Genomic DNA, 482,372 nt, shown 5'->3' on the forward strand with positions numbered 1-482,372 from the left:
GACTGCGCAGTTCCGACTCCTTTTTCTCCACAACACATTCAATTCAATTATATTTATATAGCACCAAATTACAACAAATGTCATCTCAAGGCATCAATAATGCAGTCCAATTCAAGCCAATTGGAGTTAAATTCATTGTAATCAGAATTGAATCAAATCCAAAAAATTTGATTTAAAATTAGTCCAATTCATACATAAAGAGCCAATTCAAAAACAATTTATGAGCTAAGAAAACCAACAGATTGCACTGAAACTTGTCTTCACACCAATCTCCCGTCCTGAGCGTGCATGAAGCGACTGTGGGAACGACTCCCTTTTAACAGGCAGAAACCTCTGACACAACCAGACTCAGGAAGGGCGGCCATCAGCCTCGACCAGCTGGGGTTTGAGAAGACAGAAAAGAGGGGACAACAAACACTGTAACACCATTCAAAGGATATCTTTTGGCACAGGGAAACACAAGTTAATAACAACAATAATGCCAAATGTACATCATGTCATATGAGAAACTAAACGGGGGGAAAAAAAGAGCAAAGTAAGGAAAGGTGTAACATAAGAATACATCACCCCAATAAAAATTTTCCATTTTGATTGTCTTACTATGTGAGTAGAGGTGAGTAGCACATTCATGATTCGTCATCTCTTATATGTGACACCCTTTAACTGATTATATAATCAATAATAATAATATCACATCAGTCTGGAGCTGAAACCTAAACAATAATTATTTCAGACCTCCAAACTTAAATCCTGATGAACAGAGCAGAGGTTCCTATGAGTTGAGTTAGCAACATTCTTAATAACTTTTAAAAAATAAGGCAACTATCAAAACAATAAATGAAACTCAAATCCATTATGGTTAAGTGGAGAGTGTGGAGAACAGGAAACTCACAAGGAATGAACTCAAGAGCACGGAATCAGATTGACTACCTCTTCATCAAATGATGTCCTGTGTGTTTAGAGAATTTGGTTGGCAAAGAGGTATCTTCAGGCTGGGTTGAGCTGCTTTGTTTATAAGGCTGTCACGTGTTTTTTTCCGAGTAAACAGGGAGAAAATTCATTGCTGCTGGAAGAACAGATTTGAATTTGTTATTCAAACACAATGGGAAAATAAGAACAATGGGCCTCATGCAAGAACCGTCTGTACGCACAGATTTGTTCTTAAGTCGTGCGTATGAGTGATTTAACAGAATTTGCGCATTCACCAATCTTTTCGTATTTTACGTTTTCTTTCAGGTACGAACAGAATTTACAGTGATCCAGACCTGTCGTAGGAGTTTCCTAAAATAGGCCGCTGTTATTCCAACCAAGTTTGCTGACTAATGGATTGTATATTTAATTACTTTGAAGCAAACATAAATAAATAAATACATTATACCCCATAATGATGCTGACATTATTCTGTTTGACTTAAATTATGCACTAATTGAAGGTTAATTTGACTCTGTATATAACAAGGTCAATGGGAAGTGTAACCAGCGTTTGACTTGCTACTTTTGGATGCCTTAGCACGTCAGGCTCTTGGAAGAGAGCTTGTAGACAGAAAAATGGCTGACATCGCTATTTAGATCACCAAGGACTGTGCTGCTGCAAATATGCAGCTTGCTAGAGCCACAACTCCAGAGAAAAACACACCGATCAAACCCAATTCCACCACACGCCCAGGTCCTCACCACCCTTGGATTTTTGGCCACTGGAACCTTTCAGAAGGAGACTGGAGACAGATCGGGGGTGTCACAGTCCTCTGTGAGTCGTGCGCTCCCCTTGGTCATCAAAGCTCTCATCAGTTTATCACCCATGGTACATCAGATTCCCATACACCGCTGTCCAACAAGTACAAATTAAGAGGGACTTTCATGCCTTGGCTGGACTGCCAATCATAATCGGAGCAATAGACTGCACACAGATACGCATCAAAGCACCCGTGCTGTTGTGGAGCGCACTGAGCTGAAGGCCAGGTGGGTGTGTCTCCATACAGCGGGGGGCAAACTGCTCTATAGCCCAGAGAAGCCATGCAAGATTTGCACAATATTGCCATGAACGAGGGTCTCCCACTACCTGAACCAGCCCAGGCAGACCAGAAGGTGTGGTGCCAGAAGACCCCCCTCATGGACCACCCCATCAAAGAGCCATCATGATGAGGCAACTGATTGCACGGCTTTAGTTGCAGTCATCGAGCGCCTGGCCATGGGGAGACGTTTTTTTTTTAAAAGCTATTTTCATATCAAACCATTTCTTCTTTATTTCGGTGACATTATAAACTACAGGTGACACGGAATTAACAGCACTCGTAATAACTTCCCATTTCTTGGCTTTAGCAGGTCCCGTAATTCCACTGCTGACACTGCTAAAAATGACAGATTTTCCTTTCTGGATCTCTGAAAACAAGAACTTCAATCTCAGAGCCCGTAAAGTTGTTCTTTTTGCGCCTTGATGCCATTCTCATGACTCAACACTCAACACTTCCTGGCAGAGGAGAGAGGAAGCACAGCCTTATATGGTATTATTTAGGGCGTGGAGTATGCAAATTTACTATCCTCGTGCACGTGCACTTAAATACGCACGGGTGGCTTTCATCATTTACGCAGGTCGTTTACACACTTTTTCCGAAGATAAGAGCGTTTGTTGAATCTGACGTGGCGTGTTCGTACGAGAAAAGTAAGAGAAATTTACAATAAAAATACGAAAATGTTCTTGCATGAGGCCCAATGCTTTTTTGGCATTGATTGATTGAAATTACCCAGCAATATTATTATTATTATTAGCATATTTGTTGTTGTTGTTGTCACATAAATAGCAGTAAGTGTTGAAATACAGTTGCTGTTACCTACGTGTATGTGTGTTTATCATGGTTGCCTCACGTATTCTGCATTTCTTTGCTGCGTCCTCAGAAATTAATGTTACACATTCGCGAGCTGCAATATATAGGTGACCGGTAAGGGGTGTAAAGCTTACTTTTGATGTTTCAATGTTTTATATTGTCAATTTCTCGTGTCTTGCTTGGTTTAGGGGCGCCACTATCGCTTTTTCTGTCGTGATATTAAGATCAACAAACTGCTAACCTTTTATCTCACCCTTATTTACCAGTAATCTGAGTGATTCTGCTTACAAGCAGCAGCAGCTTCCGGTCTGTGTGATCAGGTGTGCCCACTTATGGGAATCCTCTGATCAAGAGGAACAAGAGGTGAAACAGCAATGGTATTCTCAGCCTAAAACGAGAGCAAGTTGAGTAAAAGTGCATCATGGGAAGACTCTGAGCAGTCTAAACCTATAGCAGCATGACTTAAGGGGGGATTCAGGGTTATTTGAGTAAAACCTGCAGTCTGAGAGCAAAGTTCTCTGATTTGGAAAATATGGAAAAAGGATTTAATAACATACTGGAGCTTGTTCTCTCAGAGCTTTGAATGCAAAAAGAATTATCAATTCTCTCCTAGATTTTACAAGGAGCCAATTTGGAGAAATTGAAACTGAAAATAAATGTAACCTCACCTACTGATTTCCATCAGAACCTTCACTGAGACATAGAGGGAGGGTTGGTGGCTTTCAGCTTAATTATTTGACATGGGTGGCAGCGTTACTTTGAATACCCATCCAGGTTTTCCACCGTGTTTTGATTGTCCATCAGTGGTACATCTGAGCTAACCTGACTCACGTCATCTGGCTGGGTTCACCAACTACACGCGGGGGCGTTTCCTTTCCTCACACAGCCATTTGAGGAGCCTGGGAGTCATTGGTGTTTCGTCCGATTAGAAAATAATCAGAGCCAATCATTAATCGCTGGGTGGGACTTTGGATGAATGCCTTTAATCCTGAGATTTTCTTTGCACATACGACAATAATCGTTCACTGATCGCTCCTCGATCCGTTTCATACTATCTGCCGCCATGGTGTTTGTTATGAAAGGCTAGCTGGTTGCATAGTGGTCCTGGTGTCGCTCTGAGCTACGTCACGGGTTGAGTCATTGGGAGTGGCTGAAGTGGCGTGTCAGTCAAGATGACGGACAGATTCTTCATCCAATCACATGCACGAGTTTTAGAAAAAATAGCCCCATTTGAAATCATGTCTGTTGTGGGCTCGTCCCAGATGGTATGCGAATACCAGAGGGCGGGAGTCGGGTAACATCTGAGCAGTGCTTGACTCATTTTACCGAAAGCATTGACAGAGAAGCAAGATTACTCGAAGAAGAGTTCCAAAGCTGGTGTCCCGGTTTGTCCAGCTGAGTGCTGCTGCAAGGTGAGGAGCCGACTCTGCTGGGGCTGTGGGTTTTTACAAACAGGAATGATTACAGTAAACGGCTCATTTCAGATCAATTTTGTTCTCATTATGTGTTGAGGAATTATTGACATTTTTAGTGCACAGGTGTGACAGCAGGATTTTTTTATCACAGAATGTTCAGTTCAAGCAGGGTGTACAATTTTTTTTTTTTATTGAATAAATTAAACCTCTTTATTGTTGAATACAGTCTTTCATTAAGTTTGCCCTTGCTGTGTGTGCTGCAGACTCTTAATCTGTCTTTATCGGTTCTGTCTTTGGAACTAACTTTTGAATATCAGTGATACTATTTTTCAGTTTAACTTTTTTCAAGCTTCACTCTCTGTCAGATATTTTCTGCTATTTCAGTCATGCAACCATGAGAGGCTGGCTTTTTAATTTTTTATTAAATCTGAAAACATTAAACTAAATAACATAATTATTAGGCAGAAACTCAGTGGAAAAGTTTAACACAGATTCAAAGAGAAAAGAGATTTGTGATGCTGTGCTACCTTTTAAAGGAGCAGTATGTATAAACATTTCTGTTTCTGTTCAGTCCTGACTGATCCTGTTGCAGTGTGGAGAAAGGTAAATAATTATAATGTACTTGTTGCTGTGTCATCACTTTAAAAAACTAGATTGTAGCAAATCATTAGTGGAGCTGAGGGAAGACTAAATGTGTTAAACCCCTAGCAAGGAACATTTCAGCATTTCTCTTTTCCATGTAAATATCTTGCATATTTCTCTAAAATAAACGTTAAACATAAAATTGAATGTGACTGCAGGTATCTGGAAGTCCTTCAGTAGAAACATGAGGAACATCTGCATCTTTGTCTCCCTGCTGCTCGTCCTTCCTCCGGTCTGTGGGCAGCAATCAGGCCTCACACTTGTAGACTTCATACAATATAAAGAAGAGAAGACCTGGGAAGATGCAAAGTCTTTCTGCAGGGAGAAACACATTGACCTGGTCACTATCAGAAATGAAGAAGAGAATCGGGTCTTTGCCGATTCCTGGGGCTGGATAGGATTGTACCAAGAGGTTGGGACAACTACCTGGAAATGGTCCAGAGGAGATGAGGCAGCAAACTACTTCAGCTGGTCTGCTGGTGGTAAGCAGCACTGACTACTTTAATCATGTGAAAGTTCTCTGATTTTGACAGTTTCCACCAGTTTATTTTTATCATGGCATGCTACTCAATCATTTTTCTGTTCGTGTATATGATGATCAAACAGAAATCACTTGTTTTTAACTAACCAATCTAAGCTCAGAAAATTGGGAAATCTTCTATATACAGCCTTCTTTTATCTGCTATAAGTTATGTTCACACAATAATTTCTGTCATCAACACAAATCTGTCAAACTGATCATGTGCTGTCAAATGTCAACATATTTTGTACAATCAAAAATCTGATCACGGTGACAGTTTGGATGGTAATATTAGGGAAATGGGAGCCCTTTGATGGTTCCAGTTTAATTCAGCCTGGTATTTTCCCATTAATCTTTATTGTGGCTCTAAAGCTTATGGTAACAGCTCTGTTGTACAACAAATATATACCTGTATGTAATATATTTGGGAAAAAAAAGAGTTTTAGCAAAGTCTTAGCAACTTTCCCAAAAAATATTTTGAACTGAATCATTTTAAACATTTGGTCTAGTTTGGTTTAGTTTAGTCAAATACTGATCTGTGTGGATGTCAGATGGATCATGTCTCCATCTCAGAATGTTCAGTGTTTTAATTTGATGCTCTGTACCATCCTGAAATCCCCCGGATCAGAAGACCAAGTTCATATGGACTGAGTATTTAACTCTCTGTAACATGTGTTACATCAAGTACAGAGTTATTGTATGTGGTGAATACTTCATTCATCTATCCAGAAACAAAACATGCTGTGTAGATGCTCAGAAATCTCTCTCTCTCTCTCTCTCTCTCTCTCTCTCTCTCTCTATATCTATCTATATCTATCTATCTATCTATCTATCTGGCAAAATGTAGAATTAAGGGGAAACTGCTATCATGGCTTCATGCACAACTTTCGATGTTTCTTCATTTAAGTAGTGAGGTGAAGAGGATAGATTTCAGACAGAATATCAGTAATATTACAACCTTTTGCAGAACAAAGTACAATAACATAATTACATGGTGGATATATTAGAGGTTAAAATGAACTGGGGTTATCGCTTTTGAGTTTAAGTTTTTGAACCTTTAAAATATGTGCTTGTGACTATTCTTGTGCATGTTCCTGGGCCTGAAACTGTCCTGGAGTCCAGAATCTGAGGTACCACAGTTCACGACTTTGTTTACCAGCCCTGAAACACACACATTTGTGTGTTTTTGATGACTTCTTCAGCATGACAACAAATTCTTGTATGTGGCTAAACATTTGCTGGGCTCATATGGAAATTAGTTCATGACAGTGGTGCTACATCCCATAACCGTAAGGAGAGCCAGAGAGTCAAAATAATAATAAAATAAATAAATTCATATCTGTATTCTACTCCTTTTCATCTCTTACAGAACCAAGTGGCCTTCATCTTACACATTGTGCTGTCACGTATAAACCTGCAGCATGGAGAGATATTTCCTGCCAGAAAACACTTAATTTCATTTGTTATGATGAAACATTGGTTCTGGTGAAGGAGAATAAGACATGGGAGGAGGCGTTAGAACACTGCAGGTCTCTGGGGGGAGAGGACTCAGAGAATGCAGTCTCTGTGCTCGGGAAGCACAGCTACGACCTGGCCACCCTGATCACTGCAGATGACCATGATTACGCACGAGAGAGAGCACAACAGACTACCACTGATGAGGTGGGACAGTTTTCTACACTGTGTTGGTGTTGTTGAGCAACTCATTCTCTGTGTTTATACGGAGGTCTCTGCTAAATGTTTTTAGGTGTGGACAGGCCTTCGTTTCCTGGGTGATGAGTGGTTCTGGGTGGGTGGAGAACAGGTGCAGTACCAGGATATTCCAAGCTGCCCAGCTTTTAGGTGTGGCGTCCTGGAGAAGAACAGCAACACCTCCTTTGGGATCAGAGACTGCAGTGAGAGAAGGAACTTCTTCTGTTACAAGAGGCCTGGAAACTTTTGAAAGCCACAGGGCTCATATTTCACCTCCTTCTCCTTGCTGTTAATAACAACACTGGGTGTTTAGAAACACTGTTGGAATCTCTGCAGATATTTAATATGTAAAGGCTGTTCATTTGTCCTTGTTGCTTTGTGTTATTGTTTTTTTTAACAGAATAACTGATAAATGACCCTCTGCTGCCAACCTCAGGAGTCTTACAGTAACAGCAGGCATGCTTGTTTATCCCAGTGAAACCAGCAACAACTTTATTTCTTATAGCTGCCCTATTTCACATATTTGGAAATACACTTAAAAACACATTAACAGATAATTGATAATAACAAATATATTTCTCTGTAATACAAATTGGATTACGGGACTACAGTTTCAATTTTAGAAAATCTCTTTGAATGTGTGAATGTCTGCAGGGCTTATTAAAACGTGGAATAGCAGGTAAAACAAGGTGAAGTACAAATTTGAAGTTTGTGTACTTGACTATCTAGTTACGAATGTTGTTCAAACATCAATACATTGTAATGATCCAACATTCTACTGTACTATTACCAAATACTATAATAATTAGGGATGACCGATACCACTTTATTTCAAAACGATACGATACCGATACTTGGATATGAGTACTTGCCGATACCGAGTACTGATGCCGATACTTCTACCACAAAAAAATGTAATGAATTGGAAGACAGGTTTCAGTCTTACTAGCCCAGTGGTTCCCAAACTTTTTGTGCCCAAGGCACACCAAAGGACAAGTAAAAATCTCAAGGCACACCTATTGTGCAAAATAGCCCTTATAACACGTGTTATCACTCATATCATGTAAAATATCTGTAAATGTGCATAATTATTTACTTATGTCAAATAAAATGTGACAAAGACAATATTATTCATGAAATATTTATAAACAAAATATTTAAAAAATTAATTTGAAACTTTATCAAATTAGGCTTCATCAAAGCAGCAACAGTCATTTAAACCAGACGGGTCACAAAATTAAAAATGAGGCAAAGGAAACTCAGCACGCAGAAATTTAGCACAGTTAACAGTCAATGCAAGGAAGCTGCATTGTCCATGGTCCTAAACTACAATTTATCAATGCAACATTTCAGCAATCAGTGAAACATGTGCTATTGTAAATATTTTGCCTACTTACAAATTAGTGAGATACATGTGCCTGTCGGGGCGCGCAGATTTCTTTAATCCTCTGTGGCACTGAGCAGAGGGCCACTCGCACCTCCTGTTCAACAGAGGGCCGTGACCTCCTGTTGTTCTTCGTGTGAACCAGAGCAGAGAACGCCAACTCACTAGAGTATGGCAACCCGACCGAAGCCCGACGGGCCCGGTCGGAACCCGCCGGGCCGGACTCGGACAAAAAATTTGAATGTCTTGTCGGACTCGGGTCGGGCTCGAAAGCAAGCAGACATCGTGAAAATTATAAACAGCCAGAGGACAGGTTTCAGTTCATTGCAAACGTCAGTTTTTGTGATAAACATAAATAATTGAATATGCATAAATGAAAATGTTGGTAGGCTATTCGTGCCTCATGCCGTGCAGCATGCATCTGTGTGCATCTGTGGTCTGTGCATGCTCGGTGCGCACGCACGCATATCGAACATTCGAACAACTTTACATTAAACACGTGCGATCAGTGCAGCCGAGCTCAGTTGGCTGGAAGCGCTATGAAGGACATTAAAAGAAAAATAGCTTCTGGAGAACTGAAAGTCGTGGAAAATGAGAGGGAGAAATCAAGCTATAATGGATTATGGTGGATAATGGTGCGCTGTCACCAATGTGTATTTACTGATTAGGGTGCGCCGTCTTGCGTTGGTCACTGGTCTCGGGCTTCCGGTGGGCTCGGACACAAATATTTTAATTAATCTCGGGCTCGGGTCGGATTTGAGAACTTTTCTGTCGGTTGAGGGCCGGGCTCGGACAGAAAAATCCGGCCCGAGCCAGGCTCTACAACTCACACAGGCAGGTAGTGGGGAAAAGAAGAAGGTGCTCAATCGCGTGGTGGGAGATGCTTAGGTAGTCCGATGCAGAAGGATTAGCTAACTAGCAGTTAAGTTACCATTAGCTAACTAGCAGTTAAGTTAGCATTAGCTAACCTCTCCCGACAGGACGCACTCGGGCTGAGGATTGCTGACACCCCCGGTCCAACTGAAGCCATAAGACGGTAACTTTCATGATACTGTCAGCTGACAGTTTTTTCCTCTTTTCTTTCGGTGGTGGGTTGTCAGCAGTCTCTGCTCTGGTGGTTGGTGGTGTGCTTCGCACCAGAAAGCGCTCCATTTTCCCTCTTTCTCTGTTTTCATGTTGTCCTTCAGCCGTTGATGTGTCACGTCTCATAATTCCCACCTGCGCAACTGCGTTAACAGAAATATGGGTTCTCTGAAGATTTTTTTTTTTTAAATTCTTTTTAGGAATAGAGAGTTCCTCTGTATTATGAAACGAGTACATACAAAGTACTGATATAGTAAATAAAAAAGATATATTTTTGTGTAGTTGTATATTACACATCAGGACTTGGACACCCTCTGATCGCGGTCTTCATGGTATCGGTTAACTTTAACGAGTAAGAGTATGTTAGAATAGTATCGGCCCGATACCAGTATTGGTATCGGTGCATCCCTAATAATAATAGTGATATAATTAAAAAAATAAATTTTTAAAAAATCAAATTTATTTCTAAAGCACATTTCATGTACAAAACAATTCAAAGTGCTTTACATAAAATAAAAGCATTTTACATAAAATAAAAGCATTGCAGCAGGGAAAAGAATATAAAGAGAAACAAATAAAATAATTTAAATTAATTTAAAAACAGGCAACAGTCTAGATAAGTTAAAAGATATTTCATGCATAGACACATGAGAAAAGAAATGTCTTTAACCTGGATTTAAAAATGTCTCCATTTGGTGAAAGTTTAATCTCCACTGGCAGTTTGTTCCACTTATTTGCAGCATCAAATCAAATCAAATCAAATTTATTTGTATAGCACATTTCATGTACAAACAGTTCAAAGTGCTTTACATAAAATAAAAGCATTGCAGCAGGGAGTGCAAGAAGCATTAAAAATACATAAAATAATATAAAGAGAAACAAATAAAATCATTTAAATGAATTTAAAATCAGGCAACAGTCTAGATAAGTTAAAAGATATTTCATGCATAGACACATGAGAAAAGAAATGTTTTTAACCTGGATTTAAAAATGTCTACATTTGTTGAAAGTTTAATCTCCACTGGCAGTTTGTTCCACTTATTTGCAGCTTAACAGCTAAATGCTGCTTCTCCATGTTTAGTCTGGACTGGACCAGCTGATCTGAGTCCTTGGATCTAAGAGCTCTGCTGGGTTTATATTCTCTGAACATATCACAGATGTATTTTGGGCCTAAACCATTCTGGGATTTGTAAACCATCAGCAGGCTTTTAAAATCTATTCTGTGACTGACTGGAAGCCAGTGTAAAGATTTTAAAACTGCTGTGATGTGTTCAGATCTCTTAGTCCGGGTTAAAACTCTTGCAGCAGCGTTCTGGATGAGCTGCAGATGTTTAATGCTCTTTTTGGGAAGTCCAGTTAAAAGAGCGTTACAGTAATCAAGTCTCCTGGAGATGAATGCATGGATGAGTTTCTCCTGGTCTTTTTGGGAGAGGAAACCTTTAATTCTGTTGATGTTTCTGAGGTGGTAAAAAGCTGCCTTGGTGACAGCTTTGATGTGGCTGCTGAAAGTCAGATCTGAGTCTATCAACACTCCGAGGTTACCAACTTGGTCAGTGATTGTAAGGGCCCGAGTCTCAAGATATTTACCAATGCTGACCCTCTTCTCTTTGCTACTAAACAGAATGATCTCAGTTTTGTCTTCATTTAATTGTAGAAAATTCTCTCTCATCCAGGTGTTTACTTCCTCCAGACACTGACACAGTACGTCTGCTGGGCTGCAGTCGTCCGGTGACAGAGACACATAAAGTTGTGTATCGTCTGCATAACTGTGATAATTGATGTTAAAATTCTGCAATATCTGACCCAAAGGGAGCATATACAAGTTAAACAGAAGAGGTCCAAGAATTGACCCCTGGGGGACTCCACAAGTCATGGCCACTCGCTCAGATTCATAGCTGCCAATTGTACCAAAATAACTCCGGCCTTCTAAGTAGGACCTGAACCAGTTAAGGACCGCTCCAGAAAGTCCAACCCAGTTTTCCAGCCTGTGCAACAGGATTCTGTGATCTACAGTATCAAACGCAGCGCTGAGGTCCAACAGAACCAGGACTGAAACATTACCAGAATCAGTATTCAACCTAATGTGGTTTAACACTTTGACCAGAGCTGTTTCAGTGCTGTGATGACGTCTGAAGCCTGATTGAAAGTTATCAAGACTTCCACTTTCATTCAGAAAGTCGTTGAGCTGGTTAAATACAACTTTCTCAATAATTCTGTGATCTACAGTATCAAACGCAGCGCTGAGGTCCAACAGAACCAGGACTGAAACATTACCAGAATCAGTATTCAACCTAATGAAGGCTAGCCGCAAATTCAACATGGCAGACTCACCAGGTGCTGGCAATCGCTCATCAACCATCCAGATCCACATATAAGGTGCTCCTTCCTGGGCTCTCCCTGTTCGCCAGCAAGCTGCATCCCACCACCTCCCCATCTCCACCCGACATCTCCTTCCTTCGTATGACTCCGCCACCAGGTTCGGGTCCCAAGGGGGGGAAGATATTCAGCATCTATCTCCCTATGCCGGACTTGCAAGCTCACAGCGGTTCAGCTTGCATGTCCTCCACCGGGGCCCGAGCGCCAAAGAAATATTGACAATACACCTTGCAATTGTCTCCTATCTCTCCGTGTGAGTCTCTCCAGGTTGAAATGTCGTTTAACACTTTGACCAGAGCTGTTTCAGTGCTGTGATGACGTCTGAAGCCTGATTGAAAGTTATCAAGACTTCCACTTTCATTCAGAAAGTCGTTGAGCTGGTTAAATACAACTTTTTCAATAATCTTAGATATAAAAGAGAGATTAGAGACAGGTCTGTAGTTGTTCATCATAGAGGCATCTAGAGTTCTCTTCTTTAGGAGTGGCTTAATGTCTTTAGTGACTTGGGAAAAATGCCTGATGCCAGTGAGCTGTTAACTATTCGTAGGAGATCACCTTCTACTGAGGTAAAAACAGTTTTTAAAAAGTCGGATGGTATTATGTCCAGAGAACAAGTTGTTGATTTCAGCTGCCGAACTGTTTCCTCTAGGATTTTTAAATCAACAATATTAAATTGTGACATAACGGCAGAGTTATTTCTAGGTTTTAGACACAGATTAGTTTTCTTGTTTGTCTGTGTTGCGTTAATGTTTTGTCTAATTGTTTTGATAAGTTGGCAAATTCGTTGCATTTCTAAGTGGAGAGGAGGTCTGGGTTTGACTGTTTAGGAGGATTTGTGAGTTTTTCAACCATAGCAAACAGAGTTCGAGAATTGTTTACATTCTTATTAATCATTTCAGATAAATGCAGCTGTCTGGCCTTGCACAGCTCATTGTTATAACTACGCAGGCTTTCTTTGTACAGCTCGTAGTGAATCTGAAGCTTTGTTTTCCTCCATTTACGTTCAGCTTTCCTGCATTCTCTTTTCAGGTTTTTGACCGTAGTGGTGTTTCTCCATGGGGTTTTCTGTTTGATCAAGGTGCTCTTGATTCTTATCGGTGCAATAGCTTCCATTACATTAAAAATTTTCAAGTTAAAATGATCCAGCATTCCTTCAACGGACTCTGCGCTCATTGTTGGTAACATAACTATGGCCTCCCTAAACTGAGCACTTGTTTTCTCATTGATGTACCTCTTCTTAACTGAGAAGCTGGTTGTTCTGAGTAATATGTAAATCAAATAAAATACAAAAATGGTCAGACAAGGCCAAATCAATAACAACAACAGAAGAAATATCAACACCTTTAGAAATGACCAGGGGGGTATTCCTAGAAAGTAGCTAAAGAAAGCCAGGCTATAGCCGGTAAGCGTCGCTTGAACTAGCGCCATCTCCCATTTAAGCCTTAAGTTGTTCCTCGAAGACATTTTAGATGCATCTCGGTGAGGCTAATCCAAGCGAGGCTTACATAGCCTAGCTAAGTGCGAGTGCACGAGGAACGTAAGAAGCCCTGACGAGTGGATGGTGGAAAAACGGAGATCTGTGTGAAAAGGAGAGCGAGACAAGCGCTGTTATTTTTTCAGCAGCTGAACAAATAATGCTGATGGAGCTGTATGAGGATTTTAAAAGTGTCATCACCAGAAATGGTAATACAGCTGTGATCAATAAAGCGAAGAAACGGCATGGCTAACAACTGCAGACAGACTAAATGCGTATGTTATGAAAGTTTCATACCATTGACATTCATTTTACTGTCCTCATGTATTTATGCTCTCCTCTTTGTGTTATAATGTGTTTACATAAAGCATGCTGAATTGTCTCTGTATGAGATGTACAGCGCACATATACTGGCCCTGCTCACTTTATTAATAACCCAATAATCGACACACATCATCATACTTTGTGACTATATTATCCTGTGTGTGTGACCCAGATATTATTTTTTCACTGTTACATCTCAACAGGAGCAATCTTAACAGCCAAAAGCGTACCTGGCAGCAGGTGAAGGTAAAGTACAGGACTATATTTCAGAGTGATAAGTAGCCTTTGAAGAAATGTTTTGTCCAATAAAGAGAGCACCAAACTACATACAAGAAACTGAAAATAAAAAAGATCAAGCTAGAGATTATGAAACTAGAGATGGATGTTAGTATAAATTCAGATAAAGGAGAATTTCGTGGTGTGAACTGTATTTAATTCTGTTTTCTCTCCACAGCTTGAGAAACATGTAATAATAATTAAACAATTCAACACAACTTGAACTCAAACTTGTCATTATTGTACGGTTCATGCAACGTGTTAGAAATGTGTTTTTTACATTTATATTCACAGTGGGGTGCCATGACCTAAACGTGTGGAAAGTTATAAATCATCTCTGTCCTTTTAGCCTTCTTACACTTGCTCTGACTTAAACTGCTACTGTGTCAATGCTAAATTATGAAAAGAAGTTCTAACTCAAAGGTCACAACAATAAGGATCAAAGGAAATATGTGTCCCTGTCTATAGGTCCTCACTGTGTCAGGAGAAACTGAGTCCTTTCAGGCACTGGAACTCAACGAAGAAAAGACGTCAGCCTGAAAAGTTGTCCACAAGACAAAATGTATAAAATATGAAGTATACTATTAATTTAAGATGGCTCTGTCAGCAGTCAGCCATGGTGCCTGAGAACTTTAAGCAATGAACCTGTATTTAATTTGGCCAAAGGTCATTTCTATCCGTGCCCTTGTTGTAGCATGTGCATGTGCATGCCCTTGTTCGTGGATCAGGATATGGCGTGAGGAGGTACGGCCAGCATGCATAGCCTCTGTCCCCAAGCAGGACACCACTGAACTCTCCTGCAGAATAAGAGAAATGTTGGATGGATATACATGTGTTAAGACTTGGCAATTTGATGCAATATGTGCCTTATATGGCTATCTATAATAAAGTATGACGAGCACTTTAAATTCCTTAAGATGACCTCTACACCTGACCTCTCATTACATTACCAAAATTCTGCCTATGCTATATACACCTTACTTCAAAAGTACACTCCTTCGGGTAAGTAAAATTCTTGTGCAAACCTCTGTGCCAGTGAGGATGCTCGTAAGATCCTAGAATCATGAACTGATCCTAGGCCATTTACCCTCAGTGTTGGAAATGAAATGACCTCCATCACAGATCATCGGTATGCTCGGAGGATAGGAGTCAATGATGAGGTTTCACAGGGCATAAATGTAACATTGCTCAGCATTACTCAAAGGGGTTTATGTGGTATTTTTCAAAATGAGAAATCCAGTTCAGAGTCTATGGACAATTATCCCCAAGTGTACCTGTACATTTAGGATATGGAAAAATTTTCGGTTTACATAGTCAGCCTCCACGGGTCCAGCAGGGGCCTGGACAATGTGACAATGTTTAAATCCAGACTGAAAACAGTTCTATTTAGATGTGCATATGACACCTGAAAGTATTTTATCTGCACTCTTCACTTTTAAATTAATGAATTAATGTTTTTTTTGTTTTTAGGAATGATTTTGTTGCCTTCTTGTGATTTTATGTAGCTGTAAAGCACTTTGAATTGCCTTGTGTACGAATTGTGCTCTACACATTGCCTTGTCTTGGATGCGTACATGGGTACAGTGTAGTGCACCGATAACATTAGGGAAGCCTGAGGGAGATGATGAACTTAATGCAAATACTTCAGCCAGTAGGTTGTTTTACATTATCGGCTACTGTAAATGTGGAGCAACAGCCTGAAAGGACAGAGGTCATATTTTTAATATGGTAAGATGTTTTAATTCCTGCGTTTTATCTAATATCTTGTTTGTACAGTCCTTGACTGTTTTGAAAGGAGCTTTCAATAATTTGTATCATTAACATTATTACCTGTCCCCCATTTTTCTCAGTCTGGTCCTACGTGGGTGTAGATCGGATGTTTGTTAGGTATTGATTAGTTTTAATGAATACCATGTTCTCTCTCATTTAATTTCATGTTCAATACGTGTGTATAGTTGCGTTTCTTTAGTTGCACTGGCACCGACTGATTGATTTTTCGAGACAGTGAAAGTGGTGATATGATAACCACAGTTTTTGCTTCGTTTTTTTAGACAAGACATGAGTTGCGGGAGCGCAGAATTCTTGGTGAACATTTCTTTCGGGAGTCTGTTTCAGCCGGTCGGACATTTTTTGAGTTGCAGCTAAGCTAAGCTTCAACTTTAGCCTGCCCGAGACCAGGCAAGTTCAGCGGCATTAGTTACCATGGTTACTCAGCGGGCGTTCAAATAAGCCACCTTTATGGAACGGAACTCTCGCTAAATTTAGCCAGAAGTAGCAAAATAAGCCAGGCTTTCCGCTAAGCCAGCTTCTAGGAATACCCCCCAGGTCCAGAATGTGACCTCGAAGGTGGGTAGGTTCTGTTACATGTTGCCACAAACCAAACATGTCCAGCACAGAAGAAAATTCTTTGCCATTACCATCCGTCATATTATCCATGTGAATGTTAAAATCCCCGGTCAAGATAAAATGGTTAAAATCAGTCGAAATAACAGACAATAATTCAGAAAAATCATCAATAAAACTTGCACAGTATCCTGGAGATCTGTAAATGATTAAGAACAGGATTTTAGGAACACCCTTTAAAATAAAACTCAGATATTCAAAAGAAGTGAAATCACCAAATGAGATCTCTTTACACTGGAATGTATCTTTAAATAAGGCAGCCTCCCCCCCACCTTTCCTCCCATTTCGGCATTTATCCATAAAACTAAAGTTTGGGGGAGCTGCTTCATTAAGAACAGTAGCACTTGTGCTCTCTGTTAACCATGTTTCTGTCAGAAAAAGAAAATCTAAATTGTGTGAAATGATGAAGTCATTAACTAACAGTGACTTATTGGACAGAGATCTAATGTTAAGTATGGCTAGCTTTGTGGAGTTTACACTGGTCTCTGTTGTATTCTGAGTTGTACGTGGTACCGTTAACAGATTAGATAGATTCACCCAGCAGGCTGACTATTTTCCATTCCTTCTTTTACTAACTAAGACAGGAATCCTATTGGGCCCCAGCTTGTTCTCAGAACAGCTTGTCAGTAGTCGGACTACTATAGCAGGGACCCTGAACGCATCATGGCATGGTATCTTTGTTTTGAACAGTACTATCTTTGTTTTGAACTCTGGATGTTGTGCTGCTCCTTGAACATCCTGCACATCCCCTTGTGTCCTGCTCTGCCAGGACAGATGATGTAAGAGGAGGAGGAGGGGGTGTCCTGCGTTTCTCGGTTGATGGTGGTCGCTGGAGTCCTGGCTGGGATAGAGACATCCTTTGGAGACCTTGGGTGATGTGGAGTAAAGGGTCTGGTGAGGGGGGAGGGCTGGGGGTTGTTTGCCTCGCTGCTGTGTCCTTCAGTCTAATCTGTACAGTCATGTTTGGGTTTACCGTCCCAACAGCATGACGTAAATGTGCACCAAGTAATCTGCATCCAGCTCGATTGGGATGCACGCCATCAGGTCTGAAACGCTCTTTACAGTTCCAAAAGATATTAAAGTTATCAATGAACTTAATCCCATGGGCGATGCATGCATTTGACAACCATGTGTTTAGGCCAAGACGTCTGCTGAAAAGTTCAATTCCTTTACCCACAGTCGGAATGGGACCAGAAATGGAGACACGGTGTGCTCCATAGTGACACAGTCTCTCCAACAGCAGAGAAAAGTCTTTCTTCAGGATCTCAGAGCCAGTCTTCCTTCTCAGAATATCAAAAGACCCTGTGTGGACAATGATCCTCGTGCCATCTGGATGAGTAGACAGAATGGTCAGCAAAATATCTCTCAGTTCCCTGACTGATGTATCAGAAAAAGTTATATTTTCCATCTTTGCCATTCTGACATGCTGTGTTATAGAGTCCCCGATCAGAATGGTGTCTATTCCTTTTTGTGTGGAGGTGTTGATCGCTTCTGTAGTCCTCACCTTGGTTGTGGGATTTGGGCTTCTCCTGATGATCTGGTTAGCCCTTGGCTGAGGTTTGGGGCCATTTCTCTTGTTTGTCTTCATGTTTGGGTTACATTCATCATCACACACTCTATTTTGAGTCAACGGATCGTATCTATTATGCAATGGAACTTCAGGTGGCGGAGTGAGTGCTGGAGGTTTAGGGTTGGTGCTGGGTTTACCTCTGCGACGGACAACATGAGACCAGATCCTGGCTGGGGTTGATGACTTTGGTTTGGCACCAACACTGTTCCAGTGGGAGATGTCAGTCGGACCGTCCGGTTTGGGAGCTTCAGATATTCCAGAGTCATTTGGACACATCCAGGGAAGTGTGTCAGCCAGGTCTGCAGTGTGAGATTCCACATCAGCTGTGATCCCGTGTAGAAATATCTGAGTTAGTCCTTTGGCACATGAAGGCTCCACAGCCTGCGCAGGAGCTATAATAGAGTCAATAAATTCCTCGTCGTTACGAATGTCTTGCAGCGTTTCAATCCTCTTCTCGAGCTGTGCTACCTTCGCAAAGAGTAGCTCACACTGTGTGCAGATCACTGATACTGCAGGGTTAGGAGACATTGTTCTGTCCGATTCTCTTTGTAAACAGGAGGGCTAATACCGTTTACAAATATACAATTAAAAGAAAAAGAATAAAAGAATAAAATTATATCCAAGACTTGTGGAAAGAAGTAGAATGATTTAAAAGCGAATAAAGCAGTAAGCAGCAGGAGGAAGCAGAGACACGTCTGCACTCTTCAGAAGCAGTCATGTTCCAAGTCAATAATACTATACTATTGACATTTCTGAGTACTTTTATTCTGAGTAGATCGTCCCAACAAAGCTTCAACATACTTTTACTCAACTTACATGACTTTTACAGTCTTTTATTATTATCGTCTAGAGGTGTGTAGATGTGAGATCACCCTTCGTGGATTGGATAATTGTTTTCATAACAACTTCATTTGAATTTGGGAACTTTTTTTCATGTAAAAGTTATAATCAGAGGCTTAATGGGGCCAATATCTGCCCATTGGGTCAGAGGTGTGGTACACTCTGTACAGGTCTCCAGACCATCACTGCAAACTAAACTAACTAATAAATGATAAACTTATTATAAACGTAACTTGAAAAGATTTTGTTATTGAAACTTTGTGTAAAAATGTCAGACCTACATTTATAGTCCTGTGACTGTAGTTTGACTTGGTGAAAGTGATTTTTCAGCTGGTCCAGTCCAGAGTCCAGACTAAACATGGAGAAGCAGCATTTAGCTGTTATGCTGCAAACAAGTGGAACAAACTGCCAGTGGAGATTAAACTTTCACCAAATGGAGACATTTTTAAATCCAGGTTAAAAACATTTCTGTTCTCATGTGTATATGCATGAAATCTGCACGATATTTTTTAACTTAAAGGCCTACAGAAAGGTGATTTTTGCACAAAACTGAAATAGCAGATCGATTCCTTATATACCATGGAATTTTTTTATGATTTGAAAATAATTTTAGGCCCCTGGACAGTCCTGATTAGGCCCAATAAACTATCACCACATTTGACTCTAATTTGGCAAACTGGAACGACAGGTGCGTGACGTCGCGAGTGCCAGCTGCTGGAACAACCCCCAGTAGTTCTAGTAGCGAAGCCAGCAGTTTGCCAGACCTGGACAGCTTCTTCACGGCAAATTTCGATGTGTGCCGCGGGACGTCGCTTGGAAATATAAAACGTTGGGTTCAGTGCAATTTTTATTGCGAGTAGATGTACGAAGTGCTGTGGGTGCGTGTGTTGCACCAGCAGCTCACACCACCGGGGACAGAGGAAGCAGAGAGACCCGCGGTCTTGTGTCTGTGTCTCCCTGTCCGCCTGCCTCCTCTATGGTGAAATCAGCCGGAGCCATCCCGCCGTGTTCAGCTCCATGCGATGCGGACACTCAGGGGGAATCCACCTGGCGGAGAGCGGACACACCGCGGGATGGTTGCCCTGAAATCAGCTGGCAGAGCGATCATCAAGAGCCCCGACGTGTGTCCACGTCGCTCTTGATGATTTCCACTCTCCACCTGGCGGAGAGTGTGTCCGCTCTCCGCCAGGTGGATTCCCCCTGAGTGTCCGCACCGCAGGGAGCTGAACACGGCCCCCTACAGGCAAAAGAAGCTTATAAATTGGGAGGCTACCTGGAGGAGGCGTGGCTGACTGGGAGCACAGAGTCTTTGACCTTGGCTTGCTGTGACTCACCTGCGCTGTTGAACATTGTATTTATTTAATCTCCACGCTGTCTTTATTTTCTTTTATTTTCAATGGCTAAAGGAGCCTCATTTCATTTGTAATTTTGAACAACTTTAAGAAACTAAAAGCAAAACATCAACTTCAAATCTTGTCTGTCTTTCCTGGATTTTTGGTCACTCAAACACAAGCGTCAAAAGGTTGTCAGTCACCACCAAAAAAGGGACAAAACAAATGGACTTTTAAAATAGGATAATTTGTCAATTCATTAGTGAAAGACTCTTCTCTGGAAATTGGAACTTGTGGATTATGCGGAGTATTGGACTCTGGAGCGTCGAGAAGAACAAAGGATTGGAACGCCAACAACACGCGCACCTGAAAATGCCGGTAGGCCGCATCTAATTTCATTTGTTTGAACTGGAACTCGTGCACAGAAAAGGAAAGGACTGAAAGAATTCGTTTGATAAAACCCTCTTTTGATTTATGGACTATTTTTGAGACAAACTGAATGAACTTTTAAGTTAGATAAATCAAGTTTGAAGAAACAAAGTAAGAAAAGCGCATGTTTTACGCGCACCTTTATTTTCATGACTTCTCAGTTTTACAGTGAATTTCTGAAAAGAAACAACAGCCTTTTTTGAAACTTTTAAGACAAGAACTGCACAAAGAGATGTTTAAGTTTAAATTCAAGCGAGACACTTAAGTTGTAAAAACATGGCTGAATCAGACGCCGATGCAGCTTCGCAAACTGATGTGGATGAACTTGCGGAGATAGAGAATGCTTCTCAAACAGAGGGCACTTTACGCATCACAAGAAGGATTAAATTGGGACAGCTTACATGTCGAATGAACATTATCAAGAAAGCAATACATGATGAATCAAGTGTTGATGAAGTTAAAACTACAATGCAAAAGTACAGAGAGATGCTGGAAGAATTTGATATTATTCAAGGCGAATATCAAAATGCGCATCAGAATGCCTTCACAGCCACAAACTGTACATGCACCTCCATCTTCGCAGCCTGATGCACATAGGGGTCAACCCAGCCATACGCTCCTGGCACCGGCAAGGCTAACGCTTTTACAGCCACAGCCCCATACTTCATCACGCCATGCGCCACCCTTGCAACCAAGGCTGGGCCTTCAACCTGCTGCCCCACTAGATGGTGCGCCTATAGGGCCTCCTCAAAGTGATGCTCAGCTGTACAATATTTTACAAAGACAAAATGACATCACCACTTCTCTGATAAAACAACAGGACCAGTCAAATCTACCCCGAAAGGAGATAAAAGTATTCAATAATGATCCAATTGAGTACAGGTCATTCATCAGTTCATTTGAACATGTGATCGAAAGCAAGATTGAACATGCCAAGGATAAACTGTACTATCTTGAACAGTACACCTCAGGGCAGTCCAAGGAGCTAGTTAGAACATGTCTCTTTTTAGAGCCAGACACAGGGTTTGCAAAGGCAAAAGAACTGCTCAAGGAAAATCTCATGTGCATACATTACCAAAGCATTGTCATGGAACCCCATCAAGGTGGAAGATTCCCAAAATCTCAAATCATATGCCCTGTATCTCAGAGGATGTTTGAATGCCATGAATGATATTGCTTACATGGATGAATTGGATCTGTCCTCCAATCTCAAGATGTTAGTCAGCAAATTACCTTACAGATTAAGAGAAAGGTGGAGAGTCGAAGCATGCAATCTGCAAGAATCAACGAGGCGGAGAGCCACATTCAAGAATTTAGTTGAATTTATTGAAAAACAGGTGAAAATCATTACAGACCCTGTATTTGGTGATATACAAACCTCTCCTCTCAGCAGCACTCCCCGTAGGAGTACAAGGCCTACAGACACAAGATCTGTGTCAAAATCAAAGTTCACCAATGCTGCAACTGTTGATGTTAAGCCTTCCTCCCCAATGAACCAAATCAGCCCCTCAGCAGTCCACACTAAGCCATCCTGTGTGTTCTGCTCAGGTGACCATCTACTTGGCACCTGTTCTCGATTCAAAAGGAAATTGCATACTGAGAAAATCTCATTTTTGAAAGACAGAGGAATTTGCTTTGCATGTCTCTTTTCAGGCCACATGACCAAAGACTGCACCCAACGCCAGTCATGCACTGTCTGTGGGAAGCCGCACCATACAGCGCTGCACATAGGAAAAATTGAACAAAACAAAGGAAAACAAGATGCAGTGGAGGTGCCAAGCGTGCAGAACACCAAGCCAGCTCCCCTCTCCGCATGTGGTCGTATTGGGGCCGGTGACGAGCAGTGTGTCATGTCCATCGTACCTGTAAAGGTAAAATCAAACAAAAGCAAAACCATAGTCAAAACGTATGCATTTCTTGACCCCGGCAGCACTGCCACCTTTTGTACAGATGCATTAATGCAACAGCTTAATGTACAAGGAAAGAAAACAAACATTCTGTTACGTACACTAGGACAAGAAAGGAGTGTGTCAATACATATGATTACTGGATTGGAAGTGAGTGGTCTTAATGACAATACATTTCTAGCTCTACCAGAAATGTATACACAACAAAGAATTCCGGTGACAAAAAGAAACATTCCAAACCAAAAGGATGTGAAAAAATGGCCTTACCTTAAGGAAGTGAAGATATCCACCATCGATGCAGGCATAGGGCTACTCATAGGCACAAATGTCCCCAAGGCAATGGAGCCCTGACAAGTTGTAAATAGCCAGGGAGATGGCCCATATGCCGTCAAAACATTGTTAGGGTGGATAGTGAATGGTCTCTTGAGAGAGGAAACTCAAACTCCCTTTCACACAGTCAACAGGATTTCAGTGCAAAAATGTTAATTGCACAATACAACACAGATTTCAGTGAAAATGCCTGTGATGAAGTGAAAGAGCTGTCAATAGAGGATAAGCGCTTTCCGCAAATTGCTGATGACTCTGTCAAAATTGTGGACGGACATTACAGTCTGAAGTTACCCTTCAAAAATGATGAATCTCTGCTACCCAATAACCGCTGTGTTGCAGAGCAACGACTGGAGAACCTGAAAAGGAAATTCAATAAAAACAAAGCATTCAAAGAGGAATATGTGACATTCATGTCCAATGTGATAGACAAAGGATACGCAGAAATGGTGCCAGAAGAACAGCAAACAAAAACAGAAGGCTCAGTGTGGTACTTGCCCCATCACGGGGTCTATCACCCAAGAAAAGGAAACTTAAGAGTTGTTTTTGATTGTGGTGCATCTTTCTGTGGCAAAGCATTGAATGCAGAATTGCTTAAAGGGCTTGACTTAACAAACAGTCTTGTGAGTGTGCTCAACAGATTCCGACAGGAGCCAGTAGGCCTGATGGCAGACATCACCGCCATGTTCCACCAGGTGAAAGTTGCAGAGAGCGATGTTGACTTCCTCAGGTTCCTGTGGTGGCCAGAGGGGGACGTGACCCAACAACCTGTGGAGCATAGAATGACTGTCCATCTCTTTGGGGCTACATCATCCCCTAGCTGTGCAAGTTACGCACTTAGAAAAACAGCCACAGACAACCAAGAGCACTTCAGACCCGAGGTAATAGACACAATACTGAACAATTTTTATGTTGATGACCTGTTAAAGGCAGAGTCAACAGCAGATGCCGCAATTCAGCTCATCAAAGAAGTCACAGCACTCTGTCAAAGAGGAGGTTTCCACCTGTCCAAATGGGCCACAAACAGCAGAGAGGTAACTGGCTTCTATTCCTGTAGAGCACAGAGTCAAGGAAATGATGGAGCTCAATCTTGACAAGGATAAACTCCCAACTGAAAGGGCCCTTGGCCTACAATGGTGCATAGACAGTGACAACTTTACCTTCAATGTACAGCCAAAATCACAGCCACTTACAAGAAGGGGAATGTTATCAATGGTCTATTCAATCTACGACCCCCTCGGCTTCTTAACACCCTTTACATTAACAGCAAAGTTGTTGTTGCAGGAGCTGTGTAAGATGAACCTGGGCTGGGACGAAGAGGTGCCACCACACATCCGTGAGCAGTCAAAGTGGTCAGCTGGCTTCACCCTGATGTCCAACTTCAAAGTGCAACGGTGCTTCAAAAGTGCTGAATTCGGGTCAGTGACACAAGCACAGCTACACCATTTTGCGGATGCAAGCGACCGAGCCTACGGAACAGCATCTTACCTGAGGCTTCAGAATGACCAGAACAACATCCACGTCGCTCTGGTGATGGGAAAAGGACGCGTGGCACCACTGAAGAGGATGACTATACCAAGGATGGAACTCGCTGCTGCTATGCTGGCTACAAAAGTGGACAAAATGCTCACATCTAGCTTACAGCTACATCTGGATAGTTCTGTGTTCTGGACAGACAGCCAGTCTGTGATCAAGTACATAGCCAATGAACACTCCAGATTCAAAACCTTTGTCGCCAACAGAGTCGCAGCAATTAGAGATGCAAGTGAGTTATCTCAATGGAACTACATCGACTCCAAATCCAACCCCACCGATGATGTGACCAGGGGCCAAAGTGCAGAAAAGTTCCTAAGCAACAAAAGATGGCTTCATGGTCCAGACATTCTGTGGGAGGCGGAGCAGAAATGGCCAGTTGACATCAAGCCAACAGCATCACTTGCACCAGACGACCCTGAAGTAAAAAGAACACACATAGTGAGTACAACATTACAGCACACTACAGGAGACAACGCAACACATACTCTCATCACACATTTCTCTGACTGGACAAAACTGAGAGTTGCTGTTTCTTGGTTCCTAAAACTAAAGGAAAATTTGAGAAAATTGTGTCAAATAAGAAAACAAGGCAAAATGATGACAAGGAACATGATGAACAAACCAGACTACAAACTTGGTGGCCAACAAGTGAATGTGCAAGATTTAAAGGCAGCTGAAATTGCCATTGCTCGCTTTGTCCAATCACAACATTACCCAGATGAGCTCAAAAGCCTTGCCACAAAAAGTCCTGAAGTGAAGAGAGAAAGCACACTGTACAGACTTGATCCAACTCTAATGCGTGGCATAATCAGAGTAGGTGGCTGGCTGAAAAGGATGGCTATAGGAGAAGACAGAAAATTTCCCATCATAATCCCTAAGAATTCACGTTTCCACACTGATCTTAGAGCATGTGCACAGGATAACAGGGCATGGTGGAAGAAGCCATATGCTGTCTGAGCTTCGCAGAAAATATTGGATCAGTAATGCAAACTCAGCAGCCAGAAAAATTCTGTCCAAGTGTGTTGTGTGCAGACGATACAGGGCACCAGCTGGAGAACAGAAGATGTCCGACTTACCTCAAGAGAGACTCCAACCCAATCTGGCGCCATTCACCAACACTGGCGTGGACTATTTTGGTCCATTTGAGGTAAAGAGAGGAAGATCACTGGTGAAAAGGTATGGCGTACTATTCACCTGCATGACGAGCAGAGCCATTCACATAGAGGTAGCCAACTCATTAGACACCAGTTCATGCATCAACGCTTTAAGGCGCTTTGTTTGTAGGAGAGGGCAAGTAAAGTACCTTCGTTCAGATAACGGAACCAATTTCGTTGGTGCAAAGGCAGAACTGCAAAAGGCCTTCTCCACAATCGACACTGACAAGGTGCACAGCACACTGAGAACAATGGGCATAGAATGGACATTCAACCCTCCAGGCGCATCCCATCATGGAGGCATATGGGAAAGGCTCATAAGGTCCATACGACAAGTCCTCTGCTCTGTCCTGAAACAACAAATGTTGGACGATGAGGGGTTGCAAACTGTCTTTTGTGAAGTCGAAGCGATCCTGAATAGTCGTCCTCTCACCACAGTCACTCATGACCCACAGGATTTAACCCCACTAACACCCAATGACCTTCTGCTCCTTAATGCCAGGCCAGTTCTCCCTCCTGGGACATTTGAGAAGAGCGACCAGTACACCAGACGCCGCTGGAGACAAGCACAATACCTGGCAAACATCTTTTGGAGACGCTGGACATCAGAGTATGTACCCTTACTCCAAGAACGCCAAAAATGGAACACAGAGAAAAGAAACTTTCAATGTGATGACGTAGTGTTAGTTGTAAATCCAACTGCTCCAAGAAGTTCCTGGAGTCTAGGAAGAATTACAGAGGTCTATCCAGACAGACGAGGAATGGTGAGAACAGCAAAAATCAAGACTCAAACCACCACAATACAAAGGCCAATCACCAAACTATGTCTGATGATGGAGGGTGAAGAAACCTGAACCAGAAACCTAAGCCTGAAAACCTGAAAATGAACCAGAAAACCAAGGTTGTGTGAATTTAAATTATTTTAGTTTAAAACATATTTGAGAAATTTTATTGAACGATTATGATGAACTATTGGGCTCCTATTTTGTATATATATTTGTAATTGTTTAATCTGTGCCAAACAATTAGGGGCCGGTTATGTAGGAGCCATTCCCTCAGTTTATTTATTTTGCAATTTCTTAATGCAATTGTTGTATTTTTGTGAGACTATGCCCCCTACAGGCAAAAGAAGCTTATAAATTGGGAGGCTACCTGGAGGAGGCGTGGCTGACTGGGAGCGCAGAGTCTTTGACCTTGGCTTGCTGTGACTCACCTGCGCTGTTGAACATTGTATTTATTTAATCTCCACGCTGTCTTTATTTTCTTTTATTTGCAATGGCTAAAGGAGCCTCATTTCATTTGTAATTTTGAACAACTTTAAGAAACTAAAAGCAAAACATCAACTTCAAATCTTGTCTGTCTTTCCTGGATTTTTGGTCACTCAAACACAAGCGTCAAAAGGTTGTCAGTCACCACCAAAAAAGGGACAAAACAAATGGACTTTTAAAATAGGATAATTTGTCAATTCAACTGGGATCAGCAAAAAGATGTAATTGGCTGTGCATGAGGTCCCCAAAGTCCTTAGGCATCACACCTCTTTCCACCTTGAATGATGCCAGCAACTTGATTTCTTTCAACCATCTTTCCCAATGTTCCAAGATATCCGTTGGTATGACATCATCCAATCTTCTTCTTCTGCAGAGCTCTTGCTGCATCATTTTGACGGGCAGAATAGCTGGTGACAGAAATCCCAAAGGATCATACACTGAGCTGTTTGTGGACAACATGCCACGTCTGGTTAGAGACTGCTGTTTCACCTCTATCTTGTATTTGAAGGAATCCGACTCGACACACCAAAGCAGAGCTCTCTCAACCGGAAGATCGTCTCGATCCAGATTCAGCTCTTTTGTATGCTTTGCCCATTGATCTTCTGCAATTGACTAAAACACTGCTCGACTGTTACTTATCCATTTTTCCATAAATAATCAACCTCTTTTACAGAGAGCACTGAGTTTTTCTACCATTTTCATGGCCTCCTCTTCTGAACCCAAGCTCATCAAACGGTCGTCAACATAAAAGTTTTGCTTGACAGTTTGAATAGCCTCATCTGAAAAGTCGCCTCAGTTGTCATCACCAGTTTTCCTTAGCGCATAGCTATGGCAAATGGGGGATGAAACTGCTCCAAACAAGTGCACGGTTATTCTGTAGTCTTTGAGCTCTTTGTTGAAGTCTCCTTCTGGCCATCAGAGAAAGCGTAGAAAGTCTCTGTCTTGTATGTCACCCATAGATGCCACAGGCTCCTGCCTAAGTTGAGTGAGAACTACAAGCGGGGAACTGGTGAGGTTAGGCCCTTGCAATAGTTAATTATTTAATGATGTCCCTTGATATGTGTTCCCACAATCAAAAACCACTTGCAGAGAAGCTTTTCTGGGAGGATAGACGCCATGGTGAGGAATGTACCATACTTTTCCACTTCTACCTTTCAACTGCTGATCAGACACTTGCTCGGCATAACCTTTATCAATAACATCCTTGAGACGACTTGAATATTCCTTGTGAAACTGTGAGTTACTTGCAAACCTCCTCCTTAATCCAAATATCCTCTACTTGGCCACTGTAAAGCTGTTTGGGGGGATGGAGAGATGTCATGAGAACCAATAATTCGGTACCAAGTCGATGCCACAATTCTAAAAACGGGACGGTACTATTTTTTTCTACAGTACCATAGGTACCGTTGGTACTAGGGATGAAATTCCTCCTTAGGTAACGTGGGCACCACATAAACCTTCCAGTGTTCTAGTATGCCGTTAAATGCCAAAGGAACTCGAAAGATGACAACTGCAGCGACAGCTCCGCCTCGAAAAGAAAAATAGTAAGAGTCGTGTCTGGAAATACTTTGCGTTTCAGGCGGATTCAATTCAATTCAATTCATTTTTATTTATATAGCGCCAAATACAACAAATGTCATCTCAAGGCACTTAGATAGTAAGTCCAATTCAAGCCAATTGGAATTCAATTAATTAATAATAATCCATCCATTATCTTCCGCTGGTCCGGGGATCGGGTCGCGGGGGCAGCAGCTTGAGCAAAGAGACCCAGACGTCCCTGTCCCCGGCCACTTCCTCCAGCTCTTCTGGGGGGACCCCGAGGCGTTCCCAGGCCAGCCGAGAGACATAGTCTCTCCAACGTGTCCTGGGTCTTCCCCGGGGCCTCCTCCCAGTGGGACGGGCCCGGAACACCTCACCGGGGAGGTGTCCAGGAGGCATTCTCACCAGATGCCCGAGCCACCTCATCTGACTCCTCTCGATGCGGAGGAGCAGCGGTTCTACTCCGAGCCCCTCCCGGATGACCGAGCTTCTCACCCTATCTCTAAGGGAGAGCCCAGACACCCTGCGGAGGAAACTCATTTCGGCCGCTTGTATTCGCGATCTCGTTCTTTCGGTCACTACCCACAGCTCGTGACCATAGGTGAGGGTAGGAACATAGATTGACCAGTAAATTGAGAGCTTCGCCTTCTGGCTCAGCTCCTTCTTCACCACGACGGGCCGGTGCAGAGCCCGCATCACTGCAGACGCCGCACCGATCCGCCTGTCAATCTCCTGTTCCATTCGTCCCTCACTCGTGAACATAACCCCGAGATACTTGAACTCCTCCACTTGGGGAAGGATCTCATTCCCGACCCGAAGAGAGCATTCCACCCTTTTCCGGCCGAAGACCATGGTCTCAGATTTGGAGGTGCTGATGGTCATCCCAGCCGCTTCACACTCGGCTGCGAACCGCTCCAGTGAGAGCTGAAGGTCACGGCCTGACGACGCCAACAGAACCAAATCATCCGCAAAAAGCAGAGACCCGATTCTGAGGTCGCCAAACCGGACCCCCTCAACGCCCTGGCTGCGCCTAGAAATTCTGTCCATAAAAATTATGAACAGAATCGGTGACAAAGGGCAGCCCTGACGGAGTCCAACCCTCACAGGAAACATGTCCGACTTACTGCCGGCAATGCGGACCAAACTCTGACACCGGTCATACAGGGACCGAACAGCCCATATCAAGGAGTCCGGCACTCCATACTCCCGGAGCACCCCCCACAAGAGTCCCCGAGGGACACGGTCGAACGCCTTCTCCAAGTCCACAAAACACATGTAGACCGGTTGGGCGAACTCCCATGCACCCTCCAGGATCCTGCGGAGGGTATAGAGCTGGTCCACTGTTCCACGGCCAGGACGAAAACCACACTGCACCTCCTGAATCCGAGATTCGACTATCCGGCGGATCCTCCTCTCCAGTACCCACCAAAAAGACCTTACCAGGGAGGCTGAGGAGTGTGATCCCCCTATAGTTGGAACACACCCTCCGGTCCCCCTTTTTAAAGAGGGGGACCACCACCCCGATCTGCCAGTCCAGAGGCACTGCCCCCGATGTCCACGCGATGCTGCAGAGGCGTGTCAACCAAGACAGCCCCACAACATCCAGAGCCTTGAGGAACTCAGGACGGACCTCATCCACCCCCGGGGCCTTGCCACCGAGGAGTTTTTTGACCACCTCGGCAACCTCAGCCCCAGAAATGGGAGGTCCCACGTCCGAGCTCCCCAACTCTGCTTCCTCATCGGAAGGCGTGTCGGTAGGATTGAGGAGGCCCTCGAAGTATTCCCCCCACCGACTCACGACGTCCCTAGTTGAAATCAGCAGAGCCCCGCCCTCACCATACACGGTGTTGACGGTGCACCGCTTCCCCCCCCTGAGCCGCCGGATGGTGGACCAGAATCTCCTCGAGGCCGTCCGGAAATCGTTCTGCATGACCTCCCCGAACTCCTCCCAAGCCCGAGTTTTTGCCTCAGCAACCGCCGAGGCTGCGTTCCGCTTGGCCTGTCGGTACCCATCAGCTGCTTCCAGAGTCCCACTGGCCAAAAAGGCCCGATAGGACTCCTTCTTCAGCTTGACGGCCTCCCTCACCACTGGGGTCCACCAGCGGGTTCGGGGATTGCCGCCACGACAGGCACCGACCACCTTGCGGCCACAGCTCCGGTCGGCTGCCTCAACAATGGAGGCACGGAACATGGCCCATTTGGGCTCAATGTCCCCCACCTCCCCCGGGACATGGTTGAAGCTCTGCCGGAGGTGGGAGTTGAAACTCCTCCTTACAGGGGATTCCGCCAGCCGTTCCCAGCAGACCCTCACAATACGTTTGGGCCTGCCAGGTCTGACCGGCTTCCTCCCCCACCAGCGGAGCCAACTCACCACCAGGTGGTGATCAGTTGACAGCTCCGCCCCTCTCTTCACCCGAGTGTCCAGGACATACGGCCGCAAGTCCGATGATACGACTACAAAGTCGATCATCGAGCTGCGGCCTAGGGTGTCCTGGTGCCAAGTGCACATATGGACACCCTTATGCCTGAACATGGTGTTCGTTATGGACAATCCGTGACGAGCACAGAAGTCCAACAACAAAACACCACTCTGATTCAGATCGGGGGGGCCGTTCCTCCCAATCACGCCCCTCCAGGTCTCACTGTCATTGCCCACGTGAGCATTGAAGTCCCCCAGCAGGACGAGGGAGTCTCCCGGAGGAGCACTCTCTAGTGCCTCCTCCAGGGACTCCAAAAAGGGTGGGTACTCTGAACTGCCGTTCGGTGCATAAGCACAAACAACAGTCAGGACCCGTCCCCCCACCCTAAGGCGGAGGGAGGCTACCCTCTCGTCTACCGGGGTGAACCCCAATGTACAGGCGCACAGCCGGGGGGCGATAAGTATGCCCACACCTGCTCTACGCCTCTCACCGCGGGCAACTCCAGAGTGGAAGAGAGTCCAACCCCTCTCGAGGAGGCTGGTTCTGGAGCCCAAGCCATGCGTCGAGGTGAGTCCGACTATATCTAGCCGGAACCGCTCAGCCTCGCGCACCAGCTCAGGCTCCTTCCCCAGCAGAGAGGTGACGTTCCACGTCCCAAGAGCCAGCTTCAGTAGCCAAGGATCAGACCGCCAAGGTCCCTGCCTTCGGCTGCCGCCCAGCTCACATTGCACCCGACCCCCACGGCCCCTCCCACGGGTGGTGCCCATAGGAAGTAATAATAATCATAATTCATAAAATAATCCAATTCGTTCATATAGAGCCAATTCAAAAACAATTTCCTAGCTAAGAAAACCAACAGATTGCACTGAAAACTTTTTGTTTTTCGGTCCAATCTCCCGGCCTGAGCGTGCCTGAGGCGACTGTGGAGAGAAACGACTCCCTTTTAACAGGAAGAAACCTCTGGCAGAACCAGACTCAGGAAGGGTGGCCATCCGCCTCGACCAGCTGGGGTTTGAGAAGACAGAAAGGGGGGGAGGGGGGGAGGGCCGCAGCGGCGGCGGCACTGTAACACCATTCAAAGGATATCTGTTGGAACAGGGAAACACGAGTTAATGACCACAATAATATCACATATACATAAAGAGAGTAAAGTGAGGAAAGGTGTGACAGATGAGGCCCCCCAGCAGTCTAGGCCTATAGCAGCTTAACTATGGGATGTTTCAGGAAGGAGCTGATTGCAGTCATGATGCTCCTCACAAAACTGATAGTGATAAAGTGTCAGATAATCGTAAAGGTAATGAAATGGTCGGTAAAGGTAATAACGCGGCTGATGAAGCAGCGAAAGTAGCATCAAAGTGCCAGCTTGCTGTCTTGGCACCAATGGTGTCACTGGAGCCAGAGGTCACGCCACCACAAGGACATTGGTCATACAGATTGGATAATTAGTCGTAAAATTTTTGGTAAGAGAAGTGATTCCTCTGTCATTCCATCAGAGATTAGCTCAAATAATGGGTCAGTGTTTGTTTAGAGAGTTGCAAAAGGCATTCTGCAGCAGCTGCGAATCAAGCAGCGCTGTGGAGCCGTTTATCATCCACAGAGTCAAGGGATGGGTGAGAGGATCAATGGAACCTGGAAAGTGAAATTGAATTGAGATCATATTTCTCCAGTTTTAGCTTCTCTTCATTGGCTCCCTGTTAAATCCAGAATAGAATTTAAGATTCTTCTCCTCACATATAAAGCTCTTAATGACCGAGCTCCATCACAATGAGATCTTAAAGATCTCATTGTAAGATATTTTCCTAACAGAGCACTTCGTTCCCAAACTGCAGGTTTACTTGAGGTTCCTAGAGTTTCTAAAAGTAGAATGGGAGGCAGAGCCTTCAGTTATCAGGCCCCTCTATTATGGAATAAGCTGCCAGTCCGGGAAGCAGACACCCTTTCCACTTTTAAGACCAGGCTTAAAACATTCCTTTTTTATAAAGCTTATAGTTAGGTCTGTTGAATCTGATAGTGTGTCTGCTAGTGTGTCTTGTTCTGCCTCCACCTCTGGCACCCTCTATACTTTCATTACCCCCTACCCGAACCAGGGTTTGAATCCCATTCCCGCTTATCTTACCCCTTTTATTTCTCCCCCTACCCGAACCAGGGTTTGCATCCCCACCCCGCTGTGACTGGTGTGCAGTTGGTGAGAGGCTGAGGTAGCTTGTGGCTGTAAAAAGATGGTTGTTGTGGTGTGAGGAGCAGATCTATATAGGGAGTATAGGGAATTACTTACTGAGTCTGGTCCTTTATTTATTTATTTATTTATTCGTTAGCACAAGTTTCTTGTGTTTACCTTGAATAGGGATGGCTCAGGTAATCCTGAAACATCCCATAGTTAAGCTGCTATAGGCCTAGACTGCTGGGGGGCCTCATCTGTCACACCTTTCCTCACTTTACTCTCTTTATGTATATGTGATATTATTGTGGTCATTAACTCGTGTTTCCCTGTTCCAACAGATATCCTTTGAATGGTGTTACAGTGTCGCCGCACCCCCCTTTCTGTCTTCTCAAACCCCAGCTGGTGGAGGCGGATGGCCACCCTTCCTGAGTCTGGTTCTGCCAGAGGTTTCTTCCTGTTCAAAGGGAGTCGTTTCTCTCCACAGTCGCCTCAGGGACGCTCAGGCCGGGAGATTGGACCGAAAAACAAAAAGTTTTCAGTGCAATCTGTTGGTTTTCTTAGCTAGGAAATTGTTTTTGAATTGGCTCTATATGAACGAATTGGATTATTTTATGAATTATGATTATTATTAATTAATTGAATTCCAATTGGCTTGAATTGGACTTACTATCTAAGTGCCTTGAGATGACATTTGTTGTATTTGGCGCTATATAAATAAAAATGAATTGAATTGAATTGAACAGGATTACCAACCATGTCTTTAAGTGTTGTACATGTGTAATCTAGGCAATGTAATCAAGGGCGGAGAAGAAGCCGAAAAACACGAAAGAACCTTAATAAACAAATTCAAGAACTGCAGGTTCTACTGAAGAAACAAACCCAAAAAACAGTATAAGAAACGAGTCCAACGGATGAAAAATAATCATGCTTCTCCACGCACAAAAGTAAAAAGACAGATGAGACAGCTTCCACGTGCAGCCATTCTGAAGACTCTTTTGTTTCATGAGGCTCTGGTGGACGGCATCCGAAACAGATACCAAAAGGCACAGGGGGAAAAGGAAAGGCAAATAATTGCAAAAGTAATAACAGGAAAAATTCTTGAAAAGTACAGACTACAACGTTTGGCTCAAAATTCATTGGGATTTTCAAAGAAAAGATGGAAAAAAGAGAGGAATGTGAAGGTTAATTACACCTACCAACGGAAGCGGAACAACAGGGGTTCCTTTTGGATATCATGAAAAATTTGCACATGAAGTTTTTAGCTAAAGAACAAAGGTCTTACTCACTCTTCTGTTTGCTCCGTCCTTTTTGGGTCGTTCATCCAACTCTGAGTGATCGCGACACATGCATGTGCAAAATGCATGAGAATCTCAGGCGCCATTTATACTAATCTGTTTCTATATCGTTTCTATCGCGGATGCACTGTCCATTTACATTAAAATACTGGAAAACGACTTCATAGGTGGAAGGATTCAAAGACGCCGGAGCCCACGTAAGCATTCGCATACGATGCTGATTTTAGCAGTTGTAAACGGTGAGAAACGAGGATCCGCAGTGCTGAGCTCTAGCTACTGCGGACGTACTCCTCCCTGATTCGCTAGGCTGGTATCGTTGGTCATGTGACTTGAGTGCTGGGAAACTAAAAACAAACAGGCGTGCTTCACTTCAGTTACACACTTCCTTTCTATTCGTGTCATCGAGAAGAATATGGAAATCATGGACAACCACGATCAGCATGGGAGCCTGCTCCATGTCCTACTGCTGGTAGTACGCTGTGCACAACAATACGTGGCAAGGAGGCGCCAGATTCAACAAGCTTTTATGATGAGAACCCAGCCACTGCAGCAACGCAAGCCGTACATGGGGCACCGCTTTTGGGTTAGACCGGGAAGAAGCAGCGCATGGTGGGACAATTTCGTGGACCAAGTTGTTGTCGCCGAAGAATGAATAATAAAGCATAATAAATAATAAAGCAAGGGCGATCATGTGATGTGATGGCTGATTAGTCATGTGACTAGCGAATCAGCCGATCCCCGTTTGTGTGTAAATGTAAATAGTTTGCAAGACGCCGACACGAAGAAATGGTGAAATGAATTAATGTAAACAGAGCCTGAGTTTTATTGTGGAGAAGCTTCACCAATTGAAAGTAATTAGCACTGTCAATCTGGAAGACCTTGTGAAAGCAATCACATGTGACATAAACATGTGAAAAAACATAAACTGCATGTATGGAGAATGCTCAAAGTGCAAGGACCTCTCTTGCCCAGTCTCTATCCAGTACAACACAGAGAGTCAAGTGACTTATCTCCAATGGGCAATAGTGGATAAGGAGCACAAGAATGACCCCAGTGGCAAAACATCCAAAATCATAGTCAAAAAAGAATTCCAGGCCACACAAGAACTGCTGGAACACCTGAACCTGCTGCTGTACAGGTTTAAGAGACACACCTACAACATCAAAAATCAGTTTACCCACTGCAGGGCACTGAGACAAGGCTTGAAAGCACATGAATGCTTAATTCATGTTGACTTTTCTGAAAATTACCTCTGCAAGTACAGCACAGAAATACAGGCAGTCCACTTTGGAGCATCACACCAGCAGGCAACACTGCACACAGGTGTACTTTATGTACATACATCCTCCCACCCAATGTCCTTCTGCACATCTCCCATCAAGACTAAAGGGCCCACCAGCAATCTGGCAGCACTTGTCCCCAGTGCTCGATTACGTGAAGAGGGCACATCCAGAGGTCTCCACAATCCATTTTTGCAGTGATGGCCCATGCTCTCAGTATAGAGGGCGAGGGAATTTTTTCAAGTTTTCTACTCAGCTGTTAAAACGAGGATTCACTTCTGGGAGATGGAACTTCTGGGAGATTCAACTTCTTTGAGGCAAGCCATGGAAAGGGTGCACCGGATGGTGTGGGAGGAGCTCTCAAGAGGAAGGCTGACAGTCTGGTTAGCAAAGAGACAGACATTCCTGATGCTGCAGAACTGTTTGCTGTGTTGCAAAAGACAGAAACAGCAATCAAGTTGTTTTTCATCAATGAGGAAGCAGTTCAGGAGATGCCCAAAGATGTGCCATCAATTCCATCCACTATGAGGATACATCAGGCAGTGACCCTTGCCCAAGGAGAACTGACATACAGGGATGTCAGCTGCTTGTGCACAACAAAACAAATTCTGACCTGTGAGTGTTTTAATACAAAACATTTCACATTCAATCATCAACAGACATCACCCACAGCCACAGAAATTCTGTGGCAGTGGATTCTGAAATTCTGAAGTTGTTGGCAAATGCTGTGTGGTGAAGTATGGTGGTGACCTCTACCCAGGTGTGATCACAGATACAAGTGAAACACATGTTGATGTCCATTGCATGCACAAAATTGGGGTCAACAGGTTTTTCTGGCCAGTGCCCAAAGACATACTGTTAGACCCTCCAGAAAAACGTGGGCTAAAATCCTTGATCTTGCGGGCTAAAATCCTGGATTTTGCGATTGAATATGCGGGTTTTTTAATGATTTTATGCCGTGAAATTGCGAAAAGTTGCGGAAACTTGCGAATTATGCAAAAAGTTGTGAATTATGCAAAGTTGCAAAATATGCTGCTACTGAATGAAAAAGAGTAATTTTAAAGACCTCCTATGATAAACAAGCATACTGGAACCAAGTTACTTCACAGAAGGTTTTTTTATTTTAACAACTAGCAGTTTCACAATACATACACACACGCGCGCACACACACACACACACACTTCTCGGTCTCATTCTGTTTCATTTATTCTTTATTTGGCCAATTTCAAGCTTGTACGCCCTTGCAAGGCTTTTGGAGGTTGATGCCTCGGTGAACGTCAGCTGTCTGGCTTTGGCTTTCCTTTCCGCAGCTGCAGAAAGCATTTTCAAATGTTTCGCGCTGGTAAGGTGGCACGTCACCGACGATTTTCTTTTATGCTCCAACACACAGTTGCACGGGGTGCAGAATAGTTTCCCCCCGCTTTCGTGCAAGACATCGGGGTACTGGTTTGCCCGGTCTTTGGCAGTAATGTGCGTCGGTAGGTGAGATCGATTAGCTTTTTTCATTTTGTCTCTCGTTAATTTTCTCTTCACGCTACGGTGCTGTTTTCCTTGTGTGTGTCGGTGGCAATGACGTCGCAAGCCGCAAGTCGCAAGTTGCCAGTTAATTTTTGATTGTGAAATCAAGCGAGTCCTGCATATTTCGCATATTTTGCGCGGAAAATGTGATTATTGCGGTGAATATGCGGCTTTTTTGAAAAATATTGACCCCCGCATAATCAGCGGTATTTTGCTGATTTTGCAATAAAATCAGCGATCGCAAAATCGCGTTTTTCTGGAGGGCCTATACTGTGGTATCTCTTTGAGGACATTTTGTGGATCATCCCACCCCTGAAGCCAGTCACAGCTCGCTACATGGAAATTGAAAAAGAGGTCTGGGCCAAATTAGAGAAGGCCTCTTAGAAAAGGCCTCACAAGTTTGTTTTCACACAAAGCTCACACACACACACACACACACACTCACATCCACACATGGCACCTGTTCCAGTTACCCATTTTTCATTCATGTTACCCAGTGTTCCTTCCTGTTACTGAATTTTTTTTTCGAAAAAAATAAAAAGGTAAACTACTTTCTTCAATTATGTTTGGTCCATCATTTATCCAATTGTTTAATAAATTACATGATAATAAATTTGATGAACTTAAGCGTTGGGTCTCATTGAAATGATAAATGTTCCTTTGGATCTTTAAGAAAAACACAATTTCTGTGTATATAAAGGGACTTTTTGGTCACAAATATTAATTATTTGAACATAAAACTAACCATTCCCTTAAAACAAACACTTTCTTGAGGGGAAAATAAAAAAAATATTTTATATGCTTTTAAACATGCTTTTTAAAAGTCACGTGAGTTTTGGTAACAGGACTGAAAAAAATGCAACCATTTTTGTCTTAAAAACCTTGTAAAAAAATAAAATCACTTGAGATTGACCGATGCACATTTTGAATAGTTACAAATGTAAGTTACGAGATTCAGTTTTGAAAAATGTATAAAAAATACTTTAATTTGGGAGACTTACAACAAGCAAATGGCACCCATTCGGCGGAATGACCCTCTTCTTGTCTACACGAGGCTCTTTGTAAGCCCTTCTCACTTGAACAACCTTTTTCAAACTCTCAAATACAAAGGACTCCTGGGTTAAAGGTGATAGAGAAAGGTTGAATGGGGCATTAATCCTTGTTCTGTGATGTGATATGTAGCCCAAAAAAAATTGGTTGGGTCTGTAATGGCTCAGAGCCTCCCTAAAAGGCTCTCTGAAACAGCTATGTTACTATGCTGGGTTTAGAATGCGTTGTTTGCCCTTATTGGCGTCGTTTCAGAGCTTATCTGGCAACCTCATTATGAAATGCAGGTAGGTGTTGGCGCTATTCGGTTGCCGTTGCTTGATTGGCTGCCCTTGCTCTCACTGAAAACAGAGCTATAGAGTAATACACTCACTGAAAAGAAAGCTAATTCCCTTTAGATGAACAAGCCAGAGCTAACGTGCAATTCTTACAACAGGAATATGGCACAACACATTTAAAACAAAATAAAATGTGATACTTACAGGCTGTACTGATTGCTGGGGTTGATTTTGTTCAGAATCAGAATTCGTTTTATTGCCATTGTTAGTGAACAGTGTTCACTAACTAGGAATTTGCTGCGGCGTAAGGTGCAAACATGTAACATAGGATATAATAATAAAAAATAAAGAATAAAAATATATGAATATAAAATGTACAAGGTGTGTACAACAATACACAGTATCCAATATACAGAGCAACAACAGTGCAGCTTCATTAGTGCAATTTTAATGATGGTAAAGTAAAGTAAGGTGACTGGGGCAGGTTATGAGGTGATTATGAAGTGTTCATAAGTCCAACTGCAAGGGGGAAAAAGCTGTTTTTGTGGCGGGAGGTTCTGGTCCGAATGGACCGAAGCCTCCTGCCCGAGGGGAGCGGTGCAAATAGAGAAGGGTCAGCTGTGATCCGACCTGCTTGCCCCTAGAGTTTAGATTCTCTGCCCGCACCCGAGCCCGAACTTGAACCGGGTCGGGTCGATATTTCCCGCCACTATTCTCAGGTTGAGTTGTCAACTCAAAATTGTAGTTGACAACATCAGCTATAACGGCCCACATATTAAGAAATGGTCGGGTTTAAAGCGGTCTCGGGCTCATAATTACAGTTGATGTGCCGGGCCGGGTCAGTCTCGGACACAATGTGCACAGACTCGGAAAGGATCGGGTTTGATTTTTTTAGGCCCGATCTAAGCTCTACTCGCCCCATAGTCCTGGAGACGTGCAGGTCATGGATAGATGGGAGACGTGCAGCCGATCACCTTCTCAGCGGAGCGCACAGCTCGCTGCAGTCTGTGTCTGTCCCTGTCGGAACTGACCATCTACTCTGCTGCTCGGAATCGTGCAAGGTTTGTGAAACTGTCCTCCGTGAAATGCGCAGAGCAAAGGAAAAGTCGGCGGTTGTATGTACTGGGGATGCTGTTAAAAATAAATAAAAGCCATTGATCGCGAACATTGCTTTCCGGGGGAAGAATTTGTAACGATCGTAGTCCGCTTTCACAGCCTTGGAAGGCTCACCTGTTTCTGTTTCTCGCCGAAGGGGCGTGTCTGAAACCGGGTGGCTGTGGATTTGGGTGTGGGGGGGGTGATTGCTGAAAAAGTGACGTCACTTTTTCACAAAAACGGATTGGCACTCTTTCTGGGGGATATTCAAAAAAGGGGAGTACTTGAAACAGAGGTTCTGACACTTGCTGGCACTTCGTGTGTACTCCCCACAGCGGGGAGACTCAGAACTAACACCAAAAACGTGAAAAAGATGATTTTGATTCTCTATCCCCTTTAACTTTTCTTGCTTGATTCCATCTTTCTTGAATCAACTTTCTTGCTACCCCAATCTTCTGGCAACAGACACGTGGCTGGAAACAACAAAACTCTATAGCCCACATCCAGAAGAATCCAGGTTGCCTCCTAAATGATTCCACACAGTGTTGTGATGAATTCAGCTTAATCCCGGTTTCCCCCTAACTCTTTCAACCCGGACAAACAAACAAGCCTGTTCATTCCACGAAACTGGTAAGTACACATCAACACACACTACAATATTTACATTTGATAAAGGGTTTTGACGAAGAGAACAGGAGCCGAACTTTACAAGGTATTCGAAAATAATTTACTTCTGATACAAGGGTCATACAACTGGTTTGAAAAGTAGCAGGCCTTTGATTCACAAAAACAGAGCCACCATGTGAGGAGCCCTTTGTTTAAAACAACTAGTGTTGTGACGTTCGCGAACGAGCCGGTTCTTTTGAACGGCTCTTTGATATGAACGAAGGGAGCCGAGTCGCGGCGGCGCGGGAGCCGTTCTATTTCTCGTTCTTTTTTTTTTTGTCATGCGTGTTTCACGCAGCTCCCAGGGGACATCTAGTTGCGGATTCCCCCCACATAGGACAACTACGACTAGGGGGGGTAGGGCGCAGGCAGCTTGCACGTGCACTTCACATGAGCAGTGAGTGTCTGAGTGAGCAGTGGTTATTTACAATGCGTGCATCGCCATTTACTGGCTACTGGCGCCTCCCAGTGGAAGTCAAGGGAAACTTGGCTTTCTCAGAATTCTATAAAATGGCAATAACAAACGAACCATATTCATTGATCAAATACTGCAACTTAACATCCAAGATTCTACATACTGTGTTTTCAAGCATGCTACATTTGATTTCAAATGGAGATGGCGTGTTAAAATTACAGTTCTTCTAATATGTATGATTTCTGCCGCATTCCCAAATGTGTGCAGGACTTTGCGTTTGTGGAGTAACCAGAGACGGTCAAATAGGACTAAGAAAATCTTTGGAGTAACCATGGGTACGAGCGGACATGGCGGAAATTGATTATAAGCCTAAAATACTTTTAAAAAAAAAAGAGCCAAACGAGCCAGTTTTTTGAACGGCTCTTTGAAAGGAACAAGCCATAAAGAGCCGTATCCCCCAAAAGAGCCATAAATCCCATCTCTAAAAACAACAGGTCCGCCATTTTGTGCCACTATTTTGAACAAAGACACACCAGTGTCACCTGTTGGCTCTCCTGCAGCGGGTCTCCCATTATTCACTCTGGGAGCTACTGACTCAGTGCAGTGGCCTGATCAGGAGCCATTCATTTGAATCAGGTGTGCTGGAGGAGGGAAACATCGAAAACATGCAGGGCAGTGGTACTTGAGGACCGGGATTGAGAAACACTGCACTAGACATTACACTATGGTGACACACTGTTCCATTTTTCACAGGAGATGAGTATTCATACACTAATGTCCCATTGTTGACAGGGTCTCATAACTTTTGGGAAATTAATTTCAATTTCTTAATAATGTTTGATAATTTCAACAATAATTGTGTCATATATATATATATATATATACAACATTTTTATTTCTTCTTAATATTATTAATGAAAAGTGCATACGAGAGACAACATCTGCTGGCCAAGAACTCCTTGTATGTGTCTACGTAGTTGGCGAAATAAAGCTGATTCTGAATCTGATTCCAGCCTCAAGTCTTTTTGAGTATGACGCTACAAGCTTGGCACCTATTTTTGGGCAGAATCCGACTCTTCTTTGCAGAACCTCTTAACCTCCATCAGGTTGGATGGGGAGTGCTGGCCACTCAAAGACATTCAAGGAGTTGTCCTGAACCAACTGCTTACCAGAGAATGACAGTCTTGTTTAATAATTTGAGCTTCTTTTTAAGCTTCTTCATGTATTGTATTTTTGTTTTAAATTCTGTAATCCGATTTGAAAATAACATTACAGTCAACACATTATGGGGAGAAAAAACTTTTGTTTGGGTTTGCCGAGCTTAGAAAATGTTCAGCAGTGTGCCCTTCAGATTTTCAGGGGGCTTTTATGTCATACTCCAAGCTTACAAAAGTGCTATTAAACCTCCCCATCCCCACATGAAGTATAAATTCTTCTGTCTTGCTTTGGTATTAACAGCAATTTCTCATCAGGACTTAAATAGTTCCTTAAACTAAAGAAAAAAAGAGCTAATAATGCTATAACAGCAGTTTGTGTAAGGCTTTTTATCCTGCCTATGAAATCTAACTTCTTATTGATGTTACTTAATTTTTACCCTTTGTGTGATGGAAGAATTATCATTGTGATGTTTGACTTGTGCGTTAACCTGCCGGCTGCGGATTTTCCGGGATACAAGTCGCTCCGGAGTCGTCACAGTCAAAAAATGTGTCATGAAGAGGAAAAAAAAAACATATATAATTCGCACCAGACCATAAATGGCATTTATTAGAAATTTATTTCACAAAATCCAAGAGCAATGAACAGACCTCGTCCATATTGATGCTATGATCCGGTGACACGTTGTGTTCAGGTACCTGCTTTTCAATGAACTCATGGTAACTGTCCATCTTGGCTTGAAAGTCTGCGGCAGCTTCTGACGCACTGCTGTCCGTGCTCTGATAGAGAGGCGGTTGCGTTGCATGTAACACCAAGAAGCCCCGCCTGCTAAACCATTTGTATTCATCTTTTTGGCAAGTACCAGGGCTTGGAGACGTAACTGCACCGTTGACGAGCCTCTCTCGGCAGTACGTTGTTCCAGCACCCACCTGTGGCGTCGTCCCTCCAGCTCTGGCCATCTTGCTTACAGCCCTCAATTAGCTTCCTTTGTTTTCTTCACTGCAGTCAGATTAACCTCTGCTTTTCTTCAGTCCCTCACAAGTTTCTCACTCACTCCAAACTTTCTTTCTGCAGCTCGATGACCGGCTGCACATATTACTACCTGCAGTTTGTAATCTGTTGTCAGTTATCAGTTGTCTTTAAGTTATATTAGTATGAATTAACATTTAAAAACTTGTTAAATTATAAATATTTTCATATATAAGTCGCACCTGACTATTAGTCACAGGACCAGTCAAACTAGGAAAAAAGTGGGACTTATACTCGGGAAAATACGGTATGTGTGTTGTGTTTTAACAACCAGTGCCAGCTGATGAGACAAGTTGTTCTTTAAAAAGAAGGATTACTACCACATGCCTGTAGAGAAACTGCAGATGAGGGAAATGTATGTCTTGCCAGTCTAAAATGATCAGTCAAGTGTCAGCTTCGTGTGTAGTAGTCTGAGCTTGGTTTGCTACTTTTGATAGCGTGAGCACTCAGGCTATTTGCTATACATAAAAGCATTCAAAAGTAGTACGATCATGAAAGTTGTTTATCCTATCAGTGAGTTTTTTTTAACTTGAACAAGGCTGTTTTTAACTAAAGAACATGAAGTGACCACTGCTTACTCTAACAACACTGAACAACGTTCTTTTCAAGAATAAATTATGTTATGGTGAGATGTTGCTATGCAGACCACGGGGTTTGCATCCAACAAAAACCAATGCACCAGACACAGGCATAGAGACTGTTTTTACCATCAAATTATTTTATTAACTGAGTAATTTATGATTTGAACTTTTAAAAAAATAGGCTGCTTCGAAAGCTGGGTGATAATTACAGACATTTAGAATTGTGAAGCAATATTCATACAACAGACAGCCTGACAGAAATGGTCTACTAATTGTAATAAGTTGTGTACAAAGTGGTGTACTATAACAAGCAGATTTCAGAAGAGACATAAAATAGATTAAAAAGAGTGGGCAGAGTGAGGGCCTGCCAGATGAAACTGAAGGATTGAATAGATATAGACTTTGCATTATGGAAAGCCTGGGGAGACCACCTGTAATGTAAATTGAACTTTTTTTTTATAGCCAATGAAAGATAACCGATGTGAAGGAGTTGTGGGGTTATCGTTGATTGTGGCTAAAAACAACAGTCTTAAACCACACAGTAAAAGGTTCAAAGCTTGCGGCTGCTGTGGTCTTTTAACTTTTAACATTGTCATATATTCAGGACGGTCATCCTACAGTGTGTCTACTCCTACAACTTATGTCAACCTGTATCAACCAAGCACTGAGAGATGTATTGATCAAAAAGACAACGCCACCGCTGTGTGAAAACTACAACAAACCTTAACAGCGTAGGTGAAAGCCAAGCAAGCTAAATATAGCTCATGGAATTCAAAGTAAGGAGCAAATGTGGTTGACTTTTGGGAGCCGAAGTCTTGTCTGTATGATGTGAGCGTCAGCTCATAGCATGACTGGGTAAAGAAAGACAGCAAGGCATAGATGGAAAAAGAGGAAGAATTACAACTTGTTACTAAGAAGCCAACCAGTGAACATAAATATACAATATAGTTGTAAATTTGGGCAGTGGATATTCAGTCTGTTAAACTTACTCTAAATTTGTGCACCGCTAAGAATGTGTGTTACTTTCAACAGTTGCAGCCTACTATGTTACAGCAGGTATCATCATTGTACAGTCTGCACACATTAGACGTGATCATCTGATACATATTGCACAGATCGACCTGCAGCAAACATATACAATGGTTAAAATTCCACAGTGTTTAGATGCCTCCTGTTTGATTTGATCTTTTCTTGTGTTCCCACACCAGATTTTGTCACACAAAGGTGGTGGTCTGTTGCATGCTTTCTTACATAATGTCTATTAGGCATCTGATGTGTAGATCATTTTGCTGTTACTGGTTGTTTTGAGATTACATTCTTTCAGCAACAGCTGAATTCCCCCTAAGTAATTGTGATGTTAATTATAGGAATGGTGTATTTGTCCCTGGGCTTCCGCTGGGTAATGTTTTGAATTGATGCATCAGAATGTTGAGTTGCAGCTATTTTTAAATATCCTGATAGTTACTAATAAAACAGACCAAATCAGAGTTGTTCTTGCATCTGCCCAGATACTGTGTTGACCATGTTCCAATACCCTAGAGCACTATGTACTATAAAAAGAAAGATAATTCAAAGGTGCAAAGTGTTAACTGAATATGACAATCTAACATAACCAAGCCTATTTTGAGACAATGATATTAACTCAGAATTTCAATGGTTCAGTATAAGCATAAATTAGTTCATTTTAATCTGTGTGAACTAAACTTCGAAGAACTTCTAGTGAAATGTGAACTTGCACAACACTGTTACAGAGGTAGACCCTGCAGAACAGAGTAGAGTCAAGTGGTCAAGTAGAGTGGTTTATTCCACACCATAAAACAGGCTGATCTGAATTCATGTTTAAAGAAGCTGATGGACACACAGTATGTCATATACATTTCATTTACATCTCAGGAAATGCTGTCAACTTAAAAACAAAAAACAGTCTCCTTTAAAATCTTAACTAAAATACCATCAGTATGGACCATAAAGGTTTCTGTAAGCAGAGTACCCAAGTTTATTCATTAAAGTAGCAGATGACAAAAGGAGTAATTAGTTTTTTTTTCCCTTGAGCAAATAACCTCTCCTTCAAAAAAATTATATTGTAGACATGACTGATGGGGAGTGTGTATATCTGTGGGTATGTGTATTTGCAAGAGCTGTGCTCAACTGTCCACCACCTGGTGTGGCAGAGTGATAGAGGAACTGTTGATAAATGAACCTTGTTTGTCTCTTCCTTTAAGGAAAAAAGTGAGCAGCTCCCCTTTTCCTTTCACAAAGATGGGCCCTCTCCTTACAAATCGGAAGCCATACTCCTTTAGAATGTTGTAGCAGTCCTCCACCACCTGGATGAAACACACATGCACGCACACACGCACGTACGAACACACACAAGACAAGAGGAATTAATGAGCAAAGAATTCATAATGATTTAGAATAATATAGATGCAAATCATTAATAAACTTAAATAAAATTTGTTATATATTTACTTATAAATGTAATTTGAAATAAGACCCCAAAAACAGATGATTTGAACAGAAGATGTCTAGGATGCAGAGCAAGAACAAAATAGATAAATAGAAGGAGGAAGTTTAAACCATTTCTGAGTGGGAGCTCACTAGCTGATAAAATTGATGATTTTAGAGTACTGAGAGTGACACAGTTGGAATATCAGGAAGCCAGTATTTGTTTATTCAATACCTGGCAACAACAACTAACCTAAAACCTTTCTACTCAGCCCTGACTATATGGGCAACCAAAGACTGGAGAAAGAGAGGTAAAGTGAAGGAAGAGGGAAAGTAGTGCTTGTTAAAAACAGATGGTGTAATCTAGCACAGTGGTTTTCAAAGTGGGGGCCCGCCAGGGGGCGCTAGGGGGGCCTCAGAAAATTGGAGTGAAGATAAGAAAAAAATGCAAAAATAGAATTAATTTTTTTTTGAACATCAATATAAAAATTGTTCACATTTTTTAATCAGTATTGTAAAATACAATTTATAATAATATATCATACCGAAATGTTATTTGCCATGCTTGTCTTTCTGATTGGCTGCCAGTCAAAACATCGTAGACCTGGCGGTTTGCGCCTGTTCTGAAGCTGCTCTGCTCCTCAAGCTAGCGTGTAGGTAGCTTAGCCAAAATGGACAGATTTTTGACTTGGAAGAGACCGAAAGAACTGGCCGACTAAAATCAGAAAGTACGAGGCAGCATAAATTAAGTTTGGCTTTACAGCCATACAGAAAAATGGCCACAATTGCCCGAAATGCGTCCTCTGTCTGGAGACCCTCTCAAATGAGTGTTCAAAACCTTCGAAACTTCAGAGTCACTTGATACGTGAGCTGGGTTTAGACCGTCGTGAGACAGGCGGGGTGGGCTGGTGGCTTGGCAGGAGCCGCAGTCGCGCCGACCAAATCCTCAGCCTTGCTTTTATCTGCACTCTACAAACCAGCAAAGAGAAGCCATGGTCTCATCCGTGTCACCAAGAACTTTACAGAGAGATCTGTACTTTTAATCTACTCTGTATTGCTATTGTTCTTTTCGGTCCGCTGCTGCAGGATCAATCAGCTGATTAGCTCACGAGAAACCGCCTTACCGATACAACTTGCTACACTAAATGAACGGAGCCAATTCACCGCCTACTCTACTATCTTACGAGATGGTCGAGCAACTGCACCATCGGAACGAACAAACACAGCACGAGATAAAGCTTCACGAACATACAGAAAGCTACTCGCCTACCTGTTGACAACCCTTCTCCTTGCCGGCGATGTGCAGCTGAACCCGGGGCCCGTCATCACGCATGATTTCCAGCCTCTAGCCGGGATACTCTCGGACCAAGGTAACTCCAATCAACCGGGACATTCATCCCGAAACCCGGCAGTCCAAAAACACGTTAACATTGGCCTCTTCCAAACTGTCCAACATTCCAAAATCATCTGGGATCCACACGCAAAACCGAAAGGTCTTCTTGGGGGACATTTGAACATTCGTAGCGTTAAACGAAAAACTGAACAACTTGAAACACTTCTCACCGGCTCAAATCTGGACTACCTGTGTTTATCTGAAACATGGCTGACCACATCGTCGCCTGTAGCGTCTTTCAAAATGCCTGGCTACAATGTTTTTAGAAAAGACAGAAATAAAGGAAGGGGCGGTGGACTGCTCATGTACGTGAAAGATGACATTAAATGTAAACAGATTGACCTGGCATCAGCAAATGACATGGAATGTATTGCTGTAACTATCACCTTGTCTCAGCAAATGTCATTTAATGTTATTGGTGTATATAGACCTCCCTCATCTGACATTACCTTTTATGAACATTTCAAAAACCTGCTTAAAGAATTAGATACTAAAAAAGAATGTATAGTTCTAGGTGATTTCAATCTAAACTGGGCAGAAAAAACCATAAGAAAGAAACTTAAAGCACTTACAAATCAATTCGAAATGACTCAATTAATAGATGGACCAACTAGAATCACAAATTCCTCAAAAACACAAATTGATCTAATTTTTAGTAATAAGCCTGAGAGAATCATCAAATCTTTTAATCTCCTCACTGGTTTGTCAGATCACAATATGACTCTTATTTCAAGGAAATTAACAAACAAACGATTTACTTATCGCCAAGACATCAAAAAACACTCCCATGGAATAAGGAAACAGGACATGAATACATTTAAGGAAGAACTAGGTCAAATTGAGTGGACTGATGTTCTACAAACAGATGATCTAGAGGCTTCTTGTGAATCCTTCATAGGCACAGTAAATAAAATTAAGGAAAAATACAACAGATCATTTAAAAACAGACGTGCTAAGAGTAACCTACCTTGGTTTAATGAGAAACTGTGGGATTTAATGAAAAAACGTGATTTTGCTTTAAAAATAGCACTTAAGTCCAAATCAATTAGTGAGGGACGAGTTTTTAAAAATCTCCGCAACAAAGTGGTTAATGAATTAAGAAAAGCAAAAGCCAATTTCTTCATGACTATTATTAAAGAAGGGAAAGGAAATAGCAAATTAATATGGAAGAATATTAATAAGTTAACAAAGACTGACAGTAAGCAAAATCAAGGACATGGACGAGAACTGAAAATGCAGGGAATTATTACAAATGATTTGAATGAAATTGCCCCCACATTTAATAAATATTTTATTGACTCAGTACAGAATTTGTCACACGCCTTTGGTGCAAGATCTAAACAAATCTCAGCACCGAAACACACCAAACCGGTTTTTAACATAACTGAAGTTCCTCAAGGAAAGGTTTTAAAAATCCTAAGCACTTTAAAGTCTTCTAAGGCAAAAGATGTGTTTGAGTGGGACTCAACTTTTATTAAAAGCAATAATCACTCCGTCAGCACTCCAATTGCACGTTTGGTTAATATGTCATTTAAACAGTCAACCTTCCCAAATGCATGGAAGTCTGCAGTTGTAGTTCCAATTTTTAAAACAGGTGAACCAACTGAGGTGAAAAATTATAGACCCATCAGTATCTTGCCCGTTGTATCTAAGATCGCTGAAAAAGTGGTAGCTGAACAACTAACCGCCTTTTTAAACTCAGGACAAGACTCACTTCATCCAATGCAATTTGGGTTCAGGAAAAATCATTCAAATGAAATGGCAACCTGCTATCTCATTGAAAAAATCAAAACAAATATTGACAGTGGGAGAGCTGTAGGTGCTGTATTTTTGGACCTGAGCAAAGCATTTGATACTGTTAATCATAGTGTTCTGCTCTCAAAAATGTCCAATTTTAATTTGTCTGTGGAAACAATGAAATGGATGGAGTCCTACCTCACTGGAAGAAAACAATGCACCAGAGTTGGGGATAGTACCTCATCTTTTATTGGCTGCTCTGTTGGGGTCCCGCAGGGCTCAATTTTAGGACCTCTTTTATTTAGCTTATATGTAAATGATCTGCCACTTGTATGTCCAGAAGTTGACACCCAAATGTACGCAGATGACACGGTCATCCTCGCACATGGAAAGAACAGATGTGAGGTGGCAGCCAAATTAACAGAAGCATTGGCTGAAATTTCTGATTGGCTCTCAGAGTCCTGCCTGACACTCAACATCAGCAAAACAGCATGTATGTACTTTTATAATATAAAACGGAAATCAGCCTGATATCATTGTTAATGGAGAAAGGATCCAGACTGTTTCAAATTTTAAATATTTAGGAATAACTGTTGACTCACAGCTCTCCTTTAAGAAACATGTGAAGCAGGTGTGTAATACAGTCAAATTCAATTTAAGGAATTTTAGGTACATTAGGAACCAGCTCCCTCTGGATGCAGCAAAACTTTACATGCACTCCATGATCTTTTCACACATCTCTTACTGTTTTACAAGCTGGTCACAAACTGGGAAAACAGCAATTGCTCCACTGCAAACACTTTACAAACAAACACTCAAAGTACTGGATAAAAAGCCATTCAAATATCACCACTGTAAAATCATTCAAAGGCATAATCTCATGACCTTTGACAGCTTTTTGTTTCTTGCTGATGTATGTTTAGTTTACAAAATAATTAACAATTTGGCCGCTCCTCCGTTGAATGAGTTTGTGTCACTGCACTCAGACAATGGAAGGAGAACTAGAACGTCAAACAGAGGGGACTGTGTAGTACAGCACAGATCCACTGAGTTTGGCACATCCGTATTTTCAGTTAGAGCCACAAAGTCTTGGAACTCAGTACCGAGCCAGATAAGACAGTGGAACACCTTTGCTGTTTTCAAATGTAAGATGAAGTCATGGCTGAAATCAACCCAAGCATGTACCCATCATGCATAGACTGTTGTCTTAATGTTGTGATGTCCTGTTGTTATGGTGTCCTAATGTTGTGCTGTTGTTGTTGTTGTTGTTGTTGTTGTGTCCTAATGTTGTGATTTTACTGTTTGTATTATGCTGCTGTGTTTTATTGTTGTAGAATTGTGTGTTACTGTTTTTGTTAGGTTTTCCTTTTGACAGAGATCCTCTGTTTCCTGCCCAGGGACTACAGATGAAAATTAGCTTATAGCTAACTCTGGTACTGCTAATGAGCTGTGCATTGTCCCTGCTAAATAAACAAATAAATAAATAAATAAATACAAAAACATCCGTCAGAGTCCGAAAAAATGGTTGACTTCTTCAGACGTAAAGAAGTTAGTCAGGCTACATTCACACAGCGAGCTGCTGTCCGTGAATAAAAGAAAGAAAATACGTTCTAAAAGTTGATGTTTCTTTACATATTTTGTAGCATTGTCTGTGGTTTGCAAAGGGGGTCCCCGGCCAGAAGCTAATACTGTTTGGGGGGCCTTGCCATGGAAAAGTTTGGGAACCCCTGATCTAGCAGATGTCACTGAGAAGGAGCATCCTTGCTGTCGAATTGTTGGTTTTAAGTTCCTGTCCATATTGTCCACATGTTCACCTTTGTTAACAGCCAATACTGAGAGTCATCAGACAAGTTGTTACCATGCTACAGAAACAATGTTTGTGATTTTCATAGACAGGATTGAACAGCGTAGTCGGGGAGAGAAAGGTATCTAGTTTGGGAACCTTAGGCCTGCTTCATTGCTTTTTGCAGATGATGTGGTTCTGTTGGCTTCTTCGAGCCTTCAGCGCGCACTGGAGTCGTTTGCAGCTGAGTGTGAAGCAGCTGGGATAAAAGTCAGCTCTTCCAAATTCAAGGCTGTTGTTGTTTAAATATACCACCTATTTATACCATAGTTTAAATATCTCGGGATCTTGTTCACAAGTGAATGCCCAAATCCATTCAGGGCAATCTCTGAATAATTCAACCATACACTCTCTCTGCTCAGAGTCTGGAGACAATTAACACAAAACATTTATTCTTGCAGCAAGGAGACAAGTCCGCACAACCTATAAGGCAGCTGGCCCAGAGTTGTCTGAGTTAAAAAAAATTATACTATTGCTATATATGATATATATTTATGTTTTCTAGCCAGTAAAAAACAATCTCACTAGCAACACAATGAGCCTCATGTAAGAACATTTTCGTATTTTTATTCTAAATTTCTCTTACTTTTTTCGTACGAAGGTCTCGTACGAACACGCCACGTCAGATTCAACAAACGCTCTTAACTTCGGAAAAAGTGTGTAAACGGCCTGCGTAAATGATGAATGCCACTTAAGTGCACGAGGATAGTAGATTTGCATACTCCACGCCCAAAATAATACCATATAAGGCTGTGCTTCCTCTCTCCTGTGCAAGGAAGTGTTGAGTGTTGAGTCATGAGAATGGCATCAAGGCGCAAAAAGAACAACTTTAGGGGCTCTGAGACTGAAGTTCTGCTTTCAGAGATCCAAAAAGGAAAATCTGTCATTTTTAGCAGAGTCAGCAGTGGAATTACAGGACCTGCTAAAGCCAAGAAATGGGAAGTTATTACGAGTGCTGTTAATTCCGTGTCACCTGTAGTTCGTAATGTCACCGAAATAAAGAAGAAATGGTTTGATATGAAAATGGCTTTAAAAAAAAAAAGTCTCGCCATGGCCAGGTGCTCGATGACTGCAACTAAAGCCATGCAATCAGCTGTTGCCTCATCATGATGGCTCTTTGATGGGGGGGTCTTCTGGCACCACACCTTCTGGTCTGGCTGGGCTGGTTCAGGTGGAGACCCTCGTACATGGCAATATTGTGCAAATCTTGCATGGCTTCTCTGGGCTATAGAGCAGTTTGGCCCCCGCTGTATGGAGACACACCCACCTGGCCTTCAGCTCAGTGCGCTCCACAACAGCACGGGTGCTTTGATGCGTATATGTGTGCAGTCTAATGCTCCGATTATGTTTGGCAGTCCAGCCACAGCATGAAAGTCCCTCTTAATTTGTACTTGTTGGACAGCAGTGTATGGGAATGTGATGTACCATGGGTGATAAACTGATGAGAGCTTTGATGACCAAGGGGAGCGCACGACTCACAGAGGACTGGGACACCCCCGATCTGTCTCCAATCTCCTTCTGAAAGGTTCCAGTGGCCAAAAATCCAAGGGTGGTGAGGACCTGGGCGTGTGGTGGAATTGGGTTTAATCGGCGTGTTTCTCTCTGGAGTCGTGGCTCTAGCAAGCTGCATATTTGCAGCAGCACAGTCCTTGGCAATCTAAATCGCGATGTCAGCCATTTGTCTGTCTCGCAGCACACACGTGCTAAGGCATCCAAAAGTAGCAAGTCAGCTGCTGGTTACGCTTCCCATTGCCCTTGTTATATACAGAGTCAAATTAACCTTCAATTAGTGCATAATTTAAGTCAAACAGAATAATGTCAGCATAATTATGGGGTATAATGTATATATTTATTTATGTTTGCTTCAAAGTATCAACTCCCAGCTGGGGCCTTTCTGTGTGGAGTTTGCATGTTCTCCCTGTGTATGTGTGGGTTCTCTCCGGGTATTCTTGATTCCTCCCTCTGCCCATAAACATGCATGTTGGGTTCATTGGTGTCTCTAAATTGACCCGAGGAGTGATCGTGGGTATGCATGGTTGTTTGTCTGGTTTGTCTCTGTGTGGCCCTGTGATGGACTGGCGACCTGTTCAGGGTGTACCCTGCCTCTCGCTTGATGACAGCTGAGATAGGCTCCAGCCCCCCCACGACCCTGAGTTGGATTAAGCGCGTATAGAAAAAGGATGGATGGATGGAATGCAATACTTTAAGAGCTGCTTTTTTTTTTCTTTAAAGAAAACTACATTTTAACAACAAGATTTTAAAAGGCTGCAGTGCAAAAGTTGTTTGAGATAAAGGGATATTGTACATGAAATAACTGAGCATTAGTAAAGGTAGTAAATGAATCACCTAATTTGCATGTTAGGACAACACTGATTACGTTGCTGTGTGGTGGTTTGTTTATTACAGGGGCGCAGATGCGATTTTTGAAATGGGGGGGCCTGTCAATTCAATTAAATTTAGTTGTATTTATATAGCACCAAATTACAAGAAATGGCACTTAAATACTATAGTCCAATTCAAACAAATTGGAGCTTAATTCATTGTAATCATAATTAATTTAAAAATAATCCAATTCATTCATATAGAGCCAATTCAAAAACTATTTCCTAGCTAAGGAAACCAACAGAGTACACTGAAACTTGTTTTCAGTCCAATCTCCTGAGCGTGCCTGAGGCAACTGTGGAGAGGAACGACTCCCTTTGTTGTTTTGTGTATATGATGCTTTTTCTGTGCTGAGGTATTTTTGAGATCTCAGACCGTATCCTAATAAGGGTACAGTGTGAAGTATGATTTTTTTCCCTCCCCTCACCCAATGTTGTTCCCCTTCCTTCTTATCTGGCGGCGCCTGCGTGGCCGTGAGCCCGCGGGCTGCGATGCCTTGGTCACACTCTCTCTCCCTGTCTGTTTCTGTGTTGTCTGTCTGTCTTGACCGAAACTGGAATTTCCCCTCGGGGATTAATAAAGTATAATTGATTGATTGATTGATTGATTGATTGATTTGAACAGGAAGAAACCTCTGGCAGAACCAGACTCAGGAAGGGTGGCCATCCGCCTCCACCAGCTGGGGTTTGAGAAGACAGAAAAGAGGGGACAACAAACGCTGTAACACCATTCAAAGGATATCTGTTGGAGCAGGGAAGCAAAGTGAGGAAAGGTCCCCCAGCAGTGTAGGCCTATAGCAGCTTAACTATGGGATGTTTCAGGATCACCTGAGCCATCCCTAACTATAAGCTTTATCAGAAAGGAAAGTTGTAAGCCTGGTCTTAAAGGTAGAGAGGGTGTCAGCTTCCTGAAGCCAAACTGGCAGCTGGTTCCACAGAGAGGGGCCTGATAACTGAAGGCTCTGCCTCCCAAACTGGCAGCTGGTTCCACAGAGAGGGGCCTGATAACTGAAGGCTCTGCCTCCCAAACTGGCAGCTGGTTCCACAGAGAGGGCCCTTATAACCCCTCCACCAACCTTCCAAATCTGCTCTTCCACCTGAGCTACCGCCGACCCCGTTGGCAGCTGGCGAAGCACCATTTCCACCTCCTGAGGCATCTGATCCCAGAGTTTCTTTGAGGCCAATCAAAAGTAAAGTTCCATTGGCTCACAAAAACCCTCACACAAGTTTTTTGCTTCCCCAACTGGCTGAGCCGTTTTCCCACCATGACAGTGCTTGTCAACATTACAACCGTGGCTGTTGAGTTGCATCAGCAATGGACACCTAGAATGTGACATGTAAAAACTCAATGTCCCCAGTCTTCCTTGAAATCTTGGTCAATCACTGCTGGAGATGCAAGTTGAAGACCTCCTGGACCCCCAGTAGACATCTGACAAATGTTTTCTACACACTGTCATTTGGATACTCAAGTGAATCAAGCTTGTTCATTATTTTACTTGCCAGTCCTTACATTTCTCATGATTGAAAATTATTTAGTCTTTCTCCATTTTGCTCCTGTTGTACATAAGCAGCATTTTCTCATAGACCCATTGAAACTCGGGGTCTTTTTTCAGTCATTAATTTGGCTTTGAAGCTCAATCAGCTGCTTCCACTTGTAAATATGGTAAACTGGTTATGGTTACTCTTCGTAACATATAATTAAAGTTGGTCAAAAGATCCAGTAGAAATCTCTCCAGCAGTACAGCATGTGAAAAATGTGTTAAAAAAAAAAAATCATCTGCTTTTAAGAGAAAAAAAGTTGAGTGGAAAATCCAAAGATAAATATTTATGACCAAAGATTTTGTAACAAATCACCATTAACATTTTGAATATATATCTACATTACAATCTACATTACAATGGGTTTACTAATCCAAAAGTCTGCAATAAAGCAGAAAACTGTACCTGGATGTTTCCCATTACCCCTGTGGACTCCATGCGACTAGCCACGTTCACAGTGTTGCCCCAGATGTCGTAGTGGGGTTTGCGTGCACCAATTACTCCTGCTAACACCGCGCCCTTATTCAGACCTGCAGGAGAATGTTGACACATTACACAAGAAATCAAGATTGTTATGTTATGTAACAGTGGCAGAAATAACTATAGCTGTGAGAACATTGGTAAGTATTTACTGTAAAAGAGAATCCTGTTTGATTTATAGTGCTGTCCTTAATTCATTAAAGTGTATTGTGTCAGCAGAGACTTGAAGAGGCTGGTACGCTACTTTTATTACAAAATGCTTTAGGACAGACTGAATTTAAAATGTTTCAGTGCAGATACTGTGTATCAAACTCTAGGCATCTGACAAGCCATGTTGATTACCATTTGGTCACAGAGCAACCCTGACAATTAATGTTCACAGTACATGTGGATTAATCACGAATCCATATGAACTGTGGTTTCATGAATAAAACTACATGGCAGAAATGTGCATACACGTTCTTTTTGTCAGATAAAGCCTTGTGTAGATATGATTCTCCCATAAATCTCAATCTTTGTGAAACTATAAATAAGTACATGAAACTAACATTTCTGTTAAAAAAAAATATTATTCATCTTCTTTATCTCTGTGTTGGTAGTCAAAATTCCCTAGGTTTCAGCACTTAAGTTGGTGAGTAAAATGTGATATAATGATGGACACAACTATGGGTGTAGGAACCAGTTTGTTTTACTTTAAGGCTGCACTGGCTTTTAAGCTTGCCTCAAGGACATTCAATAAAGACAAGAAATTAACAATCCCTCTTTGAAATTGTTGTTGGTTTGATTTGATTTGAATGATGGAGGTTGGCAGGCAACAAAGGTGACGGATAAAACAGATGATGCTGTCAAACATTTGAGGTGGTTGGTTAACCTCAACTGCAACAAGAACGTCATCTTTACATACAAAGCCTTACTATTCTATCTGCCTTTTCGTCACCAGAGATGCAGTCTGCGTGCAACCCTGGTGTAGAGGCTCATACTTCTGCCATTAGATCTCAAGAGTTGAGTAAAATGTAAAATGAACTAATTAAATGCTGCCCATTTATTATTTTCACACTCTGTCATTCTTCTCTGCTCTTGTGTCATCCTATTAAAATGGATTTGGCCAGGTAATAGAACAGTATTAGTAGTATGTGTATATATATATATATATATATATATATATATATATATATATATATATATATATATATATATATATATATATATATATATATATATACTGACAATATACCCAAAATGAAAAACAATATTTAGCTCTTATTCAAAAATAGTTAAAATGTATTTCTTGTCAGTCACACGTCAAAAGCATTTGTCAGATGAATATAGTACATAAATTTAGCCTAACTTCCTTTGTAGAGTCAGATCTTCATCTTAGTAACTTAACTGCTGGGATTTTGCTTTTTTAATGAAGGAACAAGATAAATGATTATCAGAGGATAATTCGTAATCATCTGTAAAAAAAAAATTTTAACTTCAAAAATTAGAAAAAGAAGCAGCTAAAATATGATTTTGACAAACAGAGCAGATTTACTTTTGTTTTCCAATTAAAAATGAATAAAAAACAATTACTTAATGAATTAAACCAAAAGAACACATAACATCCCACCAACTCAGAACCCCAAGGTAACGGATTAGCACATACCAATGCGTAGCATGAAGTTATTGAATGACTGGTAATTAATGTTCATGAGTGTGACCTTCATGGCCAGAGCAAAATCTGCAAGGTCTGCCAGGTGCTGCCAACGTTCTGTGTCAGACTGCTCTTCTTTCTACAGGACAAAAAAAACAAAGATGACTGATAATCAGCATTTCACTGCAATCTTTTTCCAAGTGCAGAGTATAGTGTATTATGATGTCCATAATATTTGGCTTCCTGCTTCTAATGATGGTAAAAAAGAAACCCCTCATCTCCAGTCCTGAGGGCTTGTATGTTTAGTTCTATCATTAACTCAATATGGTCTGGATGTCTTAGGGTGTAGAGAAACATTAGTGAACATGTTCATTGCCTCGTGTCATTGGTGAGTTTGATGGGTGAGTGGTTCGACAATCTCAAGACTTTGTTCCAGCCGACTTTATCCTTAACATATTTTATCAAAAACCTGGTCATGTTCTGTCTTTAAGTGCAGCCACAGCTTTTTTCTACTTATGGTATTGGCAACACTGCATCTTATGATTGATTCCTAAGAGTCCTAAGCATCACATTTTTTTTTTCACAGTAGAAACAAATCAAAGCATGGTTTAATTTTGATTGCCACCTTTCATGTAGGTGACCCGAGTTCAAATCCCCTGCATGAAAGGTCCTACCTTAAAGGTCCTTAGGCAAGATCCCCTTACCCTACCTGCCTACCTGTAAGTCGCTTTGGATAAAAGTGACTGCCAAATGCATAAACACTCAGTGCGACAGGTTGACGTCATCTCAAGTCACCGAAGTCTGTGACATACGTACCTTTCTGCATGTGTAGCCGTTGCTGATGTCTGGGGTGACACCTGATGCTGCCATATAGGTGCTTCCAATGGTCTTGATCTTTGTGATGCAGCGGAACTGCGGCTCATCCAGCAGCTGGCATAGTTAAAGGTGAACAGAAATATTTTCAGATACTGATGATATAAGAACTGTCTCAAGTCCAGTCTCTTCAAGGTCAGTCATCACGAACAAGAATGTCAGCAGATGAAAGACAGTGTATTTACCTTTTATGATTGCAACATATTACATTGAATATATTGTGCTTTCTTTTCTCTTCATTTCTCATAAGACTTCTCATAAGAAGTCTGTACAGTCAAATCAACAAGTATTTGGATGGTGCAACAATTTTTGTGATTTTCCATCTGACTCTAACTTTGACATAGCCACCAATAGCAGTCATTAAAGATAATGTTTATTTTATTACCTGTCATAATTATTCTTTTCTAATAATAAAGTCAGCCTAATAAATGAAAGTATGTCCTGAAGCCTTGAAAACACAGTTTTCAGATCAGATTTTTTTTTCTTCTGTGGCAGTGATAAAGCTTAACAGCTAGCTCACTCATTGATTAAGAATACATAACCCAGAGCCATCTTGTCATCACCCATTGTTTTTTAAAGCCTCAAGATCTCCATTCTGCCATTGCCATCTTGGTCTTTTTGGAGCCATGTGTCCATTTTTGAAAAAAAGCTTGAGAGTAATACTTGAAAAAAGATTGGACAAAATAAATTCTTGAGACCTATAAGCTATTCCGTTATTTTAAAATGACTCACTGATCAGAAAGAGTGAATTAAAATACTTAAAGTATAATGACCTATACAACAAATTTATTGACACAGTGTTTCAGGAAAGCAGCTAATGCTTTTTAAATTAGAATCTACTGGAGCCAGAGATGTTTTGGACACAGCACCTATGAGCCATCAATGGCATTGAACTTTTATGAACTTCCTCATTGTTTTCATATTTCTGAATCAGTGGCTATGTTCAGTCACTGACAAAAACAGATCTACATGTGTAGAGAATATGAAAGTACTTCATGCCAGTTGGCATGTTGGGGTGGTTTAAGCTTAACTTGACTAAAAAGTTGATCAAAATGGTCAAATTTGGAAAAGAAAGGGAGTGATGGATATTTGAAAAAAGAGAGAACATTTATTTTAGTTTATTTATATAGAACTAATTCAAGCACTTAGCACTCTCGAGAAAAGTTTAGAGAAAAACTAAAAAAGTTACACCCACACATCAATACAAATCTAACCAAACCAAATCAATTCCAAATTAACCTTACCAAGAGAAGCTTAACTGAGCTGCCAAGAAACAAAATAAACAACATATGGTGGCCTGGATTACTGACTTTGACCACCACTTATCACCCCTCAGATTTATGTTGCTGGACTGAATGGATTTAGTTTCATGAGTTTAAAGTTACAAATCCAAACAAACTCACAAAAACATTTGCTTTGCATCTGATAACTGATAATTGCCACTGAAACAGTGGGGTCACATGACACTGAAAGGATCAGATTATTGGCTAAATTACAATAAAACTGTGTTATTAAGTTCATGTATACACCTTAATCGCACAAGAAATTGGATCGGATCGAGTTACTCGCGATCGGATTCAGACCCTGAGATAACTGGGTTGAAAGTCACTCTAAACCTGCTTGTAGACGCTGAAGCACGTGTTGAATTAGACTTTGCGTTCTGTGCATGCTCCAGATTTCCTTGAATATATGGCGGTGAATGAATTGAATCATTGGCACAAAGCGTGTGATAGGTGGCGCTGTACCCATTCCAACTGTTGCTAATAGAGCCACTTCCTGTTGACCTCTTCACCACCAACAACAACAACAAACTCAGGCATTGGAGAAAGATGGAGAACGCAGAGCCAGATGAAGCTATGTCCCTCTACATTTGGTCTGTGATGAGCTGCTTGTTGCACAAACTCGATGCCCAACGGAGCTTTCTCCATCGCGTTGTTTGTTTCTGTCACGCCCACGGGACTATGTTTTAAGTTTTAGGTTACATTTTGGTTTTTAGTCCATGTCTTAGTTTTAGTTTTGCCATGTTTTAGTTTCCCCTCACTCAGTTTATTAGTTCATTTCCCTCACCTGTCTGTCATTTTCACCAGCTGCATCCAATCACTCTCAGTCCCTATTTAGTTTCCTGTCTCCCCTGTCTGTTTGCCGGATCTTTGTTTGCCATACTTACCAACCTGACCTGCCTGCCTTGTTACCGGAGTTTCCCCTGTTATTCGTCACCACTGTCAAGCTAAGTATTCATTTATTTATTTATGCCATGCCAAGTTCTTTGTTTATTTTGTCACCGTTAGTTTTTTTAATTCCGGCTAAGCCACGCCTTTTGTTTCAACTTTGTTTTTTCTTGTAAATAAATCCAGTTTCCTTTTTTGAAAAGTCCACATCCGTGTCCTAACTTCACCCCCCCACACCCTGACAGTTTCTTTCTGACGGCGACAACAACAGGAATATCGTCTCCTTTGACTTCCGGGTCACGACCCCGGGAAAACATCTGGAGCATGCGCAGAACGCAAAGTCTGATTCACCACGTGCTTCAGCGTCTACAAGCAGGTTTAGAGTGACTTTCAACCCAGTTATCTCGGGGTCTGAATCCGATCCAGTTCTTAGTCAGATTAAGGTGTCTACATGCACTTAATAACTCAGTCTGATTGTAATTTAGCCAATAATCTGATCCTTTCAGTGCCATGTGACCCCACTGACTGTGTGTTAGACCTGATAATTATATTTCACACCTAGGGGTGAACTGCAACCGTCTCTGTTCTCAGCGTAACTGCTCTCATACTTGCCAGTGTAGAACATTTGTTACCAGAGGATTCCACAACGGGGCACAGCTTATTACTCAGACCGGAAGTTGCTGCCAGATTTATAGTATATAAACAGAAGGACTCTTATAAAGGGTAAATATATGTTTAATAGAGGAGGTTAGCATTTTTTAAAAATCACAAGATAATGACACAAAAATTGGCAATATTTGTTGACCCTGAAATGGCACCATGAAGAAGCAGTATATTAAATGGTGTTTTGTACATAGCAAAGCCTGAAAACACGTACAAGTCTGACTACTCATTCTTCAAAAACTGTCCATAAAATTGGTTAAGTCGTACATGGACAGGTTTGTCCTTTTTTTTAAATTCAAATTGTAGTCATGAAAACTCGAGAAGTAGATAAATATATTGTATAGAAACAACTGTGGAGCTCATGTTCTATTTTGTGAATCCAGTTTTGACGCAGTGAACAAGTTATTTTACTAATACTTTGTACATATATTTTATTATCATTATATTTTTTGTTTTATTGCACCAAACAGACCAGGCCAAATTCTTTCAAATTCAAATTCTTTGTGATGTGAAAATTACTTGGCAATAAAATCTTTGCTGATTCTAATAAAAAGAGCACTTTTGCCTATTCAGAATTATTACGAATAATTTTGTAAAATGAAAACCCTGCCTTCTCTGAATATCTTGGCACAGATGATAGCACAACAGCTCCTCCTCAGTTTAGACCTGTTTTCTGTGGTTCCCAGGTGGTGAAATAGTCCCTGCTTGAGCTTGTTGTCCTTTTGCCACTCAGTGGATAACTTTTCTGTAGTTCTAGCTTCTCTTCATTGTCTCCCAGTTATTTTCAGAATAGAATTTAAGATTCTTCTGCTCATATATAAAACTCTTAATGACCAATTAAGCAGTTATCAGGCACATTTCTTATGGAAGAAGCTACCAGAATGCGTTCAGGAAGCAGACAGCCACTTTACCTTTGAAATTATGCTTAAAACTTTACTTTTTGATAAAGCTTATAGTTAGGGATGGCTCAGATGATCGGGAAACATCCCATAGTTAAGCTGCTATAGGCCCAGACTGGCCTAGTGTCACACCGCGGTGAGGTGGTTTTATTTATTTTATTTTTTTTGTCTTGTGATTTCCTGTTTTATTTTGAAGAGTATTTCTCCTCTCGTTTCAGGTCACTTGCCCTTCCTCATGTGTCACCCGTTGGAGTGTCTTCCCTGTTTCCCGTTGCCCTCATGCATACATCCCAAGTCTCCCGGAAGTTCCGGGAGTCTCCCTGATGCTGATAGTTAATCACGGATGCCCGCGAGTCGGATAAAATATCCCGGATTTTAGAATATGCGAGGGAGTGTTGTGTTTTTGTTTTTTTTTGTTTTTTCCAATGCGAATGAGAGCGTCCAGGCAACACAATAACTCGTGCACCATGCGCGTTTTGACTGCGCGGGCACGAGAGAGAGAGGGGTGTGGGGAGAGGTGAGAAACCTGTGCGTATCTGTCCAAAGCGATGCTCTGTTCAACCAGCGCTCAAGGCGACTGCTTTTCAGAGGGCGCGCTGATTGGTTTAGTCAGCAAAATAAGCCAATAACGTTCGGTGTGGGAGGGCTTCGATTTACTCTCTGACAGTCACCTAAGTTACTGTGCATCCTGCCAAATGGCAGAGGGTGAATCCTCGAGTAAAAAACGAAAATATAAGACTCATTTTACAGCAGAATATACTAAAGTATATCCATGTCTAGTGAAGGTGAAGAATTATGACACCGTGGCGAGGTGCACAGTATGCAACAGTGACTTCAGTGTTGCCCACGGCGGACTTAATGACTGTAAAAGACATGTGGAGGTAGGATGAACGCGCCATCATCTGCATTTTATTTCTGTTGGTTAAATGCTGTTATAAAATAAAGCAAAACGTATCAAAGACTTGTTTAAAGTATCAATACACATTTAGTTACTAAATTGTGTAGGCCTATATCTAACTAGCCAGCTACAGTATCTAACTATCTATATCCAGCCTGTCTAAGCCTTTTGAAAAATCCCCAATTTAATATGTTGATAAATAGGCAAAATAAATTAAGCGTAAATTAATTAAAGAAAATATGTAGAAATGATAGGCCTAATTATTATATTATATTAATTACCGTTAGTGAATAAAGAGCCAGTGGACAGATTTTGTTTTTTCTGGGAAAGTGACGACAGAACCGAAGAGATTTGTGTGTGCGCCAAACATTTCACAGACGAATGTTTCCAGAACTTGGGCTAATACCGAGCCCAAGGGAGAGCCCAGACACCCTGCGGAGGAATCTCATTTCAGCCGCTTGTATTCGCGATCTCGTTCTCTCGGTCACTACCCACAGCTCGTGACCATAGGTGAGGGTAGGAACATAGATTGACCGGTAAATGAGAGCTTCGCCTTCTGGCTCAGCTAATTTTTCACTACGACGGGCCGGTGCAGAGACCACTGCAGACACCGCACCGATCCGCCTGTCAATCTCCTGCTCCATTCGTCTCTCACTTGGGGAAGGATCTCATTCCCGAGAGTAAGTAATTTAACGCTCTATAATTGTGTTGCTTTCCTGTATGTACAGTATAGTTACATAGCTTGTTACCACAGGAAAGGGTTTGTATCGTTAGCAGCTAACCTTAGCTAACGGTTAGCTATGCAGCTAATAGCATATGCAAGCTCTTATCTCCGCCAACTGGGCTGTTGGAGGTGTTTGCATGCCCATGAGATGGTTAGCTCGCTCATTTGAGACCAAAACCCCCTACTTCAAGCTTCCTGAAGAAGAATGAATCCGCAAATTCAGTGCATTTCATCAGGATAATGATTAAGTCATGGTTCCAGCGCTAGCGCTACGTGCATCTTTGCAAACCAGAGCAATCAGCTGACAATGTCAAAATCCTCACTCCTGCTTTCCCCTTCACGCACGCCTTTTTTGCTGTGTCTTGTGTAGCACTTGCTTGATGTTTGACTGTGTTAGGAGAGTTGTTCAGTAACTAGTTCGTCATATTGTCAAAGTAAGCTCATTTCAACAGGTTTCGCTAGTTTTACGGCATAGGGCTGCCGTGCCATCTACGTGCCATAGCGATTCACAAAACATTTGCGCAAGGTACCACGGGCGTAAGTAAGGCCACACCCCCACTAAACAGCTCATTCTGAGGATCCTAAGGAAAGCTCATTTTTGGGACTGGCTGTAATTCTGCACCAAGGCAGAGTTTTGGGGAAAAAAACTCAGATACAGTATTAGGGGACCACTAAAGCCTATAAAAATACATAAAAGCCTCCATTTATTTTAATGCCATGGAACCTTTAAAGTTAAAGTGCACATTCCAGACTTTAATTGAAAAAAATTTACATAAAGCTCTATTCCACCATGTAGAAATTGCTACACTTTAGTTTTCATACATAATTGCCCTCAGTTCAGGATACCATAATGTTTCTGAGAATTGGTTTCCCTAGTGTTTGTGATTTCTCTGATGTTTTTAATTGCTTTATTAGTGCAGGGATAAGATACCTCGGCTTGCTTCTACAATTTGGAGTTGCCATTGTTCAACATGAGGAGAGAAGCTGAACCAGTGAAAATCAAGGAAGCTATTATGAGGCGGAAAGATAAGAACAAAGCCATTAGAAAAATCAAATCTTAGGAATATCCTTAAAAAGCAAGAATGGGGGCGGTCGGTGGCGTAGTGGGTTAAGCAGTCGCCCCATGTACAGAGGCTACGGTCCTCGCTGCAGCTGGCCCCGGTTCGACTCCCGCACCGAGCGGCCCTGTGCTGCGTGTCTTTCCCCTCTCTCTGCCCCCTGCTTCCTGTCTCTCTCCGACTGTCCTCTCAATAAAGGCATAAAAAGCCCAAAAAAATACTTTAAAAAAAGAATACACAGGTAAGCTCTGTAATTGCAAAGTGGCTTGGGCATGTATGTCTTTCACCAGTATTAGCATTCTTATCTGCTCAAGTTCCAGTAAATGCCTCCAAACTTAACAAGATAAATATCCCAAACATGCTAAGGCAACAACAGAGTTTCTCAAAGCAGAGAAATGGACAAATCTCAAATGTCTCCGGTTGAGCATGCCTTCTAAAAGCTGAAAAAGAAACTTAAAGTGACAAGCCCTTGGAACAAGCCGGAGTTGCAGGTGGCTGCAGTAGAGGCTTGGCAGAGCATCACCAGAGAAGATTCTCAGCACCTGCTGCTATCTATCAATTGTCAAATTCAAGGGATATGCTTTAATGTACCTACCATTACTTTGTTAGCAAACATTATGGTACCCTGAAATGAGGGGGACTGTGAATAAAAACTGTTCAAACATTGTCTGATTTAAAATGTTATATTATATATATATATATATACATAGACATATCAAAATAAATCAAATCAAATTTATTTGTAGCACATTTCATGTACAAAACAATTCAAAGTGCTTCACATAAAATAAAAGCATTGCAAATACATAAAAGAATATAAAGAGAAACAAATAAAATCATTTAAATGAATTTAAAAACAAGCAACAGTCTAGATAAGTTAAAAGATATTTCATGCATAGACACATGAGAAAAGAAATGTTTTTAACCTGGATTTAAAAATGTCTCCATTTGGTGAAAGTTTAATCTCCACTGGCAGTTTGTTCCACTTGTTTGCAGCATAACAGCTAAATGCTGCTTCTCCATGTTTAGTCTGGACTCTGGACTGGACCAGCTGACCTGAGTCCTTGGATCTCAGAGCTCTGCTGGGTTTATATTCTCTGAACAGATCACAGATGTATTTTGGGCCTAAACCGTTCTGGGATTTGTAAACCATCAGCAGGCTTTTAAAATCTATTCTGTGACTGACTGGAAGCCAGAGTAAAGATTTTAAAACTGGTGTGATGTGTTCAGATCTCTTAGTCCGGGTTAAAACTCCAGCAGCAGCGTTCTGGATGAGCTGCAGATGTTTAATGCTCTTTTTGGGAAGTCCAGTTAAAAGAGCATTACAGTGATGGAGTCTACTGGAGATGAATGCATGGATGAGTTTCTCCTGGTCTGTTTGGGAGAGGAAACCTTTAATTCTGTTGATGTTTCTGAGGTGGTAAAAAGCTGCCTTGGTGACAGCTTTGATGTGGCTGCTGAAAGTCATGTTACCATGGAGACCGTGCCGCGGATGGCTGCCTCGGTACTTCGCTCTCTCGTGTTTTTTACGTTTTTGTGCATTTGTCGTGTTTTCTGTGCTCCTTCTCTGGTCACTTACTCCAGAGAAGAACTCCTAAACATTGGTATAACCACCAGCAAAGTTTTTTCTTCGGTTCTCATCGATCCGGAAAACTTAACAGAACTACTCATTGGAGGAGCGGCAGCTCTCTGTGGTCTCCGCTGGAGACGCCGGACACATCGGGGGAAGCGAGCCGGCGCACTCGTCAGATTGCGGCAGCGGGGGTTTCGCACTGCGCTCCCGTCTATTCACCTGGCCAACGTCCGCTCTCTGGCGAACAAGGTGGACGAACTGCAGCTCCTCAATACAACTAACACGGACTTCAACAGATCTGCTGCCTTGTGCTTCACCGAAACCTGGCTCGATGAGCACATCCCGGACACTGCTCTCTACCTGCCTGGATTTCACCTGCACCGAGCGGACCGCATAACGGAGCTTACGGGGAAAAAGAGGGTGGGCGGAATCTGCTTTTACATTAACGAAGGTTGGTGTACTGATGTCACGGTCCTAAACAAATCATGCAGTCCTCAACTAGAAACACTCTTCATCAACTGTAAACCGTTCTATTCGCCGCGGGAGTTTTCCTCGTTTGTTCTGGTCGGAGTCTACATCCCTCCTCAGGCCTGTGTTACTGAGGCGTTACAACACCTGGCCGACCAGATTAATAACGTGGAGAAAAAACACCCGGACTCTCTGCTCATTGTTTTGGGGGACTTTAACAGAGCAAACCTCAGCCACAAACTGCCAAAATATAAACAGCATATTAAGTGTCCCACCAGGGACACAAACACTCTGGACCACTGTTACACTGTTTTTAAGAACTCATATAACTCTGTCCCCCGTGCAGCCCTGGGACTCTCTGATCACTGCATGGTTCATCTTATCCCGACCTACAGGCAGAAGCTAAAATCAGCTAAGCCTGTGGTCAAGACGGTGAGGAGATGGACCAACAACGCCAAAGTGGAATTACAAGCCTGCTTTGACTGCACTGATTGGAGTGTTTTTGAGACTGCAGCCTCAGACCTGCATGAACTGACTGATACTGTGACTTCTTACATCAGCTTTTGTGAGGACATGTGTGTGCCCACCAAAACCTTCCGCACATACAGCAACAACAAACCCTGGTTCACTGCAAAACTCAGGCAACTTCGTCAGGCCAAGGAGGAGGCCTACAGAAGTGGGGACAGAGTCCTGTACAACCAGGCCAGAAACACGCTGACAATGGAGGTGAAAGCAGCCAAGAGGAGCTACGCTGAAAAGATTAAAAACAGCCTTTCAGCCAACGATCCAGCGTCAGTGTGGAGAGGCCTGCAGTCCATCACCAACTACAGGAGACCATCCCCAAACACTGCAGCAAACCATCAACTGGCTGGCGAGCTGAATGTGTTCTACTGCAGGTTTGACACATTCACACCTCTCCCCCCCCTCAGACACTAAAGACCCATTGACATCACCTGCCACTCTGCCACCTCTCCCCTCTGACCCCCCACCAGCACTCACGATCTGTGAAGAGGATGTTCTGTCAGTCTTTCACAGACAGAAGATCAGGAAGGCACCCGGCCCAGACGGTGTTTCACCTTCCTGCCTGAAGGTCTGCGCTGACCAACTGACCTCCATCTTCACCCGGATCTTCAACAGATTCCTGGAGCTGTGCGAAGTCCCCTCATGCTTCAAACTCTCCACAATAATCCCGGTCCCCAAGAAACCCACCATCACAGGACTGAACGACTACAGGCCTGTTGCCCTCACATCTGTAGTCATGAAGTCCTTCGAGAGACTGGTGTTGGGGTACCTGAAGGACATTACAGACCCCCTGCCGGACCCTCTGCAGTTTGCCTACCGGGCAAACAGGTCAGCGGATGATGCTGTCAACATGGGACTGCACTACATCCTGCAACACCTCGACTCTGCAGGGACGTACGCCAGGATCCTGTTTGTGGACTTCAGTTCGGCGTTCAACACCATCGTCCCAGCCATCCTCCGCACCAAACTCACCCAGCTCACTGTGCCCTCCTCCACCTGTCAGTGGATTACAAACTTCCTGACTGACAGGAAGCAGCAGGTGAGGCTGAGGAGCATCACATCCAGCACCCGGACCATCAGCACCAGCGCCCCCCAGGGGTGTGTGCTCTCCCCACTGCTCTTCTCCCTTTACACCAACGACTGTAACTCAAGAGACCCATCTGTTAAACTCCTGAAGTTTGCAGATGACACAACGGTCATCGGCCTCATCCGGGACGGTGACGAGTCTGCATACAGACGGGAGGTTGAACGGCTGGTCTGCTGGTGTGGTCAGAACAATCTGGAGCTGAACACGCTAAAAACAGTGGAGATGAAAGTGGACTTTAGGAGAAGCCCCCCCACTCTGCCACCCATCACCATCACCAACAACGCAGTGTCTGCTGTGAAATCCTTCAGGTTTCTGGGCTCCACAATCTCTCAGGACCTGAAGTGGGAGACCAACACAGTCACTACCATCAAAAAGGCCCAGCAGAGGCTGTACTTCCTGCGGCAGCTCAGGAAGCTCAACCTACCTAAGGAGCTGCTGATCCAGTTTTACACCGCCATTGTTCAGTCTGTTCTGTGTTCATCCATCACCGTTTGGTTCGGATAAACCACCAAACAGGAAAAAAACAGACTGCAATGGACAATAAGGTCTGCAGAGAATTATTGGTGTCAGCCTGCCCTCCATCCAGGATCTGTACCTGTCCAGAGTCAGGAAACGGGCAGGTTACATCTCTGCAGACCCATCACACCCTGGACACAAACTGTTTAAACTCCTCCCTTCTGCAAGGCGCTACAGAACTCTGTACGCCAAAACAACAAGACACAGGAACAGTTTCTTCCCTCAGGCTGTCTCTGTGTTAAACAGCTAAAACCGGACTTCAGTGTTTCATCCTTGCACCATGCACCAATTTGCACTTCTGATTTAATCTTTTTCTATGTCTATTTTTTGTCTATTTTTGTACTTGTTGCACTAAAGAGAGTGAGGTGTAACCAGTCATATTCCTCGTGTGTGTCCACATACCTGGCAATAAAAAGCAATTCTGATTCTGATCAACACTCCGAGGTTACCAACTTGGTCAGTGATTGTAAGGTCCCGAGTCTCAAGATATTTACCAACGCTGACCCTCTTCTCTTTGCTAACAAACAGAATGATCTCAGTTTTGTCTTCATTTAATTGTAGAAAATTCTCTCTCATCCAGATGTTTACTTCCTCCAGACACTGACACAGTATGTCTGCTGGGCTGCAGTCGTCCGGTGACAGAGACACATAAAGTTGTGTATCGTCTGCATAATTGTGATAATTAGGGACCGAGCAGTGACACTGCAAGGACCCAATTGTATCTGTAAGGATTCTTCTTTCTTTCCATATTCTTCTTATTCTTTGCAAAAGGTACTCGAAAACTCAGGAAATTTTGCAAGCGCCACCTGCCAGTCGACGACATGAAAGAATCTAAACTTTATATTTTTTGGGAGTCGCTCATTGACTCTGTAGCGATTTTTACGATACTTAAAAATGGTCCCAGCATTGGGCTTAGTTTTGAGTGGGACGACAAAATTCGATACACTCATTCATCATTCCCAGACGCACAAAAAAGTCTCTTGCCGCCATGGTCCCATGTCCATAGGAAGGCGGCCATTTTGGATGGAAAGTGAGTTTTCGTGCCATTTTTGCCCGATTCCACGCCTTGCATAAGATCAAACTCGTTCTACAGATTTAAGGCTACAGACTTCAAACTTGGCCAGGTTACTCTTAAGACATGGGGGGAAAAGATCATTGGGCAACTTTTTCAAAATTTAAAGGGCGTGGGCGTGGCGACGCCTCAAAGTTCGATGACTCGCCATCACTCGCCACAAAAAATGAAGTCGCTTATAACTCCCACTTACATTATCCAATCTGTCCCAAACGTCATACGGTGAATGCTGGACCCAGCCTGAATGCGGACATATTATCATAGTGACATCCACCTTTAGCGCCACCTGCTGGGGTTTGGAAACGTCTTTTTTTTTCCACACCTCGCATTTGATCGAACTCCTCCTACATATTTAATGCAAAAACCTTCAAACTTGGCCAGGTTGCTCTTAAGATATGGGGGGGGGAAAAATCACGGAGAAACTTTTTCAAACCTCAAAGGGTGTGTCCGTGGCCAGGCAGTGAAAATCGTGTGATGGCGTTTGTGATTTGAAAGCCTTATCATCATCGCAAGGTCATGAAACTTGGCACACACGTCCACCCTGACGACCTCGTACGTATGTAAAGGGTATCGTGTGTGGACGAAACAAAATGGCTCAGTGGCACCCCTAGACATTTTCAAAAACCCCTCTGCATTGGGGTTATTATGTGCTCATACGTACGCAGAGGGTATCGTGCATATGGCCAGAGCTGCACGACTACGACGTCCAGCGCATGCCCCAACATGCGCACATCTCGGTCCCGCATACAGCTGCTTGAGACTTTCTAGTTGATGTTAAAGTTCTGCAATATCTGACCCAAAGGGAGCATATACAAGTTAAACAGAAGAGGTCCAAGAATTGACCCCTGGGGGACTCCACAAGTCATGGCCACTCGCTCAGATTCATAGCTGCCAATTGTACCAAAATAACTCCGGCCTTCTAAGTAGGACCTGAACCAGTTAAGGACCGCTCCAGAAAGTCCAACCCAGTTTTCCAGCCTGTGCAACAGGATTCTGTGATCTACAGTATCAAACGCAGCGCTGAAGTCCAACAGAACCAGGACTGAAACATTACCAGAATCAGTATTCAACCTAATGTGGTTTAACACTTTGACCAGAGCTGTTTCAGTGCTGTGATGACGTCTGAAGCCTGATTGAAAGTTATCAAGACTTCCACTTTCATTCAGAAAGTCGTTGAGCTGGTTAAATACAACTTTTTCAATAATCTTAGATATAAAAGAGAGATTAGAGACAGGTCTGTAGTTGTTCATCATAGAGGCATCTAGAGTTCTCTTCTTTAGGAGTGGCTTAATGGCAGCTGTCTTTAGTGACTTGGGAAAAATGCCTGATGCCAGTGAGCTGTTAACTATTTGTAGGAGATCACTTTCTACTGAGGTAAAAACAGTTTTTAAAAAGTCAGATGGTATTATGTCCAGAGTGCAAGTGGTTGATTTCAGATGCCGAACTGTTTCCTCTAGGATTTTTAAATTAACAATTTTAAATTGTGACATAACGTCACAGTTATTTCTAGGTTTTACACACAGATTAGTTTTCTTGTTTGTCTGTGTGGCGTGAATATTTTGTCTAATTGTTTTGATTTTTTGGCAAAAAAAGTTGGCAAATTCGTTGCATTTCTCAGTGGAGAGAAGGTCTGGGTTTGACTGTTTAGGAGGATTTGTGAGTTTTTCAACCATAGCAAACAGAGTTCGAGAATTGTTGACATTCTTATTAATCATTTCAGATAAATGCAGCTGTCTGGCCTTGTTATAACTACGCAGGCTTTCTTTGTACAGCTCATAGTGAATCTGAAGCTTTGTTTTCCTCCATTTACGTTCAGCTTTCATGCATTCTCTTTTCAGGTTTTTGACCGTAGTGGTGTTTCTCCATGGGGTTTTCTGTTTGATCAAGGTGCTCTTGATTCTTATCGGTGCAACAGCTTCCATAACATTCAAAATTTTTAACTTGAAATGATCCAGCATTCCTTCAACCGACTCTGCGCTCATTGTTGGTAACATAGCTATGGCCTCCCTAAACTGAGCACTTGTTTTCTCATTGATGCACCTCTTCTTAACTGAGAAGCTGGTTGTTTGAACATTCTGAGTGATCAATAAATAAAATAAAATACAAAAATGGTCAGACAAGGCCAAATCAATAACCACAACAGAAGAAATATCAACACCTTTAGAAATGAGCAGGTCCAGAATGTGACCTCGAAGGTGGGTAGGTTCTGTTACATGTTGCCACAAACCAAACATGTCCAGCACAGAAGAAAATTCTTTGGCATTACCATCCGTATATTATTCATGTGAATGTTAAAATCCCCGGTCAAGATAAAATGGTTAAAATCAGTTGAAATAACAGACAATAATTCAGAAAATTCATCAACAAAACTTGCACAGTATCCTGGAGATCTGTAAATGATTAAGAACAGGATTTTAGGAACACCCTTTAAAATAAAACTCAGATATTCAAAAGAAGTGAATTCACCAAATGAGATCTCTTTACACTGGAATGTATCTTTAAATAAGGCAGCTTCTCCACCACCTTTCCTCCCATTTCGGCATTTATCCATAAAACTAAAGTTTGGGGGGGCTGCTTCATTAAGAACAGTAGCACTTGTGCTCTCTGTTAACCATGGTGCCCTGCGTTTCTCGATTGATGGTGGTCGCTGGAGTCCTGGCTGTGCTCCATAATGACACAGTCTCTCCAACAGCAGAGAAAAGTCTTTCTTCAGGATCTCAGAGCCAGTCTTCCTTCTCAGAATATCAGAAGACCCTGTGTGGACAATGATCCTCGTGCCATCTGGATGAGTAGACAGAATGGTCAGCAAAATATCTCTCAGTTCCCTGACTGATGTATCAGAAAAAGTTATATTTTCCATCTTTGCCATTCTGACATGCTGTGTTATAGAGTCCCCGATCAGAATAGTGTCTATTCCTTTTTGTGTGGAGGTGTCGATCGCTTCTGTAGTCCTCACCTTGGTTGTGGGATTTGGGCTTCTCCTGATGATCTGGTTAGCCCTTGGCTGAGGTTTGGGGCCATTTCTCTTGTTTGTCTTCATGTTTGGGTTACATTCATCATCACACACTCTATTTTGAGTCAACAGATCGTATCTATTATGCAATAGAACTTCAGGTGGCGAAGTGAGTGCTGGAGGTTTAGGGTTGGTGCTGGGTTTACCTCTGCGACGGACAACATGAGACCAGATCCTGGCTGGGGTTGATGACTTTGGTTTGGCACCAACACTGTTCCAGTGGGAGATGTCAGTCGGACCGTCCGGTTTGGGAGCTTCAGATATTCCAGAGTCATTTGGACACATCCAGGGAAGTGTGTCAGCCAGGGCTGCAGTGTGAGATTCCACATCAGCTGTGATCCCGTGTAGAAAGATCTGAGTTAGTCCTTTGGCACATGAAGGCTCCACAGCCTGCGCAGGAGCTATAATAGAGTCAATAAATTCCTCGTTAAGAATGTCTTGCAGCATTTCAATCCTCTTCTCGAGCTGTGTTATCCTCACAGAGAGTCGCTCACACTGTGTGCAGCTCACTGATACTGCAGGGTTAGGAGACATTGGGCCTCATGCAAGAACATTTTTGTATTTTTATTCGAAATTTCTCTCACTTTTTTCGTAAGGTCTCGTACGAACACGCCACGTCAGATTCAACAAGCGCTCTTAACTTCAGAAAAAGTGTGTAAACGAGCTGCGTAAATGATGAATCCCACCCGTGCGTATCTAAGTTCACGTGCACGAGGATAGTAGATTTGCATACTCCACGCCCTAAATGATACCATATAAGGCTGTGCTTCCTCTCTCCTGTGCCAGGAAGTGTTGAGTCATGAGAATGTCATCAAGGCGCAAAAAGAACAACTTTAGGGGCTCTGAGACTGAAGTTCTGCTTTCAGAGATCCAGAAACGAAAATCTGTCATTTTTAGCAGAGTCAGCAGTGGAATTACGGGACCTGCTAAAGCCAAGAAATGGAAAGCAATTAGGAGTGCTGTTAATACCATGTCACCGTAATAAAAAAATAAATGGTTTGATATGAAAATGGCTTAAAAAAACGTCTCGCCATGGGCAGGCGATCGATGACTGCAACTAAAGCCGTGCAATCAGCTGTTGCCTCATCATGATGGCACTTTGATGGGGTGGTCCATGAGGGGGGTCTTCTGGCACCACACCTTCTGGTCTGCCTGGGCTGGTTCAGGTAGTGGGAGACCCTCGTTCATGGCAATATTGCGCCATGAACGAGGTATGGAGACACACCCACCTGGTCTTCAGCTCAGTGCGCTCCACGACAGCACGGGTGCTTTGATGCGTATATGTGTCTCGTGCTTCAATTATGATTGGCAGTCGAGCCACGGCATGAAAGTCCCTCTTAATTTGTACTTGTTGGACAGCGGTGTATGGGAATGTGATGTACCATGGGTGATAAACTGATGAGAGTTTTGATGACCAAGGGGAGCGCACAACTCACAGAGGACTGGGACACCCCCGATCTGTCTCCAGTCTCCTTCTGAAAGGTTCCAGTGGCCAAAAATCCAAGGGTGGTGAATACCTGGACGTGTGGTGGAATTGGGTTTGATCGGCGTGTTTCTCTCTGGAGTCGTGGCTCCAGCAAGCTGTATATTTGCAGCAGCACAGTCCTTGGGAATCTTAATCGCGATGTCAGCCATTCGTCTGTCTCCACACGGTCTCTTCCAAGAGCCTGACACGCTAAGGCATCCAAAAGTAGCAAGTCAGCCGCTGGTTACGCTTCCCATTGACCTTGTTATATACAGATTCAAATGAACCTTCAATTAGTGCACAATTTAAGTCAAACAGAATAATGTCAGCATAATTATGGGGTATAATGTATGTATTTATTTGTTTTCTTCAAAGTAATGAAATATACAATCCATTAGTCAAACAAACTTGATTTGAATAACAGCGGACTATTTTAGGAAACTCCTACGACAGGTCTGGGTCACTCGTAAATTCTGTTCGTACCTGAAAGAAAACGTAAAATACGAAAAGATTGGTGAATGCGCAAATTCTCGTACGGACGATTTAAGAACAAATCTGTGCGTACGAACGGTTCTTGCATGAGGTCCATTGTTCTGTCCGATTCTCTTTGCAAACAGGAGGGCTAATACCGTTTACAAATATACAATTAAAAGAAAAAGAATAAAAGAATAAAATTATATCCAAGACTTGTGGAAAGAAGTAGAATGATTTAAAAGTGAATAAAGCAGTAAGCAGCAGGAGGAGGCAGAGACACGTCTGCACTCTTCAGAAGCAGGAAGCAGTATATACATACATATACAGTATGTTTATTCTTCCTTTCTTCTCACTGTTTTTACTTTGGGAAAGTGGCACCTACTTGGTCTGTGTCCATTTATTTTTCTAAAAATGACAAATGCTGCCACATAAAAAAGGAATTGGAATTAAGAAATTAATTAAATAAAAAAAACTTTATTGATGCCAAAGGGACATTGGAATAATCCTTTTTTTACCTATAGGGGGCAGCTATAGCCTAGGAGGATCATCTGCCAATCGGATGATTGGTGGGTCGATTCCACGCTTCCTCGATCAGCATGTTGAAGTGCCCTTGGGCAAGACACCGAACCTCACTTTGCCAAACCCCAACCTCAAGACAATAATGCCCCTTTTCCACCGAACATTTTTGTACCGGTACAGCTCTACATGGTACCACTCTACCCTGATTGGGAGCTTTTCCACCGCGGGTTGAAGGTGGGACCCGTTACGATTTTTAGCACCGGCTAGTACCTGCTTCAGAGGTGGGTCTAGTCGGTACTAGTCGGTACTAAAACGTCACGTGATCAGTGCTGTCCACTGATTGGTCAGGTGAAATTATGTCATACACGCGACGAAGCTCGGGTAGCTTTAAATAATCACCCGCCGTATGAAAACACACCTGCGAGAGCAACAGAGAGTAAACAGAACTACGAATATGGAAGACCAGAGAAGGAAAGCCAACCCATGGACGATGAGCGAGGTGCAGACCTTTCTGTGTGTGGTGGCCGAGGACCGCATACAGAAGGAACTGGATGGAACGACAAGAAATGAGAAGGTGTTCCAGGATATAGCCAAGCTGATGGCTAGCCATGGCTATCACCGGAATTCTCAGCAGTGCCGAGACAAGCTGAAGAAGCTGAAGAGTGATTACCGGCAGGTAAAGGACCACAACAGCCGGAGTGGGTCAAACCGAAAGACATGGAAGTGGTTCGACCAAATGGACGACATTTACGGGCACCGCCCGTAAAGAGTGGCGTGGATACGGCGACGATGGAAAATGGTAAGTGTTGTTCTTATCCCCTTGGTGCAACGCTTATATCTTAACAAATACATGTTCAGTCTTTAACTTGTGTAAAACGTTACACAGGTGTCTCATGTAAGTTGTTCTGAGTGAGCTAGCAAACAACGCTGTTTTGGAAGGCTAGCACAGTGTCTCACCTATGCGGTTACGTGTATGCTTTCGTATGTTCACACTTTTTATTTTTTTTCCCTCAAGACTCGGTTTGTTCTACCGATGAGTGTTTGGTTGCTGAGGTCAGCGAAGATCCTCCAATCCCGCAGGCTTCAGAACCGACACTGGCATCGCAATCTGCAGCTGAGGCAACAGCTGCTGCTATCTGCATTCCACCGGCACCAACACTGGCGTTGACGCCTGTATCTGAGACAACTCCTGCTGTTTACTTTTGTACGGTCTTTTTTAATAAAGAGCTTGGTTTAACTAAACAATATGAATTGTCAACTGCATTACACATTACACTCCATCGTTGTGTTAACTTTTGACTAACCACGGCATGACACTTTGTAGTTGCCTGAAACCGACGTCACGTTAGTGGTGAACGGGCCGACTCCGCCCACTTCCAGGTCACAGTTTGGGTGGAAGAGGAAATGGTAATGGTGCCGTGTAGTGTAGTGTCGTGCTATATCGAACCGAGTAGAGTAGGGCTAGCTCGGCGGTGAAAAAGGGGCATAAGTACACTGTAGTGGGTCCTGAAAGGTGTTCACTTGCCATCTGCGTCTCTCTGGGACTTTCACAATGTGGAAAGGCAACTGGTCTGTAGTCATAGAGCAGAGAGATGAGAATTTGAGGTAACATATCGGATGTCTTCCACAACATTGGAAGTTTCTTTTGACCTCAGGCTAACGTTGAAGAGGTGCTGTAGATTCCTACATAGCTGTGTCATACAGGCACTTCAGGTCCCGGGGACTGACACTATCTGAACCTGCAGCCTTGTTCCTGTTCATTTATGCCATCTCCTTAAACCTGACTGCTGGAGACAGACTAGAGGAGAGGCAGATAAGATCACAGTGTGTCCCTTTGTGAGGGGATATGTGGTGAGGATGTATTAAGATCCATAACTGAGGTGCAGGGTGACCACATGAAACAGGGGACAGGGAGGATGTGAGGAGCATGCTGAGCGTTAACCTATTGAAAAACACTGTCAGGGTTAGGGTTACTGTCAGCTTACTGGTTCTGTTCAGACTTCTATCAGCCTGATCCCACTTCAGCTAAAAACTTCTCTCATTGTTCTGCAATGGATATTGCCTTTTAGCCTTTTTCTGTACAACTCTTTGCTCTTTCATCTTCTTTTTCAGGGGTCAAAAACTTGCCATCTCTCTCCCCAAAAGCTTTCTTCTTCATGTTCAGCAGCATTTTCTGGTCACTGGTGATCCAGGGCTTGTTATTGGGAAGGCAGCTCACAGTCCCTGTGGGGATGATACTTTCCACACGGAAGTTGATATACTGTGTCACGCACAGAGTTATGGAATTGATGTCATGTGAAGCATGTGTTGTGCAGATTGTGGTCTTCTCAATTTTTCTCAATGGAAGATAGGCAGAGGAGCTGTAGGGATCTTTTATATTTGCATAAAATAAATCCAACTTTTTATTTTCTTTGGTGGAGCAGTTGACAAACTGTTAAAAAGTTGGAACTGTAGCAGAGGAAAATGTGCTTCAAATCACCAGAAATTAGCGTGAATGCATTGGGGTGTTGCATTTGTAGCCTGGCAACTACTGAGTCGATGGCCTTTCAGAAAGTGTCAGCAGCAGCGTTAGTTAAATACAGTATGTAATGCCACCAGAATAATACAGATTAACTCTCTTGGTAGATAATGTTTCACAATGCATTCACAATATTCCTGATGTGTCCTCATTGGCATAATAACTCATCATAAGAGAATAAGTCTCAGAAGTACGAGGGGAAACCACATGGAGAACACAGCTTCTACTCCAGTAGAAAAATTGTTTGTCAAAAATTAATATTGAGCCACTGTGTAAATAGGTTTTTATTTTTAAAATACTTTTATTTTATTAGCATAAAATATTATCTTCCTTATCACTGTCTGCTACATTAATGCTACATTAAATCTGCATGGCAGTTAACCCTTTAAAGATCTGGGGTCCGTTTCACGTAGCAGGTTCAACCAACTCTGAGTCTATTCCTGATCTCTGAGTTGATCTACTCTGAGATAGAAAACTCTGAGTTTTCGGTTCCAGAAACGCTGATTTGAGTGAGGTTAATCAACTCTGAGTAAGTTCACCTTGAGTTTAGCGCGTGCACAACTTTAAAAAGCCAGCATCAACGGAGCCCCGATTCGACGAGTCACCTTGGCAACGGGGAAGAGGAGGGGCTACGTTTTTCAACAACCTCGAATTGGAAACCTTAATGCGCTCATACGGCGAGTTTCAATACGTTTTTAGAAATAAGTGCAACACCGCTGCAGCAACAAAAGTGTAAGTTTAAATGTAGTCCTTTGCAATCACAATAATATTACAGGGAAACTGCTTGAATGGTAGCCCATTCATTTATTTCATTTAGGTGCAATCCCGCAGGGGAGAAGCGCTCTTGGCAGCAGTTTAAGATGAAATATAAAAACATTGTTCAAACAGGTGAGACCTCGGCATGGAGGTACCTCATTTTGATCATGTTTTACACTGTAAAGCAAATATTAAGTGGCTATTTGACTGTGCAGTTATTTTATTCCCAACATAATGCTGTTTTCACACACATAAACTATGTCTTCTCATCTATATCATCCATCCATCCATTATCTATACACCGCTGAATCCGTCAGTCGGGTCGCGGGGGGGCTGGAGCCTATCTCAGCGGTCAATGGGCAAGAGGCGGGGTACACCCTGGACAGGCCGCCAGTCCATCACAGGGCCACATAGAGACAAACGAGACAAACAACCATACACACTCACAGTCACTCAGAAGGACAATTTAGAGTCATCATCTATATCATGTTCTGTTAAATAATTAAGCCTATTTAAACTAACACAGATTTCTACTGAGCCAACAGAAAGAAGGCAGATGCCCGTAAAACGGGTGGTGGCCACCACCTCTAACGGGAGGGCAGTGGCTGAGGGAATCCCCGAGGGAGTCCACCCCCAAGACACGAGTGCCTTTATAAAATATAATAGGCCTATATATGTCTTTTTTAAGCCTATTCATACAAATATTTATTTGTCTTTTATGTCTTTTTTTTCTTTTGTCCCAACACATTCTGATGGTGCCGCTCAAAAAGATAATTGTCTGTCAATGCAAAAATCTATGCGCGGTCTGATAACCATCTCCGACGAATATTTATTTCTCTGCGCAATAATGCTGCACCTTCATCCACGGGATCGTTGTCAAAAGGACATGTTCGTGAAAAAAGTTGCCTCCTACTGTATCTAATGGACTTATAGAAGTAGAAGAACTCGCTCTGCTAAATGAATGAATGAGGAAATCAAATGGCGTGTGTGGCTGAAAGAGGGCGGAGACAGAAAGAAACTCAAGGTTTCTTGAATAAAACCTGGTCCCGACCAGGTTAGGTTCAGAGAGTCTGTTACTCCGGTAACTGACCGTGAGGTTAAGTTACCTCTCTTTGTGAAACAGGCTAGAGTTACCCCTCTTTCTCGGGGTTGAGTTACCTCCCTTTGTGAAACGGAAAACTCAGGGTTTCCCTCATTTCAGGGTTAACCTACTCAGAGTTTTCACTAAACCTGCTACGTGAAACGGACCTCTGCTCTACATTTTGGTAGGGCACATTTTTCAGTGATTATAAAACATCTTATGAAAAAACTTGTGGAACTAAACCTGCGTGAGCATTCTCTACTACTCGGTTTAGGTATTTAATGTGAAAAGACAACATATATTTTCTTTAAAGTTTGATACTCTTACTATCAAGTGACATCTGAACCATTTGTTAAAAAACACGGATTATTTTTAATATTTCCTATAGGAGATAAGAAAAATGCAAAAAAAAAAGCATTTTCTTTCGGTTTGGACATTAAAGGTTAAAAATGAAAAGCCTATTTCAGCCTGCATAATGGTCAGTGCATGGTTAGAAAACACAGTAACAGATAGAGAAACAAAACTTACACTGTCAAAATCTGAGATGATCTCGTTGAGAAATCGTAAGCATTCAATACCACCATTATTGATGCTTTCCTCTGTGTAAAAGTCAGAGAAGTTAGGGATCGATGCAAACATAACTCCAATCTCATCATAGGACTGGCTGTATAACTCCTAGAACAGAACAGATTATGGAGACAAGACAAATTAAGATTAAGATTAGATTTGTTGTCATGCATACACACAAAATTTGTCCTCTGCTTTTAACCCATCCAGGTTGGCACCTGTTGACACACACATGCACATGCACATGCACAGGATCACACACTCATAGAGACATATGCCATACACTGGAACGGTGGGCAGCCAATCACAGCGCCCGGGGAGCATCGGGGTACTATGTCTTGCTCAAGGGCACCTCGGCCGTGGCAAGGAGGTGGACTGACACCCCTCCAGCTGTCAGTTTCACCAATATTTTTGAGTGGTGAGAGTGGGAATTGAACCGCCAACCTTCCGATTCTTGGACGACACACTCCAACCACTGAGCCACGGCCGCCCAAATGTGAATGTTGATTTAACAGTGATACAACAGATGCAACAGTAAAATGTGTTAGGATATTCAGTTAATTTCAAACTTAGTAGCCCTCATTTTCTTTTTTCAACCAACCTGTTACTATCTGGCTTGAAAGGCTCAATTACTCAGCAGTGAACTCACTGCTCCAGTGGACTGGCCTGGTGGCACTGGAGGGTTGGACTGAGAGCCACCACTCATATACCATACCACATTAGTTGTACTCCTTAGCTATTTTTTTTTTTTTAATTCTTTGTCATTTAAAACATTACATTTAATTCAGACTTCTTAAGGGAGTCTAGGGACTTTTCCTGATGCTACAGATAGCTAACAGACAGTTACTTGTCATGAAAACACCAACATTTTGGAGGGATGTGATGGTTTTTCCCATTTTAAGAGATATATGTACACTACCGGTCAAAAGTTTTACAACACCCCAATTTTCCCAGTTATTTATTGCAATGCAAGTTGTTCAAGTCCAATGAATAGCTTGAAATTGTACAAAGGTAAGTGGTGAACTACCAGAGGTTAAAACAAAAGGTTAGGTAACCCAAAACTGAATAATAATGTACATTTCAGAATGAATTATTTTCAGGGAACATGAAATGGGTTAACAATTTAAAGCTGTTCTGCAGCTGTGGAGGTTGATCAAGCCTTTAAAGCTGGTGCTACTAATTCCTACAGGTGTTCCAACTTCCCTTCATTACCCCCTCTCTACATAAAAGCAGTGTTGGAACACACTGTGGTACCATACCCTTGTGAGCATCAGTTGAACAGTATTGTACTGCAGAAAGTAGTGTTTTGCTACAAAAATGGCGAGAAGAAGGCAATTAACAATGGAACAGAGACAGACCATCATAACCCTTAAAAATGTAGGTCTTTCCTACAGAGAAATTGCAAAGAAAGTCAAGGTGTAAGTGAGTACAGTTTCCTTCACTTCCAAAGGCACTCAGAAACTGGGGACAGGAAGAGGTCTGGCAGACCCAAAGCCACAACTGAATCAGAGAACAAGTTTCTGAGAGTTAACAGCTTGCGTGATAGGCGGCTCACAGGACAACAGCTTCAAGCACAGCTTAATAGTGGTCGTTGTAAGCAAGTTTCAGCTTCAACTGTGAGGAGAAGACTTCAAGCTGCAGGTTTGACAGGATGAGTTGCAAGAAAGAAAGCCATTGCTCAGATGTCAGAATAAGACAAAGAGGCTTGCCTGGGCCATGAACCACCGCCATTGGACAACTGAAGACGGGAAGAAGGTATCATGTACTGATGAATCAAAATTTGAAATCTTCGGTTTTTCACACAGGATCTTTGTACGCCATCGAGTAGGTGAAAGAATGGTTGCACAGTGTGTGTCATCAACTGTTAAACATGGAGGAGGAAGTGTGATGGTCTGGGGCTGTTTTGCTTGATCCAGGGTCGGTGACTTGTACAGAATGAGAGGCACCCTGAACCAAAACGTCTACGCACCATGCAATACCCTCTGGTATGCACCTAGTGGGTCAGGGGTTCATCCTAAAGCAAGATAATGACCCAAAACATAAGTCCAAGCTATGCCAGAACTACCTCAGGAAAAAAGAACAACATGAAAACATGGGGTGGCCAGTACAGTCTCCAGACTTAAACCCCATTGAGCTGATTTGGGATGAACTGGACAGAAGAGTGAAAGCAAAGCAACCTACAAGTGCCAAACATTTATGGGAACTTCTGCAACAGAGTTGGGAAGAACTTTCTGAAGAAAATTTCAAGTTGCTGTGTGCCTTTAGTTGGACTTTGCATTTAGCCAATTTGAATGTGAACATTCTTTTACTTTGTGTGATGTGTTTATCTGTATTGCCTTTGGAATAATTTAAGACTTAGGGTAACCCTAACCCCTAACCCTTCAAGTTGCACTTTGAAACCCATATGGGCAAAAACAGGTGGGGCCAACGTGGAATCTGCGGACAAACCCACGTGGGACCCTTATCTGCAGCCCAAATTTAAACCCTCACATGGACATGCTGGCTGGGTAGCTTATTGTTAGCTTTGATATTAGCTGTAATGTTAGATATTTTTTCAATTGTAAGTCGCTTTGGATAAAAGCGTCTGCTAAATGCATAAACAACATTAACAACAAAGCACCCGTGCCGTTGTGGAGCGCACTATTGGTGTGCTGAAGGCCAGGTGTCTCGATACAGCGGGTGGCAAACTGCTCTATAGCCCAGAGATGCGTTTTGCACAATATTGCCATGAACGAGCGTCTCCAGGTGACACGGAATTAACAGCATTCGTAATAACTTCCCATTTCTTGGCTTTAGCAGGTCCCGTAATTCCACTGCTGAACTCTGCTAAAAATGACAGATTTTCGTTTCTGGATCTCTGAAAGCAGAACTTCAGTCTCAGAGCCCGTAAAGTTGTTCTTTTTGTGCCTTGATGCCGTTCTCATGACTCAACACTCAACACTTCCTAGCACAGGAGAGAGGAAGCACAGCCTTATATGGTATAAATGTGGATGTGGAGTATGCAAATCTACTATCCTCGTGCACGTGCACTTAAATACGCACGAGTGGCATTCATCATTTACGCAGGTCGTTTACACACTTTTTCCCAAGTTAAGAGCGTTTGTTGAATCTGACGTGGCATGTTCGTACGAGACCTTCGTACGAAAAAAGTGAGAGAAATTTAGAATAAAAATACGAAAATGTTCTTGCCTGAGGCCCAGTGGGTTTTAGAAGCTATGGCACAAAAATGCCATGCACACGATCTGTATACCAAAGCTAAATTAATTTCATGTTAAGGATTAGTTTGTTGTTTCAATCTTAATGGTAAACGCAATTATTCAAAATGAATACATATTCAAATTAGTATAACATCAACATCAGAGAGACTACATAGAATAACAATTTGGATTATTCTGTTAGAGGATAGTCCTCTAAAAACTGTAAAATTGGAATGGCAGAGAGAAACATTTAAAGACTGTTTTTGCCTTGTTGTTTGTTTCAGATAGGGTAAACAATTAAATCTGAAAAAAGAGCCCCTGATCTCGTTGGACATGACTGTTGTTGAATGACTGGACTGTTTATTGTGATGGACTTTGTCCCCTAATACTCATCAAGCAGTACATTAAACTGAAAATGGGAAGAAGTGTGTAAGTTTGAGGAGACCAATTCAATTAGCTTTTCTCAACAAGTTTTCTGCTTTTATGTCTCCACCATAGTTGGTATGAAGTTTCAAACTCCCAGTTTTTCTTCTCATGTGTTAATCTTCTTCTCCCTTTAATTTGATACCAATTCTTGCTGCAGTCATTTCTTTCCACAAAGTCTTTAGTCAAATGGGAAGCATATGAATGGATTAACTGGTTATCTTCTGGTCAATCCTCAGCCTCTCCGTGTGTCAAAGTTGCCCCCCTGATATATAATATTGTAACAGTTTAATCTTACCTCTTTTGTAAATACGTTTCTTTCTTCTCTCGTTAATCTCTTTAATTTTTGTTGAAGAGCACCAAATACCAAGCCTCTTGTGCGCCAACAGTAATGTGGATATCATAAATTGTCAGGACTTTTAGGTAAATAGTGCCTGTAAACAGGGACGTCTGGGTTTCTCTGCTTAAGCTGCTGCCCCCGCGACCTGACCCCTGGAGAAGCGGAAGATGATGGATGGATGGATGGATGGATGGATGGATGGATGGAGCCTGTAAACCTTATCTAGGCTCCATAAAGGTCTTTACAAAAGAGCTCCCACTTATCCATTTAAATAAACACAGGCATGTTGCACTCAGTTGTGGATGTGCACACAACAATACGTGTTCCTGATAGGATATAGACCATGTCCCACTAGGCTGGCATTTACTTAAAGGCAGGGTAGGGGATCTTTTTCTGGAACATTTTTTTACATATTGCTTGAAATACTCTTCACACCCCCATTGCAACCAATTAATTAAAAGTTTTGACACAAATATGAAACGTTTTAGTGGCCTCTAGAACGTACAATCTAGGAAAAACAGTATCCAATCATTGTGAACGGACCGTTCACAATGATTGGATTCTGATGCCGTCTATCAAACTGCAATCTGCTCCTCCCTCCCCCTCCCCCTCCTTCCCCCTCCTTCCCCCTGTGCGCGTACCCTGCTCCGTGAACGAAGCTTGGCAGGAAGCTAAACTAGAGCCAGCTTGGCTAGCACCTAGCATTATTAAACGTATAGTTAGCATAAACTAAATACTAAATACTAAATACGGCAACGATCGATGCTTGCTGTCAGAACAGCGCTCGTGCACCTTCGTGCTCGTGCGCGTTCATGTACTCTAGAGGCGTGCCTTCGGGGGGAAAGTGAAGAAAAGGGTTGGGACTTTTTACCTGTGTATTTTCAAAATGCAGCTTCGCTGGACTCAAAATCCAGGATCTCCTACCCTACCTTTAAGGAGGCACACTGCACATGCACAAATACACACACCCTGAGGGCAACATTTACATCACATGCATTCCTCCAGAGTCCTGTATAACTGCATAATAGCCCTGTTATTCTTTACATACGCATTTCATATATGGAGAACTATTTATCTCTGATCATTCCACCAACTGAACCATGAGATTGATGATAAGCGATAGATTTCTTACACACAAAGCAATGCTTGACTTGGACAATAGCAATTTAAAAAAAATCTTAAGTGATTTGGAAATCAGTTCCTGAACACGTTAGAAGAAACTTGTGACACCACCAAAAGAACTTTCTCTAATATCGAATGATGGCACATCACCTAGAACAGGACATTCTATTGTTTCCTGATCAGCAGGAGCATTTGGTGGGCAATCTGCTACATCATGTTGTTTCACACTCTCATGTGATCTCATGGAAAAGCAGATGAGGAGTGGCCAAATGAGTTTGGAATTGTCTGGACCATGACATTGGTAATGAAATACAATCAGACTGAGTTAGTCCTCTGAGCTTTGAGAGGTGATGAATTAAGAGTTAAATCGACACACAACTATGGTCTGTGCTGGTTTTAAGTGAGGAACAGACATATTTTGTGTTTGTGCATATGGATCTCTTACCTCATCTCTTTTCTTGGAGCCCAGGAAGTGTCGAGCTACATGTTCAGGCAGCATATTAGTAACCAGTGCTTCATTCCAACGCCTCATCTCATACACTTTCTCCTTTTGCTCATGGACCTCAATCTTCCACAGGAAAAGGGTGCGGGCGAGCTTCTCCACCTTCAGGCAGTGAGAGGCACGGATGTTAGCATTTGGGATGTATATAGGGATTTAAAACCAGAAGTGGCATGTACAAACAGATCAACAAGGGAAATACATATTTGACTTGAACACAAAGTTTAAATCTGATGTTTTTAATACTGAAATTCTTAATACAAATAAAGTTCTAAATAAAATAATGTTCTTTACCAATACGGCTGGATGTAAATATTTTGGCAGGTCTGGGAAAACAGCTTATGTTGTTTAAATATGAACATCTTTTTATTTGTAGCTTCTTTGCTAAGGACCTGAAAAATGATATGCTAAACCCATATAAGGTACAATTTAAATGGAATAAAATGTCTTATAATTATTATTCGACCATTGTAATAAGGCCCTTATTAGATGCTTATTACAGTATATTTTGTGAGACTACAGAAGCTTCTATAGAGCATGGTAAATTTGTTGTTGCACAGCTGTACAATGATACTGTTATGACACTCATAAGCATACATTCACTGCTCTATCTTACTAAAACTGACTGATTACTGACCAACAGCATTGCAAGGAATGAAAATGTTTTAATAGAAAAAAACAGAATGGAATGTTACTTTATCAACCCACAAACAGAAATGATATTGTTGCAGATAATAATAATGAATGATAAATATAAATAAATAAACATAACAGTCAAAATAATCAATACAGACTATCACTGTGCAAGGCTGTTGCTGTGTGCAGCAGTGACCTTCTGTACCAGTCATCATTGGAGCAGAGCTGAAAAAAACCATTGATGTTAATCAAACAGAAGCCTGATTAATTGTTCTTGATAGTTAAGTTGAATACATAATTACGCACTTATAAGCAGTTCAAAAACTACTACTACAAAAATTACTTTGTTAATATTTATATAAACACTGGGACATGAGATTATTAAGAAAGACTCAACAAATTTCTAGATATCAGTCTCATGACGCTATGTAATCGTTCTTGTTTGTATACTAGTAGAACCTAAATATTCACTATAACCACGAGATGGTGATGAGGTTTCATGGAAAAATTGAAAAAAATAAAAATAAAAATCCCTGACTATTTATCAGACATTTTGTAAGTTAGAGCCTATTTACTATGTATGTATGTATGTATGTATACACACACACACACACACACACACACACACACACACGCAGGAACAAGTGCTGGACACAGGAGGCTGAAGCTGGAGGAAAACCAAACAACTTTATTGAAATAACTAAGGGGTGCTGGTAAGCCATGACAAGTCTATAAAGTCCAAACAAGAGTTTGGGAAGCAACAAGACTGGGAACAGGAGAGGTATACAATAGAGCCCTGCACTCCCGCGGGACTCGCGGGACCCAACGCAAAGCAGTGCGGCGCGGGACACATTTTGAAAGCTCATTGCTGTAGTGTTAGGTATACTAAGGGGGAACCTTTGTACTGTAACCTGGGGACCGGAAGGGGGGGTTCATAATAAAAGGTACACCTGTACCAACTGGATACACGCTTGTGGACTCGGTCCTTAAATATAATAATATTGGCACGGCCAACTGAACATGGTGTCAGAAGTTAAGTCGGACGTTTAAGTGTACCAGTGTTTAGAAAGGTAGAGCGTGCTGTTTTGGAGTGCACTTTCGACACGAGTGAGTTGATCACACCAACAAAGTCAAGTGAACCCTCTATGCTAAACGAGCTAGCATACCCGACACGGCGGCAGCATGGCTAACTACCGAATTTCTCCTACGGAGAAGTTTTCGTTCACGCCCGAAGATTGGACGAAATGGATTAAAAGATTCGAAAGATTCCGCATCGCTTCTGGATTAGAGGAAGAAGATGAGGTGAATTAGGTGAATTCATTGAGTTACTCGATGGGGGAAGAAGCGGAGGACGTTTTACTTTCCCTGCACTTAACGCCTGCAGAATCGGTCACATATGACACGGTTATAGACAAATTGGACGGACATTTCGTAACTCGCAGGAACGTAATTATTGAGAGAGCCAGATTCAATATGAGAATACAAGAAGTTGGTGAGTCTGTAGACAGCTTTTACACCGCACTGCATTGCCTAGCACAGAGGTCTTCAACAGGGGGTCCGCGACCCCCAGGGGGTCCGTGGAGGTACTGCAGGGGGGTCGCGAAATCTTTGGTTGATTAGACGATTGTTAAAATGAAAAATAAACATTTAAAAAATTTTTTTTTTATTTTTTTTTATTTTTTTTTTCCAAACAGTTTTTTCTCACAAATTGTGTGCAAACATGTGCCATCCACAAATGGTTTGAGGATTCATTGTCCCATCTACATGCAAACACTCTGGAGTCTAAATCCCGCCGGCGGGATTTTTTTACACATTTCCAAAAACACATCTGTAACTCTGTGAGTTTTTGTCATTGAAACATATAAGTGACACCATTAAAAACCTTGAAACTTCTAGTTTTCAAATATATATATATTAAAATAAATTATATAGGTGGCCCTTTTTAAAGAGAGTGAACAGAAATCTTTGGATTTTCTGTAGTCTCAGACTGCAGCAGCCTCCTAGGCCACACCTATCGCTATTCACATGTAAAGTACCAGGTGATTGAGTGGCTATTCACAGGTGAGAACACACCCCATTCAGCCAGCATGTGGGGGAAGGCAGCAATGTCCTGCCAGTGACAGACATTTATCACATGGAGAGTGACAGGGGGGTGGGGTGGGGGGAAATCAGGGGTGTTACACACCCATCTAATTTGTATTCAACTCTCAGAGACAATGCCTGGAGTCAGAATTACTTTTTTACAGTTTGTGTGAAAACAAAAAAACATTTCTAACTGCACTTTTTACTTTTATGCAGCCAACACTTTTGTTTACAAGGTTCAACCTTCAAAAGTCTTGGCTAGATACATTTATAGTGTGTTTTCTTGCACTGTTTGAAGACCTCTAAAACTTGTTTTTTTGTACAGTTGTGTTTCCCCTCAATTTAAATAAAACTTGTTTGTATTACATTCACTTCACTCTCATATTGTTTTTTGTTAGGCTTTTCCGAATACAACCATATGTGTCACTTTTGCATTGATGTTTACAGTTAGTTGAAATACTTGAAAATGTCAAGGTGGTGACAACTGCCTCAAAGTCTCTGAAAAGGCCTTAGACTCCAGGGGGTTAAAGTTAAAATCTGTGGATTATTTGAATAGCTCAGTGTTGTATGCAAGATGTTTGTTTATAAAAGGCAGTGGCACGGCCACCCTGTACCTTGCACATGTTTAAAATAAAAACATGAATATATTAACCTGTGTATTATTTGAATAGCTTAGTATTGAATGTACAATAACAGAGGACCTATGTTTATACACGGCACTAGGCCCCGTTAAATATAAAACACAATTGTATGCCATATAAATAATAGGGGGTCCCTGCTCCAACTCTCCATCAGTTTGGGGGTCCCTGGCCTGTAAAACGTTGAAGACCCCTGGCCTAGCAGAACACTGCGGATACGGCGCTCTGCACAACGAAATGGTGAGAGATCGTCTTGTCGTGGGCCTGAGGGACAAAAAATTGTCAGAACATTTGCAATTGGACTCTAGATTAACAATGGACACTGCAATTGAAAAGGCACGGCAAAGTGAAAGCGTTAAAAAGCAGCTTGCAATGCTGAACACGAACTTTGAAGCAGACGCATGCAACACGCAGGTGGACAGTGTGCAATCGCGCAACGCCAGCACCATGGGCTTCAGGAAGAAGCAGCAAAAGACAAAGCCGACGTTTCAAAAGACTGGTTACGGTCAGGATAAAAATGCACAATGCATGAGATGCGGAGACCCTCGAGGGCATCATCCACAGCAATGTCCAGCGAGAGACGCTGTGTGCAACCAATGTAAAAAGAAAGGACATTACGCTCGAGTGTGCAAAACAAAAAAGAGACAAGCAGTGAATGTAGCAGCAGTGGCTGAGTACTGCGATGAGTACAGCGACGAGGATGTCGCGTTTCTTGGCTCTGTGTCTGTGAATGCAGGGGCCAACCCATGGATGACTGAAGTGAAAGTGGACAGCCACAAAGCAGTGTTTAAAATAGACACTGGAGCCGACGTTACAGCAGTCCCAGAACAATGGTACGTCCAAGGTCAGTTCAGCAAGCTGCCCAGAGCAACAAAGATTCTGTATGGACCAGGACGGATACCATTAAAGCTGAAGGGGAAATTCACAGCCACCCTCAGCAACAGCAAACACAGCACACGTGAGGAGGTGTATGTCGTGGAAGGACTTCGCACACCACTCCTCAGCGGAGCAGCTGCCATGACACTTCAGCTGGTCGCCAGAGTGAACAACATCAGCCTAGACAGCACAGAGACTGTGAAAAGTGAGTTCCCAAAGCTTTTCTCTGGGCTAGGGAAAATGGAGGGGGAGTACACCATCGTACTGAAGCCAGGGGCAAAGCCTTTTTCCCTCTGCACGCCACGTTGCATATCGCTCCCTCTCATGCCAAAGGTCAAAGAGGAGCTGAGTCGTATGGAGCAGCAAGGAGTGATTTCGAAGGTGGAGGAGCCTACAGCATGGTGTGCACCCATGGTCGTGGTGCCCAAGAGCACAGGAAAGGTCAGAATCTGCACAGACCTCACAGAGCTGAACAAGTCAGTGATGAGGGAGAAACATCCTTTGCCGTCCGTCGAACACACATTAGGACAGTTGGCCGGCGCCAGGGTTTTCTCAAAACTCGACGCCAAATCAGGATTCTGGCAGATTCCTCTCTCCTCACCACGTTCATCACGCCGTATGGGCGGTATTGCTACAATCGCCTGTGTTTTTGGATCTCGTCTGCCCCAGAACACTTCCAAAAGCGCATGTCTCGCATCCTGGAAGGACTGGAAGGTGTTCTGTGTCAGATGGATGATGTGCTCATCTGGGGAGCGACGCAGACAGAGCACGACGAGAGGCTGAGGAAGACATTGACACGACTACAGGAGGCTGGAGTGACACTTAATGGCAGAGCCCAGCAACGTCAGTGAAGTCAGGCGCTTCCTGGGGATGACTAACCACCTGGGTAAATTCCTGCCTCATCTAGCGGAGAAGACGCGTCCTCTCAGAGACCTGTTGAGGAAATCCAACATGTGGGCCTGGGGGCCCCAACAGCAGCAAGCCTTCGACAAAATCAAAGAAGAGCTGACAACACCACCGGGTCTCGCCCTATATGACCCGAATGCAGAGATGCTCGTCTCAGCAGATTCTTCGTCTTATGGCATGGGGGCCGTACTTCTACAGCGGAAAAATGGAACAGACTGGAAGCCGGTAGCGTACGCTTCAAGAGCACTGAGCAACACCGAACAGCGGTACGCTCAAATTGAGAAGGAAGCCTTGGCTACAACGTGGGCCTGCGAGAGGTTTGCTGAGTTCCTGATCGGGAAAGAGTTCCATGTAGAGACTGATCACAAGCCTTTGGTTCCCTTGCTAGGCTCAAAGAGTCTCGACGAACTGCCACCTCGCATACAGAGCCTACGTATGCGGCTCATGAGATTCTCTTACACCATCTCACATGTGCCAGGCAAGAGCATCGCCACCGCTGATGTGCTCTCCAGAGCACCTGTCCGTAGCACAGCTGATGGACTGCAGGAGAAAGAGGTGAACTTGTATGTGAACTCTGTCGTTGCAAACCTGCCTGCAACAGAAAAGAGACTGAAAGAAATACAGACACATCAGGACAAAGACACTCTTCTCCACACACTGAAAACATACTGCAAGGAGGGCTGGCCGGATAAATTCTCCATCCAACCAGCATTCCAGCCCTATCTGCCCTACTCAGGTGAGCTGACAGTTCACGGTGGTCTGCTACTCTACGGCTGTAGAATAGTAATCCCAGCATCGCTTAGAGCAGACATGCTACAAAAACTGCACGAGGGCCACCTGGGACTCACAAAATGTAGGGAGAGGGCCAAGCAGTCTGTTTGGTGGCCAGGCCTCAACAAAGACCTGACACAACTGATCGAGAGCTGTGACACATGCAGCCGTGAGAGAGTCAACTTCAGAGAAACGCTGCAACCCACAGACTTTCCGGTAAGACCATGGTCCACTGTCGGTGCAGACCTGTTTCAGACTGATAGCAACAAACATTACCTAGTCGTGGTGGATTATTTTTCAAGATTTTTTGAAGTAGCCAACACCACATCTGAGGCCGTGATCGAGCACTTCAAATCCATCTTCGCACGTCATGGCATACCAGACGTGGTGCGCTCAGACAATGGGCCACAATTTGCATCTGAGCACTTCAGGAGATTCGCACAAGAGTGGGGCTTCGACCATGTGACGTCCAGTCCCCACTTCCCTCAGAGCAACGGGGAGGCGGAGCAGGCCGTAAGGACAATCAAAGCACTTCTAAAGAAAGCGAGGGATCCTTACCTTGCTCTCATGGCCTACCGCGCTGCTCCTCTTGCAAATGGACACAGTCCAGCCGAGCTCCTAATGGGCAGAAAAATCAGAACGCCTGTCCCTGTCATCCCATCCCAGCTAAAACCAGGCTGGACTAACATGGACAATCTGAGGAGAACTGAACTCAGGTACAAAAAGAAGCAGAAAGAGAACTACGATCGTCGCCACAGAGCACACAACATGCCACTCCTGCAGGAAGGTGACCATGTCTGGGTAAAAGACATCCTGGAGAGGGGCACTCTGGTGTCTCATGCAGGCACGCCACGGTCCTACATGATCGAGACACCAAGGGGCACTCTGCGACGGAACAGGTACCATCTCTCACTCACCCCTACAGCACCACCATCTCCCACCATCCTACAGCCAGAGACACAGGGAGAAGACGCACCAGCAGGCGGGCACACACCTGCCGCACCAGCATCCGGGGGTGTTTCCGGTCAGCAGACACTTCCTACTGGAAGAAGTGTCGCCACCAGAGTGAGGGTACCTCCAGTGTACCTGAAGGACTACGTTTGCAAATAGACTGGAGGTTTGAAAAAGAAAAAAAGAAAAAAAGAAATGAAAAGATCTGTTGGAAAAGAGAAAAGTGTTTATGTAACCACTTGTTAATGTTGAATGTGTTTACTTTTAACCTGAAGATTTATTTCAGATTTATATGTTTACAAAAAGAGTTAAAGAATGTTTACTGTTTATGGTGAGGACCATTTTTGACATTTGAAAAAGATGTTACAATACTGTTAATAACAGTAGGTTAAGGGCATTATTAGTAAAAGGTTACTTACATTAGATAAATGTAAGTTTAATGCAATTTAAAGGGGTTATGTTTGAGTAATGATTTAAGGTAGAACAGTCAGAGGAAGGGAATAACTTTTGGTTGAGATTCTGAACATCAGTAAGAGTTTTATGTTTATTCTGTCTTTTCATGAACAGCATCTCCTAGCCAGAAAGGGGGATGTAGTGTTAGGTATACTAAGGGGGAACCTTTGTACTGTAACCTGGGGACCGGAAGGGGGGGTTCATAATAAAAAGTACACCTGTACCAACTGGATACACGCTTGTGGACTCGGTCCTTAAATATAATAATATTGGCACGGCCAACTGAACAATTGCGGGCGCAGGCGGGAGCGGTGATAAGCTGCAGTCCCATTAACTAAAAACGTGAGAGGAAACTGAGAAACTGAGAAGAAATAAAGCCTAACTAAAAGAAGTTCAAAAGCGCGATCCAGCTCTCCTTTTATTCAGAAGATGCACATTGCACAACGACGAGGGACAGGGCATGGTTAACCTACTTAAATAATAATTGGATTACATGTTACATTTTCCACATTCTGGGTTTAGAAAAGGTAGGGTAATTAATAACACATATTGTTTTCATTCCACTTGTTTGCATTTAAATCAATGTAACGTGAGCTGTAGGCTTAGATATTTTTGCTCAAATCCACTCAAAGTAGGGGGCGGGGCTCCATCACGCTGTGTTTAAAATCATATTAACTAAATATATACTTTTACTTCCAAGAATGGAAATGTGAGGAGTGGCATATAACATATGTACAATGTATTATTCTTAATATTCGCGGTAGATTTTGGTAGGTATGTTGGGTAGGCTTATTGCTGTAAAGCCTCAGCTGCTTGTGCCATCTGATGCGCTCCTGCACTATGTGCCCCACGTGAAGGATCGGACAGTGGTGTGCGCAGCTAAGATCATGTTTCCTTCCTCAAGCCAATGACAAGAACTTCCGTGAGAAGTAACGCGAACGTCTGAATCATGCGGGAATTGCGGGCGGGAGCGGGACAAAATATGACAGCTGCGGGCGGGAGCCGCACTAAAAATCCTATCTTTTTGCGGGAGTGCACAATGCGGGAGCGGGCGGGCGCGGGACTGTAAATTTTGTCCCGCGCAGGCCTCTAGTATACAACAGGCATGACGAGCACATGGACTAGCAAAGTAACACACACACACAAGACCTGATGAGACACAGGTGGCAACAATTAAGACAGAGACAGGCAAGTAGGAAAAAGACATGAGAAAATTATGTCATGAAAACCAAGATGAAAAGAAAGAATAACAAAATCCTAAGAAACATAACCTGAAAAAAGCACATGCTCTAATACAGCGGTCCCCAACCTTTTTTGCGCCGTGTTTAATGTCAGACAATATTTTCTCGGACCGGCCTTTAAGGTGTGCCGGATAAATACAACAAAGTAAAATGATACAACCAACACAAAAACTGGTATTTTGTAAATATAATAATAAACGTGAATCCACTGTGTACTTCTATGTAACTTTTAGTTTTGAAGGCTTCATTGCCTCATTGGAGAGCCGGTCGCTGCATACTATGCAGAGCGGCCTTGGTGCGTGGGAATCACCGGTCACAATAAATCCATATTTTAAGTAGGTCTCCTGGTATCGTCTGTTAAATGCAGCTTTCTTTTTCTTAGTGGTCAGAGGCTCTTCTTCTGTCTCCTCACTGGGCCTTTTCCCCTTTGCAAAGAAACTTTTCAAAGACTTTTTTTTACTCATTTTGCTAGCTTGTGGGTTTAATATTATCGTATCACGTGACCGAGACAAGCATCTCGACACATGTCAAGAGTGAGTCATAGACGGGTGTAACGGAGAGAATTCGGTTATTTTTCAAAATAAAACATTGTTCAGACTCGGACAATAAATACGGAAATAATGTAAGTTTTTTCAGGAAGTCATTCTTTCCCACAGCAATAACTCTATATAATGACTTTTTTAATTACGAATGACTACAATTGATTCTTTAAGCTGAAAAAAATATTTACCATAGTAGGATTAATAAAGCATTATTCAAAGTGTTCATTCAATTTAGCATGGTGTGCCGTTTGTTCTTGGAACATCTGAGGAAACGTAACAAGTTGAGGACAAAATCAGGTGGCAGGCCATAAAAAGCACATCTGAAAAATATGTTCTATTAAAAACATCCAGCAAAGACCTGCCACAACACCTAAGAGTTGCATCTAGCCCTTCACTTGATTCATCTTCTGTTCACTGAAGTGTCATAAGAAATGGGCTCCATGGACAGGATGTTGTCATGAAGCCATTCTAATTATTCTGTCTCTCAGTTTTGTTTTATTTGTTTATTATGCATTTGAGGTTTATTTTGTGACAGATTCAAGCTATTCCAGTCTACAGCTAATCTGGTTATTGTGCCTTTAAGAGAATCTAGTGATTTTGAGTTTATTGTTAATCCTACACTGCCCTCTGGTGGCGTATGTTGGAAGCAAGAAGTGCGCTAAGTGGGAGCCAGAAAGGGCAGCAGAGTCCCCAAAACACGTCGCTCCTCAGTCGAGTCTGCCGTTTTCCTCACCTTTTGCGCTTGTCAAAGGCATAATCTGTAAGTTAAGTCATATATGCTTAATTAGGAATGTTTACTAGCTCTTTCATGTTGCGTTTGTGTTACTGAAGGCGGTACGCTCTTCACTCAGTAAAGCTAATGTTAGCATTTACCATTGTGGTTGCTATTCAAAGTGCGATGTATTGCTAATGTTAAGACCTCAGGTTGGTTATTGTACACACAGAAATAAGTGTGAATGTATGTTTTTGCACTGAAACTGAACGTTGTTTATTGTGTTTCTTTTGTCACAGTTTTACAAGTAAAATGGATCAGTAAACTAAGAAATGCTCCACGAGTGGTTACTGAAGCCATATGTTTAGCTCGCTGCATAGGCTAAAGCTCTTAGCTGAGGGCAGAAGACTAATAAAATAGAAAAATACTTTATTAATCCCCCAGTGGGGGGAGTTCAAATAAGTCAAGTATCTCAAAAAAAATTGTAAATATTTACAACAATTATATATTTGAACAACAACGATAATAATATAAATAATAATAATAATAATAAAACTGACTAAATAAATAAACAAATAGATTTGAGAAAAACATGTCAGCAGTCAGTAGCCCCTTTCACACTGAGGAATAACCCGCGTTTAATCCGCGAATTTAGCGTGTCCGCTGTTGCGTTCACACTGACGACCCGGGCTGCCATGTCAACTCGACTCGCCTTTCGACCCGCGTCGGACCCTAGTCTTTTTGCCGAGCCGAGTTTGGTGTGAACGTAATTGACGCGGGTCGGACGTGGGCGTGGCGTGACGTGAGGAGTTTAAAAGACAGAATGGACAGCTGATTCAGAACAACAGCGACAGGTGAGGACAAGTTTTACTCTGTTTTACATCAAGTTCGAGACATTTTTGAAGATGGCCAACTGGGGAGACAAGGAGGTCCGCGAGCTCCTCAGCCTCCGAGCAGAGGACGTTATTTACCGCCACATTTCGGGGACTATAGTGCTCTTGTATTCTCCGCATCTGTTCTTCGGTGGCATCCCACGTTGTAACTATCCACACCCCGTAAAATAACATCTCCATGAACTGCATATACAATTGCAAAAACGAGTCCTCAAGGTGTATTTAACCCTACCTCCGACGCATGGCTTGTGCCTACGTCATTGTACACGCCCAGCATTTTATGTGTTTCGTGTGATGCTCTGCCACTAGGCCACGCCCCCTGAACTCGGCTTCAGGCGACACGGGTAACCGACACGCCAAGCTTTCACATTGCTCGACGCGGGACGAAGTGGCAATATGGACCCGCTAAGGTTGCGGGTCTCAGTGTGAAAGGGGCTAGTGTTAAAAAGCCTTCTGGCTGTGGGGACAAAGGACCTCCTGAAGCTCTCAGTCCTGCAGCCTCTCCCTGCAGCTGCTCCTCTGTCTGTCAGGATGCTGTGGAGAGGATGTTTATTATTCTCCAAAACAGAATCTGACTTCCTCCTCATCCGTTTCTCCACCACAGCACTGAGAGGGTCCAGCCTTCTGCCTACAACAGAACCAGCCTTTTTCACCAGTTTGTCCAGGCGCCTACAGTTTGTGTCTGTAGTGCAACTCCCCCAGCAGACAGCATCATAGAACAGTGCACTCTCAATGATAGTGTGATAAAACATGTACATCATATCACTGCAGACATTGAAGGACCTGAGCGTCTCAGGAAGAAGAGACGGCTCTGGCCCCTCCTGTACACTGCTTCTATGTTGGCAGACCACTCCAGTTTATTATCCAGCACCACCCCCAGGTATCTGCAGGTCTGAACAGTCTCTACTAGTTACGCGGCCCCGTGCTGTATGTATGCACCTATGGCCTATGACTGTTCTTATCTGTATATGTACTGTAATTTAATTTTGTTTTACCTGCCCAGGGACTGCAGATGGAAATTAGCTGTTAGCTATAATCTGGCACAAGCCATCTTTTTTGCTTTTGTAAACAATGACTATTGTGCATGGTCCCTGTTGAACTAAACAGGGACCATCAATGCAGACTGACTGGTATGGAGTTTTAGATCTCACGAAGTCCACCACCAGCTCTTTGGTCTTGGTGGTGTTCAGGAGCAAACATTTCTTTTTGCTCCAGTCAGTAAAGGCCTCCACAAGGTCCCTGTACTCCTTCTCCTGTCCACCATGCACACATGCCACAACAGCCGTATCATCAGAATACTTCTGTATGTGGCAGGACTATGAGTTGTACCTGAAGTCTGATGTGTACAGGGTGAAAAGAAAAGGAGCCAAAACAGTACCCTGCGGAGCCCCAGTACTGCATTCCAGTGTTCCAGAAACCCATTTCCCCATCCTGACATACTGTGGTCTGGCAGACAAATAGTCTATAATCCATGATGTCAGGGAGGGGGCCACACCCATACCGAGCAGCTTGTCTTTCAGTATGGGAGGCCGTATGGTGTTGAAGGCACTGGAGAAGTCAAAGAACATGACTCTCACATATGAACCAGGCACATCCAGATAAGCATGTGCCCGATGCAACATGTACAGAATCGCGTCTTCCACTCCTATGTGTTTCTGGTAGGCAAACTGGAGGGGATCAAGAGCCTCAGCAACCTGCAATCTCATGCGACGAACAAGAAGTCTCTCCAAGGTCTTCATGATATGAGATGTCAGAGCCACCGGTCTGTAGTCATTCAGCTCCACCGGTTGCCCTAATTTGGGCACCGGTATGAGACAAGAAGTTTTCCACAGCACCGGGACTTTTTCCATCTGAATGCTCATATTAAAGAGCCTCTGAAGAGGGACTGCTAGTTGACCAGCACAGTCCCTCAGAAGCCTTGGACAGACTCCATCTGGGCCTGAAGCCCTCCCTGACTTAAGTCTCCTGAGCTCAGCTCCAACCTCCTCTATAGTTAGACACAGAGGTTGTAGCGGAGGGATGGCGACAGGAGTGATGTTGCTATCAACCATAGAGATGGGAGTGGGGGTGCAGCTGGACAGAGGAGGGCAGGTGGTGGGAGCAGCCACAGATGTGGAGATGCAGCTGTGCTCAGGATGCCTGGTGGTGGAAGCTGCCACACAGGTGGAGGTGTAGCTTGGCTCAAGAGACCAGGCGGTGGAAGCTGCTGCAGAGGTGGAGGTGCAGTCAGGCGGAGGAGGAGGCTTGGCGATGCAGGTTGCCGTTGAGGTGGAAGTACAGCAGGGCAGTGGAAGCTGTATAGAGGAAGCAGCTGTAGTGGTGCGGGTGGAGGGAGCAGCAGCAGAGGAGGGAAAAGCCACACTGTCAAACCTGTTGTAATAATGGTTGAAAGTATTGGCTCTGTCCACAACACCTTCTACAGACTGAGAGTTCTTCAGTCTGTATCCAGTGATGGTCCTCATGCCCCTCCACACCTCCTGTATGTGGGTTGTAGATAGACCATGCTGTGATCAGATCTACCCAGTGGTGGAAGAGACACTGTCCTGTAAGCCTCCTTCCCGTTAGGATAGAACAGATCTAATGTCTTTTCTCCACGTGTTGGACAGTCCACATACTGTACAAAGCCAGTCAGGCAGGAGGATAGAGAGACGTGGTTGAAATCCCCTGTGATTGCAATGAATGCCTCAGGATGCTGGGTTTGTATCCTAGCACCTACCTTTTCCGGTTTGGTTAAAGGGATAATCCGGCGTGAAATGCACTTTAGATCAATTTACTGGATGTTGGGAGTACATACGTTGAGTTGTGTGGGAGAAGGATGTCATGACATGTTCATGACTTCTGGCCTAGTTACATCCTGGGCCTTGTTGACTGGTTCAGAATATTGTTGATAGTTAGAAGGAGCGTGTTTATGATAAACTGCGAAAGCTAGGCGCCTCCGGAGAGGGCCACGTACACTTGTTATGATAAAACGGTATAAAAGGGTGTCACTAGATGAGCTCGTCGGACATTTTGTACATTCTGTATGCACATTTGCTGTGACGGTTTGTTCAATAAACTCCCCAATGGACGGCTGACCAACGCGGGATTCGACTCTAATTTCTCCACAACATAATGGTGACCCCGAATTCGTGAGAGTTTGCATCTGGATCCCGGCGGAGCGTGTCCTCTGTGCCCCGACAACCGACATCAGCTGTTACAAGCCGGCAGGTGGGATTTTGTTCCTACCATTACGCAGTTGATCTCGGTTAGTGGAGCACAGCTGACGGCTTCTTCCGGCTTCCCCAAATTTAAAAGGACACAGGAGAGAGACGGATCCTGCACACGGTAAGCCCTTCCATTGTTTACTTCTGCGCAGAGGGGCTGCTGAAATTGTTTGGGAAACTGTGGGCCAAGAGGTGCCGTATGTGTGAATTTGGATAAAATTGGGTGAACAGCAGCTTATGTGAGTTGTAAAGCAGACAGCTGTGAGCAGTTGGTCGGGCTATGGTGTCGTTGTATTTTTGTGGTAATTAAGAAGGGCTAGTCGCTGCGCTCCGGCCAATTGTGAATCGGATGAATTCAAACTGGATTAATTAATAGCTGTAAAGTGGCGGGCAGGTTGTTGAGCAATCGCCAATAGTAGCTCTTGCATTCTATCAGCCATCCTTCTATGCATGGGGGGGAGGAACACTGACGGGAGTACGGGGTACACTAGACTCATTAAATATACGTGAAAATTATTTTCACTAGTCAAGGAGTAAAACGAATACTGATAATTGATTGACGGGCGAACATTAAAGTTCAACGGTTGAATCAATCAGGCTTTCAAAAAAAACTCTGAAATGAAAAAATCCAGTTCTATGAGGAGCACATTTTAAGTATATATGTTTATATCATTTTATATATCTGCCTAGAACTCTTTGGAGTTATCCGAGACCTCAGTATAAAGACATTTTGAGAAGAAAATTCAAATTCGTTTATGAAATTGGCCACAGGAGATTATTATTGAGAGGTCACAGCGAAGCTGGTAAAGTACACGTCAGCATCTGTTGCTTTGGTCAGAAACCATATCACAAGGCTTGTAGGGAAAACACATTTTGTATTCCATATATTGCCGACACCAACATCTCCTGAAAAATTAAAAGTCTAAATGAAAGAAATTGATAATTTAAAAATGTGAAGATTTGAACGGTGACTGACACAAAACTTTTGACCGACTGACTTGAGTGTGTGGGACCGGTCTCTGTTGTCTGTCAATGTGTGTGTGAAATCTGATGTTTGTGTGAATCAAGAAAGAGAAGAAAAGAGAAAAGGTTCTGACTCATATCATCCCTTGACTTTTGAGTATTCGTAGTATTTTAATTCACACTCAGATTTGCTTCATTATTATAACTGGCTTTATGGTCATAATTTGCTTCATTGGTATAATCTGCTTAATTGTGATAGTTGCCGCATTAATAACTTGGGGAAATAAGGTGTTGTGCCGAAATGTGCTGTTATTTGTAAACGCTGTGGGTTTCTTTCTTTAAGACTCTATATTTTCGTTGAGTGCATCTTGTTATTATTGAATACTGCTGTGATTGGTGTTAAGTTTCTAAAGTTCTATTCTTAACAGGCGAGTGAATTGTGTTCTGGCTCTCAGGGGGACAGAGGGTGCTGCGCGCTCCCGCGGCTAGTGTGTGGGTGCGTGCTCTGGCCTTGACAGTTCTCTGCTGCTGCAAATGTTCGTGTGTGATCACATTTTCTTTCCTTGTGTCTTCCAGGGGCACTTTATGGTTGAACTGTAATAATTATTAGTTTTCTTTAGGTAATGTGCTAGTTGCGGAGTTGTTATCAGTCGAGTAATGAGGGTTTCGCAATTCCTAAGGGAGAGGTTGCTGTCTCTAGTCAGGTTGAATGTGACATTCCTGATAAAGTAAGTTTTTCGCTTATGCATTGTTTCTGTATCTTTTGATTTGTAGTTTCCCTGTCCACAGCGTGTTAAATTGTATTTCTTTCTCTTTCTTAACAAATGCCATTTCGAGGTGAAGAATAGTGCAACTGTTATTTCTGTGTTAAATTGTATTTCTTCTCTGTCCAGCTGAAAGTTTGTATTTCCTCCTTTTTCTTAACTTGTTACAAAGTGTGACAAACGCCATTTTGAGTTGGGGTGTGGTTCAATTGTTATGTCTGGTTCAATTGTTATGCTTGGGAGGAGCTAATAACAGTCTAGGAAGTAGAGGTAATCGTGTGTTCATATTTGATTTGTTAGAAATTCACGTGGTGCATTGGAGGCAGGCTTAGAGGTGTGTTCATATTTTATTGGTTAGAAGTTACTGTCGTAGACGTGTTTCACTGGAGTTAGATTTAGAGGTGTGTTCAGATTTCATTGGTCAAAAAATATTTTTATTTCATTGGTCAGAATTGACGTAGCTGTGACGTACATTGGATCATCTGGATTGGTGGAGGACATTGTGTGTGGATTGGATCGGAAGCATCCGGAGGTGAGCAAAAGTTGGGGCAACGCCTTTAGCCTGAGTCACTTCATACAGAGTAAGCATTAACTGAGCTTTTGATTAGTAATAAATTAACATTGGGTAGTATTAGCAATACAGCAAGTATTGATTAGCAATAGTTAGCATTGGTTAGCATTAGTAGCATTTGTTAGCATTTCATTAGCCATAATTAGCATTGATCAGAAATACAATTAGCATTGATTAGCAATAGTTAGCATTGGTTAGCATTAGTAGCATTTGTTAGCATTTCATTAGCCATAATTAGCATTGATCAGAAAGACAATTAGCATTGATTAGCAATAGCAATAAGGCAAATATTGGTTTAAATCTTAATTAGCAATAGGTTAGCATTTATTAGCAACAGCTAGGAAGCTAACATCAATTGGCATTGGTTGGCAAACATTAACATTAGCAATAATAGTAACCGAACTCCAAACCAGAAGCTAAATTAGCCTAACATTGAATTAACATTGGTTTAATTTAATTTAAAAAAAAAAACAACCTAGAGCATAAGCTTTTAAAGCTAACGTAGGCTAACCTTAACATTAGCATTGACAACATCCAATCCAGTAATTAGCTGCATCTAAGCTAAATTTAGCCGAGCATTAAATTAGCATTGATTAGAGTTAAATAATTAGTGCATTTAAATTGACTTTCAAAAAAAAAAAAAAAAAAAAGGGGGAATACGAATAATAAATAAATTTAGAAAATAGATAAGTAAATAAAAAGAAAAAGTCAAAAGACAATAGAAGGGAACTAACTAGGTGAAACAATGGATATAACACCAACAATAATCATCAGCGCCAAACATCCTGAACATTCCAAAGATATTAAAAAGATATCTCTAAAATGGGAAAAACGAACAAAAATTAACGTCTCACCCTGGCCAAAAGGTGGCACTTTCAATGTAACTACCTGTAAGATTATGGAACAAAGGATTAAAGCTTACAAACCAAAGGACAAAAGCAAAAAGAGACAGGAAAAAAGAGAGCTTGAATTAAAAGTTTTACATTTCTTTGAAAATGCAGAGCTATTTCCAACACTGCCGGGAGCAGCAAACATACAAGGAGATTCCGAAATAAAAGATCATAAAATATCTCATGAACGTCCAGAACCACAAATAGCTACATCAAGCAGTGATGGAGCTCCTGAGCCAGACGCCGTCTGTAATTCAGATCAGGCAGGGGGACAGCTCCCACAATACCAAAAATCACCAGAACTGGCATCTCCAGTTCAAAAGGCATCTTCTGAAGAACATAAGAGTCCAACAGCGTCAGCACCGAGTTTGATAGAAATGACGCAGGGACAGTATGTGCCGTGGCAGACGCTCGACCTAGGGGGGCTGGTTGCTCGATTGCCGGACATTCACAGAGGTGCAAGTAGATGGATAAGAGCTTTTGAACAAGAGACTGTGCATAAACTGTTGTCTGTTGGACACATTAAGGCAGTGTGGGCACTGTGTTTTGGAACTTCTACCATGGAGGGCATTTTGAGACACAGTGAGAATGACTGGATGTTGAGCCACCGAGCTGATGGAACTGACTTTAATGCATATCGAGCTGCACTCTGGAGAGCGTTACGAGCTGAGTTTCCTGCGGGAGTGGACCTCGAAGCATTAAAGGGGGAACCACTGTCAGGAACAGAGAGTCCGGCTGTGTACATTGCACAACAATTGAAGAAATGGAGACAAGAGTCTGAGGGAGAAATGGAGAAGAGCCCAGCTTGGGTGACATTGTTCAGAGTTTCCATCAAAGAGGCTCTGCCTGCCCCAGTTCAGGGGCGGCTGGAGGATGTGGTGGGGCTGAATTCAATGTCACATGGACAATTCCGAGAACACGTGGTGCATGCAGTAAACAAATACAGAAAAGAACTGAAACGGAAGGATCAGGAGAAGGATATGCAAAGGGAACTTGCACGGTTGCAGTTAGAAGAACTGCAAGCGAAGCAAGAGGTACGAAATGAGGCCATGACAGCGGGGGCCGCTGAACAGCCGTCACAGGGGCAAGTCCATCGTCGACCCTGTCAAAGGTCAAGAAGAGGTGCACCTGGAGGACGAAGGTCCTCGGGGGCATGTTGGGCCTGTGGCGAGAGGGGACACTTTGTTTACAGCTGTCCGAGAGCACCGAGAAACCCGAGTGTTCGGCAGGACCGTGGCCAGTCCCTGGGGGGCGGAGCAAGTGGCCCGGCAGGTCCAAGGCGTTCCTCTGGCAGAGGAATCCCAGTATTGGTTTACATTGACATATAGAGGTAAGAAGTACACTTACATCAGACATACTCAAAAGGGTTTAAAAACCGCCCTCAGGTGTGTCAGTATTACAAAACAAAACAAAGTTTTTAAGTTAAATGTATCACGACTACTAAGTTTCTAAAACTTAAATGTAAATAGGTCACTGTTACTAGGACAAAACAAAGTTTCTAATTTAAATTTAAATAGCATTGATAGCCTGAATTAGAGTATCTATTTAGCCCATAGGGAATTACTGATATCTCTCCATCCCACTTGGAGGGAGTAAGAAAAGCGCCATGTCCAAAATAAATGAATAAATAACTAATGAATAAATAAGTGAAATTAAAATAAAACAAGTATGATCTTCTTTTGGGAAGGTTGTGCAATAAAATTAGCTTCCTCTGAAAGGAATCATGAAAAATCCAAAGATCAAAGGTTGAAAGCACAACGGGAGAGGACAAACGAGGCTAAGTTAGCCTTTGGAAATTTGAAACAGAATTAGCAGGAGTCATCCAAAACGGCCAACACGAGTCTACGAGTAGCCATTTTTCTTATATGTCTCCAATTAAAACATAAGATTTCAGAACTAATAGATCAGAGTAGGTATGTTGTGACTCGGACAGGATGTTTGCAGGTTGTGCATCTTTTGACACATCCAGATGTGAATACAGAAGTGTACTACATCGGATCCTGCAGATGTCATTCCACGTGAGTAGGAAGGAGAACCACATGAGCGGGCGGCAGAGCTGTGAGATACATTAAACTGAGACCTGACATAGGAGCAACTTCACTTGTGCAGGCTGACGTCACTTATGTTGTGCATGGTTCATGTTGTGAGATCATTTGGGTGATCATGCAGGTTTTGCAGTTGTGAAACAGGAAGGTGGAAACTTTGTGACGGTGAAAGCTGAGAAGTGTGAACGGCCATGTGCGGCACAGTTGGCTGAACTGAAGGCACTAACGGAAGCATGTTGACTGGTGAAAGGTAAGGTTACGAATGTGTACACAGTTTCTGCATATGCTCATGATATTTTCTCTTCATTTGGAGCAGTTGTGAAGCAGAGAGGGTTCAGGAGGTCAGACGGAAGTCCAGCGCGACAGGAGGTCCAAATGAAGGAGCGGATTGCGGTCATGAAAATTGTAAATTGGCAGTGATACAATGTCAAATAATCATAGAGGTAACAAAATGGTTGGTAAAGGTAATATCGCGGCTGATGAAGCAGCGAAAGTAGCATCAAAGTGCCAGCTTGCTGTTTTGGCACCAATGGTGTTACTGGAGCCAGATGTCACGCCATCACAAGGATATTGGTCATACATATTGGATAAATAGTCGTAAATTTTTTTTTGGTAAGAGAATTGATTCATCTGTTTGTCTTTCCATCAGAGGTTAGCTCAAATAATGGTTAAGTGTTTGTTTATAAAGGTGCAAGAGGCATTCTGCAGCAGCTGCGAATCAAGCAGCGCTGTGGGGCCGTTTATCATCCACAAAGTCAAGGGATGCATGAGAGGATCAATGGAACCTGGAAAGTGAAATTGAATTGAATCTGTGCTTCAACTAAACTAACTAGATGCTTTGCCGCTTGCACTAATGAGCTTTCGTATGCAGACTCATAGAGTCACGCACTAACACCGCATAAAATGCTAACGGGTCGACCCATGCCAGCACCTCAGTTCCCACTTGAGCAGGTGCAAACAGAGTGGACAGCTTACATGAAGCAATTAACTGCAATCCACAGAACAATCTATCTACAGGAGGAGTTCAGAGACTTGAGTCTCAAACAGCTGGTTGAGAGGCCAGTGGTGCCGGGCGACCAGGTGCACATCGAAGTGTTCCGGAGGAAGTGGCTTGAGCCAAGACGGAAAGGACCGTACACAATGGTGCGAGCAACATCAACAGCAGTTCAAGTGGAAGGTAGCAACACATGGTACCATTTGAATCACTGCACTAAGGTTCGGACTAAAGACACAGACGGAGTTGAGTCCGAGGGAAAGGATTAACAAAAGGAAGAGGTTAAGATTTCTGACACTGTGAGCATCCAGGTGTGGGTGTTGGCCGACAGCATGGGCTCAGGAGAACGAAGCCTGGAGATGTTGGACGGGATCCCGCGGACAGGAGAGGCTGGAAGGGTCCCGTGATGAAGCCACCCCGCAGGGAAGTAGCCAGCCTGGGTCAGATGAGTATGATGCAACAATACACACCCACTCAGACCATGCCACGCCACAAACTTTGCCAGCAATACACACTAGAGCTAGTCGTGAAGAGGTATCTGCTAAGCTTGAATTTAAGTTCATGGAAGAAACGATTTGAGGAAGTGTGGATCATGGGTCCGTTGGAGGAGACGACCAAATCAACGCCTCTGGACGCCACGAAAAAGGGGCAATCTGGTAAGATCATGTCAGATCGGGTCAGAAGGAGTTGTTCACAATGGTTGTGAGAATAGAAAGATTTTTCGGGAAAGGCTAGGGGGACTTGATACCATTAGCACAACAGGACAGAATAATCATGTTAATCCAAGAACAGACGGAGTGTACATGCACAGGTGGAGTCAGGAAAACAGTGTAACTGTGGAAAATGGGTTAAGGCAGCACAGAATATGGGGTATAGATGGGCATGGTACACTACGAGGGAACTGACAGCGACGGAGTGTCTCATATGCGCAGACGCTCCAGGAGCATTGCCTGTTGTGTTCCAGAGCCACACACCTTCAGGGACTGTGCGGTGGTCCAGCAACGGGAATGCAGAGAAGGTAGGTTCACATCGGAGGAGGATAAACGGTTATTGTTTCCTATGTGTGGTATTAAGTGCAGATTGATGTTCGGGCCAAATAAATTACATAGTTATTTTCAAAATAAGGGAGGGCCACAAATTTGAGTCTTCTTGTGCGGAATTTAATCTGAGTACATCACAGGAGGGGCCTCCCACTGATTATAGAGTAGATTACGATGGTGAGTTTGGATGCTTTTGGAACTCGCGTAGGTAGTACTAATGTTAAATGAAAACAAGATTTATTGGGATTTATTTATTTGGATCAAAATGTGAAAATATAGAAATGATCATTTTAACTCTATATCTTTTTGGGGATCAGACACACCCAGTGGCTGAGAGTTACTGGATGTGTGGAGATCATGTTTTGTTAAATGTGTTACCCAACAGGTGGATAGGTTTTTGGGCACTGGTGAGGAGGAACACATCAGTTGTGGTAGTGTATGACAAGGTAAACGAGATGCTAGGATTGGATGTGGAAGAAGGGAGAGTTAAAAGATCTAGTGATGGCTACATCAGGGATAAGCACGTTTACTTGGATGCAATAGGGCAGCCGAGAGGGATTCCTTTGAGCTCAAAGCACGCAGGGAGATTGCAGCTGGATTTGAGGGTGGTTTGCAGGGAATCATATTTAACAAAATGGGGAGTGGACTAATTACATATAATACAACCAACAGGGAATTCTTAACTACACGAGTGAAGGGCTTGCAGGCTTTGGAGAACAACTACATGAGACGAGTATGATGGCTTGGTAGAACAGACAAGTTTTAGAACGGTTTGGAACGGTTACAACAGCCGTGAAGAAGTTCAGAGAACGGAGAGAGGAGCTGACGTGTGATGCTGGTGGAGGTGAACGGTGGTGGACTGGTCTGTTTGGGATTTTGGGAGAAGGGGGAGCGATGACAGTTAAGGCGGGAATAGCAATATTGTTGATAGTGAGGATGGTTTCCCTATTGGTGTGTTGCATTATACCCATTCTGAGAAGGTGTTTGCTGCAAGTGATGTTCAAACAAACAGTGGAAGGAATCTGGAGGCAGATGACCATGCGAGACCAGGCCTGAGGACCAACGCATGGGAGAGCGGGTCAACGAATGAAGGTTATCAACGGACGGTTCACAAGTTTCTTTCCTCGAGGGTGGAACCAAGTTTAGTCTGACAGGGAGAAGAGATGCTGAAGATCTCTTTGATTGGGAGTGACGTACTGGCGACCTCTCCTCCCAGAGTTAGCTTAGCAGTTCCAGACCCAGCCGGACGGATGTTCGGCCAGAAGCAGACGACACCAGAGCACAGGAGATGGGACGGGACTGGAGGGGCTGCATTACATTCCATTTTATTACTGTTGTTGTGTGATAATCCATAATTTTATGTATTGTACTTGATACAAAACGGTGATTAACTGATTTGAAGGTGGTGTATTCAGTCTATGTGTATTATCAATCAAAACTGATCACTGATATGTCCATTGCCAATTGTGTCAGTCAACTGTTCGGAGTGCGACCTTGGTAAAGTGGTCGGTCGCCAGTGTGGGGGGCCGTAGGTGAATTTTCCCAAGAGAAGAACATGAGTTACGAAAGTAGCAGCCGGTGGGTTTTTCGCACCTATGCACTGCGAACAGTGGACAAGTGTGATGGCAATGTAAAACTTGTAGTGTTGTTGAAATCAATATCGTGTAATTTAAGTTAATCATTGAATATGATTCGAGTAGACACATATATATATTCCTTTTCATGTATTCAAAATGGTCCCGTTGATTGATATTGTAGAATTATTAGAATAATTTAGTGTTTATTATGGTAATTAATTCTTAATTAACTATCAAAATCATGTCATTCGGATGTGTTTTGAGAATTTCGATTTGACCGTTTTTAGCCAAAAGTCGTTAGCCTGGAAGTGATGAGGGCATATCGTATCGCCGCTACAAAACGCTATTTTTATACCTCTTCTACAGCGCCAAACAACATAACACTTACGTGGTAGTGAGTAGAGGGTCCCTAAAGCCAAACCGAAGTGTCCCGAGGTCTTCATGTGGTCGGATATAGAGTCCAGAATGAATTTAATCAAGCCAGTACCTTTCCGGAAATGTGTCTGCTGCAGCTGCCGCTACAGACCGTGGTGAAGTTGGTTTGATATTGGATATTCGACAGAAATTAATATAAAATAGAATGTGCATTCAATTGTTGTACAAAAAGGTGTGTGTGGTTGGTACTACACTCACTAGGTCACAAGGCTTGGGAGGTATTGGAAAAAAAGACACCTTATTTCCTTATTGTGAATATCTGTCGAATATCCAATATCAAACCAACTTCACCACGGTCTGTAGCGGCAGCTGCAGCAGCAACATTTCCGGAAAGGTACTGGCTTGATTAAATTCATTCTGGACTCTATATCCGACCACATGAAGACCTCGGGACACTTCGGTTTGGCTTTAGGGACCCTCTACTCACTACCACGTAAGTGTTATGTTGTTTGGAGCTGTAGAAGAGGTATAAAAATAGCATTTTGTAGCGGCGATACAATATGCCCTCATCACTTCCAGGCTAATAACTTTTGGCTAAAAACGGTCAAATCGAAATTCTCAAAACACATCCGAATGACATGATTTTGATGTCAACTCAACGTATGTACTCCCAACATCCCGTAAATTGATCTAAAGTGCATTTTACTCCGGATTATCCCTTTAATGTCGTTGTAGTTTCCGTTTTCTGATTTGCCGTTGTGTTTTCTCATTTGCACTTCAGGGCCACCATATAATACTCCCGCCTTTCCGTTTACTGCTCGTACTCAGGTCACAATCCACTCGTACGGCTGTGAAGCCGGGGATGTCCACACATGAGTCTGGTGTGTTGTGGTTCAGCCAGGACTCAGACAGACAGATCAAAACTGCTCTCCTTATACAGCCGTTTGTTCCTCACAAGCGCCTCTAACTCATCACACTTGTTTGGTAGCGAGTTAGCGTTTCCCATGATCACAGAGGCAGAAAGTGCTTATACCTCCACTTTTTCACAGTACTGTATCTCTGTTTATGTATATTTATATTAAATGTAGAGCTTCCAAACAGTCTTTAGTTGATAAACCAAAAAAGCTATGACAAGATCTGTTCTATTCATCCCCTTCCCTTTTTAAAACTAGTAATGACATCCATTAGGATGTTCCAACTTAGTAATATAATTCACTTACTTTTTGAGATGTTAAAACAGAGAGAGGGCGAATAAAGTAAAAATGACAAGGTGCTTTACAGTAAAATTTTTATTAATTAATCTTTTACACTGAGCTATGTCACACACAGCTGAGGAAATTATCTTTATTTTAAATTTGTAGCACAGGGCAGCAAGAAATTGTCTTGAAAAAAACCCCCAACAGACTATTATATTAATAAAAAATATCCCAGGACGAGGACTGGACAGTGTCAAATCCCAATTATGTAAAACAGCCAATTGGAATTTAGTAGGGTTTATACAGCCTGTGGTATATCTGGAAAGTTATACAATGTCAGTTGGATTTTAAGGTGTCTGTTAGTATGGGGTGGTGAGGTAGGACACGTATGCAGACTCAGAGGATGAAAGCAAACTGGGATTTATTCACAAAAACAAAATGTTAAACAAAAGGCGCGGCTGAGCCGGATAACAAAGAAACCTAAACTGTGGAATAAAAAAAAACATTAACAGGACTCTGAGCTAAACAAACAACTAAGCATGGCATGGATAAATACTTAACTCACAAAGACAAGACAAGACGTGGCGTGAAGGTGCATGTGCATGGCGCAAGGATCTCACAATGACTGAAAGCAAACAGGGAACCTAAGTACTGTGGGGACTGATGTGTGCAGCTGATGAAAATGAGTGCAGGTGACGTGAATGAAACTAATGACCTGGCATGGGAAGTGAGGGAAAAGCAAATGGCAAAACTTAACTAAACATGAACTAGAAAACTGAAGACTAACCACCAAAGCATGAGAAACTAAAACTCAAAACTAAAAACATGGCACCAAACCCCATGTTCATGACAGTGTCCTGAGGAAAAGGAAAAAAAACCAAAGCATCATTATCTTAGTTTTTGTTTTCTGGTTTTAAAAAAGTATTACGGATAGGTACCATGTAGCCTACAGAACATAAATGAAGTTTGAACAGATTGAAAAAACAAGACATGTTTTTCTGTGTTTTACCTTTGAAGCTCATCTGCAGTGTTAAGATAATGTATTATCACCTTAAACATCATCCAAATCTATGTTCATGCCAGGTCTACTTTTAATAGTAATTTTGTTTTTTGAAAATGAAAAGAACTGATGTGCGGGTTTTTTTCTGCCATAAACACATGCACAAACACACTGTAATACATGAATATAGTAGTCATATTTATTTGTCCCAATATTCGATGACAGCACTGTCATCGAGTGGGGACTTAAGGAAACTCATGCCCTATCCAGTGACTTCTGATGACAATCACTGTTGAGCTACCAGTGTTTCCCACACATAGACTAATTCGTGGCAGTGCGCCACAGATTCAAGACCGGCCGCCACACATTGCGTTTCGTTATTATTATTTTTTTTAACGCTATTTAAAAAATACTCGTATTCGTTAAGCTGCATTTTATTTCCCTGCTCTCCCTCCGTCTCTCTGTCAGTCACGCGCAGAGAGTCTCTATTATGAGGAGAGGGAAAACTGGCGGCTATTTCCGGGTGGTACTGCACTCTAGGGGCGCCAACGAAGCAGTGCAGAGTACGCCGAACTCTATGGTGGTACTATGAAATCCACCTTAGATGCAGCCATTGCTTTTGATAGAATTTTTTATATTTTTTCATTTTAATTTTCCTAAAGTCAGGATAAATTATCCTTTCAAACGGCACTTGGTTTGATTTTTTAGACTCACTAGATTTGTTTAAAATACACATTTATTGTCAGTATTGCATCCCGAGTGACGTCACGCATGTGGCATCACTTTACGGCATGGTCAGTCCTAGCGCTGAGCTAGCAGAGAGATGTTAGCTCAAATAGTTACAGATTTCAGCACAGCCCTTTTACATACTCTCTGACTAGCCTCTGGTTTAGCTTTGGTTGTTGTTAGCGGCACCAGGTTAGCACTCTGGCACAGTGGACGAGTGCCGTAAAGCAGCCGGTCGTAATCAGCCGTGCGTTATTCAGATTCCGTTAGCTAGATGCTAGCGGATACTGACTCGCAAATGCCAGACCTGTAAGAAAACAGAAAGCTATAACTCCCAGGTTATTGTACTTTCGATATAAATCCACATCCCTCTGTCAGAAATCACAGTATTATTTTCAGGTTTCAGCCGCTAGCGGGGACATTTTTTGAGTTATTAGCACCAGCCCTATGGAAAATGGTCATTCTGCACTCGCTCACCAGCGCCCCCAGAGAAAATCAACTGAACTGCAGCCAAATTTTTTATAATGGGGCGAATAGGAAGTGGAACGGCTGTCTGTAAAAGGGCTGTGGTCACGCGTCTCTCTCGCATAGCCTACTCACACACACACACACAGCCCCTCCCCTCCGTGCACACCGCGTGTCTCCATCAGCGAGATCATCCCTGGAAGTGTGGAAGCTTGCTAGCTTCAGCGTCGCGTTAGATTAGCTCTATAGATCTGGCTCAACCGAAAGAAGACGGCTGGCGAAATTCACGAAAGGTTGGTATCACGTGCAACTTTATAAAATCACACATTAAAAAGTCCTATAAAAATATTTTATATTTTGAATACAATGTTGTCCCGTCCCGATCCGACCCATAGCAAACAAGCGATTACGCCTTCTTTATAAAGTTAACTAGTCGCAAGTTTGCCGTAAAAAAAAAAAAAAAAATGTAGTTGGGTTGTCGAGGTCAAAACACTAGCAGCTGTGAATCAAATAAAGTAGGTTTTTTAAACTCTTACACTGAATGTATTGAAAAATATTTTCCGCGACTGAAAAAGAGACGTGCGTGTTGAGGATGAGGAGCAGCCTGAACCGGAGGTATCAGTCTGAAACAGAGCTGAACAGTCCGACCAGTGTAATTAGTTATGTTATTAATTTGTTTACAATGAAGATGTGAATATTAATACAATAAAGTTCTGTGTGACCAATTATTAACGAAGGAATCATTTTGAAGAATTTTTATTTTTAACCCCCCCCTCCCCCCCTTGGCCCACCACCACACATTGCCTTCACATCTGTGGGAAACACTGAGCTACCATCAACTGTGCTTCCTGAAGGGACTGGCTTTGAAAAGTTATGTGCAAATTTAGGAGGCAGCCGACTTCCATTCCTGAAATTTCCTGTCTAGAGGAAAATACTTGACTTTTACTCTACAAACGCGGCAAAAATAAAATAAATTCATCAAAACACCACAGGAACAGCAGGAAGTCAGAACAACTTATCATGCTTTCGTCTCCATATCTAAATAAGTATGCATCTTAGAAATCAGGAAATGACAAATTTTATTAATTGAAGTTATGTCAACCATTGATGTCTTAGCATAGTCACCTAAAAACATTTTTAATCCTGACTTTACATTGTTCAGTCTAGTGACTGATCAGGGTAAGTTTTATAATGCAGTGTGTTTTTGAGGACTTACAGTTAAATCAATAAGTTGTTCCCTTCCAACTCCATGAACATCAGTGTTGTTTTCGTCAACGATGACGATGACGAAATCATTTCGTTGACGCCACTTTTTTTCATGACGATAACGAGACGGTGACGAGATAAACATAGCTCTCTGATGACGAAAACATGACGAGACGTGTGTGAGTTTTCGTTGACGAGACGAGAATGGACGAAAATGTTAGTGGGTGATCTGTCAGACGTTTAAAATGCATGACATTTCTGCTTATTGTGTGTGTCAATTAAAACCTAAAAAGTATTTGCTGCGGCACCTTAAGGCTCGCCACAGGGATATTTTTTCGAAGGTAAGTTACAAATGCTGTTAACATAATCGATAAATTTCATAGTAAGCTAATACATAGTACGTTTTCCACATACTCCTGGCGCAAATGGGCTGCTAACTTCAGGCTAAAGTTAGCTTTTGTTACGCTAACGTCAGTTCATTATGTGTGTTACTTTAGCAGCATGTTTACATTCAGTGACGGTGTGGTTATCTCTTTGTGTGTACGTTCTGTCAGCACGTAACTTGATATGTTAAACAGGTCGGGTTACTGTTATACGTAGAGTCTGCTAGCTTTAGCCTAAAAGCCACAAGTGACGTTGTGCAGCCCTAACCAGGACCTGTGCGTTTAGTGCGCTTACAGTAAAGTTGGGACACACGCACAGTACAGAATGAAAAATCAGAAAGCTTTAGTACAGGGTCAGTTAATAAGCTATGTATTTTTGTTCTGCTTGTTTGATAGTTAAGACCATACTATTTTCTTAACACGGTAGACTATACTTATTTTTTCTTTTTTTTTTTTTGACTAAAACTAGACTAAAACCTTTTTGAGTTTTCGTCGACTAAAACTGGACTAAAACTATCACATATAGAAGTGACTAAAATGTGACTAAAACTAATAAGCATTTTAGTCCAAAAGACTAAGACTAAATCTAAGATGGTTGTCAAAAACAACACTGATGAACATCAATTCATTCATCCATCCACATCATAAGAAATATATAATCCCTCCAGCATGTTTTGAGTCCAGTTAGGTGTGTCCCAGAAACCTCCACTAGAGGCATAAGATGCCCGAACCACCTCAGCTCACTGGTTTAGATGCAGAGGAGCAGAGAGCTCCTCCTCCTATCTCAAAGACTGGGAACGGCCCTCTGAAGGAAACTCATTTCAGCCACTTGTGTTTCATACTTTCAGTCACTACCCAAATTGTGTGACCATAGGTGAGGGTTGGAATGAAGATGCAACAGCACGGCTCTCAAGTTTTGAGTGCAAGCTTTGTAGGCAAGAGTGACATACCCCCCCTGCTCTGCTCAAACTCATGGGACACGTGCTTGTTTCCTGCCGTCTCCATAGCGATGCGCCAGAGAATTTTATATTTTATAATTTTTTTTCAGCATGAGAAATACAATGTGTGGCGGGAGTGCGTGACAAAAGACCAAAAAGCGTGACTGTTACGCTCAATGCGTGAGACTTGAGAGCCTGTGCAACCCTAACCCTAACCCCCCTAACTCTGTGCAACAGTAAAGTGAAAGCTTTGCCTTTCTGCTCAGCTCTCTCTTCACAACAATGGATCAGCACTGTGCCCTAATTACTGTTGACAAATCTGTCTGTCCATCTCTTGCTCCAACTTGTCATCACTTGTGAACAAGATCCTGAGATACTTAAATGAGATGTTTATAGACTCATCCCTGACATGGATGACTCTATAAACATATTCAGAAGTAATATAAATGGGTATCACCAGTCTTTGGGATAGCTCAGGTCGAACAGGTCTTCTCACCCATTTGTCACGTATCTGAGATCTTGAAGCATTGTGCATATTTAAATATATTATGTCAATATCCTAAAATGGATCCATAGGTCCTTTGTATCAGACTTTGTATTCATCCCCTCTTCTGGTTCTCTAAATGCATCAAGATAAACATCCTCTGAATGAAAAAAAAAACAGAAATAGTTTTAATTATTTATGACAAACAAAAATAAATACCTCCTGTTTTCTCCAACTAACTGTAACCAGAATCGTTTTGAACTAAAGGCCCCAGGATAGCAAATCATGATTTTTAAGATGTCTGTCCTTTGTGTATCATCTTTCATTATAATTTATGTGTTTTCTTTAAGACTAGGGCTGGTGAGTGTCAACATGTCAGAGAAAATAACCAAACCAACAATAAAATTCATCTTATTTAGAATGATTGTGTATGTACTATAATCCTGAATTCAATTTAGATAGATACTTTATTGATATGGAATTAAATTAGTTCAATTCAAGATTCAGAACAGTGCTGTCATAGAGTTCCTTCTAACTCTAAGAGATAAGAAATTAATTATTTTAAAAAATGACATTCTAGCATGATTGTAAAGGGCTCAATACAATAATTCCCGATGTGCATAACAGGATAATGTCATAATTAATTAATGTTAAGTAAACACCACTATTCTTGTGCATTTCAGGGGAAAAGTGCATTTGAGAGGTCTGTAAACATTACAGCTTCCATTAAAGTAGAACCACAACAGCCATGCAGAGCTAATTAAGATGATATAATTCATATATTAAGAAAATACCTAACTGGGTATTTCAGTCTTGGCTCTTGGTTTTAGGAACATTTCACTTCCCCACTAAATACAACTACATTAATTATACAAGATACCAACTAAATCTTATAATGCCTATAGAAAATTACATATTTTGCTACTTTTACAAAATCTTCTGCCACTTCTTACATGGAAATGAGCATAAAAATTGATGAAGTCACAGTCAAAGTAAAAAGTAAGTCCATCTTTATTACTTTTTGTTTTGTTCCAGCATAATGTTCTTCTCAACTGAAACCAAAAATATGGCAACGAACAGCCAGAAGTCGAATGATTCGAAGCGCATAACAAATCCTGCCTCACCACTCAACGTATCAGTTAACTAAAGCTCTGTCCCAGCATTAGAAGCTGCTTCCAGTTAAGAATTTATAGACGTCCTTGTACGTTCATGTAACATTGAGAAGTTTTGGACCAATCGTGTTTCTCAAAACTTCCTCCGTTTCCCATGGTCTCCAACTTTTGCTAGCTTACTCTGCAGATTTAAAAAAATTAACTGTTTTGTCATACATTATTAATTGAAGCTTAATACTCACCAAATAATTGATGGATGGCAGTGGATTCAAGTGATCAGTGAATCTCACAGGGGCACAATGAGTATGGGAAATTTGTTGGAGTCAGTCTAAAATGACGGAGCTGGCCTCTTCAATATGCGCAAGTGAAAGTACGCAAAACGTTTCTGGACAACCTTCATTCCATAAAAGGTACATCTTAAGTGAGCTGGTTAAGATGGTTTAAGTCAACTCAATGCAACAAAACATGCATATTTTCACAGTCAAAAATCAAATAAGAGTACAAAATTCACATTCCAATAATTATGTAATGCAAACAAAACCAGTGTTTAATATTTCCATTTATATAAATGTGATGACTTATAATATCTGTGTAATATTTGAATAACAGCTGCATAAAGTAATCGTATGCGGTCTGACTAGTTTGAAATAGGACCTACTCCCCTTTCTAATGATACAATTATTGTCGACTTAGACTATAAGTGATTGTCATTTTGCTTAGTCTTTAGATAATAAGTGGTTTCAATAATTCTGAGCTCTTTCAAATCAACCAAATTTGTCTCTACATTATTCCTACCTAAACAAAGCAAAGGATAGAATTCAATAAGAGTACAGTATATAATCTGAAAACAAAGGCACAATTTTCAAAAACATTCTAATCAAAAACGTTCTCCAGAATTTCCAGAAAAGGCTTTCCAGAATATCTAAATTGAATCAGTTTTTGGCCCATTTTGACACAGCAACAGTGGGTGTTATTTATTTTTGATAACTGCCTCAGGGTCTTGAATTATTATTATTTAGCTTTATTTTGTCAAATTTTGGCAAGCTAAAAATGTTTTTAGCAATTTGACCCATGAAACAAAGAAATAGAGCACATTTCACACATTTCAGAGGTTTAAACAGTATGGAGCAAAGACTGTTCAAGGTTTCCAACAATAAGAAGGACACATTTTTTTTGCTTTTTTACCATTATTCTATATATTTTACCTTAAAAGCCTTCTGACATAAGCTCACATGGTACATTAATTTATGTATGTGCACTATTAATTGTTGTAGGTCATTTAACACCACTAGTAGAATGCTTAAAATACTATCTTTCTATGATGTTTTGTCACATAAACTTACATGTCTGGAGAAATAATAGAAGCTGGCCATCATGATGAAAATCATAACCGTCATTGTGAACTTGGAGGGAACCAGGTATGAACTGCAAAGGAGGATATTTACATATTGTCATTTTATGACATCATTTCACTTTGGGATTTAAAAAAACAATTTTTTCATTTAATTTCAATTAGTGTAATTTCAGTGTCAATTTCTGCTGCTATAGTACCCTGTGAAAGGTGCCCACGTTGTTTAACAGTGTAATTCTGTTTATTTCCAAATTGTATATTTCCAATGATAGGGCTGTTGTATTTGTTGTATAAATGAGCATTCAGGTGATGAGGTCAGCCAGTAAGTTGCCTGAGGCTGCCATTTCTGTTTGGGCTTTATTTAATAGGATTGGTCACAGTGAGACAGTAAAGTGAGGAAAACAATGGGGAAGGGTGCAGTTAAAGCCAGCCTTGTACATTGAAAATTTAGAACAAGGTGAGTGTATTCTCCAAGATGAGCTAATAGGGTGTCTGTAAACTGTCAATTATGCTCAGGAACTAACTTAAAGGGATAATTCGCCTCTTTTGACATGAAGCTGTATGACATCCCATATCAGCAACATCATTTATGAACATCTTCTTACCCCCTGCTGCGTCCTGTGAGCAGAGTTCCAGCCTCGTTTTGGTGTTGACGAAGGTAGTCCGGCTAGTTGGCTTAAAAAATAAAGCGTTTTGCTTCTCAAAACAATATGCGTTCAATAGAGTAATACATTTGCATCACAAAATCGTTGCGCAGGAAAAAGTCAGACCTCACAATCACTTGGTGCTATTTTCTCTCCCTTCTCATCACTGCCTGCTGTGCAGAGCGAGCAGTCCCCTGCTTCCGAGCAGCAAACACCGTAACAGGCGCGGCTGTCGGCAGGCGGCAGCAGGCAGTGATACGAAGGGAGAGAAAATAGGGCCAAGTGATTGTGAGGTCTGACTTTTTCCTGGAGAACGATTTTGTGACGCAAATGTATTACTCTTTTGAATGCATATTGTTTTGAGAAGCAAAACGCTTTATTTTTGTGTCCCCAGCCAAATAGCCGGACTACCTTCATCAACACCAAAACTCAGCTGGAACTCTGCTCACAGGACGCAGCAGGGGGTAAGTCAATGTTCATAAATGATATTGCTAATATGGGATGTCATACAGCTTCATGTCAAAAGAGGCGAACTTTAATTTAATTCCCTTTAATTTTATAAATATCATTTTAGAAAGCTGCTGGAGCTGATGATATTCACCAAAATATGGACTATTTTCTGTGTCTCCTCATCTCTTTGAAATTGTATAAAGTAAGTGGAGAGTACAAAGTTAGCATGACCTACAATGACATACTATTAATGAGATACATCAGTTTGGAATAAAACAGTTTTTTTCCCTATCAACATCAGACTAATTATGAGATTAAACGAAAGCTTGAGTTAATTTTGCTGCCAAACTCATCATGATCAATGCTTTACTTTACAGTTATGACACGTAATTTACCTGTAGTCTTCGAAGCGGACCATGTCATAGTGGTCAAAGATGTCCGTCCAGCTGTAGAGGTTTATAACACCATTTGTCACTGTTATGAACAGCATCAGCGTGAGCTTGACCATATGACTGACTTGAACCAGCATGGTGGTGGCCATCAGTGCAAGCACAGCAGTATAGCTGTAATATTTGGGGTTGTTCAGGCAACCATCAAGGCTTAAGCGGGTAGAGTAAGAAGAAGAGGGAGCCACTGTGGTGCTGCCTGAAACTGGGACTCCAGGCAGACAGCTCAGCTAGATATTTAAGAAACACAAAGTCATGTGCTCAGTTATTCCGATTATTTCTAAAAGTACACTCAATCATCTGTTATCGTTAGTCTGTCGACAAAAACATTCGAAATTTCCAAGCTCCAGTATAACATATAGGTGATAAAGGTGCTTCACACTGCTTTTTGATTATGTGTGCACTTACTGTAAATTTTAGACTCCACATAAATTTACAGAATAAACACAAATCATAACACTGGTCTTTTTTTTTGGTTGGTTGGTTGGAAGAAGGAGCAAAGAGCAGCTCACCATGTCAATGACATCTGCCATAGTGAGGATGAAGATTGCTGTCATGGCCCAGGTGTTTCGAGCCCAACGGGTGTGGTCAATCCAGGTGGAGAAAGTCACCAGCTTCTTGGGAAAGACCTGACACAAATACCATTTCATTTAAGATTTAAAATTTGAAATCTTATTTTTAGCAACAGCTTAATTCTCACAATCAAAAATGACTGCAACCAGGGGCGGTGTGTAGGTGTTGGTACAGTAGACGCCCCATGTACAGAGGCTGTAGTCCTCGTTCGAATCCCGCATCGGACGGCCCTTTGCTGCGTGTTATTCCCCTCTCTCTGCCCCCTGCTTCCTGTCTCTCTTCACTGTCCTATATAATAAAGGCATAAAAAGCCCAAAAAATAATACTAATAATAAAAAATAAAAAAGACTGCAACCAATACCATCATCTGCATGTCTTCTGTTGGAAGGATGCACATAATAATTCAGGTCAAAACTACAGGCCATGTTTAAAGTAAACATTTTTACTTAAAACGGGAGGAAAAGTGAAGTTGAATCTGTTGATGAAGATTCTCATTCATCCAGGTCATGGTCATCATAAGAGCTTGAATAAGGGAAACTGGACTTCTTCTTGGGTCCTGAATTCTGAATCCCAATTCTTTTGTGGCAATATCTGGTGATTTTAATCATGCCTCACTCTCTGCTACACTGCCAACTTTTCAACAGTTTGTCAGCTGCTCTAGAAAAAACAAGACATTGGATTTGTTTTACACAAATGTCAAGGATTCATACATTTCCAAATCAAGACCTCCCCTGGATAAATCAGATCACAACCTTGTTTTTTTCTGTTCAGCATATAAACCCCTTGTCCAGAGACTACCTGTCACAAAAAGGACTGTTAGAAAGTGGTCACAGGAAGCTGAAGAAGCCTTACAGGGTTGTTTTGATGCAACCGATTGGATTTCTCTTTGTAAGCCACATGGAGAGGACATTAATGCCATGACTGAGTGTGTGACTGACTATATAAACTTCTGTGTGGACAACACCATCCCCACCAGAACAGTGAGATGCTTCCCTAATAACAAACCCTGGATCACCAGTGAGCTAAAGGAACTATTGAACAAGAAAAAAAGAGCCTTTAGGGAGCGAGACAGGGAGTTACTGAGGAGTATACAGAAGCAGCTCAAAGTCAAGATCAGAGAGAGCAAGGAGGTGTATAGAAAGAAGCTTGAGAGTAAACTGCAGAGGAACAATATCAGAGATGTGTGGTCAGGAATGAAGAAGATCACAGGCCTCAAGCAGAGGGAGAATCGGATGGATGGAAGTCTGGACAGAGCAAATGAGCTGAACACATTCTTCAACAGGTTCAGTTCAGCAACAAGCTCACCATCCTCCCCTCCTGTTCCCAGCCAAAGAGACATCCCACCCTCCTCTGACCCACAGCTTTCCTGTAACATCTCCACCTCCACCTCAGTCATGGATTCTTCTGCTTCCACTAGCTTGTCTTCAACCAAATCAGGAGATGCTGCTGTCCCCTTTGCCTCCCCCTCCCACTTTTCTGTTTCTAGAAGTCAGGTGAAGAGGCAGTTGGAGAGACTGAACCGGAACAAGGCTGCAGGTCCAGATGGTGTCAGCCCCCGAGTCCTGAAGGCCTGTGCAGAGCAGCTCTGTGGGATTCTGCAACACCTTTTCAACCTTAGCTTGACCCAAGAGAAGGTACCACTGTTGTGGAAGACATCCTGTCTGGTTCCGGTACCAAAGAAAACTCATCCTTCAGTCATCAATGACTACAGACCTGTTGCCCTGACATCCCACATCATGAAGGTCCTGGAGAGACTCCTGTTGACCCACCTGTGTAAGCAAACCAGCACATATCAGGACCCCCTGCAGTTTGCTTATCGCCATGGAGTTGGAGACGCTATCATACACCTGCTTCAACAAACCCACTGTCATCTGGACAAAGCAGGCAGCACTGTGAGGATCATGTTCTTTGATTTCTCCAGTGCATTTAACACAATCCAGCCTGATCTGCTTCGTCTGAAACTCCAGAAGACTCAGGTGGAGGCCTCAACAATCACCTGGATTAATGACTACCTGACAAACAGACCACAGTTTGTCAGACTGAAGAATTGTGTGTCTAACCAGGTGATCAGCAGCACAGGAGCACCACAGGGGACTGTACTCTCACCATTCCTTTTCACTCTGTACACTTCAGACTTCCAGTACAAGTCAGACTCATGTCATCTACAGAAATATTCAGATGACTCTGCAGTGGTCGGGTGTATCAGAGATGGACAAGAAGCTGAGTACAGAGAGCTGGTGGACCGCTTTGTGGCATGGTGTGGGAACAATCATCACATCTTGAATGTTAACAAAACAAAGGAGGTGATTGTAGATTTCAGGAGAAACAGGGTCAGATCAAACCCTGTTTCCATCATGGGAGAAGAAGTGGAGGTGGTTGAGGAATATAAATACCTTGGTGTTCATGTGGACAACAGACTGGACTGGAGACACAACAGTGAAGCAATCTACAAGAAAGGACAGAGCAGACTGTACTTCTTGAGGAAGCTAAGGTTCTTCAAGGTTTGCAACAAGATGTTGCAGATATTCTACAAGTCTGTTGTTGAGAGCGTCATTTCCTCTTGCGTCATCTGTTGGGGCAGCAGCATCAGAACCAGGGACCTAAAAAGACTCAACAACCTGATAAGGAAGGCTGGTTCTGTTCTGGGGACGACTGTGGAACCTCTGGAGACAATAATGCAAAGAAGGATTTTGCATAAAATCAAGAGAATTATGGACAACCCTGAACATCCTCTCCATGAGACTGTTATCGGAAAACAGAGTCTCTTCAGTCAAAGGCTTCTTCAGTTTGGATGCAAAGCGGACCGCTACAGGAAATCTTTCCTGCCCACAGCCATCAGCATCTATAATAACTCTTTGATTTAATTGTCCATGATTAATATCACCATCATGCAGACCATGAACACGGTGGCCTCCCCGCTCTCCATGTTAGCTTCTTGGTGGTGTTTTTCTTCTCTCCTTACTTTTACCGGGTTTTGTTTTGTTCTGTTTTGTTGTTGAATGTGGCGCTAAAGTAACACGTCGCTGTCGCAGACGGTTGCGTCGCATCAGTCCCGACCTGGTCCTGACTCATGTGGGAATGCAGACTGAAACAGTTCCGCTGGGGAAGGACAGTTATTAGAACGGAATTCCAGGTGGACCGTTCTTAGAACGGCGTTCTTAGAACGGCTCTGTCCGAATGCGGCTAATGATGGCTTCCTTGACTCCTCTCTCAAACCATCTGTCTTCTCTGTCCAGAACGTGGACATCACTGTCCTCAGAGTGTCCTTTGGGTGAACCAGTCTCTGTCTGAGGGTGTTCTTGGGTTTGAAGTGCACTGGAATGTCATGTTTGGAGAAAATCCTTCTAAGTTTCTCTGAGACTCCTGCCACACGTGGATGTCTGTTCTTCTTCTCTTCTCTAACAGTGTGGTTTGGTCCATTTGTCTTTGCTGATTTGACAAAGGCCCAGTTTGGGTATCCACAGGTTTAAAGAGCTTTCTTGGAGTGCTGATGTTCCCTCAGCCTTCATAGGTCCACTCTCAGCCTGGTGATGTGGAGTTTTGATGACAGCCAGGTTGTGTTCTAGTGGATGATGTGAGTCGATAAGCAGGTGCTGGTCAGTATGTGTGGGTTTCCTGTAAACCTCAGTATTAACACTCCATCCTCTTCAATGTGCACGGCACAGTCCAAAAAAGGCAGCTGCATACCAGTTTCAGCAGCAGTGGAGACTGTCAGGAAACGGCTGCAGAAGGTTACTCAGTGAAGGACAGAACCAACTTCACTCCTGATCAGATCTGTGTCCTGTTGAACCTTTGCCTCTCCACTACTTACTTCAAGTACAATGACTGTTTCTGCAGATAGAAGCACGGCTGTGCCAGGGGATCTCCTGTGTCCCCCATTGTGGCTAATCTTTATATGGAAGAAGTGGAACGCAAAGCACTGAGCTCATACAAAGGAACAGCATTAAGCCACTGGTGCAGATATGTGGACGACATTGGGTTAAGATCAAAACTCAAAAAGTGGAGGCTTTAATGGCACACATCAACTTGGTGGATGAACATCACCTTCATGGGGGAGCATGTAAAAGAGCACAAGCTGTGCTGTGCTGTGTGCACTGAAGGGGACAGAAGTCTTACATCGTTCAGTGGGCTCAGTGACACATGTGACTGTAATGACCCTCTCTGCTTATAAGCTGATGCTCCCCACCATCTAGTTTAGAACTGAAGAAGCCTTTAGGATGAGAGGTGAAACATCTTCAAGATCCAAGGAGATCCGAGATCAAAAAAGAAGTCCAGTTGCCCTTATTCAAGCTCTTATGATCAGAAGTTTAATCAATTACCTGAAGTACTATGTACTACTCAGTCTTACCAAAACATATGACCTTGGACTCAAGTGAATTATTATCTAAGTATGCTACATCTGTACTTGCTGGTTAGACAAATAGTTTGCTATGAAAATCCCTGCAGGATCCCAAGGAAACACTGTGGACTCTGTTTTTCTCATGGTAATGGCGCCGTAGGCTCATGACATTGTGATATGTAATATTGATAGCACTGAATAGCGCCAAGCACTATTTACAGTAGCCTGTATTTTCAAAGACCATAAAATCAACTGCTTTGTAGTTTGTTGCTGGCTGATCACAGCTGAGCCTGCGTCAGGGACAGTCAATACTGGCCCGCCTGCTGGATATCAATACATCTGAATTTCCATGACAGGACAGAATCTGAAAGTAGTGTGTCATGTCAGTCCCACACAAACAGACATTTGAGTTGCTTTGTTTATTACAGGGAACCAAAGGCTGGTAGACAGCAAGGATGCTGTACTCGATTTTTTCCATCTGAATATGGGGTGACTCGGATAGAATGTAAACAGTAAAACAGTTTTGGAATGTCTTTGGAACTCACTCGAGGAAAGATGGCAGCCAGAGAACAGATTGTCAGGACGAGCAGCAGTACTTCTCCCACTGCAAATGTGATGTAGTTGGCAACCAACCTGTTCCAAAATAAGAGGGAAACTTTAAGTCATGGGGCACTGAAAGCAGTCCAATACAGTACTGCAGAAAGCAACATTACTGACTGCAGCAAAAATATTTTCTTTTAATCTTTCTTTCAATAATTAATATAAAGTATGAGAATAATGTTATTGGCCTTTTGAACTGACCAGGGGTCTATTAACATCTCCATCACCGCAGTAAAGAGCAGAACGACACAGGAGCAACAAAAGGCCGCTCCACTCTGCTTCTCCTTCTCCACAGAGTAACGAGTCTCCAGGTCTTGATCCACAAACCTCAGGGAGAGCCTGTTGGTGTGTTTTCCCTTCAGACTGTTGAGACACAAGATCCCCAGCAGGTTATATAAATAAATTTTAAAACAAACAAGTAACTAATTCTATAGTGGAGGGAAAATGGATGCCGCTTTTTGTAATTCAACATATTTAATCTTTCATCCTAAAGACTTTCTTAATTATAAACAAGTTCTAGCAGGGTTGTCACTGATTCTTATTAGAGATGGATACCAAAACAAGGCTACATTTTCAATTTATTATGACCCGATGCAACACATGTGCTTTTACCTTTAAAGCCTAGAGCAGCGCACACGTCCAGGAAAAGCTTCAGTTTTTAATGCTTGTGACTAAGCCTGTTCTTAAAGAGACCTTTTTTAAAACAAAGCTTTCCGTTGAAATAGGCTAAAGATCAGAATTCATAAGCTCCAACATTATTGGTTCGGCTTTTAGATTGGTTAAAAAAAATAACAAAAAGCCTGGGGAAGCTCTATTTCATGAGCCGCAGCACCATGAATTTCTGCTGTGAGAAAACACCAAATTTGACAAAAATAGGAATCAACATTTATTAACCAACTACTGCAGATGAAAGTGTGTGTGTGTGTGTGTGTGTGTGTGTGTGTGTGTGTGTGTGTGTGTGTGTGTGTGTGTGTGTGAGAGTGTGTGAGTGAGTGAGTGTGTGTGTGTGTGTGAGTGAGTGAGTGAGTGAGTGAGTGAGTGAGTGAGTGAGTGAGTGTGTGTGAGTGAGTGAGTGAGTGTGTGTGTGTGTGAGTGAGTGAGTGAGTGAGTGAGTGAGTGAGTGAGTGAGTGAGTGAGTGAGTGAGTGAGTGAGTGATAAACATGGAAATATTTGAAAGACAAGACTGACTGTTCAGGAAAAGCAAATGGAAGTAATCTGAAGACTAACTGTGAGGTTGGAGCATGGCTGGATTAAAAAATAGGTTGAAACATATTCAGCATTAGAAATAAAAGAAGAACTGGAACATGTCTGAAGAAATTTTGATGGGGGCCAATGCAGCTACGGAGTGACCTGCTTGCCATGGGTTAGCAACATCCACAAGGTACCTGTTAGTAAGATATAGGGAAACAGACAGATGAGGTCTGATGTCATCTGTGTGGAAGACATTGCTTAACAGAGAAAAATGAAGTTACAGTTGAATCACAGGCTGTTTTACTGATGTAGAGTTGTTGTTTTACCAAGACAGAGGGAGATGGAGTCCAACCAAAAATTACCCATCGAGGTAAACATGCGAAAGCTTTTATTTGGATATTAAGACGTGTATAATATAGCTATGAAAAGTCCTTGTATGGTCTTACTGATCGCTGTATTTGAACGTCAGGCTCAAAAGGCCTTACATCAGGTATTTTACTGTAAGTAACAAAGTATTTATTTTAAAATCTGACTTGGGGTGTTCCATGGTGTCTTTGATGTCTTTCTCCACTAATCTGTCCATCAAAGGCCTAAAAATGCCAAAATTATTATACTTTTTTTTTCTTAAATCTAATTTGAAAGACATTTGCCTTAGTATTTTCCTTTAAGTAACGTAGGCTTTTGGACTTCCGGTGGGACAGGCGAGCAGCATGGACGCGTAAATCAGGAGCTCCCGCATGCTAACACCCTAAACTCCACTAAAACTAGAGACGTAGACACAGACAAACTCAAACTGAGAATATGAGTGGAGCATCAACAAAAAATAAGAATAAAAAGAACCCGGATACCCAAAGCAAAGAAATACATCGAGAGGTTAGCTAACACCACAAGTTAGCATGGACTCATTTCAAAGCAGCTGGGACGGCATTAGCAAACAAATTCAAACCCTGCAAAACGAAATGAAGACGGACCTAAAAACATACAAAGACGAAATTACAGCGCAAATGAGAGATGAACTGACAGAACTCAAGGGAGACATCGATCAGAAGTTTGCCAAAATAACCACGGACAATGGAGAACAGGATGAGAAGATAACTGCTGCTCTGACACGCACAGAGGAGATCGAGTTGTGGAGTCATGAAGCAAACTGTGCACTGCAGGAAATAATGCAAGAGCAGAAAATCCTCGGGGACAAACTAGACAATTTAGAATCGAGGTCCAGACGAAGTAACTTACGGGTGTATGGTATTCAAGAGGAGGCAGAGTCAAAGAGCGACTCGGTCGCAGAGTTCATGGATAAATGGCTCCGTGAAGAATTTTCTGTAAACTCGGACCTACAGATTCAGCGCGCTCACCGAGCCCTGGCTCCAAAGCCAAAATCTGGCCAGCCTCCCAGATCGATTGTCATCAAGTTCCAACAGTTCACCGTAAAGGAGATGATATTAAAAAAAGCATGGGAGAAAAAAACAATCACCCTCGGAGAAAATCGGATATATTTTGACCACGACTATTCAGAGAGGACGCTACAACAACGTAAAGCATACGGTAACATTAAAAAGATCTTAAAGAGAGAAGGCATCCGCTTTCAGACACCTCTCAACAAGATGCGTATCCACTGGGAAAACGAGGTGAAAACTTATGGCAGTGTAGAAGAGGCAGCCAGCGACCTGCGGGGAAGAGGATACGACGCGGATAACACGGGGACCAACAGCGGGGGAGCCACGCGCATTGGAAGGCTCCGCTCGACCGGGACCTCGACATGGAAACAAACCGGGAGCGGACGCACCGGAGAGGCCAGCAGACGCGCTCGAGGACGACTGCAAGAATTTCAACTGAGTGGAAACAACACAGAATGAGTATATACACCAGTATAACCCTGAGCTAAGATGGACATGAGAATGGTATCACTTGCTCGGGAAAGGTAAAGTTCAGCTGAGTGTATATAGTGTATTAGTTGCTATGGCGGGTTATAGATAAATAGGCTGTTGGCTGAAGGGGGACTGAAACGCAGCAGCAAGGACTGGTATGGGTATATTAATCCTATATGGGTTAAATTACCTTACTGGATGGGGGCCCTTTCTTTATGTAAGGTTTTCCCCCTCAAATCAAAAAGAGAGTCAGCAGAAGAGGAGGGTTGTTGACATCTCTTTATGGAGGTCACTTTTTTTGTAAATAGTTCAAACAAGTTTTAACAGTTACTGAAAATGTTGATGGTTCTTGAATGTTTAACTGAAAGCCTGTTGATGAATCTTCACAAAGTTAACACAACAAATGTGATTTATGGATACCAAACAAGAAGTAATTAAGTTTCTTCCTTTGAATGTTAATGGCCTGGGAAACCCAGTCAAAAGAGCTAAAATAATGTCCAAGCTTAAAAAAGAAAAGACACAAATCAACTTTCTACAAGAAACTCATCTTACTAAAGCAGAACATGAGAAATTAAAGAAATTTGGTTTTAAGAACACCTTTTACAGCTCACATACTAATGCTCGGAAAAGATGTCTAACGTAATTAAATTTGAGTGCATAAAGGAAATAAAAGACAAAGAAGGAACTTATGTCATTGTGAAAGGAAAAATAGACCAAATAATGATAACGTTGGTAAATATATATGCCCCACCTGAGAGTAATAAGGATTTCTTTAAGTCTCTATTTGACACCATTGCATTGGAGGCTGAGGGCATATGTATATGTGGGGGAGACCTTAATGTGTTAATGGACTATGAGGTGGACACAACTAGTCTCAAGAGAAATAAGAAATCTATCACAAAACTGGTAAGGAATACATGGGGGGAGATGGGCTTTTTTGATGTGTGGAGAGATCTAAATCCACTGCGGAGGGATTTAAGTCATTACTCAATGTCACATTCTGTTTATTCCCGGATAGATTATTTTTTTATGCAGACAGAAAATAGAGATATAATACAAGACTGTTGGATTGGAGTGGCAGATGTGTCTGACCATAGTGCCATATATTTGAAGATACACCTGAACTGTAGACAGAAAGATACATTATGGAGGTTGAATGTGGGAATATTAAACATTAATCAGTTGTCGAGCAAATTAGGGCAGACATACGGTCTTATTTGGAGGAAAATGATCATGGGGAAACAAATCCAGCTATATTGTGGGATGCCTTAAAAGCGTTAACAAACGAATGAGTGAGGTGAGAAAGGAAATCAACAATCTACTTCAACATGAAATAGAAACAAAAGCAAAATATTTAAAACAGAACTATTACGAATCAGGTCCCAAAGCAATGAAATTATTGGCGAGACGTCTACGGAAACAACAAGCAGACACCACGGTCAATAAGATTTATGACCCAAAAACAAACCAGCCCAAATATAAACCAAAAGAAATTGAAAATATATTTAGAGACTATTACAAAGAGCTCTACACTGAACCATCGACTTTGAATCAGAAAGGTATTAAAACCTTCCTCGACTCCCTAGACCTACCATCAATAGGCACAAAAGAAAATGATCAGGTAACAGCAAGGATAACAATCGATAAAATTTGGAAAGCAATTGGCAAATTAAAATCAAATAAGGCACCTGGTAGCGATGGATTCCCCTCTGAGTGGTACAAAAAGTTTAGTGAAGAACTAGCACCACTACTCCACAGTACTTTCAACTGGGTTATGAGTGATGACAGAATCCCCCCCTCCTGGACTGAAGCAACTATCACAGTTCTCCCCAAACCCCTAAAAGACAAAGATTACTGCCAAAATTATAGACCAATATCAGTATTAAATGTTGACTACAAAATGTACACTTCAATTATATCAAATCGACTCCAAACATTTGTACCAGACTTGATAGATGAGGATCAATGTAGGTTTGTTAGGGATAGACAAACGCAAGATAATATTAGAAGAACATTACACATTATACATAAAATACATAAAGACAATATACCAGCAGCTTTGATTAGTTTAGATGCAGAAAAAGCATTTGATAGAGTCAATTGGGAATTTTTATATTTAACTTTGGAAAAATTCGGATTCAATACTAAGTCAATCCAGTGTGTCAGGTCTATCTATAACAAACCCACAGCTAGGGTAAAAGTCAATGGCTCTCTGTCAGGAAGATTTATTTTGGAGAGAGGAACCAGACAGGGCTGCTGCCTTAGTCCAACACTGTTTGCCCTATACATTGAACCACTGGCTCAGATGGTGAGACAGGATCCCTTAATAAAAGGCATAGACATAAATTAAACAAAAACATATAATAGGTTTGTTTGCTGACGATATTATGATTTATTTAAAAGACCCAGTTAATTCATTTAAGCAGCTTACACAAAATTTGGAAAGATTTGGTATATATTCAGGTTATAAAGTAAATATACTTAAAACTCAAATTCTTAAGTTTAATTGTTCACCAAATCAAGAACTTAGGGAATGGCAGATAAACTGGTGTTAAAATTGGCTTTGTTCTTAGACATTATGAATGAAATAAGTCTCAGTACTTTTCCATATGACCTAAAGTGATCCAGGAGTAGAAAGACAAAACAATTAGGAAAGCCTGGGAAAGCAAGAGCAGATTCACACACACACATTGTTTTGGGCTGATCCAGAGAATATGACGAAGCATGTTGAACCTACTCATGTCCAATCATACTCGGTCGAGTGTGAGTCCAACCTATGAGACTATAAATGCAAATGATACCCGGAAATCGTGGCTCGATCTGACGGATTCCTGCGGGAGTTCTGTCATACCGAGACCAGCGCTGAAATACTTCACTTGTTGCCATCAATTAAAGACTTCATTTTCACTTGAATTACTCCGGTCCGTTCTTGAGCTCCCAACTAAAAGAACCGAATCTAACAAATGGTGCCGTGAACCCGTAGTTGCCGAGCTCAGAGACCACCGTGCCGTGCGACCCCCGTGCGAGGGAGGACGGCTCGAGGTGATTAGAGGGACGATTTTTTTCAGACAATCTGAGGCGCCAGAAAAAAGGTGAGCAGAACACCAGTTAATGACTAAATGTGAAATTTCTGCATATTGAATAACCTAAATGAAGTTGTCTGAATTAAGTTGTCCTCTGGTCATGGTAAATCCAAGTGTTAATGTACTGTCTGATGTTTGCATTGAATGGTAACACCTCCAGTATAAACACATAGCCTCACACAGGGAAAGTGAAAAAGTGTCCTGACAAGTGAATTCGAACAAATAAAAGACAAGATAAATTCATTTTATAAATGAATATCCCATTCGGGGAACTTGTCTTCAAAAATTTTTTTCCGTGCACTAATGGATGAGTGATGCGAAGTAGTTTATAAAAGCCCACCCTGAGTGGGTCAACTAATTAGAATTCCGACATGGAAGGTTTCTCCTCTGACGAAAGTTAGGACGAAGGATTGAGACTTCCGGGGTACCGAGACCAGCGCTGAAATACTTCACTTGTTGCCATCAATTAAAGACTTCATTTTCACTTGAATTACTCCGGTCCGTTCTTGAGCTCCCAACTAAAAGAACCGAATCTAACACTGGGAAGCTAAATCAATTAAATATTTGGGCATAAACATAACTAAAGACCTTTCCAAATTATATAGAAGCAACTATGAACACATTGACAAAAACATAAGGGAAGATATTGACAGATGGATTACTTATCCAATGGGATTAATCGACAGGATAAATGTGGTTAAAATGAACATCTTGCCACGCTTACTGTATGTGTTCTTATCTCTACCAGTAAACATATCAAAAGACCAATTTCATAAAATGGATAAATGCATATCAAGATTTGTGTGGGGAGGTAAACGACCAAAGGGGGAATGGCACTCCCAAATCTAAAAGAGTATTTTTTAATGCTGCGCAACTACGGCAATTAATCTGCTGGTGTGATGAGGGATATGTAGCTCGATGGAAAGATATTGAAATTTCCATACACAAAAACCCAATTCAAACAAATATAGGGGAAATAGAGACCTCTACTTACATAAGAGGGGGACATTGTTTTAACCCAGTAATATCCTTTACTTTAGATATATGGTATTCCATAGTGAAACAACTAAAAATAGGTAAGGAAATTGGACTATTAAAATGGGTTGCATTTGATGATAAATTTGCACCAAGAAAAGTTGACCAGAGATTTAAACAGTGGGCAGAAAAGGGAATTACAGCCATATGCACAACTATAAAAAAGGGAGAAATGAAAAGCTTTCAAGAACTAAAAAATGCACATGATCTAATGAATCAGGACTTGTTTAGATACCTGCAACTGAGGGACTATTATAATAAAAATATTAAAACAAATGAGGATGAAATACATCCTATCATAAAATTACTGGTTCAGGCATATAACCATCCCATCCCAAAAGTAGTATCTGTTTTATATGGCTGCTTAATGGAATCTAGAAGAGAGTCAACAATATATGTTAAAGCTAAGTGGGAAAAGGAGCTGGGTGAGGAGATTCCAGAAGGGATATGGCATGATTTGTGGAAAGCAAACCAAACTACTACCCAGTCACTCAGGTGGAAAGAATTTAATTGAAAGAATGTAATTCGATATTTTGTCACACCTAGAATCAAAAGTAAAAAGAAAAGTACCCACCAGCCATGCTGGAGATTGTGTAACCACATGGATTCAGATCACACACACATCTTTTGGAAATGCACAAATATACAGCCCTTCTGGGGGAATGTTCACTCAGTTCTCTGCAATGTGTTGGGATATGGGATTCCTAAATCCTGTCTTGTTTTGTACCTCGGACATTTGGATGGATCGGTGCATGTAGGAGACCAATATCTGGCTAAGATTCTACTGGTGGCTGGAAAGAAGGCCACTACAAAAAACTGGCTCAAGACTGACACCCCTAGCAACAAACAATGGATGTCAATTATAGAATAGAATAGAATAGAATAGAATAGAAAAATACTTTATTTATCCCCCAATGGGGGAAATTCAAATTCGTCAAGTAGCTCAACATTTTTTTCTAAATATTTACAATGATTGAATTAACAATAATAAAACAACAATAATAATACTACTACTAACTAAATAATAATAAATGACAAAGTAAACAAATAAATAAAAATCAATCAATCAATTAATTTGAGAAGAACTCAGCAGTCCCTGTTAAAAAGCCATCTGGCTGTGGGGACAAAGGACCTCCTGAAGCTCTCAGTCCTGCAGCCTCTCACTGCAGCTGCTCCTCTGTCCTGTCAGGATGCTGTGGAGAGGATGTTTATTATTCTCCATCACAGAATCTAACTTCCTCCTCATCCGTTTCTCCACCACAGCACAGAGAGGGTCCAGCCTTCTGCCTACAACAGAACCAGCCTTTTTCACCAGTTTGTCCAGGCACCTACAGTTTGTGTCTGTAGTGCAACTCCCCCAGCAGACAGCAGCACAGAACAGTGCACTCTCAATGATAGTGTGATAAAACATCCTCATCATATCACCGCAGACATTGAAGGACCTGAGCCGTCTCAGGAAGAAGAGACGGCTCTGGCCCCTCCTGTACACTGATTCTATGTTGGCAGACCACTCCAGTTTATTATCCAGCACCACCCCCAGGTATTTGCAGGTCTGAACAGTCTCTATCTCCCCTCCATCAATGCAGACTGACTGGTATGGAGTTTTAGATCTCCTGAAGTCCACCACCAGCTCTTTGGTTTTGGTGGTGTTCAGGAGCAAACAGTTCTTTTTGCTCCAGTCAGTAAAGGCCTCCACAAGGTCCCTGTACTCCTTCTCTTGTCCACCATGCACACATGCCACAACAGCCGTATCATCAGAATACTTCTGTATGTGGCAGGACTATGAGTTGTACCTGAAGTCTGATGTGTACAGGGTGAAAAGAAAAGGAGCCAAAACAGTACCCTGCGGAGCCCCAGTACTGCATTCCAGTGTTCCAGAAACACATTTCCCCATCCTGACATACTGTGGTCTGGCAGACAAATAGTCTATAATCCATGATGTCAGGGAGGGGGCCACACCCATACCGAGCAGCTTGTCTTTCAGTATGGGAGGCCGTATGGTGTTGAAGGCACTGGAGAAGTCAAAGAACATGACTCTCACATATGAACCAGGCACATCCAGATAAGCATGTGCCCGATGCAACATGTACAGAATCGCGTCTTCCACTCCTATGTGTTTCCGGTAGGCAAACTGGAGGGGGTCAAGATCCTCAGCAACCTGCAATCTCATGCGACGAACAAGAAGTCTCTCCAAGGTCTTCATGATATGATATGTCAGAGCCACCGGTCTGTAGTCATTCAGCTCCACCGGTTGCCCTAATTTGGGCACCGGTATGAGACAAGAAGTTTTCCACAGCACCGGGACTTTTTCCATCTGAATGCTCATATTGAAGAGCCTCTGAAGAGGGACTGCTAGTTGACCAGCACAGTCCCTCAGAAGCCTTGGACAGACTCCATCTGGGCCTGAAGCCCTCCCTGGCTTAAGTCTCCTGAGCTCAGCTCCAACCTCCTCTATAGTTAGACACAGAGGTTGTAGCAGAGGGATGGCAACAGGAGTGATGTTGCTATCAACCATAGAGATGGGGGTGGGGGTGCAGTTGGACAGAGGAGGGCAGGTGGTGGGAGTTGCTGCAGAGGTGGAGGAGCAGCTGGACCGAGGAGGCCAGGTGGTGGAAGCTGCCGCAGAGGTGGAGGTGCAGCTGGGCTGATGAGGCCAGGCGGTGGGAGCTGCCGCACAGATGGAGGTGTGCAGAAGAAGCTTGTTGGTGACAGCAGAGGTGGAGGTGCAGTCAGGCGGAGGAGGAGGCTTGGCGATGCAGGTTGCCATTGAGGTGGAAGTACAGCAGGGCAGTGGAAGCTGTATAGAGGAAGCAGCTGTAGTGGTGCGGGTGGAGGGAGCAGCAGCAGAGGAGGGAAAAGCCACACTGTCAAACCTGTTGTAATAATGGTTGAAAGTATTGGCTCTGTCCACAACACCTTCTACAGACTGAGAGTTCTTCAGTCTGTATCCAGTGATGGTCCTCATGCCCCTCCACACCTCCTTGGTGTTATTGTTCTCCAGATGTCTCTCCACCTTTTTCTTGTAGTCCACCTTAGCTCGACGTAATGTCCTTTTAAGCTCCTGTTGTACACTCCTCCGCCTTTCTCCATCCCCATTCTGGAACGCCCTCTTTTTCTGGTTCAGGAGGTCTTTGATGTCACTGGTGATCCATGGTTTGTTATTTGGATAGCACCTTACAGTCCTCACTGGAATCACAGTGTCCCTACAGAAGTTAATGTAGTCAGTGATGGTGCTGACCCTCCTGTCCATGTCAATGTCCATTTCATCTTCCTCCAGCAGTACAGCCCAGTCTGTGACATCAAAGCAGTCTCTCAATGCATCACTCGCCTCTGGTGACCACTTCCTGAAAGATCTGGTAGTAACAGGAAGTCTTTGTACACACGGTCTGTAGGTGGGTTGTAGATAGACCATGCTGTGATCAGATCTACCCAGTGGTGGAATAGACACTGTCCTGTAAGCCTCCTTCACGTTAGCATAGAACAGATCTAATGTCTTTTCTCCACGTGTTGGACAGTCCACATACTGTACAAAGCCAGTCAGACAGGAGGATAGAGAGACGTGGTTGAAATCTCCTGTGATTGCAATGAATGCCTCTGGATGCTGGATCTGTATCCTAGCAACGGCGTCATGGATGACGTCACACGCCGTTGTAGGTGGAATGTAAACAACGATGACGACTGTGTATGGGAACTCTGGGCGCATAGAATGCACGGAAACCAACTGACAGCAGTTCAATGTCTGGACAACAAACCCTCTCCTTAACGGTCACATTCCAGGGGTTAACCAACCTCTGATTAAAGAACAGTATAACACCCCCGCCTTTCCGCTTACCGCCGCTCGTACTCAGGTCTCTATCCGCTCGTACGGCTGTGAAGCCGGGTGTGTCCACACATGAGTCTGGTGTGTTGTGGTTCAGCCAGGACTCAGACAGACAGATCAAACTGATTTCTTTATACAGCCGTTGGTTCCGCACAAGCATCTGTAGCTCATCACACTTGTTAGGCAGTGAGTTAGCGTTTCCCATGATCACCGAGGGCAGAAAAGGTTTGTACCTCCACCTCCTGTTGTGCCTCTTTGCCTTTAGTTTCGCTCCAGCTCTGCATCCACGGTACAGCTTTTTAAGCTCGGTCGGAATTGGATGTTTAATTCCGCGTCCAATCCTTGACAGTGCCACCAGTTCTTTTGTGTACACTGCTTTAGTAGTAGTGCACATTGTCAAAAAAATTTATTAAAACAATAAAGCAGATCAATAAAAACTAACTAAAAATGTTTAGATAGAAACAAATAATCATATAAACGATGAGAAAAATTGAGAGCTACACAGACTTGCTGCTGATAAGGTCGGCGCATAGCAACCAAATTATATACGATATAGATGATATACTAGCAATGGAACATCTCACATACAAGTTGAAAGTGAAAGAAGACCTATTTGCTAAAAGATGGGGAAAATGGTTGTCATATAAGGAAAAACTTGATTTTATATAGTTATACACAAGCTCTGTTGAGGCTATTACTGCCTTTTTGTTTGTTTGTTTGTTAGTTAGATTCTCTTTTTTTTTTGTTAATTCCTACTCTGCAATTCAGAGTTGATTGTCTTGCATTGTATTGTCAATATTGTTAACTAAAACAAATAAATAAAAATTGTTAAAAAAAAAAGTAACGTAGGCTTTTATCTAGAAAATCTTACTAAAGATCCCTTCCTGTTGGTCGAAATTCCTTTATCATCACAAAGCAGAAGCTTTTATTTTCACAGTCAGATTCAAGAGTCCACCCTGTTGGTATATTCCGTAAGTATCCCAGGCTTTTACTTTGAAAGTGTGCCTTGTGAGTCTCTGTTGATGGTCTTCTCCTGTCAATGAAATAGGCTTTTTTGTCTTTCTTTATTTTCAATATCAGACATAAGAGTCATGCCTGTTCATATTTCTGTGAAGTAATGAGGGCTTTTATTTAGAAAAACAAAGGGAAAAAACGTGTCCTGTTAATATATTCCCTTAAATAGAAGATGCTTTTATTCTGAATATCTGCCTTAAGAGGCCTTCCTGTTGGTATGTTGCTGTCGGCTTGCAACATTGTGGCTGGTGGGGTGCTGTCGGACGTGCTTCCCTGATTACAAGCCAACCAGAATGAGAGTCAGGTTATTGTTGCGAAACGTTTCCGGTGTGTTCAACTCCACTATGGGTTCTGATCATAACCTTTTATTAATTCTTCTATTGAACGTGTATGTTGTAGATACTAAAAGGCATATTGGCAATAAAACTTATTATGCCAAACAGTGCCGGCCTTACAGTAATCGGGTGTTATCGCCCACCGTCTGCAACAGCTGAGGCTGCAACTGCGCTATCTGAAGTGCTGCACAAATACACGGGCAACGAGCTCCTACTGTTGGGAGATCTAAACTGGGACTGGTTGTCCGCATCGTCAAACGCGCTTAAGGACATTTGTGATGCGCTGCATCTTGAGCAATTAGTGCATGTGCCCACGCGGATTAATTTAAAAGATATGAATAAGTCAACTTTATTGGATGTCATCCTCACAAATACCCCACATAAATATACTGCTGTTGGTATATTCTGCAATGATATCAGTGACCACTGCACAATTGCTTGTGTTAGAGATTGTAAGCCACCAAAATCTAGTCCAAGATATGTCTTCAAACGGGACTATAAGCATTTCAATGAGCAGGCCTTCCTGCATGATGTTTTTCATAGTGATTTGCACTATGTGTGTAATATGACTACTGTAGAAGAGGCTTGGGACTTTTTTAAAGCAACTTTTCTTTTTTTAATTAACAAACATGCTCCATTGAGATCTTTTAGAATAAGTGGTAAAAACAATCCTTGGTTCAAAGATGATATTGCTGTGGCCATTAGAGAAAGGGACAGAGCCTGGGCAAATGCTAAGAAACATAATGACCCCAATCTGTGGTTGAACTACAGGACTCTCAGAAACAGGTGCACAAGATTAGTGAAGAACGCAAAAAGTGGTTATTACCTTGAAATGATAAATGAAAATCTAAATGACCCTAAAAAGTTTTGGAAACTGATCAAATCTACTGAAGGTACAATGGCGCCACCTACCCTTCCAAACTCTCTTTCATGCAGTAAAGGGGAAATTTTAGGGAAACAAAACATTGTAAATGCCTTCAATGAGCACTTCATAAATGCAGGGGTTATGACTCAGACTAAAACTGATATAACAAATACTGACCACATATGTACTGCATCTAATACTAGTTATTTTAATTTTACTCATATATCCACCTCGCAGGTACGAAAGGCGTTGGCAAACTTGGATTGTAAAAAATCAGCAGGTCCTGATCAAATTGAACCATTCTTTTATAAAACTGCTGCACTTTTAATTTCTGATGCCATTGCTGCTATTTTTAACCTTAGTTTAACAAGTGGATGTATCCCAGAATCTTGGAAATCAGCTCAAGTATTGCCACTTCTAAAAGGGGGTGACCCGTCTATCTTAGATAATTATCGACCCATTTCTAGGTTGTCAACCCTAGCTAAAGTGTTTGAATCTCTTGTCAGTGAGCAAATGAAACACTACTTAGCTGAAAACAATATTTTAAGTACAACTCAATCAGGCTTCAGGCAAGGTCATAGCACTGGAACTGCCGTGACATCTGTTTTAAATGATTTATTTCTGCCTTGGACACAAAAAAATCATGTTGTGCACTTTTTGTTGACCTCTCCAAGGCGTTTGATACTGTTGATTTTAAAATACTATTGCATAGACTTAAGGCTATAGGTTTTAGTAGCCCAGTGTTACAATGGTTTTCAAATTATTTAGTTGGCAGAACACAGTGTGTTGCCCTAGAGAACCTTCAATCACCCTTACCATAAAAGCAGGTGTCCCGCAAGGATCAGTTCTTGGCCCAATCTTGTTTTCTCTGTATATTAATGATATAGGTAAGGGCCTAAATCCAGCTAAGGTACATCTATATGCAGATGATACCATTCTATACACTGTTAGTACCTCAGTGCAAGATGCCTTGGATTCTTTACAAACGTCCTTCATATCCATTCAAAATGCATTATTGCAGTTAAAATTAGCACTAAACACAAATAAAACGAAGTATATGATTTTCACACGATCAAGAGCATGTCCTGATGGTAACTTAACAACACTTGATGGTACCTTCCTGGAGCGGGTTATTTCTTACAAATATCTTGGTATCTGGTTAGACCAAAAGCTCACATTTGAAGTGCATATCAATAATCTTTTAAGAAAGCTAAGGCCTAAGGTTGGTTTTTATTTTCGTATGAAAAAATGTTTTTCATTTTTAGCAAGAAAAAGGCTGGTCCAGAGTACTTTTCTCTCAGTGTTGGATTATGGTGATACAATTTATATGCATGCGCCCTTATGCTTCCTCAAGAAGCTGGACGCAGTTTATCATTCTGCATTGCGATTTGTAACAGGTGCCCCCTCAAGAACTCACCATTGTGATCTATACTCTAAAGTCCAATGGCCATCTTTGTATTTAAGGCGTAAATTGCATATGATACTTTTTATTGCTAAGGCATTGTTGGGTAAACTTCCCCATTATATCTGTAATTTATTGACTCTTCGCACTTCATCTTATGGTACACGTTCCTCACAAAAGTTGTTACTTCAGTCTTGCACTCCTCGTACTGAATTAGGAAAGACAGGCTTTTCTTTTTATGCTCCTCACCTATGGAATGAGCTGCAGAATATATTGTGTATGGATTCTCTGCCCTCTTTGGAGACTTTTAAGAGGGAAATTAATGCTGTTTACACAGAGGAATGTCATTGTTTTTAAACATACACCACATAACCTTGATCTGATGCTATGTTTTATGTAGGCCTAAGTTTATCATTATTATTTTCTCTCTTAATGTAGTTTTTGTAAGTTTATTTTCCTTATTATATGTTTTGTGTCTGTCTGCGTCTGGAACTCTATGTAAGCTGCCATTTTGACCAGGACTCCCTGGCAGAAGAGACTCTTAGTCTCAATGGGACAATCCTGGCTAAATAAAGGAAAAATAAAATAAAAAAAATGCATATAAATAAAGGTGCATTTCCTAAAATACTGCAACCATTTTTTAGATTGCAATGTGCAGTGACATAGTTCCCCGTCTCCGTAACCTGCAGGTAACCCAGCACACACTCAGGCAGCACCGAGTCATCTGGAAGTGGTCTGTGTGAAATACTAAAGTGGAACAAGAATGTGCTCTTTCTTTTTTATCCATTGCGCAGCCACTGTGTGAAAAGGACTTGGGTTACTTCAGACCAGAAGATAGAAGATCTTCAAGTGTAGCCAGCAATCTCCTCATGTCAATAAATCCTTAAACCCATCACCCCCCCCCCCCCCCCCCCCAGAGGCTGATTATTAAAAACCCCTGCAGACAGACACTCGCACTGCACTTTGACTTACTTATGCTGCAATATGTGCAATTCAGTCATAAAACTATTGGATTGCACTGTAACTTTTTACTTGAACTTTACCATTTTTATTATTTTTTGTATTATTTAGATGTCTTTATACTGTGTGCCTTGTATCTTTTTGTGAATCCAAAGCCAAGAGCTCCTGAACTAAATTCCATTATGCCTGCATAGTGACAATAAAGATTCTTGATTATTGATGTCTGTCCTTGCAAGGAAAGCATACATGTATAGAAAGATAATATTTAACAGTGTACAAAACAGTACATATTTGGACTTTCTGCTGCACTTTTTATGAAAAACTACTTTGATTATTTTACCTGATGTGGCTAAAGTATTTCCAGAGTGTCATTGTTTCTCAAGGATTTCCATATTAATAAAATAAAAGTAGCAGTGTTTCCCACAGATGTGAAGGCAATGTGTGGTGGTGGGCCAGGGGGGGGAGGGGGGGGGGGGTAAAAAATAAAAATTCTTCGAAATAATTCCTTCGTTAATAATTGGTCACACAGAACTTTATTGTTTTAACCCATAAGAACCCAGACCCATTTCTACTAAAATTAAAATTAAGGGGGTTATAACACAGACTAAATAGACCACATAGAACCCATTTCAGAATTTTTTTCCAGAATACCACCCCCCCACTGTCAGAGATCTGTAATGTGACATAGGCTATATGTCACATTGGGAGTTAAGAACCTGGATAATTTCTCCATCAAGGAAAATTATGGGGGACGTAAGGATGTGTGACACCTGTGTCACGGTGGGTAACACAGGTGCGGCTTATCTGCAGATATTCACATCTTCATTGTAAACAAATTAATAACATAGCTAATTACACTGGTGGGACTGTTCAGCTCTGTTTCAGACTGATACCTCCGGTTCAGGCTGGTCCTCATCCTCAACACGCACGTCTCTTTTTCAGTCGCGGAAAATATTTTTCAATACTCATCTGGATTGAAGCAGCAAACATTCAGTGTAAGAGTTTAAAAAACCTACTTTATTTGATTCACAGCTGCTAGTGTTTAGACCTCGACAAACCAACTACATTTTTTTTTTTTTTTACGGCAAACTTGCGACTAGTTAACTTTATAAAGAAGGCGTAATCGCTTGTTTGCTATGGGTCGGGACGGGACGGGACAACATTGTATTCAAAATATAAAATATTTTTATAGGACTTTTTAATGTGTGATTTTATAAAGGTGCACGTAATACCAACCTTTCGTGAATTTCGCCAGCCGTCTTCTTTCGGTTGAGCCAGAGCTATAGAGCTAATCTAACTCGACGCTGAAGCTAGCAAGCTTCCAGGGAAGCACGGAGGGGAGGGGCTGTGTGTGTGTGTGTGAAGGCTATGCGAGAGAGGCGAGAGAGACGCGAGGGACAGAGAGACTGAATGAGAGCAGGGAAAGGAAATGCAGCTTAACGAATACGAGTATTTTTTAAAATAGCGTTAAAAAAAATAATAATAACAAAACACAATGTGTGGCGGCCGGTGTTGAATCTGTGGCGCACCGCCACGAATTAGTCTATGTGTGGGAAACACTGAGTAGGGTGTTCACTTACGCTTGAACTGTTTCTCTCTCCAGCAAAGCCTCGTTGAGCAGTTTGTTGAGCTCCTGTTCGTTCTCCTGAGCATCGATCACCCTTTCAGCCAGGTCCCGCAGCCGCAACCTCCTCCGAGGATTTGGGAAAGATGGATTTACCACCTGCACTCCAACAGAGACAAACATGGAGAATGCATGTCTGAAAAACTCCTGCATATCAGCAAATGTGTTTTGTTAGCTGATGTGTCCATGTGACACTTAGATCCATGATCAAATTTTCATCTGTACATTTCCAGTTGATAGAAAAAACCTTCCTCATTATATGCTTGTGTAAGAAAGCATCATGAGTGGCTGCAGTTTTACTCTACTCTACAAAACTCTTAAGGTAAATGAAGAGGAAATTATTCTGCCCAAAGGTGGGTCAGTGTCATGTACCTGCTTAAAGACAACTGTGCTTCATAGTTAAATGTAATATTTTAATACTGCATTACAGTGGTACCCAGAGGTGATTCTAATCTGATCACATGATAGCCATGGCATTTCCTCAGCATATTCAGCTCCTTCTCTCCAGCTCCAGCACTCCTTTCACGACAATCGATTTGAAACTCAACAACTGTGCAAATTCTAAGTCTACTCATAGTGTTCACTCTTGGGTTACCCTCGTGTCCAGTTCTTCTGGTTCCTCTGGTGTGGTGCAGGCTGTATCAACACTGCCGTTACACTCTGTCGTGTTGATTAATTGTGGAGAGTTTCCATTCGAAGATGTTACAGACAGCTTCTAATGTGAAAAAAGTAAACAGGACGCACTGAGTGATTACTCGGGAAAGAAGACAAGCTTTGACAAATCTGTACTTTGAATGTAGAACATAAAGTATCCCACATTTTCAGATGACTTTAAAATATAGTTTCTAGTAACACAAAGTATTCAAACAAATCCATCCATAACATCCATAATAAAATCTAAAAAAAATAAAATCTAAGCTTGCCTCTACATATATATGTTGCATGTGTATTCTTCCTACATGGTCTAACAATCTAAGGACGTGTAGTACACTGGGTAGATAACAAAGCCTTAACATGGAAATGTTAGATATTGAGACATATAAACACATTGATGTCCCCTGAAATGTAATTCAAATTTGACTTTACAAATGATATTAAACCATCTCAAAGTGCATCAGCTTCCCCTGTTGGTGGTAAACATTCAAATATTGAAAATGTTTGCAATGAGGATGTTTGGAGGTTCAACTAACCACACCACTGATGCCATTCTTTCCCAGAGGTCCTTTAGGAACAATCACAAGGTAGGTCTCAATACCTCTCTCCCTCAAGTAGTCACAGCGGTCACCTCCACTCCCTGGCTCTACATCAAACTCGTCATGAAGACACTCCATAGTGCTCTGCGAGATGTGAACACGACTGATCCACACATAGCAAAGAGAGGAAAGATTAAACAAGCTATTGCTTCGTGCAGTTTCCAATACAAAAGGCAGCCTGCCGGGCAAACAACAACCTTCCCCTTTTCTAAATAACACTACAGAATTTGGCTAATTTTTGCTCTTTGGCTCCCCCTGTATTTATGGTATGTAACACAATTGTCATACAAACAAATCTTTGAGTGAACCCTGCGAATGCACAGCCATACAAATACAACAGGATGTCGGTGAAGGGTTAGTTTCTGTATGTTTGGACTTGGGGTAAGGACACCCTGTCATGCTGCTGTGTGTTTACATACGGCACCTGTCATCATAACCTGTGCATTCACTGTGGAACTGAATGCAGTAAATGCAAGAGAAGTTAGCGATTCATCCAGTCAGACCAAAAACACTAACAATTGATCCCTGAGGGAAATAGTTTAGCAGTGTAGCTGTAAGCTAGCAGCAGATGCTAGTGTGGGAGAGAAATGTCATGACATGGCCTAATTACATCGTGTGCTTTGTTGTTCAGTTCATATGAATATTGTTTAAGGTTAGAATGAGCTTGTTTATAATAATGGCAAAAGCCAGGCGCCTGAGAGAGATTGGGGCTTGAGCCACGTACGCATTGTAGGAAGCAGGGCAGTATAAAAGATTGTCACAAATTGAGGTCAGAGGGAACTTACGGACATTCTGTATGCACATGTTTCTGTGACGGTTCGTTCAAATAAACTTCCCCAATGAAAGGCTGACCGAGGCGGATTCGACTCCTTTTCTCTACAACATAATGGTGACCCCGAATTCGTGAGATTTTACATCTGGAGCCCGGCAAAGCGCGTCCTCTGGGCCCCGACAACCGACATCAGCTGTGAAAGCCGGCCAGCAGGTGTGATTTTTTTTCTAACCATTAAACAGCGGATTTCTGTTGGTGGTGTACAGGTGACGGCAAACTTAGGGGAGAGGTTCTGCCGCTAAGCCATTGTTTGTCACGCCATTCGACGTGATTTTTGATATTCCTGATAAAGAAAGTTTTTCACTTATGCATCGTTTCTGTATTTTTTGGTTTGTATTTCTCCCTGTCCACAGCGTGTTAAATTGTATCTCTTTCTCTTTCTTAAGTTGTTACAAAAGTGTGACAAACGCCATTTTGAGTTGAAGAATAGGGTGTGTTTCAATTGTTATGTCTTGTTCATAAGATTACAGATTGGGAGGAGTTAATAAGAGCCTGGGAGGCAGGCTTAGAGGTGTGTTCATATTTCATTGGTCAAAATTTGCGCGTTGTATCATCTGGATTGGTGGAGAGACATTGTGTATGGATCCGATCGGAAGCATCTGGGTAGAGCAAAAGTTGGGAAAACGCCTTTAGCCTGAGTCACTTTAAACAGAGTAAACATTGAACTGAGCTTTCAATTAGCAATAAATTAACATTGTTTAGCATTAGTAAGAAAGCTAGCATTGATTAGCAATAACTAGCATTGATTAGCATAATTAGCATTGGTCAGCATTGGTTAACAAGAAAACTAATATTGATTAGCAATAAGTAGCATTGATTAGCAATAGTTAGCATTGGCTAGCATTAGTTAGCATTTTGTTAGCAATAATTAGCATTGATCAGAAATACAATTAGCATTGATTAGCAATAGCAATAAGGCTAATATTGGTTTAATTCTAAATTAGCAATAAGTTAGCATTTATTTGCAACAGCTAGGAAGCTAACATCAATTGGCATTGGTTAGCAAGCATTAGCATTAGCAATAAGCTAATAGTAAACTAACTCCAAACTAGAAATCAAAATAGCAACAAGCTAAATTAGCCTAACATTGAATTAACATTGGTTTAATTTTGAAACCAACCTAGAGCATAAGCTTTCAAAACTAACATAGGCTAACATTAACGTTAGCATTGACAATATCCAAGCCAACAATTAGCATAATTAGCAGCATCTAAGCTAAATTTAACCGAGCATTAAATTAGCATTGTTTAGAGTTAGTTTAATTTAAATTGACTTTCAAGAGTTGTTAAAAAATAATAATAATAATAAAAAAAGTCAAAAGAAGGGAACTAACTAGGTGAAACAATGGATGTAACACCAACAATAAGCATCCCGAACATTCCAAAGATATTAAAAAGATATCTCAAAAATGGGAAAAACAAACAAAAAATAAGTTCTCACCCTGGCCAAAAGGTGGCACTTTCAATGTAACTGCCTGTAAGATTATGGAACAAAGGATTAAAGCTTACAAACCAAAGGACAAAAGCAAAGAGAGACAGGAAAAGAGAGAGCTTGAATTAAAAGTTTTACATTTCTTTGAAAATGCAGAGCTATATCCAACAGTGCCAGGAGCAGTAAACATGCAAGGAGATTCTGAAATAAAAGATCACAAAATATCTCATGAACGTCCAGAACCACAAATAGCTACATCAAGCAGTCATGGAGCTCCTGAGCCAGACGCCGTCTGTAATTCAGATCAGGCAAGGGGACAGCTCCCACAATACCAAAAATCACCAGAACTGGCACCTCCAGTTCAAAAGGCATCTTCTGAAGAACATAAGAGTCCAACAGCGTCAGCACCGAGTTTGATAGAAATGACGCAGGGACAGTATGTGCCGTGGCAGACGCTCGACCTAGGGGGGCTGGTTGCTCGATTGCCGGACATTCACACAGGTGCAAGCAAAGGGATAAGAGCTTTTGAACAAGAAACTGTGCATAGACTGTTGACTGTGGGACACATTAAGGCAGTGTGGGCACTGTGTTTTGGAACTTCTACCATGGAGGGCATTTTGAGACACAGTGAGAATGACTGGATGTTAAGCCAGTGGTTTTCAAAGTGGGGGCCGCCAGGGGGCACTAGGGAGGCCTCAGAAAATTGGAGTGAAGATAAGAAAAAAATAGAATTACATTTTTTTTTAAACATCATTATAAAAATTGTTCACATTTTTTTAATCAGTATTGTAAAATACAATTTATAATAATATATCATATCGAAATGTTATTTGCCATGCTTGTCTTTCTGATTGGCTGCCAGTCAAAACATCGTAGACCTGGCGGTTTGCGCCTGTTCTGAAGCTGCTCTGCTCCTCAAGCTAGCGTGTAGGTAGCTTAGCCAAAATGGACAGATTTTTGACTTGGAAGAGACTGAAAGAACTGGCCGACTAAAATCAGAAAGTACAAGGCAGCATAAATTAAGTTTGGCTTTACAGCCATACAGAAAAATGGCCACGATTGCCCAAAATGCGTCCTCTGTCTGGAGACCCTCTCAAATGAGTGTTCAAAACCTTCGAAACTTCAGAGTCACTTGATACAAAAACATCCGGCAGAGTCCGAAAAAATGGTTGACTTCGTCAGACGTAAAGAAGTTAGTCAGGCTACATTCACACAGCGTGCTGCTGTCCGTGAATAAAAGAAAGAAAATACCTTCTAAAAGTTTGTTTCTTTACATATTTTGTAGCATTATCTGTGGTTTGCAAAGGGGGTCCCCGGCCAGAAGCTAATACTGTTTGGGGGGCCTTGCCATGGAAAAGTTTGGGAACCCCTGGTCTAGGGGGACTTGATGCCATTAGCACTACAGGACAGAATAATCATGTTAATCCAAGAACAGACGGAGTGTACATGCACAGGTAGAGTCAGGAAAACAGTGTAACTGTGGAAGATGGTTTGTGGGGGAAGGCAGCACAGAACATGTGGTATAGATGGGCATGGTACACTACGAGAGAACTGACAGCGACGGAGAGTCTCATATGCGCAGACGCTCCAGGAGCATTGCCTGTTGTTGTTCCAGAGCCACACACCTTCAGGGACTGTGCAGTGGTCCGGCAGCGGGAATGCAGAGAAGGTAGGTTTACACCTCAGAAGGATAAATGGTTATTGTTTAAGCTTCCTATGTGTGGGATTAAGTGCAGATTGATGTTTGGGCCAAATAAATTACAGGACTTTTTCAAAAAAGGGAGGGGCCACAAATTGGAGTCGTCCTGTGCTGAATTTAATCTTAGTACAACACAGGATGGGCCTCCGACTGATTATAGAGTAGATTACAATGGTGAGTTTGAATGCTTTACGAGTGGTGGATTTACTAATGACAGTGGAACTCACGTAGGTAACACTACCGTTAAATGCAATGTCACATGGGTTTTATCTTGGTTTCCACACGCAAATATGAAACCAATATTTATTAGGACACCTGTGTGGTATGAAAATCCGGTTCCTTTGGATAAAAAATGTGAAGATATAGAAATGACAATTCTGACTCTCTACCTGTTTGGGGATCAGACACACCCAATAGCTGATAGTTACTGGATGTGTGGAGATGATGTTTTGTTAAATGTGTTACCCAACAGGTGGATAGGTCTTTGGGCACGAGTTACTGGGGTTGGATGTGGAAAAGGGGAGAGTTAAAAGATCTAGTGGTGACTACATCAGGGATAAGCACGTTTACTTGGATGCAATAGGGCAGCCGAGAGGGATTCCTTTTGAGTTCAAAGCACGCAGTGAGGTTGCAGCTGGATTTGAGTCTATTTTGCCGTGGATCACGATTAACAAAAATGTGGAGTGGATTAATTACATATACTACAACCAACAGGGAATTCTTAACTACACGAGTGAAGGGCTTGCAGCCTTTGGAGAACAACTACATGAGACGAGTAGGATGGCTTGGCAGAACAGACAAGCTACTTTTACAACGGCCATGAAGAAAATCAGAGAGCTGAAAGAGGAGCTGAAGAGTGATGCTGGTGGGGGTGAGTGGTGGTGGTCTGGTCTGGATGGGATTTTGGGAGATTGGGGAGCGATGACAGTTAAGACGGGAATAGCTATATTGTTGATAGTGATAATGGTCTCCCTGTTGGTGTGTTGCATTACACCCATTCTGAGGAGGTGGTTGCTGCAAGTGATGTTCAAACGAAGTGTGGAACAAACCAGGAGGCAGATGACCATGCGAGACCAGGTCTGAGGACCAACGCATGGGAGAGCTGATCAACGAATGAACGTTATCAACGGACGGTTCACAAGATTCTTTCCTCGGGTGTGGAACCAAGTATAGCCTGACAGGGAGAAGAGATGCTGAAGATCTCTTTTATTGGGAGCGAAGTGCTGGCGACCTCTCCTCCCAGAGTTAGCTTAGCAGTTCCAGACCCAGCCGGACGGATGTTCGGCCAGAAGCAGACGACACCAGAGTACGGGAGATGGGACGGGACTGGAAGAGCTGCATTACATTGCATTTTATTACTATTGTTGTGTGATAATCCATAATTTTATGTATTGTACTTGGTACAAAACTTTGATTTATTCATTTGATGATGCTTGTGTATTCATTCTATGTGTATTATCAATCAGAACGGATCACTAATATGTCCATTGCCAGTTGTGTTAGTCAACTGTTCGGAGTGTGACCTTTGGTAAAGTGGTCGGTCGCCAAGTGGGGTGGGGCCGTAGGTGAGTTTTCCCAAGAATAAGAACATGAGGTACGAAAGTAGCAGCCGGTGGGTTTTTCGCTCCTATGCACTGCGAACAGTGGACATGTGTGATGGCAATGTAAAATTTGTGTTGTTGTTGAATTCAGTATCATTTAATGTGATTCGGGTACATATATTCCTTTTCATTTATTCAAAATGTTCCCTTTGACTTAGAATGTAGAATTATTAGAATAATTTAGTGTTGATTATGTTAATTAATTCTTAATTAACTATGTGGGATGATTTTCTTTCATTTTAGATTATTTCTTTATTAAATCACTGATAAGTGATTTCAGGGGGGACTATGTGGGAGAGAAATGTCATGACATGGCCTAATTACATTGTGTGCTTTGTTGTTCGGTTCATATGAATATTGTTTAAGGTTAGAATGAGCTTGTTTATAATAATGGCAAAAGCCAGGCGCCTGAGAGAGATTGGGGCTTGAGCCACGTACGCATTGTAGGAAGCAGGGCAGTATAAAAGAGTGTCACAAACTGAGGTCAAAGGGAACTTACGGACATTCTGTATGCACATGTTTCTGTGACGGTTCGTTCAAATAAACTTCCCCATGAAAGGCTGACCGACGCGTGTTCGACTCCTTTTCTCCACGACACTAGCAAACAATGCTTTCTCATCTACAGTGATGGACCAAGCCGGAGATGTGCACAGCGTAACTCGAAGTAATGCATGTGCACCGTTAATTACTGCATTTAAACATTTTGGATATCCATCCATCCATCCATTATCTTCCGCTTCTCCGGGGGTCGGGTCGCGGGGGCAGCAGCTTGAGCAAAGAGACCCAGACGTCCCTGTCCCCGGCCACTTCCTCCAGCTCTTCTGGGGGGACCCCGAGGCGTTCCCAGGCCAGCCGAGAGACATAGTCTCTCCAACGTGTCCTGGGTCTTCCCCGGGGCCTCCTCCCAGTGGGACGGGCCCGGAACACCTCACCGGGGAGGCGTCCAGGAGGCATTCTCACCAGATGCCCGAGCCACCTCATCTGACATTTTGGATATATTAACCTCATTAAACAATTGTACTGGGAGACCTACATCTTTTTCAGAAACATGCTGATAATGTGACGTTAGCACAGCGAGAGTGAGGAGAGGAGCGGTGTTGTGTTGGGAACACACCTTATCCACACAGCTGCAGGTTGATGAGTTACAGAACGGGACCGTTCAGCTAGAAAGCTTCAGCTAACATATGTGGGAACAATAATGTTCATCTTTCAGAAAGAAACAGCAATAACTCCTTAGAAGCTGGTGTACATCACCTTCATTAGCTAAGCTGTTAGCGTTAGCTGCTGCTAAAGGAGAAAATAACTCAATAAATAAACCAGGAGGAGTTATTGCTCAGATGCTTCCATTTCCCTGCTCTGAAGTTCAGGCTCTGAGAGCTGGAACTGATCCTCTTTGTGGCTCAGTTTCTTCAGTCCAGCGTTGAACTGGACCAAGTTGTTCAAACAGTGGGATGAAAAGTGGCTGCTGCACATCCCCAGTCTGTAGCTAACTCTGCTGGAACATTAGCCTCAGATAGAGTTTATCCACTGGGCTCTTAAATATAAGCTTCAAGGTCAGGTCGAGGTCAGCTTGGGGTAGATGTAAATGTATGCTCCTCAGTGTGAATGTGAGCAGGCTGGGCTCAGAGGTCAGGCTGAGTAGAGGAGGTGGCGTGAATGTCAAAAGAGGCGAACTGTCCCTTTAAATGAGGAACTTTTAAACAAAGGGAAACTAATAAAATGCCAGGGTTGTGTTTTGGGATGATTTACACCTACTAAGCTCTCAAGAACAGAAAAAAATATTTTTCAACAATATGTCACATTTAAAGGCCAAAATCATCCATCCATCCATCCATCCTTTTTCTATAGCCGCTGAATCCGTCGGTCGGTCGCGGGGGGCTGGATCCTATCCCAGCTTTCATTGGGCGAGAGGCGGGGTACACCCTGAACAGGTCACCGGTCCATCACAGGGCCACACAGAGACAAACCAGACAAACAACCACACACACTCACACTCACTCCTAAGGACAATTTTAGAGACACCAATTAACCTAACATGCATGTTTTTGGACAGTGGGAGGAAGCCAGAGTACCCAGAGAGAACCCACGCATACACAGGGAGAACATGCAGACTCCACACAGAAAGAACCAGCCGGGAGTTGAACCTGGAACCCTGTTAGCTGTTATAACCACCAAACCACCGTGCAGCCCCGGCCAAAATCATGTTAACTAGAAATAAGTAAATGGCTTGAGGGAGCAGATTCTGTCTGAAAACAAACATGCTTCATCTTAGCTCAGAGTAGGAGTCTCTAGTGTGTAATGCAGGGCCACATTCATTTCCCCCCTCTTCTTTGATGCACTGAGTTTGTGTGTGTCTGAGATGGAGCAGGGTGCAGCAGAGACATAAGTGAAAATAATCTCACGAAAAGTTGACGAAAACTTTTTAAAAAGTTTTTAGGTGTTGCTCTCACCTAAATTCTAAGCAAATATCAAAAAAAGTATAAGTAGATGTCAATCTGAAACATCTGAAAGTCCATCCATCCATCCATCCATTATCTTCCGCTGGTCCGGGGATCGGGTCGCGGGGGCAGCAGCTTGAGCAGAGAAACCCAGGCGTCCCTGTCCCCGGCCACTTCCTCCAGCTCCTCTGGATGCGGAGGAGCAGCGGTTCTACTCCGAGCCCCTCCCGGATGACCGAGCTTCTCACCCTATCTCTAAGGGAGAGCCCAGACACCCTGCGGAGGAAACTCATTTCAGCCGCTTCTATTAGCGATCTCGTTCTCTCGGTCACTACCCACAGCTCGTGACCATAGGTGAGGGTAGGAACATAGACTGACCGGTAAATCGAGAGCTTCGCCTTCTGGCTCAGCTCCTTCTTCACCACGACAGGCCGGTGCAGAGCAATTACAGAAATTACAGAACTTGTGATCAGAGTAAGTGCAAAAAAACTGCATGCAGTTATAAGCATGTTACAAACTCCCCCCTTGTTTAAAATATGAAGTACCGCCACCTTTGGCTGACGTGGATTTTTTCCTGTATGAGGTACACGCAAGTTCCTGAGCCAGCCGTGTAAATATTTTTCTCAGAAGTCTTTCGGTTTAGGCTACCTATCTAGATTTACAAACGGTAGGAAATGAGTACTGTTATGTCAATAGGTCCTCGGTCCTCACAATGTACTAGTGATGAGAGAGTTTGTGTGTGTTTTGGTCTCCGTGTCTGACATGGGCCTTAAAATTTGAAAAATCACAATAATTATACCATTGTATGAAAAGTTCTTATATGATTGTGACTATCTCTGGCTTAGTGTGAGAAAGTTTGTTGAGCTTCGGTGGAATCTTTCACAAAATAGAAAATATTTTGCATCTATATGGATTATATCAATCAAATAAGTTACATAAGTTATATGGTCTAAAAAACTGCAAAAAATATTTACAGATGATGGGGATTGTTGATGGGTCCCAAATGAATATTTCATAAAATAAAAGATTTTATGCTTGAAATGTGTATTATTCAGAATAAAAATATCAAATATTGCTGTGGGTTGAACCATTGTCCAATGTTATTTACAAGGACTGTTTAGAGAAGACATCTGATCACTTTCATACGAAATAAGTGATGATGTATTTGTAAATTAGGATTAAGGACTCAAAATTGGAGAAACAAAGCTGGAGCTCAAATGTGTGTCATGTCTGAAGGAATGTGCTCTGAAAATATCAGGGCCCTAGGACAAACAGGTGGTTTTTAATGATATTTTAAAGCACGACAGGAACAACTTTTGTTTTTTGTTCATAAACGACGACCATTTTGTCCAGTCTTTGCCAACATTTATGAATTGTGTCATGACTTTCTAATGACATGTAAACCAAATTTGATACGGATCCGTTCAGCTGTTTTGGCGATATAAGCTTCTCAATTTTACAGCACCTCCTGGTTGTTGAATTTTTCCAAATTTGGAAAGGCTAATCAGGATGGTGTTCAAAACTAAGGTTAGAAATTTCATGTTAATAGGTATTACTAAAATTAAGATATGCTCCATTTTCTACATTGATCGCAAGCGAGATATGATTGGTACGCGCATAATTTGGTCATACAGCAATACATTAAAATTCAGCTCGACTAACTTTTTTTTGTTTTCTTCATTAGTTTTTATGTGCAACATTTTACCCCAATCAGGCTTAGACTGTGGGAAAAGTTAACAAAAATAAATGTAGCATGTCTAGTAGTTGTAGCAGAAAATATAATGAGGTCAAAATGGGTGTGGCCTACCTATATGATTCATCTCCAGTCAACGAACATATGGATATAAGGTTTTTATATATATAGACAAAACATTCACGCAACACAGACAAACAAGAAAACTAATCTGTGTCTAAAACCTAGAAATAACTCTGACGTTATGTCACAATTTAATATTGTTGGCATCTGAAATCAACCACTTGCACTCTGGACATAATACCATCTGACTTTTTAAAAACTGTTTTTACCTCAGTAGAAAGTGATCTCCTACAAATAGTTAACAGCTCACTGGCATCAGGCATTTTTCCCAAGTCACTAAAGACAGCTGCCATTAAGCCACTCCTAAAGAAGAGAACTCTAGACGCCTCTATGATGAACAACTACAGACCTGTCTCTAACCTCTCTTTTATATCTAAGATTATTGAGAAAGTTGTATTTAACCAGCTCAACGACTTTCTGAATGAAAGTGGAAGTCTTGATAACTTTCAATCAGGCTTCAGACATCATCACAGCACTGAAACAGCTCTGGTCAAAGTGTTAAACGACATCAGGTTGAATACTGATTCTGGTAATGTTTCAGTCCTGGTTCTGTTGGACCTCAGCGCTGCGTTTGATACTGTAGATCACAGAATCCTGTTGCACAGGCTGGAAAACTGGGTTGGACTTTCTGGAGCGGTCCTTAACTGGTTCAGGTCCTACTTAGAAGGCCGGAGTTATTTTGGTACAATTGGCAGCTATGAATCTGAGCGAGTGGCCATGACTTGTGGAGTCCCCCAGGGGTCAATTCTTGGACCTCTTCTGTTTAACTTGTATATGCTCCCTTTGGGTCAGATATTGCAGAACTTTAACATCAATTATCACAGTTGTGCAGACGATACACAACTTTATGTGTCTCTGTCACCGGACGACTGCAGCCCAGCAGACGTACTGTGTCAGTGTCTGGAGGAAGTAAACACCTGGATGAGAGAGAATTTTCTACAATTAAATGAAGACCAAACTGAGATCATTCTGTTTGGGAGCAAAGAGAAGAGGGTCAGCGTTGGTAAATATCTTGAGACTCGGGCCCTTACAATCACTGACCAAGTTGGTAACCTCGGAGTGTTGATAGACTCAGATCTGACTTTCAGCAGCCACATCAAAGCTGTCACCAAGGCAGCTTTTTACCACCTCAGAAACATCAACAGAATTAAAGGTTTCCTCTCCCAAAAAGACCAGGAGAAACTCATCCATGCATTCATCTCCAGTAGACTCCATCACTGTAATGCTCTTTTAACTGGACTTCCCAAAAAGAGCATTAAACATCTGCAGCTCATCCAGAACGCTGCTGCTGGAGTTTTAACCCGGACTAAGAGATCTGAACACATCACAGCAGTTTTAAAATCTTTACACTGGCTTCCAGTCAGTCACAGAATAGATTTTAAAAGCCTGCTGATGGTTTACAAATCCCAGAACGGTTTAGGCCCAAAATACATCTGTGATATGTTCAGAGAATATAAACCCAGCAGAGCTCTTAGATCCAAGGACTCAGGCCAGCTGGTCCAGTCCAGAGTCCAGACTAAACATGGAGAAGCAGCATTTAGCTGTTATGCTGCAAACAAGTGGAACAAACTGCCAGTGGAGATTAAACTTTCACCAAATGTAGACATTTTTAAATCCAGGTTAAAGACATTTCTGTTCTCATGTGTCTATGCATGAAATCTGCACGATATCTTTGAACTTATCTGGACTGTAGCTTGTTTTTAAATTAATTTAAATTATTTTATTTGTTTCTCTTTATATTCTTTTATGTATTTTAATGCTTCTTCCACTCCCTGCTGCAATGCTTTTATTTTATGTAAAGCACTTTGAATTGTTTTGTACATGAAATGTGCTATATAAATAAATTTGACTTTGACTTTGTGACTAGATCAAATCTATCTGCACTGTTTCAATGGAAGAGCACAACTGAGGTAATTTATTTTCTGCATAATGCTATGGAATGCCGCTATGGTCAATATCAAATAAATACATAGAAAATATATGCCATACTAAAGGATATGACTATTTAATAAATCCTGACAAAAATAGATCAAGTAAATACAAATATATGGATGAGTTTATATAGCCTGATGTTCTTTGTTGTGTCATGTATGAAAGCACAGGTGGAATGTGGAACTAAGCTAGCAAGAGGCCCAATGGTTTGTAAATGTACAGGAGAGCTGGCACTGCAGAATACACCAGTCAAACTGAGAGCTGCATGTGTCTTGTGTGTTTTGGTTAACAAAGGGGGGCAGTGGCAGCTTAAGAAGGCTATCTTTTTTTGGGTCAATAAGTAACAGTTAATGTGTGAAAAGAGCTTAAAGTGACATGAGTAACTGCTAATGACAAAATTATCTTTGTACTGCAGATCCCACAAACTCATCTATATAAGATGTAAGCTGCACATGCATAATTTAATTGGAGAAGCAATATTTATTTGTGCTTGACCAAAGAGGATGTCCTCCATGAACTTGTTCTTACCCTGGAATGCCTCCAGCCTCCATTTTGTTGGCGACAGTGACATCAGTGGACCAAACATCATACTGCCAGCGTTTCTGTCCCAGCACTCCTCCCAGTACTGTACCACTATGCACTCCAACTCTCATGTCTACATCAGTCTCGGTTTTCTCTCGGACATACCTGTGATTGGTTCACAAAGCAAGCACAATGAATAAAATGCTACAGGAAGTAACTCTATGAAAGAGAGCCCACGAATCCATCACTCAGTCCCATTTTAAAACTATACCATGACACCACAAAAACATTTAGAACCTAAGGAAGTTACCAACTATAAGACAGCTCATTTAAAGCATTAAGAAATATCAGAACTAAAAAAAGAATATTTGTATGGATTTTGATCAAAATGTTGAATCACAACTGCATCAATTGAAGCTTAATTATCTATCATTCTTAAACAGTCTTCAACTCACTTAATATCACAGCTGCGGTCCACAGAAAATTAGCAGGAATCTATGAGAGTAATCAATTCCACTCTGTCACTTCCTCCCACATCGTTTGATCCTGTTTTACACCTTTGTGCATAAGCTCACTTTAACCTGGGGTTTATGTGACTAGCTCTTCCTCACTTTATGTAGAAAAACAGGAGATTGTTATTGTTAAGGTAAATAACAGCATGATACCTGGGTCCAGCAATATTTAATGATACATTATCTAACTTTAGTTCAATTTTCATTTTGAAGGATTTTTTTTTTAGTATACACTTAACAATCTGTACAAGGCAAGCATAATAAAAACAGAAAATAGTCTACCCCTGATAATCTCATGTGTAAACTCACGAAATAGCCTCCACCATGGCCAGGCCCATCATGATGGAACAGGCAGCATGGTCCTCCCTGTAGTCTGGAAGCCCACAGATGCAGTAGTAGCAGTCTCCCAGGATCTTGATCCTCAACTGGTGATATTTCTGAAAATATAAATGGGGTTGAAACAAAAATGTACTCACGAATACATTAAGATCAGGCTAAAATAGTTTTTTTCTGTATTTCTAGCAACTATATAATACGAAAGTTATAGGGGACCATTAAATATCATAAAGCAGTTCTGAGGTAGGCTGACAGTGCAGTGGACATAGATGTTGACTGATCTTGTTTTTTGCTCTGCTCCATTAATCTACAGAGGTTAGTTCATGTCTTAGCATTATACCAGTGCTATTTCTAAGTTTTTCTGATAAGGGCCGCACAAAAATGTCAGTTTAATGTGATAATTTAGTGTGAGACAGTGTAAAGGTGTGCGAACACCTTTAAAATGAAGCACTATGTCACATGATGCTGTATTGCAAACCCTACATGGTTTAAGCACACACCACAACATAAAAATAAACTTACAAAATGCTCAAGATACAATTCATTGGCTTTAACTGCATTTTTCAACTGTTTCGGTTTAAAGCAGTTTTCAGTTTACACCAAATAAATGGTTAAATCATTTTGTAAAAAAAAAGATCAATACAAGTTTCTTTCATGACAATGAATGTAAAAATAAATAAAACTCCACCTTAACTAACAAGAAAGATAGAGGAAACAATGACTGCTGATTCATCCACATCAAATGAAGAAAAAGCAAAAACGGAGTAAGTTATAAGTGTCTCAGGTTTTTTTTGTTTTTGTTTTATGAAGGTTATATTTAAAAGATTATTCTATTTTCTGTGTAGAATATTAGTAATCCAGGGGACTGTACTAAGAAGCAGGTTTAGTGGCTTAACAAAGTAACTTCAGGTTCAGTTTTGGATTTTCAGTATGACAAAACTGGTTCAATTCTTACCATGTTCTTCCACCATGACAACTTGTTCTGGAAACCTAATCTGCTCTCCAGAACAGGTTAAGTTTTGAGATAAGCAATAAACACATGTAAAAGCACTGCCTCTGTCACAAACATGGGGTGTTGCGCCATGTTTTTAGTTCTTAGTTTTGTGTTTTATCATGTTTTAGTTTCTCATGCCTTGGTGTTTAGTCTTCAGTTTTCTAGCTCATGTTTAGTTTTAGTTTTGTCATTGTTTTTCTCTCACTCCCCATGTTCAGGTCAGTTTCACTCACGTCACTACATTCGTTCTCATCAGCTGCACTCATTCACTCATCAGTCCCCACAGTATTTAGGTTCCCTGTTTTCTCACAGTCAAGAGTGAGATCCTTGCACATTCAACCTTCATGCCACGCCACATCAAGCCAAATCGAGTTAAGTCAAGTCTTTTGTTTTTTCATGATCATGTTTTGTTTTCATAGTTTCTTTCTTTTCATAAAGCTCAGCCGCGCCTTATGTTAACCTTGTCCTGTTTTTGATTAATAAACCAAGTCTTGTTTTTGAAGTCCGCATCCGTGTCCTTACGCCTTGCAACCAACGCATCATAACCAGAACCAGATCTCACCAGAAACGGACGCGGCAGACATTGAGGCATTCTGGGAGCTAACTATGAAACTCTGGGGCTGCTCGGTAGGGGACTGCAGCTCGTGGAAAAATATTGTAGGTGTCATAGGAACTCCTGGATTTTTTGATCAAAAAGCAAGTTCGCGAGACATGGGATGTGAACACATCACACATCTGGGATGAGGCGAGGAGTGTACGGCACGCTGCTGTGCTGGACATTTTCGGCATGGAGCCAGAAAAGGTAAGCGTGCTGTACACTTCCTCCCTCATCTCTCCAGCATTCCAGCTTAGAGAGCCCACAGACCTAGAGCCCACTGAGCCCAGAGAGCCAGAGCTAGCGCCAAAGCCCAGAGAGCCAGAACTAGCGCCAAAGCCCAGAGAACTAGAGCTAGAGCCAAAGCCCAGAGAGCTAGAGCTAGCACCAGAGCCTAGAGAGCCCACAGGGCCAGGTTTTTGTGCAATAGCGTCAGAGTCCAGAGAGCTAAAGCTAGCGCCAGAGGGTGAGATCCTTGCACATTCACCCTTCATGCCATGCCACGTCAAGCCAAGCCAAATCGAGTTAAGTCAAGTCTTTTGTTTTTTCATAACAGCCTCCTCACAGATAACATAGAAAATTACAACTTAGAAAACACATATATATATATATATATAAAATATATATATATATATATATATATATATAAAATATATATATATATATATATATATATATATATATATTAAATATATATATATATATATATTAAATATAATATTTCATATAATTGCTACCTGAAAGTGGTGAAGGGGTTTGAGAACTCCCCATGATCCTGAGAGCTGTGCCATCTCAGACATTAGCCTCTTGTAGGGTCTCCAATGGCAGGCAACGGTGGGGGTCTGGATGTGCAGTGTGTGCAGGATGTGGAGTTCCACAGCTGCCCTCAGAACAGCAAGAGCGAGGCTGAATAAAGCAGTTAGACTGGCTAAAAGAGCTGGCTTCGAAAGGCTGGTCAAAGGTCACCTCCATCCTACCCCCTTCACTCGACCCACTTCAATTTACATACCGCCCTAATCGCTCCACCGAGGATGCCACTGCACTCCACCTGTCCATGGAACACCTGGTTCCAAGTACAATACAAATCACATCATTAAGTATGCGGATGACACGACAGTGGTGGGTCTCATCCAGGACGGCGAGGAGAAGCACTACAGAGAGGAGGTGAAACTTTTTGTAGACTGGTGCAGCAGTAACATCATGCTGATGGACTTCAGGAGGAAACGGCCCATGCACACCCCGCTCTACATCGAGGACACTGCTGTGGAGATCGTCCCACACATCAAGTTCCTGGGGGTCCACGTAGCCAACAACCTCACCTGGTGGCTGCACACCTCCTCCACTGTCAAAAAGGCTCACCAGTGCCTGCCTTTCCTGCGGAGGCTAAAGAGAGCCCACCTCAGCCCATCATTCCCCACCACCTTCTACAGAGGCACCAGAGTGCGCTAACCAGCAGCATCTCTCTGTGGCACGAGGGCAGCAGCGCCTCACACGGGAAGGCACTGGGGAGAGTGGTGAGGTCAGCTGAAAAAAGGATTGGGGTCACACTGCCACCCGTTGGGGACAACGCTGCCTGTCGAGGGAAACAAGAATCACCGGGGGCCCCGCTCACCCCTGTGATGGACTGTTTTCCCTCTTATCCTCAGGCCTGCCATGCAGAACGGTGAGGCTCCGGAACAGCTTCTACCCATCTGCCATCAGACTTTTGAACACTTGCAAATAACCTCAGACTAACATCATTTCGTCTACCTCTGTTATCTATTTATCAAGATTATTTGTACATTACTCTTTGCAGACATTTTTGCACAAATATATTTATATTTATAATACCTCCTTTTTTTGACCCGGTTTTTATTTTTTATTAATTTATATTTTTATTCTACATCTTATTTTTTATTCTTTATATTCCCTTAGGATATTTATCTAACTGTTTTGTTGTGGCCAAAATGCAACGTACTTTTGTTCTGCAGTGCATCTCCGATGTTATGTTGAATGCCAACAAAAGAATCTGAATCTGAAATGGTTTTTTTGAGTGATTTCAGACTGCGGACCTTGTTGACAAAATCTATCGAATTTTATGGGATGGAAAGTGCTTCCAACTTCACATCGCATATAAAATGTGGTGGTGAGATGATTATGGATTTTAGGAGGAACAGGAAGACTACAGAAAACTTAAATTGCTACTCTGAGTCTGTTTCCAAAAAAGGACAGAGCAGACTCAACTTCTTGAGGAAACTTCGGTCCTTCAGTGTTTATGATCAGATGAGTCTGGTGTAGAGTGCAATTTTAAGCACCATAAGAACCCGTGACTCCAAGAAACAGAAAAAAATGGATAAATAAGGCTGGCTTTGCTCTGGGGGCTGCTCTGGAGCCCCAGGCACGTATTATGCAAAGAATAATGTAAAAGCTACTCAACATAATGTACAATGCTGGACAACAATCAAACAAAGTGTGTTCAGTGATAGCATTCTTAAGCTGTAACAAAGGACATTACAGGTCATTCATAACACAAACTTTAACTCTACTCAGTTATGATGTTTTTTAAAAATCCCAAATGACTGATAGTTGTTAATCTATAACGGACGAGAGCAGGTTCACACTGAGCACCTGTGACAGAGAGGAGAAGGTTCTGCTGCCTGCAGCATGAGCGGTGTGGCGCGGGGTCAGTAATGGTGTGGGGAGGCATTTCTTTGGAGGGCCGCACAGCCCTTCATGTGCTAGCCAGAGGTACCCTGACTGCCATTAGGTTCCGGGATGAGACCTCAGACCCAGTGTGAGACCACATGCTGGTGCAGTGGGCCCTGGGCTCCTTCTGATGCATGACAACGCTCGGCCTCATGTGGCTGAAGTGTGTCAGCAGCTCCTGCATGATGAAGGCATGGATGCTGTGGACCAGCCCGTTCCCCAGACCTGAATCCTGCCCATTCCCCAGTCCTGAATCCTGCCCGTTCCCCAGTCCTGAATCCTGCCCGTTCCCCAGACCTGAATCCAGTCCAGCACATCTGGGACATCGTGTCTGGTTCCATCCACCAACGCCACGTTGCACCAGGAGCTGTCTGATGCTTTCATCCAGCTCTGGGAGGAGATCCCCCAGGAGAAGATCCGCCGCCTCATCAGGAGCCCAGGCAGGTGGAGGTCATACAGGCAGGTGGAGGTCATACAGGCAGGTGGAGGTAGGGTTGCCACCTTTCAGAAATGAAAATAAGGGACGCCCACCATGGCTCGTCTGGGCTATGACCACCACCGCCGACTCCTTTGGCCACTGCTCACAGCAGTAATATGTTATTTTGTGCCAGTGTCTTTCGTACAGTGGTGATTAAAAAAAAGCAACTTGATTGATACTTAAAGCTTGAAATGCTTTATTACCAATAAACACATTCTCTTATAAAGTGCAGTTAATTAAATCTTAAATTAAATCTGCGTGGAGTGTGGAACAATGAACTTTTAAATGATAAAAAAAATAAATTGATAACTTAATGTAACTTTTTAAGTGCAAAACCATATGAACCTCTAGGACATTTTTACTTACAGAACAAAAAAACTTTTCTGCTCATTCAGTAAAAAAAAAGGAAGTGCAAAATGTTACTTATTCCCTCAACCATCTTAATCAGAATCTGTTACTTCTTTTTCCAAGTGTACTTTTTGTTACTCCTTGCAGCACTGAGTAACTCTTTGTCTTTCAAAGCACTGTTGTAAAACTCTGAACAGGACTCAAAGTTGAGAGTGATCAGAAGCTCACTTCTCATGAGCTCCATGGAGCACCTGTTCCTGCTGTCACTCCATTTGTTGGCCATTCTGGAAAATGTCCTTTCTACATATCCAGTGGATGCCGGGATGTTCAGGATGTGGCTGATGATAGACAGCATGTTGGGCAGGTCATCTACTTGAAAAAGAGCCACCCACCTGGCAGCCACACCTTTGGACTTCCATTCGTCTCCAGCATCTTCTTTGAGTCTCTTCAGAAGGGCTTTTGCTGTGGAGCATTCATCATAAAGTTCACTAAAGGTCAAGGTGCCATGGTGCAGAGAAAGAGGTTGCAGTGAGAACAGCCAGCTGAACCATTTCTCAACATATGAGAGTGCTGTGTTGAGAAATGCAGTAAAATCTGCCCTTGCCATGTCTGCATCACATGGACAGAGACGCTGCAGCTTCAATTTCGTTAAGTAGCCATAGAACTGGTCATCTCGTCTCTGTGTGAGCTTTTGCTTGAAGTTATTCATAATGGAATATAACTCAACACAGGTGGTATCATCACTCTCCAGCTTCCTTAAAACATCCTCAAATAGAGTGAGGATATTATTGCAGAAGAGAAGGTAAACCTCCACAATGTCTCCATCTTCCTCAGTTGAGTCCGACTCCTCACTGAGCTTTAACAAAGCTCGAAGTTGTTTGGGACACTCCTCCCCCATGCTGATGAAGTATGATTTCAGTGCAGTCCAGGTTTCCATTAGCCAGGTGATGGCTGGATTAAGGGAGAGCCACCTGGTTGTGACATGTCGTAAAATTTCCTGGAACTCAACATCACAAAACCTACAAAACTCTTTTAGCAATTCTCTTCGTTTGGCTGATATGGAAAAGAGGCCATAGACCTTCAGCACAACATTTTCCACATCTACAGTGAGCTGGTTAAGAGCATGTTTCACTGTGTTGTGTACAATGTGGGCATGGCAGTTTCCTTGCAACAGATCTTTTTGTTTCTTTTTCAAGTTGGTGAAGACAGAGTTGTGAATTCTGGAATTCACATTTGTATTGTCTGTACTAAATGCTGTCACTTGATTAAATGATAAGCCAAATTTGTCAAGTGACTGTTCTATAAGAGATGCAATCCCAGCAGCGGTCTCATCTGCATTTTCTTGGAAGTCCAGCATTTTGTTGGTGATTCCACATTCTGGACTGAAGTATTGAACAGCAAGGGGAAACATCTTCCTGTTGCCTTTATTTGATGCATCTGTCTGAATTGAGAATGGGAGGGGTTTATCTGATGTTAGGGCCTTGAGAACATCACCCACTGCCTTTGGAGCAAGGACATCTTTAACCAATGCCTCTGCCTTTGTTCTCCCTATTGTCATTTTTTTTACAATTTGTGAATCAGATAGAATCTTTTGATTCAGTTTATGTGCACAGTCAGCACTGTTGTAGCTTAGGTTGTGTCTGACTGTGTGGTACACCTGTGTCACCTCAGCTGCGGTAACCTAGAGGGGAGAAGTAGGATTGTTAATTAAATTAAACAGTATTTGTCCTCTACCTGTCTTATGACTATAAAGGAGAGTACCTGGCCTGATTAAGGTTGCAGGACTGTATTCCTCACACAAAATATTTTAAAGCTAATAAAAATTGTCTGAAAACCTCCTCACGACCCCATTGCATCCACTAAAATAGAATGTTTGGGGGAAAAAAATAATATTTTAGTCCATTGTAGAGGCTGTAGAAAGAGGAAATGTCTGACCAATAGAAGTAATGATGAGAGTTACTTCTATTGGATTCTGACACGCCAATCAACTGTCAGCCCCCCTCACCCCTTCCCCTGCGCGTTCACAGACTCGAGACTCGTTCATGTGTTTTGAAGGCGTGGTTTAGAGGGGTGGGCTGAAGGGAGAGGCAAGGTTGTGTATTTTCAAAAATATAGCTTGCAGGAACCGTTTTCCAAGATCTAAGACCCCACCTTTAATCGCTAATCGTCTGTCTCTGTCTCTAACTCCACTGACTCTGTCCAGCCATAGATGTGCCTCTTCCCATTCACACCTGTACTTTTGTAAGCGTTTTCGCTTTTGAGGCTGTTGTCGAGCATCGGGTGTGGTGGACATTATTAAAAATGCGCGGGTTTTGTGCCGCGCTGGTGTGTGTGTGTCTAAGCAACTGTGAGTGACAGCACCGCGCGCAGGGAGCCACTCACAGAGGAGCGCAGCCGGGGAGGCGGGGCTTTGTGTGGATGCGTGTGGGACAGACAAGTGTATTGGACATTTGTGAAAATACGGAACAAATCGCCAATACGGGACGCAACATTTTGTTGCCAAATAAGAGACGATTCCGTATTTCGAGGGACGGGTGGCAACCCTAGGTGGAGGTCACACAGGCAGGTGGAGGTCACACAGGCAGGTGGAGGTCACACAGGCAGGTGGAGGGAGGCCATACAGGCAGGTGGAGGTCACACAGGCAGGTGGAGGCCACACAGGCAGGTGGAGGTCACACAGGCAGGTGGAAGGAGGTCACACAGGCAGGTGGAGGTCATACAGGCAGGTGGAGGTCACACAGGCAGGTGGAGGGAGGTCGCACAGGCAGGTGGAGGTCACACAGGCAGGTGGAGGTCACACAGGCAGGTGGAGGCCACACAGGCAGGTGGAGGTCACACAGGCAGGTGGAGGGAGGCCATACAGGCAGGTGGAGGTCACACAGGCAGGTGGAGGCCACACAGGCAGGTGGAGGGAGGTCACACAAGCAGGTGGAGGTCATACAGGCAGGTGGAGGTCACACAGGCAGGTGGAGGGAGGTCACACAGGCAGGTGGAGGTCATACAGGCAGGTGGAGGTCACACAGGCAGGTGGAGGGAGGTCATACAGGCAGGTGGGTGGAGGTCACACAGGCAGGTGGAGGGAGGTCACACAGGCAGGTGGAGGCCACACAGGCAGGTGGAGGGAGGTCATACAGGCAGGTGGAGGCCACACAGGCAGGTGGAGGTCACACAGGCAGGTGGAGGTCACACAGGCAGGTGGAGGGAGGCCATACAGGCAGGTGGAGGTCATACAGGCAGGTGGAGGTCACACAGGCAGGTGGAGGTCATACAGGCAGGTGGAGGGAGGTCACACAGGCAGGTGGAGGTCATACAGGCAGGTGGAGGTCACACAGGCAGGTGGAGGGAGGTCATACAGGCAGGTGGAGGGAGGTCACACAGGCAGGTGGAGGGAGGTCACACAGGCAGGTGGAGGGAGGTCACACAGGCAGGTGGAGGCCACACAGGCAGGTGGAGGGAGGCCATACAGGCAGGTGGAGGGAGGTCATACAGGCAGGTGGAGGCCATACAGGCAGGTGGAGGGAGGTCATACAGGCAGGTGGAGGTCAGACAGGCAGGTGGAGGCCACACAGGCAGGTGGAGGGAGGCCACACAGGCAGGTGGAGGTCACACAGGCAGGTGGAGGGAGGCCACACAGGCAGGTGGAGGTCACACAGGCAGGTGGAGGGAGGTCACACAGGCAGGTGGAGGCCACACAGGCAGGTGGAGGGAGGCCATACAGGCAGGTGGAGGGAGGTCATACAGGCAGGTGGAGGTCACACAGGCAGGTGGCCACACAGGCGGGTGGAGGGAGGTCACACAGGCAGGTGGAGGGAGGTCACACAGGCAGGTGGAGACCATACAGGCAGGTGGAGGTCATACAGGCAGGTGGAGGTCATACAGGCAGGTGGAGGGAGGCCATACAGGCAGGTGGAGGTCATGGAGAAAGGTGGAGGGAGGCCATACAGGCAGGTGGAGGTCATACACACTACTGAATAGTGATGGGATACTCGATTCCTTTTACTGACTTGAATCAGTCACCCAGAGTGTGCGCCACAGAATGTACAGTCTCCAAGGCGAAACATTTATTTTTCTTTCTTTCTCTCTAAATAAATCCAAATAACCCAAACAGCCAATAAATTAACATTCAGTGCAAAACAGTGCAAAATTATAATAAAAAGTATGAAACTGCGCACAAATAGAACATTTAAATAACCTAAACAATAGTGCAAAAATAACAATATTTTAACATCAACAGTGCAGAATAAAAATAATTATGTACAGATTGAATGAACTCCCGCTTTCTTCAAAATAAAGCCGGGAGGGAGAGGGAGCGAGTGAGCTGTGAGTCGGGTATGAATCCTGAGTCCTGAATCCTGAGTCCTGAATCCTGAGTCCTGAATCCTGAGTCCTGAATCCTGAGTACTGAATCCTGAATCCTGAATCCTGAATCCTGAGTACTGAATCCTGAATCCTGAGTCCTGAATCCTGAATCCTGAGTCCTGAATCATGAGTCCTGAATCATGAGTCCTGAATCCTGAATCCTGAGTCCTGAATTCTGAATAATGAGTCCTGAATCCTGAGTTCTGAATCCTGAGTCCTGAATCATGAATCCTGAGTCCTGAATCATGCATCCTGAGTCCTGAATCATGAATCCTGAGTCCTGAATCCTGAGTCCTGAATCATGAATCCTGAGTCCTGAATCATGAATCCTGAATCCTGAGTCCTGAATCCTGAGTCCTGAATCCTGAGTCCTGAATCATGAATCCTGAGTCCTGAATCATGAATCCTGAGTCCTGAATCATGAGTTCTGAATCGTGCGGAGCAGAGAGTTGGTGAGTTTCTCGGGTATGGGAGGGGCTCTACGAGCTGTAGCAGAGCGGTTGCTTCAGCCACGGAGCTAATACAGCAAATAGCTTTATACAGTAACGCAGCTGCAGTTAGAGTAACAGTTGTGTGGCATGTCTCCTCTTTGCAGTTAGCTGGCAGTAGCAGCGGTGAGTCAGTGAACGAGTTAATGGAGACAATGACTCGTAACTCCCGAGTCAGTAAAAAGAATCTTGAGTTTTGAACGATTGACTCGTGAATTGCACGTCACTACTCCTGAGCCTCATTTTGACTTGTCTTGAGGAATTTCCACTGAAGTTGGATCAGCCTGTAATGTGATTTTCCACTTTTATTTTGAGTAGGATTCCAAATCCAGAACTTCATGAGATAATCATTTTTATTTACATTGATCATTTTTCTGTTATTTTGTTCATGTAATGAATAATTTTCAACTGGAATATCTAATTCATTGAGATCTAGGAAGTGTTATTTTAGTGTTCCCTTTATTTTTTTGAGCAGTGTAGTACTGTTCAATTAAATTTTAGCATTCCTTTTTATGATTGTGTATTTCATGTAAAAATGTGCCTTTACAGTTAACTTAATGGTAAATTGTCCCCACTTATACAGCAGCATTTTGCAATGCCCTTTGTAATGAGTTTTTTTTAATGAACCCATTCACATAACACTCATATTAGATACATGCATTATATGTACAGTATGCAGCACTTTTTCTCTACAAGAAAACACAGATAAGCATATTGAGGGCATTGGTGGGCTCTGTGTTTTGCCAAAGAACACTTTAAATGTGGAGGAGATGGGGATGGAACCATTGACCTTCCATTTAGATTATAATCATTATACTCTCTGAGTCATGATTTGGAAAGTATTTATTCAGCATTGATTTTATCTGTCTGCAAAACAACTTGTTGATGACTCTCTGTCCCAGTGTGTGGGGCTTACATCTAGGTCAGAAATAAGGTCAGAAATAATCAACTACTCTAGGTATCAGTTTGATATTAACATAAACTGTGCTCCAACACAGCCTGTAGAACACAATTTAATACCATCCCTCTATGCTGAGTTAATCACTAGATTGTCCCCTTGGAGGTAGCAGTAGTTTGGTATTTAAGATTCAAAGAGTTTTTATTGTTCAAAAGTTCTTATTGGCAGAAGACCACTGTACTTCATAAGCCCAAGTTCATTTAATATTATCTCAAATTACTGAAATGAAAGATGAACACAGATTCTAAATGTCAATATAACAGTCAGAATACCTAAATATTACAGTCTGAAATTTGAAACATGTCATGAGATCACTGTGATAATATAACAATATGAAACTCACTGCAGCCAACTTGTCAAAGCGAGCAAAGAGCTCATTGAGCAGCTTGACCAGCTCCTGGGCACTGCAAGATGATGACAGCTGGGTGAAGCCCACAATGTCTGCAAACAAAATGCTACATTACAAAAAGAGACAAACAAGACAACACATTAGTACATCAGGCTGCAGTAGTCGTAGTGTTTAAACAGCATCTTTCTAAAACATTTTTACTCATCAGGAACTACAAAGAGATTCTCACCCCAACATTCACCCTCACTTGTAGTTGTAAACTTAAATATAGCTGCAAGCAGCGATGTGGGGGTCCTACCAGGACGCCACAATAGGCAAGGCTTGTGCTGCTCAGGAAGGCGTAGTGAGTTCATGCACCAAGTTTGGCATCGATACATCAATAAATGGCAAAGATATGGCCTAACGTCTTGTTTGCGCGTGGGCGTGGAGTTTGATTGGCTGCCACATGCAAATGAAAGTGAAATGAAAAAATCCACATGAAAACTTTTGTGCGGCTTGGTCTGAAGATTCTATGTATCAAGTCCCGTCGAGATTGGACAATCTGCGTGGCCTGAAATGCTTTTTGTAGGTTTTCAATTAAATTAAAAATGGCGGAATATCCAATATGGTGCAGATAACGTCATGAGGTGCGTTGACCTCGACTGCATCCAGGGATTCAACTGGTTCCTCATTTGTGAAATTTGGATGAAGTAGTTCAAAGTTGTGCATTTGGATGCACTTTGAACTTTGACGTGTTGGTGGCGCTAGTGAGTAAGCACTTGGGCCATGAAATTTCTTGACTTTGGCTTTGGCACTTGGCTGATTACGTGTGCCAAATTTCACATCTTTCTCGCATTGCGTTAATGGGCTGCCATAGATAGCGCCACCCATAGGCCAAACGTCACCAAACCTCTTGTGCCTCGTACAGTAGGGGTCTTGAGTCTGTGTTAGAAGTTTGATGTCATAACACCAAATGGTTGCCAAGATAAGGCCTCACTTATGCCAAGTTGCCAAGTTTCGTGGAGATCGGACAATCTGCGTGGCCTGAAATGCTTTTTTATGCTTTTTGATTAAATTCAAAATGGCGGAAATTGTAGGAATAGGCCAATGACGTCGTAGGGTGCGTTAGACTAGTCATGATCGAAGGATTCCAATGATGTCTCATTTGTGAAATTTGGACCAAGTAGTCCAATGATATGAGCAAAAATGCATTTCTGCTGCATATAGCGCCACCTATAGGCTAGGCGTCACCAAACTTCTTGGGCCACTTACCGTAGTAGTCTTGAGTGTGTGTTCGAAGTTTGACGTCATAACATCAAATGGTTTCCAAGATATGGCCTCACTTCCGCTTTGGCGGCGTCAACCTCAAGTTTGATTGGCTTTTATGGAAAATCGGAAGCCTAATTAAAAATTCCACATGATAACTTTTTTGAGGCTTGGTCTGAAGATTCTATGTGCCAAGTTTCGTGGAGATCGGACAATCTGCGTGGCCTGAAATGCTTTTTTAAGCTTTTTGATTAAATTCAAAATGGCGGACATTGTAGGCATAGGCCAATGACGTCATTGGGTGCGTTGGACTCGTCATGATCCAAGGCTTCCAGCAATACCTCATTTGTGAAATTTGGACCAAGTAGTCCAAAGTTGTGCATTTGGATGCACTTTGAACTTTGACGTGTTGGTGGCACTAGTGAGTAAGCACTTGGGCCATGAAATTTCTTGACTTTGCTTTTGGCACTTGGCTGATTACGTGTGCCAAATTTCACAACTTTCCCGCAATGCGTTAATGGGGCTGCCATAGACTTCAATTGCAGTGGAAAGTAGAAGAATAGGAAATATAGCTGCAAGCAGCGATGTGGGGGTCCTAGCAGAATGGCACAATAGGTAAGGCTTGGGCTGCTCAGGAAGGCGTCGTGAGTCCATGCACCAAGTTTGGCATCAATACATCAATGCATCGCAGAGATACGGCCAAATGTCACATTTGCGAGTCGGCATGGAGTTTGATTGGCTGCCGCGGTTACACGGAAGTTAAATAAAAAAATCCACATAATAACTTTTGTGCGGCTTGGTCTGAAGATTCTATGTGCCAAGTCTCGTGGAGATTGGACAATCTTAGTGGCCTGAAATGCGTTTTGAAGGTTTTTAATTAAATTCAAAATGGCGGACAATCCAAGATGGCGCACATGACGTCATTAAGTGTGTTGACCTCGTCCCTATCCAGGAATTCTACTGGTACCTCATTTGTGAAATGTGGACCAAGGGGTCCAAAGTTATGAGCAAAAATGCATTTTTGCTACATATAGCGCCACCTATAGGCCGAACGTCACCAAACTTCTTGGGCCTCTTACCTTAGCAGTGTTGAGTCTGTGTCATAAGTTTGACGTCATGATATCAAATGGTTGCCAAGATATGACCTCACTTCCGGTTTGGGGGCGTCAACCTCGAGTTTGATTGGCTTTTATGGAAAAATGGAAGCCTAATTAAAAATTCCACAGGATAACTTTTGTGCGGCTTCGTCTTAAGAGTCTATGTGCCAAGTTTCGTGAAAATTGGACAATCTCTGTGACCTGAAATGCTTTTTTAAGCTTTTTGATAAAATTCAAAATGGCGGAAAATCTAAGTATACGCAAATTGACGTCATAGGGTGCGTTGGACTCGTCATGATCCAAGGATTCCAATGATGTCTTGTTTGTGAAATTTGGACCAAGTAATCCAAAGTTATGAAGCTGAATGCACTTTGAACTTTGGCGTGTTGGTGGCGCTAGAGAGTAAGGTCTTGGGTTATGAAATTTCTTGACTTTGGCTTTGGCACTTGGCTGATTACGTGTGCCAAATTTCACAACTTTTTACCATAGCGTTCATGGGGCTGCCATAGACTTCAATTGCAGCGGAAAGTAGAAGAATAAATATAGCTGCAAGCAGCAATGTGGGGGTCCTAGCAGAATGGCCCAATAGTGAAGGCTTGGGCCTCTCAGGAAGGCGTCGTGAGTTCATGCACCAAGTTTGGCATCGATACATCAATGCATCGCAGAGATACGGCCAAATGTCCCATTTGCGCGTCGGCATGGAGTTTGATTGGCTGCCGTGGTTACACGGAAGTGAAATAAAAACATCCACATGATAACTTATGTGCGGCTTGGTCTGAAGATTCTATGTGCCAAGTTTCGTGGAGATTGGACAATCTTAGTTGCCTGAAATGCGTTTTGAAGGTTTTTGATTAAATTCAAAATGGCGGACAATCCAAGATGGCGCAAATAACTTCATTGAGTGTGTTGAACTCAACCTTATCCAGGGATTCTATTGATACCTCATTTATGAAATTTGGACCAAGGGGTCCAAAGATATGAGCAAAAATGCATTTTTGCTACTTATAGCGCCACCTATAGGCCGAACGTCACCAAACTTCTTGGGCCCCTTACCTTAGCAGTCTTGAGATTGTGTTATAAGTTTGACGTCAAGATATTAAATGGTTGCCAAGATATGACCTCACTTCCGGTTTGGGGGCGTCAACCTTGAGTTTGATTGGCTTTTATGGAAAAATGGAAGCCTAATTAAAAATTCCACATGATAACTTTTGTGCGGCTTGGTCTTAAGAGTCTATGTGCCAAGTTTCGTGAAAATTGGACAATCTCTGTGACCTGAAATGCTTTTTTAAGCTTTTTAATTAAATTCAAAATGGCGGAAAATCTAGGCATACGCAAATTGACGTCATAGGGTGCATTGGACTCGTCATGATCCAAGGATTCCAAAGATGCCTCATTTGTGAAATTTGGACCATGGAGTCCAAAGTTATTAGGCTTAATAGACTTTGAACTTTGACGTGTTGGTGGCGCTAGAGAGTAAGCTCTTGGGGCATGAAAATTCTTGACTTTGGATTTGGCACTTGGCTGATTACGTGTGCCAAATTTCACAACTTTTTACCATAGCGTTCATGGGGCTGCCATAGACTTACATTGCAGCAGAAATTGAAGAATAAATATAGCTGCAAGCAGCGATGTGGGGGTCCTAGCAGAATGGCACAATAGGCAAGGCTTGGGCTGCTCAGGAAGGCGTCATGAGTCCATGCACCAAGTTTGGCATTGATACATCAATGCATCACAGAGATACGGCCAAATGTCTCATTTGCTTGTCGGCGTAGACTTTGATTGGCTGCCAAGGTTAAACGGAAGTGAAATAAAAAAATCCAAATGATAACTTATATGCGGCTTGGTCTGAATATTCTATGTGCCAAGTTCCGTGGAGATTGGACAATCTCAGTGGCTTGAAATGCTTTTTGAAGGTTTTCGATTAAATTCAAAATGGCGGACAATCCAAGATGGCGCATATGACATTATTTGTTGCGTTGACCTCGTCTGCATTCAGGGACTCAAACGTTACCTCATTTGTGAAATTTGGCCCAAGGGGTCCAAAGATATGAGCAAATATGCATTTTTGCTACATATAGCGCCACCTATAGGCCAAACGTCACCAACCTCATTGTGCCTCTTACCTTTGTAGTCGTGAGTCTGTGTTAGACGTTTGACGTCATAACATCAAATGGTTGTCAAGATATGACCTAACTTCCGGTTTGGGGGCGTCAACCTCGAGTTTGATTGGCTTTTATGGAAAATTGGAAGCCTAATTAAAAATTCCACACGATAACTTTTGTGCGGCTTGGTCTTAAGAGTCTATGTGCTAAGTTTCGTGATAATTGGAAAATCTGTGTGACCTGAAATGCTTTTTTAAGCTTTTTGATAAAATTCAAAATGGCGGAAAATCTAAGTATACGCAAATTGGCGTCATAGGGTGCGTTGGACTCGTCATGATCCAAGGATTCCAACGATGCCTTGTTTGTGAAATTTGGACCAAGTAGTCCAAAGTTATTAGGCTTAATGCACTTTGAACTTTGACGTGTTGGTGGCGCTAGAGAGTAAGCTCTTGGGGTATGAAAATTCTTGACTTTGGCTTTGGCACTTGGCTGATTACGTGTGCCAAATTTCACAACTTTCTCGCATAGCGTTCATGGGGCTGCCATAGACTTCAATTGCAGCAGAAACGGATCAATAATAATAAGAAAAGCTACTAACACAATGGGTTCCTGCAGCTTCGCTGCTAGGACCCCCAAATATAGCTGCAAGCAGCGATGTGGGGGTCCTAGCAGTATGGCACAATAGGCAAGGCTTGGGCTACTCAGGAATGCGTCGTGAGTCCATGCAACAAGTTTGGCATCGATACATCAATGCATTGCAGAGATACGGCCAAATGTCCCGTTTGCGCATCGGCTTAGAGTTTGATTGGCTGTCGCTGTTAAACGGAAGTGAATAAAAAAAATCCACATGATAACTTATGTGCGGCTTGGTCTGAAGATTCTATTTGCCAAGTTCCGTCGAGATTGGACAATCTCAGTGGCCTGAAATGCTTTTTGAAGGTTTTCGATTAAATTCAAAATGGCGGACAATTCAAGATGGCGCTCATGACGTCATGATGTGCATTGACCTCGGCTGCATCCAGGGATTCCATTGGTACCTCATTTGTGACATTTGGACCAAGTGGTCCAAAGATATGGGCAAAAATGCATTTTTGCTACATATAGCGCCACCTATAGGCCAAATATCACCAAACTTCGTTGGCCTCTTACCATCTTGGTCTTGAGTCTGTGTTATAAGTTTGACGTCATAACATCAAATGGTTGCCAAGATATGGCGTCACTTCCGGTTTGGGGTCGTCGACCTCGAGTTTGATTGGGTTTTATGGAAAATCGAAAGCCTAATTAAAAATTCCCTTGGATAACTTTTATGCGGCTTGGTCTGAAGAGTCTATATGCCAAGTTTCGTGAAGATTTGACAATCTGTGTGACCTGAAATGCTTTTTTAAGCTTTTTGATAAAATTCAAAATGGCGGAAAATCTAGGCACACGCAAAATGACGTCATAGGGTGCGTTGGACTTGTCATGATCCAAGGATTCCAACGATACCTCATATGTGAAATTTGGACCAAGTAGTCAAAAGTTATTAGGCTGAATGCACTTTGAACTTTGGCGTGTTGGTGGCGCTAGAGAGTAACCTCTTGGGCCATGAAAATTCTTGAGTTTGTGATTGGCACTTGGCTAATTACGTGTGCCAAATTTCACAACTTTTTACCATAGCGTTCATGGGGCTGCCATAGACTTACATTGCAGCAGAAAGTAGAAGAAATATAGCTGCAAGCAGCGATGTGGGGGTCCTAGCAGGACGCCACAATAGGCAAGGCTTGGGCCGTTCAGGAAGGCGTCGTGAGTTCATGCACCAAGTTTGGCATCGATACATCAATAAATGGCAAAGTTATGGCCTAACGTCTTGTTTGCGCGTGGGCGTGGAGTTTGCTTGGCTGCCACATGCAAATGAAAGTAAAATGAAAAAATGTGGGGCTTTGTCTGAAGATTCTATGTATCAAGTCCCGTCGAGATTGGACAATCTGCGTGGCCTGAAATGCTTTTTGTAGGTTTTCAATTAAATTAAAAATGGCGGATTATCCAATATGGTGCAGATAAAGTCATGAGGTGCGTTGGCCTCGACTGCATCCAGGGATTCAACTGGTTCCTCATTTGTAAAATTTGGATCAAGTAGTCCAAAGTTATGCATTTGGATGCACTTTGAACTTTGACGTGTTGGTGGCGCTAGTGAGTAAGCACTTGGGCCATGAAATTTCTTGACTTTGGCTTTGGCACTTGGCTGATTACGTTTGCCAAATTTCACAACTTTCTCGCATTGCGTTAATTGGCTGCCATAGATAGCACCAGCTATAAGCCAAATGTCACCAAACGTCTTGTGTCTCTTACAGTCGGGGTCTTGAGTCTGTGTTAGAAGTTTGATGTCATAACACCAAATGGTTGCCAAGATAAGGCCTCACTTCCGCTTTGGCGGCATCAAAATCGACTTTGATTGGCTGTTATGGAAAATCGGAATACTAATTAAGAAATTCCACACAATAACTTTTGTGCAGCTTGATCTGAAGATTCTACGTGCCAAGTTTCGTGGAGATCGGACAATCTGGGTGGCCTGAAATGCTTTTTTAAGCTTTATTATTATATTCAAAATGGCGGAAATTGTAGACATAGGCAAATGACGTCATAGTGTGCGTTAGACTAGTCATGATTCAAGGATTCCAGTGATGTCTCATTTGTGAAATTTGGACCAAGTAGTCCAAAGATATGAGCAAAAATGCATTTCTGCTGCATATAGCGCCACCTATAGGCCGGGCGTCATCAAACTTCTTGGGCCATGTACAGTAGTGGTCTTGAGTGTGTGTTCGAAGTTTGATGTCATAACATCAAATGGTTGCCAAGATATGGCCTCACTTCCGCTTTGGCGGCGTCAACCTCGGGTTTGATTGGATTTTATTGAGAATCGGAAGCCTAATTAAAAAATCCACATGATAGTTTTTGTGCGGCTTCCTCTGAAGATTCTATGTGCCAAGTTTCGTGGAGATCAGACAATCTTCGTGTCCTGAAATGCTTTTTTAAGCTTTTTGATGAAATTTATAATGGCGGACATTGTAGGCATAAGCCAATGACGTCATAGGATGCGTTGAACTCATCATGATCCAAGGATTCCAGCAATACTTCATTTGTGAAATTTGGACCAAGTAGTCCAAAGTTATGCATTTGGATGCACTATGAACTTTGACGTGTTGGTGGCGCTAGTGAGTAAGCACTTGGGCCATGAAATTTCTTGACTTTGCTTGTGGCACTTGGCTGATTACGTGTGCCAAATTTCAATACTTTCTCGCATTGCGTTAATGGGGTTGCCATAGATAGCGCCACCTATAGGCCAAACGTCACCAAACTTCTTGTGCCTCTTACAGTTGGGGTCTTGAGTCTGTGTTAGAAGTTTGACGTCATAACACCAAATGGTTCCCAAGATACGGCCTCACTTCCGCTTTGGAGGTATCAAACTCGAATTTGATTGGCTTTTATGGAAAATTGGAATACTAATTAAGAAATTCCACACAATAACTTTTGTGAGGCTTGATCTGAAGATTCTATGTGCCAAGTTTCGTAGATATCAGACAATCTGCGTGGCCTGAAATGCTTTTTTATGCTTTTTGATTAAATTCAATATGGCGGAAATTGTAGTAATAGGCCAATGACGTCATAGGACGCGTTAGACTAGTCATGATCCAAGGATTCCAATGATGTCTCATTTGTGCAATTTGGACCAATAAGTTTAAAGATATGAGCAAAAATGCATTTCTGCTGCATATAGCGCCACCTATAGGCCAGACGTCACCAAACTTCTTGGGCCTCTTACAATAGGGCTCTTGAGTCTTTGTTCGAAGTTTGACGTCATAACATCAAATGGTTGCCAAGATATGGCCTCACTTCCGGTTTGGCGGCGTCTACCTTGAGTTTGATTGTCTTTTATGCAAATTCAAAAGCCTAATTAAAAATTCCACATGATAACTTTTGTGCGGCTTGGTCTGAAGATTCTATGTGCCAAGTTTCGTGGAGATCGGACAATCTGCGTGGCCTGAAATGCTTTTTTAAGCTTTTTGATTTAATTCAAAATGGCTGACATTGTAGGCCTAGGCCAATGACGTCATAGGGTGCGTTGGACTCGTCATGATCCAAGGATTCCAGCCATACCTCATTCGTGAAATTTGGACAGAGTAATCCAAAGTTATGCATTTAGATGCACTTTGAACTTTGACGTGTTGGTGGCGCTAGTGAGTAAGCACTTGGGCCATGAAATTTCTTGACTTTGCTTGTGGCACTTGGCTGATTACGTGTGCCAAATTTCACAACTTTCCCGCAATGCGTTAATGGGGCTGCCATAGACTTCAATTGCAGAAGAAAGTAGAATAATAATAATAATAATAATAATAATAATAGGAATAACTACTAACACAATGGGGTTCCTGCAGCTTTGCTGCTAGGACCCCCAATAATAAATATAGCTGCAAGCAGCAATGTGGGGGTCCTAGCAGAATGGCACAATAGGGAAGGCTTGGGCTGCTCAGGAAGGCGTCTTGAGTCCATGCACCAAGTTTGGCATCGATATATCAATGCATCGCAGAGATACGGCCAAATGTCCCATTTGCGCGTCGGCATGGAGTTTGATTGGCTGCCGCGGTTAAACAGAAGTGAAATAAAAAAATCCACATAATAACTTATGTGCGGCTTGGTCTGAAGATTCTATGTGCCAAGTCTCGTGGAGATTGGACAATCTTAGTGGCCTGAAATGCGTTTTGAAGATTTTTGATTAAATTCAAAATGGCGGACAATCCAAGATGGCGCAAATGACGTCATTAAGTGTGTTGACCTCGTCCTTATCCAGGGATTCTACTGGTACCTCATTTGTGAAATGTGGACAAAGGGGTCCAAAGATATGAGCAAAAATGCATTTTTGCTACATATAGCGCCACCTATAGGCCGAACGTCACCAAACTTCTTGGGCCTCTTACCTTAGCAGTCTTGAGTCTGTGTTATAAGTTTGACGTCATGATATCAAATGGTTGCCAAGATATGACCTCACTTCCGGTTTGGGGGCGTCAACCTCGAGTTTGATTGGCTTTTATGGAAAATTGGAAGCCTAATTAAAAATTCCACATGATAACTTTTGTGCGGCTTGGTCTTAAGAGTCTATGTGCCAAGTTTCGTGTTAATTGGACAATCTCTGTGACCTGAAATGCTTTTTTAAGCTTTTTGATAAAATTCAAAATGGCGGAAAATCTAAGTATACGCAAATTGACGTCATAGGGTGCGTTGGACTCGTCATGATCCAAGGATTCCAATGATGTCTTGTTTGTGAAATTTGGGCCAAGTATTCAAAAGTTATTAGGCTGAATGCACTTTGAACTTTGGCGTGTTGGTGGCGCTAGAGAGTAAGCTCTTGGGCCATGAAATTTCTTGAGTTTTAATTTGGCACTTGGCTGATTACGTGTGCCAAATTTCACAACTTTTTACCATAGCGTTCATGGGGCTGCCATAGACTTCAATTGCAGCGGAAAGTAGAGGAATAAATATAGCTGCAAGCAGCAATGTGGGGGTCCTAGCAGAATGGCCCAATAGGCAAGGCTTGGGCTGCTCAGGAAGGCGTCGTGAGTCCATGCACCAAGTTTGGCATCGATACATCAATGCATCGCAGAGATACGGCCAAATGTCCCATTTGCGCGTCGGCATGGAGTTTGATTGGCTGCCGCGGTTACACGGAAGTTAAATAAAAAAATCCACATAATAACTTATGTGCGGCTTGGTCTGAAGATTCTATGTGCCAAGTCTCGTGGAGATTGGACAATCTTAGTGGCCTGAAATGCGTTTTGAAGGTTTTTGATTAAATTCAAAATGGCGGACAATCCAAGATGGCGCAAATGACGTCATTAAGTGTGTTGACCTCGACCTTATCCAGGGATTCTATTGATACCTCATTTGTGAAATTTGGACCAAGGGGTCCAAAGATATGAGCAAAAATGCATGTCTGCTACATATAGCGCCACCTATAGGCCGAACGTCACCAAACTTCTTGGGCCTCTTACCTTAGCAGTCTTGAGTCTGTTTGATAAGTTTGACGTCATGATATCAAATGGTTGCCAAGATATGACCTCACTTCCGGTTTGGGGGCGTCAACCTCAAGTTTGATTGGCTTTTAAGGAAAAATGGAAGCCTAATTAAAAATTCCACACGATAACTTTTGTGCGGCTTGGTCTTAAGAGTCTATGTGCCAAGTTTCGTGATACTTGGACAATCTCTGTGACCTGAAATGCTTTTTTAAGCTTTTTGATAAAATTCAAAATGGCGGAAAATCTAAGCATACGCAAATTGACGTCATAGGGTGCGTTGGACTCGTTATGATCCAAGGATTCCAACGATGCCTCATTTGTGAAATTTGGACCAAGTAGTCCAAAGTTATTAGGCTGAATGCACTTTGAACTTTGGCGTGTTGGTGGCGCTAGAGAGTAAGCTCTTGGGGCATGAAAATTCTTGATATTGGCTTTGGCACTTAGCTGATTACGTGTGCCAAATTTCACAACTTTTTACCATTGCGTTCATGGGGCTGCCATAGACTTCAATTGCAGCAGAAACGGATTAATAATAATAGGAAAAGCTACTAACTCAATGGGTTCCTGCAGCTTCGCTGCTAGGACCCCCAAATATAGCTGCAAGCAGCGATGTGGGGGTCCTAGCAGAATGGCACAATAGGGAAGGCTTGGGCTGCTCAGGAAGGCGTCGTGAGTCCATGCACCAAGTTTGGCATCGATACATCAATGCAGCGCAGAGATACGGCCAAATGTCCCATTTGCTCGTCGGCATGGAGTTTGATTGGCTGCCGCGGTTACACGGAAGTGAAATAAAAAAATCCACATGATAACTTATGTGCGGCTTGGTCTGAAGATTCTATTTGCCAAGTTCCGTTGAGATTGGACAATCTCAGTGGCCTGAAATGCTTTTTGGAGGTTTTTGATTAAATTCAAAATGGCGGACAATCCAAGATGGCGCAAATGATGTCATTAAGTGTGTTGACCTCGTCCTTATCCAGGGATTGTACTGGTACCTCATTTGTGAAATGTGGACCGAGGAGTCCAAAGTTAAGAGCAAAAATGCATTTTTGCTACATATAGCGCCACCTATAGGCCGAACGTCACCAAACTTCTTGGGCCTCTTACCTTTGCAGTCTTGAGTCTGTGTCATAAGTTTGACGTCATGATATCAAATAGTTGCCAAGATATGACCTCACTTCCGGTTCGGGGGCGTCAACCTTGAGTTTGATTGGCTTTTATGGAAAAATGAACGCCTAATTAAAAATTCCACACGATAACTTTTGTGCGGCTTGGTCTTAAGAGTCTATGTGCCAAGTTTCGTGAAAATTGGACAATCTCTGTGACCTGAAATGCTTTTTTAAGCTTTTTGATAAAATTCAAAATGGCGGAAAATCTAGGCATACGCAAATTGACGTCATAGGGTGCGTTGGACTCGTCATGATCCAAGGATTCCAACGATGCCTCATTTGTGAAATTTGGACCAAGTAGTCCAGAGTTATTAGGCTTAATGCACTTTGAACTTTGACGTGTTGGTGGCGCTAGAGAGTAAGCTTTTGGGGCATGAAATTTCTTGACTTTGGTTTTGGCACTTGGCTGATTAGGTGTGCCAAATTTCACAACTTTTTACCATAGCGTTCATGGGGCTGCCATAGACTTCAATTGCAGCGGAAAGTAGATCAATAAATATAGCTGCAAGCAGCGATGTGGGGGTCCTAGCAGAATGGCACAATAGGCAAGGCTTGGGCTGCTCAGGAAGGCGTCGTGAGTCCATGCACCAAGTTTGGCATCGATACATCAATGCATCGCAGAGATACGGCCAAATGTCCCATTTGCGCGTCGGCATGGAGTTTGATTGGCTGCTGCGGTTAGACGGAAGTTAAATAAAAAAATCCATATAATAACTTATGTGCGGCTTGGTCTGAAGATTCTATGTGCCAAGTCTCGTGGAGATTGGACAATCTTAGTGGCCTGAAATGCGTTTTGAAGGTTTTTGATTAAATTCAAAATGGCGGACAATCCAAGATGGCGCAAATGACGTCATTAAGTGTGTTGACCTCGTCCTTATCCAGGGATTCTACTGGTACCTCATTTGTGAAATGTGGACCAAGGGGTCCAAAGTTATCAGCAAAAATGCATTTTGGCTACTTATAGCGCCACCTACAGGCCGAACGTCACCAAACTTCTTGGGCCTCTTACCTTTGCAGTCTTGAGTCTGTGTTATAAGTTTGACGTCATGATATCATATGGTTGCCAAGATATGACCTCACTTCCGGTTTGGGGGCGTCAACCTCGAGTTTGATTGGCTTTTATGGAAAAATGGAAGCCTAATTAAAAGTTCCCTTGGATAACTTTTGTGCGGCTTGGTCTTAAGAGTCTATGTGCCAAGTTTCGTGAAAATTGGACAATCTCTGTGACCTGAAATGCTTTTTTAAGCTTTCTGATAAAATTCAAAATGGCGGAAAATCTAAGCATACGCAAATTGACGTCATAGGGTGCGTTGGACTCGTCATGATCCAAGGATTCCAACGATACCTCATTTGTGAAATTTGAACCAAGTAGTCCAAAGTTATTAGGCTTAATGTACTTTGAACTTTGACGTGTTGGTGGCGCTAGAGAGTAAGCTCTTGGGGCATGAAATTTCTTGACTTTGGTTTTGGCACTTGGCTGATTACGTGTGCCAAATTTCACAACTTTTTACCATAGCGTTCATGGGGCTGCCATAGACTTCAATTGCAGCAGAAAGTAGAGGAATAATAATAATAATAATAATAATAATAATAATAGGAAAAGCTACTAACACAATGGGTTCCTGCAGCTTCGCTGCTAGGACCCCCAATAATAGGAAAAGCTACTAACACAATGGGTTCCTGCAGCTTCGCTGCTAGGACCCCCAAATATAGCTGCAAGCAGCAATGTGGGGGTCCTAGCAGAATGGCACAATAGGCAAGGCTTGGGCTACTCAGGAATGCGTTGTGAGTCCATGCAACAAGTTTGGCATCGATACATCAATGCATCGCAGAGATACGGCCAAATGTCTCGTTTGCGCATTGGCGTAGAGTTTGATTGGCTGTCGCGGTTAAACGGAAGTGAAATAAAAAAATCCACATGATAACTTATGTGCGGCTTGGTCTGAAGATTCTATGTGCCAAGTTCCGTTGAGATTGGACAATCTCAGTGGCCTGAAATGCTTTTTAAAGGTTTTCAATTAAATTCAAAATGGCGGACAATCCAAGATGGCGCAGATGACGTCATGATGTGGGTTGATCTTGTCTATATCCAGGGATTCCAACGGTACCTCAGTTGTGAAATTTGGACCAATGGGTCCAAAGATATGAGCAAAAATGCATTTTTGCTACATATAGCGCCATCTATAGGCTAAACGTCACCAAATTTCGTTGGCCTCTTACCAGCCTGGATATGAGTCTGTGTTAGAAGTTTGACGTCATAACATCTAATGGTTGCCAAGATATAGCCTCACTTCCGGTTTGGCGGCGTCATCCTCGAGTTTGATTGGCTTTTATGGAAAAACGGAAGCCTAATTCAAAATTCCACAAGATAACTTTTGTGCGGCTTGGGCTTAAGAGTCTATGTGCCAAGTTTCGTGAAGATTTGACAATCTGTGTGACCTGAAATGCTTTTTTAAGCTTTTTGATCAAATTCAAAATGGCGGAAAATCTAAGTATACGCAAATTGACGTCATAGGGTGCGTTGGACTCGTCATGATCCAAGGATTCCAACGATGCCTCATTTTTGAAATTTGGACCAAGTATTCAAAAGTTATTAGGCTGAATGCACTTTGAACTTTGACGTGTTGGTGGCGCTAGAGAGTAAGCTTTTGGGGCATGAAATTTCTTGACTTTGGTTTTGGCACTTGGCTGATTAGGTGTGCCAAATTTCACAACTTTTTACCATAGCGTTCATGGGGCTGCCATAGACTTCAATTGCAGCGGAAAGTAGATCAATAAATATAGCTGCAAGCAGCGATGTGGGGGTCCTAGCAGAATGGCACAATAGGCAAGGCTTGGGCTGCTCAGGAAGGCGTCGTGAGTCCATGCACCAAGTTTGGCATCGATACATCAATGCATCGCAGAGATACGGCCAAATGTCCCATTTGCGCGTCGGCATGGAGTTTGATTGGCTGCTGCGGTTAGACGGAAGTTAAATAAAAAAATCCATATAATAACTTATGTGCGGCTTGGTCTGAAGATTCTATGTGCCAAGTCTCGTGGAGATTGGACAATCTTAGTGGCCTGAAATGCGTTTTGAAGGTTTTTGATTAAATTCAAAATGGCGGACAATCCAAGATGGCGCAAATGACGTCATTAAGTGTGTTGACCTCGTCCTTATCCAGGGATTCTACTGGTACCTCATTTGTGAAATGTGGACCAAGGGGTCCAAAGTTATCAGCAAAAATGCATTTTGGCTACTTATAGCGCCACCTACAGGCCGAACGTCACCAAACTTCTTGGGCCTCTTACCTTTGCAGTCTTGAGTCTGTGTTATAAGTTTGACGTCATGATATCATATGGTTGCCAAGATATGACCTCACTTCCGGTTTGGGGGCGTCAACCTCGAGTTTGATTGGCTTTTATGGAAAAATGGAAGCCTAATTAAAAGTTCCCTTGGATAACTTTTGTGCGGCTTGGTCTTAAGAGTCTATGTGCCAAGTTTCGTGAAAATTGGACAATCTCTGTGACCTGAAATGCTTTTTTAAGCTTTCTGATAAAATTCAAAATGGCGGAAAATCTAAGCATACGCAAATTGACGTCATAGGGTGCGTTGGACTCGTCATGATCCAAGGATTCCAACGATACCTCATTTGTGAAATTTGAACCAAGTAGTCCAAAGTTATTAGGCTTAATGTACTTTGAACTTTGACGTGTTGGTGGCGCTAGAGAGTAAGCTCTTGGGGCATGAAATTTCTTGACTTTGGTTTTGGCACTTGGCTGATTACGTGTGCCAAATTTCACAACTTTTTACCATAGCGTTCATGGGGCTGCCATAGACTTCAATTGCAGCAGAAAGTAGAGGAATAATAATAATAATAATAATAATAATAATAATAGGAAAAGCTACTAACACAATGGGTTCCTGCAGCTTCGCTGCTAGGACCCCCAATAATAGGAAAAGCTACTAACACAATGGGTTCCTGCAGCTTCGCTGCTAGGACCCCCAAATATAGCTGCAAGCAGCAATGTGGGGGTCCTAGCAGAATGGCACAATAGGCAAGGCTTGGGCTACTCAGGAATGCGTTGTGAGTCCATGCAACAAGTTTGGCATCGATACATCAATGCATCGCAGAGATACGGCCAAATGTCTCGTTTGCGCATTGGCGTAGAGTTTGATTGGCTGTCGCGGTTAAACGGAAGTGAAATAAAAAAATCCACATGATAACTTATGTGCGGCTTGGTCTGAAGATTCTATGTGCCAAGTTCCGTTGAGATTGGACAATCTCAGTGGCCTGAAATGCTTTTTAAAGGTTTTCAATTAAATTCAAAATGGCGGACAATCCAAGATGGCGCAGATGACGTCATGATGTGGGTTGATCTTGTCTATATCCAGGGATTCCAACGGTACCTCAGTTGTGAAATTTGGACCAATGGGTCCAAAGATATGAGCAAAAATGCATTTTTGCTACATATAGCGCCATCTATAGGCTAAACGTCACCAAATTCCGTTGGCCTCTTACCAGCCTGGATATGAGTCTGTGTTAGAAGTTTGACGTCATAACATCTAATGGTTGCCAAGATATAGCCTCACTTCCGGTTTGGCGGCGTCATCCTCGAGTTTGATTGGCTTTTATGGAAAAACGGAAGCCTAATTCAAAATTCCACACGATAACTTTTGTGCGGCTTGGGCTTAAGAGTCTATGTGCCAAGTTTCGTGAAGATTTGACAATCTGTGTGACCTGAAATGCTTTTTTAAGCTTTTTGATCAAATTCAAAATGGCGGAAAATCTAAGTATACGCAAATTGACGTCATAGGGTGCGTTGGACTCGTCATGATCCAAGGATTCCAACGATGCCTCATTTTTGAAATTTGGACCAAGTATTCAAAAGTTATTAGGCTGAATGCACTTTGAACTTTGACGTGTTGGTGGCGCTAGAGAGTAGACTCTTGAGCCATGAAAATTCTTGAGTTTGTTATTGGCACTTGGCTAATTACGTGTGCCAAATATCACAACTTTCTCGCATTGCGTTCATGGGGCTGCCATAGACTTCAATTGCAGCAGAAACTGAACAATAATAATAGGAAAAGCTACTATTCCAATGGGTTCCTGCAGCTTCGCTGCTAGGACCCCCAAATATAGCTGCAAGCAGCGATGTGGGGGTCCTAGCAGAATGGCCCAATAGGGAAGGCTTGGGCCACTCAGGAAGGCGTCGTGAGTCCATGCACCAAGTTTGGCATCGATACATCAATGCATCGCAGAGATACGGCCAAATGTCCCATTTGCGCATCGGCATGGAGTTTGATTGGCTGCCGCGGTTACACGGAAGTGAAATAAAAAAATCCATGTAATAACTTATGTGCGGCTTGGTCTGAAGATTCTATGTGCCAAGTTTCGTGGAGATTGGACAATCTTAGTTGCCTGAAATGCGTTTTGAAGGTTTTTGATTAAATTCAAAATGGCGGACAATCCAAGATGGCGTAAATGACGTCATTAAGTGTGTTGACCTCGTCTTTATCCAGGGATTCTATTGATACCTCATTTATGAAATTTGGACCAAGGGGTCCCAAAGATATGAGCAAAAATGCATTTTTGCTACTTATAGCGCCACCTATAGGCTGAACGTCACCAAACTTCTTGGGCCTCTTACCTTAGCAGTCTTGAGTTTGTGTTATAAGTTTGACGTCATGATATCAAATGGTTACCAAGATATGACCTCACTTCCGGTTTGGGGGCGTTAACCTCGAGTTTGATTGGCTTTTATGGAAAAATGGAAGCCTAGTTAAAAATTCCACACGATAACTTTTGTGGGGCTTGGTCTTAAGAGTCTATGTGCCAAGTTTCGTGATAATTGGACAATCTCTGTGACCTGAAATGCTTTTTTAAGCTTTTTGATAAAATTCAAAATGGCGGAAAATCTAGGCATACGCAAATTGACGTCATAGGGTGCGTTGGACTCGTCATGATCCAAGGATTCCAACGATGCCTCATTTGTGAAATTTGGACCGAGTATTCAAAAGTTATTAGACTGAATGCACTTTGAACTTTGGCGTGTTGGTGGCGCTAGAGAGTAAGCTCTTGGGGCATGAAATTTCTTGATATTGGCTTCGGCACTTGGCTGATTACGTGTGCCAAATTTCACAACTTTTTACCATAGCGTTCATGGGGCTGCCATAGACTTCAATTGCAGCGGAAAGTAGAAGAAATATAGCTGCAAGCAGCGATGTGGGGGTCCTAGCAGAATGGCACAATAGGGAAGGCTTGGGCCGCTCAGGAAGGCTTCATGAGTCCATGCACCAAGTTTGGCATCGATACATCAATGCATCACAGAGATACGGCCAAATGTCCCATTTGCGCGTCGGCATGGAGTTTGATTGGCTGCCGCGGTTACACGGAAGTGAAATAAAAAAATCCACATGATAACTTATGTGCGGCTTGGTCTGAAGATTCTATTTGCCAAGTTCCGTCGAGATTGGACAATCTCAGAGGCCTGAAATGCTTTTTGAAGGTTTTTGATTAAATTCAAAATGGCGGACATTCCAAGATGGCGCTGATGACGTCATGATGTGCATTGACCTCGGCTTCATCCAGGGATTCCATTGGTACCTCATTTGTGACATTTGGACCAAGTGGTCCAAAGATATGGGCAAAAATGCATTTTGGCTACTTATAGCGCCACCTATATGGCAAACGTCACCAAACTTCTTGGGCCTCTTACCTTTGCAGTCTTGAGTCTGTGTTATAAGTTTGACGTCATAACATCAAATGGTTGCCAAGATATGACCTCACTTCCGGTTTGGGGGCGTCGACCTCGAGTTTGATTGGCTTTTATGGAAAAATTGAAGCCTAATTAAAAATTCCCTTGGATAACTTTTGTGCGGCTTGGTCTTAAGAGTCTATGTGCCAAGTTTCGTGATAATTTGACAATCTCTGTGACCTGAAATGCTTTTTTAAGCTTTTTGATAAAATTCAAAATGGCGGAAAATCTAAGTATACGCAAATTGACTTCATAGGGTGCGTTGGACTCGTCATGATCCAAGGATTCCAAGGATGCCTCATTTGTGAAATTTGGACCATGGAGTCCAAAGTTATTAGGCTTAATAGACTTTGAACTTTGACGTGTTGGTGGCGCTAGAGAGTAAGGTCTTGGGGCATGAAACTTCTTGACTTTGGCTTTGGCACTTGGCTGATTACGTGTGCCAAATTTCACAACTTTTTACCATAGCGTTCATGGGGCTGCCATAGACTTCAATTGCAGCGGAAACGGATCAATAATAAATATAGCTGCAAGCAGCGATGTGGGGGTCCTAGCAGAATGGCACAATAGGCAAGGCTTGGGCTGCTCAGGAAGGCGTCGTGAGTCCATGCACCAAGTTTGGCATCGATACATCAATGCATCGCAGAGATACGGCCAAATGTCCCATTTGCGCGTCGGTGTGGTGTCTGATTGGCTGCCGCGGTTACACGGAAGTTAAATAAAAAAATCCACATGATAACTTATGTGCGGCTTGGTCTGAAGATTCTATTTGCCAAGTTCCGTCGAGATTGGACACTCTCAGAGGCCTGAAATGCTTTTTGAAGGTTTTCGATTAAATTCAAAATGGCGGACATTCCAAGATGGCGCTGATGACGTCATGATATGCATTGACCTCGGCTGCATCCAGGGATTCCATTGGTACCTCATTTGTGACATTTAGACCAAGTGGTCCAAAGATATGGGCAAAAATGCATTTTGGCTACATATAGCGCCACCTATAGGCCGAACGTCACCAAACTTCTTGGGCCTCTTACCTTTGCAGTCTTGAGTCTGTGTTATAAGTTTGACGTCATAACATCAAATGGTTGCCAAGATATGACCTCACTTCTGGTTTGGGGGCGTCAACCTCGAGTTTGATTGGCTTTTATGGAAAAATGGAAGCCTAATTAAAAATTCCCTTGGATAACTTTTGTGCGGCTTGGTCTTAAGAGTCTATGTGCCAAGTTTCGTGAAAATTGGACAATCTCTGTGACCTGAAATGCTTTTTTAAGCTTTTTGATAAAATTCAAAATGGCGGAAAATCTAAGTATACGCAAATTGACGTCATAGGGTGCGTTGGACTCGTCATGATCCAAGGATTCCAATGATGTCTTGTTTGTGAAATTTGGGCCAAGTATTCAAAAGTTATTAGGCTGAATGCACTTTGAACTTTGACGTGTTGGTGTCGCTAGAGAGTAAGGTCTTGGGCCATGAAATTTCTTGAGTTTGCTTTTGGCACTTGGCTGATTAAGTGTGCCAAATTTCACAACTTTTTACCATAGCGTTCATGGGGCTGCCATAGACTTCAATTGCAGCAGAAAGTAGAGGAATAATAATAATAATAATAATAATAATAATAATAATAGGAAAAGCTACTAACTCAATGGGTTCCTGCAGCTTCGCTGCTAGGACCCCCAATAAATATAGCTGCAAGCAGCGATGTGGGGGTCCTAGCAGAATGGCACAATAGGGAAGGCTTGGGCTGCTCAGGAAGGCGTCGTGAGTCCATGCACCAAGTTTGGCATCGATACATCAATGCATCGCAGAGATAAGGCCAAATGTCCCATTTGTGCGTCGGCATGGAGTTTGATTGGCTGCCGCGGTTACACGGAAGTTAAATAAAACAATCCACATAATAACTTATGTGCGACTTGGTCTGAAGATTCTATGTGCCAAGTCTCGTGGAGATTGGACAATCTGAGTGGCCTGAAATGCGTTTTGAAGGTTTTTGATTATATTCAAAATGGCGGACAATCCAAGATGGCGCAAATGACGTCATTAAGTGTGTTGACCTCGACCCTATCCAGGGATTCTATTGATACCTCATTTATGAAATTGGGACCAAGGGGTCCAAAGATATGAGCAAAAATGCATTTTTGCTACTTATAGCACCACCTATAGGCCGAACGTCACCAAACTTCTTGGGCCTCTTACCATAGCAGTCTTGAGTTTGTGTTATAAGTTTGACATCAATATATCAAATGGTTGCCAAGATATAACCTCATTTCCGGTTTGGGGGCGTCAATCTCGAGTTTGATTGGCTTTTATGGAAAAATGGAAGCCTAATTAAAAATTCCCTTGGATAACTTTTGTGGGGCTTGGTCTTAAGAGTCTATGTGCCAAGTTTCGTGAAGATTTGACAATCTGTGTGACCTGAAATGCTTTTTTAAGCTTTTTGATAAAATTCAAAATGGTGGAAAATCTAAGTATACGCAAATTGACGTCATAGGGTGCGTTGGACTCGTCATGATCCAAGGATTCCAACGATGCCTTGTTTTTGAAATTTGGACCATGTAGTCAAAAGTTATTAGGCTGAATGCACTTTGAACTTTGGCGTGTTGGTGGCGCTAGAGAGTAAGCTCTTGGGCCATGAAAATTCTTGAGTTTGTGATTGGCACTTGGCTAATTACGTGTGCCAAATTTCACAACTTTTTACCATTGCGTTCATGGGGCTGCCATAGACTTACATTGCAGCAGAAACTGAACAATAATAATTGGGGGTCCTAGCAGCGAAGCTGCAGGAACCCATTGTGTTAGTAGCTTTTCCTATTATTGGGGGTCCTAGCAGCAAAGCTGCAGGAACCCCATTGTGTTAGTAGTTATTCCTATTATTATTATTCTTCTACTTTCTTCTGCAATTGAAGTCTATGGCAGCCCCATTAACGCATTGCGGGAAAGTTGTGAAATTTGGCACACGTAATCAGCCAAGTGCCAAAAGCAAAGTCAAGAAATTTCATGGCCCAAGTGCTTACTCACTAGCGCCACCAACACGCCAAAGTTCAAAGTGCATCCAAATGCATAACTTTGGACTACTTAGTCCAAATTTTATAAATGAGGTATTGCTGGAATCCTTGGATCATGCCGAGTCCAACTCATCCTATGACGTCATTGGCCTACGCTTACAATGTCCGCCATTTTGAATTTAATCAAAAAGCTTAAAAAAGCATTTCAGGCCACGCAGATTGTCCGATCTCCACGAAACTTGGCACATAGAATCTTCAGACCAAGCCGCACAAAAGTTATCATGTGGAATTTTTAATTAGGCTTTCAATTTTGTATAAAATCCAATCAAACTCGAGGTTGACGCCACCAAAGCGGAAGTGAGGCCATATCTTGGAAACCATTTGATGTTATGACGTCAAACTTTTAAGAAACACTCAAGACCACTACGGAAAGTAGCTGAAGAAGTTTGGTGACGTCTGGCCCATAGGTGGCGCTATATGCAGCAGAAATGCATTTTTGCTCATATCTTTGGACTACTTGGTCCAAATTTCACAAATGAGACATCATTGGAATACTTTGATCATGACTAGTCTAACGCACCCTATGACGTCATTGGCCTATGTCGACAATTTCTGCCATTTTGAATTTAATCAAAAAACTTAAAAAAGCATTTCAGGCCACGCAGATTGTCCGATCTCCACGAAACTTGGCACATAGAATCTTCAGATCAAGCCTCACAAAAGTTATTCTGTGGAATTTCTTAATTAGTATTCCGATTTTCCATAAAAGCCAATCAAATTTGAGGTTGATGCCGCCAAAGCGGAAGTGAGGCCATATCTTGGTAACCATTTGGTGTTATGACGTCAAACTTCTAACACAGACTCAAGACCCCTACTGTAAGAGGCACAAGAAGTTTGGTGACATTTGGCCTATAGGTGGCGCTATCTATGGCAGCCCATTATCGCAATGCGAGAAAGATGTGAAATTTGGCACACGTAATCAGCGAAGTGCCAAAAGCAAAGTCAAGAAATTTCATGGCCCAAGTGCTTACTCACTAGCGCCACCAACACATCAAAGTTCAAAGTGCATCCAAATGCCTAACTTTGGACTACTTGGTCTAAATATAGCAAATGAAGTATTGCTGGAATCCTTGGATCATGTCGAGACCAACGCACCCTATGATGCCATTGGCTTATGCCTACAATGTCCACCATTTTGAATTTAATCAAAAAGCTTAAAAAAGCATTTCAGGTCACACAGATTGTCAAATCTTCACGAAACTTGGCACATAGACTCTTAAGACCAAGCCGCACAAAAGTTATCATGTGGAATTTTTAATTAGGCTTCCATTTTTCCATAAAAGCCAATCAAACTCGAGGTTGACGCCCCCAAACCGGAAGTGAGGTCATATCTTGGCAACCATTTGATGTTATGACGTCAAACTTATAACACAGACTCAAGACTGCAAAGGTAAGAGGCCCAAGAAGTTTGGTGACGTTCGGCCTATAGGTGGCGCTATATGTAGCCAAAATGCATTTTTGCCAATATCTTTAGACCACTTGGTCTAAATGTCACAAATGAGGTACCAGTAGAATCCCTGGATGAAGCCGAGGTCAATGCATATCATGACGTCATCAGCGCCATCTTGGAATGTCCGCCATTTTGAATTTAATTGAAAACCTTCAAAAAGCATTTCAGGCCTCTGAGAGTGTCCAATCTCGACGGAACTTGGCACATAGAATCTTCAGACCAAGCCGCACATAAGTTATTATGTGGATTTTTTTATTTAACTTCCGTGTAACCGCGGCAGCCAATCAAACTCCACGCCGACGCGCAAATGGGACATTTGGCCGTATCTCTGCGATGCATTGATGTATCGATGCCAAACTTGGTGCATGAACTCACGACGCCATCCTGAGCAGCCCAAGCCTTGCCTGTTGTGCCATTCTGCTAGGACCCCCACATCGCTGCTTGCAGCTATATTTAGGCCCGAGCAGCTAAGCGCTGCGAAGGCCTATTGTATCTGTAGGATTTCACTATTATTAGGCCCGAGCAGCTAAGCGCTGCGAAGGCCTATTGTATCTGTAGGATTTCACTATTTTTATTCTCGTTCTTCTCCACGCGGAATCGCGAATGGGGAGGCCTGAACGTATTCGAAAACTCACCAAACTTTGCCCAAAATTGTCCCCCGTGTGAAATCACATGTTTTTAATGGAGTCGAAAGTGGGCGTCGCCAAACTGCTCTATAGCGCCACCTAACGTGAGATAGCCCGAACCGTACGTCGTAGAGATCTGAAACTCGGTATGTACGTAGATCTTCTCAAATCAAGAACAAAAGTCTCTTGGAGGTATGCTCTAAAACATACAAGGAGGCGGCCATCTTGGGTCAAAGGGCAAATTTTGGCCATTTTTCATATTTACACACCTCGCAGGAAAATTTTCACGCCCCAGGGATTTTGAGCTACGGACTTCATCTTTGGTCGGTATGCAGTTAAGGGGTGGGGGAACAAAAGTTATCAGAAATTTAGAGTTTTTGAGCATATTTAGGGGGCTTGGCCAAGCGACGAACTTGGCGTACTCGCCAGTGTAAACGAAACGCTATAACTTTGACGTAAAGAGTTAAATCTGCACCAAACTTGGTATGAGTCATCCATGTTGGATGGCCGACAATCCTATGTGGTCATATGCTGACGTCATCTAAGCCCCGCCCCCTCAGAACAGGAAGTCACTTTTTTTACTTGGAAAGCTCATTCTCTGGCCCCCTTCACCTAATCAACATGATCTTGTGTCAGAATACAGATAACAAGTTGGTCTCACTTGCTTTAAAGCACCAACAGTTTTCAGTTGAAGGCGTGGCTATGGCGGCTTGGTGAAGTCAGACATCACGCCGTTACCATACGTTTGGCTCTAAATTCTACAGTTTTGAGTCGAGATGCACCAAACTCACTGGGATCGATCCTAATCCGCCCCCCAACAGGTATGCAGTCCAATATTTGATGGGCGTGGCCTAATGCCTCTACAGCGCCCCCTAGAAACTCTAAAAACATCAGCTCCAAGCCATGCTTTCACCGACAATCATGAAACTCAGCACACCTGTGCGTCTTGTCAGGACCTACAAAATAGTGTGGGCGTGGCAGAATGGCACATTCCAATCCCTCGCCGTTTGCATACGTTCGGCTCTAAATCTCACATGCATCATCCGATTTGCACCAAACTAGATATGAATGACCTTTGTTAACCTCTAAAGAGCCCAATAGGATTATATTGGAGTGTGACTCCAGTGCGCCCCCTATATCATGTAAACTGCTATATCTCCTTGAGACATCATCCGATTTGCACCATATTTTTTGTGCATCATTACGGAGCGGCGCTTCACACGTTGGCATGGTACATTTCTCACGTCACTAAGCCCCGCCCCCACAAAACAGGAAGTGACGGTAACTCCTGTCTGGAAGGTGAGATATCGCTCCAACTTTGAACACGTGTCACTGGTGTCGTACTGTCGTGGACTGAAGGCCATTTGGGAGATTCGTCGCACGCTCCGCCCGGTGGACGGGCGCGGGAGACGCGTGACGGCGTCGATGACCACGTCGGGGCGGCGGTGCCGGCGGTCAGGCGGTCGCAAGGCCGGAGCTGCGCTTGGCTGCGAGGGCCGTTATCACTGCTTGCAGTTCTTGTTATTATTAGGCCCGAGCAGCTAAGCGCTGCGAAGGCCTATTGAAACTGAAGGATTTCACTATTATTATTATTATTCCAGTTTCTTTTCCGCGCGAAATCGCAAATGGGGATGCCTGAACGTATTCGAAAACTCACCAAACTTTGCCCAAAATTGTCCCCCGCGTGAAACTGCATGATTTTAATATACCCGAAAGTGGGCGTTACCAAACTGCTCTATAGCGCCACCTAACGTGAGATAGCCCGAACCGTACGTCGTAGAGATCTGAAACTCGGTATGTATGTAGATCGCCTCAAATCAAGAACAAAAGTCTCTTGGAGGTATGCTCTAAAACGTACAAGGAGGCGGCCATCTTGGGTCAAAGGGCAAATTTTGGCCATTTTTCATATTTACACACCTCGCAGGAAAATTTTCACGCCCCAGGGATTTTGAGCTACAGACTTCATTTTTGGTCGGTATACAGTTAAGGGATGGGGGAACAAAAGTTATCAGAAGACTTGAGTTTTTGAGCATGTTTAGGGGGCTTGGCCAAGCGGCGAACTTGGCGTACTCGCCAGTGTAAACGAAACGCTATATCTTTCACCTAAAAAGTTCAATCTGCACCAAACTTGGTATGAGTCATCCATGTTGGATGCATGTCAATCCTATGTGGTCATATGCTGACGTCATCTAAGCCCCGCCCCCTCAGAACAGGAAGTCACTTTTTTTACTTGGAAAGCTCCATTTCTGGCCCCCTTCACCTAATCAACATGATCTTGTGTGAGAATACTGATAACAAGTTGGTCTCACTTGCTTTAAAGCACCAAGAGTTTTCAGTTGAAGGCGTGGCTATGGCGGCTTGGCGAAGTCAGACATCACGCCGTTACCATACGTTTGGCTCTAAATTCTACAGTTTTGAGCCAAAACGCACCAAACTCACTGGGATCGATCCTAATCCGCCCCCCAACAGGTGTGCGGTCCAATATTTGATGGGCGTGGCCTAATGCCTCCACAGCGCCCCCTAGAACAACTAAAAACATCAGCCCCAAGCCATGCTTTCACCGACAATCATGAAACTCAGCACACCTGTGCGTCTTGTCAGGACCTACAAAATAGTGTGGGCTTGGCGAGAATGGCACATTCCAATCCCTCGCCGTTTGCATACGTTCGGCTCTAAATCTCACATGCATCATCCGATTTGCACCAAACTAGATATGAATGACCATTGTTAACATCTAAAGAGCCCAATAGGATTATATTGGAGTTTGACTCCACTGCGCCCCCTAGATCATTTAAACAGCTATATCTCCTTGAGACATAATCCGATCTGCACCGTGTTTTTTGTGCATCATTACGGAGGAGTGCTTCACACGTTGGCGTGCTAAATTTGTGAAGTCGCTAAACCCCGCCCCCACAAAACAGGAAGTGACGGTAACTCCTGTCTGGAAGTTGAGATATCGCTCCAACTTTGAACACGTGCCACTGGTGTGGTACTGTCGTGGACTAAAGGCGATTTGGGAGATTCGTCGCACGCTCCGCCCGGTGGACGGGCGCGGGAGACGCTTGACGGCGTCGATGACCACGTCGGGGCGGCGGTGCCGGCGGTCAGGCGGTCGCAAGGCCGGAGCTGCGCTTGGCTGCGAGGGCCGTTATCACTGCTTGCAGTTCTTGTTAGGCCCGAGCAGCTAAGCGCTGCGAAGGCCTATTGTATCTGTAGGATTTCACTATTATTATTAGGCCCGAGCAGCTAAGCGCTGCGAAGGCCTATTGTATCTGTAGGATTTCACTATTTTTTTTTTTTTTTTTATTCTTTTTCTTTTCCGCGCGGAATCGCAAATGGGGACGCCTTAACGTATTCGAAAACTCACCAAACTTTGCCCAAAATTGTCCCCCGCGTGAAACTGCATGATTTTAATGGAGTCGAAAGTGGGCGTCGCCAAACTGCTCTACAGCGCCACCTAACGTGAGATAGCCCGAACCGTACGTCGTAGAGATCTGAAATTCGGTATGTACGTAGATGTTCTCAAATCAAGAACAAAAGTCTCTTGGAGGTATGCTCTAAAACGTACAAGGAGGCGGCCATTTTGGGTCAAAGGGCAAATTTTGGCCATTTTTCATATTTACACACCTCGCAGGAAAATTTTCACGCCCCAGGGATTTTGAGCTACAGACTTCATTTTTGGTCAGTATGCAGTTAAGGGATGGGGGAACAAAAGTTATCAGAAGACTTGAGTTTTTGAGCATGTTTAGGGGGCTTGGCCAAGCGGCGAACTTGGCGTACTCGCCAGTGTAAACGAAACGCTATATCTTTCACCTAAAAAGTTTAATCTGCACCAAACTTGGTATGAGTCATCCATGTTGGATGCATGTCAATCCTATGTGGTCATATGCTGACGTCATCTAAGCCCCGCCCCCTCAGAACAGGAAGTCACTTTTTTTACTTGGAAAGCTCCATTTCTGGCCCCCTTCACCTAATCAACATGATCTTGTGTCAGAATACAGAAAACAAGTTGGTCTAACTAGATTTAAAGCACCAACAGTTTTCAGTTGAAGGCGTGGCTATGGCGGCTTGTTGAAGTCAGACATCACGCCGTTACCATACGTTTGGCTCTAAATTCTACAGTTTTGAGCCCAGATGTACCAAACTCACTGGGATCGATCCTAATCTGCCCCCCAACAGGTGTGCAGTTCAATATTTGATGGGCGTGGCCTAATGCCTCCACAGCGCCCCCTAGAACATCTAAAAACATCACATCCAAGCCATGCTTTCACCGACAATCATGAAACTCAGCACACCTGTGCGTCTTGTCAGGACCTACAAAATAGTGTGGGCGTGGCGAGAATGGCACATTCCAATCCCTCGCCGTTTGCATACGTTCGGCTCTAAATCTCACATGCATCATCCGATTTGCACCAAACTAGATATGAATGACCTTTGTTAACATCTAAAGAGCCCGATAGGATTATATTGGAGTGTGACTCCAGTGCGCCCCCTAGATCATTTAAACAGCTATATCTCCTTGAGACATCATCCGATCTGCACCGTATTTTTTGTGCATCATTACGGAGCGGCGCTTGACACGTTGGCGTGGTATGTTTCTGACGTCACTAAACCCCGCCCCCACAAAACAGGAAGTGACGGTAACTCCTGTCTGGAAGGTGAGATATCGGTCCAACTTTGAACACGCGCCACTGGTGTCGTACTGCCGTGGACTGAAGGCGATTTGGGAGATTCGTCGCACGCTCCGCCCGGTGGACGGGCGCGGGAGACGCGGGACGGCGTCGATGACCACGTCGGGGCGGCGGTGCCGGCGGTCAGGCGGTCGCAAGGCCGGAGCTGCGCTTGGCTGCGAGGGCCGTTATCACTGCTTGCAGTTCTTGTTAGGCCCGAGCAGCTAAGCGCTGCGAAGGCCTATTGTATCTGTAGGATTTCACTATTATTATTATTCCGGCTTCTTTTTCTTTTCCGCGCGGAATCGCAAATGGGGACGCCTGAACGTATTCGAAAACTCACCAAACTTTGCCCAAAATTGTCCCCCGCGTGAAATCACATGTTTTTAATGGAGTCGAAAGTGGGCGTCGCCAAACTGCTCTACAGCGCCACCTAACGTGAGATAGACCGAACCGTACGTCGTAGAGATCCGAAACTCGGTATGTATGTAGATCGCCTCAAATCAAGAACAAAAGTCTCTTGGAGGTATGCTCTAAAACGTACAAGGAGGCGGCCATTTTGGGTCAAAGGGCAAATTTTGGCCATTTTTCATATTTACACACCTCGCAGGAAAATTTTCACGCCCCAGGGATTTTGAGCTACGGACTTCATCTTTGGTCGGTATGAAGTTAAGGGATGGGGGCACAAAAGTTATCAGATATTTTGAGTTTTTGAGCATGTTTAGGGGGCTTGGCCAAGCCACGAACTTGGCGTACTCGCCAGTGTAAACGAAACGCTATAACTTTCACCTAAAAAGTTAAATCTGCACCAAACTTGGTATGAGTCATCCATGTTGGATGCATGTCAATCCTACGTGGTCATATGCTGACGTCATCTAAGCCCCGCCCCCTCAGAACAGGAAGTCACTTTTGTTACTTGGAAAGCTCCATCTCTGGCCCCCTTCACCTAATCAACATGATCTTGTGTGAGAATACAGAAAACAAGTTGGTCTCACTTGCTTTAAAGCACCAACAGTTTTCAGATGAAGGCGTGGCTATGGCGGCTTGGCGAAGTCAGACATCACGCCGTTACCATACGTTTGGCTCTAAATTCTACAGTTTTGAGCCGAGATGCACCAAACTCACTGGGATCGATCCTAATCCGCCCCTCAACAGGTTTGCAGTGCAATATTTGATGGGCGTGGCTTAATACCTCAACAGCGCCCCCTAGAAAATCTAAAAACATCAGCCCCAAGCCATGCTTTCACCGACGATCATGAAACTCAGCACATCTGTGCGTCTTGTAAGGTCCTACAAAATAGTGTGGGCGTGGCAGAATGGCACATTCCAATCCCTCGCCGTTTGCATACGTTCGGCTCTAAATCTCACATGCATCATCCGATTTGCACCAAACTAGATAAGATTGACCTTTGTTAACCTCTAAAGAGCCCAATAGGATTATATTGAAGTGTGACTCCAGTGCGCCCCCTAGATAATATAAACAGCTATATCTCCTTGAGACATCATCCGATCTGCACCATATTTTTTGTGCATCATTACGGAGCAGCGCTTGAAACGTTGGCGTGGTATATTTCTGACGTCGCTAAACCCCGCCCCCACAAAACAGGAAGTGACGGTAACTCCTGTCTGGAAGGTGAGATATCGCTCCAACTTTGAACACGTGCCACTGGTGTCTTACTGACGTGGACTGAAGGCGATTTGGGAGATTCGTCGCACGCTCCGCCCGGTGGACGGGCGCGGGAGACGCGTGACGGCGTCGATGATCACGTCGGGGCGGCGGTGCCGGCGGTCAGGCGGTCGCATGGCCGGAGCTGCGCTTGGCTGCGAGGGCCGTTATCACTGCTTGCAGTTCTTGTTCTTCTTATTCTCGTTTCTTTTCCGCGCGGAATCGCGAATGGGGATGCCTTAACGTATTCGAAAACTCCCGAAACTTTGCCCAAAATTGTCCCCCGCGTGAAATCACATGTTTTTCATGGAGTCGAAAGTGGGCGTGACCAAACTGCTCTACAGCGCCACCTAACGTGAGATAGACCGAACCGTACGTCGTAGAGATCTGAAACTCGGTATGTATGTAGATCGCCTCAAATCAAGAACAAAAGTCTCTTGGAGGTATGCTCTAAAACGTACAAGGAGGCGGCCATTTTGGGTCAAAGGGCAAATTTTGGCCATTTTTCATATTTACACACCTCGCAGGAAAATTTTCACGCCCCAGGGATTTTGAGCTACGGACTTCATCTTTGGTCAATATGCAGTTAAGGGATGGGGGCACAAAAGTTATCAGAAGACTTGAGTTTTTGAGCATGTTTAGGGGGCTTGGCCAAGCGGCGAACTTGGCGTACTCGCCAGTGTAAACGAAACGCTATAACTTTCACGTAAAAAGTTTATTCTGCACCAAACTTGGTATGAGTCATCCATGTTGGATGCATGTCAATCCTATGTGGTCATATGCTGACGTTATCTAAGCCCCGCCCCCTCAGAACAGGAAGTCACTTTTTTTACTTGGAAAGGTCCATCTCTGGCCCCCTTCACCTAATCACCATGATCTTGTGTCAGAATACAGATAACAAGTTGATCTAACTAGCTTTAAAGCACCAACAGTTTTCAGTTGAAGGCGTGGCTATGGCGGCTTGGTGAAGTCAGACATCACGCCGTTACCATACGTTTGGCTCTAAATTCTACAGTTTTGAGCCGAGATGCACCAAACTCACTGGGATCGATCCTAATCCACCCCCCAACAGGTGTGCGGTCCAATATTTGATGGGCGTGGCCTAATGCCTCCACAGCGCCCCCTAGAACATCTAAAAACATCAGATCCAAGCCATGCTTTCACCGACAATGATGAAACTCAGCACACCTGTGCGTCTTGTTAGGACCTACAAAATAGTGTGGGCGTGGCGAGAATGGCACATTCCAATCCCTCGCCGTTTGCCTACGTTCGCCTCTAAATCTCACACGCATCATCCGATTTGCACCAAACTAGATATGAATGACCTTTGTTAACCTCTAAAGAGCCCAATAGGATTATATTGGAGTTTGACTCCAGTGCGCCCCCTAGATAATATAAACAGCTATATCTCCTTGAGACATCATCCGATCTGCACCATATTTTTTGTGCATCATTACGGAGCAGCGCTTGACACGTTGGCGTGGTATGTTTCTGACGTCGCTAAACCCCGCCCCCACAAAACAGGAAGTGACAGTAACTCCTGTCTGGAAGGTGAGATATCGCTCCAACTTTGAACACGTGCCACTGGTGTGGTACTGACGTGGACTGAAGGCGATTTGGGAGATTCGCCACACGCTCCGCCCGGTGGACGGGCGCGGGAGACGCGGGACGGCGTCGAAGACCACGTCGGGGCGGCGGTGCCGGCGGTCAGGCGGTCGCAAGGCCGGAGCTGCGCTTGGCTGCGAGGGCCGTTATCACTGCTTGCAGTTCTTGTTCTTATGATTCTTTTTCTTTTCCGCGCGGAATCGCAAATGGGGATGCCTTAACGTGCACGAAAACTCCCGAAACTTTGCCCAAAATTGTCCCCCGCGTGAAATCACATGTTTTTAATGGAGTCGAAAGTGGGCGTGGCCAAACTGCTCTACAGCGCCACCTAACGTGAGATAGACCGAACCGTACGTCGTAGAGATCTGAAACTCGGAATGTATGTAGATCGCCTCAAATCAAGAACAAAAGTCTCTTGGAGGCATGCTCTAAAACGTACAAGCAGGCGGCCATTTTGGGTCAAAGGGCAAATTTTGGCCATTTTTCATATTTACACACCTCGCAGGAAAATTTTCACGCCCCAGGGATTTTGAGCTACGGACTTCATTTTTGGTCAGTATGCAGTTAAGGGATGGGGGCACAAAAGTTATCAGAAGACTTGAGTTTTTGAGCATGTTTAGGGGGCTTGGCCAAGCGGCGAACTTGGCGTACTCGCCAGTGTAAACGAAATGCTATATCTTTCACCTAAAAAGTTTAATCTGCACCAAACTTGGTATGAGTCATCCATGTTGGATGCTTGTCAATCCTATGTGGTCATATGCTGACGTCATCTAAGCCCCGCCCCCTCAGAACAGGAAGTCACTTTTTTTACTTGGAAAGCTCCATTTCTGCCCCCCTTCACCTAATCAACATGATCTTGTGTCAGAATACAGATAACAAGTTGGTCTAACTTGCTTTAAAGCACCAACAGTGTTCAGTTGAAGGCGTGGCTATGGCGACTTGGTGAAGTCAGACATCACGCCGTTACCATACGTTTGGCTCTAAATTCTACAGTTTTGAGCCGAGATGCACCAAACTCACTGGGATCGATCCTAATCCACCCCCCAACAGGTGTGCGGTCCAATATTTGATGGGCGTGGCCTAATGCCTCCACAGCGCCCCCTAGAACATCTAAAAACATCAGCCCCAAGCCATGCTTTGAACGACAATCATGAAACTCAGCACACCTGTGGGTCTTGTCAGGACCTACAAAATAGTGTGGGCGTGGCTTAATGGCACATTCCAATCCCTCGCCGTTTGCATACGTTCGGCTCTAAATCTCACACTTATCATCCGATTTGCACCAAACTAGATATGAATGACCTTTGTTAACATCTAAAGAGCCCAATAGGATTATATTGGAATTTGACTCTAGTGCGCCCCCTAGATCATTTAAAAAGCTAAAGCTCCTTGAGACATCCTCCGATCTTCACCATATTTTTTGTGCATCATTACGGAGCAGCGCTTCACACGTTGGCATTGTACATTTCTGACGTCGCTAAACCCCGCCCCCACAAAACAGGAAGTGACGGTAACTCCTGTCTGGTAGGTGGTATATCGCTCCAACTTTGAACACGTGCCACTGGTGTCGTACTGACGTGGACTGAAAATGATTTGGGAGATTCGTCGCACGCTCCGCCTGGTGGACGGGCGCGGGAGACGTGTGACGGCGTTGGTGACCACGTCGGGGTGGCGGTGCCGGCGGTCAGGCGGTCGCAAGGCCGGAGCTGCGCTTGGCTGCGAGGGCCGTTATCACTGCTTGCAGTTCTTGTTAGGCCCGAGCAGCTAAGCGCTGCGAAGGCCTATTGTATCTGTAGGATTTCACTATTATTATTATTCATCTTCTTCATCTTTTCCGCGCGGAATCGCGAATGGGGATGCCTGAACGTATTCGAAAACTCCCCAAACTTTACCCAAAATTGTCCCCCGCGTGAAATCAAAGGTTTTTAATGGACTCGAAAGTGGGCGTCGCCAAACTGCTCTATAGCGCCACCTAACGTGAGATAGCCCGAACCGTACGTCGTAGAGATCTGAAACTCGGTATGTACGTAGATCGCCTCAAATCAAGAACAAAAGTCTCTTGGAGGTATGCTCTAAAACGTACAAGGAGGCGGCCATTTTGGGTCAAAGGGCAAATTTTGGCCATTTTTCATATTTACACACCTCGCAGGAAAATTTTCACGCCCCAGGGATTTTGAGCTACGGACTTCATCTTTGGTCAGTATGCAGTTAAGGGATGGGGGCACAAAAGTTATCAGAAATTTTGAGTTTTTGAGCATGTTTAGGGGGCTTGGCCAAGCGGCGAACTTGGCGTACTCGCCAGTGTAAACGAAACGCTATAACTTTCTCCTAAAAAGTTCAATCTGCACCAAACTTGGTATGAGTCATCCATGTTGGATGCATGTCAATCCTATGTGGTCATATGCTGACGTCATCTAAGCCCCGCCCCCTCAGAACAGGAAGTCACTTTTTTTACTTGGAAAGCTCCATTTCTGGCCCCCTTCACCTAATCAACATGATCTTGTGTGAGAACACAGATAACAAGTTGGTCTCACTTGCTTTAAAGCACCAAAAGTTTTCAGTTGAAGGCGTGGCTATGGCGGCTTGGTGAAGTCAGACATCACGCCGTTACCATACGTTTGGCTCTAAATTCTACAGTTTTTAGCCGAGATGTACAAAACTCACTGGGATCGATCCTAATCCACCCCCCAACAGGTGTGCAGTCCAATATTTGATGGGCGTGGCCTAATGCCTCCACAGCGCCCCCTAGAACAACTAAAAACATCAGCCCCAAGCCATGCTTTCACTGACAATCATGAAACTCAGCAAACCTGTGCGTTTTGTCAAGACCTACAAAATAGTGTGGGCGTGGCGAGAATGGCACATTCCAATCCCTCGCCGTTTGCATACGTTCGGCTCTAAATCTCACATGCATCATCCAATTTGCACCAAACTAGATATGAATGACCTTTGTTAACATCTAAAGAGCCCGATAGGATTATATTGGAGTGTGACTCAAGTGCGCCCCCTAGATCATTTAAACAGCTATATCTCCTTGAGACATCGTCTGATCTGCACCGTATTTTTTGTGCATCATTACGTAGCGGCGCTTGACACATTGGCATGTTACATTTCTGATGTCACTAAACTTCGCCCCAACAAAACAGGAAGTGACGGTAACTCCTGTCTGGAAGGTGAGATATCGCTCCAACTTTGAACAGGTGCCACTGGTGTCGTACTGTCGTGGCCTGAAGGCGATTTGGGAGATTCGTCGCACGCTCCGTCCGGTGGACCGGCGCACCGGCGCGTGAGACGCGTGACGGCGTCGATGACCACGTCGGGTCGGCGGTGCCGGCGGTCAGGCGGTCGCATGGCCGGAGCTGCGCTTGGCTGCGAGGGCCGTTATCACTGCTTGCAGTTCTTGTTATTCTTATTCTTTTTCTTCTCCACGCGGTTTCGCGAATGGGCATGCCTGAACGTATTCGAAAACTCCCGAAACTTTACCCAAAATTGTCCCCCGCGTGAAACTGCATGTTTTTAATGGAGTCGAAAGTGGGCGTGGCCAAACTGCTCTACAGCGCCACCTAACGTGAGATAGACCGAACCGTACGTCGTAGAGATCTGAAACTCGGAATGTATGTAGATCGCCTCAAATCAAGAACAAAAGTCTCTTGGAGGTATGCTCTAAAACGTACAAGCAGGCGGCCATTTTGGGTCCAAGGGCAAATTTTGGCCATTTTTCATATTTACACACCTCGCAGGAAAATTTTCACGCCCCAGGGATTTTGAGCTACGGACTTCATTTTTGGTCAGTATGCAGTTAAGGGATGGGGGCACAAAAGTTATCAGAAGACTTGAGTTTTTGAGCATGTTTAGGGGGCTTGGCCAAGCGGCGAACTTGGCGTACTCGCCAGTGTAAACGAAATGCTATATCTTTCACCTAAAAAGTTTAATCTGCACCAAACTTGGTATGAGTCATCCATGTTGGATGCTTGTCAATCCTATGTGGTCATATGCTGACGTCATCTAAGCCCCGCCCCCTCAGAACAGGAAGTCACTTTTTTTACTTGGAAAGCTCCATTTCTGCCCCCCTTCACCTAATCAACATGATCTTGTGTCAGAATACAGATAACAAGTTGGTCTAACTTGCTTTAAAGCACCAACAGTGTTCAGTTGAAGGCGTGGCTATGGCGACTTGGTGAAGTCAGACATCACGCCGTTACCATACGTTTGGCTCTAAATTCTACAGTTTTGAGCCGAGATGCACCAAACTCACTGGGATCGATCCTAATCCACCCCCCAACAGGTGTGCGGTCCAATATTTGATGGGCGTGGCCTAATGCCTCCACAGCGCCCCCTAGAACATCTAAAAACATCAGCCCCAAGCCATGCTTTGAACGACAATCATGAAACTCAGCACACCTGTGGGTCTTGTCAGGACCTACAAAATAGTGTGGGCGTGGCTTAATGGCACATTCCAATCCCTCGCCGTTTGCATACGTTCGGCTCTAAATCTCACACTTATCATCCGATTTGCACCAAACTAGATATGAATGACCTTTGTTAACATCTAAAGAGCCCAATAGGATTATATTGGAATTTGACTCTAGTTAGGCCCGAGCAGCTAAGCGCTGCGAAGGCCTATTGTATCTGTAGGATTTCACTATTATTATTATTATTATTATTATTATTATTCTTATTCTTTTTCTTCTCCACGCGGAATCGCGAATGGGGAGGCCTGAACGTATTCGAAAACTCCCGAAACTTTACCCAAAATTGTCCCCCGCGTGAAATCACATGTTTTTAATGGAGTCGAAAGTGGGCGTGGCCAAACTGCTCTACAGCGCCACCTAACGTGAGATAGACCGAACCGTACGTCGTAGAGATCTGAAACTCGGAATGTATGTAGATCGCCTCAAATCAAGAACAAAAGTCTCTTGGAGGTATGCTCTAAAACGTACAAGGAGGCGGCCATCTTGGGTCAAAGGGCAAATTTTGGCCATTTTTCATATTTACACACCTCGCAGGAAAATTTTCACGCCCCAGGGATTTTGAGCTACGGCCTTCATCTTTGGTCAGTATGCAGTTAAGGGATGGGGGCACAAAAGTTATCAGAAGACTTGAGTTTTTGAGCATGTTTAGGGGGCTTGGCCAAGCGGCGAACTTGGCGTACTCGCCAGTGTAAACGAAACGCTATATCTTTCACCTAAAAAGTTTAACCTGCACCAAACTTGGTATGAGTCATCCATGTTGGATGCATGTCAATCCTATGTGGTCATATGCTGACGTCATCTAAGCCCCGCCCCCTCAGAACAGGAAGTCACTTTTTTTACTTGGAAAGCTCCATTTCTGGCCACCTTCACCTAATCAACATGATCTTGTGTCAGAATACAGATAACAAGTTGGTCTCACTTGCTTTAAAGCACCAACAGTGTTCAGTTGAAGGCGTGGCTATGGCGACTTGGTGAAGTCAGACATCACGCCGTTACCATACGTTTGGCTCTAAATTCTACAGTTTTGAGCCGAGATGCACCAAACTCACTGGGATCGATCCTAATCCGCCCCCCAACAGGTGTGAGGTCCAATATTTGATGGGCGTGGCCTAATGCCTCCACAGCGCCCCCTAGAACATCTAAAAACATCAGCCCCAAGCCATGCTTTGAACGACAATCATGAAACTCAGCACACCTGTGCGTCTTGTCAGGACCTACAAAATAGTGTGGGCGTGGCTTAATGGCACATTCCAAACCCTCGCCGTTTGCATACGTTCGGCTCTAAATCTCACATGCATCATCCGATTTGCACCAAACTAGATATGAATGACACTTGTTAACATCTAAAGAGCCCAATAGGATTATATTGGAGTTTGACTCCACTGCGCCCCCTATATCATGTAAACAGCTATATCTCCTTGAGACATCATCCGATCTGCACCATATTTTTTGTGCATCAATACGGAGCGGCGCTTGAAACGTTGGCGTGGTATATTTCTGACGTCGCTAAACCCCGCCGCCACAAAACAGGAAGTGACGGTAACTCCTGTCTGGAAGGTGAGATATTGTTCCAACTTTGAACACGTGCCACTGGTGTCGTACTGACGTGGACTGAAGGCGATTTGAGAGATTCGTCACACGCTCTGCCCGGTGGACGGGCGCGGGAGACGCGCGACGGCGTCGATGACCAGGTCGGGGCGGCGGTGCCGGCAGTCAGGCGGTCGCAAGGCCGGAGCTGCGCTTGGCTGCGAGGGCCGTTATCACTGCTTGCAGTTCTTGTTATTATTATTCTTTTTCTTTTCCGCACGGAATCGCAAATGGGGATGCCTTAACGTATTCGAAAACTCCCGAAACTTTGCCCAAAATTGTCCCCCGCGTGAAACTGCATGTTTTTAATGGAGTCGAAAGTGGGCGTGGCCAAACTGCTCTACAGCGCCACCTAACGTGAGATAGACCGAACCGTACGTCCTAGAGATCTGAAACTCGGTATGTATGTAGATCTTCTCAAATCAAGAACAAAAGTCTCTTGGAGGTATGCTCTAAAACGTACAAGGAGGCGGCCATTTTGGGTCAAAGGGCAAATTTTGGCCATTTTTCAGATTTACACACCTCGCAGGAAAATTTTCACGCCCCAGGGATTTTTAGCTACGGACTTCATTTTTGGTCAGTATGCAGTTAAGGGATGGGGGCACAAAAGTTATCAGAAGACTTGAGTTTTTGAGCATGTTTAGGGGGCTTGGCCAAGCGGCGAACTTGGCGTACTCGCCAGTGTAAACGAAACGCTATATCTTTCACCTAAAAAGTTTAAACTGCACCAAACTTGGTATGAGTCATCCATGTTGGATGCATGTCAATCCTATGTGGTCATATGCTGACGTCATCTAAGCCCCGCCCCCTCAGAACAGGAAGTCACTTTTTTTACTTGGAAAGCTCCATTTCTGGCCCCCTTCACCTAATCAACATGATCTTGTGTCAGAATACAGATAACAAGTTGGTCTAACTTGCTTTAAAGCACCAAAAGTTTTCAGTTGAAGGCGTGGCTATGGCGGCTTGGTGAAGTCAGACATCACGCCGTTACCATACGTTTGGCTCTAAATTCTACAGTTTTGAGCCGAGATGCACCAAACTCACTGGGATCGATCCTAATCCACCCCCCAACAGGTGTGCGGTCCAACATTTGATGGGCGTGGCCTAATGCCTCCACAGCGCCCCCTAGAACATCTAAAAACATCAGATCCAAGCCATGCTTTCACCGACAATCATGAAACTCAGCACACCTGTGCGTCTTGTTAGGACCTACAAAATAGTGTGGGCGTGGCAGAATGGCACATTCCAATCCCTCGCCGTTTGCCTACGTTCGCCTCTAAATCTCACACGCATCATCCGATTTACACCAAACTAGATATGAATGACCTTTGTTAACCTCTAAAGAGCCCGATAGGATTATATTGGAGTGTGACTCCAGTGCGCCCCCTAGATAATATAAACAGCTATATCTCCTTGAGACATCATCCGATCTGCACCATATTTTTTGTGCATCATTACGGAGCAGCGCTTGACACGTTGGCGTGGTATGTTTCTGACGTCGCTAAACCCCGCCCCCACAAAAAAGGAAGTGAGAGTAACTCCTGTCTGGAAGGTGAGATATCGCTCCAACTTTGAACACGTGCCACTGGTGTGGTACTGACGTGGACTGAAGGCGATTTGGGAGATTCGCCGCACGCTCCGCCCGGTGGACGGGCGCGGGAGACGCGGGACGGCGTCGATGACCACGTCGGGGCGGCGGTGCCGGCGGTCAGGCGGTCGCAAGGCCGGAGCTGCGCTTGGCTGCGAGGGCCGTTATCACTGCTTGCAGTTCTTGTTATTATTATTATTCATCCGTTTCCGCTGCAATTGAAGTCTATGGCAGCCCCATGAACGCAATGCGAGAAAGTTGTGAAATTTGGCACACGTAATCAGCCAAGTGCCAATAAAAAACTCAAGAATTTTCATGGCCCAAGAGTCTACTCTCTAGCGCCACCAACACGTCAAAGTTCAAAGTGCATTCAGCCTAATAACTTTTGACTACTTGGTCCAAATTTCACAAACAAGACATCATTGGAATCCTTGGATCATGACGAGTCCAACGCACCCTATGACGTCAATTTGCGTATACTTAGATTTTCCGCCATTTTGAATTTTATCAAAAAGCTTAAAAAAGCATTTCAGGTCACAGAGATTGTCCAATTATCACGAAACTTGGCACATAGACTCTTAAGACCAAGCCGCACAAAAGTTATCGTGTGGAATTTTTAATTAGGCTTCAATTTTTCCATAAAAGCCAATCAAACTTGAGGTTGACGCCCCCAAACCGGAAGTGAGGTCATATCTTGGCAACCATTTGATATCATGACGTCAAACTTATAACACAGACTCAAGACTGCTAAGGTAAGATGCCCAAGAAGTTTGGTGACGTTCGGCCTATAGGTGGCGCTATATGTAGCAAAAATGCATTTTTGCTCATATCTTTTGACCCGTTGGTCAACATTTCACAAATGAGGTACCAGTAGAATCCCTGGATACAGACGAGGTCAACACACTTAATGACGTCATTTGCGCCATCTTGGATTTTCCGCCATTTTGAATTTAATCAAAAACCTTCAAAACGCATTTCAGGCCACTAAGATTGTCCAATCTCCACGAGACTTGGCACATAGAATCTTCAGACCAAGCCGCACATAAGTTATTAGGTGGATTTTTTTATTTCACTTCCGTGTAACCGCGGCAGCCAATCAAACTCCATGCCGACGCTCAAATGGGACATTTGGCCGTATCTCTGCGATGCATTGATGTATCGATGCCAAACTTGGTGCATGGACTCACGACGCCTTCCTGAGCGGCCCAAGCCTTCCCTATTGTGCCATTCTGCTAGGACCCCCACATCGCTGCTTGCAGCTATATTTATTCCTCTACTTTCTGCTGCAATTGAAGTCTATGGCAGCCCCATGAACGCTATGGTAAAAAGTTGTGAAATTTGGCACACGTAATTAGCCAAGTGCCAATCACAAACTCAAGAATTTTCATGGCCCAAGAGTCTACTCTCTAGCGCCACCAACACGCCAAAGTTCAAAGTGCATTCAGCCTTATAACTTTTGAATACTTGGCCCAAATTTCACAAACAAGACATCATTGGAATCCTTGGATCATGACGAGTCCAACGCACCCTATGACGTCAATTTGCGTATACTTAGATTTTCCGCCATTTTGAATTTGATCAAAAAGCTTAAAAAAGCATTTCAGGTCACAGAGATTGTCCAATTATCACGAAACTTGGCACATAGACTCTTAAGACCAAGCCGCACAAAAGTTATCGTGTGGAATTTTTAATTAGGCTTCAATTTTTCCATAAAAGCCAATCAAACTTGAGGTTGACGCCCCCAAACCGGAAGTGAGGTCATATCTTGGCAACCATTTGATATCATGACGTCAAACTTATAACACAGACTCAAGACTGCTAAGGTAAGAGGCCCAAGAAGTTTGGTGACGTTCGGCCTATAGGTGGCGCTATATGTAGCAAAAATGCATTTTTGCTCATATCTTTTGACCCGTTGGTCAACATTTCACAAATGAGGTACCAGTAGAATCCCTGGATACAGACGAGGTCAACACACTTAATGACGTCATTTGCGCCATCTTGGATTTTCCGCCATTTTGAATTTAATCAAAAACCTTCAAAACGCATTTCAGGCCACTAAGATTGTCCAATCTCCACGAGACTTGGCACATAGAATCTTCAGACCAAGCCGCACATAAGTTATTAGGTGGATTTTTTTATTTCACTTCCGTGTAACCGCGGCAGCCAATCAAACTCCATGCCGACGCTCAAATGGGACATTTGGCCGTATCTCTGCGATGCATTGATGTATCGATGCCAAACTTGGTGCATGGACTCACGACGCCTTCCTGAGCGGCCCAAGCCTTCCCTATTGTGCCATTCTGCTAGGACCCCCACATCGCTGCTTGCAGCTATATTTATTCCTCTACTTTCTGCTGCAATTGAAGTCTATGGCAGCCCCATGAACGCTATGGTAAAAAGTTGTGAAATTTGGCACACGTAATTAGCCAAGTGCCAATCACAAACTCAAGAATTTTCATGGCCCAAGAGTCTACTCTCTAGCGCCACCAACACGCCAAAGTTCAAAGTGCATTCAGCCTTATAACTTTTGAATACTTGGCCCAAATTTCACAAACAAGACATCATTGGAATCCTTGGATCATGACGAGTCCAACGCATCCAATGACGTCAATTTGCGTATACTTAGATTTTCCGCCATTTTGAATTTTATCAAAAAGCTTAAAAAAGCATTTCAGGTCACAGAGATTGTCCAATTATCACGAAACTTGGCACATAGACTCTTAAGACCAAGCCGCACAAAAGTTATTGTGTGGAATTTTGAATTAGGCTTCCATTTTTCCATAAAAGCCAATCAAACTCGAGGTTGACGCCCCCAAACCGGAAGTGAGGCCATATCTTGGCAACGATTTGATGTTATGACGTCAAACTTATAACACAGACTCAAGACTGCAAAGGTAAAAGGCCCAAGAAGTTTGGTGACGTTCGGCCTATAGGTGGCGCTATATGTAGCCAAAATTCATTTTTGCCCATATCTTTGGACCACTTGGTCTAAATGTCACAAATGAGGTACCAATGGAATCCCTGGATAAAGCCGAGGTCAAAGCATATCATGACGTTATCAGCGCCATCTTGGAATGTCCGCCATTTTGAATTTAATCAAAAACCTTCAAAAAGCATTTCAGGCCTCTGAGAGTGTCCAATCTCGACGGAACTTGGCAAATAGAATCTTCAGACCAAGCCGCACATAAGTTATTATGTGGATTTTTTTATTTCACTTCCGTGTAACCGCGGCAGCCAATCAAAATCCATGCCGATGCGCAAATGGGACATTTGGCCGTATCTCTGCGATGCATTGATGTATCGATGCCAAACTTGGTGCATGAACTCACGACGCCTTCCTGAGCAGCCCAAGCCTTGCCTATTGTGCCATTCTGCTAGGACCCCCACATCGCTGCTTGCAGCTATATTTATTATTATTGATCTACTTTCTGCTGCAATTGAAGTCTATGGCAGCCCCATGAACGCTATGGTAAAAAGTTGTGAAATTTGGCACACTTAATCAGCCAAGTGCCAAAATGAAACTCAAGAATTTTCATGGCCCAAGAGCTTACTCTCTAGCGCCACCAACACGTCAAAGTTCAAAGTGCATTCAGCCTAATAACTTTTGAATACGTGGTCCAAATTTCACAAACAAGGCATCACTGGAATCCTTGGATCATGACGAGTCCAACGCACCCTATGACGTCAATTTGCGTATGCCTAAATTTTCCGCCATTTTGAATTTAATCAAAAAGCTTCAAAAAGCATTTCAGGTCACAGAGATTGTTCAATCTTCACGAAACTTGGCACATGGACTCTTAAGACCAAGCCGCACAAAAGTTATCCAAGGGAATTTTTAATTAGGCTTCTATTTTTCCATAAAAGCCAATCAAACTCGAGGTTGACGCCCCCAAACCGGAAGTGAGGTCATATCTTGGCAACCATTTGATATCATGACGTCAAACTTATAACACAGACTCAAGACTGCTAAGGTAAGAGGCCCAAGAAGTTTGGTGACGTTCGGCCTATAGGTGGCGCTATATGTAGCAAAAATGCATATTTGCTCATAACTTTGGACCCCTTGGTCCACATTTGACAAATGAGGTACCAATAGAATCCCTGGATAAGGTCGAGGTCGACACACTTAATGACGTCATTTGCGCCATCTTGGATTGTCCGCCATTTTGAATTTAATCAAAAACCTCCAAAAAGCATTTCAGGCCACTGAGATTGTCCAATCTCAACGGAACTTGGCACATAGAATCTTCAGACCAAGCCGCACATAAGTTATCATGTGGATTTTTTTTATTTCACTTCCGCGTAACCGCGGCAGCCAATCAAACTCCACGCCGACGCGCAAATGGGACATTTGGCCGTATCTCTGCGATGCATTGATGTATCGATGCCAAACTTGGTGCATGGACTCACGACGCCTTCCTGAGCAGCCCAAGCCTTCCCTATTGTGCCATTCTGCTAGGACCCCCACATCGCTGCTTGCAGCTATATTTGGGGGTCCTAGCAGCGAAGCTGCAGGAACCCATTGTGTTAGTAGCTTTTCCTATTATTATTGATCTACTTTCCGCTGCAATTGAAGTCTATGGCAGCCCCATGAACGCTATGGTAAAAAGTTGTGAAATTTGGCACACCTAATCAGCCAAGTGCCAAAACCAAAGTCAAGAAATTTCATGCCCCAAAAGCTTACTCTCTAGCGCCACCAACACGTCAAAGTTCAAAGTGCATTAAGCCTAATAACTCTGGACTACTTGGTCCAAATTTCACAAATGAGGCATCGTTGGAATCCTTGGATCATGACGAGTCCAACGCACCCTATGACGTCAATTTGCGTATGCCTAGATTTTCCGCCATTTTGAATTTTATCAAAAAGCTTAAAAAAGCATTTCAGGTCACAGAGATTGTCCAATTTTCACGAAACTTGGCACATAGACTCTTAAGACCAAGCCGCACAAAAGTTATCGTGTGGAATTTTTAATTAGGCGTTCATTTTTCCATAAAAGCCAATCAAACTCAAGGTTGACGCCCCCGAACCGGAAGTGAGGTCATATCTTGGCAACTATTTGATATCATGACGTCAAACTTATGACACAGACTCAAGACTGCAAAGGTAAGAGGCCCAAGAAGTTTGGTGACGTTCGGCCTATAGGTGGCGCTATATGTAGCAAAAATGCATTTTTGCTCTTAACTTTGGACTCCTCGGTCCACATTTCACAAATGAGGTACCAGTACAATCCCTGGATAAGGACGAGGTCAACACACTTAATGACGTCATTTGCGCCATCTTGGATTGTCCGCCATTTTGAATTTAATCAAAAACCTTTAAAACGCATTTCAGGCCACTAAGATTGTCCAATCTCTACGAAACTTGGCGCATAGAATCTTCAGACCAAGCCGCACATAAGTTATTATGTGGATTTTTTTATTTCACTTCGGTGTAACCGCGGCAGCCAATCAAACTCCATGCCGAAGCACAAAAGTGACATTTGGCCATATCTCTGCGATGCATTGATGTATTGATGCCAAACTTGGTGCATGGACTCACGACGCCTTCCTGAGCAGCCCAAGCCTTGCTTATTGCTCCATTCTGCTAGGACCCCCACATCGCTGCTTGCAGCTATATTTATTATTGGGGGTCCTAGCAGCGAAGCTGCAGGAACCCATTGTGTTAGTAGCTTTTCCTATTATTATTCCTCTACTTTCTGCTGCAATTGAAGTCTATGGCAGCCCCATGAACGCTATGGTAAAAAGTTGTGAAATTTGGCACACTTAATCAGCCAAGTACCAATCACAAACTCAAGAATTTTCATGGCCCAAGAGCTTACTCTCTAGCGCCACCAACACGTCAAAGTTCAAAGTGCATTCAGCCTAATAACTTTTGAATACTTGGTCCAAATTTCACAAACAAGACATCATTGGAATCCTTGGATCATGACGAGTCCAACGCACCCTATGACGTCAATTTGCGTATACTTAGATTTTCCGCCATTTTGAATTTGATCAAAAAGCTTAAAAAAGCATTTCAGGTCACACAGATTGTTAAATCTTCACGAAACTTGGCACATAGACTCTTAAGACAAAGCCCCACAAAAGTTATCGTGTGGAATTTTTAATTAGGCTTCCATTTTTCCGTAAAAGCCAATCAAACTCGAGGTTAACGGCCCCAAACCGGAAGTGAGGTCATATCTTGGCAACAATTTGATATCTTGACGTCAAACTTATAACACAAACTCAAGACTGCTAAGGTAAGAGTCCCAAGAAGTTTGGTGACGTTCGGCCTATAGGTGGCGCTATAAGTAGCAAAAATGCATTTTTGCTCATATCTTTGGACCCCTTGGTCCAAATTTCATAAATGAGGTATCAATAGAATCCCTGGATAAGGTCGAGGTCAACACACTCAATGACGTTATTTGCGCCATCTTAGATTGTCCGCCATTTTGAATTTAATCAAAAACCTTCAAAACGCATTTCAGGCAACTAAGATTGTCCAATCCCCACGAAACTTGGCACATAGAATCTTCAGACCAAGCCGCACATAAGTTATTACATGGATTTTTTTATTTCACTTCCGTGTAACCGCGGCAGCCAATCAAACTCCATGCCGACGCGCAAATGGGACATTTGGCCGTATCTCTGCGATGCATTGATATATCGATGCTAAACTTGGTGCATGGACTCACGACGCCTTCCTGAGTGGCCCAAGCCTTCCCTATTGGGCCATTCTGCTAGGACCCCCACATCGCTGCTTGCAGCTATATTTATTATTGATCTACTTTCCGCTGCAATTGAAGTCTATGGCAGCCCCATGAACGCTATGGTAAAAAGTTGTGAAATTTGGCACACGTAATCAGCCAAGTGCCAAAGCCAAAGTCAAGAAATTTCATGCCCCAAGAGCTTACTCTCTAGCGCCACCAACACGCCAAAGTTCAAAGTGCATTCAGCCTAATAACTTTGGACTACTTGGTCCAAATTTTACAAACAAGACATCATTGGAATCCTTGGATCATGACGAGTCCAACGCACCCTATGACGTCACTTTGCGTATACTTAGATTTTCCGCCATTTTGAATTTTAGCAAAAAGCTTAAAAAAGCATTTCAGATCACAGAGATTGTCCAATTTTCACGAAACTTGGCACATAGACTCTTAAGACCAAGCCGCACAAAAGTTATCCAAGGGAATTTTCAATTAGGCTTCCATTTTTCCATAAAAGCCAATCAAACTCGAGGTTGACGCCCCCAAACCGGAAATGAGGTCATATCTTGGCAACCATTTGATATCATGACGTCAAACTTATAACACAAACTCAAGACTGCTAAGGTAAGAGGCCCAAGAAGTTTGGTGACGTTCGGCCTATAGGTGGCGCTATAAGTAGCAAAAATGCATTTTTGCTTATATCTTTGGACCCCTTGGTCCAAATTTCACAAATGAGGTATCAATAGAATCCCTGGATAACGTCGAGGTCAACACACTTAATGACGTTATTTGCGCCATCTTGGATTGTCGGCCATTTTGAATTTAATCAAAAACCTTCAAAACGCATTTCAGGCCACTAAGATTGTCCAATCTCAACGAGACTTGGCACATAGAATCTTCAGACCAAGCCGCATATAAGTTATTATGTGGATATTTTTATTTAACTTCCGTGTAACCGCGGCAGTCAATCAAACTCCATGCCGACGCGCAAATGGGACATTTGGCCGTATCTCTGCGATGCATTGATGTATCGATGCCAAACTTGGTGCATGGACTCACGACGCCTTCCTGAGCGTTCCAAGCCTTCCCTATTGTGCCATTCTGCTAGGACCCCCACATTGCTGCTTGCAGCTATATTTATTATTGATCTACTTTCCGCTGCAATTGAAGTCTATGGCAGCCCCATGAACGCTATGGTAAAAAGTTGTGAAATTTGGCACACGTAATCAGCCAAGTGCCAAAGCCAAAGTCAAGAAATTTCATGCCCCAAGAGCTTACTCTCTAGCGCCACCAACACGCCAAAGTTCAAAGTGCATTCAGCCTAATAACTTTGGACTACTTGGTCCAAATTTTACAAACAAGACATCATTGGAATCCTTGGATCATGACGAGTCCAACGCACCCTATGACGTCACTTTGCGTATACCTAGATTTTCCGCCATTTTGAATTTTAGCAAAAAGCTTAAAAAAGCATTTCAGATCACAGAGATTGTCCAGTTTTCACGAAACTTGGCACATAGACTCTTAAGACCAAGCCGCACAAAAGTTATCCAAGGGAATTTTCAATTAGGCTTCCATTTTTCCATAAAACCCAATCAAACTCGAGGTTGACGCCCCCAAACCGGAAATGAGGTCATATCTTGGCAACCATTTGATATCATGACTTCAAACTTATAACACAAACTCAAGACTGCTAAGGTAACAGGCCCAAGAAGTTTGGTGACGTTCGGCCTATAGGTGGCGCTATAAGTAGCAAAAATGCATTTTTGCTTATATCTTTGGACCCCTTAGTCCAAATTTCACAAATGAGGTATCAATAGAATCCCTGGATAACGTCGAGGTCAACACACTTAATGACGTTATTTGCGCCATCTTGGATTGTCCGCCATTTTGAATTTAATCAAAAACCTTCAAAACGCATTTCAGGCCACTAAGATTGTCCAATCTCCACGAAACTTGGCACATAGAATCTTCAGACCAAGCCGCACATAAGTTATTATTTGGATATTTTTATTCAACTTCCGTGTAACCGCGGAAGTCAATCAAACTCCATGCCGACACGCAAATGGGACATTTGGCCGTATCTCTGCGATGCATTGATGTATCGATGCCAAACTTGGTGCATGGACTCACGACGCCTTCCTGAGCGTTCCAAGCCTTCCCTATTGTGCCATTCTGCTAGGACCCCCACATTGCTGCTTGCAGCTATATTAATAATAGGAATAGCTACTAACTCAATGGGTTCCTGCAGCTTCGCTGCTAGGACCCCCAATAAGAAAAGCTACTAACACAATGGGTTCCTGCAGCTTCGCTGCTAGGACCCCCAATAATAGGAAAAGCTACTAACTCAATGGGTTCCTGCAGCTTCGCTGCTAGGACCCCCAATAATAATAGGAAAAGCTACTAACACAATGGGTTCCTGCAGCTTCGCTGCTAGGACCCCCAATAATAAGAAAAGCTACTAACAAAATGGGTTCCTGCAGCTTCGCTGCTAGGACCCCCAAATATAGCTGCAAGCAGCGATGTGGGGGTCCTAGCAGAATGGCACAATAGGGAAGGCTTGGGCTGCTCAGGAAGGCGTCGTGAGTCCATGCACCAAGTTTGGCATCGATACATCAATGCATCGCAGAGATACGGCCAAATGTCCCATTTGCGCATCGGCATGGAGTTTGATTGGCTGCCGCGGTTACACGGAAGTGAAATAAAAAAATCCACATGATAACTTATGTGCGGCTTGGTCTGAAGATTCTATTTGCCAAGTTCCGTCGAGATTGGACACTCTTAGGGGCCTGAAATGCTTTTTGAAGGTTTTCGATTAAATTCAAAATGGCGGACATTCCAAGATGGCGCTGATGACGTCATGATGTGCATTGACCTCGGCTGCATCCAGGGATTCCATTGGTACCTCATTTGTGACATTTGGACCAAGTGGTCCAAAGATATGGGCAAAAATGCATTTTGGCTACATATAGCGCCACCTATAGGCCGAACGTCACCAAACTTCTTGGGCCCCTTACCTTAGCAGTCTTGAGTCTGTGTTATAAGTTTGACGTCATAACATCAAATGGTTGCCAAGATATGACCTCACTTCCGGTTTGGGGGCGTCAACCTCGAGTTTGATTGGCTTTTATCGAAAAATGGAAGCCTAATTAAAAATTCCACATGATAACTTTTGTGCGGCTTGGTCTTAAGAGTCTATGTGCCAAGTTTCGTGAAGATTTGACAATCTGTGTGACCTGAAATGCTTTTTTAAGCTTTTTGATAAAATTCAAAATGGCGGAAAATCTAGGCAGACGCAAATTGACGTCATAGGGTGCGTTGGACTCGTCATAATCCAAGGATTCCAATGATGTCTTGTTTATGAAATTTGGGCCAAGTATTCAAAAGTTATTAGGCTGAATGCACTTTGAACTTTGGCGTGTTGGTGGCGCTAGAGAGTAAGCTTTTGGGGCATGAAAATTCTTAACATTGGCTTTAGCACTTGGCTGATTACGTGTGCCAAATTTCACAACTTTTTACCATAGCGTTCATGGGGCTGCCATAGACTTCAATTGCAGCAGAAAGTAGAAGAATAAATATAGCTGCAAGCAGCGATGTGGGGGTCCTAGCAGAATGGCACAATAGGGAAGGCTTGGGCCGCTCAGGAAGGCTTCGTGAGTCCATGCACCAAGTTTGGCATCGATACATCAATGCATCGCAGAGATACGGCCAAATGTCCCATTTGCGCTTCGGCATGGAGTTTGATTGGCTGCCGCGGTTACACGGAAGTGAAATAAAAAAATCCACATGATACCTTATGTGCGGCTTGGTCTGAAAATTCTATTTGCCAAGTTCCGTCGAGATTGGACAATCTCAGTGGCCTGAAATGCGTTTTGAAGGTTTTTGATTAAATTCAAAATGGCGGACATTCCAAGATGGCGCTGATGACGTCATGATGTGCATTGACCGCGGCTTCATCCAGGGATTCCATTGGTACCTCATTTGTGACATTTAGACCAAGTGGTCCAAAGATATGGGCAAAAATGCATTTTGGCTACATATAGTGCCACCTATAGGCCAAACGTCACCAAACTTCTTGGGCCTCTTACCTTTGCAGTCGTGAGTCTGTGTTATAAGTTTGACGTCATAACATTAAATGGTTGCCAAGATATGACCTCACTTCCGGTTTGGGGGCGTCAACCTCGAGTTTGATTGGCTTTTATGGAAAAATGGAAGCCTAATTAAAAATTCCACATGATAACTTTTGTGCGGCTTGGTCTTAAGAGTCTATGTGCCAAGTTTTGTGATAATTGGACAATCTCTGTGACCTGAAATGCTTTTTTAAGCTTTTTGATAAAATTCAAAATGGCGGAAAATCTAGGTATACGCAAATTGACGTCATAGGGTGCGTTGGACTCGTCATGATCCAAGGATTCCAATGATGTCTTGTTTGTGAAATTTGGGCCAAGTATTCAAAAGTTATTAGGCTGAATGCACTTTGAACTTTGGCGTGTTGGTGGCGCTAGAGAGTAAGCTCTTGGGCCATGAAAATTCTTGAGTTTGTGATTGGCACTTGGCTAATTACGTGTGCCAAATTTCACAACTTTTTACCATAGCGTTCATGGGGCTGCCATAGACTTCAATTGCAGCAGAAAGTAGATCAATAATAATAATAAATATAGCTGCAAGCAGCGATGTGGGGGTCCTAGCAGAATGGCACAATAGGCAAGGCTTGGGCTGCTCAGGAAGGCGGCGTGAGTCCATGCACCAAGTTTGGCATCGATACATCAATGCATCGCAGAGATACGGCCAAATGTCCCATTTGCGCGTCGGCGTGGAGTTTGATTGGCTGCCGCGGTTACACGGAAGTGAAATAAAAAAATCCACATGATACCTTATGTGCTGCTTGGTCTGAAGATTCTATTTGCCAAGTTCCGTCGAGATTGGACACTCTCAGAGGCCTGAAATGCTTTTTGAAGGTTTTCGATTAAATTCAAAATGGCGGACAATCCAAGATGGCGCTCATGACGTCATGACGTGCATTGACCTCGGCTGCATCCAGGGATTCCATTGGTACCTCATTTGTGACATTTGGACCAAATGGTCCAAAGATATGGGCAAAAATGCATTTTGGCTACATATAGCGCCACCTATAGGCCAAACATCACCAAACTTCCTCGGCCTCTTACCATCTTGGTCTTGAGTCTGTGTTATAAGTTTGACGTCATAATATCAAATGGTTGCCAAGATATGGCCTCACTTCCGGTTTGGGGGCGTCAACCTCGAGTTTGATTGGGTTTTATGGAAAATCGGAAGCCTAATTAAAAATTCCACACGATAACTTTTGTGCGGCTTGGTCTGAAGAGTCTATATGCCAAGTTTCGTGACGATTTGACAATTTGTGTGATCTGAAATGCTTTTTTAAGCTTTTTGATAAAATTCAAAATGGCGGAAAATCTAAGTATACGCAAATTGACGTCATAGGGTGCGTTGGACTCGTCATGATCCAAGGATTCCAACGATGCCTTATTTGTGAAATTTGGACAAAGTAGTCCAAAGTTATTAGGCTGAATGCACTTTGAACTTTGGCATGTTGGTGGCGCTAGAGAGTAAGCTCTTGGGGCATGAAAATTCTTGACTTTGGCTTTGGCACTTGGCTGATTACGTGTGCCAAATTTCACAAATTTCTCGCATAGCGTTCATGGGGCTGCCATAGACTTCAATTGCAGCAGAAACGGATCAATAATAATAATAAGAAAAGCTACTAACACAATGGGTTCCTGCAGCTTCGCTGCTAGGACCCCCAATAAGAAAAGCTACTAACACAATGGGTTCCTGCAGCTTCGCTGCTAGGACCCCCAAATATAGCTGCAAGCAGCGATGTGGGGGTCCTAGCAGAATGGCACAATAGGCAAGGCTTGGGCTGCTCAGGATGGCGTCGTGAGTTCATGCACCAAGTTTGGCATCGATACATCAATGCATCGCAGAGATACGGCCAAATGTCCCATTTGCGCGTCGGCGTGGAGTTTGATTGGCTGCCGCGGTTACACGGAAGTTAAATAAAAAAATCCACATAATAACTTATGTGCGGCTTGGTCTGAAGATTCTATTTGCCAAGTTCCGTCGAGATTGGACACTCTCAGAGGCCTGAAATGCTTTTTGAAGGTTTTAGATTAAATTCAAAATGGCGGACATTCCAAGATGGCGCTGATGACGTCATGATATGCATTGACCTCGGCTTCATCCAAGGATTCCATTGGTACCTCATTTGTGACATTTAGACCAAGTGGTCTAAAGATATGGGCAAAAATGCATTTTGGCTACATATAGCGCCACCTATAGGCCGAACGTCACCAAACTTCTTGGGCCTCTTACCTTTGCAGTCTTGAGTCTGTGTTATAAGTTTGACGTCATAACATCAAATGGTTGCCAAGATATGACCTCACTTCCGGTTTGGGGGCGTCAACCTCGAGTTTGATTGGCTTTTATCGAAAAATGGAAGCCTAATTAAAAATTCCACATGATAACTTTTGTGCGGCTTGGTCTTAAGAGTCTATGTGCCAAGTTTCGTGAAGATTTGACAATCTGTGTGACCTGAAATGCTTTTTTAAGCTTTTTGATAAAATTCAAAATGGCGGAAAATCTAGGCATACGCAAATTGACGTCATAGGGTGCGTTGGACTCGTCATAATCCAAGGATTCCAATGATGTCTTGTTTATGAAATTTGGGCCAAGTATTCAAAAGTTATTAGGCTGAATGCACTTTGAACTTTGGCGTGTTGGTGGCGCTAGAGAGTAAGCTTTTGGGGCATGAAAATTCTTGACATTGGCTTTAGCACTTGGCTGATTACGTGTGCCAAATTTCACAACTTTTTACCATAGCGTTCATGGGGCTGCCATAGACTTCAATTGCAGCAGAAAGTAGAAGAAATATAGCTGCAAGCAGCAATGTGGGGGTCCTAGCAGAATGGCACAATAGGGAAGGCTTGGGCTGCTCAGGAAGGCGTCGTGAGTCCATGCACCGAGTTTGGCATAGATACATCAATGCATCACAGAGATACGGCCAAATGTCCCATTTGCGCGTCGGCATGGAGTTTGATTGGCTGCCGCGGTTACACGGAAGTGAAATAAAAAAAATCCACATAATAACTTATGTGCAGCTTGGTCTGAAGATTCTATTTGCCAAGTTCCGTCGAGATTGGACAATCTCAGATGCCTGAAATGCTTTTTGAAGGTTTTCGATTAAATTCAAAATGGCGGACATTCCAAGATGGCGCTCATGACGTCATGATATGCATTGACCTTGGCTTCATCCAGGAATTCCACTGGTACCTCATTTGTGACATTTGGACCAAGGGGTCCAACGATATGGGCAAAAATGCATTTTGGCTACATATAGCGCCACCTATTGGCCGAACGTCACCAAACTTCTTGGGCCTCTTACCTTTGCAGTTTTGAGTCTTTTTTATAAGTATGACGTCATAACATCAAATGGTTACCAAGATATGACCTCACTTCCGGTTTGGGGGCGTCAACCTCGAGTTTGATTGGCTTTTATGGAAAATTGGAAGCCTAATTAAAAATTCCACACGATAACTTTTGTGCGGCTTGGTCTTAAGAGTCATTGTGCCAAGTTTCGTGAAAATTGGACAATCTCTGTGACCTGAAATGCTTTTTTAAGCTTTTTGATAAAATTCAAAATGGCGGAAAATCTAGGTATACGCAAATTGACGTCATAGGGTGCGTTGGACTCGTCATGATCCAAGGATTCCAATGATGTCTTGTTTGTGAAATTTGGGCCAAGTATTCAAATGTTATTAGGCTGAATGCACTTTGAACTTTGACGTGTTGGTGGCGCTAGAGAGTAAGCTCTTGGGGCATGAAAATTCTTGAGTTTTTGATTGGCACTTGGCTAATTACGTGTGCCAAATTTCACAACTTTTTACCATAGCGTTAATGGGGCTGCCATAGACTTCAATTGCAGCGGAAAGTAGAAGAATAATAATAAATATAGCTGCAAGCAGCGATGTGGGGGTCCTAGCAGAATGGCACAATAGGCAAGGCTTGGGCTGCTCAGGAAGACGTTGTGAGTTCATGCACCAAGTTTGGCATCGATACATCAATGCATCGCAGAGATACGGCCAAATGTCCCATTTGCGCGTCGGCGTGGAGTTTGATTGGCTGCCGCGGTTACACGGAAGTGAAATAAAAAAATCCACATGATACCTTATGTGCTGCTTGGTCTGAAGATTCTATTTGCCAAGTTCCGTCGAGATTGGACACTCTCAGAGGCCTGAAATGCTTTTTGAAGGTTTTCGATTACATTCAAAATGGCGGACATTCCAAGATGGCGCTGATGACGTCATGATTTGCATTAACCTCGGCTTCATCCAGGGATTCCATTGGTACCTCATTTGTGACATTAGGACCAAGTGGTCCAAAGATATGGGCAAAAATACGTTTTGGCTACATATAGCGCCACCTATAGGCCGAACGTCACCAAACTTCTTGGGCGTCTTACCTTTGCAGTTTTGAGTCTGTGTTATAAGTTTGACGTCATAACATCAAATGGTTGCCAAGATATGACCTCACTTCCGGTTTGGGGGCGTCAACCTCGAGTTTGATTGGCTTTTATGGAAAAATGGAAGCCTAATTAAAAATTCCACTCGATAACTTTTGTGCGGCTTGGTCTTAAGAGTCTATGTGCCAAGTTTCGTGATAATTGGACAATCTCTGTGACCTGAAATGCTTTTTTCAGCTTTTTGATAAAATTCAAAATGGCGGAAAATCTAAGTATACGAAAATTGACGTCATAGGGTGCGTTAGACTCGTCATGATCCAAGGATTCCAATGATGTCTTGTTTGTGAAATTTGGGCCAAGTATTCAAAAGTTATTAGGCTGAATGCACTTTGAACTTTGGCGTGTTGGTGGCGCTAGAGAGTAAGGTCTTGGGCCATGAAAATTCTTGAGTTTGTGATTGGCACTTGGCTAATTACGTGTGCCAAATTTCACAACTTTTTACCATAGCGTTCATGGGGCTGCCATAGACTTCAATTGCAGCAGAAAGTAGAGGAATAATAATAATAATAATAATAATAATAATAATAATAGGAAAAGCTACTAACTCAATGGGTTCCTGCAGCTTCGCTGCTAGGACCCCCAAATATAGCTGCAAGCAGCGATGTGGGGGTCCTAGCAGAATGGCACAATAGGGAAGGCTTGTGCTGCTCAGGAAGGCGTCGTGAGTCCATACACCAAGTTTGGCATCGATACATCAATGCATCGCAGAGATACGGCCAAATGTCCCATTTGTGCGTCGGCATGGAGTTTGATTGGCTGCCGCGGTTACACGGAAGTTAAATAAAAAAATCCACATAATAACTTATGTGCGGCTTGGTCTGAAGATTCTATGTGCCAAGTCTCGTGGAGATTGGACAATCTTAGTGGCCTGAAATGCGTTTTGAAGGTTTTTGATTAAATTCAAAATGGCGGACAATACAAGATGGCGCAAATGACGTCATTAAGTGTGTTGACCTCGACCTTATCCAGGGATTCTATTGGTACCTCATTTGTCAAATGTGGACCAAGGGGTCCAAAGATATGAGCAAATATGCATTTTTGCTACATATAGCGCCACCTATAGGCCGAACGTCACCAAACTTCTTGGGCGTCTTACCTTTGCCGTCTTGAGTCTGTGTTATAAGTTTGACGTCATGATATCAAATGGTTGCCAAGATATGACCTCACTTCCGGTTTGGGGGCGTCATCCTCGAGTTTGATTGGCTTTTATGGAAAAATGGAAGCCTAATTAAAAATTCCCTTGGATAACTTTTGTGCGGCTTGGTCTTTAGAGTCTATGTGCCAAGTTTCGTGAAAATTGGACAATCTCTGTGACCTGAAATGCTTTTTTAAGCTTTTTGATAAAATTCAAAATGGTGGAAAATCTATGTATACGCAAATTGACGTCATAGGGTGCGTTGGACTCGTCATGATCCAAGGATTCCAACGATGCCTCATTTGTGAAATTTGGACCATGGAGTCCAAAGTTATTAGGCTTAATGCACTTTGAACTTTGACGTGTTGGTGGCGCTAGAGAGTAGACTCTTGGGGCATGAAAATTCTTGACTTTGGCTTTGGCACTTGGCTGATTACGTGTGCCAAATTTCACAACTTTTTACCATAGCGTTCATGGGGCTGCCATAGACTTCAATTGCAGAAGAAAGTAGAGGAATAATAAATATAGCTGCAAGCAGCGATGTGGGGGTCCTAGCAGAATGGCACAATAGGGAAGGCTTGGGCCGCTCAGGAAGGCGTCGTGAGTCCATGCACCAAGTTTGGCATCGATACATCAATGCATCGCAGAGATACGGCCAAATGTCCCATTTGCGCGTCGGCATGGAGTTTGATTGGCTGCCGCGGTTACACGGAAGTGAAATAAAAAAATCCACCTAATAACTTATGTGCGGCTTGGTCTGAAGATTCTATGTGCCAAGTCTCGTGGAGATTGGACAATCTTAGTGGCCTGAAATGCGTTTTGAAGGTTTTTGATTAAATTCAAAATGGCGGAAAATCCAAGATGGCGCAAATGACGTCATTAAGTGTGTTGACCTCGTCTGTATCCAGGAATTCTACTGGTACCTCATTTGTGAAATGTGGACCAACGGGTCAAAAGATATGAGCAAAAATGCATTTTTGCTACATATAGCGCCACCTATAGGCCGAACGTCACCAAACTTCTTGTGCATCTTACCTTAGCAGTCTTGAGTCTGTGTTATAAGTTTGACGTCATGATATCAAATGGTTGCCAAGATATGACCTCACTTCCGGTTTGGGGGCGTCAACCTCAAGTTTGATTGGCTTTTATGGAAAAATTGAAGCCTAATTGAAAATTCCACACGATAACTTTTGTGCGGCTTGGTCTTAAGAGTCTATGTGCCAAGTTTCGTGATAATTGGACAATCTCTGTGACCTGAAATGCTTTTTTAAGCTTTTTGATAAAATTCAAAATGGCGGAAAATCTAAGTATACGCAAATTGACGTCATAGGGTGCGTTGGACTCGTCATGATCCAAGGATTCCAACGATGCCTCATTTGTGAAATTTGGACCAAGCAGTCCAAAGTTATTAGGCTGAATGCACTTTGAACTTTGGCGTGTTGGTGGCGCTAGAGAGTAAGCTCTTGGGGCATGAAAATTCTTGACTTTGGCTTTGGCACTTGGCTGATTACGTGTGCCAAATTTCACAACTTTTTACCATAGCGTTCATGGGGCTGCCATAGACTTCAATTGCAGCGGAAAGTAGAGGAATAATAAGAAGAAAAGCTAGTAACACAATGGGTTCCTGCAGCTTCGCTGCTAGGACCCCCAATAATAAGAAAAGCTACTAATCCAATGGGTTCCTGCAGCTTCGCTGCTAGGACCCCCAATAATAAATATAGCTGCAAGCAGCGATGTGGGGGTCCTAGCAGTATGGCACAATAGGCAAGGCTTGGGCTGCTCAGGAAGGCGTCTTGAGTCCATGCAACAAGTTTGGCATCGATACATCAATGCATCGCAGAGATACGGCCAAATGTCCCGTTTACGCATCGGCGTAGAGTTTGATTGGCTGTCGCGGTTAAACGGAAGTGAAATAAAAAAATCCACATGATAACTTATGTGCGGCTTGGTCTGAAGATTCTATTTGCCAAGTTCCGTCGAGATTGGACAATCTCAGTGGCCTGAAATGCTTTTTGAAGGTTTTCGATTAAATTCAAAATGGCGGACAATCCAAGATGGCGCTCATGACGTCATGACGTGCATTGACCTCGGCTGCATCCAGGGATTCCATTGGTACCTCATTTGTGACATTTGGACCAAATGGTCCAAAGATATGGGCAAAAATGCATTTTGGCTACATATAGCGCCACCTATAGGCCAAACATCACCAAACTTCCTCGGCCTCTTACCATCTTGGTCTTGAGTCTGTGTTATAAGTTTGACGTCATAATATCAAATGGTTGCCAAGATATGGCCTCACTTCCGGTTTGGGGGCGTCAACCTCGAGTTTGATTGGGTTTTATGGAAAATCGGAAGCCTAATTAAAAATTCCACACAATAACTTTTGTGCGGCTTGGTCTGAAGAGTCTATATGCCAAGTTTCGTGACGATTTGACAATTTGTGTGATCTGAAATGCTTTTTTAAGCTTTTTGATAAAATTCAAAATGGCGGAAAATCTAAGTATACGCAAATTGACGTCATAGGGTGCGTTGGACTCGTCATGATCCAAGGATTCCAACGATGCCTTATTTGTGAAATTTGGACAAAGTAGTCCAAAGTTATTAGGCTGAATGCACTTTGAACTTTGGCATGTTGGTGGCGCTAGAGAGTAAGCTCTTGGGGCATGAAAATTCTTGACTTTGGCTTTGGCACTTGGCTGATTACGTGTGCCAAATTTCACAAATTTCTCGCATAGCGTTCATGGGGCTGCCATAGACTTCAATTGCAGCAGAAACGGATCAATAATAAATATAGCTGCAAGCAGCGATGTGGGGGTCCTAGCAGAATGGCACAATAGGCAAGGCTTGGGCTGCTCAGGAAGGCGTCGTGAGTCCATGCACCAAGTTTGGCATCGATACATCAATGCATCGCAGAGATACGGCCAAATGTCCCATTTGCGCGTCGGCGTGGAGTTTGATTGGCTGCCGCGGTTACACGGAAGTGAAATAAAAAAATCCACATGATAACTTATGTGCGGCTTGGTCTGAAGATTCTATTTGCCAAGTTCCGTCGAGATTGGACACTCTCAGAGGCCTGAAATGCTTTTTGAAGGTTTTCGATTAAATTCAAAATGGCGGACATTCCAAGATGGTGCTGATGACGTCATGATATGCATTGACCTCGACCTTATCCAGGGATTCCATTGGTACCTCATTTGTGACATTTAGACCAAGTGGTCCAAAGATATGGGCAAAAATGCGTTTTGGCTACATATAGCGCCACCTATAGGCCGAACGTCACCAAACTTCTTGGGCCTCTTACCTTTGCAGTCTTGAGTCTGTGTTATAAGTTTGACGTCATGATATCAAATGGTTGCCAAGATATGGCCTCACTTCCGGTTTGGGGGCGTCAACCTCGAGTTTGATTGGCTTTTATGGAAAAATGGAAGCCTAATTAAAAATTCCACACGATAACTTTTGTGCGGCTTGGTCTTAAGACTCTATGTGCCAAGTTTTGTGAAAATTGGACAATCTCTGTGACCTGAAATGCTTTTTAAAGCTTTTTGATAAAATTCAAAATGGCGGAAAATCTAAGCATACGCAAATTGACGTCATAGGGTGCGTTGGACTCGTCATGATCCAAGGATTCCAACGATACCTCATTTTTGAAATTTGAACCAAGTAGTCCAAAGTTATTAGGCTTAATGTACTTTGAACTTTGACGTGTTGGTGGCGCTAGAGAGTAAGCTCTTGGGGCATGAAATTTCTTGACTTTGGTTTTGGCACTTGGCTGATTACGTGTGCCAAATTTCACAACTTTTTACCATAGCGTTCATGGGGCTGCCATAGACTTCAATTGCAGAAGAAAGTAGATCAAATATAGCTGCAAGCAGCGATGTGGGGGTCCTAGCAGAATGGCACAATAGGGAAGGCTTGGGCCGTTCAGGAAGGCGTCGTGAGTCCATGCACCAAGTTTAGCATCTATATATCAATGCATCGCAGAGATACGGCCAAATGTCCCATTTGCGCGTCGGCATGGAGTTTGATTGGCTGCCGCGGTTACACGGAAGTGAAATAAAAAAATCCACATAATAACTTATTTGCGGCTTGGTCTGAAGATTCTATGTGCCAAGTCTCGTGGAGATTGGACAATTTTAGTGGCCTGAAATGCGTTTTGAAGGTTTTTGATTAAATTCAAAATGGCGGACAATCCAAGATGGCGCAAATGACGTCATTAAGTGTGTTGACCTCGTCCTTATCCAGGGATTCTACTGGTACCTCATTTGTGAAATGTGGACCAAGGGGTCCAAAGATATGAGCAAAAATGCATTTTTGCTACATATAGCGCCACCTATAGGCCGAACGTCACCAAACTTCTTGGGCCTCTTACCTTACCAGTCTTGAGTCTGTGTTATAAGTTTGACGTCATGATATCAAATGGTTGCCAAGATATGACCTCACTTCCGGTTTGGGGGCGTCAACCTCGAGTTTGATTGGCTTTTATGGAAAAATTGAAGCCTAATTAAAAATTCCACACGATAACTTTTGTGCGGCTTGGTCTTAAGAGTCTATGTGCCAAGTTTCGTGATAATTGGACAATCTCTGTGACCTGAAATGCTTTTTTAAGCTTTTTGATAAAATTCAAAATGGCGGAAAATCTAAGTATACGCAAATTGACGTCATAGGGTGCGTTGGACTCGACATGATCCAAGGATTCCAACGATGCCTCATTTGTGAAATTTGGACCAAGTAGTCCAAAGTTATTAGGCTGAATGCACTTTGAACTTTGGCGTGTTGGTGGCGCTAGAGAGTAAGCTCTTGGGGCATGAAAATTCTTGATATTGGCTTTGGCACTTGGCTGATTACGTGTGCCAAATTTCACAACTTTTTACCATAGCGTTCATGGGGCTGCCATAGACTTCAATTGCAGCGGAAACGGATTAATAATAATAATAATAATAAATATAGCTGCAAGCAGCAATGTGGGGGTCCTAGCAGAATGGCACAATAGGGAAGGCTTGGAACGCTCAGGAAGGCGTCGTGAGTCCATGCACCAAGTTTGGCATCGATACATCAATGCATCACATAGATACGGCCAAATGTCCCATTTGTGCATCGGCATGGAGTTTGATTGGCTGCCGCAGTTACAGAGAAGTTAAATAAAAAAATCCATATAATAACTTATGTGCGGCATGGTCTGAAGATTATATGTGCCAAGTCCCGTGGAGATTGGACAATCTTAGTGGCCTGAAATGCGTTTTGAAGGTTTTTGATTAAATTCAAAATGGCGGACAATCCAAGATGGCGCAGATGACGTCATTAAGTGTGTTGACCTCGTCCTGATCCAGGGATTCCACTGGTACCTCATTTGTGAAATGTGGACCAAGGGGTCCAAAGATATGAGCAAAAATGCATTTTTGCTACATATAGCGCCACCTATAGGCCAAACGTCACCAAACTTCTTGGGCCTCTTACTTTAGCAGTCTTGAGTGTGTGTTATTAGTTTGACGTCATGATATCAAATGGTTGCCAAGATATGACCTCACTTCCGGTTTGGGGGCGTCAACCTCGAGTTTGATTGGCTTTTATGGAAAAATGGAAGCCTAATTAAAAATTTCACACGATAACTTTTGTGCGGCTTGGTCTTAAGAGTCTATGTGCCAAGTTTCGTGATAATTGGACAATCTCTGTGACCTGAAATGCTTTTTTAAGCTTTTTGATAAAATTCAAAATGGCGGAAAATCTAAGTATACGCAAATTGACGTCATAGGGTGCGTTGGACTCGTCATGATCCAAGGATTCCAACGATGCCTCATTTGTGAAATTTGGACCAAGTAGTCCAAAGTTATTAGGCTTAATGCACTTTGAACTTTGACGTGTTGGTGGCGCTAGAGAGTAAGCTCTTGGGGCATGAATATTCTTGACTTTGGCTTTGGCACTTGGCTGATTACGTGTGCCAAATTTCACAACTTTCTCGCATAGCGTTCATGGGGCTGCCATAGACTTCAATTGCAGCAGAAACGGATCAATAATAATAAGAAAAGCTACTAACACAATGGGTTCCTGCAGCTTCGCTGCTAGGACCCCCAATAATAAGAAAAGCTACTAACACAATGGGTTCCTGCAGCTTCGCTGCTAGGACCCCCAATAAGAAAAGCTACTAACACAATGGGTTCCTGCAGCTTCGCTGCTAGGACCCCCAAATATAGCTGCAAGCAGCGATGTGGGGGTCCTAGCAGAATGGCACAATAGGCAAGGCTTGGGCTGCTCAGGATGGCGTCGTGAGTTCATGCACCAAGTTTGGCATCGATACATCAATGCATCGCAGAGATACGGCCAAATGTCCCATTTGCGCGTCGGCGTGGAGTTTGATTGGCTGCCGCGGTTACACGGAAGTTAAATAAAAAAATCCACATAATAACTTATGTGCGGCTTGGTCTGAAGATTCTATTTGCCAAGTTCCGTCGAGATTGGACACTCTCAGAGGCCTGAAATGCTTTTTGAAGGTTTTAGATTAAATTCAAAATGGCGGACATTCCAAGATGGCGCTGATGACGTCATGATATGCATTGACCTCGGCTTCATCCAAGGATTCCATTGGTACCTCATTTGTGACATTTAGACCAAGTGGTCTAAAGATATGGGCAAAAATGCATTTTGGCTACATATAGCGCCACCTATAGGCCGAACGTCACCAAACTTCTTGGGCCTCTTACCTTTGCAGTCTTGAGTCTGTGTTATGTTTGACGTCATAACATCAAATGGTTGCCAAGATATGACCTCACTTCCGGTTTGGGGGCGTCAACCTCGAGTTTGATTGGCTTTTATGGAAAAATGGAAGCCTAATTAAAAATTCCACACGATAACTTTTGTGCGGCTTGGTCTTAAGAGTCTATGTGCCAAGTTTCGTGATAATTGGACAATCTCTGTGACCTGAAATGCTTTTTTAAACTTTTTGATAAAATTCAAAATGGCGGAAAATCTAAGTATACGCAAATTGACGTCATAGGGTGCGTTGGACTCGTCATGATCCAAGGATTCCAATGATGTCTTGTTTGTGAAATTTGGACCAAGTAGTCAAAAGTTATTAGGCTGAATGCACTTTGAACTTTGACGTGTTGGTGGCGCTAGAGAGTAGACTCTTGGGCCATAAAAATTCTTGAGTTTGTGATTGGCACTTGGCTAATTACGTGTGCCAAATTTCACAACTTTTTACCATAGCGTTCATGGGGCTGCCATAGACTTACATTGCAGCAGAAATTGAAGAATAATAATAACTAGAAAGCTGCAAGCAGCTGTGAGCGGGACCGAGGTGTGCGTACGTTGGGCATGCGCTGGACGTTGGAGCCGCAGCTCTTCCCACACGCACGATACCCGCTGTGTACTTACGAGCACAGCATAACCCCAATGCGGAGGGGTTTTTGAAAATTTCTAGGGGGCGCCACTGAGCCATTTTTCTCCGCCCACACACGATACCCTTTACATACGTACGAGGTCGTCAGGGTGGACGTGTGTACCAAGTTTCATTACCTTGAGATGATGATAAGGCTTTCAAATCACAAACGTCATCACACGATTTTAACCGCATGGCCACGCCCACACCGTTCAGAGTTTGGAAAAGTTTCTCCATGAATTGTTGCCTCCATGTCTTAAGAGTAACTTGGCTAAGTTTGAAGTTTGTAGCATTAAATCTGTGGGAGGAGTTTGATAAAATGTGAGGTATGGAAAAAAAAGACGTTTCTGACCACCAGCAGGTGGCGCTGTTGGTGGATGTCACTATTTTATCTATGCGCGTTCAGGCTGGGTCCAGATATCACCGTATGAAGTTTGGGACAGATTGGATAATATATGTGGAAGTTATAAGCGACTTAATTTTTCATGGCGAGTCATAACTTTGAGGCGTCGCCACGGCCACGCCCTTTGAGGTTTGAAAAAGTTTCTCCATGACTCTTTCCCCCCATGTCTTAAGAGTAACCTGGCCAAGTTTGAAGCTTGTAGCATTAAATCTGTAGGACGAATTCGATCAAATGCGAGATGTGGAAAAAAAGAGATGTTTCCGACCACCAGCAGGTGGCGCTATAGGTGGATGTCGTTATGATAATATGTACGCGTTCAGGCTGGGTCCAGCATTCACCGTATGAAGTTTGGGACAGATTGGATAATGTATGTGGGAGTTATAAGCGACTTCATTTGTTGTGGCGAGTGATGGCGAGTCATCGAACTTTGAGGAGTTGCCACGCCCACGCCCTTTAAGTTTTGAAAAAGTTTCTCCATGAATTTCCCCCCCCATGTCTTAAGAGTAACCTGGCCAAGTTTGAAGTCTGTAGCATGAAATCTGTAGGACAAGTTCGATCTTATGCAAGGCGTGGAATCGGCCAAAAATGGCACGAAAACGCACTTTCCATCCAAAATGGCCGCCTTCCTGTGGACGTGGGACCATGGCGGCAAGAGACTTTTTTGTGCGTCTGGGCATGATGAATGAGTGTACCAAATTTCGTCGTCCCATGCGAAACTAATCCTATTAAGGGGACCATTTTTAAGCATCATAGGGGGCGCTACAGAGTCAGTGAGCGACTCCCAAAAATATAAAGTTTAGATTCTTTCATGTCGTCGACCGGCACGTGGCGCTCGCAAAATTTCCTGAGTTTTCGCATACCTTTTGCAAAGAATAAGAAAGAAAGAAAGAATAATAATAACTAGAAAGCTGCAAGCAGCTGTGAGCGGGACCGAGGTGTGCGTACGTTGGGATGTGCGTACGTTGGGGAATGCGCTGAACGCCGTAGTCGCGCAGCTCTGCCCACACGCACGATACCCTCTGCGTTAGTACGAGCACATAATAACCCCAATGCGGAGGGGTTGTTGAAAATTTCTAGGGGGCGACACTGAGCCATTTTGCTCCGCCCACACACGATACCCTTTACATACGTACGAGGTCGACAGGGTGGACGTGTGTGCCAAGCTTCATGACTTTGCGATGATGATAAGGCTTTCAAATCAGAAACGCCATTACAAGATTTTCACCGCCTTGCTACGGCCACGCCCTTTGAGATTTGAAAAAGTTTCTCCATGAATTTTTCCCCCCATGTCTTAAGAGTAACCTGGCCAAGTTTCAAGTCTGTAGCATTAAATCTGTAGGACGAATTCGATAAAATGCGAGGTGTGGAAAAAAAGAGATGTTTCCAACCCCCAGCAGGTGGCGCTATAGGTGGATGTCGCTATGATAATATGTACACATTCAGGCTGGTTCCAGCATTCACCGAATGAAGTTTGGGACAGATTAAATAATGTATGTGGGAGTTATAAGCGACTTCATTTTTTGTGGCGAGTGATGGCGAGTCATCGAACTTTGAGGCGTCGCCACGGCCACGCCCTTTGAGGTTTGAAAAAGTTTCTCCATGAATCTTTCCCCCCATGTCTTAAGAGTAACCTGGCCAAGTTTGAAGTCTGTAGCATTAAATCTGTAGCACAAGTTCGATCTTATGCAAGGCGTGGAATCGGCCAAAAATGGCACGAAAACGCACTTTCCATCAAAAATGGCCGCCTTCCTGTGGATGTGGGACCATGGCGGCATAAGACTTTTTTGTGCGTCTGGGCATGATGAATGAGTGTACCGAATTTCGTCGTCCCACGCAAAACTAACCCCAATGTGTGGACCATTTTTAAGTACCCTAGGGGGCGCCACTGAGCCACTTTGCTCCGCCCACATACGATACCCTTCACATACGTACGAGGTGTTCAGGATGGACGTGTGTGCCAAGTTTCATGACGTTGTGATGATGATAAGGCTTTCAAATCACAAACACCATCACACGATTTTCACCGCCTGGCCACGCCCGAATTGTTCAGAGTTTGGAAAAGTTTCTCCATGAAATTTTGCCCCCATGTCTTAAGAGTAACCTGGCTAAGTTTGAAGCTTGTAGCATTAAATCTGTAGGAGGAGTTTTATAAAATGTGAGGTGTGGCAAAAAAAGACATTTCCGACCACCAGCAGGTGGCGCTATAGGAGGATGTCACTATGATAATATGTACGCGTTCAAGCTGGGTCCAGCATTCACTGTATGAAGTTTGGGACAGATTGGATAATGAGTGTGGAAGTTATAAGCGACTTAATTCTTCATGGCGAGTCATAACTTTGAGGCGTCGCCACGGCCACGCCCTTTGAGGTTTGAAAAAGTTTCTCCATGACTCTTTCCCCCCATGTCTTAAGAGTAATCTGGCCAAGTTTCAAGCTTGTAGCATTAAATCTGTAGGACGAGTTCGATCAAATGCGAGATGTGGAAAAAAAGAGATGTTACCAACCCCCAGCAGGTGGCGCTATAGGTGGATGTCGTTATGATAATATGTACGCATTCAGGCTGGGTCCAGCATTCACCGTATGAAGTTTGGGACAGATTGGATAATGTATGTGGGAGTTATAAGCGACTTCATTTTTTGTGGCGAGTGATGGCGAGTCATCAAACTTTGAGGAGTTGCCACGCCCACGCCCTTTAAGTTATGAAAAAGTTTCTCCATGAATCCCCCCCCCTATGTCTTAAGAGTAACCTGGCCAAGTTTGAAGTTTGTAGCATTACATCTGTAGGACAAGTTCGATCTTAAGCAAGGCGTGGAATCGGTCAAAAATGGCACGAAAACGCACTTTCCATCCAAAATGGCCGCCTTCCTGTGTACGTGGGACCATGGCGGCAAGAGACTTTTTTGTGCGTCTGGGCATGGTGAATGAGTGTACCGAATTTCATTGTCCTACGCGAAACTAACCCCATTGCGGGCACCATTTTTAAGCATCGTAGGGGGCGCTACAGAGCCAATGAGCAACTCCCAAAGATATAATGTTTAGATTCTTTCATGTCGTCGACTAGCACGTGGCGCTCGCAAAATTTCCTGAGTTTTCGCATACCTTTTGCAAAGAATAAGAAGAATAACTAGAAAGCTGCAAGCAGCTGTAAGCGGGACCGAGGTGTGCGTACGTTGGAATGTGCGTACGTTGGGGCTGGAGCTGGACGCCGTAGTCGCGCAGCTCTGCCCACACGCACGATTTCCATTGCGTACGTACGAGCACGCAATAACCCCAATGCATAGGGGTTTTTGAACATTTCTAGGGGGCGCCACTGAGCCATTTTGCTCCGCCCACACACAATACCCTTTACATACGTACGAGGTCGTCAGGATGGACGTGTGTACCAAGTTTCATGACTTTACGATGATGATAAGGCTTTCATATTACAAACGCCATCACACGATTTTCACCTCTGGCCACGCCCACACCGTTCAGAGTTTGGAAAGGTTTCTCCATGAAGTTTTGCCCTCATGTCTTAAGAGTAACCTGGCCAAGTTTGAAGATTTTAGCATGAAATATGTAGGAGGAGTTTGATCAAAGAAGAGGTGTGGAAAAAAAAAGACGTTTCCGATCACCAGTAGGTGGCGCTGTAGGTGTATATCACTATCTTATATGTGCGCGTTCAGGTTGGGTCCAGCATTCACCTTATCAAGTTTGGGACAGATTGGATAATGTATGTGGGAGTTATAGGCGACTTAATTTTTTATGGCGAGTCATAAATTTGAGGCGTCGCCACGGCCACGCCCTTTGAGGTTTGAAAAAGTTGGCCAATGATTTTTTCCCCCCATGTCTTAAGAGTAACCTGGCCAAGTTTGAAGCTTGTAGCATGAAATCTGTAGGAGGAGTTTGATCAAATGCGAGGTGTGGAAAAAAAAAGACATTTCCAACCACCAGCAGGTGGCGCTATAGGTGGATGTCACTATTTTACATGTGCGCGTTCAGGCTGGGTCCAGCAATCACCGGTTGAACTTTGGGAAAGATTGGATTATGTATGTGGAAGTTATAAGCGACTTCATTTTTTGTGGCGAGTGATGGCGAGTCATCAAACTTTGAGGCGTCGCCACGGCCACGCCCTTTAAGTTTTGAAAAAGTTGGCCAATGAAATTTTTCCCTCCATGTCTTAAGAGTAACCTGGCCAAGTTTGAAGTCTGTAGCATTAAATCTGTAGGACAAGTTCGATCTTAAGCAAGGCGTGGAATCGGTCAAAAATGGCACGAAAACGCACTTTCCATCCAAAATGGCCGCCTTCCTGTGTACGTGGGACCATGGTGGCAAGAGACTTTTTTTTGCGTCTGGGCATGATGAATGAGTGCACCGAATTTCGTCGTCCCACGCGAAACTAATCCTATTGCGGGGACCATTTTTAAGCATCGTAGGGGGCGCTACAGAGCCAATGAGCAACTCCCAAAGATATAATGTTTAGATTCTTTCATGTCGTCGACTAGCACGTGGCGCTCGCAAAATTTCCTGAGTTTTCGCATACCTTTTGCAAAGAATAAGAATAATAATAATAATAATAAACCTTACAGATACAATAGGGTCCTTGCAGTTTCACTGCTCGGTCCCTAATAATAACTAGAAAGCTGCAAGCAGCTGTGAGCGGGACCGAGGTGTGCGTACGTTGGGATGTGCGCACGTTGGGGCATGCGCTGGACGCTGGAGCCGCAGCTCTGCCCACACACACAATACCCTCTGCGTACGTACGAGCACATAATAACTCCAATGAGGAGGGGTTTTTGAAAATTTCTAGGGGGCGCCACTGAGCCATTTTGCTCAGCCCACACACGATACCCTTCACATACGAACGAGGTCATCAGGGTGGACGTGTGTGCCAAGTTTCATTAAGTTGCGATGATGATAAGGCTTTCAAATCACAAACGCCATCACACGATTGTCACCGCCTGGCCACGCCCACACCGTTCAGAGTTTGGAAAAGCTTCTCAAGAGTTTTCTTCCCCCCTAGCTTAAGAGTAACCTGGCCAAGTTTGAAGATTTTAGCATTAAATATGTAGGAGGAGTTTGATCAAATGCGAGGTGTGAAAAAAAAAGATGTTTCCAACCACCAGCAGGTGGCGCTATGGGTGGATGTCACTATGATAATATGTACGCGTTCAGGCTGGGTCCAGCATTCACCGTATGAAGTTTGGGACAGATTGGATAATGTATGTGGGAGTTATAAGCAACTTAATTTGTTGTGGCGAGTGATGGCGAGTCATCAAACTTTGAGGCGTCGCCACGCCCACGCCCTTTGAGGTTTGAAAAAGTTTCTCCATGAATTTTTCCCCCCATGTCTTAAGAGTAACCTGGCCAAGTTTGAAGTCTGTAGCATTAAATCTGTAGGACAAGTTCGATCTTATACAAGGTGTAGAATCGGTCAAAAATGGCACGAAAACGCACTTTCCATCCAAAATGGCCGACTTCCTGTGGACGTGGGACCATGGCGGCATGAGACTTTTTTGTGCGTCTGGGCATGATGAATGAGTGTACCGAATTTCGTCGTCCCACGCAAAACTAACCCCAATGTGTGGACCATTTTTAAGTACCCTAGGGGGCGCCACTGAGCCACTTTGCTCCTTCCACACACGATACCCTTCACATACGTACGAGGTGTTCAGGATGGACGTGTGTGCCAAGTTTCATGACGTTGTGATGATGATAAGGCTTTCAAATCACAAACACCATCACACGATTTTCACCGCCTGACCACGCCCGAATTGTTCAGAGTTTGGAAAAGTTTCTCCATGAATTTTTGCCCCCATGTCTTAAGAGTAACCTGGCTAAGTTTGAAGCTTGTAGCATTAAATCTGTAGGAGGAGTTTTATAAAATGTGAGGTGTGGCAAAAAATGACATTTCCGACCACCAGCAGGTGGCGCTATAGGAGGATGTCACTATGATAATATGTACGCGTTCAGGCTTGGTCCAGCATTCACCGTATGAAGTTTGGGACAGATTGGATAATGAGTGTGGAAGTTATAAGCGACTTAATTCTTCATGGTGAGTCATAACTTTGAGGCGTCGCCACGGCCACGCCCTTTGAGGTTTGAAAAAGTTTCTCCATGACTCTTTTCCCCCTTGTCTTAAGAGTAATCTGGCCAAGTTTGAAGCTTGTAGCATTAAATCTGTAGGACGAGTTCGATCAAATGCGAGATGTGGAAAAAAAGAGATGTTTCCAACCCCCAGCAGGTGGCGCTATAGGTGGATGTCGTTATGATAATATGTACGCGTTCAGGCTGGGTCCAGCATTCACCGTATGAAGTTTGGGACAGATTGGATAATGTATGTGGGAGTTATAAGCGACTTCATTTTTTGTGGCGAGTGATGGCGAGTCATCGAACTTTGAGGAGTTGCCACGCCCACGCCCTTTAAGTTTTGAAAAAGTTTCTCCATGAATTCCCCCCCCCATGTCTTAAGAGTAACCTGGCCAAGTTTGAAGTCTGTAGCATTAAATCTGTAGGACAAGTTCGATCTTAAGCAAGGCGTGGAATCGGCCAAAAATGGCACGAAAACGCACTTTCCATCCAAAATGGCCGCCTTCCTGTGTACGTGGGACCATGGCGGCAAGAGACTTTTTTGTGCGTCTGGGCATGGTGAATGAGTGTACCGAATTTCATTGTCCTACGCGAAACTAACCCCATTGCGGGCACCATTTTTAAGCATCGTAGGGGGCGCTACAGAGCCAATGAGCAACTCCCAAAGATATAATGTTTAGATTCTTTCATGTCGTCGACTAGCACGTGGCGCTCGCAAAATTTCCTGAGTTTTCGCATACCTTTTGCAAAGAATAAGAATAATAATAACAAGAACTGCAAGCAGTGATAACGGCCCTCGCAGCCAAGCGCAGCTCCGGCCTTGCGACCGCCTGATTGCCGGCACCGCCACCCCGACGTGGTCATCGACACCGTCGCGCGTCTCCCGCGCCCGTCCACCGGGCGGAGCGTGCGACGAATCTCTCAAATCGCCTTCAGTCAACGTCAGTATGACACCAGTGGCACGTGTTCAAGGTTGGAGCGATATCTCACCTTCCAGACAGGAATTACCGTCACTTCCTGTTTTGTGGGGGTGGGGTTTAGCGACGTCACAAATGTACCACGCCAACGTGTGAAGCGCTGCCCCGTAATGATGCAGAAAAAATATGGTGCAGATCGGATGATGTCTCAAGGAGATATAGCTGTTTAAATGATCTAGGGGGCGCACTTGAGTCACACTCCAATATAATCCTATTGGGCTCTTTAGAGGTTAACAAAGGTCATTCATATCTAGTTTGGTGCAAATCGGATGATGCGTGTGAGATATAGAGGCGACCGTATGCAAACGGCGAGGGATTGGAATGTGCCATTCTGCCACGCCCACACTATTTTGTAGGTCCTGACAAGACGCACAGGTGTGCTGAGTTTCATGATTGTCGGTGAAAGCATGGCTTGGATCTGATGTTTTTAGATGTTCTAGGGGGCGCTGTGGAGGCATTAGGCCACGCCCATCAAATATTGGACTGCACACCTGTTGGGGGGTGGATTAGGATCGATCCCAGTGAGTTTGGTGCATCTGGGCTCAAAACTGTAGAATTTAGAGCCAAACGTATGGTAACGGCGTGATGTCTTACTTCAACAAGCCGCCATAGCCACGCCTTCAACTGAAAACTGTTGGTGCTTTAAAGCTAGTTAGACCAACTTGTTATCTGTATTCTGACACAAGATCATGGTGATTAGGTGAAGGGGGCCAGAGATGGAGCTTTCCAAGTAAAAAAAGGGACTTCCTGTTCTGAGGGGGCGGGGCTTAGATGACGTCAGCATATGACCACATAGGATTGACTAGCATCCAACATGGATGACTCATACCAAGTTTGGTGCAGAATAAACTTTTTACGTGAAAGTTATAGCGTTTCGTTTACACTGGCGAGTACGCCAAGTTCGCCGCTTGGCCAAGCCCCCTAAACATGCTCAAAAACTCAAGTCTTCTGATAACTTTTGTTCCCCCATCCCTTAACTGCATATTGACCAAAGATGAAGTCCGTAGCTCAAAATCCCTGGGGCGTGAAAATTTTCCTGCGAGGTGTGTAAATATGAAAAATGGCCAAAATTTGCCCTTTGACCCAAAATGGCCGCCTCCTTGTACGTTTTAGAGCATACCTCCAAGAGACTTTTGTTCTTGATTTGAGGCGATCTACATACATACCGAGTTTCAGATCTCTACGACGTACGGTTCGGTCTATCTCACGTTAGGTGGCGCTGTAGAGCAGTTTGGCCACGCCCAATTTCGACTCCATTAAAAACATGTGATTTCACGCGGGGGACAATTTTGGGCAAAGTTTGGTGAGTTTTCGAATACGTTCAGGCCTCCCCATTCGCGATTCCGCGTGGAGAAGAAAAAGAATCATAAGAAAAAAAAAAAAAAAACAATAATAATAGTGAAATCCTTCAGTTACAATAGGCCTTCGCAGCGCTTAGCTGCTCGGGCCTAACAAGCGCAGCTCCGGCCTTGCGACCGCCTGACCGCCGGCACCGCCGCCCCGACGTGGTCATCGACGCCGTCACGCGTCTCACGCGCCCGTCAACCGGGCGGTGCGTGCGACAAATCTCCCAAATCGCCTTCAGTCCACGTCATTACGACACCAGGTGCACGTGTTCAAAGTTGGAGCGATATCTCACCTTCCAGACAGGAGTTACCGTCACTTCCTGTTTTGTGGGGGCGGGGATTAGCGACGTCAGAAATATACCACGCCAACGTTTCAAGCGCCGCTCCGTATTGGTGCACAAAAAATATGGTGCAGATCGGACGATGTCTCAAGGAGATATAGCTGTTTATATTATCTAGGGGGCGCAATGGAGTCACACTCCAATATAATCCTATCGGGCTCTTTAGATGTTAACAAAGGTCATTCATATCTAGTTTGGTGCAAATCGGATGATGCATGTGAGATTTAGAGCCGAACGTATGCAAACGGCGAGGGATTGGAATGTGCCATTCTCGCCACGCCCACACTATTTTGTAGGTCCTGACAAGACGCACAGGTGTACTGAGTTTCACGATTGTCGGTGAAAGCATGGCTTGGATCTGATGTTTTTAGATGTTCTAGGGGGCGCTGTGGAGGCATTAGGCCACGCCCATCAAATATTGGACTGCACACCTGTTGGGGGGCGGATTAGGATCGATCCCAGTGAGTTTGGTGCATCTCGGCTAAAAACTGTAGAATTTAGAGCCAAACGTATGGTAACGGCGTGATGTCTGATTTCACCAAGCAGCCATAGCCACGCCTTCAACTGAAAACTTTTGGGGCTTTAAAGCAAGTTAGACCAACTTGTTATCTGTATTCTGACACAAGATCATGTTGATTAGGTGAAGGGGGCCAGAGATGGAGCTTTCCAAGTAAAAAAAGTGACTTCCTGTTCTGAGGGGGCGGGGCTTAGATGACGTCACCATATGACCACATAGGATTGACATGCATCCAACATGGATGACTCATACCAAGTTTGGTGCAGATTAAGCTTTTTAGGTGAAAGTTATAGCGTTTCGTTTACACTGGCGAGTACGCCAAGTTCGCCGCTTGGCCAAGCCCCCTAAACATGCTCAAAAACTCAAGTCTTCTGATAACTTTTGTGCCCCCATCCCTTAACTGCATATTGACCAAAGATGAAGTCCGTAGCTCAAAATCCCTGGGGCGTGAAAATTTTCCTGCGAGGTGTGTAAATATGAAAAATGGCCAAAATTTGCCCTTTGACCCAAAATGGCCGCCTCCTTGTACGTTTTAGAGCATACCTCCAAGAGACTTTTGTTCTTGATTTGAGGCGATCTACATACATACCGAGTTTCAGATCTCTACGACGTACGGTTCGGTCTATCTCACGTTAGGTGGCGCTGTAGAGCAGTTTGGCGACGCCCACTTTCGACTCCATTAAAATCATGCAGTTTCACGCGGGGGACAATTTTGGGCAAAGTTTCAGGAGTTTTCGAATACGTTAAGGCATCCCCATTTGCGATTCCGTGCGGAAAAGAAAAAGAATCATAATAATAATAACAAGAACTGCAAGCAGTGATAACGGCCCTCGCAGCCAAGCGCAGCTCCGGCCTTGCGACCGCCTGACCGCCGGCACTGCCGCCCCGACGTGGTCATCGACGCCGTCCCGCGTCTCCCGCGCCCGTCCACCGGGCGGAGCGTGCGACGAATCTCTCAAATCGCCTTCAGTCCACGTCAGTACGACACCAGTGGCACGTGTTCAAAGTTGGAACGATATCTCACCTTCCAGACAGGAGTTACCGTCACTTCCTGTTTTGTGGGGGCGGGGTTTAGCGACGTCAGAAATATACCACGCCAACATGTCAAGCGCTGCTCCGTAATGATGCACAAAAAATATGGTGCAGATCGGATGATGTCTCAAGGAGATATAGCTGTTTAAATGATCTAGGGGGCGCACTAGAGTCAAACTCCAATATAATCCTATTGGGCTCTTTAGAGGTTAACAAAGGTCATTCATATCTAGTTTGGTGTAAATCGGATGATGCATGTTAGATTTAGAGTCGACCGTATGCAAATGGCGAGGGATTGTGCCAAGCCCACAGGCTTCAGCCGGTGGTGAAAGGATTCAGCATCATGTTGTTGAATTTCATCAAACGCAGCCTTAAACCTGCATGAATTTAGGTGCAATGTAAAACACAGCTCATGTCCTGTTCAAAGGGGGCGGGGCTTAGTGACGTCAGCAAAGACGATGTGAATGTGATTACAGCTGGTCTGTTAAGACACACAGAAAGTTTCATCAACCCATGACCTTGCATGTGGAAGTTATTCCATCATGATGTTTCATGGCGAAAGGTCAGATTTTGACGCTTAGCCACGCCCACATACTGTGATGTAGGCAAAAACCTTTGATAACTTTTGCTCTTCAATGCCTCAAGACTCTGCTCAGTGAGTATGAAGTCCCCACGTTAAAAGCTGTAGGAGGAGCTCAAATACAACGTCTGTTTAAGAGACTAAATGGCGACTTTGGTCCAAAATGGCGGACTTCCTGTTGGGTTTGGACCAGGGCTCCAAGACACTTTTTTGTAGGTCCTGACAAAATGCACAGGTGTGCTGAGTTTCATGATTGTCGGTGAAAGCATGGCTTGGGGCTGATTTTTTTAGATGTTCTAGGGGGCGCTGTGGAGGCATTAGGCCACGCCCATCAAATATTGGACTACACACCTGTTGGGGGGTGGATTAAGATCCATCCCAGTGAGTTTGGTGCATCTCGGCTCAAAACTGTAGAATTTTGTTTTCAAACGTATGGTAACGGCGTGCATACTCAGACCTCATCACTACGGCCACGCCTTGAACTGAAAACTGTTGGCGCTTTAAAGCAAGTGAGACCAACTTGTTATCTGTATTCTGACACAAGATCATGTTGATTAGGTGAAGGGGGCCAGAGATGGAGCTTTCCAAGTAAAAAAAGAGACTTCCTGGTCTGAGGGGGCGGGGCTTAGATGACGTCAGCATATGACCACGTAGGATTGTTATGCATCCAACATGGATGACTCATACCAAGTTTGGTACAGATTTAACTCTTTACGTGAAAGTTATAGCGTTTCGTTTACACTGGCGAGTACGCCAAGTTCGCCGCTTGGCCAAGCCCCCTAAACATGCTCAAAAACTCAAGTCTTCTGATAACTTTTGTTCCCCCATCCCTTAACTGCATACCGACCAAAGATGAAGTCCGTAGCTCAAAATCCCTGGGGCGTGAAAATTTTCCTGCGAGGTGTGTAAATATGAAAAATGGCCAAAATTTGCCCTTTGACCTAAAATGGCCGCCTCCTTGTACGATTTAGAGCATACCTCCAAGAGACTTTTGTTCTTGATGTGAGGCGATCTACATACATACCGAGTTTCAGATCTCTACGACGTACGGTTCGGGCTATCTCACGTTAGGTGGCGCTGTAGAGCAGTTTGGCCACGCCCACTTTCAACTCCATTAAAAACATGTGATTTCACGCGGGGGACAATTTTGGGTAAAGTTTGCTGAGTTTTCGAATACGTTAAGGCCCCCCCATTTGCGATACCGCGTGGAGAAGAAGTAAGAATCATAATAATAATAATAGTGAAATCCTTCAGTTACAATAGGCCTTCGCAGCGCTTAGCTGCTCGGGCCTAACAAGAACTGCAAGCAGTGATAACGGCCCTCGCAGCCAAGCGCAGCTCCGGCCATGCGACCGCCTGACCGCCGGCACCGCCGCCCCGACGTGATCATCGACGCCGTCACGCGTCTCCCGCGCCCGTCTACCGGGCGGAGCATGCGACGAATCTCCAAAATCGCCTTCAGTCCACGTCAGTACGACACCAGTGGCACGTGTTCAAAGTTGGAGCGATATGTCACCTTCCAGACAGGAGTTACCGTCACTTCCTGTTTTGTGGGGACGGGGTTTAGCGACGTCAGAATTATACCACGCCAACGTTTCAAGCGCTGCTCCGTATTGATGCACAAAAAATATGGTGCAGATCGGATGATGTCTCAAGGAGATATAGCTGTTTATATTATCTAGGGGGCGCACTGGAGTCACACTCCAATATAATCCTATTGGGCTCTTTAGAGGTTAACAAAGGTCATTCATATCTAGTTTGGTGCAAATCGGATGATGCATGTGAGATTTAGAGCTGAACGTATGCAAACGGCGAGGGATTGGAATTTGCCATTAAGCCACGCCCACACTATTTTGTAGGTCCTGACAAGACGCACAGGTGTGCTGAGTTTCATGATTGTCGGTGAAAGCATGGCTTGGGGCTGATGTTTTTAGTTGTTCTAGGGGGCGCTGTGGAGGCTATAGGCGACGCCCATCAAATATTTGACCGCACACCTGTTGGGGGGCGGATTAGGATCGATCCCAGTGAGTTTGGTGCATCTCGGCTAAAAACTGTAGAATTTAGAGCCAAACGTATGGTAACGGCGTGATGTCTGACTTCACCAAGCAGCCATAGCCACGCCTTCAACTGAAAACTTTTGGTGCTTTAAAGCAAGTGAGACCAACTTGTTTTCTGTATTCTGACACAAGATCATGTTGATTAGGTGAAGGGGGCCAGAAATGGAGCTTTCCAAGTAAAAAAAGTGACTTCCTGTTCTGAGGGGGCGGGGCTTAGATGACGTCAGCATATGACCACGTAGGATTGTCGGCCATCCAACATGGATGACTCATACCAAGTTTGGTGCAGAATAAACTTTTTAGGTGAAAGTTATAGCGTTTCGTTTACACTGGCGAGTACGTCAAGTTCGCCGCTTGGCCAAGCCCCCTAAACATGCTCAAAAACTCAAGTCTTCTGATAACTTTTGTTCCCCCATCCCTTAACAGCTAACTGACCAAAGATGAAGTCCGTAGCTCAAAATCCCTGGGGCGTGAAAATTTTCCTGCGAGGTGTGTAAATATGAAAAATGGCCAAAATTTGCCCTTTGACCCAAGATGGCCGCCTCCTTGTACGTTTTAGAGCATACCTCCAAGAGACTTTTGTTCTTGATTTGAGGCGATCTACATACGTACCGAGTTTCAGATCTCTACGACGTACGGTTCGAGCTATCTCACGTTAGGTGGCGCTGTAGAGCAGTTTGGCGACGCCCACTTTCGACTCCAATAAAATCATGCAGTTTCACGCGGGGGACAATTTTGGGCAAAGTTTCAGGAGTTTTCGAATACGTTCAGGCCTCCCCATTTACGATTCCGCGCGGAAAAGAAAAAGAATCATAAGAATAAAAAAAAAAAAAATAATAGTGAAATCCTTCAGTTACAATAGGCCTTCGCAGCGCTTAGCTGCTCGGGCCTAATAATAAGAATAGTGAAATCCTTCAGTTACAATAGGCCTTCGCAGCGCTTAGCTGCTCGGGCCTAATAACTAGAAAGCTGCAAGCAGCTGTGAGCGGGACCGAGGTGTGCGTACGTTGGGATGTGCGTACGTTGGGCATGCGCTGGACGCTGGAGCTGCAGCTCTGCCCACACGCACGATACCCGCTGTGTACTTACGAGCACAGCATAACCCCAATGCGGAGGGGTTTTTGAAAATTTCTAGGGGGCGCCACTGAGCCATTTTTCTCCGCCCACACACGATACCCTTTACATACGTACGAGGTCGTCAGGGTGGACGTGTGTACCAAGTTTCATTACCTTGAGATGATGATAAGGCTTTCAAATCACAAACGCCATCACACGATTTTCACCGCATGGCCACGCCCACACCGTTCAGAGTTTGGAAAAGTTTCTCCATGAATTGTTGCCTCCATGTCTTAAGAGTAACTTGGCTAAGTTTGAAGCTTGTAGCATTAAATCTGGGGGAGGAGTTTGATAAAATGTGAGGTATGGAAAAAAAAGACGTTTCTGACCACCAGCAGGTGGCGCTGTTGGTGGATGTCACTATTTTATCTATGCGCATTCAGGCTGGGTCCAGCTATCACCGTATGAAGTTTGGGACAGATTGGATAATGTATGTGGAAGTTATAAGCGACTTAATTTTTCATGATGAGTCATAACTTTGAGGCGTCGCCACGGCCACGCCCTTTGAGGTTTGAAAAAGTTTCTCCATGACTCTTTCCCCCCATGTCTTAAGAGTAACCTGGCCAAGTTTGAAGCTTGTAGCATTAAATCTGTAGGACGAGTTCGATCAAATGCGAGATGTGGAAAAAAAGAGATGTTTCCGACCACCAGCAGGTGGCGCTATAGGTGGATGTCGTTATGATAATATGTACGCGTTCAGGCTGGGTCCAGCATTCACCGTATGAAGTTTGGGACAGATTGGATAATGTATGTGGGAGTTATAAGCGACTTCATTTGTTGTGGCGAGTGATGGCGAGTCATCGAACTTTGAGGAGTTGCCACGCCCACGCCCTTTAAGTTTTGAAAAAGTTTCTCCATGAATTTCTCCCCCCATGTCTTGAGAGTAACCTGGCCAAGTTTGAAGTCTGTAGCATGAAATCTGTAGGACAAGTTCGATCTTATGCAAGGCGTGGAATCGGCCAAAAATGGCACGAAAACGCACTTTCCATCCAAAATGGCCGCCTTCCTGTGTACGTGGCACCGTGATGGCAAGAGACTTTTTGGTGCGTCTGGGCATGATGAATGAGTGTACCGAATTTCGTCGTCCCACGCGAAACTAATCCTATTAAGGGGACCATTTTTATGCACCGTAGGGGGCGCTACAGAGCCAATGAGCAACTCCCAAAGATATAATGTTTAGATTCTTTCATGTCGTCGACTGGCACGTGGCGCTTGCAAAATTTCCTGAGTTTTCGCATACCTTTTGCAAAGAATAAGAATAATAATAACTAGAAAGCTGCAAGCAGCTGTGAGCGGGACCGAGTGTGCGTACGTTGGGATGTGCGCACGTTGGTTATGCTCTGGACGCCGTAGTCGCGCAGCTCTGCCCACACGCACGATTCCCATTGCGTACGTACGAGCACACAATAACCCCATTGCAGAGGGGTTTTTTAAAATTTCTAGGGGGCGCCACTGAGCCATTTTGCTCCGCCCACACACAATACCCTTTACATACGTACGAGGTCGTCAGGGTGGACGTGTGTACCAACTTCCATGACTTTGCGATGATGAGAAGGCTTTCATATTACAAACGCCATCACACGATTTTCACCTCTGGCCACGCCCACACCGTTCAGAGTTTGTAAAAGTTTCTCCAGGAAGTTTTGCCCTCATGTCTTAAGAGTAACCTGGCCAAGTTTGAAGATTTTAGCATGAAATATGTAGTAGGAGTTTGATCAAATAAGAGGTGTGGAAAACAATGAAGTTTCCGACCACCATTAGGTGGCGCTGTAGGTGGATATCACTTTTTTATATGTGCACGTTCAGGCTGGGTCCAGCATTCACCGTATGAAGTTTGGGACAGATTGGATAATGTATGTGGGAGTTATAAGCGACTTAATTTTTTATGGCGCGTCATAAATTTGAGGCGTCGCCACGGCCACGCCCTTTAAGTTTTGAAAAAGTTGGCCAATGATTTTTTCGGCCCATGTCCTAAGAGTAGCCTGGCCAAGTTTGAAGCGTTTAGCATGAAATATGTAGGAGGAGTTTGATCAAATGCGAGGTGTGGAAAACAATGAAGTTTCCGACCACCATTAGGTGGCGCTGTAGGTGGATATCACTTTTTTATATGTGCACGTTCATGCTGGGTCCAGCATTCACCGTATGAAGTTTGGGACAGATTGGATAATGTATGTGGGAATTATAAGCGACTTAATTTTTTATGGCGCGTCATAAATTTGAGGCGTCGCCACGGCCACGCCCTTTAAGTTTTGAAAAAGTTGGCCAATGATTTTTTCGGCGCATGTCCTAAGAGTAGCCTGGCCAAGTTTGAAGCGTTTAGCATTAAATATGTAGGAGGAGTTCGATCAAATGCGAGGTGTGGAAAAAAAAAGACATTTCCAACCACCAGCAGGTGGCGCTATAGGTGGATGTCACTATTTTATAGGTGCGCGTTCAGGCTGGGTCCAGCAATCACCGGTTGAACTTTGGGAAAGATTGGATTATGTATGTGGAAGTTATAAGCGACTTAATTTTTCGTGGCGAGTGATGGCGAGTCATCAAACTTTGAGGCGTCGCCACGGCCACGCCCTTTAAGTTTTGAAAAAGTTGGCCAATGAATTTTTCCCTCCATGTCTTAAGAGTAACCTGGCCAAGTTTGAAGTCTGTAGCATTAAATCTGTAGGACAAGTTCGATCTTAAGCAAGGCGTGGAATCGGTCAAAAATGGCACGAAAACGCACTTTCCATCCAAAATGGCCGACTTCCTGTGGACGTGGGACCATGGCGGCATGAGACTTTTTTGTGCGTCTTGGCATGATGAATGAGTGTACCGAATTTCGTCGTCCCACGCAAAACTAATCCTATTGCGGGGACAATTTTTAACCATCGTAGGGGGCGCTACAGAGCCAATGAGCGACTACCAAAAATATAAAGTTTAGATTCTTTCATGTCGTCGACCGGCACGTGGCGCTCGCAAAATTTCCTGAGTTTTCGCATACCTTTTGCAAAGAATAAGAAAGAAAGAAAGAAAGAAAGAAAGAATAATAATAATAAACCTTACAGATACAATAGGGTCCTTGCAGTTTCACTGCTCGGTCCCTAATAAACCTTACAGATACAATAGGGTCCTTGCAGTTTCACTGCTCGGTCCCTAATAATAATAAACCTTACAGATACAATAGGGTCCTTGCAGTTTCACTGCTCGGTCCCTAATAATAAACCTTACAGATACAATAGGGTCCTTGCAGTTTCACTGCTCGGTCCCTAATAATAAACCTTACAGATACAATAGGGTCCTTGCAGTTTCACTGCTCGGTCCCTAATAAACCTTACAGATACAATAGGGTCCTTGCAGTTTCACTGCTCGGTCCCTAATAATAATAATAAACCTTACAGATACAATAGGGTCCTTGCAGTTTCACTGCTCGGTCCCTAATAAACCTTACAGATACAATAGGGTCCTTGCAGTTTCACTGCTCGGTCCCTAATAATAATCCTTACAGATACAATAGGGTCCTTGCAGTTTCACTGCTCGGTCCCTAATAATCCTTACAGATACAATAGGGTCCTTGCAGTTTCACTGCTCGGTCCCTAATAAACCTTACAGATACAATAGGGTCCTTGCAGTTTCACTGCTCGGTCCCTAATAAACCTTACAGATACAATAGGGTCCTTGCAGTTTCACTGCTCGGTCCCTAATAAACCTTACAGATACAATAGGGTCCTTGCAGTTTCACTGCTCGGTCCCTAAAAATAATAAACCTTACAGATACAATAGGGTCCTTGCAGTTTCACTGCTCGGTCCCTAATAAACCTTACAGATACAATAGGGTCCTTGCAGTTCCTGCTCGGTCCCTCATAAACCTTACAGATACAATAGGGTCCTTGCAGTTTCACTGCTCGGTCCCTAATAATCCTTACAGATACAATAGGGTCCTTGCAGTTTCACTGCTCGGTCCCTAATAAACCTTACAGATACAATAGGGTCCTTGCAGTTTCACTGCTCGGTCCCTAAAAATAGTTGCTTGGAGGGCGCTTCATTTATGTTCAATGAAGGGAATCTAGTCATGCGTGTTTTTCAAGGACACAGACTAGAAATGTTCCGATGTGGATGCTATTACGAGATATTGCCGAACAAGATTGTCGATGCACCCCCAGGGGTCAATTCTTGGACCTCTTCTGTTTAACTTGTATATGCTCCCTTTGAGTCAGATATTGCAGAACTTTAACATCAATTATCACAGTTATGCAGACGATACACAACTTTATGTGTCTCTGTCACCAGACGACTGCAGCCCAGCAGACGTACTGTGTCAGAGTTTAAGAGATCTGAACACATCACAGCAGCTTTAAAATTTTTACTCTGGCTTCCAGTCAGTCACAGAATAGATTTTGGTTTACAAATCCCAGAACGGTTAAGGCCCAAAATACATCTGTGATATGTTCAGAGAATATAAACCCAGCAGAGCTCTTAGATCCAAGGACTCAGGTCAGCTGGTCCAGTCCAGAGTCCAGACTAAACATGGAGAAGCAGCATTTAGCTGATTAAAAACAGGTTAAAAACATTTCTTTTCTCGTGTGTCTATGCATGAAATCTGCACGATATCTTTGAACTTATCTGGACTGTTGCTTGTTTTTAAATTCGTTTAAATTATTGGGGGTCCTAGCAGCGAAGCTGCAGGAACCCATTGAGATAGTAGCTTTTCCTATTATTATTGATCCGTTTCCGCTGCAATTGAAGTCTATGGCAGCCCCATGAACGCAATGGGAGAAAGTTGTGAAATTTGGCACACGTAATTAGCCAAGTGCCAATCACAAACTCAAGAATTTTGATGGCCCAAGAGCGTACTCTCTAGCGCCACCAACACGTCAAAGTTCAAAGTGCATTCAGCCTAATAACTTTGGACTACTTGGTCCAAATTTCACAAATGAGACATCTTTGGAATCCTTGGATCACGACGAGTCCAACGCACCCTATGACGTCAATTTGCGTATGCCTAGATTTTCCGCCATTTTGAATTTAATTAAAAAGCTTAAAAAAGCATTTCAGGTCACAGAGATTGTCCAATTTTCACGAAACTTGGCACATAGACTCTTAAGTCCAAGCCGCACAAAAGTTATCGTGTGGAATTTTTAATTAGGCTTCCGTTTTTCCATAAAAGCCAATCAAACTTGAGGTTGACGCCCCCAAACCGGAAGTGAGGTCATATCTTGGCAACCATTTGATATCATGACGTCAAACTTATCACACAGACTCAAGACTGCTAAGGTAAGAGGCCCAAGAAGTTTGGTGACGTTCGGCCTATAGGTGGCGCTATATGTAGCAAAAATGCATTTTTGCTCATATCTTTGGACCCCTTGGTCCACATTTCACAAATGAGGTACCAGTAGAATCCCTGGATAAGGACGAGGTCAACACACTTAATGACGTCATTTGCGCCATCTTGGATTGTCCGCCATTTTGAATTTAATCAAAAACCTTCAAAACGCATTTCAGGCCACTAAGATTGTCCAATCTCCACGAGACTTGGCACATAGAATCTTCAGACCAAGCCGCACATAAGTTATCATGTGGATTTTTTTATTTAACTTCCGTGTAACCGCGGTAGCCAATCAAACTCCATGCCGACGCACAAATGGGACATTTGGCCGTATCTCTGCGATGCATTGATGTATCGATGCCAAACTTGGTGCATGGACTCACGACGCCTTCCTGAGCAGCCCAAGCCTTCCCTATTGTGCCATTCTGCTAGGACCCCCACATTGCTGCTTGCAGCTATATTTCCTCTACTTTCCGCTGCAATTGAAGTCTATGGCAGCCCCATGAACGCTATGGTAAAAAGTTGTGAAATTTAGCACACGTAATCAGCCAAGCGCCAAAGCCAAAGTCAAGAAATTTCATGCCCCAAGAGCTTACTCTCTAGCGCCACCAACACGCCAAAGTTCAAAGTGCATTCAGCCTAATAACTTTGGACTACTTGGTCCAAATTTCACAAATAAGGCATCGTTGGAATCCTTGGATCATGACGAGTCCAACGCACCCTATGACGTCAATTTGCGTATATCTAGATTTTCCGCCATTTTGAATTTAATCAAAAAGCTTAAAAAAGCATTTCAGGTCACAGAGATTGTCCAATTTTCACGAAACTTGGCACATAGACTCTTCAGATAAAGCCGCACAAAAGTTATTGGCCCTCATTTATCAAGCCGTCGTAGAAAGCATCGTAGATATGAGCGGAGAACTCGTCGTACGCAGAGGCTCAAGTGAGATTTACAGAACATGCGTACCACACCAATCCCATCGTAAGACCGAGCGGCTGTTGATAAATCCGGTGGCTGAAATCCATCGTAATGATCCTAACCACGCCTTCTACAAAAGGGGGCTGAGAGGCCGCACCTCTAGAATTTGCGACATGGATAGACGAAAGGCGGCAAAGAAACGCTGCCAACAGCGTTGACAGCTGGGACGGCTGTCAACAGCGTTGGCGATGTAAATCGCAGACCGGACGAGTTATGTATTTTCCCCTACTGTGATGGTCAATAAAATGTGATAAACTCCAGATTAAATTAAATCTAAAATTGAGCGATGTTTTACTTTTTCTCCAGTAAGATCAGGAAGAAGTGGTCCGATATGAAAAAGAAGGTCGCTGCTCTCCGACGCAGCATGTCACAAACGGGGGGGGGGGGGGAGATCCAGGTTTGGATTTGAGTGCCTTGCCTTGGAGGAGAGGGTGGCTGGCGTGATCGGAGCTACGTCCTCAGGGAAACTTGACACTGATGCGCCCATGCTACAGCTCGAGAATGGTAAGAATGACTGCACACCCAAGACGTTTAAATAAAACAGTTGCTTTAATTTTCAACACAAATGAGGTTCCTAATCAAACTAATATTTTTCATTCACAGATGAATCCGAAGTGGCATCCGGGCAACCTGACCCGCGCAACGAATACGCGGCCCGTCAACATCCGAAGCCTCTGCCTCTGCCCCCCGGGTCTGCAGCGTCACACCAGCCAGCCGTGTTAACCACAGAGGTCCTAGAAAGACAAACAGAGATCGTGAAGTGGATGATGGCTTTAACACACACCATGCAATCTATCGACAGTACATTGAAAGACATAAATGAAACACTGAAGTCACAGAATAAATGCTGAAAGAAATCGTTGTTCTCCTTTCTTTTTTCCTTGAATAACAGAATGCTTACCGAAAGTCAGAATCGCTGAATAAGTTCCTCTCTCCTCCTGAGCGCTCTTGGCTGTGCAGGCTGGTGGAAGGGATCTCTGGGTGCGGGGTCCTCTGGATGTACATCTGGAAATGGCACTCCATTTTTTTGGGCAATGTTATGGAGATCCCCGCATGCAATAATAATATTGCATACCTTTTCGGGCGTATAGGGTTCCCCCCGCAGCCGAGAGACAGATCCAGCTTTAGGAGCCCTATACACCTCTCCACAGTGGCACGCGTGCGCGAATGCGCAGTGTTAAAGCGCCTCTCCTGTTCGGTGTGAGGGTGCGCGGTTGAATAATGAGCCATCACTCTTCCAATTACGGAGTTGTACTTGTTTGATTTATTTAATTTGCGTTTATGTTTATATTTATGTTGAAGTCAAATAAAACATGGGCCTTCTTTAAAGTGATAAGTCTGTAATTTTAACCAAGGGATTTGTTGCGACTCCTGAGCACGCACTAGTGACGCTGCTGTATTGCAGTCACCGCAAGTCAAAATGGAAAAGTGCGTACACGGCCTCAGACCTGTCGTGGCGATTTCATCTTTCCTGCGCTCACGATGGATTTGATAAATGCCAACCTTTGCGCAGAAAAGAACGTACACACGACCTACGCACGTTTTTCGTCTTACGCAAGTTTGATAAATGAGGGCCAGTGTGTGGAATTTTAAATTAGGCTTCCGATTTTCCATAAAAGCCAATCAAACTCGAGGTTGACGCCGCCAAACCGGAAGTGACGCCATATCTTGGCAACCATTTGAGGTTATAACGTCAAACTTATAACACAGACTCATGACCACTACGGTAAGTGGCCCATGAAATTTGGTGACGTCTGGCCTATAGGTGGCGCTATATTCAGCAGAAATGCATTTTTGCTCATATCTTTGGACTACTTGGTCCAAATTTCACAAATGAGGCATCATTGGAATCCTTGGATCATGACAAGTCCAACACACCCTATGACGTCATTGGCCTATGGCTACAATTTCCGTCATTTTGAATTTAATCAAAAAGCTTAAAAAAGCATTTCAGGCCACGCAGATTGTCCAATCTCGACGGGACTTGACACATAGAATCTTCAGACCAAGCCACACAAAAGTTATTGTTTGGAATTTCTTAATTAGTATTCCGATTTTCCATAAAAGCCAATCAAATTCGAGGTTGACGCCGCCGAAGCGGAAGTGAGGCCATATCTTGGCAACCATTTCATGTTATGACGTCAAACTTCTAACACAGACTCAAGACCCCTACTGTAAGAGGCCTATAGGTGGCACTATCTATGGCAGCCCCATTGACGCAATGCGAGAAAGTTGTGAAATTTGGCACACGTAATCAGCCAAGTGCCAAAGCCAAAGTCAAGAAATGTCATGGCCCAAGCGCTTACTCACTAGCGCCACCAACACGCCAAATTTTAAAGTGCATTCAGCCTAATAACTTTGGATTACTTGGTCCAAATTTCACAAATGAGGCATCATTGGAATCCTTGGATCATGTCAAGTCCAACAAACACCCTATGACGTCAATTGCTATTCCTACATTTTCCGCCATTTTGAATTTAATTAAAAAGCTTAAAAAAGCATTTCAGGCCACGCAGATTGTCCGATCTCCACGAAACTTGGCACATAGAATTTTCAGACCAAGCCGCACAAAAGTTATTGTGTGGAATTTTTGTTTAGGCTTCCGATTTTCCATAAAAGCCAATCAAACTCGAGGTTGACGCCGCCAAACCGGAAGTGACGCCATATCTTGGCAACCATTTGATGTTATGACGTCAAACTTATAACACAGACTCATGACCACTACGGTAAGTGGCCCAGGAATGATGTACAAAGGATGCGCGGTAAGAAAACTAAAGTCCTCTGCTTTCCTAGGGATATGGTCAACGATCTGAAGGAGAGAATTCCTGAAATTGCAGATGAATATCCAACTGTGACAAACATCGTTCTGTATACAGGCTCAAACGATGTGTCCAAGCAACAATCTGAGGTTCTGAAACGGGACTTTATTGGATTATTAAAATGCAGCTGTATTCATCAGTGGACCTGTACCACCCGTCAGAGGAGGAGAGGAAAGATTCAGCAGCTTGTTGGCACTGAATAAATGGCTTTTATCGGCATGTGCTGACCACTCAGTGCATTTTATTAATAATTCATTTTAACAAGTCAGGGGTGAAACTGAGCCTCGACAGCCGAAGCCACGGCTGCTCTGGTAGGGTGACAGAAGGAGAAATGTGACCCAGTCAGAACACAGAGAGCTGCACTCTAAAAGATCTTTAAATAAAGTAAACATACCTTGTGTGCCACAGACTGCTCCCAAACACCAGGGGGCAAATAATACCTCTAAAACACTCAAGTTGGCTTTATTAAACGTTCGGTCTTTAGCTGGGAAAACATTTTTAATGAATGATTTTGCACTGAGCACACCCTGGATCTGATAACAGTGCTGCTGTTCTCATTGAGTCGACCCCTCCTGGTTTTATCAGCAAGCTCAGAGTGAGCAACTCTCTGCCGACGCAAGGCTGTGCTGATTAATTCCGCTTCAATAGCAACAGGAATTCAGAGAAACGGACACCCCATGTGTAACAGCTCAGCAGTGTCATGAGCCACTCATGTAGTGTGCGCATGCGCCTAATGTTGTTACAATGAATCTAATGCGCGTGCCACAGAGGATATGACAGTTGAATATGACAGTTGATATGTCAGTTGAAGATCTGCTACTGTGACGGGCAGTCGTGATGTTTGATCCGAATAAATACCGCTAACCAGAGAAGTTGTCCTCCTATGTTTACCCGGTTCATACAAGTTCTACAAGCAGGAGGGAGGAGACGGGGATAAACTCAAGAGTTTATTTAATAAAACCTGCTCGCTGGCAGGTTTTATTAAATAAACAGAGGAAGTTACTGCAGTAACAGACCCAGAGTTTAAGTTTCTTTCTGGAACTGAAAACTCAAGAGTTTTATAGTTCATTTTTTTAAGAAGTATACCTTCTAGAATTGTGTATTGTCTGTCACACCACTTAGTGTTTTAGTAACAACATAATTAGTAACACTTTTATAAACTGTCATTTTTTAATTTAATGATTTAATTTTTTGATTGCACATTTCATTATAGAATGTTAATAGTATGGTAACAGATTTTACATTTTTACGTTGATATTTTGGCTTTAAAATTGCACATTGGGAAGAAGTGGTGTTGTGTCAGCCATCTTTTTTACTGTTGTACAGCTGAGTGTCGGCATTGCAATGGAAATTTTGCTGTGCCAGCTATAATAATATTACCTAAAAGAAGCATAAATAAAGGGGATAGTAATGGCCCAAGCACACTGGTGTGTGAGGAAGATCCCTTTTTACCATGAACAAACTGGACTCGATAACCAGCTTGATGTCCTTCCTTTAATCCCAAAAACATGTTCAAGCCTGTGAAACAGAATGTCCTGACCACCGTATCAAGTGCAACACTGAGATCTAACACAACAAGCAAAGACACAATTCCATTATCTGAAACCATCATTAGTAACTTCCACCAGTGTTGTGTCAGTGCTGTGGTGTGCTCTGAATTTTGACTGAATCTCTTCAAATAGACTAAATATATGCAAATCTTAACAAAGATACTGATACAAAAATACTGAACAATTTAGACATTAAAGGGAGATTGGACATTGGTCTATAACTGGTAATGACTCAAGGTTCTTTCTTTTAAACTTAAAGCCTAAGGTACAGCCTGTGAACAAGGATACATTGATCAGATTCCCTATAGAAGTGTTAATCAATGGAAAAACCTCCTTGAAGAGTCTATTAGGATGCAGTCCAAAAGACAGGCTGAAGGTTTGAAAGCTACTTTTGTTAGCTCAAAAAGGTCAATGGGACAGAAAAGGTCCAAACACAAATCAGATTCTACAGTCTATTCTAAAGTTTTTGTACTTGATGCGTTAGTGACAGGAGTCCACGGACTGTTGTTTGTTAACCCACCACTGTTCCTTCACATAATTCACCCCTGCCAAACAGAGGAAGCCCTGCATCGCTGTATCCTTACACATATCAAGCCGGTGTCACAGGATGATCTGAGTGGCGCTGGTTCTGTGAGGCCGACTTGCTGTGTGTAAGCACATGAAGCGGGATGCTTTCACCGCTGTAACCGGCTCTGAGGCATATGAGCAGCGGATGCAGTGTAGGATTGGTGAAGACCCAGTTAACCAACCTGCCATGGCCTGGTTTATGGTACAGTTCATTCAATTCACTTCCCCATGTTATTAACATCTTTAAAGTTAAAATCGGGTTTTGATATGCATCGGTTAATCTTTACACCTTTAAATTTCATGATACGTTTAACGTTGATGGGGAGTCTCTGGAACTCATTCAAAGTTCTATTTAGACCCCACTCTGAGAAGAATATTACTGCATACACAATTAAAAACTTTTACTGGTAAATGTGGCTAAGCTAAAGGCTACAAGATATTTGGTTCTAGAAAATTGTGCTGGATAGTAGTAAATATGAAAAGCTAAGTTACCTGACATTTTCATGCCTGTACATGTACATAGTGTTGAACTGCTGCATCTCTTTCTGACTGGGCTCCTTCTTCATATCCTGAAGCATCTCATCTGCAATATGTTTAGGAAGAATGGAGAGCAGAAGACGTTCCTATGGAAAACAGATACAGACACCCGGAGAACATGAGAAAAAGGTACTGATATTCACTAGGCGTCCCATCTATATTGAGCACCAATTCTGACTGAATTATTAATTGACTAAAATCATGCCCTTAGGGTAAAGAGTTTACACTTTTTTTTTTTTAACTGAGCAAGGTACTAAGCTCAGGTATGATCAATCCCAAGTGGATGTAGTTAATAGTGACTCTGCAAGAAATCACATATTAATAGGGAAGCTCTGACTATATTAACTATGAGTCTACAGAGATTTCCTATAGTGAAGTATTGAGCTGCCAAGAATGATTGCACTTTTGCCTGTTTTTCTGGCTGCTCTGTTTACAACAGCAGACTGATGCATCTGTCTCAGGTTTTTCTGAGAGGGGGGCACAATTTCATCTGGACGTTCTGATGGGTTCTTGTTTACTATAACTTGTTCTTTTCTGCAGCGTGGTCAAGGCACAGGACCAGCCACTGCACATTGGGGTCGCATATTCCCATGCGGCCCCCAATCGATGGCTCCAAAAGGTGTCCATGTTAAATGCAAAGCACATTACCATGGCCAGATGTTTAGGACGGGGTTTGGCCCTCCAGGAGCTTTTGGTGATGCAGTAGTTTACTTTTTTCTACACTTAATAATTATCAACTTCCTAATAATCACTTACTGTTGCTCTTCATGAATTGAAATTAAACTAATTTAAATCAATGAAATTACATCCATCCATCCATCCATCCTTTTTCTATAGCCGCTGAATCCGTCGGTCGGGTCGCGGGGGGGCTGGAGCCTATCCCAGCGGTCATTGGGCGAGAGGCGGGGTACACCCTGGACAGGCTGCCAGTCCATCACAGGGCCACACAGAGACAAACCAGACAAACAACCACACACACTCACACTCACTCCTAAGGACAATTTTAGAGACACCAATGAACCTAACATGCATGTTTTTGGACAGTGGGAGGAAGCCGGAGTACCCGGAGAGAACCCACGAATACACAGGGAGAACATGCAGACTCCACACAGAAAGAACCAGCCGGGAGTTGAACCTGGAACCCTGTTAGCTGTTTTAACCACCAAACCATCGTGCAGCCCCTCAATGAAATTACAATAATAATTTCATTAATTGCAAAAGGAAAGTGCGTTTTGTTTTTTCCCCCATTAATAATCTTAAACTGTCCGTGCTAATAGTCATTGCGCTAGCAGGAATGACCTTGTCATCTGTTCAGTGTTGCAGCTCAGCTGAAGAAGGCTCACTCTGTCAAACAACGGTCATCCAGAGGGTAGGCAGTATTGTCCATGATGCTCATTAACTTGCGCAGCATTGTTCTTTGCACAGTCAGCAGTCCCCAGCACAGAGCCAGCTTCCTTTATTTCTTTGAATCACTGGCTCCAATATTGTTCCAAAGCAGATTTGTCCCTAAACATTTCATGTGCAGCGAAAAACAGTTTCAGTCTCTGCGTCAGGTCCAAGCACCTGAGAGAACACCTCCACGTGCTGCATCATCCATCCCAAGAATGCTTCTGGACCAGTCTCCTCATTTTAATCAACCTTCCACACATAACCGAACATCTGCGTTTTCACCTGTCTTGACAACCCAAATGCATTAGCAGTTTTGCGCAATCTGCCCTCGTCAGCTAAATAATAAAGTGTGCACGCAACTTTTTTGAGCACACTGACAGGTGATCACATGACAGTGGACTGCCCCCTCGATATTAGGACGTAATAATTCCGACAGCGACAGGAGTGAGGATCGGGACATGCGAAATTTACACACCGTTCCTCTGGGAGTACGACTTGGGCGTGTAAAATCAAGGCAGTAAACAGCGCCTGCACAATAATAACCACCACAGTTCTCAAGGCATCCATGCTTCTTCAGTAAACAAAGGTCGCACTTTAGACTTTAAAGCAGATTTGTTGTTGTTTTGGCGCATATTGTGACGTTCGAAAACGCAAAACTCCGGTTATCTCTGTCTACACGCAGCTGCATAAACGGAGTTTTCAAAAATCTTCACTTTGCCCGGAGTTTTTAAAAACATTCGTTTACGATGCGTTTTTATGTGGATGACAGGTCCAAACGTAGGAAAATATATTCGTTTTAGCAGATACCCGGCTACGTGTGGATGGGGCCTCAGACTGAACAAAAAAGCTCCATGAGCAGCACACACCTGAACATCTGTTTCACATAGATACACTAAAGGGGAGGGACTGGTAGGAAGCACAGCAGTATCATCCAAAGTATCTGACACAGGAGCGCATTGGTTCTGTGATTGCAGCTAATATCAAGTGGGCTGGCTGCCATGGTAACCAGCAGCCACCGGATGCTATTTCATTGGTTGGTGGCCCTTGCCTCCCAGCAGCTTGTGCTCCTCTCTTGGTTTTCTTGGTTTTATCATCCCACCTGCTGTGCTTTTCATCATTATCACTAATCACTTTACTCCAAATATCTGCTCTTTTTTTTCATTGCTCTTTGTTGTATATACAATATATCAAATACATTCCTCACATATGTATGTGAGGAATGTATTTGAGGAGAGGCTGGGGGGTGATTGCTAAACAAGCCAGCACACATACGGCGTAAACATTTTTAAAAGGTTAGGTTATCCCTTACCCTCATTTGCACGTCTCTGCTCTGGGTCGACTCTAAATAATCTAAGGAGGAATAGGTGGCCAAGATAAGCACCAACATCTCTGAGGCCCGTTTCAAAAAGAGATGACTAGTTCAACCAACATGCATCTTCACTAGGAGCTGTGAAGAGAGGATTAGTCGGCCATGTTCTATGTTAATCATATTAGCAAGGTTTTCAGTATCACATAGGTGCCTCTTAGTAGCATAAAGCATTTGATTCACATTTCCACAGATTCTAGATGCATTCACTAAGTGATGCCTGAAATGCATAAGCATGTGTCTGCTTGGTCATTATTTAGTCTCCAAAGCTATTTTACACTCCTGGTACTTAATCTGATAGGTTCCTGTTTGGAAACATTGATCCTATCCGATGGACAGCAGAGAAGTCTGCGTTAAAAAGGTAGAGCAGTGTTTCTCAGTTTATTAGTCATAATAACGATGGCAGCAGCACTTGAAAAATCAAAAACAAATTGCACATGAATCAGACTTGGCAACTCTTATAACACATAGATACCAAAAGGGTTTTTTACATAAGATATTTCTAACCCACGGAATGCCCAATCATCTTTGCTGTTGTTGTTTAAACTTGACTGTTTTCAGCCTTTAGTTGGTAAGATGCAGCAAATGCAATGACAGTGCAAAGCAGTGTTTCCCACAGAATTTTTGGAAACTATTGGGGGGGGGGGGGGTAAATTCACGCGGCGTAAGTTTGTGCGACTGCAGATTTGATTTTATTTGATTGATTTGCACACATTCATTCAAATATAAAAAAAATACACAATAAAACACAACAAATTAAAAAAAAGGAATGTGTGCTGGAGATGTCAGAAACCCTTGTGGGCTTATAAGGAAACCTCATCTTGTCATTAAAACCCAATGATAACAATTGTAAAAGAAAATATTTACAGATTAAAATTAAACTTCATGAAAAATATGAATGGATCATATACAGTGAGTACTTAAGCCTTTTTGAAAAACTTGAAAAGGTTGTCCTTAATAATAAAGGGTGTAGGAAGTACACAATGAGTTCAGGAACACATCAGAAGTGGTTTGGTGTTGATATCTTTAAAAACAAGAGAGCTATTACAAAATAAAAGTCTGAAATGGAATTAACTATGCACACTGAGTAAATGTTCTACCTAAAATGATTTTTCTGGAAACTAAAAGGCTGCGAAAGCTTTATAGTGGGTTCACAAACCCATCAGAAGTGGTTTGGTGTTCATTGGTTGAATATCCAGTGAGAACAAAAAAAGGCGTTGCACTTTTGCGACGGTCCCTAAGCGCTCCGGCTGCCGTAGTTCACTTAGAAGTATACTCGGCGCGGTTACTCTGATCTTTCGCCAGACTTGCTTACTTTGGTGAGCTGATAAAGCCTGTGGTATGTTAGTCTTAGTTTTCTGTAAATGTTAATACCATCCTGACGCTAATTGGTGCGGTTTTTGTGACGCTATTACAATTACAAAGCCGGAAAATAGGCGAATGTCGAATATAAAACCAACTTCACCCCGCTCCGCCTAGTCGGGACGGTTGAACCACACATGCGGGACGGATGAAACACCTTATTTTAAACAGAAACTATTGAGCTTACTATTTTTTTAAGCAACATACCGGACAACATACTAGTGTACTCGTCATTGCTCAAATTTCACATTATTTCTCATAATATAAATAGGTAAAAAAATATGTTTGTCAACGAAATCCCGATGATTACAGCTGACCTTTATGCACGCGCACCCACTGATCTATAACGTGTGTCAATCGCCCCGACAGCGACTGATAACACATAAACCTTTTTGCCACTAAACTTCAAAACTCTGACATTGCACACTTTAGGACATGTTTAATTACTAATTCACCTGTTGTATAGTCATATTGGTTCGTTTTTGAGGAAATCGCTGTGTTTCAAACGATTGGGATTCGGAAACTATGGCGGCCAAAAGGAAACTATGGCGGGCCGCCATAGTTTCCTCAATGTATGGGAAACACTGCAAAGGCATGGTGTTAGGAGGGCACTTCACTTTGCTGAGAGAATATTGAAATCATTTGCACATATTTGTGTATCATTAAACTCACACATAACCCAGAACCTTGTTCTATAGGTCCACTGACCTGTTGCTGGCTCTGCTCCTCGAGGTTAAGTTTCACCTCCAGAGACTGTCTCGCCTCCAGAAAGGCTTTACGATGCTTCCGATCAGCCATGTAGTACGACATGACACCCACAGTGATGGCACAGATGTAGATCATAACGTTGGCCAGCAGCTTAGAGAAAAAAAGAATGCAACAGTTTGTACTCAGCATTATAATGCAGTAATGAAGCACAGCTGAAAGCTGAAAGAACAATGTAGTGTCTAATGGGGCATTCACAATCACCATTTGCAACTCAATAGATAAACAGCATATGTAATAATGTATATAAACCTTGTTGGGTATTTTAATATCAAGAAGTTATTGCTTATAAATCCCCATTACACCATCGATATATCAGGTTTGAATCAGCATTTATAAACTAGGTCATCACTTTCAAATGTTAGTTGACAAAGACTCTCATTGGCAGCATAATTTACTAATTCTGACTGGTGATATTAAGAAAAATAAGGCAAATATTGAGTAGACGGTATCCCTTTAATGTGGCCCACAACAGAAATTCTTATTACACGAGAGAAGTGCTGTGGTAATAAGGCTCTGCACTTCTTTAAAGGTCTTAAAGTTGAACAAGTTCTGAACTCGCTGAAACACCAGTTGAGTCAATGGAGTCAAAAAATGGTGGTCTGGAGAACAAATGACAACTTCATGCAGATTATATTTGAGATGTGGCGACTGATCTGCTGACAACTTCACAAATTTGATTGACAACTTCCCGTCTCATTCTAACTCTTAAAATAAACAGAACAAGGGAATAGGTGTGAGATTATGACATTATGCTGTAAAAATGAGATTGGGTTCTTAAAAGCATGGAGTACCTGGGAGTTACAATTTTGGGGAGGTGCACCAGAGTGTCTGCGTAAGGGGGGGGGGGGCATATCTGCGTTAACTGCGACACACACGCAGACGACCTGGTTTCCGACCATAAACCACCCTTCACTCCCTGCAGACAGTGCCGCAGATATCGCTGCAGGGAGGAGAGAAAGGAGGCCTCTGATTGGTCAACTCTACATCCGCTCTACACTATGCGTATTTCCGGTTTGCTAACCGGCTAAGGGTGACGCTAACCGTGCTAACCGTGACGATTCTTTCGCCTCTCTGCCAGCTCCAGTAGTAGCAATATTTCTTCTATTTCTAGATCGATCAGCTGCATCTCAATCAAAGTGCGCATTTGTCCAGTCGCCATTGTTGTTGAATGACCTCCGTAACCGGAAGAGAAACACGCCACCCACCACACCCACAATCCTAGCTTGTTCGTGATTGTCCCTCTTGCGTTGTGGCGTGGATTTAACATAGCGCAGACCGCGCTTCAAAAGTGGGCATAAATCAAAAATAACTGCGTCATGTCTGTGACAAGCTCACTGCGACACACTGCTGCGAGAGTATACACGGGGCTTTACCCTAACCCAACAGAACTGTCCACAAGCCCAATCTCAACATCAAGTAGTCAGCCTGAGATTACAGAAATGGAACTAATTACATGGAGAAAGTCTAAATCCTCAGAGGGTTTTCGGTACCTTGTAAAACTGTGCACAAGCGTATGTAGGAGAACTGGAGTCTTTATAAAGAGGATGCTTTTCCTACCAAATTTCATCCTGATATAGTTTTTTTTTCTCTGAACTGTACTTTTTTAAAAACTGACAGGCAAATTTATCTAAAAAGTCCACACTAATGTCACTAACTTATACCCAAACAGTAGAGCCAAACATCACCTAAGAACCTTTTCCTAGTTTTCTCACATAAATGTCTGACTTTAGTTTGAAAACATCTATACATGAGAAATGCCAAAAGATATACAAAATACAAAATGATCAAATCATGACATTACACACAACTCGGACATGGCCAAAATGTACCAGTGTAAATGAGTATAGGCCAGTGCCTAGCATAACTCATCCCTCATTTCTCTGATCCACAGATTCAGTTCTAACACCTGAATAAAGATGTCAACGGACGATGATATTCTTCTTCTACAGTGAACCCTCGTTTTTCGCGGGGGTTACGTTCCAAAAAGAACCCGTGATAGCCGAAATCCACTAAGTAGTAACCTTTATTTTTTTTACAATTATTATACAATGAAATACTCCATAATACATTGAAACCAAAGAACAAAACCTTTTTACAGGCCCAAGCATTTGTTTAACAAATAAAAGTACTGTATAAAGGTTTTTTTTTTAACAAATAAATACTGTACTGTAAAATCATAATTTTAATCATCAATATGAACTGAAGGCTTCAAATTGCGGAGATCAGCGCCGCCCCACCGCGACCCGAGTCATTGGATTAGAACGGGAGAAAATGAAAAATGATTATGAAAAAAATACAAAGTACAGTAGGACAAATAGTGACTCACGTGTATTTCACTGCTCTTCTGACTGAGCCGCTGCATCCTGACTCCGCTCTGTAGCGCTTTTTTCTTCTAAAGCCCGCGGTGCAGGTGTGTTTTTTCGAGAGAAGAACATAGTTATCGGTAGTTGTTGTCGCTCTTTTTTTTTCCTTCTGGGCAAAAAGATTCTTATATACCGACATGCCACCATCGATTATGTTTGAGAACTGTAATGAACGTGTACGTGTAGATATTAAACCGCAACGTTATTGACACACAGGTAGAGAAGAAGCGGAGAGACTGTTTAGCCAATCAGAATGCAGAACACAATGCACGATGCAAATCCGTGAAGCAGCGAGTCCGTGAAAGGTGAACCGCGTTATAGCGAGGGTTCACTGTATACCAGAGTCCTTTTACTTGGATGTTGTCACTAGGGCAACAAATAAAAAGGATGTAATTTGAATGTAATCTAAAATGATTTATTTGAACTATATATCAACATACATCCAAACAAACTGAGAACTACTACATTTGATTTTACGAGTGACTTTTTAAAACAAAGTCCTAGAACTGATCCTGTAGAGAGAAGCTACACTTTTTAAATGAAATGAAAAGAGAATGTCTGCCTCTTAAACAGGTTGCATGTTGGAACTAGAAGGTCATCTTTTCTTCTGTTATCTGTGCCTACTGTTGTTGCTTCAACTGTTGAGCTAGACATAAGCTCAATTTGGTGGAGAAGGGAGAAGATGGAGGTGGGAAAATGAAGAGAAAATGAACCTTACCAAGAGAAATTTAATAAAAATGCAGAGTAACAAGATGAACATGAGAAATCCATACATTGGGCTGGGTCGCTGGCCCTTACGCTCAGACTCCTGCACTTTGGAGACTACATTTTGGACAAAGTGTATGCAGTTTGCATGAGTTTAAAGTTACAAATCCATGGAAGCTTAGGAAACATTTCTGTGGCTGTGTGTAGGACCTACGAATTAACAAGTCGGTGTTGTGCTGAAAACTGATTCCCTGTCAATTCTAACCCTTTTTTGACTACTTAAAAAAAAAATCAAAACCAATGTTGGCACTTTCTAAAAGCATTCAGCGACGTGTTGGTTGCATGGGATCTACGTCAGTGGGTGGTGCACATTGCCATATTATATATAAAGATGAGCTTCAATCTTTGAATTTTTTTAAACAAAAATGTTTAGCATTCTGTTTTGTTGACTAGAAATGGACAGACAAAAAGCAGAAAACATTGAGTTCCCTTTACAAATAACACTGGAGTTCTTAGAGTTGCCATGGTAAACTGAAACTACATTTAAGGTAACCATCAAACCTGCCCACAATCATCAGCAGGCTGAAAGTTCTACATGTGGCATCTAAGAGCCACAATTCCAGGGTGTATTTTCAACAGTGGAACTCTACAAACCATTTTAGCACCAAAATTACACGATTGTGTTCCAAACTAATCAAAAGGTTAGTTTGGAACATCTTAAACAGTGGTTCTACAAACCACTGTCATCAGCTCCAAATTCTTTGTGTCTCAACAAGTTGTATGTCTGGCATCACTTCCTTCCAACTTTTACCTGTCTGCCAAGTGCTGCCCCCCGGATGTCCTCTTGCTGATGCTGGGCAATGGTGACCCCAAGAGCCAGAGTGTGAACCCCACAGGAAACAGTAGTGATGAGAACAATGGGTGTCAGCCTCAAAGGTAGAGTCAGGAAAAAGGAAAAGCTGAAGAAAGCCTGCCAACCCACTGTGTCACTGGCCTGGTGGAAGCGAGCATAGTTCAGACCGAGGTAGCAGAATATCTGAGCTGCTATGAGCACCCAGAGGGCGTAGGGCACCACCCGTCTGGAGATGCGGTCTGGAAGCAGCCCAAAGCGGCACAGCAGGTACATGATAATATCCCCGGCCAGCCCCACCGATGCTACTAAAACAGAGGCCAGCTTGTCAGTTGTGTAGACCACCGTACACATAACAATGATGTAGCTGTCGAACAGGGCAGCAAACACAACCAGCACCAGCAGAGTTTCGTGTCTCTGCCGTCTGAAGTAGGTCTGGTAGAGGTTCTCCAGAGACTCCGGAGCAAAGGTGAGGCGCATGAACCGTGGCAGGCAGAGGCAGCATCCTGAGTTTCTCACTGTCACTTCATGTGTTCGCCCTACTGCTTGGCCAGGGTCAGACGGTAACGTAACAGAGCAGTCTGCTGAATACTCGGCAGAGTACTCTGGTTCTGAAAAAGCCCGGTTCCGGGGCATGGTTAACACTCAAAAGCCTCTGCTTCCTGTCCTTTTCTCAAAAAGTGAAAAGTGAAAATTAAATGTTAACACAACTTTCAGGTTTATGTTGTCTGCCAGTTTCTTCTTTGATGAATAAGCACCTTTTCCCCCTGAGAGCCCACATATCTGACATGAGTCACAGCAGTGAGCTGATTGTCCCGTGCACCACAGATGTGTTCTTACATCACTGGACCCGGGGCCACTCAATCCAATACTGTCCTTTGATGCTTAGTCAGAGACGCACTGTCCATTTCCTGCTTTTCCATTCAACTTTACAAACGTCAACCTCTGTACTTTATGATGAATGTGGGACTTCTTCTGTCTCCATCACTCTTCTGAGTTGGACAGCTTTTTGAATTCCAGGTCTCCATGACTCCATCTCACTGGACCTACAAAAAAGAGAGGCACAAGGAAGGTATTTACCATGGCTTCCCATTCTACCACAGAGAGAGGCAGTTATCAAGCATTTAACCAAGCCTCCTTTACATGTTCCTACTGCTGGCTGCCATCTTTCCTCTGTGGAGACTCTTTCTAGTACAAATGCAGTTCCTTCTTTTTCTGACAATATGATCAAAACTGTATCATTAACATAAACCCAGGATGCATATCTGCTGCAAACTGTTGTGTATATGTACCAAAAAAATGTAGGGCTGACATTTTTACAACTGTTGCAATTTAGCCATAAACACAGGCCACCTGATTCAGGGGCCAAGCTCCTGAATCAGGTGCTCCTGGTGCTGATCCTGGTGCTGGTCCTGGTGCTGGTCCTGGTGCTCCTGGTGCTGGTCCTGGTGCTGGTCCTGGTGCTCCTGGTGCTGGTCCTGGTGCTGGTCCTGGTGCTGGTCCTGGTCCTGGTGCTGGTCCTGGTGCTGGTCCTGGTGCTCCTGGTGCTGGTCCTGGTGCTCTTGGTGCTCCTGGTGCTGGTCCTGGTGCTCTTGGTGCTGGTCCTGGTGCTCCTGGTGCTGGTCCTGGTGCTCTTGGTGCTCCTGGTGCTGGTCCTGGTGCTCTTGGTCCTGGTGCTGGTCCTGGTGCTCCTGGTGCTGGTCCTGGTGCTCTTGGTGCTCCTGGTGCTGGTCCTGGTGCTCCTGGTGCTCCTGGTGCTGGTCCTGGTGATGGTCCTGGTGCTCTTGGTGATGGTCCTGGTGCTGGTCCTGGTGCTCTTGGTGCTGGTCCTGGTGCTGGTCCTGGTGCTCCTGGTGGTGGTGGTCCGGGTGCTGGTCCTGGTCCTGGTGCTGCAGGCCTGCCTAGCTACATGTTGCGCTATATCAAATTCACAGGTTGTGAAAACTCATCCAGATACACGAATTTCAGAAAGCTTTGCAGCACACACACTGCTTCCCCCACACTGACTCTGCTGTAAATGGCTGTTTGGACTCTGTGGAGCACCGAGGCTCGGAGCGTTGCTTTAGCATCTCTGAGGGAGGCACATTGAGTTGCCTGTGGTATGAAATGCGCTATAGAAATAAAGATGCCTTGCCTTGCCTTCTGTGACAGAAACTTGTCAGCATCACATTTTCTCTCGCGCTCTCTATTTAATATGTGTAGTGTTTCATTTCCATCCCCCTGCTATGCTGGGTGAGTGGATCTGCTCCCAGCTCACCGACAGAATGTGGACAGATGCAGCCGCTCACCGTGTAGGACGCCACATTTCTTCTTCTTCTTCTTCTTCTGTGGTCGCTGCCGTTATTTTCCTCCCAAAGATGTGACTGCCGCTCACTCACAGGCTCGCGTATATCCAGACTCTCACGGAGGGAAATGAAAAAAAATGAGGACGAAAGAAGAAAAGACGGAGAGAGACAAGGGGAGGAGGGGAGAGAGATAAGAGAAACACAGAAAGTCGCCCCGTCGTGTTATCCAGCCCGGAGTCGCAAAAAGCACCGAGCAGCATCCAGAGGCAAGACTTCCGGTCAGTTTAAAAATAAAATCACATCTCAGCTGTGTACATCTCAAAGTTAAAGTCTGATTAAAATTGAGAATGTATATTTTTCTAATTTAATACATTTAATGAAATATTACATTTAATTAAGGTTAATTTAGTCCTGTTCTGTCCATGATTAAAAGCTCTGTCTTTCTTTATTTCGAACAAGAACATAGATGTCTTTGTGCATGCATCTCTCTTTCGCTCTCTCTCTCTATATATATATATCTATATATCTATAGATATAGATATACAGATATATAGATATCGATATCTATAGGGACCTGGGTGGTTCCAGCCCCCAACCCCACCCCACCCCACCCCCCTCCCCGCAACCCTGAGTTGGATTAAGCGGGTATAGAAGATGGATGGATGGATGGATGGATGGATGGATGGATGGATGGATGGATGGACACAGCTCACAGCAGTTTCAGTCTTGGCTGGGGCCTGCCTCTGTAGAGTTTTCATGTTATCCTTGTGCATTCATAGACTCTCTCTGGATACTCTGGCTTTCTTCCACAGTTCAAATGCATATCTGGTGATTTTATATTCCCTCTAGCAGTGAGAGTTAGTGTGCATGTTTGTCTCTGTAATGGACTGGCAACCTAAGTGTACCCCCCCTCTTGCCCGATGGCCACGGGATAGGTCTTTAGGCAACACACACCAGCTTGTGACCTAACACTCAGTGGGACTGAATTGATTGTTCCACTGAAATAGTGAATCTGTGCCCACTGAATTGACAGTTGGCTATTGACCATACATAATCTCTCTTCAGTGTCCCAATTGATTGTCAAGGTCAAACTGCAAAAACAAAGTGTAACTCAACTACCTCATTGCATGTTTGGGCATCATGGATATCTACAGTCTGAGGAATGCTATTGAATTAGGCTTTGTCTCAGATGTGCTGTGGTCCACAGAAACTTGGCAGGCTTGTTGTTTCATAACTAACGTATTTACCTATGGAATCCATATAGTATGGATTCCAAAATAGGTCATTGTTGGAGATTGATTACCACAAAGAACAGTGTATGCTTAGGGGGGGATGGCTGGTGGATACATAACCAGCTGAATGAAAGTACAGTGCATCATTTGACGAAGGACAAATTAGATAATCATGAGTTTAAGAAGAGTTCAATTAAATAGTTGATTCTAAATTGAATAGGAGTGAGTGTGAGCATGCACAGTGAGAGAAAAAAAGAGAAATATGATCTCCAAGAGGAACCATTTGTCAGGTAAGGTGGGTGGTGCGAGGCGTAGAAGGACACGGATGCAGATACTTCCAAAGCAAAACTTGATTTATTTTCTAGGAGAACAAAAAGCGCGGCTGAGCCGGATAACAAACTAGACTGTGACAAAACAAAACTAGACTGTGACAAAACAAAACATGACTATGGCAAACAAAAGACTTGACTCAAGCTTGGCTTGGCTTGGCTTGGCTTGGCTTACTGTGACTGTGACGGTGATCTGGCAAAGTAAATGAGGAAACCTGGGGCCTCATGTACAAAGACTTGCTGGATTTCCTACTGAAACATGGCGTACGCTAGTGATGTGACCTCCAACACCGAAGCTCCGAAGCACGCTTCAAACTCGAAAGGGTATTTATAATGAAGCAGTGGGCCGGAGCTTGCTTCACGTGACGTCACTGATGACGTTTGAACCACTTTACTGCTTCATTCAGACCAAGTCAGCTGACTGCTTCGAGTTGATGGGCGGAGCTTTGAACCTTTGGCGCGATTCAGAGTATTTAAAATGGCTGAAGCCCCGGTTCATGTCCCCGTTCTACACGTATTGTACGCTACGAACAGGTCTCGTTTGTCGATATTTGGAGTTTTGGAGTTTTGGAGTTTTGAAGTTTTGAAGTTTGTCTCATGGAGCAACCTTCAAGGAAGCGTTCCCAAGTGTGGGAATATTTCGAATTGGTGCCACCTAATAAGGTAATGTACATTCAAAGTGTTCATTAGAAAGCCTATAGCCTATACTATGCAGTAGTGTGATAGACATGGTATGGTATCATGTTATGCAAGAGGTGCAGTTCTTACTGACGCCAAATACATAATAGGTAAGAAGAATAACGTATTAACATGTTGTTACTTTGGTTTTACAGGTGCAGTGTTTGCTTTGCCCCCAGCTCCTGACGTATAATAATAATACGTCATCAATGCTGAGGCATTATAGAGCCAAACACGAGAACACTCAGCCTCGTGCCACCACTCAAGGTAAGCACAACATAGATATACATGGAGAATCAGAAAGAATGTCAATTAAATGTGCGTAAGTTAAATTGAGTTTACTTTTATTTATTTATGTTTTTTTTTTATAGGATCCAGGAAGCAAGAGCTGGATGAAGCTCTTGTGGACTTCATTGTAAAGGACTCCCAGCCTTTCACTGTGGTTGATGATCCTGGATTCAGGGCATTTGTGGCTAAACTGGATCCTACATACGCCATTCCAAGTAGGAATACGGTTAAGGCCATGGTGGAGAAGAGGTATGTGGAGGAAAAGGAGAAGGCGAAGGCTGAGTTGCTGACTACCGACAGTGTCAGCCTCACAGCAGATATGTGGACATCCATTAATATGGATGCATATCTGGCTTTAACCTGCCATTTTGTTGGTGCTGAAGAGCAGCTGTCCACAACTCTGCTGGGAGTCCATCCTTTCCCCAGTAGCCACACAGCTGAAAACATTGCAGCTGTTGTGCAGGAGCTGATGGAGGAGTGGGGAATTGGTGGAAAAGTGAGATGTTTGGTGACGGATGCAGCACACAATATGATAGCCACTGCCAGGATCTTGAATGTTAGGCATGCTGTCTGCATTGCCCATGCCCTCAACCTGATTGTGAAAAAATCAATTGATGCAACTCCTGGTTTTGATGACATCAGGTCAAGGGTCCGGAGGATTGTAGCATATTTTAAAAGCAGCACCACGGCCAAGGAACGCCTTCAGCAGGTGCAAGTGCAAATGGGCCGCCCTGTGTTGAAACTGATGCAGGAAGTGGAAACTCGGTGGAACAGCACTTTTGTAATGCTTCAGCGGATTTATGAACAGAGAGAAGCAGTGGCAGCAGCTCTGACTACTCTTTCTACAGATTTGGCTCCTTTAACAGCCAATGAGTATGAGGCGACAGCTCAGTGCATTAAAATGTTGTCACCATTTCAGGCAGCGACTGTGGAGCTCTCACAAGAGCGAAGAGTATCAGGCTCCAAAGTAGCTCCACTAATACGAATGTTAAAGCACACACTAAATCAGTTGCTAAGTGGAGCTACAATAGATATGGCCAAACAGCTGGGACATAATTTAAACAGAATAATGACTGAAAAGCTCTCTGGTGTAGAGATGACAAGTCTCAACTCCATGGCTACATTGCTGGATCCCAGGTTTAAGACACTTGGATTTCACAGTCCCAACAACTGTGACACGGCGGTAAAACGCCTCAAAGGGGAATGTGCGGCATTGATGAAGGCAACAACACCAGAACCGTCTACATCAGCAGCACCACAGCCAGCACCTGCTGAAGCTTCCACAGGTAAGACACAATCTCATGCCACATTGATGTAATTGAAAATATATTCTGTAATCTGTAATGTGCCCCCCCACAGGTATTAACCTGTGGAAGCTTCTGGACAATGATGCAGAGGATGCGCGAAAATGGAAAAATGCAACAGCAGATTCTATAGTGGAAGTGCAGCAATACCTATCTGCTCCTCCTCTGGACCGATCAGAGAATCCACTGAAGTATTGGGCACAGCACAAAACAATATATCCAAATCTGTACCACCTAGCGAAACAGTTCCTGGTCACACCAGCCTCCTCTGTTCCCTGTGAAAGGGTATTTTCCAAAGCTGGAGAAATTGTTTCCAAAAAAAGAAACCGTTTGAGCCCTTCTACGGTCCAAAAACTACTTTTTTTGAATAAAAACATGTGAAGTACCACAAGCACCCTCTTTATTACACCAAGCACAATGTCCAAAAACACTCAGTACACCAAGCACACTGTCCAAAAACACTCAGTACACCAAGCACACTCCCAAAGACAATATGAATGACAAACCAAAAATGTTCACATTGTTTCATGGGTAAATCTTTAATGAGGTACTGAAAACACATATATACAAGACACATAAGTGTTATTATAGTTTTATTATATACACAAGAGATGGATCACATTTGCAGGGCTTTATTTGGTGCAACAATTGCTGCTGCCAGTAGATGTCACCCAAGGGAATTGAATGAAGCTTCGGGTAGTGAACCACTTGGTGACACAATGGTTCAAAATGATTCAAAGCTTCACAAAGCCTCATTTTGCCATCACTAGCGTACGCTCAAACCCAAATGCCCTCCAACGTCGGGTGTATGAATCTGTGCGCACGCATCAATCCAAGCACATTTGTTTGTACATCCCAATCAACGTGAAATTGAGCGCACATGTCGGAGCGCCCGACTCCTCTTCTTCTTCTGTTATGTTTTATGGCAGTTTACACACTAGGTGTATTACCGCCATCTACTGGACTGAGGTGCAGTTCATTGGGTAATTCAAAGAAAACTTAATAAAATAAATAATAAAAATAATAAAATAAAATAATATATAAGAAACCAAATAAATAAATGAAATAATCAAAACAAAACTATAATTCTAAATCCTGTTTGCTAACTGTGTCTCTTTGATAAAGGATATCATGGAACTCGTGATACTTCCTGACCTGGGCTCACCCAATAATGTTTCCAAGGAGAAAACCTTCTTTACTGTACTAACTGCCCTTTTCAGTTTTTCTCTTTGACTCGAGAACCTTTCACATCTTAACAGAACATGTTCCACGTCCTCTCTGACTCCACATAACTCACAATTTCCAGATGGATGTTTGTTTATGATAAATAAATTACTATTCAGACCAGTGTGACCTATTCGCATTCTGTAAAACCACACCTCCTCCTGTCTATTTATATCACTGTTTCTTTTCCTTGAAATTCCTTGTTGTAAATTATATAAATGTCTGCCCTTCCTCTCCTTATCCCACTCAGACTGCCACATTGTATTAACTTTTTGTTTGATTATTACCTTGATCTCTGACTTACAGAGTGGAATGTTTACTTGAACCTCCTCTTCTTTTGTTGCCTCTTTTGCAAGCTTGTCTGCTTTCTCATTCCCTTCTACACCTTTATGTGCGGGAACCCACACAAACTGCACTGTCCTTCCTTGTTGTTTAATTGTAAACATGATTTGATAAATTTCATTCAATAGATCCTGTCTGCATGTTGAATCACCACTTTGTATAGCTGTGAGTGACGACAGAGTCAGAGCAAATAACAGTGTTAGGGAGCCTAGCCTCTTCTAACCATTGTAATGCAATGATAATTGCTGCCATCTCGGCAGAAAAAATGGATAAATGATCAGTTGTTCGTTTTTTGATATTTATTTCAGACTCAGGAATATACACCCCAATTCCGGTCTTCCCCTCAGAATCCTTGGATGCATCTGTGTAGATATTTGCTGAATCATGGCAAATATACTCTAGGCACTGCCCTACCTTGTCTTTAGTTTCTATGATTACTCTAGGCCAGGGAACAAAACAACCAGGGTGGGGTTGTTGCCAGAGGCAAAGTCTTGCTACAAGGTAAATCCTCTATTTTCCATCTGACTTGCTAATCTGTTAGCATCCCAGCCAAAGCTACATATCTTAGTTCTCCCATATTCCCAGCAGTCATTAAGGACTTCCTTAGTAGGATGTGATGCACTATGTCCTTTTAAATTGACCCAATAAGCCATGCTCAATTTCAGGCGCCTGAGGTTTAATGGCATTTCTCCTGTCTCTACTTGCAGCGCTGGTACAGGAGAGGTTCTGAATGCCCCACAACATATTCTCATACATTTCGCCTGCATTTTGTCAATTTCTTTGAGTTGTGTCTTTGATGTTGATCTGTATACAATACATCCATAATCAAAAACTGACTTAATCAAGGCGATGTAAATTCTTTTAAGGGACGTTCTTGAAGCTCCCCAGTTGTACCCTGCTAAACATTTCAGGACGTTTATACCTTTTTTGCATTTTTCCATCATTTTCTGAATATGTTCATTAAACATAAGCTTCACACCCAGCCACACTCCCAGGTACCTAATAGTATCGACTTGTTTTAATGTTTGTCCATATAGCCTAAGCTCTACGGTAGGATTCTTCCTTTTCTTTGAGAAACAGATTACTTCCACCGACAAATGAAAACCCCACTCAAATGCCCATTTTTCCACCTTATTTATGGCTAATTGCATCTTAGCTGTAACTTTACCAATATTACGCCCTCTTGTCCACAGAGCTCCATCATCAGCTAATAATGCTCTGTTAATTCTTACATCTACAATTGAGTCAAAAATGTCACTAATCATCAGATTAAAAAACACAGGGCTGCATACACTGCCCTGTGGTGTTCCATTTTCTATAGTATACATCCTAGAAAATTGAACCCCAACTCTGACTTCAATTGTTCTGTCTTTTAAAAAGTCCCTGATCCAATTAAACATCCTCCCACCAATGTTCATCCTATTCAGCTTAATCAGTAACCCCTCCTTCCAGAGCATATCATATGCCTTTTCTATGTCAAATAAAGTAGCAAGAACTATATCTTTGTTATTTTGTGCTTTCCTTAGATTCTCCATGCATACCACAGGGTCCATAGTAGTTTGTCCACTACGAAACCCACTCTGGTGGTTAGAAAATAGTCCTTTCTTCTCACCCTCATACATAAGCCTTTTAACCACCATTCTTTCCATCAGTTTCCATAAATTTGATGTCAATGCAATTGGCCTATAGCTTTTTACATCAGTTTTATCTTTTCCTGGCTTCCCAATAGGGATTATGACTGAGTGCTTCCAACATAAAGGTAATTTCCCCTGCTCCCATATCTCGTTGTACAGTTTTAAAATTTCATGCTTAGCTACATCGTCTATCTCTTTTATCATTTTGTAGCACAAACCATCTTTCCCTGGCGAAGTGTTTTTGACCCCATTTAATGCTCTTTTAAGTTCAAATAATGTAAACTCCTTGTCAAGTACGCTCTCACTGTTCGCCTTTATCCCTAGTGATCCTTTGTTTTCCTCTATTACTTTAACTCTCCACGATAATTCTTCATCTGTTAAGTTTTTTGAGCTATGAACCTTTACAAAACCTTTTGCAAGCATCTCAGCTTTCTCTTGATTGGTCACTGCCTCTACCTCATTATTTTTAATCACAGGCATGGAGAATTCCCTTCTAATGCCTCCCATCTTTTTAATCATGCCCCAGACCTCTCACACTTTAACTTCTGCTCCTATCTTACCACAAAAGTCACGCCAATAATTCCTTTTAGCCTTTTTTACAACTTGCTTTACCTTTGATTGTGCTTTTTTAAACTCCATGAAATTATTATATGAATGGTTTGATTTGACATTCCTGAAAGCTTTATTTCTGTATTTTACTGCTTCCTTACAGTCATCTGACCACCAAGGTACCATTTTCCTTTTCCTCATGCCAGAGGATTTACCAATAACCTTCTCCGCTGCCTCACACAATATATTTGTAATTTTTGAATTTAGTTCATCAACATCACAATTCCTTTCTGATATTATTTCCATCAACTTACCACTCGCTTTAAAATTGTACATCCCCCAGTTTGCCTCTCTCATCTTCCATCTTGGAAACCAATTCTCCTCTAAACACATATTTTGATTCCCAATACTTAACCATATTATATAATGGTCACTTCCAAGAAAACTTCTGTTAACCTCCCACTGACTTACCCGATCTGATACTATTGTGAGATCCAATGCGGACTCCGTTCCATGATAAACGTCAAACCTCGTGCATCTTCCATCATTTAAACATACTAATTTGTTATCATCCATATACTCCTCAATAGTACTCCCATTCTCATCCACTTTTGTTCCTCCCCACAGAGTGTTGTGAGCATTAAAATCTCCACACAATATTATCTTTCCATTTCCTCTCTCATACAAACTATCTAGCATCTCTCTCATTATTCTTTTACAAGGATTATAAAAGTTAATGATTTTAGTCTTAGTTTTACCTACCCATATATCCACCAGGACTACCTCTATATCTAAACTCAATGTTACATTTCTATAATTAATCCCTTGTTGAATAAATGTAGCAACTCCACCTCCTGTTGTATCCCTGTCTTTGCGTACTGCTGTGTATCCATGTATAATGAAATCAAGTGCTGGTTTTAACCATGTTTCTTGTATACAGATGATATTAGGTTTGACGTCTAGTTCCTCAATAAAATGCTTTAGTTCCTGACCATTTGCTATTAAACTCCTAGCATTCCACTGAAGAACAGACAAAGTCATTTATGTTGTGATTCTTCTTGTCCTACTTCTGCTAGTAATATATCATTGATACTACCTATATTTATTTCCCCCATACCAATGTATTTCTGTGCCGCTTTTATGATTATTTTAATTCTCTCTGTCTTACTCGTGGTTTGAGCAGAACAGTTAATTACTTCTGCTAGGAAGGCTATAAACTTTACATTGTCCACTGCAATATATGTTGTATTTGCTTCCCTTCCAACTTGTTTGATTCCCTGAGATTGCCAGTGCTGTTTCTGTCCAGGTATTCCTGGACCAGCTTCTGATGGTATCACTGTTTCCTTTTTTGCATTAACTTGTTTAATTGCTTCAGCATATGTCACCTTTTCCTCCACTTTAATTCGCTGAACCTCTGCTGCACGTTTATGCGCATCACACCCTTTATACGCAGCGCTGTGCTCGCCTCCACAATTACAACACTTAACCTTTGTGCCTGGGTTACATTTACCATAATCGTGATCTTCCCCTCCACACTTGCCGCACCTCGTTTTCCCTCTACATATTGCTGCTACATGCCCAAACTTTTGACATTTAAAGAACCGGAGTGGTGGTGGGATGTACTCACGTACTGGATAGCTCATGTAGCTGACCCTAATCCTTGTTGGTAACATTTCCTCTCTCATGGACAACAGTACAGATAAACTCTCCTTCTTCACCCCATCTTTGTTATACTTTCTTCACTCTTTCCACTTTAGCTCCCGTCACATTTCTCATAATCTCATCACTTGTCAACTCAGTTGGGACCCCTGTGATTACTCCTTGCACGATTCTTTTCCTCTCCCACAATGTACATTTGACCTTCTTCCCCTCCAAAGTTGTCATTTTAACCAAAAGATCTCTTTGTCTGTTATCAACACACGTAATGATTAAACTTCCATCTCTTAATGCCTTAACTGCCACAGTTCCTACAGCGTCATGTAACGCTTTAGATAGTTTCAATGGGTTTAAAGAACATGGCAAGTCAAATTGAAGTTTAACCTTTATTTCTACCTGTCTTACTTTTACGCTATGTCTTTCTTCACCCGACTCCTGAGAATTACCATTTGAATTATTGCTACTACTATTTCTTCTCTTTTTCTTCCTAGATTCTACTTTCTTCCATTTTCCAATCTTTGTCTCTCCTGCTTCCTCGTCCTCCATCTCACTCAGTTCTGCCACGTCACTTCCTGCCATTGCCGTAATCCGGCGAATCATCCAGAACGCACCTCAGTCCGTCCAGCAACCAGCCACCGCTGACCCATCACCCGACTCCTCCCTGTCCACGCCCCTACTTAAATACGCAAATCATATTTAAATGAGCCCTGCACCTGCGATTCCCCTCGCTGCACGATCAGAAAATAAAGAAAAAAGCATGAGTAAGACGGGAAAAAAGAAAAATTACACCGAAAGTGAGTTGGAAGTGCTACTGTCCGAAGTGGAGGCGCGCAAAAATGTTTTGGTTGGCACGCTATCATCGGGTATAAGCAGCAGACGTAAGAGGAGTGGGTGGGAGAGCGTGTGCCAGGCTGTGAATGCTGTGGGATCAGAGAGCCGCACACCTACGGAGATAAAGAAGAAGTGGTCCGACATCAAGGTGGATGTCAAGCGGAGACTGGCTGCCCACCGCCGAAGTGTGGCCAAAACAGGCGGAGGGGCAGGAGTGGAGGTGCCCACCCTGTTCGAACAGCGCGTCACCGCGATAATGGGTGACACTGCTGTCTCAGGGGTGGTCGGAGCACGTGTGGGTGACCCCGATAACCCCCAAGGTAAATACCTGTGTATTTCAGTAACTTAACAAATTTATTAATACAGTAGCCTGTCCACAGGTTCATGTATAAATGCTAGATGTGGTTTGAAATCTGTTCAATTTAAACATGCCCGCATATTAAAGACTTGAACTCATGTTTGATTACTCAATTTATTTTTTGTAACAGGAGAGGACACAGAGTTGCAGCCATGTGCCACAGGCCCCAGTGTCTCCATCACAATGCGGCACACCTTCTCAGGACTGTACAGCAGCATACCCCCAGTCCTGTCCAAGCAACGCCAACGTCCCTTCAGCAGACCAATGGCCCTCTCAACGCCCGACCGACTGCGGGAATGGAGGTCATTGTACCTCCGCTCTTGGTCAGTCTGAGGGTTGGTGAGAGGGGTCATCAGCCAGCTTTTAAGTGGATACCCACGGTCACCTGGGTCAATTGAAAGCAGACAAAGTTAACAGGATATATAGATTCCATTTGTTATTCCATACATACTTGCATATGGATCACATACTATTTTTACGCATAAGTGCGCCAGGGAAAAGGTGAGGCTGCTTTTACACATGGGGTTATTAACATGAGTACTTTGCACACAGATAATCAGGGGTCAAGATCTTGTGCTGTAGTTTAACCAGAAAAAAACAAACCTTAAAGATCCTATGGCATGAAAATAAATGGTGGCTTTTATGTATTTTTATACATATAAAATTTTATATATATAAAATTCTGCCTTGGTGCAGAATTACAGCCAGTCCCAAAAATGAGCTTTCCTTAGGATCCTCAGAATGAGCTGTTTAGTGGGGGTGTGGCCTTACTTACGCCCGTGGTACCTTGCGCAAATGTTTTGTGAATCGCTATGGCACGTAGATGGCACGGCAGCCCTATGCCGTAAAACTAGCGAAACCTGTTGAAATGAGCTTACTTTGACAATATGACGAACTAGTTACTGAACAACTCTCCTAACACAGTCAAACATCAAGCAAGTGCTACACAAGACACAGCAAAAAAGGCGTGCGTGAAGGGGAAAGCAGGAGTGAGGATTTTGACATTCTCAGCTGATTGCTCTGGTTTGCAAAGATGCACGTAGCGCGAGTCATTTCAATCAGGGGAAAGGCAGATATCGTGCGCGCCGTAACACCAACAGCAGGACGGCTATCAAAACAACAAATAAGTACACAACACTCGCGTTACAGTAAATGAGGTGTCCACTTGCATACCTCATGCTATTTACTGTTACATTAGCGACAGTGACAGAGCTATTAGCTGCAGAGCTAACGACACAGACAGACTGACCGTTTTGACTCTGGAACCATGAATGAATCATTATCCTGATGAAATGCACTGAATTTGCGGATTCATTCTTCTTCAGGAAGCTTGAAGTAAGGGGTTTTGGTCTAAAATGAGCGAGCTAACCATCTCATGGGCATGCAAACACCTCCAACAGCCCAGTTGGCAGAGATAAGAGCTTACGGATGCTATTAGCTGCATGGCTGCACGGTGGTGTGGTGGTTAGCACTGTTGCCTCACAGCAAGAAGGTTCCAGGTTCAACACCCAGCTGGGGCCTTTCTGTGTGGAGTTTGCATGTTCTCCCCGTGTATGCGTGGGTTCTCTCTGGGTACTCCGGCTTCCTCCCACTGTCCAAAAAATCATGCATGTTAGGTTGACCACCTGCTGGTGGTGGTCAGAGGGGCCGATGGCGCCGGTTCATGGCAGCCTCGCCTCCGTCAGTGTGCCCCAGGGCAGCTGTGGCTACAATCCAGTAGTCTGCCACCATCAGCATAGCACTTTGAGATTCCGTATGAAATGAAAAGTGCTTTACAAATGTAATTGATTATTATAGCTAACGTTAGTTGCTAATGATACAAACCCTTTCCTGTGGTAACAAGCTATGTAACTATACTGTACATACAGGAAAGCAACACAACAATAGAGCGTTAAATTACTTACTCGGGAATGAGATCCTTCCCCAAGTGAGAGACGAATGGAGCAGGAGATTGACAGGCGGATCGGTGCGGTGTCTGCAGTGGTCTCTGCACCGGCCCGTCGTAGTGAAAAATTAGCTGAGCCAGAAGGCGAAGCTCTCATTTACCGGTCAATCTATGTTCCTACCCTCACCTATGGTCACGAGCTGTGGGTAGTGACCGAGAGAACGAGATCGCGAATACAAGCGGCTGAAATGAGATTCCTCCGCAGGGTGTCTGGGCTCTCCCTTGGGCTCGGTATTAGCCCAAGTTCTGGAAACATTCGTCTGTGAAATGTTTGGCGCACACATACACAAATCTCTTCGGTTCTGTCGTCACTTTCCCAGAAAAAAACTAAATCTGTCCACTGGCTCTTTAGAGGCTCTGATGCAGGAGCTCTAAACAGATTTTTTACATCGATATACAGCGCAATGAGCTGGCCAAAGAGCTGTGTGCGGGGAAAGGCAGTTTTGGCTATGGGCTCTGGGTGGAAACAACCTCCACGTCATAAGAGGTGCCACGTCATAAGAGGTGCCACGTCATAAGCGGCGGCTTTCTCGATCAGGCCATCTGCATGGTCACATTACCAAAGGCGGAGAATAATTTCCAGTGCATGGTTTAGGTCTATCGTCATTTTTAGCCACTGGGGGACCGCAGGCAGGCTAGAGGAACTCATATTAATGTTAAACAACCTTAAAAAGTGAAAATTTCATGCCATTGGACCTTTAACCAATGATTAGTACCGATGCTGTGAAGACGGGATAGAAATTGAGGGCGCACATGCTCAATGCACGTCACGGGGAATAATATTAGGACAAAATTTGTCCCCTCTGGAACCTGAAACGGCTGATGAGCCAGTTATCCTCATTTACCAGCAGGTCCTCTCTGTCTTTAAAGACACACTCTCTTTTTATTGCACTGGAATAACTGGAAACTAAATACTGACAGAGTGATAGGTGAGTGAGTGCAGCTGAGGGGAAAAACACAGGTGGCATGAATGAAGGTGATGGCAGGGCAACAGAAACTGGAAAACATGGCAAAACTAAATACTGGACCTGAACTAGAAAACTAGGTTAGAGAAAATAACTGAAACATGGCAAAACTAAAAACTAAACAGAAACTAAAAACATGGCAAAAACCCACAGACATGACACCATTTAAGATACTCTTTTATTTGTTTGTGTGTTTGTTTTCTTCTGGTAAAATTATTTTAAAGAAAGAAAAAATACACAATCAACCCTTGGGGATTTCTAAAGTATTATTTTATTTTGAAATTAAAAAATCAGACAGTTAAATCAGAATTTCACTCTCTCATGTAGTGGATAGCCTTACAACCAAAGCATGCATTCCATTTTCAGTTCCTGTAGTTGGTCATGGATCTGGTCAAATGAGCAGAATACATAGGTCATGGTAAGATCCTAACACAGCAGTCCTCAGTACAAAGCAAACCTTCTTTATCAGTTTGTTCAGTTTCTTTGAGTCACTGGTTCTAATCCTGCTGCCCCAACAGATGGTTGCAAAGCAGATTGCACTCCACCACAGACTTGAAAAAATATATACCACATCTTGGTACAGTCATCTAAGCGGCCTTAAAAAGTTCTCTTCTGTTCTGTCCCTTCTTGTAGACAGCTTCAGCATTGCATTTTCTAGTCTGTTGTCCAGGTAGATTCCCTTGTATCTGTAGTACCTACCTCTTTCCCCAAGATGGAGATAGTATTTGGCTTATTCCTGGTACTCCTAAAATCCACCATCATCTCTTGTTTTGTTTGTTTTCAAGATGAGGTGATTGTTCCCACATCATGTATCAAAGTGGTCAACCAGTTCTCAACATCTTGTCCATCACTTATACTCCTAACAACAGCAGACTAAAGGCCGGCGCACAGCTTTACGATGTCATCGTTGCATCGTTTGTCGGGTGATCGGCATAACAATTCGGACAGTATTTGACACGCTCGCACGTCCACCGCAAACACTTGCGAACCTACGATTTTTTTGACCGAATGTTATCACATGACCGAAATAGGAAGCCACAAGTCACGTGACTTTCAAACTGAAAATGGCGATCGATTTTCCCCGGCTTGCATTATTTATCATAATTGTACTGCGTCGATTACGCCGTAATCGTGCCATTGAGAACAGGGAGAAGAGAAAGTTGTGGTCACAAAGTTGGTTACGAAGGCGGGAGACACTTGGTGTTGTCAGAAATCTCCAGCATGAACTCCGGCATGAGGATAAGGAGGGCTTTCGCAGGTACATCAGGAAGGAGGATACATTCATGAGAAAATCTATTTCTCCGGAGGAGCGGTTGTCAATCACACTTCGCTTTCTAGCAACCGGTAAGAAGTTTATCCAGTGCTTAATTTGTAAATCATAAGGTGCCGGAACGCAAAGTACGTATGACCGCTCAAGGATGACAAGACGCGTACAGGTCCCGGAACGTATACAGAAAAGGTGCTGAAAACAACATGAAAATGTCCACTTGAAACGCTGTGGGACTTACAAGCCTCAATTTCAAATAATATCCATGGTATAAATGTTATGACGATAATTTATAATTATTTTAGGCTAGTACGCAAAACATAGGCAAATGCCCACATCACCACAGGTGGGACTTCAGTATACAGCCAGCAATTCATTTCTCAACAGGTCTAACGTGTAAAAAAAAATTTATTATTCAAAGATTGGCACGGCGGCCTATTAATAGACAGTATGTTTGCTCACCATATTGTCTGTGGCAGTTCTGTGTCCTTTGGCCACCCAGGACCTCACGTACGGGACTGGATTGAATTTAGCCAGGGGGGGTCCAACAAGATTTAAGAAGAGTAAAGATGACATGGTGGAAGTGAGCAGAGAGCTACGGTTGGGAGTGCAAATCAAGTTCATTTGAGAAAATCCGCGCTCACATTCAGCACTTGCAATGGGTAACTCCATCAGCTCATCGGGGGTGTCTTTACCATCTGAGTCTCTGTACATTCTATAGGCCCGTATGACTGCGCGCGGGTTGGCAATGTTGAAGCGCTGACACAGTGACTCGACCTCACTCGGCCAGTATTGTGCGTAAAGCACCTTCAACTCCTCAATGAACTTGTTATATCCAGTTTTATCTGGCATCCGGCCTCCTTGAGATTACCGTTTCTTCCTCTGCGACGTGCTCCTCGATGTGGCGAATTTCAAAAGTGAAAGCACTTTGTTCGTTGGCCCAGCTTTTCAGTGCGTCAACACAGATCTCCGACTCTTTCAAATCTTAATCTTAATAAACAACATGAAATTCTTGGGATTTGTTCTGTAAATTTATATCTGCATATTTTATTGCATTTTAACCATTTTTTTTATTTATTTTTTTTGTGAGGGGTACCGGATCTGCCCAAATAGGTGGCGGAACACAGGGTGGCCAAAATGAAGAGGTGCCGGATCCTGTTCCGGCAGGATCCGGCTCAAATTAACCACTGAGTTTATCATATTATGGAAAAATCATAATGAATTCAGATACATTATTGCATGGCGCCATGATTATTGTAATACGATATTACACTGACGGCTAGTTGAGACATCTATTACATCTCCCTGAGCTGACGAATCGTTGTTATTATGCAATTTGAATCTGCATCTTACTATATAAGAGTAATGCAGGAAAGACTGATTTTGTACTGACTGATATAGTTTCTTAGTACCAGTAGTGTGAGAAGACTTGTTTAAACGTTATATAGCACTCTGATGTGGGGTTTTCATAAGTATTAATAGCATTTAGATCTGTAGGATCTTTGATTGAACTGGAGAACATACTTAGTCATTACAATGACATAAAATCTCTCTCTCTCTCTCTCTCTTTGGTGTATTTTAGGTGAATCATTTCGAAGTCTATCCTTTCTGTACAGAGTTGGAGAGCGCACAATATCAGAAATTGTAAAGGAAACCACTGTTGCTATTGTGGACTGCATGAAGGAACAATATCTGAAGGTAAACTTTTACACTGATAACATTTTATTCAGACTTACAAACATCAAAACATTTTAATGTTACTAATCCTGAAACTGGACTAGAAAAAGACACTAGTACAAATATGCAAATTAACATAAATATGTAGTGTTAGACACAGATTTCTAACTCAAATATTGCAACAATATCAGAAATGATAAGGGAAACCACTGTTGCCATTACTTCTTTCAACATTGACATGTATTTCAAACTCCCATATTGACTTTTCCCCTTCAAATTAACTATAGTGAAAATGGAGTAGAACAGCATGTATTAAACATAAAAACTTAATTCTTATCCTTTTCAAAACTGGACTTGCAAAAATCAGTACCTTGCCCTATCAAAAACAAAAATTGACCTTCTGAAAATGTATACATGAGTATAAACAGGACTAGTATAGGGAGATTTTTTTTTTTAACTTAAAAACTTCTTCACTTTATCAAAAACATAGTATCTGCTTTGCAAGTCATAATGAACCATCTATTGCACAAGCTCGCACAGCTGTTAGCACCTGAGATGAAAAATAAAAAGTTTCTTTTAGTTCAATAAAGATTAAAGAAAGAACATAAAGAACAAAGAATTATCCATCAACCATTCTAAAGTAATATGATCAGGATAGTATTGCCATTTAATGATTCAACATGTGTAAAAAACCACCCAAATTTGTTGGATCATTCTGTGAGTATGACTGCATCATGTGCTGGGTATGGGGAGCTTGGTAATGTTGGCCAGGCAGCACGCCCATTTGGGCCTTGAATATTACATTTTGCACCTCATGCTTGACAATATTTCTGGTTGTTTTGTCCATTTGTTTCATGCTTGTGTGGACATATTTACAAAAAGATGATGCATCATCATCTTCCTCCTTTGGGGGATCACCTGCTGCAACTGAAGCAATCAGAGAACCTGATAATGTTTGTGACAACTCAAGCTCGCATTCGTCACGCTTCTTTTTTATCTGCTTTGGATTTAGGGGCCTTATTTTTGGTTCAAGTGGCCGTTTTGTTGAGCAAGTGGGTTTGGGTGTACCTGTGGATGATGCTCTAGATTGTGGCCTACTAGACACATCAGATGATGCATCAGTAGCAGCATCATCCACATCTCCATTCTCTTCTTCTTCATCATCAATGTCAACGTCATCATTTCGATCCTCTTCATCTGAGTCAACAGATTCATGACTTATGGAGTCCTGAAATTAGATATAAATAGATGTCTTATTAAAAAGCAAGGGATATTTTACATTGTTCATATTTCATTTCAGACACCAGCCACTACAGAAGAATGGAAGAAGATTGCAAGAGGCTTTCAAGAGAAATGGACTTATCCACTTTGCCTGGGAGCAATAGACGGAAAACATGTTGCTATTAGACAGCCTCACAACAGTGGATCACAATATTTCAATTATAAACATTTTTTCAGTTTAATTTTGCTGGCACTAGTTGATGCAGATTATTGATTTATCTTTGTTGATGTTGGTGCTGCTGGTCGTTGTGGTGATGCAGGTGTATTTGACAAATCAACCTTGAAAACATGCATGGACAATAACAGTCTCAACTTCCCAGAACCAGAAAACCTACTTCACACAGAAAATCAGAGTCATTACCACATCATAGGAGATGATGCATTTCCTCTATGCAATGAAATTGTGAAACCTTACCCCCACAGAAACCTCACTGAGGATACGAAAATGTTCAACTATAGGTTGTCAAGGGCCAGACGAGTTGTTGAGAATGCTTTTGGGATACTTGCAAATCGTTTTCGAGTGTTCCTTACCACAATACCTCTCGAACCAGAGCACGTGGATTACATTATTTTGGCCAGCTGTACTTTGCATAATTATCTCATTACTAATCAGTCTACCCATTACACACCATGTAATTACTTGGACCACAAAGATGACAATAATAACCAAGTCAGCGGACAATGGCGAGAGGAACAGAGTGGCCTGGTTCCATTAGAAAACACCAAAAGCAGAAATCCAAAACAGACAGCAAAATTGCAGCGTGACTCTTTAAAGAACTACTTCAGTAATGTTGGTGCCATTCCATGGCAAAAAGATATGATTGCATAACTCTATTCCTGATTTAAAATGCATAGGCTACATATAGTATCTTGGATCAACTTTTCTTTTTATGTATTTCTAGGTTTAATTTAATCTTAGCCTGCATGATGATTTGTGAACTGACATTTATTAAAATCTTCTTTAAAATGTATACGTACATCAAGTGTTGATGTGGTCTGTCTGATGGTGATAAAAGGTCTGAGAAACGAAAGTTACGTATGTAACTACGGTTCTATGAATCCTGGATGACCACCAGAGGCGGTGCTTCAAGCACTGAATGATACATCTCGCGCATGCGCAGGTCGAGTGTTTATACCAACAAAGTCACTCGTGACCCCTGATGACCCCGGAGAGCCTATATCTTCCGGTGACATCAGCGGATCTGTTCCTACAGAATCTTCTCGCGAGTACACAAGGATTCTGAGTGACAGAACGCTCTGGCGGTCATCCAGGATTCGTAGAACCATAGTTACATACGTAACTTTCGTTCTATTTCATCCTTACTGACCGCCAGAGGTGCACTGGATGACTCATACCAGAAAAGTCACGAGGAACCCAGCACTTACTCACTTTACTGAGAGGAAGCAGCAGAGTCGGGCAGCAGGACCACAGCCAACGGGTGGGGAGTGGCAACATTCACCCGATAGAACCTGGAGAAGGTACTCGGTGACGCCCATGACGCTGCCTCACAGATGTCTTCCAGGGGAACGCTCCGTAGGGCTGATCATGATGTCGAGACAGCTCTGGTGGAGTGGCAGCTCACCCCAGCTGGCGGGGGGTGCCCACTTCCCTTATATGCCTGGGTGATGGCGTCCACCACCCAGTGGGACAGTCGCTACTTAGAGAGCGCACAGCCCCTCCGAGGGCCACCATAGCAGAGGAAGAGCTGGCCCGACTGCCTGATACCAGCAGTCGCGGCCACGTAGGCTCTCAGAGCCCGCACAGGGCACAGTAGTCGTAACCTGTGTTATTGGGGCCTGCCCTTGCATTGCATGGCAAGGCACCTATTACTATTCCGTTGGAAAAAGTCTATGGGATTTAACATTGAAAACGTGTCTCTTTATTTATTTATTTATAGGTAGGCTATATTTATTCTTCCGTCCACATGAATGCGGGCCCGTATCCCAACAATATATATATCGGAACGACCGGCTCTGAGTTTTCGCGGGCTATTACTTTTATTGAAGATTGGAGTTACCATGGCGACGTAATAAGCAAAAAACAGCCCCCCTAGGAATAAACGGGGATGACCTGGAAAAATCATAAAAAAAAACTAAATTTTGAGCAGTTACTGTGTCATCATGCATTAACCTAGAAACGCCATTCAAATGTCAGTTTGTAGATACGTCTGTGCTGTGTTCAGAAGTGAAGACGCCATGTCGATACCTGCTACGGATTTCCCACAGCATGCCTCCAAGCGACCCAAAGTTTTGGCCAAAATCTGCAAAATTTGAATTTTTAGAGCACAACTGCCATTTTATTAGAGTGTGGGAAGAGCAAGAGTTCTGACCTCAGATTCATTTTCGAATCGCCCTCACGCCTACAAATATCGCTCCAATGCCATTATGTACTGTCATAATATAGACACGCATGTTGGGATTCATAAAATGTTTTCATATTTCATCTAGGGCTGACCGTTTGCTCTCAGAGCCCCTCAGAGCAAAGTGATGTCGGGGCTCAAAGACCTCAAATCCCCATTTTAATTCATCCAATTCTCAGAATCTCAGCAGCTCCTGGAGCCCTTCTTTCTCTCATCCGTGCTTTCACTGTGAATGTGTTGGGGGGGGGGGGGGTAGATGGCGGGGGAGAGGAACATTTTATCAGGTGTTGTAGGTGATTTTGAACAGGTGGGTTTTGAGCTGGCTTTTGAATGAGGGGAGTGTATCGGAGTTCCGGATGGCGGGGAGCAGGGAGTTCCAAAGGGTAGGGGCATGCGATGGAGAACGCTCTGTCCCCAAGGGTGCGGTACTTGGTCTTAGTGATGGGAGTGAGGAGGTTTGCATCAGAGGAGCGGAGATGTCGAGTGGGGGAGTAGGGGTGGAGCAGAGTGGTGTAAAAAGAGAGTGGCGACATTCCCATAGACTTCTATAGAAAGAAAGGAATGCGGAAGTCACGTGGGTCACGGAGACGCCAATAGTTCCAAACAAGAGACGCAGCTCCGTTAACCTCAATTGCTCGTCAAGAACAATTACTGGTAAGTTAATAAAATAACAGCATTTTAAACGTTTTTTACATTTTTAAGCATTATCTATCAGAAGTATACTCTTAGACATCGTTATTTTTACATTTGGTTAGCATGAAATGTCGATGTTGATGTTAAAAATGGAATGGATTTAGCTTAAAGCTTGGTAACGGAGGCTAACGTGAGGTAATTAACGTGATCATTTCACTAAAGTCCGTTAACTTTTTATTGTCAGGTGACATTGTGTAAAGTTGTTTTGATTGTTAGGTTTTAAAACATTACCAAAATACTATATAGGCCTATAGTAATAATACATTTAATACATTTTTGGTATTTCTGACGTATTTTCTCCGGTAAATTGATTAAATTACAACATTTTTGGCATAGTGAGGCATTAGCTGACTGGTCTTTAATTAAGTAAGTTTTTTTCAGCATGACTTTGCAGCTGTTATAATGAATTTATCAATTTCTTTGTTGTTGTTGTCAGGGAGGTCAGCAGATGTGGTGCTCGCTGCTGTCATGGATCAACCCTCATTAGGACTTCAGAACTTTTCTACAATGTCCAAACCCTTGAATTTGATCAAATACAGTTCATTGTTGCAGATTAATCTACCCAACAGTATAAATAGCAGTAAAATAACTTCTTTATGAAGGCTTGTTTTACATTTTCCATGATGACATTTTATAATAAAATGTTTGGTTTAAATCTGTTTTGTTTATTTTTTTTCACAACTGACACATTTATTTTGTCGTTAATATGGTTTTAACCAGAAAAAAAGTTAAATTCATATTTTAATCCATCCATTATAGCCGCTGAATCCGTCGATCGGGTCGCGAGGGTGGGGGGGCTCATTGTCCATCCGACACCAGAGAGAACAGACAGACTGAATGACATCTTCTACAGATGGAGTGTTTGGGACAACAGGAGTAGATCCTGCAACAGACAGTAACATCAGGCTCTGTTGAAGGATGTAGATCTGAAGGTAAGCTGGACCACTGGCATGATTAGCTGCCCCCTGCTAGCATGCAGGGGTACCCTCTACGATTTAAAATGGTGATAAATGTGTCTCTGCGCTCCAAAAAAGAAAAACGTTGATAAAATACATCGTCGGTGAAGTGATCAATGCACATTATGGGTCAATATTTACCGAAAATTGCGTCGTAAATGTTAAAGTTATCGTTTTTGTGCTCCGTCCCGCTAAAACCCGTTCAAACTGACTGACAGCGCTGTGATGTTTGGAACTCCGGAGGCTAACATGAACCACGTGACAGCCCTAGCGGCGACTTCAAAGCGTGTCGCAACTCTGTATTATTCTATAGCTCTGGGGTGGAGGAGGTTTGTAAGGTATGGAGGTGCAAGGTTATTGAGGGCTTTGTAGGTGATGAGAAGGATCTTGAAGTTGATTCGCTGTTTTATTGGAAGCCAGTGAAGTTGTTGAAGGATGGGAGTGATATGTTCTCTGGAGGGGGAGTGAGTGAGCAGTCGGGCGGCCGAGTTTTGAACATATTGCAGTTTTTGAAGAGCAGAGGAGGGGAGGCCATATAGGATGCTATTGCAATAGTCGAGTCTGGAGGTGATGAAGGCATGGACGAGTGTTTTGGCAGCTGAGGGGGAGAGAGTAGGGCGAAGGCGTGCAATGTTGCGGAGGTGGAAGAAGGCTATTTTGGTAACCTGGTTTATGTGGGATTTGAAGGAGAGTGTGGGGTCCATGATGATGCCGAGATTTCTGACCAGGGGGGAGGGAGTGACAGGGTGACCATCAATGCAGAGTGACAAATGCTGGGAGGTGGGGAGGGTGGATTTTGGGCAAAAAATGATAATTTCAGTTTTATTGCTGTTGAGTTTGAGGAAGTTGTGATTCATCCAGGCTTTGATGTCAGTTTGGCAATTGGTAAGGGTGGAGAGAATGGCAGGAGTAATGGCAGTGGTGGTGATGTATAGCTGGGTATCGTCGGCGTAACAGTGGAAGTGAAGACCATGGTGGCAGATGATGTGACCTAGTGGGAGCATGTAGAGGATGAAGAGGATTGGTCCGAGCACTGAGCCTTGGGGAACTCCGTGTGAGACAGGGGCGGTGAGGGATTTGTGGTTGTTGATGGAGATGTTGATGGAGCTTTAAAGGGACAGTTAGCCAATTTAAAGGGACAGTTCGCCGCTTTAAAGGGACAGTTTGCTGCTTTAAAGGGACAGTTCGCCTCTTTAAAAGGGACAGTTCACCTCTTTAAAGGGACAGTTGGCCGCTTTAAAGGGACAGTTGGCCGCTTTAAAGGGACAGTTCGCCGCTTTAAAGGGACAGTTCGCCGATTTAAAGGGACAGTTCGCCTCTTTAAAGGGACAGTTCGCCGCTTTAAAGGGACAGTTGGCCGCTTTAAAGGGACAGTTGGCCGCTTTAAAGGGACAGTTGGCCGATTTAAAGGGACAGTTACCCTCTTTAAAGGGACAGTTCGCCTCTTTAAAGGGACAGTTCACCTCTTTAAAAGGACAGTTGGCCGCTTTAAAGGGACAGTTCGCCGATTTAAAGGGACAATTGGCCGATTTAAAGGGACATTTGGCCGCTTTAAAGGGACAGTTGGCCGCTTTAAAGGGACAGTTGGCCGCTTTAAAGGGACAGTTGGCCGCTTTAAAGGGACAGTTCGCCTCTTTAAAGGGACAGTTCGCCTTTTTAAAGGGACAGTTCGCCTCTTTAAAGGGACAGTTCGCTGCTTTAAAGGGACAGTTGGCCGCTTTAAAGGGACAGTTCGCCTCTTTAAAGGGACAGTTCGCCTCTTTAAAGGGACAGTTCGCCGCTTTAAAGGGACAGTTGGCCGATTTAAAGGGACAGTTACCCTCTTTAAAGGGACAGTTCACCTCTTTAAAGGGACAGTTGGCCGATTTAAAGGGACAGTTGGGCGATTTAAAGGGACATTTGGCCGCTTTAAAGGGACAGTTCGCCGCTTTAAAGGGACAGTTCGCCTCTTTAAAGGGACAGTTGGCCGCTTTAAAGGGACAGTTCGCCTCTTTAAAGGGACAGTTCGCTGCTTTAAAGGGACAGTTCGCCTCTTTAAAGGGACAGTTCGCCGCTTTAAAGGGACAGTTCGCCTCTTTAAAGGGACAGTTATTCGCTTTAAAGGGACAGTTCGCCTCTTTAAAGGGACAGTTCGCCGCTTTAAAGGGACAGTTCGCCGATTTAAAGGGACAGTTCGCCTCTTTAAAGGGACAGTTCGCCGCTTTAAAGGGACAGTTGGCCGCTTTAAAGGGACAGTTGGCCGCTTTAAAGGGACAGTTGGCCGATTTAAAGGGACAGTTACCCTCTTTAAAGGGACAGTTCGCCTCTTTAAAGGGACAGTTCACCTCTTTAAAAGGACAGTTGGCCGCTTTAAAGGGACAGTTCGCCGATTTAAAGGGACAATTGGCCGATTTAAAGGGACATTTGGCCGCTTTAAAGGGACAGTTGGCCGCTTTAAAGGGACAGTTGGCCGCTTTAAAGGGACAGTTGGCCGCTTTAAAGGGACAGTTCGCCTCTTTAAAGGGACAGTTCGCCTTTTTAAAGGGACAGTTCGCCTCTTTAAAGGGACAGTTCGCTGCTTTAAAGGGACAGTTGGCCGCTTTAAAGGGACAGTTCGCCTCTTTAAAGGGACAGTTCGCCTCTTTAAAGGGACAGTTCGCCGCTTTAAAGGGACAGTTGGCCGATTTAAAGGGACAGTTACCCTCTTTAAAGGGACAGTTCACCTCTTTAAAGGGACAGTTGGCCGATTTAAAGGGACAGTTGGGCGATTTAAAGGGACATTTGGCCGCTTTAAAGGGACAGTTCGCCGCTTTAAAGGGACAGTTCGCCTCTTTAAAGGGACAGTTGGCCGCTTTAAAGGGACAGTTCGCCTCTTTAAAGGGACAGTTCGCTGCTTTAAAGGGACAGTTCGCCTCTTTAAAGGGACAGTTCGCCGCTTTAAAGGGACAGTTCGCCTCTTTAAAGGGACAGTTATTCGCTTTAAAGGGACAGTTCGCCTCTTTAAATTTTTAAATTTAAATGGCTTTGATGCCGTTTAGGCTTGAATGCTTCTTCTTTAGGCCTTGCGAACCATTCCTGAACAGCCGTGATTGGTTGAGCGATACGCACACTTTGGCAGGCCCCTTCTAAATTTCTTCAGAAATTTTCTAGTTATTATTATTATAATTAGTAGTAGCCTATTTATTATTATGAGTACTACAGCAATGTTCACTTAAAGGTGATAGAGAAAGGTTGAATGGGGCATTAATCCTTGTTCTGTGATGTGATATGTAGCCCAAAAAAAATTGGTTGGGTCTGTAATGGCTCAGAACCTCCCTAAAAGGCTCTCTGAAACAGCTATGTTACTATGCTGGGTTTAGAATGCGTCGTTTGCCCTTATTGGCGTCGTTTCAGTGCTTATCTGGCAGCCTCATTATGAAATGCAGGTAGGTGTTGGCGCTATTCGGTTGCCGTTGGCTTGATTGGCTGCCCTTGCTCTCACTGAAAACAGAGCTATAGAGTAATACACTGACTGAAAAGAAAGCTCATTCCCTTTAGATGAACAAGCCAGAGCTAACGTGCAATTCTTACAACAGGAATATGGCACAACACACATTTAAAACAAAACAAAATGTGATACTTACAGGCTGTACTGATTGCTGGGGTTGATTTTGTTGCAAAGTCGGAACTGACCCTCTACTGAGCATTAAATTCCGACTGAAGCCTGCTCGGAATCGTGCAAGGTTTGTGAAACTGTACTCCGTGAAATGCGCAGAGCAAAGGAAAAGTCGGCGGTTGTATGTACTGGGGATGCTGTTAAAAATAAATAAAAGCCATTGATCGCGAACATTGCTTTCCGGGGGAAGAATACGATCGTAGTCCGCTTTCACAGCCTTGGAAGGCTCACCTGTTTCTGTTTCTCGCCGAAGGGGCGTGTCTGAAAGGGGGTGGCTGTGGATTTGGGTGTGGGGGCGGCGATTGCGCCAAAAGATACTATTCTGTCCTGGCTGACAGATAGCGAACAAAATGAGAGACCAGTAGTTTAACTGAGGTTGCTTTACTGAATCTTCTGTTATATTTTTATTTGTAAAACTGCAACACAAGAAATACACAACATGTTACAGTATAGATAAATGAAATATGTCTAACATACTATTATCACATGAATGCACACACAGGAAAGTAATCATAATATGAAATACACTCAATTAAATTAGCCATAACAGCTTAACCAGCTTCTTGCTAACGAAATGCTTCGCAATTAGCATTAGCATAGTTAGCATGGTTTTCGTAACTTAAATATATGCCTAAACATAACCTTGAACAACACAGTGTCATGAAACAACAAAAATACACCAAGTGCATCAATACTCACTGTTGGTTCCACTCCAAGGCTCAGACAACCAACTCTCTGTGGTGGAGCACTTGTAGCTTATGCATGAACACTGGAAGCAGCCGGTAATCAATGCTGCAATAACCGAAAATCAACACCAGGGGGAAAATTTACTTTCCCAGTCACTGACAGGAGTCAGAACAGATACATCACTTAATGCTCAAACACGGATTTGCCCATTTTCTGGTGGCAATTCAAAAAAGGGGGAGTACTTGAAACAGAGGTTCTGACACTTGCTGGCACTTCGTGTGTACTCCCCACAGCAGGGAGACTCAGAACTAACACCAAAAACGTGAAAAAGATGATTTACGCCTGGACAAGTGGCCTTGAATAGCCTTTAAGAGTGAGGGACTTTCTCTCTAAGGCAGAGGGTTTTCCATTTTGGCGAATTGACACAGACTCTCCCAGAAGATGCATCTTTTCTGTAATTGAAACGGACCTGACGACAGAAATAAAGATTTCTTTGTTCGATACGTCCGTGTCAGCAGACTTTCTTCATCACTCATTTCTACACCGGCTTGAGGCGACCTTCTCAAATTTACTACACATGCATTCCAGATAGTCTATACATGCTACTCAGCCTGATTGTTGGTGGCCAGACATCTCTTGAAGATGATGGAATTGGGAGCAATGAAAAACTTGTTCAAAGCAGAGTTCTGAGTGTGGCTCAAGACCTTGTTTATTGTGTCAGTGGTGGCAAAAAATGGACTCCGAAACATGTCGGTCTTGCTTGTACTCTTCATCAAGCTACTCGGTCAAAAGACCTAGTACGACTATTCAACCAGGCAGGTCATTGTCTGAGTTATGACCAGGTCCTCCAAGTAGACACTTCCTTAGCTGAGAGCACTCTAAAAACACTGAACCAAGAGAATGGTGCCATTATTCCAACAAACATTGTGGCAGATGAATTCATCCACTACACATGTGATAACGTTGTCTCTTACAGGGACACTGATGTGCTCCTCCTTCTGGTATCTCACGTTCCACACATGCAATGTAGGCATCTCTGGTTGATGTTGTTGTGAAGAAAAGGAGTCGAATACGCGTCGGTCAGCCGTCCATTGGGGAATTTATTGAACAAACCGTCACAGCGAATATGCATACAGAATGTTCACAAATGTCCACAGAGTTCATTTTGTGACACCCTTTTATACTGTCTTGGATCATAACAAGCGTACGTGGCCCTCTCTGGAGGCGCCTAGCTTTCGCCGTAATAATAAACAAGCTCATTCTAACTATCAACAATATTCATATGAACCAGTCAACAAGGCACACGATGTAATTATGACATGTCATGAGGAATGTCATGACACTTCTCTCCCACATAGTCCCCCCTGAAATCACTTATCAGTGATTTAATAAAGAAATAATCTAAAATGAAAGAAAATCATCCCACATTATTAATAAACAATTAATTACCATAATCAACACTAAATTATTCTAATAATTCTACAATCTCAATCCACGGGAACATTTTGAATAAATGAAAAGGAATATATATATGTGTACCCGAATCACATTAAATGATTAAATTAATTCAATAACACAAATTTTAACATCGCCATCACACATGTCCACTGTTCGCAGTGCATAGGAGCGAAAAACCCACCGGCTGCTACTTTCGTAACTCATGTTCTTATTTTGGGAAAACTCTCCTACGGCCCCACCCCACTTGGCGACCGACCACTTTACCAAAGGTCGCACTCCGAACAGTTGACTAACACAACTGGCAATGGACATATCAGTGATCATTTCTGATTGATAATACACATAGAATGAATACACAAGCATCATCAAATGAATTAATCACAGTTTTGTACCAAGTACAATACATAAAATTATGGATTATCACACAACAATAGTAATAAAATGCAATGTAATGCAGCTCATCCAGTCCCGTCCCATCTCCCGTACTCTGGCGTCGTCTGCTTCTGGCCGAACATCCGTCCGGCTGGGTCTGGAACTGCTAAGCTAACTCTGGGAGGAGAGGTTGCCAGCACTTCGCTCCCAATAAAAGAGATCTTCAGCATCTCTTCTCCCTGTCAGGCTATACTTGGTTCCACACCCGAGGAAAGAATCTTGTGAACCGTCCGTTGGTAACCTTCATTCGGTGATCAGCTCTCCCATGCGTTGGTCCTCAGACCTGGTCTCGCATGGTCATCTGCCTCCTGGTTTGTTCCACACTTCGTTTGAACATCACTTGCAGCAACCACCTTCTCAGAATGGGTATAATGCAACACTCCAATAGGGAGACCATTATGAATACTGCGTACGGTCCTTCTCATCTTGGCTCGTGCCACTTCCTCCGGAACACTTCGATGTGCACCTGGTCGCCCGGCACCACTGGTCTCTCAACCAGCTGTTTGAGACCTGAGTCTCTGGACTCCTCCTGTAGATAGATTGTTCTGTGGATTGCAGTTAATTGCTTCATGTAAGCTGTCCACTCTGTTTGCACCTGCTCAAGTGGGGGCCCTTTAAAGGGACCTCTCAACTGAGGTGCCGGCATGGGTCGACCCGTTAGCATTTTATGCGGTGTTAGTGCGTGACTCTACGAGTCTGCATACGATACTTCATTAGTGCAAGCGGCAAAGCACCCAGTTTAGTTTAGTTGACGCACAGATTCAATTCAATTTCACTTTCCAGGTTCCATTGATCCTCTCAACCATCCCTTGACTCTGTGGATGATAAACGGCCCCACAGCGCTGCTTGATTCGCAGCTGCTGCAGAATGCCTCTTGCACTTTTCTAAACAAACACTGAACCATTATTTGAGCTAATCTATGATGGAATGACAAACAGATGAATCCCTTCTCTTACCAAAAATTTTACGACTAACTATCCAATCTGTATGACCAATATCCTTGTGGTGGCGTGACCTCTGGCTCCAGTGACACCATTGGTGCCAAAACAGCAAGCTGGCACTTTGATGCTACTTTCGCTGCTTCATCAGCCGCGTTACTACCTTACCGACCATTTTGTTATCTTTACGATTATTTGACACTGTATCACTGCCAATTTTCAATTTTCATGACTGCAATCCGCTCCTTCATTTGGACCTCCTGTCGCACTGGACTTCCGTCTGCCCTCCTGAACCCTCTCTGCTTCAAAACTGCTTCAAACAAATAGAAAATATCATGAGCATATGCAGAATCTGTGTACACATTCGTAACCTTACCTTTCACCAGTCGACATGCTTCCGTTAGTGCCTTCAGTTCAGCCAACTCTGCCGAACATGGCCGTTCACACTTCTCAGCTCTCACCGTCACAAAGTTCTCCCCCTTCCTGTTTCATAACTGCAAAACCTCATGATCACCCAAATGATCTCACAACATGAACCATACACAACATAAGTGACATCAGCCTGCACAAGTGAAGTTGCTCCTAAGTCAGGTCTCAGTTTAATGTATCTCACAGCTTCTGCCACACGCTCATGTGGTTCTCCTTCAAACTCACGTGGAATGACATCTGCAGGATCCGATGTAGTACACTTCTGTATTCTCACATCTGGACGTGTCAAAAGATGCACAACCTGCAAACATCCTGTCCGAGTCACAACATACCTACTCTGATTTATTAGTTCTGAAATCTTATGGTTTTTATTGGAGACATATAAGAAAAATGGCTTCTCATAGTTTAGTGTTGCCGGTTTTGGATGACTTTTGCAAATTTTGTTTCAAACTTTCAAAGGCTAACTTAGCCTCGTTTGTCCTCTCCAGTTGTGCTTTCAACCTTTGATCTTTGGATTTTTCATGATTCCTTCCAGAGGAAGCAAATTTTATTGCATAATCCTCCCCAAAAAAATCATACTTGTTTTATTTTTAATTTTATTTATTTACATTTATTTATTTTGGACATGGCGCTTTACTTACTCCCTCCACGTGGGATGGAGAGATATCAGTAGTTCCCTATGGGATAAATAGATACTCTAATTTAGGCTAACAATGCTAAAATTTAGATTAGAAACATCGTTTTGTTTAAATTTTAGAAATATTGTAATAGTGACATTTAATTTTAGATTTAGAAACTTTGTTTTGCTTTGTAATTTGTACTAGTGACATATTTCAATTTAAATTTAGAAACTTTGTTTTGTTTTGTAATGATGACACACCTGAGGGCGGTTTTTAAACACCTTGAGTACGTCTGATGTAAGTGTCCTTCTTACCTCTATATGTCAATACAAACCAATACTGGGATTCCTCTGCCAGAGGAACGCCTTGGACCTGCCGGGCCACTTGCTCCGCCCCGCAGGGACTGGCCACGCTCCTGCCGAACACTCGGGTTTCTCGGTGCTCTCGGACAGCTGTAAACAAAGTGTCCCCTCTCGCCACAGGCCCAACATGCTCCCGAGGACCTTCGTCCTCCAGGTGCACCTCTTCTTGACCTTTGACAGGGTCGACGATGGACTTGCCCCTGTGATGGCTGTTCAGCGGCCCCCGCTGTCATGGCCTCATTTCGTACTTCTTGCTTCGCTTGCAGTTCTTCTAACTGCAACCGTGCACGTTCCCTTTGCATATCCTCCTCCTGCTCCTTCCGTTTCAGTTCTTTTCTGTATTTGTTTACTGCATGCACCACGTGGTCTCGGAATTGCACATGTGACATTGAATTCAACCCCACCACATCCTCCAGCCGCCCCTGAGCTGGGGCAGGCAGAGCCTCTTTGATGGAAACTCTGAACAATGTCACCCAAGCTGGGCTCTTCTCGATTTCTCCCTCAGACTCTTGTCTCCATTTCTTCAATTGTTGTGCAATGTACACAACCGGACTCTCTGTTCCTGACAGTGGTTCCCCCTTTAATGCTTCCAGGTCCACTCCTACAGGAAACTCAGCTCGTAACGCTCTCCAGAGTGCAGCTCGATATGCATTAAAATCAGTTCCATCAGCTCGGTGGCTTAACATCCAGTCATTCTCACTGTGTCTCAAAATGCCCTCCATGGTAGAAGTTCCAAAACACAGTGCCCACACTGCCTTAACGTGTCCCACAGTCAACAGTTTATGCACAGTCTCTTGTTCAAAAGCTCTTATCCATTTGCTTGCACCTGTGTGAATGTCCGGCAATCGAGCAACCAGCCCCGCCAGGTCGAGCGTCTGCCACGGCACATACTGTCCCTGCGTCATTTCTATCAAACTCGCTGCTGACGCTGTTGGACTCTTATGTTCTTCAGAAGATGCCTTTTGAACTGGAGATGCCAGTTCTGGTGATTTTTGGTATTGTGGGAGCTGTCCCCTTGCCTGATCTGAATTACAGACGGCGTCTGGCTCAGGAGCTCCATGACTGCTTGATGTAGCTATTTGTGGTTCTGGACGTTCATGAGATATTTTGTGATCTTTTATTTCAGAATCTCCTTGTATGTTTGCTGCTCCTGGCACTGTTGGATATAGCTCTGCATTTTCAAAGAAACGTAAAACTTCTAATTCAAGCTCTCTCTTTTCCTGTCTCTCTTTGCTTTTGTCCTTTGGTTTGTAAGCTTTAATCCTTTGTTCCATAATCTTACAGGCAGTTACATTGAAAGTGCCACCTTTTGGCCAGGGTGAGACGTTATTTTTTGTTCGTTTTTCCCATTTTTGAGATATCTTTTTAATATCTTTGGAATGTTCAGCATGCTAGGCGCCGATGGTTATTGTTGGTGCTACATCCATTGTTTCACCTAGTTAGTTCCCTTCTTTTGACTTTTTATTTACTTATTTACTTTTTTCCCTAATTTTATTTATTATTATCCCCTTTTTTTTTTATTTTTTTTTTTTTAACAACTCTTGAAAGTCAATTTAAATTAAACTAACTCTAATCAATGCTAATTTAATGCTCGGATAAATTTAGCTTAGATGCTGCTAATTATGCTACTTGTTGGCTTGGATATTGTCAATGCTAATGTTAATGTTAGCCTATGTTAGCTTTGAAAGCTTATACTCTCGGTTGGTTTTTAAAATTAAACCAATGTTAATTCAATGTTAGGCTAATTTAGCTTGTTGCTATTTTGATTTCTAGTTTGGAGTTAGGTTACTATTAGCTTCTTGCTAATGCTAATATTAATGTTTGCTAACCAATGCCAATTGATGTTAGCTTCCTAGCTGTTGCTAATAAATGCTAACCTATTGCTAATTAAGATTTAAACCAATATTTGCCTTATTGCTATTGCTAATCAACGCTAATTGTATTTCTGATCAATGCTAATTATGGCTAACGAAATGCTAACAAATGCTAATAATGCTAACCAATGCTAACTATTGCTAATCAATGCTAGCTTCCTTGTTAACCAATGCTAATCAATGCTAATTATGCTTCTCAATGCTAATCAATACTAATTATTGCTAATCAATACTAGCCGTATTACTAATAGGGCTGGGTAAAAAAAAAAATCGATTCAATCGATTTCATGTAAAATTTAGCAAAATCGATTTGTGGGGCATGAGATCAATATTTATTTATTTATTTTTTTTTCCCATGAAGTTAACCCCAGTAGTCTCGTGCGTGATGCATCAGTGGCGCGTTTACGTCCGCTTGTCATTCAAGTGCACAAGCTTGCAAGATGGCCGACGCAGGTAAAACTCTGCTCAACAACCCGCCCCAACTTAAGTCTGAGGTCTGGAACCATTTCAGATTTAAAACAACAAAGGACAAAGACCTGGATAAAAACAATGTGGTTTGCAAGATCTGCCAAGCGGAGGTCAGTTATTGTCGAAATACTCCAAACCTCAGAAATCACTTGACAAGGTATCACACTACACTGACATTAGCTTCCGCCAACAAGCCGTCCGGGGCCAAATTAAAGAAACTGAGGGAATCACTAACATTACCAGACGATTCTCCGCGGGCCATAAAGATAACAGAGGCCATCGCAACTTTTGTCTGCAAAGGTTTACGCCCGTACTCGGTAGTGGAAAACGAAGGCTTCAAGCGACTCGTTCGTGTGCTCAATCCACACCACGTTATGGTGCAACGTAAACATCTGACTGATGAGTGCGTGTCCACTGTCGGCTCGCCTGGCGCAGCACCTTTGTGTCCCAGGGACCATTCGCAGGGGGTGTTTTCAACTGCGGGTGATTGTCACTGCAAAAAGGAGCTGCCTAACCCCAGATCAGGTCAACAATGAGCTCCTTTTCCTGCACAAGAATCTCACAATTACCAAGTGAGAAGTGAGAAAAAAGTCACAATAACAGGACTTGACTTTAGATCGTTTAAGTTTACCATTATTAGATTTGTTACCATTATTATTATTATCATTTTTGCACATTAAGACACAATGCCTTAATGCAATTTGCAGTGATGGAATGTTGTAGTTCAAGTACACTTTCACTTGCAATTCCTTAATAATTTTAAAACGGCACTTTTGAGACGGTTGTGTTCACAGCTGAAGTTTAAACTGTCCAATTCACAAGTTTGCACTAAAACCTGTTGTTTATGGTGAAAATAATAGATCAAATAAAATACATTAGTATTTTGTAAAACAGTTGAGCCATTTTCATTATTTAAGAGCAGATTGAATTGAATCGAATCGAATTGAATCGTGATTAATCGATTCAGGACCTTATGAATCGAAATCAAATCGATTTAGGAAATTGGCCACGATACCCAGCCCTAATTACTAATGCTACCCAATGTTAATTTATTGCTAATCGAAAGCTCAGTTAATGCTTACTCTGTTTGAAGTGACTCAGGCTAAAGGCGTTGCCCCCCCTTTTGCTCACATCCGGATGCTTCCGATCCAATCCGTACACAATGTCTCTCCACCAATCCAGATGATACAATGCACGTCACGGCTACGTCAATTCTGACCAATGAAATAAAAATATTTTTTGAATAATGAAATCTGAACACACCTCTAAATCTACCTCCAATGAAACAAGTCTGGGACACGTAACTTCTAACCAATAAAATATGAACACACCTCTAAGCCCGCCTCCAATGAACCACGTGAATTCTGACCAATGAAATCTGATCACACCTCTAAGCCCGCCTCCAATGAACCACGTGAATTCTAACCAATCAAATATGAACACACCTCTAAGCCTGCCTCCCAGGCTCTTATTAACTCCTCCCAATCTGTAATCTTATGAACAAGACAATTGAACCACACCCTATTCTTCAACTCAAAATGGCGTTTGTCACACTTTTGTACAATTTAAGAAAGAGACAGAAATACAATCTGTCCAGCCGTGGACAGGGAGAAATACAAACCAAACAATACAGAAATAACAATTTCACTATTCTTCACCTCAAAATGGCGTTTGTTAGGAAAGAGAAAGAAATACAATTTAACACGCTGTGGACGGGGAGAAATACAGACCAAAAAATACAGAAACAATGCATAAGCGAAAAACTTTCTTTATCAGGAATATCAACAATCATGTCGAATGGCGTGACAAACAAATGGCCTAGCGGCAGAACCTCTCCTCTAGGTTTGCGAAACCCTCATTTACTCGACTGATAACTCTGCAATTAGGACATCACTTAAAGAAAACTAATAATTATTACAGTTCAACCATAAAGTGCCCTGGAAAACAAAAAGGAAAGAAAATGTGATCACACACGAACATTGTGGAACAGCATCAGAATGTCAAGGACGAGACAGCGTGCACGCGCAGCACCTAGCTCTCCCCCTGAAACCCAAACACCTCCACTAGCCTGTTGAAAATAGAACTTTAGAAACTTAACACCAATCACAGCAGTATTCAATAATCCAATAATAATAAAATGCACTCAACCAAAATTCACAATATTAAAGAAATCAGCACACAGCGTTTAAAAATCACAGCTCATCACTGTAACACCTTATTACAATGAACTATCAATGCGGCAACTATAACAATGAAGCAAATTATAACAATGAAGCAAATCTGAGTGTCTCTGCACTCACTTAATCTTTTGTTTATCCTAAGATTATAAGTAAGACGTTGTGTTAACTCTATGTGTTAACTCAAAATGACTAAAAATACTCAAAAGTCAAGGGATGAGATGAGTTGGAACCTCTTCTTTTTTTTTTTTTTTAGATTCACATAAAACAGCAGGATTTCACACACATCGACAGACAAAGACCGGTCACACACACACCAAGTCAGTCGATCAAAGTTTTGTGTCAGTCACTGTTCAAACAGTTTTAAATTAACAATTTCTTTCATTTAGACTTTTAATTTTTCAGGAGATGTTGGTGTAGGCAATGTATGAAATACAAAATGTGTTTTCTCTACAAGCCTTGTGATATGGTCTCTAAGGACCAAAGCAACAGATGCTGACGTGTACTTTATCAGCTTCCCTATGACCAGGCACGTCTAAGAAACGACGATACATACCCATTAAGGATGTTTTCGACAACTTGCCAAAAGGCTCAACAGAATCCTTGCTACCTTTCCATGCATTAACTGGATGTGACACCACTTCTTACATAGCTAATCACACCAAGCGGTCATCATGGAAGATCTTCAAGGAGCACCATGCATTGCTGAAGAACATGGGCATTGGTGAACTGACAGAGGACACCATCTAATCTTCTGAAACATTTATCTGCAGAATGTACAATGTGCATACAACAGATTCTGTTGACAAAGCTCATCATCTGCTGTTCTTTAAAAAGGGGAAACCAGAAGCCGTGCCCCCAACAAGTGATTCATTCCGTTTCCATGTGATGAGGGCACATTATCAAACCATGATTTGGAGGAATGCCAACTGCTCCACACCTGAGCTTCCTGCACCCTCTGAAATGGGATGGAGACATGAGGAGTCAGTACTACAGCCAACATTAATGTCATTGAGTCCAATTCCAGAAAGTTGCCTTGAGATGATAACGTGTAAATGCCAGAAGCAATGCAGGAGTAGACGCTGTAGATGCCTCAAATCAGGGTTGAAATGCACAGGTATGTGTGCATGCAGACAGCATACTGATGACCAGACACACTACCTGAATACAACAGTTTAGTGATAGTTAAAAGTTCTCTCTCTCTCTCAACATAGTATAGTATAATGTGCACACTTTTGTCATATGTATATGCATAAATACAAAAAAATACAAAAAAAATGCAAAAAAATAAATAAATAAAATGAAAAACAACATGAACAAAAAAAAACTATTAATCTATGTTGTGTGATGCATTCTGTCTGTCTTCTGTTGGCCTGTTCTGGTTTCCCATTTTCTGTTTGCGTTTGTCACTTATCCTATAGGCCTAGTCAGTTCATATAGGCCTAAGGCCTACCTGTGTTGGGGGGGGTTGTGGGGATGGGGGTGGGGGTGTTCTTATACCGGTACTCTAATAATTACGAGCAACTGTAATTAATTAAAAAATGCTTTAAATGTGTTCTTGATCCTTGAAATCCATCTTGTACATAGTTCGTTGGTATTTAGTTCATTCAAGTTATTCAGGTCATTCAATTTATGCTTTATTTTCATCTGCCTTTGATTAGGGTTGTTTTATCTACAGTCTTTTAGATAATACTATCTTCTTTCTCTCTCTTTCTCTTTCCAAAGCTTATTGAATGACAATTGTGTATGATGATGTGCTTTACAGAGGCTATTGCTATTGAATGCCAGCTTACGAGGATATCACAACATTAAAAAGGCATAATTATAGTCATTTAATCTTTTTGCCATGACATTTTGCCTTTGATTTGATTTCTTGGTGTAGGAATACATGTAAAATGCAAACATGGGACCATTTATTTCCATGGAAAAGGGGTAGCTACTTTCTAACGTATTCTTCCCAAAATCAAGAATTTTGGCGGCCATTTTGTTTTTTGCTCATTTCATGGTCAAACACTCAAAATACTGGGCTAGCTGAATTCAGGGTACTTTAATTGTGTTAGAAAACTATGTTCCCAACTTTTACTAAAAAATGCTTCTAACACCCTTATAAAGGGACTTTTTCTGGAAATGCATCTTGTCTATAAGGGGCTTCATCGCAGTACAGTACTCCTTTACAAACTGGTGTTCCCTTTCTGTTATCGCTGTCAATCCTAATTTGGGGGAGATGGTGTTAAGGTCTTGGATGGATATTTCACAGATTCGAGCCAGGGCATCATAGAAGGAATTCCATCGTGTTGTACAAGGTACAAGCAGCTTTTTTGACACCAACTCATCAACTGTTTCAGTAGCCAAAGTTGATCGACTAGTCTTGTTCCATAGAGCAGTACATTTGGCAGTAGCACTTCTGTAAACAGCCTTTGTTGCAGGTTGAGACAGCAGCCACTTCTCAACATCTGTGGATGAAATCAAGTTTAGTGTGTGTGATGCACATCTCTTGTGGGGGGGCAAAGTGCTCACATCATCACCGTCATCATCATCAGTTGCATGTAGAGCATCATTAATGTCTGTAAATGTAAGTAAGTAAGTAAGTAAGTAATTAATAATTTATAGAGCACGTTTAAACAGTTTCCACTGACCAAAGTGCTGTACATATGATATGGCTAAAAAATAGAAAAATAAAAGCAAATCAGAACAAGCAAAATATAAAAGCAAACACAAAGAGAGTAAGAAAGACAAATACAGAAATACAATTGACAAATAGACAGCACTAACAAATAAATAGCAACAGAACAGAAGACACTTGAATATAAAGAGAGGAGAGAGATGGAAAGCTAGGAAGCAGGGAAAGCCAGGGAGTATAGGTGGGTCTTGAGCCTTGATTTAAAGGTGGTCACAGAGGGAGACAGTCTAACATCTGGGGGAAGACAATTCCACAGACGTGGGGCTGCTACTGCAATAGCTCTAAAATGTCACCTCATCTTCATCGTTTTCAGAATCACTCTCAAGTGGCTGGTACCTCTTAAATGCTTTAACGAAATTTGAGCCATTATCAGTCACTGTTACTGTGATTTTGTGTGTTATCCCATATGTTGAGTGTATATTGTCAAGCTCAACTGCAATGGCGTCATGAGTATGATGCCCCTTAAACCGTCTGCAGGCAAGAGCTGCTTTCTCTCTTTCCATGTTATTTGGATTGATCCAATGAGCTGTCACACCCATGTAACTTTTATTGTGGGCAGTCCAGATGTCTGCTGTAGTTGAAATGTACTCTAATTCCTCAAATGACTTTTTGAGCTCAATATCCATTTTTCGTATTCACCGTCTATGAATTTAGCAAATGTGTTTCGGCATGGGGCAACCCCCCATCCTCCTCCTCGTATTGGTATTTTAGCAAGGATAGCTCTGAATGACTTCAACTCCACAGTGGACAGGGGTAGCATGTTTTCAACAACATACCTTGCAATCATTGTGTTCACCTTGGCCTTGGTGGTCACCTGTTTCTGACCCGAAAAGTCGAGTGTGGTTTGTTTTAGCGTGGCTCCGTCTTCTTCGCTGGGGCTCACGCTAGCTGCATTTGGGCTTGGGGTTGGGTTAGCAGCTGCAGAAGCAACAAGCGTCATATGCGCGTGGGTTGATGTAAGGTGCTTCATCAGATTAGAGTTACTTGACGCAGACGTGTGTAGTGGGCATAAGTGTCTAAGGGTGTTGGTGTAAAGGTGTTCAACCCTCCTAATCCACTATACTCCAGGTAAGTGTCCAGAATAAACAGGACGACAGAGAGATGCGTCTATCAATAAATTACAATTTTTATTTACAATGATTTCGGACACATTAGGATAAAAATAGTATCAGAGCAATGTAGACAGTCTAGCATTTATATACCCAGTAACTCTTCAGGCCACCAATCTTAGACTTCAGAATTATGCATTTAGGACCCAAAACACCACATATCCACAGAGCTACTTAAATATGGCACCAAGTACACGTCTCACACTACACACAGATAAGGTGCTTACACAGTTCAAGTCACAGCAAAAAAAGGTGCCCCAAATGTACACCTGATCTAAGACGGCTGTCTGAGTAATAAGTTGCTCAATACCAAATAAAAGAATGGATTATGCCCTCTAACGATACAAATGTATTAAAAACAAATAAACAAATAAAAAAATAAAGAGAACGAAGGCCCGCCCTAACAGACTCCTTATATGGGGAGAAAAAACAGCGACAGTCCCTTTGTCAGTCTGAAGGCGCCCGACGAGCTCCGTGTCCCCGTCCGCCAATCAGCCGAAACTAATTGCATAAAGAAACATTACACTCGACATTCATTCAGTTTGCATAAACCCTCATGCATCAGTATATAATACTCACATATACACGTCTTATATTAGTGATCAGTGCCCCTGCGTTCGCGCTGCAAATTGTGGGACGCTGAGGAAATCAGAACGGTAAACAACAATTACCCTGCCGCATAATGTGCGCATGAAAAGGGATTAATTATCAACTGCATTATCAAAAGCGTGTGTACCTGTACAGCAACTGATTCGTATATTCAGTGGCGACTGAGCACGGAAGCCAGGCGTCCCTTCACACTGGCTGAGTTCCCAATGACCCGGCAGAGGAAGAGAAAGGACGGATCCTGCTACCGGTCTACCTAAATAGCCTCCCCAGGTGAGGAGGCAGCGCTGCCTGCTGGCGAGGACCCCGTTACACGTGGATAAAACTTTTTTCCCTGCGCATAGCGTACATGTTGCATACAAATTCTTTCCTTTTATCTCCACGAGTGAGAAGTAGTGCCGGTACTTCCAATTAGAAAACGCTACCTTTGGCTTTGAACTTCCCTGGCTCGTCGCCATTGTCTCTGTCGCTGTGTGTTTAGTAGTAGTTGTCAGCGCGTGCAGTGATACAGCGTGAGCAGGGCATCCGGCCACACAGCCAATCATCAACCAATGCAACGGTGTCATCATCCCCACCCCTGCTCTCTCCAGGCAGCATGCAGCTGATGTGTAGCCGAAAGCCTACAACCAAATTGTAGTAACGCGCCACTTTATATTCTCAGTAACAATAACGGCGTTGTAACGATGGGGAAAGTAATTAATTAGATTACTCCGTTACTGGAAAAATAACGCCGTTACTCCCAACAATGATCGCCACAGACCTCCAACCTTCATGTGGCCTTCAGATTAGTTACAGAACAGTGCATCGAGAGCTTCATGGAATGGGTTTCCATGGCAACTGCATCCAAGTTAAGGACAGGCAATACCCACATCAAATTGATTGGACGCTTTGCGGTAAGACGTGTTGCATCACTTCCTGTTACCTTGCTTGTGCACTGCGGAATTTCTTGCTCCGCTTGGAGTACTGATAATCACTTTATTTCGATCTATAACTTACACAATTTTGCATAGTTAAACTCTATAGCTTACCGTTCTGTTCTAACACACTCCTACAGATCTTTAATCTTTATTCTCACTTTTTAGCGGTGTGTCTGGCTCTCTAGCGTAGCATGGCTACCGGTTCTCTTCCTCCTTCTCCTGCTTTCACCTGCTCCGTGTGTCAGATGTTTAGTTACTCCTCTGCCTCCTTTAGCGATAATGGTACATGTAACAAATGTAGTCTTTTTGTAGTTTTGGAGGCGAGGTTATCTGAATTGGAAGCTCGGCTCTGCACTGTTGAAAATCAACCGATAGCGAGCCAGGTCCCTTTAGCCAGTGTGGAGCCACCTAGCGTAGCTAGCTCCATTAGCCGCCCCCAGGCAGAACCCGAGCAGCCGGGATTACATCGTGGCTGGGTGACTGTCAGGAAGAGGCATAGCTCTAAAGTCAAGCCCGTTGTTCACCATCGACCTGTCCACGCTTCTAACAGATTTTCCCCACTCAGCGACACACCCGCTGAGGACAAAACCCTGGTAATTGGCAGCTCTATAGTCAGAAACGTGGCATTAGAGACACCAGCGGCCATAGTCAAATGCATTCCAGGGGCCAGAGCGGGCGACATAGAATCCTATTTAAAACTGCTGGCTAAGGATAAACGTAAATATGGTAAAATAGTTATTCACGTTGGCGTTAATGACACCCGGTTACGCCAATCGGAGGTCACTAAAATTAATGTTGCATCGGTGTGTGATTTTGCCAAAACAATGTGGGACTCCGTAGTTTTCTCTGGACCCCTGCCAAATCTGACCAGTGATGACATGTTTAGCCGCATGTCGTCCTACAATCGCTGGTTGTCTAGATGGTGTCCAGCAAACAACGTGGGCTACAGAGATAATTGGCAATCTTTCTGGAGAAAACCTGGTCTGATGAGGAGAGACGGCATCCATCCCACTTTGGAAGGAGCGGCTCTCATTTCTAGAAATATGGACGAATTTATTTGCCACCCTAAAACATGACAACCCAGGGTTCAGACCAGGATGCAGAGTTGTAGTCTTACACACTTCTCTGCAGCTTCCCACCTGCTGCTACCCCCCCCAATCAATTAACACAAAAGGAGCAAATCCTCTTGTGCAAAAAGAAATTATTAAAACAAAAACTTTAACTGAACAAAAACATCAAACTATTAAATGTGGTTTGCTGAATATCAGATCTCTCCTTTCGAAGTCTCTGTTAGTGCATGAGTTGATTTGTGATCATCATATTGATATATTTAGTCTTACAGAAACCTGGCTGCAGCAGGAGGATCATGTTAGCATCATGTTAGCATTAATGAAGCAACTCCCTCTGACTGTTTAAATGTTCACGTTCCTCGAACCACAGGCAGAGGAGGAGGAGTGGCAGCTATTTTCAGATCAGGGTTACTCATCAGTCCCAGACCCAAGATTAGTTTGAGCTCTTTTGAATCTCTGATTCTCAGTTTTTCCCACGCAAAGTGGAAATTCCAGAAACCTCTTGTGTTTGTTGTTGTGTATCGTCCACCTGGCCCTTATTCTGAGTTTCTGTCTGAATTCTCAGAGTTTTTATCCCAGTTAGTGCTGAGTACAGATAAAGTCATTGTAGTGGGTGACTTTAATATTCATGTAGATGTTGAAAATGACAGCCTGAATATGAACTTTAATTCTATATTAGACTCTATTGGATTTTCTCAGAGTGTACACAGACCGACTCACTGCCTTAATCACACCCTTGATCTTGTGCTGACTTATGGCATTGAGAGTGAACAGTTAACAGTGTTCCCTCATAACTCTGTCTTATCTGACCATTTTCTGATAACCTTTGAGTTTACATTACTTGACTATACAGTTTCTGAGAAGAAATGTACATATAGAAGGTGTCTATCAGAGGATGCTGTAACCAGATTTAAAGAATTAATTCCATCATCCTTTTCTTCACTGCCATGTGCAGATATGATAGAGGACGACTACATAAACTTTACTCCAGCAGCACTTGACTCTCTTGTTGACAGCACTATAGTTTCAATGCGTACAGCACTGGACAATGTTGCCCCTCTGAAAAGGAAGGTAATCAGTCAGAAGAGGTTGGCTCCTTGGTATAATTCACAGCTGCGTGCTTTAAAGCAGACTGCAAGAAAGCTGGAGAGACAGTGGCGTTCCTCTAATTTAGAAGAGTCTCAGTTAGTCTGGAAAGATAGTTTAACAATGTATAAGAAAGCCCTTCGTAAAGCTAGAACTGCTTATTATTCATCATTGATAGATGAGAATAAGAATAATCCCAGGTTTCTTTTCAGCACTGTAGCCAGTCTGACTAAGAGTCCGAGCTCTGCTGAGCCAGTTATTCCTTTAACTCTCAGCAGTGATGATTTCATGAGCTTCTTTATTAATAAAATTGTTTCTATCAGAGAGAAGATTGATGGAGTCCTTCCCACTATTATCAGTGATGTATCATCAAGTACAGCAGCTTTAGAAGTATCTTTAGAACCTGATTTATATTTAGACGGCTTCTGTCCAGTTGATCTCTCTGAACTAACAACAGCAATAGTCTCTTCTAAACCATCAACTTGTGTTTTAGACCCAATCCCAACCAGACTGTTCAAGGAGGTTTTCCCATTAATTGACACTTCCATATTGGATTTGATCAATCTGTCTTTGTTGACAGGATATGTACCTCAGACTTTTAAGGTTGCTGTAATTAAACCTTTACTTAAAAAACCTACTCTTGATTCAGAAGTGTTGGCTCATTATAGACCTATATCCAATCTCCCTTTTATGTCTAAAGTTCTTGAAAAAATAGTTGCAGCTCAGCTTTGTGATCACTTACACAGAAATAATCTGTTTGAAGAGTTTCAGTCAGGATTCAGAGTGCATCATAGCACAGAAACTGCACTGCTGAAAGTTACCAATGATCTCCTCTTAGCCTCTGATAGCGGACTTGTGTCTGTGCTTGTCCTGTTGGATCTCAGTGCTGCATTTGATACGGTCGATCACAGTATCTTATTACACAGACTTGAACATGTTATTGGGATTAAAGGAACTGCATTAGGCTGGTTTAAATCATATTTATCTGATAGATTTCAGTTTGTTCTTGTAAATGAAGAATCTTCCTCACACACCAGAGTAAGTCATGGAGTTCCCCAGGGTTCTGTGCTTGGACCGATTCTTTTTACTTTATACATGCTTCCATTAGGTAACATTATTAGACAGCATGGCATAAATTTCCATTGCTATGCTGATGATACTCAGCTGTACTTATCTATAAAACCAGATGAAACCAATAGGTTGGTCAGACTACAAGCATGTCTTAAAGACATAAAGACCTGGATGACTCAGAACTGTCTGCTGCTAAATTCAGACAAAACTGAAGTCGTTATCTTTGGACCTGAGCGTTTCAGGGAGAAATTGTCTAGCTATATAGTTACTCTAGATGCTATTTCCTTGGCTTCTAGTTCTACAGTGAGGAACCTTGGAGTTATTTTTGACCAGAACTTATCATTTGACTCGCATATAAAACAGGTTTCTAGGACTGCCTTCTTTCATCTTCGTAATATTGTTAAAATCAGGAACATCTTGTCTCAGAGTGATGCAGAAAAACTAATTCATGCATTTGTTACTTCAAGATTGGACTACTGTAATTCTTTATTATTGGGCTGTCCCACATATTCTCTGAAAAGCCTCCAGCTGATCCAAAATGCTGCAGCCAGAGTTCTGATGAGAACTAACAGGAGAGATCATATTTCTCCAGTTTTAGCTTCTCTTCATTGGCTCCCTGTTAAATTCAGAATAGAATTTAAGATTCTTCTCCTTACATATAAAACTCTTAATGACCGAGCTCCATCATATCTTAAAGATCTCATTGTAAGATATTTTCCTAACAGAGCACTTTGTTCCCAAACTGCAGGTTTACTTGAGGTTCCCAGAGTTTCTAAAAGTAGAATGGGAGGCAGAGCCTTCAGTTATCAGGCCCCTCAATTGTGGAATAAGCTGCCAGTAAATGTCCGGGAAGCAGACACCCTTTCCACTTTTAAGACCAGGCTTAAAACTTTCCTTTTTTATAAAGCTTATAGTTAGGTCTGTTGAATCTGATAGTGTGTCTGCTAGTGTGTCTTGTTCTGCCTCCACCTCTGGCACCCTCTATACTTTCATTACCCCTACCCGAACCAGGGTTTGAATCCCATTCCCGCTTCTCTTACCTCTTTTATTTCTCCCCCTACCCGAACCAGGGTTTGCATCCCCACCCCGCTGTGACTGGTGTGCAGTTGGTGAGAGGCTGAGGTAGCTTGTGGCTGTAAAAAGATGGTTGTTGTGGTGTGAGGAGCAGATCTATATAGGGAGTATAGGGAATTACTCACTGAGTCTGGTCCTTTATTTTATTATTTATTTTTTCGTTAGCACAAGTTTCTTGTGTTTACCTTGAATAGGGATGGCTCATGTGATCCTGAAACATCCCATAGTTAAGCTGCTATAGGCCTAGACTGCTGGGGGGCCTCATCTGACACACCTTTCCTCACTTTACTCTCTTTATGTATATGTGATATTATTGTGGTCATTAACTCGTGTTTCCCTGTTCCAACAGATATCCTTTGAATGGTGTTACAGTGCCGCCGTCGCGGTGGCCCCCTGCCCCCCTCCCCATCCCCCCCCCCCCCTTTTTCTGTCTTCTCAAACCCCAGCTGGTCGAGGCGGATGGCCACCCTTCCTGAGTCTGGTTCTGCCAGAGGTTTCTTCCTGTTAAAAGGGAGTCGTTTCTCTCCACAGTCGCCTCAGGCACGCCGCTCAGGCCGGGAGATTGGACCGAAAAACAAAAAGTTTTCAGTGCAATCTGTTGGTTTTCTTAGCTAGGAAATTGTTTTTGAATTGGCTCTATATGAACGAATTGGATTATTTTATGAATTATGATTATTATTAATTAATTGAATTCCAATTGGCTTGAATTGGACTTACTATCTAAGTGCCTTGAGATGACATTTGTTGTATTTGGCGCTATATAAATAAAAATGAATTGAATTGAATTGAAGTCATACATCACCAAGTGCAATGCAAAGCGTCAGATGCAGCGGTGTAAAGCACGCCGCCATTGGAATCTAGAGCAGTAGAGACGCCTTCTCTGGAGGGACCAATCAGGCTTCTCCATCTGGCATCTGATGGAGGAGTCTGGGTTTAGCGGTTGCCGTGCCAAGTTGCTATGCGCCGGTCTTATCGGCAGCAAGTCTGTGTAGCTCTCAATTTTTCTCGTTGTTTATATGATTATATGTCATTTTTAATTTTTAGTTTTTATCTAAACATTTTATTTATTTTTATTGATCTGCTTTTTTGTTTTATTTTACTTTTTTGACAATGTGCACTACTACTAAAGCAGTGTACACAAGAGAAGAACTGGTGGCACTGTCAAGGATTGGACGCGGAATTAAACATCCAATTCCGACCAAGCATAAAAAGCTGTACTGTGGATGCAGAGCTGGAGCGAAATTGTAATGACCAGATCAGAAAACCCAATAATTCAACCAGACACAAGCTTAGTGACAAAGGTTTACTAGACCAAAGGTGCTGGACAGAAGCCGAATACTGCAGGAATCAGGATACTTCTCCAATAAAGGTGTTGATCCGCAAAGGTCAGATTCTGCTCCTGGATGCTGAGAACAGGGCTACACAAGTCAGTCAGGGGTAATCCAAAAACAGGTACTTTCCAGGGGATCTAAGGAGGTCTTCCAGAAGCAGAGGGTTCTAATCCACAAAACAAAACTCAAGGTCAGGCGACAGTAGTGATGTTACCTCCAACACCGAAGCTCCGAAGCACGCTTCAAACTCGACAGGGTAGTTATGGTGAAGCAGTGGGCCGGAGCTTGCTTCATGTGACGTCACTGATGACGTTTGAACCACTTCACTGCTTCATTCAGACCGAGTCAGCTGACTGCTTCGAGTTGATGTGCGGAGCTTTGAACATTTTCCGCGATTCAGTGTATTCAAGATGGCTGAAGCCCCGGTTCATGTCCCCGTTCTACACGTATTATACGTTCCGAACAGGTCTCGTTTTTTGATATTCGGAGTTTTGGATTATTCTCTCATGGAGAATAATCGAGGAAGCGTTCTAAAGTGTGGGAATATTTCGACCCAAACAGTTCCTTGTCGCACCAGCCTCCTCTGTTCCCTGTGACAGAGTATTTTCCAAAGCTGGAGAAATTGACCAAAAAAAAAAAAGAAACCGTTTGAGCCCTTCTACTGTGCAAAAACTACTTTTCTTTAATAAAAACACCTGAAGTAACACAAGCACCTTCTTTATTACACCAAGCACACTCCCAAAGAAAATATGAATGAGAAACCAAAAATGTTCACATTGTTTTTAAATTATTATTCCATCCATCCATTATCTTCCGCTGGTCCGGGGATCGGGTCGCGGGGGCAGCAGCTTGAGCAGAGAGACCCAGACGTCCCTGTCCCCGGCCACGTCCTCCAGCTCTTCTGGGGGGACCCCGAGGCGTTCCCCTGCCAGAGATCCAACGTGTCCTGGGTCTTCCCCGGGCCTCCTCCCAGTGGGACGGGCCCGGAACACCTCACCAGGGAGGCGTCCAGGAGGCATCCTAACCAGATGCCCGAGCCACCTCATCTGACTCCTCTCGATGCGGAGGAGCAGCGGTTCTAAAATCGAGAGCTTTGCCTTCTGGCTCAGCTCCTTCACCATGCCGGTGCAGAGCCCGCAGCACTGCTGATGGCGCAGAGCCCGCAGCACTGCTGATGGCGCACCGATCCGCCCGTCAACCTCCCGCCCCATTCGTCCCTCACTCGTGAACAAGACCCAGAGTTACTTAAACTCCTCCACTTGGGGAAGGATTTCATTCCCGACCCGGAGAGGGCAAATTATTATTTCATGGGTAAATTAATCAATCATTAATGAGGTACTACAAACCTATGTACAAACCTACAAAATATATACAACACACATACATACATAAGTTTTATTATCGTGTTATTATATGCATCACATTGGCAGGGCTTCATATGGTGCAACAATCGCTATGCCAGTAGATGTCACCCAAGGGAATTGAATGAAGCTTCGGGTAGTGAACCACTTTATGACACAATGGTTCAAAATGATTCAATGCTTCAAAAAGCCTCGTTTTGCCATCACTAGGCGACAGGCAATGGTTATGGTTATGGACAGTAGGTCAAAAGGCAAGGCAGCGAGGTGAAGCGAGATATCTGCTGGCTGTGAGGCTTGAGATAATCTGGCAGGGAACTCTGGCTGGAAGGAGCTGATATAGGCAGAGACCAGAGTGAGAGAGAGCAATCAGTAATCAGGCACAGGTGAACATCATGAGAGCAATTAGTGGCAGAGCATGGAGCAGACCAGGAAATGAGCAGATTCCAGGCTGCAACATTACAGAAACTAAAGGCAAAGAGGCACAACAGGAGGTGGAGGTACAAACCTTTTCTGCCCTCCGTGATCATGGGAAACGCTAACTCACTACCAAATAAGTGTGATGAGCTACAGATGCTTGTGCGGAACCAACGGCTGTATAAAGAAAGCAGTTTGATCTGTCTGTCTGAGTCCTGGCTGAACCACAACACACCAGACTCATGTGTGGACACACCCGGCTTCACAGCCGTACGAGCGGATAGAGACCTGAGTACGAGCGGCGGTAAGCGGAAAGGCGGGGGTGTTATACTGTTCTTTAATCAGAGATGGGTAAACCCCCGCAATGTGACCGTTAAGGAGAGGGTTTGTTGTCCAGACATTGAACTGCTGTCAGTTGGTTTCCGTGCGTTCTATGCGCCCAGAGTTCCCATACACAGTCGTCATCGTTGTTTACATTCCACCGAGGGCGGCACCTGTAACGTCATCATCATCCATGACGCCGTTGCTAGGATACAGACCCAGCATCCTGAGGCATTCATTGCAATCACAGGAGATTTCAACCACGTCTCTCTATCCTCCTGCCTGACTGGCTTTGTACAGTATGTGGACTGTCCAACACGTGGAGAAAAGACATTAGATCTGTTCTATGCTAACGTGAAGGAGGCTTACAGGACAGTGTCTCTTCCACCACTGGGTAGATCTGATCACAGCATGGTCTATCTACAACCCACCTACAGACCGTGTGTACAAAGACTTCCTGTTACTACCAGATCTTTCAGGAAGTGGTCACCAGAGGCGAGTGATGCATTGAGAGACTGCTTTGATGTCACAGACTGGGCTGTACTGCTGAAGGAAGATGAAATGGACATTGACATGGACAGGAGGGTCAGCACCATCACTGACTACATTAACTTCTGTAGGGACACTGTGATTCCAGTCAGGACTGTAAGGTGCTATCCAAATAACAAACCATGGATCACCAGTGACTTCAAAGACCTCCTGAAGCAGAAAAAGAGGGCGTTCCAGAATGGGGATAGAGAAAGGCGGAGGAGTGTACAACAGGAGCTTAAAAAGACATTACGTCGAGCTAAGGTGGACTACAAGAAAAAGGTGGAGAGACATCTGGAGAACAATAACACCAAGGAGGTGTGGAGGGGCATGAGGACCATCACTGGATACAGACTGAAGAACTCTCAGTCTGTAGAAGGTGATGTGGACAGAGCCAATACTTTCAACCATTATTACAACAGGTTTGACAGTGTGGCTTTTCCCTCCTCTGCTGCTGCTCCCTCCACCCGCACCACTACAGCTGCTTCCTCTATACAGCTTCCACTGCCCTGCTGTACTTCCACCTCAATGGCAACCTGCATCGCCAAGCCTCCTCCTCCGCCTGACTGCACCTCCACCTCTGCAGCAACTGTCACCAACAAGCTTCTTCTGTCCAGCTGTACCTCCACCTCTACAGCAACTTCCACTGCCTGGTCTCCTGAGCCAAGCTACACCTTCACCTGTGCGGCAAACTTCTTGTCTCATACCGGTGCCCAAATTAGGGCAACCGGTGGAGCTGAATGACTACAGACCGGTGGCTCTTACATCTCATATCATGAAGACCTTGGAGAGACTTCTTGTTCATCGCATGAGATTGCAGGTTGCTGAGGCTCTTGATCTGTGCCAGACCACAGTATGTCAGGATGGGGAAATGTGTTTCTGGAACACTGGAATGCAGTACTGGGGCTCTGCAGGGTACTGTTTTGGCTCCTTTTCTTTTCACCCTGTACACATCAGACTTCAGGTACAATTCAATTCAATTCAATTCAATTCAATTAATTTTTATTTATATAGCGCCAAATACAACAAATGTCATCTCAAGGCACTTAGATAGTAAGTCCAATTCAAGCCAATTGGAATTCAATTAATTAATAATAATCATAATTCATAAAATAATCCAATTCGTTCATATAGAGCCAATTCAAAAACAATTTCCTAGCTAAGAAAACCAACAGATTGCACTGAAAACTTTTTGTTTTTCGGTCCAATCTCCCGGCCTGAGCGTGCCTGAGGCGACTGTGGAGAGAAACGACTCCCTTTTAACAGGAAGAAACCTCTGGCAGAACCAGACTCAGGAAGGGTGGCCATCCGCCTCGACCAGCTGGGGTTTGAGAAGACAGAAAGGGGGGGGAGGGGGCCACCGCGCCGGCGGCACTGTAACACCATTCAAAGGATATCTGTTGGAACAGGGAAACACGAGTTAATGACCATAATAATATCACATATACATAAAGAGAGTAAAGTGAGGAAAGGTGTGTCAGATGAGGCCCCCCAGCAGTCTGGGCCTATAGCAGCTTAACTATGGGATGTTTCAGGATCACCTGAGCCATCCCTAACTATAAGCTTTATCAGAAAGGAAAGTTTTAAGCCTGGTCTTAAGGCTCTAGCATGGTTGCTGCGTCTGCTCGCGCGAGCGGTGTTGATGACGTCACGAGTTCGTGCCCGCCATAGGACCCTATATAGTGGCGCAAGTCGTTGCGCGCCAGTAGTTGCAATTTTCTCCGTCACAGAGGTGGCGCTGCTACGTGAAGGTTACCTCTACTCTACAACCACGAAAGTGGAGAAGAAAACAATGCCGCTGTCAAGAGCAAGAATACTGTAATTAATGATGCTGCTGCAGTTTTCGGATCATTTTAATTTTTTAATTCAGTCAATAGAGGTAAAGGTCTGGAGCCCCCGGCATCAACAGAGTCTCTGCCCTCTTCTTTGCCTTCACGTATCTGTCCCGTAGCTTCTTCCACACATTCTTACAGAACTCTCCCTCTTTCCCCAAAGTTCTGCCCATCTCTGTGCACCAGTTTGGGGAGTTTACGTGCTCCCTGTGCTGTTTCACTGCAGTTTCGTACAGCTGCCTGTACAAAAAAGCACCTCCACACTGAGCCTGGTCTCACATTGGTCCATCCGGTTCGTTGTGCTCGGCGCCGCCAAGTTACAAAAATCGACTGGTGCACGACAACGCGCTGCGCCGTCTTTTCAAGGGAAGCGCCAGGCCTGAAACGTCATTTTGACGTCACGGTCCACCACCGCCGTGACAGACGCGGCAACCATGCTACCGCCTTTAAAAGTGGAAAGGGTGTCTGCTTCCCGGACATTTACTGGCAGCTTATTCCACAATAGAGAGGGGCCTGATAACTGAAGGCTCTGCCTCCCATTCTACTTTTAGAAACTCTGGGAACCTCAAGTAAACCTGCAGTTTGGGAACAAAGTGCTCTGTTAGGAAAATATCTTACAATGAGATCTTTAAGATATGATGGAGCTCGGTCATTAAGAGCTTTATATGTAAGGAGAAGAATCTTAAATTCTATTCTGAATTTAACAGGGAGCCAATGAAGAGAAGCTAAAACTGGAGAAATATGATCTCTCCTGTTAGTTCTCATCAGAACTCTGGCTGCAGCATTTTGGATCAGCTGGAGGCTTTTCAGAGAATATGTGGGACAGCCCAATAATAAAGAATTACAGTAGTCCAATCTTGAAGTAACAAATGCATTAATTAGTTTTTCTGCATCACTCTGAGACAAGATGTTCCTGATTTTAACAATATTACGAAGGTGAAAGAAGGCAGTCCTAGAAACCTGTTTTATATGCGAGTCAAATGATAAGTTCTGGTCAAAAATAACTCCAAGGTTCCTCACTGTACAACTAGAAGCCAAGGAAATACCATCTAGAGTAACTATATAGCTAGACAATTTCTCCCTGAAACGCTCAGGTCCAAAGATAACGACTTCAGTTTTGTCTGAATTTAGCAGCAGACAGTTCTGAGTCATCCAGGTCTTTATGTCTTTAAGACATGCTTGTAGTCTGACCAACCTATTGGGTTCATCTGGTTTTATAGATAAGTACAGCTGAGTATCATCAGCATAGCAATGGAAATTTATGCCATGCTGTCTAATAATGTTACCTAATGGAAGCATGTATAAAGTAAAAAGAATCGGTCCAAGCACAGAACCCTGGGGAACTCCATGACTTACTCTGGTGTGTGAGGAAGATTCTTCATTTACAAGAACAAACTGAAATCTATCAGATAAATATGATTTAAACCAGCCTAATGCAGTTCCTTTAATCCCAATAACATGTTCAAGTCTGTGTAATAAGATACTGTGATCGACCGTATCAAATGCAGCACTGAGATCCAACAGGACAAGCACAGACACAAGTCCGCTATCAGAGGCTAAGAGGAGATCATTGGTAACTTTCAGCAGTGCAGTTTCTGTGCTATGATGCACTCTGAATCCTGACTGAAACTCTTCAAACAGATTATTTCTGTGTAAGTGATCACAAAGCTGAGCTGCAACTATTTTTTCAAGAACTTTAGACATAAAAGGGAGATTGGATATAGGTCTATAATGAGCCAACACTTCTGAATCAAGAGTAGGTTTTTTAAGTAAAGGTTTAATTACAGCAACCTTAAAAGGCTGAGGTACATATCCTGTCAACAAAGACAGATTGATCAAATCCAATATGGAAGTGTCAATTAATGGGAAAACCTCCTTGAACAGTCTGGTTGGGATTGGGTCTAAAACACAAGTTGATGGTTTAGAAGAGACTATTGCTGTTGTTAGTTCAGAGAGATCAACTGGGCAGAAGCCGTCTAAATACAAATCAGGTTCTAAAGATACTTCTAAAGCTGCTGTACTTGATGATACATCACTGATAATAGTGGGAAGGACTCCATCAATCTTCTCTCTGATAGAAACAATTTTATTAATAAAGAAGCTCATGAAATCATCACTGCTGAGAGTTAAAGGAATAACTGGCTCAGCAGAGCTCGGACTCTTAGTCAGACTGGCTACAGTGCTGAAAAGAAACCTGGGATTGTTCTTATTCTCTTCTATCAATGATGAATAATAAGCAGTTCTAGCTTTACGAAGGGCTTTCTTATACATTGTTAAACTATCTTTCCAGACTAACTGAGACTCTTCTAAATTAGAGGAACGCCACTGTCTCTCCAGCTTTCTTGCAGTCTGCTTTAAAGCACGCAGCTGTGAATTATACCAAGGAGCCAGCCTCTTCTGACTGATTACCTTCCTTTTCAGAGGGGCAACATTGTCCAGTGCTGTACGCATTGAAACTATAGTGCTGTCAACAAGAGAGTCAAGTGCTGCTGGAGTAAAGTTTAGGTAGTCGTCTTCTGTCATATCTGCACATGGCAGTGAAGAAAAGGATGATGGAATTAATTCTTTAAATCTGGTTACAGCATCCTCTGATAGACACCTTCTATACGTAAATTTCTTCTCAGAAACTGTATAGTCAAGTAATGTAAACTCAAAGGTTATCAGAAAATGGTCAGATAAGACAGGGTTATGAGGGAACACTGTTAACTGTTCACTCTCAATGCCATAAGTCAGCACAAGATCAAGGGTGTGATTAAGGCAGTGAGTCGGTCTGTGAAGACTCTGAGAAAATCCAATAGAGTCTAATATAGAATTAAAGTTCATATTCAGGCTGTCATTTTCAACATCTACATGAATATTAAAGTCACCCACTACAATGACTTTATCTGTACTCAGCACTAACTGGGATAAAAACTCTGAGAATTCAGACAGAAACTCAGAATAAGGGCCAGGTGGACGATACACAACAACAAACACAAGAGGTTTCTGGGATTTCCACTTTGCGTGGGAAAAACTGAGAATCAGAGATTCAAAAGAGCTCAAACTAATCTTGGGTCTGGGACTGATTAGTAACCCTGATCTGAAGATAGCTGCCACTCCTCCTCCTCTGCCTGTGGTTCGAGGAACGTGAACATTTAAACAGTCAGAGGGAGTTGCTTCATTAATGCTAACATGATGCTAACATGATCCTCCTGCTGCAGCCAGGTTTCTGTAAGACTAAATATATCAATATGATGATCACAAATCAACTCATGCACTAACAGAGACTTCGAAAGGAGAGATCTGATATTCAGCAAACCACATTTAATAGTTTGATGTTTTTGTTCAGTTAAAGTTTTTGTTTTAATAATTTCTTTTTGCACAAGAGGATTTGCTCCTTTTGTGTTAATTGATTGGGGGGGGTAGCAGCAGGTGGGAAGCTGCAGAGAAGTGTGTAAGACTACAACTCTGCATCCTGGTCTGAACCCTGGGTTGTCATGTTTTAGGGTGGCAAATAAATTCGTCCATATTTCTAGAAATGAGAGCCGCTCCTTCCAAAGTGGGATGGATGCCGTCTCTCCTCATCAGACCAGGTTTTCTCCAGAAAGATTGCCAATTATCTCTGTAGCCCACGTTGTTTGCTGGACACCATCTAGACAACCAGCGATTGTAGGACGACATGCGGCTAAACATGTCATCACTGGTCAGATTTGGCAGGGGTCCAGAGAAAACTACGGAGTCCGACATTGTTTTGGCAAAATTACACACCGATGCAACATTAATTTTAGTGACCTCCGATTGGCGTAACCGGGTGTCATTAACGCCGACGTGAATAACTATTTTACCGTATTTACGTTTATCCTTAGCCAGCAGTTTTAAATAGGATTCTATGTCGCCCGCTCTGGCCCCTGGAATGCATTTGACTATGGCCGCTGGTGTCTCTAATGCCACGTTTCTGACTATGGAGCTGCCAGTTACCAGGGTTTTGTCCTCAGTGGGTGTGTCGCTGAGTGGGGAAAATCTGTTTGAAGCGTGGACAGGTCGATGGTGAACAACGGGCTTGACTTTAGAGCTATGCCTCTTCCTGACAGTCACCCAGCCACCCTGTAATCCTGGCTGCTCAGGTTCTGCTAGGGGGAGGCTAATTGAGCTAGCTACGCTAGGTGGCTCCACACTGGCAAAAGGGACCTGGCTCGCTATCGGTTGATTTTCAACAGTGCAGAGCCGAGCTTCCAATTCAGATAACCTCGCCTCCAAAACTACAAAAAGACTACATTTGTTACATGTACCATTATCGCTAAAGGAGGCAGAGGAGTAACTAAACATCTGACACACGGAGCAGGTGAAAGCAGGAGAAGGAGGAAGAGAACCGGTAGCCATGCTACGCTAGAGAACCAGACACACCGTTAAAAAGTGACAATAAAGATCTGTAGGAGTGTGTTAGAACAGAACGGTAAGCTATAGAGTTTAACTATGCAAAATTGTGTAAGTTATAGATCGAAATAAAGTGATTATCAGTACTCCAAGCGGGCAAGAAATTCCACAGTGCACGAGCAAGGTAACAGGAAGTGATGCAACACGTCTTACCGCAAAGCGTCACAGCATTCAGAGTCCTGCCACATTCAGAAGTATTCTGATGATACGGCTGTTGTGGCATGTGTGCGCGGTGGACAGGAGAAGGAGTACAGGGACCTTGTGGAGGCCTTTGCTGACTGGACCAAAAAGAACTGTTTGCTCCTGAACACCACTAAGACCAAAGAGCTGGTGGTGGACTTCATGAGATCTAAAACTCCATACCAGTCAGTCTGCATTGATGGAGGGGAGATAGAGACTGTTCAGACCTGCAGATACCTGGGGGTGGTGCTGGATAATAAACTGGAGTGGTCTGCCAACATAGAATCAGTGTACAGGAGGGGCCAGAGCCGTCTCTTCTTCCTGAGACGGCTCAGGTCCTTCAATGTCTGCAGTGATATGATGTGCATGTTTTATCACACTATCATTGAGAGTGCACTGTTCTATGCTGCTGTCTGCTGGGGGAGTTGCACTACAGACACAAACTGTAGGCGAAAAAGGCTGGTTCTGTTGTAGGCAGAAGGCTGGACCCTCTCGGTGCTGTGGTGGTGGACTGAGAGCTTCAGGAGGTCCTTTGTCCCCACAGCCATAAGGCTTTTTAACAGTGACTGCTGAGTTCTTCTCAAATCGATTGATATATTTTTTTTATTTATTTAGCCATTTATTATTATTATTATTATTATTAGTAGTAGTAGTAGTAGTAGTATTTTTTATTAGAATTGGTATTATTATTGTTGTTGTTAATATGCAATCATTGTAAATATTAATAATTTTTTTTGAGCTACTTGACTAATTTGAATTTCCCCCATTGGGGGATGAATAAAGTATTTTTCTATTTCCACTCTATTTCTATTCTATAAAGTTTGGTGGAGGAGGGATCATGGTGTGGGGTTGTTCTTCAGGAGCTGGGCTTGGCCCCTTAGTTCCAGTGAAAGGAACTCTGAATGCTTCAGCACACCAAGAGATTTTGGACCATTTCATGCTCCCAATTTTGTGGAAACAGTTTGGGGATGGCCCCTTCCTGTTCCAACATGACTGCGCACCAGTGCACAAAGCAAGCTCCATAAAGACATGGAGGAGCCAGTTTGTTGTGGAACAAGTTGACCGGCCTGCACAGAGTCCTGACCTCAACCCGATAGAACACCTTTGGGATGAATTAGAGCGGAGACTGTGAGCCAGGCCAGGGGTGGAGCAGTGATTTTAAATGTGGGGGTGTTCCAGGGGTGGCACATGAGCACCACATCAAGCCCATAGACTGTATATAAAAAGGTCAAGCCTCACAATAGAGGTACGGTATCATAATTTACACCTTTTTAATCACAAAATGTAACATTTAATCACTATCACGGAGTTATCACCATGGATTTACTGTCGGCTACAAAGTTCCTGAAAAAAACTCTGCACTTCATGGCTTGATTGAAAACTCTCGAAAAGATATAATTGCCCTGAGCGCACCATAGATTGCCAAAAGAGTAAGCTTCTGATCACTATGTTTCCCCATTAAGTTCCGATGCGTGGCTTGCGGGGGGGTATGCATGCATATCTCTCCAGCAGGACATACGCGTCCCCCTCTTTACATTAACAATCTGGGCAAAGTGAGACTACCCCAGACAGCAAACAGACTCTGAACCCGGATCGGAGTCCACTTGCACACCGGAACGGATCCGGAACAGATCCAGATCACGGATCCGGGTCGGATCTGCCCCGGACCCTATCCGGATCCACACATTAAGTGCCACATCCGGCCCGGATCCGTTTTGGATCCGTTCATAGAACACATCATCCGGCCCGGATCCGTTTTGGATCCGTTCATAGATCTCATCATCCGGCCCGGAGCCGTTTTGGATCCGTTCATAGAACACATCATCCGGCCCGGAGCCGTTTCGGATCCGTGTATGATACTTATAATGGAGGTGGACTCATTTGGTCCAGAACCTTTATTTATTATGAATTAATTAACAAAAGTAGATACAGATAAAAACTTGCTTACCAACTAGAAATGACTCCATAAAAATCCCACCAGTTTAGCCTCTTTGTCTTGGCTCTCGGTGGAAGAGGTCGCATTTCTCTCTGCTCCTCCCTCCCTTTTTTGCCCTGCTCAGCGTGTCTGTGTCTGTGTCTTTTGAGCATCTTTTTACATATCAGACGAATTCAAGTAAGATGGATTTGGTGAGCTGGTCTTTAAATGCTATTGATCAAATTTTCTCAACCGCGAAGTTGAGGAAAGGAGAAGCCTCATGCCCTGACGGGACATTCTTCGCTGGATACACGGAGGATGCATGGGGGAAGTGGCGTACCGTGTGTTTAGCGATGCTGGCTGTCGAGGACGCGGAAGACGTCTACATATTCGGATTTATGATACTCGGGTTCCTGCTGTTTGGAGTTGGAGGATACCTGGTATTTTGTGAAATTAAGAGATCGTGGAAAGCATTCGATGGGGTCACAAGAGCAATCAACGCTCAGACTGAGATGCTACGTGAGCAGGGTCGGAATCTGGAGGCGATCCTTGCGCAGGTTCGCAGGCTGGCTGAGATTCCTGGACTCAGAAGAGAAGTGGATTGACCTGGGAGAATGGTTGATTGATCACTTGGACCGGGCGGAAAGGGTCCACATCCCACAATTCGGCTGAATTCGGGACTTCGCCATGAGATACCAGCAATGGACAAAAAGACAGAAAGCGCAATCAGTTGTCTGTCTGACCTAAATTAATTGTTATTCCAATCCGGCACCCCACACTGGCCTTGTGGCCAGCTGCAAAATCATTCTCCACGCTTGTTATGATAACATGATGCTCTTTCCCATGTGCTCCCCCCTCCCTTCCTGACACTCCTGTGAGATTTGTTGTTGAACTGGCTGACATATTCCAACTGTCAAGGACAATTGCCTGATCCAACATTCTGTGCAGACTTATTGAACAAACACACACGCACACACATACATGCTCATTTATAACACATGCAACTCCTCACCTCTTCACTGTCCCATTGCTTAAGGTGTTGTTATGTGTATGTGATGCTTTTTCTGTGCTGAGGTTTTTTGCGATATCAGACCGTATCCTGATAAGGGTACAGTGTGAAGTATGATTTTTTTTCCCTCCCCTCACCCAATGTTGTTCCCCTTCCTTCTTATCTGGCGGCGCCTGCGTGGCCGTGAGCCCGCGGGCTGCGATGCCTTGGTCACACTCTCTCTCCCTGTCTGTTTCTGTGTTGTCTGTCATGACCGAAACTGGAATTTCCCCTTGGGGATTAATAAAGTATAATTGATTGATTGATTGATTGATTATACACCTGAAAATGATTTATTGTGAAGCTGCAAAAGACCTAAAATTGGGTTATTATTACAAGTAAATTTACAGTTCTGAGGCTGCACAGTGGTGCAGTTGGTAGCACTGTTGCAGGTGTTAGAATACAGCCAGGGGTCTTTCTGTATGTGCTTTGCATGTTCTCCCTGTACATGCATGGGTTCTCTCTGGGTACTTCATCTCATCTGCTATCCATTGTGCTGTACTGCTCTCCCTGCCTCCCTCATCCTCCATACCAGGACAGTAACCTCCACCAACCTCCCTGGAGATATATGGGACATTAGAGTATGATCCTTGTGATCATATGATTGGTTGGATACAACCAATTAAGTGGAATTGAGTTCACTTAAAAGAGCTGGCACAAACACCAGATTGACCAACACATCATTACAAGTGGCTAATAAGATAATGGACACAAAAAAACATGAACTCACACACTCATTTAAATGAACAATAAAAAAAATAAACAAGAACTGGCATAACATGTGCTGTGCTGTGCTTAGACATGGTCAGCAGGGTGAACCTCGTGTGTTCAGCGTCTCCTTGAGGTTCCCCTATCTGCTGCCACGTTGAACCACCGGATGGCATGCTTGCAGACATCATGTTCAGTGGAAGCACGAGCGACAGGATTTTTTCTGACAGAATCTGCAATCACAAAAGGAGATTTTCAATTAAGTTATCATCATCCGCCATCATAATCACAATTTGTAATGTGACAGGATACACATAGTGATGCACTCCAAAACAGACAATCTGTCACATACTTCAGACATAGAATTTCTAAATATAGGAATTCAGTTTAAGACTAACAAAAATAACCTGTGTATAGTCAACTTACCCCCCCATGAGCTGTCACCTTACCGTGGTGGGGGGTTTGCGTGCCCCAATGAGTCTGGGATCTATGTTGACCGGGGCTTTTAGCCCCTGGTAGGGTCACCCAAGGCAAACAGATCCTAGATGAGGGACCAGACAAAGAACAGCTCATAAAAAACCCCTGTGATGATGGACAATATTGGACGGCGTTTTCCTTCGCCCGGACGCGAGTCACCGGGACCTCCCCCTGGAGCCAGGCCCAGGGGTGGGGCCCGCCGGCGAGCGCCTGGTGGCTGGGTCTGTGCCCATGGGGCTCGGTCGGGCACAGCCCGAAGAAATGACGTGGGTCCCCCTTCCGACGGGCTCACCACCCGTGGGAGGGGCCAAGGGGGCCGGGTGCAATGTGAGCTGAGTGACAGCCGAAGGCGGAGACCTTGGCGGTCTGATCCTCGGCTACTGAAGCTGGCTCTTGGGACGTGGAACGTCACCTCTCTGCTGGGGAAGGAGCCTGAGCTGGTGCGCGAGGCTGAGCGGTTCCAGCTAGATATAGTCGGACTCACCTCGACGCATGGCTCGGGCTCCGGAACCAGCCTCCTCGAGAGGGGTTGGACTCTCTTCCACTCTGGAGTTGCCCGCGGTGAGAGGCGTAGAGCAGGTGTGGGCATACTTATTGCCCCCCGGCTGTGCGCCTGTACATTGGGGTTTACCCCGGTGGACGAGAGGGTAGCCTCGCTCCGCCGAGTCCGAGGGGGGACGAGTCCTGACTGTTGTTTGTGCTTATGCACCAAACAGCAGTTCAGAGTTCCTACACTTTTTGGAGTCACTGGAGAGTGCTCCTCCAGGAGACTCCCTCGTCCTGCTGGGGGACTTCAATGCTCACGTGGGCAATAACAGTGAGACCTGGAGGGGCGTGATTGGGAGGAACGGCCCCCCCGATCTGAATCAGAGTGGTGTTTTGTTATTGGACTTCTGTGCTCGTTATGGACTGTACGTAACGAACACCATGTTCAGGCATAAGGGTGTCCATATGTGCACTTGGCACCAGAACACCCTGGGCCGCAGCTCGATGATCGACTTTGTGGTTGCATTGTCGGACTTGCGGCCGTATGTCCTGGACACTCGGGTGAAGAGAGGGGCGGAGCTGTCAACTGATCACCACCTGGTGGTGAGTTGGCTCCACTGGTGGGGGAGGAAGCCGGTCAGACCTGGCAGGCCCAAACGTATTGTGAGGGTCTGTTGGGAACGGCTGGCGGAATCCCCTGTAAGGAAGAGTTTCAACTCCCACCTCCGGCAGAGCATCAACCATGTCCCGGGGGAGGTGGGGGACATTGAGCCCGAATGGGCCATGTTCCGTGCCTCCATTGTTGAGGTGGCCGACCGGAGCTGTGGCCATAAGGTGGTCGGTGCCTGTCGTGGTGGCAATCCCCGAACCCGCTGGTGAACACCAGTGGTGAGGGAAGCCGTCAAGCTGAAGAAGGAGTCCTATCGGGCCTTTTTGGCCAGTGGGACTCTGGAAGCAGCTGATGGGTACCGACAGGCCAAGCGGAATGCGGCCTCGGGGGTTGCTGAGGCAAAAACTCGGGCTTGGGAGGAGTTCGGGGAGGCCATGGAGAATGATTTCCGGACTGCCTCAGAGAGTTTCTGGTCCACCATCCGGCGGCTCAGGGGGGGGGGAGCGGTGCACCGTCAACACCGTGTATGGTGAGGGCGGGGCTCTGCTGACTTCAACTAGGGACGTCGTGAGTCGGTGGGGGGAATACTTTGAGGGCCTCCTCAATCCTACCGACACCCCTTCCGATGAGGAAGCAGGGTTGGGGGGCTCGGACGTGGGGCCTCCCATTTTTGGGGCTGAAGTTGCCGAGGTGGTCAAAAAACTCCTCTCTGCTTTTTGCGGACGATGTGGTTCTGTTGGCGTCGTCGGGCCGTGACCTTCAGCTCTCACTGGAGCGGTTTGCAGCCGAGTGTGAAGCGGCTGGGATGAGAATCAGCACCTCCAAATCTGAGACCATGGTCCTCAGCCGGAAAAGGGTGGAATGCCCTCTCCGGGTCGGGAATGATATCCTTCCCCAAGTGGAGGAGTTCAAGTATCTCCGGGTTATGTTCACGAGTGAGGGACGAATGGAGCAGGAGATTGACAGGCGGATCGGTGTGGCGTCTACAGTGATGCGGTCTCTGCACCGGCCCGTCGTGGTGAAGAAGGAGCTGAGCCAGAAGGCCAAGCTCTCGATTTACCGGTCAGTCTATGTTCCTACCCTCACCTATGGTCACGAGCTGTGGGTAGTGACCGAAAGAACGAGATCGCGAATACAAGCGGCCGAAATGAGTTTCCTCCGCAGGGTGTCTGGGCTCTCCCTTAGAGATAGGGTGAGAAGCTCGGTCATCCGGGAGGGGCTCGGAGTAGAACCGCTGCTCCTCCGCATCCAGAGGAGTCAGATGAGGTGGCTCGGGCATCTGGTTAGGATGCCTCCTGGACACCTCCCTGGTGAGGTGTTCCGGGCCCGTCCCACTGGGAGGAGGCCCCGGGGAAGACCCAGGACACGTTGGAGAGACTATTGGTGCTTTTCCACTAGCTCGCTTCGGCTCGGCTCGGTGCGCCGCGGTATTCCGTGTTTCCACTAGCACACCGTACCTGCAACCGGGACGATTTTCCGTACCACCTCAGCCCTGGTTCCAAGCTGGCCGAAGCGTTACTAAAACGTGACGTCAGCCGACTGCCTTCCACTGATTGGGCGATGAGTGTCGTCACTGGAAGCATCATAAATAAAGTATTTTTCTATTCTATTCTATTCTATAACGCGGATAATAAAAGCTAGCGTTAGCAACCGTTAGCTTACCTCCAAACGTCGTCTTTTTGAAGCTCGTAACAAAACTCTCCGGTACTTTTCAATACTGTTTTGTCTGGTGGCCAGGAGTCTTCTCTGGCTCTCTTCTCTTGCCTTCTTTGCGACAAAAAGCCACAGGGTGAGCAGCAACACTATTGGATTTTCTCAGAGTGTACACAGACCGACTCACTGCCTTAATCACACCCTTGATCTTGTGCTGACTTATGGCATTGAGAGTGAACAGTTAACAGTGTTCCCTCATAACCCTGTCTTATCTGACCATTTTCTGATAACCTTTGAGTTTACATTACTTGACTATACAGTTTCTGAGAAGAAATGTACATATAGAAGGTGTTTATCAGAGGATGCTGTAACCAGATTTAAAGAATTAATTCCATCATCCTTTTCTTCACTGCCATGTGCAGATATGACAGAAGACGACTACCTAAACTTTACTCCAGCAGCACTTGACTCTCTTGTTGACAGCACTATAGTTTCAATGCGTACAGCACTGGACAATGTTGCCCCTCTGAAAAGGAAGGTAATCAGTCAGAAGAGGCTGGCTCCTTGGTATAATTCACAGCTGCGTGCTTTAAAGCAGACTGCAAGAAAGCTGGAGAGACAGTGGCGTTCCTCTAATTTAGAAGAGTCTCAGTTAGTCTGGAAAGATAGTTTAACAATGTATAAGAAAGCCCTTCGTAAAGCTAGAACTGCTTATTATTCATCATTGATAGAAGAGAATAAGAACAATCCCAGGTTTCTTTTCAGCACTGTAGCCAGTCTGACTAAGAGTCCGAGCTCTGCTGAGCCAGTTATTCCTTTAACTCTCAGCAGTGATGATTTCATGAGCTTCTTTATTAATAAAATTGTTTCTATCAGAGAGAAGATTGATGGAGTCCTTCCCACTATTATCAGTGATGTATCATCAAGTACAGCAGCTTTAGAAGTATCTTTAGAACCTGATTTGTATTTAGACGGCTTCTGCCCAGTTGATCTCTCTGAACTAACAACAGCAATAGTCTCTTCTAAACCATCAACTTGTGTTTTAGACCCAATCCCAACCAGACTGTTCAAGGAGGTTTTCCCATTAATTGACACTTCCATATTGGATTTGATCAATCTGTCTTTGTTGACAGGATATGTACCTCAGACTTTTAAGGTTGCTGTAATTAAACCTTTACTTAAAAAACCTACTCTTGATTCAGAAGTGTTGGCTCATTATAGACCTATATCCAATCTCCCTTTTATGTCTAAAGTTCTTGAAAAAATAGTTGCAGCTCAGCTTTGTGATCATTTCCACAGAAATAATCTGTTTGAAGAGTTTCAGTCAGGATTCAGAGTGCATCATAGCACAGAAACTGCACTGCTGAAAGTTACCAATGATCTCCTCTTAGCCTCTGATAGCGGACTTGTGTCTGTGCTTGTCCTGTTGGATCTCAGTGCTGCATTTGATACGGTCGATCACAGTATCTTATTACACAGACTTGAACATGTTATTGGGATTAAAGGAACTGCATTAGGCTGGTTTAAATCATATTTATCTGATAGATTTCAGTTTGTTCTTGTAAATGAAGAATCTTCCTCACACACCAGAGTAAGTCATGGAGTTCCCCAGGGTTCTGTGCTTGGACCGATTCTTTTTACTTTATACATGCTTCCATTAGGTAACATTATTAGACAGCATGGCATAAATTTCCATTGCTATGCTGATGATACTCAGCTGTACTTATCTATAAAACCAGATGAACCCAATAGGTTGGTCAGACTACAAGCATGTCTTAAAGACATAAAGACCTGGATGACTCAGAACTGTCTGCTTCTAAATTCAGACAAACTGAAGTCGTTATCTTTGGACCTGAGCGCTTCAGGGAGAGATTGTCTAGCTATATAGTTACTCTAGATGGTATTTCATTGGCTTTTAGTTCTACAGTGAGGAACCTTGGAGTTATTTTTGACCAGAATTTATCATTTGACTCGCATATAAAACAGGTTTCTAGGACTGCCTTCTTTCATCTTCGTAATATTGTTAAAATCAGGAACATCTTGTCTCAGAGTGATGCAGAAAAACTGCTCCATGCATTTGTTACTTCAGGATTGGACTACTGTAATTCTTTATTATTGGGCTGTCCCACATATTCTCTGAAAAGCCTTCAGCTGATCCAAAATGCTGCAGCCAGAGTTCTGATGAGAACTAACAGCAGAGATCATATTTCTCCAGTTTTAGCTTCTCTTCATTGGCTCCCTGTTAAATTCAGAATAGAATTTAAGATTCTTCTCCTTACATATAAAGCTCTTAATGACCGAGCTCCATCATATCTTAAAGATCTCATTGTAAGATATTTTCCTAACAGAGCACTTTGTTCCCAAACTGCAGGTTTACTTGAGGTTCCCAGAGTTTCTAAAAGTAGAATGGGAGGCAGAGCCTTCAGTTATCAGGCCCCTCTCTGTGGAACCAGCTGCCAGTTTGGGAGGCAGAGCCTTCAGTTATCAGGCCCCTCTCTTGTGGAATAAGCTGCCAGTAAATGTCCGGGAAGCAGACACCCTTTCCACTTCTAAGACCAGGCTTAAAACTTTCCTTTCTGATAAAGCTTATAGTTAGGGATGGCTCAGGTGATCCTGAAACATCCCATAGTTAAGCTGCTATAGGCCCAGACTGCTGGGGGGCCTCATCTGTCACACCTTTCCTCACTTTACTCTCTTTATGTATATGTGACATTATTGTGGTCATTAACTCGTGTTTCCCTGTTCCAACAGATATCCTTTGAATGGTGTTACAGTGCCGCCGCACCCCCCTTTCTGTCTTCTCAAACCCCAGCTGGTCGAGGCGGATGGCCACCCTTCCTGGTTCTGGTTCTGATGGCCACCCTTCCTGGTTCTGGTTCTGCCAGAGGTTTCTTCCTGTTAAAAGGGAGTCGTTTCTCTCCACAGTCGCCTCAGGCACACTCAGGACGGGAGATTGGACCGAAAAAAAAAAAAGTTTCAGTGCAATCTGTTGGTTTCCTTAGCTAGGAAATTGTTTTTGAATTGGCTCTATATGAACGAATTGGATTATTTTATGAATAATTATGATTACAATTAATTGAATTCCAATTGGCTTGAATTGGACTTTATTATCTAAGTGCCTTGAGATGACATTTGTTGTATTTGGCGCTATATAAATAAAAATGAATTGAATTGAATTGAATTGAAATCCCATTAAAACTTAACTCAAAATGATGTATTCCACGAAAGTAGGTTCACTCCGACTGTAGGTTCAACAGGACACTCTCTACCCCTGCAAATCATTTCAAAGAAGCATTCGGGTCGCGCATCTTTCAAAGAGATTTGCCTGTCAATCAACTGGAGTGACACCTGAGGTGTCCAATCAGGTTCCAGAGGCCTCCAGAGGTGGCGGTTCGGGAGTCGAAAGAGCCGAACTTCCCATCACTAGCTCCGACTGGCACGTAAGTCTCACAATATAGTTCATCTCTGACGTAATATCAAATTTCCCGGGCCGGCGGCCGGGTCGCAGACAACAGTCTGTGATTGGGTGAATGTCCGTTCATTTCGACCAATGCCTTTTCGTGCAGCGTAAGGGGGCTGAGGTGCGCTCCATTTTGTATGTTGGTGCACTACGAGGGTGGGCAAACGGGTTTTACCTTTGGAAAATGTGTGGGGATGAAATCACCTAGCTGTAAAGGTGGGGGTGTCGAAACACCCCCATCCCCCACGGGTGCGACGCCCATGAGCCAGGCCTTCTTGTCCTACATCAGTGTCTGACCTCACAAATGCGCTTCTTGAAGAATGGTCAAAAACGTCCATAAACACACTCCTAAACCTTGTGGAAAGCTTGTCCAGAAGAGTTGACGCTGTAAGGGTGGGCCAACGTCATATTAAACCCTAAGGATTAAGAATGGGATGTCACTTAAGTTCATATGCGTGTAAAGGCAGATGAGTGAATACTTTTGGCAATATAGTGTAGGTCAAGGTCAAATTTAAGAATATAGCACAATTCCAACAACCCAAGTTGCCCAAAGTGCAGTACAGTCTGAAAACAAATAATGTTAAATACAAATACATTAAAATTAGGAAAATGTTAAAACAGATGTCAACTTCAATTGTGTTTAAAAGCAAGTGCAATCAAATGGATCTTAAAGGGATAGTTCGCCTCTTTTGACATGAAGCTGAATGACATCCATACTAGCATTATCGTGCATGAACATTTTCTTACCCCCTGCTGCTTACTGTGAGCCAAGTTCCAGCCTTGTTTTGGCGTTGACGAAAGTAGTCCGGCTAGTTGGCTGGGGTTTAAAAAATAAAGTGTTTTGCTTCTCAAAACAATACGCGTTCAAAAGAGTAATACATTTGCATCACAAAATGGTTGTCCAGGAAAAAGGCAGACCTCACAATCGCTTGGCTCTATTTTCTCTCCCTTCTTATCACTGCGTGCTGCCACCTGCCGACAGCCGCGTCTGTTACGGTGTTTACTGCTCGGAAGCAGGGGACTGCTCGGTCTGCACGGTCTACACAGCACGCAGTCCTTCATCCTTTTTGCATACGCAAGAATCTGTGCAAAACAGTTATTTTTCAAGGGTTTCAGCTCCCCAGCCCAGTTGCAAGCCTAGTGTAGGACGCTGGAATGACCTGGAATTATAACGCTTATTTTTCTAGGCCTTTAAAAAAAAATGTACAGAGCTGGTACAGTATATATGTGCAATGTTATATTACATATAGCCTACTGCGTCAATGTCTACTTCCACCATATTTATAAATCCACCATTTTTAGAACTGTATCTTTTATAATGTATTTATAACTGTTTTTACTACTCGACACCTTATTTATTTTCTTTATTCATACTTTATTTTATTCATTGTTGTTGTTTTGTCTGTTTTTTTGAGTGCCAACAAAATGTTGAATCCTATATGGGAGCTTGTATGTATATGTGTTATAGAAGGGTCGTGTGTGAGAGAGAGAGAAATAAATTCAAATGAACAATCAAACTTGTTTCTTTATTCAAATTTAAATTAATTTATACATTTATGAAAATGCCATAGCCTACCATATGTCTTTGTTAAAGAGCATAATACATGAATGAAAGCACATATTTTTAATGTGTGACAGCGTCCTGTGTTGTGGAGAAAAGGAGTCGAACACGCGTCGGTCAGCCTCTCATTGGGAAGTTTATTTGAACAAGCCGTCACAGCAAATGTGCATACAGAATTGTCCGTAAGTTCCCTCTGACCTCATTTTGTGACAACCTTTTATACCATTCTGGATCATACAACGTGTACGTGACCAAGCCCAATCTTCTCTGGAGGTGCCTGGCTTTTGCCATTATCGTAAACAAGCTCATTCTAACCTTAAACAATATTCAAATGAACCAGTCAACAAAGCACACGATGTAATTAGGCCATGTCATGACATTCCTCTCTCACATAGTCCCCCCTGAAGTCACTTATCAGTGATTCAATAAAGAAATAATCTAAAATGAAAGAAAATCATCCCACATAATTAATTAACATAATCAACACTGAATTATTCTAATAATTCTCATTCTAAGTCAAAGGGAACATATTGAATAAATGAAAAGGAATATGTACCCGAATCACATTAAATGAATTCAACAATAACACAAATTTTAACATTGCCATCACACATGTCCACTGTTCGCAGTGCATAGGTGCGAAAAACCCACCGGCTGCTACTTTCGTACCTCATGTTCTTATTCTTGGGAAAACTCTCCTACGGCCCCACCCCACTTGGCGACCGACCACTTTACCAAAGGTCGCACTCCGAACAGTTGACTAACACAACTGGCAATGGACATATTAGTGATCAGTTCTGATTGATAATACACATAGAATGAATACACAAGCATCATCAAATGAATAAATCAAAGTTTTGTACCAAGTACAATACATAAAATTATGGATTATCACACAACAATAGTAATAAAATGCAATGTAATGCAGCTCCTCCAGTCCCGTCCCATCACCCGTACTCTGGTGTCGTCTGCTTCTGGCCGAACATCCGTTCAGCTGGGTCTGGAACTGCTAAGCTAACTCTGGGAGGAGAGGTCGCCAGCACTTCGCTCCCAAAAAGAGATCTTCAGCATCTCTTCTCCCTGTCAGGCTATACTTGGTTCCACACCCGAGGAAAGAATCTTGTGAACCGTCCGTTGGTAACGTTCATTCGTTGGTCAGCTCTCCCATGCGTTGGTCCTCAGACCTGGTCTCGCATGGTCATCTGCCTCCTGGTTTGTTCCACACTTCGTTTGAACATCACTTGCAGCAACCACCTTCTCAGAATGGGTATAATGCAACACACCAACAGGGAGACCATTATCACTATCAACAATATAGCTATTCCCGTCTTCACTGCCATCGCTCCCCAATCTCCCAAAATCCCATCCAGACCAGACCACCACCCTTCACTGCCACCAGCATTACTCTTCAGCTCCTCTTTCAGCTCCCTGATCTTCTTCATGGCCGTTGTAAACGTACCATCAGCTGCAGTGTTCCCGGGTATAAATGTACAACATTTTTCCCCAACCATCTGGCACACACCACCTTTCTCCGCTAATATCCAATCTAAAGCCTGTCTGTTCTGCCAAGCCATCCTACTCGTCTCATGTAGTTGTTCTCCAAAGGCTGCAAGCCCTTCACTCGTGTAGTTAAGAATTCTCTGTTGGTTGTAGTATATGTAATTAATCCACTCCACATTTTTGTTAATCGTGATCCACGGCAAAATAGACTCAAATCCAGCTGCAACCTCACTGCGTGCTTTGAACTCAAAAGGAATCCCTCTCGGCTGCCCTATTGCATCCAAGTAAACGTGCTTATCCATGATGTAGTCACCACTAGATCTTTTAACTCTCCCCTTTTCCACATCCAACCCCAGTAACTCGTTTACCTTGTCATACACTAACACAACTGATGTTCCATCCTCACAAGTGCACAAAGACCTATCCACCTGTTGGGTAACACATTTAACAAAACATCATCTCCACACATCCAGTAACTATCAGCTATTGGATGTGTCTGATCCCCAAACAGGTAGAGAGTCGGAGTCGTCATTTCTATATTTTCACATTTTTTATCCAAAGGAACCGGATTTTCATACCACACAGGTGTCCTAATAAATATTGGTTTCATAGTTGCGTGTGGAAACCAAGATAAAACCCATGTGACATTGCATTTAACGGTAGTGTTACCTACGTGAGTTCCACTGACATTAGTAAATCCACCACTCGTAAAGCATTCAAACTCACCATTGTAATCTACTCTATAATCAGTCGGAGGCCCATCCTGTGTTGTACTAAGATTAAATTCAGCACAGGACGACTCCAATTTGTGGCCCTTCCCTATTTTGAAAACAATTATGTAATTTATTTGGCCCAAACATCAATCTGCACTTAATCCCACACATAGGAAGCTTAAACAATAACCATTTATCCTTCTGAGGTGTAAACCTACCTTCTCTGCATTCCCGCTGCCGGACCACTGCACAGTCCCTGAAGGTGTGTGGCTCTGGAACAACAACAGGCAATGCTCCTGGAGCGTCTGCGCATATGAGACACTCCGTCGCTGTCAGTTCTCTTGTAGTGTACCATGCCCATCTATACCACATATCCTGTGCTGCCTTAACCCATTTTCCACAGTTACACTGTTTTCCTGACTCTACCTGTGCATGTACACTCCGTCTGTTCTTGGATTAACATGATTATTCTGTCCTGTAGTGCTAATGGTATCAAGTCCCCCTAGACTTTCACGAGAAATCTTTCTATTCTTACAACCATTGTGAACAACTTCTTTCTGACCCGAGGACAACATGATCTTACCAGATTGCCCCTTTGTCGTGGCATCCGGGGGCGGTGATTTGGTCGTCTCCTCCTCCGGACCCATGATCCACACTTCCTCACCATCCTTTATTCCCACGTACTTAAATTCACGCTTAACAGATACCTATTTATGACTAGCTCTAGTGTGTATTGCTGGCAAAGTTTGTGGCGTGGCATGGTCTGAGTGGGTGTGTATTGTTGCATCATACTCGTCTGACCCAGGCTGGCTACTTCCCCTGCGGGGTGGCTTCATCACGGGAACCTTCCAGCCTCTCCTGTCTGCGGGATCCCGTCCAACATCTCCAGGCTTCGTTCTCCTGAGCCCATGCCGTCGGCCAACACCCACACCTGGATGCTCACAGTGTCAGAAATCTTAACCTCTTCCTTTTGTTCATCCTTTCCCTCGGACTTAACTCCGTCTGTGTCTTTAGTCCGAACCTTAGTGCAGTGATTCAAATGGTACCATGTGTTGCTACCTTCCACTTGAACTGCTGTTGGCGTTGCTCGCACCACTGCGTACGGTCCTTCTCATCTTGGCTCGTGCCACTTCCTCCGGAACACTTTGATGTGCACCTGGTCGCCCGGCACCACTGGTCTCTCAACCGGCTGTTTGAGACCTGAGTCTCTGGACTCCTCCTGTAGACTGTCCACTCTGTTCGCAACTGCTCAAGTGGGGGCCCTTTAAAGGGACCTCTCAACTGAGGTGCCGGCATGGGTCGACCCGTTAGCATTTTATGCGGTGTTAGTGCGTGACTCTATGAGTCTGCATACGAAAGCTCATTAGTGCAAGCGGCAAAGCACCCAGTTTAGTTTAGTTGAAGCACAGATTTAATTCAATTTCACTTTCCAGGTTCCATTAATTCTTTCGATCACCCCTGATATTGTGGATGATAAACGGCCCCACAGCGCTGCTTGATTCGCAGCTGCTGCAGAATGCCTTTTGCAACATTCTAAACAAACACTGAACCATAATTTAAGCTAATCTCTGATGGAATGACAAACCGAGGAGTCACTTCTCTTACCAAAAATTTTACGACTAACTATCCAATATGTATGACCAATATCCTTGTGGTGGCGTGACCTCTGGCTCCAGTGACACCATTGGTGCCAAAACAGCAAGCTGGCACTTTGATGCTACTTTCGCTGCTTCATCAGCCGCGTTACTACCTTTACTGACCATTTCGTTACCTTTACGATGTGCTTGACACTTCATCACTGCCAGTCCCGAGGGGAGCATCATGACTGCAATCCGCTCCTTCATTTGGACCTCATGTCGCACTGGACTCCCGTCTGCCCTCCTGAACCCTCTCTGCTTCAAAACTGCTTCAAACAAATAGCAAATATCATGAGCATATGCAGAAACTGTTTACACATTCGTAACCTTACCTTTCGCCAGTAGACATGCTTCCGTTAATGCCTTCAGTTCAGCCAACTGTGCCGAACATGGCTGTTCACACTTCTCAGCTTTCACCGTCACAAAGTTTTCCACCTTCCTGCTTCACCACTGCAAAACCTCATGATCACCCAAATGATCTCAACACATGATCCATACACAACATAAGTGACGTCAGCCTGCACAAGTGGAGTTGCTTCTTAAGCCCCATACACACACGTCGCTGCTATTTACTCGCTACTCGCTCACTCGCCTACTCGCCACTCGCTTGGGTGTTTTTGCTGACTTGGTGTGTAGAAGTTGGGTGGCCACTGTTTGGAGAAAACTGGGGGAACGTCACCTGTCAATAATCTGTATTCTGCATTTTAATTGGCTACTCGCTTTTACTCGCTTTACCAGCGTCGCTCGAAGTTGAAATATGTTCATCTCGGAATCCGCCCACATCGCATCGCTTGTACTCTCCTCGCCTACTCGCCTCGCGTGAACACATAGACATTCTATTGACTTCACTCGCTGAGCGAGTAAATAGCAGCGACGTGTGTGTATGGGGCTTAAGTCAGGTCTCAGTTTAATGTATCTCACAGCTTCTGCCACACGCTCATGCGGTTCTCCTTCAAACTCACGTGGAATGACATCTGCAGGATCCGATGTAGTACACTTCTGTATTCACATCTGGACGTGTCAAAAGATGCACAACCTGCAAACATCCTGTCCGAGTCACAACATACCTACTCTGATTTATTAGTTCTGAAATCTAATGGTGTCTATTGGAGACATATAAGAACAATGGCTTCTCATAGTCTAGTGTTGCCCGTTTTGGATGACTTTTGCAAATCTTGTTTCAAACTTTCAAAGGCTAACTTAGCCTCGTTTGTCCTCTCCAGTTGTGCTTTCAACCTTTGATTTTTCATGATTCCTTTCAGAGGAAGCAAATTTTATTGCATAATCTTCCCCAAAAAGATCATAATTGTTTTTATTTTTAATTGTATTTATTTATTCATTTAGTTATTTATTTATTTTGGACATGGCGCTTTACTTACTCCCTCCAAGTGGGATGGAGAGATATCAGTACTTCCCTATGGGATAAATAGATACTCTAATTTAGGCTAACAATGCTAAAATTTAGATCTAGAAACTTCGTTTTGTTTAAATTTAGAAATGTTGTAATAGTGACACGTTTAAATTTAAATTTAGAAACTTTGTTTTGTTTTGTAATAGTGACACACATGCGGGCTGTTTTTAAACCCTTTTGAGTACGTCTGATGTAAGTGTACTTCTTACCTCTATATGTCAATGTAAACCAATACTGGGATTCCTCTGCCAGAGGAACGCCTTGGACCTGCCGGGTCACTTGCTCCGCCCCGCAGGGACTGGCCACGGTCCTGCCGAACACTCGGGTTTCTCGGTGCTCTCGGACAGCTGTAAACAAAGTGTCCCCTCTCGCCACAGGCCCAACATGCCCCCGAGGACCTTCGTCCTCCAGGTGCACCTCTTCTTGACCCTTGACAGGGTCAACGATGGACTTGCCCCTGTGATGGCTGTTCAGCGGCCCCCGCTGTCATGGCCTCATTTCGTACTTCTTGCTTCGCTTGCAGTTCTTCTAACTGCAACCGTGCAAGTTCCCTTTGCATATCCTTCTCCTGCTCCTTCCGTTTCAGTTCTTTTCTGTATTTGTTTACTGCATGCGCCACGTGGTCTCGGAATTGTCCATGTGACATTGAATTCAACCCCACCACATCCTCCAGCCTCCCCTGAGCTGGGGCAGGCAGAGCCTCTTTGATGGAAACTCTGAACAATGTCACCCAAGCTGGGCTCTTCTCGATTTCTCCCTCAGACTCTTGTCTCCATTTCTTCAATTGTTGTGCAATGTACACAACCGGACTCTCTGTTCCTGACAGTGGTTCCCCCTTTAATGCTTCCAGGTCCACTCCTACAGGAAACTCAGCTCGTAACGCTCTCCAGAGTGCAGCTCGATATGCATTAAAATCAGTTCCATCAGCTCTAGGGGTGTGACGAGATCTCGTGGCACAAACTCCGCGATATTTCTCGTCGCTTCAAAAATCTGTATCGTGAGTTTTTTTTTTTTTTTTTTTTTGCTTATCACTTATTTATTTATTTTCATTACACCAGAGACGGGGAAAACTAAGAAAATCTTTGATTAGGCCTACACTACAAAAAAAAAAAAAAAACACCCAACAGGAAACGTGGACTTGTCTGTCTCACGAGATTTGTGATCCAGTAAGCAGCCAAAATGACGTCGGAATATGCACCCATTACTATTGAAGATGCCCCCCGCCACTTTCAAATCCTTCGTTTGGAAGCATTTTGGCTACCCGGCAGAAATGATGAATGGCAAGAGAGTGACTGATAAGACGAGGACCATATGCAAGCACTGTATGAAAATACAGCCATACACCGCGGCTAATACGAGCTCGATGCAGAGACATTTACAGAACCACCACAGCTCAGTACTCAATCAACAACGGCACCGGTGAAGAAAACACCAACAGGCCAGACAACGCTGACAAACACATTCGGACCTCAACTTCCACAGTCAAGCGCCAGAGCCACGGCAATAACAAGAGACATAGGTGTTTTCATCGCAGCAGATATGAGGCCATTTTCTGTGGTAGAAAATCAAGGATTTCGGCGACTCCTTCACACACTGGAACCTAAGTACACCATCCCATCACGCACGCATTTTACCCGTACAGTGATCCCGAACCTCTATGAAGAGTCCAAGAGCAAGGTGGTGCAGATCCTGAAAGACGCAGTAAGCCTCGCCATAACAACAGACGGTTGGACATCGAGAAGTACACAAAGCTACATCACAATTACAGCCCACACAATCAACAATGACTGGAAAATGGAAAGTGTTGTACTCCAGACTCGCCCACTTTTCGAGTCCCACACAGGGGCAAACATAGCTGAAGTTTTACAAACAGCTGTTACTGACTGGGAGCTTGAAAAACCCAACCACGGCATCGCTATTGTTGGTGACAATGCACGTAATATGGATGTAGCCGTGCGTGAGGCGGGATTGAAGCCGCACATTAAGTGCTTTGCGCACACTATAAATCTTGCAACCCAAGCTGGCCTCGGTGTTCCCCGCGTCGCTCGTTTGCTCGGGCGGGTGAGACGTGTGGCTGCTTTTTTTCACCAGAGTTCAATGGCTACCGCGGTGTTAATTTCCAAGCAGAAACAGCTAAACTTGCCATCACACAAGTTAATCATGGACGTTACGACGCGATGGAACAGCTCTTTGGATATGCTGGCTCGTTACATCGAGCAGCAAGTTGCCATAACAGCAGCGCTCACCAGCCCAGAGTTAAAACAAAACGCCCGAAGCATTGACACGCTTGACAGCTGCGATGTCAGAGATGCGGAAGACCTCGTGAAGCTGTTGCATCCTTTGAAGACAGCTACCACAGTGTTGTGTGAGGAGAAGAGTCCCACAGTGTCTCTCATTGTGCCACTGAAGAGAATGATTGAACAGAACATGACACCAAATGATGGAGATTCCACCACTGTGGCCAACACAAAGACTGCAATCCTCACATATATTGCAAACAGATACAAAGGGGATGCCTTCAACTATCTGCTGGAGTGCACTGTACTGGACCCAAGGTTCCGGACCCTACCTCAGCTAGACCATGACCAGTGTGAGGCCGTCTTCCTGAGGGTACAGAACAAGGCAGAACAGTTGCTGCAAAAACAGGTAGGCCTATATATCACTTTAAGTTGTATTGTGTATGTTTGTCAACTAAACATTTTTAAGACATTGATGAAGAGTGTGTGTGTGTGTGTGTGTGTGTGGTCCTAGCTGCTTATGAAATTTAACACCAGTGTTTCCTCTGTTTAAAGGCCACAGCTGAGGAGAGGGAAGAAGGGGCAGCAGGTGGAGCTCACTGTCCCCCACACAGTAGAGAGGAGGCTGTGAGAGATGATGAGCCCGAAGTGGCAGGACCTGCTCCCAAAAAGACAGCACTTGAGGACCTGTTAGGGAACTCTTTCTCTACTGAGCCAGAGTGGTCCAACAGTTCAAAACAGGCAGAGAGGGAAGTTGAAAACTACAGAAAAGAGGCGTCCATCCCTCTCAGTGGCTGCCCTTTGAAGTGGTGGCAACAACACTGCTCCCAATATCCTTTGCTGTCTCAACTTGCCAAAGCGTGCCTTTCTGTCCCTGCTACCTCTGTTCCAAGTGAGCGCATCTTTTCAACAGCAGGAGACATAGTCAATGCGCAAAGATCCCAACTATAGCAAAGTGGAAATCCCAGAAACCTCTTGTGTTTGTTGTTGTGTATCGTCCACCTGGCCCTTATTCTGAGTTTCTGTCTGAATTCTCAGAGTTTTTATCCCAGTTAGTGCTGAGTACAGATAAAGTCATTGTAGTGGGTGACTTTAATATTCATGTAGATGTTGAAAATGACAGCCTGAATATGAACTTTAATTCTATATTAGACTCTATTGGATTTTCTCAGAGTGTTCACAGACCGACTCACTGCCTTAATCACACCCTTGATCTTTTTCTGACTTATGGCATTGAGAGTGAACAGTTAACAGTGTTCCCTCATAACCCTGTCTTATCTGACCATTTTCTGATAACCTTTGAGTTTACATTACTTGACTATACAGTTTCTGAGAAGAAATGTACATATAGAAGGTGTCTATCAGAGGAGGCTGTAACCAGATTTAAAGAATTAATTCCATCATCCTTTTCTTCACTGCCATGTGCAGATATGACAGAGGACGACTACCTAAACTTTACTCCAGCAGCACTTGACTCTCTTGTTGACAGCACTATAGTTTCAATGCGTACAGCACTGGACAATGTTGCCCCTCTGAAAAGGAAGGTAATCAGTCAGAAGAGGTTGGCTCCTTGGTATAATTCACAGCTGCGTGCTTTAAAGCAGACTGCAAGAAAGCTGGAGAGACAGTGGTGTTCCTCTAATTTAGAAGAGTCTCAGTTAGTCTGGAAAGATAGTTTAATAATGTATAAGAAAGCCCTTCGTAAAGCTAGAACTGCTTATTATTCATCATTGATAGAAGAGAATAAGAATAATCCCAGGTTTCTTTTCAGCACTGTAGCCAGTCTGACTAAGAGTCCGAGCTCTGCTGAGCCAGTTATTCCTTTAACTCTCAGCAGTGATGATTTCATGAGCTTCTTTATTAATAAAATTGTTTCTATCAGAGAGAAGATTGATGGAGTCCTTCCCACTATTATCAGTGATGTATCATCAAGTACAGCAGCTTTAGAAGTATCTTTAGAACCTGATTTGTATTTAGACGGCTTCTGCCCAGTTGATCTCTCTGATCTAACGACAGCAATAGTCTCTTCTAAACCATCAACTTGTGTTTTAGACCCAATCCCAACCAGACTGTTCAAGGAGGTTTTCCCATTAATTGACACTTCCATATTGGATTTGATCAATCTGTCTTTGTTGACAGGATATGTACCTCAGACTTTTAAGGTTGCTGTAATTAAACCTTTACTTAAAAAACCTACTCTTGATTCAGAAGTGTTGGCTCATTATAGACCTATATCCAATCTCCCTTTTATGTCTAAAGTTCTTGAAAAAATAGTTGCAGCTCAGCTTTGTGATCATTTCCACAGAAATAATCTGTTTGAAGAGTTTCAGTCAGGATTCAGAGTGCATCATAGCACAGAAACTGCACTGCTGAAAGTTACCAATGATCTCCTCTTAGCCTCTGATAGCGGACTTGTGTCTGTGCTTGTCCTGTTGGATCTCAGTGCTGCATTTGATACGGTCGATCACAGTATCTTATTACAGAGACTTGAACATGTTATTGGGATTAAAGGAACTGCATTAGGCTGGTTTAAGTCATATTTATCTGATAGATTTCAGTTTGTTCTTGTAAATGAAGAATCTTCCTCACACACCAGAGTAAGTCATGGAGTTCCTCAGGGTTCTGTGCTTGGACCGATTCTTTTCACTTTATACATGCTTCCATTAGGTAATATTAGACAGCATGGCATAAATTTCCATTGCTATGCTGATGATACTCAGCTGTACTTATCTATAAAACCAGATGAACCTAATAGGTTGGTCAGACTACAAGCATGTCTTAAAGACATAAAGACCTGGATGACTCAGAACTGTCTGCTTCTAAATTCAGACAAAACTGAAGTCGTTATCTTTGGACCTGAGCGCTTCAGGGAGAAATTGTCTAGCTATATAGTTACTCTAGATGGTATTTCCTTGGCTTCTAGTTCTACAGTGAGGAACCTTAGAGTTATTTTTGACCAGAATTTATCATTTGACTCGCATATAAAACAGGTTTCTAGGACTGCCTTCTTTCATCTTCGTAATATTGTTAAAATCAGGAACATCTTGTCTCAGAGGGATGCAGAAAAACTGCTCCATGGATTTGTTACTTCAAGATTGGACTACTGTAATTCTTTATTATTGGGCTGTCCCACATATTCTCTGAAAAGCCTTCAGTTGATCCAAAATGCTGCAGCCAGAGTTTTGATGAGAACTAACAGCAGAGATCATATTTCTCCAGTTTTAGCTTCTCTTCATTGGCTCCCTGTTAAATTCAGAATAGAATTTAAGATTCTTCTCCTCACATATAAAGCTCTTAATGACCGAGCTCCATCATATCTTAAAGATCTCATTGTAAGATATTTTCCTAACAGAGCACTTCGTTCCCAAACTGCAGGTTTACTTGAGGTTCCCAGAGTTTCTAAAAGTAGAATGGGAGGCAGAGCCTTCAGTTATCAGACCCCTCTATTGTGGAATAAGCTGCCAGTAAATGTCCGGGAAGCAGACACCCTTTCCACTTTTAAGACCAGGCTTAAAACTTTCCTTTTTTATAAAGCTTATAGTTAGGTCTGTTGAATCTGATAGTGTGTCTGCTAGTGTGTCTTGTTCTGCCTCCACCTCTGGCACCCTCTATACTTTCATTACCCCCTACCCGAACCAGGGTTTGAATCCCATTCCCGCTTATCTTACCTCTTTTATTTCTCCCCCTACCCGAACCAGGGTTTGCATCCCCACCCCGCTGTGACTGCTGTGCAGTTGGTGAGAGGCTGAGGTAGCTTGTGGCTGTAAAAAGATGGTTGTTGTGGTGTGAGGAGCAGATCTATATAGGGAGTATAGGGAATTACTCACTGAGTCTGGTCCTTTATTTTATTATTTATTTTTTCGTTAGCACAAGTTTCTTGTGTTTACCTTGAATAGGGATGGCTCAGGTAATCCTGAAACATCCCATAGTTAAGCTGCTATAGGCCTAGACTGCTGGGGGGCCTCATCTGTCACACCTTTCCTCACTTTACTCTCTTTATGTATATGTGATATTATTGTGGTCATTAACTCGTGTTTCCCTGTTCCAACAGATATCCTTTGAATGGCGTTACAGTGCCGCCCCCCCCTCTCCCCCTTTCTGTCTTCTCAAACCCCAGCTGGTGGAGGTGGATGGCCACCCTTCCTGAGTCTGGTTCTGCCAGAGGTTTCTTCCTGTTAAAAGGGAGTCGTTTCTCTCCACAGTCGCCTCAGGCACGCTCAGGCCGGGAGATTGGACCGAAAAACAAAAAGTTTTCAGTGCAATCTGTTGGTTTTCTTAGCTAGGAAATTGTTTTTGAATTGGCTCTATATGAACGAATTGGATTATTTTATGAATTATGATTATTATTAATTAATTGAATTCCAATTGGCTTGAATTGGACTTACTATCTAAGTGCCTTGAGATGACATTTGTTGTATTTGGCGCTATATAAATAAAAATGAATTGAATTGAATTGAATTACTGCCAGAGAATGTAGACATGCTAATATTCTTAAAAAAGAACATTGCTGTGTAGTTGCAGCAAATTGTCAGTGACATACTTGGTCAGGCTCTGTTTGCACTATTTGCACTCTGTATTGACAGAGAATAACATTTTGTTTTGCATATAATATTGTTTGCACTTGAAAAAAGGAGAAATATTTAATTTAATTTATTTTATTTTAACTTTTATACATTTTTATTTTTATTTCAATTTGAGGAAGAAGTTTCAAACTTCATGCTTACATCATGCATGTTGTTAAGAGTTATAAATGCATGTGCAACTCAGTTAAATAAAAGTCTGTTATCCAGTCATAATTTGTCATTTTAGTTTTCTTAAAATATCGTATCGTATCGATCTCGTGAACCCAATATCGTGTATCGTATCGTCTCGTGAGATGAGTGTATCGTCACACCCCTAATCAGCTCGGTGGCTTAACATCCAGTCATTCTCACTGTGTCTCAAAATGCCCTCCATGGTAGAAGTTCCAAAACACAGTGCCCACACTGCCTTAATGTGTCCCACAGTCAACAGTTTATGCACAGTCTCTTGTTCAAAAGCTCTTATCCCTTTGCTTGCACCTGTGTGAATGTCCGGCAATCGAGCAACCAGCCCCCCTAGGTCGAGCGTCTGCCACGGCACATACTGTCCCTGCGTCATTTCTATCAAACTCGCTGCTGACGCTGTTGGACTCTTATGTTCTTCAGAAGATGCCTTTTGAACTGGAGATGCCAGTTCTGGTGATTTTTGGTATTGTGGGAGCTGTCCCCTTGCCTGATCTGAATTACAGACGGCGTCTGGCTCAGGAGCTCCATGACTGCTTGATGTAGCTATTTGTGGTTCTGGACGTTCATGAGATATTTAGTGATTTTTTATTTCACAATCTCCTTGCATGTTTACTGCTCCTGGCACTGTTGGATATAGCTCTGCATTTTCAAAGAAATGTAAAACTTTTAATTCAAGCTCTCTCTTTTCCTGTCTCTCTTTGCTTTTGTCCTTTGGTTTGTAAGCTTTAATCCTTTGTTCCATAATCTTACAGGCAGCTCCATTGAAAGTGCCACCTTTTGGCCAGGGTGAGAACTTAGTTTTTGTTCGTTTTTCCCATTTTTGAGATATCTTTTTAATATCTTTGGAATGTTCTGGATGCTTGGCGCTAGGGGTGGGCAATATGGAAAAAATGTTGTATCACGATTTTTTTGCATAAAATCACGATTTCGATTTTTTATCACGATCTTCCATCCAAAAAAAAAAAAAAGACCAATTACAGTAGAGTTAAGTCGACATGGTGAACCACAGAAGAGCTAAGGAGTAAAAGAAAGAATTTGGCAATCAACACATTGTAATTCAACTGTAACCCAAGATGAAAAATAATTATCTAATTAATGACATCTGACACAGTGAGAGTGAAGCAACCGGAAATAGAAAAACGAACCACTGATGACGACTTGACTCCACCTCATGATGCCATTTAGCAACGCTGCATGTTCATTTACTGCAGCCACAGTCACGCACTGCCATCACCAGAGCGCCCTAAAGGAATACTTTTCAACTGTGTAATGTTTGTCACAGTCGCGGTGCATCCCTTTTCTCTTGGACCGTAGTTAGCTTACGAGCTAGCGGTTTCCTCATCCGACCCGAGAGTGCTGCTGCTGGCCGTGAGTTTCTCCCGTGCGCCGCTATGTGCTGTGGATGGTGCCGCTGTTGCTGTTCCCATTCCTGATGTGGACCAGCAGCAGTGGGTTAGGGTAGAAGAAAACCCGAACCAATTCCAAATTACAGAGGTGGATTTCCTCTTCTTCACCAGCTTGTCGGCTTGGCTTTCAGCCATGGCTGTCCATGCGTTTCCTAAGTTTTTACAAACACAACATGGAGGCGTGTAAGAAAGTGTCACGACGCACAGTTCGCTATGATTGGTCGGTTAGGTTAAGGACGCCCTGCGTCTGCCGCATCGGCGGGAACCAGCATTAGAAAAAAAATTTAAAAAATCATTGCTGATTGGCAAAGGCGATCTATACGGTTTCTCTAATTTGGTAGATCGCCTGCGATTCTCCACTCTTCCTCGCCAGTCACGATTTTATATCGTCAGATCGCGCAGCCCTACTTGGCGCTGATGATTATTGTTGGTGTTACATCCATTGTTTCACCTAGTTAGTTCCCTTCTTTTGACTTTTTATTTACTTATTTATTTTTTTTTAATTTTATTTTTAATTTTTTTAACAACTCTTGAAAGTCAATTTAAATTAAACTAACTCTAAACAATGCTAATTTAATGCTTGGTTAAATTTAGCTTAGATGCTGCTAATTATGCTAATTGTTGGCTTGGATATTGTCAATGTTAATGTTAGCCTATGTTAGCTTTGAAAGCTTATGCTCTAGGTTGGTTTCGAAATTAAACCTAATTCACTGTTGTTAGGCTAATTTAGCTTGTTGCTCTTTTGATTTCTAGTTTGGAGTTAGGTTACTATTAGCTTATTGCTAATGCTAATGCTTGCTAATCAATGCCAATTGATGTTAGCTTCCTAGCTGTTGCTAATAAATGCTAACTTATTGCTAATTTAGAATTAAACCAATATTAGCCTTATTGCTATTGCTAATCAATGCTAATTGTATTTCTGATCAATGCTAATTATTGCTAACGAAATGTTAACAAATGCTAATTATTGCTAATCAATGCTAGTTATTGCTAATCAATACTAGCTTTCTTGTTGACCAATGCTAATCAATGCTAATTATTGCTAATCAATACTAGCTTTCTTGTTGACCAATGCTAATCAATGCTAGTTATTGCTAATCAATGCTACTTATTGCTAATCAATACTAGCTGTATTACTAATGCTAAACAATGTTAATTTATTGCTAATCGAAAGCTCAGTTAATGCTTACTCTGTTTAAAGTGACTCAGGCTAAAGGCGTTGCCCCAACTTTTGCTCTACCCAGATGCTTCCGATCAGATCCGTACACAATGTCTCTCCACCAATCCAGATGATACAATGCACGTCATGGCTACGTAAATTCTGACCAATGACATATGAAAATTTTGACCAATGAAATCTGAACACACCTCTAAGCCTACCTCCAATGAAACACGTCGGGGACACGTAACTTCTAACCAATAAAATATGAACACACCCTTTAAGCCTGCCTTCCAGGCTCTTATTAACTCCTCCCAATCTGTAATCTTATGAACAAGACATAACAATTGAAACACACCCTATTCTTCAACTCAAAATGGCGTTTGTCACACTTTTGTAACAACTTAAGAAAGAGAAAGAAATACAATTTAACACGCTGTGGACGGGGAGAAATACAAACCAAAAAATACAGAAACGATGCATAAGCGAAAAACTTTCTTTATCAGGAATGTCAACTTTCACGTCGAAAGGCGTGACAAACAATGGCCTAGCGGCAGAACCTCTCCTCTAGGTTTGCGAAACCCTCATTTACTCGACTGATAACTCTGCAATTAGGACATCACTTAAAGAAAACTAATAATTATTACAGTTCAACCATAAAGTGCCCTGGAAAACAAAAAGGAAAGAAAATGTGATCACACACGAACATTTGTGAGTGTAGAAACAGCATAAGGCTTATCAAGGACACCCGCGTGCACGCGCAGCACCTCGCTCTTCCTCCTCAAACCCACACACATCCAACTAGCCTGTTGAAAACAGAATTTAGAAACCTAAAACAAATCACAGCGGTATTCAATAATAATAATAATAAGATGCACTCAATAAAACTTCACAATATTTAAAGAAATCAACGCACAGCGTTTAAAAATCACAGCTCATCACTGTAACACCTTATTACAACGAACTATCAATGCGGCAATTATAACAATGAAGCAAATCTGAGTGGCTCTGCACTCACTTAATCTTTTATTTAGCCTAAGATTATATATGTAAGACGTTGTGTTAACTCTGTGTGCGAATGTGTATGGAACTTCGATTATATTCACCAAACCTACGTGTGTGTTCTTAATCCTAAATACTCAAAATGATTCAAAATACTCAAAAGTCAAGGGATGAGATGAGTTGGAACCTTGATTTCTCACCCAAAATAACTTTTTTCCTTTTCTTTTTTCCCTTCGATTCACATAAAACAGCAGGATTTCACACACAGTGACACACACATTGACAGAGACAGAGACCGGTCACACACACACCCCAAGTCAGTCGGTCAGAGTTTTGTGTCAGTCACCGTTCAAATCTTCAGTTTTAAATGATCAATTTCTTTCATTAGACTTTTAATTTTTCAGGAGATGTGGGTGTAGGCAATATATGAAATACAAAATGTGTTTTCTCTATAAGCCTTGTGATATGGTCTCTAAGGACCAAAGCAACAGACGCTGACGTGTACTTTCAGCCTCCCTGTGACCTCTTTATAATAACTCCTGTGGCCAATTCATGAACGAATTTGAATTTTCTTCTCAAAATGTCTTTATATTGAGGTCTGGGATAACTCCAAAGAGTTCTAAGCAGATATAAAATGATATAAACATATATTTAAAATTTGCCCCTATAGAACTGGAATTACTTTTCAGAGTTTTCTTGAAATGCTTATTGATTCCACCTTCAAACTTTTTCTGTTCGCAAGTCAATCAATTATCAGCATTCGTCTACTCCTTGACTAGTGAAAATGATTTCCACATATATTTAATAATTAATGTGCACCGTACTTCCGCGGGTATTCCCCCCTAATGCATTGAAGGATGGCCGTTGGTCATAAGAGGCACCATGAACGGTTGCTAAAACAACCTGTTCGCTTCTTTAAGCGTATCCATCAATCCAGTTTGAACTCATCGATTCATTTCCTGCTTGGGCAATAGCGACTAGTCCTTCTTAATCACAACAAAAAAAATATAATTTCAACACAATTCGCACGCCCAGCTTCTTCACAGCTGTCTGCTTTAAACACACTTCTCACATAAGCTGCTGTTCGCCCAATTTTTATCTCGATTCAAACATTTAGCTCCTGTTGGCTCAACAATCAATTATAACAATTTCAGCAGCTCCTCTGCGCAGAGGTAAACAAATGAGATACTCACCGAGCAGAATCCGTACCCTCTCCTGTGTTCTTTTAATTTGGGGAAATGCCGGAGAACCGTCACCTGTACACCACCAACAGAAATTCGCTGTTTAATGGTTAGGAAAAAAAATCCCACCTGCCGGCCGGCTTTCACAGCGGATGTCGGTTGTCGGGGCACAGAGGACGCGCTTTGCCGGGCTCCAGATGTAAAATCTCACGAATTCGGGGTCACCATTATGTTGTGGAGAAAAGGAGTCGAACAAGCGTCGGTCAGCCTTTCATTGGGGAAGTTTATTTAAACATTTTGGATTTGGACATTCAGATGCATTTTCTGCGGCCCATTTTGAACTGTATCTAAAATCTAAAGAGATTTGACGCTGTGACGCTTTGCAGTAAGACGTATTGCATCACTTCCTGTTACCTTGCTTGTGCACTGTGGAATTTCTTGCTCCGCTTGGAGTACTGATAATCACTTTATTTCGATCTATAACTTGCACAATTTTGCATAGTTAAACTCTATAGCTTACCGTTCTGTTCTAACACACTCCTACAGATCTTTAATCTTTATTCTCACTTTTTAACGGTTCTCTAGCGTAGCATGGCTACCGGTTCTCTTCCTCCTTCTCCTGCTTTCACCTGCTCCGTGTGTCAGATGTTTAGTTACTCCTCTGCCTCCTTTAGCGATAATGGTACATGGAACAAATGTAGTCTTTTTGTAGTTTTGGAGGCGAGGTTATCTGAATTGGAAGCTCGGCTCTGCACTGTTGAAAATCAACCGATAGCGAGCCAGATCCCTTTAGCCAGTGTGGAGCCACCTAGCGTAGCTAGCTCAATTAGCCTCCCCCTAGCAGAACCTGAGCAGCCAGGATTACAACGTGGCTGGGTGACTGTCAGGAGGAGGCATAGCTCTAAAGTCAAGCCCGTTGTTCACCATCGACCTGTCCACGCTTCTAACAGATTTTCCCCACTCAGCGACACACCCGCTGAGGACAAAACCCTGGTAACTGGCAGCTCTATAGTCAGAAACGTGGCATTAGAGGCACCAGCGGCCATAGTCAAATGCATTCCAGGGGCCAGAGCGGGCGACGTAGAATCCTATTTAAAACTGCTGGCTAAGGATAAACGTAAATATGGTAAAATAGTTATTCACGTCGGTGTTAATGACACCCGGTTACGCCAATCGGAGGTCACTAAAATTAATGTTGCATCGGTGTGTAATTTTGCCAAAACAATGTCGGACTCCGTAGTTTTCTCTGGACCCCTGCCAAATCTGACCAGTGATGATATGTTTAGCCGCATGTCGTCCTACAATCGCTGGTTGTCTAGATGGTGTCCAGCAAACAACGTGGGCTACAGAGATAATTGGCAATCTTTCTGGAGAAAACCTGGTCTGATGAGGAGAGACGGCATCCATCCCACTTTGGAAGGAGCAGCTCTCATTTCTAGAAATATGGACGAATTTATTTGCCACCCTAAAACATGACAACCCAGGGTTCAGACCAGGATGCAGAGTTGTAGTCTTACACACTTCTCTGCAGCTTCCCACCTGCTGCTACCCACCCAATCAATTAACACAAAAGGAGCAAATCCTCTTGTGCAAAAAGAAATTATTAAAACAAAAACTTTAACTGAACAAAAACATCAAACTATTAAATGTGGTTTGCTGAATATCAGATCTCTCCTTTCCAAGTCTCTGTTAGTGAATGAGTTGATTTGTGATCATCATATTGATATATTTTGTCTTACAGAAACCTGGCTGCAGCAGGAGGATCATGTTAGCATCATGTTAGCATCATGTTAGCATTAATGAAGCAACTCCCTCTGACTGTTTAAATGTTCACGTTCCTGGAACCACAGGCAGAGGAGGAGGAGTGGCAGCTATCTTCAGATCAGGGTTACTAATCAGTCCCAGACCCAAGATTAGTTTCAGCTCTTTTGAATCTCTGATTCTCAGTTTTTCCCACGCAAAGTGGAAATCCCAGAAACCTCTTGTGTTTGTTGTTGTGTATCGTCCACCTGGCCCTTATTCTGAGTTTCTGTCTGAATTCTCAGAGTTTTTATCCCAGTTAGTGCTGAGTACAGATAAAGTCATTGTAGTGGGTGACTTTAATATTCATGTAGATGTTGAAAATGACAGCCTGAATATCAACTTTAATTCTATATTAGACTCTATTGGATTTTCTCAGAGTGTTCACAGACCGACTCACTGCCTTAATCACACCCTTGATCTTGTGCTGACTTATGGCATTGAGAGTGAACAGTTAACAGTGTTCCCTCATAACCCTGTCTTATCTGACCATTTTCTGATAACCTTTGAGTTTACATTACTTGACTATACAGTTTCTGAGAAGAAATTTACGTATAGAAGGTGTCTATCAGAGGATGCTGTAACCAGATTTAAAGAATTAATTCCATCATCCTTTTCTTCACTGCCATGTGCAGATATGACAGAGGACGACTACCTAAACTTTACTCCAGCAGCACTTGACTCTCTTGTTGACAGCACTATAGTTTCAATGCGTACAGCACTGGACAATGTTGCCCCTCTGAAAAGGAAGGTAATCAGTCAGAAGAGGTTGGCTCCTTGGTATAATTCACAGCTGCGTGCTTTAAAGCAGACTGCAAGAAAGCTGGAGAGACAGTGGCGTTCCTCTAATTTAGAAGAGTCTCAGTTAGTCTGGAAAGATAGTTTAACAATGTATAAGAAAGCCCTTCGTAAAGCTAGAACTGCTTATTATTCATCATTGATAGAAGAGAATAAGAACAATCCCAGGTTTCTTTTCAGCACTGTAGCCAGTCTGACTAAGAGTCCGAGCTCTGCTGAGCCAGTTATTCCTTTAACTCTCAGCAATGATGATTTCATGAGCTTCTTTATTAATAAAATTGTTTCTATCAGAGAGAAGATTGATGGAGTCCTTCCCACTATTATCAATTCAATTCAATTCATTTTTATTTATATAGCGCCAAATACAACAAATGTCATCTCAAGGCACTTAGATAGTAAGTCCAATTCAAGCCAATTGGAATTCAATTAATTAATAATAATCATAATTCATAAAATAATCCAATTCGTTCATATAGAGCCAATTCAAAAACAATTTCCTAGCTAAGAAAACCAACAGATTGCACTGAAAACTTTTTGTTTTTCGGTCCAATCTCCCGGCCTGAGCGTGCCTGAGGCGACTGTGGAGAGAAACGACTCCCTTTTAACAGGAAGAAACCTCTGGCAGAACCAGACTCAGGAAGGGTGGCCATCCGCCTCGACCAGCTGGGGTTTGAGAAGACAGAAAAAGGGGGGGGGGAGGGGGGCAGGGGGCCACCGCGACGGCGGCACTGTAACACCATTCAAAGGATATCTGTTGGAACAGGGAAACACGAGTTAATGACCACAATAATATCACATATACATAAAGAGAGTAAAGTGAGGAAAGGTGTGTCAGATGAGGCCCCCCAGCAGTCTAGGCCTATAGCAGCTTAACTATGGGATGTTTCAGGATCACCTGAGCTATCAGTGATGTATCATCAAGTACAGCAGCTTTAGAAGTATCTTTAGAACCTGATTTGTATTTAGACGGCTTCTGCCCAGTTGATCTCTCTGAACTAACGACAGCAATAGTCTCTTCTAAACCATCAACTTGTGTTTTAGACCCAATCCCAACCAGACTGTTCAAGGAGGTTTTCCCATTAATTGACACTTCCATATTGGATTTGATCAATCTGTCTTTGTTAACAGGATATATACCTCAGACTTTTAAGGTTGCTGTAATTAAACCTTTACTTAAAAAACCTACTCTTGATTCAGAAGTGTTGGCTCATTATAGACCTATATCCAATCTCCCTTTTATGTCTAAAGTTCTTGAAAAAATAGTTGCAGCTCAGCTTTGTGATCACTTCCACAGAAATAATCTGTTTGAAGAGTTTCAGTCAGGATTCAGAGTGCATCATAGCACAGAAACTGCACTGCTGAAAGTTACCAATGATCTCCTCTTAGCCTCTGATAGCGGACTTGTGTCTGTGCTTGTCCTGTTGGATCTCAGTGCTGCATTTGATACGGTCGATCACAGTATCTTATTACACAGACTTGAACATGTTATTGGGATTAAAGGAACTGTATTAGGCTGGTTTAAATCATATTTATCTGATAGATTTCAGTTTGTTCTTGTAAATGAAGAATCTTCCTCACACACCAGAGTAAGTCATGGAGTTCCCCAGGGTTCTGTGCTTGGACCGATTCTTTTCACTTTATACATGCTTCCATTAGGTAACATTATTAGACAGCATGGCATAAATTTCCATTGCTATGCTGATGATACTCAGCTGTACTTATCTATAAAACCAGATGAACCCAATAGGTTGGTCAGACTACAAGCATGTCTTAAAGACATAAAGACCTGGATGACTCAGAACTGTCTGCTTCTAAATTCAGACAAACTGAAGTCGTTATCTTTGGACCTGAGCGCTTCAGGGAGAAATTGTCTAGCTATATAGTTACTCTAGATGGTATTTCCTTGGCTTCTAGTTCTACAGTGAGGAACCTTGGAGTTATTTTTGACCAGAACTTATCATTTGACTCGCCTATAAAACAGGTTTCTAGGACTGCCTTCTTTCATCTTCGTAATATTGTTAAAATCAGGAACATCTTGTCTCAAAGTGATGCAGAAAAACTGCTCCATGCATTTGTTACTTCAGGATTGGACTACTGTAATTCTTCATTATTGGGCTGTCCCACATATTCTCTGAAAAGCCTTCAGCTGATCCAAAATGCTGCAGCCAGAGTTCTGATGAGAACTAACAGCAGAGATCATATTTCTCCAGTTTTAGCTTCTCTTCATTGGCTCCCTGTTAAATTCAGAATAGAATTTAAGATTCTTCTCCTTACATATAAAGCTCTTAATGACCGAGCTCCATCATATCTTAAAGATCTCATTGTAAGATATTTTCCTAACAGAGCACTTCGTTCCCAAACTGCAGGTTTACTTGAGGTTCCCAGAGTTTCTAAAAGTAGAATGGGAGGCAGAGCCTTCAGTTATCAGGCCCCTCTATTGTGGAATAAGCTGCCAGTAAATGTCCGGGAAGCAGACACCCTTTCCACTTTTAAGACCAGGCTTAAAACTTTCCTTTTTTATAAAGCTTATAGTTAGGTCTGTTGAATCTGATAGTGTGTCTGCTAGTGTGTCTTGTTCTGCCTCCACCTCTGGCACCCTCTATACTTTCATTACCCCCTACCCGAACCAGGGTTTGAATCCCATTCCCGCTTATCTTACCTCTTTTATTTCTCCCCCTACCCGAACCAGGGTTTGCATCCCCACCCCGCTGTGACTGCTGTGCAGTTGGTGAGAGGCTGAGGTAGCTTGTGGCTGTAAAAAGATGGTTGTTGTGGTGTGAGGAGCAGATCTATATAGGGAGTATAGGGAATTACTCACTGAGTCTGGTCCTTTATTTTATTATTTATTTTTTCGTTAGCACAAGTTTCTTGTGTTTACCTTGAATAGGGATGGCTCAGGTAATCCTGAAACATCCCATAGTTAAGCTGCTATAGGCCTAGACTGCTGGGGGGCCTCATCTGTCACACCTTTCCTCACTTTACTCTCTTTATGTATATGTGATATTATTGTGGTCATTAACTCGTGTTTCCCTGTTCCAACAGATATCCTTTGAATGGTGTTACAGTGCCGCCGGCGCTGCGGCCCCCCCCCCCCCCCCCCTTTCTGTCTTCTCAAACCCCAGCTGGTCGAGGCGGATGGCCACCCTTCCTGGTTCTGGTTCTGCCAGAGGTTTCTTCCTGTTAAAAGGGAGTCGTTTCTCTCCACAGTCGCCTCAGGCCGGGAGATTGGACCGAAAACCAAAAAGTTTTCAGTGCAATCTGTTGGTTTTCTTAGCTAGGAAATTGTTTTGAATTGGCTCTATATGAACGAATTGGATTATTTTATGAATTATGATTATTATTAATTAATTGAATTCCAATTGGCTTGAATTGGACTTACTATCTAAGTGCCTTGAGATGACATTTGTTGTATTTGGCGCTATATAAATAAAAATGAATTGAATTGAATTGAACGAACCGTCACAGAAAATGTGCATACAGAATTGTCCGTAAGTTCCCTCTGACCTCAATTTGTGACAATCTTTTATACCGTTCTGGATCATACAATGCGTCCGTGGCCAAGCCCAATCTTCTCTGGAGGCGCCTGGCTTTTGCCATTATTGTAAACAAGCTCATTCTGACTATAAACAATATTCATATGAACCAGTCAACAAAGCACACGATGTAATTAGGCCATGTCATGACATTTCTCTCCCACACCTGTAGCATAACTAAATCTCTGTCGTTTGTAACAAAGCAAACCGTGGCTGTGTTCGAAACCGCCTACTACATACTACATACTTGAAAACGGCATACTCATCGATCAGACAGTATGCAGAGCGTTTACACACAGTGCACTTCACTCCTGCCCGAGCCGAAATCAGCCGGCCTGAAAAGCTGATTTCGCTTAAGCTATAAACTCTGTAAATATATAACTTTAGCAACATTTGAAACATTTTCAGGCGAGAAAGTAGTCATTTAGACCCCCAAGGTGTTGAAAATGTGACACAATACCGGCTATTTACAAGTTTTTTCCCACGAATTCGGCGCTACTAAAGCTAGCCGCAGTGAGCAACGCACTTCCGGTTATGCCGTTTTGACTGCTCTCATTCCGTTAACGGAATTTGACCGTTCAAATGGCGATGGGCAACGTCACGTTACGTTGCATCTTGGGTAGTTTGAGTGTGACAAGTAACCTCATGATGAATACTCAACATTTCGGCAAATCTAGTATGCATCTAGTGCACATCCGGGAACTTAAAAAAGTATGACTAGTAGGAATAGTAGGAGAAGTAGGCGGTTTCGAACACAGCCCGTGTGAAAATCCGGTAAAAATTCAGGGAGTTATGATTATTGTAGTTGGGGATATACACCCTCAGTCGAAATAAATACAGTGTGGGGGCATTGGAGACCCATCCAAGATGGCGGCCGCGCTGATACGTCAGCATCAGTCTATGAGGCATCTACGTATATTATGTCTATGGGCCAGACCCATGGCCAGCATAGATATTATAAAGAGTTACTATTACCAAAATTGTCTTTGTTCTTAGACATGAATGCATATTAAATAATCCATGTTCCTAGTTTGTACTTTTCCACTCTGCTCATATAGTCACACAATATATGACCTTAAATGGTCCAAGACTCTAAGATAGCATAATGAGACTAAACAATTGGTCTGGGACAGCGGATGCACGCTCAAAACAATTAACACACACACACGTTGTTTGTCTTATCCAAAGAACATGAAGACGGTGTTTAACCTGCTCATGTCCAATTATACTCTGTCGAGTGGAAGTCCAACCTCTGTGAAATAAAGGTTCATATAAATATGAAATGTTTCCGGAAATCGGGGCTCGGTCTGACGGAGCTCTGTCCCTCCGAGTCCAGCGATGCAATACTTCACTTGTGATCACCAAGAAATACTTTGTTTACTTTGAGATTTCTCCGGCTTGTTCTTGGGCTTCCAATGAAAGAATCGAGCTAACACTGTTAAGCCTACTATGAATATTAAAATATGCAGAATCAAGTGTCCCGTATCATGTCTACATATGGCGTTTGCAGAAAAAAAAAACCAAAAAAAAAAAACCTGAAAATCAGTTATACATGGCAGAAAACTGCAACAGTTTTCTGCCATGTATAACGACTATATAATTTCTGGCGATATACTCAGCACTTTTGATGGTAATCACGCTCTCAAAACTAATGATCTTTTAAGCAATTTTAATTCCTTTTGCACAGAGATCCTGGATTCTGTTGCACCTTTCAGAACAATGCGCATAAAAGCACTTAAGGAACCGTGGCTTAAGGACTCCACACACGCGCTCATGTCGGCGCGCTGAGAGGAAGTGGAAAAAAGATAAGCTCCATGTTTCTAAAGAAGCTCTTCGTGAAAGCCTGTCTGTCTACCAGAGTGCTGTTAAGGCTGCTAAAATGCAATTGTGGCGAGGAAGGGGAGGAACTAAATAAAACTAGTCTTAACTAAAGGGAAAACAAGGAAAACCAACAACGCCACCCAGAGAATTAGGTTACAATATTAAAGGCACACAGGTCCGTCACTCAGGCAGCATGAGATGAGGTTCAAGGTTTAAAATACAATTTTTATTAATTTATAAAAACTTGGTTAAAAAGGATTCACACAAAAGTAAAACTGAATAAATGCTGGGGCCAAGTGAGTGGACAAGAGCTAGTGTAAATAAGGGGGCACTCCAAAAGAAAGCAAAACCAACCAAAATCACCCATGTGCCAGACACAGCAAAACAGGAAAGGGGGGGGGGGCAACCACCAAGACACCAGCACCACCACCACTGGCCACCAGCAACTGCAAAAGAACAAATTAGAAAATGCAAACAATAAAACAAGACGAAAAAGTAATAAACTGAGTCAACAAAACACAACTAACAAAAGTAAAAAAGAAAAGAAACAAACTCAGGACAAACAGTTTATAAGTTTAAAACCAACTCCAGGTATTTATGTCTCTTAGGCCCCATCCACACGTAGCCGGGTATCTGCTAAAACGAATATATTTTCCTACGTTTGGACCTGTCATCCACATGAAAACGGATAAAAACGCATCGTAAACGAATGTTTTTAAAAACTCCGGGCAAAGTGAAGATTTTTGAAAACTCCGTTTATGCAGCTGCGTGTAGACGGAGAGAACCGGAGTTTTGCGTTTTCGAACGTCACAATATGCGCCAAAACAACAACAAATCTGCTCTGACGTCAAACGTGCGACCATTGTTTTCTGAAGAAGCATGGATGCCTTGAAAACTGTGGTGGTTACTATTCTGCAGGTGCTGTTTACTGCCGTGATTTTACACGCCCAACTACTGCTCCAAGAGCACAGGCGACGGGCAACATTGCGGTCGGTGATTTACCCCCTCATTACAACTCCACGTAGGCACGTTCTTCGCCGAAATCGTCGACGCCGGTTTTGGATCAGACCGGGACGCACTGCAAGCTGGTGGGAAAACTTTGAGATGGAAGTCGTACTCCCAGAGGAATGGCGTGAAAATTTCCGCATGCCCCGGTCCTCACTCCTGTCGCTGTCGGGATTATTACGTCCTCATATCGAGGGGCAGTCCACTGTCATGCGATCACCTGTCAGTGTGCTCAAAAAAGTTGCGTGCACACTGTATTACTTAGCTGACGAGGGCAGATTGCGCAAAACTGCTAATGCATTTGGGTTGTCAAGACAGGTGGTCTCAAACATTGTCAGGCAGGTGTGTAGAGCCATAACAGTGCACTTGGGACCCCAGTTCATACACCTGCCAACAACTGAGAGTGCAGTACATTCACTAGTTGAAAACTTTGAACAGATTCATGGCCTCCCTCAGTGCATGGGTGCAGTGGATGGTACACATGTGGGGATTAAGCAGCCTTCAGCAAATTCCACTGATTATGTGAACAGAAAGGGTTATTTTACCTTAAATATCCAGGCAACATGTGACTATAAATACTGCTTTATGGATGTGGTAGTGAAGTGGCCAGGAAGTGTCCATGATGCCCGTGTTTTTTCCAACTCAACCATCAATGACCTTTTCAAAAATGGAAAAATCCCTCCTTGTCCAAAACAAATTGTTGACAATGAAGCACCCATTCCAGTTTACATTTTGGGCGATCCCGCATACCCCTTATTGCCATATCTAATGAAGGAATATGCTATTGGAGGAAGCACTGTTCAGGAGCAGTATTTTGGACTTTCTTTGTGCAGAGCACGCATGGTGATAGAATGTGCTTTTGGGAGGCTAAAGGGCCGTTTTGGAGCTTTGAGAAGAGCCATGGATATAAATCTTGATGACCTGCCCTTTGTCATTTATGCGTGTTTTGTGCTTCACAACTACTGCGAGGCCTCTAAAGACACAATGGATGACAACTATGTTTCTGAAGCCATTCGCCATAACAGGGACAACCAGCCAGACCCAGAACCAGCTGTTGTCAGAGGAGACAGCTTGACAGCTGAAGGGAAAAGGGTCAGGAGAGTCCTAACCCAGTAACTGGATCCATAACCGGGCCAATGTTGTCAGAAAAAAGCAAGCAAAACTCTTCAACTGAAGTGGCAATTTCTTTTTATTATTATTGTTCTTGGTTATAACATCACCTCAGTCTGATGTTCACATGTTTTGCATGGTTGTGCACACATTTCTGGAAAATAGAAATTATATAGTTTTGAAATAAGAAAAAATGTTGCACTTTTCGTAGAACATTTGGAAATGTGCCAGTACACTTTTGATGAAGCAAATAAGAGTTCTTAAAATACTGCAATTAAAGTCAACTGAAGGATGTTTCCCTTCTTTCCTCACAATCTTTTCTTTTTATTACCCGTTTAATTCAGTACCTATCTGTGCCTGATATTACTTATAACCTATTGTATGTATCACAGCCGCTGCCGTCAGTATTGTTGCAGAAATAAAACTGTTGAAAACCAATATTGCCTGGTATAACACTTTGTATACATAGAAACAGCATGAATAAACAATGTCATACTCAAGTCAAAGTATGAAAGAATTTGGAAAAAGGATTTAACAAAGAACGCATTTAAAAAAAATGCTACAGAAAATGACTTTGCATCTTAAATGCAAAAAAGTAACCCAAATTCAGCTCCTGTAACCAACTGTAAACACTTCACATTTATCGCAAGAACATGTGATAAACATTTGACTGAAAACTTTACAAATATGATCAGTGCTCATCACTGAAAAGAGCTTGAGTGTAAGAAAACCCTGTGAGTCCTGTGCTGCCAGCAGTTGTACTGGAATGAGCTGCATCTTGTGTGTGCATTGCATTCCGCTGTGTTCCTCTGACAGGAGGGGAGTTGTTTGGGGGTGACTGAAAAGCTCGATTAGGATGTCCTGATTGTAAATATGGTGTGTGAGACACATGCCCTCTTGCTTCGTATGGCATGTAGTGTGATGGCTGAGGGGGTGGAGGCTGCATGATTTGTCTAAGGACAGTGAAACCTTCTGACATGGTAGTAGTCAACATGTTAAGAGTGTCTGAAAGTTTAGCAAAGTTATCAGCTGCTTGCTTCTCTGATTTTTCCAAAAAGTCCACCAATCTCTTCTTGACACGCTGGTCCTCTTCCATTGCATTAAGCCACTGGGTCTCTGCTGGCAGCTTTCTCTTCATTCGATTGTGCCGATGTCCATTCAGTTTTTCCTTTAAAGAAGAAAATCAAAAAAGTTCATATTTGAATCGTTATTTCAGTACAACTTTAGCGTCCAGATGGAATCTGCATGACTTAAACACACACACTCCCACCACACACATACACTGCCCCTTAACCCGCCAACCCCTACATACATACAGTACACCCCCCAACCCTCTGAATCATCAGTATGCCACTGCCCCTGCTCTTACTGCCCCCCATGCACTTCAATGCTTTTTGCACTTATCCTGCCCCTCCCTAATACCCCCCCCCATGCACAACAGGCAAAGGAACCAACAATTTCACTGCATTCTATTCTTTACACCAGTAATCATATGCATGTGACAAATAAACATCCTTGTAAACGTATACATACTCTGTTAAGCAAAACTGCATATACTTTACCTGCAACAAGTCTCTCCTTTCTTTCACTGAGGGTGTCACACTGCTCTCCTGATCGGTATCTGAAGCAGCATCGGATGGCTCCACGGTGGACGAGGAGGACGCAGTAGGCGAGGGAGCAGAGAGGCTGTCGTTCAAGTCATTTGTTTCTATGCCAGACGGCATTGTTGTGGTCGCGGGGGAACCACCCCATATCTGTTCACATAATTCGAAGTAGAGAAGAACGACTGCCATACCCGCTCCTGCGTCCGTTGTCAACAGCCAAACGATATTTGCACCTCACAGCCTTGATTTTCGTCGTTAAGATACTCCGCGTTAGCTCGTCCCTCTCATGAGGGAAGTCGTTAGAGCTTTCTGCGGGATACTGCTCCAATAATAGTGTCAGTATGTCCACATACTTACTTTGGCATGATTCCCAATCTATGCCCTCCTGTGTCTTTTGAACTTTATATTCTATAACTTGATGTAAAAGCATTTCTGTTTCCCTATCGGTCCACACGAATGAACTAGGCGCCATGTTGCTCGTGTTTATGCGGAAGTGACGCCAACAGAGGGCTATTCTGATAGGGTAGGATTTGGGGAAACACTGCCATCTACAGGTTTGGATGCTGATGAATGTGATTAAAAACGCAGATGTTCGGTTATGTGTGGAAGGTGTTGTTTTCGAAAACGAGGTCATGTGGATACAAATTTTTTTTATAAACGGAGGGGGGGAAATATTCGGTTTTAAAAATACCCGGCTACGTGTGGACAAGGCCTTAATCATCTGGTAGGTCAGGCAGACAAAGACAAGGTGGCAGCGAGGCAGCGGCGAAACGCAACCGCTTCGGACAAGCAGCAGAGAAACGGAGCGGTGAAGTTGAGCAATTAAAACATCCAGCAAAGCAGCAGCAGCGCCAGTGAGCCGATTGCAGTACCCTGTAAAAAAACGCTATTAGCAGCACTTAAATGATCAGCGTATTGGGTGTGTATTTAAAAACAAACATACCTGTAGCCGCAACACACGTACACACACACACACAACAACGGAGGGAGGGCGAGAGAGAGCTCGGAAACCGCCGCTGGCGTTCAACAATGCAGCCCGCACCACAGCATACACAAGGGCAGGGAGCAGCGCCTAAGCCGTCACCCTATGGCACATCAAGCACCATGAGCACACAGAAGAAACAACAAGCACCGCAATGACGCATTGGGCAGCCATACCTGTCAGGCCAAATGATCTGACCTGGAAGTGAGTCTGGTGACAATACAGAGGAAGAACCTGTGGGAGGACCGGCGCTTTTATAGTCGCCACCTCATAGATTGGCTGCAATCAGCACTCATGGCAAGCAGCTGTAACATAGAGCAGCAGGTCTATGCTGCTACACAATATTTCTCCAATCTTGTCTCTTGTAATAGTCACAAGCCCCAAGTTCTTTTTAACATTTTTAACTCTCTTGTAAATCCTGGTGATAACTCTCCAGTGGTACCCTCACTCACCCTTTGTGAGAGTTTTCTCAAATTTTTTATTGAAAAAATCTCTGCTCTTAGGCCATCTGCCCTCTCTTCTGCAGGCCCTAGCTCTGATCTCACGTCCCTCTTTCACATGCTGTATTTGATCAGTTTGAGCCTGTATCTCTCCCCTCACTGACCAATGTAGTCCAGCATCTACGACCTACAAACTGTTCTACAGACAGCATCCCCTCTCGTCTTTTTAAAGAGGTATTCAGTACGGTGGGCTCTGATATACTCTCATTTATTAATTCCTTCCTTAGCACCGGATGTGTTCCAGCTGCTCTCAAACATGCTGTTGTGCAGCCTCTTATCAAAAAGAAAAATCTTGATCCCTCTGTGCTGTCCAATTTCAGGCCTATTTCTAAACTGCCATTTTTATCCAAAATTTTAGAGAAAGTGGTTTTTATTCAGATTCAATCGTTCTTAGCAGCCAATGATATTTATAAGAAGTTTCAGTCTGGCAAACCTTCACACAGCACTGAGACAGCACTGCTGAGAGTTTTTAATGACCTAATGGTAACCATGGACTCAGGAAACCCTGCTATGTTAGTGCTTCTTGACATGACAGCTGCTTTCGACACTGTAGATCATGGGATCCTTTTAGCTCGACTGGAGCAGTGGGTGGGCATTACAGGCTCTGCTCTCTCATGGTTCCAGTCTTACTTGACTGATCGGAGCTTTTCTGTGCAGCTAGGGGAATTCACTTCATTATCGGCCCCTCTCACTTTTGGGGTCCCCCAAGGTTCCATCCTTGGGCCAATTCTCTTTTTACTCTATTTGTTACCATTAGGGTCAATTTTTAAGAAGCACAATCTTTCTTTTCATTGCTATGCTGATGATGTCCAGATCTACCTGCCTGTGAAATCTGGATCCCTTGACTCTGTACAGACACTACTTGATTGTCTAAACGATGTCAAATCCTGGATGTCTGCAAACTTGTTGATTCTTAATGAAAAAAAGACTGAAATCATTATGTTTGGATGCGGTCCAGCAGACTTTCCTGCTGGCTTTCTGGGCCCCCTAACAGTAAATATTCAGCCTTCTGTAAAAAATCTTGGGGTAATATTTGACGACAAGCTGAAATTTGATCGCCAGGTTAGCTCGGTTGTGAAAAACAGTTTTTATCATTTGAGGGTTTTATCTAAAGTTAAAGGATATTTGCCACATAGAGATTTGGAAACTGTAATCCATGCTTTTATTAACCCAGATTGGATTACTGTAACTCTCTCTACTTTGGCCTCGATCAGTCACTGTTGCGCCACCTGCAGCTCGTACAAAACGCAGCGGCCCGCCTCCTCACTGGTAAACGCAAGCGTGACCACATATCCCCGGTCTTAGCTTCGCTGCATTGGCTTCCAGTTGCTTTTAGAATAGATTTTAACATTTTATTGTTAGTTTTTAAAGCTCTTAATGGCTTAGCCCCTCAATATTTGACTGAGCTCCTTCATATCCACTCCCCCGCCAGATCACTGAGATCCTCGAATCAGCTCCTACTGGTCCCCCCTAAAACAAAACTCAAAACCAAAGGTGACCAAGCCTATGTGGCAGCGGCCCCTCGGCTCTGGAATAACCTTCCCTGGCACATTCGATCTGTAGGATCTTTTGAGGCTTTTAAATCCTCCTTAAAAACCCACTTTTTCTCCCTGGCTTTTAATCATATTTAAGTAGACTCTTGGCTGATAACCTTGATTTGTTTTATATCTTTATTTTATTTATTTTAAAGTATTTTATTTGAACTTATTTTATTTTATTTTATTGCACTGTGTTTTAGTATCTATTGATTTTAACTGCTTGGAACGGTTGCATTATTCACTATTACCTTTAATGCAGCTTTTATCCTGTACAGCACTTTGGTCAACCGCGGTTGTTTTTTAAATGTGCTCTATAAATAAAGTTTGACTTGAGTTGAGTTGAGTTTAATATTCAGCGAGTTATGATTGATTAAATGCGCTGACACTTCATTGTGCCAGCCAGCCAGATTACACTGAGTGGAGCTGATGACCGGTCCAAGATGGCGGCTCTACGGCTCGTCAGCGCCTATAGACAGTAGAGGTTGATGCGGCGTCTATTCTTTATGTCTATGGCCAGACCCCATCAGTTTTTGGCATACCGGAAAAGGGCAGCGAAGAAGGGAAGTGACGTCAGAACGCAGCGACTGACGCTTTACGTTGCTGACGTGTAGGGAGGAAGGTCTGTTAAGATTCCTTTAGCGTAGCCGTTCCTTAACGTTATCTTTTGTTATTGATAGCTCGGCATGAAATCATCAAATTTAATGACGAGCTTTCTGATAAACTGCAACAGAAGGTAAACCGGACAAACTGCCAGGTAAGAGACTTTAACCACCAGCAACCAAGGAGTTCGCGTTGCTCATTATAGCAATTGCAGCAGCATGAGCCGGACATTTAAGCTATAGTGATCAACTGTAACATTAACTTAGTTTGAGGTCAACGTGTTCCTGTTTTGCTTCAGAAACGTTTAGAATTGTCAGTAATGATCACTGAAACCATCACACCGCTGTTGTGGTGTTTATTGCTCAACGTGAGCTGCTGAGCTTTGGCGCCCAGTAGCCTTTGTAATTCCAACAATACAGAATAATTTCCTGCATTGTTTACACAGACAACCACCAGGAACTGTTTCATCTGGTTAAGTTGAAGCTCGTGCTAAAGCAGCGGTAGAATGGAAAATCAAAGTAGTTATTGAATTGGTATGACAGCTGGATCGGCTGCTTTGTCACATTATTATCACACAGACTGCCAGTGACCGCACAGCATCTGTTTGATTGACGGTGATAATGATGACAGCAATTATAATAACTTTCATTGTACACAACCGACTCAGTGAGGAAAGTGAAAAGAGGTATTTGGATTACAAGTTTATTTCACTTATAGGGGGAATAGGGGCCCTAGACACACATCTTAATGTGTGTGCAGAGCGCTCTAAAAATATCCCAATAGTTCAAATGATGGTCCTTCAAGTAAGGATAGGTTGACCTTTTTTTGCGTAATACAAAGAGTCGCCTTCTCTGCTTGAACCAGTGCATCTGAAGGAGCAGTATGCTCCAACTTTGACCTGTTAAATCTTTTAATTGAGGGAAAGCTCAGAGCTTGAAGGGAAACTGGACTTCTTCTTGGGTCCTGAAGACGTTTCACCTCTCATCCTAAAGGTTTCTTCAGTTTTAAACTCGATGGTGGGGAGTATCAGCTTATAGGCAGAGACAGTTCTACTTGTCATTGAACCCCCTGACCAATGTGCATGTTGTTGGAGTCATTATCACCTCTGAATTGTCTACCTGTCTGAAGGGGTGATTGGTCACAGGATCCAAGGTGTGAATGGTTGTAAAAGTGCCTGGGGAGAAGAGACAATGCACGGTGGTTAGCACCGTCGCCTCACAGCAGAGGGTTTCAGGTTCAACTCCCGGCTGGTTCTTTCTGTGTGGAGTCTGCATGTTCTCCCCGTGTATGGGTGGGTTCTCTCCGGGTACTCCGGCCTCCGACCTAACATGCATGTTAGGTTCATTGGTGTTTCTAAAATTGTCCTTAGGAGTGAGTGTGAGTGTGTGTGGTTGTTTGTCTGGTTTGTCTCTGTGTGGCCCTGTGATGGACTGGCAGTCTGTACAGGGTGTACCCCGCCTCTCGCCCAATGACCGCTGAGATAGGCTCCAGCCCCCCCGCGACCGACCGACGGATTCAGCGGGTGTAGAAAAAGGATGGATGGACATAGATGGCTTGACTCCTCTCTCAAACCATCTGTCTTCTCTGTCCAGAATGTGGACATTGCTGTCCTCAGAGTGTCCTTTTTCCTACAGATGTAGGCAAACTGCTGAGTCTGGACCTGAAGAGTAACCCTAACTCTAACTCTAAAGCCGGATTTACAGTTGACGAGTCTGTCACGGTGGTGGTGGCCCGTTTCAGGCCTGGCGCTTGCCTTGAAAAGACGGCGCAGCGCGTTGTCGTGCACCACTCGATTTTTGTAACTTGGCTGTGCCGAGAATGACAAACCGGACCAATGTGAGACCAGGCTCAGTCAGGAGGTGCGTTTGTACAGCAGCTGTACAAACCTGCAGGGAAACAGCACAGGGAGCACGTAAACTCCCAAAACTGGTGCACAGAGATGGGCAGAACTTTGGGGAAAGAGGGAGAGTTCTGTAAGAATGTGTGGAAGAAGCTACGGGACAGATGCCTGAAGGCAAAGAAGAGGGCAGAGACTCCAAGTGGTGATGCCGGGGGCTTCAGACCTTCACCTCTTTTAACTGAATTAAAAAATTAAAATTATCCAGATACTGCAGCAGCATCATTAATGACAGTGTTCCTGCTCTTCATTGTTTTCTTCTCCACTTTCGTGGTTGTAGAGTAGCGGTAACCTTCACGTAGCAGCGCCACCTCTGTGACGGAGAAAACTGCAACTACTGGCGCATCGACTAGCGCCACCGTATATAGCCGGCACGAAATCGTGACGTCATTAACACCGCTTGCGCTAGCAGACGCGGCAACCATGCTAGAGCCTTAACCCTTTCCTATGTTGTGCCACGCACTTGTGGAGTTGTTGTTTGGTCTCTCCTATAGAGGTCCGTACACTTCTCACCTCAGACACGACACCACTCAGTTTGGGTTTGAAGATCACTGGAATGTCATGTTTGGAGAAAATCCTTCTAAGTTTCTCTGAAGCCCCTTTCACACTGCGACCCGCTACCTTAGCAGGTCCGCGGGTCGAAAGGCGAGTCTAGTTGACGCGGCAGCCCGGGTCGGCAGTGTGAACGCAACAGCGGACACGCTAAATTCGCGGATTAAACGCGAGTTATTCCTCAGTGTGAAAGGGGCTTGAGACTCCTGCCACACGTGGATGTCTGTTCTTCTTCTCTTCTCTAACAGTGTGGTTTGGTCCATTTGTCTTTGCTGATTTGACAAAGGCCCAGTTTGGGTATCCACAGGTTTAAAGAGCTTTCTTGGAGTGCTGATGTTCCCTCAGCCTTCATAGGTCCACTCTCAGCCTGGTGATGTGGAGTTTTGATGACAGCCAGGTTGTGTTCTAGTGGATGATGTGAGTCGATAAGCAGGTGCTGGTCAGTATGTGTGGGTTTCCTGTAAACCTCAGTATTAACACTCCATCCTCTTCAATGTGCACGGCACAGTCCAAAAAAGGCTCCTTGTGGTCTTGTTGCTGTCCTCCGTGAAAGCCTTCACCTCTTGAGTGAAAGACAAGTGTTGTCTTTCACTTGTCTTTCCACAACAGTAACAATAAATATTTCTGCACAATTTGGGAACAAGAACATTTGAGATATTTTATGTGGAAATTGATTCAAATAAATCCCCTTTTTGTATTGTCAATCCAATTGGACACGTGTTTCTCTGCTTGTCGATGTGCTCTGTGCAGCAGCCTCTATGAGATGGAGAGCAGAGCAAGCCTCAGATGGACTAACACTCTATTATTCACAGGTGTGGTCGAATACGGAAGTCTTATGAAGAACAATGGGAAAGAGTAAGGTGCCAGATCTGTACAGAGCCCCCTTTCCGTTGTACACCATTAAAGTGGACCCTTCTACAGGGCTGATAATCACAGCGGGAGGAGGCGGTGCCTCAAAGACAGGAATAAGGAATGCTGTGGTAAGTACTGAAGATCAAGTCCCATGGCATGTTTTATCTGTGTTTTATCTTGTCTTATCTGCCATGTTAAAATCATGCATTATCACCTTAAACATAAACCAAAGCTCAAAAAAGAGGTATACATATGTTTTAGTATTTTTATTCAGTAGGAACACATTTTAAAGTGAAAGGCAGGATTTCCTTTTCTGGTGGATTTCTTTGTGTGTACGTTATGCACAAAAGCATTGGAAAAGCAGAAGTTATCACACCTCAAAGAACAAGTGATCTGCTAGTACTTTTCAAAACACAATACTTTTTATTTGCTTTGGAGATGTCTTCAGGAAAACATATTTTTGGCTGTGAGGGCAAGTTGACCCTTTCAGCTTCCTGAAAGACCCAGCAGCCTTAAATTAGTGGATGCAGTTTGTTTTTACTGTCCAGTTGGGAAAAGGGTTGGATTTGTTTGCTACACTTCACGGACACAGTTTTATGAACAAGGCCCAGTAAGATGCTGGCTATGTGGGGAGACTGAAGCTAAAAGTAGGAACTGCTCCATCACTGTTGGTATTACACGTACAGATGGATTGTAGTACAAATCTCATGGTTGTACTGAGTAAAAAGGCCAAAAATACTTCATGTTGATAGATTTACACACGTTCCAGTTGTTGCTTCTATAATTGCTCAGACACAAGGAGTTACTTATACAAGCAGATGCACAGTTGTAGGTAATGAGCCCCTTGTAATGACGGTTCGTTGTGCTGCTCACTTCTATGTTTGGAAGCCAGTTCTGGCTTAAATCTCAAGTACATCTCATGTGCTGTCATGCTTGAAATTGTAGCATTTTTCTTCATGTTTTTTCTTGTTAATGTAATGTAGTAGCCTCCTATCCAGCAACTATAGTAGTACCTGTTCACAACTCGCCATCACCCACTTCCATCCCTCCCCCAGTAATTCTATCTGTCATAAGAAGCTTTAGCCAGCTCCTCTCATTCTCAGGAGGAGGCTTCCCACTGTTACAAAGCTCTCCTTTGTTCTGACCTGATTGGATGAAGTGTGCAAAGCTAGTCATGGGGTACCTAATATTAAATGTCCATGCCATGTACACTTTAATGAAAGATTGCAGTTACTCCAAAATGCCTGCAACACATTGGAACTTCAGAAAACACTTGCACATAAACAAAATAGTAGAAATTGAAGGAAGCAGCTTTACCAATTTGTAGAGATGATCCATATGTTTAAATTGTGTTTGAAATCGAGACTTTGTTTTTGCTATCCCAAAATGACTCCATGATGCTTAAACAAGGCCTCTCTTTTAGCATATATTGTTGCAAGACTTATTGTTGTCACTGAAGATAATTCTTTAAGGCTCTGGCTGTATGTTTGGGCCTTTTGTACAGTATTCTATTATGCATTCAAAGCTATATTTACAAAGTCTTTGTTCCATGTTTGAATTTAGGGCTAATGGCAGGCATGGTAAGAATGTAAAAAGTTTCAACAGTAGCAGACTTAAAGCTCTGTGTTTCAGCACTTCCTGGATCTGCAGCTGGACGCAGAGCAGCGCTACAGCAGCAGTCTCCTTCACTCTCATGATACAGATACGCGTGCTACTATGAACATGGCTGTGGGGAATGGTGTGATTGCTGCAGGACAGGACGGGACCTGCTGCCTCATGACTTTTAAACTCTGCAGAAAGAAAGGAGGAAAGGTTGCTCATAAAGATGGTGAGGCTTATTGCTAAAATCTGAATCTTATCTGATATTACCCCTTAGAAATAATTAAAAAAAACCTTCAGATGAATTCAGAGAAGTTTATTTTTATATAGCACCACATCACAACATTAGGCATGTCAAGGCAATATGCAAAGAAAGACACATTCTCTACAAGTTCAGTTATATGCATTCCATAGCATATAACTGAACTTGTATACATAGCTTTGAGTCATGAAACGTTGCTGAGCTAAGGAAACCAACAGATCACATTGACTCTTTAGTTTTATTCAGTCCACTGTCCTTAGCATACATGGGCTAATGAGTGACAACAGAGAGAAAGAGGTCTCCTCACTCTTTGGGGGGATGATAGAAGAGGACCAAGACACAAACGTAAAAATTAAAATACAGAACTATTTAGCATACAAAGTGAAGTCACATCATGCAGCAAACCCTGTTGGATTGTCAAAACAAATGGTTTGAAAAATAACAAGGCCAGTCCTATAATATGTACCTACACCCTGTGTGTACAGGTTACTGGCATGGTGGTTAGCTTGTGTTGTTGTTAGCTTGTGTTTGGCATTTGCCTATAGATCCCCACCGCTGAGTGGATGTCATTGTTTCCCCTTTATGTGAGAAGAAAGAACGTAAAACTCAGTTTGTCAAAATGACTTGTTTGTGTGTAGTAGGCGTTAGAAACCCTTGAAACAGAAAGTAAACTGTAGTCTGAGAGCAAAGTCCTCTGTTGGGAAAATGGAACTATGAGGCCCCATGGCCTGTTTATCTGGGTTTTCTGGTTTATTTGCAGTGTTACGATATGTTATCACTATAAACATCTCCCAAAGATTGAAAAAAATGAAGTATATTAATTATTTGTTATTCTCCAATTTAATTGATTTATTACCTTGTAGTTGCATAGATACATATTGGACCCCATGTTTCTGGGAGTTACCATCGTGAGCAGAGTGAGCTGTCTGCAAGCTCTGCATGTCCTGCGTTTTTCATTTAGAAATATTTTCAAACAGAAGCAGAGAAATCTTATGAGGGACTGAAGTTGGGTTGTTAACAACCACAGGGAATACAGCAGAATCTCAATGATTTCAAATGTCTGTCTGTGTTCCTTCCACACTTAAAGCCTGTATAGACACCTGTAGATGGCAGTATCAATTCTGTGCGAAAGTCTCCACAATACCCATTACTTTTGGTCTTTCTCAAGTAAAGATGGGTTTCATGTGTGCCGCAGAGACCATTCTGCAGCAAGGTAATGCCAGGAGACGAGTTGGGAAAGGAGACAAAGATAAACTGGATGGGACTGCTGCTTCTGGAGATATGTCAGATACCAAGGAGGAGACGGCTCACATCAAAGTGAGCGGTTTGGCTGAATTGCAGTCGGACCTTAACCCACAGGAACCACTGCAGAAAGTTGTCAGATTCAGTCCTGACATGAATCTTTTGCTGACAGGAGGCACTGACGGACACATCAGAGTCTGGGAGGTAAATGCTGTAGAGTTGTTAACTTTAAGAATATCACCGCATGAGTCATGTTTTAGTGCTGTGTTGCACAATTATGCATTTTGGCACATATACGGGTTAGGGTTAGGGTTAAGGTTAGGGTTAGGTTAGGGTTAGGGTAAGGGATAAGGTTAGGGTTAGGTTAGGGTTAGGTTAGGGTTAGGGTTAGGGTTAGGGTAAGGGATAAGGTTAGGGTAAGGGATAAGGTATTTGCTTCTCTCACCTTTTCGTCTTCCCTCACTTCTGCAATATTTTTTACCCATAATTTGTTTTTCTATTCATTAATTTGAAGTGAACAATCCTAGAATTGATTTATTTACATGTTTATTTATGTCTGTGTTTGTTGGTTTTATGAAGTGATATGTTTATTTGTTTATTTATTTTAGGTCTGGGCTGGATTTCAACTCTGCCAAGCTTATTATACTGCACTTTACACACCAAATTCACTGCAAAGTTCTGGGGATTAAACTAAATGTAAATGGTTATGAGGTTTATGTTTTGTGGTTCAGTAAATCTGGATATTAGGAGAATACGATTTTATTCTGCAAAATTTGTTTATTTGCAGTCAAAACTGTACTGACAGTGCAGGGGCACCTCATGAACTTTGTGTTTGGTGTATTAGTGGTTTTGACTTGGTTTGTATGTTTCTTTTCTAGTTTCCATCCCTGAGGAAGAAATTTGACTTCAAAGCACATGAAGGGGAGATTGAAGACTTTGATATGAGTCCAGGGAACAAGGTAAACCACCGACATCTCCTGATGCTGATGTTTAATGAGCGTTTTAAATGACAGATAAACTGCTTCATCAGTTATTGATCGTATCTTGTGTTCTTATGCAGCACCTTGTGACTGTTGGCCGGGATTTTGCCTGTAATGTATGGAGTGGCAACCAGTTGGCTATGGGTCTAAATTGGCATGAAACCATCCCTCGAATTGCTGAAAAGTCTTATCGATATATGGCTTGCAGGTAAAAAAAAACAATAACTTCTGCACCTCGCTTGCCATTCCAAAAAAACATCAAAACTTCAGTTTATCCTGAGATTGTTTTGTTTTTATATATTTCAGGTTTGGAAGAGTAGAGGACCAAAAAAACATTCTGAGGCTTTACACAGTGCAGATCCCTCATAAAAGAGACAGAAAACCCGCTCCTTGCTACCTCACCAAGTGGGATGGCAAGAGCTTGCTGCCCATGCTTACGTCCCCCTGCGGCTCTGAGGTCATCTCCTGTCTGGCTGTCAGGTAACTGATTCAGGAAATGTGGATATTGAAGAATTTTCAACATTTAAATTTTATGGGAATTTATTCATAACTGCCGTAAATGTTATTTGTACGTTCGTTTATTTAGCATGGTCTTCCTGATAAGTACCATGGACACATTCTGGTATTGTATTACTGAATTACATTACAAGTCGATACATAAAATGTAGGGGCAGGTGATAGCTGGCTGTATTGACCACACTAAGCCACAATAGCCTAACGGAAAAATAACTATTAACACTGTCAATTACTATTGACAGTGTTACTGTGGATTTGCCCCGCGACCCGACCAACGGATTAAGCGGGTATAGAAAATGGATGGATGGATGGACTGTGGATTTGATGTAAACAATAAACTGTATTCCTTATTGTTAAAAACAACAATAGCTTAAAAAGTTGTTCTGAAGAAGAAAGGGGTGTTGTTGTTTTTTTAATTTGAAAGGTCCCTTTCAATTCCACTAACTTATTCAAGTTGGCTTGAAAAAAACTGTTGCAGTAATGTTAACTTAGCAACACAATCAAAAAGCTCATATAGGGCTTTTAAAAATTGTATTTCCTGTATCCAGGAGTTGCTTGTTGACGAATAAGTCACCCGTGTTTACTTGATTAGATTGATTAGATCAAAAACAGAGAAAAAACAAATTATTGGCTCATTATAATTTCGATGTCATCAATACATTGCAGAACAGTGACAGGGGCATGTTCACTACCTTTAAAAACACTTTGTAAGCCATTGGGAAGTTAGGACACAATCTACTGTAGCTCTGAAAGGAAAATGTTTTCTGCCATGCTCAAAATTCTCCAAGCGAAGTCTTTGTATCAGAAACTGTGTTTGAAAAGGTGTCTGTTCCCCTTGGGAGGCACTGTAGACAACTTCTAATGATTTTAATCATAAGAGTTCTACTACTAAAATCAGGCTCTTTTAGTAATGATGTATTAAATCTCCAGTTTCTAACTGGTGGTGTAACTCTGTTATTCTTCAATGTGATAGAAACTGGAGCGTGATCACTGATAGTGATGGGCTGGATTTTAGTGTCTGAAATATCACTCATTAGAGAACTGCTAACTAAGAAATAATCTATTCTTGAATATGAGTGGTGTACTGCTGAGAAGAAGGTGTACTCTCTGAGAGTGGGGTGGTGGGAGCGCTAAGCATCACAAAGACCAAAATCATTCATATATTGTCTAACAACATTTGTGGACTGCCAGTTCCGCTGACTTCCTGCAGTACTGCACCTGTCCACTCCTGAGTCAGATACCATGTTAAAGCCCCCTCCTATGATGAGTGTGTTATCTGAGTGATCAGAGGGTGAAGTGAAAAAGGAGTGAAACAATGAGGCTCATCAACATTTGGGCCATATATATTAGCAATGCATAAACTCATATTTTTGATCAATAAGTTAACTATTATAAATCTGCCTTCTGGATCAATAACTGTTGTTTACTGTGAAATTTAATTTCCTGCTTATCAGAATGGCTACACCTCTTTGTCTGGAGTTGTAACAGGCTGAGTACACATGAGGAAACTGTGCTGTGGTGAGAACATCAGCTGCAGTCTTTGATAAATGAATCTCCTGTAATAAAACAATTCAGATTTAGTTTTATTTGTGCCCCCGTAGGGCAATTAGTGTTGCAGCAAGTAAAAAGGACATATAATTAGTCTAAGAGGGAGGGCTGATACAGTGTGCTGAAACAACATCAGCAGCAGCCCCTACAAAGTGTCAACGGTGCGTATCATCAATTTCTGCCAACATCAAGAACACCACATGGAGACAGGAAACGGAAACAATATCAACCAATCAGGTACGGCTCCTCCGACCCTGTCCTGAGTTCAAAAGGGAAACAGCCGTAGGGACGAAGGAGGGCCTGTACCTGTTGCTCTTCATACAGGAAGTCTGAGCCGGGGCAGGAAGGCAGGAACTGGAGCTCAGAATGGAAAGGATGGGAGCTGTCAGACAGAGCGCATCAGCCCTCCTGATTATCCGTCTGTTGAACAGATCCGGAGGGGTGCACCGTTCAACTCCCAGAGTCTGGTTGCTCGTCTTTATCTCTGCTCAGGGCAGTTTTGGACCTCGTGTTCAGGTTGCCAAACCAGCAGAGGAGAGAAGGTCAGCACAGATTCAGTATATGATCTGTAGAATAAGACCATCAGGGACTGATCCATCTGAAACCTGGAGACTTTTCTCAGACAGGACAGTCGCTGCTGGCCCTTTGTTTGCAGGTTCTCTGAATGGCAGGTGAAATTGAATTTATTATCCAGAATAAGTTTGGACCATGTCTCCTGTCTGACCTTTGATTTCTGTTTTTGGATTGGTGTTATGGGGCTTTTTTCTGAAATCAATGCACATGTCCTTAGTTTTCTGTACATTTAACTGGAGAAAAGCATTGTCGCACCAGACTTCAAATTCACTGACCACAGGACCATGGGCATATACGTCATCATGTAAGAGACTGACTGTTACCGAATTGTTTTAAAATGGGTCTATTCTCATGGCTCGGGCAATCGTCGGTGTAGCGAATATAGAGGAGAGGGCAGAGGACGCAGCCTCGGGGAGAGCCAGTGGATCATGCATCCTTCACCCTCACTCTCTGTGTTCTGGGTGTTAAAAAGTCAAGAATCCAGCCCACGCTATTACAATTTACATGAAAAATAAGAAGCTTATGGATCAGAATGTGGGGCTGGATTGTGTTAAAAGCAGATGAAGAATCCTCAAACAGCAGCTTAGCATGGTTTTTGTTAACTTCAAGATGTTTAAAAACCCAGTTTAATAAGGTGGCAGCAGCATCCTTAACTCCACGACCGGCCCTAAAGGGTCCAGTAGGTGTTCAGTCTTCATAAGAACATCTTTCTTTATCAGAGGTGGAAAGAGTACTGAAAAATTGTAATTAAGTAAAAGTATCTTTACTTTGCCTAAATTCTACTCAGAATAAAAGTAAAATTACACATCTCAAAATTTACTTGAGTAAAAGTACAAAATTACTTAATTTAAAATGTAATTTGAGTAAAAGTTACTTAATTACTTTCAGTTTCTTAATGCAAAAAAGGATGAGTCATGAATCAAATTCAGTACAAGTTGTTTTAATCTATTTCGAGGTGTATTAAAGTGCACATCCACACTTGCAAAAGATCAACTGGGCTCAGGAACATACTTCCTCACAAGGACAGTCACAACTTGTACCATAATTATGGACAACCCTGAACATCCTCTCCATGAGACTGTTATCGGAAAACAGAGTCTCTTCAGTCAAAGGCTTCTTCAGTTTGGATGCAAAACGGACCGCTACAGGAAATCTTTCCTGCCCACAGCCATCAGCATCTATAATAACTCCTTGATTTAATTGAGTTACATCAACATTTAATTTCCCTCTGGGATAAATAAAGTATCTTTGAATTGAATTGAATTGAATAAAGTGCAAACAATTTTCAGTCCTATTGTCCAATGGACAACACTATGATAAGAATGAAGAAATTTAAACTACAATCAAAGTATTAAATAAACAAAATGCACACAAAATTAAGTGCCCACAGGATACCACAAATCAAACTAAAATGCCACAGGATCCCACTATTAACAATAAAATGCCACAGGATCCCACATCTCAAAATAAAACAAAATGCTCACAGGATCCCACAAATCTGCCAATAATCTACAACTTTAGACCGGAAAAGCTCTTGTTCAATTTCAGCAGCAGCTGATTTTCGAAGTTTTTTGCTGTAAGTCTTGCTCTCTTTGCTGTGAAGAGCAACCCGGCTGAACTAAAAAGCCTCTCACAGGCAGCTGAGGCTGGAAGGCCTGTGTTGAGTTTCAGAGACAGCTTCTTAATGTTTGGGAAGGAGTTCAGCAGGTCCATGCTCTCCGACACACAGGCAAGGTACCCCTCCAATTCCCCAGAACCCTCTGACCTGCGGGACTTCATTGTGGAATAACAATAAAAAATGTTTATGTTTGGATAAAATGCCGAGATCCAAATATCCAAAAACTGACGTCGGAGCCCAGTCCACTGACTCAGTAGCCAACAACGTGCTGGGGCAGCCTTCAAAACAAAGCCCAAACGTAGCCCGTATTACATTACTGTTGATTGGCATTTAACAACATAATACTTTACTGCACTACTACTAAACAGTTAGATTTCGCTCATACCTTTGACGAAGTGGTCACCGCAGACACGAGCATTTGCAGATTCAGCCCCTCCAGTCTGTAAACGTAGGTTAGCTATCCACTTTTTGCGGCGTTGTTCTGTGAGTTTTTTTTCCATTTCTCACCTCTACGGGCGATTACCTTAGGTACTCGATAGTAACCCTTTCCCTTCTCTCGGTTAGACCGATTGCTACATCCAAAAACGGCACAAAACTGAGGCATTTTGGGCAAAAAAGTGGCAGACAAAACACAGTGTTTTCAATGGGACCCAGCTCCAGTTGCCCACCACTTAGGTTCGCGGGCTTAGAAAATACAGATGTGACGTCAAGTGAAACCCAGCTATTGACTTTCAGTTCCGGGACAGCTGTTTAAATTTCCGCCTGCATTTAATTTTTCACCGTAAATATTTGTTTTACTCAGTAACGTGAGGGGTTTCAAATGTAGCGAAGTAAAAGTACTTGGGTCAAAATGTACTCGAGTAAAAGTAAAAATTACACATTTCAAAAACTACTCAGAAAATTACAAATTACTCATAAAAAGTACTCAATTACAGTAACGTGAGTAAATATAATTAGTTACTTTCCACCCCTGTTCTTTATCAATTTCAAAGGATTTCATGACAAGGGAGGTCCGTGCCACAGGTCTAAAATCATTCCCAGCTTTAGGGTGGCTGCTCTGAGCCACAGGTCTAAAATCATTCCCAGCTTTAGGGTGGCTGCTCTGAGCCACAGGTCTAAAATCATTCCCAGCTTTAGGGTGGCTGCTCTGAGCCACAGGTCTAAAATCATTCCCAGCTTTAGGGTGGCTGCTCTGAGCCACAGGTCTAAAATCATACCCAGCTTTAGGGTGGCTGCTCTGAGCCACAGGTCTAAAATCATTCCCAGCTTTAGGGTGGCTGCTCTGAGCCACAGGTCTAAAATCATTCCCAGCTTTAGGGTGGCTGCTCTGAGCCACAGGTCTAAAATCATTCCCAGCTTTAGGGTGGCTGCTCTGAGCCACAGGTCTAAAATCATTCCCAGCTTTAGGGTGGCTGCTCTGAGCCACAGGTCTAAAATCATTCCCAGCTTTAGGGTGGCTGCTCTGAGCCACATGTCTAAAATCATACCCAGCTTTAGGGTGGCTGCTCTGAGCCACATGTCTAAAATCATTCCCAGCTTTAGGGTGGCTGCTCTGAGCCACAGGTCTAAAATCATTCCCAGCTTTAGGGTGGCTGCTCTGAGCCACAGGTCTAAAATCATTCCCAGCTTTAGGGTGGCTGCTCTGAGCCACAGGTCTAAAATCATTCCCAGCTTTAGGGTGGCTGCTCTGAGCCACAGGTCTAAAATCATACCCAGCTTTAGGGTGGCTGCTCTGAGCCACAGGTCTAAAATCATTCCCAGCTTTAGGGTGGCTGGTCAGAGCCACAGGTCTAAAATCATTCCCAGCTTTAGGGTGGCTGCTCTGAGCCACAGGTCTAAAATCATACCCAGCTTTAGGGTGGCTGCTCTGAGCCACAGGTATCACCATGGACTGCTTCCAGCACCTTCTGTTGGTTAAATGTTAGCTGGAAGATATGATAAAAAAAAGGAGCTAACTGTTCCGCACAGGAGGAGAGCAGCTGACCACTGTTATTATCAGGACCCGGGCTTTTTCCAACTTTAGAGTATTTAAAAGATTTTTCCTCAGAGACAACATGAAAAGGAGTATGACCAGAACACAAAAGCTTGTTTTTCAGATTTAAAATCTCATTGCTAAAATCAAGGCAGTCAAACCTGAAGTAAAACTTGTTGAACTCAAGTGCCAATTGGTTATCAGAATTAAAACCAGGAAGAGCCACCTTTTTGTTGCACTTGATCTCTGAACCAACAATTCTTTTTAAGCCGTTCCAAACAGGGCCCAACCTGTTGTTGGCACGTTCTCTTTCCAGCTTCTCCTTGTGATAGAATTTTGTCCTTTTTATTTCATGCTTAATCTCCTTTTCAAGCAGGTTCACCTCTGTAAGGTCACCCTCTCGGAATGCATTCCTCTTTTTGTTTAACAGGTTTTTCAAAGATTTTGACACCCAGGGTTTGCTATTAGGAAATATTTTTACAGGCTTTTTTGGACTGCGTCTTCACAAAAAGTCCCATACTGCTAACGTCAGTCAGCTCATCGACATCACTGCAGGATTCCTTGAACATGTCCCAGTCAGTTTGATCTAAGCAACCCTGCAAGCTCAGTTTGGAATCATCAGTCCAGTTGGGGATCTGTTTGGTGAGGATTTCATCTCTCCTGAGGGCAGAGCGATAAGCTGGCATAAGCTGCACACAGTTATGATCAGCCCCACCCAATGGAGGGAGGGAGGGGAGGGACTTAAATGCTCCTTTGATAGAACCATAACACAGGTCCAGAATCTTGTTATGCCTGGTGGGCCAGGTGACATATTGCTAAATGTTTCTGTGAGTTCTTTTTAAAGAGCAGTGGTTGAAGTCACCGAGGACAAAGACAGGAGCATCGGGAGACAGAGACGGCAGCTTCTGGGTCACTTTTAGTGGAGACACTGAGGCTTCCTGCTCGTTGGCTCTCGTGTGGATATACTCAACAGTGAGGAATATCTGGGGGAATTCCCGGGGGAGATGGTGGGGACGCAGGGACACGGAGCAGTTCCTTTTCAAGGAAACTCTCCAACGATGTTTGTTTTTTTTACTCATTTTTGCTAGGTTTAGCTTGCAGGCTTGGTGCATAAGAAAAAAATGCGAATGCATCAAGTGCGGTGTAGAAAGCATGGGCAGAAGTGGGCATTTTACCAAAATAAAAATACTCTACAGAGTAATTAGAAATAAATAGATTAAAAAATAAAGTAAATATGGGGCAGTCGGTGGCGTAGTGGGTTAAGCAGCAGCCCCATGTACAGAGGCTACAGCCCTCGCTGCAGCTGGCCCCGGTTCGAGTCCTGCTTCGAGCGGCCCTCTGCTGCATGTCTTCCCCCTCTCTCTGCCCCTGCTTCCTGTCTCTCTCCAACTGTCCTCTCATTAAAGGCATAAAAAGCCCCCCAAAAAAAATAAAAAAATAAAGTAAATGGAAACAATTTAAAAAACAAAAAGGTTTTTGAATTTTTTTTCTTGTGCGGCCCATAGGGTTGGGACTTTTCAGGAATTTTCATGTTGGAATATTGATAACGTTATCAAACAATTAATCGATTATTCACTAAAGCATGACGTCACTTGTCCCCGCTCAGAGCCATCGACATGGTTTTGCCTTCACCATCACCCCCACACAAATTAAGGTCAAAACACGAACACGACAGGACTGATTTATCAAAAGTAGATTTATTAAGAAAATATGCCATTTAGTAGTCAACTTTAGTTTATCACAGTGCATTATGGCATCCGACGGTTTTTTAACAAGTCAGCTATTTAAACGCATCACTGCCTGATCACTTTGAAAAAAAAGTAGGCTACAGCCTAGACTAGACCTTTGAGAAATGAAAATAATAATAACATTGGAAAATAATGACATTAAGAAATAACACGGTCTAATGACTGTATTCTGTTAAACTTCAGCTCAACGCTGGCGGCAATTTGCCTATTTGACAATTGAGTTTTAACTTAGATTACGTTACCGTAGGCTATGAACGAAATTGACGGTTATCAAACTGGACATAAATACACAATAATGATATCAAAACCTTGCTTATTGCCATATTATATCACTGAACTGTTATAACTGACTGTCGTGCCAACGTATTGGCGAGATGCAGGCTACCTTACAGGCTACAGTAAGGTAAGAAATGGGCTAACAAACAACAGTAGGCTAATAAACTGCCTGCATGGACTGCCTGCATACATTATCTATCACAGACTCACCTATGTGTTTTTGTTCATAAAAATCAACATGTTGACATGTTCTGGAGTAAGGCGTGTGCGCAATCGATTTACTGTCAGTCCGGCAGCTGAAAAAACTCGTTCAGATGGGACGGAGGTCGGCAGAAGCTAGTTTCTCTTTTAACTCGGCCTTCTTCTCAGCATACTGTTGCTCCAAGCAGTTGTTGAACGTTTTTCTGGATGGAATACGGTATCCTGGCTCAATAAATCCCATAAGTTCCCGAAAACCCTCGCCATCAGCCACACTTAAAGGCAACATATCTTTCACAATCATATTCACTATGCGTTTGGTGATTTCGTTCGCTCGCTTGTCATCACACATCCTCCTAGCTAGTGTAGCCTGAATGGTTGGCTGCCCTCCGCTTGAGCTGGCTTCGCCGGAATTAACGTTCGGATGTACATTTTTCAGATGATATATTAGTGGAGACGTTGCACTATGGTAGGTAAACAGGGCGTCACAATAATTACATTGGACTTTATCGTCTTTTCTAGAGAAATGGTCCCACACTGCACTTCTCCTAGCCCGCTTCATCACTGCTCGTCTGTTGTCGCGCAAGATACCGGAAGTTATAGCTGTTCTCATAATGCGCGTGACTAGAACGATTATTTATTAGGCTTAGAATTTTAGTCGAATAAATTCTTACAAACAAATAATCGATCATCGATTATTCATTACCAACCCTAGCGGCCCAGTAGCAAAAGATCCCCGGCCCAGTACTGGTCGGTGGCCCGAGGGTTGGGGAGCGCTGCTTTAGTGAAATGTTGCATATTTTATATATATTCTGTGGTGGAGCGTGCAGGCTGCTTTGCATCTGTTGGGCCTGTGTTGTGGAGAAAAAGGAGTGGGACTCACCTTTGCAGCCTCTTATGGGGAATTTATTGAACAGACCGTCACAGAGACGTGTACCGTATTTTCCGCACTATAGAGCGCACTGGATTATAAAGCGCACTGTCAATGAATGGTCTATTTTCGATCTTTTTTCATATATAAAGCGCACCGGGCTATAAGGCGCATTAAGCGAAACAAAACAGTCAGTCAGTCAGTCAGTCAAACTTTATTAAAATTGTTCACAATAACTCCCAACCTTGCTCAGTTGTAACATGTAAAAAAAAAAGTCTGATACCGCTAAATCAAACCGTAGCGTATTCACAATAACTCTCAAAATTGTTCAGTTAAAACACGTAAAATAGAACACAATACACACACTTTTTCAGTTCATTCCTCGTCCACAAATCCCCCAAATTCTTCATCTTCAGTGTCCGAGTTAAACAGTTGGGCGATTACGGCATCCAGCATGCCCGGATCCCTCTCGTCATTATCCGAGTCAGTGTTGTTGCTGTTACCTGGCAGTTCAGTGATGATTCCGGCCTTCGTGAAAGCTCGGACCACAGTTGAGACTGATACCTTAGCCCAGGCATCCACGATCCATTGGCAGATAGTAGCGAAAGTCGCCCGGCGCTGTCTCCCCCCCTTGGTGAATGTGTGTTCGCCTTCTGTCATCCACTGCTCCCACGCAGCTCGCAGTTTAACTTTGAACGCCCTGTTGACACTGATATTCATGTCCCGTGCTAACGCTGTTGCCTTCATTCTTTCGCAGCTGCTATATTCCCATGTTCTACTGCGTGACTGATAGCCTTTAGTTTGAAGTCCGCGTCGTAAGCGTGTGTCTCGACAGGTGCCATTTTTGGGTCCTTATACACACACACTGTAATATTATGGTGAATCACAATATATATTACTCCGCTACGCTCATGACTACTGTAGCCGTAATGCTGCGGTGCGGCTTTGTAGTTTACCAAAGTCTTACTAAAACATTTTGACAGAGCGCCGTGTACCACACAAAATCGCTTCGGGGTCCGTAAGCTAACAAGAATAAATCCATATATAAAGCGCTCCGGGTTATAAGGCGCACTTTTGTTTTTTGAGAAAATTATAGGCTTTTAAGTGCGCCTTAAAGTGCGGAAAATACGGTACATTTCAGCATGCACGGAGATTCCCAATGACCTTAAGGCTCTAGCATGGTTGCCGCGTCTGCTAGCGCGAGCGGTGTTGTTGACGTCACGATTTCGTGCCGGCTATATACGGTGGCGCTAGTCGATGCGCCAGTAGTTGCAGTTTTCTCCGTCACAGAGGTGGCGCTGCTAAGTGAAGGTTACCGCTACTCTACAACCATGAAAGTGGAGAAGAAAACAATGAAGAGCAGGAAAACTGTCATTAATGATACTGCTGCAGTATCTGGATAATTTTAATTTTTTAATTCAGTTATTAGAGGTGAAGGTCTGAAGCCCCCGGCATCACCACTTGGAGTCTCTGCCCTCTTCTTTGCCTTCAGGCATCTGTCCCGTAGCTTCTTCCACACATTCTTACAGAACTCTCCCTCTTTCCCCAAAGTTCTGCCCATCTCTGTGCACCAGTTTTGGGAGTTTACGTGCTCCCTGTGCTGTTTCCCTGCAGGTTTGTACAGCTGCTGTACAAACGCACCTCCTGACTGAGCCTGGTCTCACATTGGTCCAGTTTGTCGTTCTCGGCGCAGCCAAGTTACAAAAATCGAGTGGTGCATGACAACGCGCTGCGCCGTCTTTTCAAGGCAAGCGCCAGGCCTGAAACGTCATTTTGATGTCACGGGTCGGCTGCACCGTGAGCGACGCATCAACTGTAAATCCGGTTTTAGTTTGAGATCTTCTTCTACCTCTTGATATCATTCTGTGTGTATGTGGCCCAAACCTAATCTCTATCTGGCGCCTGCTGTCTGAGAATGCTGCTACATGTTGGTCATTGTGTAGACAGAGTTCATTCTGGTCCTGAACAACATGTGGTTGGAGCAGTGTCAGGCCCTGCTCTCCCTGCAGCAGCAGCATGAAAGCATGGGACTCATAGAAACTTACCAAACTGATTCAGAAGACTAAAGCCCCGTGTATACTCTCGCAGCAGTGTCGCAGTGAGCTTGTCACAGACATGACGCAGTTATTTTTGATTTATGCCCACTTTTGAAGCGCGGTCTGCGCTATGTTAATTCCACGCCACAACGCAAGAGGGACAATCACGAACAAGCTAGGATTGTGGGTGTGGTGGGTGGCGTGTGTCTCTTCCGGTTACGGAGGTCATTCAACAACAATGGCGACTGGACAAATGCGCACTTTGATTGAGATGCAGCTGATCGATCTAGAAATAGAAGAAATATTGCTACTACTGGAGCTGGCAGAGAGGCGAAAGAATCGTCACGGTTAGCACGGTTAGCGTCACCATTAGCCGGTTAGCAAACCGGAAATACGCATAGTGTAGAGCGGATGTAGAGTTGACCAATCAGAGGCCTCCTTTCTCTCCTCCCTGCGACGATATCTGCGGCACTGTCTGCAGGGAGTTACAATTTTGGGGAGGTGCACCAGAGTGTCTGCGTAAGGGGGGGGGCATGTCTGCGTTAACTGCGACACACACGCAGACGACCTGGTTTCCGACCATAAACAGGCCTTGACTCTGTGCTGGAGACCTGATGCTGCAGACTTTAAAAACAACACTGCACAGATCTTTCTTACTACCCTCTCCATCTTCATCACAGGGTAAACTCACCCGGTCCTGTGTGCACGGATCTACGGGGTAACCAAATATGATAAGGACTTCTTAAAGGACTTTTCTGATCTATTGACTGGAGTGATCACTAGATATGATCAGATTTGAATTGTTGGGGACTTTAATATCCATGGGTGCTGTCCTGATAAGTCACTGGCTAAATACTTCTTAAATCTTATTAGGGACCGAGCAGTGAAACTGCAAGGACCCTATTGTATCTGCAAGGTTTGTATCTGTAAGGTTTCTTATTATTATTATTCATCCGATTCTTTGCAAAAGGTATGCGAAAACTCTTGAAATTTTGCGAGCGCCACCTGCCAGTCGACGACATGAAAGAATCTAAACTTTATATTTTTGGGAGTCGCTCATTGACTCTGTAGCGCCCCCTATAATGCTTAAAAATGGTCCCCTTATTAGGATTAGTTTCGCGTAGGACAACGAAATTCGGTACACTCATTCATCATGCCCAGACGCACAAAAAAGTCTGGGGTCGCCATGGTCCCACGTTCAAAGGAAGGCGGCCATTTTTGATGGAAAGTGCGTTTTCGTGCCATTTTTGACCGATTCCACGCCTTGCTTAAGATCGAACTTGTCCTACAGATTTAATGCTACAGACTTCAAACTTGGCCAGGTTACTCTTAAGACATGGGGGGGAAAATTCATGGAGAAACTTTTTCAAAACTTAAAGGGCGTGGCCGTGGCGACGCCTCAAAGTTTGACTCGCCATCACTTGCCACAAAAAAATGAAGTCGCTTATAACTCCCACATGCATTATCCAATCTGTCCCAAAGTTCATACGGTGAATGCTGGACCCAGCCTGAACGCGTACACATTATTGTAGCGACATCCACCTATAGCGCCACCTGCTGGTGGTTGGAAACATCTCTTTTTTTCCACACCTCGCATTTGATAAAACTCCTCCTACATATTTCATGCAAAAACCTTCAAACTTGGCCAGGTTACTCTTAAGACATGGGGGGGAAAATTCATGGAGAAACTTTTTCAAACCTCAAAGGGCGTGGCCGTGGCCACGCCTCAAATTTATGACTCGCCATAAAAAATTAAGTCGCTTAATCGACAAGTTCAGCACTTGATGTCTGCACGCTGTGACGCTTTGCGGTAAGACGTGTTGCGTCACTTCCTGTTACCTTGCTTGTGCACTGTGGAATTTCTTGCTCCGCTTGGAGTACTGATAATCACTTTATTTCGATCTATAACTTACACAATTTTGCATAGTTAAACTCTATAGCTTACCGTTCTGTTCTAACACACTCCTACAGATCTTTAATCTTTATTCTCACTTTTTAGCGGTGTGTCTGGTTCTCTAGCGTAGCATGGCTACCGGTTCTCTTCCTCCTTCTCCTGCTTTCACCTGCTCCGTGTGTCAGATGTTTAGTTACTCCTCTGCCTCCTTTAGCGATAATGGTACATGTAACAAATGTAGTCTTTTTGTAGTTTTGGAGGCGAGGTTATCTGAATTGGAAGCTCGGCTCTGCACTGTTGAAAATCAACCGATAGCGAGCCAGGTCCCTTTAGTCAGTATGGAGCCACCTAGCGTAGCTAGCTCCATTAGCCTCCCCCTAGCAGAACCTGAGCAGCCAGGATTACATCGTGGCTGGGTGACTGTCAGGAGGAGGCATAGCTCTAAAGTCAAGCCCGTTGTTCACCATCGACCTGTCCACGCTTCTAACAGATTTTCCCCACTCAGCGACACACCCGCTGAGGACAAAACCCTGGTAACTGGCAGCTCTATAGTCAGAAATGTGGCATTAGAGACACCAGCGGCCATAGTCAAATGCATTCCAGGGGCCAGAGCGGGCGACATAGAATCCTATTTAAAACTGCTGGCTAAGGATAAACGTAAATATGGTAAAATAGTTATTCACGTCGGCGTTAATGACACCCGGTTACGCCAATCGGAGGTCACTAAAATTAATGTTGCATCGGTGTGTAATTTTGCCAAAACAATGTGGGACTCCGTAGTTTTCTCTGGACCCCTGCCAAATCTGACCAGTGATGACATGTTTAGCCGCATGTCGTCCTACAATCGCTGGTTGTCTAGATGGTGTCCAGCAAACAACGTGGGCTACAGAGATAATTGGCAATCTTTCTGGAGAAAACCTGGTCTGATGAGGAGAGACGGCATCCATCCCACTTTGGAAGGAGCAGCTCTCATTTCTAGAAATATGGACGAATTTATTTGCCACCCTAAAACATGACAACCCAGGGTTCAGAGCAGGATGCAGAGTTGTAGTCTTACACACTTCTCTGCAGCTTCCCACCTGCTGCTACCCACCCAATCAATTAACACAAAAGGAGCAAATCCTCTTGTGCAAAAAGAAATTATTAAAACAAAAACTTTAACTGAACAAAAACATCAAACTATTAAATGTGGTTTGCTGAATATCAGATCTCTCCTTTCGAAGTCTCTGTTAGTGAATGAGTTGATTTGTGATCATCATATTGATATATTTAGTCTTACAGAAACCTGGCTGCAGCAGGAGGATCATGTTAGCATCATGTTAGCATCATGTTAGCATCATGTTAGCATCATGTTAGCATTAATGAATCAACTCCCTCTGACTGTTTAAATGTTCACGTTCCTGGAACCACAGGCAGAGGAGGAGGAGTGGCAGCTATTTTCAGATCAGGGTTACTCATCAGTCCCAGACCCAAGATTAGTTTGAGCTCTTTTGAATCTCTGATTCTCAGTTTTTCCCACGCAAAGTGGAAATGACAGAAACCTCTTGTGTTTGTTGTTGTGTATCGTCCACCTGGCCCTTATTCTGAGTTTCTGTCTGAATTCTCAGAGTTTTTATCCCAGTTAGTGCTGAGTACAGATCAAGTCATTGTAGTGGGTGACTTTAATATTCATGTAGATGTTTAAAATGACAGCCTGAATATGAACTTTAATTCTATATTAGACTCTATTGGATTTTCTCAGAGTGTTCACAGACCGACTCACTGCCTTAATCACACCCTTGATCTTGTGCTGACTTATGGCATTGAGAGTGAACAGTTAACAGTGTTCCCTCATAACTCTGTCTTATCTGACCATTTTCTGATAACCTTTGAGTTTACATTACTTGACTATACAGTTTCTGAGAAGAAATGTACATATAGAAGGTGTCTATCAGAGGATGCTGTAACCAGATTTAAAGAATTAATTCCATCATCCTTTTCTTCACTGCCATGTGCAGATATGACAGAGGACGACTACCTAAACTTTACTCCAGCAGCACTTGACTCTCTTGTTGACAGCACTATAGTTTCAATGCGTACAGCACTGGACAATGTTGCCCCTCTGAAAAGGAAGGTAATCAGTCAGAAGAGGTTGGCTCCTTGGTATAATTCACAGCTGCGTGCTTTAAAGCAGACTGCAAGAAAGCTGGAGAGACAGTGGCGTTCCTCTAATTTAGAAGAGTCTCAGTTAGTCTGGAAAGATAGTTTAACAATGTATAAGAAAGCCCTTCGTAAAGCTAGAACTGCTTATTATTCATCATTGATAGAAGAGAATAAGAACAATCCCAGGTTTCTTTTCAGCACTGTAGCCAGTCTGACTAAGAGTCCGAGCTCTGCTGAGCCAGTTATTCCTTTAACTCTCAGCAGTGATGATTTCATGAGCTTCTTTATTAATAAAATTGTTTCTATCAGAGAGAAGATTGATGGAGTCCTTCCCACTATTATCAGTGATGTATCATCAAGTACAGCAGCTTTAGAAGTATCTTTAGAACCTGATTTATATTCAGACGGCTTCTGCCCAGTTGATCTCTCTGAACTAACAACAGCAATAGTCTCTTCTAAACCATCAACTCGTGTTTTAGACCCAATCCCAACCAGACTGTTCAAGGAGGTTTTCCCATTAATTGACACTTCCATATTGGATTTGATCAATCTGTCTTTGTTGACAGGATATGTACCTCAGACTTTTAAGGTTGCTGTAATTAAACCTTTACTTAAAAAACCTACTCTTGATTCAGAAGTGTTAGCTCATTATAGACCTATATCCAATCTCCCTTTTATGTCTAAAGTTCTTGAAAAAATAGTTGCAGCTCAGCTTTGTGATCACTTACACAGAAATAATCTGTTTGAAGAGTTTCAGTCAGGATTCAGAGTGCATCATAGCACAGAAACTGCACTGCTGAAAGTTACCAATGATCTCCTCTTAGCCTCTGATAGCGGACTTGTGTCTGTGCTTGTCCTGTTGGATCTCAGTGCTGCATTTGATACGGTCGATCACAGTATCTTATTACAGAGACTTGAACATGTTATTGGGATTAAAGGAACTGCATTAGGCTGGTTTAAGTCATATTTATCTGATAGATTTCAGTTTGTTCTTGTAAATGAAGAATCTTCCTCACACACCAGAGTAAGTCATGGAGTTCCCCAGGGTTCTGTGCTTGGACCGATTCTTTTTACTTTATACATGCTTCCATTAGGTAACATTATTAGACAGCATGGCATAAATTTCCATTTCTATGCTGATGATACTCAGCTGTACTTATCTATAAAACCAGATGAACCCAATAGGTTGGTCAGACTACAAGCATGTCTTAAAGACATAAAGACCTGGATGACTCAGAACTGTCTGCTGCTAAATTCAGACAAAACTGAAGTCGTTATCTTTGGACCTGAGCGTTTCAGGGAGAAATTGTCTAGCTATATAGTTACTCTAGATGGTATTTCATTGGCTTCTAGTTCTACAGTGAGGAACCTTGGAGTTAATTTTGACCAGAACTTATCATTTGACTCGCATATAAAACAGGTTTCTAGGACTGCCTTCTTTCACCTTCGTAATATTGTTAAAATCAGGAACATCTTGTCTCAGAGTGATGCAGAAAAACTAGTCCATGCATTTGTTACTTCAGGATTGGACTACTGTAATTCTTTATTATTGGGCTGTCCCACATATTCTCTGAAAAGCCTCCAGCTGATCCAAAATGCTGCAGCCAGAGTTCTGATGAGAACTAACAGCAGAGATCATATTTCTCCAGTTTTAGCTTCTCTTCATTGGCTCCCTGTTAAATTCAGAATAGAATTTAAGATTCTTCTCCTCACATATAAAGCTCTTAATGACCGAGCTCCATCATATCTTAAAGATCTCATTGTAAGATATTTTCCTAACAGAGCACTTCGTTCCCAAACTGCAGGTTTACTTGAGGTTCCCAGAGTTTCTAAAAGTAGAATGGGAGGCAGAGCCTTCAGTTATCAGGCCCCTCTATTGTGGAATAAGCTGCCAGTAAATGTCCGGGAAGCAGACACCCTTTCCACTTTTAAGACCAGGCTTAAAACTTTCCTTTTTTATAAAGCTTATAGTTAGGGATGGCTCAGGTGATCCTGAAACATCCCATAGTTAAGCTGCTATAGGCCTAGACTGCTGGGGGGCCTCATCTGTCACACCTTTCCTCACTTTACTGTCTTTATGTATATGTGATATTATTGTGGTCATTAACTCGTGTTTCCCTGTTCCAACAGATATCCTTTGAATGGTGTTACAGTGCCGCCGTCGCAGTGGCCCCCTGCCCCCCTCCCCCTCCCCCCCCCCCCCCTTTCTGTCTTCTCAAACCCCAGCTGGTGGAGGCGGATGGCCACCCTTCCTGAGTCTGGTTCTGCCAGAGGTTTCTTCCTGTTAAAAGGGAGTCGTTTCTCTCCACAGTCGCCTCAGGCACGCTCAGGCCGGGAGATTGGACCGAAAAACAAAAAGTTTTCAGTGCAATCTGTTGGTTTTCTTAGCTAGGAAATTGTTTTTGAATTGGCTCTATATGAACAAATTGGATTATTTTATGAATTATGATTATTATTAATTAATTGAATTCCAATTGGCTTGAATTGGACTTACTATCTAAGTGCCTTGAGATGACATTTGTTGTATTTGGCGCTATATAAATAAAATTGAATTGAATTGAATTGAATTATAACTTCCACATACATTGTCCAATCTGTCCCAAACTTCATACGGTGATTGCTGGACCCAGCCTGAACGCGCACATATAAAATAGTGACATCCACCTATAGCGCCACCTGCTGGTGGTCGGAAATGTCTTTTTTTCCACAACTCGCATTTTATCAAACTCCTCTGACAGATTTAATGGTAACATCTCCAAACTTGGCCAGATTACTCTTAAGACATGGGGGAAAGAATCATGGAGAAACTTTTCCAAACTCTGAACGGTGTGGGCGTGGCCAGGCGTTGAAAATCATGTGATGGCGTTTGTGATTTGAAAGACTTATCATCATCGCAAGGTCATGAAACTTGGCACACACGTCCACCCTGATGACCTCGTACGTATGTAAAGGGTATCGTGTGTGGGCGGAGCAAAATGGCTCAGTGGCGCCCCCTAGAAATTTTCAAAAACCCCTCCGCATTGGGGTTATTGTGTGCTCGTACGTACGCAGAGGGTATCGTGCGTGTGGGCAGAGCAGCAGCTCCAGAGTCCAGCGCATGCCCCAACGTACGTATACCTCGGTCCCGCTCACAGCTGCTTGCAGCTTTCTAGTTTTATCTTTTAATCTTGTGCAGTCTGTTCTCTGATCACATGCCTGTTTTATTCAACATATCTGTTGAGTGTCTGGTTATGCCTACTCCTGCTCGGTGCTGACATGCGTTTAACCCCTTCACTGCTGCTTTGTTATCGTCTGTTTTTAATGATAACATGAGCATTAAAGGCCTACAGAAAGCTGACACTACACCCAATACATAATGATAATACATACACAGAGGAACAATAATGATCATTGGACTCTACACCAAAACATTTCATAAACGCATGAAATTTGCGATTTTGAATTTGCCGCTTGGAAATCCTTCCTGGAATTCCAGACTGGGGGCGGGGCTTCCGTGTGACGTCACAGGTGCCATGGGTTTTCCTGGCTGCCGCTATTAGTATGCTTGTTGAGTGGTGAAGGCAATAAAACGTTGGGTTCAGTGCAGTTTTAATTGCGAGTAGATGTACGAAGTGCTGTGGGTGTGTGTGTTGCAGCAGCAGCTCACACCACCGGGGACAGAGGAAGCAGAGAGACCTGCGGTCTTGTGTCTGTGTCTCCCTGTCCGCCTGCCTCCTCTATGGTGAAATCAGCCGGAGCCATCCCGCCGTGTTCAGCTCCCTGCGATGCGGACACTCAGGGGGAATCCACCTGGCGGAGAGCGGACACACCGCGGGATGGTTGCCCTGAAATCAGCCGGCAGAGCGATCATCAAGAGCCTCGACGTGGACATGATCGCTCTGCCGGCTGATTTCATGATCAACATGTAAAAACGGGTGTGGATTAAATGTGTTTGATTATGATGCATTAGTAATAAAATCTTCGATCTAACATTTCATCTCAATAGACAAGTAAAAAAAACATCGGGCCTCATGCAAGAACCGTTCGTACGCACAGATTTGTTCTTAAATCGTGCGTACGAGTGATTTAACAGAATTTGCGCATTCACCAATCTTTTCGTATTTTACGTTTTCTTTCAGGTACGAACAGAATTTACGAGTGACCCAGACCTGTCGTAGGAGTTTCCTAAAATAGTCCGCTGTTATTCTAATCAAGTTTGCTTGACTAATGGATTGTAATTTAATTAATTACTTTGAAGCAAACATAAATAAATAAATACATTATACCCCATAATGATGCTGACATTATTCTGTTTGACTTAAATTATGCACTAATTGAAGGTTAAGGACTCTGGATATAAATAGGTCAGTGGGAAGCGTAACCAGCGGCTGATTTGCTACCTTTGGATGCCTTAGCGCGTCAGGCGTGTCTCCATACAGCGGGGGCAAACTGCTCTATAGCCCAGAGAAGCCATGCAAGATTTGCACAATATTGCCATGAACGAGGGTCTCCCACTACCTGAACCAGCCCAAGCAGACCAGAAGGTGGGGTGCCAGAAGACCCCCCTCATGGACCGCCCCATCAAAGTGCCATCATGATGAGGAAACAGCTGATTGCATGGCTTTAGTTGCAGTCATCGAGCGCCTGGCCATGGCGAGACTTTTTTTTTTTAAAGCCATTTTCATATCAAACCATTTATTTTTTATTTCGGCGACATTACGAACTACAGGTGACACGGAATTAACAGCACTCGTAATAACTTCCCATTTCTTGGCTTTAGCAGGTCCCGTAATTCCACTGCTGACTCTGCTAAAAATGACAGATTTTCGTTTCTGGATCTCTGGAAGCAGAACTTCAGTCTCAGAGCCCGTAAAGTTGTTCTTTTTGCGCCTTGATGACATTCTCATGACTCAACACTTCCTGGCACAGGAGAGAGGAAGCACAGCCTTATATGGTATCATTTAGGGCGTGGAGTATGCAAATCTACTATCCTCGTGCACGTGCACTTAAATACGCACGGGTGGCATTCATCATTTACGCAGATCGTTTACACACTTTTTCCGAAGTTAAGAGCGCTTGTTGAATCTGACGTGGCGTGTTCGTACGAGACCTTCGTACCAAAAAAGAAAATAGGGAAATTTAAAATAAGAATACGAAAATGTTCTTGCATGAGGCCCATTGCTCTTTGTGTAAGGATGGTTCATCTGCTCTCATTGCATTTTTGCATAATGAATTTCTTTCTAGAGAAAGCCAATGAGACTATAGGATAGAGCTATGTTATGTCTTGCGGCCATTGAATTGAACTTATCTTTGACAGTGACTCTGGGACGTTTCTTGGCCTTGGGACTGTGACTGGATCAGTAGCAATCTATATTGCTTTCTCCCTACAGGTACAAAAAGCATCATACTAACTGGTATATAAATCAACCTGGTAACTTATGTAAGCAGATTTTCTGCTAATATTTGTGTGCAGAAGCTGTATTATGTTCAGGAGTCCCATGGCATTGTTGTGACAGATCTGGCCTTCCTGCCTGACTCCCTGAAGGGCAAAAATGTCAAAGGGAATAACGAAACTGCCATGTTGAGTGTAGCTGTGGACAGTCGATGTCAAGTACACACTATTCCCAGCCGAAGTAAGTAGGGCCTCATCTTTCGGTCTTCTCTCAATGATTATATTTCAGAACAGCAGACCTACTCACCATTTGTTGCTTGTGTTTGCCCTAGGATACTTCCCCGTGTGGCTGGTGCTGTTCTTCTGTGGCCTTATGGTGGTGGGAGTGGTCCTCCTTCTGCAGTCCCTCTTTCCAGGATTTATATAAATAAGGCATATTGTCCCTGGTCAAGTTGATGGAGCTTAGGCGCATCTTCATGTTTGTCAGCATCAGTTGTGCTCAGTCTAACATCTAAATGCCCCACTACTGCATGACAACAAAACCCAGTGAACCAAACCATGAGGCTGTGGGAATTTATTTGCTTTGATGTCTATTAATTATTCTTCATCTGTTTTGGACTCAGGTTAATAACTGATTAAGGGCTGGGTTCTGGGTTTTATTTAGGAAGAATTTAAATGTTAAAAAATATATATAAAAGATGGAATGATTTTTTAACACATACACTGATTTTGAATAACTGCTTTATTGTGTGCTTTAAAGCAGAGAGATTAAAGTCTCCTTTTGAGGGGAATTCAAACATCTAGTGACATTTGTCATTGGATGTCTGAACTCATACAGTAATTGCTTTAAATTTACTGTAACAGAATTCTCAGTTCATGGAGGATTTAATGACTTAAAAAACTGTACTAGCTCAAGCATAGCTCAAGCAATGAATTTATGTACAAAAATGCGATTATAGATTCTAAAATGATACCACATTACTGTACCTTTGTTGAAAGGATAGAGGAAATTAAACCTTAGGTAGACGAGCAGTTTTGGTGTCCTAATATGTCTAAGGTCTCTTGTGATTACATTTCTTAAACCTGCAATAACTTTTTTTTTTCTCTCTTTTTACTATTGGAAAGCAGTGAAAGATGTTCTGGACACAACGTGGTGAACTTTATTTCTAGGTTACATATTGCCAAGTCACATTTGAGAGGTGTTTATGTTGTCCACCTGATATGGAACTCAAAAGTGTTCATGATAAAAGACTTAATAAATGGATAATCATTTGGAAATGTAATTAAAAGGAGATTGTAGAAAAAAGTATCAAATTTGTATAAAGTCTGCTTTTATTTCACAATATCTCATAAGTATACTGCATGTGTCCTCTAATTCAGGTCAATTTATTCATATAGCCTATGTTAACATGTGTCATCTCAAAGCATTTTAAGCTCAGAAACATCAAACCTTAACATCAAATTAGAACTGAATTTGTTGAAATAAAACAAGAATCCTATCAAATTCATTATAAGCCAGCTCATTATTGTTGTATTGGTATAAAACAATTGATTAAAAAAAAATATATATATATATATATATAAAAAAAAGCCTAGCTGAGGATGCCAACAACTTGCATTGAATTTGAGTCGATCTCCCATCCTGAGCATGCACGGACCAGTGAAGACTGGAGAGGAGAGCTCCTTTTTAACAAGAGATCTCCAGCAGAAGCAGACTCCAGGAGGAAGGCCATCTCCCACTACTGTACTGGTTGTGGGTTGTTCAGACAGAGGCGCAAACAAACACAAAAACACTCAGCTATCGGACATTTCCTTTGCCGCAGGAGTTCTGAAACCTCAATAAGTTGAAGGTGAAATCGCATATCAGAGGATGTCACTCCACGATGTAGTGCTTTGAAACGCTATAAGGTAACAGAACTGAACCCTGCCACAGGATAAAGGAGAAAGGGGGAAATAAATGTTAATGACAACAAAGAGCAAATACATCAAAAATCGAAAGTAGAGAGGAGGGTGAGGAATGGTGCCATTGACAGATCTAGGATTTTTCAAAGTCACGGTATATATATATAGGGGATACATTTCAGAAAGAGCAAAGTAAAAAAAAAACTTCCAAAAAAAAGTCACCTCCTGGATTTAACTAAGCAAAATAGGTAAGAGCCTCCCAAAAATTACCGCGTGGATGATTATGTTTTAGTTGGCAACAAGTTATTTCACCCTAACTGATGCAGTGAGTAGTTTCTCATTTCTTTAATAACCATGTCGGAAGACACATCCTGTGGTCGTGGAAAAGATCTTCCTCTGTTTCAGAAGGGTCAAATTATTGGCATGCACCAAGCAAAGAAAACATCAAAGGAGTTTGCTGAAACTACTAAAATTGGGTTAAAAACTGTCCAACGCATTATTAAAAACTGGAAGTATAGTGGGGAACCATCACCTTCCAAGAAGACATGTGGTCAGAAGAAAAAATCTTGAATGATCGTGCTTGGGGATCACTTAAATGTTTGGTGAAATCAAAGCCTAAATAAACAGTAGGACTCAGGGTTATGTTTAATAGTGAAATTAAGAGCATTTCCGCATGCACAATGTGAAGGGAACTCAAGGGATTGGGACTAAACAGCTGTGTAACCTTAAGAAAACGACTTATCAGTGACGCTAATCGGAAAAATGTGGTCTGATGAGTCCAGATTTATCCTGTTCCAGAGTGATCGACGCATCAAGGTAAAAAAACAGAGGCGGATGAAGTGATGCACCCTTCATGCCTGGTGCCTACCGTACAAGCCTGTGGGGGCAGTGCTATGATCTGGGGTTGCTGCAGTTGGTCAGGTCGAGGACCTGGAAATTTACATAAAGTGAAAAAGTAGCAGGGTAAAGGTATATTTGTCCAACTAATTACAGTAGATTACCATAGCCTTTACTGATATTGAATGTTAAATGGATGCATTGAATGATCCATTGTTTCAATTAAAGTATGGAGAGTTAATATCAGTTACTGGATAGTTAGCTTCACTAGCCAAACACTGTGTACTTTAATCCAGTATTAGCTAACAAAATATTCCAATAACCACATTTCCTCTGTAAAAATAGAAATGTCTAACACTATTTTTCATGGAGCCATGAAAGTTTCAAATTTCAAGGTTATTTAGGATGTTTAAAAAATAATAAAAGAAGCCTATTTTTGTTGACCTACACAAGGGTTGCCAACTTTTCCAAAAACCTTGGAGTGAGATTTCAGCGGGTCGGTTCGCGACAAGCATCTCAGAAGTTGTTCCACAGTACAGATATATATATATCTGTGTAGATATGATGTAGATACATGTATACATTTTATGAATATGCAATAGTGCAGAGTGTGGGGCCTTCCTCTAGAAAATTTTGCATTTCTTAAATGCAATTTCTTCCATTCTAGTTGATTTTAGGGTGACTAGTTAGACATGGCAAATGCTAAATCCACATCTCGTCAGCTGCCCTTCAAAACACATTGTTGTTTAACAGAGATAAACTAGTCTAGGCTGGTTCAACAAATTTCAAGGCAAAGGTGAGATGGTATGTGTAGATTTTTAATGGAGTTTCATGTCATAGTCGTAGATCAATTCAGAATTGAACAGAAAATGTACAAAATGACAATGTACACGGTCCCTCTTAAAAATAACTTAATATATACAATATAATATATTAAAAATATCAATATATAAACTTAAATCAGAAATCAAAATATTAATAATATTAATATAATCATTAACATTCTGTAACAATTGTGACCATCAAAAAATAACCATTCATCAGGGTTGCTGATCCATTTTTTTGTTTGCCTTTTCTTGGTCTCTTTTTCTTTTGCCTTTAATGTCCATATGCAAAGTGTCTCTCTTCAATTTCCCACTAGTACAGTCCCCTCCAAAAGGCTACCAGGCACAGGCGCGCGCAGGCAGGCAGGCAAGCAGGCAGGCAGGCAGGCAGGCAGGCAGACAGGCAGGCAGGCAGGCAGGCAGGCAGGCAGGCAGGCAGGCAGGCAGGCAGACAGGCAGGCAGGCAGGCAGGCAGGCAGGCAGGCAGGCAGGCAGGCAGACAGGCAGACAGGCAGACATAAGATAAGATATAAGTGTGTGCATATCTAATCATCACATCGTAAACAACTGTTATAGCGGCTTGTGGCAGACTTTGCGTCTTTCACTATCTGAGCCGGGGGCAAATTCTGTCTTTTCCCTCAGACTGAACTGGCCGCGCTCAAGTGAATCAACAATCAGAGACATTCTGTTGTGGTCCAATCATGAGTTTAAGCATTCAGAAATTATAGAACGAGAGTGAAAAAAATCAACACAAAGAAAAAATGATCTAGCGTGAGATTTCTTTGTTAAGTGTGAGAGCGTGACACTAATTCTGAAAGAGTGAGTGTCACGGCAGATGCGAGAGAGTTGGCAACTCTGCCTACACAGTTTGTGTGCTAGTCAGTTCAAAGCCTAGATGTGGTCATCAGAGATGTGGACCTTACGTTTAAATCAATACTATGTAACATTTCTACCTTAAAATAACAGCTTGAAAAAAATTGTGCAGCTAGAATGAGTTTTAATATTACGATTGGCCTGTCTCCTATGCCCTTCGGGGGGCTATGTAACTTTGCTGGACCGGCCCGGGAGCTGAGCGGAAGTACTTCGACTTGCTTTCTGGCACACCTACCGCAAAAACAAATAGACCCCTCTCACGCTCCCAGGTACATTTGATTACTCTTACCTTCTCGGTCGACATAGCTTGCACCTTCTGACTCCTCGCCGGTTCGTCAACAAACGTGAAACGTGAAAGCGAAAGGGTGTTGTATTTACGACAGTGTAACCGTACATTACCTCCAAGCCTGTAGGGGGAGCTCCATAGTGGGCTTTTTGAGAAGTTACATTGTATTGCTTTAAATTACATTCCAAAATAGCCTTGATCTTTTTAACAGATTATTTTCATTTATTGCATTTTATTATTACTGCATTATTTCATTTTTCATTAGCCAGTTAGATTGTAGGGTTGCACAGTGTGGTGGTTAGCACTGTCTTATCACAGCACGACGAGTTCAAAGTTCAAATCCCCATTGGAGCCTTTATGTGTGAAGTTTGCATGTTGGGTTTTCTTTTAGATCTCCAGCTTACTACCACCATCCAAAAACATGCATGTTAGGTTCCTTTCCCACATGTCCGCTTGCTGGGAAACAGAATAGATCAACTCCAGCTACTGGTCGGGAAAACCAGAGACTTCTCCTTTTCTGCCACTTTGTGTTTCATGGAGACGTGGCTGAGTGAAACTAGCCTGACTACGTCATACTCACGATTCTAGTCAGAATGTGAGTCTGATACCGCTCAATAGAGTTTTGAGTATGGGGCGTGTTTCAACTGAACCAGGAGAAAAAATGCCTCTTCGCTCAATTGGATAGACCTACAACCAATCAGAGCAACGTAGTATGTGACGTAGATTAAGCAACACACACTTGTTGTAGGAAGGACGGCAAAAACATCTTTTCTATCGATAAAAGCCTTTATCGCATTCCTCTGTTCATCTTTCAAAATGAATGCAATGTGGAGATCCTGTAGAACAGGCTCGATGGCAGAATCTACACACCCTAGCTCTCCAGCGGCAGCCATGTTTGTTTCAAACGAAGTCAAACCAAGCGCTCTTTAGTGACGTAGTCGATAATGTCCCTGTTGATCATCTGTCCATCATCGTATAAAGCCCGCCCTGGCAATCTGATTGGGTCGACTGTTTTGATGTCGAGCATAGAGATTTCCCAACTGAGCAGAGCCAGACCCAACTTCCCAACCAAAAAATGTATGGGCGGGGCTAAGTTCGGCTGGCACCCAGGCTAGAGTGAAACTACCCCAGACTCTGCACTACATCTGGTAGGATTCCAACTCTTGCAGCCTGGCAATGACACCTAGCTCTCCAGTAAAGCGAAAGGTGGAGGAATATGTCTTTACATATTTGCTGGCATTCTTAGTGACTGTAGGACTGTTTAAGTGAGTTTGTCTGCTGAATCTGCTAGTCTTGTCCTGCCTCCACCTCTGGCACCCTCTTCTATTTCTACCCCCTACCTGAACCAGGGTTGTTATCCCCCACCCCACTATGACTGGTGTGCAGTTGGTGAGAGCCTGGGGTAGCTGATAATAATGCTGCTTGTGGAAAAAGGTGGTTGTTGTTATTTGAGGAGCAGTGATGGCTGGCATTTGGCGAGTGACTCTGGGATGCCAGTCAGTGCGGTCACATGGCTCTGAAAGGATCGGATTATTGGCTAAATTACAATCATACTGAGTTGCTCCTTATTTGAGCAAGGGTAATTCTCCTTGGATATATGGCGGTGAATGAATGGGATCAGAGGCACAAAGCGTGTCATACCCCGGTATGATAGGTGGCGCTGTACCCATTCCAGCTGTTGCTAATAGAGCCACTTCCTGTTGACCTCTTCACCACCAACAACAACAACAAACTCAGGCATTGGAGAAAGATGGAGAACGCAGAGCCAGATGAAGCTACGTCCCTCTACATTTGGTCTGTGATGAGCTGCTTGTTGCACAAACTCGATGCCCAACGGAGCATTCTCCATCGCGTTGTTTGTTTGTTTCTGACGGCGACAACAACAGGAATATCTTCTCCTTTGACTTCCGGGTCACGACCCCGGGAAAACATCTGGAGCATGCGCAGAACGCAAAGTCTGATTCACCACGTGCTTCAGCATCTACAAGCAGGTTTAGAGTGACTTTCAACCCAGTTATCTCGGGGTCTTAATCCGATCCGATCCAGTTCTTAGTCAGATTAAGGTGTCTACATGCACTTAATAACTCAGTCTTATTGTAATTTAGCCAATAATCTGATTTTTACAGCCATGTAACCCCACTGAGTGATCATCCACGGCCTGCAACAACTGCTCGATAAACCTCACATCCACTTTTCTTACACAGGAGTTAATGTGGCCTCACAGATGGATACTGCACAAAACCATGACTGTGTAGTCATGACTGAGTAGTAAGGGGCAACAATGCGGCAGATATGGCAGCAAAAGCAATAGCAGGGTACACTGCATTTAACCAAATGTTTCAGAAAGCATTAGAGGATAAATCGCAACGAGAACTAAGTGTACAAAACATTAGAGAACTCCAAGAAGCAGCTGCTCCCTCTGAAAAACAAGCATGGAAAGAGAAGGGAGCCACAAAGGATTCCACAGGACTCTGGAGGAATCATGAAGGCAAAATCGTAGCTCCGCCTGGGCTGCTAAACTTGCTATGTCAAGAAGCACCCAGCAGAGGTCACTGTCCTAGCTCAAAAGTGACGGCGCTCATTTCACAACATTGGTGGCATCCCCACCTCAAGGACACAACAAAATACTTTGTGCAATCATGTGAAATTTGCATTCACTTTAATCCAAAGGTTTCTCTCAAAGCAGGACTGGGTACTTTCCCAGTGCCTGATGCTCCATGGAAACAAATAGTAATTGATTTTACTGACATGGGAGCAGCCAAAAGTACTGAAGGTAAAAGATATCTTCTCGTGTGTGTAGATCCCTTCTCTAGATGGGTTGAAGCCACACCGACCAGAATTGAACAAGGAAAATAAGTCATCTAATGGCCTCCAAAAGAGAAATTATTCCAAGATTTGGGGTACCAGAAGTGATAAGATCTGATAATGGTACTCACTTCTCTAATGAAGAACTAAGAGAAGTGGAAAAGATGTTTGGAATTAGACATATGTTTGGTGCAGTTTATCACCCAGCCTCACAAGGACTCGTTGAAAGAGCGAATAGAACAATTAAGGAGGGCTTAGCAAAAGTCTGCGCAGACACACAGTTAACCTGGGCTGAAGCTCTCCCCATTGTGTTATTTAACATGAGATCTACTCCAAATGCCACCATGAATGTGAGCCCACATGACAGGCAGAAAGATGCCCTGTCCATTTACCTGTTGTACTACTGCGTGAGAACTTGTGTGAGTATGTGAAACGACTGAACAACACGGTGATGAGTTTATCTCAACAGGTTACAGAAATTCTCACTAAGGAACAGGACCGCCATACTTCACCTGTTGAAGTAGGAAACTGGGTCCTAAAGAAAGTCAACAAACTTCCATCCATCCATCCATTATCTATACCGCTGAATCCGTCGATCGGGTCGCGGGCGGGCTGGAGCCTATCCCAGCAGTCAATGGGCGAGAGGCGGGGTACACCCTGGACAGGCCGCCAGTCCATCGCAGGGCCACATAGAGACAAACGAGACAAACAACCATGCACGCTCACACTCACTCCTAAGGACAATTTAGAGATGCCAATCAACCTAACATGCATGATTTTTTGGACAGTGGGAGGAAGCCGGAGTGTCAACAAACTTAACTGGATTATTATACATACATATGTAATGGAACACAACCCAGGTAGTCAACCTGTAAGCGCCTCCTTTAGCTCCTCCCCATGCTGTATATAAAGCCTCAAAATGGCTTCCTTCAGCCTCTTGCTGGACTTGTGTGGTGACCTAATCTAGGTGGTGAGTCGGTCCCCGTTTCATCAGGCATGTGTGGTCCGATCCTTTGTCCTACTAACATGTGTTTTTGTCTTTGTAGGTTCACTTGCTGCTGTGCTTTGTTTTTATTACTTTGTTTGTACCGTTCTGTTGTGCTGTGTTTGGTTGGTTCTACTTTTGTTTTGCTTGTGTAGTTCTTTGTCTTTTAGTTTGATTACTAGGTTTGTTAACCTTTCCTTTTTTTGAGTTTCAGTGTGGCCTGGGTGGCATCAGGTGGAGGCTCGGCACTGTGGTGAGGACCTCACTTCCGTTTTGGCATGCAAGTACACTGGGGCACTTTTAGCGTGTTTGTGGTGGCTTTTCAATTGTAGTGTTGCCCCCCAGCTTAAGAAAGAGACACACATCCAGTAGTATGCCTCCCCCTGAGGTCTCAGCCCACTGATTTTAATTCTCTGTTAGTCATTTGGCTTTTAATATGGTTATAGCCAGCCTTTTAGCTTTCTGTTAATAAAAATAATTTACTAAATTCGTCTTGTTTAACCCTTTTCTCTCGTTTCTTCGCAGCAGCAGCTTTACTTAAGTTTTATTCATAAATATTATTTTCAATTAAATATGTTTACTTTACTTTACTGTCTCTGCCTCCTCAGTCACGACCCTGCGTCCTTACAGCAACTGGGTTTCAGTTCCTTCCCCAGGTGCCGTTGTTGGCTCTGACAATTTCATCCTTTACTCCGCTCCTTGCCACACATACATACATTTATTATATACATACAAGGTAGCAGAAGCCACATCACATTGTGTAACGGTGTGGTTGACAGGAGACAGACTGAGTAACTGGAGCCACAAGACTCACTGTACTCATGCTCCAGATTCAATTCAATTCATTTTTATTTATATAGCGCCTGTAACACCATTCAAAGGATACCTGTTGGAACAGGGAAACACGAGTTAATGACCACAATAATGTCACATATACATAAAGAGAGTAAAGTGAGGAAAGGTGTGACAGATGAGGCCCCCCAGCAGTCTAGGCCTATAGCAGCTTAACTATGGGATGTTTCAGGATCACCTGAGCCATCCCTAACTATAAGCTTTATCAAAAAGGAAAGTTTTAAGCCTGGTCTTAAAAGTGGAAAGGGTGTCTGCTTCCCGGACATTTACTGGCAGCTGGTTCCACAATAGAGGGCCCTGATAACTGAAGGCTCTGCCTCCCATTCTACTTTTAGAAACTCTGGGAACCTCAAGTAAACCTGCAGTTTGGGAACGAAGTGCTCTGTTAGGAAAATATCTTGCAATGAGATCTTTAAGATATGATGGAGCTCGGTCATTAAGAGCTTTATATGTAAGGAGAAGAATCTTAAATTCTATTCTGAATTTAACAGGGAGCCAATGAAGAGAAGCTAAAACTGGAGAAATATGATCTCTCCTGTTAGTTCTCATCAGAACTCTGGCTGCAGCATTTTGGATCAACTGAAGGCTTTTCAGAGAATATGTAGGACAGCCCAATAATAAAGAATTACAGTAGTCCAATCTTGAAGTAACAAATGCATGGAGCAGTTTTTCTGCATCACTCTGAGACAAGATGTTCCTGATTTTAACAATATTACGAAGGTGAAAGAAGGCAGTCCTAGAAACCTGTTTTATATGCGAGTCAAATGATAAGTTCTGGTCAAAAATAACTCCAAGGTTCCTCACTGTAGAACTAGAAGCCAAGGAAATACCATCTAGAGTAACTATATAGCTAGACAATTTCTCCCTGAAGCGCTCAGGTCCAAAGATAACGACTTCAGTTTTGTCTGAATTTAGCAGCAGAAAGTTCTGAGTCATCCAGGTCTTTATGTCTTTAAGACATGCTTGTAGTCTGACCAACCTATTGGGTTCATCTATTATGACCTATTGTCAATTCAGACAAAACTGAAGTCGTTATCTTTGGACCTGAGCGTTTCAGGGAGAAATTGTCTAGCTATATAGTTACTCTAGATGGTATTTCCTTGGCTTCTAGTTCTACAGTGAGGAACCTTGGAGTTATTTTTGACCAGAACTTATCATTTGACTCGCATATAAAACAGGTTTCTAGGACTGCCTTCTTTCATCTTCGTAATATTGTTAAAATCAGGAACATCTTGTCTCAGAGTGATGCAGAAAAACTAATTCATGCATTCAAGATTGGACTACTGTAATTCTTTATTATTGGGCTGTCCCACATATTCTCTGAAAAGCCTCCAGTTGATCCAAAATGCTGCAGCCAGAGTTCTGACGAGAACTAACAGGAGAGATCATATTTCTCCAGTTTTAGCTTCTCTTCATTGGCTCCCTGTTAAATTCAGAATAGAATTTAAGATTCTTCTCCTTACATATAAAGCTCTTAATGACCGAGCTCCATCATATCTTAAAGATCTCATTGTAAGATATTTTCCTAACAGAGCACTTCGTTCCCAAACTGCAGGTTTACTTGAGGTTCCCAGAGTTTCTAAAAGTAGAATGGGAGGCAGAGCCTTCAGTTATCAGGCCCCTCTATTGTGGAATAAGCTGCCAGTAAATGTCCGGGAAGCAGACACCCTCTCTACCTTTAAGACCAGGCTTAAAACTTTCCTTTTTGATAAAGCTTATAGTTAGGGATGGCTCAGGTGATCCTGAAACATCCCATAGTTAAGCTGCTATAGGCCTAGACTGCTGGGGGGCCTCATCTGTCACACCTTTCCTCACTTTACTCTCTTTATGTATATGTGACATTATTGTGGTCATTAACTCGTGTTTCCCTGTTCCAACAGATATCCTTTGAATGGTGTTACAGTGCCCCCCCCCCCCCCCCTTTCTGTCTTCTCAAACCCCAGCTGGTCGAGGCGGATGGCCACCCTTCCTGAGTCTGGTTCTGCCAGAGGTTTCTTCCTGTTAAAAGGGAGTCGTTTCTCTCCACAGTCGCCTCAGGCACGCTCAGGACGGGAGATTGGACCGAAAAAGAAAAAGTTTTCAGTGCAATCTGTTGGTTTCCTTAGCTAGGAAATTGTTTTTGGATTATTTTATGAATTATGATTATTATTAATTAATTGAATTCCAATTGGCTTGAATTGGACTTACTAAGTGCCTTGAGATGACATTTGTTGTATTTGGCGCTATATAAATAAAAATGAATTGAATTGAATTGAATCTGGTTATATAGATAAGTACAGCTGAGTATCATCAGCATAGCAATGGAAATTTATGCCATGCTGTCTAATAATGTTACCTAATGGAAGCATGTATAAAGTAAAAAGAATCGGTCCAAGCACAGAACCCTGAGGAACTCCATGACTTACTCTGGTGTGTGAGGAAGATTCTTCATTTACAAGAACAAACTGAAATCTATCAGATAAATATGACTTAAACCAGCCTAATGCAGTTCCTTTAATCCCAATAACATGTTCAAGTCTCTGTAATAAGATACTGTGATCGACCGTATCAAATGCAGCACTGAGATCCAACAGGACAAGCACAGACACAAGTCCGCTATCAGAGGCTAAGAGGAGATCATTGGTAACTTTCAGCAGTGCAGTTTCTGTGCTATGATGCACTCTGAATCCTGACTGAAACTCTTCAAACAGATTATTTCTGTGTAAGTGATCACAAAGCTGAGCTGCAACTATTTTTTCAAGAACTTTAGACATAAAAGGGAGATTGGATATAGGTCTATAATGAGCCAACACTTCTGAATCAAGAGTAGGTTTTTTAAGTAAAGGTTTAATTACAGCAACCTTAAAAGTCTGAGGTACATATCCTGTCAACAAAGACAGATTGATCAAATCCAATATGGAAGTGTCAATTAATGGGAAAACCTCCTTGAACAGTCTGGTTGGGATTGGGTCTAAAACACAAGTTGATGGTTTAGAAGAGACTATTGCTGTCGTTAGATCAGAGAGATCAACTGGGCAGAAGCCGTCTAAATACAAATCAGGTTCTAAAGATACTTCTAAAGCTGCTGTACTTGATGATACATCACTGATAATAGTGGGAAGGACTCCATCAATCTTCTCTCTGATAGAAACAATTTTATTAATAAAGAAGCTCATGAAATCATCACTGCTGAGAGTTAAAGGAATAACTGGCTCAGCAGAGCTCGGACTCTTAGTCAGACTGGCTACAGTGCTGAAAAGAAACCTGGGATTGTTCTTATTCTCTTCTATCAATGATGAATAATAAGCAGTTCTAGCTTTACGAAGGGCTTTCTTATACATTGTTAAACTATCTTTCCAGACTAACTGAGACTCTTCTAAATTAGAGGAACGCCACTGTCTCTCCAGCTTTCTTGCAGTCTGCTTTAAAGCACGCAGCTGTGAATTATACCAAGGAGCCAGCCTCTTCTGACTGATTACCTTCCTTTTCAGAGGGGCAACATTGTCCAGTGCTGTACGCATTGAAACTATAGTGCTGTCAACAAGAGAGTCAAGTGTTGCTGGAGTAAAGTTTAGGTAGTCGTCCTCTGTCATATCTGCACATGGCAGTGAAGAAAAGGATGATGGAATTAATTCTTTAAATCTGGTTACAGCATCCTCTGATAAACACCTTCTATATGTAAATGTCTTCTCAGAAACTGTATAGTCAAGTAATGTAAACTCAAAGGTTATCAGAAAATGGTCAGATAAGACAGAGTTATGAGGGAACACTGTTAACTGTTCACTCTCAATGCCATAAGTCAGCACAAGATCAAGGGTGTGATTAAAGGGGATAGAGAATCAAAATCATCTTTTTCACGTTTTTGGTGTTAGTTCTGAGTCTCCCCGCTGTGGGGAGTACACACGAAGTGCCAGCAAGTGTCAGAACCTCTGTTTCAAGTACTCCCCTTTTTAGAATATCCCCCAGAAAAAGTGCCAATCCGTTTTTGTGAAAAAGTGACGTCACTTTTTCAGCAATCGCCCCCCCCACACCCAAGTCCACAGCCACCCCGTTTCAGACACGCCCCTTCGGCGAGAAACAGGAACAGGTGAGCCTTCCAAGGCTGTGAAAGCGGACTACGATCGTTACATATTCTTCCCCCGGAAAGCAATGTTCGCGATCAATGGCTTTTATTTATTTTTAACAGCATCCCCAGTACATACAACCGCCGACTTTTCCTTTGCTCTGCGCATTTCACGGAGTACAGTTTCACAAACCTTGCACGATTCCGAGCAGCAGAGTAGATGGTCAGTTCCGACAGGGACAGACACAGACTGCAGCGAGCTGTGGCTCCACTGAGAAGGTGATCGGCTGCACGTCTCCAGGACTATGGAGCAAGCAGGTCGGATCACAGCTGACCCTTCTCTATTTGCACCGCTCCCATCGGGCAGGAGGCTTCGGTCCATTCGGACCAGAACCTCCCGCCACAAAAACAGTTTTTCCCCCTTGCAGTTGGACTTATGAACACTTCATAATCACCTCATAACCTGCCCAGTCACTTTACCATCATTAAAATTGCACTAATGAAGCTGCACTGTTGTTGCTCTGTATATTGGATACTGTGTATTGTTGTACACACCTTGTACATTTTATATTCATATATTTTTATTCTTTATTTTTTATCCTATGTTACATGTTTGCACCTTACGCCGCAGCAAATTCCTAGTTAGTGAACACTGTTCACTAACAATGGCAATAAAACGAATTCTGATTCGTATGAGCTTTCTTTCCAGTCAGTGTATTACTCTATAGCTCTGTTTTCAGTGAGAGCAAGGGCAGCCAATCAAGCAACGGCAGCCGAATAGCGCCAACGGTTACATGCTGCCATTCCGCAATACCGACATTCCGACATTGACGTTCAATTGTCGGAATGGTGACATTTTTTTTAAGAAATGAAACGTCCCGTCATTCCGAATTTCATTTTTTCTTTTGTCGGAATGGCGGTATGATTTTTTCTTTTCAACATACCACCATTCCAACACGCGATTTCAGCACCACACGCGTGGACAGCTCGCCATGCAATAATAGGGCTTCACCAGCTACAAATGCCCGAGAGAGACATTCCAACACGCAAGTCAAGCAAGACTGATCGCACCCACTCAGAAATTTACTGATGATGAGGGCTGACGAGGGGCTTGTTGTGTAGCCAATATTTCATTTGGCAGTGTAAAACGGATGCTATTTGTTTTTATGACAATTGCCTCAATTTATTTTACCTTAAACCACTGAGAATGCTGTCAAAGTGAAGCCTCACAACAGCTGGTAGGCTAGATCTTTATCAGGACAATGGACACTTGGGTTCACCGGCAGATAAAATGTCTTAAATTTCGCCGATTTTCGAAGAGTGGCATTAAATTTCATCTGGGCGGAATGAAAGAAAGATATGTCTGGAGAGAGCTTTTGTGTGTGCGCCAGTACTTCCGGTGAAAACTTCCGGTGATTTGACAGCTAGGGCGTCAGGTTAGGGCCAGTGGCCGTAAACAAAGGTTATAGCCGAGAAGAAAGATGATAATATAATGTAGCTAAAAAGACTAGCTTTCTTCAGTAGCCTAATGCTTACCGATTTAGCAAGCCTAGCAGCCTAGTTGCTAATGCTAGCCGCCGTAATGTTACCAACCATACCCGACGTCAAGGAGTTGGCTGAGCAGGTTATGGAGGGGCTGGCAGAGTTAACTTCATAATGGGTGAGTGCAGGTTTCATTCACTTGTTTTCATTCTTTCACAGGATTGATTCACTTCATTGGTTTATCCGATTGCTGGCCGCCGAGCCATTATGTGTCTGGGTTTGTGTAGGTTACTGATCATGGTTGTTAGCAGTGGATAGTCAGGTTGTGTGATGTGTGTGTGAGTGTGTATTTTTTCTATGGGTACATGCCATTGACTGAGCGGTCTGTGCTCGTTTTTTATTTTTATTTAATTAGATTGGAGATACTAATTAATACTGAGGGGGGGCTGGTCCTGGGGAAAATTGCCAAGGCCGATTTTTTTTTCCCAGACAGCTCACAAAAAGTGTCGGAATGGTGGTATCAAATTGTCAGAATGGCGGGATGTCGCAGTGGCGTCATGTCTGAGTGACGGGATGTCGGAATGCCGGTTGCATACCGCGCCAACACCTACCTGCATTTCATAATGAGGTTGCCAGATAAGCTCTGAAACGACGCCAATAAGGGCAAACGACGCATTCTAAACCCAGCATAGTAACATAGCTGTTTCAGAGAGCCTTTTAGGGAGGTTATGAGCCATTACAGACCCATCCAATTTTTTTTGGGCTACATATCACATCACAGAATAAGGATTAATGCCCCATTCAACCTTTCTCTATCACCTTTAAGGCAGTGAGTCGGTCTGTGAACACTCTGAGAAAATCCAATAGAGTCTAATATAGAATTAAAGTTCATATTCAGGCTGTCATTTTCAACATCTACATGAATATTAAAGTCACCCACTACAATGACTTTATCTGTACTCAGCACTAACTGGGATAAAAACTCTGAGAATTCAGACAGAAACTCAGAATAAGGGCCAGGTGGACGATACACAACAACAAACACAAGAGGTTTCTGGGATTTCCACTTTGCGTGGGAAAAACTGAGAATCAGAGATTCAAAAGAGCTCAAACTAATCTTGGGTCTGGGACTGATGAGTAACCCTGATCTGAAGATAGCTGCCACTCCTCCTCCTCTGCCTGTGGTTCCAGGAACGTGAACATTTAAACAGTCAGAGGGAGTTGCTTCATTAATGCTAACATGAAGCTAACATGATGCTAACATGATGCTAACATGATCCTCCTGCTGCAGCCAGGTTTCTGTAAGACTAAATATATCAATATGATGATCACAAATCAACTCATTCACTAACAGAGACTTGGAAAGGAGAGATCTGATATTCAGCAAACCACATTTAATAGTTTGATGTTTTTGTTCAGTTAAAGTTTTTGTTTAAATTTTTTTTGCACAAGAGGATTTGTTCCTTTTGTGTTAATTGATTGGGGGGGTAGCAGCAGGTGGGAAGCTGCAGAGAAGTGTGTAAGGTGCCATTTATACTAATCTGTTTCTATATCGTTTCTATCGCGGATGCACTGTCCATTTACATTAAAATACTGGAAAACGACTTCATAGGTGGAAGGATTCAAAGACGCCGGAGCCCACGTAAGCATTCGCATACGATGCTGATTTTAGCAGTTGTAAACGGTGAGAAACGAGGATCCGCAGTGCTGAGCTCTAGCTACTGCGGACGTACTCCTCCCTGATTCGCTAGGCTGGTATCGTTGGTCATGTGACTTGAGTGCTGGGAAACTAAAAACAAACAGGCGTGCTTCACTTCAGTTACACACTTCCTTTCTATTCGTGTCATCGAGAAGAATATGGAAATCATGGACAACCACGATCAGCATGGGAGCCTGCTCCATGTCCTACTGCTGGTAGTACGCTGTGCACAACAATACGTGGCAAGGAGGCGCCAGATTCAACAAGCTTTTATGATGAGAACCCAGCCACTGCAGCAACGCAAGCCGTACATGGGGCACCGCTTTTGGGTTAGACCGGGAACAAGCAGCGCATGGTGGGACAATTTCGTGGACCAAGTTGTTGTCGCCGAAGAATAAATAATAAAGCATAATAAATAATAAAGCAAGGGCGATCATGTGATGTGATGGCTGATTAGTCATGTGACTAGCGAATCAGCCGATCCCCGTTTGTGTGTAAATGTAAATAGTTTGCAAGACGCCGACACGAAGAAATGGTGAAATGAATTAATGTAAACAGAGAATAGACTACAACTCTGCATCCTGGTCTGAGCCCTGGGTTGTCATGTTTTAGGGTGGCAAATAAATTCGTCCATATTTCTAGAAATGAGAGCCGCTCCTTCCAAAGTGGGATGGATGCCGTCTCTCCTCATCAGACCAGGTTTTCTCCAGAAAGATTGCCAATTATCTATGTAGCCCACGTTGTTTGCTGGACACCATCTAGACAACCAGCGATTGTAGGACGACATGCGGCTAAACATGTCATCACTGGTCAGATTTGGCAGGGGTCCAGAGAAAACTATGGAGTCCCACATTGTTTTGGCAAAATCACACACCGATGCAACATTAATTTTAGTGACCTCCGATTGACGTAACCGGGTGTCATTAACGCCGACGTGAATAACTATTTTACCATATTTACGTTTATCCTTAGCCAGCAGTTTTAAATAGGATTCTATGTCGCCCGCTCTGGCCCCTGGAATGCATTTGACTATGGCCGCTGGTGTCTCTAATGCCACATTTCTGACTATAGAGCTGCCAGTTACCAGGGTTTTGTCCTCAGCGGGTGTGTCGCTGAGTGGGGAAAATCTGTTAGAAGCGTGGACAGGTCGATGGTGAACAACGGGCTTGACTTTAGAGCTATGCCTCTTCCTGACAGTCACCCAGCCACGTTGTAATCCTGGCTGCTCAGGTTCTGCTAGGGGGAGGCTAATTGAGCTAGCTACGCTAGGTGGCTCCACACTGGCTCGCTATCGGTTGATTTTCAACAGTGCAGAGCCGAGCTTCCAATTCAGATAACCTCGCCTCCAAAACTACAAAAAGACTACATTTGTTCCATGTACCATTATCGCTAAAGGAGGCAGAGGAGTAACTAAACATCTGACACACGGAGCAGGTGAAAGCAGGAGAAGGAGGAAGAGAACCGGTAGCCATGCTACGCTAGAGAACCAGACACACCGCTAAAAAGTGAGAATAAAGATTAAAGATCTGTAGGAGTGTGTTAGAACAGAACGGTAAGCTATAGAGTTAACTATGCAAAATTGTGTAAGTTATAGATAGAAATAAAGTGATTATCAGTAGTTAGGGTTGCCACCTGTCCAGGAAAATAAAAATAAAAATCCTGGACACTGAATGTCCCGGATTTTTGTACATGATGCGCAAAATGTGTATTTCAGTTTAATTGAAGCGTGCCTACGTCCATAATACACAGCCTTATTGGCTCTACAAAAATGACGTAGCATAACATGGGTGGTGGTGGTGGGGGCACGCACCGTGGAGGTTCATTAGAAATGGTGAGGTGGAGACGGAGAGTGTGCGTGCCCCCAGGTGTCCACAACTAAAAACTGTTGAAAATATAACAAAATAATAAAGGTCTGCTATTAAATAAAGCAATTAACTAAACAAATAACTAGAAATTGTCATTCTTACTAATTTTAGCTATACAATTGTCGCTTAGAATGATGTTTTTTTTATCTTGGGTTAGATGTGCCATTGCTTACAAACATAAAGGTCGATTCGATGGTCAAAATGTCCAGGATTTTTGTCAGACCCAGGTTGCAACCCTATCAGTAGTCCAAGCGGAGCAAGAAATTCCACAGTACAGAAGCAAGGTAACAGGAAGTGATGCAATACGTCTTACCGTAAAGCAAAGCGTCAGATCCCACTGAAAGAACACTGACTGAGGTTCGGACTGACTTAAGAACCTCACACACTGACAAAGACTAGATCACAGGGACTAAAACGCTATCATAAGATATTTTCCTAACAGAGCACTTCGTTCCCAAACTGCAGGTTTACTTGAGGTTCCCAGAGTTTCTAAAAGTAGAATGGGAGGCAGAGCCTTCAGTTATCAGGCCCCTCTCTGTGGAACCAGCTGCCAGTTTGGGAGGCAGAGCCTTCAGTTATCAGGCCCCTCTCTGTGGAACCAGCTGCCAGTTTGGGAGGCAGAGCCTTCAGTTATCAGGCCCCTCTCTGTGGAACCAGCTACCAGTTTGGGAGGCAGAGCCTTCAGTTATCAGGCTCCTCTCTGTGGAACCAGCTGCCAGTTTGGCTTCAGGAAGCAGACACCCTTTCCACTTTTAAGACCAGGCTTAAAACTTTCCTTTATTATAAATCTTATAGTTAGGGATGGCTCAGGTGATCCTGAAACATCCCATAGTTAAGCTGCTATAGGCCCAGACTGCTGGGGGGCCTCATTGTCCCCTCTTTTCTGTCCTCTCAAACCCCAGCTGGTGGAGGCGGATGGCCACCCTTCATGGTTCTGGTTCTGATGGCCACCCTTCCTGGTTCTGGTTCTGCCAGAGGTTTCTTCCTGTTCAAAGGGAGTCGTTTCTCTCCACAGTCGCCTCAGGCACGCTCAGGCCGGGAGATTGGACTGAAGACAAGTTTCAGTGTAATCTGTTGGTTTCCTTAGCTCGGAAATTGTTTTTGAATTGGCTCTATATGAATGAATTGGATTATTTTATAAATAATTATGATTACAATGAATTGAATTCTAATTGGCTTGAATTGGACTTTATTATTTAGGTGTCTTGAGATGAATTTGTTGTATTTGGCGCTATATAAATAAAAATGAATTGAATTGAATTATCAAACACACCACTAACAATGAAACCAGCAAGAAAAGCACCACTCTGGGGCCTAGATTGTAATACAACAGTACCAATAGCAGTAACGGTTACAATAACTCTGCTCAGTTCCACATCTCTCTTGTGGTGTGCAAGTAAATACATACAACAGTAATCTTAACACATCCTCTCTTCCCACCACTCCACACCAGGGGCCCGTTGCACAAAAGTAGGATTAAGACATCCAGGATAAGTGACTGAGCTGAGCTCAATGAATCCAAAACAAGAGCGCCCAGGCTTAATTGGTTGCACAAAGACTAAGCCAGGATGAGCAGACACAGATTCATCAAGCCTGGTGAAACCAATCCTGGATAAGTGCGCGCTCGCGGCTCCCTCAAATAGACCCGCCACCGATCACAGATTCACTGATTCACCATGGCAAGTATAGCGGCTTACTTTTCCCCATCCGATACAGAAATCCTCATGGAGGCATACGAGGAGGTAAAACACATAATCAAAAAGAAAGGCAGCACCGCCACAGTGATAAAGCAAAGAGAAAAAGCGTGGCAAAGTATTGCTGACCGCCTGAATGCCTAAGTAGTGCACAATTACATACTCACCGCTCCGCTGAAACATCACAATTACAATCCAAATAGTTAATTCACATCTCCAAAAATGCAGTTGTACAACTGATTATGAATCAGTTGAATTTTTAATTGAAATGGACTGCAGATATGAGTGAAATTGTGTAAATGTTACTCCATCAGACTGTATAACTCTTTGATAAATAGATGAGCTAATAATAACTTTAATTAATATAGCGCCTTTCAAAGGACCCAAAGTCGCTTGCTAAATAACTTCATTGAATTTCCTTTAGGGATAGATAAGGTTTCTCTTTTCTTATGTTTGCTCTACGTGTGTGTGTGTGTGGTGTGTGTGTGTGTGTGTGGTGTGTGTGTGTGTGTGGTGTGTGTGTGTGTGTGTGGTGTGTGTGTGTGTGTGTGGTGCGATGTAGATTAAACATTACCGGGCCAAAATGGACATGGCAGTAAGTCAAAATCAAATACAAGAACATTTTGCAGAGTGGTAAGGGGCCTGACTAATACTTAACAATGCACAAACGTATATTGTACCTAGATGGTGCAGCTCACACAGTGTGTGCACTGTTTTAGCAGTGAAAAAGAAAACCCACAGACAAGGCATGGGTGGTGGGTCACCAAAAGCTGTGGTTGTCAATGGTCGGCTCGTCAGGGACCAATATGTGTTAAATTACTTTAGTTAACATGCATGCTTTGAATTTAAGTTAAATATGTCCTGCAGTGGCAGAGGAATTTGTGTTTTTTTTATTAATATTATTTAATTTAAATTAATGTGGCCCCTCATGATGTTTGTGCTGTTCACTGTGCGTATACATGCTTGCAGGGAGGCTACGGCATCCATTAATTTGTCTGTTAATTTGATGTGTATGGATTTCAACCTGGAGAGACTCACACAGAGAGATAGGGAGACAATTGCAAGGTTTATTGTCAATATTTCTTTGGCGCTCGGGCCCCAGCGGAGGACATGCAAGCTGAACCGCTGTGAGCTTGCAAGTCCGGCATAAGGAGATAGATGCTGGATATCTTCCCCCCTGGGACCCGAACCTGGTGGCGGAGTCGTACGAAGGAAGGAGATGCCGAGGACCTTGAGACACCGGGTGGAGATGGGGAGGTGGTGGGATGCAGCTTGCTGGCGAACAGGGAGAGCCCAGGAAGGAGCGCCTTATCTGGACGGTTGATGAGCGATTGGTCACACCTGGTGAGTCTGCCATGTTGAATTTGTGGCTATCCTTCATTTGTCCTGCATTTATTTCAGTGTGCAGACATGCGGGGTGTATTATATACAGACCTTTGAACGTGTATTTATCCTTGTGTTGTATAATATGCTTTGATTCTGTGCTTTCTATCTTGTAGAGTCTCTGTGTGACTTCAGTTTTGAAAGGAGCTGATGGTTTACCTGTTTTGATTAATCCTCATTCAATAAAGGAACATAACGTTACACTTTGATGTGTATTATATTTATATGGGATTTTTATTTTATACGACAAAGTATTAGGGTCACACTGAGGAAGAAAAAAAAGTCGTACATTTATGAGACTGGTTCTTTCTGCGGAAAAGATGCATTTTCTTGCATATTCTTTTTGAAGTCCTGATACTTATGACAATGTGATGCTGATGTGCCAAAAGATTAAGTTTCTCCTTGTTTGTGAAACCTATACTAAAGTACAATTCCACAAAATGCTCCACGGTCATCATTTCAACAACTCTCCTCCTCTGACTTTATTCTCGTAAATTTATGACTTTATTCTCGAAGTCTGTGAATTTATTTTTTTTCTCAGTGGCCCTAGTATTCCGTCATTTTATATATAGCCTTATAGACTATGGGAAACTGTAAATTATCTAATGATTGCAACATCATCTAAAATCATCATTTATCCAAAATGATTCAAATTAATGATCACAAACGTTTAAATAATGACAATGGGTCTAGTTATATGTGATAACAATGTGCAGTGGGCAGTGGAATAACTATTGGTTTCTGTTTGTGACGACTGCTGTCTGAGATAAGGGATGAGATTAAATAGATCCTGGAACTTAGCATGGTCTGGAGCAAGCTAGCTCCACAGAATAAATCTCCACGGTAACTTATACCATTACATATCCTACTGTCCCCTATCCCGCTTTTGTGCAACCGGATCACGGATAAATTGACCCAGGATAACCAAGTTATCCCGGCTTAATCCCTTATCCTAGTTTTGTGCAACGGGCCCCAGGTGGCTAAAAGATCTCTGGACAAAGAAAACAACCTACTTCAATTGCTATTTATTGAGAAACAAGATGGTATCATACAATTCGATCTGTGCTCAGTCATAACATGTAGGTCAAACGAAAAACAGCATAAAGGGTCAGAGAAGTACATTTGTGTAGTCCCTGACAACATGGGACATTATAATGGGAAATGGTACCCCTCCAGGTGTCCCTCCTGGAGTTATGTTACAGCTAACACCGGCCCGAATGATCATCCTACCAAAGCAAGCACAGGACCCAACACGATTAACCTTATTTAAAGGTACATCTGGACATTCTTGTGATAAGGGATCCTGTAATCCATTAACACTTAAATTAAAGAACCCCCCAAAATCAGACTCTGGAGTGTATGTTCTAGGAGCTTATGAAAGTGGAACTGATCCTCTAGGATACTTTCGGATAAAGGTGACTTCAAAATCCCAACTAACAGACAATAATACTGTAGCCGCAAGCCCAGAGATAGACACAGGCTTTCCTCAGGGAAATGTCTGGCTGGACTGGGTAAAGTCCAAAATACACTCCCTCCCAGCTGGTCAGGAACATGTACAATAGACCTTGGCGGCAGAACAGACAAGACACTCAGGGCAAGAAAACCCACTATCCCACTGGTTGGACAAAACATTCGGTAAATGGAAAACAATTATAACATATGTATTTATTTCACTTGTGGCAGCAGCGACTATGTTTACCTTGTGTGGTTGTTGCTGCATACCGTGTATTCGACAGCTTTGTGTAAAATGCAAATGATATTGATAATAAGTTACCTTCACTACTTATCAATTAATTCAACATTCTGGGGAGACAATTCCTCTGGAAGACTTCTGAGCTTGAAGAGGAAGAGGTTGAAGCAGACTCAAGAGTATGAAGACCACTGTTTGTATACTTACACCCCTGTGAAGACATGAGAATACGATGTGTATTTGTCATCTTTTGTCTTGTTCTGTGGTGTCTGGTGTTGTGTCTGTGTGTTGCTGTGTTCCCAAAAGAGTCTGAAGTTTTTCCACAGCAAAATAAGTTGATGGTACTGGAGTTCTCATGAATGCTGTACCGCAGGTTGGTGACTATTCTGGTATTGTCCTAAAAACAAGGGTTATATCAACTGGCCAGTTGTTTTGTTTTATTTTATGATTTCTTTTCTTTTCTTTTCTTTTGTGTTTGGTTTGGGTTCATATGAAAAAAAATGAATTGGGCACTAGGATTGAACCTGTCAAAAAAAACATGTCCTGAGTATAAAAATACAGTGCAAATGACAAGTTGCACTGATGTGCTGCTTGACTTGTTCTCCTGCTAATATTATTCCACAGATTCAGAACCACTACAGAACGTACGGCCGGAGGACTCATAAGCTTGAGTTCTGGGAGGCTTTGCCCATCATGCCAAGATGATGGTGGAGAACTACACAACAAAATTATCCCAAAAGAAGATTAGTTAGAAAAAGGGGTGGTAAAGATCCCTTCATGGAAGTGAAGTGCTAGTAACCTCTCCTTCCGAGTTAGCTCCGGATCAGAATATTGAACTGATAAACGTAGCCCTCTTCTTCCCCGTTGCCATGGTGGGTCGTAGAAGCGGGGCTCCATTGATGCTGACTTTTTATAGTTGTGGTGCACACGCTAAACTCAAGGTCAAACTACTCAGAGTTGACTAAACTCACTCAAATCAGGGACTGGATAGTGTAGTGGTAAGATTGCCACCTTTCATGTAGCTGACCTGGGTTCAACTTCCCTGCATGAAAGGTACTACCTCCAGTAGGGGTCCTTAGGCAAGACCCCCTTACCCTACCTGCCTACCTGTAAGTTGCTTTGGATAAAAGCGTCTGCCAAATGCATGAACATAAACATGTTCAGCCATGAGGAGAACCGAGCACCAAGCAGTGACAGGATTGGACCAGAAGAGACCACACGACTTGGCACCGGGTCATCATAGAATATTTTCAGTTAAAAAGAAATGTTCAGTTATTACACATCATTGTATCAGAAGTAATCATAATTTCTCAACAGGGTCATATACTCATATTATCATGCCCTGGTTAAATTTGTATTTGTTATGTTTTCATTTTTGCATTTCATGTAATCATTTAGCTAATTCCTCTTTCATGTTGTTGATGAATAACCTTTAGTTATAAATCAACTAAGCATAACCAATCATTAGTATGTCCATTGCCAGTGGTGCGACTCGGCTGATCGGAGTGGGACCTTAGACATTGATTCGGTTGGTCGCCAAGTGGAACTGGGGCCATAGGAGGATTTTTCCCGGTTCAGCCATCGGGTTTTCGCTCCTATTCGCTGCGAACGGTGGACGAGCCTGCTGGTAATGTTAATCGCCTTAAGCACTGTTTGAGTGTCAGTAGTTTAGAAATGATGTGAAAATTTTTGATTAATCAGTGTTGTGTGGTATGGTACTTATGGGGGAGCAAGGCCTTGCAAACCACATAAGGTTTTAGGCCATTATGAAGAAAGAGTCCACACAGAGGATGGGTTCGGGGCCACATACACACAGGATAATATCAAGAAATATTAAACATTTATACATGTAGTCCTTGCATACACGTAGAGGCGTGATACTTGTAGCTTTTTAAGAAACGTGCTCATTGCAGAGTTATGATCAGTTGAGTGAGGAAGGTTTTAACTATTCTAGGAAAGACTTTCTGTTCCTAGCATCATGATCAATACTCCTGATATAGAAAGTTTAGCTAATGCATTGAAATTATTATTACTATTTCCATATGCCTGTGCAATGATGACTTGCTTGCTGCTTTAATTGCAAAGAAGAACAGATTACACATAAAAGCTTACATAATAATACATGAAGTTATATCAAAAGGGGGATAACAAAGATCTCCTATCTGGTTGTGCTGCACCATAAAGGTAAGTGGCTCTTGCAGTTTGGGGGTCTGCTAAATTTGCTACTGCTGACAGGTGTGACACAATACAGAAGATTACATTCCTACCTCAGTTATCTGACATGATAAAATCATGCCAAAAGGGGGAAATTGTTCAAATTGGCTTTGTTCTTAGACATTATGAATGCATATTAAATAGTCCATGTGCCCAGTTTGTACTTTTCCACTATGCACACAATATATGACCTTAAATGATCCAGGCATAGCGAGACTAAACAATTGGTCTGGGACAGCAGATGCACGCTTAAAACAATTAACACACACACGTTGTTTGTCTTATCCAAAGAACATGAAGACGGTGTTTAACCTGCTCATGTCCAATTATACTCTGTCGAGTGGAAGTCCAACCTCTGTGAAATAAAGGTTCATATAAATATGAAATGTTTCCGGAAATCGGGGCTCGGTCTGACGGAGCTCTGTCCCTCCGAGTCCAGCGATGCAATACTTCACTTGTGACCACCAAGAAATACTTTGTTTACTTTGAGATTTCGCCGGCTTGTTCTTGGGCTTCCAATGAAAGAATCGAGCTAACAGACCCAAGGGTCGTATAGTACAGTGTGTGTGTGTGTGTGTGTGGCAATCACAAGGTAATTCTAAGTGCTTTACAGCTACATAAAATCACAAGAAGGCAATAAAATCATTCCAAAAAAATAATCATCAATTAATTAATTTAAAAGTGAAGACTGCAGATAAAACACTTTCAGGTGTCATATGCACAGCGTCTCACATCTTCTGGAAGGCTGTTCCAGATGTTAGGAGCATCAAACTGAAACGCAGCCTCTCCTTGTTTAGTCCTGACTCTGTCAACGATCAGATGTATCAAGAGCGAAGTGACCGTGGAAATGTTTGCTGCCTCACACTAACTTCAGGGCTGGCGTACGCACTTTTCTACAGCTGCTGATTCTTTGGCGACACTTAGAGGTGATGTTGGGAAACTGCTGGAAATGTGACACTGGTGTAAATCCTGCTGAACATGAAGCAGTGTTGTTGTTTTTTAATGTCTCATACAGTATAAAACTGTTCAGAAACGGCCTGTATGAACCTACTTTTTCATACAGGGAGCAAAATGTATTTTTAATGGGACTTATTTTCAGATTTGTGGAGATTTTGATGTAACATACCCTTTTGTGACTCCTTTTTATGTAATTTGTTGATAAAGCAGCTCAGATTTAAATGCATGAAATGTCCCTTGTTGTTCAATTGTTCAAGTTACTGAGAGGAGAATGTGTCACCTGTGTCTTACCTTAATAAAGCTTTCCTGTGATGATGCCCCACCTACAGTAGTTGTGGTGGCAATTGTTTGTCACATCAAACATCCTTTGAAACGTGCCACTACTGGACTGGGGTTGGGTTTCGTACACAGGCAAAGAAAAGAAGTCCAATGTCCAATACCTAAAACTGCGTTTTGAAGGTTTATTTTCCAGTTGGAAGGCAAATGATACAGGTACAACATTCCTTTGTTCTCTGCTGCTTCTCCTACTCTGGTAAAAAACCATAGCTCCACCCCAATCCATGCTGGTCCAATACCAGTCCCTATTTTTATAGGGAATGGACCCACAGTTATTCTGCCCAACTTAAAACAAAGAAACAAAAAACAAACAATTATTAATCTACAAATAAACTCTGTAAATAACCCCCCAAAATATAAGGTAACCCAAGAATAAATTTAAACAAAATTCAAAGTAAAGAAAGATAGGAATAAATAGCTCCAACACTCCGGCCCCTAATTGTGAACACAATCACAATTACTTTAAAGAAAAGGAGCTATTCCCTCTAACATATCCTTCATTCTTGCTGGTGATGTTACTTCTTCAAGATGATGCTTCCAATAGCAAAATAAGTTTAGTCACTGGTCTTTGTTTGTAGTCTCACAGAACGCACCAAGCCCTTTGCATCCTGGTTTACACTTAAGACTTTAGCCATCATCCATGATCCTCTTAGAGCTGTAGAGTCTGCAATTAAGACAACATCTCCAGGAATGAGACATCTTTTCGTTCTTGTCCATTTTTGTCTTTCCTACAACAGAGGTAAGTACTCAGAAAGCCATCTTTTCCAGAACAGCTCTGCCATATACTGTACTTGTTTCCACCTTTTTCTGACATGAAGATCCTTTTGGTCGAACAGTCCTGGGGTCCGTTTCACGTAGCAGGTTCAACCAACTCTGAGTCTATTCCTGATCTCTGAGTTGATCTACTCTGAGATAGAAAACTCTGAGTTTTCGGTTCCAGAAACGTTGATTTGAGTGAGGTTAATCAACTCTGAGTAAGTTCACCTTGAGTTTAGCGTGCGCACCACAACTTTAAAAAGCCAGCATCAATGGAGCCCCGATTCGACGAGTCACCTTGGCAACGGGGAAGAGGAGGGGCTACGTTTTTCACCAACCTCGAATTGGAAATCTTAATGCGCTCATACGGCGAGTTTCAATACGTTTTTAGAAATAAGTGCAACACCGCTGCAGCAACAAAAGTGTAAGTTTAAATGTAGTCCTTTACAATCACAATAATATTACAGGGAAACTGCATGAATGGTAGCCCATTCATTTATTTCATTTAGGTGCAATCTCGCGGGGGAGAAGCGCACTTGGCAGCAGTTTAAGATGAAATATAAAAACATTGTTCAAACAGGTGAGACCTCGGCATGGAGGTACCTCATTTTGATCATGTTTTACACTGTAAAGCAAATATTAAAGGGATAGTTCACTGTGCAGTTGTTTTATCCCCAACATAATGCTGTTCTCACACACAAACTATGTCTTCTCATCTATACCATCCATCCATCCATTATCTATACACCGCTGAATCCGTCAGTCGGGTCGCGGGGGGGCTGGAGCCTATCCCAGCGGTCAATGGGCAAGAGGCGGGGTACACCCTGGACAGGCCGCCAGTCCATCACAGGGCCACATAGAGACAAACGAGAGAAACAACCATACACACTCACAGTCACTCAGAAGGACAATTTAGAGTCATCATCTATATCATGTTCTGTTAAATAATTAAGCCTATTTAAACTAACACAGATTTCTACTGAGTCAACAGAAAGAAGGCAGATGCCCGTAAAACGGGTGCTGCCCAGCACCGCCACCTCTAACGGGAGGGCAGTGGCTGAGGGAATCCACCCCCAAGACAAGAGTGCCTTTATAAAATATAATAGGCCTACATATGCCTTTTTTAAGCCTATTCATACAAATATTTATTTGTCTTTTTTTTCTTTTGGCCCAACACATTCTGATGGTGCCGCTCAAAAAGATAATTGTCTGTAAATGCAAAAATCTATGCGCGGTCTGATAACCATCTCCGACGAATATTTATTTCTCTGCGCAGTAATGCTGCACCTTCATCCACGGGATCGTTGTCAAAAGGACATGTTCGTGAAAAAAGTCGCCTCCTGCTGTGCCTAATGGACTTCTAGAAGTAGAAGAACTCGCTCTGCTGAATGAATGAATGAGGAAATCAAATGGCGTGTGTGGCTGAAAGAGGGGGGAGACAGAGAGAAACTCGAGGTTTCTTGAATAAAACCTGGTCCCGACCAGGTTAGGTTCAGAGAGTCTGTTACTCCGGTAACTGACCGTGAGGTTGAGTTACCTCCCTTTGTGAAACGGAAAACTCAGAGTTTCCCTCATTTCAGGGTTAACCTACTCAGAGTTTTCACTAAACCTGCTACGTGAAACGGACCTCTGGTGGCAAAACTGGTTTGTTTTTTAACAACAACAAACGGTTAGGTGCGAGTGCTTCAAGATCATTTGAGTCATCTGAAACTTTGGTAATGGGTCTGTCGTTTAATATGGCTTCGATTTCACAAAAGATTGTTTGAAGTCCTTCATCATCCAAAACTTGTTCTTTAAGAACTGAGACTAAAATACTTCTTATGGAGCGAATCAGACGCTCCCAAACTCCACCTTGGTGAGAGGCTGTTGGGATTAGAGTTCCATTTGATTCCATTCTGAACTAAAGCATTCTGAATTTTAGCATGGTTCAGCTCAGCCAAACTCTCTTTCAGCTCACGATTTGCACCAACAAAATTTGTGGCATTATCAGATCTGATGGTAGAAACTGGACCTCTTCTACAGATGAATCTCCGGATTGCATTTATACAGGAATCTGTATCGAGGGTGTATGCAATTTCCAGATGTACTGCACGGCTGGTGAAACAAGTAAAAAGAACTCCATACCTTTTAAGGAGACTTCGTCCTCTTTTGACACTTATAGGACCAAAATAATCCACTCCAACATTTGTGAAGGGAGCGGTGTCTGGCAGGACTCTTTCTTCTGGCAGATCTGCCATCTTTTGTTCAATAAACTTTCCTCTGTTGCGTCTGCAAATAATACAGCGAGAGATGACTTTCCTAGCAGCTGAATTTGCATTTATTATCCAGTATTTTTGTCTTAGTTTTGACCACATGTGAGCTTTTCCTGCATGTCTCAACTGTTGATGAATATGACGTAAAATCAATGTAGACACATACATATCCTTCGTCATAATGGCAGGATTCTTTGCTTCTACAGGCATGGCTGTTTTACTCAATCTGCCACCCACTCTGAGGACACCAGCATCCAATACTGGGTCAAGTTTGTACAGAGCGCTTCTCTTGGAGACTGCTTTGAGGCCACTGGTGATTAAAGTTATTTCAGTTATAAATTTCTGCTGCTGTACATACTGAATAATAGCCTTTTCTGCCTTTTCCAAGTCTTCTGGAGTCAGATTTTCTTTCTTTAGAGTGATCTTAAACCCTTCTATCTGCTTTTCCAGATTATTTTTACTCAGGCATGCAGCAGCCAACTCTTTCCTCTTTTGTCGCAGCAACACCAGGATGTTTTTCAGCTTTAAAAACCAGGCAACAGAGGTTTTAAGCTTTGTCCAATATGAAAAGTATTGAATCAGATCATTCGTAGCATTTTGTGATTCCTTCACTATAACACTCACTGTTAGGCCCCTTTGACCTCTGGGTCGTCTACAGAAATTGCATGGTGATCCACATCCAGTTTGGGCCATTCTTCTTCTGACCTGTGGAGAAATTCTGGTCCATTTATCCATCTCCTGGATTTGAGGAACTTCTCAGCTCCCATACCTCTGGATGCATCATCTGCAGGGTTGTCCTTGGAGGAAATATGTCTCCACTGGTTTACATCTGTAGCTTCTCGTATGACAGAAATTCTGTTTGCGACAAAGGTGTGAAATCTTCTGGTTTCATTAGAGATGTATTTTAGTACTGTTGTACTATCAGTCCAGAAAACAGGTTTCTCCATCTTTATTTGCAACTCCTTTTGCAGCAGTTTGTTCACTCGGACAGCAAGAACTGCAGCTGTCAGTTCCAGCCTGGGGATTGTAGTTTGCTTAAGAGGTGCAACTCTAGCTTTTCCTAGGATGAAAGCAACATGTGAGATGTTATTCTTTTCCAGTTTTAAATACGACACTGTTCCATATCCATCTTGACTTGCATCACAGAAATGATGAAGTTGTGCTTTGTCTAACTTTATGATGCAACGTTTCACTTTAAATCTTGAAATCAGCTGGAGATCCTCCAGCCAATCACACCACTGCTTAGAGAGAGAATGGGGAATTACTTCATCCCATTTCAAATTTTGTCGACAAAGTTCTTGAAGCAACAGCTTAGCTGGCATACAGAAGGGAGCCAGGATTCCCAAAGGATCATACAGTGAGCCACAGACAAAATGCCCCTTCTGGTTTGAGGGCGGTTCTGCACAGAGGTTTTGAACTTGAACTCATCTGTTTCGATGCACCACAGTAAACCCAATGCTCTCTCAATTGAAAGTTGATCTGTGTCCAAATCCAGATTCTTGACTTCCTTTGCTCTCCTTTCCTCTGGAATTGTCATGAGCACTGTACGACTGTTGCAGACCCATTTTGAAAGCGTGAATCCTCCTTTAGAACAGATATCGGTCAGCCTCTTCACCATGTGCACTGCATCTTCTTCTGTAGAGACAGATTTTAAACAGTCATCCACATAAAAATTATTTTTGACTGTATCAATCACTTCAGCTGGAAACTGTTGTGCATTATCATCAGCAGCTCTTTGCAGAGCATAATTTGCACAACTTGGCGAAGACACAGCTCCAAACAAATGCACTTTCATCCTGAACTCCTGTGCAGGCCTTGAAGTGTCACCATGGTGCCACCACATGAAACGGAGAAAATTAACATGCTTTTCAGAGACATAAACTTGGTGAAACATGGCATCAATGTCGGCCATTAGTGCAACAGGCTCTTTTCTAAATCGGATGAGAACTCCAATAAAAGAGTTTGTGAGATCAGGTCCCTGTAGAAGCTGGCTGTTCAATGATGCTCCTTTGTAAGTTGATCCACAATCAAATACAATTCTCAACTTGCCTTTTGTGGGATGATGCACTCCATGATGAGGAATGTACCAGACCTTTCCATCATCTTTCAGTAGCTCGTCTGCTGGTACAACTTCCGCATATCCTTGTTGCAGCATGTTGTTTACACATGCAGTGTATTCCTCCTTGTAGTGAGAGTCCTTTTCAAATCTCCTCCTGAGGCTCTGGAGGCGCTGTTCTGCAACACAGATGTTATTAGGTAGGCTGACACTTTCACTCCTGAAAGGTAAGTCAATATGATAATGGTTTCCAACAAGTTTTGTTGAGCTATGAACAATGTTCATGAAGTGTAGATCCTCTCTGGACATTTCAGTTTTCTCCTCTGATCTTTCATTAAAGTCATGATTGTACTGTTTAACCAGCATTTCTTTAAGATGCTCAACAGAGATGCTATTGGCTGTTACAGCAGTGCAGAGGGTTTTGTTTCTGCTGTTACTCACAGTACTCACAGTGCGCAAGGGACCATTTATGACCCAGCCAACTTTGGTCTTTACAGCATAGGGCCCACCATCCACACTGTTTATCACCTCCCAGGGCTCTAAAACGTTTGAGGCATCAGTTCCTATCAGCAGTTCCACATCTGCATTAATGTTGTGAAGCTCAACAGGTTTTAGATAAGGCCACTGATCAATATCCTTTTGCTGAGGAATATTCACTGTAGAAACTGGCATGGTACTTTGAGTCAAAACATCTGGCAGCTCCATGAAGTCATTCGTTTCCAAACCAGCGACTTCCAAACCAGACAAAACTTGTACATTAACGATCTTATTTTGACTCATTGTTCTCAGCAGAATATTTGTCCTTTTTCCCTTTAGCTTCAGTTTTTTTGCCAGGGTTTCTGTACAAAATGTACCTGAACTTCCTGGATCAAGAAATGCATAAGTTTGTACAACTTCATTGCTCTTTTGGCTTTTAACTTTAACTGCAACAATAGAAAAAACAGCATCATCATCATGACCGGCCCCAATATGCCCACATGTCTGAGTAGTTGCAGTTGAGAAGTTGACATGAGATCTTGTTGTCTGTTGGATTTGTTCTGAAGAGGCTCCTGGCTCCTTTTGCTCTATATGAAGAACCTGTGGGTGCCTTTGGTGACACACGTTGCAATCCAAACGACTCCTGCAGTCTTTGCTTGTGTGGCCAACTTTCAGACAACCAAAACAAATCCCCTTTTGCTTAATGAAGGTCAACTTATCCCGATGCATTTTAGCTTTGAACTGCATACAGTTTTCCAATGAATGATTTCTTTTTAAACAAAACAAACAGCTCTGTTGAACTGGGAATTTGGTCTTGTTTTCAGCTAATTGAGTTTTGGCTCCTGGAACTGTGCTGACATTAGTGGCAAAACTGCTTCCTTTTTTACTTGGCTTGGTGGCACTTGAAACTTTAGAGTTGCTCCCATGTTGTGAGTCTTGAATGTTACCAAACACTGGATGTGATGCTATTTTCACTTGTTTTGTTATAAAGGCAACCAGATCAGTGAATAATGCTCTGTGACCATTTTGCTCTTGCAGCTCATAAGCTTCAACTCTCCATTTTTCCCTCAATTTGTATGGAAGTTTCAAAACAATCATTCTCATGTTTGAGGGTAAATCCAACTCTTTCATGTTAACAATTTGTTGTGTTAGATTTGAACATCCTTGAAGAAAAGAGAAAATGACTGAAGACTTTCCACATCATCACCTTTAATTGGTGGTGTCTCCATATATGCAGAAGCAATTTTGTTTTCATTTCCAAAATGTTCTTCAAGAAGATATTTGGCTGTGGAATAACCTTGCTCAGGAGGTAAGTGCTGACAACTATGCACCAAATCTTTAGGCTGTCCCCTGGTGAACTGCTCTAAAAAGTGCAAACAGTCGCTCCCGCTATCAGTTTTAGCTTCCACTCCGTTTTCAAAGGCATTCATAAATGATCTATACTGTAGAGGGTCCCCATCAAACACAGGGATGTTTCTGACTGGAAGAACAGACGATAAGTTTTGTTTTACAAGTAAGGCTGTGATGTCATTTTGTCTTTGCATGACGTTCACAATATCACAATTCTCAGTCAAAGGGGGAGTTTGAGTCTGTATTTGCTGTATTGCTTGGGCTGAAGCATCCATTCTTACCACCATCTTATCCATCTGAGGCCGTTTCTGCCTTTGTTTTGGTCTGACGACAGGTGACTCAGATGAAGGTTTTGCAACAGCGTGAACTCTTCCCTTTGGAGCAAACACATCAGCGCAGGGGTTTAACTGGAGCGTGTCCTTTTCTTGGCCCCTTTCAAAATAAGAGTTCATGCCATCAGATTGTTTAGAACCAGCAACTGACTTTATTTGTAAAACATGAAGTTTTGCATTAGTTGCTGCCAACTCTGTTTCCAAGGCTAATTTTTCCTTTTTGTTTCTCAGTATTTCCTCTTGAGCTTCAATCAAATATTTTTTATTTAATGCAGCGAATCGCTCCATGAGCGCTGCCTTTTCGGCCGCAGCTCTAATGCGAGCAGAAGAGGTGGATGAAGCCCGAGACTGCTGTGAAGAAGCCTTTGAACGTGGCTTTACACTGGAAATATTAGACACATTGTCCTCAGGATTTATTTCATCCAGATCTGCATCAACTTGATCATCATCAACATTGATTTTCTGTTCAGTGTATGGATCACCTGCTTTCTGCAACCAAATCTTTACATTGTCCATAAAATCAGAAAATGCTTTCACCTTGGACTGAAAAGACAATGTTTGTCTTTTCACTTCCTCTTCTGGCAATGGCAAACTCAAAAAAGGATTCATGTAACTCAGTTGCGTCTTGAGTGCAATTAATAAACTTGGCAAAGTGAGAAGACACTTCCTTGACATTTTCTTGAGTCTTCATTAACGCGGATATTTTCTCCATGAACTTTGAAGCTTGTTTACATTTTAAACTCCGCTTTTCTTGACATGTTTTCATATAAAGCTCCAAACCTTTTGGTGTGAATTTGATGCTTCTTTTTTCTTGTGACAGCTGAGTGTCATCATCTTGTTTGCTCTTTACATCGGACATCTTTAGCGATCTTTTGAATTATCTGAATCATTCCAAAACTGCACAATCGACTGAGAACACACAGCAAAAAGCAGAAGGAGGTCGATTCTTGAGAACAAACATTTCCTGATGCGCTTCGGCACACGTCTTGATCCAATTAAGATTCAATTTGACACATCAAAACTCATCCCATCAGTCTTTGCAGTGAAATAATGTCTTTAAACTCCAATAGTTTCACCGTTTTCCTTTACAGCTGCACAATATTGCCACATACCAGTTTTGATGAATGAGTGACATGTTGATCTAGGCCTGACGCACCAAGTCGTTTGATTTCTTCATAGGAGGCTCCAATAGCTTTGTCGGAAGGTAATCCTTAAGATCCAGACATCCAACAGGTCCATACATCCAACAGGTCCATTGATGAGGGATTATTCCTTTGTGGTCCAGGGGCAGGTTTTTTACTTTATGTAGTGGCAATTGTTTGTCACATCAAACATCCTTTGAAACGTGCCACTACTGGACTGGGGTTGGGTTTCGTACACAGGCAAAGAAAAGAAGTCCAATGTCCAATACCTAAAACTGCGTTTTGAAGGTTTATTTTCCAGTTGGAAGGCAAATGATACAGGTACAACATTCCTTTGTTCTCTGCTGCTTCTCCTACTCTGGTAAAAAACCATAGCTCCACCCCAATCCATGCTGGTCCAATACCAGTCCCTATTTTTATAGGGAATGGACCCACAGTTATTCTGCCCAACTTAAAACAAAGAAACAAAAAACAAACAATTATTAATCTACAAATAAACTCTGTAAATAACCCCTCAAAATATAAGGTAACCCAAGAATAAATTTAAACAAAATTCAAAGTAAAGAAAGATAGGAATAAATAGCTCCAACAGTAGTGTTACCATACTTCTACCTCCTATTAAGTGAGATCACATTGTATGGTCACTTATTCCTAATATGAACTGTTTCACATGAAAGCTTAGATGTAAGACATTGATTGCATGAGACTAAGTTTGTCTGTATGAGTTTGTAAATGGCAGCCCGTGCCCTTGTGTAGTGTGTGTACTATCTCTCATCAAACTGTGGTTAAATTCAGTAAATACGTGTCTGCCATATGTTGCCACCCCTCAGAAATTCCTGCCCCCCTCTCCCCACACCATAAATATTTGTGCTAGATCCGCCCCTGTTAAGTTCTATTCTAACAATTTAGCAATTCAATTTATCCATTCTAATTCTGTAAAACTACTATTTTGCTTATTTCACTTAATTTAGCTTCTGGAAATATAACATATATGCTGTCATCAACTAATTAAAAAACACGAGAACAATCTTTTGAAAAAGTAAAAGAAGCTTGATGCACATTCTTGCTGCCACCATGTGTCACAGGGAGCCCTGCCCCCCCCCTGCTCCCCCCTGCAGGGAGCCCTGCCCCTCCCACACACACTGCCCGCCTCTCCTGCACACAGCCCCTCTCCCGGTGACCTGGGTGGGCTTGTCCCGGCTCGGTTGGCTCCAGTGGCTGAGACTGTATTCAGCTGCTGCTTTCCTTCACTTTCCCTCACATGGAGCTTCCAGTTTTTCAAAGCTTAAACGTGACGGCGGACTCGTCCGCAGCGCACCCGCTGTGTGAGGAATGGAGGTCCGGCGCGGAGGGATCTGTGTTCCACCTCGCCAATATCTTTCTTTTTCTGGGCTTCATGGGCGGCAGCAGCTTTTACGGACAGCTGTACCTGTTCGTGTTCCTCACTCTGGGCTTCTTCTGCTCCACCCTGTGGGCCTGGTGGGACCCCTGCACCACGGACTCGTTTCTGTGGAGCTTCGCGCTCTTTGGCGCGTGCTTTGGGCAGGTGCTGTATGTGCTGTACAGGCTGAGAAGCATCTCATTTGACAAGGACTTCGAGGAACTTTACAACGCCGTGTTTAAAAGGCTCGGAGTGTCGCTGACGCATTTTGGGAAGATAGTGGAGTCCAGTGACGGGCACGTGCACACACTGAAGAAGGAGCGCTGCTTCGCGGAAGAAGGAAAAAGTTCCATAGACCATCTGTCAGTGCTGGTGTCCGGCAGGTGACCTCTGACCTCAGCACTCACTCAGTATGAGAAGGGAAACATTCAACAGTCACTGATAGCTTTTTGTTGGTCTAAATGACTTGTAATCTTTCTTAAATGTCAAATAACATGAAGTTAAACACTTTTGGGTTTATTAACATACCCATTTCACCACATAATCAAACATTCACCATATCAGTGTTTCTGGCAACTTACAGCCGTGCTCTTTGTTCCATACACTTATGATTAAACATCATCAAACTTTAAATAAGATGACCATCAGTCAGTTAACTTCCTGAACTAAATAGTAACGACATATGGCTTTTTTAAAAACATAATGAAAGTATACATGGTCCAGTGACTCAGCAGAAAAGCATCCAGAACACACAGTGATTGTATATGAAATGTTTATAGTTAGATTGGTAGTGAGCCAGTCCATTATTTGGATCTTTGATGTCCCTTGGTATTGGGATTCAAGATGCTCTCTCCCTCTATTCTCTCTCAAGATTTCTTCTCCCTTTTCCCTCTCTACTTCTTTCATCACTATCAGATTTGACCTTATTGGCCAACTTTTTAGGGCAAAGAAAACAAAGCTTATAGGGTTGCCATGGTAGCAGAAGGAGGACGTTCTTAACGATGTCCCAACATGTAACACGCTGTGACACGTCTTCCTATTTTTTTTTTCATCAAATGCATTGAAAGGAAAGAGGAGGCCTCACAGAAGATGTAGAAGCAGGGGTGCACAGGTGTGATGTTTGTGGAAGTCTTTTCTGCACTTGTGACCCATACAGTGTGCTTATGAAAATTACTCATTGGATTAACTCAGTTTAATTATGGCCAGTTTGTCCATGTCAATAAATGTTGGTTGAACTGAAGCTTTACACATCCATCCATTTTCTATACCTGCTTAATCCAACTCAGGGTTGTGGGGGGGGGCTGGAGATCCCAGCTGTCATTGGCTGAGAGGCGGGGTACACCCTGGACAGGTCACCAGTCCGTCACAGGGCCACACAGAGACAAACAACCATCCACACTCACTTCCAGGGACAATTTACAGCAGGGGTGCCCAACCTTTTTTACCAGTCCAGCGTCAACATCACAATCCCACACACACACAGTGTCCAGCTTGCACGAACTAACCTCACAACAGTTTTTCTTGTTGTCACACAACCACTAGACATCACATAACAAACCCTCCCCCTCTCAAACACACACACACACACACCCGCACTCTCTGAGAAACAAAAACATCTCTGAGTTTGAAAATGTCCATCCATCCTTTTTCTATAGCCGCTGAATCCGTCGGTCGGTCGCGGGGGGCTGGATCCTATCCCAGCTTTCAATGGGTGAGAGGCGGGGTACACCCTGAACAGGTCACCGGTCCATTACAGGACCACACAGAGACAAACCAGACAAACAACCACACACACTCACACTCACTCCTAAGGACAATTTAGAGACACCAATGAACCTAACATGCATGTTTTTGGACAGTGGGAGGAAGCCGGAGTACCCGGAGAGAACCCACGCATACACAGGGAGAACATGCAGACTCCACACAGAAAGAACCAGCCGGGAGTTGAACCTGGAACCCTCTGCTGTGAGGCGACGGTGCTAACCACCACACCACCGTGCAGCCCCAATTCATTCATATAGAGCCAATTCAAAAACAATTTCCGAGCTAAGAAAACCAACAGATTGCACTGAAAACTTTTTGTTTTTCGGTCCAATCTCCCGGCCTGAGCGGCGTGCCTGAGGCGACTGTGGAGAGAAACGACTCCCTTTGAACAGGAAGAAACCTCTGGCAGAACCAGACTCAGGAAGGGTGGCCATGCACCTCCACCAGCTGGGGTTTGAGAAGACAGAAAGAGGGGACAACAAACACTGTAACACCATTCAAAGGATATCTGTTGGAACAGGGAAACACGAGTTAATGACCACAATAATGCCACATATACATAAAGAGAGTAAAGTGAGGAAAGGTGTGTCAGATGAGGCCCCCCAGCAGTCTAGGCCTATAGCAGCTTAACTATGGGATGTTTCAGGATCACCTGAGCCATCCCTAACTATAAGCTTTATCAGAAAGGAAAGTTTTAAGCCTGGTCTTAAAGGTAGAGAGGGTGTCTGCTTCCTGAAGCCAAACTGGCAGCTGGTTCCACAGAGAGGGGCCCGATAACTGAAGGCTCTGCCTCCCATTCTACTTTTAGAAACTCTGGGAACCTCAAGTAAACCTGCAGTTTGGTGCTCTGTTAGGAAAATATCTTACAATGAGATCTTTAAGATATGATGGAGCTCGGTCATTAAGAGCTTTATATGTGAGGAGAAGAATCTTAAATTCTATTCTGAATTTAACAGGGAGCCAATGAAGAGAAGCTAAAACTGGAGAAATATGATCTCTGCTGTTAGTTCTCATCAAAACTCTGGCTGCAGCATTTTGGATCAGCTGAAGGCTTTTCAGAGAATATGTGGGACAGCCCAATAATAAAGAATTACAGTAGTCCAATCTTGAAGTAACAAATGCATGGACTAGTTTTTCTGCATCACTCTGAGACAAGATGTTCCTGATTTTAACAATATTACGAAGGTGAAAGAAGGCAGTCCTAGAAACCTGTTTTATATGCGAGTCAAATGATAAGTTCTGGTCAAAAATAACTCCAAGGTACCTCACTGTAGAACTAGAAGCCAAGAAAATACCATCTAGAGTAACTATATAGCTAGACAATTTCTCCCTGAAACGCTCAGGTCCAAAGATAACGACTTCAGTTTGTCTGAATTTAGAAGCAGACAGTTCTGAGTCATCCAGGTCTTTATGTCTTTAAGACATGCTTGTAGTCTGACCAACCTATTGGGTTCATCTGGTTTTATAGATAAGTACAACTGGGTATCATCAGCATAGCAATGGAAATTTATGCCATGCTGTCTAATAATGTTACCTAATGGAAGCATGTATAAAGTGAAAAGAATCGGTCCAAGCACAGAACCCTGAGGAACTCCATGACTTACTCTGGTGTGTGAGGAAGATTCTTCATTTACAAGAACAAACTGAAATCTATCAGATAAATATGACTTAAACCAGCCTAATGCAGTTCCTTTAATCCCAATAACATGTTCAAGTCTGTGTAATAAGATACTGTGATCGACCGTATCAAATGCAGCACTGAGATCCAACAGGACAAGCACAGACACAAGTCCGCTATCAGAGGCTAAGAGGAGATCATTGGTAACTTTCAGCAGTGCAGTTTCTGTGCTATGATGCACTCTGAATCCTGACTGAAACTCTTCAAACAGATTATTTCTGTGTAAGTGATCACAAAGCTGAGCTGCAACTATTTTTTCAAGAACTGTAGACATAAAAGGGAGATTGGATATAGGTCTATAATGAGCCAACACTTCTGAATCAAGAGTAGGTTTTTTAAGTAAAGGTTTAATTACAGCAACCTTAAAAGTCTGAGGTACATATCCTGTCAACAAAGACAGATTGATCAAATCCAATATGGAAGATGGGAAAACCTCCTTGAACAGTCTGGTTGGGATTGGGTCTAAAACACAAGTTGATGGTTTAGAAGAGACTATTGCTGTCGTTAGATCAGAGAGATCAACAGCCCCACTGAACTTAACCCACTGATGTCTGGAAATGTCTGTCACGCTCCAGGTTTTCTGTGATCCATGCTCTTTTCGTGATTTGACGCTGTGACGCTTTGCGGTAAGACGTGTTGCATCACTTCCTGTTACCTTGCTTGTGCACTGTGGAATTTCTTGCTCCGCTTGGAGTACTGATAATCACTTTATTTCTATCTATAACTTACACAATTTTGCATAGTTAAACTCTATAGCTTACCGTTCTGTTCTAACACACTCCTACAGATCTTTATTGTCACTTTTTAGCGGTGTGTCTGGTTCTCTAGCGTAGCATGGCTACCGGTTCTCTTCCTCCTTCTCCTGCTTTCACCTGCTCCGTGTGTCAGATGTTTAGTTACTCCTCTGCCTCCTTTAGCGATAATGGTACATGGAACAAATGTAGTCTTTTTGTAGTTTTGGAGGCGAGGTTATCTGAATTGGAAGCTCGGCTCTGCACTGTTGAAAATCAACCGATAGCGAGCCAGATCCCTTTAGCCAGTGTGGAGCCACCTAGCGTAGCTAGCTCAATTAGCCTCCCCCTAGCAGAACCTGAGCAGCCAGGATTACATCGTGGCTGGGTGACTGTCAGGAAGAGCCATAGCTCTAAAGTCAAGCCCGTTGTTCACCATCGACCTGTCCACGCTTCTAACAGATTTTCCCCACTCAGCGACACACCCGCTGAGGACAAAACCCTGGTAACTGGCAGCTCTATAGTCAGAAACGTGGCATTAGAGACACCAGCGGCCATAGTCAAATGCATTCCAGGGGCCAGAGCGGGCGACATAGAATCCTATTTAAAATTGCTGGCTAAGGATAAACGTAAGTATGGTAAAATAGTTATTCACGTCGGCGTTAATGACACCCGGTTACGCCAATCGGAGGTCACTAAAATTAATGTTGCATCGGTGTGTAATTTTGCCAAAACAATGTGGGACTCCGTAGTTTTCTCTGGACCCCTGCCAAATCTGACCAGCGATGACATGTTTAGCCGCATGTCGTCCTACAATCGCTGGTTGTCTAGATGGTGTCCAGCAAACAACGTGGGCTACAGAGATAATTGGCAATCTTTCTGGAGAAAACCTGGTCTGATGAGGAGAGACGGCATCCATCCCACTTTGGGAGGAGCAGCTCTCATTTCTAGAAATATGGACGACTTTATTTGCCACCCTAAAACATGACAACCCAGGGTTCAGACCAGGATGCAGAGTTGTAGTCTTACACACTTCTCTGCAGCTTCCCACCTGCTGCTACCCACCCAATCAATTAACACAAAAGGAGCAAATCCTCTTGTGCAAAAAGAAATTATTAAAACAACTTTAACTGAACAAAAACATCAAACTATTAAATGTGGTTTGCTGAATATCAGATCTCTCCTTTCGAAGTCTCTGTTAGTGAATGAGTTGATTTGTGATCATCATATTGATATATTTAGTGTTACAGAAACCTGGCTGCAGCAGGAGGATCATGTTAGCATCATGTTAGCATCATGTTAGCTTCATGTTAGCATTAATGAAGCAACTCCCTCTGACTGTTTAAATGTTCACGTTCCTGGAACCACAGGCAGAGGAGGAGGAGTGGCAGCTATTTTCAGATCAGGGTTACTCATCAGTCCCAGACCCAAGATTAGTTTGAGCTCTTTTGAATTTCTGATTCTCAGTTTTTCCCACGCAAAGTGGAAATCCCAGAAACCTCTTGTGTTTGTTGTTGTGTATCGTCCACCTGGCCCTTATTCTGAGTTTCTGTCTGAATTCTCAGAGTTTTTATCCCAGTTAGTGCTGAGTACAGATAAAGTCATTGTAGTGGGTGACTTTAATATTCATGTAGATGTTGAAAATGACAGCCTGAATATGAACTTTAATTCTATATTGGACTCTATTGGATTTTCTCAGAGTGTTCACAGACCGACTCACTGCCTTAATCACACCCTTGATCTTGTGCTGACTTATGGCATTGAGAGTGAACAGTTAACAGTGTTCCCTCATAACTCTGTCTTATCTGACCATTTTCTGATAACCTTTGAGTTTACATTACTTGACTATACAGTTTCTGAGAAGAAATGTACATATAGAAGGTGTTTATCAGAGGAGGCTGTAACCAGATTTAAAGAATTAATTCCATCATCCTTTTCTTCACTGCCATGTGCAGATATGACAGAGGACGACTACCTAAACTTTACTCCAGCAGCACTTGACTCTCTTGTTGACAGCACTATAGTTTCAATGCGTACAGCACTGGACAATGTTGCCCCTCTGAAAAGGAAGGTAATCAGTCAGAAGAGGCTGGCTCCTTGGTATAATTCACAGCTGCGTGCTTTAAAGCAGACTGCAAGAAAGCTGGAGAGACAGTGGCGTTCCTCTAATTTAGAAGAGTCTCAGTTAGTCTGGAAAGATAGTTTAACAATGTATAAGAAAGCCCTTCGTAAAGCTAGAACTGCTTATTATTCATCATTGATAGAAGAGAATAAGAACAATCCCAGGTTTCTTTTCAGCGCTGTAGCCAGTCTGACTAAGAGTCCGAGCTCTGCTGAGTCAGGTATTCCTTTAACTCTCAGCAGTGATGATTTCATGAGCTTCTTTATTAATAAAATTGTTTCTATCAGAGAGAAGATTGATGGAGTCCTTCCCACTATTATCAGTGATGTATCATCAAGTACAGCAGCTTTAGAAGTATCTTTAGAACCTGATTTGTATTTAGACGGCTTCTGCCCAGTTGATCTCTCTGATCTAACGACAGCAATAGTCTCTTCTAAACCATCAACTTGTGTTTTAGACCCAATCCCAACCAGACTGTTCAAGGAGGTTTTCCCATTAATTGACACTTCCATATTGGATTTGATCAATCTGTCTTTGTTGACAGGATATGTACCTCAGACTTTTAAGGTTGCTGTAATTAAACCTTTACTTAAAAAACCTACTCTTGATTCAGAAGTGTTAGCTCATTATAGACCTATATCCAATCTCCCTTTTATGTCTAAAGTTCTTGAAAAAATAGTTGCAGCTCAGCTTTGTGATCACTTACACAGAAATAATCTGTTTGAAGAGTTTCAGTCAGGATTCAGAGTGCATCATAGCACAGAAACTGCACTGCTGAAAGTTACCAATGATCTCCTCTTAGCCTCTGATAGCGGACTTGTGTCTGTGCTTGTCCTGTTGGATCTCAGTGCTGCATTTGATACGGTCGATCACAGTATCTTATTACACAGACTTGAACATGTTATTGGGATTAAAGGAACTGCATTAGGCTGGTTTAAGTCATATTTATCTGATAGATTTCAGTTTGTTCTTGTAAATGAAGAATCTTCCTCACACACCAGAGTAAGTCATGGAGTTCCTCAGGGTTCTGTGCTTGGACCGATTCTTTTCACTTTATACATGCTTCCATTAGGTAACATTATTAGACAGCATGGCATAAATTTCCATTGCTATGCTGATGATACTCAGCTGTACTTATCTATAAAACCAGATGAACCCAATAGGTTGGTCAGACTACAAGCATGTCTTAAAGACATAAAGACCTGGATGACTCTGAACTGTCTGCTTCTAAATTCAGACAAAACTGAAGTCGTTATCTTTGGACCTGAGCGTTTCAGGAAGAAATTGTCTAGCTATATAGTTACTCTAGATGGTATTTCCTTGGCTTCTAGTTCTACAGTGAGGAACCTTGGAGTTATTTTTGACCAGAACTTATCATTTGACTCGCATATAAAACAGGTTTCTAGGACTGCCTTCTTTCATCTTCGTAATATTGTTAAAAACTAGTCCATGCATTTGTTACTTCAGGATTGGACTACTGTAATTCTTTATTATTGGGCTGTCCCACATATTCTCTGAAAAGCCTTCAGTTGATCCAAAATGCTGCAGCCAGAGTTTTGATGAGAACTAACAGCAGAGATCATATTTCTCCAGTTTTAGCTTCTCTTCATTGGCTCCCTGTTAAATTCAGAATAGAATTTAAGATTCTTCTCCTTACATATAAAGCTCTTAATGACCGAGCTCCATCATATCTTAAAGATCTCATTGTAAGATATTTTCCTAACAGAGCACTTCGTTCCCAAACTGCAGGTTTACTTGAGGTTCCCAGAGTTTCTAAAAGTAGAATAGGAGGCAGAGCCTTCAGTTATCAGGCCCCTCTATTGTGGAATAAGCTGCCAGTAAATGTCCGGGAAGCAGACACCCTTTCCACTTTTAAGACCAGGCTTAAAACTTTCCTTTTTTATAAAGCTTATAGTTAGGTCTGTTGAATCTGATAGTGTGTCTGCTAGTGTGTCTTGTTCTGCCTCCACCTCTGGCACCCTCTATACTTTCATTACCCCCTACCCGAACCAGGGTTTGAATCCCATTCCCGCTTATCTTACCTCTTTTATTTCTCCCCCTACCCGAACCAGGGTTTGCATCCCCACCCCGCTGTGACTGCTGTGCAGTTGGTGAGAGGCTGAGGTAGCTTGTGGCTGTAAAAAGATGGTTGTTGTGGTGTGAGGAGCAGATCTATATAGGGAGTATAGGGAATTACTCACTGAGTCTGGTCCTTTATTTTATTATTTATTTTTTCGTTAGCACAAGTTTCTTGTGTTTACCTTGAATAGGGATGGCTCAGGTAATCCTGAAACATCCCATAGTTAAGCTGCTATAGGCCCAGACTGCTGGGGGGCCTCATCTGACACACCTTTCCTCACTTTACTCTCTTTATGTATATGTGATATTATTGTGGTCATTAACTCGTGTTTCCCTGTTCCAACAGATATCCTTTGAATGGTGTTACAGTGCCGCCGCCGCGGCCCCCTCCCCCCCCCCCCCTTTCTGTCTTCTCAAACCCCAGCTGGTGGAGGCGGATGGCCACCCTTCCTGAGTCTGGTTCTGCCAGAGGTTTCTTCCTGTTAAAAGGGAGTCGTTTCTCTCCACAGTCGCCTCAGGCACGCTCAGGACTGGAGATTGGACCGAAAAACAAAAAGTTTTCAGTGCAATCTGTTGGTTTTCTTAGCTAGGAAATTGTTTTTGAATTGGCTCTATATGAACGAATTGGATTATTTTATGAATTATGATTATTATTAATTAATTGAATTCCAGTTGGCTTGAATTGGACTTTATTATCTAAGTGCCTTGAGATGACATTTGTTGTATTTGGCGCTATATAAATAAAAATGAATTGAATTGAATTAAATTGAACTGGACAGAAGCCGTCTAAATACAAATCAGGTTCTTAAGATACTTCTAGTCATATGGACTGCACAGGGTAAAATGATGCGTATATCATCGGACAATAGGCAAGGTTACCTAATTCAACAATTTATCTCACTGAATCCCAGAAGATCTGTACTCTAAGTATTACTATTAAGGAGATTGATTTTGGATTTGAAATTAACTGTAACTGGTATTTTATTAGACTGAATTTGTTTCTCTGTAAAGTGCCCAGAGATAACTTTTGCTGTTAAATAGTTTTAAATGAGTAAACTGAACCAAATTTGATTAAATGAGGTTCTCGTAACATTGTTTTTGTCTTGTGCCTTTTAGTCTTGACTTTGTCTTTACACTACTTACTGTGGCGTTTGTTCATTTTTCATGCCTTTCCCTCCATTCTCCCACAGAATTTGTGTGACAGTTAATGGAGAGTTTCTACATTACATCGACCCTTACCAGTTTCTGGATTCACCTGAATGGGACTCTCTCAGGCCCTCAGAGGAGGGTGTATTCCAGGTACTTTTAATCTTTTGTGTATCAAATATCAAAAACTAATAAATCAAGTGTTAATTCACTAATTCCTCTCGGTAGCTTCTCTGATTGTAGCTCCAGATTTAGGCAGTTAAATCCACTGAGCATGTCTTACTCAGCCTTGTCGAGTAGGGATGTCCCGATCAGGTTTTGCCCCCGAGTCCGAGTCATTTGATTTTGAGTATCTGCCGATACCGAGTCCCGATCCGATACTTCTACAGTGCACTAAAAAAATGAAGAACAGCGAAGAAACAGATCCATGATGTCCCTGATTCTTTATTTTATTCACTTCTTTCATTATTTAACACTTATAAACAGAGCACTTCTGTGGGGTAGCTTGAACAACAAAAGTAATCAAGTAATAAACTAATTCTTCACGTTGTAGTTTAGTGCAACAATGTGTAATATAAAAACCAGCAGCAGCCTGAAATAGCTGCAGGCATGGAAACTAATAAGCAAATGTTTCTGTGTGGAGGTGAGACCAGAGACATAAAAATTCTGGGAGTTCTGATTATTGTAGTTGGGGATATACACCCTCCTCAGTGGAAATAAATACAATGTGGGGGCATTGGAGACGTCAGCGTCAGCCTATGAGGCGTCTGCGTATATTACGTCTATGGTTGAGACGGTCTGACGCTGTACCACCACATTACAGTAAATACTAAGCTGTCATTTTTTTCCCATTTGTTTTGAAATATTATAGTTCTGATTAAAAAATAAATAATGAGAATAAATATACATAAATAGATAGGCTACATATCCGATCCCTGATCGGGATGAAACGTCCGGTTACGATCGAGTCTGAAACCACGTGATCGGATCAGGACATCCCTATTGTCTAGTATAAATCCTTGGTGAGTCTAAAGTGCTAGTTGTCCAAGAAATATTATAAACACGTAAGTGAGCCACATGTGTAGCGTGCTACTTAATTACTCTGAAGATGGACTGTAGATTACTTGAACTACTCATATTAGAGCAGCAGCTCAGCAAACTGCCCAACAAATGTAATCCAGCCTCTTAGCCTTATAACATTTTGCTTAAGAAAAGGTATCTCTTTATGTTGGAGGGAATTACTCACCTTTGTAAAACTGAAAGTATGAGCTGGTTTTAAAATTTGACATTTTGGTCATTACAAATACATAACTTCCCCGAAAGCTTTACTCACAGTGTTCTGTATTCTGGGGTATACCAAACTCCTGATGAAATCTGATGCATTTTTAATCTTTATTTCTTTACCCCTGAAGACCAATAAGTGTTAGTATTATTGGTCTGTTTGACATGTTACTTTTGTAGAATGTGTTTGTGCATAAATAATAAAGAATAACTTGTTCTCTGGTTCCACAGGTGACTCTGCGTGCTGATAAGCCCTGTCGGTACATAGCATGGAGGAGGAAGAAACTCTACCTGCTTTTTGCTAAGCATCGCTACATAGCAAGGATCTTTGCCCTAGTTGTACGCAATGATATCGCTGAAAAGTTGTACTCGCTCAGTGACAAGGCTTCTGATAGGTCAGGACACCACTATGATCCCCGCTTACCAAGTTACTGTCACATGCCCGGGACAGAATTAGAAAGGTCAGATCACCTCCTGCAAGTGCCCATGTAGGGTGGAAAGGGCTGAACACACACACACAGACACACACACACACACACACAGACACACACACGCACACGCACACGCACACACACACACACTCACACGCACGCGCACACACACACACACACACACACACACACACACGGCCTTAAATACATGAAGCTGACTCTCTGCATGTGGAAACAGGCGAGGACTTCTTAAAGCCCCCTTCTGCTAAAAAATATCACCTGGTTAACGTGTCATGTGATTTTTTTTTTATGTGTTGCAGGACATATAACAAGCAAAATACTATGGCTGAGGATTTCTGCTCTGAATCTACAAAGCACCACCCTCAGCCTCAGAAAGGCAAAGCCAGACAGCCCAAATGTTGAAGTAAAACAGAGTGAAACTTGTCCTCACCTGTCGCTGTTGTTCTGAATCAGCTGTCCATTCTGTCTTTTAAACTCCTCACGCCACGCCCACGTCCGACCCGCGTCGATTGCGTTCACACCAAACTCGGCTCGGCAAAAAGACTAGGGTCCGACGCGGGTCGAAAGGCGAGTCGAGTTGACGCGGCAGCCCGGGTCGTCAGTGTGAACGCAACAGCGGACACGCTAAATTCGCGGATTAAACGCGGGTTATTCCTCAAGGCTGAGTTATACTTCTTTTAACTGCCCTTGCGCTTGTGTCTTGCGCTTGCGTTAATGGCTCGAGACGTTTATGCTTCATTTTGCTTTGTCGGTGCTTGCGTGTGCTGCGTGGTGATTCACCGCCAGGACAGTGGGTGGAGCAGCGGGTTTTTTCAATGACAAGCCTACTATGATGAAAGGAAATTCACCGCCAGGAGCTCTTCGGCAAGTCTCTCTTCGACTGGATTCATCCTGCTTCTTCTTCTTCTTCTTGTAAATAGCCGGTATTTTGTCAGATTTTCAACACCTTGGGGGTCTAAACGACTACTTTCTCGCCTGAAAATGTTTCAAATGTTGCTAAAGTTATATATTTACAGAGTTTATAGCTTAAGCGAAATCAGCTTTTCAGGCCAGCAGATTTCGGCTCGGGCAGGAGTGAAGTGCACTGTGTGTAAACGCTCAGCATACTGTCTGATCGATGAGTATGCCGTTTTCAAGTAGTAGGCGGTTTCGAACACAGCCAGTGGCTTGTGCTTGCGTCTTGCGTGAAGTTTAGAAAATTGAGGTGACACACGCAAGCACGCAAGGGGGGGGCTTGCAACCGCGCAAGGGCTTGCGTTGCGTCTCGCGTCACCGACCATAAATCAGGCTTCAGTGTGAAAGGGGCTTCTGATATAAAAACCAGCAGCAGCTCAACCTGAAACACCTGCAGGCATGGAAACTAATGAGCAAATAAAAGGGCCCCAGTGTTCTAAAGTAAGGCAGTAATGTGTTTTAACTGCACTCCTCATTCTTCCTCTCCTCCTCTGGCTGCACTGATCGGGATGAAACGTCTGATCTGAAACCACGTGATCGGATCGGGACATCCCGAGTAGAGACCATGTGCTTTAACGACAATCCCAGAGCTCCAATGTCTGGCAAAGCAACACAGAGCAGGTCTTCACCTGGAGAAACAACTCTCTCGCTGAGCACTGACGCTTTTGAAGTTGACCCAAACAAAGCTGGGTTTCCTGCTAAACTTATTATGAAAGCTGCTATTCAAGAAGCGTGAGAGAGCACGTTTCCCTCCTAATTAGCAATTCATGCTGCCAGGGGAAAGCAAGCTCCTCCCAGCCTCTCTTCCCTGGGTAGAAAATCTTTTAAACCCACATAGTAAGTCCATGATTTAGGTGCTCAGTGAGTGAGAGTTAGTAGCCCTGATCCTTATTTTGAATCGCTTTTTGTTCTTACAAAAGTGAGCATAACAGAGTGAGTTCTGCAGATTTAGTAACTCTGAGGAGAAACTGAGGTACTGGGCGGAGCTCGTTAACATGTTCATACATACCCTGAATGATAAAGAAGTTAAGAGTCATGCCACATGTAGTTTTAAGGCCATGAGAGAGCATTATTTTCAGAAAAAAAAGACGATTTGTTTGGGGGAACTGCTTGATGGGGACTTTTTTCAGTTCCACAGTAAACTATATTCATTCTGCCATATGCTTATAATAGGATAGAATAACTGATGGTCACAAAGTCTACTTTAGTCCTTATTGAAAATGAAAATATATTCAGAATGGCATTGTCAGTATCTGTTAAAAGATTCATGTGTGTTTGCTGATCAGAATTCTAATCTAAATCAATGTTGGCATACAGAAAATAAATAAATGTAACTGGGCAGAAGTAACAATAGTGTGTCTGTCTCCTTGTAGCTCTCACTATCTGCCTCCCTTTTTAGACACAAACCATTTAAATGATCAAGATTACGTTGAACTCTCCAGGAAATCAATGCAAAATAACAATATAGTTCTTAGTGGTAGAAACATAACCGTGCATGCGGCTTAGGTCCTTCAACATCTGTCGGACAATGCTGCGGATGTTCTATGAGTCTGTGGTGGCCAGTGCCATCCTCTACGCTGTTGCATGCTGGGGCAGCAGACTGAAGGTGAAGGACGCCAACAGACTGAGGAAACTCATCCGCAAAGCCAGCCACGTTGTCGGAGAGGAGCTGGACTCTCTGACAGCAGTGTCAGACAGAAGGATGCTGTCCAGGATAAAATCCATGCTGGACAATCCTGCACATCCTCTTTATGATGTGTTGGTCAGACACAGAAGCACCTTCAGCCAGAGACTGATTGCACCACGCTGCACCACAGAGCGCCACAGGAAGTCATTCCTGCCTGTGGCCATCAAACTGTATAATTCCAGTCTCTGACATCACTACACCATGCGCAATAACCCGGTCATGTGCAATAACAATAATAATTAGCTACTGAGTAGCATTGTAAAGACTGTTTATTGTATTTTTGTACATATTGAGATTTTTTTATTTATTTTATTTTTTCCCTATCTTATTCTTATTCATCTTTTCTTTTTTCTGTAATGAGAGCACTGCAACAAAGGAATTTCCCACAAGGGATTAATAAAGTAATTCTGATTCTGATTCTGAAACATTTTAGGATTAAGATGCATTAAAGTTGTTTAGAAATTAAAGGAATTAAATTCAATGAATGGATAATGATAGTGTTTTTTTTCTCACCACAAAACTGATTATGATACATTTTTGGTACAACCTTGGAGGTTGCAAATGAGGCAAGCCCATACCATATGGTGATGTGGAAACACTGCAGACTGCTCAGGGAGAGCTCTGCATCTTTTTCCAAATGCACCTTCAGCACCCTGACGCTGGGCGCGTGGCAAGAGGAATGCCGGGGACATAGGAGGTGAAATGTAAATATCTTCATGGGAGTGATGGATCATTGAAATAACAGCAGCTTAGATGTAGGCTAAATATGAACACTAATAAGTAGGATGCAGCGATACCACTTTATTTCAAACCGATACGATACCGATACTTGGATCTGAGTACTTGCCGATACCGAGTACCGATGGGATACTTCTACCACAAAAAAATGTAATGAATTGGAAGACAGGTTTCGGTCTCACTAGCCCAGTGGTTCCCAAACTTTTTGTGCCCAAGGCACAGCAAAGGACAAGAACCTGTTGTGCAAAATAGCCCTTATAACACGTGTTATCACTCATATCATGTAAAATATCTGTAAATGTGCATAATTATTTACTTATGTCAAATAAAATGTGACAAAGACAATATTATTCATGAAATATTTATAAACGAAATATTAAAAAAATTAATTTGAAACTTTATCAAATTAGGCTTCATCAAAGCAGCAACAGTCATTTAAACCAGACGGGTCACAAAATTAAAAATGAGGCAAAGGAAACTCAGCACGCAGAAATTTAGCACAGTGAACAGTCAATGCAAGGAAGCTGCATTGTCCATGGTCCTAAACTACAATTTATCAATGCAACATTTCAGCAATCAGTGAAACATGTGCTATTGTAAATATTTTGCCTACTTACAAATTAGTGAGATACATGTGCCTGTCGGGGCGCGCAGATTTCTTTAATCCTCTGTGGCACTGAGCAGAGGGCCACTCGCACCTCCTGTTCAACAGAGGGCCGTGACCTCCTGTTGTTCTTCGTGTGAACCAGAGCAGAGAACGCCAACTCACTCAGGCAGGTAGTGGGGAAAAGAAGAAGGTGCTCAATCGCGTGGTGGGAGATGCTTAGGTAGTAAGATGTAGAAGCAAGGCCGTAATTTTGGGTAGGGACGCTAGGGTCACGTCCCTACCAATATTCAGCCCCCTACTCAGGGTCTCCGCGGATCCTTAAAAAGTATTAAAAAGTCTTAAATAAAAAATACGTTTTTTAAGGTCTTAAAATGTCTTAAATTTCGCCGATTTTCGAATAGCGAAAATCGAAAGATATGTCTGGAGAGACGATTTTCTATCGCTCTGTGCACAATATGGCGACCGCTGACATTCGAACTTCTTTATTGTTTATTGGCAGTTTGCATACAAAGTGCACTACCGCCATCTACCGGGCTGAGGTGTGATCCAATGGGATTAATTTAAACTAGACCTGATCATAAAGAGAGAAAATACTGCAAGAGAGAAAGGAAAGAAAAAGGAAAATTAAATAAATAAATAAAAAAAAATAATAATAAAGCAAGAGAAGTGAAAGAATCAAATTCTATTTCCTAGTCCTGTTTCTATCAAGTACCTGACTATCGCTGTTGTCTGGATGTATGGTGCACTAAGCAAGGTGTTCATTGAGATAGGTGTCTTAATTACCCTTTGCATCTTTTCCCTCTCATGAGTGTATTCTGTGCAATGCAATAAAGCATGTTCAACTCCCTCCCTTTCTCCACAGTGCATGCAGGCTCCTGTTTGATGCTTTCCCACTATCTGCAACCCACTATTTAGACCTGTGTGTCCAATCCTCAGCCTGGTAATCCACACCTCCTCCCTACGTTTCAGTTCCCCACTCCATCTAATGTCAACTCTCTTATGTAAATTATACAGGTGCCTTCCCCTTTCCTCTTGGTCCCATCGTTCCTGCCACATTTTGTTTATGTTTTCCTTCAGTATAGCTTTCATTTCTGATCTGCTTAAAGGAGTTTCAAGTTCTACCTGCTCAGCTCTAGTAGCTTCTTTTGCTAATTTGTCAGCGGTTTCATTACCCTGAATTCCCCTATGGGCAGGGACCCAGAAAAACTGCAGTATTGTTCTTTGTTGTGTTACCTTATATATTATCTGATGTATTTCTTCCAAAAGATCTGTACGACAAAAAGACCTTCCGCTAAGAATACTAGTTAAAGAAGACATTGAATCAGAACATACTACAGCTTTACTGTGTTTTGCCTCTTCTACCCATCGCAGAGCCAAAATTATCGCCATCATTTCAACTGTGAAAATTGAAAGAAATATCTGATGTTCTTTTGGTAATTTGAAAGTTAAATTGAGCGACGTGTACTGCCGCTCCCGTTTTTCCATCTTGGTCTTTTGAAGCATCGGTATAAATTTGGACAGCGTCATGAAACATTAGATCAATGTACTGTTGTACTGTCTGATAAACTCCTCCAGGTTTAACAATTTCCTTAGCCTCCAAGTTGACCCAGGGAAAGCAAAAAAACCAAGGGGGAATAATTTATGTGGCAGAATTCTTACATACTGGGATACCATCTAACCCCACCTGACTAGCCTGCTGATTTACCTGCCACCCAAAGCTTTGTACAGAGTGTCCATACTCCCAACAGTCTATAAAAACTCTTTTGGTGGGATGACTGTCGTCGTGCTCCTGAAGGGTTAACCAATACATACTTGATAACTGAAGCCTTCTGAAGTCCATTGGCATTTCGCCTGTTTCCACCTGAAGCGCCGAGATGGAGGAGGTCCTGAAGGCACCACATCATATTCGCAAGGCTTTTGCTTGCACTCTGTCCAGTTCTAGAAGAGAAGTCTTATTTGCTGATTTGTACACTATACTTCCATAATCAATCGCTGGTCTGATTAGTGCAGTGTAAATTCTTTTTAAGGAAGAGCCCGTTGCCCCCCAGTCACTTCCAGACAAACATTTAAGGATATTAACACTCTTCTTACATTTATCGAGTATCTTCTGTAAATATACTTTAAATGTCAGTTTTACGTCAAACCATACACCTAAGTACCTTATGCTGTCTACTTGGTTAAGTATCTGCCCATACAGTCTGAGATTCACATTGGGATTCACCCTTTTTTTTTGAGAAACAGATGACCTGTGTTTTCTTAACAGACAAACGGAAGCCCCATTCTTGGGACCATTCCTCCACCGTACTAACAGCACCCTGCATCCTACTCTGTAGGCCATGGACACTTTTGCCCCTCATCCATAGGGCCCCGTCGTCGGCATACAGGGCCCTATCTATCCTGAGGTCTACCTCGTCAAACACGTCATTAATCATAATATTAAATAAAATAGGGCTACACACACTCCCTTGCGGAGTGCCGTTGTCAATGTTATACATTCCGGAGTGACTTGCTCCAACTCTCACTTCAATGGTCCTGTTGTTCAGGAAGTCCATAATCCAGTTATACATTTTCCCACCAATTCCCATTTTGTTCAATATCAACAAGAGGCCTTCTTTCCACAACATATCGTAAGCCTTTTCTATATCAAAAAAGACTGCCAGGACCATTTCCTTATTCACCTGAGCCTTTCGGATTTCATTTTCTAACACAACAACTGGATCCATAGTGGTGCGCCCTGTAACTCCCTCCAAGTGGATAAACGGACACAAAGCGTTCTTCATATTTACTGGCATTTAATCAGACGCTTATCACCAACGATGCCGTGAGAACTATACAAAAACACAAAATAATACATTTCACACAAAAATCATTCTCACAGAGAATAAAGGAATATCTCTTCACAATGAACATTCACCATCAGTGGTGTCATTAGCAAAAGATAGCAAACACATTCGGTATCGTCTTTCACAACAAACATTCTACTTACACATGAATACATAACACAAATTCTGTACCTCATTGGCCGCACCAACCCGAAGGGGTCAAACAAACGCCTCACAGAGTACGTCTTCTTCACACCTTACGGCACGAAACTTTGCCGCATGCTTCTCCAAATTTGTCTCTCTTGTATCTCACACATGCTGCCCTCTACTGGGTGTGGTGTGCAACAGAAAAATCAATCCAAACCCAACAACAACTTGAACATTGGTTCCGCCCTGAACATTCATGCAACCTTTAAATATGCATTTCCAAACAACAATATATATTACACTTAGATGTTAATAAACCTGAATTATTTTACCTTGCTTTAACTTATTCATTTCAAACTATGAAATTGACCAAAAAATAAAGAAAATGCATAACTGCCACTGATGGCAGCTACACTCCCACCAATCATTAATGATTTCAAACCAAACCTTAATATAAAGAAAAAATAAATGGTGTCTTCGGTCAACATAAGTCATAGAAAGCAAGAATTCTGAGCTACTCAGCTTCAAGTAGAGTAACTGTTTTGTGGATAGGCCTCTCAAGATATACTGGCTTGTTAACTCTTTTTCCTTGGTCATCTAGTACCGCATCACTCATCAGCAGTTCAAGTTTCCTAACGACTCCATCTTCACTAGGGTACACTTTAGTGACCGTGGCCAGCTTCCACTCATTTCTGGGTAGACTATTGTCCATCAGAATCCCAATATCATTGATCTTGGCATTTCTCTGTGTCTTGTGCCATTTGTCTCTCCGCTGTAAATTCAGCAAGTATTCTCTTTTCCATCTGGTCCAAAATTCATTGGCCAGGTATTGCACCTTGCGTCATCTTTTGCGAAGGTAAAGATCTTCTTTCACAAACTCACCAGGAGGTGGTAAAACAACTGAAGACTTCATAGTCAGGATGTGATTTGGCGTAAGAGGCTGTGGAGAAGTGGGATCATTTAGCAAGTGAGTTGTTAAGGGCCTACTATTTATGATCGCCATAACTTCGTAAAAGTATCAATCAATCAATCAATCAATCAATCAATCAATCAATCAATCAATCAATTTTATTTATAAAGCACATTTTAAATAAACGCAAAGGTTACCAAAGTGCTGTACATTAAAATAAACACAATAAAAACATAAAACAAAACTGTGCACATAAAATAAACAACCTAGACGGTGGTAAAAGCCAAAGAAAAGAGGTGAGTTTTAAGACGACTTTTAAAACAGGACAAGGAAGGGGCCTGTCTAATGTGCAGCGGCAGCTCATTCCAGAGCCTAGGGGCAGCAACAGAAAATGCTCGGTCCCCCCTGAGCTTCCGCCTTGTTTTAGGAACCCTCAGGAGCAGCTGATCAGCTGACCTGAGGGATCGACTGGGTGCGTAGGGCTGCAGAAGCTCAGAGAGGTACACTGGTGCAAGGCCATTCATGGCTTTAAAAGCAAATAAAAGAATTTTAAAATGAATTCTAAAATGGACGGGAAGCCAATGGAGAGATGCTAAAATCGGCGTAATGTGCTCAAATTTCCTAGTGCCAGTTAAAAGGCGTGCGATGGAGGACCCACTAACCCCCATAAAAAGTGCATTACAGTAATCAAGCCTAGTCGTTACAAAGGCGTGGATTACTGTTTCTAGGTGCTGTCTTGGAAGAAAGGGTTTTATTTTTGCCAACTGTCTCAGCTGGAAGAAGCTCGTTTTAACCACAGCTTTAATCTGGCTGTCAAACTTGAGGTACGCGTCCACTTTTACCCCCAGATCACTTATAATAGGTTTGGCGTGCTGCGCCAAGGAACCGAGATCAATTGAGGGGGACTCAGAGGTGCCACCAAAGACCATCACTTCGGTCTTCTTTTCATTAAAATTTAAAAAGTTTAGAGCCATCCAAACCTTGACTTCATCTAAACAATTTACCAGTGGCTTAAGGGAGAAGGAGTCAGCTTTTTTAAGGGGGACATAAATCTGAGTGTCATCAGCGTAACAGTGGAATGAAATACCATGTTTCCTGAGAATGGAACCCAGCGGGAGAAGATACAATGAGAACAAAAGAGGGCCGAGCACTGAACCCTGAGGGACCCCGTAAGAGAGAGGAGCAGTAGAGGACACAGAGTCACCAAGGCTGACACAGAACGTCCGATGAGACAGGTAAGACCTGAGCCATGCCAGCGCCGGGCATACGTAAACATGAAACGTCAAGTCGTTTGGAGGAATGATCCAAAATGGACGTCAACACACTCCTTATCATCCTGATCTGCCTCTCCCAGGCGCCACCCATATGGCTAGCTGATGCTGGGTTCATGACAAATTCACAACCTAGTTGTTTTAGGCCTTCTTGATCCATTTTCTTTACAGATTCCAAGAACTCTCGTCTTGCTCCAACAAAGTTGGTTCCCTGATCTGACCAAAGCTGCCGAACATTTCCACGTATGGCAATCAAAGTTCGAAGAGCATTAATAAAAGTGTCAGAGGTCATGTCGTCAAGTAGCTCTATATGCACAGCACGAGAGCACAGGCATGTGAATAGCAGACCGTAGCGTGTAAGTTCTTTTCTCCCCTCCTTAACGTAGAATGGGCCGAAGCAGTCCATTCCACAATATGCAAAGGGAGGTGATGTTTTAAATCGGCCATTCTTTGTACTTCAGCATATCTTCTGAACTTTCTACATTTGACACACTTGTAAATGTAGGAAGACACGGTGTGACTGCATCCTAAAATCCAGATGCCGTTTGATCGCAGCTCATTCATGGTAATCCCACGTCCCTGGTGATGAACCTTTTGATGGAAGTGTTAATAATAATAATAATAATAATAATAATTTTATTTGTAAAGCACTTTCAAATCAAAGTGCTGTACAGGCAGTTAAAATAGCATATAAAAAAGTTAAAAACACTCATGACACATAACACAAGGTGAACAAGTGGGTCTTTAGCTTAGCTTTAAAAACATCCACAGAGCAGGCCTGTCTTATATCTACAGGAAGACTATTCCAAAGCTTAGGAGCCCGGAAGGAAAAAGCTCGCTCTCCGACAGTCTTTTTTCTGACCTTAGGGACATTCAAAAGGCCAGTTCCCTGAGAGCGAAGAGCACGAGAAGGTGCATACATGTTTAAAAGATCATTCAGGTAAGAGGGTGCCATACCATTTACAGTTTTATATGTCAACAATAAAACCTTAAAATCAGCTCGAACCTGACAAGGAAGCCAATGAAGAGAGGCCAGCACCGGGGTAATGTGCTCAAATTTGCCTGCTCTGGTCAGAATACGAGCAGCAGCATTCTGCACCATCTGTAGGCCTCGAAAACATTTTTTAGGCAATCCTGATAGAAGGGCGTTACAGTAGTCTAAGCGAGAGGTGACAAAGGCATGGATGAGGACTTCAGCATCCTCAAAAGACAGGATGGACCTGATCTTAGCGATCTTTCTGAGGTGGAAAAAGGACACTTTGGTTACCTCCTTTATGTGTTTGTCAAACACAAGAGTCTGATCAAATAAAACACCAAGATTTTTCATTTTGTCGCTACAGTGAATAACACAATCATTCAGAGACAAAGTAACATTCTCAAATAGGTTATGCAGTTTTTGAGGTCCAATGACCATCATCTCGGTTTTTGCAGAATTAAGGAACAGGAAATTTTTTGAAAACCAGCTCCTAACTGCTGAAAGACAGACCTCAAGTTTGGACAAGTCATACCCATTTTCCAAGGTTACAGGTATATACATTTGTAAGTCATCCGCATAACAGTGGAAACAAATTCCAAAAGAGCGTAATAGATGACCAAGTGGTGCAAGGTAGAGGGAGAAGAGAAGGGGACCCAAAACAGACCCTTGTGGAACCCCATATATAACTGTACAGGACTCTGACAGAACATTATTAAACAAGACACATTGAGATCTGTCAGATAAATAAGACTTCAACCACAGCAGCACCTTGCCCGAGATGCCAAAACAATGTTCGAGTCTTTCCAACAAAATACAGTGATCAACCGTATCGAAAGCAGCGCTGAGATCTAACAACAAAAGAAACGAAGCACGATCAGAGTCAACATTTAATAGCAAGTCATTAACCACCTTCGTCAGCGCAGTCTCTGTGGAATGATTTGCGCGAAAAGCAGACTGAAGAGGTTCAAAGAGATCATTTGTGTTTAAATACTGGACGAGCTGCTTTGAGACCACTTTCTCAAACACCTTTGATAAAAAAGCAAGGTTCGAGACGGGTCTGTAATTTGATGGTGAGTCAGGATCTAATCTCAGTAACTGTGATATGTGGGTTTTGCTTGGCAAGATTGCTGGATGTTTAATGTGTGTGTGTAAATCAGCACGCTCCAGCCGACCTCCTACTCTGAGTACACCTCTTTCGTCTAAGAAAGGACTCAATTTATGGAGCCTATTTGTGCTGTCCCTTGTTATCTCCTTGGATTTTAGATCTTTGATTTCTTCAGAAAACACTTCTTTTTGGAAAGTGGATATGATGAAAAGCTCCGCCTCTTTTCTCTCCTCAAGACTGGTGACTTTGTTGGTTCTGGACAGCAAACCTTTGACCTCTTTGACACATCGCATGAGTCGTGCAATGGCCTTAACAAGTCTTGTCCAGTTTGAGAACCTCGAGAAATTATTGAGCATCGAATCTTCTGTTGTCAGTGTCTTATGTACAAAGGTTTTGCGTAGTTCTGAATCTTCTGCTTCCAACTCTCCCACCTTGATGTCATTAGCAGGAAGTTTGTCATTCCAGAGGAAATCTGGACCAGTAAACCAGTTGGAAGTAATTAGTCCTTTTGCTGTCAAACCCCGAGATGCATGATCTGCAGGGTTGTTCTCAGGGTCTGGATCGGAACCTTCTTGTATGCGCTGAATGCGATTCGCCACAAATATGTGAAATCGTCTAGCGTCGTTGTTAATGTATCCGAGAACGACCTTCGAATCCGTCCAGAAGAATTCTTGGGCTTGAACTTCCAACTCTTTTTTAAGCAAGTCGCTTGTTCGGACGGCAATAACAGCTGCTGACAGCTCAAGCCTGGGTACTGTGGTGACATTTGTAGGAGTCACCCTGGCCTTGCCTATGACTAGAGAGCAGTAGACTTGGTTTGATACACCGATTGCTCTCAAGTAAGAACATTCGCCGTACCCCTTAACACTTGCATCTGAGAAATGATGCAACTCATATCGATCAACCTTCTCAAAACCTTGTGGGAGATAACACCTTTGAAGTTTGATGTCAGCCAGGTTCTTTAAATCTAACAGCCAAGACTCCCACCTTGGTTTGAGATCTTCTGACAATGGCTCATCCCATCCAATCTTGTCTTGACACATCTGTTGGAGTATTTGCTTCCCAACCAGAATAAATGGTGCCACAAACCCAAGAGGGTCATAGATGGATGCCACGGTTGATAAAACTCCTCTTCTAGAAAGTGGCCGTTCATCCACAATCACTCTGAATTGGAACTGGTCTGAAACAACACACCATTTGATTCCCAAAGCTCTCTCAATTGGTGACCCTCCGAGAGCCAAGTCAAGATTTCTTACTGAATCTGCACAGTCATCCTCTGGAATGGATGCAAGTACATCATGGTTGTTGGAAACAAACTTGTGAATTCGCAGTTTGCCAGCACTGCAGAGTTGTCTTGCTTCCTTTACCAACATTATGGCTTCATCTTTGGTTGCAACACTTGTCAGTCCATCATCCACGTAAAAATTTCGCTCGATGAACTGGATGGTTGTTTCACTGTAGTGACCTTGACCTTGGGCAGCAACATGCTTCAACCCAAAGTTTGCGCAACCTGGCGATGATGCAGCTCCAAATAAATGAACTCGCATGCGATAGACCGATGGTTGAGCCTGGAAGTTTCCATCATTCCACCAGAGAAATCTCAAGTAGTCCTGGTGCTCTACTTTAACGTGAAATTGATGGAACATGCGTTCAACGTCACACATTATGGCAACTTGTCCCTTACGGAAACGACAGAGAACACCTATCAGGCTGTTCGTTAGTTCTGGCCCAGTGAGCAGGTAGTCATTTAATGACACACCTTCGAATTTTGCTGAGCAGTCGAATACGATCCGTATCTTTCCCGGCTTGTGTGGGTGATACACTCCGTGGTGAGGAATGTACCACACAGGACTATTGTTAATCTCTTCTTCTGGGACCTTTTTTGCATCCCCATTTGTTATGATTTCATTCATAAAGGTTGTATAGTCCTTTTGGTATTGTTTATCTCTTTCAAGTCTCCTTTTCAAGCATCGGAGCCTGTGAACTGCACATAATTTATTATCTGGAAAATTTGGTCGACCTTTCTTGAAAGGAAGTGGCATTTCACAGTGACCATCCGCTTTAACTCTGATTCCTACTTCCATTATGGTTATGAAACGCAAATCTTCCTGAGATAAATTTGCATCCTCAGATCTTCTCTCACTGAAGTCAGATTCAAGCATCCTCAATACATCCGATGGAGAAATGAACTCCTTAACTTGAGTTCGGCATACGTATTTCACTTCATTCGTGAGGTTCTTCGATGTCTGTAGTTGAGGTTTCACAGACTTCATGATGATCCTGTGGCTGCTTCCAATTGCATCACCATAGTCAACACACGGGCTAACACAACCGATTATGCTCCATCCAAGATCAGTTTTTTGAGCAAATGGCTCATTGTCTCTACCCGAAACCACTTCTCTGGGTAACAAAGCCTGTGGACAGTTGTAACCTATGAGTAGTCCTACATCACATTCGATCAATGGAGCAATCTCCTCAGCAAGATGTTCCAGATGAGGCCATGCTCTTGCAGTTTTTGGGGTTGGAATATGACTTGGGTTAGCAGGAATGAACTCTCTTGAATAGGTTACAGGGAGATAAATCTTCTTTGATGAATAAAAACCTCTCACCTGCAGTCCAACTAACCTCTGACTTGGGATGATTGTATTTCTGGGTGAAAGTGTGGAGAGTTTTAACTGCACAGGTTCTCCCTTTGTTTCCAGAACTTCTACCTTATCTTGCATGATGAATGTGGTATCGCTCTGGTTATCAAGTAGAGCATATACAAGGATTTCATTCTCTGGGTTGCTTGATGTAGATAACCACACTGGAACAACTGTAGAGGAGTACATGCTGTTCATGCTTTGCACTACTCTGTTTGATGTAGCTTCACTTAAGGGTTCTGCATTGTGTTTGTGATCTGGTCTTTCCTTTGACTTACTATTTTCAGAGTTTTTTACACTTTCCACATGCTCATCACTGCTTTTCTCTTTTCTATTTGTCCTTTCACGATCTTCGTGTAAGCACTTTGGATGTTTTCCTTTGCATGTTTCACAAAGGCTTCTTCTTTTGCAGCTCTTTGAATGATGTCCTGTTTGTAAACATCCAAAACATAATTTTTTCGTTTGGACGTACTTCAGACGTTCTTGAACTGGTTTTTCTTTGAATTTCCAACATTTCTGTATGCCATGATTTTGTTTTTCACAGAAGATGCACCCTTTAAGTTCCATGTTCTCTTCAGCAGTGTTGTTTTTGACAACCATCTTAGATTTAGTCTTAGTCTTTTGGACTAAAATGCTTATTAGTTTTAGTCACATTTTAGTCACTTCTATATGTGATAGTTTTAGTCCAGTTTTAGTCGACGAAAACTCAAAAAGGTTTTAGTCTAGTTTTAGTAAAAAAAAAAAAAGAAAAAATAAGTATAGTCTACCGTGTCAAGAAAATAGTATGGTCTTAACTATCAAACAAGCAGAACAAAAATACATAGCTTATTAACTGACCCTGTACTAAAGCTTTCTGATTTTTCATTCTGTACTGTGCGTGTGTCCCAACTTACTGTAAGCGCACTAAACGCACAGGTCCTGGTTAGGGCTGCACAACGTCACTTGTGGCTTTTAGGCTAAAGCTAGCAGACTCTACGTATAACAGTAACTCGACCTGTTTAACATATCAAGTTACGTGCTGACAGAACGTACACACAAAGAGATAACCACACCGTCACTGAATGTAAACATGCTGCTAAAGTAACACACATAATGAATTGACGTTAGCGTAACAAAAGCTAACTTTAGCCTGAAGTTAGCAGCCCATTTGCGCCAGGAGTATGTGGAAAACGTACTATGTATTAGCTTACTATGAAATTTATCGATTATAACAGCATTTGTAACTTACCTTCGAAAAAATATCCCTGTGGCGAGCCTTAAGGTGCCGCAGCAAATACTTTTTAGGTTTTAATTGACACACACAATAAGCAGAAATGTCATGCATTTTAAACGTCTGACAGATCACCCACTAACATTTTCGTCCATTCTCGTCTCGTCAACGAAAACTCACACACGTCTCGTCATGTTTTCGTCATCAGAGAGCTATGTTTATCTCGTCACCGTCTCGTTATCGTCATGAAAAAAAGTGGCGTCAACGAAATGATTTCGTCATCGTCATCGTTGACGAAAACAACACTGCTCTTCAGAGTTGCTCACAAGCACCTTTGCACCAACACTTCGTGCCTTTGTTGTCTTTACCTTTTCACCATCACTAGACTTCAAAGCGTGAAGAGAAGTCACTGGATTGCAAGCTATTTTTGCTTCCTTTGTGATGAATTCCACAAACTGACTGAATGTGGGGAATTCATTACGAGTTTCTTCAATCTCAATCACTTTTCTGTTCCAACTGGCTACTAGCCAATCAGGAAGCTTTGTGAGAAGTTTCTGATTTTCATCACAGGTGTTCAATACTTCTAGATTCTTAATCTGGGACATTGCAACCTGGCAGCCCCTAAGGAAGTCTGAAAAATCCCTCAGATCGACACTGTCTCTGGGTCCTATTTTGGGCCATGATGCAAGTTTATCCTTGAAAGCTTTAGCTATCACAAACGAGCTTCCAAATCTTTCTTCCAGAATGACCCATGCTGAATCATAAGCTGCATCTGTTCCCAATAGGAAATAGCTTTCAATTGCTTTTCTTGCTGGTCCACCAACATATTTACGAAGGTATTAGACCCTTTCATTTACTGGAATGTTTTTCCTGCCTATTAGAGTTTGAAATGATATCTTCCAGTCCTTGTATCTTAGCGGATCTCCAGTAAAAACAGAAGGTTCAGGTACCGGGAGTCTGCTTACATTAATAGACTCAGCTATTGCTTCAGCAAGAACTGTAACACTTTCTGCCTGGTGTGTCACAGGATGCTCATGGGAACTTCTTTTAGCTCCTAAAGCTTGATGATGCTCAGCTGCATGGTTATGAAGTAACTCTGTTAATTCTACATCTGAGCTTGCATCTTGTTCATAAACTTGCAGCCGTGCCTTTGCCGCACTTAACTTCTTAACAGTCTGAAGGCGCTCTCTTTGTCTGCGTTTCTCATCCACTGCTTTCTTTCTTGCTACATTCTCTTCTTCTTGTAATGCAATCTTCTTTCTGTCTTCTTCCTCAAGGCTTTCAAGTTCTTGTTGTTCACCTTCTATCTATTGCAGGACCTTTAGAGCAGCCTGAGTGGCAGCTAGCTCTGCTGCAGCCTCCTGTCTCCTAGCAGAGGAAAGGCTTGACTGTCGTGACTTAATGCTTGAACTGCTTGCAGAGCTTAAACTTCTTTGAGAACCTTTACTTGAGCTTTTAGAAGCTGAAGATGAAAACACAGAACCAGACTCAGGCCAGACAAAATCCTCTGTCTGATCTTCTTTGTTATCGTGGTTGTGAAGATAAGTGGATGCATTTTCCAAGATTATTTTGGTTACAGCATCACAGGTGTCAGCTCTGCGACGGATCTCACTACCTGGGTGAGCACATTTGCGCAGTTCTTCATAACAGTGGTTCACATCTGCGGATGCGCAACTTATCTTATTCATCAACTCCTGCACAACCTCAATAGAGGAAACTCCCTTTATCGCTCCTTTAGCTTGCTTTGCAGTCACTTTCCATTTATTGTAATCAATGGTAAAACGATCCTGCAGTTTTTTTGTTTTATCATCATGCAGTTCTTGAGCCTTCTCAGTAAACTTTCGAGTTATTTGGCTTCTTCTTGGCTCCTCTTCTGTTTCAGATGACTGCTGTAGGTCTGCATCATCACTATCATTTAGTAAGTCATCTTTCTTAGGTTCATTGTCAGTCATGTGCTCCATTCTGCAAAGTTTACTTGTTACTTGGGCCAAACTTATAGCCTTATCTTTGACAGACTTGTGGCTTAACAATTAACCGACTCAACTAAATGAAATAATAATAGCTACAAACTTAGATTAACTTATGTGTCAAAGTCAAGTTTCAATAACAGATCGAGATTTTTACAGCACCTCAAACCTTAAGAAATGTCTGAATAAATATCAGCTTAAATTACTTAAACATAATGAACTGTGTTTCTCCAACCAACAATATACGCAACAGCACTTAATTATTTATCACCTTTGGCATCCAAATGACATAAGTATGTCAAATGATTTAACCCAAAAAATCTTAGAGAGAAAAGAAAACGAAAAATGTGCAAAAAAACAGCTTACTTAATTTCAGCACTTGCAGTGTCCTTATAAGATATTTAACAAAGTTGATCCACTTCCTAACATTTAACTTGTTTTAAATGTACACTTATTGGAACATCAATGTAAACTTCCACTGTTTGCTGCTTGTTACTGGTATCGCACAGTCTTATCTGTCTGATGCTAGAGCGCGATGAATCTTCAAATTACTTTGCCGCTCAGTGGCTGAAGGGCACAGTTCTCAGTCTCCTAACCTCATGCCAAGCAGACGTGAGTTCTCACTGTAACTCCCTCCAAGTGGATAAACGGACACAAAGCGTTCTTCATATTTACTGGCATTTAATCAGACGCTTATCACCAACGATGCCGTGAGAACTATACAAAAACACAAAATAATACATTTCACACAAAAATCATTCTCACAGATGTAGCCCGTGGGAATTTGTTACACACGCACAGGACACAATAACTGGGGTTTTATAGCTTTACAGTTTATTTCAACAGATCAGTTGGCAGTAGGACAGTAACCCAAAAATCTGAGGGCTGTTCTCAGATATAATACTTGAAAGGATATAAAAATAAAATACAAAAATGTCACAAAATACGGCAGTGGCCTTTGGATTTCTCAGCAATACCTCAGCTCACACTCCACACTGGAGTACACGGATGGCCGCACGTCTCATTCCCACGCACAGGAAGTAGCCGTTCTTTGCCCCACATGCAGACCTCCTGAACAATCCGTTTCAGAAATACACGATCTTGTTAAAATACTGATGGCTTAACCTTTATATGTAAATGTATTCACATATTCCAACAAGTTATGTGCATATTTACCAATTTCCTGGCCAAAATAACACCTTGTGTACTACGATGTATCACATCCAAGCGCCGCATGTAGCACAGCGAAACAGGAAATTACAAGATCCACTTCCTGCCACGTCTTGGAACATAGAAATGAATTTTAAGCACGGCCCTCTGGTGGCCAAAATGTGCAACAACAGAGACCAACTACCTGAACATATTTACATGTGCAAAACTAACAGATATGAAATAAAATGCTGTAACCAAAACAAAATAATTCAATAGCATTGCTGCTGTAACATAAAAGAAGACTAACACCTTAACCAGGATAGTCACTCAACCAGAATAGGAAATATTTATTTACCACCCGGTTACATTCTCCCCTGCAGTAAGTCAACGTCCTCGGTGACTACAAAACATTTACCGACTCAAATGCTCCCTGCAATGCCTTTTCAAAGAGAGCAACACCAAGGCTTGTCAAAACCTGGGAAACCATGTCGGTGCTGACAGAGACAGCATTGCAAACTGACTTTGGCAAGTTATTGGGGTTTGAATGAGACCCGGCATTTGCCCGCTTGCTACGCCTAATAGGAGGTGTAGGTGCATAAGCTTTACTTTCAGCTCGGTCTGTTGAAATGTCTCTGACCCCATTTTCCTTCACAAACAAATCACTGTCATTAGTGTCTGAATGAACATCATTGTTTACACAATCCCAGTCACTATATCTCACATCTGTCTGACCTTCCTCAGGTTCTTCGCTGCCACTGTCCTCCACAGGTACTGTCACAGGTAAATTTACCCTGTCGGGAACACAGGACAGTCTTGGTGTCTGCATAGACTGAGGAGGCAGGATTTCTTCAACCACAACAAAATCTGGGTCAGGTGACTCAGGAGGTACATCCTCAACTACAGGCTGTGCACTGGCCGGTGACCTAATTTTGGTTCTGGGTTTGGGAACTGGTTTTGCACAAGGTCTCAACTCTGACCTATGAACTCTTTTTATAGGACCTCCTTCCAGAGGTTCAACAGTGTGTGTAGTTCCCTGAATGTCAACTACCTTGTAGATTGTTGGACTCCATGCATCTTGAATCTTATTTCTCCCTGAGGGTCTGTGACGTAGGAAAACAACCTGACCAATGTCTATAGGAGGACAATACACCTTCTCATTTTGCAGGGCAATTCTCTCAGCTGCCTTCTGCTCTGAGTACTCTCTGGCTCTCTCATGTGCCTGTTGGAGTCTCTCCTGATGAACCGACAACCAGTCCTGTTTACGGTCTGACATACACTCACGCCCCAATAATGCATCGACTGGGAGATGTGGCTGTACCCCAAAAAGCAGAAAATAGGGCGCATACCCTGTGGTGGAATGAGGGGTAACATTATAGGCATACACTAATTCAGGAAGATGCTCAGGCCAACGTTTTTTCTTCTCCGGAGGAAGTGTCCTCAACAAGTCATGGAGGGTGCGGTTGTATCTTTCACACTGAGCATTTCCTTGTGGCCTGTATGGAGTTGTCCGTGTCTTTTTGACCCCATAGAGTTTGCATAGCTCTGCAACCACTTCACTCTCGAAATTTCTGCCCTGGTCAGAATGCAGCCTCTCAGGGACACCATACTTCATGAACCACTCTCTGAGCAGAACTTTAGCTGTTGTATCTGCTTTTTGGTCCTTGGTAGGATATGCCTGTGTGAACTTTGTAAAAACATCAGTCACAACGAGGACATTCTCGCGGCCATCTGAAGCTGGTTCTAGCACTGTAAAATCAATAGCCACCACTTCAAGGGGTCTGGAGGCTAGAAATGCTTTAACTGGAGCCTGGATTTTTGGCTGAGGCATCTTTGTCAAAATGCACCGCTCACAGTTTTTAACCCAGCTCTCAACATCTTCATAAAGCCCAACCCAGAAACATCTCCCTCTGAGCAGGTTCACTGTACGTTCTATGCCCTGATGTCCCATGTGGTTGTGTACACTCTCTAAGACTTGGTCTCTTAGACAACCAGGCACAAGTAACTGCCACACTTCACCATGACGTGGATCTTTGATAACTCTGTACAACAAGCCTTCCTTTTCCTGTACACGACTCCACTGTTTCAACAGTCTTTTCACTGAGCTAGATAGGGCTGCTCGCTGCTTGGCAGTGGGCTTCTTCCCCTGCTCCCAAAATGTTCTGAATTCTTTCAGGGTGGAGTCACTAGTCTGAAAACCTATCAGCTCCTCTCTGGTAAAACCTGGAAGTGTGGGTGTGTTGCCTTGTCTCGTGCTTATCTCACCTGATCCTGACTCCATAGCACGGATCTGTCTCACCTTGTAACACTCAAGACTCTTAGAGACAAGATCAGAATCCAGAACTGTCCCTCTCTCAATCAGGTTACACAGAGCAATACATCATCAAAAACCATCAAAATCTGAATCAGGATCAGTTTCAGGCTCCCCTGCAAACTCCTGCCTAGAGAGGGCATCTGCGGCAGCATTGCTACTACCAGGTCGGTACTTCACTTCAAAATCAAAAACAGACAGTTGAGCTACCCACCTCTGCTCAATAGCACCTAACTTGGCTGTTTTGAGGTGGCAGAGCGGATTGTTATCAGTCAGGACAACAAATTTTGCACCCAGCAGGTAACCTCTAAACTTTTCCGCAATTGCCCATTTTAAGGCGAGCAACTCTAACTTCATACTGCTGTAATTCCTGTCATTTTTCTCAGCCTGACGTAACCGGCGACTTGCGTATGCTATGACACGTTTGGCGTTACCTTGCTGCTGATACAATACAGCGCCTAATCCGTGCTGACTTGCGTCTGTCTCGACTAAGAAGGGTTGTGTGAAATCAGCAAAACCCAAAATGGGAGCAGAGGTAAGTTTACCTTTTAACTGGTCAAAAGATGACTCACACTCTTGTGTCCACATAGAGCCAAACTGGTGACCTGATTTAGTTTTCTTTCCACCTGAACATTTGTTGACCAAGTCGTGCAGTGGTCCAGCAATTTGTGAGAAACCTTGAATGAATCTCCTGTAATAACTACAGAAACCTAAAAAGGACTGCAGCTCTTTCGCAGTGCTTGGGACCTTCCAGTTATTAACAGCGGAGACCTTGGACGGGTTAGTCCCCACACCTTCCGCTGACACCTGATGACCCAGAAACTTTACTGACTGCTGTAGGAAAGCACACTTTTGCAACTTCACTTTAAGGCCTGTCTCTGACAGTCTTTTCAACACGGTTTCCAGTCTCTCCAAATGTTGCTCAAATGTCTCTGAAAAAACCAAGATATCATCTAGGTAGACCAGGAGTATTTGAAAAATGAGATCACTCATAGTGACTTGCATGAGTCTTTGAAATGTAGCTGGACCATTACAAACACCAAAAGGCATTCGCACATATTCATATAAGCCAAAAGGTGTAGTGAAAGCAGTCTTACTCATATCTCTCTCGTGCATGGCCACCTGATGATACCCACTCGCTAAATCTATAGTTGAGAAGAATTTCGCTCCTCTCAATGCATCAAAACTCTCATCAATTCTTGGTAGTGGGAATGCATCACGTCTCGTCTTGGAATTAAGTTTTCTGTAGTCGACACATAGCCTTAGACTACCATCTACCTTCCTCACCAGTACTATCGGTGAAGCATAAGCACTCGAGCTTTCTCTGATAACTCCTTTTTTCAACAGCTGGCCTATGTGTTCCCTGACTTCACTGTACTGTGTGGGTGGGATTCGTCTGTATGGTTGCGTCACAGGTATGTCGTCTGTGAGATGGATCTCATGTTGCACTTTGTCAGTGTGGCCTAGATCAGTATCCTCTGTTGCAAACACAGAAGAATATTTCTCCAGCAGCAAAGCCAGTTGTGCCTGCTGTTCTGGGCTACCACATACATCAAGTTGATTGAGGATGGACTGTACATCTGTAGGTGTTTTGGGATGTTTGTCGATACTCACTTCTTCAGTATCTGCTGAGATTCTCTGAAACTGTATCTCACAAAGTTCATCACTTTTTACACTGTCTACATGTGTCAAAACCCCTAGCCTGAGCCTGGGCTTCAGCCAGATATCTTCATCCGACATGTTCATGACTTGGACAGGAAACACATGACTCTCAGATGAAACTAAGGTAGGAACCACAACCAAACCTCCAGGCAAGGGTGCACTCACAGGCTCCAGCAACATTAAAGGGCCATGTTCACTCACAGTCCTAAGTCCCCTTGCCATGACTGTGGCAGCAGATAATGCAGGAACATGGACCATCTCCCTACTCACCACTCTTGCAAAAGAGAGCCTGTCTGTTACATTTACTGCATGAAGATTATTGAAAGCCTCTCTCCAGTTCGAATCAAGTTTATTCTGTAACGTGGTGCCAAATTCGGTGTGTACGAGCTCTCGACATTTTTGGACAACATTCATCCCTATGAGACCTGGTACAGAGGAAGAGTGCGCAGAATCCTTGACTATCAAGAAACCTCGCTCTGGAATAGTCAGACCCATTACTTTGACCTCGAGTTCTACATAGCCCATATAGGGTATGTCTAATCCATTTGCTGCAGTGAGCTTTAACCACTCAAATGCAGGATGAATGTCTTCACTTTTATCTGACAAGTGTTCCCTGAAAAAACTCTCAGAAATTGTGCTGACCTGGCTACCAGTGTCAAGTAGGCATGATACTGAGACTCCCTGAAGTTTCACCTCGACAGTTTTGCATTCCCCGACTGCCCGCTCTAAGATCCTACTTCTGTCTAGTGTTACTGCTGGTGAGCCAGGAGCTCCCCCTCGAATTGCCTGGCTCATGGCAACCGAGGGTGAAAGTTTTCCTGCACTACGCAAGGACCAGAAGTTCACTCATCTTGGCCTCTTTTGGCCTGCAGGCACTTTTTTGCAATGTGACCCACACCTCGACACTTGAAACAGATAGGCTGGCCGTCTGGTGTGAACCGTGGTTGCAATCTGGCTCGTGGCTTGGGCTCTTGGAAAGTCATTTGAGTGGTCCGTCTACTCAGCTCAGTTACAGCACTTGCTAGGTTGGCAAGTGTTTTGCCTAACTCTACTAACTGTATTCCTTGTTGAGCTACTGCTTTTTGAACATCACCCAACACAGTAGATTGGCCATTGTTTGTCTCAGTAGCAGAGAACTGGGATTCTGAAACCTCTGACTTAACCTGGCTGCTCTTTACAACTCTGGGACGGTGGGGCCTGCTTTCCTCCATTTCCCACAGGAGGGCTTCGCGCCTCACATCTAAAAGGCTACAGTCTGGTTGGTCCCTTACCATCTTTCTGAGGTCACGCCTGAGAGCTGAATCCCTTAAACCCTCTGTGAACTGGTCCCGGAGAAGGACTTTCTCATTTGGTATCACATTTGCTGACTGCTTCACTACAGAGCTCAAGATCTGGGATAGTGCATGGGAGTAGTCACGGAGGTCTTCACCCTCTGCTTGTTTACGGTTGTAAAAGGTCTGCAAAAGCTGTGTGATGCTGCGTTTTTCCCCAAATGCATTCCTTAGATAGGAATATAAATCACTGGGCCCCACTGACTGACCCCCCATGCATAATCGAACCTCCTCCAATGCAGGACCACGCAACAGAGACAGTACGTAGTCACACTGCCCCTCTGTTGTCTGCTCTCTGGATCTTAAAACCCTTTCAACCTCTTCAATAAACTCTTCCACAGACCTCCCATCTGTACCACCCTCCCCACTAAATGCTTGGACCTGGCGTTCTCTTGGAACATAAATGTATGAACGCGTGGGTGCACTGTTATCATTTGCCCTCAGAGCCCCCATCTCTACATTTAACTTGACCAGTTCATCTCGTAATTTAGTGAGCTCTTGCATGCGAATCTGCATTTCTGCTGCAGCATCTGTACTTGTTCCTGCTACCTCATCTGAGTCCTCATGGGACTGGACATCCTCATGACATGAAGCAACCTCATCTTGTGGGAGAAGGATGTCATGACATGCTCATGACTTCTGGCCTAGTTACATCCTGGGCCTTGTTGACTGGTTCATATGAATATTGTTGATAGTTAGAATGAGCGTGTTTATGATAAACTGCGAAAGCTAGGCGCCTCCAGAGAGGGCCACGTACACTTGTTATGATAAAACGGTATAAAAGGGTGTCACAAAATGAGCTCGTCGGACATTTTGTACATTCTGTATGCATATTTGCTGTGACAGTTTGTTCAATAAACTCCCCAATGGACGGCTGACCAACGCGGGATTCGACTCTAATTTCTCCACAACATAATGGTGACCCCGAATTCGTGAGAGTTTGCATCTGGATCCCGGCGGAGTGTGTCCTCTGTGCCCCGACAACCGACATCAGCTGTAACAAGCCGGCAGGTGGGATTTTGTTCCTACCATTACGCAGTTAATCTCGGTTAGTGGAGCACAGCTGACGGCTTCTTCCGGCTTCCCCAAATTTAAAAGAACACAGGAGGGAGACGGATCCTGCATTCGGTAAGCTCTTCCATTGCTTTCCTCTGCGCAGGGGGGCTGCTGAAATTGTTTGGGAAATTTTGGGCCAAGAGGAGCCATATGTTTGAATTGGGATAAAATTGGGTGAACAGCAGCTGATGTGAGTTGTAAAGCAGACAGCTGTGGTCAGTTGGTCTGGCTTGTTGTTGTATTTTTGGGGTAATTAAGAAGGACTATAGTCGCTGCGCTCCGGCCAATTGTGAATCGGATGAATTCAAACTGGATTAATTAATAGCTGTAAAGAAGCGGGTAGGTTGTTGAGCAATCGCCAATAGTACCTCTTGCATCCTATCAGCCATCCTTCAATGCATTGGGGGGAGGAACACTGACGGGAGTACGTGGTACACTAGACTCATTAAACATACGTGAAAATTATTTTCACTAGTCAAGGAGTAAAACGAATACTGATAATTGATTGACTTGCGAACATTAAAGTTCAACGATTGAATCAATCAGGCTTTCAAAAAAAACTCTGAAATGAAAAAATCCAGTTCTATGAGGAGCACATTTTAAGTATATATGTTTATATCATTTTATATATCTGCCTAGAACTCTTTGGAGTTATCCGAGACCTCAGTATAAAGACATTTAGAAGAAAGTTCAAATTCGTTTATGAAATTGACCACAGGAGATTATTATTGAGAGGAAGTACACGTCAACATCTGTTGCTTTGGTCAAGAAACCATATCACAAGGCTTGTAGGGAAAACACATTTTGTATTCCATATATTGCCGACACCAACATCTCCTGAAAAATTAAAAGTCTAAATGAAAGAAATTGATAATTTAAAACTGTGAAGATTTGAACGGTGACTGACAAAACTTTGATCGACTGACTTGGTGTGAGTGCGTGTGACCGGTCTCTGTTGTCTGTCAATATGTGTGAAATCCTGCTATTTTATGTGAATGTAAAAAGAAGAAAAGGAAAAAGGTTCTGACTCATATCATCCCTTGACTTTTGAGTATTCGTAGTATTTTAAGTTAAACTCAGATTTGCCTCATTGTTATAATTTGCTTCATTGTTATAATTTGCTTAATTGTTATAGTTGCCACATTAATAATTTGGGGAGATAGGTGTTGTTACAGTGAAGAGCTGTGATTTTTAAACGCTGAGTGTTTATTTCTTTAAGATTCTGTATTTTCGTTGAGTGCATCTTGTTATTATTGAATTATTGAATACTGCTGTGATTGGTGTTAAGTTTCTAAAGTTCTATTCTCAACAGGCGAGTGAAGGTGTTTTGGCCTTCAGGGGGACAGAGGGTGCTGCGCGGGCACGCGGCTGGTGTGAAGGAGCGTGGTTTGTCCTTGACAGTTTTCTGCTGCTGCAAATGTTCGTGTGTGATCACACTTTCTTTCCTTGTGTCTTCCAGGGGCACTTTATGGTTGAACTGTAATAATTATTAGTTTCTTTAGGTAATGTGCTAATTGCAGAGTTGTTATCAGTCGAGTAAATGTTGGTTTCGCAATTCCTAAGGGAGAGTTTCTGTCCTTAGGCCATCGATTCATCACGTCGTTCGACGTGAATGTGACATTCCTGATAAAGAAAGTTTTTCGCTTATGCATTGTTTCTGTATCTTTTGATTTGTAGTTTCCCTGTCCACAGCGTGTTAAATTGTATTTCTTTCTCTTTCTTAACAAATGCCATTTTGAGGTGAAGAATAGTGCAACTGTTATTTCTGTGTTGTTTGGTTTGTATTTTTTCTCTGTCCAGCTGGAAAGTTTGTATTTCTTCCTCTTTCTTAACTTGTAACAAAAAGTGTGACAAACGCCATTTTGAGTTGGGGTGTGGTTCAATTGTTATGTCTGGTTCAATTGTTATACTTGAGAGGAGTTAATAACAGTCTAGGAAGTAGATGTAATGGTGTGTTCATATTTGGTTGGTTAGAAATTCACGTGGTTCATTGGAGGCAGGCTTAGAGGTGTGTTCATATTGTATTGGTTAGAAGTTACGTGTTTCATTGGAGATAGATTTAGAGGTGTGTTTAGATTTCATTGGTCAAAAAAAAAAAAAATTTTATTTCATTGGTCAGAATTGACGTAGCTGTGACGTACATTGGATCATCTGGATTGGTGGAGGACATTGTGTGTGGATTGGATCGGTAACATCCGGATGTGAGCAAAAGTTGGGGCAACGCCTTTAGCCTGAGTCACTTCAAACAGAGTAAGCATTAACTGAGCTTTCGATTAGCAATAAATTAACATTGGGTAGCATTAGTAATACAGCAAGTATTGATTAGCAATAATTAGTATTGATTAGCAATAACTAGCATTGATTAGCGTTGATTAGCAATCAATAGTATTGATTAGCAATAACTAGCATTGATTAGCAATCACTAGCGTTGAATAGCATAATTAGCATTCAATTAGCATTGGTCAACAAGGAAGCTAGTATTGATTAGCAATAAGTAGCATTGATTAGCAATAGTTAGCATTGGTTAGCATTAGTAGCATTTGTTAGCATTTCGTTAGCCATAATTAGCATTGATCAGAAATACAATTAGCATTGATTAGCAATAGGTAGCATTGGTTAGCATTAGTAGCATTTGTTAGCATTTCGTTAGCCATAATTAGCATTGATCAGAAAGACAATTAGCATTGATTAGCAATAGCAATAAGGCAAATATTGGTTTAAATCTTAATTAGCAATAGGTTAGCATTTATTAGCAACAGCTAGGAAGCTAACAGCAATTGGCATTGGTTAGAAGTCAAAAAGCTAAATTAGCCTAACATTGAATTAACATTGGTTCAATTTAAAAAAAAAAAAAAACCAACCCAGAGCATAAGCTTTCAAAGCTAACATAGGCTAACCTTAACATTAGCATTGACAATATCCAATCCAATAATTAGCTGCATCTAAGCTAAATTTAGCCGCATTAAATTAGCATGGATTAGAGTTAAATAATTAGTTAATTTAAATTGACTTTCAAAAAAAAAAAAAAAAAAAAAAAAAAAGGGGGAATACGAATAATAAATAAGGAAAATGTAGAAAATAGATAAGTAAATAAAAAGGAAAAGTCAAAAGTCAATAGAAGGGAACTAACTAGGTGAAACAATGGATGTAACACTAACAATAACCATTAGCGCCAAACATCCTGAACATTCCAAAGATATTAAAAAGATATCTCTAAAATGGGAAAAACGAACAAAAAATAACGTCTCACCCTGGCCAAAAGGTGGCACTTTCAATGTAACTACCTGTAAGATTATGGAACAAAGGATTAAAGCTTACAAACCAAAGGACAAAAGCAAAAAGAGACAGGAAAAGAGAGAGCTTGAATTAAAAGTTTTACATTTCTTTGAAAATGCAGAGCTATATCCAACACTGCCAGGAGCAGCAAACATACAAGGAGATTCTGAAATAAAAGATCACAAAATATCTCATGAACGTCCAGAACTACAAATAGCTACATCAAGCAGTCATGGAGCTCCTGAGCCAGACGCCGTCTGTAATTCAGATCAGGCAAGGGGACAGCTCCCACAATACCAAAAATCACCAGTACTGGCATCTCCAGTTCAAAAGGCATCTTCTGAAGAACATAAGAGTCCAACAGCGTCAGCAGCGAGTTTGATAGAAATGACGCAGGGACAGTATGTGCCGTGGCAGACGCTCGACCTGGCGGGGCTGGTTGCTCGATTGCCGGACATTCACACAGGTGCAAGTAGATGGATAAGAGCTTTTGAACAAGAAACTGTGCATAAACTGTTGACTGTGGGACACGTTAAGGCAGTGTGGGCACTGTGTTTTGGAACTTCTACCATGGAGGGCATTTTGAGACACAGTGAGAATGACTGGATGTTGAGCCACCGAGCTGATGGAACTGATTTTAATGCATATCGAGCTGCACTCTGGAGAGCGTTACGAGCTGAGTTTCCGGTGGGAGTGGACCTCGAAGCATTAAAGGGGGAACCACTGTCAGGAACAGAGAGTCCGGTTGTGTACATTGCACAACAATTGAAGAAATGGAGACAAGAGTCTGAGGGAGAAATCGAGAAGAGCCCAGCTTGGGTGACATTGTTCAGAGTTTCCATCACAGAGGCTCTGCCTGCCCCAGCTCAGGGGAGGCTGGAGGATGTGGTGGGGTTGAATTCAATGTCACATGGACAATTCCGAGACCACGTGGTGCATGCAGTAAACAAATACAGAAAAGAACTGAAACGGAAGGAGCAGGAGGAGGATATGCAAAGGGAACTTGCACGGTTGCAGTTAGAAGAACTGCAAGCGAAGCAAGAAGTACGAAATGAGGCCATGACAGCGGGGGCCGCTGAACAGCCATCACAGGGGCAAGTCCATCGTCGACCCTGTCAAAGGTCAAGAAGAGGTGCACCTGGAGGACGAAGGTCCTCGGGGGCATGTGGGGCCTGTGGCGAGAGGGGACACTTTGTTTACAGCTGTCCGAGAGCACCGAGAAACCCGAGTGTTCGGCAGGACTGTGGCCAGTCCCTGCGGGGCGGAGCAAGTGGCCCGGCAGGTCCATGGCGTTCCTCTGGCAGAGGAATCCCAGTATTTGTTTGCACTGACATATAGAGGTAAGAAGTACACTTACACCAGACGTACTCAAAAGGGTTTAAAAACCGCCCTCAGGTGTGTCATCATTACAAAACAAAACAAAGTTTTTAAGTTAAATGTGTCACGACTACTAAGTTTCTAAAACTTGAATTTAAATAGGTCACTGTTACTAGGACACAACAAAACAAAGTTTCTGAATTTAAAATTTAAATGTGCCACTATTACGAAGTTCTAAAATTTGAACGGAACAAAGTTTCTAATTTAAATTTTAGCATTGATAGCCTGAATTAGAGTATCTATTTAGCCCATAGGGAATTACTGATATCTCTCCATCCCACTTGGAGGGAGTAAGAAAAGCGCCATGTCCAAAATAAATGAATAAATAACTAATGAATAAATAAATAAAATTAAAATACAACAAGTATGATCTTCTTTTGGGAGGATTATGCAATAAAATGCGCTTCCTCTGGAAGGAATCATGAAGAATCCAAAGATCAAAGGTTGAAAGCACAACTGGAGAGGACAACCGAGGCTAAGTTAGCCTTTGAAAATTTGAAACGAAATTAGCAAAAGTCATCCGAAACGGCCAACACTAGTCTATGAGAAGCCATTTTTCTTATATGTCTCCAATAAAAACCATAAGATTTCAGAACTAATAAATCAGAGTAGGTATGTTGTGACTCGGACAGGATGTTTGCAGGTTGTGCATCTTTTGACACGTCCAGATGTGAGAATACAGAAGTGTACTACATCGGATCCTGCAGATGTCATTCCACGTGAGTTTGAAGGAGAACCACATGAGCGTGTGGCAGAAGCTGTGAGATACATTAAACTGAGACCTGACTTAGAAGCAACTTCACTTGTTCAGGCTGATGTCACTTATGTTGTGTGTGGATCATGTTGTGAGATCATTTGGGTGATCATGAGGTTTTGCAGTTGTGAAACAGGAAGGTGGAAAACTTTGTGACGGTGAAGGCTGAGAAGTGTGAACGGCCATGTTCGGCACAGTTGGCTGAACTGAGGGCATTAACGGAAGCATGTTGACTGGTGAAAGGTAAGGTTACGAATGTGTACACAGATTCTGCATATGCTCATGATATTTGCTATTTGTTTGGAGCAGTTTGGAAGCAGAGAGGGTTCAGGAGGTCAGACGGAAGTCCAGTGCGACAGGAGGTCCAAATGAAGGAGCTGATTGCAGTCGTGAAAATTGAAAATTGGCAGTGATACAGTGTCAAATAATCGTAAAGGTAACAAAATGGTCGGTAAAGGTAATAACGCGGCTGATGAAGCAGCGAAAGTAGCATCAAAGTGCCAGCTTGCTGTTTTGGCACCAATGGTGTTACTGGAGCCAGAGGTCGCGCCATCACAAGGATATTGGTCATACATATTGGATAAATAGTCGTAAATTTTTTTGGTAAGAGAATTGATTCATCTGTTTGTCATTCCATCAGAGATTAGCTCAAATAATGGTTAAGTGTTTGTTTATAAAAGTGCAAGAGGCATTCTGCAGCAGCTGCGAATCAAGCAGCGCTGTGGGGCCGTTTATCATCCACAAACTCAAGGGATGGTTGAGAGGATCAAAGGAACCTGGAAAGTGAAATTGAATTGAATCTGTGCTTCAACTAAACTAACTAGATGCTTTGCCGCTTGCACTAATGAGATGTCCTATGCAGACTCATAGAGTCACGCACTAACACCGCATAAAATGCTAACGGGTCGACCCAGGCCGGCACCTCAGTTCCCACTTGAGCAGGTGCAAACAGAGTGGACAGCGTACATGAAGCAATTAACTGCAATCCACAGAACAATCTATCTACAGGAGGAGTTCAGAGACTTGAGTCTCGAACAGTTGGTTGAGAGGCCAGTGGTGCCAGGCGACCAGGTGCACATCGAAGTGTTCCGAAGGAAGTGGCTTGAGCCAAGACGGAAAGGACTGTACACAATGGTGCGAGCAACGCCAACAGCAGTTCAAGTGGAAGGTAGCAACACATGGTACCATTTGAATCACTGCACTAAGGTTCGAACTAAAGACACAGACGGAGTTAAGTCCGAGGGAAAGGATGAACAAAAGGAAGAGGTTAAGATTTCTGACACTGTGAGCATCCAGGTGTGGGTGTTGGCCGACAGCATGGGCTCAGGAGAACGAAGCCTGGAGATGTTGGACGGGATCCCGCAGACAGGAGAGGCTGGAAGGGTCCCGTGATGAAGCCACCCTGCAGGGGAAGTAGCCAGCCTGGGTCAGACGAGTATGATGCAACAATACACACCCACTCAGACCATGCCACGCCACAAACTTTGCCAGCAGTACACACTAGAGCTAGTCGTGAAGAGGTATCTGCTAAGCTTGAATTTAAGTTCATGGAATAAACGATTTGAGGAAGTGTGGATCATGGGTCCGGAGGAGGAGACGACCAAATCACCGCCTCTGGACGCCACGACAAAGGGGCAATCTGGTAAGATCATGTCAGATCGGGTCAGAAGTAGTTGTTCACAATGGTTGTAAGAATAGAAAGATTTTTTGGGGAAGACTAGGGGGATTTGATACCATTAGCACTACGGGACAGAATAATCATGTTAACCCAAGAACAGACGGAGTGTACATGCACAGGTAAAGTCGGGAAAACAGTGTAACTGTGGAAAATGGGTTAAGGCAGCACAGGATATGTGGTATAGATGGGCATGGTACACTACGAGAGAACTGACAGCGACGGAGTGTCTCATATGCGCAGACGCTCCAGGAGCATTGCCTGTTGTGTTCCAGAGCCACACACCTTCAGGGACTGTGCAGTGGTCCGGCAACGGGAATGCAGAGAAGGTAGGTTCACATCGGCAGAGGATAAATGGTTATTGTTTCCTATGTGTGGTATTAAGTGCAGATTGATGTTTGGGCCAAATAAATTACGGAATTGTTTTCAAAATAAGGGAGGGCCAAAAATTTGAGTCTTCTTGTGCGGAATTTAATCATAGTACATCACAGGATGGGCCTCCCACTGATTATAGAGTAGATTACGATGGTGAGTTTGAATGCTTTTGGAAGTCACATAAGTAGTACTACTGTTAAATGGAACCAATATTTATTAGGATTTATTTATTTGGATCGAATTGTGAAAATATAGAAATGATCATTTTAACTCTATATCTTTTTGGGGATCAGACACACCCGGTAGCTGAGAGTTACTGGATGTGTGGAGATGATGTTTTGTTAAATGTGCTACCCAACAGGTGGATAGGTCTTTGGGCACTGGTGAGGATGAATACATCGGTTGTGTGAGTGTATGACAAGGTAAACGAGATGCGAGGTTTGGATGTGGAAAAAGGGAGAGTTAAAAGATCTAGTGGTAACTACATCATGGATAAGTACTTCGATGCAATAGGGCAGCCGAGAGGTATTCCTTTTGAGCTCAAAGCACGCAGGGAGATTGCAGCTGGATTTGAGTCTATTTTGCCGTGGATCATATTTAACAAAATGGGGAATGGACTAATTACATATAATACAACCAACAGGGAATTCTTAGCTACACGAGTGAAGGGTTTGCAGGCTTTGGAGAACAACTACATGAGACGAGTATGATGGCTTGGCAGAACAGACAAGTTTTAGAATGGATATTAGAAGGGAAAATTGGTGTTTGCCAGATGGTTGGGGAAAATGTTGTACATTTATACCCGGGAACACTGCAGCTGATAGAACGTTTACAACGGCCGTGAAGGAGTTCAGAGAACGGAGAGAGGAGCTGACGTGTGATGCTGGTGGAGGTGAACGGTGGTGGACTGGTCTGTTTGGGATTTTGGGAGAAGGGGGAGCGATGACAGTTAAAGCAGGAATAGCAATATTGTTGATAGTGAGGATGGTTTCCCTATTGGGGTGTTGCATTATACCCATTCTGAGAAGGTGTTTGCTGCAAGTGATGTTCAAACGAACAGTGGAAGGAATCAGTAGGCAGATGATCATGCGAGACCAGGTCTGAGGACCAACGCATGGGAGAGCGGGTCAACGAATGAAGGTTACCAACGGACGGTTCACAAGTTTCTTTCCTCGAGGGTGGAACCAAGGTTAGTCTAATAGGGAGAAGAGATGCTGAAGATCTCTTTGATTGGGAGTGACGTACTGGCGACCTCTCCTCCCAGAGTTAGCTTAGCAGGTCCAGACCCAGCCGGACGGATGGTCGGCCAGAAGCAGACGACACCAGAGTACAGGAGATGGGACGGGACTGGAGGAGCTGCATTACATTGCATTTTATTACTATTGTTGTGTGATAATCCATAATTTTATGTATTGTCCTCGATACAAAACGGTGATTAACTGATTTGAAGGTGGTGTATTCAGTCTATGTGTATTATCAATCAAAACTGATCACTGATATGTCCATTGCCAATTGTGTCGGTCAACTGTTCGGAGTGCGACCTTTGGTAAAGTGGTCGGTCGCCAAGTGGGGGGGGCCGTAGGTGAGTTTTCCCAAGATAAGAACATGAGTTACGAAAGTAGCAGCCGGTGGGTTTTTCGCACCTATGCACTGCGAACAGTGGACAAGTGTGATGGCAATGTAAAACTTGTAGTGTTGTTGAATTCAATATCGTTTAATTTAATTTAATCATTTAATGTGATTCGAGCACACATATATATATATTCCTTTTCATTTATTCAAATTGGTCCCGTTGATTGATATTGTAGAATTATTAGAATAATTTAGTGTTGGTTATGTTAATTAATTCTTAATTAACTATGTGGGATGATTTTCTTTCATTTTAGATTATTTCTTTATTAAATCACTGATAAGTGATTTCAGGGGGGACTATGTGGGAGAAGGATGTCATGACATGCTCATGACTTCTGGCCTAGTTACATCCTGGGCCTTGTTGACTGGTTCATATGAATATTGTTGATAGTTAGAATGAGCGTGTTGATGATAAACTGCGAAAGCTAGGCGCCTCCAGAGAGGGCCACGTACACTTGTTATGATAAAACGGTATAAAAGGGTGTCACAAAATGAGCTCGTCGGACATTTTGTACATTCTGTAGGCACATTTGCTGTGACAGTTTGTTCAATAAACTCCCCAATGGACGGCTGACCAACGCGGGATTCGACTCTAATTTCTCCACAACAATCTTCAGCATCACTAAGCATGATGAAATATTAGCTTTTACTCAGTCCAGTCTGAAAGTGAATTTTAAGTCCAACACAAAAATCAAGGATACGGTGAACACAGTCTTTAACTTGAAGCACTGCTGAACCTTGCTCTTGGCAGCCGAAGGAAGTGCTGGGCAGCTGACGACGCGGTGGGATCCTCGCGCAGGTCTGTATGAGCCGTGTCGATGAGGAAACTGTGGCACCGCTTGGAGCTCCTCTCGTCGTCTCTCACCGGTCACCACTTCCACCACAGGTTGGCCTCTCCGACACAGTCCACCCACAGACTTCTCCTGCAATCTTCACCACTGCCGTATTTCTCAAATAAAAATAAAAACTATGCTACTACTGCCAATTTAAAAAAAATATTTTAGCTATACCCCACTCCTGGTACCAAATTGTGTAGCCCGTGGGAATTTGTTACACACGCACAGGACACAATAACTGGGGTTTTATAGCTTTACAGTTTATTTCAACAGATCAGTTGGCAGTAGGACAGTAACCCAAAAATCTGAGGGCTGTTCTCAGATATAATACTTGAAAGGATATAAAAATAAAATACAAAAATGTCACAAAATACGGCAGTGGCCTTTGGATTTCTCAGCAATACCTCAGCTCACACTCCACACTGGAGTACACGGATGGCCGCACGTCTCATTCCCACGCACAGGAAGTAGCCGTTCTTTGCCCCACATGCAGGCCTCCTGAACAATCCGTTTCAGAAATACACGATCTTGTTAAAATACTGATGGCTTAACCTTTATATGTAAATGTATTCACATATTCCAACAAGTTATGTGCATATTTACCAATTTCCTGGCCAAAATAACACCTTGTGTACTACGATGTATCACATCCAAGCGCCGCATGTAGCACAGCGAAACAGGAAATTACAAGATCCACTTCCTGCCACGTCTTGGAACATAGAAATGAATTTTAAGCACGGCCCTCTGGTGGCCAAAATGTGCAACAACAGAGACCAACTACCTGAACATATTTACATGTGCAAAACTAACAGATATGAAATAAAATGCTGTAACCAAAACAAAATAATTCAATAGCATTGCTGCTGTAACATAAAAGAAGACTAACACCTTAACCAGGATAGTCACTCAACCAGAATAGGAAATATTTATTTACCACCCGGTTACACAGAGAATAAAGGAATATCTCTTCACAATGAACATTCACCATCAGTGGTGTCATTAGCAAAAAATAGCAAACACATTCGGTATCGTCTTTCACAACAAACATTCTACTTACACATGAATACATAACACAAATTCTGTACCTCATTGGCCGCACCAACCCGAAGGGGTCAAACAAACGCCTCACAGAGTACGTCTTCTTCACACCTTACGGCACGAAACTTTGCCGCATGCTTCTCCAAATCTGTCTCTCTCTCGTATCTCACACATGCTGCCCTCTACTGGGTGTGGTGTGCAACAGAAAAATCAATCCAAACCCAACAACAACTTGAACATTGGTTCCGCCTTGAACATTCATGCAACCTTTAAATATGCATTTCCAAACAACAATATATATTACACTTAGATGTTAATAAACCTGAATTATTTTACCTTGCTTTAACTTATTCATTTCAAACTATGAAATTGACCAAAAAATAAAGAAAATGCATAACTGCCACTGATGGCAGCTACACGCCCCTTCCTAAAACCACTCTGATGCGGGGAGAAAAGACCCCTCCTCTCAATCTCATACACCAGTCTCTTTGTTAACATCCTTTCCATCAGTTTACACAAGTTTGACGTCAGGGCTATTGGCCTATAGCTCCTGACTTCTGTTTTATCCTTCCCTGGCTTAGGTATAGGTACAATTACAGAATGCCTCCAACAGGATGGTAGCCGCCCTTGTTCCCACACCTTATTGTACAGTGTAAGTATGACATTCTTAGACACCCTCCCCTTGAGCTGTCACCTTACCGTGGTGGGGGGGTTTGCGTGCCCCAATGAGTCTGGGAGCTATGTTGTCTGGGGCTTTAAGCCCCTGGTAGGGTCACCCATGGCAAACAGATCCTAGATGAGGGACCAGACAAAGAACAGCTCATAAAACCCCTATGATGAATAATACTTTTGGACACTGTGTTCCCTTGCCCGGACGTGGGTCACCGGGGCCTCCCCCTGGAGCCAGGCCCAGGGGTGGGGCCCGGCGGCGAGCGCCTGGTGGCCGGGTCTGTGCCCGTGGGGCTCGGTCGGGCACAGCCCGAAGAAACGACACGGGTCCCCCTTCCGACAGGCTCACCACCCGTGGGAGGGGCCATGGGGGTCGGGTGCAGTGTGAGCTGGGCGGCAGCAGAAGGCGGGGACCTTGGCGGTCTGATCCTCGGCTACTGAAGCTGGCTCTTGGGACGTGGAACGTCACCTCTCTGCTGGGGAAGGAGCCTGAGCTGGTGCGCGAGGCTGAGCGGTTCCGGCTAGATATAGTCGGACTCACCTCGACGCATGGCTTGGGCTCTGGAACCAGCCTCCTTGAGAGGGGTTGGACTCTCTTCCACTCTGGAGTTGCCCGTGGTGAGTCGTAGAGCAGGTGTGGGCATACTTATTGCCCCCCGGCTGTGCGCCTGTACATTGGGGTTCACCCCGGTGGACGAGAGGGTAGCCTCCCTCCACCTTAGGGTGGGGGGACGGGTCCTGACTGTTGTTTGTGCTTATGCACCGAACGGCAGTTCAGAGTACCCACCCTTTTTGGAGTCCCTGGAGGAGGCACTAGAGAGTACTCCTCCGGGAGACTCCCTCGTCCTGCTGGGGGACTTCAATGCTCACGTGGGCAATGACAGTGAGACCTGGAGGGGTGTGATTGGGAGGAACGGCCCCCCCGATCTGAATCAGAGTGGTGTTTTGTTGTTGGACTTCTGTGCTCGTCACGGACTGTCCATAACGAACACCATGTTCAGGCATAAGGGTGTCCATATGTGCACTTGGCACCAGGACACCCTAGGCCGCAGCTCGATGATCGACTTTGTGGTTGTATCGTCGGACTTGCGGCCGTATGTCCTGGACACTCGGGTGAAGAGAGGGGCGGAGCTGTCAACTGATCACCACCTGGTGGTGAGTTGGCTCCACTGGTGGGGGAGGAAGCCGGTCAGACCTGGCAGGCCCAAACGTATTGTGAGGGCCTGTTGGGAACGGCTGGCGGAATCCCCTGTAAGGAGGAGTTTCAACTCCCACCTCCGGCAGAGCTTCAACCATGTCCCGGGGGAGGTGGGGGACATTGAGCCCGAATGGGCCATGTTCCGTGCCTCCATTGTTGAGGCGGCCGACCGGAGCTGTGGCCGTAAGGTGGTCGGTGCCTGTCGTGGCGGCAATTCCCGAACCCGCTGGTGGACCCCAGTGGTGAGGGAAGCCGTCAAGCTGAAGAAGGACTCCTATCGGGCCTTTTTTGGCCAGTGGGACTCTGGAAGCAGCTGATGGGTACCGACAGGCCAAGCAGAACACAGCCTCGGCGGTTGCTGAGGCAAAAACTCGGGCTTGGGAGGAGTTTGGGGAGGCCATGGAGAACGACTTCCGGACGGCCTCGAGGAGATTCTGGTCCACCATCCGGCGGCTCAGGGGGGGAAAGCGGTGCACCGTCAACACCGTGTATGGTGAGGGCGGGGCTCTGCTGACTTCAACTAGGGATGTCGTGAGTCGGTGGGGGGAATACTTCGAGGGCCTCCTCAATCCTACCGACACGCCTTCCGATGAGGAAGCAGAGTTGGGGAGCTCGGACGTGGGGCCTCCCATTTCTGGGGCTGAGGTTGCCGAGGTGGTCAAAAAACTCCTCGGTGGCAAGGCCCCGGGGGTGGATGAGGCCCGTCCTGAGTTCCTCAAGGCTCTGGATGTTGTGGGGCTGTCTTGGTTGACACGCCTCTGCAGCATCGCGTGGACATCTGGGGCAGTGTCTCTGGACTGGCAGATTGGGGTGGTGGTCCCCCTCTTTAAAAAGGGGGACCGGAGGGTGTGTTCCAACTATAGGGGGATCACACTCCTCAGCCTCCCTGGTAAGGTCTATTCGGGGGCACTGGAGAAGAGGATCCGCCGGATAGTCGAATCTCGGATTCAGGAGGTGCAGTGTGGTTTTCGTCCTGGCCGTGGAACAGTGGACCAGCTCTATACCCTCCGCAGGATCCTGGAGGGTGCATGGTAGTTCGCCCTACCGGTCTACATGTGTTTTGTGGACTTGGAGAAGGCGTTCGACCGTGTCCCTCGGGGACTCTTGTGGGGGGTGCTCCAGGAGTATGGAGTGCCGGACTCCTTGATATGGGCTGTTCGGTCTCTGTATGACCGGTGTCAGAGTTTGGTCCGCATTGCCGGCAGTAAGTCGGGCATGTTTCCTGTGAGGGTTGGACTCCGTCAGGGCTGCCCTTTGTCACCGATTCTGTTCATAATTTTTATGGACAGAATTTCTAGGCGCAGCCAGGGCATTGAGGAGGTCCGGTTTGGCGACCTCAGAATCGGGTCTCTGCTTTTTGCGGACGATGCGGTTCTGTTGGCGTCGTCGGGCCGTGACCTTCAGCTCTCACTGGAGCGGTTCGCAGCCGAGTGTGAAGCGGCTGGGATGAGAATCAGCACCTCCAAATCTGAGACCATGGTCCTCAGCCGGAAAAGGGTGGAATGCCCTCTCCGGGTCGGGAATGAGATCCTTCCCCAAGTGGAGGAGTTCAAGTATCTCGGGGTCTTGTTCACGAGCGAGGGACGAATAGAGCAGGAGATTGACAGGCGGATCGGTGCGGCGTCTGCAGTGATGCGGGCTCTGCACCGGCCCGTCGTGGTGAAGAAGGAGCTGAGCCAGAAGGCGAAGCTCTCGATTTACCGGTCAATCTATGTTCCTACCCTCACCTATGGTCACGAGCTGTGGGTAGTGACCGAAAGAACGAGATCGCGAATACAAGCGGCCGAAATGAGGGGCTCGGAGTAGAACCGCTGCTCCTCCGCATCCAGAGGAGTCAGATGAGGTGGCTCGGGCATCTGGTGAGAATGCCTCCTGGACACCTCCCTGGTGAGGTGTTCCGGGCCCGTCCCACTGGGAGGAGACCCCGGGGAAGACCCAGGACACGTTGGAGAGACTATGTTTCTCGACTGGCCTGGGAACTTCTCAGGGTCCCCCCAGAAGAGCTGGAGGAAGTGGCCGGGGACAGGGACGTCTGGGTCTCTTTGCTCAAGCTGCTGCCCCCGCGACCCGATCCCCGGACCAGCGGAAGATAATTGATGGATGGATGGATTCTTAGACACATCAGATAAATGCTCAATGAAAGCATAACATACTCCATCCTTGCCTGGAGAGGTGTTTTTAGCACCATCAAGAGCTCTTTTCAGCTCAAACAGTGTAAAATCCTTATCTAGGGCACTGTCACTGACTTCCTTCCTGCCCAATAGCACTCCATTATCCTGTATCACCTTTTCCCTCCGTACTTGTTCTTCAGTAGACAGGTTGTGGGAGCTATGAACTCTCATAAACGCTTCAGCAAGCATTTCTGCTTTTCCAGTATTCGTCACTGCTTCAGAGTCTCCATTTTTAAGAACTGGCAAAGAAAAATCTCTCCTTAATCCACCCATCTTCCTAATCATACCTCACATGTCCTCTATTTTGGTCTCTGTTCCAATGGTTCCACAAAAGTCCCTCCAATATCTCTTTTTAGCATCTTTAATAATCCTTCTAGCCTTAGACTGTGCTTGTTTATATGCTATTAGTTTATCAAAAGAGTGATTACATTTAATCTTCTTAAATGCTTTGTTTCTAGCCTTAACAGCTGCCTTGCATTCATTTGTCCACCAGGGAACCATTTTCTTTTGCCTATGGCCAGTAGACTTACCTATGGTTTCCTCTGCAGTATCACATATTATATTCGTGATCACTGAGTTAAATTCCTCAACATCATCAACAATCGGCAATATCCCCATAAATTTGGCATCCGCAGTCATGCTATATAGTCCCCAATTGGCCTCTCTCATACTCCATCTAGGCTGCAAGTTGTGCTCCAGATAAACATTATGTTCTCTTATCTTGACCAAAATAGGGAAGTGAACACTTCCCAGAGAGTTTTTAAGAACATCCCACTGAGTGGTTCCTGCTACTTGTTTAGACACTATAGTAAGATCTATGGCCGATTCCACTCCATGCACCACATCAAGTCTCGTCCCTTTTCCATCATTCATACACACCAACT

At 43.1% G+C, this 482,372-nt stretch overlaps 3 protein-coding genes across 4 annotated transcripts; 2 read left to right on the forward strand and 1 right to left on the reverse strand.

Annotated features, from left to right (window-relative positions):
* Window positions 1-43,371: 43,371 nt before the first annotated feature.
* adcy3a (adenylate cyclase 3a) lies at window positions 43,372-267,459 on the reverse strand. Of its 2 annotated transcripts, XM_075464640.1 has the most exons (21): window positions 267,212-267,459; window positions 264,885-265,969; window positions 260,946-261,095; window positions 256,076-256,206; window positions 167,053-167,164; window positions 155,778-155,905; window positions 154,963-155,121; window positions 142,623-142,788; window positions 142,028-142,147; window positions 141,389-141,531; window positions 124,436-124,597; window positions 124,180-124,267; window positions 119,235-119,351; window positions 118,672-118,952; window positions 117,175-117,256; window positions 85,145-85,303; window positions 79,579-79,725; window positions 57,520-57,633; window positions 56,716-56,842; window positions 54,996-55,120; window positions 43,372-45,576 (listed from the first exon to the last, which is right to left on the reverse strand). In XM_075464640.1, the coding sequence occupies exons 2-21, from the start codon at window positions 265,557-265,559 to the stop codon at window positions 45,397-45,399; spliced, it is 3,366 nt and encodes a 1,121-aa protein (XP_075320755.1). In that variant the 5' UTR covers window positions 265,560-265,969; window positions 267,212-267,459; the 3' UTR covers window positions 43,372-45,396. The 2 variants fall into 2 exon arrangements, with proteins under 2 accessions (XP_075320755.1, XP_075320756.1); XM_075464641.1 differs by lacking the exon at window positions 79,579-79,725.
* A 98,602-nt stretch (window positions 267,460-366,061) lies between these two features.
* Window positions 366,062-395,531, forward strand: preb (prolactin regulatory element binding). Its single transcript, XM_075464642.1, has 10 exons — window positions 366,062-366,224; window positions 369,332-369,499; window positions 371,004-371,199; window positions 372,428-372,678; window positions 373,353-373,433; window positions 373,535-373,662; window positions 373,761-373,934; window positions 394,143-394,215; window positions 394,299-394,458; window positions 394,550-395,531. Exons 2-10 carry the CDS (start codon window positions 369,365-369,367, stop codon window positions 394,642-394,644), a joined length of 1,293 nt encoding a protein of 430 aa, XP_075320757.1. The 5' UTR covers window positions 366,062-366,224; window positions 369,332-369,364; the 3' UTR covers window positions 394,645-395,531.
* Window positions 395,532-430,477: 34,946 nt separating this feature from the next.
* On the forward strand, window positions 430,478-445,013 carry popdc3 (popeye domain cAMP effector 3). The gene is made up of 3 exons (XM_075464647.1): window positions 430,478-431,072; window positions 440,254-440,362; window positions 441,722-445,013. Exons 1-3 carry the CDS (start codon window positions 430,570-430,572, stop codon window positions 441,980-441,982), a joined length of 873 nt encoding a protein of 290 aa, XP_075320762.1. The 5' UTR covers window positions 430,478-430,569; the 3' UTR covers window positions 441,983-445,013.
* Window positions 445,014-482,372: the final 37,359 nt, after the last annotated feature.

The sequence above is a fragment of the Odontesthes bonariensis genome, chromosome 5, assembly GCF_027942865.1.
Source record: "Odontesthes bonariensis isolate fOdoBon6 chromosome 5, fOdoBon6.hap1, whole genome shotgun sequence".
Taxonomy (NCBI): Eukaryota; Metazoa; Chordata; class Actinopteri; order Atheriniformes; family Atherinopsidae; genus Odontesthes; species Odontesthes bonariensis.

Bases quoted from the DNA above. Each gene is read 5' to 3' on its own strand.
- preb (XM_075464642.1), top strand. From the start codon at position 369,365: ATGGGAAAGAGTAAGGTGCCAGATCTGTACAGAGCCCCCTTTCCGTTG. The intron at 373,434-373,534 runs GTAAACCACCGA...GTTCTTATGCAG, and splicing joins ATATGAGTCCAGGGAACAAG to CACCTTGTGACTGTTGGCCG. The intron at 373,935-394,142 runs GTAACTGATTCA...TATCTTTGACAG, and splicing joins ATCTCCTGTCTGGCTGTCAG to TGACTCTGGGACGTTTCTTG.
- adcy3a (XM_075464640.1), bottom strand. From the start codon at position 265,559: ATGCCCCGGAACCGGGCTTTTTCAGAACCAGAGTACTCTGCCGAGTAT. The intron at 256,207-260,945 runs GTCAGTGGACCT...TGTTTTCCATAG, and splicing joins AGGAGCAGAGCCAGCAACAG to GAACGTCTTCTGCTCTCCAT. The intron at 155,906-167,052 runs GTGAGTTTCATA...TTATATTTTCAG, and splicing joins GCTTTGACAAGTTGGCTGCA to AAATATCACCAGTTGAGGAT.
- popdc3 (XM_075464647.1), top strand. From the start codon at position 430,570: ATGGAGCTTCCAGTTTTTCAAAGCTTAAACGTGACGGCGGACTCGTCC. The intron at 431,073-440,253 runs GTGACCTCTGAC...ATTCTCCCACAG, and splicing joins TCAGTGCTGGTGTCCGGCAG to AATTTGTGTGACAGTTAATG. The intron at 440,363-441,721 runs GTACTTTTAATC...CTGGTTCCACAG, and splicing joins CAGAGGAGGGTGTATTCCAG to GTGACTCTGCGTGCTGATAA.